General features: G+C 41.2%; 2 protein-coding genes across 3 annotated transcripts; one reads left to right on the top strand and one right to left on the bottom strand.

The window, feature by feature from the left end:
• Positions 1-110,162: 110,162 nt before the first annotated feature.
• LOC142441480 (GTP-binding nuclear protein Ran-like) lies at positions 110,163-110,816 on the top strand. The gene has a single exon (XM_075543447.1). The coding sequence runs from the start codon at positions 110,169-110,171 to the stop codon at positions 110,814-110,816; it is 648 nt and encodes a 215-aa protein (XP_075399562.1). The 5' UTR covers positions 110,163-110,168.
• A 12,922-nt stretch (positions 110,817-123,738) lies between these two features.
• On the bottom strand, positions 123,739-558,325 carry ROBO1 (roundabout guidance receptor 1). Of its 2 annotated transcripts, XM_075542455.1 has the most exons (29): positions 557,275-558,325; positions 482,298-482,624; positions 287,492-287,649; positions 258,007-258,127; positions 257,535-257,673; positions 249,163-249,290; positions 222,598-222,606; positions 218,350-218,474; positions 215,246-215,417; positions 206,372-206,577; positions 204,301-204,382; positions 203,962-204,130; positions 203,703-203,869; positions 196,102-196,223; positions 194,468-194,699; positions 193,620-193,741; positions 188,511-188,682; positions 182,347-182,544; positions 177,105-177,147; positions 170,137-170,291; positions 166,894-167,229; positions 164,899-165,006; positions 158,058-158,202; positions 153,950-154,198; positions 145,284-145,690; positions 139,908-140,060; positions 135,328-135,636; positions 125,885-126,081; positions 123,739-124,723 (listed from the first exon to the last, which is right to left on the bottom strand). In XM_075542455.1, exons 1-29 carry the CDS (start codon positions 557,327-557,329, stop codon positions 124,709-124,711), a joined length of 4,821 nt encoding a protein of 1,606 aa, XP_075398570.1. In that variant the 5' UTR covers positions 557,330-558,325; the 3' UTR covers positions 123,739-124,708. The 2 variants fall into 2 exon arrangements, with proteins under 2 accessions (XP_075398570.1, XP_075398569.1); XM_075542454.1 differs by lacking the exons at positions 222,598-222,606; positions 249,163-249,290; positions 257,535-257,673; ... (2 more) ...; positions 482,298-482,624; positions 557,275-558,325 and adding an exon at positions 178,490-178,516 and having other exon boundaries at positions 125,885-126,078; positions 218,350-218,469.
• Positions 558,326-576,716: the final 18,391 nt, after the last annotated feature.

Here is a 576,716-nt window from a genome sequence, read left to right as displayed (position 1 = left end):
TGAATGACTGCCTCTAGATCTGTATACAGGTTCTGTATAAGCACCATGAAGTTGGCTGGAATTTTCATTCTTCACAGTGGTTTCCAACGTGTATTGTAATACACACAGACACTTGGCTTTGCATGGTCAAACACAAGCAAATTTTTCTGATATTCGCTACTTTCAGCCAAGGTCAGTCTGATGTCAGCAATGTTATCCCTCATGCTTCCTTTTTCTGAGTCTGGCTTCATGATGCAGCAGCTCCCTGACAGTGTATTGCTGCATACTTTTAGAAATTACCTTCGGCAAAGTTTTACTTGTATGTGCTATTATTGATATTGTTCGATCATTTTCACATTCTTATGGGTCACCTTTCTCTGTAATGGGCACAGATATAGATCTTTTCCTATCCTTTGACCAGTTAGCTGTCTCCCTCTTTTTCTCACGGAGACAAGTCAGTGCTTCTGGCCCTGTGGGTGTTTGTTGAAACATGTCCGTGGGTTTTCAGCCAATTCCTAGAGACTTGTGTTTTGCTAATACCTTCAGTGCTTGAATATCTTCCTTTAACACGATTGTTTCTGGATCATGTGCCATCTTTTGAATACTTGAATGTTGAATAAGCTTTTTTGGTATATGACTGCATTCCTTTCATCTTCGTTTGATCTGCATCATTCAATATTGTGCTCATTGAATTCTTCAAAACTGCTTTGGAGTTTTTTAAAATCACTTTTGGGGGGGCTCATACAACTCATCACAATCCACACATACATTCATTGTGTCAAGCACTTTTGTACATTTGTTTTCCTCATCATTTTCAAAACATTTGCTTTCTACTTCAGCCATTGGTATCAGTTCCTCATTTTCCCCATCCCTCTCTACAATTTATAAATTATGAACCCCCATAAACCCTTGATAATTTATAAATTATTATTATTATTGTCATATCTTACACCACCCGACGTCTCCCTTCACCCACTTCTCTGCTTTCCAACCCCCAGGGAGGAGGTTATATGTAGATCCTTCTAATCTGTTCCCCCTTTCTCCCTCACCTTCTCTTCACCCTCTCGGGATTGCCACTCTCACTACTGGTCCTGCAGGGATCATCTGTCCTGGATTCCCTGTGTTTCCGGTTCCTATCTGTACCAGTGTACAACCTCCGGTCCAGCTGGATTTGTAAGGTAGAATTGGGATCATGATAGTAGGGAGGAGGAAGCATTCAAGACCGAGAGGAAAATTGTATGTTTCAACATTGCTACACTGCACCCTCACTGGCTTGTCTCCTACCCATGGCCCTTCTGCAAGGAAATGTTCAATTGCCCAAAGATGGACACTGGGTCCCCACTCTGCACTCCCCCTCATTCACAATGCTATGATTTGGGGGGGGTTGATGCCTGATACCTGATCCCTTTGACACCTCGTGATCACACAGACTGGTGTGCTTCTTCCATGTGGGCTTTGTTGTTTCTCAACTAGGTGGCCACTTATTTATCTTCAGGTCTTTAAGACCCCAGATACTATATTTTTGGGGTTTTATGCTTTGTTTCATTTTATTTCTTTCAATATAAGATATACTGAGTGTTCTTCTTTGGGTTTCTAAATCCAAGTCTTTGGACATATTACTATAATTTTCTGTCTTCTCAAGATGCCCTGTGTAATTTTCTATTCATCTTATCTCTCATTAACTTCATTGACTCTATATTCAAGATGAAGTTTCAGAGTCTCTTTTGACATAAATTTTATTCTTGTATTTCTTTCATTTTAATGACACTTTTCTTTCTCCATCTGAGATGTTTGTGATGTTCTTGATATCACTTCACAACTCCTCTGGTCTGAAGCCTGGGAAACTGGAGAAGCCATGTGGAGACCCCTGCCAATGCTGAGATGCTTACCGTGCCACTGGATTCAAAGACTTTTTACTGACTGGCCTGTGATCATCCTGCATTTAGCATCATTGCATGTGTTTCATGAGTCTGAAGAGGACTTTATAGATTGGTATTGGACATATGGGCTAATATCAGACTTACAGACATGATCTGGACTGGGCTGGGATGTTTTCTCAATATTCAACTGTATATGTAAACCTCTTTCTTATACACATATGCATGTTTATGGATTTATTTCTCTAGTATACCTGGAATAAAGATTTATCTGGTGAGGTATGTATGTGAGTTAGTCTGGGTACTTTAGAGAAACAAATCCACAGAAACTCATGTATGAGAGAGAGTTTTATATAAAGGTTAAGTGTGCACCAAGAAAACATCGCAATCCAGTGCTGCCCAAGCCCACAAGTCCAACATTAACCCATATGTCCGACACCAATCCACAAAGTCCTCCTCCATCTCACAAAACAAACACAATGATACCAATTGCAAGAGGAAAGCCGAGTCAGTGAATGTGTAAACATCTCAACGCTGGCAGGGGTCTCCATACGGGTGCTCCAACACCCAGGGCTGCATCAGGGTAGGTCCATGTGGCTTCTTCTCAGGGATGTCTTGCAGGACGTGAGCCTTGCCAGCTAAATCAGGGAACTGGCCAAGGCAGCTGCACCCTGGTCCGACCATCACAATGTAAGACACCCAAGAACTAGAAAGGTAAGGCTTACTGAGCCATTTATCCCTCTGCCCTTCAATTAACCCCACATGTGTTTATTGGCCAGGTTGGCACAATAAACCAACTACCTCAGTATGTATGACCATTTATGTTGCTGGGGGAGAAAGGGGGAGAAAGATATTTGCATTGAATACATCATTGGTCTTACAAAATTCGATCATGCGATTTATCACCAAGGCCATATTTTGTGACTATCTTCCTTTTTTTCCAATTTTCATATCTAGTAAACAGTATGATCAATACATCTTAAGTGCATGTTTGATCAGTTTGATATTGAAGAAGTTGGAAGGATTCCCCAATTTCTTTACTGACATTAATAATTGGTGCATACATTAGAATAATTGTTGTGGTAACTTGTCTTTCTTATAAGCATATACATAGTATTCTAACACAGACAGCCTTATACTGCAAGGTATATTTGTAAATATTCCTTTTGATGAAGAACTTGACACCACTCCTCCTGAATTAATATAGCTAACTCACAATGATCAAACCCATCAATTTTAGTTCAGCACACCTAGTGTATTGGTCTTTATGCAATGCATGGCATTTTTGATTACTTCAAAGATACATACATGCCACCTGTGATTATTGGAAGTTTGTAGCTATTTCTCTTCACTTTGAGATGTGCCCATCAGTAAATGTAGATCCTGAACTCCCGACTCCATGCACATCATTATGGTCAGTCAGCCCGATTAAGGGAAGACAGCATTTCTTCAGTCCTTTTTGAGTGTTTCTCCTCTGGGACTGCGTCAGACACTGCTCCACTGCTGTTTATAAGGTTTTCAGTGGCTACTTCCTCTCAAGTGGAAAGCCTATTTCTTCTTCATAGACTGTTCTTCGTCCGGAAGCTCACCTGAAACATGTTCACCATGTGTAAGCTTGCTGGTATTTGAAATAATAGTAGCATACTTCCAACATCACAGCAACTGCTATGCTGGAAATTATGTCACTGGTACTACAATTGCCAGCAGGGACCACCAACCTGAGTAGGTTTCAGTAGATCTTCAAAACTACTAACGTATGACAAAGAAGAACCACCCAACCACTTCAGAGGAAGCAGCTGCTGAAAACCTTTTAAATACTATTGAAGCATTGTCAGATACTGAAGACCTACTGAGTGGAGGCAGAGCAATGTCAGAGACAGTGCTAGAGGTTGGGGCTGCAGGCTTGGGAGTCACTCTAAATGTGCTTGAAGAAGAGTTGCTTTAGTGGAAAGCCTGTGGGAGGAAAGCCATTGGAAGCCTCATTTGCTAATGGAGCACAACTCAAAATGCGAAAAAAAAAAAGTATTGCAAAAATTTAGTAATAATAAGAACTTGTAATGTATGAAATATGAATCTAGAAAATTTGGAAGCTATCAAAAATTAAATAGAAAGCATAAAGATTGATATCCTAGATGTCAGTGAGCTGAAATGGACTGGTTTGGGCCATTAAGAATCAGAAAATTATCTGACTTACTATGCCTGGAATAAAACAATCAAGAGGACAGGCATGACATTCATTGCCCAAAAGGACATTTCAAGATCTATCTTGAGGTACAATATTGTCTGTGATAGGATTATATCTATCCACTTTCAAGGAAATTCAGTCAATATAATTCGTTTTCAAATTCATGCACCAACCATAAAAGCTAATGATGAAGAAATTGAAAAATTTTACCACTGACATTAGTCTGAAACTGATAAAACATGCAACCAAGATGAGTTGATAATTAATTAGTTATTGGAATGTAAAAGTCTGGGGGAGTAAGGAACAGTAGTTGGAAAATATGATAGAAACAACGCTGGAGGCTGCATGATAAAATTTTGCAACATCAAGGACTTGTTCTTAGCAAATACCTTTTTACAACAGCACAGGCAATGACTATACACCTCAACTTCTCCCGGTGGAATACACAGAAATTAAAATGACTGCATCTGTGGGAAAAGACCATGGTGAAGCTGTAATATCAGCAGCTACAATGACATCCATTGTTCATATATAAAAATGGTTGAAATGGAGAAAATTGAAACAAGTCCATGAAAGTCAAAATATGACCTTGAGTATATTTCTCATAAATGTCTAAAACATCCCCGAACAGACTTGCTGCATGGAACACAAAGGATGGGAGACCCGGTGAGCTCAAGAAGGCCATCAGGAGCACCACTCATGAAGAAAGCCAGCGGTCATTAAAAAACAGAAAAGAAAGAGAAGATTAGAATGGATAGCAGAATAGACTCTGAAGCTTGTTTTTAATCATAGAATAGCTAAGACAGATGGAAGAAATGATAAAGTCGTCGAGCTAAACAGGACATTTCAAAGGGCAGCTTGAGAAGGTAAAGTAAAATATTATAAAGAAGTGTGCAAAGGCCCCCAATTTGAAAGCCAAAAAAGAACACTCTCAGTATATCTTCAACTGAAGGAATTCAAGAAAAATATCAAGCCTCGAACTGCAAGACTGAAAGATTCTATGGACAAAATATTGAATGATGCAGGTAGCATGAAAGGAAGAAGGAAATAATATAGAGTCACTGTACCAGAAAGAGCTGGTTGACAGTCCACCACTTAGTAAGGCATGACATGAGCAAGCACTAACGGTGCACAGGGAAGGAGTTCAAGCTGCACGGAAAGCAATAGCCAAAAACCAGTCTCCAGGACTTGCTAGGACCCCAATTAGAAGGTTTCAAGGAGCTGATGAAGCACTGGTAGCATTTACACATCTCTGCCAGGAAATGTGGAAGATTGCTAGTTAGCCAACTGACATTAAGAGAGCCATATTTGTACCCACTCCAAAGAAAGATGACCCAACAGAGTGCTTAAATTATATAACAATATCACTAATATGACATCCAAGTAAAATTTTGCACAAGAACACCCAACAAAGATTGTACCATTGATGGGGAGCTGCCAGAGATTCAGACCAGATTCAGAAGAGGATGTGCAACAAGTGCTATTATTGGAGGTGGGCCTTGGCTGAAAGCAGAGAATTACAGAAAGATGTTTACTTCTGGTTTATTGACTGTGCAAAGGCATTTGACATGGGGATCATAACAAACTATTGATCACTTTGAGAAGAATGTGAATATCAGAACAGAACCTGTACATAGATCCATAAACAGTTGTACAATGGAACAAGGGAATACTGCCTGGTTTAAAATCAAGAAAGATGTGGGTCAGGGTTGCATCTTCTCACCATACTTATTCAATCTGCATGCTGCGCAAAGAATCAGAGAAGGTGGATTAGATGAAGAAGCAGCTTGCTTCAGGATTGGAGGAAGGCTTATTAACAATCTGAGATATGCAGATGACACAAGCTTGCTTGCTGAAAGTCAGGACTTGAAGCAATTGCCGGTGAAGGTGAGGGATTGCAGCCTTCAGTATGGATTAGAACGCAACATAAAGAAGACCAAAATGATAAATGGAGAACAGATTGAAGTTGCCACAGATTTTATCTTGCTTGGATCCACAATCAATGTTCATGGCAGCAGCAGGCAAGAGATAAAGAAGCCTTTCCTTGGGTAAGTCTGCTGCAGGAGATCTCGTTAGAATATTGAAACGCAAGGATGTTGCTTTGAGGTTTAAGTTGCGCCTACTTAAGCCATGGAGTCTTCAATCCCCTCACATGCATCTGAGAGTTAGACATAATAAGGACGATTGAAGGAGAATCACTGTGTTTGGGTTGTGGTGCTGACAAAGAATGTTGAATGTAGTATGAACTGCCAAAAAGACAAAAAAAAATAGAGACTTCCTCTTACACACTTTGGACATGTTGTCGGGAGAGACCAGTTCCTAGTGATGGACATGATGCTGGGTAAAATGAAGGGGCAGTGAAAAAGAGGAAGGCTCTCAACAAGATCAATTCCCACAGGGGCTGCCACATGGGCTCCAGCATGGGAACAATTGTAGGAGGATTCAGGACAGGCAGGGTCCGGTCATGCACTGGGTTGCTATGGACTGGAGCCACCTGGGTAGCACTAACAACCACTTTGGGATGAAGGGCTGGAGTAGATGGGGCAAAGCATATTTCTGCTTCTCTCTCGCTCTCTTTTTTTTAACTTATATTCTATTTTATACCAATTGAAATTTTTTTAGAATATGTTTAGAGAGAAAATGTTTATTATTATAATGAAATGAGCAAATATCTAGAATTACCCGAAAAAGAGGAATATGCTTAGCTTAGCAAAAAGCTGAAGGAACCAAAGAAGCCCTTCAAGCCCTGAGTTTCCTGATGGAAGTTTCTTTGTGCCACCTCTGTAGTGATGCGATGAGGGCCATCTCTGACCTCCTCAGACTTCACAAGGTGTCATTGTCAAGTCTATGTCAACCTGAGTGGGTCAGGACTCTCCCAAGATGTGATCCAGCACACTGGGGTCTGTTCCTTGATTTGGATCTTCTGTGAATTAGCTGAGCAGTTAACCTGGTCGGTCTTCATACATTGAGGAAACTTTCAGGGTGTGATCCACTCAGTATAAATTGACACTGTGGGGAAGCTTGCTCCCTCTACTGCTGAGTCTGGATCCTGCACCGTCGTCCTCCTGTGTTACATACCTGGAGGAGTCATCAGCAGACAGCAGGGATTGAGTTCACTTGGCTGATCTCAGAGCATTCAGCTCTGCCTCGACCAGCCTGTGGCCTTCCTGCTTCATCTTCATGTAACCAAAAATGTCAGGAGATGCCTTCAGTTTATATCTGCCCCACAGACTTGAACCGGACTGGACTTACCTCTACAACTGCATGAGTCATTTCTTGATATAAATCTCTTTCTATATACGTGCCCATTCAAGTTACTGGTTTTGCTTCTCTAGACAACCCAGCCTAACACAAAAAGAGAATAGGGAATCAAACGAAAATCACCCCGAGGTGGATTCCTATGAGTCTGAAATCAGACTCCACCATCCAACCTTCCTTACCAGTTCTGATATCAAGTGTCCCTTCTGTACGCCTGTGAATGATGAACTTTGAACAATGAAGACCATTGAAGAACTGAGACGTTTTCATCATAGTATCGATGAAGACTATTGAAAACAACATAGACTGAAGATGAACCAACAAATCTGTCTTGGAAGAAGTACACCTAGAAGACTCGTCAGAAGTGAAGATGGGAGACTGATTCATGTGATGTGCACGTTATTGAGAGGGACCCATGTCTAGAGTAGGATACCATACTTATTAGAGATTGAAGAAAAGAGGGAAGATCCTGAATGAAAATATATTGAACCAGTGGCTGCAATAACGGTCTCAAACCTAACCACAATTGTGATGATGACATAGGACCAGGCAATAGTTTGTTGTGGTATGTCCCATGATCTCTGAGTCAAACCTAACCCGACATCTAACAACAACAACCTGGGAAACATACTGAACAACACATAAAACATCAAAAGAATATTGAAGGAATACAGAGTCATGCTGCCCGAAATAATTGGTGGATATTCAACCCTTCCAGGAAGCGGCACATGATTAAGGACCGAGAGTACAGAAGGAAGAGGCAGGGACAAATTTAAGCCATCTTCAGAAGAGGAATGAATGAATGATATTATGGTTGATATCAGAGGGATATTGGCTAAAGGCAGAGAGCACCAGGAAGATAGTTTCCTGTATGTAATTGATTATGCAAAGGCATTCAGTTGTGTGGATCACAACCAATTACAGGTAGCATGTGACTACTGGGAATTCCACTATTTTTTGCCATCAAGAGGCAGTCATTTGAACAGGACAAAGGAATATACAGGGGTTTAAAATCAGGAATGGTGTGCATCCGAAGGCCATACTTTCACCACACTGGCTCAATCTTTATGTTGATGACATAATCGAAGCAACAGGACTATCTGGAGAAAAACATGACATCAGCACTGGAAGAAGGCTCATTAACAACTAATTTTATGCAGATGAAACAACCTTGAAAATGAAGAGGATCAGAAGCACCCACTGAGGAAGATCACAGACGCCAGCCTTCAATATGGAGCACACTTCAGCATAAAGGAACAAACTCCTCACAAGGGGGCCAATAAGAAAAGCAGAGATAAATGGAGAAAAATAAAGTTGTTAAGCATTTTATTTTAATTGGATCCACAATCAGCAGCTTTGGAAACAGCAGTCAAGAAATCCAAGGGTAGGTTGTCTGAAATGGATCTGCTTCTTAAAGTGTTGTGGTGTGATTTTCTTTTTAAAAAGGGGCAGTGAAAAGGAAGAAGGCTAAGCCGTGCCTGACAGAATGGTCTCATAGGCATTACAAGTGTCCCATGTGCATGCAGATATGGACCATGATGAAAGGCCAAAAAAGAAGCGATGCATTTGAGTTGCACTGTTGGTGAGAAATATTGAGTATACCATGGACAGCCGTGATAATCAGCAAATCTCTCTTGGATCAACTACAATTAGAATACTCCTTAGAAATCAGGATGGTGGGAGACAGGGGCAACCGATCACAAGATCTACATATAACCCCCACCTGGGGGATGGACAACAGAAAAGTGGGTTAAGGACAACAAAAAAGTGGGTGAAGAGACATCAGTCAGTATAAGACATAAAACAATAATAATTTAGAAATTATCAGGGGTGAGGGAGGGAGGGGGGAGGAGGGGGGAAAAGAAGGAGCTGATACTAAGAGCTCAAGTGGAAAGAAAATGCTTTGAAAATGATGATGGCAACGAACGGACAAATGTGCTTGATGCAATGGGTGCATACGTGGATTGTGATAAGAGCTGTGTGAGCCCCCAATTAATAAACAGACATTTTAAAAAAAGAAATCACAAGGGTAAGACTGTGTCTTACATACTTTAAACATGTTATCAAGAGGGGCCAGTCTCCAGAAAAGGTCATTGTGTTTGGTAGAATAGAGGGTCAGTAATAAGACAAGGCTATCAATGAAATTGATTGTTACAGCAACTGCAATGAAGGGACAAGGTTGGACAAGACCGTGCAGTATTTTGTTTTGTGCTGTGGGTTGACACAGATGCAAAGGCCCCCTTGTGGTACAGTGGTTCTTCTTTAGGCCGCAGTGCACAGGTTCAGCACTTCGAAACCACCAGCTGCTCCATGCAAGAAGGATGGGGCTTTCTGGTCCCAATAACAGTCACAGTCTCAGAATCTCACAGGACAGTCCCACCCTGTCTTACAGGGTCAGTATAAGTTGGCATAGACTTAATGCCAGTGACCAAATGAACAACCATATGATTTATTACTTCAGTGAGTAAGAAAACCTTGGTAAAGAAATGATATGTCATTATAGAAAAACATTCATAATACCAGGAGACTTTAAAACATTTATACATGATGGAATTAAAGGATACTATTTTGTTTAGAAATGTTTTGAAACCCCCTCCTAAAAGTGGAAATGTGTATTATATACTTATCAGATAATGTTTGAATAAATATCTTTTCAAGTCTTAGCCTGGTTATTTCTTGGAAGTAGGGACAGGGTTATTGGCAAGAAATGTGGGTAGCATCACAAGATTTTCATTGTTGGTGGTTTTTTGTTTGTTTATTTTTACAACATGCAGTAATAAAGACATAAATATACTTCCATTTTTGAGGGGGAAAATCATCCAACAACCCAAGGAAGATTCAAAATGTAACAGCCCTTCAGAGAGAATGCTTGCTAGGTGGTTTGTGAAAACAGCACAGACTTTAGATTCATATAACACCGAAGTAAGGTCTCTACGTTGCACTTTCAACGACTAACCTACACCTTATCAGTTTGAACCCACTTAGCAGTACTTCAGAAGAAAAGGCTGTTTCCAGAAAAATCCCAGCCAAGAAAACACTAGGGAACCGCTCTTCTCAGTAACGGATGGGGTCACCCGGCGTCAGCATCAAAGCAACAGAACTGATTGAAATCTTTTGTGTATCAAACTGTAACTTTTGGCAACCTAGACATTTATTTCAATTCTCAGGTTCATGTGTCTGTAAAGAAGAGCAATACTATCTATTTAAAAGAGGTATTAACAGGATTGCAAAAGTCATGGTGCACACATTCTACCACAGATGTTAAAGAAATGCCAGATTGCATAGACTTTGTGCTAAAAGGATACCGTTGAATGCCTTCATTAGGTCTTCAAAGAATCAGGACATTTCCTCCGTGTCTACACCGCACGGAGGAATATTCTAATGCTGAAGCACTGGAATTCCCATAATCCCAGACTTCAGAGGTAAGGCAATGAAATCACCTTAACCTGCCACATCTTATGGTCTTAGTAACAAGCAGCACTACTCTGTAATACAGCGAGTCACCATCAATCCCCATCAACAAGAACAGCATCTAGAAATGCAATCCAAGAAAGGTGGATAATCTATCCACTCAATTGGTGTTCAACAACATCATAGTGAGAAGGAAAATGCTTTTGAATTCTCAAAAGCTGAATATGAATAAAGCTGTCTCCAAATGATACAAACTGTCTAACAAAGAGTGAAACCCTGTGTCTTTGACATGAATCCGCGTCCTCTCCCCCTGTCTCCCACAAGCAGGCAACATACCCGGGTACAGGTGGTCCTTTATAACTGTGTGCATAAAATCACTGAGTCATTTTCTGATTGGTAAATAATATGCAATGTCAGATTCTCCACACCATCTGTGTCACTCTCCGCCCCAGCTTTCTGCAGAAGTGCCAACGGCACAAGCCCAGCACCTCATTGTGGGAGAAGTCACAGGAAGAGGTACTTGGCATCCTTGGCAAAGCTTAAATCTGTTCACAGGATTGAACCTGACATATGCCCCAAAGCAGAACGTGTATGCCATTCTAATGATCTCTCCTGCTGCTTTACAATCAGAGACATCGATGGAGGGAATGCTGCCATTTTTTCCTTTGGCATTGATCAACCTCTTAGGCTCTGTTTTCAGCCATAAAGAAAATATTCCCAGGACAGGGGGAAAAATGTTCAGATTGCTAAACAAAACCATTTTACTCTTGGTGTTCTCATTCCCTAGATGTAGGATCTATGCTTCTATATCATCTGGAAAAAGAGCTGGTAAGTGCCAATCTTAAGCCTTGACAGTTCAGACAGACTTCTAGAAGTTGGGAGAAGTCTAGTTAGTGAGTTCCCTTGTCAACTGCACTGTGTCAAAGGACATATCTTGGCTTCATTCTCAAAGCGTCTGGTACTGACAGAAGCCAAAAATTGGAGCCTACAGTATACACCATGCAGGGAAAGTCCTGGAAAGATTTTTCCTCCCATCCCTCTTTTTCGTTGTTTCCTTTCATATGATTCACAATGAGGCATATCCATATGGTGGTAACCCCACATGTGGGACTTGCTCAGTTTTGCCAAATCTCTTCCAAACCAGGGTTATCCTTTGGCACAGCAACCAGCTACCAGCCCTAAAATGACTTCCATAACTGCTTTGGAAAACAGCTACCCACACAAAAATGAAAAGTTTGACCATGATATTTTTAACAACCTAGATAAAATTAATATATTCCTAAATTACAAATAGATTTCATAAACAGACATAACATTTAAATGGATAGAACAAAAAGTAATCGTGTATACACATGGATATTATATCAAATTATATCACTACCCCCTTTCTTTAGGGGTACAATAAAAGTAAATTTCATTAGTACTAATTTAATCCATCTGATGCTCAATATGATTTAAAATAAGTTTTACTAAAGATAACTGTAAAAGTATGGTATCTAGAAAAGAAACCATTGTGGTATCACTGTAATAAATATTTTATTTCTTCTTATTAAATGTAGATCCTGTTTTTTAATTTATAATAAATTAGACAATGAAAGCTACAATTAGAATTTTAGTGCTAAAGGTAAAATAGTAGACACAAACATTTTTATAGCTTTCTCAAAAGAGCACTGCAAATCTAAGCTGAATATGCCATCAGTTCTATTTCAACTTGACCCATTTTATTACATTATGTCTATATAAATCAGGGAGAAAAAAAACTGCAGAAAGTACACACAGAAACCATTAGGGTGGCCGCCCCGATTGCTATCACACTGTGTGATTATGTCCTAAACCACTTTTTATGTTCCATATCCTTGCCCTGTAAATCGATTGCTCGACTTTTTTGGTACCATTTCTTGTTGGTGTATTTGTTAAGGAGCTCTCTCGAGTGACTTTCATTTAATTGTTTTATGTAATGATTCACTGAGTATCAAGCACTTGATTGGTCCATGTCATAAACTGTCCCTACTCTCCTACGGCTAGTTCTAACGGCCACTGCTCCCGCGTGCAGTCCCCTGCTGCTCCTGTGTCTTCAGGCAAGTGTCTCAGGAGAGGGTCGAGTGGTCCACCTTCAGATGCAGGGCGAATGGGAACACCCTCACTGTGTTACCGCGTGTGGAGTCTACTCATCTCCAACTTAAAAAATCCGTGAGAAGCCCACGCGTTGGGGCCTGTATTTAACCCTGTATGATACGGAGAGGTAAATAAGAGCCAGCAACGGAGACGTGTGGTGAGAACGTATTCTGCTTTTCCATTACTTATAATAGCGGGTGAGGTCATTAGCCCCACGGTACTTGTTTGAAACCTAAACAGGTACAGCAACTCACCATTAAGATCAATCCATTACTGAATTAGAAATACGATTGAATTTAGCAACAAATTTGTGCCAACATTACTTCTAGCAGCAGTAGGTTTTCAGCGGCAGATTGGCACCGTGACAGAGTCCATAATTTTCACAGTATGTGTTTCATAATTTGTCATGCACACTCTGATTGCTTGGCATATTGGCAGAGTCCACGGTGCTTTCTAAATGTCACCAAATGCATTTGTGGATTTGTCATGCACGGTCTGAGCCAGTGACACAACACAGCGGAGTGGCCAGGTTCAGCGCTGATTTTTACACTCCTCCTGAGTGCTCTTGAGCTCAGCCACCAATGACGAGGGCCTCGTGGGAGCTCCTCCGCCCTTCTACCGGAGCTGCTGATTTTTAATTCAAGTGATCATATGGAGGCTGCCAGGAGAAAATACTATTACCCTGCAGGTGTGACATGCACAGCACAGAGTTGCTGCCTGCTAGGATCTCTTTTCAAGTCATCCTTTGTAGCTTATCTGACAATTTTTTGCACAAACACAAAGAACAATTCGCAAATGTAGAGTAAGGGGAAAAGGTAGCAGTCGTTACGTTGAAAGCTGTTTTATAAGAAACGATTCAGGGAGGAGATAAAAGGGGTCAGTGTTACTGCTGCTTTTAACAAAAAGGTAGACTGGTGTCATAACAGTTGTCTTCACACCTGGCTTTTGCAAGAAGAGCTTCTGAGTGTGGACAGACCATCATCCTTTTTTGGCCTCAGTAAATAGAGAGATTGGGTGCGAACACGTTTACGGTGCGTTCCCATCTACACATGCCATTGTTCTAAGACAGCCACGTGAGTGTAGTCCTGTCTTTCAGTCATCTCCTCCGTCTGCAGGCAAGGTTGCACAATGCTCCCAGTATTTCGTGAAAGCTTCAAGAGCTACCTCTGCTGGAAGCTTTTAGCCACCTAGGATTCCAGCCATGACTGTCTCAATTGTAGTCACTGTCTTTTAGTGGGAGAAGGGAAATTAGTCTTTTTTATACATTTGGGTCCTGGGGATGCACCTGTTACTAGGAAATCTGTTTGATGATAAATAACTCACATATGCTCAAGAGCGCCGTCTTGACATGTGCAGCAAGAGACCTTCACAGACATATGTTGTAAAAAGCAGTAGCTGTGACTTTGTATTTGCTCGTGGATCAGCAAACATGGAGAAAGGAATATAGGAAGGCTCACAAAGACTGTTTTTGGAGGGACGGGAGGTGGGGGCTAGGACTGAGACCTTCATAGGGAAACTATATATTTTTTAAAAGGGATCTACAATATGCCCACACCTACCTACAGTGCAAATATATATATGTGAGTGTATATATATATATACACACACACATAAATATATACCAACATGAGTACACTCATATGCAACCCATTTACAAACACATACCTATCTATTGGCCCCCCTAAAAGTATTGTGAAACATATACTATTTTTAGTTATTAAAAAATTTATAAAGGTAGAGTCTTTTATGCAAGATCAATAGCTTTACTAGAAAATAAATATTCCTTCTTCTGAAAAAGTCACTAATAATTAGCCTCCATTGAAAATTTCATTTACAGGGAAAGGTATTGTTTATATCTTAACAGAAAGAGGGACCAGACTTCAACCTGGTGCTCCAAGACATGAATGCAACATACTGGCATGAAGCGGGGAACCAATAGAGAGGTCTTATGGGCTGGCTCCAATCCTAACCTATGTGTACAGCAACACCCGCCACCATCTTGCAGAAGAATTCACTTCAGAGGACGCCACTGAAGCTACAGCTCAGAGAGAGGGACATGTCTGATCAGAGCACATGGGAGCAAAGAAAGGGGGAGGAAGAGAGAGTGGAACACATCCTGGCCCACCAAGTCCTGAAGACGATATTCCTGCTCAGAGGAGCCAAAGCATAAAGAGGACCATAGGGCCAACCCCACTATGCAACATGCCATGCCTCACTGACCCATAGCACTACGGGGGACAGCAATGGAGACACAGTGTGGGAATTGCGCCCAATCTGACCCCACCACACTAGGGAAAAACATTAAGGGCGTGCAACAGAACAGCAAGTGGAACAGAGGAACAAAGTCCCCAGGGAATACAAAAAAATAGATTTGGGGGCCAGGGTGTGACACCCCATCAGACTCTACTGGAAAACACTCCTAAAGGTCAACAAACAGATTTGAACTGTTTAAAGGCTTTTTCATTTTTTTGTCGTGGGTTTTTTGCTGTTAGTTTGTTTTCTTTTGTTCCTTTGTTTTACTCTGTCTTGTTTTCTTTGCATATTATTATCTCTTCAGGTCTATCTAGATAAGATAGGAGGGATAAACAATCTGGATGGAGGAGAAAACAAGGGCCGATGGTTTGAGGGGATATGGGAGAGGGGAAGGCAAAAGAAAGGAAGTGGTGCTAACAAACCCAGGGACAAGGGGACAACAATGGTGCAAAATCAGTGGCGAGGAGGGCGTTGGAGCCCTATCAGGGCTTGATCAAGGGCAATATAACTGAGAGGATTTGCTGAAACCCAAATGAAGGCTGAACATGATAGTAAAACAAGAGGAAAGTGAAAGAAAATAGAGGAAGGAACTAAGAGGCAAAGGGCATTTATAGAGGTCTAAATGCAGGCACGTACATATGTAAATATATTTCTATATGGCAATGGGAAAATAGATCTTTGTGCATATATTTATCAGTTTAGTATTAAGGTAGCAGATGGTCATTGGGCCTCCACTCAAGCACTCCCTCAATGCAAGAACATTTTGTTCTATTAAATTGGCATTCCTTCATATGCAACTTCCTGACACAATCACTGAAGACAAAGTGCGTGCATAGACAAATGTGGTATAGAAAGCTGATGGTGCCCAGCTATCAAAAGATATAGTGTCTGAGGTCTTAAAGGCTTGGAGATAAACAAGCCGCCATCTAGCTGAGAAGCAACAGAGTCCACATGGAAGAAGCACATCGGCCTGTGTGATCACAAGGTGTTAATAGGATCAGGTATCAGGCATCAAAAAACAAAAAAATCATATCATTGTAAATGAGGGGGAGTGTGGAGTAGAGACCTATCTGTGGGCAACTGGACATCCTCTTACAGAAGGGTCACAGGGAGGAGATGAGCCAGTCAGGGTGCAGTATAGCACCGATGAAACATATAACTTTTCTCTAGTTTTTAAATGCTTCCCCCTCCCCCACACTATCATGATCTCAATTCTACCTTGTAAATCTGGCTACCAGAGGATGTACACTGGTACAGATCAGAGCTGGAAATGCAGGGAATCCAGGACAAACAAACCCCTCAGGACCAAAAATGAGAGTAGAGATACCAGGAGGGTAGGGAGAAGGTGGCGGGGGGGGGAAGGGGGGGGAAGGGGAACTGTTAACAAGGATCTACATATAACTCCCTCCCTGGGCGATGGACAGCAGAAAAGTGGGTGACAACATACAAAGGAGACAACATACAATGTAAGACATGACAAAATAATAATAATTTATAAATTATCAAGGGCTCGTGAGGGAGGGAGGGTGGAGGAGGGATGGGAAAAATGAGCTGATACCAAGGACTCAAGTAGAAAGAAAACGTTTTGAGAATGATGATGGCAACAAGTGTACAAATGTGCTTGACATAATGGATGTACATAGGGAATGTGATAAGAGTTGTACAAGCCCCCAATAAAATGATTTTTTAAAAGAAAATTTCATTTATTCTAATTTTGTGTGGTTAACATTATTGGGACTAGGAAATTCACTTCTTATTTCTAGGGGAAAGTTGTTCTTGCATGAACTTTTGTTGGTAGACCATGTTCTACCAATCACACTATAAAAAAAGATGGAGGTTTCAGCTGCTGACCACATCTGACTGCACAAGAGGGGCAGAGAAGAATTGCCATTTTTTAGCATCAATTGCCTAAGAATAACCTTGTGAGGCTGAGGTCAGGCATACCTCACTCTCGGCCTTCCAAGTCTGAAAACAACAGTCCCATCCAACTCTCAATTTCTCAATCAGCTTTGATAATTCATAGCATTGTTCACACAAAGCTCACAGACACTACTCCTAACTGTGGACTTTATTAGGGAAGATGACAAGTTACAATTCAGGTCCAGAAATGTTCAGGATGCAATTCTTTGGTTAGAAAGCCTCTATATTACTGTACTCCCAGACTGGTCTCTCTCTTACCCTCAGGCCCTTGGCCTGGCCTCGGTCCTGCTGGGACAAAGTTACAAACCTCTTTTAGCTCTGTTGATAAGCTCCCAAAAGGCACTCCACTCTACCACAAGCCTCATCCCAAAGGCATCCGTCCACAGCTCTGAGTCAGCAAGCCTACCTGCCTAGATTTAAAGTCTAGAGGCACATCACTCTGCAAGTGAACCTCCAAGAAGGCCCTCAGCTTTACTTGCTCTGTAGGGCGAGAAGCTCACCACTATGTTTGTGCTCTGACTCTGCTACTGCTGCTCCTCTACAGCCTCTATGGTGTCAAAGCTTTCTGTGCCCTAGATTTATGGAGCTCACTAAGCAGGGATCTCAGGGTTCAAAAGACATGCTCCAATCTTGCCTCTTTTTTCTAAATGGTAGTAAAATCCCCACCTTCTGGTGTTGAGGGGACTAATTTTAGATTCTGGATGAGGAAAAAATTAACCAATCATCATGTCAGTGTTTCAAGCTTTTGTGTTCTTGATTAGCCAGTTAATGATTACTCACAGTTGAAACATATAATCGATTGGCATCTTCTCCCACCTTCTCTATCTTAGATCCATCGGGGGGCAGGGGGGGCGGGGAATCACTTAGTGAGAGTAACAAAAACTATGGATTGAAGAGCTACATTAATCTACTGACCGGCACACCATGCTCCAAACCACAGGACAGGAAAAAATACACAAATCTCATATGTTAATACAAGCAACTGAGAATTCAATCAAATCTCATATGTTCATATGAACAAGTTAGAATTCATTCAGGTTCTCTGATTTTTCCCCTAGTTTCTAAGCCAATCCAAATCCCAAATCCGTTCTTTAAAAAATGGAAAAACTGAATTACCCATTTCAGAGAGGTAGGCAAAAGACCCAAGATAAGCAAAGAACTTCTTCAACAAAAGAACCAAGGAGGAGGCCTCCCACTACCTGACCTAAAAGCCCACTCCACAGCCACAGTCTTCCCTTAGCATGATGGTGTCCAGGTTGGTCCATATTGTGTGGTGCTGCATGCATTCATCATTGTCATTTTAGGGGTACATTGTATTCCATTTGGTGTATGCACCACCATTTCTGTATCCAGTCTTCTACTGTTGGGCATTCGTGAACTGTACAGCTACAAACATGGCAGAGTTTACATTCACTCATGGAGTGTCTCTTATTTCTTTGGGGTCTATGCCTAATAATGGTATTGCTCTATCATATGGGATTCCAATTCCCAGTTGCTTTAAGTATTGACATATCATTTTCCATGGTGGTTGCATGTATTCACAAGGCCACAAACAGTGTATCAGAGTTCCATTCTCTTCACAACCTCTCCAGTGTTTGTTGTTTCCTGTATTGTTATTATTATTTGGAATTGTGCTAGCATTGTGGTGTACATTGGTTTCTCATTTTGGTTTTAATTTGCATCTGTGTTAGTCTGGGTAGACTAGAGACACAAATCCATGGATACACATATGCGTATAAGAAAGAAACTTCTATACAAGAGCAATTGAACATTGAGAAAACATCCCAGCCCAGTCCAGACCAAGTCCATAAGTCCAATATTAGTCCATATGTCCAATGCCAATCTATAAAGTCCTCTTCAGACTCACGAAATGCATGCAATGATGCCAAATGTAGAAGATCACAGGCTAGTAGGTAGAAAGTCTTTGGATCCAGTGGCATTGGAAACATCTCAGCGCTGGCAGGGGTCTCTGCATGGCTCTCTGCACACAGGGCTGCATGAGGGTGGGTCCATGTGTGTTGTCAGCTGCTATGTCTCCCAGGGTAAACAGAGAGTCTCCCACCTCCAAGGAGGACATAACAGATTTCCCAAAATTCTCAGGAGAAGGCCATGCCCACACAGAAGCCTCCTTGGCTATGATCTGACTGACAAGCTAGACTCCACCCCTCCACTCTCCATCCTCAAATTGACAAGTGATTATAGATCTCCCACTGCATCTCCCAGATGACTAGTAATCCTGAGCATTTTTTCGAGAGTTTATGAGCCATTTGTACTTCCTTTTTGGTGAACTGTCTGTTGATGACTTTTTCCCATTTCTCAGTGGGATCATTTGTAATTTTCTTATAGAGTTGGTGTAGAGTTCTTTATATTTTTGTAATGACACTGTTGTCTCATGTGATGGTCTTGAAATTGTTTCCCCAGTCTGTGAGCTCTCATTTTACTCTCCTGATGAAGTCTTTTGATGTGCATAAGTGACGTTATTTCATCATGTCCAGTCATCAATCTTGTCCTCTGCTGTGTGTGTCTCCTTCGTTAGACTTGGCAGTCTATGTGTGCCCTGCAAGAAGACCTTTAGGTGTGCTCAGCAATGTTCCAGATAGCTCTAGGGTTCACATTTAGGTCTTCAAAGCACCTGGAATTTGTTTTTGTGCATTTGGAGAGATATGCATCGCTCCTCACACCCCTTGTCCTGAAGGTATCAAGAACAAATACTGTATGAACCCATTACAATGTTAGTCTGGTAGAGTAGAGAAGCAAACCACCCAGGGAGACTTATATGTGTATAAGAAAGAGCTTTATGCACCAGTTTACAACTTCTGACCTATCCAGTCCTGCAAGGGACGATACCTTCAGGACAAGGAGTGTGAGGGGCGATGCTGGGAGAGTGGAGGGTGAGTGGGTTGGAAAGGGGGAACTGATTATGAGGATCCACATGTGACCTCCTCCCTGGGAGATGGACGGCAGAGAAGGGGGGGAAGGGAGACTCCGGATAGGGCAAGATATGACAAAATAACAATCTGTGGATTATCAAGGGCTCATGAGGGAGGGGGGAGCGGGGAGGGAGGGGGAAAAAACAGGACCTGATGCAGAGGGCTTAAGTGGAGAGCAAATGCTTTGAGAGTGATTAGGGCAAAGAATGTACGGATGTCCTTTATACAATTAATGTATGTATATGTGTAGATTGTGATAAGAGTTGTATGAGCCCCTAATAAAATGTAAAAAAAAGAAAAGGGAAAAAAAAGTTTATCCTTAAGGCGTGAAAAAAAAGAAAGAGCTTTATATACAAGAACAATTAAATATTGAGAAAATATCCCAGCCCAGTCCAGATCAAATCCATAAGTCCGATATTAGTTCATATGTCTGATATCAATCTATAAAGTCCTCTTCAGACTCATAATATGGTATTTGGTCAGTTGATCTCCCTCTTGATCCAACCTGAATTTACTTAATTTACTAAATTTACTTAGGCTTAAATATTTCTAGTTTTTCCATGACAGAAATTTATTTTCTGGCTTTTTATAAAGTGTTGGTGGTCCTTCCTTACTCTTTATTTTTATGTTATTTTTTATCTTCTTTCTGTTTCATTTTTGTGTTTGCTTGTTTCTGTAAGGTTTCCTAGTGTATGACACACAGAAGCAGATGCACAGAGACAATAGTTGATGCAAAAGGAGTGGGAGGTTATGGGGTTTGGGAGTAAGCAATGAATGTAGGAGTGGGGAGGAAGCACTAAAACTGAGTGTGATGATGGACATACAACCTTTTTAAAAAGCAATGTAGCTATGGAAGTGAATTTTATATGTGAATTTTATATCAAGAAAACGCCTAAAGAACAGAAACAAAAACAGAAACCCAAGTTGACCAATGGTTACCATGGGTGAAGAAGGAAGAGTTTTTGCTTACAGGCATTGAGTTTATGCTAATAGGGGTAGAATAATTTAAAAACAAAATATCAATAATGTTTGTACAATACGAAGATTATAATCAATGGTGCTATATTATACATGTAGAAGTTGTGGAACTGCAGAATGTTTTGTTGTGTATATTTTTGTCAGAACTTAAAAAATAATTACACTAATAACAATGAGCACAAGGAAGAAGAAAATATTCTAAAATTGATTGTGGTGATGATTGTACAATGCTACTTAACAAGAGTGAACTATTAAATTGCTTGATTTGTGGGTGCAGTAAGCTATTTTTTAAAAATGAAGCAGAGGAAAGTCTATTACTTCATAAAACCTCACAGAAATAATCATAAACCACTTTTAGCTCTGTCTCAGGTGTCTTTGTACTATACAGTCATTTGACATTTTCAACCAAGAGTTTCTTTCTTATAGTTAGATTTTTTTCAACTTCTCAGCCCAATCTGTGGCTGCAGCATCCCAGTGCCATCATGTTGTGCTGGTTTCTTTGGCTTTCTACTTAAGATGACACCTTAAAATCACACTATACGTTTGTAAATGTGACTAGAAAATAATACATATTTTATTCAAATTATCAGAGGGAAACGGTTTTTAAGATGAAATTTTAAAGAGTTTCTGCACTTATTTAGCCAAAATGTGTTGTTCTCCTTTTGTTGAGCAATTTAAATATGAACAACATTCTTAAACACATAAATATAGTTTATATTTCTAGGTCTATATAAACACACGACCCATTATCCAACCAAGAAACTTTAACACTATCCTATGGTCCATCCTTTTTCTTGCTTCATTTTCCCCAAACCTACTACTTCTGGTCCTTAAAGGCACCTCACACTTTCTTTCATCTTCCCAACATTTGACCACCATTGTTGGTTGACCACCTAATGAGATGCATTCCCTCATCTCCTACATCAATCCAACAGAATTGTGTTGTTGTTGTTGTTGATGTTATGTCGAGTGGTATGATTCAGGGAAGGCTAAGTCCTTCCTGAGTTCTATGATGAACCAGCACTGTCCAGTGGAAGTTTCTGCGATGATGGGTATAGTTGATAGTCTGCACTGTTCGATGTGTTGCTGCAGCAACAGCCACCACATACCTGCTAAGCATTTGAACCACGGCTAAAGCACATGACCTCAAGTGTTCCTTGAATTTAATTTAAATTTCAATAGCCACATATGACTAATGACCACCGCAGAGATACAAATCAGGACTATTTCCTTATCGCTCAACAATGATTTCTGCTGGAGGAGACATTTAACAGAATTTTGGCTAGTGAGTTATGAGTCTTCCAGAGGGCTCTGGCAAATGTCCCCTCTTAAAAAGGAACTAAAACAAGGGCACATTCTTCTGTCATCTGGATGTTTTGTGAGCATATGATACTTAGAGCTGGTGCCGTCATTTAGAATCCATGAAGAGTCAAGCCTGAGGAAAATGCCTTCTTGCTGAGAAAGACCAGAAGACAGATGTGAAGAATCTGAGTGCAATAACATGTACAATAGACTAGTGAATTAATGGTGGACTCTCCCTCTCCTAAATCAATTGTAAGGATAATAAATCCCTTTATTTTAAAATATATTGTTTTGGACTTTCTATACCTTTAAGCAAAACACATCCTCATTTTTTAGATCATTTTATTGGAGGCTTGTATAACTCTTGTTACAATCCATACATCAATTGTATCCTACATATTGGTACATATATTCCATCATTTTTTTCTAGACATTTGCTTTCCATTGAGCCTTTGGGATCAGCTCCTCTTTTTATCCCTCCTCCCTCCCCCCCCCCCCAACACTCGTGGCACCTTGATAGATTATAGATTATTTATTTTCAAATCTCACACTGACCACTGTCTCCCTTCCCCTCTGGTTTCTGTAGTTCTTCCCCCTGGGTGGGAGTATGTCGTTATGTGTCATTCATTTCAATCAGCAATCCCCTCCCTCCCCACCGCTTCCTCCCTTCCCCTTCCCCTTTTGGTATCACTAATTCCATACCTGTTCTGGGGTTCCATGTGTCTTGAGTTTTATCTCTTGCCTATACCTATGTACATGCTCCCATCTAGTCCAGAGTGGGAAGCGGCACTGGGGTTATGGTAGTGGGGGTGAGAAGACCTCAAAGGATCAGAAGCATATTGTGTGACCCTTTAGTGCTCTACCGCACCCTGATTGACTCCTCCCCTCCTTGAGATCCCTCTGTTGGGGGGATGTTCCATTGTCCACAGATGGGCTTTGGCTCCAATCCCCCTCCATTCTCACCAATGCATTTTTTGTTTGTTTATTGATTGTAACATATCCTCATTGATTGGCATAGTTTCTGAATTGAACAACTCATCAGTTTTGACCCAGAATGATACAGTAAACTTCTTTCTGACCTCACTTTCCCCTGACCCATCAGGCATATCTCCTTTAGAGGCTTTTGCTTCGTAAGACTTAACACAGTTCATTAGATGTGCTTACTACTGGTTCAGTTGTATGTGTTGTGCTTGTTTAACTCCAACCCTGTATGGAGTCTCTTGACAGCAGTCATCATAGATGTATGAATTTCCACAGTATATCATCATTTCTTAGCAAAAATCCTGGGAGTTGAATACTATTTTAGAACTTAAATTTTGGGCACCCCAGTTTGCAAAGGGAAAATGACAAGGCTTTTGAAAAACACCTTGCAAAAATGGCAATGACCATGCAGACTCCTCACAAAGATTAAGCCTCCATTGAATTCTTTCTGATTGATAACCAAGAGTGTAGGTAATCTCCGCCTCAGGCAGATTGCATCTGGAAATTAGATTATATCCATCCTTCCCCAGCCAGCCCATAAAAGAACAGTCTCTCCTAAGGGCTTGCCAGGGGAGGGGGGTGGGAGGGCCGGGGAGGGGGCCTTAATGGAGATCACCACACCCAGAACAGTGAAGGGGGGTCACATAGTCCTGCGTCATACCTGATTAGTCTCACCTGACAACTTTGGTTGGTAGGCCCTGGAGCAATCTTGTAAATGCTTCTATCTAACATGGTGTGTGTCTCAATCATGACCCTGTTCCCGTGTCCATAGTCCCACCTGTAACTGTGATGAATTGATCTGCCACTAATCATGAATCTGTGTCTGTTCCCTTCCTTTGGTGTCTAATTGAAATAGCATACGGACAGTCAATTCTGGGGTACCATTTTGACCTGGCACCAGCCTCATCTGGATGATGTCGGTCTTTGTCCCTTTAAGATTTAGTAAATGTTCTACTTGAATTATATTTGAGATTGGGGTCTCATTTGTACCCTAAAACAGTAGAAACCATCGTTTGCAAAAAGTATATACATAACTAATTAATATTAGGTTAATTAACATAGAGGTCTGCTTATATTCCTGCTCTCTCAAATATTTCAATTCAGCACAGATGATAAGATCAATTCAAATTCCTATTTTTACATGCAAAGACATTCACTATCTGGCCAGTCCTATCTTTTCTGGCCCATTTCCTACCATCACTCCCGGCCTATAGCTTCACGAAAAGACCCAGAAACAATAAGCACTCGCCCTTCTCAAATTAGCCAGGAATAGCTCAGAGACAGTGAGTGATTCTGCAGACTACTTAGGTAATTTGCATGCCAATAATGGACTTACTTGTGAAGGAATCAGCTGGTAGACAGAGTCATGGGGGAAAAAATAAAAATGAGATTTATATGAGAGAGAGAAAGGGTGGGGGGAAACTACATGCAGCTTGGGAACAGGGAACCTCGTTTACATATTATTTTTATTAAACTGATTAGCTGGCAGCCAGCAGAAAGTATAGCCTGGGCATTGTGTCCTTGGCCAGTCAGGCTATGGGTGTAGAGAAACATTTCCATTTGCTGATGGATTCTCTATTAAACCTTTAGATCAATCTTTCAGGGGGTACTGGATAGGCTGACTCATTGCAATTTACCCAGGGTCCTTCTGTGGTCACCTCCATGTTAGCAAAGCCAAGTTTCACCATGTATCAATAGTTTCTCAAGACTCGTAGGTAATTTCTCTTTCTAGTGAAAATACCCATCTATTCTAAATCTGATTTATGCCCACTAGAGCTTTTTTTATAATAAAAACCTTCCCTTTAAATTTTGAAATCACCCTATACCTATTTCCATTACCACATAGAACATAGACCGCAGACGTTTATTTACCTCTCTCCATCCTTGAGAACTCAAGGCTGTTATTTCCCTTCCTTTTGTTCTGAGAGTGTGAGAAGAGGTTATTGTTTGGGCCGAGTCCTGACCAGGCAGCCCCCATCTCCTCTCTGGCTCCTCAGGAGGATAGAACTTCAAGGCCCTCATTTCCAGCCTCTCAGGGAAGATAACTGACCTATTGAAGTGTGCATCTTCTGCCCCAACATCCCAAGGAGCTTATCTCTCCAGCCCAAGGTTGCGCAGCCCCTGTCCCAGCGCTCCCGGGAGCAGGCTGGCAAACAACAAAGGCACTTCCCACAGATGGCATCCTGACTCAAGGTCCTGCAGCTGCAAGCAAATCAGCCCCCTTCTTGTTGTCAATGTCTACCTCCCTAGCTAGCTCAGCCCTACGTCTCGCCCACTGCCTCACTGACAAGCTGAGACTTCCCCGACCTAACTCCCTGGCTTGCAGAACTCAGCTGGGAGTTTTCCCTCGCCTTAGTAAAGCCTCTCTATACTTCTCACTCCTGATTGAGCCTTATCTTCTTCTGCGCCTCCATCGCCAACCTGTCAGTTAGAAACCTTGCTCTCAGACAAAAGGCTAATAATTTCCCCAAATGCCTTTGATTCTATCATTTGAGGACAAAATGCAGCTATTGATAAAATAATTGTAATACATCATATTTTGCACTATTGTATATAGGAAACAAGATTTTTCATAATTTCCTCTTAGTAGCAAATTAGGCTAAATCAAAACCTATAAACTGTCGGACAGGACGGTCCTTTCTGAGTGTCGGAGGCAGTGCTGCTGAAGTCTGGACCTACTTTGTCCAAGCTTTTCTTAAAATTGCAGAACATTTCTGGGACATACTATATTTTAGACTAAGTGAATGGCAATATTTTCTATTCATATAAAGAAACCCTGGGGGTGCTGTGGGCTAGGGACGGGCCACTAACTGCCAACTGGGTGGTTGTGGTCACTAGACGAAATGTTCAAAGGGGGAGATAGGGGAAGCTGGCAGGAATCCTACTATAAGAGAGCTGTAGAGACACTTTTCCCACCTTGCTCCCCAGCCCAAAGGAAGGTGAGTGCCCATAAGTAAGACACATTTCCACATCAATGGAACAGATTGCAAAAGATTGAGTGTGAAAAGACGGGATGCTCGCAGGACTCCGGGATGGCTGAATAGAAAATCAGTCAATGGTGGGGGAAAGGCAGCCAATAGAACATGTGCACAGGTACACAGAGAAGAGATCGGAACTCATGACACATGGAACCAAGGAGCAGGGCCAGGAGCAGCAATACCAGGAGGGTAGGGGGAAGGAGGAAGCATAAAGGAGGAAAGGAGAACTAATCTCAATGATTGACACATAACCACACACACACACACACACACACACACACACACACACACACACCAGGGGGACAAACAACAGAAACCTTGGAGGAGGGGAGACAGTGATTGGTATAAGATATAAAAACAATAATAATTTATAATTTATCAAATGGTCACAGGGGCAGGTGGGGAATAAAGAGGAGCTGATGCCAAGGGCTCAATAGAAAGTAAATGTTTAGAAAATAATGATGGCAACATATGTACAAATAAGAGCCCCCACAAAATGATCTTTTAATCAAGAATACATTTGTGTACGTGTGTGTGTGGGAGGGGGGTATGGCAGCAGAAGAAAAGGCCTAGCGTGACATTACACTTGGACTAATTCAGTGCCCTATAGGAGCCCTGGTAGTGTAGTGGTTACACGTTGGGCTGCCATCTGGACAGTCAGCAGTTCAAATCCACCAGCAGCCCCACAGAGAAAGGGTGTTCTACTCCCATAAACAGTTACAGTCTTGAAACCCCACACAGGGTCACTACGAGTCAGCATTGACTCAATGGCAGTGAGTCTGGATTTGTTTCAGAGTTCTATACAGAAGTATCCACTCCATAAACTCACTCTTACTGTTCAAACCTGCTCTCTGACTCGGATCCGAAGGTTATCCTTCGCCTGAAATCTCTCTTGGGAATAGGGCAAGAACCGAAGAATGGAGAGGTTGACACCTTGAGTGTCCCTCCAGAAACAAAATCCACAAACCTCTCCTCCAGAGGAAGAGAAGCCAGGCTGCTCCCGTAAAGATTCAGAGTTTCTAAAACCTAACATGAGGTCGTTAGGATTCAGAATCAACTCCGTGGTCGTGGATGCATTTTTCCCTGTGAGTTGTGATAGGTGGAAGGCAAAGGCTGAATATCAGGTGTTGGCAAATCCTCCAAAGCGTTTCTTAGTTGAAATCTGGTGTGATTTAGATATTGCTCAGATCCACACAGCTAAGCGCACCTCACTAATAGCTGTGCCAGGAGTCTTCGGATATAGTGCAAATGGTTAAACGCTTGACTAATAGTTCTAGCCAGAAGCACCGTGAAAGATAGGCCTGGAAGTCTGCTTCTGGACGTTCGCAGGGTTGAAGACACTAGGAGAAGGTCCCCACAAACGGGGGCGAGGCGGGAGTCAGAATCAACCTGACAGTGACGAGGAACCGTTCCATGCACAGTGCTTCCCTCTGTCCGCTTCCTGCCCCTGTTTTCTTTGTAAGACTGATTGCCCTCTGCTTCAGAGATCGTATTCATTGTAGTGGGAGGCACTATTTGTTCACAATTACTTGCTCCATTCTGGCCTGTGTCAGAATTCCTGAATACGTTTGCCCACCTCGCTGACTTTGAGCTTGCTTCTCTGACTTCCGCTAATGTGAGCAGATGGGGCCTCCATGACTAGTGAGCAGAAGCTTCAAAGGTTCTTTTTTGGGTTGGCTTCAGCCCCTCAGAACTTTGACCCTCCACTGTGGAAAACCCCAGGCCCCAGATAATGGAGGCTCTTTTGTCCTGAACCCTGCAATAAAAGCCAAATGGAAGCAAGACCAAGCAAGACCTGCCAGAGCCGGTGGGAAGCAGCTGAGTCCCAGAGAGACATGACTGACCTACCGCTTTAAAACTCGAGTGGGAAATAAATACTTACTCTTTCAAGTCCCTGAGATTTTGAAGTTGTTTCCAGCTATGGCAAAAGCTGACTCTTACAGTCTTCCAGTACCAGAGGCTTAAAATATGCTAATCTAATTACACTAGCCATGCGCCCCATTTGAAGTCATTTCTTCCTAATGAATTGGAGGTGCAATAGGGGAGGATTAGCAATAGGACCATTCTTCTCAAGCGGGCTAATGCCAGCCTGTCCTCTTTTAGTCCATTGTTCAGGGAGTGCAACTTGCTTTGGGATCTTTTGACAGCATGTTACTACTTACAGTATTCAGCACAAGCAAGATGAAACAATTACATTGCATTCTTAGCATCGATTCTTCCAACTTCCTCCAAATAAATACTTTATAAAGCCCAATAACCCTTTCTCTGGAGCTGACCTCAACCTCAAGTCTTTAGCTCAATCATCTGCCTCCCAAACCATCTTGGCTTCTCTCTAGAAAATCATGAAATTGACCATATACACATGTTCCGCTTCCTTATCTTGCTTAACCTACAGGGAAATGTGATATCTTTTAAGTGTTGACAAAAGGCTGAAGCATTGAAATATTTCAGTAAGGTGATCACTCTGCGAAAGATACCCATCAAAACGCCCATGAAACACAAACCTTCCTATAATTAGTTATCATTAAAATAAATCTTCACCACTCCAACCGGCACAGTCTCCGTTGTACTGACCGAAAACCTCTCCCATCGCCTGTGACTGCCAATCAATCAGAGGCAGCCCTAACCGAGAGCTGAACGGAATGAGCAAGTGTGGAAACAGAGACGGGCAGCTACTCACTGAGTCACATCAAGTGCCCCAAAATGGAAGATCAAAGGGTGGCCCAAAGGTGGGCTCTGGCCCACAGAACCAGAAACCATGGAATACCCACTGCCATGGACACATAGGACTTAGAGCTGGGAGCCTGAACAGCATAACTGTTACTGAGGGGTGGGGAAACTCTTTTCTCCCCTTTGCTCCTCTTAAATTCCCTGTTTATCTTCCATTGTAAAACTTTCTCTGGAGCACTCCAGCAACAAAGCTCTGCTGCTAGCCACAAACACAAAATGCAAATGCAAATGGCCTCTCTTCTACTGCGACTTGGGAGGACCATTGCCCCTGGCAGTTCTGTCCAGCTGTTCTCCGCCTGCTGTGTGGAGGTTGAAATTTGCTTTGAAGTGTGACACACCGCTTCAAAATCTTTTCCAGGGCCCCACTACCTGAGCCACAGAATTAGTCATTAAGTCACCAGGGACGATCTGAAGTGCATATGAACATTATTGAATACATAGTCCTTTGTCCTAGCCTTCACGGTGATTTTAAATGGAGAGACAGTAACAGCAGGAATCTTTAGGAGTGGATATTCTAATGATTCTTTTCAGGAACTGAGATAAGATTTAAAAGAAGCTAGATCTGAAGCTGACTCTCCTGAGGGTGAGCCTAATTTTGACTTTGACTTATCTTGCAACCCAAGGCTAGTGACAAAACCTTTCGATCTCTGTCAGGGAGCTATAAAATTTTGATGAGATGCTATTTTACAGAAATTCCAAAAATTAACCCTTATCTAATTTTTGTATTTACCTAACCCTGATTTTGACCAACTGCTCCCACTAATGTCTAGTCGATACCCATTCCTTTGGACTTGCACACACATGCACGTACACACACACACACACACACAGGTATAAGCTTGGTTATGCCTTGGTGCCAAAACACAATGGATATATACAGATATCACAGTCAGCACACCACATCTAAAAGGAGGGGACCTCAGTCACCCATGAAAACTCTGTGGTCCACTGTTAATCACTAATGCATTCCAATTTCCCCTTATCCTTTGTTCGAACAAGCAGATCCAGTGATCTTAAGAAGGATTCCGTTCCCCTTGATGCCTAAGGTGCACTTTTCCAGTTGATTGCCTACCTTTGTGCTGTCTTAGGGTACAAAAGAGACCACAATTTCAAATATAATTTAAGGAGAACATTTATTAAATCTTTTTAAAATTAGGAGTTAATACATAGATCATATCATTCCATAGTTGAAAAACATCAAGCAGAATTGTACAATTGCTACCACAATCCATTTCCAAATATTCTTTTCCTATTAAATCTTAAAAGGGGCAAAAACAACAAAGAGACCCAGATACATCTCAATAAGGGAGGTGAGTAGCATGAGGTCAAATGGTGTCCACGGGTTCACGGTCAGGAAGCTGGTTAAGAAGGCACAGAACAAAGAAAACTGTCACAAGTTTCATGATTGGGGGCAGATCAATTCACCACAGTTATAGGTGGGGCCATGTGAGCAGGAACAGGGTCATGATTGGGGCAGATCCATTCTATTAGATAGAAGGGTTTACCAGATTTGTCCAGGGTTGTCCAACCAAGGTAGTCAGGGTGTGACAGATAGGGCAGGACTCATGAGTATGTGACCCCTGTGCTGTCCCCAGTATGTTGACCTCCATCAAGGACACACCGAGGCAAGCCCCTACAAGAGACTGCCCTTTTCTGGGCTGGCTGGAGAGGGATGAAGGTCATCTATTTTCCAAGTCACTCTTCAGGAGGGCAAGATTATCTACAGCCTTGGTTAATCATCAGTAAAAATGTAACGGCGACTTTATCTATATGGGGACCCTGCAAATGGATTTTTCACTGTCACTGTTGTCAGTTTTGCATACTGGGGTGCTCAGAATTTAAGCTCCAATACAGTGCTTTGATCCCTCTTTGTTCCCTCTACTAAAGGAGGTACACAGTGATGTGGTTTTAAATGTACTGCAACAGAGCCGTACTTCTTAGTGCAAGCCCACCCTGCTCATGCAGCAGTTCTGGGAGGTGGATTAGCTTCCCTGTTGGTTACATAGAAAGAATAAAAACAGTAATACCTATTCCCTAGAATAATTTTTAGCCTTGCTGCATTCACATGTTGGCTTCTCTGTGGTCAGTCACAAGCTGGTGACTGCGTTTATCAACATCAAATACAATATTGCAATACTGATTGAAAGATAAGGAACATGTTGAGAGGCCCATGCCTCACTCCGTCCCTGTTGAATGGCATGGAGCAATCACGACTGGTTTGTACTAACCATGCTTCACTGCTTGGGCCTGGGGTGTGTCCCTTCCCTTGCACCGTCCTCCCACAGCATGTGACTGGGCTGAGAGCGGTGGGTTTTAAAACAAGAACGGGTGTCTGTTACAAAGGAGCAAGGCTTTAAGTACCTGTTGGACAGGTGGTGGGCATGGTAGCCTCTGTTATAGCCAACAACTCCCTAGTTGTCCAGTATCTCTCCTGAGAACACTGCACATGCATGCCTAATAGTTCCTCCTATAGGCAGAGTGTAAGAGGAAATGATCTGAGACAGACTGTCCCAGGTGCTGTGCTGGAGATTCACAGGGACATAGGCAATACTCCTTTATTCTGCAATCACTTTGTTACAATAGTTACAACAGTTGCAACACTTTGTTACAACACTTGTTACAACAGTTGCTATAGGGATGCTATGGTTTTTGGCTAAGGACAACTCATGTTTCAATGAAAAGACAAACAATATTGGTTTTAAAAATATTAATAATAACACAGTAAGCATATATTTTAATATAGTAAGCATTAATAGATAGTTTTATAGTGTTTTCAATAAACCAAGAACTGTTCTAGGCACTTTATAAATAAGTAGGGGTTTGTCCTTACAGCAGAAGCCTTGGTGGCATAGTGGTTGTATGTTGGCCTGATTGCTAAGAAGGAGGTCAGCGTTTGGGAACCACAAGCCACCCTGCGGGAGAAGGATGGGGCTTTGTACCTCCGTAAGGACTGCACTCTTGAAACCCTCATAGGCAGTCTGCCCTGCCCTCGTTCATTGACCCATGGACACTGAGTGTGGTGGTTTGATTTTATCCTTACAACAACCTGGTGTGGTAGAAAGTCTTAGCATCTCTACTTTATAGAGGGGAAAACTGAGGTTTGAAGTGACATCATTGCTTGGCCAAATTAAAATAATAATAATTTTTAAAAAGCTACCGTTGTGTTGATTGCAACTTATAGCAACACTATGTAAGGTTTCTGAGAATGTAAATACTTAGCAGAGTAGACAACCTTGTCCTCCTTCCAAGGAGAGACTGTGGGTTTAAAGCAACAACCTTGTGACTAGTAGTAATCCAACACTTACCCAGCAGAGCCACCAAGAAAAACAATTTTTCCAAAGTATTCTATGTCCAGTGAGAGAGCTAGCATTCAAACCCCGTGAAGTGGCTCTAAAGTTCATGTTACCAACTGCTTCAATATAATCACTCACTCGTCTGTGCCGAGAAATTTGGAAAATTGTCATTTGGCCAATTGACTGGAAGAAATTTATATTTGTTCCCACTCCAAAGAAAAGTGACCCAAAGGGATGCTCAAGTTATAGAAGAATATCATTGATATTACATGCAAGTACAATTCCAGTCAAGATCATCCAATCACAGTCGCAGCACACATTGAGAGACCGGCCACAAGTTCAGGCTGGTTTCAGAAGAGGATGGGGAGCAAAGGACATCCTTGCTAATGTCAGACAGGTCTTGCCTCAGACCAGGGAACACCAGAAGGAAGTTTACTTGTGTTTCATTGATTATCCTAAGGCATTTGGCTGGGTAGATTATATCACACTATGGAAGTTTTCAAAAGCCTTGGGAAAAAATGGGAATTCCAGCACACTTGACTTTGCTCAGGCAGTACTTGTATATGGATCAAGAGGCAGTTGTACAAACAGAACAAGGAAATACTGCATGGATTAAGATTAGGAAAAGTATCTATCAGGGTTGTATCCTTTCTTCATATTACTCAATCTATATGCTGGGCAAATCATCAGAGAAGCAGGATTACATGATGAAGAATGGCATCAGGATTGAAGAGAGACATTAACTAGCTGCAATATGCAGATGACCCAAGCTTACTTGTTGAAAGGCAGGAATTTGCTGATGAAGATCAAGGATTGTCACTTTCAGTACAGATTGCAACTCAATATAAAGAAACCAAAAAATGCTCACAACTGGACCAATAATTAACATCATGATAAATGGAGAAAAGACAAGTTGTCAAGGATTTCACCTTGTTTGGATCCACAATCAGCGCTCATAGAAGCAGCAGGCACGAGATCAAAAGACACACTGCTCTAGGTAAATCTACTGCACAAGACCTCTTTAAGGTTTTGCAAATCAAGGATGCTATTTTCAGGACTAAGTTACACCTGACCCAAACCATGATATTTCCAAATGCCTCATATGCGTGTGAAAGGTGGACATTGAATAAAGAAGACGGAAAAAATATTTATGAGCTTGAAAAAGGCATTCTGAAAGATTATTGAAAGTATAATGGACAGCCAAAAACCACAAATCTTTCTTGAAAGAACTGCAGCCAGAATATTCTGTAGAGGCAAGGATGGAGAGCCTTTGTCTAATGTTTTTTGGACATGTTATCAGGAAAGACCAGTCTCTGGAGAAATATCTTTCACCCAAACCGTGTTTGGTAAAGTGGAGGGGCACTGAAAAAGAAGAAGGCGCTTGACAAGATGGATTGACACAGGAGCTGCGACAATGGGCGCAAACACAACAATAGTGACTGTGTGTAAGACCAGGCAGGGTTCTGTTCTGTTCTCACATAGGATCTCTGTGAGAAGGAGCCACGCTGGTGGCACCTAAGAACAATAACAACAGTAGAATGCCTTCTGTGTACAATAAATTTTAAATATAAAAACTGGTCGCATAAGTAATAAACATAGAAGAATTGGACCACATAAAACTGAACAAACAAATCTGACATGGAAGAAGTACAGCCAGAATGCTTCTTGGGCATGAGGATGGCAAGACTTTTGTGTTAGTCTGGGCAAAGTAGAGAAACAAAATCATAGACACACTCATATGTGTATAAGAAAGAACTTTATATACAAGAGCAATTGAATATTGAGAAAACATCCCAGCCCAGTCCAGACAAAGTCCATAAGTCCAAGATAAGCCCATATGTTGGATACCAATCTATAAAGTCTTCTCCAGACTCACAAAACACACACATGTTGTGAGCATCTCAGCACTGGTAAGGGTCTCCATGTGGCTTCTGCAGCTCCCAGGCCTGCATCAGGGTAGGTCCATGTAGCTTCTCTTCAGGGATGTCTCACAGAGAGTGAGCCTTGTCAGTAGGGAGTCTCCAAGGGAATGAGTAGAAACAGAGTGTGTGCATGTCTCCCACCTCCAGGGAGGAATATAGGAGTTCCCAGAATCCTCAGGAGAAGGCTTTGCCCACACAGAAGCCTCATTGGCTATCAACTGATTGACAGACTAGATTCCATACCTTCACTCTTAATCCTCTCAAATTGACAAATGTTTATATAACTACCACAACTTTGTCTCACGTACTTTAGATATATCATCAGGAGATATCATTCCCCAGAAGAGGACATCTTGCTTGGTACAGTAGAAGGGCAGAGAAAAACAGCAGGATGGATTGACCCAGTTGGCTACAACTATGGGCCTAAACATGACAATTGTGAGGAAGGAGCAGGAGCGGGCATGTTCTGATTGTTGAGCATAGAGTCACTATGAGTCAGAACCTACTTGACGGCACCTCACAAGAGCAACAAATCCGAACAACAAAGCAACACTGTGTTTACAGAGTACCTAGTCTACTTTCCATAGAATATAGAAGCATGATTCTAAAAGCAATATATGAAGGAAATAATTGTTCATTCCTATACTGCAAGTGTATAGACATCTGGAATACAGGACCTATGATCACATATCTCCAGCGTAATCCATGCTTAATTTTCTCCAGGTGGTGACACTGCTACAGGTCACAGCTAGGATGATATAATGAGGTCATCACCATCTCTGGACCCACAGACTTTCTTCCTACTTTTGAAGCCTAGAATGTCTCCCTAGTTTGGAAAAACTGCAATCTTCCCCCTTGCTTTTCTCAGATACTTTTGATTATACATTCAAATTGCTTTCTCTAATTATTTTCCTACAATGATCTGAAATGTCTAAAAATATTCAGCATTTAAAAAATAATTCTAGTAAGATTCGCAGACAGCCTCTGTGTTCACTTTTGCCATACACTTCCCCAGAGGTTATAGAGTTTAGAATAGTTCTCCTGATTGAAATCAGGCAAGAGACTGGAGAAATAAAGAGCAAATGAACATAAATCAGGTCATAAAGAATATAGGGTGGTTGTTGTTTTTCTTTGATCAGTCAGTATTTGGTAAAAGGTTTTAAGTAAATAACTAAAATGATGACACTTATGTTTAGAAAACACATCTGAGAGTAGTAGGAGAAAAAAAAATCAACCTAGCAGAAGAGACAATCACTATGATAGGCCATGAGACTGGGCTGTTGAAGATCCACTAATGAACAGAACTTGGACTATGTGAAGTATAAATCTAGAAGAACTGAAAGTCATCAGAAATGAAATAGAGTGCATAAAGTCAATATCCTAGGCACTGTGGAGTGGATATGGACTCGTGTTGGCCATTTAAATCAGAAAAGTATATGGCTACTGTACCAGGACTGACACAATCATAAGAAACAGAATAGCATTGATTGTAAAAAATACATATTGCAAAATCAATCTTGAAGTACAATGCTGCCTGTGATAGGATTATATCTATCAGACTTCAAGGAAATTCAATCAATTCAAATATTATTCAAATTTATGCAAGAATCATAAAAGCTAAACCTACAGCTTCTTCATAGCAAATACCTCTTTTCAACAACACTAAAGGTGACTAGGCACAGGGACTTCTCCAGGTGACTGGAGTTACACAGAAATCAGGTTGACTACATCTGTGGACACATAAGTTGGAGAAAGTTAGTATCAGCAGCCAGGGGCTGAAACCAGGTCAGGGGCTGACTGTGGAGCAGACCATCAATTGCTCATATGCAAATTCAGGATAAAGCTGAAGAAAATTAAAACAGTGTACAAGAGCCAAAATAAAATTGAGTCTGTCTCACTTGTATTTCAAGAACAGATTTGCTGCCAAGAATATCTCAAGAGGGGATTTGCTGCATTGAACACTAATGACAGAAGACCTGATGAGCTGGGAGAGGAAACAAGGACATCATTCATGAAGAAAGCAAAAGGTCATTAAAAAGACAAGAGAGATCAGAAAGGATATCAGACAAAGACTGAAATTTGCTCTTAATTGGAGAGTAGCTAAAGCAAATGGAAGAAATGAAGTTAAAGAGCTGAACAGAAAATTTCAAAAGGCAGCTCAAGAAGATGAACTCAAATATTGTAATGAAGCGTGTAAAGACCTAGAGTTAGAAAACCAAAGCATAAGAAAGCATTCAGCATGTTTTAATCTGAAAGAACTAAGAACACATCCAAGCCTGAACTTGTGATGTTGAAAGAGCCTATGGGAAAACGATTGCATGATGCAGAAAGCTTCAAAAGAAGACGGAATGAATATGCAAAGTCACTGTATCAAAAAGAACTAGTCAACATTTCACTATTTAAGGAGGTAGCCTTTGAGCAAGAACCAATGATGCTGAAGGAAGATGTTCAAGATGTACTGAAAGCATTAGCCAAAACCGAGCCTCCAGTAATTGATGGAATACCAATTGGAAATATTTCAACATGCTAATGAAGCATGGGAAGCACTACTCCTCTCTTCCAGGAAATTTGGGAGACAGCCACTTGGTCAACTGACTGGAAGAGATATAAATTTGTACCCATTCCAAAATAAGATGGCCCAACAAAATATGCATGGTATAGAACAATATTATTGATATCACATGCAAGTAACATGTTTCTGAAGATTATCCCACAATGGTTGTAGCAGTACATTGAAAGGGGGCTAGCAGAGACTCAGACCAAATTCAAAAGAGGATGTTCAACAAGGGCTATCATTGCTGATATCAGATGGATATTAGCTGAAAACAGAGAATAACAGAAAGGTGTTTACTTGTGTTTTGTTAGCAAGGTATTCAACTCTGTGGATCCGAGCAAATTTGGATAATTGTTAGAAGAATGGGAATCCAGAACACTTCATTATGCTCCTATGCAACTTATACATGGATCAAGAAGCAGTTGTGTGGATAGAACCAGGTAAAATACATCATTTAAAAACAGAAAAGGTGGCAGCAAGGTTGCTTCCTGTCACCATACTTATTCAATCTGTGTGCTGCACAAATCATCAGAGGAGTTGGATTAGAAGAATTTTAGATCAGAATTGAAGCAAGGCTATATGCATGCAGGTGATACAACCTGCTTGTTGAAAGTGAAGAAGACTTGAAGCACTTGTTGATGAAGCTCAAGGGTTGCAGCCTATGATATGGATTGCAACTCAATGTAGGGAAGACCAAAATCCTCGTAAAAGAACTGATAGATAACATCATGATAAAGAGAGGAAAGATTGAATTTGTCAAGGATTTTGTCTTGCTGAGATCCACAATCATTGCTCATGGAAGCAGCAATCAAGAGATCCAAAAATAAGTTGCATACGTAAATCTGCTGCACGAGACCTCTACTGAGGACTGAAAAGCAAGAATTTTATTTGGAAAATGAAGGTATATAGGGTATTTTTCAATTGCCTCATGTGCATGTGAAAGTTTAGTGCTGAATAAGGAAGACTGAAGAAGAATCAATGCACTTGAATTGTGTTGCTGGAGAAGAAGATTAAAAGTAACTTGCGCTGCTAAAAAGACTAATCAACCTGCCTTGAAAGAAGTATGACCAGAGGACTCCCTAGAGGCAAGAATGGTGAGCCTTCGTCTTACACACTTTGAACATGTCATCAAGAGAGATCAGTCTCTGTAGAAGGATCTGGCCTTTGGTAAAGTCGAGGGACAGGCCAAAAAAGGAAGGCCCTCAAGTACATGGATTCACCCAGTGCGGTAACCGTAGGCCCAAGCATAGGAACAATAGTGAAGATGAAGCAGGACCAGGCATTCTGTTGTGCACAAGGTAGCTGTTGGTGGAAACCAACTCAGTGGCACCTAACAACAACAGGTGGGGTCATGCGGGTCAGTGGCTTGGCAGTTGAGATTTAATCATCCCCATAATGAGATCTGCTATGATGCAATCATCTCCACGATGAGATCTCAGACGCACTGCTGATCTAGTGTAAGGGGTTTCCGCTGGGGTGTGACCTGCTTCCAATGCACGTGGATGCTCTGGCAACATCATAGCATTTTGCTGAGTCTGCATCCTGCACCTAGCTCATCATTTTATGCTTTCAGGTCCAGTTTATTGGACTTGAGCTAGTGGGCCTGAAGTATTGTCTACTGCTCCGGTAGTCATCAGGAGCCTGCCATCTTAACTGCTGAACTTGGATTCATTCACCTCTGCAGCCTGATATCTCATCCACCTATCTGGGGTTCTCACCTATAGCTAAGTGAGTCCAGAGAATCCTCATATTTGACCTATGAATGTGGAACTTGCCATTCGCTACAACTGTATGAGTCATCTTCTTGAGCCAAATCTCTTCACATCTTTCCAAACATGTGGCATTGGTTTTGTTTCTCTACAGAACCCAGTCTGAAACAATCAATGAGGAAAGTTGTTGCAGTAATCTAGCCCAGAGGTAATTCATATAATTATAGTACGAACTGAGAACCAGGGTGCTTAAAAAAGATATTAAAGGAGTTTGATAATGCCTTTCTCGGTGTTTACAAATTCAGTTAGGAAGATAATAATAACAATAAGGGGCATTGATTGAATTCATTATTTGCCAGCCCCTCTGCTAGCTACTTTGCATAAAATTATTTAAAATATATCAATACTCTATGAACTAAGACTAAAATGATCATCTATTTTACAAAATGGGTCAAATAAGATATAGTACTATAATGTTCACTGTTTCTTTTTTCTCTGAGAAATGTTAAATTATATATACATCTTCCTTTGTAATTTTCAGTACATTTCTTTTGAACAATGCTGATCTGGAACATATACTCTTGTTCTCTCTCAACAAATTAAATCTATTTAGATTCATTCTTCTGGATTCCAAGAATTTTTCTCATGTTTGGGGGAAAAATTTAATCTTGTTCTCAACCCATCAGTACTCCTTAAGCAATTGTTCACATATTTTTTATTAAATGGTTGTAGAATGAGGACAGTAAGATAATTGTTGACTTCTATTGAGTGTCTTTTATGTGCCAGGTATTGGACTGGACATTGGATATGTCTTATCAAATTCTCACTAACAATAAATTCTGTGAATCACTCTATTTAGGTATGAGTAAACTGCAGCCCACAGAAGTTAATACTTTTGAGCAATTATTTAAGGTAATAACCATGTCCCAAACAGCCAAAGTTTTATTGGATTATGCTTCATAGGATCCTACTTCTTGGTAGTAAAATACTGTATCTCCTCTATTAATTTCTGACAGCCTACTCAGTTATATATTTGAGAATTTGGTTTTTCATCTGTATTATTTTAGTAATATTATTTTTGTTTGTTTTCATCTTACGCTACTACAACTTTTTCTTGGTCACACAGCTGAATTTTCCTCCTTGTACTGCAAAAAAATAAAAAAATTATATCCCTCATCTCCCTGGCCACTAAATACACTCTTTTTTATTTTATTATGACCTGTTGTCAGGATGAATCTGTCCTTGAAGTTTATAATTCCATTTGGGAGTCAGCTGTTTTCATTATGTTAATGAGACACAATATGTAAAGGCTATATCTTGTGTCGATCTCTTTTGAGATATAAAAGAGATTAAACAAACAATCATGCTTGGTAGAGGGTCTGTGGAAAAGAGCAGAATTGACATCGTGGCTGTTATAATGAGCTCAAATATACAGCAATTGTGAGGATGGCACCAGATTCATCAGTTTTATGCTTTCTTGAACATGGGGTCTCTGAAGCAGAAAAGATTTGGCGGCATCTAACAGTAATAAGTCAGGAATTACAAAATGTATGCCTTTCAAACTGTTTATTCAGACTCCCACAGATGATGGTTAGCACTAGGACAGGCAGAACATAGGACTCAGTCTAGATCCACTCATGTACATCTGTGTTTTGTCTTTCTATTTATACTCATATTTCCCACATTTTAATTATTAAGATTATTATTTCTGGTAGAATTATGTCCCCCTAAAATATGTGTTATAATTCCTAACCTTTATGTCTGCAGTTTGAATCCCATTTGGGAATGAAGTGTTGTTGTTATGTTAACCAGTTGTCTGTTGTTTTGCTAAGTGTAGGGCACATCTTGGGTCAATCTTTTCTGAGGTATCAAAGAGATTGAACCAAACAAACCAGGACAAGATGTGGTCAATTAGACGCCAAGACGTGAGGCGATCTCCAAAAAATCAGGAAGCAGAAGCTCATGGGATAAGGACCTTTCTCTAAAGCCAACAAAGAAAGAAAATGCTCTGAATTTGGATTTCTAGGCTCTGAAAATGTGAGAAAATAAGCTTTGGGTTACTAACATCGTTCACCTTGACGGCTCTGTTACAGCACTAGTAGGGAACTAAGATAAATATTGTTTATGAATAGCAAGGGCTAATAATCATGGAGTATTTCCTATGTGGCAAGTACTTTTCTAATCGTGTTCAAATATTACTTGACTTAATTTTTCCAACAGTTAATGGGTAAATCTTAATCTCACCCCCATTTTGCAGAAGATGATAATCAGGCAAACTCAAAATAATTGGCTAAAATTGCACTGTTTTCACAATAAATGTCAATAGAGATGGACATATCTGACCTCCTCTGGCTTCTCCACTGCTAGGAGGCAACAGTCAGAACCTGCCTCCACACCCCATTTCTCCACACATCTTTGGACACTGACCGTTCCTCCCACACGTCTCTACATCGATCCCAGGTTCAATCATTCATTTCAGGTGCCACACAGAACCCACAGTTAAGGGGTTTATTAGCGAAATTAATTTATTAGCGAAATTAATAATAAGTTACCACAAGTCAGGATCGGCAAACAGTTAGAATAGTCATTGGTCTCCAGCCAGCCGTCAAGTTCAGTCTCTGAGTACGCGTGGTCCCTTGGGGTTTGCTTCCATGGGCCAGGAAGCCAGCCTTGATGTCACTCTGTCCCACAGTTTCAGAGTCTCAGACCAGATGAATAGAAGCTACCCAATAATCTCAGCACTGCTCCTTTGAGTCTCCATGTCCATCTCTGATGGACATCTGGGACTTGCTCTTCCCAAACGGTCCTGGGATTTCTTTGCCTCTGCTTCAGAGATGGGCATACGGACCCTGGTTATGTTGTCACATTAGTCACTGAATGGGCGTTACAGAGACTTGGGTAGAAGGCCCATATTAAGAAATTTCACTCCACTTTTATCTGATATGTAAACCAGGCAATCTGTTACTGGAGTCCACGCACATCATCACGGTTTCAGCACTTGCCAAAGTATAGGGTATTAGAGGAAACATATTATCCAATCTCTCCAAAAAATGGACACTGGTCAAGTAGAGCAATTTCCTTATTGCAAGTAGAAAATCTCAGTGTGGGAAAATATATCTTTATATTGTTAATGAAGTAATGGGAAGGGAGGTTTTGTACTGGGACTGCAATCAACCCCATTCACGAATCCAAAGTTCAGAGCTTGAATGGAGCTGATTGCATGCAAGATTCACAAAGCACAGCAGACAAGCAAAATCACTCCACGTTGCCTAGGCATATTCTTATGAACTGAGCCGTAAGTGACATCTTCAGGGCTGATGATAGATAGATTTTTTTCTCTAACTCTCCTAGGGAGATCTGGTTAGATCTCTGTTGTTATAGAGAGCAAATGGGTTTCTACACCCTTGAAAAGTTGAGTGACCTTATTGTAAGCTTTGACCTTGCCTGTAAGGTCTTCCTTGTTGATTGGTGAGCAGAGAATGTGGTGGATTGTTTCAGCAAAGCAAGATCTTTGAAGTTCTACGTGTTGCCTCCCATCCTCCCTAATGATTTCAAGCTGTTGAGGGAACTGCTGCTTGAAACACAGACAGGGAGCAAAATGTTTTATAGGAAACTCGTTTAAACAAGCCTCAAATCATGCTTTCTTCTAGGGGACTACAGGAGTTTTGAATATATGGAAGCTTTGAATATATGGACAGCGCTTCTGCCTTCAAAATGTCCCCTTGATCTCTCGGATACAGGTTTGTATTTCATCATGTATAGCAAGAAAACACCAGCTGTTTAACATCTATTACAAAACAATAAGTGTAATACATGCTTTGCTAGAATTTAGAAGCAGAGCATATTTGATTTTTAATATGCGAACTGGTCTGGATGACTGTGATACCAACAAAAGAATGCAATCATTAATTTGTATGGATTTTTTTTCCCATCTAGAGGAGTCTAGAAGACAATATATTGGCTTGTTCTTTAAATGATGTAATAGAATCAGAGTTGAATTTGCATAAACATTCCTAAGAAAATAGGAAAGTCATGCCATATTACTTTTTTTTAACCCCCGGCATGCTCCCTCATATTACTTTTATTTAATACTTAATAAATAACAACTATGTTTAAGAGAAGTGCCCTGGTGGCTTAGTGGTGTCTCATTTGTCTGGGGTCCACGAGACCAGCAGTTTGAGACCACCAGCTGCTTCAAGGAATGAAAGACAGGAATGTGTTCTTATGTAAAGGTTCCAGTCTGGGAACCTCACATAAACAGGTCTACTCTGTCCTGTAGACTCATTATGCGTCGGCATTCACTCGATGGCAGTGAGTTTGGTTCGGTATTATAGGAAGATAGCTTTTCCATTGGTAAGACAATTTGCCAGTATTTCCTATACATTCCTTTGCCCCAATACATAATACTACGCCCTGCACCTAAAGCGTGGTTCTCAACCTTCCTAATGCTGAGACCTTTTAATACCGTTCCTCGTGTTGTGGTGACCCCCAACCATAAAATTATTTTCATTGCTACTTCATAACTGTAGTTTTGCTACCATTATGAATCATAATGTAAATATCGGATATGCAAGATATTTTCATTGTTATAAACTGAACATAATTAAAGCATAGTGATTAATCACAAAACTATGTAATTATATATTGTGAAATATTTATGTGCTTTCCGATAGCCTTAGGCGACCGCTGTGAAAGGGTCATTCAGTGCCAAAAGGGGTCGCGACCCACAGGCTGAGTTTACTTCGGTAATGCCGTAGGTTAGAAGACATTCACACTACAGACATATAAAATTTGAAGATAAAGAAAAACATTAATTTTTCAATGTTAATGTTCAGTATTAAGCCCTAAGTGTTGGTAAGAATTGTTTTCCCTTAGTGTCAGGAATTCAATAGAGGAAAGGTCAGGGTGCAATCATCATGGTAAGATGTCCTAGGAAGTAAACACCAGCACAAGTCAAAGAAAGGAGAGAGATCAAAAGTAGAAAACTGGTGACCTGCATTAGGGGAGGTGAACACCTGCCGCAGTGGTAGCGCATCGAGGGTCTAGCACATTTCCGAAAATTCACTGGCTCAAAACAGTATTTTACAGCTCTGGTGGTTAGAAGTCCGAAATGGGCCTCAATGGACCTAAATTAAGGGCCTACAGGACTAAAATTCTCCTGGGAGCTCTAGAGGACAATCCATTCGCTGCCCCTTTAAGGTTTGAAATGCTTTCCACAGTCTCCGGCATATACTTCCTTCCACCTTTGAGAGCATTCATGCCTTGAAGCTGGTGCATAAGAAATAAAGACAACAATGTTTTGGTGAAAATGGCTGTCACAGGTCATCTGGTAGTAACAATTTGGTTGTATTTCTAAAGAAAGGAGGCGGGGGATTTGGGCACATATTTACCTCTATTTCGAATATGGGTTTATTTCCTCTCTCCCTGTTACAATGTAATTTTCATGAAAAACCTTGCATATCAGATATAGGAGATAAATAATTGTTAAATGAAATAATAAGTAAGTGAAGACAAAGCCTTTGCAGGTGGTAAGATAGAATAAGTAGGATATGACTAGATGCTTACAAGTCACCAACTTCTCTTATCTATCATGAGCGATTTTCTACAGTAGAATCAGACCAAGAACAAAAATATGAAGCTAGAAGACGAAAATCCTGTTTGGTTTCCCAGAACCAAGTCTCTCTGAAGTCAACCAACTCCTCAATTACTTAGTTAAATGGTCGATAAGTTACATTTTGTGCTTGTAATGTGTTGAATAGTGTCTTCAAAAAGTCCTGTCCACCAAGAACCTGTGAATGTGAATTTATAAGGAAATAAGATCGTTGAAGATGTAATCAAGTGAAGGCATTCTGAATGTCAGTAGTATTGAGTATAATCTGACTGGTGTCTTATAAGGTGGAAACTGAGAGAAAGAGAAACATAGAAGGAAGTACTAGGGACAATGGAGGAAGAAATTGGAGTGATTTCTCTACAAACCAAGGAAAACCAAGGACTGTGGACAAGCATGAGAAACCAGGAAGGACTGAGGCAGGGTTGTCTCAAAAGACTTCAGAGCGACTCTTCCAATTAACTTCATTTCCAACTTGTAATCTCCAGAGGTGTAAAGGCTTACATTCTAGGGATTTAAACCACTCGAATCTATGGCAGTGTGCACACCAACGGAATGTGTAAGTGCACTGAATTTCTTTCTTCTTTAACCAAAAAAAAGCCCTAGTAATGAATCTTCCGCAGTGACTCTAGAGAGTCTCTCTCGCTCCTGAAATCGGGCCCCGTTTTCTGCTTCACTGTGTTAAGATTACACAGACCCTTGTCAGTTAGAAACACACGAATATTTCTCCTTGTCTGTGTAATGACTGGAAAGTTCTTAACAATGTAAATACGAGGGAACCTCAATGCATTCCTGGAAAAAAATCAATTATGTTTCAATCTCATGATTCCACAAATTATGAATATATATTCCTGGCAATCTGCTTCCATGAAGATTTACAGCCTTAGAAACTCTGTAGGGTAGTTCCATTCTACCTATGGGGGTTGCTTTGAATTAGAATTGATTTTAAGGCAATTGCTTTGGTTTTGAACGTTTGCACATACCTACACACATATATGTACACGTACACACACATATTATTATTTTTAAAGGAACAGCCTATACATTTCTCTCTCTCTCTCAAGGGCCTTGATGAATACCCTGACCATGTAGGAACGTACTCATTTACATGGCTGCTATGGCAATATGTAATGGTGATTTAAAATGAGACAGGGAAAAACCTGGATGGAATCCAAGTTCAAATTTCAGAAGAGGGATTGCTTGGATTTAAATCTCCTAGCCTAAGTGTCTCTTAGCTGTTAATTATGATTCTTAGTGAAAAGCACCTGAAATGCTTTGCGATCCTAATCACGTCTATCCTAGTTTGGACAATAAAAAACATCTAATATTAGCGCTATTCTTGATAATAGTATCCAATAAACTTTACATTTTCTGCAACTCCCTATAAATATGTCAGCATTTCAGTTTCTACGCCCTTTGTTTTTTTCATCGCCCCCAAGCATCAAGGTCAATAAAACACTTGGAAGAAATGAATATGCTGTGCATATTGAGAGATATACAGTATGAATCTGAACAAAAGACTTGCAGTGTAGCATTTTATTGAACTCTTATTTCATTTCAAAAGCCAAGAGGAAAAGCAGAACACAGTAGATCCATCAAGTTTGTGAGCGTTCATGTTTACTTAGTTCTGCAGCACAAGTGACGTGATGAGGCCTCTCTACCATAGTGGAAGCGCAGATTGTCAGGACCAGAAAATGAAATTTTTATTTATGGAAGTTGTAAGCTGTAGAAATGATATGTATTATTTTTCTGTTCCCGCAGATTTATAGATTAAATGAATTAGAATCCACTAAGTTGCAGCTTCATATTTTTTCTCCTTCACAACCAAGATTTTTTTTAATGTCTAGGTGGAAAGATTTTTTTTTAAGAGATGAGATAAACTGACAAACAAACAAAACAAAAAACAAACCCCACCCTAAACTTACTTTCAAAGAAAATGGCAGGCTAACAGAAGCTGCAGACTTCTGGAAAAGTACTGCCAGTGTGCTTTGCTTGTCCAGATGATGAATAATAGTAAATAGTCCTTCCCCCCTCTCCCCCACAATATTCATGTGAAATAAATGCCTCTTCTCTGTAGAAATACAAGATCGGCATCCATTATATTAGACTCTGTTTGGGGAAGAAAAAAAGTGCTTCTAGATGATTACCTCCATTTTTTAAATAGATAATTTGAACTTTAAATTATACAAATGGATGCTAAAAGAAAGATACAAATTCATATTGTATACACTTCTGTTTTCTGACTTTGAAGTTCTTAATTAAACTATTATGGTTTAATATTTTTATTTGTATAAGATGAATATCTGAAGCCACTGTATTTAAAGCCACATAATGCTTTTTAAACACTAAGATAAATTCTATTCATACTTATTCAAGTTGTTTATTGTACCATAAATATTTATGGTTTAGTCATCTAATATTTCTCAGCAATACAATTTGTAGAGAATACTATATCTTCTCATATATTTAATTTATTAGACGGAGAGTGGGAAGGGGACTCCTACATGTCCAGCACTGCTAAAAGCTTTAGGAATTTAACAGTAAATAAGAGAGACAACTTTTCTTCATTCATGGAGAACATTCTCTAGAGGGGCTAAACAACACACTAAGTAAACAAACAATATGATCATTCATTTTAAGTACCATGGAAGAGAAGAACTGAATCAAGTTTCAGAAAGTAACTGGGTGGATGATGGTAAGGTAGCTGGGACTGTTAGTGGACTCTCTCTGAGGAAATCAAAACTAAGCTGATTCTGAAGGACCACTGCCAGGCATGTGATACACATGTGGGATCGGCTTCCACAGCGGGAAGAGCAAGCACAAAGGACTTGAATGGGGAACCACCTGGACATTTGGACAGGCAGAAGGAGTGTAGAATGGAGCCTCATAAGTAAGGGGAGGATGGTGACTGTCCATGAAAACAGCATTACCCAGAGAACGCTTATCTGTAGGTGCTGTTGTTCTTAGATGCCACGCGGACAATCAATTCAGAATCACAGGGGCCATCTCTGCATTGCCTGGTCCTGTGTCATCCTCATGAATTGTTAGGTTTGAGCCTACTGTTATGTTCGTCCATCTCTGAGAAGGTCTTCTCTCTTTTGCTGACCCTTTGACGAGAGGGATGTCCTTCCCCAAACCTGCTTTCCTTGTCGAGGACTGCTCTCTCCTAATAACACGTCCCAGATATGTGGAATGAAGTCTCACTACCTTCTTCTAAGGAGCATGCTGACTGTGTTTCTTCCCCATCAGAGGGGTTTGCTCGCCTGGCACCCATGCTCCTGCTTTGTCCTGATTCATGCATAGGAGGGGACTTGGATGAGGTGCACCTTCATCCCCAGAGCCACATTTGTGCTCTTGAACACTTTAACAAAATCTTGTCCTTATAGGACGCAGAAATGTGTTTGGATTTTATTCTAAGGTTATTAATGGATATTAAGCAAAGGTAGAGTTTGGTCTTGTAATTAAATACAGCTCTGTTGTTTTTGAGAATGGACTCTGGAGCAGAGTGAATAGAAACAGAGATTGCCATTATGAGGTAATTGAAGTGATCCAATTAAAAAAAACTATGGTAGCCTGGATCAGGGTGATGATGATAAAAACAGAATCACACAATGATTTGATTAGATTATGCAGATAAGTTGCTTGTGGCCCGGTACCTTATGGTTGAGGCAAATATGGGGCGGGGAAACCCTGTGGTTATGGGGTCTACAGATCTGGGGCAGGGAACCCTGATAAAGAAATTCGTTACTCTTGTCACCCCTCTACCGTTAAAGGAAGATACACAGCAAAAGAGAGGAAGTCGCCAGAGCACGGAGTACAGTGAGCGAAGGCAGCGCAGCAATAGAAAGAGTGACTTTGTTTTGCAACAATATAACAGTGACAACTGAACAGTGGAGAAATATTCAAACAAATTAATGGAAACTTCTAAAAAAAAGTACACTGCCATCGAGTCAATACCAACTCAGAGAGACTGTATAAGACCCCATAGGAGTATAACTGTCCCTGTGGGGGCCCCAGGCTATGAATCTTTACAGGGGCAGAAACCCTCATCTTTGACCTTGTGGCTCACAGCCTACTTCGTAACCCAGTTCTCAACCAGGCCTCCAAAATAGAAAAAAGGCTCTTTGAAAATGTTAAATTGTAGGGTCTCCACCCTGCACTCCTCCCTTCATTGACTATGATAAGAGTTTGGGTTCTGATGATACCTTATACATGATCCCTTCAACACCTCGTGATCGCACAGGCTGGTATACTTCTTCCTTGTGGGCTTTGTTGCTTCTGAGCTAGGTGGCCACTTATTAACCTTCAAGCCTTTAAGACCCCAGACACTATATCTTTTGATAGATGGGCATCATCAGCTTTCTTCACCACATTTGCTTATGCACCCATTTGTCTTCAGTGATCTTATCATGGAGGAGAGCAAAAAAGGATATGATTTTTTGTTCTTTGATGCCTGATGATCCCTTCAGAACCTCGTGATCACACAGGCTGGTGGGCTTCTCCCATGTGGTCTTTCTTGATTCTGAGCTGGATGGCCGCTTGTTTACCTTCAAGCTTTTAAGACCCCAGACGCTATATCTTTTGATAGCCGGGCACCATCAGCTCTCTTCACCACATTTGCTTATTTACCCGCTTTGTCTTCAGTGGTTGTGCCTGGAAGGTGAGCATCATAGAGTGCCAATTTAATAGAAGAAAGTATTCTTGCATTGAGGGAGAACTTGAGTGGAGGCCCAATGTCCATTTGCTACCTTAATACTAAATCTATAAATATATGTACATAGATCTATTTCCCCATCATGCATACATGTCTTTATCTAGACTTCTATAAATGCCCTTTGCCTCCCACCTCTTTCCTCTATTTCCTTTGACTTTCCTCCCATCCCACTATCATGCACGTCCCCACCAGGGTTTCAGCAATTCCTCTTGGTTATATTACCCTTGATCATGTCCAACCAGGCCTCCCACACCCTCCTCACCACCGATTTGGATCGCTTGTTCCCTTGTCCCTGGGTTCTTAACACCACTAACTTTCCCCCCACCTTCCCCTCTCCCATGTCCCTCCAGAACTGTCAGTCCTGTTGTTTTCTCCTCCAGACTGTTCACCCAGCCAATCTTATTTACGCAGACCTGCGGAGATAATAACATGCACAAAAACAAGACAGAACAAAAACAAACAACAATATACAACAAAACAACAAACCAATGACAAAACAAAACACAACAAGAAAGAAAAGCTTGTAGTAAGTTCAAGGATTGTTTGTTGGCTTTTAGGAGTGTTTTCTAGTCCAGTCTGTTGGGGCACCACGCCCTGGTCCCAAAGTCCACCTTCAGCATTCCATGGGGACCTCGCCGTTCCATTCCCTTGCTGTTCTGTTGCACCCCCTTAGTGTTTTGCCTTGGTGTGGCAGGATTGGATCGGGTGCAATTCCCATACTGTGTTTCTGATGTTGTCCCCTTTATGGGCTATGGGTCAGTGAGGGGCGTCATGTCTCATAGTGGGGCCGGCCATGTGGTCCTCTCTGTGGACTGGATGCTCTAAAAGGGAACATCGTCCTCAAGGCCTGCTGGGCCAGGTTGTGCTCCACTCTCTCCTCCCCACCTTCATCTGCTCCCGTGTGCTCTGATCAGATATGTCCCTCTCCCAGAGGTGATGATTCAATGCCGTCCTTAGAAACAAATTATTCTGGGGGGAGGGGCAGGTGTCCACGTAGTAGTTGAGATTGGGCTGGCCCCTCAGACCAGTCCACTGGTTCCCTACTCCACACGGGAATGTTGCATTCACATCTTGGAGCACTGGGTTGAAGTCTGGTCCCTCTTTCCCTGTGGAGACATAAACAATACCCTTCCTTGAGTGGGTTAGTGCCCTGCCCCCACTACCCATTTATTTTTTATTGGTAGTATTTTTTTCCTTTCCCTACCTCCTTTTTTTGTTGTCTACCATGTGTATCCCTGTATTGGTCTGGAGACCCAAAGCCCATACTTAGGCCACTGGAGATCCCCTTACAGACAGGGCTCAGGGAGGAGATGAGTCAGTCAGGTGCGATGTAGCAAAGATGAAAAATACAGCTTTCCTCTAGTTCCTAAATGCTTCCTTCCCCCCCCACCCCCGTCCCCCGTATCATGATCCCAATTCTACCTTACAAATCTGGCTAGACCAGAGGATGGACACTGGTACAGATAGGAACAGGAAACACAGGGAATTCAGGGTGGATGATCCCTTCAGGACCAGCGGTGTGAGTGGCGATACTGTGAGGGTAGGAGGAGGGTGGGGTGGAAAGGGGGAACCAATTACAAGGATCTACATGTGATCTCCTCCCTGGGAGACAGACAATAGAAAAGTGAACCAGATTTTAACATTGGTAAAGCAGGACACCAGCAGGACACCATTGATACAAGTCATATCCTGGCAGAATAGCCACAGGGCAGCACAAAACCGTATACCCTAGCTTGTTGTGCATTCTTTCCAAAAAGCGGGAATTTTTGAAACCGCCACGGGATGCGGGAAAAATTATTAGAAATCAGGACTGTCCTGCCAAAAGCAGGACATCTGGTCACCTTAGTGAAGAGAGATGTCCGACAGGGCATGATATGACAAAATAATAATTTATAAATCATCAAGGGTTCATGGGGGAGGAGTAGTGGGGAGGGAGATGCAAAAATGAAGAGCTGATGCCAGGGGCTTAAGTGGAGAGCAAATGTTTGGAGAATGATAAGGGCAATGAATGTACAAATGTACACAATAATGTATGTATGGATAGTGATAAGAGTTACATTAGCCCCTTATAAAATGTTAATTAAATTTTTACTTGTTGTTTCTCTCTTTACTGCTTTTCTTCATTACACATAAAAAATACAGCTAATTGATGTTCATCCTTTTTAATATTTTTCCAGCCAATGCTAAAGGGATTTATCTTTCTATTTTAATTCACATGCCATCGTGTTTTCCAAACATTTCCCTCCATTTCGAGCGATGATAGTCTCCATAGAGACCATTCTTTAACCCTCCACGCAAGCTACTCGCCCTGGCTGGCAACCCTCTTGTGCCGCATGCAAGGTGATCAATGCCAAATATATGTGGTCTTTGTGAAGCACTGCATCTTCTCTATGAGGGATTTTTGAAGACTAGCCAAATCTGGAGTCTGCTGAAAATGCAGGTGTGTGTTAACAGCTATTATAATAAATGGAACACTTGTTAAAAAGTCTCTATTCCAGCTTTTTCTTTAATTCCAGATGTAATTCAATGTCTTCACTTACCCATTGAGTGATGCCAGACAACAGGACATGAAAGGATAGGCCAACATTCCCATTTGATTTTAAGTATTTTTTTAAAAACTGGGCCTACCCCCCAGGTTTGTTTTCATGGGAGGGCCTCCGGAACAGGAAACACGTGGTCTGAGGGTTTTGCAGATGTCGAGAGTGGTTTAATGTTTGCGATGTTGTTGTTAAAGGATTTTCCCTTCTTGCTGGCATATTTCCAGATCTTCTTTCTTGAGATGCAAATTTATGCATAAGATTAGCGTACATATTGCTCAGCACAAGCAATTATTTAAATTATTTAAGCGTAACATTATTTGTAGTTCTTTGGGACTTCATACAAAATTATCTTTGCATTATTCTGTCTCTTTCAGATGAAACCTCTGGCTTTTCAATGAAAGAAAAGAATTTCAATATAAATGATTGAACTTTAAATTTTATTTGGTTCATATATTGCTTCAAAGTGAATTAATTCCTATATGTATAAAGGCATATTTATAAGGGTATGAGATTTACATAGACTCATGAAGTAAATAGTATTTCAAGTTTGAAGCTACCTTGAAGAAAATGGAGCATAGAGTTAATAAAGGATGTACTTTAAGTGAAGTTCCTCTTGCAATACACGCATCTATGTAACTACCACAATGCTTCTGTTTATATTTCTGTTGGTAGTGTCACACACAAAAAGATGGATAGATGGTTTTCGCTGAAACTAATGGCATATTGGTATGACGGCCGTAATATATCAATTTTGTGTTGCAAGAGAAACTCACATTATGAGTAGTTATATCTGGCTTTTCCTTGTGTACTGTTGACTACGTAAAGGCATTCAATCGTATAGATCATAAAAACTATGGATAACCTTGAGAAAAATGGGATTTCCATTGTGCTCTTGTGGAACTTACACATGGATCAAGAATAGTGGTGCAAATAGGACAAGGGAATACTGCATGGTATTTAAAATCATAAAAGGTGTGTGTCAGGATTTTATCCTCTTACTTATTCATTCTGTATGCTGAGAAAATCATCAGAGAAGGTGAATTACATGAAGAATAGGGCATCGAGATTGGAAGGAGTCTTAATAACAACCTATGTGTTAGTCTGGGTAGACTAGAGAAACAAATCTAGGGAGCCTCTCACATGTGGATAAGAAAGGGCTTTGTATACAATAGCAACTGAATGTGGAGGAAACCTCCCAGCCCAGTCCAGATCAAGCCCATAAATCCGATATTAGCCCATGTGTCCAATATAAACCTATAATATCCTCTTCCAACGCATGAAACACATGCAATGATGCCAAAATGTGGAAGATCACAGGGTAGTGGACGGGAAGTCTTGTGGATTCAGTGGCGTTGTAAGCATCTCAGTGCTGGCAGGGGTCCCCATGTAGTTCCTTCAACTCCTAAGGTCTGGGTCCTTCAGCCTCTCCCCATGTGTCTTCTCCACAGGGATGTCTTGAAGGGAGTGAGCCTTGTCAGTAGAGAGTCTCCCAGGGAGTGAGTAGAGAGAGTATCTCTTGCCTCCAAGGAGAAAATACAGGAGTTCTCCGAATGCTCAAGAGAAGGCCATGCCCACACGGAGGCCTCATTGACTATATTCTGACTGACGGGCTAGACTCCACCCCTACACTCTTAATCCTCAAACTGACAAACTTGCTTGCAGACAGTGAAGAAACTTGAAGCACCTGTTGATGAAGATCAAGGATTGCAGTCCTGAGTAGGGATTACAACTCACTGCAAAAAATACCAAATTCCTCACAACTTGACTAGCAGCTTATATCATAATAAATGGAGAAAAAGTTGAAGTTGTCAAGGATTTGCCTTGCTCCGATTTACAATTAGTGCTCACGGGAGCAGTAGTCTAGAAATCAAAGGATGCACTGCAATTAGGTAAGTCTGTGACATAAGACCTTTTTAAAGTTTTGAAAAGCAGGGAGGTTACTTGGAGGACTAAAGTGCAACTGAGCCACGCCATGGTGCATTTTGACTTTATGGTGCAGCAAACAATATTGAAAGTACCACGGGTACCCAAAAGAACAAACTTCTGTTTGGAAAGAAGGATTGCCAGAACACTCCCTAGAGGCATACTTTGGACCAGTTGTCAGGAGAGACCATTCCCCGGCAAAGGACACCAGGCTTGGTACAGTAGAGGGGTAGCAAAATAAGAGGAAGAGCATCACCATGAGGTTTGACACAGTGCCTGCAACAATAGGCTCACACGTAAGAATAATCCTGAGGATGGTGTTGGACCAAGCAGTGCTTTGTTCTCTTGTGCATAGAGTCGCTATGAGCCAACGGCACCTAACAGCAACATGTGAGCTAAATCGAGCCTAATGGTTATGCATTGGGCTGCTTTCCTCAAGGTCAGCAGTGCAAAACCACCAGTCACTCTGCAGGAGAAAAAGGAGGCTTTCTACTCGACTGAAAAGTTATCGTTTCAGGAACTCAAGGGGGGCAGTTCTACCCTGTCCGACCGGGTGGATAGGAGTCAGAATCCACGGGAGGGCAGTAAGTATGAAAGAATAATTTTATGAATTCAAAGATATCCTAAAGGTGACAAAAGTTTCAGGACAATAAGGGTTAAAGATTCAAAGAAGGACAAATGAAACAGATGGCCAATAAGTCAACAATTTGGTGGCCATTGTGGAAAAGAAGCTTGCCTTGTCAAAGAGAGCCAAGACTGACTGCAAAAGGCCAATAATGATGGAGAACCGAGAGATCATCTGTCACCTTGAAGAGTCACTGAAAAAGTAGTTCAAGGTGTCTGACAGGAAAAGGCATAGCACTTCAAGGAAATTGAAACCCAAATGTGGCCCCAAGGAAGCCAGGCTGCTGATCAGGCAAAGCATGCCCTGGATATTAAGGTGTATGGACAAAGAAAAACAAGAGTTATTCACATAGCAGTCTAGACTTAGATATGCTGTTAGTGTCAGTTTAATATCTGAAATTTATCATTTTTATTTTGTCAATAAGTAGAAATATAAGCTTCAATCGAGGGTCAGCAAACTTTTCGTTAGTGGGCCAGATAGTGAAAGGTTGAGGATTTGCAGTCTCTGGAGTCTCTGTTCTCAACTCTGTGATGGCAGCACAAACACAGCTATGGGCAAGACATAAACAAATGGTACTGGCTTTTTTTTTGTTCCAGTAAAACTTTCTACCTGGTGGCCCTTGCCTATGCGGTTGGGGAAACTGCAGAGAAAGCACTAGACTTTGCACTTGAAGTTACGCACAGTGTTGGCATAGCAATTCTTACTAATAATGAAGTTATGCATAGAAAAAAAATGAAAACAAACTGAACACAACGACGAACTCATGTCTGTGAACTAAACTGCTCCGTAGATTTCTAGGCTGCATCTTCCCTAAAGCAAATGGACAGGCTTTTCTTCTGAGATGCCGTTGGGTGGGTTCCTACCGCCACCTTTAGTTGCCTAACAGGTGGCTAATGTGTCAGAAAGATAGACATTTTTCCAACGTTAGGTGCCTTCATGTCCGTCCCAACACCTAGCAGCGCTACGTACAATAGAATGTAACCCTGCCGGCTCCTGCTCCGTCCCCACGGCTGTCCTTATGTTTGACTCCATTGCTGCAACCACTGTGCCACTCCTCCTTGTCTAGGGCCATCTTCTTTTGGGATGACTCTCCACTTTACCAATCAGGATGTTCTTCTCCTTTGCAAGATACCCTTGAGTTGTGGGTTTCTACAAAAACAAATTCCAGAAATAAATGAAGTTGTCATTCATTTAGGTAGATTCACATATCGGACAGATCAAGATTCCAGGTACACAACTGAGTAACAAATTGAGAAGTTAATTTTTTTATTTTGTTTGAGTGTCAGGGGAGGCCAGCCCCTAGCACATCATTATGAGTCCGGTAGGCGCAATTGTACAGTGATAATAAGTAAAGATCATAGTAAAGTTATAGAGAGCATGAGAGATAAAAGAAAAATGCTGAAATAAATGGAGTCAGACACAATTCATAGTAGCATGCTCACCTCAGCCCCACTTGGTGGTCCACGTGGAGGGAGAGAGAGAATCTTTAATGCTCACCAAGGCTTTTATATTCTCTGGGAACATGCAAGTCCCCTAATTACAGGTGAAGACATATGTCGCAGGAAGGGGTTGTGCTATAGGTAATACAGTAATGAGAGAGGGTGATCTAGGGACATACACGCAACAGGAAGAGGAGGGATTGGGGATATACATATGGCAAATGGGCGAGTCCTAGATACAGGATGGCAGCCAAACATTGGATGTCACAGTGGTGGTTTGGCCTGTTCCCTGGCTTAACTGATAGAGACCATTGTCGGTAGAGTGTGAACTCCACCTACAGGAACCAAGCTAATGCTCACAAGCTTCAGGGAGAAGTAATCCACTGTCTCCAGCAGCAGCGGGGAGCAGGCCCACCCCTGTGGTGTGGGGAGACAGCAGTCTGGAAGGAACTGCCTTCGGGGAACATGCCTGTGAGCATCTGACCTCCTCCCATAGTTTCAGGTTAGTATTCCATTTCCTTTTGAGGGACTACAAATTTGTATATGATTGCAAACTATTTTGTTTTCTAAACTTTTCTCCTTTCTCAATCTTATTCTGTAGCTTCAACCATATTGTCTTCATTATAATAAGCATCTGGTGGGTATTTATTTTAGAGAGGGGTAGATAAATAAACACTTGCATTAACCTAGTTTTGCATTCTCAAAAGAACAATGATAAGATGTAGAAATGATTTCTCTATCCTTACCTTTTAGCTTCAATAAGAATTATAATTTCCATCATATACGACTTCTAACAGTTTTCATAGATAAGTGATCATTGTTTCCTCCAAAGTATATTAAGTGTCAAACCATTTTCAATACATTCTTATTTATCTTACATTTTTCCAGAGATTAGATAGCACATGTGTATATCATGACCCATTAGACATTAATTTTATATTTTCAATTTTCATGTTTTTTGATAAAGATACCTTTAATTATACCAAGCTATTTACAGGTCACAATATTCAATATGACTGACTGTGAGTTTAGGATTATATTTAATTCAGATAGATAAAGATCAGAGAGAAATGCAGGTAAAAACAATGCATATGATTAGATACAGTTGACGTTGAGCTGTCAAATTAAGGTTTTCCATTGTTTCCTCATTAAGAAAACAATGAAACATTTTCTAGAATGAGTATGTAGTAATCTTATATTATAAAACCTCAGCTTTTTCAAATTAATCAGTTTTCATTTATTCAGAGCAAGTCTGTCTTGTAATAAGTTCATTACACTGGAGAAAGTAAAGGGAGCACAAACCAGTGAGTGTTGCTGGTGCAGACCCCACTTGAATGTTCTAAAGTCATCTTGTGCCGCCCATAGGGTTCATAGGGCCTCTTCAAATGAGTGTCAGCAGTAGAGACAGCACTGCTTGGTGTAGACCTTGGTAAATTTCAGACTATATTTTTGTTTTGATTTTTCTAATATATGATTATGCTTAAAGACCACTTGGAAGGATCATTTGACCTCACCATTAACAGCTCCCCTTTCTAAAACTAAGTAGATTGGACATAATCCCTACCACAATGTGCACTGACTAGAGGTCTGTTCCCTTGTTCATTTCTGAAATTGATATTTTAATTCATGTAACCATATGCTATGAGAATTTTGTTATAATCTACACGAGGTACCTGCTATAATACTCAGGGAGGAAACAAAAAGAGGAAATTTTGAGATGTTACATAAAAATATTCTTATATCAAGGAAAGTGAAGCTTTGTTTCTTCCTTTCTGATTATGATACATCATTTGGAGAAATTTTATCCAAAAAGTTAGTACAAAAGCATGGGTTAAACCAAATTATTAGGGCCATCCATAAATTTGAGCCAAAAGTAGCTCTGGTAACTGTTACATAATATTGTGCTTCAAAATGATTAGACAGGCCACAGTATAACCCTGGTAAAAAAATTTTAAGCATTAATAGTTACACAGACACACACACATATGGTTAAGTCTATTATTATTGTGAGAATAAGTCTATTTTTATTGTGAGAAAATAATAGACATTTTTAATAAACAAACATATCAAAATGTAAAGCTATTGTTCCTTGATATATCCTCCAACTGGGTCTATACATATGTGAAGGCAATGCATTCTTCTCTCTACCCCTCCTGCCAAGAACTCTCTGCTCCTCCATTTACAACCCCTCAGAAGGGAAGTTGGGCCATCAGGACCCGCATCGAGTTCCTTTTCAAACTTATTTGTATTTGGGAAAAAAGAGCACCCCAAAGGACCAAGGTCAAGAGGGTACAATGGGTAGGGTACAAGTTTTCTAATGAAATCCTCATGGGACATCCTTTGCAGCCCATGAGAATGAGGAGGTGTGTGGCCAGGATGGAAAAAAATTCCACAGAGTAAATCTCCTGGTAATTTTTATTTTCCTTAAGAAATTCCTTCTAAAATAATAATAATAAAGAAATGGGGGGCAAAGAATGTACGGATGTGCTTTATACAATTGATGTATGTATATGTATGGATTGTGATAAGAGTTGTATGAGCCCCTAATAAAATGTAAACAAAATTAATTAATTAAAAATAGAAAAAAATTTTAAAAAAGAAAGAAAAGAAAATGATTAGGGCAAAGAATGTATAGATGTGCTTTATACAATTGATGTATGTATATGTATGGACTGTGATAAGAGTTGTATGAGCCCCTAATAAAACGTTTAAAAAGAAATGGGTAGTGGGGCCACAGGGCACTAACCCACCCAAGGGGAGGGTATTGTTTATATCTCCACAGGGAAAGAGAGACCAGACTTCAACCCAGTGCTCCAAGATGTGAATGCAACATGCCGGTGTGGAGTAGGGAACCAGTGGAGAGGTCTGAAGGGCCGGCCCAATCCCAACTACTACATGAACACCTGCCCATCCCCCCAGAAGAACTTATTTCAAAGGATAGCATTGAATCTTCAGCTCCAGGAGGGCCATATCTGATCAGAGCACACGGGAGTAGATGAAGAGGGAGGGGGAGAGAGTGTAGTACATCCTGGCCTGCAGCCAGTCCACAGAAAGGACCACATGGCTGGCCCGACTATGAGACATGACGCCCCTCACTGACTCATAGCCCTACAGGGGACAACACAGTGTGGGAATTGCACCTGATCTGATCCCACACCAAGGCAAAACACTAAGGGAGTGCAACAGAACAGCAATGGAATGGGGCAGTGAGGTCCCCAGGGGATGCTGAAGGTGGGCTTTGGGACCAGGGCAATGGTGCCCCAACAGACTGGACTGGAAAACACTCCTAAATGCCAACAAACAATCCTTGAACTAACTACAAACTTTTCTTTCTTGTTGTGCTTTGGTTTTTTTGTCATTGGTTTGTTGTTGTTTTGTTGTATATTGTTGCTTGGTTTTGATCTGTCTTGTTTTGTGCATGTTATTATCTCCACAGGTCTGTCTAAATAAGATAGGCTGGATGAACATTCTGGAGGATAAAACAATGGAACTGACAGTTCTGCAGGGACATGGGAGTGGGGAAGGTGGGGGGAAAGGTAGTAGTGTTTAGAAACCCAGGGACTAGGGAACAACAAGCGATCCAAATCGGTGGTGAGCAGGGTGTTGGAGGCCTGGTTGGACATGATCAAGGGTAATGTAACCAAGAGCAATTGCTGAAACCCTGGTGGGAACTGAGCATGATAGTGGGACAGGAGGAAAGTCAAGGGAAATAGAGGAAGGAGCTGGGAGGCATTTATAGAGGTCTATATAAAGACATGTACATATGCAAATATACTTATATATGAGGTTGGAGAAATGTGCATCTATTTATAGTTTAGTATTAAGATAGCAGAAGGACATTGGGCCACCACTCAAGTACTCCCTCAAAGCAAGAATATTTTCTTCAATTAAATTGGCATTCTATGATGCTCACCTTCCCCACAAAACCACTGAAGACAAAGCAGGTGAATAAGCAAATGTGGTGAAGAAAGCTGATTGTGCCCGGTTATCAAAAGATATAGCATCTGGGGTCTTAAAGCCTTGAAGGTAAACAAACGGCCATCTAGCTCAGAAGCAACAAAGCCCACATGGAAGAAGCACACCAGCCTGTGCAATCACGAGGTGTAAAAGGGATAAGGTATCAGGCATCATCAGAACAAAAAGTCTTACCCTAGTGAATGAGGAGGGGAGTGTGGAGTGGAGACTCAAAGCCCATTTGTAGGCCACTGAACATCTCCTTCCAGAAGGGTCTTGGGAAGGAGATGAGTCAGTCGGGGTGTGATGTAGCAATGATGAAAAATATAATTTTCCTCTAGTTCCTAAATGCTTCCTCCCCTCCTCTCCCCACTATCATGATCCCAATTCTACCTTGCTAGTCTGGATAGATCAGAAGTATATATAGGAAATGGAAACACAGGGAATACAGGGTAGATCATCCCTTCAGGACCAGTAGTGTGAGTGGTATTACTGGGACGGTAGAGGGAGAGTGGGGTGGAAAGGGGGAACCAATCACAAGGATCTACATGTGACCTCTTCCCTGGGGGACAGACAACAGAAAAGTGGATGAAGGGAGATGTCAGACAGGGCAAGATATGACAAAAATAATTTATAAATTATCAGGGGTTCATGAGGGAGTGGGTAGGAGGGAGGGGAAAATGAGAAGCTGATGCCAGGGGCTTAGGTGGAGAGCAAATGTTTTGAGAATGATGAGGGCAATGAATGTGCAAATGTGCTTTACATAATTGATGTGTGTATGTACTGTGATAAGAGTTGTATGAGCTCCTAATAAAGTGATTTTTTTAAGTTCCTTCTAATAAGCCTCAGCAATCGTTCATCTTGTATTCTTTGAGAAAATCTCTCAAGATTACCCCGGAGCGAATCCTAAAACTTCATGATCACCTTTTGAGCTAAACTCTCTACTTTGAATTTAATTGGTCGAGTAGATTCCCTCAGAAACCACTGCTTTGATGGCAACTTCTGTTCTCTGAAGGCACCCTAACAAGACTCAAACCCATCTTTCCGCCACCGAGTTGATGTCAACTCATAGCAACCCGGCAGGAAAGAGTAGAAAGAACTTCCCCTCTGAGTTTTTGAAACTGTAACTTTACTGGGGCAAAAAGCCTCCTCTTTCTCCTGCCAGAGGCTCGTGTTTTCAATTGGAACAAATCATGTATTGTGATTCATAGCTGCCCTATACTCATAAAACTTCCTTTTCTCTACAGTATTTTAAATTCTGTACCATTGACTGAATTAATGACATTATCGATGCCTAGTAGTTACACACTGGTCTGCTAACCTCCAGGTCAGCAGTTCAAAACCACTATCCAGCTCCACAGGGGATGGATGAGACTTCCTATATCAGTGAACAGTTGCAGGTTTGGAGACTATAGGGTTGGTACATGTCAGCATTGACTTGTTGGCAGTGGAAGTGATGATTGATAATATTGATTGGTGCTAATATAAAATGGCAATGATGTCTCTTAAGTGAACCAGAGACACAAATTAACCAGAGATACATGAATGGATTTCAGACTTGCACTTAGTTTTAGTCCCGATCGAAGAGCAATTAGTTCTTCTGACATGGCCCTGCTTGATGCTCACCATCATGAAGAGATCAGTGAACACATGGGTGCTGCCGCCAGTGCAGTGAAGAAGCTAGATGGGGCCTGGCTATCAGAAAGGGTCTGAGTCTTGTTTGCAAACAAGCAGCCATCTAAGTCAGGTGTCAACTAAGTCAGCATAGAAGGTGCACGCCAGCCTGTGTGATCCAAGGATTGTAAATAATATAATCCAAATCTAAAGAAGGCAGTGGTATCAGAGCTTAAATTGTGAACACCTGGTTTGTAGTAGGCTATGGATGACCATGGAAACCCCCAAATCCGTGTTCAGGGTCCACACAAAGGTTCAGCTTCAGTGAGGCCTGTCTGATCAGAACAGAGGAATGTGCGCAGCCCTGTAATCAGAAAGAGAGCATTGGAAAGTTGATTATGGCAGACAAGGGTCAACTATGACATCACTCGATGTCCCTTTTGGCCCATTTTAAAGCTGTTTCAATTTTTTAAAGTGGATTTCCCCTCCACTTCCCAATGCATTCTGCACGATGCCAATGGTATTCACACCCCTGGTCTGTGATCAGAGAGGATTCACTAGGGCTTAGGGTTAGGGGTAGGTGGTTTTCAGCTGGTGCTCTCCAGGAAATAGACCTTGGGTACCACTTCACTGCTTTAGAGTGTTCCAGAGTGATAACCATATAGGAACCTGTGCCCCTCTGACAGGAAGGCAGACCCCAAGATATGGAGAGAAGAGGCCTTGATTGAGTCTCTTTCTGTCTCTCGCCCCCACAACTCTTCTGGAAGACCAGCCAGCGAGTTGGTCTAGAGTCACATCTGAATGAAATTTTGTGGGTTGGCAATCCCAAAATACATACAGCAGGTCAGCAGGCTGGAAACTCAGGAAAGAGTTGATGTTGTCTTGCTCCTGAAATGTGTGGCACAGGCCAGCAGACTGGAAACTCATACAGGATTTTTATGTTATAGCTCTGAGGCACATTTCCTTTTGCTTTATGAAAAATCTGTTCTCAATGTTTGCTTTAGAGACTCTCACTTGATCAGATGAGACTTACTACATTATAGATGGTAATCCCTTTGCTTAGAGCCCAAGAGCTGTCAATGTTAATGACATCTACAAAACGCCTTCACAGCAACATCCAGACCAATGTTTGATCAAAGAGTTAGGCACCAAAACCCAACCAGGACACAATAAAATTAAGCACCATTGTCACATTATTAAAAAATATATAATCTTTTATTACTTCATAATTATTTTGAAACATGTCTCATATGTCACTAAATAATACAACCAACAACGATCACTTATCTTTCTTTGTGGCTTTATTCTCTGTGGAACAGAAAACTAAAAATAAAAAATAGTAATAAAGCTGCCAAATGTGAAAATGTAGCAAGGGACATAACATAAAAATAGAAAATCTTGAATGTACTTCAGAGACTTGATTTCAGCATTTATTATTAGTAAGACTGGAAAATCTCCTATGCAGTAAAATTCCTAGACTCCTTTGGGAGTTTTTAAACTTAAAACAATGTGTATTGATTCTGTATTGTGCTGCATTTTTACCTAGAAAAATCACAACACTGAGGTAAAATTTTAGAATAGTGGAGCTGGTGTTTATTGCTAATCACTGTGGACTTGAGACTGTTAATTCAGATTTGATTGTTTAGCATATTCAAGAAATTGTTCTTTCGCTCTCCTTTAATGTTCCCGAGGGGTAGGATGCAGTGGCAGATTTCTTCTGCGTAGCTATAGATAGGGGCGGCGCTCATGCTTGTTTTCGTTTCATCAATCAAGGACATCTTGAAAGACCCAAAGCAGGCAACATTATCACAAATTAGCAGAATGACCAAGGGGTTAGTCAATAGCTGTCTGCGAGCCAAATCAAAGAGCCACCTTTTTTGTGCGGTCTGGAAACTAAGAATCATTTTTAAAAGAAATAGCTTCACCGGAAGAATAACACTTTGTGGTACATAAAAAATAAATAAAATTCAAATTCCATTATCCATAAATGTGATTAAAATCTATCTACTCACCTGTGTTTATGCATTAGTTGTGGGCACCTTCACAGAGCAATGGGAGCAATAAGTATTTGAAGCAGAGATCTTATAGCCCATAAGCCTAAAAATTTTGTTATCTGGCCCTTAACAGAAAATGTCTGCTGCTCTGTAACAAAAGTGATGCCACAAACCTTTTAAACTATAGCACATCCCGGCCCACTAAGCCCGAGGACAACATTCCAGCTCAGAGAAGCCAAGACACACAGAGGATCACGGCGCTAAGGGGACAGCACTGAGGACACAGTGTGGGAGATGTGCCAGGGTGACACACTAAGCGTGTACAGCAGAGCAGCAAGGGGAGCGAAGCAACAAAGTCCTCAAGGAATGCCAAAGGTGGGCTGTGGAGCCAGGGCATGGCGCCCCAGTGGACTTAACAAGACAGCACTCATAAAGGTCAATGGACAGAACTTGAACTGCTTGAGGGCTTCTCAGATTTGACTGTTGGTGTTTCTTTACTATTTTGTGTTGTTGTATTAGCTGCTGTTGATTTATTTTTTCTCTTCTCTTTTGTTATGTTTTGCTTTACTTTGTTTTTGCATGTATTGCTGTCTATGCATGTCTATCTGGACAAGATACGTGGGGTGAACAATCCAGAGGAGACACTCATGGGACCTATGGTTGATGAGAGACTCGGGAAAGGAGGAATGGGGGGGGGGGTGTCAACAAGCCCAGGGACAAGGGAAGAATAAGTGATCTAAAATTGATGGCGAGGAGGGCATAGGGGGCTTGGGGGGCTTGGTCAAGGGCAATGTAGCTGAGAGGAATTACCAAACCCGAATGAAGGCCAAACATGATAGTGGGACAGGAGGAAAGTAAAAGGAAATAGAGGAAAGAACTGGGAGGCAAAGGCCATTTATAAAGGTCTAAATATAGGCATGTATCTATGTAAATACATTTATATACAATAATGGGAATATATATATATATATATATATATAAAGTATTATGGTAGCAGATGGACATTCACTTAAGTACTCCCTCAACACAAGAACATTTGTTCTACTAGCACAGCATTCTGTGATGTTCACCTTCCCTGACTCTAGCACTGAAGACCAATGTGTCCATAAGCAAATGTGATACAGAAAGCTGAAGGTACCCAGCTATCAAAAGATATAGTGTCTGGGGTTTTGAGGCTTGAAGGTAAACAAATGGCCATGTAGCTGAGAAGCAACAAAGCCCACATGAAAGAAGCATACCAACCTGTGTGATCATGGGGTGAGGTGTTGATGGAATCAGGTATCAGGCATCAAAAACTCAAAAACAAACAAACAAAAAGCATATCTACGTGAATGAGGGGGAGTGCAGAGCTGAGACCCAAAGCCCATTAGTAGGGCCACAAGGAAAAGAAGAGCCAGTCTGGGTGCAGTCTAGCATCAATGAAACACACAATCTTCCTCTAGTTCTTTAATGCTTCCTCTCCCTGCCCCCCCCCACTACCATGACCCCAGTTCCATCTTGTTAATCCGTCTAGACCAGAACATATACATTGGTACAGATAAGAGCTCGAAACACAGGGAATCTAGAGCAGATAAACCCCTCTGGACCAATAAGGGAAGCAGCAACACAAGGAGGGTAAGGGGGCGGGGAGTCAGTGGGAAGCGATCACAATGAGCTACGTATGGACCCCTCCCAGCAGGATGGACAGCAGAAAAGTGGGTGAAATCAGGCAGTGGTCAGTGTAAGATATGAAAACAACAAAAAAAGAATCATTTATAAATTATCAAGGGAACATGGGGGAGGGAAGGTGGGCGGGGACGGAAATGAGGAGCTGAGGTCAGGGACTCAAGCAGAAAGAAAATGGTTTGGAAAAGATGACGACAACGTATGTACAGATGTTTTTGACACAATGGATATATGAATGGATTGTTATAAGAGCTATAAGAGCCCCCATAAAACGAAACTACAAAGTCTAATGTTCTGAGGAACTCACAATACTCGCCATGTATTACCCAACCCAGTGGAGCCCTAGGGGGCTCCATTAAACCGCCCAGTGGAGCCCTGCAGTGGATTAGGCGTTGTGTAAGATAAGCAGTTGTAACCCACCCGCCACTTTACACGAGAAAAACAACGTTTTCTGTTCCTATAAACAGTTATAACCTTAGAAACCCACAAGAGCAGTTCTACTCTGCAGTGTAGGGCGGCTATGAGTCCATATCGATGTAATGACAGTAAGTTTGGCTTAGGATACCACTTAAAAGGTACACTGGTGGCACAGTGGATAAAACAGTGGGCTGCTAACCCAAAGGGGCATCCTTGGGACACAGCCTCTCAGCAGGATAAAGAGGTAGCCATCCGCATCCCTAAAGCTCACAGCCTTGGAACCCCTCTAGGGCAGTCCTACACTGGTCTGTGCATCGCTGGGGCCAGAGCAGACTCAAATGGCAAGAGGTATCCAACCCAAAGTAGAAACCCTCAGAGACACCACCCACACAGAAGCTACAGGGACTTTGTGTATTCTTTCCATCTTCTTTTGATGTTGCATGCACCACCCAATATCTTGTCCATACCAACAGAATCAAAATCAAGTGCACTGTCACTGAGTCAAGTCTGACCCCCTAAAGAACAGAGCAGAATTGCCCGGTTTGCGTTTCTACGGCTGTAATTTCTTTTTTTCCTCAAAAGTTTTATTGGCACATAATTTATATATCAGACCATTGAATTGTTCAATTATAGCAAGGAGAATTGTACAATCACCACCACATCTATCTTAGAGCATTACAATGGTAAAATCACTTTTAATATGAGTTAAGCAATCGAGATCAGTTCCAGTACTCTCTCCCCACTTCTGCCTTCATTATTTACTTCTGAAATCCCTTTTCCCTCCCTATCATCCAATCCCCAATCCCTGCATTCCCCATAACACCTTCCTTATATATCCACTCCTGTGCTGCACAGCTGGGAAACCCAACAGAAAACAATGAAAAACAAGTTGCACCAAGGTGGAAAAGGATAAGAGTACATTAGGATAAAAGCAAAAATACAAATAATGCACGAAAGGTTGTAATTCTTTGCGTTAGTCTGGGTTGACTAGAGAAACAAATTCATAGACACTCATATGTATGTAAGAAAGAGTGTTATATACAAGAGCGATTGTATATTAAGAAAACATTCCAGCCCAGTCCAGATCAAGTCATAAGTCCAATATTAGCTCAAATGTCTGATACCAATCTATAAATTCCTCTTCAGACTCTTGAAACACATGCAGTGATGCTGAATGCAGGAAGATCACCCACCAGTAGTAGGTGGAAAGTCTTGTGGATTCAGCAGTGGTATAAGCATCTCAACGCTGGCAGGGATCTCTATGTGGCCCCTCCAGCTCCAAGGCACTACTGTACCTCCATGTGTTTTGTCAGCAGGAATGTCTCCCAGGAAGTGAGCATGTGTCCCATCTCCAATGAGCTATTTATCTCCTTGGCACCTCCAAATGAGGTCATCAAACTGCAACCTGCTTGGCAGGCTAAACTCCACCCCTTCACTCTTAATAGTCTCATATTGACCACAGATTATGTAACTACCAAATTCTTTATGGGAGCAGAAAGTGTGATCTTACTCCTGCAGACCAGATTGTGAGTTCAAACCACTCGCCTTGCCGTTATGCAGCTAATCAATAGCCCACTACACCACCAGGGCTCCTTATTTTCCCTTCAATATTGCAACTCAAAGTTTAGATTTCTTCTTCAATTCTTAAGTCTTAAGATATATTGAGCTTGTTCTTTCTTTTCAGTTTTCTAACTTGAGGCCTTTCTGCATTTCATTATTATGCAGAAAGTCAGTTATTGAGAAAGCCTCAAAAATTTAGGTGAGATAGGCTCAAGAGTTATTTTAATTTTCTTCAGCTTCAACCTGAACTTGCACTTAAGTTATATGGTCTGTTCCACAGTTGGCCTGTGGCTGATTATAATGAGTTTCAGCCTCATCTCTTTCCCTGGATACAGTCCATTGGTTGCTGTGTGTCCCATCTTCCAAGATTTGCAAGCATCATAGGTGTTAAGTTTTGAAAAATGGTATTATTCGTCAAAGAATGAATTATTGGTATAGCAAAGTTCTATCCTGTGGTCCCCTGCTTTGTTTCTATCACTAAGCCCAAATTCTTCACATACTTTCCCCCTTTGTTTCTAACTTTCCATTTGCCAGCAATTATTGTTTGATTGTATGTATAATAACACTCAGGCAGACAAAGCTACTACAACCCTTCCATTTCTTCATCACTGGCTTTAGAGATTGTTATGTGAATGCGATAAATAGTGGGATTAACTAGATTTGCTTGTGGGTATACAGATAGTATCCTATAATATAAGTTTCTGACTAAAGAAGCTGGTACAATTCTTCAGTTTCTTCATCACTGGCTGTAGAGGTTGGCACATAACCACCTTGCACAAACCAACCTCCTGCTCAAAAGCACTCAGCTTTACTTTTTCTGCAGGCTTGAAAGTCCACTACTTTTGTCTCATGCTCTGGCTCATGGTCCTGCTGCTCCCTGTCACCCCTCAGCTATTAAAGTTGTTTTAGGGATAAAGGAGGTTGACTATGCAGAAATCTCATGATCCAGAGGATGTTCTCCACTCCTTGCTCTTACAAGCTAATTAATCATTATCCCTCCTGCTTGCTGTGGGCTCCTTTTATACCCAGCAAGATGGCAATCTTAAAGTATCCCATTCACAGCTACTCACAAGTGAATCTTATCAGTGTCTTCCTCCACCTTCTTACCATGCAGGAAAATGTTGGTTGGTGGGAATTAGAGAGACTTTGGATAGAAGGGTCACATTCAATAATCCCCATCCCTGCAAATTGAGATGCAAGTAAAATTTTCCTGTAGATCATGCAGAAATGGTTGCAGTAATACACTGACTGGGAACTGCCAGAAATTCAAGGCAGATTCAGAATATGTGAAATGAGAGATATTATTGCTACATCAGATAAACCTGAGCTGAAAGCAGAGGATACCAGAAGGATGTTTCCTTGAGATTTACTGATCATACAAAGGCTGTTGGCTGTTTGGTTCACAGCAAACGATGGATAATATTTCACATAATGGAATTCCAGAAATTAATTGTACTCAGCCGCAACATAGACCTGTACATAGACCAAGAGGCATTCAAAGAGAACAAGGGTCTGGTTAAAATCAAGAAATATGTGTCTTAGGGAGGTATCATTTCACCACCCTTATTCCATCTGTATCCTGAGCAAATAAATCCAGGGAGCTGGACGACAAAGAATAATTCAGCATCAGGAATACAGGAAGGCTAAATACCCTACTTGCAAAATGCAGATGACTCAAGTTTGCTTGCTGAAAGTGAAGGGGACTGAAGTGCCTATTGATGAACATTGAAGACTGTAGCCTTCAATATAAATTGCAGCTCTATGTAGAAATAAAAAATCTTACAACTCGACCAATCAACAAAATCATTATAAACAGAGAAAAGCCAGGCACTCTCAAGAATTTAATTTTACTTGGATCCGTATTCAGTGCTTATGGAAACGATAGTCAAGAAATCCAAAGACATATTACTCTGGCAAATCTACTGCACAAGCGCTATTTAAAGTGATAAAGAACAAAGATGTCTGTGGAAGTTGCATAAGCTGTTGTCAATGTGAGAGGATTACAAGTGGAGGGGTGGAATCTGACCTGTCAAACAAGATATAACCAACGAGGCCTCTGTGTGGGCATGGCTTTCTCCTGATAATTCTGGGAAATATGATTTTTCCTCCTTGGAGGCAGGAGACACACTCTCTCTGCTCACTCCCTATGAAATATCCCTGAGAAGAAGCCACATTGACCTACCCTGATGTAGCCAGAACCCCGGACCTGGAGAAGCTACGTGTAGATCTCTGCCAGTGCTGAGATGCTTACAACGCCACTGGATCCACAAGACTCCCCACCCACTGGCCTGTGATCTTCCTGCATTTAGCATCATTGCATGTGTTTTGTGAGGCTAAAGAGAACTTAATAGATTCGTATCGGACATATGGGCTAATATTGGACTAAAAGGCTTGGACTGGACTGGGTTGGGAATGTGGCTTTGTAAATGTATAATTACCCTTTATATAAAAACTCTCTCTTATACACATATGAGTTTCTATGGATTTGTTTCTCTAGTCTACCCAGACTAACAATGCACTTTGGGGGATTAAGGTGTGCCTAAACCAAACCATGGTATTTTCAATCACCTCATATGCATGCTAAAGCTGGATCACGAAAAGGAAGACGGGAGAAAATGTGATGCATTTGAAATTACGGCGTTGGGCAAGAGTATTGACGGTGGGTGGCCAGAAGGACAAATAAATCTGTTTTGGATGAAATGCAGCCAGAATCCTCCTAGAAGCAAGAATGGCGAGACTTCATCTCATGTAGGTCGGTCATGTTACCAGTCTGCTCTCTGTTTTACTGTAAAAGGACATCGTCCTTGGAAAGCAGAGCTTGATTGAAAAAGAGGAAGACCCTGAGTGGTCTGATTGACGCCGTGACTGCAGCAGTGGGCTGATATGAGCCCAGCAATTGTGACCATGACGCAGCAGCAAAGTGGGTTTTGTTCTGCTGTGCATGAATAGGAGTTGGGTTGTTGGCACCTAATAACAATAACAAGCGGAACATACCAGGAAAAAAGAGGACACTTACTATACACACACATATAGATGTGTATGTGTATATACGTGTGTGTATGTGTAGATATATACCTACCTATATAATGTGCCTTGGTTGTGTGTGCGCAGCCAAATTGTGAGGATGGGCATCTGTGAATAAAATGTTATACTTCATCTAAAGTTTGATTTCCTTGTATTCTCTGTGCTCTCTCAGTGTCTATCTGCAGCGAGAAAAGCCAAGTGCAGGTGAGACACATTAGCTTTAGACTGTTAAATAAGCAGGGAACAAAGGTACTCTTGGTCTGCCCCGCTGAGACATATTGCTTTGTTACAGTTTCTAAGAATACCTTAACTGACGCACACTGGTGAGAACAATGGCAATAAATATTTCACCTCACCTGAAACCCATTCATAGCAATGTATGTGTAGACTTCCAAGTGCCATCTTCGACCACCTAAGTGATTCAAGAAATAAATGAAACATGGGGAGCAGGGGAACATCTCCTCTCTACTTTATCACTAACTGCTTCTAGTTCATTAATGGACCATATTTCAAGAAAAAGAAGCGCACTGACATTTATTTAACACCTGTTACCAGAACTCTGAGGAACCCTGGTTGTGTAGCGCATTACAGGTCAGGCTGCTGATCTCACGGTAAGCAGTTCAAGTCCACCAGCACTCTGGGAGAAAGATGACTCTTTCTGCCTCTGCAATGATTTATAACTTTGGAAATCCACAGGGGCAGGTCTACTCTGCCCTAAAGGGAGGGGTGTTGGGTGGGATCTGCTAGAAAAGTGGAATCAGTGATGCTTGTTTGTGAATATATATAGGAATGGTTTTATATAAAGAAATGGCTTACACAGTTGTAGAAGTAGGTAAGACCAGCCTGGTTTAAGTCTGCAGGTCAGATGGAAACTGAAGGCTTCTCTGACATGTGCAGCTGTGGAAGGTGATGAACAGGAAACAGGATGACAAAGCAGAGGGCCACAAACTGGTGGATGCAAAGGCGAATGGATCTGGGGTCAGCTAAATGATCCATCAGCTAATGGCTTCTGGGATCCACAAGCGACACAATGGAGATCAATGATCCTGACACAGGATCCAGAACCAGCAGAAGGCAAAAGGGGAAGAGAGAGTTCTGCTTAGGGTTTCTCTCTCTTGTACAGAGGGTCACTTCCCTAAATTGGTATCATCAGGCTGAGACCTGATTGATAGGTTGAGCTCCACTTACCCAGGCACCTCTCACAAAAAGCCAGACTCACTGTCATTGAGTGACTCATAGTGACCCTCTAAGATAGGGTAGAACTGCCCCTGTTAATTTCTAAGACTAACTCTTTATTGGAGTAGCAAGCCCATCTGTCACCCGAGGAGCAATTGGTGGTTACAACTGTTGACCTTACCTGACTCATGACCACTACACCACTATTGAAACTGCTCTGATGTTCTAGGGGCTCTGTATTCCAACAGGGGCCCCCACCAGGGCCATCCACTCTAACCATCACAGGGGGCTCTGTGTCAGAATCTATTTAGTGGCAGTTGAGGTTTTGTTAGTGCAACCTGAGTTATTTGACTTAATGTAGTTAGACAAATCCGCCTTATAAAATGCAGTTAACCTAAGATATTTTACTTAATGCAGTCTCTATGGAATTTTCTCTTTTTTATGGAATTTTCTTAACTCTGTACATCACTCAAAAGCAGACAGGTTGGATGTGTGTGGTAGCTATATACTTTCGTGTCAACTTGAAGATATGAAAGAGTAGGGATGGAGTCTAGCCTGTTGATCAGATCTCAGCCTGATAATACCACCATGTGGATGTGGCCTTCTCAGGAGCAAGGATCTGGGAACACCACCACCACCAGCACCCCCACTTGCACCTTTATGGCACACTGAGACCTGCAAAAACCCTGTGATGTTTCCTCTGCCATTTGATCCACAAGACTTTTCACCCACCAGCCTGTGATCTTCCTGAATTTCTCATCATTGTTTGCGGCTGCATGCATCTGAAGAGGGATTTATGTACTAGTCTTGGACTTAAGGACTTGATGTGGATTGGGCTGAGATGTTTTCCTGATATAGAACTACTTCTTGATATAAAGCTCTCTCTTACACATGTAAGAGTATCGCTGGATTTTTCTCTCTAGCCAACCCAGTCTAACACAATGTCACTTAAAAGGTCAAGCTAACACTGAGAGCCTTCTTATACTTACCTGTTAGTGATTCAAAGCTAAGCCCTATTATCTAGTCAAGAAAGACATCCTGAGACTGTCATAAGACTTAAAGAATAGAGAGAGAAAGAGAGGGAACACCGCATGCTGGCCCACCATGTCCCAAGGACTACACTCCTGCTTAGAACAGAGAGGACCACCACGAGACATGACATCCACTCACTGACCCACAGTGCTGCAGGGGACAGCACTGGAGATACAGTGCAGGATTTGTGCCTGGTCTGACCCTCCCACAGCAGGCTGAAATGCAAAGGGAGCACAACAGAACATCGAGGGGAGCAAAGCAACAAAGTCTCCTAGGAATCTAGAAAGTACACTTCAGATTCAGAGGGAAGGGCTTGGCAGCACATTAGACTTGATCAGAAAATATACATAAGGGTCAGCAGCTGGACCTGGAACTATTTACAGCCCCCCCCTTTTCTTTCTTCCTTGTCTTCATGTCTATCTATATAAGATAGGCAAGATAAACAATCCAGAGGAGAAAACAATGGGAGCAACAGTTTCAGCAGGGAGAGGGGAAAGGGGGAGATGGGTAAGAGGAGCACATATGTCCAAATGTGCTTGACACAATAGATGGACGGGTGGATTGTGATTAGAGCCCTCAATAAAATGATGTATGAAAAAAGGAGTGTGAAGCCAAAAACCCAAGGACAAGGGAACAACAAGAGGTCTAAAACCAATGACAAGGAGGACGTAAAATTCCTGGTGGGATTTGAGCAAGTGCAATGTAGCCGAGTGGCATTCCTGAGAGCCAATTGAAGGTCAAACATGATAGTGGGACAGGAGGAATATGCAAGGAAATGGAGGAAAGAAGTAGGAGGCAAAAGACATCTATAAAGGTATAAACATAGGCATGTATATATGTAAATATACTAATATATAGTGAAAAGGTAAAAGATGGGCATTGGGTTTTCTTTTGGAAAACCAAAATGTCACAGCCTTTTCCCTTATCATAAATAATCATATCAATGTGAATGAGGGGGGTCGGAGTAGAGAACCAAAGCCCACCTGTAGAAAACTGGACATCCCTTCACAGAAGGATCACAAGGAAGGGGCGAGACAGTTGGGTGCAGTATGGCACTGGGGAAACACACACAGTTCCTCTCGTTCTTTAATCCTTCCTCCCCGCACCCACCTCACCTGCTCAATCATGACCCCAGATCTACCTTACAAATCCAGTTAAACGACAGCATATACACTGTTGCAGATAAGAGCACTGGACACACAGAGTCCTGGACAGATAAATCCCTCAGGAATAATAATGGGAATAGCGATACCATGAGGGAAGGGGAAAGTTGGGGGAGATGGGTAGAGAAAGGGGGAACCAATGACAATGATCAATGTATAAAGTCCCCCTCCCGCCTCCACCTCCCAGGGGGATGAACAACAGAAGTGTGGGTGAAGGGAGACAGCAGATGGTGTAAGATATGAAAATAATTATAATTTATCAAGGGGTCATGAGGGCAGGAGGGGAGGGGAGAGAGGGAAAAAAGAGGATCTGATACCAAGGGCTCAAGTAGAGATAAAATGTTAGGAAAATGATGATGGCAACATATATACAAAGTTGATTGGTATAATTGATATATGGATTGTTATAAGAGCTATAAAAAAAACAATGGGACTGACGGTTCCGGTGGGGGGGGGCATGGGAGAGGGGGAGGTGGAGGAAAGGAAATGGTGTTAACAAACTCAAAGGGAATAACAAGGGATTCAAAATTGGTGGTGAGGAGGATGTAAGAGGCCTGTTAGGGCATGATCAAGGGCTATGTAGCTGAGAATTACTGAAACCAGAATGAAGGCCAAACATGATAGTGGGACAAGAGGAAAGTAAAAGGAAATAGAGGAAAGAGCTAGGAGGCAAAGGGCATTTGTGGAGGTCTAGAGGCAGGTTTGTACATATGTAAATATACTTATTTAGGATGATGGGGAAACAGATCTATGTACATATTTACAGATTTAGTATTAAGGTAGCAGATGGACTTTGAGCCTCCACTCAAGTACTCCCTCAATGCAAGAATACTTTGTTCAATTACACTGGAATTCCATAATGCTCGCATTCCTGACACAGTCGCTGAAGACAAAGCAGGTACATAAGCAAATGTGGTAAAGAGGACTGATGGTGCCCGGCTATCAAAAGATATAGTGTCTGAGGTGGTAAAGGCTTGAAGGTAAACAAGTGGCCATCTAGCTCAGAAGTAACAGAGCCCACATGGAAGAAGCACACCAGCCTCGTATCATTACACCATCCCATATCATTGCGTATGGCTTTGTGAGTGTGAAGAGGGACTTGTGGACTAGTCTTGGACTTACAGACTTGACTTGGACTGGGCTGGGACATTTTCTAGATATATAATTACTTCTTGATACAAAGCTCTTTCTTATATATGAGTGTCACTAGATTTGTTTCTCTAGTCACGCCTGGCCTAACACAATCATATTGCTTTTTTTTCTGAATGATTTTTGCTAGAATTCCTGATAGTGGTTGAATTTGTTGACTAAACAAATATGTCAAAATCCTAAGCCCTGTACCAGGGAATGTTACCATATTTAGAAATTCTTTGTTACCAGGTTAGCAAGCTCACATTAGACCAGAGTGGATCCTGTACCCTTCTGAATGTTGTCTCAGTAGAAGGCACCACCTGACTGGTATCTCAAAACAGAGTCTAGCAGAGACGTATGGAATCGTTCTTCTCTTAGAACCCAAGCCTGCAGAGTCTGCGATACAATACATTTCTATTCTTTAAACCCACTCAATTTGTAGTATGTTTATTTGACAGCACTGAGGAACTAAGATAATTCCTTGTACAAAATTTAACTTTCTTTCCCATCTTTTGAACTTTTTCAGGGCTAGAGAATACGTAAGATATGTGGTGAAGAGCTAATGGTGTAACTGAGAGATTGCTCTGAGATTTGAAAGACTCAGATGAGTTTTGAGGAAACAGTGGAATTTATATTTCATTTTACCATTTCTGTCAAGAATGAAAATATTTTTCATCCAGCTTTATCTCAACAGAATGTAAGTTTGTGTATAAAATACATTATTTTAGAAAGGAAATGCAGAACATCATAAATGAAAGTATTGGGAAACATTTTCAAATAGATCATGGCTACTCTCTGCCAAGATTTGAGCAGCACTTTTATGCCATGCAAGCCTCAACCACGTGGAGGACTAGATAGACATGAGCAGTGCTGTCATCTAATTGCTCACAGTGCGTAAACAATTTCCTCTTTCTTATTTCCTTGTTTTAGCAGTCAGGTAATTTTAAATATTTATTAAATATTAAATAAACAGCTATTCACAGGATATGTTGACCTAGAGATTTCCACAGCCCATCAAACTTTTTGTTTAAAGGAAAACAGCAATATTTATTCCATCTCTTTTTTCTGTCATTTCTCTCATGTACAGGCCATTCCACCATTCTATCTTACTAGACCTCCCATGACAGCTACAAATACAAAACATTCATTTCCACCTGTCTTTGATTAATTGTCCGCTTTGTTATTCAAGCATTCTGTCAACATGAATCATTAAGAATTCCCTAACAATTTTCTCCTTGTGTTTAATCTGCTTATTAAATATGTTGGCATTTATTCTAGCTTCATCATACAACTGGCTTATTGCATTTGACTTTACTGATTTATGGTTTCTTCTTAAATGGTGCCCCTATTTTCAAGTCTCGTTGAATTAAGTGCTTTCAGATATAATCAACCTGTTCATACACTGGATCTTTATTGAATAACTCCACAGTTAGGATGGAATTATTGAAAATGTGTGGTGTAAAACACTTTCTGATACTTTCAGAATGTCTCATTGGTGTTTTATACATATTTAAAACTCAACTAAGTACAATGGAATTGATGTTCAGTAAAGCTATGCTTCCAAGCCACTAAAACCTATGTCAATAGCAGAATATGACTAAAGGGTTTCCAGGAAGAGACTTAGAAGAATGGGGTCTTATTCTAGGAGCTAATGTTTTTAAGCTCTATGATTTAAATAAAATCTCTTTTTAAAATATAGTTTAGTATATCTGAGTATCACTGATAATGATTAAGATATTTTAATAATAAAATATTATTAATGACATTGTCAATAATAATATTGTTGACATTGTCTTGGTCAAAAACTATCATCTCATTTAAGTTCTCCCTAGACTCTAAAAGGGGGATATTTATCATGATCACTATCATTATTACTGTGACTTTTTCCATTTTCCTATTATTTTATTGTAACCATTGTACAGATAACAAACTGAAGCCTGACTAAGATCAAGTAGCTCTTAGACAATCCATTAGAACTTGAACCTAACCAATTTAAAATCCCAATCCCAACCCTTTCACATAATGCTATATTTCTTTTCTATAAAAAGAGAGGATTTGGGACTTAAGTGGAGAGCAAATGTTTTCAGAATGATGAGGGCAATGAATGTACAAATGTGCTTTACACAATTGATGTATGTACGGATTGTGATAAGAGTTGTATGACGCCTCCCACCAGAAGAATTTATTTCAAAAGACAGTATTGAATCTGCAGCTCCGGGAGAGGGACATATCTGATCAAAGCACACGGGAACAGATGAAGGGGGAAGGGGAGAGAGTGGAGCACATCCTGGCCCACCAGGCCTTGAGGACGATGACCCCAATTAGAGCAGCCAGTCCACAGAGAGGACCGCATGGCCAGCCCCACTATGAGACATGATGCCCTTCACTGACCCATAGCTCTACAGAGGACAACACCAGAGACACAGTGTGGGAATTGCACCCGATCTGATCCTGCCACACTGAGGCAAAGCACTAAGGGGCTACAACATGACAACAAGGGAATGGAGCAGCGTGGTCCACAAGGGATGTTGAAGGTGGACTTTGGGGCCAGGGCATGGTGCCCCAACAGACTGGACTAGAAAACACTCCTAAAAGCCAACAAACGAACCTTGACCTGGACTGAAAAACACTCCTAAAAGCCAACAAATGAAACTTGACCTAACTACAAGCTTTTCTTTCTTGTGTTTTGCTTTGGCGTTTTTTAGGTCATTGGTTTGTTGCTGTTGTTGTTTTGTTGTACATTGTTGCTTGGTTTTGATCTGTCTTGTTTTTGTGCATGTTATTATCTCCGCAGGTCTGTCTAAATACGATAGGCTGAATGAACAATCTGGAGAGAAAACAACAGAACTGACAATTCTAGAGGGACATGGGAGTGGGGAAGGTGGGGGGAAAGGTAGTGGTGTTAACAAACCCATGGACAAGGGAAAAACAAGTGATCCAAGTCGGTGGTGAGGAGAGTGTGGAAGGTATTGTAGGGCATGATCAAGGGTAATGTAACTAAGATGAATTGCTGAAACAGTGGTGGGAACTGAGCATGATAGTGGGACAGGAGGAAAGTCAAGGGAAATAGAGGAAAGAGCTGGGAGGCAAAGGGCATTTATAGAGGTCTAGATAAAGTCATGGACATATGCAAATATCTTTATATATGAGGATGGGGAAATAGATCAATATGCATAAATGTATAGGTTTAGTATTAAGGTAGCAGAAGGTCATTGAGCCTCCACTGAAGTACTCCCTCAATGCAAGAATACTTTCTTTTATTAAATTGGCATTCTATGATGATCACCTTCCAGACACAACCGCTGAAGACCAAGCGGGTGCATAAGCAAATGTAGTGAAGAAAGCTGATGGTACTCAGCTATCAAAAGATATAGCATCTGGGGTCTTAAAGGCTTGAAGGTAAACAAGTACCCATCTAGCTCAAAAGCAACAAAGCCCACATGGAAGAAGCACATCAGACTGTGTGATAATGAGGTTCCGAAGGGATCAGTTATGAGGCATCAAAGAATAAAAAATCATATCATTGTGTGCTCACCTCCATGATACGATCTCTGAAGACAAATGGGTGCATAAGCAAATGTGGCGAAGAAAGCTGATGGTGCCCAGCTATCAAAAGATATAGCATCTGAGGTCTTAAAGGCTTGAAGGTAAACAAGGAGCCATCTAGCTCAGAAGCAACAAAGCCCACATAGAAGAAGCAGGCTGTGTGATCATGAGTTGTTAAAGGGAGCAGGTATCAGGCATCATCAGAATAAAAAAATCTTACCATAGTTAATTAGGGGGGGAGTACAGAATAGAGACCCAAAGCCCATTTGTAGGCCACTGGGAATACCCTTGTAGAGGGATTTTGGGGAAGAGACCAGCCAAACAGGGTGCATTGTAGCAACAGTGAAAAAGACAACTTTCCTGTAGTTCCTAAATGCTTGCCCCCCCCACCCCCCACCCCAACACAAACACTATCATGATCCCAGTTCTACCTTGCAAGTCTGGCTAGACCAGAGGATGTACACTGGTACAGATAGGACTGGAAACACAGGTAATCCAGGGTGGATGATCCCTTCAGGACCAGTGATGTGAGTGGCGATACTGGGAACGTAGAGGAAGGTTGGGTTGGAACGATTACAAGGATCTACATGTGACCTCCTTCCTGGGGGATGGACAACAGAAAAGTGGGTGAAGGGAGACGTCGGACAGGGAAATATATGACAAAATAATAATTTATAAATTATCAAGGGTTCAAGAGGGAGGGGCGAGCAGGGAGGGAGGGGGAAAATGAGGAGATGATGCCAGGGGCTTAAGTGAAGAGCAAATGTGTTGAGAATTATGAGGGTAATGAATGTACAAATGTGCTTTACACAACTGATGTATGTATGGGCTGTGATAATTGTTGTATGAGCCCCTAATAAAGAGATTACAAAAAAAAAGAAAAGAAAAAATATGTTAATTTTTTTAAGTTGTATGAGCCCCTCCCTAATAAAACGATTAAAAATAATAATAAATTAAAAAAGAAAAGAGAGAATTTAACTTTAGTGTCAACTCTCAAAAACTAGTACTATCATAGTAGAAAGATCTTGCCTCCTTCTAAATTCTAAATATAAAAAGAAACTGTATCGCCTTTCCAAAAGTTCACTATTCATGGAATGTATCCTTGGAAATTGTACACTACCAGTAACTTCTTTATACAAACTCATCCCCATGGTTAGACTTGATAGTTTATTTTTCGACAATTAAGTAGAATCCTCTGAAGTAGCTCTAGTCAATACACTATAGTTTTTCATCACCTAATTCTCTTCAACGACTTATTAGCCTTTCTTGTTCCAATTATTTTCATAAATCAATGCGGCATTTAGATTTCATGTCAACTTTTGCCTGTCTGAAAGTGTGGCGTTGGAGTTCAGCCTATCAGTCAGGTAACAGCCTGATGATGCCTCCTTGGGGACGTGACCTTTTGGGAAGAGAGATGCTGAAACCTTCCTTATTCTTTCTTGCCCTTTGCCTTGCTCTTTGCTGGGACTCTGTCTGTCTGCAGAGCTGACCCCATAAGTGCCGGGGCCACTGATCCTGGTAGCCAACCTCTGAGCTACGGGCGCCCTGCCATGTTTCACCAGCATGACTACACCCGCTAGCTGAACTCTCCTGCATCCTGCCTCACCTGTCTGTGTCCTTAACCTTCTTGGGCTACAGGAGTTTCAAGAGTGCTCTGGCTAGCATTGGACCCATGGACGGGAGTTGAACTGAGTGTTCCTGATATTAAGTTACTTCTTGACATAAAGTTCCTTCTTATACAGATATGAGTGCTACTGGTTTTGTTTCCCTAGACAACTCAGCTTGATACAATATGGTACCAAGTGTGGGGCTCTAGAAAAACAAATAACGAAGATGGAGAGTGGAGGTTTGTCTGGCCTCAGTCTTTTGGTAATATTGTAAAATTGGATTTTCCTTCTCCTTCGCATAGCCAGAGAAGGTCAGATATAGTCTTGCTGTTCTGCTTAGTCAACATGACTGACAGAAGGCCAGGATCTCATTTGATCTTGCCAGAGGCCAAAGGCCATATTGCATATAAATGGGATAAGCTAGATCAGAATTTAATATGAATGTTTTTAAAAGACTTGTGTTTATGATCTAGCTGTTTTGAAATTCTATTGATTTGTTCTACCTACTGTTACTGCCATAGTGTGTGATATAAATGAATATTGGAAATTAATTATTAGAGATAGCTTATAAGTCTTCAATTGTAACTGTTAAAAGGTATGTTAGTCATTTCTTGGAAGAAATAGATTTTTGTTTGAAGCCAAGGTAGAAGGATTAGAAAAAGTGGGTCTACTCATTGCCTTGGGGGGTCAGGATATTTGCCCTCGAAAAGGCATGCAACTAGAACTCCTGGGAGACTGAAGAGTAAAAGAAAAAAAAAGTGACATTGGCTTTTTAAAGCTTGAGCAAATAGTTTGCCTGTGGATGCACCTCAGCTCGAAAGGTTTGTGCCCGTGAGAAATACCCTCTCTACAACTGAAAGTTAAAGAGAGCTTGTGAGTAGCCTGAAATGCTCACTGGGTGATAGTTAAATAATCTGTTGTTGATTATTTGAGGATTACGAGTGAAGGGGTGGAGTCTAGCCTGTCAATCACTGTATAGCCAATGAGGCCTCTGTGTGGGCATGGCGTTCGCCTAAGGATTTTGGGAACTCCTGTACTCCTCCCTAGAGGCAGGATACTCTCTCTCTCTCTCTCTCTCTCTCTCTCTCTCTCTCTCTCTCTCTCTCTCTCTCTCTTTCTCTCTTTCTCTGTTTATTCCCTGTGAGACATTTCCAAGGAGAAGCCACTATCCTGAGCAGGCTGAGTTTCAGAGCTGAATAAACTATGGGGAGATCCCTTCCAGCACTGAGATGCTTCTACAGCCACTGGATCTACAAGACTTTTCACCCACTGGCCTGAGATCTTCCTGCATTCGGCACCCTTGCATGTGTTGTGTGAGTCTAAAGAGGAAATTGTAGACTGGTACTGGACATATGGGCTAATATTGGTTTTATGGGCTTGGACAGGACTGGGCTGGGATACTTTTTTTTCTTATTTTATTTTATTTATTTTTTAAATATTTTTTTTACATTTTATTAGGGGCTCATACAACTCTTATCACAATCCACACACATACATACATCAATTGTATAAAGCAAATCCGCACATTCTTTGCCATAATCACTCTCAAAGCATTTGCTCTCCACTTAAGCCCTCTGCATCAGGTTCTCTTTTTTTTCCCCTCCCTCCCCGCTCCCCACTCCCTCATGAGCCCTTGGTAATCCACAGATTGTTATTTTGTCATATCTTGCCCTATCCGGAGTCTCCCTTCCCCCCCTTCTCTGCCGTCCATCTCCCAGGGAGGAGGTCACCTGTGGATCCTTTTAATAAGTAATTGCTCTTGTATATAAAGCTCTTTTCTATCCTGTGAGTGCCTATAGATTTGTTCCTCTAGTCTACCTGGACTAACACAACTTGGATCCACTCTTTGAATGGAAGTTGGAGAAACACAGCAATAGAGAGATGTACGTCTGGTCCACAATGAGTAGAGTGGAGATGAGGGTAGGCTAGCTTGTCTGAAAGTTAAAGAGCTATGTGAAAACTGAGTTTGTGGCAGGTCATAGCCAGACGGGGCTAGGTTTGTTGAGAGTTTGTGAAGTCGCAAGTGGGGAATTCCCCAGGTTGCTGTGGTGTATATTGACCTGGCTGGAATGGGGAGAATGAGTTGACCAAAACCCGACTGAAGAGGGCAATGTTTGATCTGATGAGCTGGTGCACATTGTCCGTTGCCTTGATGGATGACCTGCTATGCATTTGACTTTGCTTATGGATGCAGACATACAAGGTTCCAAATGGAATGAAGTTTCTTTCCATAGAAGACCTGCTGTCTCCTGAGCACTGGGTCAATAGATATGGGCAGCTTAGAAACTGGATACCCCAAATGGGAGGTGATGAAAGCATGAAATTGGTGGTGTACAAACTGTCATGGGTGGATGCGATGATGTTGATAGGAGTATAGGATTCAAATGTAGGTATCCGTACAACTCGAATTGTCAGACATAAAATATTTTTTGTTTTATTCACTTATAGAAGTTAGAATTCTAATCCATGTACTCCTTACTTATCAATTCATTATGGGAAATTTAACATTTATGACAGTAGTGAACAACCTACTATCCAACTACTGGGTACACTAACAGCATATATCTGGTTTGAGTGAACAATAAGGTATAACTCAACACAATGTGGAAATTTTCAAAAACATCATTAGTATCACATGCAAATAAGATTTTGCTGAAGAGAATTTTAAAATGGTTGTAGCAGTATATTGACAGGAAGCTGCCAGAAATGCAAACCAGACCCAGAGGAGAACGTGGCACAGGGATATCATTGATGAAATCGGATGGATCTTGGATGAAAGCAGGGAACACAGAAAGATGCTTACCCGTGGAAGTGATTTAGTGGATTGGGTGTTCTAGAACATGTATTTGTACTCATTTGGAACATGGACAAAAAGGCAGTCATTTGGACAGAAGAGAGAAATACCATAGTTCAATCTGTCTGTGGAACAAATAACTCTAGAAATGGATTTATATCAAGATTGTAGAAAAGCTGATATCTGTGATATACTGCGGGGGAAGCCAGCCCCCCACAACTAATCGGGGGTTCGGTAGGCACACTGTATGTTAAGATATATAAAGATTATAGCAAAGTTATAGAGAAATAGGAGAGATTATAAAATGGAGTTAGACACATTTCATGGTAGTATGTTCACTTCCATGGTCTCACCACCACTTCCATGGTCTCACCACGGCCATGATCTCACCACCCAGGTCCGCATACAGCGTGGGCAGAGAGGGCAGGAGTAGTCTCTCATGAGGTTTTATTTCTAAGCAAATCTTATATATCTTTGGGGGCATGGAAGCCCCTGGTTACAGATAATGACCTATGTCTTAAGAGGGGGTTGTAACACAGGCAATACAAGCAACAGGAGGGGCGTAACCTAGGGGGATACACGTAATAGTAAAGGGAGGGAATAGGGGGACATATGTGGCATGATGGGCAGACCCTAGACTCAGTATAGTAGCCCAGCCTTAGTCACTCTTGAGTGGTCCCAACCTTGCCTTTGGGTACTCCTTCAAGGGAACAATATGAGAAGGGAGTGGGCCCTACTTTAGGTGAGTCAGACTATACAGTCTGGGTGCTCTAGATGTCTGATACCTTTCAGGAGAATAACCTCTGACCTACTTTCATTGACCTCCTAGTGTACAGTCATTTACCACGTGTAGCAAGCAGCATCTTGAGTGTGGCATATATTTGTGGGAGACAACTTGGGAGAAATCTCTGTTTCCCACAATAAACAGATAACACAGCCTTGGTTGCTGAAAGCAAGAGGGACGTGAAGCACTTGTTGGTGATGATCAAAGAGTGCAGCCTTCAGCATGGATTGTAACTCAGTGTAAAGAAACAAATATCCTCACAGCGACACCAGTAGGTAACATTGTTGTAAATGGGGGCAATATTGGAGTTGTCGAGGGTTTGTCTCACTTGGATCCACATTCAATGCTCATGGAAGCAGCTGTTCACACATCATTCTGCTTTGGACAGCCGTTCTTCTTTCTTCTGGATGGGGAGACCGACGACTGTACCCTAGATGACTGCCCACAAGCTTTTGAGACCCTAGGCCCTACTCAGCAAAGTAGGATGCAGAACATTATCCTTGTGGACAATGCTATGCTAAGTGACCTTGACGTTCCTTGAGACTCTAGCCTTGAGTTCTCAGGCCCAGCAATTCCTTTGCTCAAGGTGTTTGGTTATGTCTAAGATGTCTTCACAACTTTGCCTCCTCTATGCTTCACCACCTTTATGGGTATATTTATTAATATCCTCTGTCAAATCTCTATGGATTTGTGGATATACTCCCACTCTCCTTCCTAAATTTCTTCAGCCTTCTTGTCAGTCCAAGCATATACTCCTAGTTCATCACTATTGTGTATTTGCTGTTTTCTTTCATTCTTGCTAACCTTGCAATATCTTCCCCTGCAGCCATCATTTTTTCCTAAGCGCTCTCTTATTGTGTATTGCCTTTCTCTTTACCCAAATTAATACTTTCTATCCCTCTCTTGATTTCCACTCCCTCCTTTCTTAGGGTGACAATTCCAACAAGAGAAAAAATGTCTCCTTTCATTTGGCATGTAAACTCAGTAAAATACTCTATTTTTAAACATCCCAAACTAATTATTAATGAATTCTAAGAAGGCAATTTACATTTTGAGTGATGAATCTAAAATCAGGGGGAAATAAAATTAAAGTATAAAATAATTCTAAGAAAACAAAAAGTGAATAAATTACAGAAGAGCATTTTATTAACATTTTAATTTTTTCTTCTGTTTTTATATTCTAGAATTCTTTTAACTGAAACTAAAATTTCACATATCAACTGGAGAGAATAGTTCAAAGCTTGCATTTCTGCCCCCAAAACTATAGAATCCCATAAAGTGATTTCCTCACAACACTTCCATTTTTTAACTTGATTATTTTTCACCTGAAGGAAAATAGTTTATTCCAAACATGAAGATAACATTTTATAAACAAGTTAGGATTGTAGCTTCAGATATCAACAAAACACCAGTTTCCTCTCACTTTGCATTTTGAAAATACTGACCTTGGTATTTTGAATGAAAAGTTATAAGAAAACTTTTAATTAAATTCTTCTTACCTTCATTTTACAGAATTGCCAACAACTGTACTGGAGAGGAGAATATTTACTCTATTCAAGTTTGTTTAGCATATCAGTTAAATAACAAATTGGATTAGTTTTTGTTTTCTTTTAATTTTAACAATTTTTAGAGTCCTCTTTTCAGCACTGGTGTTGCAGTTGTTGTTAACTCACTGGCCTGGTAACCTCAGCCTTTCTGTACTCGTGACGAGTTATAGTCTCGAAACCCACTAAGGAAGTTCCAGCCTGTTCTGTAGAGTCGCTCTGAGTTGCAATTGACTCAACGGCACTATTTTCTTTTCAATGCAAATTGGCATCAAACATTTTAAATTCCCGAACTTACTTAGACAATACATACAATGTAACATCTTAAACACATATAGTTTCTACAGGGAAATACTTTGCATTTAGATTATACATACTCTATATTCTTATTTCTTATTTTTCAAATTCAAGAAACAGCAGGGAAAATTGATTGACTCTTGAATTGATTGCTAGCAATAAGAAGATATAAAGTGGCTACTCTAAAAATCATGCTGTGCTCAGTACTAATGTGGATCCAGGTAAAATAAAAATGGATTGCATCCTTCGTGCTATGAAAGCAAGACAACGAGTGAGCCCGACATTATTCTATTATTATACAAAACAGCTTTAAATGTTGCGGTGGGGAGTGCTAAAGACAGCTGCATAGTATACTTGTTTTGATCGCCTCTCGTCATCCCACTAGTGAAGGAGACATTCTCTCCAGAAGGTTAAGGAGATGACTGACCGCAGAGCACCTATAACGGAAAAAGTGTGATCAAGTTCACTTGTCACTTATACTCTCAACCTGGAAGATGAGGACACTGTTCCCCACAGAGCCACGCGAGATCAGACTCAGAAGAAAGAGAAGGAAGTAGGGGTCTGGGGGTGGGGTAGACTTTGTAACAGCAAGAGGGTCAGGTGTCCCTGGGTTCCCGTGGGAAAGTGTGATGGGCTTATGTGAATAATGCTATGACTGAAAGGGAACTGAATCCCCGACTGAGTGGACGGTGTGGCTGGTGTCCAGGATAAGGAACATTGTTTGACTAGGCGATCTGATCCACAAAGAGCACTAGATGGAGCACCTTCATTTTAGACTCTACACTGCAGCATGTATCATTAAATATCACTGGTTGAAAAGCACGTACAATCAGAAGAAAATCCTTCATCCTCTGAACAGAAAATCCAATCTGCTTCTGAAAACTCAGCCACTGACAATGCTCTGAAGCACAGCTCGACTCGAACACGTGTGGCCATGCCAGGCGCTGGAGTCTTCTCCCAGTGAACTGGGTTTGTCCCACTGCTGAGCTTCTCACTCAGTTTGTCATTGTGTTTGGGGTTTCTTTGAGTTTTAGAGAAGAATGACGAGGGTTGGTCTTCCTGAAACACCATCTCCACTGTCTGTTAGCTGTGTGGGTTGAATGAACCACTTTCCTTTCTGGGTCTCTCTCTCTCTCTCTCTCTCTCTCTCTCTCTCTCTCTCTCTCTCTCTCTCTCTCTCTCTCTCTCTCAAAGTGGGGTTAGCGAATTTATTAATTCCAGATTGAGCTCTGCCCTTCTGAGATTACTGATGAGGGTTATTGAGTCTCAACACAAAAGAAAACAAATCTTACTTCCATCAAGTTAATTCCAACTCACAGCAACCTGGAATGCACATATTGGACTACTCTATAAACTAAACAAGGAACTTTATCCTTTGTGTTCTGTGTAGCCATTGCAATTAATTATAGAACCCGACAGAGAAGTACAATGCCGTGGAAGGAAGAGTTGGTGGCAGAAGAGGGTAAAAGAAGAACAAAGGGTGGAGGAACATCTGATGTTTGCCTTGTGACAATTGGCCTTGAGCTTATATGCCAATGCTCTCTTCCTTTGGATGGCCAGGAGAGGTCAGATGAGGCACCAGGCCATGTTGAAATTGAGGAAGCCATGATTCTCAGGTTTGGCAGTGACGACATAGTAATCTCCTAGGAGTGATGCGTGCTGCCCCCAGTATAAATGAACACTGCGCAAAAGTAGGTTTGCTTTTAGCCACGTCTGGATCACGAGTCAGGCTCCCCACTGGCCTCTGATTCTTTAGACTTCAGCCTGTTGTACTACTTGCTGATCCTGGGCGTTGACGCCAAGGGCCAGTGTGTAAAGTGAGAGTGATAAAGTCTACCACGTGCAAGTATATAATATTCATACAGGAATGGTTAAATTATCCAGCCTAGTTATCTAGAGTATTAGGTTGGTTCTTTAGAGAAGCAAAACCTGCGATGTTCATATGTGTTACAATGTCGAAAGGGATTTCTATCAAGAAATGGCATACACAGTTAATGAAGGAGGTAAGTCCAGTTCGTTTCAACTGCTTTGTGGAAGCTGATGAACAGGCGTTAGGAAGATTAAGCAGCGGTAGCAGGGAGCAAAGGCTGGCAGATGTGATGGTGAATTAACCCACCATCAATAGTTTGCTGATGGCTCCTGGGACCAGCAGGCAATGCAATAGGAGACTGAGGAACCAATCGCATCATCCAACTCAAGCAGAAGGGGAAGGACTTTGCTCAGGCTCTTTCTTATAGAAAAGGGCAGACCTCCACGGAAGTGCTATCAGGCTGGGACCCAATTGCTAGGTTGGGCTCCAGCCCTACCCTTAGCCAGGATTGTCTAGTTGCCATAACCCCTAACCATCACAGGCAGCTCTTGTCAACATGACAATTATACACAACTTTTTAACTCGACATAATTGCCAAAGACGATATGAAGTCATACTTGAACTGAACATTATACAACTAACACACATACATATGAAAATGCACTAACCCCATTTTCGTCTTCTATTTTATAAGTGAACAAAACAAAAATATGTGCTGCATACATACAAATAGGAATTGTCCATAATGGTTACAGTCCCTGCTTCTGCAATTGGTCATGAGGCCATAGCTGATATTAAGAATTACCTTCTTCCACTACCCATTCTGCATTTCCTTTGCCCTCAACAAGTGCCTTCCTTGGCTAGCCATGGTTCTTAACCTGGTAGGGTGAACCAAATCTCCATTCTGGAGTCATGTCAGAATTGGGGTGCTGTATATTACCATGGACTTTAATCACAGGACACGGTAGTATTGAGATGACCTATGGAATCTGCTAGATTCCAGACCACCATTATGCAATTCTAATCCAATTTCCCCTTAGTGATCAGGATCAACTGTTCCACTTAATACAGCAGTATCCTTCTTTGCCTATTGATCTGGAGGCAAGGGGCATCCAAAATGGCCTGAAGGCATTCTTAAAGAACAGTTCAATGGAATCAGTGCTGCTCTCCAGGTTGGGGTATCTCCCTCTTTGGAACTAAGACTTCTTGACCCAAAGAACAGAGGTGGTGGGGACAAGAAGCAAACATATGGTGAGTGGGTTATTAGGGGTGATTGTGAGTCGTTGCCATTCCCATTTCCACCCCTTAGAGCCTGGACCAATGAATCCTGCCTTTTGGATGCTGGTTTAGGACATATACAGTCATCTGCTCCAGGGTAATGGAGGACATGAGCCCAAGGCCGTACTTTATTTGTTGTGAAATGAATCCTTTGATCTGAGGCAATGCTGTGTGGGATACCATGTCGGTGGATGAGACATTCTATACATCCACAAATGGCAGTTTTGGAAGAAGCCTAGCAGTCAGGAAAAATAAATCCATATCCCGAATAATTGTCTACTCCAGTAAGAACAAAATGCTGCCCTTATTAAGGGAGTGACCTTATGTAACCAACCAGCCATCAAGTTGCTGGATGATCTCCCTGAAGAATGACTCCATATTGCAGGCCTCGTATTGGTAGCTGCTGCTGGCAGAGAGGGCACTCTGCAGGGACCGCGGCCAACTCAGGCCTGGTGAGTGGAAGTCCGTGTTGCTGAGCTCTTGCCACCATGATCATTTTGTTCATGAGCCTACTGGGGAAGACAGGAACGGTCAGGCAGAGAAGGAGCGTGACTGGTTTCCATAGCACATGTCATCCGTCCACCCGATTGTTAAAACCTTTGGTGAGCATTCACATGAGACACACATAGCTTCACTGTGTAGGCCCATTCAGAGAGGCCCATCCACATAACCTCTGCCTGATACTTCCTTATCACAGATTTTCTAAGCCTGTTCCATTCAAGTCCCTGACAAGCCAGCTAAACCATTGGCCACAGTCCATGCTTAAATATACAATTGCACATCTGGCCATTTCTCCTATGATAACTGAACAACCTAGTGTATCAATCAAGGTTCTGCCCAACAGGAGGATTTCCCTTCACTATGGTCCTTCAAGGAGGTGCCAGAAAGGAGCTGGCATGCTGCTGCTATTCGCTTTCAAGTGGTGTTTGCACATTATGCAGAATCACCAGTAACCAAACATGAGTTAATTCTTCCTCAGTCAACTGACCATAAGGAACTCCCCAGGAGACCATGGGTCTGGGACGGGGAGAGAGATGGTGCTATGACAGGAATGGAGACCATCGGCATTTGGACACCTCTCCGTGCATATTGCTTGTCCCCTCAGGTCCTGCTCTCATTCAATCTCATCTGTATCATTCCCATTTAATGATGGAGTGTGCTGCTGTGCAAGTCCAAATTTATGAATTTGTGAATCAGCCAACACCCAGTTCATGACGGCCACGTCTGGCCACATGATTACTTGGGGTCCATGGTAAGGTGTTTAATATCTGCTAAGGCCCAGCAACAAGCTGTGGTGGTTACATAATCTTCTGTCAGCTTACGGGTATTAAGAGTGAAGAAGTGGAGCTTAGCCTGTCAATCAGGATGCAGCTTGATGACCTCATTTGGAAGTACAACAGAAATAATTATCTCACTGGACCAGACCCACCCTGTCTGTCTTCCCTTTCCTGCTGTTAAGATACACGGAGAACTGGAAGAGTCACTTGGAGACCTGTGTCCGTGTTTAGGTGCTTCCACCACCATTGGATCCACAAGACTTTCCACCCACCAACCTGTGATCCTCCTGTATTCAGAAACAATTGCCTGTGCTGTGTGAGTTTAAGAGGATTTATGGACTAATATTGGACACATGAACTTGATCTGAACTGGGCTGAGATGTTTTCTCAATATACAATTACTCTTTGATATAAAGCTCTCTCTTGCATATGAGTATCTCTGGATTTGTTTTTCTAGTCAACCCAAACTAACACAGAGGCCAAAAGCTATTTTTGAAAAGGTGAGGAGATGTCTGCAGAGGATGGCAGAGCTCTGCCCCAGTATCCTAAGGACTCACCAATAGAGGTCTGCCAAAACTCCAACTGCATTTCTATCTGCCACTGGCACCTCAAGCACCCCTGGACCGGCTGAATCATAGGACCCAAGGGACAGAGTGACTCGCATGGCAGCCTGGACCTGTTGAAGTGCCTTCTATTGTTCTGAGCCCCATTCAAAGCTGGCAGCCTTTCAAGTCACTTGAAAAATAGACCAGAGCAGCACACCCAAAGGAGGAGTATATTGCCTCCCAAATCCAAAGCGGCCCACAAGATAGTGCATCTCCTTTTTAGCTGTGGGTGGGGCACATGAACATCTAGTAGACTGGTTTAGGGTCACAAAGAAAGAGCTCACACAGGCTGGTGTGTTCTTCCATGTGGACTTTGTTGCTTCTGAGCTAGATGGCCGCTTGTTTATCTTCAAGCCTTTAAGACCCCAGTCACTATCTCTTTTGATAGCCGGGCACCATCAGCTTTCTTCACCACATTTACTTGTTCACCCACTTTGGCTCCAGCCGTTGTGTTGGGAGAGTGAGCATCATAGAGTTCCAATTTAATAAAAGAAGTTATTCATGCATTGAGGGAGTGTTTGAGTAGAGGCCCAAGGTCCTTCCGCCACCTTAATACTTAACCTATAAATATAGACACATAGATCTATTTCCCCATCCTCCTATATATATTTGAATGTACATGTCTTTGTCTAGACCTCCATAAATGCCCTTTGACTCCTATCTCTTTCCTCCATCTCCCTTGACTTTCCTCCTGCCCTACTACCATGCTTCGTCGCCACCTGGGCTAGAGTATACCTCTTCTCTATGCAACCTTACCCTTGATCATTTCCCACCAGGCCTGCCACTCCCCCCTCTCTACCATTTGGGGTCCATGTTGTTCCCTTGTCCCTGTGTTTGTTAACACCACTTCCTTACCCCTCCTACCCCCCCACCCCAAATCCGCCCGGAACTGTCGGTCCTGTTGTTTTTCCTCCAGATAGTTCATCCAGCCTGTCCTATTCAGACAGACCTGTGGAGACACTAACATGCACGAAAACAAGACAGAGGAAAACAAAGCAACAGTATACAACCAGTCAACAAAACAACAAAAACAAACCACTGACAAAGAACAGAACAAAACAGTTCACAAGAGAAAAGCTTGTAGTTATTTCAGGGATCATTTGCTGGCCCTTAGGAGCGTTTTCCAGTCCAGTCTGATGGGGCACCACGCCCTGGCCCCAAAGTCCACTTTCAGCATTTCCTGGGGACCTTGCCACTCCATTCCCTTGCTGTTCTGCTGCACTCCCTGTGATTTGCCTCGGTGTGGTGGGATCAGTTCAGGTGCAATTCCCACACTGTGTCTCCGGTGCAGTCCCCTGTATCGCCCTTAGTCACTGATTGGCATCATTTCTCATAGTGGGGCCAGCCATGTTGTTCTCTCTGTGGACTGGCTGCTCTACTCAGGAACATCATCATCACGGCCTGGTGGGCCAGGCTGTGCTCCACTCTCTCCTCCTGCCCCTTCATCTGCTCTGAGTGGTCCCGAAGGGATCAGTTACCAGGCATCAAAGAACAAAAAAATCATATCATTGACTGCACACCTCCATGATAGGATTGCTGAGGACAAATGGGTGCAAAAGCAAATGTGGTGAAGAAAGCTGATGGTGCCCGGCTATCAAAAGAGATAGTGTCTGGGGTCTTAAAGGCTTGAAGGTGAACAAGCGGCCATCTAGCTCAGAAGCAAAAAAGCCCACATGGAAGAAGCACACCGGCCAGTGCGATCACGAGGTGCCAAGGGACCAGGTATAAGGCATCATGAAAAAAAAAAAGATATAAGTGTGTGTATGTATATATATGTGTTTGTGTGTATGTATGTGTATATGTGTGTGTATGTATATATATATGTATAAATATATACCATATTAAATGAAGGGGGAAGTGCAGAGTGGAGACCCAAGGCCCAAGTGTTGGCCAATGGAGATCCCCTCATAGAGGGGTTTAGGAGAGGAGATGGGTTAATTAGGGTGTGAGGTAGTACCGATGAAGAACACAGCTTTCCCCCAGATCCTGGATGCTTCCTCCCCCCAACTACCATGATCCGAATTCTACCTTGCAGGGCTGGATAGGGCAGAGGCTGTACACTGGTACATATGAGGGCTGGAGGTACAGGGAATCCAGGGTGGATGATACCTTCAGGACCAAGAGTGTGAGGGGCGATGCTGGGAGAGTGGAGGGTGAGTGGGTTGGAAAGGGGGAACTGATTACAGGGATCCACATGTGACCTCCTCCCTGGGAGAGAGACGGCAGAGAAGGGGGGGAAGGGAGACTCCGGATAGGGCAAGATATGACAAAATAACTATGTATAAATTACCAAGGGCACATGAGGGAGGGGGGAAAAGGGAGGGAGGGGTAAAAAATAGAGGACCTGATGCAAGGGGCTTAAGTGGAGAGCAAATGCTTTGAGAATGATTGGGTCAGGGAATGTATGGATGTGCTTTATACAATTGATGTAGGTATATGTATGGATTGTGATAAGAGTTGTATGAGTCCCTAATAAAATGTAAAAAAAGAAAAGAGGAGAAAAAAGTGATTAGGGCAAAGACTGTACAGATGTGCTTTATACAATTGATGTATGTATATGTATGTACTGTGATAAGAATTGTATGAGCCCCAATAAATTGTTTAAAAAATTATAACTAAATAGATAAATAAAAAGAAAGAGATCATTGGCTGAGGCCATCTTTGACCTGTGCAGACTTCTTGGAATTGGTATCCAAACATATAATTCTTTTTTTAATCTCCATTAAAGCAAACAACAATAATATGCAAAGTCATTTTTCCAAAGTTTGAATCTACTTTTATTCTTTATATAACCAGAAATCATAATATTCAATGTTTTTTAAAAAGCTTTTTCAAAATCAGTTTTTATTGGCCTTAAAAATACCTCCTAAAATTATAAGAATTTCCTCACCACTTTTGTATTAACTCTGGAGTGTTGTAAATTTAAAAACAGTATTTGGGACCAGGTAGTTTGTGGCCAATTTTAGTGTTATCTACCTGCCCATCAGTGCAGAAAAATGAGATCAGGAATGACATGCTACCACAGGGAATCTCCCTAGATGACTGAATAATACAGTAAACATTAGCTAATGCGGGAAGGGACGATGGATTAAAAAGATGAAAGGAAAACCACAAATGTAGTATGTGTGCATAATTTGTAGAACCGAAGGGCAACCAGTGAAATAGAAGGGTGATCAAAGTCTAAAAAGTCCCATTAATAAATGAAAGAACAAGAAATTGAATATTAATCATTACATTTATAGACTGGTAAACAAAGGTTATTACACATTTAGTACTCTGTCCAAATAAGCTGACTTCTCTATAAAACCTCTGTAGTCCTGCCTGTAACATGTGTGAGAAAGTGCCAAATTGGCCTATTTTCAAAGAGAAGGATGCAAAATCAAGTTAGCAAACTGAGATGAAGAGGGCCTACGAGAAATGAATGAGTCCGTGCATTTCTGTGGGGTTTGTGAATGTCGCTTTATATTCTACATTATAAACTCGGGATCTGCTGTCAAAAAATATTCATGCATTAGCAGCTGTTTGTTCCAATGACTTCTATTCTTCCCATGCCTTTTCTTGTTCACCCTTCCTCCTCAGACATTTGCAGGTTGGATTAGGGGATTACCTGTCTTCTTCAAGCCATGACAAGCCTCCAGGTGAACGCTCAAGGAGAAAGAACACAGGGTACACGGACGGGCCTGTTGCTGTTGGTTGCAGTCAAGTGAATTCCTAACCACCTCTTCCATTCTCTCCCAAACCAGCTCCTGTGAATTATGTTTCTAGTCTTTACCTTTCGGGTCTGTGAAGGTGCTCTTGATCTAGATGTTTCAACATGTACGAAGCATTCCATGACAAGTCTTGTTTAATTCCATGCTGAAGGATACACTTAAGGGTCAACACTGACTGGAAGGCAGACACCATAATCCTGGGTGTTTTAAATTTGAAATCAAATTTCTGTTCCTCAAACAATTATCTAATGAATCACAGTTAATACAAATTTTCAAAGGTGTGTCTGAACCATATCAACCTACTCATAAGGGTTATGTGTGAGCAAGAGATCAAAGAGGCAATTTTCTGCATTAGTGTTTATACTTAAGAAATCTTGCTTTCAACTTTTTGTTGACTTTACCCTTCTTTGCCTTGCTTCAGTGACTGGTTGACATCATTTTTATTGTTGGGGATTTGTTTGTTTTTTCCCACTTCACTTTGATTTGGATGGTTGCCTGGGGCTTGGTAAGAAAGAAAAATGTACTGTTCCCTTTTTTTTACTGTAACATTAAACATTTGCCTGGTCCTGGGAAGGCTGTGAGTACTAAGAACTCGAGGCTGGAGAGGGAAAGAGAAATCGGGAATAGAGACAGTGGTTGCTTCTTGGTGCTGGCCAGGGGATGCCGGCTTCGAGCGAGTCCCTCTAACAGAGTAGAACTGGGCCCCAAGGTTGCCTTGGGTGGAGTTTTTCACAGAAGGAGATTTCCAGGCAGCGAATGGGTGGTTTGAACCGCCAATCCTTGGTTTATCACCTGAGTGGTTAGCCATTGTGCCACGGTGAATGCAGGGAGGGAGAGACACAAAGAGGGCCTTGTGCTCTTCCTTACGAGGAATCAAGATGTTGTTGCCCACTGTCCCTCTGGGTTGTTAAACAGGACAGCACTCCCCTACTGCGGTAACGGAAATTTGGGGAGAAGTTAGGATAAATTAAGAAGTGCAGATGGTGCCCTGTAGTTAGACATTTGAACCCACCAAGCAGCCCCTTGAGAGGACCATCTGTGATCTGCGTCCCTAAAGATGATGGCCAAGGAAACAGCTCTAGTCTGTTTTACATGTTTCCAAACATTGGGACGGACTATCTGACACACAGCAACAGTGATGGGTAACTCAGAGGGAAGAAAAGAAACAGCCTCTGATGGATTCTGGAATTTCAATTGTTTAGGCAATGTGAGCAAAATAGGCTATGAATAGGACTTTCAAGAATTAGGGAATGAAGGCCTTCTGGCAAAATGTGACAGCTTTAATTTTCTTGAGGAAAGGAAGTATCTACGTTATTTAAGCAGGAAGACTGGAAGAATTGTTCCTGAAGATGCTGACGAGAAAGGCAACCTATGAAAATAGCAATAAGGTGCACCATCCAGTTGGGGATGCTCTGGGGAAATGCCTGAATCTGCCACGATGGGGTGAAGGGCGGCAAGCACCGAGGCTACCTTCGTGCAGTGAGACTTGATGTGCTAAGGACACCGGCACTGGTTGGGGGTGGGGGGCTTGTTTTATCGCCCTGCATCAAGTGTACTACTACTGATAATAAGCTTGAAATATGATTCAGCACCATTTTCTTATCTTGAAATGGGGATAATAGTACCTATTATGGTGGACTGAAGTTTCTTAATATGACTCTTCTACCCAAATCTCTGCATTCCCACCAATGACTAGGTATTGTTGTTTTGCTGTTAGGTGCTGGCAAGGTATTTCCAATTCATAGCAACCCCGTGTACAAGAGAAGCAAACACGGCCAGGCTGTATGCCCTCCTCACTCTTGTTCTTATGTGAGAGTCCATTGATGCAGCCGCTGTGTCGCTTCATCATGTTAAAGTTCTTCCTATTTTTCTCTGCCCCTCCACTTTACCAACCATGACATCTTTCTCCAGGGACTTGTCTCTCCCCCAATATGTCCAAAGTACATGAGGCAAAGTCTCATCCTCCTTGCCTCTAAGGAGTATTGTAGATATACTTCTTCCAAGACAGATTTATCTGTTCTTTTGGCAGCCCATTGGTACGTTCAATTGTCTTTGCCAACACCATAATTCAAATGCATTGATGATTCTTTGATCTTCGTTGCAATGATGCAAATGGAACTTGTGTAATACTAATAGAGGAGATTGGTCAGTTTTCATTACTAATTTCCTACCTTTGTCCCCACCCCTGCCAGCCACAACGATGAGCCATCCTTGAAGAAGAAGGAGGGAAGAGAGAAACCCCCAGGCCCTTGGAAGGGCACATCCAAGGTCTCTGTCAGAAGTGGTGGAGACCAGATGTATCAAACGCTGTGGCATGGAGTCTCAAAGGAACGGTGTTGAGACTACGTGTTGAACTGTGGGTAAGAATGACAAGAGGGCTGCCTTCCTGACCCAAAGAGGCCATGGCCAAGGGACCATGTGGCTGAGAGGCTGAGACCCAGAAGACACATAGCTACTGGCTGTGAAGACCAATGACTGCTGATTCGGGGCTGTGGTAGCCTATTGACTTGCCTAGGACCTCTGGTGGTATAGAGGTTACACGTTGGGCTGCCATCTGAAAGGTCCTCAGTTTGAAAGCACCAGCTACTCGGTGGGCTTTCTACTCCAGTAAATAGTCACAGTCTCTTACACTCATAGAAGCAGTTCTACCTTGTCCTATAGGATCACTATGAGTAGGCATCGACTTTATGGCAGTGAGTTGAGTGAGATTGACTACCCGAATATCCCCCTTTAACTGCGAGTATTGTCTGTGAGCTCTGTCTGACCACTGCAATGAATGAGCAAGGCCAACATCAAGGTGGAATGGAGAGAGAGCAATGGTTAGTGCCAGACTAGGTCACAAAGGGTGGAGTGTGGAGGCGTGTCTGACTCTTGCCTAGAGGCAATCGGGAGGAAGCCAGAGGAGGTCAATTATTTCCACTTTCATTGCTGTCCTGATTTTACTCTTCGGAGCAAATTCACACTAACTAATCTCTTAAGAGACAGATCTATAAATCGGAATCAAGGTCCCTTAACATATCATGACAAATGGTTGGAAAACCCTTGGCCTGCCATTCTGTTCCAGAAGGAAAACATTCGAGGATTTTTAATTAGGAAATTGCTTGTGAATACAGTATGAAAAAGAGGATTCCTTTTGTAAGTCAGATGTCAACCTGGCCCAAGTGGGAACATTCCTTTCCACAGGAGCACAGGTCTGAAGGGACAACCCAAGGCCAGAGCTGTGGTGACGGCTGCCCTGCCGATTCTCCCACGAGTCCCTTTCTCTACACATGGCTTGTGGAGACTTTTTCTTTAAAAATATTCATGAATTCCAGTAGACTATATAAGGAAGACTGGGGCCATTTTGCCTCTTTAAAGTTACTTTGCATATATCTACAGAGATGCTTTGAATTGCTACTCTAGTTTTCTCCCTTCTTTCCTGGTTCTTGCCCAACCCCCACGCCCCAAATTTTCTGTGTTCATATCAAAACCAAACTCATTATCATCAAGTCAATTCCGATTCATTCAGGCACTCTAAACTGCGATGCATCATAAAAAGATCAATTTGTTATTTGTATCAATTGCCTACATGCCTTTATCGTCTCTCCCAGAATATGCCCCTGTTTTCTACCCTCTTTCACCATCTAAGAGGGCTAGGTCCCAGGACCCCTGCAGATGCCCCAATCTGTGACTACTGAATTCCTTTCCATAGAATTGTCAGGAAGGAAGCTTAGGGGGAAAGGAGTTGTCTCCCAATGACCCATCAATCAGTAAGGAATAGCTCTCTCTCATTGCCAATGAGGAAATGCCCCTCACAGAGACTATACAGGACAGGGTAGAACTTCAAGGACTAGCTTGCCATGCTGAGATAGTTAGTTTATTGTGCCAGCCTGGCCAATAAACACATGTGGGATTAATTGAAGGGCAGAGAGATGAATGGCTTGGCGAGCCTCGTCTTTCTTGTCTTTTCCTCTTTGATTATCAGACCAGTGTGTGGCCGGCTGCCTTGCTTGTTCTGTGCCTCAATTTGCAAGCTACACTACCTGTGGGGCACCTAACCTATGGACTGTGTCGCTGTAATTTGAGGCCCCATTAAAACCTGCCTTGCCAGAGAATTGGAATGCACATCTCTGGAGTTGGGGACTGGCAGTTGGTGACCTGCCTTGCTGTTTGCTGCCTGTGCTGGGATAGCCTGAATCTCTCTACAGAGGACTACCTGGTGGTCTTCAAGATGTGAAGGACTGCCAGTGTCTCACAACTATCTCACAGGAGTGAGTTGCACTGAGCCATTTGTACTGCTTTATAATTTAACTGTTCATTTCTTATATTATATATCTATCTTTATAAATATATATATAATTATCAGCAATCTGGTTTTGCCTCTCTAGAGAACCTTGTCTAACACACGTGACCATAAATAAAAGAGTCCTTCCTAAGACATACATTAGAAAATGATGGAAAGAGACGTGTATAGTAAGGCCCAGTAACATCACATGCGCACTTATGCACACACATTCTAAGCTTGGGCATTCACATTAAGGGTCAGTTACATGACATGTCACATATCAAACACACACATGAACACATCCACTAAGATTCCACCAACACACACAACCACACCCTCTGAGTGGATATAGGAGGACAGTCAGGAAGTGAGGGAGTGTAAAGGGAAGACCTAGCCTCACACAGCTTCACACCTTCTCTTCCGTTGTGGCTTCCATTCTCCCTCTGCTGGTCTCCCCGCCCATCCCAGAAATGGCCCATTCTTGTCTGTGAGCATGTACTTATGCTAGTCCCACTCATGAAAGCACACTTTCATTCTCATGCTTCTGCCATGTGAAGTCGTTCTGCCTTGAAAAGCAACCAGAGGAAAGGTGTCCCAGAACCTACCTGAGGGTCATATGTAGAGGACATCATGCTTCCTAGAGGAGAGGGGCAGTCAAAACGAGGACAGCACCCACAAGATGGACTGACACAATGGCTGCAACTATTGGTTCAAACATAAGAACAGTTGGGAGGATGGTGTAGGCCTGGGCAGTGCTTTGCTAACATAGGGTCATTATGAGTCATAATCAACTCAATAAAATTTAACAACATGTAGGTTTGTATATGACTTACATCTATCTTTGTGTTAACTGTGAACCATCTCTAGTTCACTTATAGATCCTAAAACAATGAAAATGCTGCCAAAAAAGTATGTTAAATTCCTTCCTAGAATTTGAGAAAGTTCTTTGACTACATAATTCCACTCCACCCGACCCCCAATATTTTGTACCCACAGTTGTTTGAATCAACTAATAAGGACTTATGAATATGGACTCCCTTGACTTGAAATATCTACAATTATAGCTTAGTTCTAATAATCCCATCATAGCCCCTACTCCTTCTAACAAGAAACTTACGTTGCTCCTGTTGGGGGCTGTCAAGTTGACTTTGACTCGTGGTGATACTATATGTGTAGCAGTGTGCTCCATTGGGTTTCCAAGGTTATGACTTTTCAGAAGCAGATATACTGGCCTCCCTTCAAGCCACCAATACTGTTACCACTAGCCTTCGCTTAAGCATTCTCATCACCCAGGCACTCTGTGTTAGTCCCAGTCGACTAAAGAAACAAATTCATAGACACTCATATGTGTATATGAAAGAGCTTTGCATACAAGAGCAATTGAACATTAAGAAAACATTACAAACCCATCCAGATCAAGCCCATTAATTCGATATTAGCCCATGTGTCTGAAACCAATTTATAAAGTGCTCTTCAGACTCACGAAACACATGCAATGACACCAAATGCAGAAGTTCACAGGCCAGTGGGTGGAAAGTCTTGTGGATCCAGACCCAGCGGAAGCATCTCAGCACTGGCAGGGGTCTCCACATGGCTCCTTCAGCTCCAGGGAAGTTCCATGTGTCTTGTCCGCAGGAAAGCCTCTCAGGGAGTGAGCCTACGTCCTGCCTCCAGTGAACTATTTATCTCCTTAGCATCTCCAAATGAGGCCATCAAACTGCGACCTGATTGACAGGCTAAACACCCCTTCACTTGAAAGTCTCAAATTGACAACAGATTATGTAACTTGCACAGACTCCTACAAGAAACGTAGGCTTCCCAAGATCACTGAATGCAGCATAACTCCTCATTACTGAAACTTCTTCCTTCTCCATTACCCACGCCACACTTGTCCTCATCACTGTGAGACAGACATGAGGGAAATGGGAAAGGGCAAAGAGGGAGCAATGAAGGAATCCCAGCAAAGAGGGGGTGTGAAAGGCAGAAAATATATATTTCCTTTATCAATACTTTTCTAAAGGGAAGGAGTCCCCAGCCCATGGAGGGGAAGGCCATAAATGGCATGGGATGCATGAGCACACAACCCCCTCAAATTACTGCAGAGACTTTTGGGTTGTGGCTGGAGCACACAGGCACAGCACAAGTTTTGAGTGCTCCAGCAACCCCTGTCAGGGGGGGGTGGTACACGACAAAGAGTCAGCCAATAGGAGTAAGTCCACCATCCTCAGTGTTTTTTAACCTTGTATTTCCAGCCTTCGAGTGCTCTCAGCTAGCTGAGGTGCCTGTCTGCATAATCTGTGCTGGACATAATCCTTAAATAAACTCATTTCATTTGAGTCTCTTTACTATCTTTCAGCTGTACTCCTTCTTACGAGGGGGACAAAAACTAAGGAATGATGTTCCTGAAGCCTTCAGACCCCCAGGTGAAAGTACTGTAGGCCACTTAGTCTTCCTTTCTCAGAACTTTTAGCCTCTTACATATGTATTTATTTAGGTCATTTTCAGCATGCTTATTTATTGTTTTATAATGGTGCCATGTTATGTTTTCCCAATCTTTTTCCTTCAAAAAAAAAAAGAGTTAAGTCTTCTGTTGATTACTGCTCTTTTTACAGGACAGGGGTGTGGAATTATACACATATGTTAGGAGATCAGGGTAGAACATCTCTTTAAAAAGTGAGGGCATGGGATACAGGAGAGCAGCAGCATTTGTTGGCCTCTGACTATAACCTAAGGTTGGCCTTTCCGGCACACATGGTGGTGCTGAAGTAGAACGATAAGGGCCATCTGCTTCCATAAAATTACAGCCACAGAAACTTACAGAGTTTACTGCTACCCTGCAACACACCAGGTCTCCACATGCTGAAATCCATTCGATGGCAACAGGTGGAGAAGCTCAATAAATACTTAACAGGGAATCAATCCCCAGAGTCACTTTTAGAAAATCAAAAGAAAAGAAGTATTAGAGATGACTGACGAAAAATGCTTTTTCAGTTCAGTCTCATTCACATAAAAAGCTTTGAGGAGAATTAATTTATTTGATTGATCTACGTTCTAGAGAAAAACTCCCTTTCCCCCCAGCCTTTATGAAAATATAATTTTAAAGGAATTTAAAATGATCTCCCCAAAAGAAAAACCGAGGTATAGTTACTGACATCAGATGGATCTTGGCTAAAAGCAGAGAACACCAGAAAGATGTTTACTTGTGCTGTAGTGCCTATGCCAAGACATTCAACGGGCGGGAACCTACCAAACTATGTACAGCTTTGAGAATAATGGGAATTTCAGGACACTTCACTGTACTAGTGTGGAACTTGATAAAGAGACAGTTGTGCAAACAGAACAAGGGACCACTTCCTATTTAAGATCAGAAAAGGTGTGTGTGTGTCGGGGATGTTTCCTCTCACTGTATTTATTCAATCTGTGTGCAGAGCAAATAATCAGAGGAGCCAAATTATATGGAGAAAAACATGGTATCAGGATGGGAGGAAGGCTTATTAACAATCTTCAGGATGCCTATGACACAACTTGGTTTGCTGCAAGTAGGGAGGACTGGAACCGCTCGCTGATGAAGACCAAGTACTACAGCCTTTAGTAAGGGAGTACAACTCATTGGAAGAAAAGCAAAGTCCCCACAACTGGACCAATCGGTCGATGATAAATGGAGAAAAGATTGCAATTGTCAAGGATTTTGTCTTGTTTGTAGCCACAATCAATGCTCAGGGAAGCAGTAGTCAAGACACCAAAAGATACCTGCATCTGCTAAATCTTCTGCATAGGACCTCTTTAGAGTATTGTAAAGAAGGATGTTGCTTTGAAGACTAAGGTGTATCTTATATACTCACTGTGGTATTATCGATCGCCTCATACACATGTGAAATTTGAATGTTGAGTAAGGAAAACCAAAGAAGAGTGGATGCAGTTGAATTATGGTACTGCCAAAGAATAGTGAACGGACTGCCAAAGAATAGTGAACGGACTGCCCAAAGAATAGTGAACGGACTGCCCAAAGAATAGTGAACGGACTGCCCAAAGAGCAAACACATCTGTCTTGGAAGAAGTAAGCATGCCCAGTGTGCTCCTTAAAAGCAAAGATGGAGAGACTTCATCTTACATATTTTGGACACGTCACAGGATACCAGAACCTGAAGAAAGACAGTATGCTTGGTAAGGTTCAGTGCCAGTGAAAAAGAGGAAGAATCTCAACAAGGTGGATTGACCCCGTGGTTGAAACCATTGAGTCAAACATAGGAACAATGGTGAAGGCGGTGCAGGACCGGAAAGGGTGTCCTTCTGTTGTGCACAGGGTCACTATGGGATGAAACTAACTCAGCAGCACCTTACAACAGCGACAAATTAATTCACATGGTCTACTATCTACAAAAAAATTTTGTAGCCATTATGAAAATATGGATTTTAAGTAATTTAAAGCAGTCTCTCAAAATAAAAACAAAACAGGACATTCATAAACATTCAGAGCTTTTCTTTATTCCTTCTAACAAGCCTGGGTTTTGAAAAAAAAAACAACAACAACATTTGCTCTTCCATTTCCTAGAGTCACTTTTCGCAAATTGAAAGGAAAACAAGTATTAGGAATGACTTAAGAAAATTGCTTTTCAGTTCTGACTCATTGGCCTAAAGAGCTGTGAGTAGAAACAAAATCAAGTGCATTTTGAGAGCAGCCAACCACAGGGAGAACACCAGACTAATATGCTCAGGTAGGACGTTGGGGATTCCAGTTAAAGACACCAGCTACGTCGACATATTTTACTGGGCTAATGAGGGGCCTGGGACTCAGCATCGTAAGTGCTTCCCAGGTGATTACAGAGGGAAACGGCTGATTATCACTCCTTGGAAGAATAAAAATAAATGAAAACTTCTAGCTTTTCTTAGAAATTTTTGTTTATTACATACATGCTGCTGCTTACCGGGGTTTCCCGCACTTTGCTCGCCTTTGCTTTAATCCTACAACTGTTAGAATTTATGATAAATGGACAAACCTTTGCTGCTTTGCTCTTCCCTATGAAAAATCCTCAAAACTCACTACCATCAAGTCAAGCCGACTCCTGGTGAGTTTGTCGGACAGGGTAGATGTGCCCCTGTGAGATTCTGAGACTGGTGGTTGATGGCGGTGGAAAGCCCTGGCTTTCTCCGTGGAGCAGCTGGTGGCTTTCAACTATTGGCCTTACACATGGCAGCCCACACTCAGCCACTGCGCCCCCAGCCTCCTTGTTCCCCTTTAGAATGCTGACATTCGTCCATACCTATCTGAATGACAGACTCCCTCCCCCCGCCCCACGCACTACCTGCAGAAGGAATGTGGACACTCCCTCCACGCAAAGAAAACTACAGAACTCGGTGGCCTGTCTCAAACCCGAGTGCCCCACAGCTTCCCAACCCACAAGCCTTGCCTATGCAACACCCTTTGACCGGTCACACCAGGAAGCGGAGTTTGCTGGGGAAAAGCCATTCTGTCTCCTTGCATACTCATCCTCAATGGTCTTGCTCTCCCACCCCATCCTGTGAATTGGCTTACTTGCCACAGGCTACCGGAATTTCTAGTGTTCCTTCAACCCACAACACCCTCCGCTGCCGGGTGTTGTCTTCGTTTCTGCTAATCCATGCAGAACCTCTACCTCCTCTCTGGCAAAGTTGTGAGTTCCAGTGCACATCCAAACACAAGCAATCTCATCCCTATCATGGCCATTCATTACTACGTTATGAGAAAAATAAGTTCTTCGATGGGACAAATAGTTTGCACTGCTACTGACATAAAGGTTGGTGGTTCAAGTCAACACAATGGCATCACGGAAGAGTAGCCTGGCAATCTGTATATTAAAAGGTTACAGCTAAGAAAGCCCTAGAAAACGGTTTGTACTGCTCTGTGCTATGTAAAACACCATGCACTGATGCAAGAGCAATCCCTTTGAGGGATTTTACTTTTCTTTGCATGTTTGCTGTTTTCCATAAACATGAGATTCATAGTGGAGACAGTAGATTGTCACTCAAAATTCATGTCAAGAAATCCAATTTGATGGAGAATTTTTCTTACAGTGCTTTTATTCTGAGTACAGCTACATAGCCTCTACATGAAAGAAGTATCCCTGGTAAACAAGGGGCCATCTAGCTCAGAAGCAACAAAGCCCACATGGAAGAAGCACACCAGCCTGTGCGATCACGAGGTGTCCAAGAGATCAGGTATTATCAGACATCATCAGAACAAAAAATCTTACCATAGTGGGGAGTGCGGAATGGAGACCCAAAGCCCATTTGTAGGCCACTGAAGATCCCCTTGCAGAAGGGTCTTAGGGAGGAGACGAGCCAGACAGGGTACAATGTAGCAATGATGAAAATGATAACTTTCCTCTAGTTCCTAAATGCTTTATTCCTCCACCGCCTTCCCACTATCATGATCCCAATTCTACCTTGCATGTCTTGCTACACCAGAGGATGTACAGATAGGAACTGGAAACACAGGGAATCCAGGGCGGATGATCCCTTCAGGACCAGTGGTGTGAGCGGTGATACTAGGAGGGTAGAAGGAGGGTGGATTGGAAAGGGGGAACTGATTCCAAGAATCTACATGTGACCTCCTCCGTGGGGGGTGGACAACAGAAAAGTGGGTGAAGGGAGACGTCGGACAGGGCAAGATATGACAAAATAATAATTTATAAATTATCAAGGGTTCATGAGGGAGGGGGTAGCAAGGAGGGAGAGATAAAATGAGGACCAGATGCCAGGGGCTTAAGTGGAGAGCATATGTTTTGAGAATGATGAAGGCAATGAATTTACAAATGTGCTTTGCACAATTGATGTATGCATGGATTGTGATAGGAGTTGTATGAGCCCCTAATAAAATGATTAAAAATAAATGTAAAAATAAGAAGTACCCCAAGTCATGTGTATAACACCAAAAATATTTTATATGAAATAATTTGAAATTTACAATGAAATCTACAAAATTCTTTATGCTTGGTTGCTGTTTTAGTATTTTGCCTTGTTTGATTTTTGCTTGATTTGCATCAACATGTGTCTCACTCAGTTATTATTCATTTATACACAATTGATTCCTTATCTCAAGTTTTCATTTTTCAATAGAAAGTATGTTAAATACCAGTATGGGAATTACATCTGACCTGATCCCACCACACCAAAGCAAAGCGTTGGGGGAATGCAGTGGAACAGCGGGGAATGGGGCGGCGGGGTCCCCAGAGAGTGCTGGGGGTGGACTTTGTGGCCAGGGCGTGGTGCCCCAATAGACTGGACTGGGAAACAGTCCTAAGGGCCAACAAACGATCCTTGAACTTACTACAAGCTTTTCTTTGTATTTTTTTTTGTTCTTTGTCATTGGTTTGTTGTTGTTATTTTGTTGTATACTGTTGCTTTGTTTTCCTCTGTCTTGTTTTTGTGCATGTTATTATCTCCACAGGTCTGTCTAAATAAGATAGGCTGGATGAACTATCTGGAGGGAAAATAACGGGACCGGCAGTTCCTGGGGGAATTGGGATAGGGGGAGGTGGGGGGTAAGGACATGGTGTTAACAAACCCAGGGACAAGGGAACAACATGGGATCCAAACTGGTGGTGAGGGGGGAGTGGCAGGCCTGGTAGGGAATGATCAAGGGTAAGGTAACATAACGAAGAGGTTAACCTTTAACTCAGGTGGGGATGGAGCATGATAGAGGGGCAGTAGGAAGGTCAAGGGAAATAGAGGAAAGAGTTAGGAGGCAAAGGGCATTTATAGAGGTCTAGACAAAGACATGTACATGCAATATATATGAGGATGGAGAAATAGATCTATGTGCCTATATTTATAGGTTTAGTATTAAGGTGGTGGAAGGACCTTGGGCCTCTACTCAAGCACTCCCTCAATGCAAGAATACTTTCTTCTATTAAATAGGCATTCTATGATGCTCACCCTCCCAACACAACCGCTGAAACCAAAGCAGGTGAACAAGCAAATGTGGTGAAGAAAACTGATGGTGCCCGGCTATCAAAAGAGACAGTGTCTGGGGTCTAATAGGCTTGAAGATAAACAAGCGACCATCTAGCTCAGAAGCAACAAAGCCCACACGGAAGAACACACCAGCCCGTGTGATCACATGGTTCTGAAGGGATCAGTTATCAGGCATCAAAGAACAAAAAATTATATCATTTGGTGCACACCTCCATGATATGAACACTGAGGACAAACGGGTGCATAAGCAAATGTGGCGAAGAAAGCTGATAGTGCCCGGCTATCAAAAGAGATAGTATCTGGGGTCTTAAAGGCTTGAAGGTGAGCAAGCGGCCATCTAACTCAGAAGCAACAAAGCCCCCATGGAAGAAGCACACCAGCCTGTGCAATCACGAGGTGTCGAAGGGATCAGGTAGATCAGGTATAAAGCATCATCAAAAAAAAAATCTTGCCATAGTAAATGAAGGGGGAAGTGCAGAGTGGAGACCCAAAGCCCATTTGGCGACCAATGAAGATCCCCTCCCAGAGGGGTCTAGAAGAGGAGATGAGTCAGTCAGGGTGTGATGTAGCACCGATGAAGAATAGAGCTTTTCCTCCAGTTCCTAAATGCTTCCTACCCAACCCCCCTCACTACCATGATCCGAATTCTACCATGCAAGTCTGGATAGAGCAGAGGTTGTACACTGGTGCATATAGTAGCTGGAGACACAGGGAATCCAGGGTGGATAATACCTTCATAACCAGGGGTGTGAGGGGTGATACTGGGAGGGTAGAGGGTGAGTGGGTTGGAAAGAGGGAACCGATTACAAGGATCTACATGTGACCTCCTCCCTGGGGGATGGACAACAGAAAAGGGGGTGAAGGGAGACGCCAGATAGGACAAGATATGACAAAATAATAATTTATAAATTATCAAGGACTCATGAGGGAGGGGGGAGCAGGAAGGAGGAGAAAAAAGAGGACCTGATGCAAAGGGCTTAAGTGGAGAGCAAATGCTTTGAAAATGATGAGGGCAAAGAATGTACAGATGTGATTTATACAATTAATGTATGTATGTGTATGGATTGTGATAAGAGTTGTATGAGTCCCTAATAAAATGTTTTTTAAAAGAAGGAAGTGTTAAATACATGTCAAAAAAGATTTCTCTGTGCATTTATTCACAGGGCCTAGAACACTGGCTTATGATGGGTCCTCAGTAAATAGATGCTCATTAATTGAAAGGTTATATGTCTTAAATAGAGGAAATTGCAAGACATTACCTACTAGGAAAAACCTTAATCTTCATCTTGCTGTATTGCTATGGCACTTTCCCCACATCTGCCTTTATAGTTACTTGCTTATTGTTCGTACCTTCCCATTAAACTCTAATCTCTAGGAGGTCAGTTATAACAATAATATATTCACTGGCTGATCTGCAACCATAACCAATGCTTGTGCAAAGAGCAGTCAGACTATAGAAGATCAAAAAGATAAACCTGATTCCTGTCAGTTGATTACACCCCCTGATGCGTCTTAGGCCTGATCTGGTTTTTCACATTTTCTTGATGTTTTTGGTTTTTGTTTGTTCATATTGGGGTTAGCTCAGATGTATTATGTCATTGTGGGTCACCTTCTTGACTTTTTGTTGTATGTTTTCCAGTATTTAAAACCCAGGATTTTATATATATGTATGGATTGTGATAAGAGTTGTATGAGCCCCTAATAAAATGTTTAAAAAAACAAACTCAGGATTGATGAACTTATATGGACAGCAAGTGGAATAAGGGTTTCTGGGGTGGGGGTGTTCTGGTTGTGGTGGTGGAGTAAAAGAAAGCTGATGCCCAGAAGTTCAGGAAGGAAAAGAATGCTTTGAAACTGATTGTGGTCGCATTCGTACCTGGACAAGAGCAGCATGCTGCAAAAAGTAAAAGGTCCACCCAAGAGAGAAGCATGTAAGCGAGATGCACTGACACTACGGGTGCAACAATGGGCCTAAAGCTAACAATTGTAAGGGTGGTGCAGGACCGGCAGTGTTTCGTACTTGTGTATGTAGCGTAGCTAGCTATAAAGTAGAATCGGCATCATGGCACCTATGCAGCAAAAACCTATCGACACCTTAAGGATCCCGGGTGGCACAGTGGATTAAGCATCGGGATGCTAACGGAAAGATTAGCCACTCTGATTCCACCAGCTGTTCCTCAGGAAAACCATGTGCTAATCTGCTTCCAGAATGACTTATACCTTCAGAAGCCTTAAAAAACCCCTGCTATCCTATAGGGCCACAATGAGCTGGAGTCAGTTAAACAGCTGTATTAGAACTTACTACACTAAGCTTGAGAAAGGCTACATTTTGCTGTGGAAGCCCTAACTCAATTTTTAGTCTCTACATAGAATCATGAGGTTTTCAGGATCTGACAATATTCGACTGCTATTCTTAAGGTTATCGGTGGCTAATTCCTCAAACGTGGATAGCCAAGGTATTCTTTGTGCACAGCCTGTTCTTAGTCTGGAAGCCCTGTTCACCTTGCACTGAAGCCCTGTTGACCCTGTCCAGCATCACAACATGCAAGCTACCACAGTAATGACAAATGGAGAACCAAGTGGTGGGCCAGATGCCAGGCCAATAGATTGAAAGAAATCCATATGTATATGCAGTCCAAAGAAAATTCGCCCAACCAAATGAGAAAATTATCAAAAATATATCATATAACACATGAAAGTAAAATGTTGCTGAAGATCATTCAACAGCAGTTATAGCAGTACATCAACAGAGAGCTGCCAGAAGTTCAGGCCAAATTTAGAAGAGGACATGGACTAAGATATATCATTGCTGATATCAGATGGATCTTGGCTGAAGGCAGATAACACCAGAAAGATAAATACTTGGATTTTATGGATTTTCACTGAGTTCAGAAGGAGTGTGAACATGGAAAAGAGGCAGCCATTCAAAGAGAAGAAGGAAATGCTGCCTGGTGTAAATTCAGGAAAGGTGTCAGAATTGACTCAATGACGATGTGTTTGTTGTGAATTTGGGTTCTTTACTCTTTTTTGGCTAGTATTTAAGGAACCAATTCAGATAACCCACATTCATGATTCCAACCAATCATTGTATGACCCCAATCGCTCTTCTTCTCCCCGTAACATGCCTGCTTTTTAATTGTCCTGTCTCCCCATGGCTTCCCTGTTCTTGCAACTTCCAATCGGCATGTTAGACATCTAGTCCATAATTTTACATCCTAAATATGCCTCTGTTGCTTCACCCTCCTGTCGTGTCTGATTTCACATCGTCTGGTTAGGCATGCTCCAGTTCAAAGTATTCTGCACCTTCCGTAAATTTCTCGGTTTAATGTGAAGGATGGAGAAAAGCTTTCCATGTCTTTATTTACTGATGGGGCAAGACTCAAAATTGGAAGAAACAGTGAGAAATATCCATTATTAATTGGAAGGAGGCATGTATAAAGCACGAATCTTACAAAATTGAGACGTTGATAAAAAATTAAATAGACCAATTGAAATTGTTATCCTAGGAGGTGGTTAGCTGAAATGGACTGGTGTTAGCCACTTGGAATAAAACAATCCTATCATTCACTATTCGAAATTCCATACAAATTCTAGAGGAAAGAATCACATTCATCATCAAAAGGAACATTTCAAGAACTATTTTGAGGTACAATGTTGTATGTTATAGGATATTATCTATATCTATAAGAAATATCATTTAATACAACTATTGTTCCAGGTTATGCATTAACCATTAAAACCAATGATGAAAAATGGAATAATTTTACCACATTCTTTAGTCATTATGAAATAGATCTGACTCAGTCAATATTGATCATTACTGGTGATTAAAATGTGAAATTTGGAAACAAAGAGGAATGATCAGTAGTTGGAAATAGGGCATTGGTAAAAGCAACAGAGCCTGATGTGTGAAAAAAGCCTGATATTGTGACTTTGTTGCAAAAGGTTTTTATTTTTTTAAATAGCTTAAACCACAACTACACTCATAGATCTCACCAGATGGAATACACAGAAATTAAATTGGCTATATCCGTGCCAGAGTTCAATATCATCATAAGGTCAGAGGATTGTGGAAAAAGACCATTAATTACCATATACAAGTTCAGATTGAATTAAAAGGAAATTAAAGCAAGTCATGAGAAACTAACAAATTTGAGTGCATCCAACCCGATTTTAGGCCATTTCAAGAACTGATTTGACACAGTCAAGACTGATGACTGAAGACCAGACAAATTGTGAAATGTCACTAAGAACATTGTACCCAAAGAAAGTAAAAAAGATCAGTAAAATGGCAGGAGAGAGAGAAAAGACCAATGTGACAGCCAACAGAGACTCTGAAATTTGTTTTTGGATGTAGAGTAACCAAGGTGAGTAGAAGAAATGGTGAAGTAAAAACCTGAATTGAAAATGTGTAAGACATGAAAAAATAATAACAATTTATAAATTATCAAGGGTTCATGAGGGTGGAAGGGTGGGGGAGAGAGGAGGAAAAATGAGGAGCTGATACCAAGGGCTCAAGTAGAAAGAAATGTTTTGAAAATGATGATGGCAACAAATGTACAAATGTGCTTGACACAATGGATGTATGGACTGTGATAAAGAGTTGTATGAGCCCCCAATAAAATTATTTTAAAAAGAAAATATCGAAGGTCAGCTCAAGATGAAAAATAAGAATATAGGCTTCCGCAATCTTTCCATCCCTCAGTCAGATGCGGCCCGGAGACGCTTCTGGAAGATCCATCACAATGGCCGCCCAAGGAGAACCCCAAGTCCAGTTCAAACTCGTACTGGTGGGTGATGGTGGTACTGGAAAAATGACATTTGTGAAACATCACCTGACTGGTGAATTTGAGAAGTATGTAGCTACCTTAGGTGTTGAGGTCCATCCCCTTGTGTTCCATACTAACAGAGGACCTATCAAATTCAACGTGTGGGATACAGCTGGTCAAGAAAAATTTGGAGGACTGAGAGATGGCTATTATATTCAAGCCCAGTGTGCCATTACAATGTTCGACGTAACGTCAAGGGTTACTTATAAGAATGTGCCTAACTGGCATAGGGATCTGGTTCGAGTCTGTGAAAACATACCCATCGTGCTGTGTGGCCACAAAGTGGATATTAAGGACAGGAAAGTTAAGGCAAAATCCATCGTCTTCCACCGAAAGAAGAACCTTCAGTACTATGACACTTCTGCCAAAAGCAACTACAACATTGAAAAGCCCTTCCTTTGTCTTGCTAGAAAACTCATTGGCGATCCTAACTTGGAGTTTGTTGCCATGCCTTCTCTGGCCCCACCAGAGGTTGTTATGGACCCAGCTTTGGCAGCCCAGTATGAGCATGATTTAGAGGTTGCGCAGACAACTGCTCTCCCGGATGAAGATGATGACCTGTGAGAGAACGAAGATGGAGCCCAGCGTTAGAAGTCTAGTTTTATAGGCAACTGTCCTGTGACGTCAGTGGTGTAGTGTGTTTGTCACTCTTATTACAGAGCTCAGCAGAATGTGCTCATCTTTGGGAGGCTGAAGGAGATGAATGGGCTTCGGAGTGAGTGTGGCAGTTAAAAACCATTTTTTTTGAACCCACATATCTAGCTGTTTGGGAACGCATTTTTCTTTCTTGAAATTCAACTACAAGACTGCTACAGTCACATCACAATATTCAGTGGTGATCTGTCATTCCCATTCCTTTTCGTTAGAATAAAGTTGTATTTCAAATATCTAAAAAAGAAAAATAAGAATGTAATAATGAAATGTGTACAACCTGGAGTTAGAAAGCTTAAAAGAAAGAACATAGTATGTTTCAAGATAAAAAACAAAGAATAAAAAGACTGACAAAAACATTTAATCTTGTATTGCAATATCTAAAGGTTCTAAAAGCAAAATATTGACCAGTACAGAAAGTAACAAAAGTACACAGGCACTGTACCCAAAAAGAGTTGGTTGACACCATTTCAAGAGGTAGCATATGATTGGTAGCCCATGAAATTGGAGGAAGAAGTCCAACGTGCATTGAAGCCATGTTCAAAAAGCAAGCCTCCAGGAATTGAGGGATTACCAATGAAAATGTTTGAAAAAACACATGCACCACAGGCAGCGTGTGCTGGTCTGTGCCAAGCAATCTGACAAACCAATTGGAATATATCCATATTTATGCCATTTCCAAGAGTGGTGACCCAACAGGATGGGTAAATTACAGAACGATACCATTTATATGACAAGCAAATAAAATTTTGCTGGAAATACTTTAAAAATAATTGCAGCCAAAAAGTCAAGCGGGACTCAGAAGAGGATGGGTGAGGGATATTACTAGGACGTCAGTTGGATATTGACTGAAAAGCAGAAAATATCAATAATGTGTTTGCTTGTGTTTTACTGACTATGGAAAAGCATTTGACTATATCAATCACCAAATTATGAATTGCATTTCAAAGAATGAAAATTATGGAAGGCTTTTACTCATGAGGAACCCGTATATAGACCGAGAGGCAGTCATTTGACGAGAATGAGCATAAACGGGCTGCCGTAAAGTCAGGAAAGGTATGTGTCAAAGCTGTATCCTTTCATCGTACTTCCTCAAATAATCAGAGAAGTTCGGCTCTATGAAAAACAAAGCACCGAAGCTCACTGACAACCTACAGTAGTGTGTCAGTGTGGGTACACTAGAGAAACAAATCCACAGAAAGCCATATGTGTAAGAGAGGGTTTTATATAAAGGGTAAGTGCACATCAAGGAAACATCCCAACCCAGTGCTGCCCAAGTCCACAAGTCCAACATTAACACATTAACCCATATGTCCAACACCAATCCACAAAGTCCTCCTCCATCTCACAAAACACACACAATGATGCCGACTGCAAGAGAAAAAGCCAAATCAGTGAACGTGTAAGCATCTCAGCGCTGGCAGGGCTCCCCACAAGGTTGCTCCAGCACCCAGGGCTGCAGTGGGCTAGGTCCGTGTGGCTTCTTCTTGGGGATGTCTTGCAGGAAGTGAGCCTTGCCAGCTGAAGCAGGGAACTGACTAAGGCAGCTGCAGCCTGGTCCGACCATCAGAAAGCAAGAGACCCGAGAACTAGTAAAGTGAGGCTCTTTGAGCCTTTTACCTCTCCACTCTTCAATTAACCCCACATATGTTTATCGGTCAGGTTGGCACAATAAACTTTAACTATCTCAAATACATTGACGAAAGATGTTTACCTGTGTTTTACTGACTCTGCCAAGGCATTTGACTGTGTAGAGCAATATAAACTATGGACAACCTCAAGAAGTATGGGGATTCCAGAATACTTCATTGCGCTCTTGTGGAACTTCTACATGGATTAAGAGGCAGTTGTGTTCACAGAACAAAGGGATGCAGCATGGATTAAGAGCAGGAAAGGCCTTGTATCCTCTCACCATCAGGACCAGGTAACAGGCATCTGAAGATTCATAACAAACACCAAACAAATAAAAACATGTTGCTGAGAACGGGGGAGGGGGTAGGTCAGAGCAGAGATCCAAAGCCCATCTGTAGACAAGGAAACATCCCCCACAGAGGGATCACAGGGAAGGGATGAGTCAACTAGGGTGCATAGAGCACCAATGGGTCACACAATATTCCTCTGGTTCCTTGAGGCTTCCTCAACTCCCACTGTCATGACCCCAGTGCTGCTTCTCCCTCTGGACTGGACCGGAGCATGGACTCAGGTACAGATAAGAGATAAAGCTCGTGACACATGGAATCCAGGAACAGGACTGGGAGTAGTGATACCAGAAAGGAAGAGGTAAGGGGCAGAAAGGAGGGGAGGAAAGGGGAATTGATTGCAATGATCTGCACATAACCACCACCGCCACCCCTCCAGATGCTTCCATCAGAAACCATGGGGGACGGGAGCTAGCGGTTGGTATGAGATAGTAAAACAACAATAATTTGAAACCTAGCAAGGGGGCACAAGGGTGGGGGAGGGAGGGAATAAAAGAGGGCTCGTTAGAAAGTAACTGTCTAGAAAAGAACAATGGCAACATATGTACAAATATTCCTGATGCAGTTGATTTATGAATTGTAATAAGAGTGGTAAGATAAAATTATCTTTTAATAATAAATTAAAATAAAAATAAATAAACAAGCCTCCCTCCAATCCTGATACCACAGTCTTCTTCATATCGCTGAAGGAGGACATTATGCTTGGGAAGGTGCAGGGGCAGCGAACAAGAAGGCCCTCAACGAGATGGATGGATACAGTGGCTGTGATACTGGGCCCAGGCACAGGACCAATGGTGAGCGTGGCTCAGGATGGGTGGTGGTCCTTTCAGTTGTGCATACGGTTGATAAGGCTGAGAAGGAACTCAATGGCACTTAACAATATGCTGATGAAACGACCTTGCTTGCTGAAAGCAAAGAGAACTGGAAGAACTGATGATGAGCAAAGATTACAACCTTCTGTGTGGGTTGCAATTCAATACAGAGAAAACAAAAACCCTCATGACGCGAACAGTGCACAGCAGCATGATAAAGGAAGAAGACGGAAGTTGCCAGGGATTTCCTTGGAGTTGAATTCACCATCAGCACTCGTGGAAGCAGCAGTCAGGAAGCCAAGGGATGTATTCAGTGCAATGGGCAGCTCTGCTGCACTAGACCCCTGTGGAGTGTTCAACACCGAAGCTGGCACTCTGAGGATTAAGATATGCTTGACTTGAGGAGCTCTGGTGGCGTAGTGGTTACATGTTGAGCTGCTAACTGCAAGATATGCTTGACTCTTACCTCAATATTTTCAATCTCTTCATATACATATGATAGCTGGACAGTGAATAAGAAAGACTTGCGATGCATTGATGTATATGGATTATTCTGTTGGAGATGATTATTAAAATATTCGTGTAGTGCCCAAAAACCAAATAAGTCTGTCTTAGAGGTAGTACAGCCAGAATACTCCTTAGAACTGAGGAAAGTAAAACTTCTCCTACTTACTGTAAGCATGTTATCCAAAGGATCAGCCCCAGGGAAAGGACCTCAGGCTTGCCTGTGCGGATGGTCAGTGGCAAAGAGGAAGACCCTCCAGAAAATGGGAGGACCAGGGGCTGCAGGGATTGTGAAGATGGCACAGGTGCAGGCAGTGTTCTGCTTTACTCTACTGACTTGATGATATATTGAAACATATTATTATTAATGATTTATTGCAAGAGTGGCATATTCCATGTTACTGAATGAAATGAAGTAAATTATAAAATTGCTTTGGAAGCTGAGTTCTATGACTTTCACTGTACAACTCGCATCTTTTTCTATAAAAAGAATATTCTGTGTAGCCTATAACAAAGAAAAGGAGTCAGTGGATTCCATTGGTGGTGATGTCATGGTTCCCGGTTGGGCTGTGAACAGCAAACCCAGCAGGGTGAAAGCACTAGTTGCTCCTGGAGAGAGAGACGGACTCTCTCCATCCATCAGGAATTCCAGTCTCAGAAGCGCATAGGGGCAGTTCTACGCTGTCCTATAGGGTCACTGTGCGTGGGCATCTACTCGACACAATGAGCTTGGTTTTGGGGTTTACAATCAGTGTACAATTCTGTTGATGTCCCACAAGGAAAATGGACTTTCGCCCCTTTAGCTTTTACCGGCTCAAACATCCATTTTGACGACTGTCTTGTAATAAATGCTATGATAAATGAACACACGAATCCTTATACTAAATATATAAAATGATCAAACAATACTTAATAAATATATGAAAAATTAGTAATAACATTCACTGCGTCTTTGGAGGAATGGAATGTCTTAGTATTACTCTTCTCTGGAACTCCCACCAGCTGACTGAGTAGGGCATGCAAATAGGGTGTGGGTAACACTAATGGGTGGACTGATCAGTTTGTCACACACACACACACACCCCGCCCCCAGCCCTAACAAGAAGCATCTTCGTCCTTGAGGAGCTTGGACGAACACATCTGTGACCTCTGTCGGAAATGGCAGTGGCTGCCGAGATGAGATAAATCAAAGACGGCGGCAGGATGACTCCGAAGAGCAGCACCCGCACCCACACTATGGGGGAACCTTCACTTTATCTGGCTCGAGACTATGGCACTGTGGGAGAGAGTGCGAGGCAGTCTGCTTTCCTATCCCATGGAGGCAAAGGTCGAGGGACCATGTGGCTGAGATGCTGAGAACCAGAGAGAGACTTAGTTGCTGATCCTGACTGTTTGCTGATCCTGCTTTGTGGAAATCTATCAACTTCCCTAATAAGCCCCCTGAATTGTGAAATACTTTTTGTGAGTTCTTCATAGCCATTTCAACCAATGATGGAACACCGCGTAGCTGTGCAGTGGTGTGGGGGAAATGGTTTCAGAATCGGTAAAGGCGGGGCAGGAGGCTTCTCTGGCCCCTGCCTCGTGCCCCTAGGGAAGCCAGAGGAGCTCAGATAGGGCTGCTACCGCCCTTCACCGCACTGGCCCACCTCACGGACTTAAAAAAAAAAGACAATGTATTTCCTACATGAATTATCTTCGTTTGATAAATATTAATATTTCCAGTATTTTTAATATTTGCTATGTTAGTATTATATTGGCGTATTGCCACATTATTATTATAGTAAATATATGCTAGATTATGTCCATCGGTATGTCAAACATATGTTAATGTTAGTGTTTTAAATAATTCTGTTTTTAAAACTTAGGCTGCAACAGTGTGTAAATGCTATACAGTTAAGCATTATCTTGACCGGATTCATTGCAGTGGTTGCTTCATTCTATTGAGTTCCCTTGTAAAAGCATTCCTGGCCCTCTTTGATGGAGCTGCTGGATCAGCCGATAGAGATGTACCAGAAGGTCCTCTCAAAATGTATCAAAGATCTGTTCTCTATTAACATACTTTGACCTTGCCCAGTAACAGTTCGTGTTAGTAATAGACTAAACACCCATCCCCACCTTTTGTTTATTAGAAAGGCTATACTCCCCAAAGACCTGCCAGCGTTTCGATTACACGGGAGGGAACCGTACCAGACAGATGTCAACAAAGATATTGAAGTGGTAGGGGGCTCACAGCTTAAAGAACCTTTTGTGTGAGCCCTCTTGTGACCCTCAGTGAACTTTCATTCCAGCCGACATGTTCTTATGTACTGACGCCGATAACCATTCACTTCTGGGCCCTGTCAGTCTCCTTCCACGGTGGTACTGGCTTTTCCTTGTGTTTTGTCTGCTTGACATCTGAGTCTTGGCTTTGGACAATAGATGCCCCTGTTTTATTGCTGCCCCTCGTGGTGTTGGGCTGCCACACACAGGGTCGGCCATTCAACAACGCCAGCCACTTCTTGAGAGAAAGGCTGGGCATTCTACTCCTGAAGAGTTACAGGCTTGGGAACCCCCGGGGGGCAGTTCTACCCTGTCGTTATCAACTTGTGACAGAGAGTTTGGAGTTTAAGCACACGCTACCTTGCCTATTGGGTCGTCCATCCCTGGGCAGAGAGAGCTGTAGCCCATGAGGAGAATGTTTTAACTGGATAGAAAGAAACCGTGATGCTAATGAGGAAAGGGAGACACCTTCTGGTTGACGTCTTTGCATATAATGTGAAAAGTAAGGGATTCCACTGGACCAGGAAGAGCACAGAACTCCATGGAAATATGGCGGGTTTATTGTTAGTGGAGTGAAACCAAAAGAAACCCAAACAAATGCAATGATGTTGCTCAAAACTCACTGACATTGAGTTGATTCTGAGTCGTCCTGGGGCCCTTTCAGATAGAGCAGAGCTGCCGCTTGGGTCTCCGGGGCTGCCTCTCCTTCTCTGTGGCAGTGCAAGCCTCCTCTTGCTCTGGCACAGCGGACAGTGGTCTCAAACTGCTCACCTTGAGTTTAATCCCTGGGGTCACTAGGGTTCCTAAGTAGGTCAGTGGTTGTTTTTAGAAAATGTGAAGGAAATTAACATCCAGCTGGGTTTGGTTTTTTTTTTTTTTTTTTTCGTGGTGGTGGTGTTGATTCATGGATTCCCCCCCTCTCCTAATAAAAAGAAGCATGAAATGTTTCTCTCTCACCGTCTTTGGTTAGGAGGTTTGGGAGGTGAGGTGCTTGTGATGAAGCATGAGAAGAATGAAAGGACATATGTATCATTGAGAGTGATTATTATGGTGCATGATGGAGTCGGCGTGTGTGATGAGAAGAGAGGGATTTGATGGGGTGAGGGTCCTCTTGAATAGGGGTTACTTTCTTCTAAGGGAGCAGAGATTGAGAATTCTGTTCTTTTTTACAAGGCCTGTGGCCTTAATTGCTCATCCTCTTCTCAAATCGCTTCAGAAGAGTGGCTATTTCTACTAAATCCACGGAAATAAAAGTCCGTCGACCTGTCGTCTAAGTAGCGTTTCTCACATTGGGCTATTAACCATAAACTCAGCAGTTTGAAACCATCAGGCACTCAGCAAGAGAAAGATGAGGCCTTCTACTCTCAAAAGATGTGCGGTCCTGGAAGCCCATCGAGGCAGCTCCATTGTCAGTCAGGGTGGCTGAGTTGGCATAGATTCAGGGGCAGTGAGTTTGGTGTTTGGATTGCATCTAAGGAGCCCCGGTCACCTAGTGAGGTAAGCTTTGGGCTGCTCGCCCCAAACCCTCTGCTCCCCAGGAGGAGGAGGCAGTCTGCTTTTCAAAAGACAGGCAGGCGCAGGGACTGTATGGGGCAGTTCGACTGTCCCATTGGGGCACTTTGAGTCAGAATCCACTTGAGAGTGGTGCAGGCATATAGTACTTCATGCAAGACAAGGAATGCCTACTTATTCATTACTGGCACGATTAAGATACTCATTTCAGTGGGGCCAGTTCCATAGCAAAGGCTTTTCCCCCAAGAAAACTTTTTTTTTTAAACTGTCTATGCTGAGTGCAACTGCCAACTCAATGTTCACGATTCACCGTTTCGAATCATCAAGGAGCCTTGAGATCACAGGGGTGAAGGACTGGTCTTATACGGACGAGGTCATCAGTTTGAACCCCCGAGTTGGTCCACAGGGAAACGTCTAGTGTATGTTTCCGTAAAGATGTAAAGCCTTGGAAACCTATGGGGCAGTTCTACAGGGTTGCTATGAGTCAGAAGGAACTAGAAGTCGTGTGTTTGGGGCTTACTGTCTAAACACAGGGAGCCTTGAGAACCTAATGGTTGGTTCTTGTCTGCTAAGTAAACAAGGGAAGGATAGAGCCCACTGGTAACTGCTCCGGAGAAAAGCTTGGCGGTCTTCTCCTGCAGATCGCAGCCTAGGAAACCCCGCGGGGCAGACTACTTTGCCACTCGCTTATGTCAGAATTATTTTCAAGGAACACAGCAGCAACATGCGATGGTCACGTTTTGTTCTAGGCACTGTGAACAAAGCCATCCCTGCCTTCAAGATAGGTTTTTGATAGGCAGGCACACGAGAAACAAGGAAAATCTGAGAGCGATCGTTACTATGGAGACACTATGGTCGAGAAGGATAAATGGTGTATTTAGGCGATGCCGAACTTTAAGGAGAGTGACCATCGCGGATCTTATTTCGAAATCACCATTTGTGCACCGGCTTGAAACAAGGGAATGCCATAGGGAGAGCATCTCAAGCAACTAGTCTGTCACTGCAAACATCCAGAGGGGCGGAGCGTCTCACTGCAAACATCCAGAGGGGCGGAGCGTCTCACTGCAAACATCCAGAGGGGCGGAGCGTCTCACTGCAAACATCCAGAGGGGCGGAGCGTCTCACTGCAAACATCCAGAGGGGCGGAGCGTCTCACTGCAAACATCCAGAGGGGCGGAGCGTCTGAGACATAGAGTCCATGAGACTGGACACTCGTTGTATATCACAGAGTTAAGGGAAACAAGGGACCAGGTCGGAGAGGTTTATGTGCTTTTGTCGGTAGGCTGTGAATATTCTCCTGAGTGGTGTGCGGTTGATCGGCTGTGAATATCCCTCTTTCTTTGAGGAAGAGAGCGACACATGGTGCAAAGCAGCATAGCTTGAGTCCAGGAAGCAGAGGCTCGATGACCTGCGCCCGAGCAGCCAGTCCCGTGGCGAGAGTTGTGTTTTATGATGTCGTGTTCTTCCATTGGTTAGCGATATTTGAGTTGAGTCTTATGTAACCTGCTTCCAGAGTCATTATTAAGCAGAGTCCATATGAAAGAGAAAACATAAATATAAAACAATGTACTCCTAGATTCTTTAACTATTTCTAAGCACTTAGTCATTTTATTGGTTCATGCGTTCTTTAACTAATTCTACAGATGTTTTAGTTGGTGAATGACTGAACCTGACCAACAGTACAAATAATTGAAATTATCTTTCCCAAATATAATTTGAGTATTTTGTTCTTCAATGTCTTTTTTTAAAATAGGTGCAAAAGTATTAAACAAATCAAGCCTTTTGTGAGTGAATTTATAGCATCTTTTCATCTTTCATAGTCCCAACACTAGCTGACTTCCTCAAGTGCTGCTGAGTTTCGACACAGGGCTTTATGGTAATGTGTATGTCTATGCCCAGGTGCTCCCTCCAGTTTCTCCGATCGATATAATGTGATCATTTACAAGGCTTATCCTATTTGTTCATTGACTTAGCAAGTGCTTCGTGATTGTTGCAACAATGAATAAATGTCTAAATGATACATGGTGGGGCATACAAGGTCTTTAATTTATTCAAATGTTTTATTGTTTTTGTTATTCATGCTTTAATGTAGTTGGGTGGCCCTACTTTTGGCATATTATATAGTGGGCTAATCAATACAGTTTATTGTTTAATAGTGCACACTTGAAACATGTTGGATCACCTAACAATAGCTGTCATTATCACCCAGGTAAAAATGTTAGTTTCAAAATATATGCTAACCTTAGGTATAGGCATGTGTTAGTTGAAGCAATTTATTATTTTTCTTCATTTTCTCCAATGCAACTCAAGCAAAATGCCAAAGGACTACCCTAAAAATCCCATTTTAAAAAGAGATTAACAATTTTTCAAATGTTAAAATGTCTCCAAAAGATTTCTCTTTCATATGGAGGGATAAACAAAGGAGAGTAACAGGGTTGGGAGGCAAAACAATAAAAAATTCTGACTTAAAATGCAACGTCATTCTGAAATTATGGTGATGACTACACAAATTTTCTTAATTATGATTGAATGATTATATTCTTCATATGTACTATATGCCATAATTTTTTAAAGCAATGTGATATGTCCTTAAGTGACTGCTCAACTTTTCTTCTAAAGAAGAGTGTCCTGGGAAGGCATGTTGTCTCTGAGTCAAAATTGTTTTGTTCTTTAATGCTAGAATTGCTCACATGGGGTCCCATAGCTTAAAGAGATATATATTCTTGTAATGAATTTGAAATTCTAACTTATAATTCTTGTTTTTTAAAAAGTGAACTTTTGAAGTTTAAGCAATATTTTAAGATGTCCCCGAAGATAATCAGGGTTTTAAATAACTAAAAAAAAAAACAAGCTAGGTATTAAATTCTCATTCCTGAGTTGTTTTGTGTATCACTAAAAAAGTTCTGAATCCTGGGCCCTCACCTTCTATACAGGTTGGGTTTGTAAGAGAAGGCACCCTGCCTGCACCTCCCAGTGGACCGCAGAGGCAGCCTGGATTTCCCACTGGTGGCTATTATTTAATGGCCATTTACTATGCATTTTACACCCACCAACTCATTTAATCCTCAACTTAGCCTTGTAAGACAGATTATCATCACAGTTTTATGATTCAGGCAGGGGTTTTTTGAAGAGCTTCCTCATGGTCACAGAGGTAATAATTTAATGATTGAAGTAGCTTTCTTGCAGTGACACAGTCAAGATTCAAGTGTAGGCAGCGTGAATCCTACAAGAAGCCACCATACCTCTGCCCCCACCCACAAGTCCTCCCCATCAATGAACATGTCAAACGTGGAAAGTGGTCCAGGAGACAAGGCGGTATCTCGTGAGGTTCTGGAGAAGGACGGACACACGACATTGTTGAACCTCAGCTTAGAATGGAAAAGCAGGCAACACTCTTCCATCCCATGTGGTCTGTACCCAACCTACTTCAAAGGCCTGCAAAACGCGGGGAGAAGGGCAGTGGATCATCAAGGTTTGGAAGGGGAGGCAAAATAAGGTTTTTGACAAATGTAGACCTGGGAAACTTGAAAAATAGTAATACTAATGCCTTTATCACCCCCGTTCCTTTCTTATATTTCTGAAGCTTCTGGCTTTTAAAGCTCCTCTGAAGGGAGAAAAGGGGAAGAAAATCCACACCCTATAACTGAAATGACCAAGAAAGCCACAAATCACTGTGTTCATCGGGAACTAAGATTGTATTTTCTGACGTTAGGCAGACCAGCAATCTGAAATACATACTACATACATTCAGTTCTTGAAAACTCAAGTGGCAAGTTTGCACACTTGAATTTATGTGCTCCAAACACCATATCCTCCCCCATTGTGTGGCTATCATGAATTTAAAAGCAAAGAAACACAGAACCACCAAACATTTATTCCACAAATAGGTATTTCACTGTGATCGTAACTCACTGGAAATAAAGCCACCTTTTATCATACTTATTCTTTGAATTTCATGCGTTTTTAGGAACAAACTACGTGGGAAAAGTGAAGATTGCCCAAGTGTTATAAATTTCAGTCCATAAAAATAACAGTATCTTGTATTGTTTGTGGAGTCTACAGAGTCCATATCGCACATATTAACTCCCTAAACCATGACAGTAGCTCCATGAGGTAGAAAAATCGAATTTACAGGTGAAGTACCTGAGACCTAGAGGCTAAGTAACATGTCCAAGAAAATAACCTGGGCCAAAACAGACCGAACCCCAGGCCCTCCGATATACATGATTCTTATGTATATCACAAATGATAAATAAGTAGACAGACAATAACTTTTTTGCAGGTAACACACTGAAGTAAAGGGAAGAATCAGATCACCAAGTTTGTTCCTTTAAATGGCTTAGGAATTGAGTTTCTATTAGACCTATTGATCTCTACGTAGATGCTGGTGATTAAAAAAAAATTAAAACTGCAAATGATACCATTTGTATTCCATTACTTTCATCCCCCAAATTGCTAATTCTGATGAACTTTAATTGAGGTAGAAGAGCAATAGTGAGGCGGGGTACCTTTTCTAGATTCTATTGGTCCTGGCACTTCTAAGACATGCTCTCCTCCTCCAACCCAAGTTGAATATTTGAATCGATGACTTTGATTTAGTGAACAATGAGAGTGATCAATGAAAGTGACTGCATCACTACAGTTTTACATGAACTTTTCATAAGAAACAAGATAGTAACTAAAAAACATTTTGGATTTATAAAATTTACGTGTTGACAGATCATAGGTAGTCCAAATTTTACAGTTCATATTTATTATCACTGAATCCGGTTATTTGAGAACCAGATCACTAAAATTAAGATACACATACATTAAAAATGATAGCACATGCTGAATATTAAAGAGTTTCTGATCTAATTACAAACATTTAGGTTTTGATTCACCGGACATCTTTAATTTCTGAGGAGCAAAATGGAAACTTGTTCTCACAAGACCTGGTTGCGCCTAAAGCAAATTTGTAATTTTTGTTTATCTGACATCATCTCGGTGAAATGTTAAGACAGTAAGACATTGTGATTGAATGGAATAATTTTGATCAGCGCACAATGAAAAAAAGAAATCAACACAAGGAAGGATGATGTATTTGAGAACATTTTTAATAAATAAGGTGACAAAATTACTTTTCTGATTATTGGATTCTCAATATGCAAAATTATGGCTAAAAATAAGAGGCTTCTTACATGAACATAATGAAAACATCATCACATGGATTGTTCCCTTAATATGACACCCTTTCTATGCAACTCTTTCAAATTATCTAAATGAACACATTTCGTTTTTGGTGACTACCCGCTTTTTATTTCACTTTATTGTGGTTCAGTTTTGTTTGGCTTTATTTTCGAATGGGACCAGGCCTTATGCCTGTGTAGGAATAAATGAAATTTATTTTTCTTCAAATAGCACCAATTATAAAGTCAATGAGAGTTCTATAATGACAAAAGGAGGTCATGAAAATCGACTATTAGAGGCCATCATTTGGCAACTGAGAGCAGGTATCGCTTGTTTGCGCTTCTGAAACAATCATGTAAGTCTGACTTCGGCCACAGCAAACTTGAACTTTTTCTTAAGTCCAAGAAAAGAAAGAGCCATTGCATTTATGGCCCACAATAAAGGATTCACGTTACTTCACCATCTGTCATCATTCAAATATTCCAAATACAAACATAGAGCAATAACAAAACAGGTTAAAAACACTTCTCAACATTTTTTCAATAAGACAAAAAAGGTTAATAGTTACAATGGTTTAAAAATAAAGTTTAGTGATTGTGCTTTTAAAACCAAAAAAAAAAAAAAGATTAAAACAGTGCATTACAAAAACAAAAATCAAAGAAACTTCCGTAAGTGGCACTTCTGAAAGTCGAACTGTGACACTACCAGAAGAAATTTGGGCCAGTTAAAATAGGGATGTCCTTATTCCCTGGGTCAGGAAACCATCCGTTCGCTTGCAATAGGCATTTAACATTGCTTTTTGCTGGAACAAGAGAACGCAGTTTTTGCTAACCTCATTGTGACAATGACTAGACAGCCAGAGATCAAACTGGCTTCCTCCTACTTACCCAAAAGTACATTCCCAAGAAGAATATACTTCAGTGGCTGAAATGACCACAAAGTACCACCAGAAGGGCAGAGAGCATATATTTACAATGTGTTCTACCCCATTCAAATGGTTTTGTGGTTGATCTGCATTTGTTATATTTTTAAGCATTGCCCAACAAAGGGCGTAGGAAAATTGATTTTTTTTTAAAAAATGCTCAACTGAAGTATGTTTTCATTTGCATTAGCTGTTGGTTATAGAAAGATTATACTCTGAAAGCCCTTGGCATGAAGTGGATTGATCAACTTTGTATCTATCTTTGATCACGATGTCGCTGTCAATTTGCTTGGTCTATAAGCAGTGCAATGCCATTATCTCCAGGCCAACGCACCAAAGAACCGTTTGGTTCTTCCCTGCTGGCCAATGGCTGAAGCATGGGGTCAATACACTGCCCCTGCTGGAAGTAAGGTGGGATGGTTTGTTCCAACAGTGAAGGCAGATCAGGTGGTTCTTTAGGGGCAGGTAGCAAACAACAATAAAACCCCAACGACATCTTTAAAAACGGTATTCCAGTAAGAGGAATAAAAAGGACAATCTGTACACTCGGATTGCACTGAACAGTTATCTGGCGTCATGTGTCATCAGACAAGAGGCATCTTGAGTGATCATTTTCACATTAGATTTCACAAGCCTCTCTGGTTGTCTTCAGCTTTCAGTCTCCTGTAAGATGAATTATTAACTGTTAAAAGTCTTAGTATGTTATCGTTTATAATCTTGTCTTCTCACTTAAGAAAGGTGTTTTCCCATCCATTCACTAGCCTCGGTTGGAAAGTGCTCATGGTAACTAATTAATTAGTCAACCTCATTTGCTTTTGATAGAAAACCCAACCATTCGCTAATAAATTCCAAATTGTTCTCCCCACGGAGCCTCAACATTGGGAGATGGGGGCAAGAGAGAGAAGCAAAAGTGTTCCAAGTTCTCTCCCACGTCCCACCCAATTTTATACCTTTATTTTATTAATTTGACATATTTGAATTATCTGTAATGAACTTTATTTCCTGTTTCCTGAGTTATTCTTCTTAAAAATAAAATTAAAAAATTTCTCTAACCTTGTTTGCTGCTAGGAAGCCTTCTTATTCCAAATCTGAAAACCAAAGCACTTTGGGCTTCCACAGAGAATTCAATTTGACATCACTACTTATCGTTTTTCATCTTCCATTTTAAAAAGAACTATGATTACCACTTACTTAAAAATCTCCTTGAGAGTAAGTGTATTCGTAAGAAGGCCTATTTCTCATCAATTTGTTTTTATTAAATGTTCGAGAAAGCAAAATCTTCAAAAATCTAGGAGGTAATTATGGTATGAGATGTGATTTACCACCAATGGTATCTCTTATCACTGTGCGTAGAGTCCATCGAGGAAATATACTGTGGGCTGAAGAGATATTCTCGAAGAACATTTGTAAAGAAGTACAGGAGAAAGAGTTGGCCAAATCAACTAAACTAACTCATGATTACTAGGGTGACAGAAAATATGGGGAGAAGACCTTTATTTAAATTATATAATTATCTATATTCTCTTATCCAATTTTCATAATCAATGACAATATTACATAGGATAATTTAACTAGACCAGTAGTGCATCTGAAAATTTGCATTTGAATATGAAGCCTAGATGGACAGCAAAAGCTATACATATTTAAAACTTTGGAAAACACTGTCAAATAATCAATAATCCTCAGCATGTTTGTTTCTAACATAACTAACACAAGAGTACTGAAAAGATATTGATGAAACAGTACCATTTCTATAGACTTTGAAGGTGAAAGAAACTATATTCCAATGTGGAAAAACTTAGAGGGAAAATATAGAATCGTTACCTCTAGTTCTTCATTATTATCTTCTCCTCGTTCATATACTCCAAGAACTTGCATTTCTGCAATATTCCTTCGACCTACATTTCCTTGTTCTCTTTGCCTGTTTCCTGATCCCCTTGATGACATGGAGCTTGAGGAACTGGGATCTCTGGGATTATGGGATGTTGGAAAAGTAGGTCTACAGTAGGGTAGGATATCTTCTGTGTGAAGAAAGGTGAATACACATAAATATTGTACTACACTCTCACTGTGTCACGCACTGTTCATGAAGCCTATCTAAGATTCTGACTGGAGAAGTGCCCACAGTTTTTAGGAGGATAACCGGGGAATTGTTTTATAAGCATAATGAAGAATACAGCACTGGCTATGGAGTCAGTCCCTGGGTGATACACATAGATGTTGCTAATTGGAATCCAGTCCTGGAAGAAAGGCCTGGTAACCTACTTTCAAAAAATCATCGCCATTGGGAACCCTTTGAAGACAGTATGATACTTGGACCCTGTTTTGGCATGAGTCTGAATTAATGCCAACAAGTAGTTTGGGTTGTGTTTGATCTATGGGATATAAACATAACAAGCCTCTTCTAGCTGTGGTAAGGGATTTAAATTGATCCTATCTACAGGCTCTTGCCCACCTTATACTCACTTGGGAATAGCACCATTAACAGAAGTGACTAAATTTGAAGGCTCAGCGGTTGTAAGACCTAGAGTAGGACTTGGCTCGGAATTTTACCACTGGGTGGGAGCCCCAGTGGGGCAGTGTTTCCTGTGCTCAGCTGCCTACTGACAGGTTGATAGCACTCAGCTAAAGGGAAGATTCAGAGCCTTGGGGAAGCCATGGACCTGTTCTATTTTCTCCTGTAGCATGACTGTGAGCTAGCAGGGATCCAACGGCTATGGGAACGGCATTATGTAGTAGCCCACTCGGTGCTGTGCATTTGGCTGTAAACCGAAAGTCAGTGGTTTAAAATCACCACTCCTAAGGAGAAAGAGAGGGCAGCCTGCTCTGGGAAGACGACAGTCTTGGGAATCCTACGGGGCAGTTCTACTCAACAGCCATGCATTCGGTGCCGGTGCGGTCTCAGATGCTTTTAGGTGATAGTGTCCCTTGTCTGAAGAAGTGACGATCGTTGTCTATTCCCCGACTAACGCTGACTGCTAATATAAAAATGCATGATCGTGAAATCTCTGAGCGATAAAGGCTAATAACAAATAACTCACAGAAACTACGCTTAGATTCCTAGAACTATCAAAACAGAGCCAACCTGGTTTGACTCTCCAAATACCAAAAGGTAACCCACCAAGTCAACATTAATGTCAACGGTGGAACTTTGAATCGCTTCATTTTGCCACCACGACTGGCTTCGAAACGTAAGTCACACCGGTTCACTGACCACCCCCCCCCCCCGATGTATGTGTCCCCCTGCTTTCCACTGGGGCTGCAGCTTCTTCAAAATCCACTCTTTCCATTGGATACCAAACATGGAAAAGTAACTCTTCTACATGTTTTTCCCATTCACATATACACTGTTCTTTTTAGATCACTTTTAGGTTTACAAAACAACTGCACCCCAAAACAGAATGTTCTTCTAGATCGCTCTCCCCTTTCCACATGGATTTGCTTCTAGTCCAGATCTTGCATTTACAATGAGCCCCCATGGAGACAGTGACAGGTCAAGTCTGTATGGATGCAGATCACGCCCTCGGGGTTTCCCAGGCCTTGCTCTCCTGTCAACGGACTTCCTCTTCCTACTCTCCTTGTTTCTACTTTCTCCTGTTAGCTTTAGCATCTTCGTAACACAATAAAGCCCCTCTCTTTTTCAAAACTTTCCATGGAGGCCTACACCTGACAGGAATCGATCCCTCCTTTCTTTCCTCACATATGAGTAAACTGTCTTGCAAAGCAAACCGGACACTATACTGGTTGTTATAACTCCAATGAACTTCGTCTCCCGCTGAAATCTACTTTCGCCCACGCTACTACAAAAATGAGAATATCCTGCGTTGACTTTGCTACTGCTATTTTTCAGTCTTTAAGTTTCTGACCCTCTCAATCTCTAACCTGGAAAGGACTATCAATTTAAGCGTTAGCGCTCCCTTAGCTTCTGGCTGTCCTGCCTTCCTGCCGTCTTCTTACCTTGACTCTTACATGCTCGCCACTAGCAGCCCACTGTTTCCTTTTATTCTAAAATGTTTCCACTCAAAGTAAGTGACCTCATTTATTCTAACAGACTAAAAGCTGGACTAAAATAGAAATGTCGTAGGGCCAGATTTTCTTGCCTGCTTCGTGTATAAATATATGTGACAGGTCTTCAGTAACTAGTTTTCAGCAAAAGGATGAACGAGTTCAACTCCCACTGTCCTCACAAGCCATCACTCGCTCAGAGTTCCCACTGTGGAAGTCTGCCCTGGCCACTGGGGTCCTTCAGGGAGCCCAGTGGAACCCCTCCTCTGTGCTCTTCCTCCAAGACAGCAGCCCCCAAATTCACCTTAGATGAACATACTCTCCCTACATTCCGCCGCCTCGGGCCCAGCATGGCGCGCCTCATTAGGCCACTTAAAATTTTTAAAAAAGGAATTGTTTTAGATACCTCATGATTATTCAACACTGTTCTACCCACACATTATTTAAATATTAAAAGACAGTAAGAATTTTAACAGAGAAACAAATGCATTGAACTTTCCTACATACCGATCTGTGTTCTCTTAAGCCTGACTTACATTCTCTTCCTCTTGTTTGGGGCTTGCTGCACGCTGCCACCTCCCTGTGGTCCCTGTCATGTACTTAACAGCTGGAATTTACATGATGTACAAGCTGTCTGCAATGTAGGTCTAACTTTAGCCCCCAATTTCATTTTTGGGTTACCTTTAAAGTTGTTTCATGCTGACTTTCTTTTATTTTAGTGTTCAATATCAATTATTTATTATATTAGGAAAGGAATACTCAATAAAACTAATATTATTTTGACTATAAAAGTACTGTTCTATGTACAGTCATGTTGACTTCTATGGGAACAATATATCCCCTTTTGTCACCCAAACAAAACTCTCTTCATCCTGAACCCGCCGCTTTTGTGTTGATTCTAAAAGAAAAGTATCAAAACATATTTCCTGACATTCTGTCCCACGAGACCAGGCTAATTGTCTCTACTCTGAACTACCAAATATCATGGCACCCGCCGAGGTTATAAAGATTATGAAAATATCTGTGAAACTATAGATTGTCTGTCTCCTCCTCTGACTACAACTTCCCTGAGGTCCAGGTTCATGTGTGCTCATGAACAATGTTTCCTATCACAGTAGGCGGTGATATATGTAGAGATAAATTAAACTAATTGAGGTGAATGTCAGCAAAAGGTTCAGACATCTAATTCCAGAAGACCACTCTCAGTTATTAAAAATAACTATTCATTACTGCTTCTCTCATTATAAATGCAAGTTGAATTATGAAGCAGAAACTTACTCTAATGGCTAGAAATGGTCATTTAATGACATATCTACATTGGGTTAAGGATCAAGTCATCAAAGATTTGGAAAACAGCAACAGATAAAACAATTAACTTGTCAGTGTATCTCAGTGCTTTACATAGATTAGGGTTCCTTGTTGCTAGATGAAATATTCCAACTTATTTCCTTAGAAATATATCTCTATCACATGGACAATTTATTAAATTTCCAAAGATTGATAGCAGTTCACCTTTTTGTTATGATTCTGCATACATCAAGAATGTTTCCACGTTTGTAAAATGTTCTAAGGATTCCCACCTATTTTGGAAGAAGCTGGTGACTAAGAAATCAGTCCACATGTTCAGGTCAAGCTGAGTTACTGAATCAGAAGTTAAAGCCAATATCATTTAAGGTTTAGCTGATAAAAGGAGGCTAAGTTTTTCACATTGTGGGGATGTCACCACATAGATCGTGAAAACACAGTGAAGGCCATGTTCAGCTTTCCTGCTGACTGCACTCTGGAGTCCGTACCTGCTCTCAGAGAGCTTCTTTAGTCACAGAACAAGGTGACATCACCCTCTGTGTAATGCAACATCTTTCCCAAATACACCTATCAAAATCCACTAAGGTTCATTCTTTTATCATTCTTTTTGGCTCATTTTCGTCAATGGTGTATTCTCCTGAGTCTAGAATTATGTTCTGCTCCCTTATCCTGAAACATTCCATCGATTATGTCTTCTTGTTAAAACATGTTCCAGATCTCTCACCTTTATCCCAAACCTCCTGGAAAGTTTTCATTCATTACCTCTCTTACTCAATTTCTACCTACCTTTCAATGACTCTCTAACTTGTATGCTAACTAATATATGAAAAATAGTCCTTATCATTGCCATCAATAAAAAAACCAGATCACTTCCACTTGTTATAGCATCTACCTCCCACTTAATGCTTTCTAGGCCCTTGTTGAAGATCAAGGTGATGGTTTTATTTATAGGGTTTCTGATCTTTTCCAATTCTCTGAGTGTCTGACATTATGCCAGTACCACGCTGTTTTGACCACTGGAGCTGAGTAGTAGGCATTAAAATCAGGTAGGGCGAGCCCTCTGACTTTGTCCTTCTTCTTGAAGAGTTCTCTGCTAGTTCTGGGCTCCTTCCCTCTCCATATGAAATTGGTGTTCAGTCTTTCCAACTCTTTGAAGGAGGTTCTTGGTATCTGAATTGGGATAGCTTAATGCTTATATAGTTTCTTGGGTAAGATTGACATCTTTACTATATTGAGGTTTCTGATCCACAAGCATGGGATGTTTTTCCACTTGTGAAGGTCACTTTGGGTTTCCTATAGTTTTCCTTGTAGAAGTCTTTTGTTTTACTGGTTAGTTATGTACCTAGATATTTAAATTTGTTCTTCGCTATTGTGAAGGATACTGCCTTCTGAATCTCCTCTTCTGTGATCTTGTCTGACATTAATCACAAACCAACAGACTTCTGTTTGTTGATCTTGTATCCTGCCACGCTTCCACATTCCTCTATCGCTGCCAGTACTCCTGTTTTGGAGCTTTTGGGGTTTTCAATGTATAGAATCCTGTTGTCTGCAAACAGCATTATTTTCACCTTCTCCCTCCCAGCTGGATACGTTTAAAGTCCTTCCACTGCCTGATGCTGCGGGCTAGGACTACCAGTACATGTTGAATAGAAGTGGGGACAAGGGGGGGTTCTTATTTGGCCCCCTTTCGTAGTCAGATTGTTTTTGCCTTTTCTCCATTGACTATGATGTTGGCTATTGGCCTTTCGTAAATGGCTTACAGTAACTTGAGGAATTTCTCTTCCATTCCTATCTTCTTGATTGTCTTAATTAGGAATGAGGCTTGGGTATTGTCAAATGTTTTCTCTGCATCTATCAATATTATCATGTGGTTTTTACCCTTTTTCTTATCAATGTGATGGATGATGTTGATGGACTTTTGGATGTTGAGCCATCCTTCATCCCTGGAATGAATCCCACCTGATCATGGTGGATGATATGTTGTATATAGTTTTGAACTCTACTGGCCAATATTTTATTCAAGATTTTTGCATCTATGTTCATTGGAGATATCGGTCTGTAGTTCTCTATTCCTGTGGGATCCTTGCCCTGCTTGGGAATTAAAGTTATACTGGCTTCATAGAATGAATTTGAGATCTATGTTCTGGAGTAACATGCGGAGCATTGGTGTCAGCTCTTCCCTGAATGCTTGGACGGATTCTCTTGTGAAGCTGTCTGGTCCTGGAGCTCTTTTTGTTGGTACTTTCCAGATAACCATACCTGTTTCTTCTTTTGCTTTGGGTCTGTTGAGGTTCTTGACCTCAATCTGGGATATCTAGGGAGGGATTGTTTTTCCAAGTATTTGCCCATGTCTTCCACGTTGTTGAACTGATTAGAATACAGACTTTCATAGTACTCGGTGAGTATCCGTTTAATCTTATTGGAGTCTGTTGTGATTTCCCGTTTCATCCCTCATTCTGGCTATTGATGTTTGCTCTTTCCTTGCCAGCGGTCTCTGGATTCTGTCAATCATTTCAAAGAACCAGCTTTTTGATATTTTGATTGTTTTTGCATTGTTCTCTTGTCTTCCCACTCGTTTAATTCTGCCCTGATTTGTATTATTTCTTTTCTTTTGCTATTGGAGGGGTTGTTCTGCTGACTCTGTTCTAGTTACTGGATGTTTTATGATAGTGAATCATTCAAAAGTCTCTATTCCTTTTTCATATGTGCACTTACTGCAATCAAGCCACCTTGAATAACTGCTTTTGCTGTATCCCATAGGTTTTGGTACATTGTATTCTCATTCTCATTAGTTTCTAGAAATTTCCCAATTTCATCTGTAATCTGGGCCAGTACCCATTTGTGACACAGAAGATTATTATTCATCCTCCAGTTTCTTGCCCTTGTTTTTCCAGTCGTCCTTTTATTGATCTCCAGCTTTATGGTGTGGTGGTCCCAGAGGGTCGGCTGAGTATTCTCTATGTGTTTGAATTTACTCAGGTTCACCCTGTGTCCCAGCATGTGGTCTATTTTTGAAAATAATCTGTGTGCATTTGAAAAGAATGTAGATGTTTTTGCATTTGGATGGAGAACTCTGTACATGTTTATCAGGTCTAGTCACCTAACTGTAGTGCTTAAAACACACAATATTCCTCTGGTTCTTTGAAGCTTCCTCATGCCCCACTATCATGACACCCCCTTCTCCCCCAGTCCACCCTTTCAGTTCTGGCTAGACCGTAACATGTACATGGTACAGAAAAGAGTTCATGACACACAGAATCCAGATCAGATAATCCCCTGAAGAGCAGGAATGGGAGTAGTGATTCTAGGAGGGTAGACGGAAGTTTAGGGGAGAAAGGGAGGAAGGGCAACCCGATGTCAATGACTGACATATAACCACCTCTCTCCCCAGGGGATGAACAATAGAAACGTGGGTGAAGTGAGACAGTAGTCAGTGTAAGATATGAATATAATAATAATGTGTAATTTATCAGGGGTTCATCAGAGTGGGAAGATGGGAGAAGGAGGAAAAAAAGAGGAGCTGATATCAAGGGCTCAAATATGTTTAGAAAATGATGATGGCAACATATGTACACATATACTTGATATAATTGATGTATGGCTAGTCCTAAATGCTGTGAGAGCCCAATAAATTTCTTCTTAAAAAACAAAACAATGCTTTATACAATTGATGTATGTATATGTATGGATTGTGGTAACAGTTGTTGGAGTCCCTAATAAAATGTAAAAGAAGAAAAGAGAAAAAAAATGATTAGGGCAAAGACTGTACAGATGTGCTTTATACAACTGATGTATGTATATGTATGAACTGTGAAAAGAATTGTATCAGCCCCAATAAATTGTTAAAAAAAAAAAAAAAAAAACCAGATCGCTAAATTCTTATCTGCCTTTCTGGGTACAAATTCAACTCTCATCTCTGTGATACCTTACATTTCTTTCCACCTTAAAATTCCCTCATCCAAATTCGAGAACATTATCTTCTCTAGTTTTGTTTTTTAACTCTTTATTTTACTCTATTTTATGCAAATAACATACACATTGCTTATTTGTTTGCTTGTTTGGAGCCAAGGAAGCAACCACTGTCAGTCCACTATGCTGTTGTGAGGCATTGCCAAGTTGGTTCCGTTGTGACTTTATGAACAACACAATGAAATTCTGGCCAGTTTCAAGCCATTCTCAGACTCACTTCTGTGTTGGAGCCCACTGTCGCAAGTTGAGGTAGTTTTTGCTATCCCTCTACTGTTCCAAGTACGGGGCCCTTCTGCACAGACTGGTCCCCTGTGATTAATTCTTCCAAATATGTGAAATGAATTCTTTCTATCCTCATTTCAAAGGAGGATTCTGGCTGTATTTCTCCCCAGGTAGAGTCGTTTGTTCATCTGAGATTTAATATCCATGGATATGTAATATTCTTCACCAAAAATGTGATTTAAAGGCAATAATTCCTTTTTAGTCTTCCATGTGCTTTTAAAGCAAATGAGAATAGCATGGCTTAGGTCAGGCCCACCTTAACCCTCAAAGTGACATCAACACTTTTAAAACGCTTTACAGAGGCCTTTTACAGCAGATTCACCCAATGCCATACCCGGTTTTATTTCTGAGTACGGACGTATGTGGGTGTTGGTTGAAAATCCAAGCAAGCTGAGATCTTGGACAACTTCAGTCATGTATCTACCTGCCATGGTGCAGTGATTGCTCTCTTTGTACTGAGATGTAAAAACTGTAGACTGTATCTCCTTCAGTGAGTGCCTTGAGTCCTCTTCACTTTCAGTAAGAAAGGCTGTATCATATGCAGGATGCTGTCTGTTAATAAGCCTTTTTACCAATCCTCGCACCTGGTTCTTCTTCATCTAATCAATCTTCTTGGATTATTTGCTTAGGATCCAGACTAAATAACTATGGTAGAAGAATACAGTCTTGATACATAATTTTCCTGATTTAAACCATGCACTGCCATCTGGTACTGTTTCCGTGATGCCTCTTGGTCTGTGTGTAAGTTCCACATGAGCAGAAGGACGCGTTCTGGAAGTCCCATTCTGAACAATGTTCATAATTTTTTTTTGTGCTCCACATACTTAAAGATCTTTAAGCAGTCAACAAACCACAATTAAACATGCTTCTGGTAGTCTAATTTCAAATAAGATCCAACTGTAATCAACCATGATATTCTTCATCCATAAACTTCTACCTTCTACTTAATCTGGCTTGAATTTATGGCTGTTTTTGTTTTTTAATTCACTATTTAAGTTTGCCCCTTTCCATTCAATCAATCACCAAGTCTTTCTTGAGATATGGGAAGTAACTGTGTGATAAAATACTTTTTAATTCTTTCATTCAGGTGACTATTTTAATTGGTCATTTTACTTTATTTTTAGATTAATTTCTACTTTCATGTCCTTACTTCCAGTGTCTTCCTTCATTATACAGTGCTGTGTATTACTTTCCTAAAACACAGGTCTGATTCTATCATTTCCAGGCTAAATAATTATTGGTGGTTTCCTACTGCCTTTATGCCTAACTCTTTACAACAGAGTCCTAAGTCTTTCCTATCTAGCTCCTCAATTTTAACCAGCCTCAACCTCAATTTTAACTTTTACTAGTTGCCCCTGGATGCTAGCATCCTATTCACCATTCCAAATGAAAACCGGAATTCACAACAGGCTGACTTACATCCTCATATTTATTCTCAACTTATTTCCTGCATCTGGCATTTTCTTCTTTGTTTAACTTGTCAAAAATATCGTGCTTTTCTTTCAAGTTCTACTCAATTAGCACCTAACGAGAAAAGTCTTGTCACCCTTGCCAGGACTGTGTGAAAACACTCAGAGTGCATTCCCATAGCCTTCGTGGGCGCGCCCATCGTTTGCTCTTACCACCCATTGCCATGTGACCCGAGCAATGCTCCTCATGAACAGATGGTCAGTGCATATTTACACACTGCTTGAATAAGTGAGTACCTTGGATGAGATGAGTCTTTGCTGGTGGGAGGTCTCGTTTTGCTGCCTTATTTCCTCGTCCCTTCCCGTCGTTTTGCTGTTCCTGTGCTTCTCTAAGATCACCTGGGTTTGTGCGCATGTCAGGAGCTTGTCTTCCATCCAGCACGTCTCTCCCCTTGTAATTGCCTCCTTTTCTCTCTGAGGATCTGTCTGTTCTTGCTTCAATCGGAGGGAGCTTTGGCACCATTCCAGGCCGTACTTCCAGTTGTGCCTTGGACGGCACAGTGGGGGACTTTACAGCAGGTGGCGGCACTGGAGGGGGTGGAAGATCTAGAAAGACATTAAAATACTGTAAGCATCAGACACACAATCAGTAAGTATTATGATCATCCGTAGAGTCATATTCAACTGTGAAGCGAGGCACCCTAAAACTCATCGTCACTGAGTGAATTCTACCTCGGTGACTTTATACAGCTTCATAGAGACTGTGAAACCTTCATGGGAGCAAATAGCTTCCTCATTCGCCAGTGAAGCCGCTGACGGGTTTGAATGGCAAATCAAGGAGTTAGCCTTCCCTCACTCACCGACAGCCCCACGGGGAACTCAAATGAATTAGAACACTTGAAAGCAACTAAACAACAAGAGAGCTGGTATGGACTGAACTTAACATGATCTTTTAAAGTACTGTCCTGAGAATCCTCTTTTATCTGAGTTACAGTAAAGGCATAGTTAGAAGACATGATGTACTGAAAGGCTTAAAGCCGACAGACCCAAGACCAGGTTCAGAAACATCTAATTCAGAGTGTCATGGAAGCTGGGGTCAGTGGCATATTGTGTACTGTACATAGAGATTAACAGGCAGCTTGTCATTATCATCAAATCATAAAATATCTGAGCTTAATGGGAATCCAAGCTGCCACTAACATAGGATTATATACATCAAGCTTCTAAGCAAAGTTTAAGGGATATTGGACTCTCTAGACAAAATCTATTAACAGAAGTTCTATATTGGTAGTATCTATAAAAATGGTGAAAAAAGAAAAGCGGTATCAATGGTAATTTTAAGAATTCTAAATTTTATATGTAATTGTCACAGCATTTGACTGATAATTAGAGAGAAACGTTAGATTTGATTTTTTATATATTAACATATTAATAAATGAGACTTGTAAGTATTATATTCACCAAATCAAGTCAGGCATTATGTAGCAGTAATGATTTTCTATATCTTACATTGATAAATAATATTGTTATCCAGTCTGTACCACTAATAGCTCAATCTAGATGTAACAATGTTAACTGTGGGCATATATTATAACCATATGTCCATTTATACCCATGTAAATATAGACAGGACTCTGCCTTTATATAATTATATATAAAATCATTCTTTACGTAACAATTTCCAACTCTCAGTATACTGCCCATAAAGTAACTCCTAGGAACATGTGTGCATGCAGACAATTCCACAGGCATCACCTCGCAACAGGGATCTAGCCTTCTGTTTATTTAAATGCTTAAAGTCCCAAGACCTAATAATTAATGATAAATCAAGTCAGAATAACATCATTCCATAGAGGGTGGTGAATTTATAATTTATGAAAACTAGGGCCGAGCAAACAATGTAGATTTGGTTTTTAAATCAAGTATGTAAATGCAACGGAAGGGCTGAAAAGACGGAGGAGAAGACTCTGTCAGAGGGCCCTAGGAGTGCACTTATGCTTGGCTTCCACTCGAAAAGATGCCAACTGATAAATATTCATATATTTTAATCCTAGCATTCACCTGTTAGACTTGTGAAATACAAAGATTAAAAAATAATAATAAAAGATTAGAATCTGCTTGTCGGTCCATCTATACCATGAAGAACCCCGCTTTGCCCTGAGCCCTCCCTGGATGTTTCTGAGGTCTCCTATTTACCAAAGAGCCAAATATAGCCCCGATGTCCTGGATTACGGATTATTAAAATCATACCAAATTACTCTTTATCAATTCACACGTAGTCACTCTCATCTGTCTTTATATAGTCCCTTTAAAAGTCTACAAAAGAAATGAATCATTTAAACAAAACTTATGAAATAACTACAAATTTAAGATGATATCTCATATTCTGAACTCAGTATACATAATCTATAGGCAATAATCACATTTATCAATAATAGTTCATAAGCAATCTTACTAAAGTTAAAAAATCCTTCCATGTCTTACTCATATGTTTAATTCACATATTAATAATTGGTAACTCCTTAAATTATCTTACTTACCCAGTTACTTTTCTTAATAAATTGGTAAAACTATTTCTTCTTTTGAGTTTTTTGTGACATAGTCCCTGAATATTTACTTTAAAAGGGGGAAATACAGTAATTTGAGAAAAACAGTTTCTGAGAAAATGCCTTTTATTGCCATGTCAGAAACTCGGCTGCCAGGAGTATGCATATTGCTTTTATTTGGACTATAAAGAATTGCCAATATTTACCTAACTTCAACTTATTACTATGCATGAGTAAGTAAGTGTAGGATGACATATAGTTAAATTGCTTTTCCATTGCCATGAGACGGCACTGACTCGATGGCAATGCGCATTATACTAGAAACTCCGGGACTGGAACTCTGTGGGAGAGTAAAAAGACCCATCCTCTCTCCTGTACTACAAAAAGCATAATTTAACGATGGCTGCTTATCAAAATACTGAAGATGAGTTAAACCAATCATTTAAAATGGACTTTGGATGATTGTTCCATCTTATCTATTTTTGTGAATTAGAAAATAGAATTACTGCCTTCTATGCTCCAGTATGGATTATGATAATGTTGTTTATTTCATTAGAAATCCAAAGAATACATCAAATTATCATTTTGATTTTACAAATATTTAACATCTTTTTGGTTATCATTGAAATTAATCTCAAATATAGCCGAGGAGCACCATCACGTATGAACACAGTTATAATTCAGGAGTATGTAGAACTTCTACTTAATTATGGAACACACTGAAATGAATCTGTACTGTAGACCGGGGGGCCGCAGGGGCCGAATTACCGAGGGCAGAGCAATTTGAAACTGTGCTGTTTAACTTGGTATGTTTACATTATCGAAAGCATTCTCCCAAATCATCACTCAATGCCGAATCCTCTGAGCACAGGTACTACAAAGAAAAGGATGGAACGTCGACACACAGCTCGGGGCCTGATTTTCTCCCTGGTGTGTTCGGCCTACCTGTGTTTACATCGAGGTCTGATGTTTGGCTGGTTCTGTGGTTGCTGCTGTTATGTTCCATTCGGAGGGCTCCCTTTTAGATAATAAACACTGGCAAAAAACTATAAAACTTAGAAAATGCCCTTACAGGAGCCCCATAAATGTAACATGCCAGTAGAGTTTGAGGATTTATACCTAGTGCTTGTCCGTCCCTTCACGGAAGCAAACACGCACAAAGCCACTGCAATAACCCTTCCAAATCAGGTCATATTCTGACAGCTCAGTTTCCCTGACAAAAGAGTCCTGGGCAGAAGCCAGGAGGCCCAGGTGCGCCGTGTCCTGCCAGTGTTTAATGTAGTCTAATACCAGATAGATGTTAGAGAGAAAATATTCAGACCAAAGTACACATAATAGCCTGGACAGCCACTCATTGCAAAATGACTTACGCTCATCATGCTGTGAGCTCTGTATTAAATGTTTCTGTCAAGTGGCTGGAATCACAGGGAGAAGTGCCTCAGAAAACCCTCCTTGTAACCTCGGATAACAATCTATAATATTAGGCTTTCATATGATAATGGCAAATAATGCCCTTTTTGAAAAATGGCTGACTGGTAATGAAAGTCCTAATCAGATTGTGGTTACAGAGGACCAGGAGGAGGTAGGGGATGGTGTCTCTGACACCCTTCTTCCCCGACCAATATTGCAAACTCGAGCCAAGCTGACAAAATGGGTGAGTCTGAGAGAATGTATCTCACGTGAATTTCCTGCAAAGCCCTTGGGTTGGTTTGTACAATATATATATATATATATATAAAGACAGTAGCAGGCTAATAAATGGTGGGCCACCTGAGGCTCTTTCATTAAAGGCTTTCTCTGGAAAACATAACAATGTTTGCATTATTTCCCAATGCTCCCTGGAGAATACAAGTGACACCTCGTCTATGCCAGTCAGTATCATTTGGGAAGGCATGAAGCTGATTCAATCTGTCTTTTGATGCGCACAGTAACACTTTGTCACATTGCTGTAGTTCGGATCAATACTGAAAGAAAAACGTATTATCTTCTACTTGCAAGCAAAATTTACAGGAGAAAAAATGCGGACACTTTGGGGGGTTTAGTCATCAGTTAGTCATTACTTCAATGATAATGTCTATTTATATAGAACTGTAAAACAGCCTCTCAAAATATTAAAAGTATATATTGTTTCAGCTTATTAAATAATCAGCTGACTAAGAAATTGCAAGGACTAGAGATTCTTGACAGGATAAGAAAGTAGACCACTAGTGTAAGTAATGTGAGGTTTCTTGCAATTAATTTTTAATGTCGGTGGACACATTGTCTGGTTACAGGCAGGCAGGGCAAATAGGCAAGATTCATAGATGTTTTCATCCGTTTCAATGGCCTTACCATCTGTGTAGGCTTCTCTGCGCAGATGTCCTGGCTGGTGTTTTTGCTTCTTGGCCGGCCTGGCCTTCTGCAGGATGGCAGCGCTCATGTTACTGTCTGTAGATACAGGGCTGGTAGGTCGTGGGCACTGAGACGCGTGAAAATGTCGGCGGCCTGAGGGGGGGGCGGGGATAAAGGCAAGCTCATCAGTGAACTGTAATTTTAACAGGAGCAACACGAAAGGTAAAAATACCCTAGTGGGTTTTTTTTTTATTGTTATGTGAACACATCAATTCTATCTCAGCGCTGAAAGAAAATAATCGAGAAATTGTAGCCTTTCCCAGTTCTTGAGTGACCTTCTATTTATCACCACCCCCCGCCCCCGCTAGCCCCAGCATTTTCAGCCTTTATTTCTTAAACCTGAATATGGGTCTCCCCCACTTTGGGAAGGTAGAGTTCCCAGGAAATCTTTTGTAAGCTGAAGCGACATAAGGTGGAAAAACAATCACCTTTCATTTCTATGGAGGGAAAATATCTGAGCTTATCAGACACAAAAACAACCAACCAAATCACACCACATAACTCGCAGAACCTAAACGGACACTAGCAGATCATAGAAACAAACACAGTATGCAGCTCTAGCGGCTGGTTGCGGAGTGTCATCTCTAGGGAATTGGCTTGGTGTTGCCACCTGCCCTGCTCCGGGTGTGTGCTGACAAACAAATGTCTAACATTAGTATGCGTGCTGCCCTTTTTGGCTAAAAGCTAAAGTCCCCTTTGGGTTTCTTTCTGTTGGTGAAAACATGTACCAACAGAGGTCATTCATATAAGCCCAGTGATGTAAAACCAACTGTCAAAAAGTGGGAGAAACCTGGACTTGCATTCTGCTCAAAGTTCACGATATCTGCTACTAACAAACAGTCCACTTAGTTTTGCAATTAGCTTCACTAAACTGTTATTCTTAAACTGAACTATGAGCTATATTTTTGCACAGTGTTTGTGCATAGTGTGTTACTGCTTTCTCGTGAAAAATAGCCAGTCCTCTGAGACACTCATGTTCTAAACGTGAAGAAGACTAGGTGTGTCCCTCATTTTAAGTAAGCACACACTTATGCCATCGTTTGAAGTCAGATGCTCAGTGCTTACTACTACTTAATAGGGATCATCTCTTCCAAGTAGCTGAAAATGGATCTAGTTCAAAGACAGGAGCTGGCCCCAAATGACTTTCACGGATTCTCACTCTCAAAATATTTACTTGATGAAGACTGGAGGAGCCTTCTGGTGGAGTTTTAAAATATGTGCATAGTTGTTGTTTTTGTTGTATATTCAGCAGGACACACACCGATTCAATTGCCTCTGCATGTGCAATACAGTGACATTGATTTACAGTCTTCACGTTGTGTCACCAGTTTTGCCTCCTATTTTGAGTCAATCCACCATCATTCCCACAAATTCACGATACCCTAAAGTCCCTATCAGAGCTTTTGAGGTGCTGTCATCAATTTGATCGCACATAGACAGATTTTAAAACAACACAGGTGCCTGGGCAAGTATTTTTTAGTAGCCAAGCAAAATGATTGCTTGGTTGCAAGCATGCTGCAGGGGATAGTTTTGGTTTGAAGCTTTAAGATGGCCACAAGACAATCATTTCAGAGCTTCATGTGTCTCCACGGCTCTAGAAGATCTAGATGTCATGACAAATTTAGATTCTGTCATACATTTTCCCCCCTTTCGATCAGGATTCATCTACAGCGTCAAAACACTCACTAATGGGAGCTGGGCACCATCAAGTTCTTTAGGTCTCATGATAAAGGAGGCAGTTGTCCTTGGAGGCAATTACCCATGCATTTTCATCCCCTCCCTCAATTCCTGATACTCCTTCTTTCTTAAGTAGGAGTGACTTCATGAGACTGACCATCAATGATTGCACTTTAGACAAATGTGGAGGCAATTACCCATGCATTTTCATCCCCTCCCTCAATTCCTGATACTCCTTCTTTCATGAGAATGACTATCAATGACTGCACTTTAGACAAATGCTAACGAGCTTTAAGATTCCTGGCACTACACAACAAACTCAAAGAGGTAAAACAGGAGCATAAATCATGTTAATGGGCAAATGAACTAGGATGTCCCATAAAACCAGGACCCTAGAACTCCAAACCAAGAAACCTTTAGGTGTTTGGTTGTAGACATGCAGCCTCGGCGGCCCCTCTTCCCCCTCTGTTGTAAATACATCACACTTTTGAAATGTTTACAAATGTTTGACTTGTTGCAATCGTATTAACTGCTATGCAACCCTATAGTCAATTTGATTTTGCTCAACACTCTAATCGGAGCCTTAGGACTCTCAAAACAATATGTCTTTTGGGTTTTGGTGGTAGCAGAGGTATCATTTTTGTTGTTGCTATGTTTTTTTGAAGGACAATATGCCCCAGGTATTGGTGGCAGACAGTGCATATTTCAAAGCTAACAAAAATTCTCTTCTGCCATTACATAACATTGTCTTACAATCGGCACCACATATTTAGTGCACTGTCACGATCATGATTGAGTGAGCCTAAGCTACACTTTCGCTGACTGGGTTTCTACAAATTCCATAGCTGCAGATGCCGAACTTTACTGCGGTACCATGGGAAACTCATATAGACCTACATAACATGGGTTTGGGCTGTACATAGGAGAAGTCACCTATTGTGATGATACTAACTGAAGCATTTTTAAATAATAGACATCGATGCAGCCACGTGAGAAGCAATGAGACGGTTCATTCACATGAACTGCAGTCACATGATGAGCGGTGCCTTTTCCTGCAAAGAACAATTTCATAGAGAGAGGCCAAGGTGTGTTTAGTTCATTAGAATTATGAGCCCACGAAAACCTGGAGTGCTCCTAAATTACAATAAAATAAAATATTACCCCCAAATCTCTTTAGCCACAATGGAAACTATTACAATTAAAGTTACATATCCATGACAATAGAGAATTAGGGCTGGGACTGGGCCATCCACTGATCCTAGAGCCTGAGGCACAAGGTCATTTACAGAATTATTTTCAACTTTATTTCTATGTTTCATTGATTTAATGAACTAAAACACACCCTAATGTACTCTAAAAGCAGTACTTCGAGATGCTTAATTTCACTTCCTTGTTTTATTTTTTAAACAGATTATCAAACAAGGCGAAACAAAAACTATACATAAAGTTAAATGTTATTTATTTATTGAAAAAGAGATTTAAGATTAAATAGCTATTTCATTGCACATAGCAACTGTCCAAAAATAAATAAATAAAAAGGTTTGGGTTGAATTTTACACACTGTAGGCCTGACTGAAATATGCATTTTATAATAGAGTGTACATTCTAATACCTTCTGAAAAATAATTTGAAAGCTGTTATTCTTCCTTGCAATACACTCTTAGTAAATAATATACAGAAATGGCTTTATTTGTAATGAGAGTTAAATTCTCCTTGAATACATTCTATACTAACAAAAGTAATGAGTAATCTAATCTATAAGAAGAATGTAGAAAACTTCCAGTATGAGGGTAAATTAAGAAAAAAAATAAAATAGAAGTATTGATTTTTAGTATACCATTTCTTTCTCTGATATATATTCTTATATTATTCTTTATGGTTAGCAGAAATGTATGCATGTATAAAAGACAATATTATAAATATGTTAATTCTGCAGAAATGGATATCATACAATAAATGTGCTTCAAATTTAACATACAATCTTCTCATACTATTTACTAATAAGAATCATGAGGAGAAGACACATAAAAATGGGTTAGAACATGAGGTAGACATGTGGCACCTGAAAGTGGGCTATTGGCAATGTAAAGGGGAGATGCAAGTATGCGGATTAGCTTGCTCTCTAGAGTTTTAATATTAAAATATCTACTATAGGTAGTGACCATTTATGCTCGAAAACATATGCTTAGTGAAACACTGTTGTTACATATACATAAGGATACCTTAGAGTTGCATTTCAATTCTCAGGGCTATGAATTATTCAATGAGGCTCTTCCAGCCAGAGTCTGACAGGATACACTGGAGTGCCATCCTGCTGCATATAACGTGAGCCCTCTGAGAAGCAGTACCACCTCAAGCTGTACGCGGCATGTGTCTTCAGGATCCGACAGACAGCTATGACATCAGAGGAGCAGCAGAAGCAGGAGCCAGCGCTGGACCAGAGTAATGGGACTCTCCAACCCAGGTGCCTCTCAGCACTTAACTGGGGAGGTTGGAAGTGGAGCTGAGTGCCTTCGGCTGAGGCTTTTTAGAGTGGGTGCCTGTGGGCACTTACTTCAGGGAGCTGGGCTTGCTGACCCACAGCGCTTCAGATGAATGCCTTTGGTTTCTGGCATAGCAAGTGGAGGATTACGCCGCTTGCGTTTATTAGCAGACCCAAAAGGACTGTGTAACGCATCCTGATCGGCAGCTCAACCCTCAGCATTCCTCATCGGCAGTACAACTTGTTAACTTCCTGAAAAAACTCTTGGGTCATGAATTTTGCCTGTGGGTTCTGTGAAGCCATTGCAGGACAACACAATCTGCCCCATGGGGTTTTCTAAGGCTGAAATCTTTATAGAAGTCAATTTCTAGGCCTTTTTCCTGAGGTTTGAATCACCAGCCTTTCAGTTAGCAGTTCCGTGACTGATCAGCATCTTACATCTTCCCTATTAATTTCATACATACTCTAATACGGGCATCAAGAGAATGGGGTTGGGGAGAAATGGATCGTTTTCTGGTGCTTGACTGACCTACACCTGGATAGTTATGTAGTTCTCTTACAGACTTTAGTTAAATGGAATTAGGGATCCACACCACAATGAATCATCTTTTGATAGCTTTCAACTTAAAAAAACCCCACCAGACAACAGGTTCAGAAGGCGCCAGGTGGTTGCGGTGGTTGCAGGCTGGGCTGCTAACACGCCCAGCCTCTCTGTAGGCGAAAGGCTTTTCATGTGCCCCGGGAGAGTCAGTCTCAGAACCCCACAGCCGCAGCTCTACCCTTTCCTAAAGGGTTGCTATGAGCTGGAATTGACTCGGTGGCGGTGGGTTTTGGTTTACAGTTTAATATGGCGACTCTCTGGATGCAAACCTAGGCTTACATCCACGAAGGGGAACACAGCATCTTTGCATTTCTCTTTCTCATTTCCAGGTCGGTTCCCATCGCTCCCTTGGCAGAGGATTGATTGAATACAACCAAGAGTTAATAAACCCTTGGCAAGACTGAGGAACGAATGAAAGGAGGTGGTATTCCTGGACCGCGGTCTCCGGAGGGAGCAAACTCACGACAAAGCCTGCGAGATACCTTTCAAACGGCACCAGCCCGGAGGAGAGGCTCCGTGGCTGGCACGTCCCCGCACCACCATTTCCACGACTTACCCGCAGCATCCTGCATCTGTCGCCGGGCCACTTTCAGGCCCGCGTACTCTGCGGCCGCGGCCACCGCCTGGGCGAAGTCGGCGTCGGTGAAAAAGGAGCCGTCGGACGAGCTGACGCTGGAGCGGCCGCTGGAAATGTTGTCCTCTTCGGAGGCTGAGCCCCAGCCATTGATCATGGAGCCCGTGACGGAGCTCTCCAGGTCGCCCACGCTGGAGGCGGGGGTCTGCTCCAGCCCACGCAACAAAAGCCTTCGGGTTTGCATCTTGGCCACTTCCAGGTCCGCTTCGTCCTCCTCCTCTTCCGGCGCGTCCGTGTCCATGTCGGAGACCAGGGGTCCGGAGATGTAGCCGTAGGTGTGCGGTGGGGAGATGGGCCGCGGGGGCGGCGGGGGGCTCACGGGCTGCCTTCTGTGGGAGGAAGTGCAAACAGGCACCTGGCTCAGCGGACACAGCAAGCGCGAGCCAAGGACGCCCCCTGACCCAGGGCTGGGTTGGGTCCTTGGTCCGGCTAAGGTCATGGGTTCAAAGTAAACACAAAACCAAAAGAGAAAAGCCAAGCAATGTGCCAGAGTGCAGTGACACTAGACCTGAGTTTGTTTGTTCGTTGGGATTAAAAGAAATGGGAGGAAAAAACTGAAAATCAGCGGCTAGGTTACCTGTTGGTTTACGTTTGATAGCCTTGTGCTGAACACTGTCTACAGCTTATGTTTCCTCATGTAGACGCTCTTCTCTGTTGACATAGGGAAGAGATGATTCTTTTTTGGAAACACAGTGAGAAAAAAAAAATACTGGCTAAGCAGTTATTCCCGAAGGAGGAGAATGCCAAGAGAAAAACTAAATCTGATGAGTGTCCTTAATAAAAAAGGAAGCTAAACTGTAGTTTCTACTAGAAAGATAGCCTAGCAAGAGGACTTGCTAAGCAGTCCCTGTGCTCGCGGAACAAGGTTAAAGAGATGACATAATTGGGACTATCGGCTAGCAACCGCCATAGATGGTTTCAGAGTGAGCAATCAATTTGAAGAGAGAGAAAGACCAGGTGCGCATCTGCCTGGAAAGCCACAGGTTGGCGAGAATAGAGAGGTGCGTGCGGCAGTAATGGGCTTGTGCGTGCGGCAGTAATGGGCTTGCGGTACACGCGCAGATGGGGTTACGACATTCCAGGACTACAAATGCTTCACAATACCGCCCCGGAGGGAGGCCGGCATCAGTGTTGGGTCAAACTGGAACCAAGCCCATCTTCCACTGTTAGAATTCTCAATGGGGAAAACAAGATAGAATAGTCCATCAGGCTAACCAAGAAGCTAGTTGTTTGTTTTTACTCTTTGGTCCCTTAGCACTTCAGGGATGCTCCTGGAAAAGGAGGGGGAAGCGGTGTGCAGAGCAGCTATGTCCTCTTACTCCAGATGGATGGCCAGAGGCACGGGGCTATTTTCAGAGCAAACAACAACAAAAAGCAAGGGATCTGGTCAGGATCTAACTTAAGAGACCTCCTGTAGAAAGGGCATAGGAGATCCACACAGCACAGGCGTTTTTTGGGATTTTTTAGGGTAGACATGATGGTTGTTCAAGGGGGAAAAAATCCTTTGTGGGTTCATCCTAAGGAAACGAGAGACTTGAACTGTTTCCATGAACACAACTGCCAAGCATTACACAGGACTGTAAGAATATTCTCATTACTGTCTTGCGCACCTGCTTTGTAGTCCAGTATATTTCACAACGCTAACAACTCATGAAGTGAGCTCTTTGACTCCTATTTCACAGACATGGTACGGAATTCGGAAGAGGTAAGGACCCCACTGAAGTTCCCACAACTAGCACGTTTTAGATCCAGAGAGTAATGATAAAACATGACTCATGTTACCTTTTTTTTTTTATGACTGCTGTGATTACATCGAGGGCCCTTCACTATAATTGACGACTTTTCTTTTTGGGTGGCTTTTATGCATTTGCATAAGGCACTAAAGGAACAATGAGGGCTATGCCACAGCTGAAGTCAGTCCAGAGAAGCAGAGGTCTAACTGTTCCAACATGGACTCTATGATGCGCGCAGGCGGAAAGCTGTGGTTTAATTTGGAATGCCGCAAAATACCAACTTAAAAGTCAATTTCCAGTCTTTGTCAGAATGCACATCCAAAACTGCACAAGGAAAAAAAATGTGTTTTTGGAGGATATCTGCTATGGTTTATTGAACACTTAGTTTATGTTAGACCTGTGAAAACCCTTTATTCCTTTTAACATCTCATTTTTTCCAGGGAGACAAGCAATCCCAGAATGGCTATGGACTTTGTGCCAGATCACAGCATGATTTGTGGCTTCTCTGTTCATTGGAAATTCAGGCTCTTAGGGCTCGCGCTTTGAGTGAGAAACTTTTCTTAAAAACAGGCATATAAGACTTTTTAGCACAAGGGGGGGCTTGTTTTGATCATCAATAAAGGGATACAGGACAGCCGATTCCACTATGAAAGGACATTAGCATTGTTGAGTTTGGAGATTCATATTCTGTAGAACAAAAAACATCTTCATTTTAAACCAGGGCTGGTTTTCAATAACTACCACCGCATGTGAACATTGAGAAGAGTGGGGAAAAGTTATTCAAAACATCTGTAAATAAGGCAAGCCCAAGGAATGTCTGATAAACACGTACAGTTTGAAAAAATGTAATCTATTCACATTTGAAAACAAAACCCCATTTCAGGGTGCTGTACTCAAGTGGAACTTGCTGCAAATGAAACTCGAACTCTCTAGACTTTTCCCCCTGAGGGGTTTTCAATGTCTTCTGAAATAATGTACACGCATCGGACTCCGAATCACCACATGCTGGGCTCTTGCAAAAAACGATGCCTTCATAAACATGCTCCAGAGGAAGGAAGATAAAATGGCATTCACTTATGAAAGCAGGTGCCTGTACTAGGTGGAAGACAAAAGGGATTAAATATATACCCTTGAGATTTGTTTCTAAAATGGACGTAGCTTCAATACTTTGCGTAACTAGCCACTCTACAGTTTGTATACAGACAAGACGTCACATTTTGCTTTGCCTTTTTATTTTCTTTTTTTCCCCGGCAAGATTATAATCAATGTATGTGGATGTTAGTAAAATTCTACTAAATGAAGTATGGACATGAAAAATGATATTTATTCTTCAGGAGATTTTCCTTAAATCTCCCTAATCTCAGCAGTGTAAATAAATTTAATTATACTACTTCCTAAGTACTATTTGGGAAAAAGCAAATATTTTTCCTATATTGGACACTTTAAATAAAAATTGGATATCCTAGAATTTCACTAAAATGTCAAAGCTGTAATTTCCTCAGCAATGCAAGTTGCAAATATTTACAAATCAAATATTGCTATACAAGTATTATAGAATGATTTTTGTTCAGTAATTTTTTTATTAATGTAGGATACTACTTATACTTGTATGGGTCCCCAAACAAGAACCATAAAGGTAATAACTGGCATTCATTTGTGACCACTTACAGTGCACCTACTGACTGACCATGGCACAGACTATAATATTCTGAGACCAAACCAACCGATCACCTGTAACAGTGGCTCAAAATGCTTTATCTTTTAAGATATGTAAGGATTCAGTTGCAAGGCTTATAAAGTTGGTGGGAAAATGGAATTCAAAGATAGTAGAATTTTTCCACTTTGAAGCCACTTCTTATGTATCAGATTTGCTGGGCTGTATTTCGCAAAGATGCCCATAGCAATTTCCCCGATCTAAAATGGTCTTCTGAATGGGAACTTTGTCCCTGGTCCATCAAATAAAGGATTTTACACCCTGTCGAACCTGGGTAGCCTCTGTCACTGCTTGGACTGAGAATATAGCAGAAGCACGGGCGTGGCCATCTGAGTGTGACCCACTTCCTCCCCACCTATCTCCCGCTATTGTAAAAGAAGTTCAGCTGACACCCTGTAGGAGGAGACTTGAGGCAGAAAGTGAGAGCAAACGGAGGAGTCAAGCATAGAGTTAAGCAGCAAACTTGAAAAGGAATCTTCCATCCCAAACAGTCTAGTTGAAGCCAAACAAATCAGAGATGAATCATGGAGCTAAATCCTTTCAGAATTCCTGACTAGTACTTGTAACCCCAATAAAGTGGCTGCTTTAGGTTTCTAAGCCTTGGAAAAGCTTGCTAAGCAGTTTTAAAAACAGGGCTCAGGTACTTGCCAGAAATTCAGCAACACAGCCTTTTCCTGATGTGGTTTGGGGAGGAGACGCTTTGTTAGATGTCAAACGAGAGTGCAGGGTTAATGAGCCAGCATGAGAGTGGTGTGTTGTGGGAACCCACAGAATTAGGTCCTTTCCTAGGGTTAGGGCACCAGAGAAAGGGTCTGCAGAGAGTGCCTGCAACGCACTTCCAAATGGATGCAACGGCACTAGAACCCAAAGGGAGAGGGGCCCCACCTATCTGTCCGTTTGTCATCTTGCAGCGGTTGTGGGTTGCCATGATGCTGGACGCGAAGCTACCAATATTTCATCAGCAGTTAGTCACCCAGCGTGGACCGTTTTCAGCAGAACTTCCACATGAAGACAGATGAGGAAGGAGAGGTCTGGTAAACTTCTGAACATGAACCAAAGAAAACACTGTCGACCATATCAGAATACGGTCAGGTAGAGTGCTGGAGGATCTGCCGGCCAGGTGAGAGGGCAATGAGGAACTCAAGCGTGCCCGTGATCGTGATGGTGGCGGGAGACCAGGCAGCGTTTTATTCTGTCATCCGTGGGGCAGCCAGCGTGAGAGCTGGCCCCACGGTAATAGCAGCACGAGTGTTCCAGAAAGACGAGGGAGTACATACGAGGACTGTCCATCCTACCAACGGGAAGAAAGCTGGCAAAGACAGCCCAGCTAGGGAGGAAGGGACTGCCAAGGGACAAAGGGGTCAAAATAGAAAAGCCTGGGATTGATACATTAAGTCACCGCACCTTCAGTCTAAGGGCAATGGAAAGCCATTGAGAGAGGTTAAGCAATGGGCAGACGTGATCAGAATTGCATTTTCGGAAGCTGCCCCTGCTCGGTCTTCAGCAGAAGAGATTACACTGAGTAAGGGCAACACGCCCACTGAGGGGACCATTAGTGTGATGCTGAAAGAAAATGGCTGTCAGAGCTAGCAGCGTGCCTCTATGGCTGAAGATCTTTGTATCACGCTGAGTGAAAGCTGGGCGTAAAGATATGCAGGAACACGTACATGGCTCTATGGCCTGAAGCTGTGGCTTGAGATCTGTGGAGAAAGGCTTTCTATCTCTAATGATTCCATGATTAGGGGCGTGGCATGATGATAAGAAACAAATCATCTCTGGTGCGGCAGGGCTTTGGGAAGTGGTTTCAGTCAAGGGCTTAAGTGAAAATATAGAGGCAAGGTAAGTAGAAACAACAACTTGAATGTCTAACACTTGAGAATTAGGTGAATAAATTACAGTACACATCTAATGCAAACATCTCTATAATACATTAGAATGACAAACACACCGTTCAAGCAAAAAGTGTGCATTATAAAATCATACCGGCGTATCATAAATCCAAAGCCATGTCAGAGCATGTCGAGATGAAAGACTGAGAGGATCTCTACTGAGGTGGGGGAGTGATTGTTGTTGATGAGATACATAGATCACTGGCACAGATACATAAATTTAAAAAAATTCTATAGTATATGTGTACATTACACCTTCATCTTTCATGAAATGAAGTAGCCATATTAATCTTTTAAATGGATTCCCATATTCTTTTTATTAACCCTCAGTGCTGTTTCCAGCAACAATCCTGGTTACGAAATTACAAATACCTGTCGACACTAAGAATGCAGTCTTTCACAAAGGACACAATGCCGTCTAACTGAATTATTATGGGTCCCGGCATCCATTGTATGTCCCAATGATATATGTTCACCTTACACTCATGCAGGTCCCACCTCCCTAGCACAGCAGGGGGAGGTCAACTCCCAGTTCTCCTGTATGATCAGACTTCATTCATCATCAGCCTCCTGAAAGGACCCCTGCAACTCCAGGGCCCGAGTAAGGCAGGGCTCTGCTTTCCTGGAACTTTGGTTTCCAGAACTTTAAATCTTTACAGGAACCGATAGGCTCATCTTTCTCTCACAGAGGGCTTCTGGTATTCGACCAGTTGACCTTGCAGCTCCCAGCTTCCGTTAGTCCACTCCTCCACAAACACACCTTCATAGGGAAACTAATACAAATCTACAACTGAAATGTGACTACAGTATGAAAACTGATCGGTGTGCAGGCAAACATGGGAACAGACCCCGGTGAGGAATTCAGATTACTCATTTTGTGCCTTGCAACCGGAAGAAACCATCACAGAGGAGGAGGGTAGAGTTTGAGACGTGGCTTAGAAAGAGAAGTGATTGCCAGGCAATCAAAGTGAACTCCTGTTGAAGACCATGTCAGGAAATCTAACACAGTCTAGTTAGAAGAGAAGGTATGTCGTCGGGCAAGGAGAATCGGGAAGAAAGAACCAGGTACCAGGGGTTGACTGTCAAAGGCTTTGGATTTTGGCCTAAATGATAAGACTTGACTCTGAGCAAGGGAGGCCCCACGCCTCTGAATGCGGAGTGACATCATCAGACTGGTGTGGACAAAAGGATAATGGGAGACTCTGTGGAGCGTGAACAGGAAAAGGGAGGGAGAAGAAAATTGGAAATCGATTCAAACATATAGCAGTACTTCATGAGAGAGGGACAGAGGCTTGCCATAGCAGCCATAGGAATGGAAATGAAATAAAACCGAGAGATGCCCTGAAATGAGAATTGAACGAACTTAGTCAATAATTTAATTTGGTAGGTGGAAGAAGTGAAACAAATGAGATATTTGAGTGTGATTTTGATTTCTCTCATTTTGAAACTGTTGGATATTTACATGGTAGTGGGTCGTGAGAAACAAGAGAAACCAAGAAAGGAGGTGAAGAGGCAAGTTTGACAGGCAAAAAATTGATTTGGGACATGCAGAAACTGAGATATGTACGTGAAAACCATCATCATGGTACAAGGGAAAATGGTGTGAGCTCCCTAAATAATCAGAATATAAACGATACTCGACATAAGAAATGGAGTGAACGTACACAGGCGAAGACAGTGGGGAGCTAATGTTGACTACCTACTCTGTTTCAGATATCATATGGCTTTTATCTCATCTGATCCTCCAACTAAAAAAAATCCATCTACCCAAAGAGATGCGATGGGACTGAGAAGCCTTTGGATCTGACCATTCCTGGCTACTTTCAGGCAAGGGCTGGAAGCAAACTGCCAGGAGTCATACAGGAGCTGGCCAGGATCGCGCTGGGCGCGAGGAAGACGGTAGTCGCTAAACGAGACCGTGGAGTAAGAGAGGAGAACACGGCAATTCGAAGACGAAGCAGAGAACAGCAGGAGGGAAAGAACAGATTCCATGAAAGCCAAATGAGGGGTTTGTTGACGATTTTGAGGAAGTTCGAGAGGAATAAAACAGGGTTGAGGCAATAAAAGCAGAGACTGGACTGAAAGCAGATATTTATAGGACAGCCTCTGTAGTGCAGGGAAACACTGTGACAAAATTTCAGGGAATAAAAAGAGTAGCTCTCAGCCTTTATTTTGCTAAGTCCAAGATCAGGTCATTTGCTTCAAATAAGCATAGCAGAGATGGACATGGTAATTTGTTCTCAGTCCTCGTGGGATTCCACAGGCTAACACGAGTTTCAATAGAGGGCATGCCAACCTCCCCCTGCCACGTATAACCAAGACATAAAAGAGGGGTCTCTTCTTCCTTTCATTTTACAACACACGACTTTAATTTTTTAATGAGAGCAAGGCTAATGAAACATTGAAAATTGTATTTTAATCTAAGGATAAGGCAGGGGCGAGGGGAAACGGAAGCAGTCGAAGCCAGAAATGGTTACCCATTCAAGAAAACTGAAGAAAAATCTTCTGGGGCATTTTAATATAATCTATTTCAAGTGATAGTAGAAATAATATAGCAATATCTATACGTAATGTAATCTGTCAAAGGCAATAAGACCCAATAAGATCATCGACAACCAAGGAAGAGCACACACAATACAGTAATAGCTTCTGTGTGATAGAAATGACAAGTGAAGTAATTGTATGTAACAAAAACAAGTATTTATTTTGGTTGAGAGATTAGGTTGGAAACCCTTGGGGTAGCTTACTGATGAATTATGTGTGGGTTATGTTTTCAAATTTTCTAGTCTATATATTATACATCACTAACCAACACAAAATGAATATACCAAATCCACTCTTCTGTGTCACTACAGTTGTGATTAAATATATATCACTGTGTGGCTTAATTTTTAAAACCAAGTAGAAAATACACTTCCCAACCAAAGAGGCAACTTTTCCAGTCAAAGGGAAAAGTAAACTACAAAATAAAGTTATGAGGAGTGTACCAGCACTGAGTCGGACACGATCTCCAGCCTACAAGTGCCGTGATCTTAAGTAGGGACCGGCAATGTGTATTGCTCTATGAAACAAGTTCATTGGGGTCAACGAATCTACCGTGTTGGTCAACACGATGTCTTGACATGCCAAGGCCCTGGGCGGACTGTTGGTGCTCTTAGAGGGAGAGGCCCGGGTGATGCGGGCATGACTGCACGGGGCAGTGCCGAGTCAGTGGCATCAATCTGTTTGTCCAGAATGACAGCCACAACATACCTCCGGTCCGGTGGGTGCTGCATGTGACCAATCTCGTCCGGGCAGTCTTGTAACCTGGGCTGGAGTTCTTCCTGTGGGGAGGGGGTCAGAGTAGCAGTGGACTGATGGCTATAGGACACAGCAGCTGGAGAAGAGGCTGCTCCTCTCACCGGGGGGGTAGGGCCTCTTTCATCTTCCTCCTCTTCTAGTTCATCTTGTTGCAAATACATCCTTGCAGGTGGCACCGGGCAAGCCACTTCTTGGTCATAGCTGAAACAAAGGATCATAACAGGCATCCTTAGTTCAAGTTAACCATAAAAACTGTTTGTTCAGCAAGTGCAAGGTCAGCTTTGAGCACTCCCTATAACAGTGTGCTGTTCTAGGCAACGTCGAGGAAGCCTTGTTGATGGGGGGAGGTTGATCGTCACAGAGGTCTGTAAATTACTACCCACCTGGCTATTCCTGAGATATTTGAATGCACATCAGTATGTGACAGACTCTGAGAAAACATGCTCTAACGAAATTCATTCAATATATTTTTACTTAGTACTTCCTGAATGTAGCAGTAACTGCTAAATGCTTACCTCCTAGCTAAAAAGCTGCTGGTTCAAACCCAGCCAGAGGACCCTCAGTAGACAGCGCTGGTGATGCGCTTTGCAAGTCACAGCTTTCAAAACCCCAGGGAGCTCACTTCGACTTTGCACCCCTGGAGTCACGGACTGGCCGATGGCCGACACTTCTCACAGGTATTCCACACTTTATCCTTCCAACCTGGCACGCTCTCGACAGGAAGGCTCAGGATGGTGTTACATATGATTTAAGGTTGAGGAGTAGACAGAGAAAAATACCTTCTGTAAAACCCTTCAAGAAGGAGAGCGAGCCCTGGTGGTGTAGTGGTTACCTGGTGGGCTGCTAACTGCAAGGTGAGCAGTTTGAAACCACCAGCAGCTCCACAGCAGAAAGACAGGGCTGCCTACATCCAAACAGAGTTTCAGCCTCGGAAATGCATTTGGTTGTGGGGGGTGGGTGAGGGGAGGTGTAGTTCTATGATGTCTTATATGGTTGCTGGGAGTCAGCATTGATTCAATGGCAGTGAGTTTGTTTTTAAGAAGGAGCTACATGAAGGATCAACTTGATGAGCCTGAGATACCCCATTTTCCTCTGAAATTACGTCAGATCAACATTTATTTAGTTGATCACAGTAAAGTAGTTGACTTACCTTTGGGTAGAAGAGTATAATTTTTATGCATTTAAGCAATAAGACTCCCCCTTCCTCTTTTAGAGCTGTGCACACGTACGTGCTTTTCCGTCAGAAAGATAGTGATCGACAGTTGTACCTAAGCTGAATGCCTCTTCCTGCTCCTGCTCATTCTCCACCATCTTCAGGGGGCCTCACGCTTTTTAAACAGGGGCCAGTTCCCTGTCCCTCAGACCCGTTGGAGGGCCAGACTATAGTTTTTTAAAAAAAACTATGAACAAATTCCTATGCACAATGCACATATCTTATTTTGAAGTAAAAAAAACCAAACAGGGCAAAAACACCCGGCAAGCCGGATAAATGTCCTCGGCGGCCGCATGTGGCCCGCGGGCCGTAGTTGGAGGACGCCTGCTCTACCTCGATGTGTCTGAACAATAGAATGTTGAAGTTCAACTCAGGTGGGCTGGGTTTTTCTACTTTCTTTTCCTTTTCTAATTCTGTTCGTTCTCTCTCTGCCATCCTTTCCTATGTTTCATCCAGCAACAAATAGCAATTTCCCACTTACACAAACTAGAAATTGTCCTCCTTTTTTGGCTATCGCTCCCCTTCAAACAAAGATTCCTGGTATTCCCTTTCGCTAGCTTTTTATTTATTTTTCAATTTGCAACTTTCATAGATACTACAGTATATACTATGCAACAGCTTTTGGTGATCTCGCTGCCCCTAGTTACTCTTTCCTTCTCCATCCTGAAATGGATTAAGAGACTTCTATACTGTAGCATACTCATGTCGCTAATTTGCTCCAGAGAATTAAAGAGTTTTCTACTTGTCGAGAGAATCCAACATAAACTCTTAAATAAGGCTCTGAGGTATCTCCATGATCTGACTTCTACTTACTTTCCAGCTGCCTCTCACTGCCCTACCATATGTTTCACGTCAGTTCCTGTCAGTCCACATCTGTGTGGTCCAATGTCCATAAAACCCTTCCTACTATTTTACCTCCACTGAAGGAATGTCTTCTCATTTGTCAAGGTCAAAGTCAAGGTCGAAAGCCTAGCAGAACAGGACGCCTGTCCATTCTTCCGTTTATAATTAGTCCTTTTCTTTGGGGTACAGTTGTCAGCCCAATATCTTTTTTTGGGAAAAGCCTCTGTATCTATCTGTCCCATTGGTGAACGAACTTATTTTTGAACTAAAATAAGCACGAAATAATTGCATTACTATAATCTAGAAGGTGAATTTATTTATTTATTTATTTTTGGGAAGGTGAATTTTAAAAACAAATATATAAATTTAAAATGTTCACAGTTTTATGGAGCTATCATTCATATATCATAGAATTCTGTAGGCTTAGACATATTAAAAAAAAGTTGTGTGATCACCAGAATCAATTCTGGAACATTATCTTCCCTCTTGTGCTTGCTGTTATTAGCTCCCCATTTAAAAATGAATATATTCTTATAGAAGAATATTTATTTGAAAAATGTGTACACAGAAATTTTATAAAAATGTAATTGGAATATAAGAGTACAGAGGCTTGGTTTAGTACACAGTCGGATCTGTCAAACTGTGGTTTTGTGATGAATGAAAGAAGTAGGGCTATTTCTGTAACAGTCCCTGAGAAGATGAATTTTTGGTAGACTTCAGCTCGTGCATTTGGTAGGCTCTAGGGTGGGTGCATTCTCCCGCTCCATGAACCCCAGCGGAGAAGCGGCTGGTGAGTTTTCCTGTAGAATCCAGGTCTCCGCGTTTGGAGTGGGGAGAGAGACACTAGCCCTCATAGTCACGTGAGAATGACCTGCTTAACCTGTACTGGAAAATAATTCAGTTAAAATTTAAAAATTTTACACACCGTTTTCAGACTCCTGTGAGTATACCGTAAGATATGTGCCACTGACGTCCTCATTTGGGAAGCCACAAAACCCACACGCATGCAGGCGTGTGCGAACACACACACACACACACACGGAGTCCCGGGGCAGTGCAAGTGGTTTATGTACTCAGTCAACTAACTGAAAGGCTGGAGGTTGGTCCTTCCAACCCTGCAGCACCGTCCTAGCCTGACCCTCACCAGGCTGCTATGAGTCCGAAGTGACTTGATGGGCCCTGTGTAGGAGACAGCTACAAAGAATCTTATGGAGAACAGAATGGAAAGATAATGGAGTTGATCTATGAACTTTCTGAGGTTACCTGACGTGTGTGTGTGTGTGTGTGTGTGTTTGTATGTGTGTTTAAATGGACTGAGAGCTCTTTCTGATATTTAGTTTCCAAAAGAACTGCAAGGCACATGTCTCTTCTTTTCTGGAGAACACATAGGAGCGTTTTCAGAGTCCGTGCGTGGTGCAAACCGCTCAGCACTTGACTTCCAGACAGAAGGTTGGTGCTGTACACTGACCGACAGACTTTGGTAGCCCTGGTGGGCTACATGATGGGCTGCTAACCATCAGAGGTTAGCAGTTCAAACCCATCAGCTTTGGTGTGTTGGGCGGGGGAGGGTGTCTGCACCTGTGAAGATGTACAGCCTCAGATGCCCACAGGGGTCAGTGGTACCTTGTCCACAAGTCACTGTGAGTCAGAATTGACTCAATGGCTGTCAGTCAGTTTGTTGGTTGGTTTTGAGATTTTTTTTGGAAGACAGGACTGCCAATTTGCTTCCAAAAGATCAGTCTTGAACTCACTGGATCAATTTTACTCTGTACGTATGGTCTCCATGAATCAGAATCAAGTCAATAACAACCAACAAGGCCCCGCGGAGGGTGCTGCATCAGACAGTCTTGCTAACGTCCCAATAGGGTTGTATATTTAGCATCAACTGTTCATGCAGTTGAACAGTCATTTTCCCCTTGTTAGGCCTAGTTTAACAATCACTTCATAAATGGGTCGAAGAACCCATATGCAGTTGTTTACCTCGGTCCTGAGAAGTCCTCTTACCTTTCATCCACAGAAATATTGTACTCTTCACTGGTGCTGTGTGGAGGAGGATGCACCGGGGGAGGAGGAAGCAGGTCTGCCCAGTTCATGCCGCCTTGTTTTGGTACTTTGGGTGTTCGTGCCCCTTTCTTATGCCCTTGACTCCCTAGAAAATAAAGCAAATGTACGGTAAGTCTTTTATCTCAGGCCTTTGAGAATTTTCTATCAGCCACAGGTTAATTATTTTCTGTAAACACAGTCTCATAATTCATATAGGCACATAGACAAAAATTGCTTCACTTGTTTTAAACAGAACTTCCTACAATATATAAAAAAATGCCAAGTAGTCCCAAGTTCAGTGTCTAATAAATAGCAAAAGAGCAATAAGAGCATAAATGAATTTTACAAGTCTTATCACTAATAGTGATCTTCCCACAGCAATTAATTGCATTATGGATTATCATCTAAAACAAATGAGCTGTAGACATATTTTCTGGAGTGCCTTTCTATTATTTAATTGCTGGAACCTAAAATACAATATGATACAGATACGATCTATTAGAGCTCCGCTGTTGCATTAAATTACTGACTATATATAATTTGTACTTGTCCACTGAAATGTTTTAGGCACAATGGAATGACTACTTTTCATCAGAAAGGCAGGTTCAGATGAAAGTAATTGCTGGAAGAACTAATATAACTACTGACAAAGGAAAAGAAAAAATTATTTAAAAGAAATGTTTTCAGCCACGGTTCCTGTACAAGTGCTTCCACTATGGTTGATCAGAAAACGGTGTCACTTGGGCATTCTTCATAGTTTGAAATCAACCAACTATCCAAACGTGCCAGTTGTCTGATTTTAGATGTGATACACGGTTTAAACAGAGGTAGCTGTACATTTTACAAATTGCATTCAAAATAACCTTGGAGCAAAAGATATTTTGGAATTCATCTTAGTCCCCCGAAAACACCATGCATATAGTTTGGACTCTTCTCAGTTTATAATTGTTTTTTTCTATTCTTCCATTTCTGTTTATTCCATTTTACTCTTGAAAGAATGAAAATGAGAACTGAAACACAACCCTCTGGAGAGCAGGGATGGAACATCTCCAGAGGGACCTGGCATATGCCATTCTATCAGAAAACTCTATTCCGGCAAATTACCAGCCAAATGCTCATGTGTTCACTTGGTTGCATCAAACATTCATTCATTCATTTTTCTGATATATTCGTAGTTCATTAATATCAGTGAGTTGTCTAGATGGTGGCACATCTTAGACTACTAATTAATTACAAGGTCAGCAGTTCGAAACCACCAGTGGCTTGACAGGAGAAAGATGAAGCTTTCTACTCCTGTAAAGAGTAACTTATGGTCTCAGAAACCCACAGGAGCAGTTCTAGCTGTCCTACAGGCTCCCTATTAATCAGCATCATTGTAACAGCAGAAGAATTTTGTTTTGCTTTGATCTGAAGCAGTGCTAAGTTATGTGGTGCAGGAAAACAGGTCTTAGCACAGTCAATGAGTCATATTTTTAAAAAAGTTATTTGGAAAACTTTGTAGTTAAATGGCAGTGTTTATTAACTAGATGTACTTGCATGGGTACATTACTGTCCCAAGTTTAGGCCGATGGGCAGACTGTTCTTAATAAATTATGGCTGCCAGCCCTGTGCTCGTGTGGCTCCATTCTGTCTCCTTTCCTCTAGTTTAGTTGCCTTGTTTTGGGAAGAGTATGCACACACATCACACCGATGACACCCAGCACCTTCCCCTTGCTCTCTGCACACAGAAATGACTCCAACAGCTTCCTCAATTTTCAGAGGCTTAGCCTCATGATTTTCTCCTAGACCTCGTGTTATTGCTTCAATCTCTGCCCTACTTATCACCAGATTGTATTACTTTATATATATATATATATAGATAGATAGATAGATAGATAGATATAGATATATACACACAACTAGAAACATATATCTATGTATTAGAGTAGCAGGTGATAAGTCGTAGCACACAACAATCCAGATGTCTCAGCTGAGGAATGAATAATGTCAAAAACAATAGCATACAACTATCTGTTTGTTTTTTTCATTAGGATGTCAGTCTCTTTACAAGTAACTAAGAATTCAAAGACCAAATGGCATGAGATAATAAAAATTCAAATATTTTACGGGATTTTCTAAGAGTAGTTCCTAGGAAGATCTAGCTTACCTTAAAATGGAAGAAAAATTCAAGATATGACAAAATAATAATCTATAAATTATCAAGGGCTTATGAGGGAGGGGGGAGCACGGAGGGAGGGGGAAAAAGAGGACCTGATGCAAAGGGCTGAAGTGGAGAGCAAATGCTTTGAAAATGATGAGGGCAAAGAATGTACAGATGTGCTTTATACAATTGATGTATGTATATGTATGGCTTGTGATAAGAGTTGTATGAGTCCCTAATAAAATGTTTTAAAAAAATACATCAAGAACATGTAACAGAATCAGAGGAAATCTGAAAAGGTATCGATAGCTAAGAAGGTGAAGGGTGAATTCAAAGTCCTTTACATTATATTTGAAACTTTTCCGCAGGGATCAGAACACAGACTAGGAAATGCCAAAAGAACCAGCCTAAACTAAGAGCAAACTCACTACCGAAGAGAGGCTGAGACAGTGTTTTGGAAATCACCCCGTAACAACTTTGACCCAGCTCGGGAGAGGTGCTCCACTCCTGCAGAAACATGCTGGAGTCGAGATCAATCCGTTTGTTCTCACTGTGGCGTGACTTGCCACATGTTGAGTTCTTATAATGAACCACCCTTAATTAGAAAAACAGGACTTAAGTACCAGCAAATTCCCATCTGCAGCCTCTATCAGCAAAACAGCTGGCTCGCAGCTGCAACAGCATGAAGTCCACAGGGCAGAGGGAGGACTGAGTGTGGCTTCTGAGGCACTGGCAGACTTCAGTTGAAGGTTGCTTTAAGAGTTTTTAGGGCCAGAACGGAGGGGGAGAAAAGAGAGATCATAGGCCGAGACAAGGTCCTTTTGTAACTCAATCTTGTTTCTTTTCAGAGGCTTTTGAGTAAGTTCAAGTGTACTCGAAGATCAGGTACTTTTTAGGTGAGAGCAGATAGAAGTATCTCCACCGTCCCAAACCTACCGCCATCACTGTGATTCTGAGGCTAAACAGCCAGCCTCCTGAGCGTCCCCAGGAGTGGCTGGTGGGTCCGAATAGCCAAGGGATCTGGCGTTCAGGAGCCCAGCCCTTACCCCACTCTGCCGCCAGCGCCTTCAGCTGAATCTATTCTCCCTGATACCGAGCTGATGCCAACTCATGGCATACTGTAGGAGCAGACCCGTCCCTGTGAGCTTCCAAAACTGTAACTCCGGACGGGAGGAGAAAGCCCCATTTGTCTTTCTCCTTTACAGGGGCTGGTGGTTTCGAACTGCTAACCTTGTGGATTGCAGCCCAACAAAGAACAGCTGTCCCACCAGGGACACAAATATGGATCCTGCTCACACATCAACAACAACAAAATGTTGGTCTTCTGTCTTTGAAGGTTTACAACCACAGCTTCATGGGATAAATCAGTTAGCTTAGCATCATTCACAAAAGTAAAGATCTTCATCCTAATAAAGTAAACAGCTCCTGGGATCCTAAAAGCTTATAAGCAGCCAATTAACACCCAATAGTGGGTCTCTGCTTGCCAAGAGCCAGAGTAAAAGGGTAACCAAACTGTGGGAAGAAATAAGTCTGACACAGACCACTATCTCACTTTACCCTGAGACCAGAACTAGCCAGTGGCTGGCTACCGGGACAGATGTTCCTGACAGCCCACAGTGGACCCCACTAGAATGGGAGAAAAAGATGGACCAGATCTTAAATTCTAATTAAAAAAACAAAAAACTCCAACAACCCGGAACAGTGGGGAACAGAGGACTTCTGGAGACTGTGGAGCCTCCTGAGATCACCTGTTCAAGTAACAGCAGAGTAGGGTGCCCTGATGGTATCAGATTAGAGACCATCAGTAGGAGACCGAAGGTCAGCTCTTAGTTACTGGAAAGCAAAGAGAAGATAAGCGGGTCGGGAAATAAAGTATTGGAAAGGGAACATGCAAAGAGAATGCTGATCCATTTTGATAAATGTACCTAAAGTCACCACAGACACTGCATAGAAATTGTCGAATGGGATGCTAACTTGCTGTGTAAACGTCCATCAAAAGCGCAACAAAAGATCATTTTAAAAGTGCTTATGAATATAGACACATAGATCTATTTCCCCATCCTCCTATATATATTTGCATGTACATGTCTTTGTCTAGACCTCCATGAATGCCCTTTGACTCCTAGCTCTTTCCTCCATCTCCCTTAACTTTCCTCCTGCCCTACTACCATGCTTCATCGCCACCTGGGCTAGAGTATACCTCTTCTCTAAGCACCCTTACCCTTGATCATTTCCCACCAGGCCAGCCACTCCCCCTTCTCTACCATTTGGGGTCCCATGTTTTTCCCTTGTCTCTGGGTTTGTTAACACCACTTTCTTACCCCCCCTACCCCCCACCCCAAGTCCCCCCGGAACTGTCGGTCCCGTTGTTTTTCCTCCAGATAGTTCATCCAGCCTGTCCTATTCAGACAGACCTGTGGAGTCACTAACATGCACAAAAACTAGACAGAGGAAAACAAAGCAACAGTATACAACCAGACAACAAAACAACAAAAACAAACCACTGACAAAGAACAGAACAAAACAGTTCACAAGAGAAAAGCTTGTAGTTAGTTCAGGGATCGTTTGCTGGCCCTTAGGAGCGTTTTCCAGTCCAGTCTGTTGGGGCACCACGCCCTGGCCCCAAAGTCCACTTTCAGCATTCCCTGGGGGCCTTGCCACTCCATTCCCTTGCTGTTCCGCTGCACTCCCCCAGTGCTTTGCCTCGGTGTGGTGGGATCAGGTCAGGTGCAATTCCCACACTGTGTCTCCGGTGCTGTCCCCTGTATCGCCCTTAGTCACTGTGGGGCATCATGTCTCATAGTGGGGCCAGCCATGTTGTTCTCTCTGTGGACTGGCTGCTCTACTCAGGAACATCATCATCACGGCAAACACTCCCTCCATGCATGAATACCTCCTTTTATTAAATTGGAACTCTATGATGCTCACTCTCCCGACACAACGGCTGGAGTCAAAGTGGGTGAACAAGTAAATGTGGTGAAGAAGGCTGATGGTGCCCGGCTATCAAAAGAGTTAGTGACTGGGGTCTTAAAGGCTTGAAGATAAACAAGCGGACATCTAGCTCAGAAGCAACAAAGTCCACATGGAAGAACACACCAGCCTGTGTGATCAAGTGGTCCCAAAGGGATCAGTTACCAGGCACCAAAGAACAAAAAATCATATCATTGACTGCACACCTCCATGATAGGATCGCTGAAGACAAATGGGTGCATAAGCAAATGTGGTGAAGAAAGCTGATGGTGCCCGGCTATCAAAAGAGATAGCGTCTGGGGTCTTAAAGGCTTGAAGGTGAACAAGCGGCCATCTAGCTCAGAAGCAAATAAGCCCACATGGAAGAAGCACACCGGCCAGTGCGATCACGAGGTGCCAAAGGGACCAGGTATAAGGCATCATGCAAAAAAAAAAAAAAAAAAGATATAAGTGTGTGTATGTATGTGTATATATGTGTATATGTATATATGTATGTGTATATATGTATATATATCATATTAAATGAAGGGGGAAGTGCAGAGTGGAGACCCAAGGCCCAAGTGTTGGCCAATGGAGAACCCCTCATAGAGGGGTTTAAGAGAGGAGATGGGTTAATTAGGGTGTGAGGTAGTACCGATGAAGAACACAGCTTTCTCCCAGATCCTGGATGCTTCCTCCCCCCAACTACCATGATCCGAATTCTAGCTTGCAGGGCTGGATAGGACAGAGGCTGTGTACTGGTACATATGAGGGCTGGAGGTACAGGGAATCCAGGGTAGATGATACCTTCAGGACCAAGGGTGTGAGGGACGATGCTGGGAGAGTGGAGGGTGAGTGGGTTGGAAAGGGGGAACTGATTACAAGGATCCACATGTGACCTCTTCCTTGGGAGAGGGACAGCAGAGAAGGGGGGAAGGGAGACTCCGGATAGGGCAAGATATGACAAAATAACGATGTATAAATTACCAAGGGCATATGAGGGAGGGGGGAATGGGGAGGGAGTGGGGGAAAAAAAAGAGGACCTGATGCAAGGGGCTTAAGTGGAGAGCAAATGCCTTGAGAATGATTGGGGCAGGGAATGTATGGATGTGCTTTATACAATTGATGTATGTATATGTATGGATTGTGGTAAGAGTTGTATGAGTCCCTAATAAAATGTAAAAGAAGAAAAGAGAAAAAAATGATTAGGGCAAAGACTGTACAGATGTGCTTTATACAATTGATGTATGTATATGTGTGAACTGTGAAAAGAATTGTATGAGCCCCAATAAATTGTTTAAAAAAAAAGTGCTTATGTACCCGAATGGCCTGGTTTCAAATAGGAACACGAGAACTGCATGTGGAACATTTTCCGTTAAAATACTCGCCATGTGGTGGGAGAAGCACATTAAATTGCCTTTGTAGATGAGTCTATGGTTCCGGTTGTACTACAAGGACAAGGAGCCAAATAGGATGCTCCATCTACATTACCAAACAGAATAGACAATGGCTCTGGAAGTTAGCTGGTCCTCAACAGTGCAGACAAGGTCCCTTATCAGGTAAGCAAAACCCAGGCCTGGCAGATCCAAACTTTGCAAAGTGATTCTACATCTCCCACACACACATCAGTCCACGAGGACCTGGTTTAGCATCTTGGAACACACTGCCGTTTCAAAGCAGAGACTGGGCTTCTCTTGGCTTCCCCTCACTTACCGGATGTGCTGCTGCCCCGGTCTGAACTGTTATAGGATCCACCCGTGTTCTGGTCATACGACTGGTTGTATGGAATGGCTGCGGGGATGCTGTCATTTGCTCGGTAATCTAGATTTTAAATAGAAAGATACTTTTAAAATGATTCCGCCTTTGGAAGTGATTTCACATCAGTTTGTCTTCTCTAGGTTTCAGAGTCATTGAGGAAGCTAGGATCATTGATCTGTTTTCTTTCTCTTTCATTTGTCTATTCAGATACTAGACAGCTCATATTGAAAATACATATAAATAATAGGCGTATAAGATAACGAAGTTGCTATGAACAGGGAGAGTTACCTTACTCACTTTTGTCTCTTCCTATTAAAGAAAACCAGTGGCAAGCATCAGACTTGACTTCTCTGTCAGATGTCTTTTAACGTAAACTGTGCTTTAACTGAATATGCATATTCACAGGTTTTCCATCTGTTTGGAAGGCAGCTGAGGGACTAATTTCCTCTTTACAATATTTTAAAATTAGTCAAGGCAGAAATCAGGTTGGCTTGACTTACACACATTAACAATATAGCCAATGATGCAATAATTTTAAGAAAGCAGGTAATAGTCTGTCTACCCATGGCAAAGACTGCATTAAATTTAAGCTAAAAATCAAGCCAGTCAGTAAGATAATATCTTTCAAAATATGAACCTGAAAAGAAAAATGAAATCAAATCACAATGTGCCACAAAAATGCTTCTGATGACATCGCCAACGTGGAACATGTAAATGATAAACCTGACGCTGGAGTGTACTAACAGCCTGTCCAGCTAGTTGCGTTCCAGGGTGACACACCCAGTCTGCTGACAAACAGGGTAAACACCACATCCGCACGCTGAAGTCCTTGTAATAAAGGACTGCCGGAGCTTTGGCGTGGATGTTAAAGCCGCACTCTTTGGAGAAGTAACAAGCCACAGTTTGAATCCATGTGGTCAACTCTGTGATTGCAAGAGCAGGCTTTCTCGTGAACGAATTCACATCTGTGAGATGGATTTTAGAGACGCAAAGGTTTTTTTCCCCCTAAAACTGCAAGAGCCTTTCAAAGCTGATTAAAATAAAATACATAACATTTAATTGAATGGATGTCTTATCTTTTTTGCTATCTTCAAATATATAAACTTAGTATACTTTTCTTTTTTTCTTTTAGTTAAGAAAACCTCAAGTAGAGAACAAATAAATCTATGTATTTCATTAGCTCCAATAAAATCTATCTTCTACCTGGACATTTTTATGAAATTGTTCTGATCTATCAAAATTAGAGCAATACTATTTCCTACAGGTATAACTTTGCAAATTATGTTATTAGAGCGGTAGCCTGGAGGTCTACAAAGCTATCAAATGCCTATCCCTTCTACCTCACATCCATCACATTAGAGAGGCATTCCCTCAGGCCATAGAACACGATTCCGATTCCTCCGCTTCAAGTTAACACTACACTCAATTTATTTTAGGTTCTCTACTGACAGACTTCAATCAAGTCAACCAAAGAAAGCCAGGGCCTAAGATTGTAGCAGTTTTAGTAACCACATGAGGTAGGAGAAATACAACACTTCTCCAGCTCAGGTTAATTTTTTTCTCAATTTCATATAAAAATCCCATTCATTTATATGACCACGTAGAAGCAATTATCTTCCGTCTTGAGTGGAAAAATGAGAAAGTCGTTTTCTTTAAAATGTGAGGCACTGTTATGGTTGTACAACTGCTTTATAAATACAAGACTGTCCGAACCAATCTATCACTTTGCATTAAACCTGAATTAATGTCAAAAGCAGTGGGAAAAACTTACGGATTACAAAATCAATTTTCAAAGGTTATTGACACTGGGAATCATGAAACCAAATAAAACAAAACCAACAAAACCCCCCTAGTAACAAAAACAAAACCTCAGCCCCTTCCACATCTGGTACTCGAGGGTGGAGGGTCCCCAATGTAGCAAAGGGAGGGAATGAAGGAGACGCTCTTCACCTTTGTTCAGCTTGTTTTGCTCCATGATATTGTACTGAATTGGCGCCACGTCTTGCTTCTGCTGTCCCACCGGTTTCCAGTGCTTCTCGCTGGCGTCCCCGCTGCCGTTGTTCATGTTGTTACTGAGGTTGGACTGGATGAGCTGGGTGGTGGCGTACGGAGTGGGCTGCCCTGACGGATTGACAAAACGCCCGTCCTTCAGATTTGGGCTATTGAAGGTTTTCATCTCATTGATTTTGTTACTAAGATCCACATCACCATAAACAGCTGACTCAGGGAGCATCAGATTTGTCTGTTTGTTATCCAGTTGGTTGTTATAATTTGCTATACAATCAGCTACGTGCAATGGAGAGGAAAAGGGAAAGCGTCATTCTGCGTGGCTCTTCATTTTCACTCACTCGCTAAGTAGCTCTATGAATCACAGCAAACTTGTATGTAAAGGACACATGAGGCGAAGATGGTCTTGAAAGCATAAAAGTGCAGGATTAAAACACACACACAGTTAGAACTTCTGAGAGGACTAGGTAACAGATCGTTCATATAATTTAATAGCGTCTTCTTTTTAGTATGAATCACACTAGCACATCATCCACCTGAGCATCTTTGGACACTCTGATTAAATTTTCGAACCTTGGAGTGGAGTACTAACTTGATTAGAGGTATTAACTGGAGCTTTGGAAGCTACAGATGCAGGGATAGAAACTGAAAACCAAAGGAAAGGGGGGAGGGGGGAGACAAGAACAACAAGAAGGAAGTTTTACCTGGCTGCCAGGAGAACATGAGATTTCTGTATTTTATAAAGGAGCTCCCTCAAAAGATGAGGTAACAATGCTTGGGAGAACTGTGTAAGTTCTTCTTTGGGTCATGTCTGGGAATCATTATCGGACGAGGATGTTATCTAATCATTTTTCACGGTTTCATGACAGTCCAAGAAGTGTAAAATGACAATAACGACAACAAATTGAATTATAGCAACCAGGGTAATTTGAATTAAAAAAGCCTGAACTAATGTTACTATGTCTCATCGTCTCATTCTCCCTATATTTCTGCCCCTTCATTGAGCTCTTTAGGAGCTAAATCACTGATATTTATGGAGATGATGTCTACCGTTGAAAAAATGAAAATAGGAGCTTGAAGGCCTAAAATCATACTTTTTTTCATATTTCTTCATTGAAATATTTTTTAAAGAGAAAGCAGCCAAGTTCAGGCAATTCATCAGGGTGAGTCAACATTAAAAGGTTGTTTTACAAATTGGTTTCCAGCCGTATATATATTTTTTAAATGGTACACACTTGCCACTCAAGTTATAATCTTAAGAACAATTTGCACCTTCTAACACGCTCCCTCTCATGCGCCTCGTCAATCTTATCCCACAGAATAAATCTGTTCTGTGTAAGCAATTATTACGTCTTATTTCTAGACATTAAATTTTATTTAATAGTGGTTAACAAATATTAGTAAAGATAATATGATTTAGACGATCTCACTTTGTTTTTCCAATCTAGGTCACATATATCTTTGTGAGATGGCGGATGTCTGCTCCCATGTACTGCTCAACAGAGTAGCTATGGGCCGTCTGTGACAACGGAGCCTTTGAAATGTGGCTAGTGGAACAGAGAAGCAGAATTTTGGGTTTTACTTACTTTCATTAATTTAATTGTAAATGGCACCATGTGAGGCCCACCACATTGGACAATATAGATCTCTAGATTGATTTAAGCAATAACCACCATATTTTGTTCTTTTATAGGCCCCAATGTCTTTCTTTTATTTATAGTAACTTGTCTGTCTGTCTGGACAACTAGATTATGGTTCTCTGCAAACACGGCTTGTTCATCTGCAGAATGGCAACATGAGAACTTTGAGGCTGGACAGACAGGCAGTTTATGATTTGTTTGGTACCGTGTAGAGCATCTTTATTTAAATGCAATTCCTCATTCCTTTGCCTTGAGTTTTGGAGTCATATCTTCTGATTATAGGCATTTTGTTCAATAATATTTCCTATATTGTGAATGTGAGACATACTTTTACATGAGTCAATTTCCTTCTATTTGTTATCTACCCTAGGATTTCTGTTCTTCATTCATTATTCTATCACATATCACTGAACAACAACTCGCTGTTGGCTCATAGCAACCCTACAGGGCAGGCAGGGTAGAACTGCCGCTGTGGGTTTCTGAGACTTGAACAATTACGGGAGGAGAAAGCCCAGGCTCTTTGCCTATCACATATTAGTGAACTTATTTTTTGGTAAAGGGTGAGGTCTGGGGGTTTGCACTGAAGTGAAAAATATTTGTCAGGCTACTGTCCTAAGAGAGGTTTATATTTCATGAAATATTGATAAAATTTTCCTGCAAAAGGTAAATAAATTTCGAATTCCTGCTAAGCCTTCATCTCTCATTATCTCCCTCAATGTACAGATAGAAACCAAAGCACAGTACGAAAGGTACAAAAACATTAGGGATAAAAGTGAGGACAAACCGAGAGCTTTCTTAACACCCAAGTATTAGCAGGCCCCACCTTTGAAGGCTTTTCTGCTCCTTCGGCATTCGTTCCTTCACTCATCCATGGCCCTTTCGTTTTGTTACAGTGTACACCTACCTTAATTAGAGCTATTAACTGAAGCTTTGGAAGCTACAGATGCAAACCGTGCCCCAAATGTCAACATTCTAGTCTCATATGAATCAGGCAAAGGTTTCCACAGCCTCCCATCACTCCTCCACCCAACAAGTCATACGCAGTGGCTTTCACCCCATGGACTGAACTCCCTTCAATATCGTCAGCTAGTCTGCTGTGAACTTTCTCCAGGCCTCTCTTCTTCGTAAGCTTCTGCACTGTGTTGCTGGATACCTGCCGCCCCTTAGCATTCACATGTGTCACACGTTGACTGAGAGAGAGTTGGCTCACACTCCATTCCTGCCCCTCGTGTTTGGAGCGGGGTATTTGAGATCACATACCTGGCTGAGGCAGGATCCAAGACTGTTTGTGGAATATAGACTATCAGCTTTTTAATCTTCCAGCTAATCAGAAATGCCTTTACTGAGTCAGTAACGTAAAGGCAGAGCAAAGCCATTTGGTCATTAACGCTACAGTTGATGTGAAGGATTGTGACGTGCCCGGCTTTCAACTCGTCAAAAAACAACTGTATTTTTATATAAAAGTGGACGAGGACCTGTCTGTCCTTCCGGCTAGTTCTCTATAGAGCTTAATGCATTTCAAACCCGCTCCCTCCGTGTCTCGAACCTGGGCGACTGTACGTTGTCAGGTTGCTGTCAGTGTCCCCGTTGCCTGCGGTGCAGCAAGTGATGGAGCAGTCATTGTGATTGTTGCCAGGATTGGGCCATGTGTCCGCCAGCCAGGGCTGGGCAGCAGGCTCACTGATGTTGAGAAGTCCTGGCCTAGAGAAAGCACAAGAGCACACAAAAGTACAGCAGTTATAGCAACAGGAAATAACATTTCCCACGCGACGTTCTGCCAAATGCTGCACCACTGTCTCACAGATCAGGCGGACTTCTTCACTTCGTGGACAGGGCAGCTGTCACGTACTGTCCCCGGGAGACCCCCACTGACCGCCTGATCGTTCTGCGTACTGGCAAAGGCCCGTCTCTTTGGTGCTATCCTACTCCCTCTTCATCTGTGATCATCGAAAAGGAAAACATGGAATCTAAGAATATGGATGCAGGTGTTTTTAGAAAGCTCTTAGGAGTGGGAAGCATATTCTGGTCAAGACGATGGCAATTCATCATTTTTGACTCGTTTAAAAAATCATTTCATTGCAATGACACTGGCCACCCTGCAGGGGGAATACGGGAATAAGCTCCTTCACTTGGATGGTGGACGGTTGTAAACACAAAACGCACGCACTTGCTTACAGTCTCCTGTTTCAGAACCAGCACACTGGGCTCTGTGGCATTTCACAGGAGCCTCATCGGTGTTTCCATGCAGAGCTCTGCAAGTGTGTCACCCCTGTTTGATGGGGACACTGTAAAAGGCCGCCCATCCCTACACGAGCAGAGGAGAGCTACCGAGGGAAAATGGCACAACAAAGACGCCCACTGCAGGAAACGTTCGTGCTTATGCTTTCATTGGTACAACAGATGTTCGGCATCATCCACTGCGCATGGGCAACACCGCGTGCATTGTCAGTTATTAATGGGAGCCCTGGACCACCCGTGCCAAAGACTCCAACTGGAATCCAATGCTGACATCCTCGAGTCCGTCTCCAACATTAACTCCACTGGGTAATTCAGCAAGAGAGGTGATGACATACGGCACGCCGTCAGGGCCACCGTCAGCAGACTGGCGCTAAGGATTCTGCAAAGATTTGCCTTGTGGCTTCGTTTTCTTTGTTACAGTGCAATTAATTACCAGGCTTCTCGTTTGCCCAGCAGTCGTGGCGCTGACATTTCATCTCCACGGTCATCCTCGGCCACACAGGGAGTCAAGCAAGGGACCAGGCGAAACACCACGAATGATGATGAGTCGAAGGGGCGTTCACATGTCGACTCTGGACGTATAACTTATTTACCTGTCCAAAAAGCCCTGGGGGTAGAGCTGCGTACGTGGTGGGCAACTAACCGCAGGGTCAGCAGTTTGACTCTGCCAGTCGCTCCTTGGGAGAAATGTGAGGCTTTCTGCCTCCAGAAAGATTTAGACCTAAAGGGGGCAGTTCGACTCTGCCCTCTTGCTGTAAGTTGGAACTAACTTAATGAAGTCGCTTTCAGTTCTCACAGACATCGCGTTGATGCAGACGCATCGTGGCCCTATAGGGCAGGATTGAGCGGCCCCTGTGGGTTCCAAGGCTGTCGCTCTTTATGGGAGTAGCCAGTGCTTTCGGAAGGCTGTCCTTGCGGCTAGCAGCCCCACATATAACCGCCACACCACTCACTCTCCGAGATAACGAGAGTGACACACCGAGCAAGGCTGTACACAGTGAGTAGCAGACCTGGGGCTCAAGCCACACGCATCGACATCCAACCCAGCATTCTTCAAACACTTACATTACAACCGAAGAAGAAAGGAAAACAAATCCACCTCTATTACTGTCAAGTCCGTCCCCATTCACAGCAACACGACTGGCAAGGGTAGAACTGCCCAAGGTTTTCCAAGACTGACTACCTCCATAGAAGCAGCTAGCTGCCTCTTTCTTCCAAAGCCAATGTGTGAGCCCCAACTTTGGGTTGGCAGGTGAGTGCTTTCATCCTTCCCTCACCAGGGGCCACTGCATGCCCTGAGGTTCTCAAACATCCTTAACAAAAGCAAGGGAGAAGGCAACGTCTGGAGCTTTCAAATTTGGAATGAAGCTATTGAACTTGAGCAAACTTACTATTTAAAACCTTTACATATTTATATGCCTTGAAGAGCAATGATGACATTGAAAATTAAAAACATGTACATGTAAGTTGGCTCCCGGGTGGAGCTGCTCAGGGATGCAAAGGGTTCGTGTGCTCTGCTGCTGATCCAAAGGTACGGTGTTCTAGTCTACTCAGAAGGTCCTTAGAGACAAGACCTGGTCATCTCCTGAAAATCCAGCCACTGGAAGTACGGTGGGGTACCAGTTTACTGGTGGGGTTGCCTAAGATGTAATGAACTTGATAACCATTGTTTTATCTGTTTGTTTTTTTATGTCACAGTTATCTGGCGTTTGGTCCTATGTTTATAATAAAAATCCTGCATCTAACCATTGGTATCTTTCCTATTTTATTTTATCTTCAACCTACGCAGTAAGTGCTACCATTGTAGAAGTTGTTAAATGTTGTAAAGATGTTACAGGCTGGTAGGAGTGCGGGGCAAGTGGAAAGGCATCAGTCTGAATGACATGTTTCAAAAGAAATAGACAACGTTCTCCTGCTACTAGGATAACGTGGAGTGGGCACGGAGTGGGTGGTTAAAGTGAATGTTTTGATATCCTCCTATCAGAAAGTTTTAATATATGTGGGTGATTTCCAACAGGATGTCAGATTGGCTCGTCAGTAATCTGAGCCTGCAATGTGTGAATTTCAAAGGTCTTTTGGGAAGCCAAGGGCAGATGTACTACTCTGATCAGGGCTTTAAGGTTTATAAGCGTTATGTATTTGTCAAGTGTGTGTGAGAGAGATTTAGCTGCCAACTGTATGACATGAAGAGCTGCAGACACAACACTGGATACCACGATTGGCATGTTCTAAAATAGTCTCAGGGAATATTTTCTCATGTAATACTCAAGCAGCTATATTTTCATGTTGATACGTTTGAGTTTTGCTAAGTTGTTTCCTTGGCATTTGAAAAGACAATACCATAGAAGAAAGGGAATACACGGGGGCTCATGGAAAAAAATAATTTTCTCATTTTATTTTGGAGATCTAGTCGTATCATGAAGGGGCAGAGGGCAAATACACTTTCACAACTGCTTCCCAATCACCTTCCATCTTCCCTCTCTTCCCACTTCAGAAATTGTGATCCTTCTCTCGAGGAAAACAAAACTATTTGAATCCTTAAACCACAGAATAAATCCCCCAGGGCCCTGCTGCTGGGGGGGTACAGTCAGGGACCTTGCCTTCGGTGTTTCTGATGCCCACTGGTCTCCTCCCAGGAGGGCCTGAGGGGTCCATGCCCAGGTTGTCAGTCTTCTGAAGCCAAGGGGGAATGCCATCTCCCAGGAGGGGGCATTCCTCACTGCTCAGCCTGGTTTCCCCCCTCCCCGATTCTTCTGGCTCACTCTGTGGCAGGTCAGTTGTAAGGAGGTTGTTATTTTATTGATCTGTTTGTCTTTTGAAGATGTGACTGGGTGTACGGGAAACAAATCCATAGGAACAGCTAGTCATTACTGCCACCATCCTCCCTGGAGCCACTTCGGAAATCCTGGGCCACTTTCAAGTTGGGAAGAGGTTTATTTGTGGGTCCCAGTGTGCTTTCCTGCTCATTTTCCTAGAAATAGCTAAATTGCCAATGTGGAGAACGAGTAGAGAGTTCTAGCTCAACTATCTCCTTTAAGGGGTGGGTGGGGGGGTTAGTCAGCCCTGGTTATTTTCCTAAAAGTGAGGGGCAGAACTGAGGTCTTCTACCATTCATTCTCTCAAGAACAACTCCCTCTCTCTACATTTTATCAGTGACGTGTTTTGAACATCAGCAGTTCCTAGTCTCTACATGCCAGGATCGCACCGTTGACTGCGAGTGGCAGTCATAAGCAGAAAGGGCTGGCAAACCCGTGCCTCCACACAGCCAGGCAGTAACTAAATGAGGCTTTGCAGGCCTCGCAGTCTCTGCAGCAACCATTCAACTCAGCCACTCCAGCAGGCCAACCATGCATGTGGCTTTATTCTTAGACATTTTTATTTATCAAAATAGTCATGCCACTGTTTGCTGACTCTCTTGTAAGAGGAAGATAACCCATCACTGTAGGGTGAGGGGCTTCACAGGGGCACTGTCACAAGGCAGAAAGTGCCCAGAGGCAGGACCAGCAGGTGGTGGCAGCCCAGTGAGGGCTTTCCTGACTGAAGTAAGGCTTGTGCAAAGGAGCGAAGGCCGGCACCAGAGAATGCAGTGCGAGTACCTGGGATCTAAGATGTACTGCACAGGGGAGGGAGGGCGGTCTGGAGAGGCCTAGAGGTTGTGGGTTTCATCCGTTATACCCAGCAGCTCAGCCAGGATCCCGTAACATGGTTGCGCCTGTTGAAAAGGGACTTCCAGCAGCTAAGAGTCATAATCAATAAACATTTAGAAAGATCAGTCTGGCTCCAGTGGACAGAAGGAAATTATAGGAACGGGTGCTATCAGTTGAAGGCACGGAGCTTGTAGCAGGCTAGGCACGGGAGACCGAGGGCTTGATTTTAAAGAACGCGATTATGAATGAGGTAGCTAGTTCAAGCGAGACGCCACAAAAAGTAGTCATGGCAGGAAGAGATGCAGTAGGAAGACTTGAAGGTTCGGCTCAAATCATCATTCATCAGGGCCGCTGGAGGGGCACGCTGGGAGTGAGGTCGATGCAGGGGGGAAAATCAAGGTTCAGGGATGGACAAGGGAGAAGCCCGCTCAGGAATCAGGCTCACTGCTCATTCTCTGAACCCCAGGGACCACGCAACACAGACACACAAGCTCATGCATGTTCACACACTCATGTGTACTAGGAGATAACGAGGCTTCTTCCTGTTCTGTGCTGTTGTCATTTTTTAAATCTTTCATAACATTCAGCACCTGCTGAGATCATTCACTTTAAAAACATGCTTATTTATTTTCTGCCCCCACCCCCACCCCTATAACCTAAGGCTCCTGGGGACAGGGATTCTAAACTGCTCGCGGAGTACCCCAGGCACCTAGAAAGTGGCCTGTCGCCTTGTAGGCGCTCAATACATATGTGTGGTAGATAAATACATTTAAAATTGTGCACATCAGTCATTGTGAGCCCAGACGCAAGACTTTTACTTCTCTGGCATTCCAGCATTGTTTATTACTTCATTTTGAGAGAGAGATGATTTCTATTTGGTATTTGAAGTAAGTTGGTCTTACTTCCGGCGTGCGATTGGTGAACGCAGACAATGATGTCTTTACGGTGATTGAGAGAGCTTTTCAAGTGGATAGTTTGGGGACTCTGCCATTTTTCGGTCCTGCTGTTGAAACTGGCATTTGCTACCTGTGCATTTCTGCTCTTATGTCCCATGTGGTAATTTGGCCTCTTGATCTCAGCTGCGAATTCCCTCCCCGCCCCCGCCCCAAGTACAGGCCAGTCCTGTATTATTTGGGCACAAAGGCCAGTGCAGAAACACATATTTTAAAAGCACTGGATAAACGCCCTCCTTGCTTTCCCGAATGAGAAAGCTGGAGTCGACAGCCATGGCCAGACGCCTGGAAAGAGGAGGTTTGCAATCACGTGTTTCCGCTCCCCCCAGGAGAGAACGTGCTCACACTGGAGGCTCTTTCTCCAACGTTGGGGCTGTGACGTCGATGGGATTGCCCTAGATGCGGAAACACAGCCTGGTTTAATTCCTGAATCGGTGCATCTGTTCTTGACGAAGACCTCCCTAGCTCTAGTTTCTTCCTGTGGCTGACTGTGCTTCACCAGCCTGAGAACCGGAAGCGAGCACTACACGGGAAAGACGGGCGGACGGCGAGCATGTGCGATCAGGGTGCTGTGCACACAGCGTACCTGTGTGCAATCAGAATGCTGTGCACACAGCGTACCCCACCTGTGCTATCAGGGTGCAGCTGTGGCCCGAGGAGGTCAGTGCCTTTTTCCCAATCACCTTCTCACAGAGACTACAGCCAAGAGTTTTCTTATTGGATCATAAAGTCCTTGGATTCAGGAATAACATCTTCCTCATTTTTGTGTGTCCCAGGAGCAAATGCATTATCCGATGATCCAAAGTAGGGGCAACAATTAGTTAGCTGTGTTCTGAATAATGAAGTGGTTTTGGTTGGAAGGATTTATTCATTTATTTTTGATACATTAGACTAGACGGTACTTCCAACCCCCTACCCCCGCCCCGCACTTCTTCTTGTATCTCACTTTGTTGTAGAAATCCTGAAGCGTGGCACATGTAACATAGACCTTGTTTCAGATAATTTAAAACTGCCTGTCACATCAGTTTGTGATTTCTCTGTGCATGTATTAAGGCTCACTGAATAATAATTACCAAAAAATCATAAAGATAGGATTGAGTTTCAATTAGAGGGAAACAGCTCTTTGTTAGAAAGCTACCTAGATTTATTTCTTCTTAAATTTCAACATATTTCCCTGCAAATGAAGATCTAAACTATGTTGGATATATCGTTAAAGACAACCCCAGTGACCCAAACAAACCGAAACACAATAACCACCGCCAAGAAAAAGCACCAGCAAACATGACCGACCGACAAGGTATGAACGATTGCTGTGTTCAGCAGGTTTTCAAATGAACGGTTTTCTCTTTGATAGTATCGGTTAACTAGCTATATTTCTTCATCTTCATAAATGCCACAACTTAATTACTTTAACTCCTTTAAATCATCTGAGAGATCAGGAAGTATTTCCTGGTTAAAGTACTCCCTCTGGTGTTCGCTGACTGTATTACAAGTGCTCCCGTCGATTGCAATTGTGTTTAAACAGCATGGATACAACAGAACAGCAGTGTGTAAGATGAGAAAAATTTCACCTTTCAGTTAAAACTTAGAAGCAGAGAAAATGACGTCATGTTGGAAGATATGAAGAAATACTTGAAAATGCCCTTAGCATCTATGAAACAAACAAAAATAATTACCTCCCTCCACTGCTCACAGCTTCACCTCCTCTCTGATATGTGACTGAAATGTAACAGAAAAAGGGAACAGTTAATAAGCATATGTACATATCAAAATGTATTACAGTCATGAGCATCTATGTAAAAGGGAGTGCTATCCCGTTCCTACCTCCCAGGAGAGTAACAGATAACTGATTCGACCCAGGTCTTATCTTTCTTTAGGTCACACAGTACACCCCAGCCATTCTGATGTTCTCAATGTGCCGACAGGGTTGAGAACTCATCAAATCCAACTATCACACATTCTTAGATCCTTCTCATAGAACCCATGACTTTCTACTTCGAATTTATTCTGAGATCACATAATACTATGATTTGGTGTAAATGAAATCATTACTCTGGAAAAAGAATTTTTAACTAGCAGACAACTTCTCCAGACATATCAGTAAAGCAAGATACATGATAAATTAAACCTCTTTCCACACACAGCATGCCAAGGGGGGACAGTGAATTAGGGAGGCCCATGTTTATCAGATGTGTATACAGAGTAAAAATATATCGTAATGCGCTTGAAAGCATTGCCAGCTTAATAAATTGTGGGCTTAACAATCTAGCCAGAGCAACAGCAACTACAACAACAAGATTTGCACATAGTGAGGCAAGGGGTTAAGAAGATTAGCACTCTGTAAGTACAGATGCATTTTCTCAGGGGGAGAAAAAAAATGTGTTTGTAAATGCTGCCAAATTCTGCTACTTTGGAGAACTCCACACTGGGAGTCTGTGAAAGAGAGATAAGTGCCTCCAGTGATTACAGTGACTGGATTAAAAGTGAGGCGAGGCTGCAGGTAACATGGTCGACTACTAAGGTGAAGTGAGAGACAAGGGCCTGTTCTCAAAGATACGGGCTAGAGCAGACGATCGGGTCTGGGACTCGGGGAGAAGGAGCGGAGTTACCTTTCACCTGTGCCAGGTGTTACGGTGCCCTTTCAAAAGTGAGGGTCTGCGGGGGGGGGGGGGGGGTGGCAGGGGAGAGAAGTGTGCGACTGCTAGCCTGAGGGGCTTACGTTATGGAAAGGAATGCAGTGCCAAGACACGATCAGGAAGGTCATTAGCATGTTAAATCCGGCTGAGGGTGGGAACAGTGTGTCTATCTACGGGGACACATGCGAACAGGCTCAGGCATCCGTGCGGAGTCATGAATACACAACTGCATAATGGGGATGAGAAGCAGCACAAACCATTTCGACTCCCAATGCCCGCCTGACAGGAGTGCCTGAAGTACCGTGCTCCCGTTTAAGTCCTCCCCCCCCCACTTATTGCAGAAATTGCAGTGCAAACAGAGGCACAATCGTCCGCCACATGCCACACGCACAAAGGAGGGGAAGAGGGGACATGCAAATATATACCTGTTGGTGTGAAGGTAAAAGACGGGACTGAAAAATCAAAACAAAATGGAAACCCGTTATTAAGCTGAAGAGAGAAAGGGAACATATCACATTAGTATAAATCAAGCAGACAGCTGAACATAAAGCAAATGTAAATAAGGGGAAGCCAGCAGTTCTGACACGCTGATGTACGAGCCAAACCAACCCGAGGATGAAAAAGCAGCTTGTCTCTACAGGTACCATGCTCCAGAGTCTGACACCGGGGGAGGGGGGGGGTTAGCCTGAGAGTGACCCTGCATTTATGAACCCAGACGTAGCTCAGGGCTTCGGTGCAAACAAGACCCTCCAGTAGTAATCATTTGCAAACACCGGTGATGGATGCACTCTGAAACAAGCATTACCAGGGTCTCGCTTGAGCCTTGTCTAGCTATCTGGAAAGTAAATGCTTATTACAGTGGACTAATAGGTGTGCCTTAATTATTCATTATGAAAAGAAAAAAGACAGGGTGTGGAAGGGGGTTGAAAGAGAGAATAAAGCGAGAGGAACAAGACCCCAAATAAGAAAAATTATAAGATCACTGTTTCATTGCCAACAAATGCCTGGAGCCTTATCATATAAAAAGTATCGCACTCCATTTTTAGCATCATAGAAATTTGTGAATGGAGAGGAGGAAACTGGGGGCTTTAAACTTCTACTTCTCTATGACAACTGAGTTAGAAGCTTCCAAGGAGCAGACTAAGCACTTCTTTGAAAGCCATGCTAGAAGCTGAACGAGAGAACAGTCCCACCCTTCTGAAAACCTGCCCTCTCTCCGCAGTTATCAAGCTGAATCTAATCAATCATGCCTGAAATCCACCTGGAGACTTCAAAAGTAGCAGCTTTTCCTCCGCCACCTTTCATATCAGCCCCCATTCCAGGGTGTTGGAATACTTAAGCGATTGCCATATAATTTCTGTTGGGAGGCTGGGGGGCAGGGAGGGCGGGAGCGCATACTGGCTCTGTGTCCGAGGTTCTCACTGATCAAGCGAGCACAGCACGGGGAACCTAAACAAATCCCTTCACGATGCCCGTTGTCGTAAAAAGAACCACGTGTGTGAAGCTTAGGGCCTCTGGGGCTGCAAAGAGAAGCGGCTGCCTTCCGGACAGCTGTGCTTCTTCGCACGCTACGTTGCCTCTGAGCAGACACATCAGAGATGGCGGAACCACCAGGCGCGATGCTGGGTACCCAGCTCGCAGGCTGGCCTTCGGTGCGGCACCGCAGTCCTGTCCTAAGGACCCCAACGGGCTTCCTTCCCGTTGGCTCTTTCCCTAGATTCCACGACATCGTGCAGCCTTTACCAACTCAAAGCCGTAGTCTCATACCTCCATGAGGTGCATGTGGCTACGTATGTACACAGGGGATAAAAGGGGCACTGGAAAGGACAGCTCTTCAAGCGGGAATGGAGTGCTTGCACAGGCATCTCCATCACAAGGACACGGGGCTCTTGGAGAGGCCCTTGCCATTACGTCTAGCTAACGGCTCAGCCCACTGTGAGGATTTGAAGAAGAGACGGAAAGAGGTCAGCCCAAAGGAAATGCTCCCAGCTAGCACACCGAAGAACAGCTTCATGTTCACGCTTCCAATTGCATAATAAACTCTGTGTACACAGGGATGCGTGTGTGTGTGAAGGGGGAGGGGAGAAGGCAGAGGCCCTGTTACCCCCTGTGACAATGTGGCTTGGCTTGATGTTTTATAGATCGGCAGACTTCTCATGAAAATATTTCTCATGAAACTATTTCACTTCCTTTGCTCTTAAAATAACTGCCATTAATTTTGGCATCGAAAATTTATACAGAGATCTCAAATTGTACTTTTTAAAAACTGCGTCGAAACAATTACGATAAGCGAGGCATCGTGAGGACAGCGGCATGAACCGCTCCTCCGGTTCCATTTGCGCTATGTCCGGGGCTCCTGCCGAGGCACGGGCAAGAGGGCAGGAGCGGGATTGGTGTGGGAGGTTTGGCCAAAAGAGCAGAGCCACTGGCCAGCGTGCTGGAAGCCCGGGAGAGGGGAGAGGGAGCCCGTCAGAAAGGAGGGAGGGTTGGAGGTCACATAGGAACTTCTCCAGAAAAGGTGGGGCAGTGATCACAAGCACACAACTCTGACGCTGCATCAAAATAAGCAATGGAGCAGCGTCACTTCCTGGCTATTTAAAACGATGAAATCTATTGGGCGGGGCTTTGCTTGGAGGAGTCAAGAGACTCTACAGACACACGCTTCTTTTCCCACCCCGTTCAAATCGGACTTCAAACTGACTCTCCCTCAGCCTACCCCCTCTGCACTCAGCAGCACATGCCATCTCTGCCTGGTTTTCTCAAGCCAGGGCAGGAGGATGGCAGGCTAGCTCGCTGTGCCTATCTGGGCAGCGCCCTCAAGTACCCTCTTGTTTTCCATCTCGCAGGCAGGGACTCTGACAATTGGCTCAGGGATAGCGTTAAAAACCTACTTAAGAATGCTAATGCTGAGGCCAGCGCATCTGCAGGAGAAGAGAGCCACTGAGCCACGGGCAGGAGGCCTGCTGATTGGTTTCCATGGGACTGGAGAGGGATTTGTGGTGACAGGGTCTGGCCATGACCCCTTGTGGGCACAGGGCCTGTTCCCTTATTTCGACTCTTCTTCTTCCAGGCGGTTCTTATAGATGCAGGGTGACAAGCAGCAGCGCTGTGCGTGAAGAAGAGGTTTCACCAACACCCTGACCCTCCCTGACAGGGACGCAGGTACATCATGAACGACCTGGCACAGGTCATGTCAGGAGCATGTGAGCAATTAAAAAAGGGCCGTGAGGGCACCTCTCTCGGTAATCTTCTTTAAATTTCCTTTGCAGCAAAGCAAACATACTTTATTAAACTAGCCTACAGGTACGATAGCCGGGTGACTCTGTAATTTATTATCCAAACCAGGACAATGGGGAGAGCAAAAAAGAACACTATAAATAACTTTCCTGGACTGCAGGCAGTCCACCGGGACTGTCTCCAGAAAGCTACGGGTTATTGTGGCTCCTGCCCTCACATCTGAAGCCCCAGGTCGATGGAAATATTTGGGTGAAGGGAGGGGGGGCGGAAAGCGAGCGAGATTATCTATCTGGCAGTGTGGTCAATGCCCCCAGAGGACCTGCATGAGATGTCCACAGAGTTGGAGGATTTGTGGCAAAGCCGCCTGTGAAGCACCTTGGCAGTTGGTTTCATCCTTACAAATGTTGGCTAACAGCAGCCAAGCAAACCTCCCTTCTGACAACTGCAAACGAGCTAGGGACGGCATCACCATCACCCCCTCTCCTGTCTGAACCCCGCTCAGCCCACACAGGCAGGATTTGGGCAAGATGTGCTCTCTGACAAACATATCAAATGGTCACATTTCCTAGCTTGCTTCATAAAGGGCAGTGGCACCCCTCAAGACTATGAGCGTTTTTCCAAATAACTGCATTTATAATTCTGTGCCAAGGAGATTAGGATATCCTCAGAAGCTAAATAATAAAACCACTTCCCAAGAGAAGAGGGGAATGGGACAAAAACGATGTCTGTATCTACTGGCTTGCCATATATAAATACATATATATATGTGCATTGTATGTAAGAAGCACTTTCAATATGCTACACATTCATATACGCACAATCACATTCAGAGTTGAATCTACCTGAAAGTAACTGGGTCTATAACTAATAAGGTCTATCTATAATACTGATACTCAAGTGGAGTAACTATGTGAAAATAACCATAAAAATACACGCCGGAGGATTAAAACAGCTTGATACCGGGTCTCTAGGAAAATGATTCATTTACAAACACACGTGACAGTGGTGCTTCATGCAAACACACGAAACTACGGAAGGTGAGTACCTTTCCTGATGCCCGCGTAGGTGCTGCTAAGTCCGTTCCTCTTCTTGCGGTGGCGATACAGCCAGATACTGAAGACCATGAGGATGATCCAGCAGGCCGCCCCGATGCCGGCTATAAACGCGGGCTGCTTCACGACGTCGGAAATCTGCTGAGCGAGGCTGACTTGGTCTTCAGGTGACACGGGGTTTCCATGAGAATCTGAGAAGGCATGTTGTGAGGAAGGTGAGGGTAAGCCTGACCTGAATACTGCGGCACACATATGCGATAGAGTCACCGACAATATTTTGGTCAAGTTCGGACCACAGCTCCTGGTTTTCGTTCGTCAGCATCCCCGTTGGTAATCAAAAGGCACAGAAGACCATCAGCAAAGCTGCGAGATTCTGTTCATGATCTGGAACCCACAACCCGTGGAGCACACAGGTTTTGTGAGGTCTCAAATGCAACGGGCCTCTTAGGACTCTAGAAAACTCTTGTCAGTCACGGTTTCGGTGCTGAGAAAACCACACCCATGTAACCCCTGAAGGTGAAGTACTTTTAATGCAAATGCACAGAAAGTAAGGGATACCTAATGGGTTTTTAAATTTTTAATATTGTATTTTATTAAGCCTAATAGTTATGAAATATTATCATTTTAACATGTACCTAATATAAAAACCATTGAGACATTTTTCATTCTCTTGAAATCTAGGAAGCATTTTTAAAAATCATTTTATTGGGGGCTCATATAACTCGTATCACAATCCCTACATACAGCCTTTGTGTCAAGCACATTTATACATTTGTTGCCCTCATCATTCTCAAAGCATTTGCTTTCTACTGGAACCCGTGGGGAAACCTAATGGTTTTTTAAGGAGCCTTTGCAAATAGTATCTTACAGCGTGGGTGTTCGACTCGATGGCAGTGGGCTGGGTTTGTATTTGGAGTCCCTGGGTAGAGTTAATGGTCAATGCGTTCAGCTGCTAACTGGAAGGTTGGAGGTTCAAGTCTACTCAGCGGCACTTTGGATGGAAGACCTGGTGACAGACTTCAAAAACATCTCAGCCTTGCAAGTGCTGTGAGCGCAGTTCTACTCGGACAACACAAGGCGTTGCCCAAGGTCAGAACTGAATCCATAGCAACTGGCTTTAGTTTTCTTTAATCATTTTATTAGGGGCTCACACAACTCATATCACAATCCATACATACATCAACGGTGTAAAGCACATCTGTACATTCATTGCCCTCATCTTTCTCAAAACACTTGCTCTCCACTTAAGCCCGTGGCATCAGCTCCTCATTTTCCCCCCTCCCTCCCCGCTCCCTACTCCCTCATCAACCCTTGTTAATTTATGAATTATTATTTTGTCATATCTTACACTGTCCGACATCTCCCTTCATCCACTTTTTTGTTGTCCACCCCCCAAGGAGGAGGTTATATGTAGATCCTTGTAATCTGTTCCCCCTTTCTATCCCACCTTCCCCCCACCCTCCTGGTATTGCCACTCTCAGCACTTTTCCTGAAGGGATCATCTGTTCTGGATTCCCTGTTTTTCCACTTCCTATCTGTACCAGTGTACATCCTCTCTGGTCCAGCCGGATTTGTAAGATAGAATTGGGATCATGATAGTGGGGAACTAGAGGAAAGTTTCATTGAGAAACTAGTTTTAATAAGCATTTATCAGCAGGATACAAACTTCGATAAACCTCTATCACCACCCCAAACATAATGCCATTGACTAAATGAGGAATCACTGCAACCCAATCTGCCAGGGTAGAACTGTTCTATGAGTTTCAGAGACGGCAATGTTTTATGGGGAAAGAAAGCCCTGTCGTTCTCCCTCGGAGGGGCTGGTGGTTTCAAACTGGCCATCTTGTGGTTAGCAGCCCAACACATAACCACTATGCCACAAGGGCTCCTATAAAACTTCCAAAGTAACCCCCAATAGAGGGAAGCTATTATTTACTCAATGAGGTAGATACTGGAAAGAGGTATATGTGGGTGTACACTTACATGCCCTCTGATAAAGATCATTTTTAACTAACTTAAAAATACATCTTTTGGCTATACACTCCGAAGGCCCCATAAAAAAATGTCAGATTCTTAAATCCAATGAAAATTTAAGCTTATGGTAACACTGAAAGAATATGAATCATCTAAAAATCATAATAATCATGGCCAGCCACATATAAGAGATGAACCCTAAGATACGCAAAATAATTATCAAGCAAAATAATTATGCACAGCCAAAAGACTTATTGTTTTCTGTTAACTGTTACAATTAAAATATGATGAACTGAATGGTGATAAGCTAAACCTATTTTCCAATTATGTGTGAGATTCCACTAAGATATTCCGTTGTCAAGCCCACCCTTACATCCAGTCACACAGAGAAGGCTGCACAATATTTGTAGAAAACTGGAGGCTGTTGCTCTATCAGCAAACCAACATCCTGCTCTGTTGGCCCTGAGTGCTGCCAGCTCTGAGGCTGCCCGGTGGGCAGAGTTCCCGCTTCTGTCTGCAGTGGGAATGTTCTTCCCCCACAACATCTGGTGAAACAAGAAGGCATTTGCCCATTTTTTTCATTAGGATTTGTGCATTCTTCCAGTTCTTAAATCATCTGACTCTGAAAATATTCTGTTCATAACCTGTTTTAGAATAAAAATGTTTGTTCCAGACCCCAAATACTTCTGTCCCAAATAATTGGTATCACTTATTATAATAATGTATAAATTATCAAGGGTTCATGAGGGAGGGGGAATCTGGGAGGGAGGGGACAAATTAGGAGATGATGCCAGGGGCTTAAGTGGAGAGCAAATGTTTTGGAATGATGAGGGTAACGAATGTACAAATGTGCTTTATACAACTGAAGTATGTATGGATTGTGATGAGTTGTATGAGCCCCAACTAAAATGATTTTTTAAAACCTGGTATACACAAAAACTAACAAAAAACAAAGAAAGTCAAGTCCAAACTCATTGTGACCTTGTAGGGCAGAGTGGAACTATCCACAAGACTTCGAAGGCTATATCCTTTCCTGAAGCCAACCTCTGCATCCTTCTTCTGGGGACAAACTGATGACTTTGCATTGCTGGTCTTTCAGTCAGCAGCTGAGCAGTTAACCACGCCTCCTAGGCAAATACAAGCAACATTCAACAACTGAATCTCCCTAAGGAAATTAGCAACCTTGCATGTAAAATGGTCAAACTGTGACATGTATGTGTGTTTCATCTGCTTTTTCTGGACACAGTCAAGGCTGGAAAACCCTATTTTCATAGGCAGGCAGGCACCTGCCTTCGAGTGTTTTTTCACTGAAAGTTTTATTTCATGTTGCAGACCCTTTAATCTCAGTTTACCCTAAGAGCACTTTGTCCTCTCAAAGTTCACTAAGCAGACCGATTCTCTTTTTACCTATTACACCCTTTGTACCAACTACGTTTATAGATTTCATGGCTGTTTGTGGAAGGTGAAGTTGGGGAGCTTCAGATTTTATGGAGACAGCCAAGAGAGGGTCCGCGCAAGCCAGCAGATGGGCTACACAAACTACAGTGCGCTGTGACGAATGAATTACAGCGGCCCCTCTGTGCCAGGCTTTGTCTGCATGCAGCTGAGGTGGCATTAGACTATGGAACTGGAACACGTGTACACTGTAAAGAAAACCACTTTGACCCTCAAAGCCACGATTTTAATCTGAAAGTCAATAAAATTGTAGATGGTTCTTCTCCAATTCAGCTTCCAAAAATTAGAGCTGAAAAAAAAAAATCATGTGTTACAGAAACATTGTTGACAACATTGATGCTATATAAGGACTCACAATGTAACTTAAAATGTCAACGTTAAGATGTTAATACCGCTAGTTCAGAAAAAGAGATATATTAGGCAAACAAACATTTCCTCGTAAGAGTTTCCCTCCTTCCATATTCTATTGTAGCAGAAGCATTATCAATTTACCAGGTTATGTGCCTGGCTTTAATATTGACAACAATATATTTTTGTTTCTGAAGTGTATCACGGAGATTTTTTTCTTCTTTGAAATTGTGCATCTGTCACTTTTTAAAGCTATGACAAATATGAAAGGCCATCTGGAATCAGATTGCGGCCCCTGGCTCTCCGCTAACGAAAGCGCATGCTTCTCAAAGCAGCGTCAAGGATGGCCGGTGACTCCATTTGACCACACCGCCATCCGCCTCTTTGGGGGAGTGCATGACTGGGCTCTGGGGGAGAGATGGTGTGCACTATTTCCAGACCTGTGCCTCACCCCTTCCCCTCCCTCGGCGTTTCCCTCTTTTTCCTGCTGGCACAGGATAATGGCAGCCCTGCATTGAGGAAGTAAAGCCCCTGCAGCTTATGGCCCTCAGTGCCCATGCAGCAGAGCCCTGCCTTACAGGCATGGGCTTTCCGCAGATCCCAGAGCTTGAAGCCACAGACTCTTCCAAGTGCTATCTTGTAGCGCAAATAGCAAAGGGATTTCAAAGACGGTTTTCAAACGGGATGTAAAGTTCTTTAGGTAAAGCAAGAAATTTATCCAAAGCCTAATGTTTCTTATTTTTGTTTTGAAATGATTTCTAGGATATATGATCAAGATTATCAGCGTATCAAAAAATAGAAGACTATGGGAGGGGGGTGTGGGCAGGGGAAAATGAGGAACTGATATCAGGGGCTCAAGTAGAAAGCAAATGTTTTGACAATGATGAGGGCAACAAATGTACAAATGTGCTTGACACAGTGGATATATATTTGGATTGTGATAAGAGTTGTATGAGCCCCCAATAAGATGATTTAAAAAAAGAAGAAGACTACATCCTTGATAAATATAAAGATTCATATATCTGATTCATCTCCATGATGTACCAATTGACACAAATGTTACCAATGCTTAACTACTTCTGATGGGGACCACATAACTTTCTAATACCTAAAAATTTACATGGAAAGTTTACTAGTTTTTCTGGTGTGGACTCATCTTTTTGTTTTTGGTGTTGGATTTTGTAACTTGAGAAGTAATACTGATTGAATAAACACTACAGAAATATGTAAATCAGTAGAATATTATTAGGTTAATGCCGAATGCTGATGAGATTTTCCTTTAAACCTATCTAAAATGCACGCATTGTCCTGGATAGACTCCCGGGCTGAACAGATGAGGGGGCACAGACAGTGGGAATACGCCCATGGCACAGGATTGACAACCTTCGTGGACATTTACCTCTGCAGTACAGATAGTCGCGGAGTGCGGTGGAAAATACAAGGGTAAAGTTATGAAAACTTCTTAGATCTAGCCAAACACCTGGAGTGGCTGACTTACTGGGCCTAGAACTCAGGACCATTGGCTCATTAGAAAACAAGGACAACTGCCCTAACACAGTCCACAAAGACAATGAACTAGCTCCTCTTTGGTGAGCAGTGACTGGGTCTGAACAGGTCATGAGCAGCCATCTACCCAGGCAAGTATCAAGCTCCCTGAGATGAGAAGGAATAGATGGTGTCCAGGTACCCTGACCAACCACTGGGGAAAAGGCTCACACAGAAGGTCCTGGGTAGAGTGCGGGGGTCAGGGGGCGGGGGGGAGGGGGGGGTCAGGGATATGGAACGAAGCTCAAGATCATGAAAGAGGCTCGGCTGACCAGTCAGGGAGAGACTGGTGGAATCCACAAGGCTCTGATGGCTCATAGGATAGGCGCTCACTCCACAGCTTCAAAAGCGAGCCAAACAACGGACAAATCTACACAGGGCGCAGTGACACTGAAGCGGTGTGCACACCTGAGAGAGCAAAAGGACAGCAGTCACCCAAGGACAATGTTCAGAAGGACTGGGAAACAGGAGCAATGGGAACGGGGAGGGCTGGGAGGAAGTGGGATCAGTGTAATGCCATCTGGTGGGCATTACAATCCGTGACATAAAACAGAAGGTGTGTAAGTTATTGAATGGGATAGGGACCTGTTCTTTAAACTCTCTCCCAATTCTCAGTTAAGTTAAACTGTGAAAAAGAAAACCGTGTCTTGATAAGCGGAAGTCTAATTGTGACTTAAAAAAAAAAACTTTTGCTTTCAGGCTAGCACCATCACCATTGAAGCCACGTTCTATGTCCTGTTCAACTGGAAACAGTGGCTTGGTTGTGTACCACGATCAAACCCCTCTATCATGAAGAAGCAAGAGACTGAGCAACCAGACCCGCGCGGACACTGACCTAATTGGATGAACTGCGGCTCGCTCTTCACCCCAGGCCCAGCTCCCGTGCTGGCCGCCACTTCCACGCTGTATCGGACCCCTGGCACCAGAGACGGAATGACCACGGAGAAGGTGGAGCCATCCACTGACTTGTTGATGTGGTAACGCGTTTCGTTGCCCAGGCACCAAACCTGTAAGATGATGTGGAGTGTCAAGTGGGCCCGTCACCTGAATCCATACAGAGATCTTACACCCAGATCTCGCTCTCGAATTTATCCTAGGATGCTCCCAAAGTCCATTTTCCCAAGGGCCTAGATCGGCAAAGACTTTCCTACTCAACCCAGTGTTAGCAGTGAGGTCAAGACTTCTTAATTTCCTCTTGTACTTTGATAATACTGTTCTAACAATATAATAATCTTTTTTTACTAGAATAATAAAATGTGTCATTGTGACATTCTTCACACGCATAATTTGGCGGCATGAATTAGGGCAATATGTGGTCCAACCATCACCAGTATCCATTTCCAAAGTTGTTCCCCACTCGGGGGAGGCTCCCCATCCCCAAGGACCTGAGTTCCCTTTTCCTTCTCTCCTCCTTGTGCTCAACTCTGCTCTCTCCACCCTTGACAGCACTGCTCTCAACCTTCTCAGCGCTGTGGCCCTTGCATACAGTTCCTCATGTTGTGGTGACCCCCCAGCCATACAATTATTTTCATTGCTGCTTCACCACTGTCATTTTGCTACTGTTATGATTTAGGTGACTCCTGTGAAAGGGTCGTTTGAACCCCCAAAGGGGTCGCGACCCACAGGTTGAGAACTGCAGTTTTAAAGGATGCTGTCAGCTACGTTTAGGGCATAAATGCAAATTTTCTCTGGAAGTTCAGGGTTGCTGTTGCTTCATAACACTGGTTCTCACTTTCCTTGTTAACACTGAAATGGTTCGATGGAGTACAAGAAGGACCATATAGACAGCGGTGTTTATCCAAATAAAGAGAAATAACCTCCCCACTTATCATTTGAACCTGTACATATACGAAGAGAAGGAGCCCTGAAGACTCGGACTGATGGCGTGGCTGCAACAAAGGGCCCCACCGCTCGACTCTCGTGAGGATGGCTCGGCCCTGAGCTGGGCTTTGTCCTGCTGCACGGAGGGTCGAGGGTCGCTCTGAGTCCCGATGGGCCCCCTGGCCCTTCCCAATCACCGCTGCTTGGCCGGATGCTCAGTCACTAAGACGAGACATTTAGAAATGTACACCCATCGTCTTCTGCACACAAGTACCTGGCCTTGTCCCCACGTCTCCTTTCATTCCACAACTGAGAAGAGACTGATGTCACGGGAGGGTGAGCTTCTGAATATTCTCACTACCTTTGCATGAAGACCATTAATACAAATAAATCTGAACACACAGAGTGAGAATGCTCCTAGGGTTTTCTTTAGCCTCTGGGATGATGAACTATGATCAACGAGAAAAAAAGATCACTCTGATTCTTGTCTCTCGATCACAAGAGTACTTTGTCTGCAATAACGTATGTGAAAGCCCACGGGATAACAGTATGGATCTGATTTCACAGTTTGGAAATGCTGTGTGTCAGAATCCTGACTCAGTTGCTACTGGAAAAATGATTTACCGAGTGGTAACACGCGCTCCCTGTTCTAAACGGTGCCTTCAAACAAGATGCAGGAGGGGCTTCAAGTAAGCCACTTGCTAAATGCTGATAGGACATGGGGTTTTACAGAAGTCCACGAACACCAGCATCTGCTATCCCTCGAGCCTGTCACTGTTCCTTTTTCTTTAAAAGGTAACATAATGTCCATATGGCTTCAGTGCGCAACACCAGCAAGCATGGTCAGCTTCTCAACTCGGCTCTGACCATTGGAAATGCAGATGCCTTTCTAAATTCTGTCCCCAATTATGTGGCACAGCTGCAGTGAGACCACAAACTGATTTTGAACCAGTCAATCAGGTTCTCAAAGGCATTTTATTATTTTAAATTGACCATGAAGTTAAGTGAAATCCAGCCTTTCACATTTCTTCCAGGAAAGAAATGAGTTTTGACTCTTAGGGGAAAATACCTGCATTACACTATTTTGCCTGAGCACTGAGACATCGCCTCATTTTAAGTCTTTTAAAATGGTCTTTAACAGTGCCATTTTTTCTAGGTCGAGCCATAGCACAGCATCCTGCCCCTACTGAATTCACCTTGGAGCTCATGAGAAAGCACTTAAAAAAGAGTAGATTTTTGCCTTCTTAATTGCTCAGTTAGAACCCAAAATCTAGCGGGAAATACCTTAAAACACCCTGCAGCGCATTTTTGACATTGTTTTAAATATAAAACAGTGCCAGAAAGATGTACTCCTTTATAAAGTAAACACAAGTCTCACAAGGAGTAGTCCATTTGCTTTTAAGAATAATTTTTAAATACGTAATACTCAAGCTCAGGAGACCTGGTTACCCACTGCCACACTGCCATTCAATCAACCCCCCTCCAAGTCACCCTATAGGACGCATTGGAGCTGCCCCGGGGGCTTCAGAGACTGCATACTTGCACAGAAGCACACACCACATCTTTCTCCTACAGAGTCACTGGGGATTTGGCAGCATTGACCTTAGAGTAAGAAGTCAAGGACTTTAACCACTGTGCCTCCCAGACTCATAGCTGTTACTATACCAACCAATGGCCACTTGAAATAGCACATGTAGCTTGATTTGGATCTTAACTGATAGCTGGGCAGCTTGAACCCACGAGCCACTCCGTAGGAGGAGGCTGTGTCAGTTTCATGCTGTAAAGACTGTAGGCTCGGAAATCCCATGGGACAGTTCTGTCCTGCCCAATAGTGTCATTCTCATTTGGGACTGACTTTGTGGCTGAGTAGTTTAAATAGGGTTACACATCAATACCTCGAAAGACGTATCAAAACATTACAGGTTCGAGTCCCTCGTGAAGACTACTGCACACTAATCTTGAGGGATATGGACGAGCATGATAAGTTGCAGGCATGTCCACTCGTGACTCTGTAATGAGCATGCCATTAACAATCACTGGTAACTACCACAAGATTACACATTGAGATACTACTCGCAAGGTCAGCAGTTTGAAACCACCAGTCGCTCCAGGAGAGCAAGATGAGGCTCTCTACTCACGTGAAGCGGTAGTCTAGGAAATCCACAGGGTCGTTAAGAATTGGAAACAACAGTCTGTTTGGTTTTATGATTTGACAACTAGTATAGAAAGGAGATGTGCCCCCCACCCCTCCCGCCCCTGCCCCTACTGTTATTGGGTTTATACCAAAAAACCAAACTCACTGCCACTGAGTGGATGCAGACTCATAGTGAGCCTACAGGGCAAGGTAGAACTGCCCTTGAGAGTTTCCGAGACTGTAAGTCCCCCCTTTCTCCACGGAGGGGTGGCTAGCATTTGGGCGGCCTTGTCGATGACAGCACAACTCCTAACTACCACGTCCCACGGACTCCGTCTGAGCTGGGTTTCAATCCTAGCTGATTCGTCCTTCCATCCCTTTTCAGAAGAAAGCACAGCAAAACCCACCTCACCACCTACATCCCAATGAAAAAGCTCTCTGCTAGACTGTAATCCAGGGAAGTGTCGTCTCCACCTTCGCAGCTCCCTGGATCACTGCAGCCCACTTTGGGAAACACTGGTTTACAAGACCCACATAAAGGGAACCATCTGCCACCAGAAACTAGCCATCAACTACAAAAAATAACCATCGTGTCATTTAAGGCAGTATCTGGAGAAGTATATAGAGTGTGTCTTAAGTTTCTTCTAGGGAGTATGAATAGAACAAGACATGCATATATCTATTTTCCTACTGAGTGTTGTCTCATTCAAATCTTGCCCATTGCTATTACTGCTCATGAAGAATGCTACAGTACAAATTCATGGATCTAAAGAAAACAGTGAACCAAACTCACTGTCATAGAATCAGTTCTGTCTCACAGCAACCCCGTGAAGATCTCTGGTGGCGTAGTGGGTTATGAGCTGGGGCTACTAACGGCATGGTCAGCAGTTCGAACCCTTTGGCTGCACAGGAGAAAGACGCGGCTGTGTCTACTCTCATGAAAATCAACAGTCTTGCAAACCCACAGAGACAGTTTGACTCTGCCCTAGAGGGTCTCTATGAACTCACTGATAACTCATTGACAAGGAGTCAGTGCTGACTCAGAGAGACCTCCTGTGGGTTTCTGAGAAAGTCCACTCTTTCTCCTCCCGTGGAACTGCGGGTGGTTTCCAACTGCTGACCATGTGGATCGCAGGCCCACGTGTAACCACTGAGCCCCCGGGACTCCATTCTTGTGCAGGAAGCTCAGGGATCTGACGTGGTCTTACTGTGAGTTGGCACGAATGAGTATTTGTTCAAAGTGAATCTATGGAAGACTACATGCTCACTGAACAAAGCTGATGAACTAACAGGTAAAATCATTATTCAAACTCATTAAATCACTTGGCAGTCTAGCATATATTTTAAAAACGTTATACATGCGGAAATTTGTGATCTAATTTCCTAATAGGCACTGAATTTTGTTTAAAGACTAAAACAAGGTTCACAGGGAAAAATACTAATTTTCTTACATCATAAAATAACTTCCGATTTAGCCCTAAGCTTTTAAAACTTCAAAGACATAAAAAGGCAAATGAAAAAGAAAAGTAAATTTAATATGACTTAAAGCCAATTCCACAAGTTTAAAAAAATTCACTCCAGATATAGTTAAGGTATATGTGGTACAAATAAAGATTTACAAAATGAATCTACATTTACTTATACAAAATATCTATGTATTTTGTAACCTCAGAAGTTCTTGCTTTTAAATTCATTACTTTAAAATGTCCTATCTCCCAAAATAATCTTCCACAATCACTACATACACATAAAGTAATGTGGCATTTATTTAGTGTGGTGAGGGGGAGGGGCTACGTATCACCTAAAGAATCCTAGTTGCAAGTGGGTGAGTGACCAGGAGGTACAACTTCCCCAATGTTCTTTCCAAGCTTTTTCCAAAGTCATGGTACATGTTGCCATGTGGACCAGCAGATGGCGCCAGGTTTCCACAAACCATTCCATCAAGTTTCCTTTCGTTTCTTCATTAGTGAATTACTGGTCGGTCTTTACCTTATACTCTTGGACCATCCCGTTTTGAGTGTCTTCTGGAGGAGGCTGCCAGGTAACAAGAATCGCAGTTCCGTTTCCATCATTCTTTGACACCGTTACACCTTGGGGTGGGGCACTGGGTGCTAATCAATGGTTCAAAAGAAGAGATTAGTATCTTATCCGTGTCAGAGAACAGGGAAAGTAGGCACTATACATTTGAAGTGTAGGGTATGTATACCTTAAGTATATACTTAAGTTTACAACTTATACACATAAGTTAAAAAATAGCCATATGATTCTCATTAAAAATATGCATGGTTTTAAGAAGTAGGGCCAGCCCCTAGAGCTGAGGGGCCTACCAGGATAAGGAAATGTGAATGCTTAAATCCACTTAAAGTGTCCCGGGTAAATCTAGACAAGTCAGTCACATTACTTACAAACCTGTGAATCTAAAAGAACTATTGGGGGGGTGGGGAGTGGAAAGGAAGACAAGCAAATTTGCAATAATTCCTCTTCAGATGAACTTTAGTTCCCAATACCCAAATACTCCCTATAGATACACCATCAAGTGGTGTCATGACCACATTTGCACGTTTTGATGTTGGAGGCTTGTAAAACAAGTTAAGGGGGCTTTATATTACCGCCCGGTAGAGAAAAATAGGATTTTAGAATACTGGGATTTCCACTCCAACTAGGTAAAGCCCCTTGCATTATGAAAATGCAATAAACCTCTTATGCAAAGATAATGTTCTCTATGAGGTCATTTAATAATTTAATAATGCCATCATCAACATTTTGAGAACTTACAACACAGCACCAGAAACTAACCAATGTACGGCCACCGGGCCCCCTCACTTCATTCTACTTGCCTTCTTCCAGGGTTTTGGCAAATTTAACTTCACTATCTGCTCCTTGAAATTCATTAAAGAAAGGGCGGGCCTTGATTTCATAGCTGACTCCCTTTTTGAGCTCGGGGATCACCACGCTGTTTGTGGCTGGCGTCCTCACTTCAAAGACTAGCCACTCCGATTCACTGTGGCTGGCTCCAGATGGCCGATAGAGAATCTTATAGCCTTGAATATATTGAGACTGTTGGTCTACCTATTAAAACGACAAACAATCGATTGTTCACAGTCTAATCCTATTGGAAAGTAATGAAAATTAAATAGCACAAAACAGGAAAAAAAATTTTATCTGGCTTCACCTTATATTCTTCCAGTTCATATAAAGCAGTGGTGGTTCTCAACCTTCCTAATGTTGTGACACTTTAGTACCGTTCCTCATGTTGTGGTGACCTCCCAACCATAAAATTATTTTCATTGCTACTTCATAACTGTAATTTTGCTATTGTTACAAATCAGGTGATCCCTGTGAAAGTGTCATTTTCCCTCAAAGGGGTCACGACCCACAGGTTGAGAATCGCTGTTATAAAGACTGTTGAAAACACTCACACCCACACACACCACATGGCTGTGTGTTCAATCATTAAGAACTACAATTTCGTTTAAAGACTAAGAGAAGGTTTATAAGGGAGGGGGGAACAAATTTCTTACAGGATAAAATAACATTTCCAATTTAGTCCCAAGGCTCCACAAGTTCAAATAAATAAATAAGAGCGCAATAAAGCTATATATGTTTATACGTCGCCGGATGTAAGTAGATATAAGGATGTGTGTGTGTGTGTACACACAGACACAGGGGCACTTACACACAATCCTTTATAAGCCATACACTGCTTCCACTTAAGCTACCGTATTGTCCGCATAACCACAGTACAATCACGTCATCTAGAGCACGGATGGGGGAGCGTCGGGCCTGGAGGAAGTCTGAGGCCCCCCAAATCGTCGACACAAGCTAAATGGCATGGCACGCCTCACGAACGGGGAGCCGTCTGACCATCAGGTTAAGAGGGGCTGTAATGAACTACGTGACTGCGATGGCCTGTGAATGATGACCTCAATATTCAAACGGCCCTTGGCAGAGAAAGGTCCCCAAGTCTGACTTTAATGCCTTATCGAAATAGCTCAGTTTTTACAATTCCATGCCTTGATGATCTTATCACCAGTTACATGCTCATACCGAATGGTTCGTATGCGCCCCACCCCCAAGCCCCAGATAAGAGTCCATTAATACTGAAAATAGAATACATATACCAATTGCGACCTGTGTGCGGCCAGTTACTATAGTAAACAGTGCTTACATTACCAAGTTACCGCTGTGGAAGGGGAAACACACTGTTACGTTGATCGATAGGTAGGCAAGAGCCCTGGTGACATGACATGATAGTAGTTAACCCTCGACCACTAAGTGCAAAGGCTGGCATTGCCAACCTTCCCGCGAGAGACCAGCGGTCCGCTCCTGTAACGATTGCTGTCCAGGTCGATTCTGTCACACTGGGATCAGAATCGACACAAAGATACCAAACGCTGCAATAGAGAAATGAGCCGCTATCATGGCTTCCATGTCTCGCCTGTGAACGGCCCACAGGGGTCAGAGCACTCACAGTCCAGTGTACTTCGATGGACGAGGACGAGAGGATGGTGGGGTTGTGGAGGTGCAGCACCACGTTGCCCAGCTCCCGCTGCACCTGCTTGTGATCCACACCCTGGCTCGTCGGAGGAACGTCTGCAACGAAGCAAGAAGACCAGTCAGTCCGACCCAATGCAGCTCCCGGCCGGGGCTGAAAGCGTGCCGAAACATGCTCCTGGTGGCTGCCACTCCCAGGAAAGTCATCACTGGGGCTAGGAGATGGAATTGTGAGAGAGAAAACAACCACGACAAAATAAAGCCAGAAACATGCTTAAAGTTAGGATCCAAAGAGTGGGGTGTGCAGGGAGATACAGAGAGCGGGCAGGAGACACATTGGGAGCCAAAAAGAACAGGCGGCAGGAGAACCGAGGGCAGCAGCAGCAGCGAACGGCTCCTGCCACCCAGTCACGGATCCCTCCTGGCCGAAAATGAGGGATCTTGTGTAATCCTGTTTAAGTGTGCTCTAACCTTCTGTCACGAACCCATCTCTGCCCAGAAGAAATGACCCAGAAATGGCAGAGTGGGTGGGAAATGACAAGAAGGAAGGCATACCAGTGAAAAGGCAAGTTAAAAAAGAAAAGTCATGCACCTTACATCCTATATAATATGCCCTGGAAGAGTTTCCCACTCATGGCTATGATACGTTAACAGCGACTTTGGGAAATACAGTAACTACTCAGATGTAAAGGGAAATAACATGGCTCAGCTCCATGAGAAGCAAGGACTACATATCCATGCATGTTTACCGATGCTGTTTTTGTTCGTGCAGTACACTGAGACACTTGCTCTCAAGCACGCTAGAATACCCTGAGAACGACACTCCCACGAGCACTCCGTTAGGGTGAACTTTTCCTCAGTGAGGAAGTTTGTTAACTTATCAAAGTTAGTATTTAAACACATTGCGGGTGTCTGAAGAAAGTGGTGATGCTGTGGGGTAGTTGTTAGAGAGCTAACCACAAGGTCACCAGTTCAAGCTCACCAGCCACTCCCGGGGGGAAAGAAGAGGTTATTTGCCCCAACAAAGATTTACACCTTCAGAAACTCTATCTAGGGTTGCTCTGAGTTGGAAATAAATTGGGTGTTCTTGACTCAAGTAAAGGTATTTTTCAATCACCTCATCTGCAAGGGGAAGTTGGACATTGAACAAGGAAGATCAAAGAAGATTCCATGCCTTTGAGGCAGGATGCTGGCAGAGAATATTCAAAGTACCACGGACGGCCAAAAGAATACACTACTCTGTCTTGGGAGTACAGGCAATGCGCCTAAGGAGCAAGGATGGCGAACCTTTGTCTCGTGGATTTTGGACATGTTATCAGGCGAGGCCAGTCTGAGGAGGAAGACCTCATGCTTGGTACAGTAGAACGTCAGTAAAAAAGAGGTGGGTAGACTGACACACTGGCTGCAGTAAGACAGACTGACACACTGGCTGCAGTAAGACAGACTGACACACTGGCTGCGGCATTCGTCTCCAGCATGACAACTGTGAGGACGGCACAGGCGTGGTGGCGTTTTGTTCCGCTGTACGTAGGGTTGATATGTAGGACCCGCTTCGTGGCACCTGACAACAACAATGGCAACATGGGCTGGAATAAGGTGCCCTGGTGGCAGAGATTACATACAGGTTGCCAACCACAAGATCTGTAGTTCCAAATCACCAGTCATTCCACAGGACACAGACGAGGCTTTCTGCTCCGGTACAGATTCGCAGCCTTGGACACGTACTGGCGGGGACTCTACTCCGCCCCACAGGGCTTCTGGGAACCAGAACCGACTGACTCAAGATGAGGTGTTTGCTTCGATGAGTTGGAATAGACTCAATATGAAGGGCCTTATGGAGGTTTTCTATGGTTAAGATGTTTTGCTTTATTTATTGGAGTGAAATAGCAATCAGGGTGAGGCTGAGAGGCAAACCCAGAAATGTTAGCCTCTGACTTCTTCCCAGGGTAGGATTATATTGAAGATGGAGTCATGATTAGTCACCAACTCATTAACAGCAAGTATAAAAATGTTTCTCGAAGATGTTACATCTTCCAGGAATGGACTTTGGACCGAAAGCACAAACACGAACCCACGCATACCTCATTTATTGTGCTTCATATATCTACTTTTTTTTTTTTATAACTGACGGCTCACAGCAAATCTGCATCAAGTAACCCAAAGGCTCCACCCCCACCCTCTCGCCACCATGTGTCACAGGTTGCTAATTCTCACAGTATTTGAAATTTCTTTTGAAACCGTGATTACTGTGCATTTAGACTACAGCACAGTGTAAACATAACTACAGTGACTGCCTTATTGAGATAGCTGCTTTACTGCCCCGGTGTGAGCCTGCCGCCCCTGGTCTCCCAGGGGGATCTGCACGTACAGTGAGGTTGGTCCGTATGTGACGCTGCTCCGGGAAAGGAACAAATGGAGGAGAAGACGGATCCAGGGTGGTTGGTATTAGACACTGTGTGGTATGCAGTACGTGTAGTGTGGGATGTACCAGCGGGCTTTAAGAAGTTCACGGAAAAGTAGAATGAAAAGACGATGCATTTTCCCGTGAACTTTTGGAAGCCTTTAACATACCCGTGAACTTACAAGTCAGCAACATGCGAAAGAAGCCAGAAACGAATGGCTCCTCGTCTTTTGTCATTCTGTAGAAAGACGTGTGGCTAACCCTTGTGCTTTGGGCACCTGCATGTACCATCACAGCTGGGACACAGAAGCCAACTGTTTCCATCTTGTCTGTCTTTTAGGCAAGTGTTCCTTCCTTTTTCATCGCAGGTGCTTCTCATTTTGACTACCACTCTCCCAGTGAAGTCACCGAATAAATGGTCTTGCTTATGCATCCCGGTTTGGGAATCTAACTGACACGTGACACTGAGATGGCTTTTCAACTCTCTGTTCTTCTGTTTCCCCCTCAGTCAAATGTCAGTGGCATCGGCAGCTCCTCGGGAGAACCGCTGTGATGATGATACACGGCACATGATTCCACACAGGTTTCAGGGAGCTTCTAGCCTGGGAGAGACTAGGAAGAAAGGCCTGGAGATCAACTGCCAGAAAATCAGGATCACAACAGCCCGAGCCATGGCGAATGTGGCCACTATTCCTTGGGGGCTGACTGAATGGCAGCGAACAAAACAACAAAGTCACACGTAGCAATTCTCAAGGCAGACATTGCCCTCAGTTCTGTGGCCTCACGAGACCTTGCAGAGTGTCACACCGAAAGAATGTGCTCAGTAGTGATTTGTGCCAGCACCCAGCACACTCACTTCTACACAAGCCCTCTCCCACGGACCACGGCATCTTCAGAGAACCTTCGGTCTTTCAGGAAGTATCCTCAAACACAATCATTTCTAAGGTCGACAAACATGATGAAAATTTCAATCTCTAATTTCTCTGGTTAGAGGTAAAACTATCCGTCATGCCCTTCCCCAAATTTGCTACATTCACCACCCCTACCCCTGCCTATTGCCTTTTACAAACATGTTGGCAGCAGTGGTCTAGCATGTTTTAGAAAATTTCACACCAGCGAGAAAAATTTAATTCTAGCTGTAACTTCTGTTATGGATGGTGAAATGGTGAAGCTCTCAGCTGCTGACATGAAGGTCAGAGGTTCAAATATATCAAGGGCTCTGTGGAAGAAAAGACCTATCTATCCGTCCCTATAAAGTTTACAGCCTAGCACAGGCTGCGACCCTCTTGGGTTGCTTTGAGTCGGAACTGTCCCAGTGGCAAATAACAAGACTCCTGTGGTGGGAACCGGGCCTGTGAATTTGTGTGCCTGAAACATCCCCCCATTTCTTGCCTTGGCATCTCCACCTGGGGAAGACTCTTGTGCAACGCAGTTTCAAAAATGGTTTGAGATGGTATGTCTGCTCCCTCACGGACTGATGTCCAATAAGTCTTCCCCTGGGTTTTCCCCTTCCTGCTTCAGCTGCACGTTTCCCTCCAATTGGGTCTTGACGGGTTTCCTTCCCAAGTTCCTGTCACGGCTGAGTTCAGCTTGACCCTCAGCTTGGCCTCATGGTGTCTCAAACACAGTCCAAGACTGCAGGAACGCTGCCTCGCGTTACTTCTCATTGGTCCCACTCTGTGGGCAAATGCTAAAATCACATCCTCTTTCCCAGAATAAACGGGCCAGCATCCTCGAACGTCTTTCCATCTGATCTCACTTTCACGTAGCTCCTGCAACTACCCAGCCTGGATTCCTCTAGGCGTCTTTAAAGTCTCGCAAACCTATCTGAAACCACAGAGCTCAAAGAGGGTGCATTCCTAAACAGACCATGCAGAGAAACGCTGAGGAGGTGGGGGCAGACTTGATGCAGACATCATTTCCATGCTGGCTCAGACGATTACATTTGTTCTTCTGGCAACGACATCACTCAGTTGGCACAGGTAGGTGTTTTAATTGACTTCAAGCTCTGAAGCCTACCCCTCCCCAAAGCCCAACATACCCTCCACCAATGCTCCCTTGAAGCCGCAGGTCCTTGGCCTATCTTTCTCCAGCTGCGTTTTAAAACCTACATTCAAGTACCAGGCATTTTAATAGGCTACAGTCATTTTAATCTTGTTAGTGCAGGCCCATTATTTTAATCTGTCAAGGTATCTTCAAACGTTGCTGATCTCGTTCAGCACGCCACCTGCCTTTCTCAGGCGGATGGCATCGTCAAGTTTTACGAACGGACCATGTTTTTAATCCAGACACTGAAAGAAAGACAAAGCCCCAAACAGTGTCTTGTGGCATCCAGTAGGCCAGCCGACCCCAAACAAAAGATGGCCCTGAACTTCTGAATGTAACCCTTGCGTAATCCTGAGTTGAGACCTATTTGACAGATGAGGAAACTGAAGGTCTGGGGGAGCAATCGGTTGACATCAATAAAACACGCATTATTGCTTGTGCAAAAACGTGGCCATCTGCTCCAGGCCAGTGAGCTGGCAGGTTGCCGGCCAGTGGATACAAGTTCTTTCACTTCATATGGACACCACCACTTTGCGGCCGTAGGTCACATTTCAGGGGCTCGGGCTCCTTTGACTTAGTGCTCCGTGTTCAAATGTTAAGTTCATTAGAATAAAAATGATCCACGAATGGAGTTGTCGATCAAATGTGAAGTACTCTTTTACTTGAAAAGGAGCCTAGGAATATAGATATTGCAAAATAAATGGCAATGAAAACAGGACAGAGGGAATGCTAGGCGGTGATCCATCAAAAACTCGGAGTCCCTGTAGAAGCCATACCGAGGACACAAGGTGTAGATTCATTTTTCAGCTGTCACGGCTTCCGCATGCTTCATAATGCATATCTAATATTGAAAACCTCAACCTGCCCCACGACAGGCTCCAGGAATCTGAAAGCTCCCGGTGTGGTGACTCATATGAGCAAATAGAGGCATGGGGTGTGTTAAAGTCACAGAGCAAGAAACCGACGTGGGCATGTTCTACAAGCCAGCTTGCTTTCTTTACGAATCTAAAAAAGACAGTCTTTCCAACAAGATTGTTTATCTGCTCTTCTGGAGAAGACAAAACAGGCGAGACGGCTGCCAAGCCCTCTCCCCAAACAGAAAGCAAGTAATTTAAGTCTTTCTGTAATTTGTGTGCCACAGGTTTCTACCATAGCATTTCCTTTACAAATATTCCTTGGGAGAAATACGGCCCAAGACAAGAGACAATGTACTCCCTCTAAAGGTTGAGAAAAGGGTTTCATGTTTCTAACTACTTCCCTCAAGAACTAACTTTCTTTATTAATCCAAACAAGTATATTCCTAACAAGCACAGTGTATTTATGGAAATGCAAAGGCTGATTCAGATTCATCTCTCTCTTCTTAAATATAGATATCTATTTCTCTCCAGAGAAAATGGTGAACAAGATGGTAGAGAAAGATAAACATCTATTTCTTGAGAGCTAAAACTAAGTTCTGCTACCAAAAGATGATTTAAAAAGTGTGTCTCTGATGGGTTCCAAGTTATCAAAATATTCAGTTTGACAAGTTTTAGAATCAGGTTTCTATATGAGCACTTTTCCTTTTATCTAGTTCTTACCTTGCTTCAACCAAAAGATAGGTGTTTTCAATTTATGTACCATAGCATGGCCCACATACAAAGGAGCACTCCAAAAACGCGGAATCCGCACCACCAAAAAAGGGTGTTTTTAAATTTGTTTGAGAAAACAACCTTATCACCTTCAAAGTACTCTCCATTACACTTAATACATTTTCCAAATCTGTGATTCCATTCTTGTAAACATTTTTCAAACGCATCCGTTTGCATGACTGACAGCACCTCTCTAGGTTTGTTCTTTTACTTCACCTCTATGGCGTCACATCACTGTCCTTTCATGGCCCTCTTCATTCGTGGAAACGAAAAGAGGTAATACAGAGTGAGGTCAGGTGAATTAGATGTGTGGGGCAAGAGATGCATGCTGTGTTTTTCCCCAAAACTGTACACTGCGATGGTTGCGTGAGCAGGTGCATTGTCATGGTGGCAAAACCAGTCCCCCATCTGCCACAACTTGGGCCTTTTTTTTGGGTAACACACTGTTACACCATCTTTTCAGAACCTCTCAAGAGAAAGCTTGATTGACAGTATGACCCGGTGGAATGAACTCCAAATGCACTACGGGTCGACATTTTCATCTGTTTGGGAAATTGACAGATGTCCAGAATGAGGTTTGTCATCAATTGACATTTCACTTCTTTTGAAACGAGAAAATCACTCTTACACTTGAGTTTTTTTTCCCATAGCTCTGCCCTTGTAAGCTATGTTCAACATCACAACAGTTTCTGTGGCATTTTTTCCGAGCAGGAAACAAATTTTCACAGTCTCACGCTGCTCTCTTAAATTGGTTATCATAAAAAAAGAGGTTCCAGAGAAACTTCTTTTACAAAAACTTTCACTACGACCAGAGAGAACCTTCCCGTGTGATGCCACTGGTTGTGCTAACTCAGAGGAAGTTGCTCAATGCTCACCTAGCGGGGAAAAGGTGTACTACCCAAGCTTATCTCTGCCCAATGCAATACTGGTTTTTTGGGGGGGTACCCACTTATATAGTCCAAAAAACACAAAGCTCTCATGCTTTGTAGGAATTTGACTAGACAGAGGGCTAAGGAACTCGAAGATGATTCCTTTATAAATATCTAGCCAATTTGATTGATTCCCAGAACTTTTGGCTCATAATGGCTGTAATTCTTAGAACTCATCCGCAGCGTGTGAGCGCTGAATCTCAACATAAATGACATTTGCTTAGGTTTAGGTGTGATTATGATTAAGAATGTACTTACTTCTAGTACCCTACTTAAATATCTAGAAGCTAAATATGTTACACACAATAATCAGACAATTATTTTTTTCCCTTTGGATTTCTCATTTGATAGGAGAGACTTTTATTTTCTTATTGGTCTACTCTTGCTAAGCTTATTGCAGAAAATAATAAAGTTTTTCATCACATGCTGTGTGTTAAAACACTAATTGAGCAAGCGCAATGGCAGAAGTGCTAAACATACAATCCTAGCATGTAGTACAAATTACTTGCCTTAAAAAAATCACAACTCCTATGCACAAGTAGGTGCATCACAGGTTAAGGAAATCAATATTTACCCTGTGTTTTCACTGGATCGGATATCTGGCTTGGATCACTAATTCCATAGGCGTTTGCTGCTCTCACGAGAAACAGGTAAATCGCATTCGGTTTGAGTCCCTTAACGGCGAACGTTTCTGTCTTCACGCTCTCTGCTACCGTCAGCCAGCTGCTGCCGGCCGCATGGCTGCGGACAGACACGTACATTAGCACATGCGTAGTTAATGCTTCGACACAAGCTAACACAGCACCGTCGAAGGAAAATCATTTTCACTTTACCTGAAGGCTTCTATTATATAAGACGTTGGAGTAGCACCTGAATTCAAATTTGGTTGCCATGACAATGTTACTGTGTTCCTGCTGACATCTGTAACTTCAGGTTTTGAGGGAGCACTGGGAATTAAATTTGGGTCGGTGGGTCTTGGAGGCTGAACGGGAACTCCAAATTCTAACAAAAGAGAAAAAGACACGGGGGGGGGGGGGGAGAGGTGGTGTGGGGGGATATATATGGTAAGCATACAAACATAGACCGCATACCCACTAAGAGATCAGGAATACCTAATTAATTTATTGTAAGTAAACTATTGTGTTTCTTTTCAGTAAAATTTTCCAATCTACCTTGAACTTCGATGAATGCACTCCAGGTCGCTTCACCACTAGGGGTAGATGCAATGCAGGTGTACCGACCAGTGTCACCCAGCTGAGGAGATAGACGAAAATAAGTATTTGGAACAATCAAAAGCTCACTGGACTGGAAAAGCAATTACAGGTTTATATATGTTCCATGAATATGGATAACTACATTAAAATTCTCTAACCAGAATCTTCCTCTTAATTGAATCTATTTCTATTGAATGAAGGGGAAAAAACACTACACAAAGAGCAAAAACTCTATATACTTACTCTCATTTTAGAATTTAAAAACAACTAATATTTAATAATATTAACATAATATCAGTGTCGCGGACCATGAGCAAATTACTAGGTCATATTAGTCTCTAAAATTCAAGGGATAGTCTTAGTTATAATCACATTATAAGGCCATTAGTTTGAGTCAATGACTGCTATTTTATCTCTTACACCTGAGAAATGGACAGCTGAGATAAACATGAATTCATGGAACACGGAGAGGGATGAAGGGATTTCTTCTCAACGTATTCACGCCTTTTTTTCCCCTCATTATTACTTTATACATATTTTAGCTATAACCTAAGCTTCATACTTATTAACTTAACTTTAATGAAGCTTTATCCTAACTGGAATGAAGATTCTCTCCATGAAGGCTAAATGCCTGAAAGCAAACAAATGTGTCACAAACACAACTTTAAAAGCATCACCAACTGTACACCGGTACAGATAGGAACTGGAAACACAGGGAATCCACGGCAGATGAACCCCTCAGGACCAGTGGTGAGCATGATGACACTGGGAGGGTGGAGGGAAGGTGGGGTGGAAAGGGGGAACCGATTACAAGGATATATATATATATATATATATATATATATATATATATATATATATATATAAAATCTCCTCCCTGGGGGGTGGACAGTGGAGAAGTGGGTGAAGGGAGACATCGGATAGTGTGAGATATGACAAAATAATAATAATAAGTTATAAATTATCAAGGGCTCATGGGGAAGGAGGAGGGGAAGCAGGGAGGGAGGAGAAAAAATGAGGAGCTGATACCTAGGGCTCAAGTAGAAAGCAAATGCTTTGAGAATGATGATGGCAACAAATGTACAAATGTGCTTGACACAACGGATGGATGGCTGGATGGATGGATGGTGCTTGGAGTGGTGCGAGCCCCCAATAAAATGATTTTTTAAATTAAAAAATAAAATCACCATCAGCATAATAAGCCCATCTACCCTGCCAGGTACTAAGAGATAAAAGCAAGCATGTTATCATCTTGCTCTCACACTTGGAGTAACAGTCACAAGAAAAGCCCCAAGGAGAACAGTATAGGAAAGTGTGTGGCTCAGTAAGGGAACTCTTACGCAGATCCAGACTCCAAAGAAGCCCCCGCAGCCGGCAACAAAGTAGTGGCAATTTGTTTATTGCCCTCAAGACCATTATTTAAAACACTTCCTGAACTTGTCTCGCCTTGACCTAACAAGAAAAGGGGAACAAAACCGCACATGCCTGCAAGAGCAAGCGCAGGATGCCCTGGATGGGCAACTCCCGAAAGTAATTCCACAAATCTCTTGGGCTTTTCATGCCTTGAAGGTCTGATATGAAATGTCGGCTCAAAATGTACATTGCTTTATAATTTGTGTGTTATCGGTCTAGTCTTTGAAACTGCTAAGCCACATATAAGCAGGACTATTAGAATGCACTACACATAAAATGGCACTGGAATAGTTCTTTGAAACAAAAAAAAGCCGCACGGATGGAATGACGGCATCATACAACTACTGGGAGATTACACTTACTTTCCTCAATTAATATGTCTTAGCAGCTTCCCCCTAGTATAAAACCTTAAATTACTTGCCATGGGCTATATTATGAGTCAAAGCATCTTAAACATACCCAGTGGAATGTCTGAGAGAATAAAGAATCAAATTAAAAATATCTTAACACCGTTAGTTAGCATTTCATTCATTTTAAAACCTGAGGTTTCTACACCGGTTGCTAGAGGCAACAAAATGGTACAAAATGGGCAGCGCGGGGTGGCATTTCACGGTACCTTCGCATGTCGGATCTGCAGCACCCCACTCTCCAGTTGCTTGATTCGGGAATCTTGGGTCGAAACAAGGGTTCCATCCTTTCTCCATAGAATCGTGGGCCCTGGGCTGCCTGTGGCCACACAGCTGAGGACTAAGGTGCCATCCACTGCTACAGTCTGATTCACAGGACCTTGTCGAATGACTGGGGGAGGCCGATCTCCAATCACTGCCAGAGGAAACAACGGAAAATAGATTTCTGCAACTGGAAGCAATTTCCTAATCATCCATGCAGCAGCAGTGGCTCTAGGCATTGCAACAAACTACAGATAATTAAACAAGTAATTAAAGTAGAAGACATGCATTATTCAGAATGCATTTATATGATGTACTGAATCAGAATGTTAACGCGTGGGACAAGGTACTCTTTTCAAATAATCAATTACCAACAGAATCTGCTACCTTGTCTAGAAGCCTGTTTAACTTAAGACTTGAGGTACTCAAGACAGCTTGTGGATTTTAAAGCAGATAGACAGTTGTGAGACATGGAATTCTCTTTTTTAAACATTTTATTAAATATTAGATATTAAATATTAGATATTAAATATTAGATATTAAAAAGATGTATCCCATTTTTACAAGAGACCGTTTCTTAACAAAGGAACAAAAGGCAATGTGTACTGCGTACCGGTTTGGTGTCCAGCACACAAAATGATGGTACCAGCTCGACACGTTTGCCAGTTTTGCTCTGGCTTTTCACAGTTTACAGAACTATATAATTAAGGTCCCCTTCTCTTCTTAACTTGGAATTCTTTCTATGAAGGACATGTAGTGGAGAATTCCCTAGCCCTTCTGAATTCAGTCTATTCAGTCTGTAGCAGTTGGTGTTGCTAGGTCAACGGCATTTCACCATGGTAGACATGCTTCATGAAGCTAATGGACGAAGAGAGTCTACTAAGAAAGGCTTGTTATCTGCTTCTGACATTAGTCCATGGAAAGCCTAGGATCCCAACAGGGCACCCTCCATTATAACCAGCCACCCTCCCAACCGCCATCCCATCTCAACACTTGCCTCATACGCCTTCTTGATTATCGAACAGCACAGGGCAAGGCAACATTTCATTCTATTGTATAAAAGGCTCCGTGAGTCACTTCTTACAGCAACAAACACCACCAATGAACTCACAGAAATCTTAAAATGGGCCAAATGCATTGCTGGTAGACTGATCCAAAGAGACAACTCAAGCTGATATTTTAAACCGGTAAACATTGTATTTCCACATTAATATGAATAGTAATGGGGAAAGAGTACCTTGCTAAAATTTTGCCTTATATAATGCTTCTAGTAACCACTCAGAGGTTATGTAGGCACTTTATCACACATGAAATGATTAGTATAAGGAAAACCTAAGACTTAATGCTAAGAACGCTACCTAAGATTATTAAGCCATTATTATTTTTTTTAAATCGAAAACTACAGTGGAAGGAGAATAATGATGGATGCTTTTGACCTAGGCATTTCATGTGAAACTCATGGATGGTTTTATCCACGGTCGGAAAGGAAAATCTATCACAGTTTCATGATTATAAGCTTTAACACTCTCGATATCAATTAAAAGAAGGTGAGAGATACAAGTGTACAAAAAAAAAAAGATTCTAAGCAGTCGCCTGATTAAAGGAAACTGGTTGCCAGAGTAACTACATTTTATTAACAACAATTCGCAGAGCTGGATGTGTCATGTTCAACGTTTTACGCCCCAAAGCGTTTCACTAGCTGGAGTCACACTTCAACTTGTCCCTCATTTATCATGCAATAATGATTAGGTTTGCGCATTCAATAACAGAAAAAGAAGACAGCAAAGAAGTAAAACCTCAACAGTGCACTTTTCAGCCAACCCTTTCCATTTTCTTCTACGCCCTAGTTACTAGTGTGAAATATAAAATACAGGGATGGGGGAGGGGATTATTATAAGGCTGCAGTTTGAAGTTGACAGAGTGTTTCCGATAGACTCCACGATTGAAAAATGTAAACCAGTAATTCCTTGCTCTTGACTTTTTAAAAATCTACATTATCTTTTGAGATTGGCTAAAATCAAACAAGAGGTCACCCTATTAAGTATGATTAGAAAAAAAAATATTTCATTGCATTGGGATTTTTACAAGATTTTACCACCTGTGTTTCCTTGCTTAAAAGAATGAATGAATATTTATCTCCAGACATTAATTAGATTAGTAAGAGTACTTCCTTACCACTGATGATAATTAAATCCATTCTATAACTCAGTGGTTTGCATTTGGCAGTCACATCATATTTTAAAAAACTCACTCGCTGAGGATTTATTCAATATTCTATGTATTTACATTCCTTTTGATATTTGCATCATACTTACCACTACTGCCCTCCTTCCCACCCAACACATGTTTTCATGCTGTTTCTCTCATTTATTTCCATGATTTACACTCGGTGATTAACAAAGCTAAAACAACTAATGTGAAAGGTTGATTATCAGCTCCACCATCTGTCATATGATTGGGGCAAGTTCCTTAAATTTTCCTAGTTTTAGTTTTGTTATTTATAAAATCAAAATCACAAACCTTTCTCTAAACTAGCTGAAAGGATTTCTCTGAAGATTGAAAGGAAGTAATAGTTATGAAAAATGATTTGCTAAATGCAAAGAGGAAGACATACTTATGGTCTCCTATATTACCATTAAAAAAAAACCCAATATGTGAAACAGAGCTGGAAACCTACAGAATTCATTAAAAACATTCCTGCTATTCGATGGAGAAGATTAAACTTGTCAATGCCGTCTTGGATTGGAATAAAATGGCGAGGCATTGTTTAAACTTACATATACCGAAGAACCTAGTATGTTTATGAGTGAGACCTTAATTTCGGTTCTACAAGAATTGTTAGGTTGGATTATCAGATAATAAACTGCAAAGTGATGGAAACAGAAATTCAGTAATATAGTTTCTAAGCCTATGTGCTTGGGAGTCAGAACAAGATAGCGCTTTAATGAAAATGTCCCCTATCTGCATGTACAAGAAAATCATTCGCAGCTACAAGTAGCTACTGAGCCCCTGAAGTGTGACTAGTGTAATAGAAACACTGAATGGATCGTTTATTTAATTTTTAGTCATTTGAATCCCATTTTAAATAACTGCATGTGGCCACTGGAACAGGCCATTGTTGGATTTATGTAAAGAAACTGATAAGTAAACTATTCTTATTCACAGCTGTCTGCACAAAATATGCACGGAATTACTGTAGCAAATTATTAATATGTGCTGGGATAGTTGTAGTTGTGATATATGATAGGGTTGGTATAAATAATAACAGGTAGGCTTATGAAAATTTATTTACTTTTTCCTATAGTTAATGTCTTTAAAAAGTGTGGGGAGGGGGGCACAGGTATGGCAAAAGAATGAAATTCTGAGATTTCTGAATGAAATTTTGAGATTTTGACCATCTCAAAAATGATGATCACAAAGACTGTATTAATTCATAAAAATATACTAATAAACAGTGTTAAGCAAAACAGTAGAAAACAATAGTGTATCCAGACTGATTCCAGTACAAAAATCCCACTGATGACACAACTGTCATCCATTTATGAAGTGTTGCCAAACAACATGTCACACAAACTAACGTGTGAACGGGCTGGATCTTATGGTTGTATCTTAGAAATAAGGAAACTGGTACTTTGAAAGTTTAAGTGCTCTGTCTGTATCAAATTTGGTCAATTCTCTTTTTTTCTTGACTCTTCCCACTGTAAATCGGTAACATTTGAGCGATAAATACAAGTTTACTTTGTCAATTATGCTTAACTTGCTTTTTGTCCCTCAGCCTTCAGGAACACAGAGAAGAAAAAGTCATTTAAATAGCTGATATGAACTTGTATGCTCGTTCCAGAGTCAAACGTGCGACGGGCACGTCACCATGACCTGGACGCACTGGTCAAAGTCGGTAGGTGTTCTTCGGTCTCTTCATTTGTTCTGCTCTCAAACAAGGATGGCGACCATGTCACTGTTGTTAGGTGCCATGTAGTTTGTTCAGAATCGGCACCCATTTCACAACAGATGGAAACGCCACTCGGTCCCGTGCCTGCCTCACAAGGATTCCTGTGGAGAAGTCCATGGCTGCCTGGTGTCAACCCAACTGCTCAAGGTTCTTCCTCTTTTCCCTGCCCCTCTACTTTACCATGCAAGATGTCCTCCAGGGCCTAGTCTCTCCAGGTATGTCCAAAGTATGTGAGATTAAGTCTACCCTCCTTGCTTCTAAGGAGCATTCTGGCTGTACTCTGAGCATGGCATCCAAGAAACATGGCGTTGTGCATGTCTGATTCTGGTTAGGAACTCTCTCACCCTGCTGCTTTTCTTAAGATACCAAAAAAAGTCAAGGGCAACTAAGATGCCTAAGAATGAACCAGTAGAGTATAAGGAAAAATTCATTTGAAATGAGGCGTCTGAATTATGGTGTTGGCAATGAATATTCAAAGTACTATGAACTGTGTCTTAGTTTAGGTAGTTCATGGTAACTTCAGTATGCATGACGAACACCATCATTCAACGGTGTCAAGGATTTCGTCTTGCTTGGATCCACAGTCACTGACCCTGGAGGCCTCAAACAAACAGCAAATGATGAGACCCATGTGCTGCAAAGATCTCTTTCAAGCACTGAAGAGCAAGGATGTCACTGCAAGGACACAGGTGAGCCTGACCCGAGCCATGGTATTTTCAACCACCTTATATGTATGTGAAAGTTAGATAATAAATAAGGAAGACAAACGAATTGACGTATACAAAATATGAGCTGTCGGTGATGAATATTGAAAATACCACAGGCTGCCAGATGATAGACAGATCTGTCTCGGGAGAAGTACCGCAGAGTGCTCCCTAGGAGGGAGGATGGGGAGACGGAGACTTCATCTCCTAGACTTTGAACTTATGATTGGGAAAAAAAACAGTCCTGGAAAAGCCTCCGGTGCTTGGTAAGGCAGAGGGAAGACCTTCGACAAGATGCATCCACACGGTTGCTACAACAAAGTGCTAGATTCCCCAAAAGTGGGGATACCACCCCTGAGGGGTGCTGGAAAGTTCCAGGCAGACCGCAAAAGTAGGCACCCACCCTGTGTCCTGGGCCCTGGTGGCACAGTGATAAGGACTGGGCTGCTAACCAAAAAGTCACCAGTTTGAAACCACCAGCTACTCTGAGGGAGAAAGACGAGGTTTTCTACTCCCTTAAAGCAGTGCTACTCAACCTGGGGGTCGTCCGATTCCTATGTAGCAAAATGACAATTATGAATCAACAACAGAAATAATTTTATGGTTGGGGGTCACTACAACATGAGGGTCACGGCACTAGGAAAGTTGAGAACCACTCCCTTAAAGAGTTACAGTCTTGTAAACCCAAAGGGGAACGCTACCTTGGTCTACGAGTCCCTCTGAGTCAGAATCAACTCAGTGTGAGTGCGAGTTGAGCTACACTGTATCCTGGATAATGGACTATAGGACCAATGATTTTAATTGCTAGAGCACACAGAGTTCATCTTTTTGGTAAGATTAACTTCAGGAGTTTTAGGAGCCTATGAGCTAAAATGTTGCTCTTTCTGCTATGGTTGTGAGGATGGCGTAGTACTGGGCCAAGGCACACACTGCTGTCCAGCATCTCTATGGGTCAAACCCTACTTGACACTAACAACTATCCTCCTCCATTATTTAAACACAGGAGCAATGAAAATCTCCCTCATTTCGGGTAGGGATTGCGTGTGTGTGCACACAATCAGGCACACTTATATCTTCCTGCCACTGACTCGGGTCTGGCTCAAAGTGACCCTACAGTGACTCTGTGGAGTCCTGCAGGCACAGTGGGTTATGCATTGGGCAGCTAACTGCAAGGTCTGCAGTTCATTACCACCAGCCACTCAGTGGTAGAAAGATGAGGATTTCCACTCCTATCGTGTTACGGTCTCAGAAATCCACATGAGCAGTTCTTTGTCCTATAAGATCAGTATGACTTAAGACAATTTAATATAGAGATTGGTAATTAACTTCAAAATTTAGAGAGGAACGCAAAGAAAAGGAGAGTTAGAGATTTACATGACCAGCTATAATACTTACTAGAAGCACCATGGTTGAGATCAAGTGGACGATACATAGGTGTCTTGGTTATGCAAATGGCTTGTGCTTGACTGAGAATCTAAAAATTGGTCATTCAAACCCACTCAGAAGTGTTGTGCAAGAAATACCTGGTGCTCTGCTTCTGTAAAGATTAGAGCCAGAAACCCCCACAGAGCAGTGTACTCTAACACATGGGGTCCCCAGGAGCTGGAAGCAATGGAACTCTATTGCAATGCACCTTTTGGTGCCCCTAAGAATACCAATGGACTAGAGTGCAGACTAACAGACACATTTCTAAGGTCACTTCAAAGATGATTGAAAAGCCACTGAAATTCAGTGATCGGCGCAGATTTTTCCGTAAAAGCTCTCAGAACAACAACAAAAGGAATCTTGACTCCTCATTCACATCATACCAAAAGCAACTCACTGCCCTGAGTCAAAGCTGACTCATAACGACTCCCTGTGGGTTTCTGAGAGTAATTCTCTAGGGAGTAGAAAGACCAGTCTTTCTTATGCAGAGCTCCTAGTGATTTTGAACTGCTGACCATTAATTCAAAAGAGATGCAAATTTAATTATTCAAGATCAAACCAATAATGTACTACACAAAGAAATGGGAGAATAACTTCATGACCCCAAAGAAATTCCTAAACAAAAAAATCAGAAAACACTAACATGCAAGAGACATTATAACTTAGTTATCATTAAAACTAATAACGCCATCTTAAAACATCACAAGGAGAAAGACAAGGAAGGAATTAATTTCCAAGGTGCACATCCGACCAAGAATAGTATCTCAAATATATTTTTAAAATGATAAGCGAAAAGAAGATGGACATTCACCAAAAGCCAGCCAAAATAACTGAGTGTGTCTGTTTACTGCCAGACAAGTACAGATATATCCAGCTATTCATGACACCCCACACCTAAGGCATTACAGCAAACAGAAAGTGGACAAATTGTAGCCTATTTTTCTATAATAGGATACTACACAGAAATTTTTTTTTTAAAAAGAACGCTATACAATAATGGTGTGAGTGCCAAAATATACAAAAACAATTGAATTTCAGACTTGACCTTAAGCAAAATAAGTCATACACGGAAGAGTGGATGATCTCATTTTTCGGAGCTTCAAGGACAGGCAGCACTAATCAATGGTGATGAGAGTCTGAAGACTGATGACTTCTGGCAGGAAGAGCCGTAGTCCCTACAACGGGAGCATGGGAACCGTCTGTGGTTCTGGAGGGGCTCCAGATCTTGATCTGGGGAGTCATTACAATACATTCGCCAAGCTGTACTAGTTTCCTCTGTGTACTTTCCAGTGTTATTTTATACTTCATTTTACAAAATGGGGTGGGGGCAGTTTTAGAGGAGAAACAAATCAATCCAGCAAGAATATGCAGATGTAGCTGGGACAGGTGAGGGACAAGACACAGGAGAGGAATGGGCGGTGGTTAAAGTGTCAGACTACAGATGACAAGCCTAGCCGTTCTAATGGAGATGAAGACAATTTGATGGATTCAAAAGAGAGCTGAATGGATACCCACTGACACAGAATACTTAGGGGGGGGTGGGGAGATGACTTTGGTTTCTGATAAGAAAGCAACTGTTATTATATTGAATGGTTAAATCACTATCTGATGTTAAAAAGGGGAAAAAACCATACTAAATGCTATCATCGTATATTCTCGCTTATCCGTTATTCCTGCTCTAGCTTCATCCCTGAAGGACCCCAGCTCTTCTTTAAGTTTAGTTAATTAAGAAAGAAAAGTGGGGGGTAAGGGGAGGGAAAGGGGGAACCCATCACAAGGTTGAAGATATAGTACTGGCCCCCACTCCTGGGGAATGAATAACAGAAAGGTGGGTGAAGAGAGATAACGGACAGTATAAGACATGAATAACCATAATAATATATAATTGATAAAGGATTCATGAGGGTGAGGGAGGACGGAGGGGAAAAAGAAGGTGCTGATATCATCTGCTCAAGTACAAAGAAATTGTTTTGGAAATGTTGATGGCAACATATGTACAAATGTGCTTATTACTACTGAATGAGGGACTGTTATAAGATTTGTAAGAGCCCCCCAATAAAATTATGAATAATTATTAAAAGAGTGAAAAGAATTCTGATCACCTCAATGAATTTGTTCTTAGAAAAAACAAAACCCTTACTACTTCAATGATTTTGGCTCTATTTTTAATTTGGTGCAATGCCTTACCTTTTTATGTGTATGTATATTGGGTGTGTGAGTAAGATTTCTTCTCCCCCATTTTCAACTTCTCAAATTATACCTACCATCCATGCTACAGTTAGGTGATTTTTCTCAATCATCCTGTTTTTGTGTTTAGCATGAATTGATCATGTTTAGGGAAGCCAATACACCGAATAAAATTACATTATTAAACAAAATGTCCATTACAATGTTAAATTGGATGTGGGGTTTATGAACTACACATTATATCTCTGAGTGAAAAGAAACACAACTTATACTAAGAATATAAGGCAACATTCCGCTTTTAAAAGCAGTGAACTTAAGCATTTAGCATAAACATTCCCTTTGAAAACTGCTGCACTTTTATTAATCTCTATTGATGTCACACTACAGCTAAGTGAAAATAAAATATTTTGAATGTAATCATTTATCAACATCTTTTTCTACTCTACAGGAAAATCTATATAAGAAAAGATATAAAGTAGGAAATAATACAAATAGTGGTACTTCCTTTAGACACTACATACAAACTGGACATTTTAAAGTAAAATGTTCTACTTTACCATCAGTGACTTCCAGATATGCTTTTGTGATGATACTTCCAGCAACATTCAAAGTCTGGCAGATATAATAACCAACATCAGACCGCTGGACATTAGTAATAGTGAGGTCACCAGTCTGGGAGACAGAAAACCGGCTGGATGATTGTGGTGGCTGATATGAGAAAAGCAGATTCTAGAAACCGGATTTTAGGAGAAAAGAGTACAAATAAGTTAATTTCTAGGTTTCAATATTGTGGCAATATATTCTCATATATCTATAAGTATACACATATACCCAGATACAGATAACCTACAAATTAACACATACCATATATACTGTTTTTCGGACACATAAATTATATATATATATATATAACAGGCTTAATAATCTAATTCATATATTATTATCATTGTGAGAGTCACTTGAAAATTTAAATACATTCTAAATATTGGTATGTGTTTTTATAGCTACTGATATTCAGTCATTAATAGATATAGAAGGATATAAACTAGAGTCCAGTGTTTTATATTTAACCAAATCAAAGACAAAGGCACAGACATATAAATGTACACAACTGTTAAAATTATAAACCTCAATATCTTTAATATATAAACTAACACTTTAAGACATCCTTACACAATGTCATTAAATATACTACCTTGCCACCATAACAAGTATCGCTGGTAGCTGTGCACCGGGCATCTCCAGTCATTTGTACTAAAGAGTTAGTAACTCAAAGACCTAATTGCTAGTGCTTCAGGATGTTCGTCTATCACACACCCAGTTCTACTGGCTCCATTGAAATGTTTTCCTTCCAGTATTTGATTTACTGTTGTTCAGCAAACTGAAGCCTTTGAGGACAATGGAACGTGTTCTTAAATGGTGTCTTATTATCCTTTAAAGCATCTGTTAAGTTGTACGTACATCTGCTAATATTTGGGGGGTGGGGCATAAAATATTGAATTTAAGAATTCACAATGGAATTTGACTTTTACAGACTGCTTTCTTAAATACAAGGGAAGAGAGAAGGCAATGTCGTTTTGCGGGACACAATTTTCAATCAAAGCAAAGTGCTTCAGGGTCATTTCAGAGGAAGTGTATATTTACTCACCTACAAAAGAGGAGCGTGTCATTGACTGACATGCAAGACAGAATATCAATTTTAATTTTCTCATTGAATAAGGTTGCCTTTTAAGACAGGTTTTACCTATTCCACTGAGTTTATTCTAATTCATAGACACTACAGAGTTTCCGCAGCTGAAGGCTCCATGGGCGCAGAGAGCTTCATCTCTCTCTTGCTGAGTGGTTCTGAACGGCTGATTCAGGCTTCCCAGACAGAACCTTTTACCACACAGCACTGCATGAAGGTGCACATATGACCAATGGGTATATATCCACTACCATTAAAGAAACTAAGCCAAAGTATAATAATTATGTGAAAATTTGGTCTTTAATTTAAATAACTTAAACAAGACAATTAAATATAACTCTGCTAATAAGAACTACTTACTACCACAGCCACAGGACTTTCTTTTGTATCACATGCCCAACTCTACAGGTTCTATTGAACACTGTGCTCTTTGGGGTATTTAATTGGCTATCTATCATTTAGCAAAGTTAAGCCTTTGAGAACAATGTACAGTATTAAACTCTACTAAGACTCTAAATACGTACTCCAGTGATGCCCTCCACCCCACAATCAAGTAAATATTATCTAACAGTGTGAAAATAAAAGTAAACAAGATAGGATGAGTTGTGGAGATTCTTCATTACAGTCAAGTAAAGTACCTGTATATTATTTATAAGAACAGATCATTTGAAGCTAGAGCCTGAAACTAAGCAGCAAGGTTGATTTAAGCAAAAATAAGTGAGGCCTAATTGCATTAAAAAAATAAATGGGATTAAGAAAGAAGTTCAACAAGCACAACCTCTCTGGAAAGAAGGAAATGGTGCCCTGATGGCAGGCATGGTTACTTAGGTGCCCAGGTGGAGGTTTGAATCCACCAGTGTTTTCCCGGTCAGGCATGGTGTTCTCTACTTCTGCCAAGGCTGAAATCGTGGCTGCTTATGGGGCAGTTCTACCCTAGCCTCTAGGACAGTGGTTCACAAGCTCCCTAAAGCTGAGACCCTTTTATGCACTTCCTCATGTTGTGGTGATCCCCCATCCATAAAATTATTTTCGTTGCTACTTCATAACTGTAATTTTTCTACTGTTATGTATCGGGCGACCCCTGTGAAAGGGTCATTCGACCCCCAAAGGAGTCACGACCCACAGGTTGAGAACCACTGCTCTAGGGTCACGAGAGGTTGGAATTGACTCCACTGCCATCAGTATGGCTTGGTTTGTTTTCATTAAAAGAAAAAGTCATAAAGCGGGAAAAAGGAACGTGGTGAAATGGTTCAAGTTTCCTTTTCATGGTAAAACTGCAAAAAAACCCACGTGTGTTTTTAACTAATGCCTCAGATGAACTTAGTATGAGGTGTGTACTTGTACAGACTAGAAAGTGCTGGTTCATAAAGCCTAAAACCGTACAGTTTCATAGGAAATGGTGGTCATGTATACGGTCATTTCTAAAGCAGTAGAATGTATTTGGCATGGAACCTCTGTTGAAGAGAAATGCCATACTGCTGGTGATCCTGAGGGCACTTTTGAGTCATGAAGGTTACAGAGACATTGGACTGAGCAATTAGCATCTCTGTTTTCAATGGGATACCTTTCTTTTAGCATGTGATTCCAGACCTGAGCAACAGAAGCCAAGAGGAATTCAACTGTGTTGCAAAAAGGGAATAATTGTATTTTTTTCCCCAGCAGAATTGGAAGTAAAAGTGAAAATTACACAGCAAAAGAACCATTGGATCTACCACTCAAATGTACTAAAACCTAATAGGAATAGTGCTTTGGGTGAACACTGCAGAATCTCATTCATAAAATGAATATATAGAATCAGGTTTTCTCGGCGTTTCTAATGTCACAGTTGTCTGACTATGTAGTATGAAGGTACCTCCCAATTGTCTGTGTGAAAATGGAATTAAAGATGATGGAATGTCTGGAAACCCACCTTCTTTCTCCTGGATCTGGGACCCATCTTTGTTGATTAAAAAAAGATTTTTTTTAAAGTCATACCTGACTCCCCTCTCGCCTCCAAAAAATTGCTGGTTGTGGGTTTCCAGTTGCTTCGCACTGAAAAGTTACAGTCCGCCCCATGGCAACCACCTGGTCCCGGGGCTTGACCACAAAATGCGGAGGCTCTACAGGAAAAGAAGCAAATTACATTCAGATTGAAAGCATCCGGTTACTGGCCTAATTGAGACAACGCACTGCTACCCCAAAGGTTGTCTTGATTTTACACAACGTTGTTTTGCACTTTCATACATCATGTGCCAATTCTGAGCCTGATTTTGACACTAGCTGTTGAGTGCCTATTTCTAGAAGGGAGCAGAGTGGTTTATGAGGAGGTTTTTATTACTTGACCTTCAAAGATTAACCTCCATATTAGAAAGAATTCTTGAATGACAATCTGACCCTTTACATTCATAGTACACCTGAAATTCTATGAATAAGGACTATCTTTTTCCATTTTAAGGGTGAATGGACTTTAATCATATACACAAGGACCTCCTGATGCAGACAGGTCCTAAAATTACTTTAATTTAACTCAAAAGCTCCTGAAATGCTACCATGCAAATTATAACCATTTACAATCTTCACTCCAATTACTTGAATAGAAGTGAATTTAAAGCAACAGCAGAGTCGAATGCCTCCTTCATTTACATAGGCAAGGGCATGTTCAAACAGAATATATATGGAAATGAAGGCAAATCTGAAACATCTGCTCATCCTGACATTATAAATACTGCCAGCTTTGTCCAAACTGTTTGATTTCTACTGACTTAAATGGCCACTTCATCCGCCAGTAAATAGAGTGTCGGAAAATTGTGTCGGTTACATCGAGAGCAATGGCAGCTGGAAACGCTAGGTGTGCCGACAGCGGGACCCCAGGAAAAAAGGGGGGGGGTGCTCGTTTTAGGGTTGCGCCTTGTGCTTGGAAAAAGGTGTACTGAATGTAAGTCTTTTTACTTACTGTTTACACTTTTTAAATTCATTTCTTATCAGCTGTCTGAAGCACCTAATTATTCTTCTCTCCTGTCTCAGTTCAGATTGAAGCGAGCGTTTTAAAGCAGACATTGTAAGGTTTTTACAAGACAGGGTTCTTCTAATCCACCTTTTTTGAAGCTTTCCCATTATTTCTAACCTTTGCTTTCAAAGAATCTTTAGTTACTGTGTCAGACACTGAGGTAATGCCTTCAGGTGAATATAAACCAAAATTTATTTTCAGCTTATGCCTATAAATCATAAATGCCACAACTTGGCCCACAAGGACAGGTTTTCTTTGTTAATGAAGGTCAATACTCAAACTACTTGTAAGTATAATTTTCTCTTTTTTAAGATTCCCTAAGCAAGATATATATAAATCCAACTGCCATGCAATCAATTTTGACGCATTGGGACTCTATATATGATTTCTGAGACTGTACATCTTGGCAGTAGCAGACAGCCTCATCTTTCTCCCGTGAAGAGGCTAACGGGTTTGAACTGTTGACCTTGAGGTTAACAGCCTAATGCCTAACTCACAGCACCACCAGGGCTGTGTGTACACAAACGTACATACAGATCAGATTTCAACATTAAAATAATTTAATACATGTTCCTTATGTAGATATTACAATATAAACTTTTTATTTCAAAAAAAGAAGGGGAGGGAAGTATTTTCTTAAATTTGTATGGCAGTAAAGCTGGAGAAAACAATTAGGTCTTCTAACTTCTAGATTAGTATAACTTATTCTAACTCCACCCCCCACCATTTTACTGCGGGTTAGTAGAAATTATACGATTTGACTAGAAAATTATAGGAGATCTGAAAAACCAGGGCAGATGCTTTCCACTGTCCTGTAACTTACAAGAAGAAAGTTAGAGGATATAGTTTAGGATCAATTTAGTAACGCTGAAATTCTAGCTTATAATTTTTTTTCTGAACTGTGATTGTAATTGAGTGGTTTGCTCATGAATTTAGCAAACACTATTATTATCCAGGTATAATAATAGGCATGTGCATCCTCACTTCAGGATTTTCCTCTAGTGAACACGCATGCACACAGGAGCACCCAATTTCTTAGTTAAGGTTGGATAATTGACACACACATTGGATCAAGAAACTGAGAGAGGTCTGCCTGGATAATAATATCATCCAGAATAGATTTTGATTTGTTTCAATTAGAAGAAAACCAAATGATTAATTAAATGAATGGGGAACTATGACTTGCCAATATGCAGGGATTTGAGTTGGAAAATATAAATGCTCAAACCACTTAATCAAGTAAAAACGTCGGGTGGTCTCTTTCCTAAATCTCAGAAGCATGTCTAATAGCATGGGCCAGAATCTACATTTCTTTTATAAAATGCCAACTCTCCTCAAACCGCAAAGGCTTATTTTGGAAAGAGGGATGCAGACCCTTATGCTAGCTACATTTAGCTTGCAGCAATGCTTGCATGCAGGATATTTGTCTGGAAATGAATTTACTACCGTTTGTAGGCATATCTGTGAGCCAACATCAACAGTGACATAGGCCACAAAATACCAGCAAAGTATCTGTAAAAATCCATTAAAATAGATAACTCTATCTGTTAATCAACCAAGTTGAGAAGGCCATCAGTATTGTGCAGATATTTTCTTTTTATGACCACAAGTTAGAATCTTTTAGAAAGAGTATAAAAAATTTGGTTTAATTAAAGAACACAATCATATTATGGTATATCACACATGTCGATCTAGAAAAGCCAGAAAAGTAAAGAATAAATAGGTAAAGCCAATCATAATTGTACCTTGCACATTAGATGACATTTAAAAAATATCCTTCCATAATTTTAATGAATCTTTAATAATACACATATGGATATATTATTTAATACCAACTGTATCAAATTTTCATTATTTCTAATTTTCAGTATTGAAAGTGTGGTTAGAATACCAATTTTCTCACAGTATATTCAGAAGTTATTAACTTAAGGTAAAGATGCAGGTCAAAGATCTAGAACCTTCAATGGGTACAATGAGGACGTTTTGTATCTCAACAGTAGTTCAGCATTGATATTCTGTGTTGTGAGTCTGGGGTTCAAATTATTGCCATATTTCTATGAAATAGTGGTTAGAATAAATGTTTATGTGTTGCCAACATATTTTTCAATATTGTTAATAATCTTTCTAATCTGTGTAGGCATTTTTGTTACTGTATCGATAATTTTCTTTAAGACTGCTTTTTAAGGTGGTTGTTTAAGATGTCTGCCCCGGCTCAATTTATGTAAGTAGTTGACCTATATTTTTAACTAACACTTTTATGTCTTACCAATTTTCATGTTAACATTTCATCCCGCCTATGTTTCCTTATACAAGGTGATCATGCAGGAGGGCTGTTTTTCTTTTCAAACAGAGAGCTTTGCATTGCTGTTACTGAACAGTGTTGGCTCTTTGTATTCACACAAAATACTGTTCTACATATACTTCAAACATTTTAACTTAATAGATAGCAAGATCAATGGTAGTTAAAGCTATTTTCTGGCAAGCCACTTACTAGACTTATACAAATTCCTCCCCAAATAATAATCTAGCAACATGAAAAAGTGAATGGACCTTCCAAGTTTGTGATCATAACAGGGCTTAGACACCTGTTAGCTTTCGGAAGTAGATGGGGACAATAGGTTATCCAAGCACATCTGATGAACTTTGGATGCCTTGTGTGATTATTATTTCTGAGATACAATGAATGAATCGGACACATAGAAATGAAAGTAGGTGCAAACAGTTCTGTGTACAAGGCTATCCACAGGAGCTTCTTTAAGGGTTATCCTTGAACCCGCCACGTCATTACAAACCCCCAGAGAGACAGACATGGATTTGTAAACATTTTGAGCAAAAACCAAAAGATGCCAAATGGTTGTCCGGGGTATCTGTTTCTTGTCGCTTTTTAATCTTTTTTTTAAATAAGATATTCATTGAATTAGTATTTAACTGAGATAGAGTCCAATCACTTTTTTGAACCACTTAACTAACAAGTGAAGAGTAAAGAAATAAAAGGATGCAGGTGTTAGATCATTTAATAAGGCATAAAATTAGCAACCCATTACCTTTACTCTTTGTCCCAGTTACCCATACTTCCTGCAGATTTATTCTGTGCAGTCTGTCTTTGTGGCCAGGGACAAGTGAGACATGGAGGCTGATTGGTGGGAGGGCACAGTGGGGATGGATGGAAAGGGGAAGAGAAGCTCCCGTCACAGTGACACGGTGATGAGAAGATGGCCAATAAAATGTCAACTTACCAGACCCAACTAAAACGAAACAAAAAGAAAACATGGGATAAATTAAAAAAATGAAGCGGAAAACAAACCTAAACTGAAGTCATACGATTCGACTTAACAATGATCTTTTAAGAAAATAAAGAGCACATTAATATTTGGATATATGACTTATGCTGTCCACAAATGAATATTGGTTAGCATTGTCTATATTACCATGAACTATTTAAGGAAAAATAGAAATGAATCTTAAAATCTAACATGATTAAATGGCAGAGCTACAATGAATGATCATGGTAAACATTTTTCAATGACTATATTTTGCTATGAGATGACAAAGGTAAATAAGTACATGCATGAGCTTAACATGAATCTCAGGTGCAAATGCTACATGAGAAATAAAAACCAAAGATCTTAATCATGAGTCTATTCGTTGTTGAAAGGTTCTTCCTGGCACTGGTACCCTGCTAAGTCAATGCTTCTTAAGTAGAATATGTTTACAAATCACCCGTGATGCTACAATACAGTTTCTGATTTCATTTGGTCGGGCGTGGGGCTTGGGATTTTGCATTGCTGACAAGTACCCAGAGGATGTCTACACCACTGGTCCATGAGTAGCAATTAAGTAGCTATTCTGTGAAAAGGTATCACATTTAAAGTTTTGCCTATTTTTAATTGAGGAGATAAACAGAAATAAAATGGGTAAATTGTGAAAAGTGGAGAAAACTTTATAATCCTAATTCTAAATCATACTTACATTACCCTTTTCAATGCTGAAGCACTGGATATTTTAATACAGAAAAAGCAAGTTATGCATATTTAAGATACTTGAAAATGAACTGTTTTGTTTCTATACTACAGAAACAAAAGCAATTACTGTCAAATGCCAAACATTTGTATAATGGTCCAGTAGACACCTGCAATATATTTTACTCAAATAAATGGCTCCATATATCTCAGCAAGTCAAAATTAATTACACATGCTGGACAATAAACAATGTTTAAATAAAATGAAGGAAACTAAGGGTTGCCCTGGGAAATGGTATAGTTACAATATAAAAACAAAATTCTTTGAATATTGTTACTGCTTCTGCATAATTTAAAGGTAACTCACAAACTGTTTAAATTACCTTCAACGTGGCTAAAATCATTGTCTTTTTTCTTTCACTCTAAAGAAGACATCTTTAGCCTAAAATTTTCATTCATTTGGGTTAGAAAAGCTCACAATATAGATATCTCTTATTTGTCAGGTTTAAGTTTTTATAACGTCAACAATGATTCTATTCTGTTTCTGCCATGCAGAGAGGTGGCAAAAGAAAGTTAATTTTATTGACACGACAAAGAAGTTCTCTTTTAAATGACGGGGGGGAAAATGTACAAACTACAAGAGAGATCACCTAACTCTAAGTGTAGCATAACAGGGTTAATGTAATTCTGCTTTGAAAAAAATCATGGAATTATCTTTTGAGGTGAAAGATAAAAATAAAATGAATCTCATTAGACTAAAGTAGTTAAAACTGAGCCCTATTGAAGGTCACAAAGGAGTTACTTGACGTAAAAAATGTTACTTGGGGATGCTATGTGAATGGCTGGACTTTCAAGTCGACTCAGGAGTACCTCGGAAGACAGTTCAGAAATCTACTCCCACCTAGCATTAAAAACTCTGTAAAGGACAGTTCTAACTAAAACACGTAGGGCTGCCCGGGGATTGTTCCAATGACAACATTTTTAATATAACAATATCAAAGTTATGATCTCTATTTCTGGTCATGACTTTCTGTGAATTAAAATTAGCTCCATTTCCAAAGTATCCAATATATTATACAAAAGAAATGACTGGAAAACAGCCGATCACAGAAGTTCCCGTTCTTCTCATTATTTATACATTTGTTTGTTGTTTTCCCACGAAGTGACAAGAGTAGACATTGTATATTACCTAAAATTTCCTATATAAAAAACATTAGGCTCATGCATTAGATATCATATAAATTGGCACTCCTAATTCAGGGACAGCTGATAGTCTATTAAGGACTATAAAGTTATCAAAGGACATTATCTGATAGAGATGCTCCTAAAACATCAGAGGGTTCTGGGAGGACTCCTATCTTGAATGCTCACTCAAGCTTTTAACAAGCATGCTTATCAGTAAATGATTTCTCTTATCTGAATGAAGCCCTGTCTGTCACAATTTAACCCCACTGTTATTTGTTTTAGGATCAGTAAACAAATATAGGCCAACAGTATGGTCCACTTAAAATCCTTTTCCTCAGTGGAAGGAAACAATCATCCGTACTTTCTCTTCAAGAAGAAATGTTAATAAATTCTTTAGGTCTCTCTCTCATCCTCAGTTCTCCACATTTCTCTGAAGGGCGAGTCAAATGGCTTTCTTTCCACACATAAAACATGGGACCAGGCAGCGCCTATTACTGCACCATGACATCTATGCCCAGAAAGAAAGAGTGGAAAGCTGAGTGACATGAGCCTGACCATTCCTCCCTCCCTTCCTCCCTCCCTCCCTCCCTCCCTCCCTTCCTGCCTGCCTGCCTGCTCATCTAAAGCTCCTGGATGTGGGAGGTTCTCTCTATCCTCCCCATCATGCTTCACAACTTGCTTCTTTCCACTTTCAAAGCTCCGAGCAAGTCCATCCAAACTCTCTCATCTCACAAAGAAAGAGGAAAAGCTTGTCTGCCTCTTCTCTAATAAAGCAATAAAGCCATAAAATGTTAGAGCTGGAAGTGACCTTAACATTTATCAGTCTAACCCCTCCTTTTGACAGCAGTGAGCCCAGATGGTTAAGCAAATTTCTGAAGGTTACAGATGGCTAACCAAGGCCTAGTGCCCAAGTCTCTTGACTAAATGCAGGACACTGTACAAAGTTTCCTACTGCTTAATCAGTTCGGAGAGAAAGATAATAAGCACAAAAATATTTTATTTTACCTGTGACTTAACAAATGATTTAGCCCAGGCAGATACAAATCTCTTCTAAAGAATTCTTCATGATAATCAGACACTATTATAAGAATGTTTAGCAATGTGCTTCAAGAAACATGGAAAACAATGAAGGGAAGTCCACCAACCAACGGAGGAAAAAAACCCTCCTATTTCTTCTCTAAAGAAGAAAGCATCAGAAACCTTGTCCTATTCAAAGGAGAGCAGTCAGAATGATGGTGAATGTTTCCAAGTGAAAATCAATTATAGGGAAACTCGAGGAAGACACCCTGCCCGCCCGCCCTACCACCCCTCCCGGAGAGGTCTGAAGCAAATGAGCTAGCTGAACAGATACTTAAGAACAGTCTTTAGATTAGGTCCAATAAATACAGGAACCAGCCAGTCCTGATAACTACTTAGGTCAGAGGAAAAGGAGATAATGGCCTAAATAACAGCGCAAAGGACTTAGAAAACATGCAGTGAAGATGCAGTTAACAGTAAAGGTCACTGAACTGTGAATTGGTTGCCCACTGTGATGTCTCCAGAGGTCTTTAAAAGTGGGATTTACTTCCATTTGGTCTGGTGAAGGGATTGAGTTGTTGAGTTTTAAAGTGCTTTCTGCACTATGATCTTAAAAGAGGGGAACGCAGATGCAAAGCAAGATAACTGTTATAGCCCTAGACTCAACCCCACCCCAATTTTCTCTTCAGATTATAATAGATATGTATGCTAATTTCCGCAGACAGCAGTAAATTTCAAGTAAAAAAGCATACATTTTCATAATATTATGGTTCAGATTTTGTTTCTTAGATATTATGACTTCAGTTTTTTAACAGAAGGGCAAATTCCAGCTTGGCATTGCAAGTTAAAGAAAACAGCAGCTTGATTCTTCACTCTTAACAAAAGGCCACAAAATGACTTTGTCCTGGCAAAAGACTGCCACAGTATTGGGATCAAAAATAATGGAAGCATTCCTATAGAAGCTTAGCAGTCTTGGTGAAAGGAAGCAGGGTGGTGCAGCAGTTAAGTGCTCGCTCCTCTGCTGACATAAAGTTGTCTGTGCTTGGCATTCACGAGGCTAAGCCTGGGAGAATGACATACGGTCCTAAGGTTTCCAAGAGCCTCTTCTCAGCCTTGGAGCCTATCAGGCAGAGTTCTCTGTCCCACAGAGTGCCCACGAGTTGGAGTCAATCCTGTGGCAACAAGTGTGTCAGTTTGTTTTGGGTTAGGCCGACTGTTATTAGTAAATATCAGAGAACAGGAAATTTCACGAACGGGTTACAAATCCAACCACCTGGACTATACAACTCATTGATAATACTTATACTGGTAGCTAAATGATAATGAATCCTTAAATTGATGTGATTTTCTCTTTTGGTGAACAACGCAGGTCTCAACTAACAGGGTTGACAGAATAGAGTGGTTGATACTGTATTCTATAGAAATAAGAATATGAGACGTTTAGTAATATGGATAGGGAAAAAGAACCTCCACTTATTTTTGGTGAAGAAGAACACTCAGAGATGTAAGTGGTGAAGCTATCTTCATAGTAACTGACAAAACCCAGTCATTACTATGCTGAAGATGATAACACTACCAATTAAAAACACTTAAGAGTTTTAACACTAGGTATCACTTTTCTTTTGGGGAAAAGATTTATCTTAAAAGGCTGTCATTATGTCTTTCAACTCTTCAGACATAAAATTAGAGTTGAAGGGAGCACTTTTAGAATATATTGAGTGGGTATATAAAATACTACGAACTTTCCCCCTCCATTCCGATACCTCACCTAATCCTGCGGGTCCGTGGCTGTGGAGGCAGTTTGAGCTGTCATGGCCAAGGGTGCAGTGTGGGTGGGAGGGAGAAGCATTGCCGCTGGTGCACTGTGTGCAATGCACAGACCAGGACTCAGAATGAAGCACATTCAAGACCAAAATTCTTTAGTGCCAAGGTTGAAATACTCTGTTGTGGGATATCAGTTCAATTTCAAGCATAACGCAATAGTAAAGCTATTTATTTTATAATTCAAATAAGCACAAAATCCCGGGACGATGCCTTACAAATTGTAGAAGCTGCTCAGAAAAAGATTATTCCTTCCTCTTTCAGAAATCTCCACATTTCCCACAAAATCTTAATGATTCAACGGAGCGAGCTATTTACTTCCTAAAGAGCCTGGGAATCCAATGTAACTTCCCGGAAATCTCTGTGTGAGGGGATAGTCTGTTGCCCCACAGCCCATGGCCCCAGCTGGCGGCTTCCTCCCCTCTAACAACACCCAGGCCTTGGAAGAAACTGCTTCCAGCCAGACCAAAAGTTTAGCAGTAAGATTTAAGAGATACAAAGGCTCACACAGGATTTGGGTTATAAAGTCAGGTGAGAGAAGCCCCTTCTCTGTTCTCTCAACTAAGGTGGTAGTGGAAAACAAATGCTAATAGAAAGCTTCCAGCCCACCTCTGGAGGCACCCCACCTGGGCATGATTGGCAAAGGCAGGCCCTCTTCATTCAATCCTTCGCCAGGGCACAAAGGAAGGTGTGGATGACAAGTCATCATCTCCAGCCAAGCAACCTTGTTGAGTTGCAGAAGCAGGGCTCAGAAACTGATCCACATTTGCCCTCCTGTGCAGTCTGCGTCTTTTTGTGTGAAATAAAGTCCCTTTCCACATGGTAACTTCTACTATGTTCAGAGGTCGGTATATCCAGGTGCCAATTGTGATTGGCACCCTATTTCCAATGGCTTTCCAATTAGAGACAAACTGTGAATGTCCCATACGCTGACAATGCACATGCCAACTCACACAGAGGAACCCAAGACTATCGTGTCAGCAATATTCTCTGACAGTTAATATTGCCAGAAAATTAGGTCATTCCTCTCTCTGCTCCTTAAGTTTTATAAGCCATGACCATATGCATAGCTTTTATTATTTTTCTAGATTTCATCTTATTTTAAATCATTAATTCCAAAGCTAACAATCAATGAATTTCGATGACGATTCACTGGTGAAAGCTATCTACTCTTGCTTTAATTCTAATTCAAAATCCACAAAGGGTACTAGGTGAGTGAGGGGTTGGGGTGAGGGAAGGGGGATACAGTGATCATTGTTGTAACCTGAATCATCCACTCCCAAAATAGAGGTCAACTCGGCTGAGTCATACTTCTCAGTGATTTGACCACTATGCACAGACGGGCTGTGCCATATTTATTGGTTACGTATTAAGGTAGCAGACAGACATTGAGCCTCTACTCAAGTCCTCCAACGCAGGACACTGTGTTCTAATAACCTGGCATTCTGTGATGCTCACCTCCCCAACATGATCGCTGAAGACAAAATGGGTGCAAAAGCTAATGTGGTGAAGAAAGCTGATGGTTCCCGGCTATTACAAGATACAGCATCTGGGGTCTTAAAGGCTTGAAGCTAAACAAGCTACCATCAAGCAGGGAAGCAACAAAGCCCACATGGAAGAAGCACACCAACCAGTATGATCACAAGGTGTCGATGGCATTAGGTACCAGGCATCAGAAGACCCCAAACAAATAATCATATTGATGTGAATGAGGGGAGTCGGAGTGGAGTCCCAAAGTCCATCTGTAGACAATTGGACATCGCTCACAGAGGGTCACAAGGAAGGGATAAGCCTGCCAGGATGCAGTATAGCACTGATGAAACACACAAGTGTTACCTTAATAATCCAGTTAGACCAGAGCATGTACACTGGTATAGATAAGAGCTCTGGACACACAGAATGCAGGAGGGATAGCCCCCTCAGGACCAATAATGAGAGTAGGGATACCATAAGGGGGGGGGGGGAGAAGGAGGGAAAAGGGGAACCGATTAGGATGATCAATGTACAACAACACCACCCCCCCCACATACACACACATACAGGCTGGAGGGCGAACAACAGAAACATGGGTGAAGGGAGACAGCAGACAGTATAAAATACGAAAATAAAAATAATTTATAAATTGTCAAAGGTTCACGAAGGGGGAGTGGGGAAGAGGGAGGAGGTAAAAGAGGAGATGATACCAAGGGCTCAAGTAGAAAGAAATTGTTTGGGAAATGACAGTGGCAATATACGTACAAATGTGCTACATACAATTGATGTATGGATTGTAATAAGAGCTGTAGGAGCCCCCAATAAAATGGCTTTATTTAATTTTTTTAAAAATATGGGATGTGGTTGTTATGTAATAAACTCCCACTATATGATCGGATGTGATAAAGCAATAAGAGGGCTTAGGTTGGGATACCGAATCTTTAATCTCACCAAGCCCTGACTCAATATAAGGGAAACTGACCTGCAACACCTGGGTGTGGTGTATAATACATTATATTTTAAAGAAATAAAGAGAGATACCTACTAATGCGGGAATGGAATGCATCCTTTGGCCCTGTAATCCCCAGACTACGAAGTTGTTAGACCCAGGGGAAGACTGATGCTCAGACACAGGGCTATAGCCAAGGAGTGTCAAGCCTCCAGATGCTCAGAGGAGAACAGGTCCTTTTCCCAGAGACCACTCAGAATGAGAGCCTTTTTCTAGATCTGGCTCATGGTGCCCTTCCAGGCTGTGTAATTGTGAGAAAATTAAGTTCTCTTGTTTAAAGCCACCCCCTAACAGTATTTTGGTTTTAGCAATATGAGTCAAGACAATGATCATATTTTATTAATTTATTTCCTGCTTGATCGGGGCCCTATACTCTTAAAATAGAAAACAAAGTCCTTAATGTGAGCAGGACACTCTCGGATCGGCGTCTTCCCGTCTTCCTAACCAAGTCCCACAGGGTGTCTGTCGGTCCTTGAGTCTCTCATGACCCCTTCCTCTCCAGTTCCATTGCTCTTCTGCTATGGGCTTCTCCCCCTTTCCTACTGAATTATTTTAGCTCTCAATTCACAAGAATGATTTCTTCATGAAACTACCTCGAACTTTGATGCCAAAGCAATTAAAATTCGGTATCGTTTCAGTGAACTTTATTTCCCCCAAGCACTTACTAAAGCGCCTAACTATGTATTGTGTAGCAATCCTGTGGCCCTCTCACACTGGTCTCTGAGCAACCTGACGGTATTTACTTGCTTACTTTTTTCAGAATGTAACAATGTGAGGTCATCATTCGCATGGCCAATATTTGTTGGATGACTTGGTATTTAGCAACAGCATTGGATTCTCCGAAGTGAAAGCTTTTCCCCCTCCCTGGAAAACCACTATCTTTAGGTGGTCCATTTTTGCTTGCAGTTGATATTTTAGATTTCTTTGTCCCTGCATCGTGCATTTGACTTCTAACTGAGAAACAAAACACAACCTCATTGCTATCGAGTAAATTCAGACTCATAGCAACCCGGCATCACAAAGTACAACTGCCCAGGGGCTAGCCCATTGCATAGTCCATTAAGCCAGTAGGGCTCCTACTGACAGAAAGATTAAGGGATAAAGCTCGTCCAGGTGTGACCTAAAACGGTGGTGGGCTGGTGTGAGAGGTAGTTTTTTGGTGCCAACTTGGCTCCAAAGAGGAAAATGTGGGCAGTGTTTAGCCTGTCAATCAGGTCGCAACTTAATCGGAGGACTACTGAGATAAATGGCCCTCTAGAGGCCAGCCTCCCTCGCTCTCTCTGCTTCACCTTCTATTGATGAGCCACTTCAAGCCACAATGATGGCAGCCAAAGCCCGGGAGATGCGTCTACCGCCACTGGATCTATACGACTTTGCACCCTCTGGGGTGTGGACTGGCTACATTCTGCATCATTGCGTGTGGCTGTGTGAGTCGCAGGAGGGATTTACGGACTAGTGTCAGACTTAATGCGTTGTATTGGACTGATGGACCTGACCTGGACTTGACTGGGGTATTTGCTTGATATATAATTACTTCTGAGTACTATACGCAAAAGGCCAGCATGAGCCAAGAGTCCACTGAGGATACCAGGTATCTGCCCATTAGCTAGCCCATAACAGGTTCTCAGAGGTCAAGATCCATATCTTATTTATCTGTGTACCTTTCATCGTGCCCAGTATATTATTTTATGCAAAATGGTCCTCAAGAATGTCTAGTTTGAATGTTTAAAACGCCTACCTAAAACATGCATAGTTCATCCATACTTTGGGTATACGACGATGTTACGACGATGTTACAATAAAATTACTCCATGGACAGTTAAATATCTTTGGATCAACATCCTGTCCATGTGAGTCTTAGTATGGTACAAACTCTGTGTTCAATCATTCACCTAGAGAATGGCAGTTGGGACCTAGCTAGCAGTGGAGTGTAATAAAGGACAGACAATTTCCTTCTGTAAAGAGTTCAGACAGGAAAGTCCCGTGTCCCTGTCCTCCTCTGTAAGCCACGTGGCTGCTATGCGGTGCAATGAAGGGTTTGGATGTTGTTTGGTGAGCCTGCAAAGATCCAATCATGTAACTTTTTCTCCAAATCACCGTAAGGGTAAAGAATCATCAGTATTAGCCAATTATGCGTTAGCTCATATTCTGGAAACCCTAAGAACAATTGTTTCAGAAAGAGACTCGTCTCTCGGTTTTCCCACAGCACTAGAGATAACATCATCTTCTGGAGTTCACAGCATGACAGATGCGGCTATAGGTCGCTGAGTAAATTTCTGTTCCAAAGACCCTGGTACGACGGAGCAGAAGCGCTCCTCTGGCTTTGCTCGGCTGCACTCGGGACACAGGTAGATTGCAGCCTCTCTTCTCCCAGGGAGCTGTCTCGGGCCTCTTGGTGAGTGGCCGAGCTCTGCTTAACCACGGCATCCTCAGAGCTCCGTGGGTAAGTAAGAGAAAACTGCAATTCAGGTCTGCGCAGCTCTTACCTGCTTGCGCTTCTCAACCTATCACATGACTCATTAGCAAAATAAAAGAGTTCCACCCTACTTCAGTGGAATTTACTCAGAAACATTTTAAATCCATGACCTAAAACAACTTTCAATGAGAAATTATGAAATATACAATGTATGCATTAATGTATTAGATGAGTATGAATTCATAATTACTCAGTTCATATATTTAAGGAAAGGAAAAATTGAGAAAGAAACCTTGTCCTTATTTATTTCCTTAAAAAGAAAACCCTGCCATGCTCCAAGATGTGAAAGCAACATACCAGCATGAAGATGTGTGAGGGGCCGGGCCCAATCCCAACTACGTGGACAGCTATCCCTTCCCCAAGAAGAATTCAATTCAGAAGACAGCACTGAAGCTACACCTCAGGGAGAGGGGCATGTCTGATCAGAGCACACAGGAGCAAATTAAGGGGGAGGAAGAGAGAATGGAGCACATCCTGGCCCAACAAGCCTGAGGACAATATCCCCTCTCAGAGTAGCCAATGCACAGAGAGAACCATATGGCCGGCCCCACTACAAGCCACGACATCCCTCGCTGACCCATAGCCCTACAGGGGACAACACTGGAGACACAGTGTGGGAATTGCGCCAGATCTGACCCCACCACACCAAAGAAAACACAAAGGGCGTGCAACAGAACAGCAAGGGGCGCAGAGCAAGGAAGTCCTGAGGGAATACCAAAAATAGACTTTGGGGCCAGGGCAGGACACTCCATAAGACTTGACCAGAAAATACTCCTAAAGGTCAACAAACAGACCTTGAACTATTTACAGGCTTTTCTTTTTGGTTATCGTTTTGTTGTTGTTGCTTTGTTGTGCTATGTCTTGTTTTTGTGTATATTATTATCTCTGTAGGTCTATCTAGATAAGATAGGCTGGATCAACAATCTAGAGCAGAAAAAAATCTGACAGATGGTTTTGGGGGGACGTGGGAGAGGGGGAGATTGGGAGAGGAAGTGATGTTAGCAAACCCAGGGACAAAGGAACAACAAGTGATCCAAATCAGTGGCGAGGACGGTGTAAGAGGCCTTGTAGGGATTGATCAAGGATAATGTAATGGAGGGGAATTACTGAAATGCAAATGAGCATGATAGTGGGACAAGAGGAAAGTAAAAGGACATAGAGATAAGAACCAGGAGGCAAAGGGCATTTATAGAGGTCTAAATACAGGCATTTGCATATGTAAATGTATTTCTAAATGACGATGGGGAAATAGATCTACTTGCATATATTTATAGGTTTAGTATTTAGGTAGCAGATGGACATTTGGACTCTACTCAAGTACTCCCTCAATGCAAGAACATTTTGTTCTATTAATCTGACAATCTGTGATGCTTACCTTCCGACATGATCGCTGAAGAAAAAGCGGGTGCATAAGCAATGTGGTGAAGAAAACTGATGGTGCCTGGCTATCAAAAGATATAGCATCTGGGGTCATAAAGGCTTGAAGGTAAACAAGGCCATCTAGCTCAAAGCAACAAAGCCCACATGGAAGAAGCACACCAACCTGTGTTACCACAAGGTGTCTAAGGGATTGGGTATAGGCATCAAAGAACAAAAAATCCTATCACTGAGAATGAAGGGCTGTGTGGAGTGGGAACCCAAAACCCATCTTTAGACAACTGAACATCCTCTTACAGAAGGGTCGAGGTGAGAAGACGAGCCAGTCAGGGTCAGTGTAGCAATGAAGAAACATACAACTTTCCTCTAGTTCTTAATTGCTTACCCTTCCTACCCCCCATACCCCCCCACCCATCACGGTCCCTTACAAATCCGGCTAGACCAGAGGATGTACACTGGTAGAGATAGGAACTGGAAATACAAGTAATCCAGGACAGATGATCTCTTCAGGACTAGTGGTGAGAGTAGCAATACCGGGGGGAGAGAGAAGGTGGGGTAGAAAGGGGGAACCCATTATAAGGTTCTACATATAACCTCTTCCCTGGGGGATGGAAACAGAAAAATGGGCAAAGAGAGACATCAGACAGTGTAAGACATGACAAAATAGTATTAATTAATAAATTATCAAGGGTTTATAAGGGAGGGAGGGTGGGAGAGGGGAGGGAAAAGATGAGGAGCTGATGCCAAGGGCTCAAGTAGAAAGCAAATGTTTTGAGAATGATGATGGCAACAAATATACAAATGTGCTTGACACGATGGATGGATGGATGGATGGATGGATGGATGGATGGATGGATGGATGGATGGATGGATAAATGAATGGACGGAGAGCAGACGGATTGTGGTGAGAGGTGTAATATAATTTTAAAAGGAAACAAACAAAAAACCCTGCCATTTTATCCCTGGGAAAAATGTGATGTAATATTTTAGGTCAACTACTGTGAATGTCGAATGTCAGCAGCCATGAAATCGAATGTGTGTGTGTCCACTGTGCTATGAAGTAGGGATGTTCCCAAACCCCGTTGCACCAACTGTAAAACCCAGACTGCTAGCCAATAATTTCCAAGTCATGCCCACTTTAAACACTTGGCGTCTCAGCAATCTAACAGATTTACTGAATCTAGCATTTATTCTCAAGGAACTTAAATAAGATCAAATTTATTTATCAGACATCTTTAATAATTAAGACCATTACAAATAAATACCAAAAAGCCTAAGAAGAAACACATGAGTTTCTCTAATAATTTATTATCTCTTTATTAATTACTTAAATATACACGGAGTTAAAAGATGGTTTTACCCTATACAAAGTTAGCTGTTTCAAAGCACTTTTCTAAAATTGCTATCTCTGTCAGGCTTAATTGTGCATTGCTCTAAATTCTCCCCAATACCATCCTCCACACAAAGTAAGCTCCCAGAGCTAAAGATACCTTTAACAACCATTTGTGGATTTTCTCACCCTCATAAATCGGTTATACAGCAATTACTCAGCTTTAGTCTGTCTTGTACCATTTCAGTACAATCTGCAGGGGTGTTTAGACTGGTGCATTATCAGTCATGGGAGGAAGTTTTAAAGCAAATTAAAGGCCTCGTGGTATTTTAATTACCTGTGCTAATTTTATGTATGATTAAAAAAAGTATTAACTTCTAATGCATATAGAATCTTGCAAAGAACCAAAACCAAAGGCGCAATATTACATTTAAAAATGATTTTAATGAGCTTCCAGGAAGCCCAGCTGCCACATGATTATGAAGTGTGACTGTTCCACAGATGACCATGATGCTTGGCATGCGCTGTCATGGTTTGTGACTTCCTGAAAAATGAAGAGGGGCCGCATAATGGCTAATGCTGAACGTGTGTGCCAAAACACTTAAATAGCTGCAAACAGATCGTGAAACATGAATGGATATGAGTTAAAAAAAGGTCCGTTTTCCACCAGCATGCATATTTAGCTTGTTCAGAGTTTGTTACAGGGAGGGGTGGCCTCATGGTCTAGGCCAGTGGTTCTCAACCTTCCTAATACTGGGATCCTTTAATACAGTCCTCATGGTGTGGAGATCCTGACAACCAAAAAATGATTGTCATTGCTACTTCATAACTGCAATTTTGCTACTGTTATGAATTGGGTGACCCCTGTGAAACGGTCATTCAGTCCCCAAAGGGGTCATGACCCACAGACTGAGAACCGCTGGGCTAGGCTGTAAGTCAATTTCTTTTAAATAATGACATGACCACCATTATGTCCTATATATGTTGGTGACAATAGGATATATTAATGCAAGTTAGCACAAGTTGATTCTTTTATATAAAATGATTCACAGTCACAAAAACAGTTCCATGTTTTAAAATGATCTAAGATAACATAAGCTTACCTGTCAGTTACTAGAGCCAACTATAAATTCATTTATCCCAGTTTCATTCCCTGATGTCACGTATTTTACATGTGGCCTGCTAACGACAGTGATAGAGTTACACACTCATACCACTGGGCCCTGGGAAAACCTCAGCCACTGTTAAGTAGAGGAGCACATCCCAGCAAAGCTCAAAGATAACGGAGCGCCTAGTGCCTGCCACGTCATTATCTGTCACAGAATCGGCTTGTGTATCAATTACTTCTTGTCCCTAACTGCTGTATGTCAGTCGTTCAAAATTTCCCTGGTCCACAGAAATGACTCGCATCTGTGTGTCTAAATAAAGCCCTTCTTTTCCCTAAAAAAAAAAAAAATTTCCCTGGTACATACATTCAGGGAGTGTCTTTGAATTCTTTGATGGAAGGGCACATGGCTGAGTCCTTTTTCCCTTTGATTAATTTTTTAAGATTGTTCTCATTTCATTGGAAACAACTGAAAGCAACCGATCATACATCGTCACGGGGAAGGGATAAAAATCTAAGGCACCATTAGGGTTAAAAATGGCTATTCCGTTAAACTGTAAGAACACAAGAAATTCTTTATGATGCCTACTCCCCCCACCCCACCCCGCCCTCCCAAAAAGGGCAAAGAATCATAGGCCAAAATGCTGCGGTCTCAATCAAATCAAATAGCATCAAAACCCAGCAGGAGGGAAGTTCAGCATCCACTTATGCCACTGGCTGGGGCAGTGAAGAGTTGGAGCCACTTTCACAAATCACCCTCTTGTTAAATTCCATAGTGGGACTTCATTAAGCCCCGGAGCTGACTGGCGGCATCTTACTTCAGCTGGCTCACAAAGAAACGCAGCTGGCAACACGGACTCTTTAAAAGTCTCTGATCACACATTGTGGCTTCTAGGTTTCTTTTTACCATAGTAAATATTTTCCTCGGCCTGCCTGGCCGCCTCTCAAGCCTTCGGCTGAAACACAGCTGGTGTTATTACTAATATTATTATTTTCTATCTATAGTGCACACACACACGCACACACTCACACTCCAAATCCGGAACCTGACACATTGGAATCAGACTGTAGAGTAAGCGTGACCACCGGCAATCCTCAGACAGACAGTCGACGTATCCTAGAGGTGATGTGTGTGGACAATGTTATTGTCTAGTGATACGCCCCTTGGGCCCTGGACCAGTGTTTCTTCTGACATCACTAGTTTAACGGGATCGCTGTGTGTGCACTATTGTCCTATATCCTCAAGAAACAGTCCCCAGGGGGCCACTTCAGCTCTACCTTGTCTGGGCCCAGTGACACTCACATTTCACGTTCGTCAGCCATCAAGTAAAGCTTTGGGTGGAGGGCTCTTAATATGTGTTCCATCAAGACGTTGATAGATTCACAATTCTTAACCAGAATCCTGGATTGTGGCAAACCTAGCTTGAACCTGCAAAAAGGCCCCTTGACACTATTAGTTTTGGCTTTGAGTCAAATGACCAAGTTAATGGCCTGAAACAATGCACTATTATCCTGCCAGCGTTTTTGAAATAAAACGATTTAAGGAAACTATTCCAACAAATTATTTAAGTGAAGTCTACATCAAAGAAAGGAAGTCCACAACTGAGAGGTCAACTTTTTCTCTCTCTCATGACTTCTTTTATGATTACATATCATAAGAGTTCTAAGAAGTCCCATGTCTCCTTCACAAAAACCCCAAATGCTCATGAAAAGTTAGACACAGTGGCCCCTATTGTGGGGAAACAGTCACCACTTTACAAAATAAGCTTTCTTTTCCCCACGTCTGATTGTGAGTGAAGTTCATTATCGTTATTCCCTACTACTGTCAATAGAATCTATAGTAATTAATTAGCTTACTTTTACCCAAATTTTACTTTCACATTCTGAAATCACATTCGAGCGGCCCACCAAAAAAGCCGTACGTGCACACATGGCAGGTTGACATGATGCAACGTTAACATGCCTCTCGTTTACCTTTAAAGGAACTTCCCAAGTTAGCAAATGGTCACATGTATCAATTCACATTTATTTTGCTGGAGTATGTTTTCTGATCAGTTAGCAAAACTACTAATGTTTTTCAATTATGTGGAAGTTATAATTGAGGAATATTTATCCAAATTATTTTATCGGTGGTTTATTCTGGAGTCTGTGAGGGGGTACTCCTCAAAACTGATGGTTTGAGGTTTTTATAATGTGAGGGGGCTAGTACAATTGGAGTTCATTCCACCAAGTCAGCCTATTAATCACAATTTTTTATTTAGGGGTTATGAAAAGATTACGTTACAGTGTGTGACAAAAAGACCTAATATGTGGCACACAGAGGATTGAGTTTGCCACTATGAAAATGTACTAACTCACACAGCTATCTCAGTGCGTCCGGTTTTGGGAAAAAAAAAACTCAGCATGTCTCTCTTGCCCTACATACCTTCCTCACCTGACCTCGCTCTGTACAACTTCTTTTATTTTGTTTCTGTGAATGGAGAGGGACATGAAAGGAAAGCGATTTGATGCCATAGAAGAAGTGAAGAAAAAACAAGGGAGGTGGCATGAGCCTTCCAAACAGACGAGTTTGAAAAATATTTCTAAGAATGGAATTGCAGATTTCAAAAATGTATTCAGTATAATGGGGAGCACTTTGAAGATGATAATGTTTCATAAAGAAAATGTAAATACATGACTTTGGGGAAAGATTCTGATATTTTCTGGGTACCCCCTCACAATATATGTATGATATTTATAAAACCAACAGGAAAGGGATCAATATTCTTTACTCTATCAGAATATTTAGCAGCACTGAACAAATAACTATGTTCAAGCATCCAAGGGAGTATGTTAAATATGATTCTGTTAATTAAAAAGTAAATGCCTTTGGATCTTAAATACACACCAAGTAATCCTAATAAACACACAAAGTAATTTTAATTTTAATAAATGTGGATTCTCTAATATTGCCTAAGGCAACTAGAATAAAAACTGACTTCCTTAAAAATTCAATTACAGAAGCTTTGATCATTTTTATGGAAAGATATTTAAGTAACAACTGCAGCTAGCATTTGGGAGATGCATCAGACGAATCCTATCTCAATCATTTTACAGAGCTTCGGATAGGCAGCTGAGGGTCCCGAGGCACAGGACATCCTGGCTCAGGGGCCCAAAATAAGGCCCAGCCTGAGGGTGTCATTCTTGGTGTCACCATCATCATCGTCGTGAGTTCTTCTTTTACGGGCACATGAACAATGTGCTAAGCATTTTACAGTCATTTGCTCGTTAATCCCCACGACTATCCCACGAGAAAGACATTCTTACCGCCATATTTACTGATGAGGCAACTGAGACTCTGACATTAAGTAACTTGAAGGCAGTGGCCTGTAGGGGTGTTTATCAGGGTGTTATCAGGGAAGTCTGAGCTACCAAACGTCCACCTTAGATGGGAGTCTTCTTAACAGCAGGAAAAGGTGCTTTACTCTATGAGAAGCATTTCAAAGGAACACTGAAAATCTAGCAATCAATGTGTCACAGAAAATTCTCCTAGCAAAACACACACACAATTAAAAATTATAAATTAGTGGGGAACAAGAGAAAATATGTTCTCTTTGAGAAAATAAAAGTCACTGGATATTGGATGGATTTTAGCTCTCTTTTAGAAGTTGGTAGGAAAATAATGATAATAATACTAGCAACAACTGTACGCATACACACTTTATATGCCACGCACCACTCTGATGTGAACATAACCTCTGTGACGTCTCAGCTCAGTGATGTTCATATGACATTACAGTCTCTCTTTGTAAACAGATGGGAACACTAAATCATAAAAATGACCTGTCCAGGATCCCACAGCTTATAGTGCATCAAAACCAGCACCTGATGTACTCCCATGGACAACGTCTGTGAGTACTGAGAGTGTGCCCGGGACTCTAGTAAGCAGAGCGCCCCGAGAAACTCACTGTCAAGTAGAATCCACAGTGCAATGTGGTCAAGCCCGTGACGGCATCCAGCAGGAACATGCCTGTGGTTGCTGAGTGCACAAACACTGGGGAGTACAGGAGAACTTCCTGGGAGGTTGTTTTATAATACGCTATATTTAGCAGACAGACCATTGGGAGAATACGTGCAGGCCATGTTGGCCCTAGGAAAAGCCCCTGAACCGTGAAGGAGACAAGGGGGTGATCCTGGTCTGAAAGGAGAACAAGAGACTACACGGGCAGGCGGAATACCACTGCGCATTCTGGATCTTATCAAGGGAGGGAAACCATGGAAATGTGTGCTGGAAGAACGAAGAAGATTTGTGCTCCAGGTAGATAAGGATGCAGGCGGAGTCCGTTTATAAGCACGCGTTGCCCTGGTGGCTGATCAAAGCCTGCGGGAGAGTGAGAAGATGAATCCAGGTGAGGGATTTGAGAACGTCTGGAGAGGAAGCTCAGCAGGGCATGGCGATGATGGATGACATGGAGGAAATGCAAGCGCGCCTCCGCAGGCAGCGCTGCGGGCACCGACTGAAAAGCAGAGTGTACAAGAATCCCCTCCGCATCCCATCCGAGTTGGCTAGCTTTTCAGTGCGCTTCTCACTGTTTTCGGCAAATTAATGCATTCTTAGTAGAAACGGAAAAGCTGGGGTCTCTTGATAGTTACTTGTTTTGCTGAAACTACATAACTGCTCCTCAATTCCATAGAACTCCCGGGGTTTCATAAAGGTCCGTCATAATTGGCAGCCCCCTGCACACACTGCTGCAAAGTTTCTTGGTGGCAGCATGGCGCTCACTGTCAGCAAGAGGTGCGCCTCTAGGAAACAGCCCTTAGTAGCAATTAAGCCCGCCCACAGACAGCCTGGGCCATTTTGCTTCCTGCCTTCTTGCCTCCCTTGCCTCATGTCAATCTTAAATGTTCAGGCTCAGTCTTCCAGAAGCTGTCACTAGCTAACCCAGCCTAATGAGGAAGCCTGCCCTTCCTGCGTGGCATGGCAGGCATCCGTAATCAGGGGAAGTGTGGAACAAAGTAACAATGGTCCACAAGCAGAGAAAGAGCACATCAAAGCCTTTGATGGCTCATTTTACCATTCCGATTTTATGCCAAGTGGTCAATTTAAAAAGGAAAAGGCAAGAACATAATTCATAACAGAATGCTACCATTTCAAAACTAAATGAACGGGAAGCGCAAGAACTCGGGAAAGAGCTGGGTTTCACAGACATCGCATCCCCTGGTGCGCCCACGCCCAGCACCTGCCTGGAAACAAAGCAGGTGCGCAGAGTAGGAAGGGGCAGGAAAGCAACTGTTTCTTGCGCGTCCCAGAAAGCCTGGTCCCCTAGAGAAGCCTGCAGAGGAATGCACCAGGGAGTGACTAGGGCGTGAACTGGGACCTCAATGTAGAGCTTCTGTGTCCGGCTGGCCCTGCACTGGGCCCCAGAGGGACACAGAAGGACTGTCTTTTAGCTCCTACTGTAAACGAGACAAACACAAATGGGATGGGATTTTCTTGATGGCTCTCAGCTCAGGGAAGACAAACCGTGGTCCCTTGGGAAAGGGCTGGTGCATGGAAGTCCCTTTCAGTTCAGTTCCCTGGGAAAGACACAGCGACGGGAATAGGATCACGTTGGTGACAGTCTCAAATTTACGTTGGGAATGAAATCGTGACAGTGATCAGAGCTGCGTTATCTGTGAGGAGGCTAGGGGGCAGACAGATTAATAATGCCATTGAGTTGGCCCTGTTGAAGCACTGGCTGTCAATGAAGCACAGAATCACGGGAAACTTTAGAGGCTGGGGCAAACTTGGAAATGGAAGAAGTTTTACATTAAAACTACATTGGATGTGGAATTTCACTTTTATATTTTATTTGGAATAACACATTAAAAATGGAATTATTTCAAAAGTTAGCAACATGATTGTCATCATAAGTAAATAGTAACCTACTTGGGTGGATTTAAAAACTGCTTTTGGCACATCCACTCTGCTTTTCTTAAAGGCTACAACAAACCCCCTCCCCCAGAAGAATTTACTGGAGAGGATGGCACTGAAGCTGCAGCTAGGGGAGAGGGGCATGTCTGATCAGAGCACACGGGAGCAAAGGAAGGGGGAGGAAGAGAGAGTGGAGCACATCTCCACCAGGCCTGGAGGACGATATCCCTGAGCTGAACAGCCAAAGGACAGAGTGGACCATATGGCTGATCCCACTATGAGACACGCTGTCCCTTGCTGGCCCAGGGCCCTATGGGGAACAACACTGGAGACTCAGGGTCAGGACTAGCCAGGACTGACCCTGAGGCAAACCACTAAAGGCATGCGGCAGAGTAACTGGGGTGGGGGTTGGGAGTAGGGGGGTGGGAGGGGGGAGCAGAGCAGGGTTCTCCTGAGGGAGATCAAAGGACAGACTCTGGGGTCAGAACATGGCACCGCATCAGATCTGACTGGAAGGCATGCCTAGAATTCAAAAATCAGACCTTGATCGATTTATAGGTTTTTCTTTCTTTTTAAAATTTTTCTTTTTCTCTTTTATTCTTTTATGGGTCATTGGTTTTCTTTTTTGTTTTCATCGCTGTGTTCTCATTAATCAGTTGTCTTGCTATGCTTTGTTTTTTGGTGCATATTATTATCTCTACAGATCTATCTAGATAAGATGGGCTGGATGAACAGTCTGGAGGAGAAAACAATGGAACCAATGGTTCTGGAGTACATGGGAGAGGGGGATGCAGGGGTAAGGAGGTGGTGCTGATTAACCCAGGGACACAAGCAACAAGTGATCCAAAATTAGTTGCAAGGAGGGTGTGAGAGGCCTGGTAGGGATTCAGCAAGGGCAATGTAACTGAGAGAAATTACTAAAACCCAAATGAAGGCTGAGCATGATAGTGGGACAAGAGGAAAGTAAAAAGAAATAAGAGTAAAGAACTAGGAGGCAAAGGGCATTTATAGAGGTCTAAATAAAAGAATATACATATGTAAATATATTTTATATGAAAACAGGGAAATAGATCTATGTGCATATATTTATAGGTTTAGTATTAAAAGCCAGCAGATGCACATTGGACCTCCATTCAAGTACTTACTCAATGCAAAAACACGTTGTTCTATTAAATTGGCATTCCATGATGCACACCTTCCCTACATAATCACTGAAGACAAATGTGTTCATAAGTAAATGCAGTGAAGAAAGTTGATGGTGCCCGGCTATCAAAAGATATAGCATCTGGGGTCTTAAAGGCTTGAAAGTAAACAAGTGGCCATCTAGCTCAGAAGCAACAAAGTCCACATGGAAGAAGAAGCACACCAGCCTGTGTGACCACGAGGTGTCGAAGAGATCAGGTACCAGGGATCAAAGAACAAAAAATCATATCATTGTAAATGAGGGTGAGTGCAGAGTGGAGACTCAAAGCCCATCAGTAGCCAACCGAACACCCCCTTACTGAAGGGTTGTGGGGAGGAGATAAGTCATTCGTGGTGCAGGGTAGCAACGATGAAACATATAACTTTCCTCTAGTTCTTAAATGCTTCCTCCCCCAAATATCATGATCCCAATTTTACCTTACAAATCTGGCTAGACCAGAGGATGTGCATTGGTACAGATAGCAACTGGAAACACAGGGAATCCAGGACAGATGACCCTTTCAGGACCAATGGTGTGAGTAGAGATGCCTGGTGGAGGGAGGAGGGATGTGGGGTGGAAAGCGGAAACCGATTACAAGAATCTACATATAACCTCCTCCCTGGGGGATGAACAACAGAGAAGTGGGTGAAGGGAGACATAGGAAAGTATAAGATATGACAAAATAATAATAATTTATGAATTATGAAGGGTTCGTGAGGGAGGGGGGAAATTAGGAGATAATATTAAAGGCTCAAGTAGAAGGCAAATGTTTTGAGAATGATGATGGCAACAAATGTACAAATGTGCTCAACACAATGGACGGATATAAGGATTGTGATAAGAATTATACAAGCCCCAGTGAAATGATTTTAAAAAAACAAACAAGGTTACAACAAACCACAGGGTGAGCTAAATACCCTCTTGATCAGATGAACACAGGTGTTTTAAAATAAAGACAGGCAAGATCATTTAAGTTAGCATTTGATTGATTCCAAAACTTGATTCTGGGCAAGTATCTAATAAAATCTGACAGGTTTAGATTCCACACCCCCACAATTCCGACTCCTAGTGACCCCTTCGGACATAGTTAAACTGCCCCTTCAGGGGTCTGCCGCTTTATGGGGGTAGACTTTCTTGTCTTTTACCTGCTGAGAAACTAAGTGGGTTCAAAGGATCCCCTTTGAGGGTGGCAGCTCACTGGGTAACCTATGGCCCCAGCAGGGTTCTTACACCCTGTGTAACAGCTTGGCAGAGCACCTCTGTGCATCTGTTTTGTTCTGGTCAGACTTGATAGTTTATAGGTATGTCACAAGCTATAAAATGCTTATAAATACTACACTATCTATCGCGTGTTTCAGAAGATGGGGCCATTATGCAATACACAACACTAGTTCCGTAGGTAATTCATTCCTGGCAAGAGAGCGCCTGCAATGTTAAGCCTTGTGAAATGGAGGCATTACAGTGCAAATATAACAATAAATAAAAAGTGAGGTGGCATCTATTTGCACAAGATGTTCAATGCTGTCTGCGTAGGTGAGAGCCACAAACGGAGTTTAGTTTTCTTGGAGGAGGGGCGTGGCTGCCCAGGGAAGGAAATACAACTATAGACAAACATTACGTCCCTACGTGTCAGATGGCAGTGTAAATGCAGCCACGTTCATGTAGTCTAAATGTACACATTAGAAACTACTGATCAGTTAGAAAATGACAGAATGCAAGGTCCAGAATAATGTAATGTTCTGGCTAACTAGAGGTTACGCAGTAACACTTTTCTGTTAAGATCGTTCAAAAGATAATTATTTTACAATGTGTTTATTGGCCCATAGGTGTCCATGTAACAACCAGCAATTATTCTCGGATAGATTAAATCATGACAGAGCCTTTGAGTTTCATTCTGACCATAGTTTTTGTGATACATCAAAACTGACATGCAAGTTAAAGGGACGGGGATGTTCTTTGTAGTACAGTGCCTATCATTCCATGGCTGGATTTTATTTTGATCACTAATGTCCTGATATTAACAAATTTTCATAAAAATTCCTCAATGCCAAGTAAAATTAAATTTTCTACATTATGAATCAATTTTTTCATTTGGTTGAGTGGGTTTGACATTCTGTTTCCCAAGAAATGTAATCTTACCATTGCTATGCCAGAAACAAAGGTGCCATTGGATTTAGGTGTGCAACGACTGGCTGTTAGCAGGAAGCTATCTCTTCAAAGCTTATTTTTTTCTGAAGCATATTTCACCCATGGCTTGGAGGTCTAATTGAGGGTTCTCAGTGATCATGAAGGAGAACAAGCCGTTTGTGAGACTATTTGTTCATGGACAATCTCAGAATTGTCAGAAGAATTTACCAGAAATGACCTCAATTTATAGTGAGCAAACCAACGTTCTAAGAATTAAAAAAACGGACAGCAATGACTCTTGGAGGTAATGAAATCAAAATTTATGTTAGATACCTTTTGCTGAGTTCTTTTTTTAAAAGAACAGCATTCTATTGCATAGAAAATCTGTTTTTGAAAAGTTTCAATTCTCCAGTGGTCGTACAACCTAAGCCAGACCCGTGCTGTCGAGTTGATTCCAACATAAAGCTACCCAATAGGGCAGAGCAGAATTTTTTACAGGGTTCCCAGGCTGCAGTCTTTTTGGAATTCCACTCCCACCTCTTTTCCCACAGGGCAGCTGGTTGGTTAACAGTCAAGAGCTTTACCCGCTGCAGCGGAATGCCACTGAGTTGCCTGTGAGCTCCCGCACACCTGTAGACTGCCTCTGAAGCAGCCTTATCCTTCTTCCACAGATTGGCTGGTGGTTTGAACCACCCACCTCGTGGTCTGCAGTCTAACAAACACGTAACCAAAAGTGCCACCAGGGTTGCTTGCTGTGGCAAAGAGCTCCTTCAAATGGTATGACTTCCAGAAATCGATTCACTTACTTGCCAAAACTGCCACATAGGTCCAGAACTAGTTTTGATGGCACGGCCAAGACCCCAAACAGTCACTATAAAGAATGAGTATGTTTCTAAAATATAGAGGCCCCTATGTAGATAGTTCTGATTTCTCATTTACAGGACCAGCAAATGAACTACCTCTCTAGAATTACTTAAGCATCACGATTTTTCAAATGTAGTTATGCTCCGTCCAGTCGGTTCTCAAATTTTAAAAAAGTCTTGATTAATAAAGTTCCAAGGAGGTGGCAGATGATGCGATGGCACACAAACAAATGAGACAAAGAAATCATTAGCAGCGAGAAAAGAGTATTGAAAGAAATAAAAACTGACAGCTTCCGCTGAATTTTGGGTCATAAGAAGGGGCTGTGGGAGAAAGACGGGGCGTCCTACTCCTGTAAAGAGTTACAGTCTTGGAAACCCCCGGGGCCGTTCCACCTCGTCTCACAGGGGCCTCCATGTCCCGTGGCAGTGAGTTTGGTTTGGGTGTTTGGGGAGGAAGGGTTTGGAAAAGAAGAGTAAGTCTCGGGTCAGGATTGTTCTCAAGAGGTTGGAGTTAATGAGAGCTACATGCGGATGACTTACCCAGCCTGGTCTAAGGTTATATTTATCACATTGACTTCGGCCAGGAGCGTAGGGTTTGCTACCTGAACACTAGTTCTCAAAGTTAAAAATTCATTGTTTGAGGAACGAGACAACTGAGGATGATGTGTAAGACCACTGCTTTCTCAAATGGAACCGCACATGAGAAACAAGTATCAAAATAACTGTACCACTGAATTTCTTATTGTAACGATTTCCTGCTATCTCATAGATTCGTTTCTGATTAGCTACCTTTGCAGTATCTCTCATTCTTAAACACGGAATTTAAACAAAGAAAAAAGACACCCATATTTCCTTTGGATGAATTTTTTTCCTCTTAGTTATCTATTGCGGTTGGGAATCAAGTTATCTCTTTCACATATTATATATATACAGCATCTCAAAAGACAACATAACGATGATGCTAGCATATATTTTTTATTTTAATATTGGGATAAAATAATACCTCCCTAACTACATACAGATCTTCCATAGGCTCACAGTGTACCCACAACCATTATAATAAGAAGGCTTAAATTTCTCAAGTAGACTCTGGATTTGTCCATTTGTGTTCGATTTCCATTTAAATCCAGGCTTAGGGAGCAGGAATTCAATAAGGAAAACCAAAGGCTGAATTAGCTTTGGAAATGGGTTTAAAATTTCATGAAGCCTCTCTTTGCACATCATTGTCACTTATAGACAGAGAAGAACGGCTATGATTTAGAAAAGCACCAAGCTACGTAGGCACAGGCTGCAGAACACAGAGTGAAACCCAGCTCACCAAGCAATGTGGCGCACAATCAACTCCCTGTCACAACTGCCGGGAGACAGATACACCTTTTCATGTCTGGGCGATTTTCCCTCCCTCTGGAGGGCTTTTGAACTCGGATTTGACAGCTCTTAAATTTGTGCTTCCTCTATATGTGAAAGTGTTTTCTTCTCTTACAGTTGGTAGCCTTGTGGGGCATTCCAGTCTAAAGTAGATTAAAGAGAAGTAGTCTAGGCCTTAGAAATCCGATGTTTGTTCTTGAACTTTCCCCCCCTTTTGTTTTTATGAGGTTAAGCCAAAAACCCCAAAGTGGGGCATAATGGCTTCAGAGACAGGAAGGAAATATTCTTTATTCTCTTTCTTACAGTGTAAAAAGCCCACAAGTCTCTTTTGTAGAAAACCCACGGTAGAAGCATTCCCTCAAAAGCCACCTTTTTGTTCTTAATAGTCTTAGAGGAGACAGAGTTCAGAAAAGATGACAGCACCGAGTGTTGCTAAGGTTAGACCCCAAACAAGCTAAGTGGCTTAGACCAAAACCCTTGTTTACTTCATACTTGTCAAAATAGGGACTTTTTTCACCATTAGCATGTTCTTCAAAGGCCACTGTCTCCCATACTCTGTTTTTTAATCGTTTTATTAGGGGCTCACACGCTGCTTATCAGAAGACATCAATTGTGTAAAGCACATTTGTGCATTCGTTTTCCTCATCATTCGCAAAACATTTGCTCTCCACTTAAGCCCCTGGCATCAGCTCCTCATTTTTCCACTCTCTCCCTGCTCCCCCATCCCTCCCTCATGAGTCCTTGATAATCTTACAAATTAATGTTATTTTGTCATCTTACACTGTCTGATGTCTCCCTTCACCCACTTTTCTGTTGTCCGTCCCCCAGGGAGTCCCCCATATTCCATAAGGAACAATTTAAGCCCACACAAGAGGAAATCTTCTGAGATGAGCGACTGTGGTTAGAATCAGTATGACATCACGCGTGGCGGAAGGGGGACAATGAGGATGAAATCCTCTGGAGTTTGGACGTGGACCACCATTCTGCATGAGACATGACTCCGAACTTCACAACACGGCTCCCACTATGGCTAATTACCAACAAACCGATAATCTTCATCAAAACGAGTAAACTGTAAGGACAATTCATTCCCTGAATACACTGCATGTCTGTTACTTCATAGGCCTTGTGTACATAGAAAAAAAAAGTTTGCAAAAATTCCCACTCTCATGGGTAGATCTTACATTCTAGAGGGGATGACAATGTTCTCGTTTTTGTGTGGTAAAATATACAGGCCCCTAGAGGTACGTAATTTGACATGAGGGAAGATGTATGTTTCCCTCCAAGAAGGCAGTTTCATGGCACTAGCAGGCATGTAATTCAAAGAGGATCACAGTTCTATGTTTCAACTCTGGTGGTTGAAAGCACATTCTCTTCCTCTACTTGAGTAAGGTAAAACTTTCTTAATTTTCAATTTCTTATAACAAATACTTACAGAGTCCCCATGGGAAACAACTAAAGAAACAAGCAAAAGCCTACAACATATTTGAAATAAAACATCTTATCAGTAGTTATAGTGCTTATTTAATGACTTCTCTAGCGATATCTTTGTCACTTTTCAAGCAATATATGTCACATTCCAAAACAGCCATAGCGAAAGGGCCCCCAATCCTACCTTGGACAGTCAGCGTGGCTGACGCTTCAGCTTTCCCGACCATATTTTCTGCCACACATGTGTATGAGCCCATATCACCAGCCACCACCTTCCGAATTTTCAAGGTATGGTCATCTCGAATTTCATATCTAATAACATAACACAAGACAGTTTAGTTAGGTGCCTGGAAAGATCTGACTATTTACATGTTGGGAACTGGCATCAGTGATCATGCATTTTATTCTCAAAACTTTTCATCAAGTGTCCATTGTGGCATTTTTCTAAGTCAACAAGCAAATAGGGAGCAAATTGTTACTGTACATATCACATGTTAAAGGTAAACGAATTTACTCATTAGATTCTCTAAAGACAGTCACCTTTAATTAAATGGATTTAATTAAGTCTTGCTATTTGCCAGAGTTAAGCATTTTCTATGTTCATCTTTAAAATGGGGGAAGTGCAGAGTGGAGACCCAAGGCCCAAGTGTCGGCCACTGGAGATCCCCTCATAGAGGGGTTTACGAGAGGAGATGGGTCAGTCAGGGTGCGAGGTAGTACCGATGAAGAGCACAGCTTTCCCCCAGATCCTGGATGCTTCCTCCCACCAACTACCATGATCCGAATTCTACCTTGCAGGGCTGGATAGGGCAGAGGTTGTACACTGGTGCATATGGGAGCTGGAGACACAGGGAACCCAGGGTGGATGATACCTTCAGGACCAAGGGTGTGAGGGGCGATGCTGGGAGAGTGGAGGGTGAGTGGGTTGGAAAGGGGGAACTGATTACAAGGATCCACATGTGACCTCCTCCCTGGGAGATGGACGGCAGAGAAGGGGGGGAAGGGAGACTCCAGATAGGGCAAGATATGATAAAATAACGATGTATAAATTACCAAGGGCACATGAGGGAGGGGGGAACGGGGAGGGAGGGGGAAAAAACAGGACCTGATGCAAGGGGCTTAAGTGGAGAGCAAATGCTTTGAGAATGATTGGGGCAGGGAATGTATGGATGTGCTTTATACAATTGATGTATGTATACGTCTGGATTGTGATGAGAGTTGTATGAGTCCCTAATAAAATGTAAAAAAAGAAAAGAGGAGAGAAAAAAAGAAAATGATTAGGGCAGAGAATGTACAGATGTGCTTTATACAATTTATGTATGTATATGTATGGATTGTGATAAGAGTTGTAAAAGCCCCTAATAAAATGTTAAAAAAATTGTAGAACAATTTTATAGGCGAAGGATAACACTCTTCTCGTGACAAAATTGAACACAGCCAGGTGAAGTTAATAGAATTAAGAACCCCCAAATAAATGACATGCACAACTGATTCTCGCTATAAAGTCAAAATCAATTAAATTGGGAAGATACATTCTCTTTTACGAATGGTACTGGTGAAATTGTACATTCGGGAAAAAAAGAAACAGAATCCCTACCTTACACCATATGCAAAAAAGAACTGAAGATGTTTTAAAGATCTAAATGTAAGACCGAAAACTATACAGATTATCCAAGAAAATATAAGGGCAAACATAAAAAGTTCACTCTTCACCAAATTATTTCTAAACCCTGCACAGAGGAGAACTGCCCCACGGGCTCTCTAAGGTTGTGAAGCTTGATGAAAGCGGCTGTTACATCTTTCTCCCAGTGGGTGGGGGTTGTTTCCGAAATTATGGCTAGACAGCTAATGCTTTAGACACTCAACTCAGCACCAAACTGCTCTCAAGTCAATTCTCAGGGCAAAAATAAGCAAAATTTTACAAACAGAAGAAGATAAATTAGACCACTGGGAGCTCCAGAAATTAAGCATCAAAAGACTTCCCCAAAAGAGCAAACAAGAAAGTCAAGGGATTGGCAGCAAACTTTGGCAGCAACTTATTTGACAAGTGACTAGTCTTTAAAAATTTCTCGGCAACAGAAAGAAAAACTCAAATTTTAAAAACCAGGCTAAGAATAGAAACAGAGATTTCACTGAAAACAAAACAAGTAGATGGCCAAAAAAATATCCGAGGAGGGGCTTGTGATGACTAGCCATTTGAGATGTATATCAGAACAGCAATGAGATGCATTCTTCCCCTGTAAATACAGCCATGATTGGAACCAAGCAAAACAAAACAAACAAAGCAAAGCAAAAGAAAGAAAGAAGTGCTTGGAAAACGAGATTAGAAATAAGGTTGGAAATCTCATATAGGGATGGTGAAATCACAAAATGGTAAAACACCAAGCACTATGGAAAACAGAATGATATTTCTTTTTTTTAAGTTAGACATTTAGATACCATATGATCCAGAAATCCCAGGACTAGCTCTCTATCCTAGAAGAGTAAGAGCCAGGGTACAAGTAGATTAATGCATACCCATGTTCGTAGCAGCACTATTCAGAATAGCAAAAAGATGTTAACCACCCAAGTGCAAACCAGTGGCTAAACGGATAGGCAAACTCTGATGCATCCTCACATGCTAGAGAACAAGGAGAGATCCATGCTACATCTCACAGCAAATGTGTGATGCTGAGTGAAATAAGTCAATCATAAAAAGGTAAATATGATAGGAGGAAAAAAATTAAGGTTTACTTAAAAATAAATATTCTTTGATGGTTACCACGGAATGAAGGATGAGGGAAAGAAAATCATTAACTGGATAGTAGATATGTTTAAACTTAGTTTAAGAATAAGACTGTACATAAAAATAGGGAGGTGAGTACAACATTACAAAAATAAAGGAAGGTCCTATGGAGGTTGCAGAAGTAAAGACATCAGTGGGAAACTGCACAGCGATCTTGTAACAGCAGTGACGTGGACCATCCATGAGAGATAAATAGGCAGATCTGTCGGCTGACCAGGTGTGGGATAGCTTATGGGTGTGTATCCCAGAGCATATACTGGTTTGGAAGTGGGTATCAATACATATGTATTTATATGTATGTGCTGCCAGTATATCCATGTTTATAACTGAGCATACAACTGTGAAACATACAACTTCACATGTAATTGTGAAATTATGCAATTAACAATAACCAAATACCTTGGGGAACTGATCACTGTGTTATTAAGTTTAGCAAAGAATAGTGAGTGAAGAATATCAAAGACTCAAGGACACAATCAGAGCAAGGGCCCAACGGGCCACATGAACCACAGGCTCTGCCAAACTGAATCCAGAAGGTGCCTTGCCACCACTACAGACTGCACTGACCAAGATATCAATAAAAAGTCACCAAATGAGAGAAACAGGTCAAGCAAAATGAAAAATGTTGTAAAAGCCAGGCTGACACCTCTGATACGGATCAGTGGAACACCTGAGACTTTGATGCACACTCTCTAAGGCAGCAACTAAATGTCCTTGCCATCAGACAATATCCAGGCACAGGAACAATTCCATCCGTGAGGAAAGTCCGTCTCAGGCCAATCAAACGGGAAGGACAGTGTTTGTTTAAACACCAAGTTCAGAGGCAGGCTGTGCATGAGAAGGGGCAAATGGAAACATGGAAGGCAGGGAGGAAGTAGGAAGGATGCTGTTACATTAAATGGATTCCATTTAATATCACAAAAACAAAATGGGTATTAATTATTGAAAGGGGAACCAATTTGTTGTCTAGAATTTTACTGGCCTACACCAAAACGTTGCAACTCATTTTAAAAGATAGGTGAGGTCCCCTGTGTATGTATGGGCCATGGCTAGTTATGGAGCAGGGTTGAAATCTGCATCATCTTTCAGTGTCCCGTGAGAGTCCTCTAGCTTTACGCACCTGTCCTCTCTTTACGTGAAGTAATGACCTTTGTATTTTCTCTTCTGCATCCTTCTTTTCCTGCTATGTTATCCCATAGTGCTATTATCTATTGTTATTTATATATTGACCAAACACACAGATATTCCCAACCTGTATTTGATCCCCAACTTCTATCTGACCTAAGACCCACATATATACAATCGCCCTTCAAAATGTTTGTGGAAAGATTTACATGATAAAGTATTTTCCATAAACTTCTTTTTAGAACATATCATTCCATATTTCAACCCTATCAAGTAGATCCATAAAGTTATCACAGCCCCTTATTGTTTGGATGACAACTAAGTGAACATTACATTGCAAAAACTAACAAACAGAGAAAAAAAATGACCGTGCTATCAAGATGATTCGAACTCACAGCAACTCTATATTGGGTTCCCCGGCTGAAAGTATTTATGGGGTCAGTGCCTGACCTTTCTCTCATGTAGCGGCTGGCCGGCTTGAACTGCTAACCTTGCCCTTGGCTCAAGGTTTACCTGACAGTGTCACCAAGGTTCACCTTCCATAGGCACCTGTTGTTTATTAAAACTTTCATTCTTCCTCCAACATGTGAATTATCTACTTTCTCAAACACGATATACCTATCTTCCATCACAAGCTCTGCCAAGTCATCCACCTTGGCCATTGAGTCTTAACACCTTCTTTGCCACGAAGACACTAGTCTCCACCTCACTTGCCAGGCCCAACCCTCTCTATCGTTTATCTGATCTCTCCGCCATACATTTTCTCCACATAGTTTATTATTGTTAATACAATCTAGAAAAGGAATTCTACTCATACAAAGAAGCATCCGAAAGTCTTGGGGGGAAATAGAATTAAAGGAAACAGGTAAGCCAGTAGTGTTGCTACTAAGACTCAAGTTCATGCTTGCACATGCTTCTTCCAAATGAAAGTATGTAAATATGTCTTGGTAATGTCTGGGTGGCTACACACAAGTTCCCTCACTAACACACTTGTCTTAATCTCAGTAGGAAATCCACAAACTGTCATCAAGTCAATTCCAACCCACAGCAACACCCTAAGGTTTCAGAGATTATCAATCCTTATGGGAGAAGAGACTCTCACATCTCTGCTCTGGAGTGGCTGATGGGTTTGACCCATCAACTTTGCAGTTAGCAGTCCAACACATACCCAACAGCACCACCAAGGCCTCCTGAAGTCTCATTAAAGAGTCTACCAAAAAAAATGATACTTTTGGTACATTGTAAAAAAGTAACTTTTACTTTAAAAAAAAACAAAAAAATTCACATACAGCTTCCCCCATCATCATGGAAGATGTGCCAAAAGTTTAGAGTCATCCTCCACCCAATTATAAAGAATTTTTAAATGGATACAAATGAGTCAAGAGAGGAAAGACCATCCATCACTATATATGAAGAAACTATGGCTGAAGTGCAGAAACCAGTAGAGAAACACTTATAATTACCACTGATGGCATAGTTACTGAATATGGGATCTCACATGATTTGGCATTATTATTCTTTTAAAAAATTAATTCATTCCATTTTTTATTGGATTAAATCACATGCAAAATATATTAAATCATTCCATAGTTCCATCACGTCCAAGAGAATCGTGCATTTGCTAACACAATCAGTTTCCAAACACTCTTGTCCTGTTTGGACTCCTTGACATCATCACCTTTACCACTGCACACTCCCCACCCGCCACAACCCTTATTCCACTTGCTGACTCTGTAGATCCATTGACCCAGGTTTTCATACATCAAAAATTGAAGAAACATAAACCGCCACTTCAAGAGGGTGACCCCCAATGACTTAACACTTCTGAGGTAGACCTTAATTTGTACAACCCCCAAACCAAATAAAACAACGCAACCCAAAAATCCATGAGCTTGGAAACCAGCTCAGGACCAGCATGCCTCACAGGAGGAATGTGCTGCCAAGTTGTGACTGTTGAAGTCAGCCTTATGCCTTTGACCTTCTGTACTCGCCTCTCCAATGCTCTCCATTTAGTAATCACTCTCCTCCTACCCGTCACCTGTGGGGTCCACTAGAGGCTCACCAGAGGCTGACTACCTGTCTAGTCCCGCCAATGAACCTTGCGCTTCCACTGTGGTTCATAGCTTTCTGCAAACCAGATTCTCAGACGTTAGGTTGCAATATTCATCCTTCCCTTCAACTTCCGAATTATTTGCATTCTTAAACTAACATTCTGACCTCAACAACGCTTTGGCTGGATGAGTGCCAAAAGTATCTTGTGGATTTCAGCTAGCTCAAAGACAGTATCTCCATTAAGCTTTAAGCAAGATAAAAACCAATGAAGATTTTATGAAATAAATAGTAATTAGGGAAGAGTCTTGGATTTATGATTGGAATACGATTCAGGGAATAAGGTCCAATCAGAACAGTGTCTTCCAATGGGGATGTTCTGCACCAGTTCAATTCAAGTAGAGAAGTTTGCTCAGAAGGTGCATTTTGTTGGTTTGTTTGTTTACTTGTTTTTATTCTCAAGGGATAATCTTGGCAGGGTTTCGTGAAGGCCACGGCGAATCCGGGCTTATTAGGAAGAAGTTTTAAGGAAATTGAAAACTGCATGACGAGAAAAGGGGCAGGAAAAGTTGAGGTGAAGAATTGTTTGTCATCACAACAATGCATCTGCTCATTCTTCAAGGGTAGCAAGGTCGGGCTATCCTACGAGAATTTCATCACAATACCTGACCCTCTTTACATGACAGCCATGGTAGTGCCTCTTCAGATGTCCTTTTGTCCACAAAACTCAAAGAATATTTTGGGGAAAAAACCTCTTGATTTAAGACCAGTGGATTATATCACCAATCCAGCGGTGATATCCATATCACTACCAATGGATAAACAGAGAAAAAGGTGAAGTTGTCAGGGATTTTATCTTGCTGGATTCCATGGTCCGTGCTCATGGAAACAACAGTCAAAAAACCAGGAACAATGCATTGGGTAAATCTGCTGCCTAAGAGCTCTTTAAAGTGTTGTACATCAGAGTTGACACTCTGAGGACTTAGGCACACCTGACTCAGGCCATGATATTGTCAATATGCTTGTGAAAAGTTGGACATGGAATAGAGAAATTGACGCATTTGAATTATGGTGCTAGTGAAAAAGATGGAAAGTACCATGGACTATAAAAGGAACAAGCAAATCTGTCTCGGAACAAGTACAGCCAGAATGGTACAAGGATGTCTCATATCAATTGGACGTGTTTTCAGCAGATACCAGTCCTTGGAAAAGGACATCCTACTTGGTGAAGAAGAGGGCAGTGAAAAAGAGAAAGGCCTTCAACATGATGGACTGACAACAGGGGTGGCAAGAAGGGGCTCAAACACTGGGAGGATGGGATGGGGCTTGTTGGGCATAGGGTGACAGTGAGTAGGAACTCACTGGACAGCACCCAGCAACCACCACCACAAGGGTGCCAAATTGTCCTTTTGTTGGGGTGTATACATCAGAGTGAAAAATTATTTGGGAAGGTTACAGAGATGGAAACACTGCCCTTAGGAGTACACAGACCCCAGGAGGGGAAGAGGAAGGTGGGGGGAGAAAGGGGGAACCCATCACAATGATCTACCTATAACCCCCTCCCCGAGAGATGGACAACAGATAAGGGGGTAAAGGGAGACGTTGGACAGTGCAAGACATGGGAAAATAATAATAATTTATAAATTATTAAGGGTTCATGAGGGAGGGAGGGAGGGAGGGAGGGAGGGAAAGGAGGAGCTGATACCAAGGGTTCAAGTAGTAGGAAAATGTTTTTAAAACGATGATGGCAACAGATGTACAAATGTGCTTGACACAATGGTTGTATGTATGGATTGTGATAAGATTTGTATGAGCCCCCAATTAAATGATAAAACAAAAAGGAGAAGTACATAGACCTAGGTGGAGGATAGGTTGAAAACTAAACTTTCACTTTTAGGTTTCTTTGTTTAGTAAAGCTTTCTATAATTTTGAAGCAATACTTTTACTCTCATGTGTCACAACAGGAAGCCTTAACAGATGTTTCTTTATTCATCCTTGTCTGAGCTCCTTGAGAGCAAGAAAATATTGGGGCTCTTACCTAGAGAACCTAGCAGAAACTCAACAGTTATTTGCTGAGTCAGTGAACAAATTCAAGAAGACAGTCTACAGATAAAACCTGAATACTTCAGTGTACTTACTGCCTTTTAATCTAAGGCTGAGAGTGCATCTCTATTCCTACCCATTTTACAGTCTTATCAGATCTCAAAAACCCTAACCCATTGCCATTCCCTGGTGATTTTGTAGCAGGAAGAAAGGGGTCCCAGTATTTAATTGGCTCATTGTTATATCTGAAATGCTCAACTTCGCTTCCCTTCCGTATATGATTCCACACACACACAAATTGGTATTTACTGTGACTAACTGAATATGTTTAAGGAATGTCACATTTTACAAGTGTTTCTTAAGCAGGTTAAGGTCATGGGCATATAGTTGATAGAGTTTATATTAGAAAACCTTAGGAAAAATGGTAACTTCCTGATATATTTATAATTTGTATTGTATCCGGCCCCCAGATAAGGGAAAACATTATTCTAAAGGCAAATATGCAGACGCTGGTCTGATGAGAAATGTGAAAATTCCGAAGTGATGATCCGTACCTGGATTTGGGTAGCTCTCCGTCATCCTTCCTCCACCTGAGAGTTGGCACCGGGTCACCTCGGGCCTCACATTTAAACTCTGCACTGTCATCCACAGTCACTGCCAAGTTACTAGGTCTCTTCACAAAGGAGGGTCTCTCTAAAATTAGAAGAAGAAAAAATCTCAAGGTACGAATGAAAACCAGTGGAAGAACAGCACAGCGCTCTAGGTGCTCAGTAAAGTCTTCATTCAAATCCTCTATGGAAAAGCAGCCCCCAGTTCCCTACTAGAAGCCCCTTCTGCTCGGGTTAGTAAGACTCCTAGTATTTGCTATTTCATCTCAGTCTCCTTTCTTTGTTCATTTTCTACCTTCATTACTCTGGGTGATACAGCTTTACCTTCTAAAAATGTAAATTTATTTTTCTCATCTAAGAGAATCTATGGGACATATGTATGTTTGAAAGTAACCAGATTAGATCAAATTCCACTTACCTAAAACAGTTAGCTCGGCAACTTCACTCTCACGCTCCCCAACCATGTTGGTTCCAACACAGACGTACTTGCCACCGTCACTCTTCCGGGTGTAAGTGATCATGAGCTTTCCCCCACGTATCTTTAAAACAAAAAGGAAAAAGGTTTCCATGAACACTTGTAACATTGCTTCAGCTATGTTTACATGCCAGAGATACAGAAGATATAAGTGAGGTATACTTTCTAAACACCTCACTGATATTAAAGCTGACTACTATCAAAATGTTCATGTGTATTATTTGCTATAGTGACAGGAAGCAGCTAGAAACAGAATTGATTCCAAAGGCATAACATAAGAGACAGAAACATTCAAATTCCGGTATATCTTGAAAAATTTAAAAATATCTAGACATTTTTGTCTTCAAATCATTCAATCATTTTATGATGTTCCGTTAAATAAAAACACCCCAAAAAATCATGGATAACTTGGAGAGCAAGTGGTAAAAGGAAAATGGCAGTTCTTTAAAACAAATAACTATGATTAATAAATAAATATATTTCTGATACAAGTGTTTTCAGGAATGAATTCCAGTGCCTTAAAAAAGAGGATCAGAAATGTTTCTAGTTACTTAATTTGCCAGATTCCACTCAAAGACCTAGATCTTCATTTCCAAAACACAGGAGAACATTCCATTTCAGGGGGGTTTCCGAGCAGTTTCCTGAAGGCACAGGAGACAGAGAGTGACGAATCCCAGTAAATCGCCTGGAAATCCACATTAGGGCACACCAGGAACATTCAATTAATTGAAGGAGCATTACTTACAAATGTAAGTAGACACCACTACAATAAATAGGCTGAAGGTGACCATGAGCTAAGATTAAGATGTGGAACTTGGACTACCTTTACTTAATTTAATACGCTTCTAGGTTGGCGAGTTGAGTTCCATCATGCATGCATGTCAATAATGCTCTGAACCGTAGAGGGCGTTTTTCAGGGGCAACTTCCAGTATGTTTATTTATGGCGATTTGACCCCACAGTTTTTCTGTACAGTGTACCAATTACAAAAATACACACACACATACACAAAAGGAAGAAAGGATCAATAGGCAAATGTACAAAATGAGGATAACCAAACATTTAAACAAAAATCCTTTCACTGGAGTTCACGGAAACTATTCCTTTATAAAGCAGGAGGAGAGTCATACTGTTTTGAAATCCCTTAAATTGCTTTATTTCAATCCAGGTACCCAAACTAGATCATGGGACCCAGTCTTTTATGTAGTAGGACAAAACAAGTATTAACAGAGAAGTTTACATTTCTGTGGCTTTAGAACACGATTTTTTCTCTAGTGGTTTTAAAAACAAATGACCCATGATGCTCAAGATATTAAATACCCACTCTGAGCACAACACACGGAGTTTTCTCTGCAGTTTCCATTGGCCATTGGACCCAGAAGAGCGCTGCATGTACCAGCTACTCAAAAGGATTCTGCTGAATGTAAAATCTCATTATAGACAAAATCCAGCCTGCCATCCAATAGCCTACACAGAGAGATGTCTATCGGTCACACGAGAGTTACATGTTTTTCTCGCCCTTAAATTGCCAAATTGAATAATACAAAGAGGAAAATAAATGTCACAAGACGCTTCAAGTGTTAATTGTCAATATTTTATGAACATTCTTTCAGCTCTCTCTCCTATATACACATCAAATGCATGCATACACATAATGAATGCAACATTTTACAACAGTAGAATCATGTGACATGGGCTCCTCTACAGCCTACATCTGTAACTCAGTATTCAACACAATCTAGATGGATCGTCAATCTTGATTTAAATGGCTGCACAGTATTCCACACTTAATATATGCGTTTCCCATAGTTCACATGTGAGATATCGAATGTTTTCCTCTTATAGAGAGAGCACAGAAACAACATTCTTTTGTATGCATCTCCCCCCTCCCCCACACACATGTTCAATAATCTCTTTAGAAGGTCTTAGCATGGGACCTTAATTAAGAGTCAAAGGTATACCCAATTTTCATGCTAGTGACTCATACTGTTAAATCCTTCATGGTTTACAATGTACTTTACCTACATATATGTATCATGACATTTCAGACTTTAGCATAATCCTGTGGGTAGACTGTTAGGGAAGATTTATAGCCTAAGTTTTCATCGAAGAGGTCAGTGGCTCAAAAAGAGTATAAGCTCCACTCCCTCCTGTATGTCCATTCTGCCCGTCAGCACAGTGAGTCTTCATTACGCATTTACATGTCAGTTTCAGTCCCCGACTGTGACCTATGAGGCACGGAATCATATCTAATGACTCTTTCTTGCCCCGGGGTCTATCGAAATGTAGAGCAAAAGGCCGGAAAGAAAATGCACGTGGTTACATGTGTGTAAGTGAAGTGGCTTATGCAATGTCACACAGCATGTTGCAACTAGGCTGAGGTTTTACCCAAGATAGGTGTCTTTGCCTATATGAGACATACAAATGAAAAGAAATGCATGGCCCAGAGCCCTGTGATCATCATTACTGCCTAATAAACAAGAAATTCAGGATGATTTGCGTCTCATCAAATAAAAGAACTTTCTAGGAGCTTTGGTAACCGTGGGCTTTGTATTTATTTTGAAATATTCACACACACAAACCCCAAAGAGTTTTAAGGGAAAATAAATCAACCCAGACAACAGGATGAGAAGGATTGTATTTTTGAGATGGAGCCGTTCTTACTGGCTCTCCAACTTTGAGCAGGTCATGAAACCTCCTCCCAAATGTCAGATTCTAATCTTGAATGTGCTTGTCTATCATGATGACCCGGTCTGTTCTGAAGAGAATACATGCCAATGGATGAAAGTAGTAGCAAAACAAGAGGAAATTAGTATTTTAAATTTTTGTTCGGTTCTAAAAGTAACTCAATGAATGCTATCTACAATGAAAATAAAATGCTTTAAAATCATTTTCAAACAATCAGTTATGAGGAAGAGTAAAGAATAATTTTCAACAATACAGATTTGCCTTGCATGTGTCTGCACAGCAGAATACAAATTCATTTTTACAAATCTTAAATACTTAGGAATGTATGGTTTTAAACCAACTCGCTTATGCGCAAGTGGTCTGCCAGTTAACGTTAGATACCATAGTCCAATGATAATCTGTTTTGAAAGAACACATACAAGTGAGGAAGAAGAAGAACTTAGTTAACAAGAATTATGAGGGGTTAGGGTGCCAGGAAACAGATCCTCAGACAGGGGAAAAAGTCAATCTTGAGATAAATGGGAGGGGACAATAGCTGAGAGGTGAATCCGAATTCAAAGAAAGCTAAAAAATCCTAGTTTGTAGTACAATCTACCAGAAGATTTAAGTTTTGTAATGCTCTATATGTGTTTTACTCAGAAAGCAGGCGAGAAAAACTTTCTCTCTTTATAACAATGTATTTTATGTATTTTATGACCACATTTGCTAAATCACACCTGCTATGTAAACATTTTCCAGTCTTTTCTCCAGGAAGATGAAGCAGAGAAGCATGCGTACATGTACCACTTTGACAAATTTTCTACAATGTGGTAGACCTTCAATGAATCCAGTTTTATTTCATATTATAATATTGCTAAAAGCATATACTTTTATGACAGTTTATATAACATATCTATATTTATGCAAAATATAAATTAAAATGAATTTAGGCCTGAAGGTAAGAACAATTAAGTTATATAATATATATTTCCATTACAATTATTTTATTGAAAAATACATTTTTATGGAATTTTTTAAAAATTCAATTTATTGGGGACTCTTACCACAATCCATACATATTTCCATACATTGTGTCAAGCAAATTTGTACACATGTTGCCATCATCATTTTCAAAATATTTCCTTTCTATTTGAGCCCTTGATATCAGTTCCTCAGTTTATCCCCTCTAATATAGTTTAAATGGAAAAGAAAAAGTATGATCTACTGGTAACAACGGCAAAGTTATTCATCATTGAAGACAGTATATGAGGCCAGCAAATTACACCACATTTTCCCCCATTCAAGGAATTCTTTACCCACATTATCCAGATCAGGAAAAACTAAAAATCAAAATGAAGACAGAAGTGCAGATTACTCAAATTGCCGATGATTGTTAAAATCAATCAAAAGTAGAACTATACACAGAGGACAAGTGACAGTGAGCCTTGGTCAATCTGTCCCTAACTGTCTCTGTGTGACTCTGAGAAACATATTAATTACATCCCTCTGAACTTTATATATATATATATATATATATGTATACATATATATACTTTTTAAATTTTACAATGGGGATGCTAATGAAATCCACGAGCATTTGTTTGTCAGGATTTTTTTGTACTGTGGTAGCTTGCATGTTGCTGAGATGCTCCATTAATTCAAATACCATTCAAAACCCATGGTGGACAGATTTCAGTAGAGCTTTAAGAATAAGAAAAAACTAGCAAGGCGGAATAAATAGGCAGCCCATTCCTGAGAGATTGGCCACACCCACAAACATCTCACCAGTAACAACGGGACATTGTCCGACACAGTGTCAGAGGTGAGCCACACAGGTTAGAAGGTGATCGAAACACGGCTGGGGAAAGTAGCGTGGCCCCTCAAGGTAGAGTTGACCTGACCCAAGCCATGGTATTTTCAATTGCTTCATAAGCATGTGAAAACAGGAAATTGGATAAAGCAAGACAGTAGATGCATTGACGCATTTGGGATGATGGTTTTTGCACAAAATACTTCAATACCACTTTGAAGTACTGCCAAAAGAACAAATTTGCCTTGGAAGAAGTTGAGCTACCGTGCTTCTTAAAAGCTAGGAGAGTAAGACTTCTCACACACTTTGAACATGTTATCAAGAGACCAGTCGCTGGCAAAAAAAGAGAGAGGAAGATTTGGACAAGAGGGATTGACGCAGTGTCTTAACAAGGGGCCCAAACATAGTAATAGTATGACCGGTGCAGGGCTAGGGAGTGTTCCCTGTCCAGGAGTGCTCTAGGTCAGAGGTGGGTAGATGGCACCTAACAACGAAGACAGCAGTGCCTTTCTCCCAACATGTCAGGAGCATTCAACTCATGGCTGTAAGCAGGTTCTGACTCATAGCGATCCAACAGGGCACATAAGAATTGTCCATAGGGGTTCTAGGGCTGTAATCTTTATGGAAATAAATTATTTTATCTTTCTCTGATGGGGTAGCTGTTGGTTCAAACCATCAACCTTTTGTTTAAAGACTACACAGTTAGCTGCTGCTCCTTGTAATGAGGGATACCTGAGAAAAATCCACTTATGACATTTCAAGAAATGCTTCCATATTATTAATGGAATTCCATATTACATTTATGCATTTGATCATTATACACTCAATACTTTAATAATTATACATTCAAAAGCCTTTGGTCTCTCTTCCTTTGTTATTATAAATTTTTTAAATGTTCATTAAAATTAATTACTAACAACTCTATTTGGTTTTATGGAGAAAATATTCATTTGCACCAACAAGACAAAGCCTTAGAAGCAAGTACTTATTAAGGTTCACATGTGTTTATTGTATTCTCCAAAACAGTCATTTCCAAGGGAGACCCTGCTCTTTCCCCTCCCAGGGCATGTGTGGCAAGGTCTGGAGACACTTTTGGTTGTCATAATTCAGAGAAAGACAGGAAGGCATTGAATGGACAGTGGTCAACAATGCTACTACACACCCTACATTACACAAAGCACACCCCACAAAAAAGAATTATTTGGCCCCAAGTCAATATTCCAGAAGTTGAAAAACTTTGTCATATAAACCCAGCTCTAGCCTAAGGCTATAAATGCTGGATTAAACAGTCAAAAGAAAGGGGGATTTAGAATTAGACAATAGATTCACACAAATGTTTTTGATTTGGTAGAAAATTGCTGAGACTTCTCAGACGAGTATAAGACCTCACAAAGCCTCATCCCAACAGTAAGGGGATTTCATTACAAAAGACATTTCATTCTATCCTCACAGGGACTAGGGATCCCGAAGTGGATGTTACAACTGAAAAGGAATCATCTGAGAGACTAAAGAACCTCAGCAAGCCTGGGAGAAACGTATTCCCTTATAAAATGATTAAGACAAAAATGGACAAAAAGTGAGTGAATCAACCAAAAGGTAGGGCCAAAGAGGGACTACAAAAGAATGGAAGAAAAGCCTTCAATTTCCATGAACTGCCATTGGTGTGGGCAGACTGCCAATGGCTGAACCGAACCTGAGCGAAGCCAAACCAGACTCTAATCATTCTCTGCGGTGGCAAGTGTGCGATACATGGTGGGCTGATCTTTTCAATACACAGAAGAACAGAAAACAAAATGGTACTATCATAGCCTGATCAAATGTAGCAGGTGAGCTTTTTAAGACACAATCTGTAACTTATCAAGGGTTCATGAGGGGAGGGGGGCGGGAGAGGGAGGGGGAAAGAAATGGGGAGCGGATATCAGGGGCTCAAGTGAGAAGAGAATGCTTTGAAAATGATGATGGCGGCATATGTGCAAATGTGCTCGACACACTGGGTGAATGTATGGCTTGTGATCAGAGATATATGAGCCCCCAATAAAAACAAGAAAAACTAACTAAATGAATACATAATAAACTGTTGCTTAAAACAAAGGGACACATCTCCTCACAATCATTATTTTATGTTGAGCCTGAGGAAAACATTGATAGCAATGGTGACTTTGCATTCTAGACTGCTCTGCACCCCTAACCTAGACCTTGGTCTTTCTTCTCTGCATAGAAATGAAAACTATGTCTAACACATTTTAAAAAACCGCTACAAATGTGGAAAGGCACTATTTCAAACATGCGAAGAAATATTTCCTGGCAGGTCTCTTCTTGCAGCTGGATTTGACAGCCAAGTTGTAAACCTATCAAAAACAAGTCTGTATCATGAACAGACACAATGTTAAACACCGAACCTCACAACACTACTTCAATTAACATAATCCTGGCAGCGGAGAAGTTGAATGTGTTAAGCTTTCAGACAATATGCTGGCATCTAGCCTATGTCAAAAATCTGAGGCAGAGGTCCTGCATCCTCATTACCATCTACCTTACCAGTCCACAGTGGTAACCACATTAGAAGCCGCATTTCCATATGCTCTAGACAGTGCTTGAAGGGGGGCCTCCCGATCTACATACTTGATGAAAACACACAAAACAAAAAGGTCCCAGTAGTCTCCTTCCTTTTGGGGAAAGAGACTGAAGACTGGAGAGGACAGGAAAGAGCGAAGGCATATTAAAGTCTCAAATATCTTCTAATCTCTTTTTCTCTGGAGGCGTCTCAGATTAAAATATATGTAAATATATTTTAGAGACATTAGGATATAAAAAACCCCATAGTGTGTGATGTATAGGATTCTTACGTGTCACTATTTACCTAGTTTACCACAAACTATGATTATTTTCCTTGAGAGTAAGTTTTCTCTCTCAATAGCTAAAGATTCAAGCAGGAGTAAACCTCCAATGAAGTGGCTACTGATTAACAAACAGAACGGAACAGTTATGGATGTGCTACCGTTTTTTGACCAAGAGAACCATTTTATATTCCGGGTTAGGCTGAGACACCTACCATTAGCTCTTTGCTTTCCAGAACATAAAACGAAACATTATTATCTAGAATATATAGAAGATGGTTTCCTTTTAAAAGTTAGGCTTTTATCCTTTATTCTGTGAAGCATACAGGTCACCCTGTAATCACTGCTTAAAATCAGTTAGAAATATGAACTTCAAATGAACTTTTCGGTATGTCTTCATTTTCTACCCTAAAGCAAGTCAGATGATTTCAGTATCTGTTACATAGGGAATTTTTTCCGGGACCATTCCCACAATGTTATCCGTACACCTCTAGGTTAGCATTCTACACTGACTGGGGCTAATTAACTATTTGGGCTACACAGATCTTTTCTGCTTTTAATTACATTAACCTAATGTGACTTGAATTCAACAGACCAAAAGCGAAACCACTAATTATATTAAGAGCTTCAAAGATGATTTCAAATTGCTAACCACCAAACTGTCATATAATTTATCTCATTTCCTTTAATATCTCTTGCATCTAAAACACTGCTTTTTACTAGAACTGCTGAAAAATACATCTTTCAGAGGAATTAATAGCGCACTAATTTATAGTGTTCAAAAAAGAGGTTTGAAATAAGACATGTCAGACACACATGTGTGGGAATCCAGTAAGATAATGTGCACGGCTGCTGAGATTTTACAATTTTCTGAAAAATTATAAAGTCTTGGAAATAATTATTTATAGTAAAAAAAGCTTGACACAATGCTAACAATGAGAGCGATTTTTTAAAGCACTTGGGTTTAGAAATTATTATTTCTGAGAAACATGCCACTGAATCATTTTTTACACTATTTTACAAAGAAGTTACAATCAGTGGTTTTTGGGTTTTTGTTTTAAACATTTTATTAGGGGCTCAAACAACTCATCACAATCCATACATATACATACATCAATTGTATAAAGCACATCTGTACATTCTTTGCCCTAATCATTTTCTTTTTTTCCTCCTCTTTTCTTTTTTTACATTTTATTAGGGGCTCATACAACTCTTATCACAATCCATACATACATACATACATAATTGTATAAAGCACATCTGCACATTCCCTTAGTGTCCTGTCCTTAAACAGTGGACCACACCTCTCCTGAGGCAAGCATCTCTTCATAGCAATGCTGTCAGTCTTGCTTGCATCTCTGACCTACAGACCAGTTATCAAACTGCTGTAAACTACAGGAGAAACGCCTGGTATGAGGTTAAGCCTTTTTAGTGACAATGAGACACAGGTAACCTAGATGGCCAGGCACAGCTACCCTCCTGGGGAAGTAAACTACAGGGCAGCCATCCATGGTCCCCACACTCCAATCAGAGGTTCCTATGCTGTGAAAGTTAGTGTTAGTTCAACAACAATATCATTAACAAAGTAATGACAGCAAAGCAAAAATAACTCTGGGTTCTGTAGGGGCCCAGATATATTCCTCTTCTGAAGACAAAGGCTTTATCAACCTTTAACATTATTAATCATTAATATCAAGCAGTTTGTATTAAAACTTCCATATCTTCTACAAATACTATCCTAATATTTGAAAGAATTCTTTTTCATATTCTTAATGAAAAAAGCACTGATGGTAGTATACTTTATATTGTAAATACAGATGCGGAAAGCCTCACAGCTAATTAGAAAACTTAATGACTAAAAGATCACTGTATACTTCACATCTTATAGAATATCAAAGACAATGTAGCATTTGTTTTTTTTACAACACTTCTTACTCATGCCCCCGAGTAAGTAGTACAATGAGAACATTTAAAGAAAAGCCAAATCTCATACAATGATTTCACAGGTCTCATAAGTACAGATAAATTTATGTAGGCCACTTTATATTCTTGAATAAATACAGTAATAGTTTTGTCATTGTTTTCTCTTGAGGATCTAAATTTTAATCAATATTATTTTTAAAAACTATTAGAGGAAGCTATTAAAATACAAATTTTAAAATTTTAGTAAATTTCCTGCATCCAAAAGCATTGAAGTAAAGCAATATATACTACTTAATACTCTACTTGCCAGCTAACATTTGTTCTTCAGTATACGGAGAAAAATCAAGAAATTAATTTTCAAAAAATTAATTAATTGTCATTTATTCTGCTAACTTAATTTTGTTGGACAAAAATAAAGATTTTTCAACTATTTCCTGTGCCCATGAATAATGATTTCACATTTAAGTATCAAATTAGACATTTTGTTTTAGAGTGTTAGAGACAAGGAACCAGGCTCAAGTTACAGTCCTTTCCCTACCTTCATAAGGACCATTGACTGCTAAGGAAGGACATCCTGGTGGTGTACTGGCTAAAGCGCTCAGCTACTAAGCCAAAAGGTGAGCACGCCTGTGCCACGCATTTTCATCACTCTACTCCTGTTCATTCTGATTGACAAGAAGAACAAGAAGAGGGTAAGGGAGAAGATGTCGAATTGCATTGCTGTAAATATTGTCAGTGAATAATATGATCTAGATTTTTCCCAGGACCGTTTTGGTCTGGATTTGTGATGTCAGACAAGGGCCGAGTCTGAGGGTGTGATGCTTTCCCCTCTGGACTGCTAACCGGCGACTGGCTGTTTAAATCCCCCAGGTCACTGCTTCCTGCTTTTGAGTCCATCCTGAATCCCAGTGACCCTCAGCACAGGGTTGCAGGGCCACTGAGGGTTTGTGGGATTGTAACTCTTTATGTGAGTAGAAAGCCTCTTCTTCCTCCCAGATTAGGAGATGAAACCCCACACTCACTGGCATCGAGTCAGTTACAAATGGAGAAGTAATGGCTATGGATGGTGAAGTTGAGTTGAGAACCTCATGGTCAGCAGTTTAAAACTACCAACTGCTCTGTGGGAGAAAGAGGAAGCTCACTACTGCCGTAAAGAGTTCCAGAGAAGCTGGTTCACATGAAGAAGAATGTGGCATCAAGAACGGAGGAAGGCTTATTAACAACCTGTGATACATAGACCACAGGACTTCACTTGCTCTAAGTAGGACGCACTGGATTCACATGCTGATGAAGATGCAGGATGGCAGCTTTCAGCATGATTTACAACTCAGTGTAAGGAAGTTGGGCATTTTCAATTGCCTCATATGCATGTGAAAGTTGGGCACTGAATAAGGAAGACAAAATAAGCCTCAGTGTATTTGAATTGTGTTACTAGATAAAAATACTGAAATGCAAAAAGGACAAACCAAGCTGCCTTGGAAGCAGCATGGTCAGAGGCAAGGATGGCAAGACTTCATCTTCTCACTTGGACACGCTGTCTGGAGACGGACATCATGTCTGGCAATGTTGGGGACAATGGAGGAGGGGAAGGCCCTCAAGGAGATGGACTGACACCTCAGTTTCAACAATGGGCTGGGGCACAGGGACAATGGTGAGGCTGGCTCAGGATTGGGCAGTATGCCATTGTTAATCACGAAGTCCCTATGAAGCTGACTGGATGGCACAAAACAACAACACTTGCTCATGGTCTCAGAAACCCAAGGGGCAGATGTACTCTGTTCTATAGGGTCACAGGATGTCTATCAGGCTGTGTGTTCCCATACCAATTACAGCCTCAGAAATCCTATGCGGATCACGGTAAGTCAGAATTCACTAGATGGCATTGGGTTGGTTGACATCAAAGATGGATCAAAGTAAGAAAAAGAATTTCCATCAAGAGGTTCTGTGTAGAAAAAGAACGTGTGGAAACAGATTGTGATAGCAATTTTGCTTGATGTGATTGAACCATGGAATCATATGATATATATACATATATATATATAAAGAAAGAAACAATATTTTATAATAATCATGATGCTTTATGTTTTAGTTTTTTTTTACTGTGGAGGATTTCAATTACTACTTTAAAGATCACATCTTGAGTTTGCTCATTAATTTCCTAATTCATTTTAAGGTAAAATTCATTTCCCCTTTCATAGTTTAAACACCTTGTAAATACTGTGTGATTTGTACCAAAAAACCCATCCTTTATTTAACAAAGAGACGTCTGGGTGATTGCATTGTAAAGCAAACATGGAGATGCCAGTTGAAAGCAAACAAGTGATTATTTTAAATTGTTCCTGCGAAGGGTAAGGACATCATTCATCACAAAAAAAAGAAACTCCTAATTTGTTGCAGGGCTTTCGACTGTTCTCTGGAGAGTATAATTGAAGGGCCACGTTAGGCTATTAGACTCTCTCCCCTGGCATCCCATATGTATACCAGGGCTTCATACAGACAACAGAACACGGTCCGATTTCATTTGTTTGCTGGTAAAATCTTCAGTACCGTTTAAAAACCAACATGCACACAGCCAGGAGTTTCAACACGCTAGATCAACAGAGAGCTGCAACAAGAGCCTCGTACAGAAAAAGCAATTATCCCAGCGGGGACCCGTGGCTGTCTACGTAGCTTGGTGAGCTGCCAGCTGGGAACACGGGCCTGGGAGAGCTGCTGCCTATGGCCATGGCAGCTGCACTGCCCTGCTAGCTCCATTTCTCCTCCCGAGTTGCTTCCTGTTTTCAAACAGCTATTTGTGAACGTATAGTTGGTTACTTGCCGGTGCTGCTGCTGCACCCCGGACCCTGGCAATCGAAGTGCAGACCATCAGGAAGAGCTGCACCGCGCCCGCGAGTAGCAGGCAAGTGGATGCCACTCTGCCTAGAGGCAGCTTCAAGGGAGAGGATGGTTTTCATTCTGAAGGTAAAATGATTACTTTCCTATTTACTTAGTCTATATCGCCAGAGGACGTATTCATGAATCCTAATTGTAACAAGGAGGAACGGCAGGAAGAAACCCCTCACTTGTTAAAAAGTACTCCTCTTCTTGGCTTGCTGAAGTGTGGCTCACAGCCAACGGGAAGATTGGGGTTTGGCATGTGCTCTTGGATACCCATCTTCTTGAGCCAGTCTTGAGCCCATTGCAATCAACCAAAAGCCCTTGCTAAATTACAGTATTCCAAAGCAGGGCAGGCAATGGCTGAGCACTGGTGAAATGGAGAGCAGATGGAACCATGACGGCTTTTACCTCATTCCCCAGGTGTCTGGTTCCCAAGTCATTCAGAGCCTCACCCAGTGGATCCTATAAAAAGGAGGCATTATAGAGTGTGGTTTGTGGGAGGAAATAGCTTCTGCGGGCTATCTCCTGAACGCAATAAAGTTAATTGATTTTTAGCTGTATGAAAATTCCAGCAAGAGTATATGCATATGATAAATTAATTTAGCTCATACCTATGAAAGCTAATGTATTATTTCCATCACAATCTCATGAAACAATGGCTGGCTGTTTTATTTTTTTATTTTATTTCTTTTTTCGGCTGGCTGTTTTAAAGGTAAAAACAAAGTTACGGGCAATTTTCACTTTCCCACAAAACCAGATTTTTATCACTATCTCCAGCCAGCTGGCTATAATTCTGAATTTACATAGACTCGCTAGGACAGCCTGGAATAAAAATCTATAGAGGAATTATGACTACGCTCCAGGAATAAAAATGACAAATGTTCATGGTATTTGAAGGAAGAAAAGCTCATTTTCAGACACTTGGCTCTTTCAAGTTACAAGCACACCAGCTGAAAATGCTTTTCCAACAGTAAATCCCCTTTTCCTCCCCATGGGCTCCTCCGCTTACTTCTTCTCTGTACTTTTGGTCCAATGTGAGAATTTCCCTCGCCACCAAAGGTTAGTTTAAGATAATGCCTTTTCCAGGGACGATTTGTTACTCTTTCAGTCCAGATTCCCTTATATTTGGAAAAAGACATGCAACAAACGGCAGTCAAATGAAGATCACATATGCAAGGGATCTGCAGAGGTCAGGAATTTAAAATGACTAACTGTGCTTTACTGAAACACGTTTAAAAGTCACTGCAACTAAGGCCGTGACGACTCATAGCAACCTTGTAAGGCGGAGCGGAGCTGCCCCAGACGGTTTCCCATGCTGGAAGCTTTCCCGGGCAGCACAGTGGTTAGGTGTCAAACTGGTAACTGCAAAGCCAGCGCTTCCAAGCCAACAGTGGCTGGGCAGGAGAGAGGTGAGGCTTTTTGTTCCCCGAAAGAGTGGTTCTTGCTGCTAGGTGCCATCAGCTTAGTTGCGACACGGAGCAGAATGACACCCCGCGAGGTCCTGCACCATCCTCACAATTGTTCCCATGCTTGTGTCCATTGCGAAGCACAGCATCAACCCATTCCTGGACAGACTTCCTTCTCTTTCACCTCGACTTTACCAAGCACGAGGCCTGTCTCCAGGAATTGGTCTCTGGACGACCTGTCCAAAGTACATGGCACTAAGTCTCAACTTCCTTGCCTCTGAGGAGCCACTCTGGCCAGATGTCCGTTTCCAGAGATAAATTTGTTCTTTTGGCAGTCCATGACACTTTTAATACACTTCCCCAGCACCACAATTGAAATATATGAATTCTTCTTTGGTCTTCCTTATTCAATGTCCAATTTTCACACGCATATGAGATGATTGGAAATAGAATGGTTTGGGTCAAGTGCACCTTAGTCCTCCAAATCGCATCCTTGTTTTTCAATACTCTACAGGGGTCTTGTGCAGCAGACCCACTCAATGCAATCTGCTTTTGATCTCTTGACTGCTCGTTCCATGAGCGGTGATGGTGGATCTAAGCAAGGCAATAACCTTGACAACTTTAATGTTTTGCCCATGTGTCATGACGTTACCTGTTAGTCCAGTTGGGAAAATGTTAATCCTCTTGAAATTGAGCTGTAGTCCATACTGAAGCCTACAATCCTTGATCTTCATCAGGAAGTGCCTCAAGTCCTCCTCACTTTCAGCAGGAATTGTTGGCTCATCTGCATATAGAATGGTGTCAATAAACCTTCCTCTAATCTTGATGCCGTATGCTTCTCCATAAGATTCTGTTTCTCTGATTATTTGCTCAGCCTACGTACTGTGTGAAGAGTTGCGATCTTAGAAATCCACACGGTCGTTCTATCCTGTTCTGTAGGGTCGCTCTGAGTCAGAAAATCAGCTCACTGTCAGTAAGAAGAATCTTTACTGGTGCAGGTTGTCACATCTTTCTGCTGCCAGTGCAGGGTGTGTTTGATGAACTGATCTCGTGGTCACCAAGTGAGTACTTTCACCGCTGCCCCAGCAGAGTATGCAACACACACTTGTTAGCTCATGTTCTCTCTCATTTACACACACACACACACACATACACACACACACACACTGCCATTAAGTCAACATCAATTCATAGTGATATTTTGAACAAGGTAGAACTGCTCCTGTGAGTTTCTGAGACTATAAAGCTTTATGAGAACAGAAAGCCTTCCCTCTTGGATCAGCTAGCAGTTTCAAAGTGCTGATCTTATGGATTGAAGCCCAATGCATAACCACTACAACACCAAGGTTCCTCTACATACACATACATCTATACATACATGAAACAAATGAAAAAGTATCTACATTCTTCCTAAGAGAAATATATACTATATCACCTGTGAGAATACACTCCTGTCTCACTGTTCTCTGAAAAGTAATGATTAACCCTCCTGGTCATAGTTCATCTGCCTACTTGTATGTCTATAGTTAGCTATAAAAACAAAATTAAACAACAGAGAAGATGATTTCTCTAATGAGTAAGTAAAAGTCATTTGGAGTACTATCTGTTTGGGATATTCATTTTTGGATTAAATGGTTCATTGGGATCATGGGTGAACACACAAAAAAGTACTGAATGTAAAATATAATGCAAATAGAAATAATAATGTTAAGGGTCTCAGTGTTCTGGATGGGTCCTACAGCAAGGGCTAAATCACACGGTTTCAGCTCTAAATTGAAATCTGCTTGCATGGATTCCACAGGGCTTCCACACAAATTTAACCAATGAGGCAGTGAGAGGGGCCCTGGTGGAAGGGATACCAGTCAGTGGGAGGCAAGTAGCAAGACCAAGTCAATGAGAAAAGGCTTCCGGCTCAGAAGGTCCAAGAAGATGTTTTTCTGCTTCTAGTTTCTCTTCTGTATGGAATGGGGGGATTCGAACTGGTTCATTTCAGTTCTATCCTCTGCTGAGAATTTCTATTTCCACCCCAGATATACTGAATCAGTATATATATATGTATTTTCAAATATACAGAATTATACTCCTAAGATTCACCCGGGGATCTGTAATAATCACTTGGCACACTGCTGAAACCCAGACTCTATACTTGGGAAGGAAATGCAAATTTTCAGCAGAGTGTTCAAGCACAATGAACCAGGTGAAAGCCTGGAATAGAAGGCCCTTTTCCTAGCTCTAGGATTTGGAAAAACACCTATAATAGCACCCGCATAGGACAGGGTAGACCTTCCCCTGTGGCTTTCCAAGACTAACTCTCTCTATATCTCTATCATCTATGTCTCTATATTGATTGGGAATGAACACATATATCATTCCGCAGTTCACTCACGTTCAGCAGAATTGCACATTTGCTACCACAATCAGTTTCCAAACATTCCTTTTCTACATGGACTCCTTGACATCATCTCCTCTTCACCCCGCCACCACCACTGTGTCCTCCCCCCGTCCCCCCAGGCCCTCATTGCACTTGCTAGCTCTTTAGGTTCATCAATCCCAGGTTTCATATAATGAAAAATGAAAAAAAAAACATGTAACACAACTTCAAGACAGTGACCACGAATGACCTAAAACATCTGTGATAATCCCTAATATGCACAAACAGAAACGAAATAGTTCAAAGCAAAAATACAGGATGGGAGGGCCTCTTCTTTCGCTTGCATGTAACAAGCAGGCTGTCAGAAATTTTCACAAACCGAGATCATTTGACGTTATGATTTCAGTCATCATCTCTTCTGAAAAAGATGTGCTCCCTTCAAATTTGTGTTAGACGCACATTATTTGATATTGTAATGAGGGAAAAAATTCAAATTTTGAACATCTAATGCCAAAATGAAAGTCTCTGGGTGGTACAAACCGTTAACCAGTGTGGAAATTGAGAGTCCACTCACAGATGCAGTGGAGGAAGGAGCTAATGTGCTTCGGACAAAACCCTGAACATTGCTGTGGCAACGTTTCCACAGTGGAACTTTTGCCACAGTCTCTGGGGTATTTTTCTGTTTCTGAATTAGAAAATTCAGAATATCAGAAATGTACTCCAGAGCATGGAGTTAGGGAATGTAAGCCTGGTTTACACAGATCTAAACCCAAACACCACTTTTTTCCCCACTTGGATTAAAAAAAAAGGGCTCACATTTTGTTTCTCATTCTACAAAGTACAAATAAGCAGTATGTTATAAATTTGTATTCTCTGTCTAATTCACTGTAGAAACTAATAGATGCTTTCTATTGTCCTAGTTGACTAGGTTAAATTGAAGGGGGAGTCTCTTCCATCATGCTCTGAATTTAAACCTGCTTGATCTAGATAATCAACCTAGTTATCATTAATCCATCCAGCTGCTAGCAGGGGGGTGAGGGGTGGGAGTGACGTGCATGTCACCCTTCACATGAGCATGTGTTCTTTGTAGGAGAAATGTAGTTAGGTAAATAGCCCGTGTTATTCCTGTACACTGATATTATTTCCTTTTGCCCACAAAAGCATGCATTTATTATTACAGCATGTTTTAAAATTTGAACAAAATACTTATAAGCTTCTCTAATAAAGATCAGGCATTCTGATACAGTCTCCTAAGCAGCAGGCATGAGGCCATATGGTGATGTGCTATATCTAGCTGGAAGAATGACACCAGGGATGTTAAAAGGTAAAGAGAGAGAAATAATGGATTCCTTAGAAGATTCTACTTTATCCACTCAATGAGACACATTTCCATTATTTTCCACCAGTATTATACAGATGGAGCTCAATTGCTCTTGGTTTTTTTTTTTTTTAATACAAGATGATACTCTTAAAGGAGACTTAACTGTGAGCCTGTTTCTAATGTGCTAGGGTCTTTAAATCTTTGTGATCACCTAGATTTGTAAGATTTAAGATGAGAAAACTATACCATCTGGTAGTAATTTTGTTAATGCACACCAGATTATTGTACAAGTGTACAATTTATCATATTATCAAATGTTTCGCTTTTTGGGAGATAAAAACTGAAGTGGTCAGATGTTGCCAATAGAATATTTAGGACTTTTAAAGCAACCAACCTTTAAACAAAAGAAATGCAGAATCAGTATCCGATCAGAAGAGACATCAGCCTCAGCAGAAAATGTGAAATGATTCCTTGAAAGATCATTTTAAGATATAAATGATAAAGAGGATAAAATGTAGAAATGTATAAAGTTAAGCTGGGCCAATTAAAATCAATGAAAAGGAAATCCCAATCCTTTTACAGCGCTCAAACCGAATGTAATTTAAAACGTAAAGGCTGAAAATAATTTCTTTGATTTTTGTTTTCTGAACCCTGTTTGTCTAATCAAGTGCAGTTTTGATATATTCTGTTGCTGCTTCTTAATTTTTAAGATTACAATTTATTCTGCTTGAGGTAAACAGAAAGAAAAAAATTGATGACGGAGCCATCAATTAGCAAACACAAAATTACCAGCAATTAGAAAACCCAATTTTTTTAAACTGAAATTTTATCAGAAAATATTCTATAATTTAGTTTAACGTTACAGGTATGATTTCGAAGTAATGTCTTAAGATAAATTTTAAAACTATCTTCAGAGAAACATTTCATCTGTGATTAATAGAACATCTGAAATAAAATAAACTGGTAAGAAAGCCATCTTTGAAACCACAAAATACTGTACCTTTAATTTGGGCCAGTACTTTAACCTATAATTAAACAAAGTACTCCCAGACAGTAGTAAAAATCCCCGAGTCCTTGGCTATTTGGTAGAATTTAATGGCCTGATCAGATATATCAAAAGAAGAAATTGAGCTGCTTTGAGTGAGCACGGATTACATGAAACAAAATAAAGAGGAAAACAGCAATGAATCCTGAGCCCATCCGAAATGCCCATGACTGGTTTTGATGTCTGACTATGTGTGTTCATTTTGAAGAGTTGTGATAGTCTGGCTTAGTTGATCATATTGATAAATAGTTTGAATGAACAGGTACAACTCCTTTTTGGCTGACTGCTCAAATTTCGGAGACATTTTCTGTTTTAGGGAGGTCCTGCTTTGACTGAAGAACCCGGGACCTTAACGTCCATCCACCCCGTGTTTCGGCTGGTGTGTTCCGGAGTAGGCCCGAGTCCACAAGTCTAGGCGTTTATGTGTCAGGCCTTCTTCGAATGTCATCCAGAGCGTCTCTGGCAGAAGCAAGCTTTTGGAGAAGTATTCAATCAGATCATGTTTTTCAGGAATCCTGCTATGTGGGGGAATTCTGAAAATCAAAACGTTCAAGACATTTAACAGGGTACTTGGCAAGCGGCATGAAACAGAAAAAAGAAGGCAGACCTTCGGCCTTGCACGGTATCAAACCACTTGAGATGATTCTGATGTTTTCACATGTATTGAGATGTACATTTCATGGGGACCTTTATTCAACTGTTCAGAAGGAATTTGAACCTCTTCTTATTTCGTTTCCCAAAGAAACTGCCAAGTATTTTACCTAGCTAACGTTGGCTTCTGTCGCTCTATCTCTGCCTCTAAGCTCACCTCTATGGTCCTTGGGTGAGTTTGCAGGGGTCCAGCCCCGTAATAAGAGATTCATCTTTGATGTACGTACCTACAGTGCACAAAGTAGAACACGCCACGATTTTGTCTGTGGTTTCAGTTCTTTAAATATCTGATTTGAATGGCATGCTTTTCAACCTATAATTGAAAATATCTGGTTTCTTTCCAAGGTGTTGGCACTTGTGCGAAATTAATATCAACTTGAAATGAAGGCGAATGTGAACGATAAGAGTTTCTGTATTAACAGGCCTTGCACAAGAGCTGGTTGTTAGCATATTCTCAAGATGGAGTTGTACATACATGAGACTTTTCAAAGGACTCATAAGAGGCAAACTTATTATTAACTCCAATATTGGTACCAAGACAGAACAGAGTGAATTTCATATACAGAATTAGAAAAATCTATTAAATGAATCCAGACAAATAATTTTCTTCAGGATTTTATGAAATTTCTTAAATGTAAAGCTGTTTGAGAAGGGTGAATCAGGTCAGCTTGTCGAAGAGAAATGAGAACAGGTGCTTCTAGCTGTCTTGCAAATCTCAGGTGATTGATCCCAAGTCCTTTTCCATATACTCCTGCTCCTTAGATTATTCATTCTGCATAGAGACTGAATAAATACAAGGATAGAACACCGCTGACAGCAAACAATCTCCCCCTTTTCTATCTGAAGCACTGCTACTCGATCCACACACAGGTTCTGCACGAGCACAATGAAGTGTTCTGGAATTTCCATTCTTCAGAGTGCTTTCCAGAATATGTTACGGTCAACATAGTCCAATGCCTTTACATAGTCGATCAGACACAGGTGAACATCTTTCTGGTATTACCGGCTTTGGGTCTGGCCAAGAGCCATCTGACATCAGCGATGCATTCTTCATTTCACATCCTCTTTTGAGTCGAGTTTGAACTTCTGGCAATTCCCTGTGGATGTGTGGCTGGAAGCGCTTTTAAATTATTTTCAGGGACTTTTTTTCTAGTGTGATATTAATGACATTGAAATCCCATCATGAGGAATACAGGGACCTTTATATATGCTTTAGGTACATTACATGAATAAGTGATATTTTCCAGTAGAGTGTAAGAGAGAAAACACGCAAAGAGGAAAAAGAACAGGTAACAGGAGGAATGAACCTAAGGTGCATAGGAGAGGAGTGATGTTTTGCTGATGGCTCATCCACGAGGTTTCCCTGAAGAATGAATCATTCATTTAAACAAAGGTAGTTTCGGGGTGAAGGCATTTCAGACAGATGGATTATCAATGACAAAAGTCCATAAATTGGTGCTTCAAACCCTTGGTTTCTCAGCTTCTAAGTACACACCTGGTATATAAATAATGACGAGCTGGAGTAATAGTCAAATGCTCACAGTAGTTATACTTTCTATCGTTCTGCTTCTAATTGTCATAAGCTAATTTGTATGCTATACCTGAGAGAACCTCAGTTTATTACAATGTTTTCAAGAGAATGCGTGGATTTAACAAGTAGGCGAGACACGCTTGGATTTTTTTCCCCTAATTTCATGAAGTGTGTGTGTAGTGATTTAAAAAGTATCTGAAAAAGGTCCCTGATCTTTGTCAGGAAGATAAACTGGCCTTTCTCAATCAGCATTCTTCATTTGAATTACGCAATGTCTCACTGGCCATAAGGATGGTACATAAGTAGAACCATTCCGTATGGTTCTCTAAAGGAGAAAGTTCGATTCATTACACAACCACATTCAGGCATTCGGGCGCTGTTCTCTTGTAGAACTCTCAGTAAATTATTGCCCTAATAGTGCAAAAAAAGACTAATAAATTTTAAAAGTCTGTCTCATTGTTCGTCTCAATTTATACATTTCACACTCAGATTATTATTCTAAGTGGCAGTCGTAATGTTCACGTAAATACATACAGTTCTTTGATAGAAACAGGACGTTTCTCACACTTATGAAGCAGCCGTTGTTATAAATTTAGGCAGATGAGACATAACAATACATTTCTTTTCATATCTGTTATGTAATCTTCACATGTATATTGAAATTATTAAAGCAGAAAATACTTTCTTATTTCCCTTTACTATCAGTTTGGCATGTCTAAATGTATCCAGGGTTGTGGCAGGCAAACTAATAGCATCTGGAATATTCATTACTAATATGTATAAAATGCATGTTACCATGTATAATGATATTTAAGATGTATTATATTCTGGTTTTGCACAATGGCACAACGAGGACAGGGATCATTAAACAATATTCACTTGCCAGATTGAAGAAGTTAATAGAGGCTCAGTGTGTCAGTGTTCCATGGCACCGCATCCATTTAACCCGCATTGTCACCGAAAGTTACAAGCCCATGTTTTCTTTCATGAATCCATGTTTTCATTATAAAATGAATTATACATTTTTGAAAGTCGAGTAAGATCATGTTAAAACTCGTTTCTTCAGTCCAATGATATATAGTATGGAACTACACTTCTGTAACTTATAATCCAATCATGAATTCAACATGTATAAGGGAACGGTAAGTGTCTATGACAAGGCTTCAAAACCATGTGGGACAATTCCAGTATCTTCATATTCTATTTTTCCACAAATGCGTGCAGTGGTTTTATACTGTGCCGAGGAACCCTGGTGGTACCGTGGTTCAGGTACTAGGTGTCGTCCCAAAGGTCAGCCTTTTGAATGTGCTCGCCACTCACCAGAGAACGAGGGGGCAGACAGCTACCACGAGGATTTATAGCGTTTGAATTTCTTGACAGAAGTTCTAGTCTGTCCTTCAGGGCCCTTATAAATCTGCATCAAATTGACTGGGGTGCATCTTTTATTTCTTTTGGAGGATGGGGTGGGCGTAGGATCGAGGAGCATAAATACGCATGTCCACTAGCTCTTTTTCGAAGATTTGCAGAGAAAAACATCTATTTCTGATTCACTGTAGCCACTTCCTTTGACCTTCCCATAATCAAACTACATACTTATTGGAGGATCACAAATGTCACTTCTCGAGCGTCCAAGGACTTTATGACATCAGCTGCAGGGAGCACGTTGACTTCCTCTCGGGAAGAGGAGAGGAAGAGGAGGCGACAGGCCCTGAACAATGAGGATGTGGAAGACTAAGAAAAGCACTCCTGGAAGCAAGGGAGCAGGAGCAGATGGCTTAGGAAGGAGACATATGGGAATTGGGGGAAAGGAAGCAATTGGCAAGGAGTGGGCTAAAGGCCAAATTTGTGAAGGAACTGGAGGACACTGGGGATTTGAGTGGGATGTGAGTCAGCTGCTTTTTACCAAAATATCACACCAACAAGGGAAATCAGAGAAACTTAAAAAACACACACAAAAAACACAAAAGGACTGCAAACGCATACGCACATGCATACACTTACACCGCCCCCACACACATACACAACCAGTAACATATTCCAGTGTCAAAAATGTACCCCTGAAGAAAGGGATAACAATTATGTTGTCATTTTTGGAAGTATATGAATGAAATAGTCTAACTTCATTATTGCTTTTCAGATAACTAATTGGCTTATGAAAGTCGAAATGAAGATGACATATATTTCTTTGTAAAGAATTTTACCTTTCCTTGTGTGGATGTGAGTTATCAGAAAATATAAATCACTATCCCCCAAACTGAAAGACTTCCAGAGACTTCAGAGCTTTCACTGCTGAAACCACGGCATTTGGGGATAAACCAAAGAGCCGGTGGTCCTTTCTCAAAAGGAGCTACTCCAGACACGACTATATTATGCTGTTATACAAAACATGCTGTGAATGCTTCCCATATCCTCAAAGAAGAACAGATAAAATCTTAAATCATGACAGACAACTCATACTCAAGTAAAAATAGTTTCGGCTTAGACTATACTGCCGATAGGGGAAAACAGCAAAATGATTCCTTTACCAATCCAACGATATTTTCAGACAAATGAAAAGCAAACAACAAAATTTGTAACTGGCAGAGAATATTTGTGGCATGCTATTTTACAGACAGGTAGGAAGAATAAAGAATTCAGCCACAGATGACTGTAAGTCATTCAAAACTGTGTATGTCACCATGCTGCCTACAAAACAGGGAAGGGGGGCAATGTATTATTCATCTCCTTTAGCTTAAAAGCTACACATTTCACACATGAAATGATGAATTACTTGTTATGCTCTTTTTAAGTACTAATATGGAATAATTCAGAAAATGTGACAGACAAGGGTTATTATGAAGAGAATAACTAGAATTGCAGGGCAGCATTCACACTTAGCTGACTGTTTCGGGAGTGTTAACACATTAGTGTTTATTATAATATACTGTGTCCACACAAAATTAACGTGCCTCTACAACAATATGTTCATATCATTTCTGATTCATTAAATAATCTCTCATAATTGTTTAATTTTATTTTTTTCAGCAATAATATTTCCACTGTACACTGTTCAGGCTGTTTAACTTGGGCAGTTTATTAACTACAAAGTAAATCCAGCTGAATGAACCATTTACTTAGAATATCATGTTTGCGTAACTTCTTCTTTACCTATTTATATTTTTAGGCTAGACTTTTCTTCAGAATAAGTCATTTTCATTTCTTAAACCACAAATATTGTCCAATTTTCTCATTCCTGTGCCATATTTTGAAAAGCTATTAAACCTTACTAACCTTTTTGCCATGCCTAGCACATATGAACTCACTGTCAAGTGTAACAAGCCCAGTTTCAAGACTGCCATAACCTCCAACGAGTTAACATCCTAAACCTACCTGTACACATGTAAGAACTATTATTTTGTTGTGTTCATTTTGAGAAAAAGCGTCAACAACTTTTTTTGGTCTACTGTACCCATGACAGATGGTATTTGGAAGCCAGTGTTATTTCATCCTGAATTGAGATTTTCATTGACAGCCTATCAGAGTCCTTATTTATGTAATAAAATATGTGTACTGTATGGAAAAAAATATCACGGAGGCAGGTGCCCCCATAATTGTTTGTCTGCTAGTTTGGAACGATCTTTTCCTACATCACCAAGTAATCTTGAAAGTAAAAGCAATCTTTCCATAGGACAAGAGAAATGCCATACTGTATAAACTACATATTAATGCTGTTCTGCACAGAAGGTAGTCTTTGATTCATCTCTTTGAGAAAAAAAATAAATTAATAATAATAATGGTTATGCCTCAGTCTCAAAAATATGAAGTAAATCTATTTAACCTGGCCTGCCAGTTAACCTATTTCTATTTCTAACTCGAAATATACAGCTCATAAAAAGAACCCTAGAGAAAAACATTGTCTAAAGTCGTCTTCAGATTATTCTAAGAAATACATACCAAAAAGAGTTCTAAAAGATTCTCCTGTCGGGTAGGAAAATAAGAAAATTATATTTATATATTCCGAGTTTATGATCAACAGAGATCTAAAATTTGGCTCCGAACCCACGTCATAGTTAAAAAAAACAAAACCCCAAAAACAGACTTAAGAACATCAAAAAATACAGGTGCAGCTACAATTCAATTACATATTTCCCTTTTGGTAGGGCGTGTCTTTGTTCTCACAGCTGGGCGAGGTGTACTTTAAATTTTCAACAAAGAAAACAGCCACATTAAAGAGCTCTAGAAACGCCTATAACCACAACTGTTGCAACCACCGTGCAGTCCTCCAGTGCTTTTCCTAAGGACGCGATGTGATTTAATCTCCCGTTCATCTGTACTCAGCACATCTGGCAAAGAGCAGTAACAACAGAAATGAAACATGCACTTGAAAACAGAGCCTGGGAAAGAAAAATTGCATGAAGTATTTAATAGCCCACATCTCTTAAAATTTGTTTTCAATTTCTTTTTAAGAAAATAAAAAGAATTGGAAATATTGCCAGGCATTCTGTTTGTGCTGAAAGATTTTGCTTTAAGTACTCGATCGTAGTTTTGCCTGAAGGAAGAAAACAAAACAGAAACCGCGATGAGCTAAATAAGAGTAGGACTTTTGAGGCAAAACTGCTGATTTTTCATCTGTTTCTGTATGTATGAAAGTAGTTTTTACCTCTAGTGTTCTGTCGATTTCAACAGTTATAATTCATACAAAACAAACAGTTGGTCTTAGAAATGGTCAAAGTTTCAGATGTTACAACTTCCTGGCATATGGACTGCTATCGTGGATCATTTTGGCAAAACTTAAATGATTTTGAAATTATTTATACACTAACACCTTGGCATCATGTCATAGTCATAGGCTATAACAACTCTGACTTGGTTAATGTTGAACTGAGGTAGTAGTTCTCACATTAACTCTTAACTTCTGGCAGGGTAGGCGGACTGGTGGGTTTTACCTAGAGGTCAGCGTCCCTCTCCAGAATAAGGAGTAAATGAAGCTCCAATAAAATATAAACATAAGTCAGACTTTTTCCTACAAGCCAGTCTAGAAAGCTGAAAACAAACACAATACAATAAAACCTTTAAGACAAACGGCTGCCTTTCAAAATGTGAGGCTACTACTATGTTTGTTTTCCTCTGACCATGTGAGAGATACTTTATAAAAAGAGCTTCCTCTGCCTCTGGCCAATTTTTATCTTTCCAGTATCTCTTGAACCAGTTCAGGCAAAGTTCCGCGCAAACCACTCCACTGCTCTTGTGCAGCTCATTGTGACAGGCCAAGTTGTTAAACCCAAGGATACACTTTTCAGCCTTTGAAAATGATGATGGCAACATATGTACAAAGGCGCTTGACACAAAGGATGGACGGATGGACTGTGATAAGAGCTGTAAGAGCCACCAATTATTTAAAAAAAAAAATGTAACCCTTATATTACTTGTTATACTAGCTGCGTGAGACTCAGTCCAAGCCTCCTGAAAACACCACGCGGTTGCTCCTCCTGGCTCCCCTTAGTTTGCATGGACAACTTGCTTCCTCTCAGTCCACTCTGCTTTCTTCCTACCCCTCTTCCTGGAGAGCCAAGCGGTGAATCTCTTTTCCTGCTTATAACCATTCCCTGGATGATTCCAGTCTCCTGTTTTTCGTTTTTGCTGTTTAAGAGATAGCATGTATACATGGATGTCTCCAGTCTTATTGCAGATAGGGCAGGTATGTTATGCTGTAGGAAATGATTGCTAGAGACGTAGTACGACGATTTATTTCCCCTCCTTTCTACAGGTCTCTCATGGGAATACGGAGATCTCCACAGTAACTGATGTCTCAGGGACTCAGCTCCTCCGAGGGGTGGATCATGCTGTAGCTGCGCTTCCTATCACTGTAACTGGAATACCACGTAGTGGTGATTGCAAGGTGGAGAGAGAGTGCATTGGAAGATCCTTTACTCGTTTTCAACTTTGATTGGAAGGCTGAGAGTTAATTTCTGCTAACAGCCTCAGAAGCTGAACTAGGGAAATAGGTCTGCCCAGTGGCAACAAAGCCCACAATCACATTTTCACTTAGAAAGAGGGGAGCAACATACAACTTTCCTCTAGTTCTTTAATGTTTCCGCCTCCACACTGTCATGATCCCAATTCTACCTTACAAATCCAGCTAGACCAGAGCATGTACACTGGTACAGATCAGAGCTCGCAACCCAGGGAATCCAGGATAGATGACCCCCTCAGGACCAATAATGAGAACAGGGATATCAGAAGGGTAAGAGGAAAATGGGGGGAGAAAGGAGGAACGAATCACAACGATTGACGGACAACAGAAAAGTGGGTGAAGGGTGACAGTGGTCAGAGTATAATTTTTAAATTATCAGGGGTTCATGAGGGAGGTAGGGTGGAGGAGGCAGGGAATGAGCTGATACCAATGGATCAAGTAGAAAGCAAATGTTTTGAGAATGATGCTGGCAACAAATGTAAGAATGTTCTTGACGCAATGGATGGATGGATGGATTGTAATGAGTTGTACAAGCCCCCAGTAAAATGATTTAAAAAAATAAAATGATGAAGGCAAATATGTACACAGGTGCTTGACACAATGGATCGATGTATAGATTGTGATAAGAGTAATAAGAGTCCCCCAAAATGATTTTAAAAATAAATTAAAAGGGGGATAAACTACATAATAAGGAGTACTTGTTACATTTACCATCACCCACAATTGTTTGCTCTAGACGTGACCTCAACTACGAACTTTCTCAGAGATAAAACTGTACTGACTCACGTATAAAACTGCGTATGTTATATCCACGTGTGGATTTCTGGTAAACCTGTCAAAATGATACTGCCCAAATGTGAACACCTGATGATCTTTATCATCCACCTTGTCTCCCTTTCTGCCACAACCCTACCTCTTTGAGGCAAGGAATAGCAACTCCCTCTTCAGAGCTGCTCAGCGCGATCCGTTCCAGCAAGGCTCAGCATTTCTCGGTTCCTCGCAGGCCGCCTCCAACCTGTTCACGTCTGCCATTGGTTCACAGTATATTTGCCTTAGCTCCACAAAGAATAGTCTGGAGAAATCCGTCCATAACGATTATAGTCAAGCAAACCCTATGGAGCAATTCTACTCTGGAATTCATGGGGTCATCGTGAGTTGGAATCAATTCGATGGCCACAGAGGTTTTTTGTTTTTATAAACTGACCCGAAGAATTTCAGTTTCTGTGTTGTCTGCCTGGAACAGCCTTTCTTCAGCTACCTCTGTAGACCTTTCCCTTCATTCTGCTCCGTCCATCTACAGGAAACCGTTCCCTGGAGAGTCTCTATAAAACTGTGGTTCTATGCTAATCCTCATGAAAGAAAGCCTTTTCTTCACTGCTGCTTCATTTCCCTTTTCAATAAGATGTATGAAGTAGATGCACATCTAGCTGTAATTCTGTTTGTATGTAAGGCTCCTTGAAAATAAGCTCCAGACAATCACTGATTCTTTGTTCAGTGATCACACTACTAGTTTACGTATTAAACAAAACTCGATAATCATGAAAGACACGAGAGAGGTTACGGCAATAATTGTTTCCAGGTGTTCTAATTGTACCAATTACCTCATCTTTCTTCCTTGGTGTGGGTGGTGAATTTGAACCTTCCAATTCGCAGCTAGTGGGCTGGTGCCTCACCCACAGTATCACAAGGACTCCTTGCAAAGAAGCGACAGCTCACTGCCACTGAGCCGATTCTGACCAATAACGACCCTACAGGACAGGAGCGGAACTACATGTTCAGGGCAGGCTGAGCAGAGGGGTTGTATATGATGTTATGAAATGATCTAGAATGTATGGTTTAAAAGAATATATTCTTGTTTAATTGCACATAAATCTTTTAAGTATCTGTTATCACCAAGAGAAGTACTTGTTACCAAGTCTCCTATTTCCCTGTTTTGCTGACTCCGTATCCTAAAACAGGGATTACACATGTCGTTCACTTTGTCATGTGACTTTTCAGTATCTTTTAAAAGGAGAGCTGGTTCATCGTTACTCCAAGGCACAGATCTATAAAAAAAAGAAGAACCTGAGAGCTTTAAGCTCACATCTTTAAAGAAGAAAGAAAAAAAGCCTGAAAAAATTTCAAGGTACCTACATTCTTGCGAACCACAATGTATTCGATTTTTCTCTATATTAAATCCCATGTTAATCTGCTAAGTTGTTGTGCAGAAACAGGGTTTATTAGGATTCTGTGGTTTCTGTTATAACTTTGTTCCTCTGTAATTTTACCGGTGACCAATTCCTCACACAGCCATCTCCAAGGGGGCTGTAAATCTCAGCCAATGAGTTCAGGAACAAAGGCCACTGTAATGGGATATGTGCAATTTCAGACTCCGTGAGGGCTCAGTTATATAAGGTGCTTCAGTAAATACCTCACAACAAAACAAAACACAAAGAAGTTACAGAGACCCACTGATCTCCTTACACTACATCAGTATTGAATTTACTGTAAATAGTGCAAGTCTCTAATCACCTCACACAGAAGTAATTTGAAAGACAATAATCTACTTCATTTTGTACCAAATATTTCCGTGTATATTACCCAGAATGACTTTTTCCCCCATAGACCATACAGAACTCTGTGGAAAAGCAATTTCAAAAGAAGAAACAGACATTTACAAAAGTCCTACCTTGACCCAGAAGGGCCCCTGGAAAGCTCGGCGGCATTGGCTTTTTAAAACCCATTCTCACCGTAACATCGGGAGATGCTGTAAACCTCGACGTAGGATGAGAACTAAGTCATACATACAGTGCGAACTCTGAGACATTCAAACAAGAAATCAGAGTTCTCTTTTCCTTTCCCCAGATGGAAAAGCATTTGATTTCCTCACTAATCTCCATCTCAACCCAGGGTGAAATGATGTATGGTTTTCAAAAGTTCAAATGGGAGATAATGCCACCCTTTGCTTAGCTGAAGCGACTTCACTTGTCCCTTGTCATCTGGTGACGAAGTATCGTTGGCTAGATAAATGCTCCGGATCGTCACTTGAAATACTCACAGTGATTCTTTCGTCTTTGTCACCCAGTGGGGAGCCATCTTTCTTCCAGGAGATGGTGGGCTCCGGATGGCCTCTCGGGGGCTGGCACTCCATCACGGCTGGCTCCCCTACAGCCACCATGACATCGGAAGGGTTCTGTCTGAAGTCGTCCCGCAGAACTGTGGGAAGAAAACCAGGCCCTTAGACTCAGTGGTGGTATGCAAAGTCCTGTTCTCTCCCACGTCCGCCAAAGAGGCACTGATAGAAGAAACCTCTAGCACAGCCATCACAACGCATCTGGGAGCATGGACATCGACTTACAGACAGCAAATGTTAATAAGGAACATTGGCTTTAAGCGTGTGCAACAGAGATAACCTGAAATTGTTCGTTAAGCTGTGGGGAAGCACATTGTGGTCCCCAGTGCCCTCCTGGTAAGCAGTTGCCTTCTCTTGAACTACAATTGTATTTGCTACCTGCTGTAGTTGACCTTTCCTCATCCATGTGTCTAAGACATGGGACGGAATCTTGCTGTGACTAAAGGAACACATCGGAATTAAGCTTTGTAGACATAGATGGATTCTATAAAGCAAAACGATTACAAACAAAACAGATGTGTTCAAACTTGTGCTGATGAGGAAGTTATCCTTAACGTGCCCCATGAGTATGTACAATTAGATATGATTGCGATAATTTAAATTGAAATATATCTTTAAAGCTTTACAAAAGCAAATCTAATCAAAATCGTTGTCTGGGTTTTCCTACCATCCCTGAGACACCGGTGAGAGCTCTGCTGCCAACAACACACCTTCTTCACATTGGACGAATTATTTTATTTCCTTATATTTCTATATCCTCACTATTTAATCCTTAAATCTGTGTAGGATGAAAGATACCATTAGGCTCCTTTATATTATTGGCCTTACTTTTTAGATGAGAAAATAATCCACTCTACTCTCACCTGTGTACGCCAGTGACACCAACCATACTACCATGCATCTGGTCCTCACCACAGCGACCACGACGGAGGGTTCTCAACGCCGTGAGTCATCGGGCAAGCATATTGTCTCATCCTTCTCCCTCGGGAAGGAGCACTGACCTTGGGGTCAGCAGCCCGACCCTGACCCCACAGAGAAACCAGGGTTCTTTACAATAACACGGACATACTGGAAAGCCAAACCACCAATCAAATAAAACCCCAATTCACTGCCACGGAATCACAGGGACACTCTAGGGCAGGGGGGAGCGGCCCTGTGGGTTCCCATTTCTGAGACTGTAACTCTTTATGGGCATAGAAAGCCCCTTGGTTCTCCTGCGGAGCCCTTGGTGGCTTTGAACTGCTAACCTTGCACAGTGTGTAACCACTATGCCACCAGGCCTCCTTAATGTGAAACAAGCAGTAATTCACCACTTTGTAACTGGATACATTTGGAAAACAAATCATATATTTTAGTTCCTTTATTTTTTACATATATATAAAATGGGTTCTTGGTATCAGTTAAGTTTATAATTAAATCAACAATGCTATTAATAGTTTGAACATGTTACTTAATTTCTCTCAATCACATTTTCCTACTTACAAAAGAGATGGAGATATGTAGTTCAATACAAAGACAAACATGTCTTATCTTTCCCTGCCCTCATTGCCTGATCCAGTATGTAATAAAATGTGAACAATTGCAGCAATCTAATTCAAGGTGTTGCTTAAAACGTTCATCGATATGTTAAATACATAGACGTGAAGTGATAAGCAGTATTAATCCTTCATAATCTCTTGGTTTGAAAATTCGATATTAATTTAAAATGGGTTTGTCTGCTCCAGTGACATTAAAATATATGAAAAACATATGTACGCAGTAGAAAGTGAAAATATAATTTGGCACAAGCCACTGGATCCCAACTAAACTTAGTTCAAACAAAAGCAAACTCACTGCCATTGCGTGGATTCCGACTCATGGTGACCCCAGAGACAGCGTAGGACTGACCTTGTTGGGTTCCAAGATTGTAACTTTCTAGAGTGACACAGATAGCCTCAGCTTTGCTTAGTGAGAGAGAAAACAAACAGGTTTTTCTCCCTCACAATTCTTTGCTTTCTTTCGTCCACAGCAAATAAGAATGCATATACCTCTTAGTATGCCCTAGTCTCCACTCACACAAATCCCTGTCACTTAGTGTGCCTACTGAGATGGCTCCGTCACTTTGTGGAAGACAGTACATCATAGGGGAGACCTGATTAAGTGTCTTGAGGGGAGAAAGCTCCAAGAACACATGAAAGAAAATAAAACATCATTCCACCATACCGTTGTAACTCTAACGACCCTGCTACACGTGGGTGACTATCATAGCAGGTTGGCACCCAGGTAAACCTTGCTGAGGGAAACGCCGAGTGCCACATCAGAAAGGACAGGGGATGACGGCTTCTGCTATTTACAAGCATGAAATGCAAGGTGTATCAAAAAGCAAATGAATTAACCTTAACAAATGGTATATGTATTAGACAGATTATTCTGCTAAACTGAAATGACACCTCTAAAACATTCGACTTTTGAAACACCCAAAGTTAAAACTTTAAATATATGTCTAGAAATTAAATAATTTGCACAATTGTTCTACTTGTTGAGCTTAAAGCTACCTTTGTAATCCTATATCTTATTTTTAAATTGAGATCATATCTTAAATAAACCAATGGATAATAAAATGTCTTTCAAAAATATCACAAGTGTAAGTCAGATAAATCAACCTTTCTCTTTTTCATTTACGATGTTATTTGGGGTTGTACAGAATTTAATGAAAAGCTCACAGAATGTAATCCACTAAAGATTGTTGCTTAGATAAAGCTCGTGTAATTATTTTTTCAGCTGTAAAGCATAAAACCACCACTGCCTATGGCTACAAGCAACCCTGCATAAAGTTAGGAACTTACGGTTTTCTTTTTCTTATTCTTTTCTCTAAAAGTCTTTTTTCTCCCTCATATTTGTTTAAGCATTTCCTTTTGTGGAAAAAAAATGCTATGTGGCAAATTATAAAATGACAAATAGTTACATTCTCTAATTTTCTTAATTCGTGTGTACCTTCAAGTACAAAATAAAAATTTTAATTCAAATAATGACTAGAAGCGTGCGGGGTAGCCAACAGCATCTGTAAATATTCCACAAAGTAGAATTTTCTTAATTATTTCTTATTTGCTCCCTAACATCGCTATTAGCAAAGTAGGTAAGTTGTTTAGAAAGGTGTTTAGTTTTGGACAGTGTGAAATGCTGCAAATAAACTTTTAAAATGCAAGTTTAATCTTAACTTGAAAAGGAACCACAAAAATGATATATTTCCATTTCCAAAACTAAGTAAGCTGTTAAGCCACAGCTTGTGTTCATGTTAAAACATCATAGTTCTTACACGTTTACACAGTCCTGTTTCACATTTGCAAAGTGGTACATATAATTAAAATCTAAGCCTTTTACTTCTTCCCCTCTAAACCAGAAAAAAATGCAGTCTTTCACTGAATCTGCTAAAATAGAATTTTTGCAGTTTTAACTAAAAAATATTAAAATTCATCTCTAAACTCAAAACCAAAATACAATCACTTATCTTTCTGTAAAGCTCATAGATGTTTGACTGATTATCAAAATAATTAAACCTTAATTTAAAAAGAATGCTTGCCTTGAGCATTGTGCTCTGTTGAAATGCATCTATGAGATGGCACTGATAAGAGCAAATCTAAAGATTAAATAGGAAACCCCTGGGCAGGGGGCTTATATGAATGGAGGAGAACCATTCAGAGAAAGAGAACGACCGCCCAGCCTCGAGAGTGGAATCAACGCCACTGAACTATCCGTGCGGAAACGCTTAACTTAGGGTGCGGTCTGCTCCATTCGAAACAGCAACAAAATAAAATAAAATTTCACAAGTGATGCATCCCCACAGAATGCAAAGAAATAATGACACGAGAAAGCAATGTTTTGATCATGATGAGGGAAACAAATGTACAAAAGTGCTTGACACAATGGATGGATGGATTGTGATAAGAGTTGTACGAACCCCCAATAAAATGATTTTTAAAAAGAAAGAAAGGATGAATGAATGAATTACACGAAGTAACACAGTTCTCACACACCATGCGGGTTATTTACATAGAAATAAGGTAAACATTTTTAGAGAAAGACTGTAAAACTCAGTAACGAGCAGACAGCTATCTGGAGAAGGCTGATAAGAGAGGGGGCCAAGCAGAAAACAACTGCTAAACAGAAACGACTCCAGATAGTTTAAAAGGTTTCATACTTAGGAAACACTACAGGAAATTTTGGAAGTGAGAAAAGGAACTTTCTGGAACAGGGAGTGGACTTTTACAACACCGAGTCCGAGTCCAGTCCACAAACAGAAACAAGTGCCTCCCAGGGAGCTCGGCCACCAGGCTGTGTCCAAAGAGAGACTGCAGACAGATGAAGTATCTTAACTTTTTTTTTTTAAGCCAGGTCACCAATTTTCGATACAATGCAATATAACCCATTGTATTTCCCACAAATCCACTCTCATGGCAGAAGGCTTGCCTCGTGGTGACTGTGGATCACATCAGTGCAGACAAGCGGCACCGTCCACGGCTGGTGGGGCTCAGAGACTCTGAAGAGCCATCTGCTCGCGGGCATGTGGTGAACACATGGGAAGGGCAATGCCTTCGCTTCATGAAACGCAGCAGCTCGGTGCTGCTGGACGGTGGTCTGAGAAGGTGTTGGGGCCAAACATTTGCTTTCAGAAATAAATCTAGGCTTCTATTGGTGGGGTCACATACAAGAATAATGTTAACAGTAATAACAACATACAATAAAATTGGCCTGACATTTATTAACTATTTACCGTGCAAAGAACCATACCAAGTACTAAAACTCATTTAATCCTCACACAATCCTACATCATATGAGGAGGCTTCCAAACGTTTCTGGAAAAGGGGGACTGAAAGATAATGGAATTTCCCCATGAATTTTTCTAGGCCCCTTCATACATTCTAGTCATGTTTTACAAATGAGGATACTGAGGCCCCCAGAGCAATGAGCCCAAGGACTAAGTAGCAGAGTTGGAACATAGATGCTTTTTCTCCAACATATAAAGGACTCCTGTATGAAATTGCTCAGCCCTCTGCCCTGGCTTAACACCCTGTTCATAATTCTCAATACACAGTTATGGTGGCATGATTAGTATTTCAGACTTTTTTCTATTAGAACCTAAGTGAGAATTTTCTCTTCAGTCAAGTGGCTGTCCTTTGAATGTCATTTGTCTGCTTAGACTTGGGCAGACTAAGTCAAACTTTCAGTGGTGTATGGAGGTTCACAGAATCACATTCAAATGGCCTAGGCTGTGCTGCCTCCTATCAACGATGCCTTTTCTTCACAACAAGGTAACTGAGGGGCTGCACAATCCAACTTTCAAGTTAAATATGGGCATTTTAATCAGATGGGAGCATCTTGGGAAGCATTGTAAATGCAGAGTGCTGGGATTATAATTTCTCATTAGAAAGAGACATTATCAATGAAACCTTGCTGTAGACTGGGAAAAAAAACATCATCAAAGCGTCAATTAACAAAGTAGTGTACTAGAGGAAAACATCGATGAGGACGTGCGTATCTACAGACAACTAAGTTAACGATGCTCAGCAACAGCCTGCTTCTAGTACAGTGTCGTTTCCTTATTTTCAAAATGATTAACCAGTTGCAAAACTTTAAATTTTGAATAGGGACGATAATATTGATTTGCACGTGTCTATTTCTCTTTCAAACCCAAAGTACATACCAGCTTATTGTACCACAATACTGTTTTTTTTATTATCAAACTAACTGTACTTCTCTCCCTTCAAACAATGGTATTAAGCTTTGCCCCACAGACGAAGCCTGGAGTCCCCCCTGGTGCCAATGCTCAGCTACACACTGAAAAGAGGGCAGGTTGACCCAATCTGGGACAGAAGAGGAAGGCCTGGACATCTAATCCCGAAGCATCAGCCACTGGAAACATTCTGAGGATGCTCGGCTTTGACACCACCCATGTGCACCTCACACAGTTCAGATGCATAACCACCCTGCGCATGTGCACAACAGAGTGAAATACTGCTCGGGCCAACGCCATCTTCACGACTGCACTTATGTTCCAAGTCCACTGTGCCAATTCATCCCATCAAGAGTCTTCCTCTTTGTTGTTGCCCTCTGCTTTACCAAGCCTGACGTCCTTCTGGTCTCCCAAGTACATGGGATGAAGTCTTGTCGTCCTTGTCTCTAACATGCATTCTGACATACATTGGTTTGCGATATATTATGTTTGTATTGATCTGATGGCAACTGGTTATATATATGGAACATAAATTATATGCTTGGTACCTATGCTCTAAGCCTATTTTTTTTTTAAAGTTGATGTTGATGTTTGAAAGCAATACTAATATTCATGCTGTAAGGGCACTATTTATAGCAAGATATGAACGTTTGGAGAGTAGTAATTAGAAACAATGCCATAAAGGTTTCTATAACGACTTACAGTCCTCCTATTATACATCCAATTATTAGTTTCCCAGAAGAACAAAGAGTTATCAAAACTTCAGAAATATTTCATAACCTAAAAATGTCAATTGTGATAAAAGGCTTTATGTATAAAACCAATTTATAAGGGAAAATAATGTGTTAAGGCATAAAGGAATATCCTTTGCATTATGATGCACCTTACACCATCACCTTCTAAATGCGGGAATTTGCTTTTTATTTAATGATATAAGAAAACGTCACTTCTGTATAAAGAGAGGGCTTTTTAAATGGAGGCTGTTTCCTAAATGACAAATGTGGAATTCTCGTTAAGAATAAAGTCACTTTCCTCTTTGTATTGTTTAGAGCATATAATTATTTTGTTACTAATCCTCCAAGTATGTTTGCTAAGATCTTGGGAGAAACTTTGCTAATAAAAATATCTATTTCTTTAACGACCAGACGTCTTAAAACTGCCATGATCTTTAGCTCTGTCCTAGGGAAGCACTACATCCTCCTCCCTCCAGACAGCATCCTCAATAAGTTACATACTAGAGATGGATCTCAAGTTTAACTACTTAAAATAAGGCACCATGGGAATTATAAACATAATGAGAAAACTATTGCTGGAACGAAATTAGGTTCAGGGCTCTTGCTTGTTTCTTTAAACAACTTTTGATGGAGAGGCTTGTCCCTTCATAAAAGGTCTCAACAACTTCATTCTACCTAGAATTGTCAAGTCCCTACAAGCAGTATTAAAAAAAATCAAATGACATTGCATTTGGAAAATCTACCGTAGCAGGCTTTTTAAAAAGTTTTAAAAAGTAGAGAAGTCACTTTTCGGATTCTTACCCAAGCCACATGCATACAAAAGCTGGATAATAATAATTTTTTTAAGACAGAAAACTATCTGAGGTGTTGGGATTTAATGCGTACAATGACTATTGACCACACTATGGGTTTCTAACAGCATAAATCAGCCTGAGCTAAAACACAGTCAGCACGTTCCCTTAAAGGCTTGCCGTGAGAATGGCAAGACTTTGATTCATTTGGGACAAGACATCAGAAAACAGCAATCACTGGCGTTGGACATCACATGTCCAATGTCCAGGCCGAGGAAAACGAGATCAACTGACATGGTGACCTCAACATTTCAACCGTTTTGAAGACGGTTATGTTTCACTCTGCTATGCTACAGGTTGCCAAGGATAGCAGCAAACTCTACAGCAGTGGTTCTCAACCTCCCCAACACCGCGGTCCTTTAATACAGTTCCTCATGTTGAGATAGCTTCCTTCTCACCAGATCAGCATATCTGCATGTGGCGGACCCACCTGGAGACAGAGGAGCAGTGTCTTGGTTCCTAAGACCATCGGAAATATGTGTTTTCCGATGGTCTTAGGTGACCCCTGTGAAAGGGTCGTTCGACCCCCCCAAGGGGTCGTGACCCACAGGTTGAGAACAGCTGCTCCAGAGCCATGACCATGACAGAGGACAGGCTTCCCTACCTGCACCTGTATGCTGGCGGCAGCAACTGGGGAAGGCTGTCCTTGGTCTTTTAAGGGTAAGAACGATTTCAAATGTGTCCAAGCTTAAGCCACAGTCCCATTTTGCAGAAACCTGGATACAACAGTAAAGCCAATGGAAAGACTTTCGTGGCCACTTGCAGTCTACTATTTCATGATTTACTTATTTCACTTCTGGATTCATGTGTGCCACAATGGTACAGCGTGCTCACTAATGTTTCTTACCCTGGCACCAAGTCATCAAGATCAAAGGGAAACAAGATTGGCATCCTATGTTGAGGTCACAGTCTGCTATGTATTTTGAAGTGTCTATCAATATAGCACAACATTTAAGCAGACTTAGGGATGTATGGGATCTTAAAAAAAATTGCTCCCAAAGCAAGTCAAGTTCCTAGAATCCTATGTTTTATTTAAAGATGTTAACAGTATACTAGATGTTTCCATTGCATAGTCTTTTAAATTAAATTAATATAAAATGAAAAAATGCAGCATTTGTAAAACACCGTCAAACCCCAAACCAAACTCACAGCCATGGAGTCACTTCGACGTACAGCAACACTGTAGGACAGAATGGCCCTGTGGGTTTCTGCGGCTGTCATGTTACAGGAAGAGAGAGGCCCCTTCATTCTCCTGAGGAGCTCCAGCTGGTGGTTCTGAACTCCTGACCTTGCAGTTAGCAACCTAATGTGTCACCACTGCGTCACCAAGGCTCCTAAACATCATCATACATAGTATTATTTGCAACTGTGATTATTTGTAAGCCGGAAAACAGAAACGAAGATTCAGAATCACGGCATTCTTCCACTATTCCATCCGTTCTGATGTTAATAAGTATATTTACACTGACTCCATTATTTTCATACAGAACAGAGATTTTTGCATTCTAACTTGATAGGGTTATTATAAAGACTAATTATTTAATGTTTGTACAGGACTTGCCATTAATATGGCACATTACATCTGCAAAGAAGTATTACTATTAGTCACTGTGTAAGGAATTGCCAAATTTCTCAGCTGCCAGTACAAATGTTAAAGAGGACAATGAATGCCATTGATGAGGGGTTCTGAGCCCACAGCAAAAGTCACACTCGGGGGAGTCTGGCAGGGTTAACAAAACACAGACAGAATCAAGATTTCCGAGGTATTGGACCCTGATGGGGGTAAGGCAGGCATGTGTTCTTTTTATAATAAAATCCAACATTCTGCTTAACGCCCTGCATTGAGAGTCCTTGATCCAAAGAGTATGTCCACACACAGTTGTGTAAGAACAGAATATTCACCTTGATGACTTCGCCGCCAGCTGAGTCATAGGAGGCATTTAGTAAACGTTTGCTATACATCTTATATGTGCCGGGTGTTGGATATGAAACAGTCGCTAAACTTGGTGAGTCTTGCCGTATCTAAGGCACACCGGGGAAGGCAGGTAAAATTCAAACAAACATACGCAGACACAATTGTGCTACATGCCATGGAGTAAAAGAATAGGCTGCTATTGAGAGAGTAGTAAGGGACAACATTTAGATTGCAGGTGAAAAACTTCCAAAGCAGTAGCAATGAAGGCAGAGCTTGCAAGTGAAAGCCATCCTAGGGCAGTCCGGTGCAGGGAGCTGAGATAGCAATGGTGGAGGAAAACCTCAGGACAGGACCCGCACTAGAAAGGACGTGCACCGTGTGAAGCAGGACTGGCAGAGAGCCATACACCATGGCGTTGGTACAGAAGGTAGAAGCCAGGTTTGCTGCACAGTGTAGCTAAATAAATGGGTTGGCTTTTATTTTAGTCCAAAGGGAAGTCACTGAACTTTTTCATTTGTTTGTTTTTAATATGCTTTCATTTTAGTAAAACACACTGAGACTAAGATTTAGGCGTCATTTCGGCTTCACCAGAGGGGAGGAGGACAATGAGCTGCCCAAGGACTAGTGCTACAATGTGGACGGCTGGCACGTTTGTCTCTGCCCTCCAGGATTCTTTACCATTGTGACACTCTTGTTTGGTTCACAAAACTGCCTCTTGATCCAGGTTCAAGTTCTGCAGGAGCACAATGAAATGTTCCAGAATTCCCATTCTTCTCACGGTGATCCATAGTTTGTTCTGTTTGTGTATGTGGGTAATGTTTATATGTGTGTGTGTATATCAACTATTGTACATAAATGTGTGTATATACTTATATGCATAATTTCATGTGTCTGTTAAATTATGTACATACATAACCACTGGTCATTAATATATTGTGGTAAAATTAATACGTAGCATTAAGTTGCTGTAAAGAATCGAAATCATTTGATTTAGAGAATACGACAACACAACATTTGACGGGACTCCATATATTACACATAAGTTGCTATTTAATTTGCTATGTAGTTGACTTTATTCATTGGGTATAATTCTGACGTAACTACAAATATCCAACTATCAAAGATAGATTTGGGAAAGTTCTTGAAAACGCACAAAACTATACTTAAAAAGGTAAGAGTTGAGGGGGAACGGGGATAGAAGGGGGCAAGATGAGGCCTCAAGTGGAAAGCAAATGTTTTGAGAACAATGATGGCAACAAAATACAAATGCGCTTGACACAATGATGTATGAATGGATTGTGATAAGAGTTGTATGAGTCCCCAGTAAATGATTTTGATTTAAAAAAAAGAGTTGAGAAGACAAACACTGCTCAACAAAACTTACCTCTCCAAAACTAAAAGTCTTTTTGTCATCTTTTTGGATCATTTCTGTTCAGTGATAATTTTTTGCATTTCTAAGTACAACTATTCTATTTTTAAGGAAAATGTGACTGAATCTGAGTAATGGCCAGAATATAGAAGAATCTATTACCCAATAGATTCTATTATAAAATTGGAGTAATCAGAAACTTCACCCTTGTCACAGCATGCGTAAAAACCCTGAGGTGATGCTGCACCCATGTCAGGTAGATTCAGTGAGGCTTGCAGATGTGCACATAAAGAAGTTCCTCTCAAGAAGCAGCTCGCGGAGTTGGAGAGTGGGAAAGTCCAGATTGGCTTATGCACTTGTGTCTGATGTAAACTGAAGGCTTCACTGGATGCTGGTAAGCTGCAGGGGCTGATGAGCAGGAAGATCAAGCCCAGGAAGACCACAGACTCTGAGTGCTGAGCTGAATAAAATCATGATCAGACAACTGAATCCAGGGTCGGCAGCCTGCTGCTGGCTCCTGGGACTGGTAGGCAACCGAACAGGAGATCGCTGACCCGGATGCAGCATCTACATCCATCAGTCCAAGTTCTCCAGCTCCCACAGTCTCACCTAACACTGAGTGTGCCACCACCTGGGTGACACTTCCCTCGATTGCAAACAGGCTGTAACCTTGATGGACGAGGCCGATTCTCTCCACAACTGCTTGGTTGGTTCAGAGAAGATCCCATCATGGAGTTGACCTGACCATGTCGGGACATCTCATGGGAGAATCCTGCAGCACCCAAGTTGACATAAAACCTAACTAGCACACCCTCTAAAGCTTTAGGACTTTACTTCTGAGTTACTCATTTATTCATTTCATAAAAAATGGCAGGCATTATGTTCATCCCGGTTCTCGTTGTCTCTCATTATAGGATGTGTTGTTCCACTCAAGCTTGCGACATGTTTAATTCACAAACAGATAGAAAAGATGGAGCTGCGGTTTCACTTCCCCATCTGGGGACTGCCCCGCAGAAACATCCAGTTCTTCTAGGTTTGGGGCTTGGATTTGAAAGCCACTAGTAAGGAATAATAATCAGACACTGAGATCAATGGCTCATATCTGGTGCATTTGTAGGGACTGTCAACACTGTCCAGTGGGCTGTGCACTACGTACTTCCTGCAATACTCACAACTGCTCATCCAGAGTCCCTGGGTGACAAAACCAGTTAAACATTAAGCTATTCACGGAGCAGCTGGAAGTCTGAATCCACTCAGACTCACCTCCTAAGAAAGATCCGGTATCTGCTTCTGAAAAATCACAGCCACCGACAATTTCACGATGCATATTTTTATTCCAATAAGCATGGAGTCACGGATTGAAAAAATCAGTTGGAGGCAAGTAATTAGGGCTTGGGTTTTCATATCACCCTCCTTTCGCAGCTTTTTATTTGGCACATACGGGGTGAGCTACTCCAATGGCTAGGTTTGGGGTCAGCCAGTCGTACCTGTGGGTAGATATGAATGGGCTTCACCCTCTCAATCGGGAAACAGCCTGTTAATGTTCCTTTGAGGTGCTGCCTGTAATAAGAGGTGCTTGCCCCCCCCTCTTGCCCTGCTCCTTCCTGCTTGCTTGGATAATGTGTCCGACTCCTGGGGGTAGCCTGGAAGCTGCTGGTTCCCTGCCATGGTCCCACACTGACCTATCATCTCCCAGCTTCCCGTGCTGCCTTCCTGCTTCACTGCCTAGCAGCCACATGAAGATGGCGGGGTTTCCAGCTAACTTCTGGCCTATAGACTTGAGTTGGACTGGGCCGGACTGCTTCCTTGATAGAAATTTTTGTCTTCATATAAATTTCTTCCCTACACGTAAAAGAATTCTGTATAAAAGAGACTGGTCATGCCTCTTTATAGAACACAGCTGAAAACAAACACATTTCCCGAGCTCCTGTGGCATAAAATGAAAAAGAAAGAAATCCCACTCGTTGTCATTCCATTGACGGATGCACGGCAATCCCAAGTGTGAGGGGAGCTGAGGTCGCTCAGTTTTCAGGATTGTGGTGTTGTTGAAAGCGGGTCAGCAGGCCTTTCTGCCATAGCTGGATGGGGTTAAACTGCTGGCCGTTGGCTGGGAGGCAGGTGTCACGAACATTTGTACTGACCAAGCATCTAGTCAAGAAGGTAGGCCTGGGGCTCTAGTGGGCACCAGGGCTGCCAATTTTACCACAAAACTCACGAATACCTTTTCAGGAGACACCCAGGCATATCCTGGCAAACTTTGTGGTTCACAAGACAACTCCATGTGGTACCATTTCAACACAAAATGTACCCACCTGGGGACACACGGTCATTTTCAACCAAAAAGTAGAGGAATTTCAGTATGTAACACGATACCTTAAAATAGGCACATGTTACTATGGCTTATAAAATGAAATCTTTATTGTATCTAAGAGCAATACCTTCAACCAACACTGCATTCCCTCCTCCTTCTCACGAGACAAAGTCAGGAGACGGACTAAGGCGATCTCAGTTCTATTGTCCCCATATTTTATTTTCACTGAAACGTGATTTTTTTAAGTATTCTGGAAAAGGCTAGAACGTATTCTAATGAAAACATTGGGTAATTAAAATATTTGCTGGGAGACAAAGACGGGGCTGTAAAAAACCAACCAAACACAAGGCCTTCTTTTTGCTCTCAAGCTGACTAGGCTGGCAGCTAAGGAAGAAAGAGCAAAAATGAATTTTAAACTTTTACCAGCAGTGGGATGGTAACAATCTCAAGGGAGGAAAACTCTCACAGTTTAAAATATCATTCAAACCTTTCTAGTAATTGGGAAAAACCAGGGAAAATATCTAGGGAGTTAGAAAACACACACACACACACACACACACATCCCTTTTCTCACCAATATATCTTTGTGAAGCACAATTAAGGTTGCCAATTATAATTCCTAGGCCAACTAAAGAGCACTAAGTGTACACAGCACACATATACACATGTCAATTAGAGAACAGGGTCTCTAAGTGGTAACAAACTATGCTAAATCACTATTAAAATTCCAAGCAGAATAACTTTCAGATCTGTTCATTCCTTGTGTCTTCCCCTATCACAGACTGTCTGGGGCTTCAGAATAATAATGCCAACGACCTAACAGGGCTTTCAATCTCCAAGGAACATAACAAACATGCACTTTGGTAGCTGTGTAAGCTGCCTTTCCCTAACAAACTACATGGCCCTCAGGAGAGTTCACTCAGCCTGCAGCGCTTGGCAGACTATGGAAGACCTCCCTCCCTTTCCTGTGCTCCAACAAGCCCTGACTAAAGAAACTAGGGATTAAATAGGTGAAATGAAAATCCTTTATGACTCTTATGAGCGATGCTATTTTTTAAAACCAATAATACTCGATGTTTTTGTAATATACACTGTGTTAATCCTCCTGAAGCAGTCAACACGACTGAAAGAGAAGAGTGAACATGATAAAACAATCCAATAAAATTAAAAAATCTTCTGTCAAGATAAAAATCTTGAATTGTGAATCCTACTTAAATGTTTGTGTGTTTTTTAGAGTGCATCGATCTGTTCTCAGGTGTTGCAAGACACCCCGTGTATGGACGAGTTTTTATCAGAAAATAGAAATAAAAATATTTAGAAGAGCAATTTCATGGTCTAAAAACCAAGTCTAGAACAGCTCTTCGCCTAACTGGAAGTCTCAGACGAGGGCACTATATGCAAAATGCCTGTAATCAACAATAAAAACAAGAAAACATCGGCCCAAGTCAATGACAACTCCAGGGCAAGGGGAACCCTTCCTGGCAGTGGATTGCAACATCTCTCTTCTACAGTGTGGCTGCCGGGTTCAAACTGCTGACCGCTCAGTTAGTAGGAGGGGACTTTAACCATGGGGCCACTCGGGTTCTTTAACCAACAGTAAAAGAGGATATTCCACATCCTTTGTAAGTTGTTTCCCAGTCTGTTAAACAGAGACACTTCACCGAAAAGTCGAACTGGGCTCCCCAGTGTTTCGAATGGCTGATCTTTTGGAAATCCTTACACCTCTGAGCCTTTCTTCTTTCTTTCTTTCTTCTACTGGGTGCACGCCTACCTCCAACCTTTAATCCTTTAAACTACCCGGGATCCATTCCATAAAATAGAGAGCTATGACCAACACATGAGGCAATAACAAGAAATCCTGGCCCGAGGTGCCGGTAGTCTTAGTAGTTCATAGCAGTTAAAGATTCCTGCAGAGTTCTTTCTGGAAACCATAAGCTCTTATAGATATAACTATATATATCTTTTAGATACTAAGATATTTTAAATATTAAGTCTCCACTAACAAATTTGAAAAAAAATGTATTCGCCTATTTTAAGACATAGTTAAAAATGTAAGGACTTCAAAAGATAGCATTCTTATATACCAAAAGCAGTGACTTTATAAAGGATTCCATGTCCCTTTAATTCTACCTGATGAACTATAGAGATGACTAGAATTTGGTGCCTCGTATCCATGGAGGAGACCAGGTAGTGCCGTTGGGTAAACACTGGACTGCTAACTGCAAGGCTGGTGGTTCCAACCCACAGGGCACTCCACGGGAGGTAGTCAAGGCTATCTGATCCCATAAAGATTTATAGCTGCAGAAACCCGATACCTGGTCACTATGAGCTGGAATTGACTTGATGGCAGTGGACGGCATGTGTTTTAAAAACTATCCCATCATGGTGTCTTTGGGTTGAACAAACAATTAAGTACTTGACTGGTAATCAAAAAGTTGGTGGTTTGAATCACCCCAGAGGTGGTCAGAAAGGCCAGGTGAGCCGCTTTCAAAAGGTTACAGCCTTGAAAATCCTCTGAAGCACATTTCTACTCTGCGACACACGGGGACACCCAGATTGGTAAAGAACTCAATGGTAATAGGTTTGGTTATTTATCTACAGAGAAACAAGCTTTTCTTAAGTTATAATTTTTACACTAATTTTTTTCATTGTAGATTTGTATTTCCTTTCCAGTATCCATAGTAACATTATGTCATATGGTTTTTTGCTTGAAAGTTGTTTTACGTTTTATATCTTTGCTTTGTTGTCACTCTATCACACCTCTCTGCATGGAAAAACAGAACCATGAAAATGTGCGTGTTTACCACGACGCGAGGCTGGGCACACGTGGAATTATACCACAAGTATCTGCTTCATATGTAAAGGTGCAACCCAAACTCCCTGCCACGGAGTTGATCCCGACTCCGAGGGACCCCACCAGACAGGGTGGACTGTCCCTGTGGGTGACGGAGACTGTCCATCTCTATGAGAGTGGGAAATGCCGTCACTCTCCTGTGGAAGAGTTGGTGGCTTCCTACTGCTCACCGTGTGGCTAGCAGCCTAACATGTAACTACCAGGGCTCCAAAACGCAAGAGAAGGTGAACATACAAGAGGCGAGAAGAGGACGCCCCATAGCCAGAACCCTTGGAGGTCCACGAGCTTCAGGGATGATGTTGACAACAAGAATTTGGAAACTGGAAATCCCCATACCAATACAACCTTTGAAATGTACAGGCGTGAATATCATACCCCAAAGAATGCTCCTACTCTCAGTAAAGTACTTGAAATCTTTAAAGACATTGGCAATTCATCTGACTCATAGATAAAGCCCCTCCCTCCAGGCCCGGCAAATCTAACAACTCGTCGGTAAACATGAGTTAACTTCCATGAACAAAATTTTGGTTATACTTTGAAAATGTGAGCTGATGTTACAATATTGTTATATTCTTCATTGGAAAATGTAAAGAAAAATAATCCAAACCAAAGGTGACTTATTAAATTCAGTTTGTACCTAAGGGCCCATGGATCAAAGTTCAATTTTATATAATCAATAGTTCCATTAGATTTGAGTACGTGAAATCTCATCTAATTTATGATGGAAACCAAATGCTCTCTCTAGGGATTCTAAGACCACGGCTTCTAATAGGGAACAAAGGAACCTTGGGACCATGTTTGCACACAGACTTTGGAAAATACCCCTACAACTGACTTAAAGAACTATAAAACCATTAGCAACTTCAGGGAACTCAAAAGCACACACAAAGAAACCTCTGAGTTCCTGGCAGTACTGGCAAACCCCGGCTTCCTTTTCTTCTTTAACAGACCCCAGTTGGAAACGCACATCTCTTGTAAATGAAACACATGTATAAGGCTGTGTTTTTTTCACCAGGAGTAGCTGCAGCATCTGCTCTGTTGGGTGGTTGGGTATCATTTTATTTTCCACGTGCTGAAGACTGTTTTCACTGCACCACGTCCCCTACAGCTAGTCAGCAAAAACCCTGCACAACATACAAGTTTTATCTGCATATTCAATATGTAGATAAATGGGTTTTTAAATATTTTCTAGGATTGTTTGACATATACATTACACAAATTTTTCTGAACATCAATGCTTCAGAGTTGAAATAAAATCTAAACAACTAATAATAAACTTAGTTTTAAATTTCCAATGATGAATACCTTAACTACTATTGTTAATAAATACAAAATAAGTGGTTTTTAATAGACAGGGGATATTCTTGTCATTTTTAATTATTTATATTTAGTTTAAAAGAATATTTTAATTAAGTAAAAGTTTTAAAAATTCTATTAAAATTTGATTATTATTATAACTTTCTATGGACAAAATAAATGTTTTTTCTAATGTTATAAAAGTTTGGATTTTTTTTTAAGTTGTTGATAACTTAACCTGATGTTTCCTTTCTTAATAGTGTGAACTTAATCTCCAAGAGACTGGTTTCATAAAAAAGTTATATAAATGGAATTTATTTTTAACACAGAGAGTTATCCATATGCAAGTTTATATTCCTGCTAAAGAAATTAAGACATTTTTAGTTATGTTTAAATATGCCTGTGCAGCTATCTGTAAATGAATTAAGGGAGCATGTTAAATGTATTATTTTTAATTGAAAATGCCCTCTGATTTAGTGGAGATGAATTTCTATGCTAATCAACATAAATGATGTCATACAATGATCATTTTTAACTTAAAAATATCATGCCAAGACACTGTCCCATTCATCAAGACTAAAAAGTAATAAATCTCAAAATTAAAACTATATTGTTACTTCTAATTTTTATAATATTTATTTATTTGCTTTTTTGTTTAAAGAGTTTGAATTCATTGTTGTAGTACAGAAACGTATGTTGATAGCAGTTTTCAGCAGTTGATGCTTTCTGAAGGGTTTTCAGTGGCTACTTGCTCTGAAGTAGATAGTCAGTTCCTTCTTTGCCTGCTCTTAGTCTGGAAGCTCTGCTGAAACTGGTTCATTCCGGGAGCAGGAATTTGAAACACCAGTGGAAGCCTTCCACTTCACTGCAACATACTCACCAACCTCGCCCAGCAGACTGGCAAGTGTTGGAAGAGTGTGGGAACCGGACTGGAGGGAGGCTTATTGACAACCTGGGATGTACAAATGTACAAATTGTTCAGCACTTCAGAGAGGTTTACCCAAATGCAGTGCACCCTTTGACCTCGTGGGTGCAGCTTCCATGAGCGTTAATTGTGGATCTAAGCACGGTGAAATCCTTGACAACGTCAGTCTTTACTAGCTGCCAGCTGGCTGCCAGTGAGGAGGACTGGAAGCCCCGGATGAGGAAATCAAGGACTGTAGCCTTCAGTATGGATTGTGTGAAGAAAACCCAAATTCCCAACTGAGCCAATAAGTGCCATCCTGATCATCAGAGTAAAGACTGACATTGTCAAGGATTTCACCATGCTTAGATCCACAATTAACACTCATGGAAGCTGCACCCACGAGGTCAAAGGGCGCACTGCATTTGGGTAAACCTCTCTGAAGTGCTGAACAATGCCACTTTGAAGACTAAGTGCACCTGACTGGAGCCGTCGTATTCTCATTCGCTTCACATGCTTGTGAAAGTTAGACACTGAATAAAGAATACTGGAGGAAATTGAGGCATTTGAACTAGTCCTGGCAAAGACTATCCAAGCACCATGGACTACAGAAAGAACAAAAAGCTCCGTCTTAGAGGAAGTACACCCAGAAGGTTCCTTAGTGGCAAGGCTGATGAGACTTCATCTCACAGACTTTGGTCATGTTCTCAGGAGAGACCAGTCCCTGGAGAAGGACCTCATGCTTGGTAAATGGAGGCGCAGAGAAAAAGAGGAAGAAGAAAAAAAGAGGAAGGTCCTCGACAAGATGGATTGACATGGTGGTTGACAAAGGGTTCAAAGGTCAGAAAAATTGTGGGGCTGATTCAGGACCAGGACGTTTTTCGTTCTCTTGTGCATAGGATAGGGGCATTATGGGTCCAAACTGACTGACAGCAACATGTAGAAATGATCATAGTCAACGTACTATTTCTAAATAAATGATCCAGCTACGACATTAAAGTAAATGTATTTATATCATTCTTAAATAATCTTTTTTTCTTTTGTGTCCTGAAAGTGAGAATTATAAACCCAATTAAGAGTGATGCGTGACAATTTTTCCTTTGGGTTCCAAACACTGCGGTGGGGGAAAGAGCCTACATTTAATCAGGAAAACCTGTAATTTTGCAATCAAAATGATTGAAAATATGTCATTTTAAGAGTAACGTCAAAAAAAGAAACTTAAAAAAGAGTAACGTTAATAGCATTAATAATAAACATATGCTACTTAATCATTTATACTTTTTAAAGTATCACTATTTCTCAATATTTAAAACAATCGAGGAAAATATGAAGTAAAAGAGAAGGAGCAAACTTTACTCAAATGATTGCCTCAAGCTCTGAAGTGATCAGAAATGGGGAAGAAGAAGAAATACGCACTACACCACATGATCAGTGATGCAAGAAAGTCATTTGACTATGAAGCACTATAAAGAATTCACAGTTCCTACTACTTTAATTAATTGATCTATTGAATCCCTAAAAGAAACTCATACATTTTAAACAAGAGTTGTCAATATGGCAGGATTGATAAAATATTCTAAGAAAAATATATATATATTCAAGGTGGGTAGCAAAGAACCAAAACTAAGCACTTGCACACACACACACACACACATAATGCACACAATGAGGCTAATAAATGAATACCAAATTTGTTTTATTCATTTTTTGACTTTTGTAACTTAAATCCGTTAACACCAGTACATCTGATCTCCTGCTTTATTTTCCATGCATCTTTCCTTTTATTTCAGTAAATAAACATTAGATTCCTACTAAGTGGTGGCCTTCAAAAGACCAGCTATCTTCCTTGGATTTGCCAATCTTGAAATCACCTACCAGACTTCTTTCCTCCACAGAAATTGCCCAGACAGACCCACTACCACCTGCTACAACTTCTGCATTTCAAGTCTGCCGCCCCAGTATTCGCCCTTTGCTATTTCTTAAAGACTCGCGGGCTTCCAGAAGGAGGAGTCTTAAAGCTTGCAGAGAGCCTGTGGAATACAAGGGCTATAGGGTGGCGGTGTACGAGCTGCTTAAATCATCAAGGATTTAAATTTACTTGGAAAGAGCACCACGACTTTGAGCTGTGCTTGGGATGCAGATTTTCAATAGATCATTGGGCTTCATCTTAAAAGCAAAAGGGTTGTTTTTAGGGGGGGTTTTTGGTTTTCTTTAAACTGTAAACTTTTTCATTTAATTCCCTGAGCAGAATTCCTTTCTGTACTTTGGATACATGAGAACAATAAATTATCATAAAGCAACATTATCCATCTCTGGGATCTTATTTTATATTTAGTATTTTGTACCATACAATGTTTCAATTGCTTATTTAATTTCATTCAGTTCAGGTCTTCATGCTACACATCAGAAAACTGAGTTCACAGAGTCTCAGTACGTGCAAGGTGCCGTCACCTGACCGGGTTATTGTTGCCCGTGGGTAGATAACCCAATCATCTACTCAGAGGCAACAAGAACACACTCAAAGAAAAGCAAGCAGGGCTTTTTCTTAGGGATCAAACTGAGAGAATCTCTGAAGATTTAAGAGTCCCAAGGAGCACAAGGTTAAGTCTAGGGAGTCCTGGTTATTTCACAATTCCTTCCCTCTATCAACCCCAGAAACCGAACATTTAGAAGATAATTATAGTACTAGACTAAGTAACATCCCTGTGTTCAGAATTAACGGGAATATTAACTAAACCCACCACTGTAACAATCAATTAAACTTGATAGTATATCCATTCGTTTACTTTCCATTTTGCAAACCTTTCCAGTTACAGAGCTTCAGCCTGGAGCTCATCAATTGAGGTTGAAGACAATGTCATCGTAATCTCTGCCTGTCACAGAGATAGAAGGCACTCACTGATAAAATAACGGGTTCACTCTATCACTGTGACAGCTATAAAAAGTGACAGTTCTCTGAACACTGCATACTTACTTTCATTTAAGAGAAAAAGGTACAAAAACGAACTGAAGAGCTTACACCCTTATATATATTTTTTTAATAAAAGATTTAAAGGTATAGTTGTGATTTAAATTCAAACCTAAACACCTCATCAATCAATGTACATTTTATATATCCCCCCCCCCACTATATATCGATTCTAAACAAAGAAACAAAGCAAAAAACCCAAACCAGTTGTCATGGAGTCAATTTTGATTGGTAGTGACTCAAAGTATTTTCAGGTATGGTTTTTAATAAGATTCTTAATGGCTATGGTAATAGGTAGGATTATTGTACCAACCTGGCCAATACGCACATGCGGGGTTAATAAGGTTGCAATTTCATTGAAGGGCAAAGAGATAAATGGCTCTGCGAGCCTGCTTTTCTGTCTCTTGCTCTCTGATGATCGGACCAGTGTGCAGCTTCTCTGCCTCAACTTGTGAGCTACAATACCCGTGGACAGTTTTGTTATAGTTTCAGGTTCCTTCAAGACCTGCTTCATCACACTGCTGGTGCATATATCACTTGAGCTGAGAACTGTAGGACCCAGTCATCTGAATGACTGTTAGTAGCCTGCCCTGCTGTTTGCTGCTTGTGGACAGACTGCCTGTATTGCTCTACAGAAGACTCAGCTGTCTGCTTCCTTGACTTGCACCCAGCAGCGCTCCTGAGTTGAACTGAGCCATTCATACTGCTCTGTGGACATCTATCTATCTATCTATCTATCTATCTATCTATCTATCTATCTATCTATCTATCATCTATCTAAAGTGTCCTGGTTTCGTTTCCCTAGAGAATCCTGTCTAACACACTATGATTTTGGGAGAAATTTACCAAGGGCTTTCTTCCCATGTGACTTGAGATGGACTCAATCATCAACTATTTCATTGGTAGCCTGTGCTTAACCATTTCATTTGTACAAGCCGGGGATCCTGACAATGTCTGGGTTAGACCTGTGGAGGTTTTTCTGTTTCTTTGTTTGTTGTGTGTGTGTGTGTGTGAAAGAAGAATATTTCCTAATGAATTTTCAGATGAAAAGTACAAGTTATGTATATGTAAAACAAGATCCACTATTGTTGTTGCCTAGCCCAAGTGTCACATGGAATGGTCTTATTCTTTCATTTAGAACTAAGTGATGTGCTTTGTACATCAAGGAGCGACTGAAGCTGAAGGTGTTTGTGCAGAGGGTTAGCTTACCAGAGGGGGATGTCTTTGAGCACTGAATTGGGGAAGCTGGACCTGCGCACCTATGGACTTGGAATTGAGGGCCTTCCGGATAAGGCTTACTGGAGTGGGGTGCCTCTGGGTACTTATTTCAGGGAGCTGGGTTTGTTGACCCACAGAGCTTCAGTCGAAAGCTTTCGAGTCAGGTTGAAGCTTACAGCAGAGTGTCATGCTACTTTGGGCATTTATTCACAAACTTGAAAGAACTTTGTAACATGTCCTAATATACACCTCAGCCTGAGCACAGAGGACCTTATTGAATCATAAAAAGACTTACACAAATGAAGGCTTAAAAGTCCACATAGATGAGAAAATAAAGAGTCCTTTTGGAAAATGCTTTAGAGTAAAGCAATAATTTCTTTTTTTAAAAAATCACACTAATAAAGTAAGCCCTCAAAAAATACATGGACAGACTACAGGGATACTGTCTGGTTTTATCATGTACAACAGAGGGCAAAGCTAGTTAAACAGATGGCACTCAGGATTTCTCAATGAATTCAGCATCTGTGTGTACATGTTGCATAAATGCCAATTAAAATGTGTCCGAGTAAATTTACATCCCTTGATGATAGAACGTAAGCCAATCTTGCTGGCTCAGGATCAAGGTTAAACTTAATCATCTGCTGAATTTGCAGCAAGTGCTCTCAAACTGTACAGAAATTCCCAGTGAAATAATAAAAACAGAGCTCCTATTGATTTTTATTTATTTACATTCATAACTCATTTCTAAAGCCTTGGGCAAAAAGCTCAAAGGGAAAAAAAGTTACTATTTGTATGACTTGCCTAAATACACTTTTGACCATATTTCCAACAAATACCTCCTTGATTAAAATGCCAGCCTGAACAAATTTTCCTAAGCTCCTCAAAACTTCCCAGTGGAGATAGTTGTTTGTTTGTTTTTAAAATCTGCTTTCAAAATGATGATGAAGGAAGAAACACTGTGTAGCAGTCAGTCTATCAGCTATGGAGGAAAGACTAGGGCTTCTGCCTCGGAATGGCCAGCAGCAGGAAATCCCACGAACAGGAAAGTGGCTCCCCTAGACAGTTAACAATTTTACATCTTTTCTTGTGCATCTCCTCTCCGCTCCTATGCACCTACCTAGAATTGTGTTACGATACTTGGGACGAATAATAGGCTGGGTGCTTTTAATGTAAACGTACAATGCCTCTATTGCTCTTTCTAAAGTTTAAATTCTGTCTGCCAATTGGGCATTTCAACGGAAAGGGACAGCACACAAGCATTAAGTCCTTTTTTTTTTTTTTTTGTAAACAGACGTTTATTGTGCCCTGTTGCAAGTGGTAGGAAGCAGAAATGCAGGCACCGTGGTGGGCAGTGGGTTTCTCTCTCAGAAGGTGGGGGAAGTTCTGGCGGGGATGCCACATCCAGGAACCTGCAGTACTAGCAGACCTCCACTTTTCCTGACCTCTGTTACGTCCTTCTTGCATGTGCCCAAGGGAGGGGCCTTGGTTTACATGGATACGCTGTGCCCTTGGCTGTTGGTTCTTGATGGGGATCCTCATGGCCCTTGCCTGATGGTTGATCGGCCTTTGCATCCCTTGTCGACTATGGATAGAAGGCAATCAAGGGTTGACTTCAGTCATGCAGGTCACATCAGACGCATTAAGTCCTTTTCACAAACAAAGTGAAAACGGACCAAAGTCCACGTTGTGGTGAGGTGCTGTCAAGGCCCAGAACGCAGCAGCACCGCTCAGCCCTGGGCCGCCCTCCAGCCATTTCCATGTTTGAGCTCCTGGTTGCAGCCACTGTGTCCCTCCATCTCACTGAGGAGCTTCCACTGGCCCTCGACTTTGTCATGTAGATTAGATAGTTATCTTTCCCTAGGAACTGGTGCCCCTGGTAACACATTCAGATTACATATAGCAAAGCCTCAGCGTGTTTACCTCTAGAAGCATTACGGCTGTACTTCCGCCAAGACGGATTCGCTTCTGTTTCAGATAGTCCACGGTCTATTCAATATACTTTGGCCTGTAACTCAGATGCAACAATTCTTTGCTGGTTTCCTTATTCTTTGTTCAATTTTCATCTGCTGATGAGGTGACTGAACATACCACAGCTTGGGACAGACACACCTTAGTCCTTAAAATGACATACTGGTCTTTTAACATTTCAGAGACAACTGTGCCACAGATTTGCTCCAATACAGGAAGTTGTTTGATTTCTTGATTGCTACCACCATCGACTTTGAGTGCAGATCCAAGTAAAACGAAATCCTTGAAAACTTCCATCTTTTCTCCATGCATAATGATATCACTTATTGGTGCAATTGTGAGGATTTTTGTTTTCTTGATAAATGTGATCCAGGTTGAAAGCTGCACGCTTAGATTTTCATCCATAAGTGTATTCAAGTTCTTTTTGCTTCCAGCAAGTCAGAATGTGAATGTGCTTATCTCACGCACTTGATGAGTCAGCCTCCAATCCTGACGCGTGTTCTCAATACCATCCATTATCTCAGACGTTTCGGTCAGCCCACGGGTGGCGTAAGGTGAAAGGAGACAACCTTGATACACACCAGGCCTGCTTTTCATCAAGCGCTCCTTTATCTGTTTGGAAAAACTGCCTTGTGGTCTATGTACAAGTTCTGCTTGAGCACTATTGAAAGTGGTTTCTGGAATTCTCCTTCTCTGTGAGCCAGATTTCTTAAAATCTCCACAGTGGAGGGCCTTTGTATACGTACTAAAGCAGAAGGAAACCCATTTCAGGTACTCTCGGCATTCAGGCAAGCTCCATCTGACAGCAGCACGGAGAGTCCTAGTTCCATGTCCACGCTGACAAAATTCATTTTGACGCCTTGTCTCTTGGTATTCCTGCAATCGTCCTTTGCTGCTTTCTTTATTGGCTAGTTCTGCCCGTAGATTCCTTCAGCATGTCAACTCTAAACTGGAAACCTTTAACTCTTTCTTTTTTGCATATTTCATTTTTCATACCTTTCTTCCTCTGTTAAACTCTTGTACAGCGTTTCTTCCATTTCCTTCAGCTAGCTACTCTCTATAAGAGCAAGTTTCAGAGTTTCTCGGACTCTCGGTACGGTCTTTCCTTTTCTTCCTGTGTTTTAAACGGGTTTCTACAGTGTTCGTGTATGATGTTTCCGTTGTGCTTCTGCAATCCTCCTGGTCTTCGGTCATTAGTGTTCAAATTTTACTCCCAAAGAAATGGCCTTTAAAGCTAGGTGTCCTGTTCACAAAGTCCTTATTCGGCGCTCACTGATTAACTTTCATGTTCCTCAGGTTCAACTCTAATTTGCACAAGAGTAATTGATGGTCTCTTCTGCAGTTAGCCTTGACTTTGCTCTGATTCATACCGAGGCTCTCCATTCTCTTTTCCCACAGATGCAGACGATCTGATTGCTGTTCACTTTATATCTGGAGGAGCACGTGCACAGGTGCCAATTTCATTGAAAAAACAAGGCATTTCTAGCGAGTCGGTCAATGGTCTCCCAAAACCTTTTCAAGTGATTTTTGATGTGGCTTCTGCCACCAAGGCCATATTTTCTAACAACCGATCTTCCTCCTCTATTCCCCACTTTAACATTCCAATCTACAAGACAACTTGATTAATTATAGACTGCAGATGCTCATTAAAATAGTCAGGTTTTTTATCTTGGGCACAATGGCTGGTGTATATACTTGAATTATCGTTGTACTAACAGGTATTATTGCAGGTGTGTGGATACTATCCTACCACCGACAGTGTGGTATTTTGGGACAGATTTGGAAATGCTCGTTTTGTAACAGATGCAATGCCGCTTCTCCTCACTTTGTGGATCCCTGTCAACATGGTTGGTTCAGAATTCTCAGTGGTTTGGAAGTTAAGATCTAGTAGACCACCCACGATGTGTGACCTAGCACACTGTAATCAGCTCCATAACCGAATCTGCTGTGATCTGGCAATTAATTGTAGGCGTAGGGTAGAATGACACCTCCTGATGTAGGTCACAGCCCCATTGAAATTGAAATAAAGTTTCTTGTGTGGTGGTGGGGTGGGGGTGTGCTATTTCAAGTGTGATAAAGCTTGCTTGCTTTTTTCTGCGCCTGGATCCTGCAACTGGCCCATGGACCTTTGATTCTTCAGACTGGAACCAACAGCCCCCAGCCTACCATAATGCCTACCAATCCCAGGAGCGTGTTTCGCCTGCCATCACACCTGGATCTCACCACTGACCTTGGATACATTCATCTTTGCAGGAATAAGTCTGAGGCACGTAGCTTGGCTTTCTGCCTCTGCAGGCTGTGGGGACGCAGAAAGGACATCTGTCCCCTCTACCACGTGGGTGGTCCATTTCCAGTTTCCATTTTTCCTTCTTTCCTCGCTCCTCTAGATTGAAGAACTGCTTTCTTGGTCTCATATGGTTGATTATAACTCTAAGCTGTGACTATCTCACTAGTATTATTGTTCCCCTTATAGACTTGTCTATGGCTTGGCTCAAAATTGAGCAACGTAGCTCAGTTTCTAGACCTAATGAGTAAGTAAGGGCTTGAATCTTGGTGGTTCGACCAGTCTCTATCTGACCAGTAAGCCTGATCAGATAGCTTAATGCCTCGAATTTACTACTATTTAATACAAAAACTATTATTTAATATAAAAACTAGCATCTATCAATTTAAGTTCTGTTCCATATTTTCTTCAACTCGACCCAAGACCTTCTAATGAACGTGATCTCCTTCCATGAAGCTCTAATGTCTCACTCTTCCTCTGAATGCAGGGGGCTAATGTGTCTTTCACAACAAGGAGCTCAATAAATAGTTTCTGAATTAAACAAAATATTGCCATCTCATTCCCCACATAATTCTGGGAAGCGTGCTTGTTTTCTACTTTGATACTTTTCCCTAAGGAATTTTAGCTAGCATGTGGGCACACTGGGATCGAAGACAGATGTAATAAGTGGTACGGTCCACTTTTTTCCATTTACACATGCACTAGTAATTTAGCTCAGTTCTTATACAAGGATTACACGTGGCCATGAACACCGCCATCCCACATGATTGCGTAATGTAAATATTCCAAGGTCGTAAGTGTTTTCAAGGGCTACAGTGATCCTTTAAGCCAGCCTTAAATTGGAAACGCCTTTAAATGTTTTATTCTCGCCCACTTGCGAAACTATGATTCGATACAAAAACTGCCATCCTTTGAAATGGAGCAGCCCTGTGGCTGCAACCTGCAGCTGCGACAGTGGGTTCAAATGTGGAAGAGACTGCGGAAGACGCAGGAGGAGACACTGGTGTTCTGTTATGCGTCAGGGGCACCCTGACCGGAAGCCTCCTCGGGGCCCCTAACAACGGCAGCAGTGCTCAGACACTATCACAGGAAACTCAACTCCATGGCCACAGCCTGGCAATCATTACATTTTGTGAAACAAATGTAAGGAATAAGCAGTTCCCAGGATGTTCCTTGCTCAACGAATATTTAAAAATAACCAGCACCACTATTCTCTAAAGTGACCCTACTTAGTAAGTGCAGGGGGGAAAATAGTGCGAAATGACCTCTATTCACCTTTCTCTTTAATTATGGGTTAGTTAAATACATACAGTATTTACTATTCATTAGACTGATACTAAATATGTATTTATGCACTATCCACTGGAAACTTGTTAATATTTTCAAAGTAAACTATAAGATGATTATATGCTTATAATTCAATTATTTTTAAAATGGGTTTTTAAATATTTTTCTGCAAAGACCTTCGCTTAGGAGATTTGGCAGATCTGATTTTTTTTTTTAAATCATCCTGCCATTGACAGAGATGCAGTACCTGTGCATGTTCCTTTGAGAAGGCCACCAATTTGTACTCATCACAGAAGAAAGCTGATTAACCGGTAAACCATCCAATGAAATTCTATCTCTGGGCCAGCTTAATCTAATAGGAGTTTTTCCACTAAATTACCCAGATGAACACAAACCTTGGACAATTACATCCTGCTAGCTCATGTGAGTAATTGCTAGGGTGGAAAACTGCAGTGAGTATGAAGGTGCAGATGTTCCTTTTCAGATGGCCAAACAGAAAAAGGAAAGAAAAAATCTTCATCTTTTTAACACTGAATTCTAGTTGAATATACTTTTTCCTATTTACATTCTTTGATTAAATATATACTCTCATATTTATGAACTATAAGCAAACTATTCAAAATGGAATGAGGCAGGTGAAACTCTTAAAGTACCCACTCAAATGACTGCACTTATGTAATCTGAAATTACCCTTCACTCAACATGCGACAATTTAGTCCATGCCGCTGTACACAGAGGCAACCTTACAAAGAAGGCAGCAATGACACCTGCCTTTAAGTGCATGCAAACATCAGTCTGCAGATTGCAGGAGGGGAAAAAAGCACCGACACTGCACGCTTTTTACAGTGATCACCATTTCTCTAACAGCCGTGCCTTGTTTTCTTTGGTGTTCTTTCATCACGTCCCACTTTGCTTTCTGGTCCACATTTTTGTTCTGTACATTTTGTCTGTTCTGTACAGCCACATCAGAAAGAAGACATTTCAAAATAATGGTTTTATAATTCCTTAAGTACACAAGTAAGAGTCACCAATAAATAAGTGAGTTTCCAAAGTATTAATCATTACCTATGAAAGGAGAAGAAATTTAGCTAAAGTTCACTGAGGTTAAGAAAGTGGATCCCAGAGTCAAACCACCCTCTTAATACTCAATGTCTCCATTTTTCATCTGCAGACTAGGGAATACAATATTGACTATTAATTTTTATAACCAACTAAGAATACACATGTAATATCATAACACCATATACAATGCAAAAGCACTCTGTAAAAGTTAATCATTATTTTATCATCAAATATTTTAATAGTATGTATTAACTAATGGATAAAAAACAAGGTATTAAACTTAGACAGGCATCGATTCAACTTCTGATCCCAACTATTTGGCTCTCTGCTGATGACACATCCATGCTCGCTGAAAGTTAGAGGACTTGAAGCCCTTGCTGATGGAGATGAAGGGGTGCAGCCTTCAGTGTGGATGACAACTCAATGTAAAGAAGACCAAGAGCCTCACAACTGGACCAATAGGTAACATCGTGATCAGTGGAGGAATGATCGAAGTTGTCAAGGATTTTGTCTCTCAATGCTCAGCGAACAGCATCAGAAGATTAAATGATGCCTTGCACTGGGTAAACGTGCTGCCCAAGAGCTCACGATGAAGCAGGGAGAAGCAAGAGTGTTACTTGGAGGACTGAGGTGTCCCTGTCCCAAGACATGGTATTTTCAGTTGCTTCATATGCATGTGAACGTTTGACACTGAATAAGGAAGGCAGAAGAAGGATCGATATACTTGAATCATGGTGCTGTCGGCAAATATTCAAAATACCATGGACTACCAACAGATAAATCTGTCGTGGAAGTAGTACCACCAGAATGCTCCTTAGAGGCAAGGGTCCTGGACACCTACTTACGAACAGCCTTGGGAACTTTGTCCGTCAGTTCTGTTCGATCCTGTAGATGGCGCTGCATCAGAATGGACTGCAAAGTACACAACAACTACTCACAAAAGACCGCAGTCTGATAAGAGCTGGTGTTTTCAAAAAGCAAAGTTGTTCAATCAAATTCAGAATCAGGTTGTGTGTGTGTGTGTGTGTGTGCACGTGCGCGCGGAAAGGTGTCAGAATAAATCTCCTTGTAAAATGTCCAACAAGGGCACATACATTGAATGAATGTGAACTATATATTTCAAAACAAAAATTAAAACCCCCAAATCAACAGAGAGAAATAGATAAGAAGCCACCGTCTTTATTCAGATTCTATAGTGTGAAGTTCAATTCTACCATTTCCTTCCTGTTGATGACAAAAAAATGCCACAGGGTCAATGCCAGTTCCCGGCAATACCGATGCTACAGTAGACGTGAGTTCTGCAGACTGATACTACTTACAGAAGATTACCAAGTGTTCCTTTTATGGTGTCGCCGGGGAGATTCCAATAGTCAGCTTTTGGGTTGAGTACAAGGCCTTTGCATCACCCAGGGACCATCTCTTGAGAACCCAAGCCAACCAAACCCACTGCTGCCTGGTCCCCTCCAACACATCCCAGACCTGGAGGACAGGGGAGAACTTCACAGCGTGTCCAGGGCTGTAAATCTTTTTGGAAGCAGACAGCCTCCTATCTGCACCCAGGAGTCACTGGTAGGTTTAAAGAGCTGATCCTTCTGTTGGCAGTCCAATGCTGTACACAAGGTATAACCAGGACTGCTCCTCTGCTGACACGTGGGGTTAACCGCCATTGGTAACATGTACGCTTGATATTAGGACCACATGAATTAATATATGCAGCTTAACGAGGCGAGAATATTATTAATGGCTACGTAGGTTGAATATGAGTGATCAATATCAGTAAAAAGATAATTTGTGTTTTATCAAGTGAATTTCAAGAATTATATCTTGATAAATATGGGTAGAAATTTAATTAGGTAAATTTAATAGGTTTCAGGATAATGCTTCCTATTTTCTATTATCACCAACGTGAAATGGAAGCCTTAGAAATGGTATGCAGTGCAACCAGTCACAGAATTAATAATTGAACAAGGCAGATGTGAACCTAGGGGTCTGTATTAATGGCTACTTATATAATTACCTCCAGGACTGAAGCCTTTAAACTAGTTGTTCTCAAACTTAGGTCAGGTCAGAGTCACTTAGGAAGCTGGAAAAAATACTGCTTACTGAGATTCTCCTTCCCCCACTTTCCCTCTGTGGTTTCTCTGGGTGGGACTTTGAAAATTTCATTTCTTTTTTTTTTCTTTTTCTTTTTTTTTTTTAACAATTTACTGGGGCTCATACAATTCTTTTCACAGTTCATACATATACATACATCAATTGTATAAAGCACATTTGTACAGTCTTTGCCCTAATCATTTTTTTCTCTTTTCTTCTTTTACATTTTATTAGGGACTCATACAACTCTTACCACAATCCATACATATGCATACATCAATTGTATAAAGCACATCCATACATTCCCTGCCCCAATCATTCTCAAGGCATTTGCTCTCCACTTCAGCCCCTTGCATCAGGTCCTCTTTTTTTTCCCCCCTCCCTCCCTCATATGCCCTTGGTAATTTGTACATCGTTATTTTGTCATATCTTGCCCTATCCGGAGTCTCCCTTCCCCCCTTCTCTGCTGTCCCTCTCCCAGGGAAGAGGTCACATGTGGATCCTTGTAATCAGTTCCCCCTTTCCAACCCACTCACCCTCCACTCTCCCAGCATCGTCCCTCACACCCTTGGTCCTGAAGGTATCATCCACCCTGGATTCCCTGTACCTCCAACCCTCATATGCACCAGTGTACAGCCTCTGTCCTATCCAGCCCTGCAAGGTAGAATTTGGATCATGGTAGTTGGGGGGAGGAAGCATCCAGGATCTGGGGGAAAGCTGTGTTCTTCATCGATACTACCTCACACCCTAATTAACCCATCTCCTCTCCTAAACCCCTCTATTAGGGGATCTCCATTGGTCGACACTTGGGCCTTGGGTCTCCACTCTGCATTTCCCCCTTCGTTTAATATGATATTGATATTGATATATATATATACATATATACATATACACATACATACACACACTTATATCTTTTTTTTTTTTGCATGATGCCTTATACCTGGTCCCTTGGGCACCTCGTGATCGCACTGGCCGGTGTGCTTCTTCCATGTGGGCTTATTTGCTTCTGAGCTAGATGGCCGCTTGTTCACCTTCAAGCCTTTAAGACCCCAGACGCTATCTCTTTTGATAGCCGGGCACCATCAGCTTTCTTCACCACATTTGCTTATGCACCCATTTGTCTTCAGCGATCCTATCATGGAGGTGGGCAGTCAATGATATGATTTTTTGTTCTTTGATGCCTGGTAACTGATCCCTTTGGGACCACTCGATCACACAGGCTGGTGTGTTCTTCCATGTGGACTTTGTTGCTTCTGAGCTAGATGGCCGCTTGTTTATCTTCAAGCCTTTAAGACCCCAGTCACTATCTCTTTTGATAGAGTGGCTATTTTCTAAGATACACTTAACTACATCTATTTCCTCTGAAACACTCTTACAACTATTTATCATTTGAAATCATTCAAAAATGTCTAGTAGTTTACCACAGCTCAACAGTTTTGTTCATTTGTTTGTTTGCTTGCATGTTCTGTTTTGGGTCTTAATTTTAACAAAAAACACCAAACCCAATTGAACATATTTAGTTTCTAGAGCTGCATAATGTCAGGGTTTATTTAAATTAAGAAAAATTAAATTAAATTCTAGATTAGCTGCTAAAATTAATTAAAGAATTTTAAAATATCTTCAAAAGATTCTCTAATTATATAACTCTATAAATATATAACAATGAGATTATGCCAGATTTCAGATGATAAAATTTTAATAATTCCACAGCTGGTTGCGGTAATTGTGAGAATAGGGTAAATGCCTCCACGACTTTGAGAGAAAGAATTATGACTGGATTCTGTTCACAAATCTAATTTGGGCTGCTCCAAATATAAAGATATGAAAGGTCTGTATTGCCATCCAAAATAATAAACCTACTTAGTAAGTCGAAATAAAGCGCTGACACTTATTTCTAATACGTGTTGACTGATCTTGGCAAATCTGGAGAACTAGACCACACATAGCTTCAACAAGTCATCACTGGTACAGTGTCCTGGGAAAGCAGAATGAATAAGAGCAAGATTATCACTTTTAAGGATGAAAATAAAGAGAAAAATTCAAACTAAGATATTGATAATACTATTCTTATTTCAAAAGCATTCATTAAAACCTGATTTCATCATCTGGCTCTGAAAGAAATTACAAAGGAAGTTAAGGCTTAAGTCTGCGCCAAATCTTTGAATGAACAAGAGTTTGGGGACAGCAGCTGAACACTCTACTAGTGTGTAACCAGGGCTTTGACATCTCGCAGCATTTTGGAACAAAAAAGAAATGGACCATATCTCCTGGAAATGATTTGTGATTGCCCCCTTGAAAACTATGTATCATATTTCTATTGCAAATAAAGATACATCGCATATTTAAGATAGGGATGGTATGTGTCATTAGAAGATTTCAAAAATTCCTTACACCTAAATGCTTTGGGGGAAAATGATATGACATTCATATTCATTTGCTCTCCATATTCCTGGTTTTGTCTTACATAAAATCTGGCGAGTCCGTGAGAAAAACAGGGGCTTATTCCCTGGATGGCCAGTGGCTTCAAAGAGAGCACTCACCTAGTGGAACCTTCCATTCACATACCTAGCCTACAGAAATGCCAGAGAACTTGCTTCTTTTGTATTGAAGCCATTAAGTTTGTGGCCTGTTGGCAGGCCGAGGAAACCAAGAGAGTAAATAAATACACGATCAAGAGTGGCTAGCTGCCAAGGTGAAGAGATTGAACTCACCAGCCATTCCTTAAGTAAAAGCTGCAAGAGTCAGCTTCCAGAGAGATTTACAACCTGGGAAATAATCATAAGACCATTCTCCATAGGCTCGCTATAAATCAAAATCAACTCAGCAGCAATGGGTTGGGTTTGGATTTCGAAGGATACACTCAGCTCCAAATGGTTAACAACCACTATGCAACTAAATTAATAAAGAAAGATAATTGCCTCACAAAACAAGACATCCAGGACCAGTCTTTGCCAAACAGACATCATCAGATGTCTCTAGAGCTCACCAACAAAGAGCCACTGCTAATTACAGGGGAGTCAACTGCAATGCATCGAGACGAGGCCAGTGCCATGCAGAACCGTGTTCACAAAGTCTGTCTTGTTTTGGCCTAAATCTCCAACCTTCCAGTTAACAGACTGAGCACGCCCACTGTTAGTACCCAGGGACACCCTCCCTCCCCAACAACGAAGGGGCCTACCATCAACTTCAAAACCAATCATAGTTGTGGAAACGTAAAAGGATCATCTTTCCGCAAGATGACTGGAAAAGACACAGCCATTGCAAAACCAAATGAGGGCTCGCCAACAAAGATGCAGGGACTGGAAGCACACGCCTGGCTTCTCTACTTTCTTGGTCGTCTCCACTTGCCTCTTGCCACTTGTTCCTCCCACACGCTTTATTATGGACACGCGATTGAGCTACTAATAGAATCAATTGGAGAAATATCTTGGTGGTCTATGATCCTGTTCTTTCTGTCTATTAGTATAGGAATAAGCCTCATATGATAAAATACGTAATAACAGCAGCCTGGTATGGCTGCGGGGGAAAAAACCTTCATGTTAAAACAAAACAAACAAACAAAAACAATTTAACTGTCAAAATGCTAGGCCTGGCTCTCTGGCATGTCTGCTCTTTGAAGAACTACCAATTTTCAAAAGCCAATATACAAAAGTGGGTTTACGAGGAACCTAGTTAAGTTAAACTTTAAGACCTCTCAGTGTCATAGGCTCCCTCTAAGCTGTAATTATGGATCCTCCTATTATTTTTCTTTACGAGGACTCTGAAATGTTTTTATGCTTCAGCCCCCTGATCATCTGAAGCTGCCTCTGCTACTGCTAAACCTTTTCATTTTGTGCCACTGAACATGTCACTTAGCGCCTTATCTGGCTTCTAATCCTCACAGTTGATAAGGAACACTAGCCCACCTTGCAAAACGGTGAAAGAGGATCAGACGGCTACATGTAAAACTGCTCTGTAGCAATGGTCTGAGTCACTATTACAATCACCAAGATGCGCCGTTCCCTGGTGGCTGCTTTTTTCCAGCACAAGGCTGCTGCTGCATCTGGCGCTGCCAGTTTGTCTCCAGGATATTGTAAGAGCTAAGTTCTAAATGAGCTGAGCCATCCCTGATTGCTGTCCAGAATACCCAGTCAGCTGCAGGTGTGTCCCAGCTCTCTCCTGTGATGTGACACTGCTTCAGGCTGTGCTGCAGGGGAGCCTCGCAGGGCTTCATGTCTGCCTGCCACGCTGCTCAGCCACCCTCCGGCCCTAGGGAGTTGATGTTCATGGAGGACGGTTTCAACTTCTCAAGGCTGCATGAGTTCTGGGACCTCATTGTGGGAAGCTCCGCCCTACCATCTGGTGTGAAACAGGGTACTAAGGCATGCTGATAGAATTTGTCTCGTAATTGAATGTGGTGATGGTAGGTGTCATTTCCACAAACAAGACTAGACAGCACAATAGCTTCTCAGACTTTAATTTTGTTTTGGAATGTGTTCCTTTGTTTTCATCATCTTGTCAGTCTTGCAAATGTTATGAGTTTTAAAATATGATTTATTACTTTGCTCACTAATGTGCCCTTATTAGATAGAGAGATGCTGAGGTAACAAAACCCAGTAACAAGCAATTTCACAACTAATTATGCAGCCATGGGTTGAGTGCATCCAAGTATTGTCAGGATTGGGTGGACAAGAGCAGCTAGCAAACTATCAAGAGCTCACACCCCATGAAAAGCTTATATTGCAAAGAGAAGGACCTATTTCTTCTGGACATCACCACAGCACTGACACAAATCACTGGGCAAAGTGGAAAGTCGATCTTGGGCAAATTTTAAAAGGGCACCCTTCCTATTTTTCAGTGTTTTACACAAATTAAGCAAACAAAACCAATATTAATAATATCCCAGGGGGGCTTTTGCTTAAGGGTGGGACTGCCATCTGAAAGGTCAGTGGGGCAAACCCATCACCTGCTTCGTGGGGGAGAGAGATAAAGCTCTTGGTCCCCATAAAGATTCATAGCCTTGGGGACCCTAAACCCTGAGGGTCGCTGTGAGTCAGAACTGACTAGATGGCAGTGTGGCCAATTTACTGAGCATTTGCTACATGCCTTACACTCCCCTACACTTTCTATGTGAATTTTTACAATCTTATGAAAATTAATGTCTATGTATATGAAACATAGAGGTTTAAAACGGGGGGAGAACTTCAAAATTACAGCTAGCAGTTAATGGAGCTAGAAAATACATCTGAGTCGTCGGAATCCCAAGATTTGGTTTAATGAATGATTTAATTCAGGGCTAGCTCCTTTGGTATTTCTGCTGTAAAGGATGTTAGCTCCGTGATTTGAAATCAGCTTGGTGGCTCCTACCCTAAGCAGTTTCGGAAAGGCTGTCCTGGCCAAGCAACCTCGAATCTTTAGTCTCTCAGAGACGACAGCTGAAGTCCTAAGCTTATAGTATTTACCTCCTCTCCGAGTTTATCCTATGCAGCTTTGTAAATAAGACCGAGCCAGCGAGATTTCCCTTATCTTTGCTTTTGGGCCGCGTATTTTTAGTCTTGCGCCTAAGATCTGCTCACTGCGTCTTTCTTGAACAACTTCCGGCAACTTGCTACTGCTTCTTGTCCTTGGTGGCATCACGAAGCTCTGAGGACACTTCTTACAACTTTAGCCTCTCCCAGATGTCAAGCACAATGGTTTTGACCACAAGTTCACAACAAAATGTAGACTTTCTTACAGTTAAATGGCCAGGGTCAGCAGTGGGGTGGTGGGCATACTTGCGTAGTTCTGATTTAGTATCTGGTAGCTGCATTTAAAATAGATTCTATAGGTAATTCTGGTACATGTTTTTAATTGAAACCCACTAATTAGACTTAAAAAGAACAAAAAAATCGCTCCAGTCCCAACTGGAGTTTGATGATAAAGAAACCGTTTAAAAAAACAAACCAAATACCAGTTGGCCTTCAGCTGAGGCTGACCTTGAGGATCTCATTTACTTCAGAGTAGAACTGTGCTCCGCAGAGCTCTCAATGTGGGGACCTCCTTGGCAGCAGACTGCCAGGCCTTGGTTGCCAGGTGTTTCTGGATGAACTCTGACCTAGGAAGAAACTTGTAATAGGGGAGTCTGATTGTGCGTACACATTTGGTAGATAGATAGATAGACAGATAGATATTGGTAGATAGATTTATAGATATATTGATTTTTTTCTCTCTCTATGAAGCATGGAAGAGCAAAGATCTTCTCTCCCCTTTAGTGAATCTAGAGCAGTGAATTCTTTCAGGTTGCTCTTCTGGCCACGGTGCCATCTTTCCTGATGGAACTGGGTAGGAGAAGGTGCAGGAGGACACTGATAGAGTTCAACTGTGAGTGCTAATGAAGAGAATTAATTGAGATCACCATCCTGCTGGGTATAAATTGAGCCATCTTGGAAATAGGGAAGGAGCAGGAATGATCTCACTGTAACCAAGAGCTGCGGGTAGACTTCCTGGACCCCAGAAGACAGCTGTGACACCCGGGGAGTGGCAGGGGAGTAGCAGCAGAGGAACTGGGAGCCAGAACATGCACCAGAACTGTGGATTTCTCGGCCCACAGAGCAAGTAAAGCTGTGTGTTTGAGGGCAGGAAGCTGACTTATGGAGTGGGGTGTCTTTGGGCATTTAGTTTGGGGAACTAAGTTTGCTTATCCATGTAGCTGGAGCTGAGTGCCTGCGGGTTGAAACTTACTGCACAGTGGCACGTGCTTTGGGCATTTATGAGCACCCCTAAGAGCTACCGTATATACTTACATATAAGCCAATCCAAATATCAGTCGAGGCACCTAATTTTACCATAAAAACTGCATTAACAATGTGCTGGAAAACTCGGCTTATACACAAGTATATATGGCATGCAACATGTCTCGAATGAACAAATCTACCTCGGGCGTTTTCGCCTGAATTGTGACCTATTACCTTCCATAATAAATCATGGTCATTGCGATTGATGTGTTACGCAACCAGAAAATAAGTAAAGAGTTCTATGTGGAAGAACAGAACATTGGGGCAAATATATCATCAGAAGTAACTGGCTCTGTGCAGTGTTTAAGTGCTTGGCTACTCATGAACGTTGCCAGTTCTAACACAGTGGCTGTCCCAAAGGGGAAAGAGGTGGCAGTCGGCTTCCACAGAGATGCCAGCCTCGGCAGCCTCCGGGGCAGTTCTGTTCTCTTTACAAGGTCGCTGGGAGTCAGAAAAGAGCCCTGGAGGTCCAGTGGTTGCACACTGGGCTGCGATCCACCAGGTCGGCTGTTTTAAACCACGAGCAGTTCTGCGGGAGAAAGAGGGAGCTTTCTACTCCCGTGACAGTGTCAGGAACACACAGGGGCAGGCTTACCCTCTCCTCTAGGGTCCCTATGAGACAGCACTGGCTGGATGAGAGCATGTGAGTCAGAGTCAACTCGATGGCAGTGGATTGTGGTGGAAAGTGTAGGAATGAAGGGCCAGCGCGGTTCAAATGGTTAAGGGCAGTGATATTGTTAGCTGCTGTGTTTCTAGCTTCCAGATCTGTCCCTAATCCACTGTAAAGAGTACAATACATAGTATAATATTCTATTTCCATGGCCTTAGCTGTTCCTTTTAATAAATCCCCTTATTGCCTTTACAGAGACACAGCACAGTGAAATGAATGCATACATAGAACGGGAAAGCTAGACTGCCAACTCTCACCAGGGGCGGGGGGCGGAGGGGGGGGGGTAGACAGCAGCAGTCTTTGCAGCTCTCTCTTAGCCCCATTCCAGTCTAGACGGAACCAAGACGGTACAAACTTAGTATGTCCTACGTGCACAGAGAGGTAACCAGGAATAAACAGACAGCACTCTTTTGTCCATTTTCAAAAGGCAAAGGAAGAGGGAGCGCTGAGATGTAAAAAATAATTAAGCATCTTTTAGTGTAAAAAAAATCTATTGCTGCTATAGCAAATGGAACAATTTTCTCAGTTTTTCCCAAAGGTTACCAAATGACAAATTATACCAATATATCTTAGAAAGAAAGATCTTAAAAAAACTCTGATAAGCAGGTGTTTAGGCTTCGAGTATCAAATTATGGAATATCTTACATGACATTAAAAATAGACGGAAAAAAGCCCTACCTATTCAAACAGATAATGACTATCTTTCATACGTATGACAGCATAAGGTTCTACATGGTTGTGCTGTCTTGAATTTTCCTTTCACTGAAAAGTATTAAATGATCTAAATCAACCACACTGTTTAAAACTAAGCTGTAGTTTCCTAACATTTTACACATGGACTTTAAGGTACATATCTGCTGTTTAGAAAACACACTACAAAATCCAGAAAGTGATAGGAAAATGCAGGTTTTTTAAATGCGTGAGATACAATGCATTATCACGGGAGAACTGTGGAGCATGTAGGGAAAATGCTTGTTTTGGGGATTAAAATGTTATGAGTGCTATTTTTCTTGAATGCCTAATAGCTACCCCATATGATATTTTCACCAAAATGTCAAATAAACATGTTAGAGCAGATGTACTAAATGCATAAAATTACTAGGCGGTTATGTGTAGATGCTATCAAAATGTTGGAATGACTCATGCTTTATTTACTCTCCATTTACTTAAAGCTGCAAGCTTAACAGTTCTGTTTACAAAAACAGTCAAGCTGCATGCGAACAACAAGTATATGTGAACTCATTTTTAACTGTGGATGCATGCATGCACACACATCTTTTTATTATCAACATGCTCCCAAATTAAAATTGTTGCCACATGCTAAAAAAAACTTTTTCAGATGTTCAACAAAGGAGATCAAAAGAGATTTCATCATATATTTTTAGATCTCTGACCAGTCAAACTCATAGAAACACAGACATGTCAAAACATCAAGTAATCCAAAGGTACAACAATTTGGGAATTTTCAGTTGAATGAAATTTCCATGAAGAGCAGTTTAGTATACGGTCATACTTCCTTTACTGACATTTCGCAGGTGAGATTCTCGTGGAAAGGTTTTTCGGTAGTTCTTTGGAGGGAAGGCTTGGGAAGGGACTAAGCTTTCCTCATGATGCAGAGAGGCGGGAAGACGGGTTGAGCTATCTAGGCAAATGGAACATCCTAAAACAGATGCCTGAAGTTAGGAAGACGTATGTCCTATCTGAGACCCTGGAGAAAGTTAACTTGGATGGTTTTCCATCAGAGTTATGGGAATAATGAAGCAATCATTTGATTTGAAGACGAGTCAAAAAATATTGCTACTGGGTTGTCAGTTCATACGTACATGGGCTGATTCCACACAAATACGATTAGACGTGTTTCTACTGTATGTGGATGACTACAGGCAAGTTATTTCACTAAGTTTTCTTCGTCTCCTTAGGGGACCTTAAAACCAGGATACTTTTTGTGCCATGGAAAAACGTTTCTGAGGTCACAGCTAATATCAAATTCCTTTTTAAAAACCTCAAGTGAACATTTTCCCAAATCACTGAAGCTTTGCAACACGTTGACTGACATGCTGTCCCACATAAACTAAGTTGGTAAATACATCAAGGGTTTAAGGATGGCCAGAAAGACCTCCAAAGATGAGCTGAAAGAAGGCTGTCACCCTTGACCAAGGAAGAAATGTGAGACTCTGTTTGTCAGATTATGCAGAAAATGAAGAGGCCTCACTTAGTCATTTCTGACCATGCTCTTCTGGGGGAGGGGGGGAGAAATCATAGTGTCAAGCTTCAATAACCTCATTGCTAAAAGACCATCGCACCGGACTTCTCTTTGAGATGTTTCCATGAAACATGAGATTTGTGATAGCCTTATCTTAAATTTCCCCTCAGCTAAGACAGGCCTACTGTTGGCACAATAAAGTAGCAGTGCTGGGTTAGTTAGCCAAGGGACTTAGCTATCGATTAGGAAGCTGGCACACAAGGTACAGCTTATGCTGAACAAAATCATCATGAGAAAGGGCTGGGTGAATGCGACTCTGCCCAGTCACTGGTAGCAGTATACCCTGAGCGTGCTCTGCTCTTAAATGGGTGCATGCATTGTTAAAGCCTTGAGGCAGAGTGATGTCGTGGGCTGCAAGGTGTACTGAAAATGTTTTCCCTCTATATAAAAACCGTATGCACTCAAACCTTGCGTGCTCCTTGCACTGTAAAGCGTGGTGTCTTCAATAGCATACCAAAACACTCCCTTCAAAGCTCATGTACTTAAAATTCATTAAAGCCAACACACCAACCCTGTACATCAGCACTTTGACATCTTATTTTAAAAATAAGGATGCTGTGGTATTTCTCCACAGAGTTTATTGTTATATTTACGGTTGGTAAACATGGGCTATGATTTGGAGATTTTTGTCTGCTTATTTTCCAGGGTTTCTACTATGAACTCTCTTCCAATTCTGTGAATAGAAATGAGATACTAAGTACAGCTCTATTTTTCCCCCTCAAACCCACAATAGAGCTTGTTCTAAAATTAAAATTGAAGCTAGTCTCCCCCCCTCAAATATCTTGGCTTAGATTGATTCTTCATTTCACCCAAGCCTCTCTTGTATTTGCAATATAATTATTGAAAACCACCACTGTTGTTTTCTGTCGGGAATATTTCAAAAACAAATACTTCAAAGTACCTTCCTTAAAAATATATTGACAAAAAGAGTTTGATGGCATCTATTCTACCTAGAACTTCTTTGTTGTCCCTGTGAACACACAGTGCTGAGAAGGACGGACAAATGCGGTGGAGGAGCCATCCTCGTTCACGGAGGAGTGGGGCAGTCGGTAACCTGATGCTGGGGAATTGGGTATCTGGACCTTGACTCCACTCATTGGACCAAGAGCTAAAAGAAAGCACTCAGCTTTTGGCAATGAACTTTTTCCTCTGGACAGGTTCCATGGGCTTGTGGCACAATTTCTGTACATCTATTTAGAGTTCCAATGTCTACTGGTTAGGTTGCTTTGCCTCAGGCATTTCCTTTTTTAAGGCCAGCACTTCGGCTGGTAAGAGCCCAGGAAGGTCCCCTTTCAAACCCCCTTCAGGGCATAAAAGCCCCTTCTGCTTGTTCATTTTGCAACTTCCTGTTTGTGCCTCTTAATTAACACCATCTTCCCAGTAGCCATTGACTGTTGGAACTTGTACAGGACTCGTGATGATTCATTTGATCATCAAATGCTTGGAAAGAATAAGTGTTTGTCCTAGCCTCTTTCTACCACTTGAAAATCTGTCACCCAATCAACACAGTCTCAGAGAGGCCCAGGCTCTTGCTTTTTGTGGGGGGAAATTTGCTAAATTATGAGGAATTTAAAATTGATGTACATTTTCTCCAAATATACACACTTTCCATAGTTGGGAACCTATTTGACAGCATGACTTTTTAGTCTTCCTTTTTCTTTTGTTTCTTAATGACATATATTCCATGGCGAAGTCACAAAGAAATACAGAATTATAAGTCTCTAGGGAAAGCAAATATTTGAGGAACATAAATAATATTGAGCTTACCATTTGTAAACTATTAAATAAGTCTCTGATCTATCTTTAATAAATAAGTGTATCTTATGAACTACACACTTGATCTTATGATATTTCTTTTCCGTTGCCTAGTGATTTATACTCCCAATGGCACCATATATAAGTGAGTCAAGGTCTGAGAAGAAAATACTTGTAATTACATTCATTACAAAACCTTGAAAAGGGGCACTTAAGTTTACTGTGGAAAATAACTATTAGATAATTAGATGACAAAGATTAAACTTACATCAATATCACTTAATATTATAATATTCTTACTCATTATTTTAAATGTAGTGATGGGGCTTCGTGTATTTTTGAAAGAGGCCCCACCACTATCCCATAATTTGAGTAGCATTCACTCGATTATAAATTTTACATACACAATATACATTATGTATGCACACCATAGTGTACACGTCCATTTTATTTCAGCCATAGCAATACATTTGTGATAAAATTGTAATCATTCTCTAGGTTGATAATAGTGTACTTCTAAGTGATTCTAAAATATTTTAAAGAATACTAATTTTAGTTATTTAATATCAGAACTGATCTTAACCAAGAAGCTCTGGTGGGATAGTGGGTTATGAATTGAGATGCTAAATGCAAGGTCAGCAGTTTGAACCCATTAGCTGTTCAATGGGAGAAAGATGAGGCTTTCTGCTCCTATAAATATTTACAGCCTCAGAAACCCACAGGTGTAATTCTACTCTGTCCTAGATGGTTGTTGTGAGTCAAAAATGACTCCACAGCAAAGAGGGTGGGGTTTTTGTTTGTTTGATTTTGGTTATCATCTTGATTGTGATTGAGGAACGAATGAAGGTTTCAGGGGGAAATGGAATCTAAACTGAGATCTGACAGTTGAGAGGGCTTGGAGTGAGAGGAGAAGGAGGGAAAAGGTCATGATGAACAAAAGGGATGTAATGGCAGGAGGATGGAGGGAATATGGCCAGTTTAGTAGCAATGTGTGTTTAGGTGAGGAATGGGCGTTTGTGGAAGTGCCAAGTAAGATGCCAAGAGATGAAACTGTCCATACTGAAGGAAACATCAAAAAGGAGACCTTCTAGGGTTCTAGTTCATACATGCATAGGCTTAATCCTTAAAAACTAAAAAAAACAACCCTGTCTCGACCTAGCTCTGTGACCAGTGGATGGCTGCAGACAAGTTCAGTAACAGAGGCATCCCTAGGAAGGGGTGAGCCCTGGGGTGACCTTCTTGAACTTCTGTTATATAGTTTTCTGTTTTTCAGTAGATGAAACCCAGGATTGATGAAGCTATAGAGACCGCAAGCAGAATAGGTTTTTCTGTGTGGTATGGTGGAGGCAGGTGTGTGTGTGTGTGTGTGTGTGTGTGTGTGTGTGTGTGTGTGTGTGTGTGTGTGTGAGAGAGAGAGAGAGAGAGAGAGAGAGAGAGAGAGAGAGAGAGAGAGAGAGAGAGAGAGAGGTGAGGTCTCAAGGAGTTCAAGAAGAAGGACAGTGTTTTGAAACGGATTGTGGTAGCAACTGTAAAATACCGCTCGATGAGATTGAACTATGGCATGCTACGATATCTGTATTCGCTCCCAAGACAACAGTTTAAAAAATCGAACACTCACAAAAACAAACTCTCTGCCATCAAGCAGATTCTGACCCAGAGCAACCATATAGGATGTGGTGAAATGGTCCCTGGGAGGTTCTAAGACTAACACTTGACTGGAGTAGAAACCATCATCTTTTCTCCCACAGGGTGGTTGGTAGTTTCAAACTGCTGGCCTTGTAATTAGCAGCCCAATGCCTAACCACCGTGCAATCAGGGCTTGCAGAGTCCCATGAGGATGCCCTGACACAACGGTTCTCAACCTGTGGGTCGCGACCCCTTGGGGGGGGGGGGAGTACGACAAACGACCTTTCCATAGGGGTCACCTGATTCATAACAGTAGCAAGCTTACAGTTACGGCGTCACAATGAAAATAATGTTATCGTTGGGAGTCATCACAATACGAGGAACTGTATTAGAGGGTCGTGGCATTAGGAAGGTGGAGAACCACTGCCTTGAAACAAAAACCAAATCACAGCAGTCGCTTCCGGGGGGGTGGGGGGTGGGGGGGGATCTGCTGAGTCAGTTCAATTCAAGACAGAGGACCAGCGCAGAAAGTTTTGGGGACTCCAAAGGGATAATCTTAATCGCTTTTTTCAAAAGGTACAGGATCATCATAGGCTAATTATACAGAAGTTTAAAAAAAATGGAAAACTACATAGGTGAAGAAAAGGCCAAGGTAGCAACACGGATTAAGTTTTTTCATTGAAACAATGCACTCGCTCTTTCTTCAAGAAGAGCACAGGTTGTCCTATGTAAATGCCCCTGAGAACCTCCCCCACCCTCACCCACCAGCCCTGAGGCTGCCCCTTCAGGCGCTCTTGTTCTCCAACCTCAGAGAGCACTTCACAGGTACATGATTTGAGTCCCTTGAGGATAAAAAATGTATATATATATATATATATATATATATATATATATATATATATATATATATATATATATATATATATATACAGCAATCAAAGACATCAGAATGATCTGGAAAGGGCTGTAAAAATGGAAGCAGCACTTACAGCCTGCGTGTAAGGAAAAGGCATGTCAAGGAAAAGGCTTCTATGATTTTACAGCAATGACTTTTGATGACCGCTATTAAAAGAATAAGTTGGATTTATCAGACATATTAAGGTGCTTGTGCTTTATATTTCAGAATCTGAGAGATGCCTGAAATGCTTTGTTTTTGTTTTAAGACGGGTTACATAGCCATCTTTGCATCACAGAAAGACAATTTTGGCAGAAGTTATCGAGATATATACTCAATTGACACTGATATGTTTACACAGTGAAGCACTTACAACAACCCACAACACAAAAAGATGAATTTACATACTCTCATACGTTTTCAAAAACATAACTTTGAAGTTGTAAATCTCCATATATAGTCTCTTCATTAGCCATTTACATGAATAGGCATCTTAAGATGGGATTCTAAGATATATCAGTTTTACAGACTGGAACAAAATTAACAACTAGAAGATAGGTGTTTATAATTACTAAAGTCTTTCAAATATTTACTTAATAATTTAGACCCTCTAGAATAAGAAAATTCCATTCTCTGCTTTGTTTCACAGTCTGTGTAGAAAGTGTGTTCTATTTTTGTTGTCACTTGTCAGGTAAATATTAGCATTGAACAGCCTTTCCGAAGGTTTCTTTATAGAGCACTTTATCAGGAGAAATAGAAAATAACTATAAAATAAAGACATCTATGATGGGAAAACAGAAGGAATTTATATTCACTTGATTATTAATTTTATCTTAATAATAGGATGGTTTATAGTTGAAACACATTAACAGAGAAACATCCAGGAATGTTTGGCCCTTGTATTTACCTAACATATTCTCCAAAGGAACAAAAACTTTGGACCTTTGCCCTTATCCTGATCTCAGGCATTTTCCAATGAAATTTTAAAAAAAATTAAGTTTGTGATGGAGTAATACTATAGGAAACTGGCTTCCAGAGAAAAAATAATTTCCCTCCCTAGGGTATATGAGGCTGTGTTATTTTTATTTCTCTTGGATAAAAAATAGTTATTATATTTAGTGAGCCTGTAATGCCATCAACTATAAAACTCCCCATGACTCTATAGATGTTAAACATGAAGAAAAGGAACAGTATTAAAAAAACTATGAAAGATAGCAAAGTGGCAGACGGAAAAGTTCAAGTGATCAGCAAACTTTCTTACATTCCTGTCAAAACCAAAGTAATAAGGGAGAGTTTGTTGTATACAAACAAAACCACAGGAGAGCATATGGCCGCATCTGCTTAAGCTCTGATGTAAACATTGGCATGCATATACACAGTAAATAAATGTTTTGTGTTTAGGCGTAAATATGGAAGCAGCAGAGGAGAGGGGAGGCTAAGAAAAGAAGAGAGAATTAAAGGGCACCGAACAGATGACAAGCAATACAAAATAAAAAACGAGAAGTAGCATTTCTATTAGGCTTGCTACCCAAAGAAAATACTTAAATTCTCATACGCACATCGCCAGAGCTCTCTGTCAAATCAGTGACAGAACAGCAATGAATAGTGCTATTCTCATGACGCAGGGACTGAACAGTGGCCCATTTTCTTCTGGAGAATTCCAGGAGCGTTTACTGATTAAAATGAGGTAAAGCAATATTTTAAGATGTATCAGGTCATTGGTCGTATGAAACAATGGCTCCCCAAGCTTCGACTGCAGGATTGCCATCTCCTCAGAAACCAGAACTCCAGTTCCGGGCCCAGGACTGGGGTCAACGTACACAGAAGGCAGGCTGCTATGCGAAGTTTAAATGTTACGGCTAGCTACAGCTCCGCCAACGAAATCACGATGTGCAAAATAGAGTACACAGATTTTCAAGTGAAATAGTAATAAGAAACTCAATCTGAGAAACGCAAATGCCATAGACCCAATGATTTTAAATAGAATGCACAAAATAAAAAGGGCCTGGATTTCAAAACGGGTTCCATAATTTCAGCACTCAAGTTACAAGCAACTGTCCCAGGTTGGAGTGAGATGCAGGGAAACTTGGAGCTAAGCATGTAAGACATATGGTCTTGATTGCCTTTCGAAGCTACGTTAAGAGTTCAGTAAAGAAAAGCTTTCCAAACGCCAGCTTGCAAACTAGGTTTTTATGAGAAACTCTAATAAAACAGCAGCAGATGTTTCTATGCTATTAATTTGTTTGGGACATTTTTTGGCTGGTTCATTCTAAATCAACTGTTATCCCTTGCCCAACAACTGGAGCATTCGTTTCTTTTTTACACAAGGAAAGGAAGGAGAAGGGAAGTCTTCCTTTGGAATAGATATTGTGCCAACGTGCTGTATTCACGGGAAAGCAAATGCCAGTACTGTTGTATTTACACACACACACACACACACACACACACACACACACCACACAAATGCTCCTCTACATTAATTAAAGGTGCTTTTTACTATTGGACGGAAATCACTCAGCCCCAAAATTGCTGGAACAAAAGGGAAGCATGTTGCTGGAATGTAAACAGAGATTTATTTTTAAAGATTTATGCAATAAGTCTTGACTTACTTGAGTTTTAGGTCAGCTTATCTCAGTGCAAAATATTTGGCGCTAATTTACAGGATTACGGGATCATCACTTTGTAAAATGTTCAGAATATCAGAGTCCAATGGCTTCCAGTCTTCCTCTCTCACCTATTCTGGCTAGCTCAAAGAGACTAACCAACCACATTTGCCGAGGCGGAAATATACCTGATACTGATATATATTAAAACAGTGTGCAAGTTCTACTTCTGGAAAGGAAGCAAATTGGATTGGAGGATAATCTAGCAACCTTCCCAACACAAAGCAACAGTGGAAGAAACAGCACCGCCAGTTGGTTCTTTCCAGTGACGCCAAATGTGCTCAAGCCTCGCCCGTTTCCCTCTGTAACTGGGCCGTTTCGCTGTTTTTACTTCATCTTTTTTCTTTTTATGCAATCGTGCTCTCAAGCTGGTAATGCCACGAATTCACTTTTAGAGATCATTCTCAGTCCATACAGCTTAATGACATTGTTCAAGATTACACAGAAATCCTTAATGGGATTCAACTAGAAGTCCTAAAGCCTATTACTCAATGAAATTACTCAGGCTGCAGGCTGAAGTGCCAAAATGATTTGGATTTCAGTTTTGTTTCTAAAACAGATGTAATAAAGCATCATTAACCAGTTCAACTAAAGTTGGTTCAAGTTCAGGAGGTCTGTGCATTCCAGGGTAATTAGAGACAAGAAGGTTCTAAAGCCCTAATGGCATTTTCTATAATGCTCCCTTTAATTGGAAACCGTTTGCTACTTGGAAGCATTTCCAGGACCCAGGAGCCAAAAAAACAAAGTACCTTCTGAGATTTCTTGTCTATATGTATCTTCTCTGATCTTTTGACATTTTTGCTGTTCGGCATCCTGGGAAAATAGCTCCGTCCTATCCTGTCATCTATTTAAATGCCTTGGAGACCCCAGGATTAAGAACTTGACTGGGAAGCAAGTGGTATGCAGTCCAAACCCATCAGCTGCTCTTGTGGGGATGGGGGTGTGGGGAGATGGCAGCCCACCATACTGTAAGGGGACCTCTACTCTGTAGTACTGAGTTCCTGTGAGTTGGAATAGGTATTGAGTTGTGAACGGCAAGATCGGTAGGTCAAATCCACCAGTGGCTCCCAGATGGAAAGAGGAGACTGTCTGCGCCTGTAAAGATTCACAGTCTCAGAAACCACGCACGCAGGGTTGTACGGGGCAGAACCAATCTGACGGTAAAGAGGGATGCGTGGAAATCAACTCCTCACACCGCAGGAACAACAACACCCCCTGTTGCTCTTAGAACAGAATTCGCACCCCGTCTGAGGAGCACTTTATGATCTGGCTTGTAACCTCTTGCTTTCTCCATCCATGACGTGCCACCCTTGACCTAACGCAAATACTCCCAGTTCCGGACCACACCACCTCCTTTCAGTTCCCGGAATTGGTCACCATTTCTCTGTCGACTAAGTGGATGCTAGTGTATTATTCCCATGACAGTCCTGGCAGCACAGGCTAAGTGATCAGCTGCTGAGCACTAGTCAGTCCCAGGAGTACCATGAGGCCGTCTACTCTGGTAAAGATTACAGTCTTGGCAACTTTAGGGGCAGTTCTACTTTGTCTTCCAGGATTGGCCATGAGTTAGATTCAGCTCTACAACGCAGGGTAAAGTTGGTTTTATTTTTGTATTATTCTATCATTTCACTAGTTACCAGTCTATTTGATCTTCTAGTCTTAAATCAGATCTTTCTTTCACTTACCATATACACTCGAATATAAGCCATCCCGAGTATAAGCCGAGGCACCTAATGATTACCTGGGAAACCAGAAAAACTGACTGACTCAAGTATAAGCCTAGGTGGGAAATGGAGTATGTGAATTAACACAGAGACCAGAGGGGAGAGACTGAGCGCAGCCACGGACACATCCTTACCAGTTCAGCTGCCGGCATAAGTGAATCACTATGGGTGCTTCTGCAAATTGGAGCTGTCCACGTCATAGGACAGCTCTGATTGGTTAGATGTGAGTAAACAAACATTCAAAGCCCTGCAGTGTCAGCGGGTTTTTGAATGAACAGCGGAGGAACAGCAATCACCCGCGAGATGTTACACCTCGCTGGGGTACCACTGACCCGTGTATAAGCCGAACCCCAGTTTTTCAGCACATTTCTTGTGCTGAAAAACTCGTCTTATACATGAATATATACGGTATACATTTTTAAAAATAATTTTGTTGGCGGCTCATACAACTCTTATCACAATCCATATATACTTCCATTGTGTCAAGCACATTTGTACATTTATTGCCATTATCATTCTCAAAACATTTTCTACTGGAGCCCTTGGTATCAGCTCCTCATTTTTCCCTCCCTCCCCCACTCTCCTCCCTCACGAATGCTTGATAATTTATAAATTATTATTATTATTTTTTAATGTCTTACACTGTCTGACGTCTCCCTTCACCCACTTTCTGTTGTCCACCCCCCAGGGAGGTAATTAAATGTAGATCCTTGTGATCGGTTCACTTATACCTTAAAAAAAAAAACACCTTTATTTTAATTTTCTAGGCCTCCATTAGTTAGCACACCAAAGAGGAGGAAAATTCTTTCTTATGGGTTCACATGGAATACAGCCCTCACTTCTGCTGGAGCTTAGTACATTACAGTTATCTTTCACATTCAAGTCATTTAACTGTAAAGCCAAACTCCCTGCCAGCAAGTCTAATCTGACTCAGTGACCCAACAGGACAGAGTGGGGCTGCGCCTGTGGGTTACCAAGACCGTAACCATTTTTGGAGTAGAAAGCCTCTTCTTTCTCCCATGGAGCCACTGATTATTTCGAATTGCTGCCCTGTGGTAAGAAGCCCAATATGCAACCCCACTACTGGGAGCCCTGGTGGGGTGTTGGGTTATGTGTTGGGCTGCAAACTGAACGGCTGCAGTTCGAACCCACCAGACTCTTTGGAGGACAAAGGTGAGTCTTCTCTCTTCCTGTAAAGAGTTATCTGTATATGACCACAAAGAATTGCAGCCTTAACCCACAGGGGCAAGTCTACTCTGTTCTAGATTGTTGTTATGAGTTGGAATCGAATTGAGTGGCACTTTGTCCACTTGACATCAGGAAATAGTATACATTACTATGAAATCTTTCATGCTCAAGGGGCCTAGAAATTCAGGAGCCATTTAATAATATGGTGGGAATTGAACACATTTAGTACATCTGCAACATGAGCATGGCTTTGTTACAAAGAGGCCAGGCATCTAAATTTTACAATGAGTTTTCAAAACTTAACCTATCCCAAACGGAATCTATACATTTTTCTTCTTTAAACATGATTTTAACTGCCAAATAAACTATAATCCTGCTATTACTAACTATTGCAATTATTCATAGAGCATAAGATAGGCTCTGACAAGAATGAAATATTAGCACCTATACAAAAGAAGATGAGGCCACCTGTTTCCATGGTGATTTAGATCCTGGGGAACTTCATAGAGCAGCCCCACTTGGTCTTACAGGGTCTCAATGAGTTGGAATCAACTTGATGGCAGTGGATTTATCAACATAAAGATTTTTGTTTAACTCTGGGATGCAATATAAATTAAATGTAACTATTCTAGCTATAAATATATTGAGTGCCTGAAAAAATGGATTATTTGACAAAATTTAACATAAATGTTATTCTGCCAACTGTTTGATGATTTATTCTTCAGAAAAGTAATGTTTCCTTTTAGTAATAATTTAAAAATCACAGAGAAGAGTTTGCAGAAGTATTAAATATGTGGATACTTTAGCCCCATGCATTTTGATTACAAAATTAATAAAAATTCACATCTGATCTGAGGGGAAATCTCATGTTTAAAATAATTTCGTGTCTTGGCTGTTTTTCATAAGGGATAAATTATAAAACTTTAAAAATGAATAGTTCTATACACATAGATCCAAAATGACTATCCATCACCCTAACAACTTTAGTTTAATTTTATACTGAAATATCAACATTATCTATACCTGCAATATACATTATCTATACCCACAATCACTGAAAGGGAATTCTCAGAATAATTTCATTTAATGCATTTGTCAATCAACCATATTTAAAAATTCTGTTTTCGATGCCTACTTATACCTTCATCCACATGGTTCAATCATTCCTGCATCAAAGCCCTCAGCCAAGGCAGCTACTAACATCCTGTTCCTGCTTTCCCCTTTTTGTGGGGTATGGGGTGGGGTGAAATACTGACAACACATTTAGAAAATTGATATTTTAAAGAAACACACAACTTAATAACTTCACTTACGTCAACTAGGTTGTACATCCATCAGCGATATTTCTTGCTCTTTTGCATCACCATGGACACTCAATGCATCCCAAAAGTCCCTTCTCTCTGTCCCCTTTAACCACAAACTTTGATCTTTGCATGTTTGCCAATTCTACCTGTTTCTTATTAGTGAGGTCATGCACTCTTTGTCCTTTAGCTTACTTCGCTTAGCATGTGTCCCAGATTCTTCCATATGTGGCACAGTTTAGGGCCCCATTTCTCGTCATGCCTACACAGTGTGCCATTACATGTAAATACTACATTTATTCACTTCTCTGCTCTCAATCCCTATAGTGCGTCGTTGGACCACTGAGCTACGGTTAATGATATTAGTTACTGCACTTACGCCTACTCATAATCACGGCTGTGATTTATTGACCGTGTACGACTGTCCAGCTCTGAGTCCTGGTCACTGAGTCCTGAGACCAGCACTGAGTCCTAGGCTTCACCTCTTAATAAATCTGTCTTTGAAGAAGTAGAAGCAGGATGATGGTGAGACTATGCATGTACTTTGGACCTGTTATCAGGAGAGACCAGTCCTTGGAAGAAGACATTGTGCTTCATAAAGTAGAGGTCAGCGTCAAAGAAAAAAGACTCTCCGCGGGATGGCTGACAGTGATGAGAACACTGGGCTAACGCACAGTGATGGCGAGGGCGGCGCAAGGCCAGGCAGGGTTTTCTGCCACTGGAGATCCCCTCATAGAGGGGTTTACAAGAGGAGATGGGTCAGTCAGGGTGCGAGGTAGTACCGATGAAGAGCACAGCTTTCCCCCAGATCCTGGAAGCTTCCTCCCCCCAAATGCCATGATCCGAATTCTACCTTGCAGGGCTGGATAGGGCAGAGGTTGTACACTGGTGCATATGGGGGCTGGAGGCACAGGGAATCCAGGGTGGATGATACCTTCAGGACCAGGGATGTGAGGGGCGATGCTGGGAGAGTGAAGGGGGAGTGGGTTGGGAAGGGGGAACTGATTACAAGGATCCACATGTGACTTCCTCCCTGGGAGATGGACGGCAGAGAAGGGGGGAAGGGAGACTCCGGATAGGGCAAGATATGACAAAATAACAATGTATGAATTACCAAGGGTACATGAGGGAGGGGGGAGCGGGGAGGGAGGGGGAAAAAAAAGAGGACCTGATGCAAAGGGCTTAAGTGGAGAGCAAATGCTTTGAGAATGATTGGGGCAGGGAATGTGCGGATGTGCTTTATACAATTGATGTATGTATATGCATGGATTGTGATAAGAGTTGTATGAGCCCCTAATAAAATGTAAAAAAAGAAAATGAAAAAAAAAAAGAGTTTGGAACCAATCCCGTGGGACCTAACAACAAAACCATTTTAGTATCAAACTTAGCCATCTTTTATGATTAGTGTTGTAGTAATCATATTTACATTTCATTTCTCTATGCCAAAAGATGGTTCTCCTCTTGTCTTCTAGATAGCTTATACTTTCTCTTTTCACATACCTACAACTCATAAGTTCAAATTTTCTTTCTTCATATGGATAAAGTTATCCCAGTATGTTTTATTGAAAAGATTTTCTTTTCTCCCCAATCTATACTATCAACAATCATAAATGAAGTTTCCTAGTCTGTGGGCCTACTACATTTTCTCTATTTGTTCTCATCTCTGCAGCAATGCCAGTCGCTTCTTGACTACATTTTATTTTAAAAATCTGACAAGGTCAAATGATTTTTCACTGGAGTTAGAAAAATTCAGTTCTGACTATTGCTAGCAGCCAGTGAGTGGATTCTAATTCATGGCAACCCAGGAGGGCAGAGGGGACCTGCTAGGGAGTTTTGCAGTCAGTCCACTGAGGTTGCTGGGACAGAAATGCAAGAGCATCATCTAATTGGACCATGAAGGGATCTATTTTGAAAGTGAACGATTTCATAGGCAACCCTCTCTCGGCAATGTCTCTGCAGAGTCTCTCTGCCTTCTGCCAGGCTGGGTGTCTACGCAGACATTACTTTCGTGAATGGCTCATCGGTCTGAATAGAGGCAAAGCCTTTCAAAGCAGAGAACAGTTTGAGTGCTCTAACCCAACTCGTCAGTATTTTTGCTCTAATGCTGAATGCTTTCTTTTTTAAAGTGTCTATTTATGACAGACCAAGCAACGAACTTAATATTTTATGCTCATCATAATCCTATCAGCTAGAGAGTATCTATGTGTTATTGCTGTAGAAACTAAGTTTTACAGAGGTTAAATGATTTGGCAAAGGAAAAGCTGAGTGGACGGATAGAGTCTGGATTTAAACTCGAGTTTCCAACGTTAGAGTAGGTGGAATAAATGCACATTCATTTATAAAACATGGTCATTGAACTGAGATTTGGAAGAGACACATGGGGACACCGTGTATGTGAGTAAAGATGGATGATATTAGTAGCGATTTTATTTACTTAAATCACTGATTGTTGATAGCTCGAGCCTACAGCAGCCCTGGCGTTCCCGTTCTGGAATTATTCCACTAAGTAGTGGTTGGATCTATGTATTGTCTCTCTTGCCAACAACCTAAGCCAGTCCAGGGAGCCTCCCATACTAGCCTGCAAATATATTAAAACTTCTACAAGAAACTGCTGAATAGACTGTCTTTTACATCATTCAAACCAGAAGGTCCGTGGCAAGGAGCCACCCCTACTCCTGTCTGATTTGGCAGCTGTAACACACACTCTAACATCTTTTCTTCTGAAAGCATCCAAAAGAAAGGCAAAGAAGATCGACACTCGCAAGCATACACGTACGCACTTGTGATTTTCTAGAGATTAAAAATGATTCTAATTTTAGTGAAACAATCTATCTGACCTACTGCAAATTAACCCAGGCTGGCGAGCTACTTCTTCCTTTGTTTCTGGTACAGATTTTATATAAATCAAAATGTAATCATTGAATCTAAGAATGTGAATTCATGTATAGTGACATAACTTCAAATACCATGGAAATATGCATAACGCTTTACTCCTTCATTCTATGCTCTAAATCAGTGGTCATATGCAATAAATTTTAGATACCAGATAAAAAACAGTTAATATTTTTAAGTAAATTAATTGTCAACAGATTCATAACAATGATATTCCCACCCCTTCCTCCCTAGCCGCCAGAACAGCAGATAATGAATGAATACTTGGATTTGGCCCAGAGAGATGAGTCTGCATGATAATTCAATATAAAGCAGTACAATTCAATTCCAGATAATTTCATTCCTTTCAACAAACTTTGCAGGCATCTCTGCCAGTCTCCTACTCCAGGAACAGACGGCCATCTCCCTTTCTCTGGAAACAGATCCTGAGACAACGTTTCGAAAGGTAGGGGAGTGGGAATGAAAAGGTGAGAAAGGGAAGAATGGAGGGAAGCCAAGACGGCGTGTGTTTCTAAGCAGCTCCACCACGAACCTGACAGTTTGGCCTGCTGTGATGGATTCTGGGACACTGGCAGTTACATCACTGATATTAAAAAAAAATAACAGTCATCCATGTAACGAAGTTTGAGAGAAACTTCTAAGCTTGGGAAGAAAGGTGTACAGACCTACTTCCAAACACTGGCAGTGAAAACCTTGTGCATAACTGCAAACGATTGTCCGCCTTGTTTGCGACCTACATGTCATGAGGCTGATTCAATTTCTAAAGGAGGACACTGTGTTTGATGAAAAGGCCTGTGGAGACCCTGGTGAGATGGACATGCATAGTTATATGCCAGTTATCACAAGGATGATGTAGGACCTGCAATGCTTCATTCTGTTGCACACAAGATTTCCATGAGTTATAGACCACTTAGAAGTAGGCCTCTATCTACCCCTATATCAAGCAATCAGCCATTACCTTACCACTGAGAACAATAAAGTGAGTTCCACTGAGGTCTTCGTGGACACCAGGTGGGGCTCCCCTCAGAGCTAAAAAGAGAGAGCTAAAAGCTCCCCACTAAAAAGATGAACAAAGTAAAGTATACCAAAAAACATAATCAAGGTGGATTAAAGACCTAAGTGTAAAACTTAGAAATATAAATCATCCTTGACAAAGAGAGACATGCATAGGGGCCCTAATGCATGGCATAATTACACTAGCAATCATAACAAAAATCACACAGACAGCAGAAGACAAAATAGATAGACAGCAGAAGACAAAATAGATGACTGGGACTTCTTAGCAACACTAAAATACTTCACCACACGAGTAAACAAGAGAACCTAAGGAAGGGGCAAGAGTTTTGTCAGAGAGCAAAGCAGAGACTAATCTTCAAAAACCTAAAGAAAACAACACTTCAAGAACAAAAGAGACAAATAATCCAATTAACAAGAGAAGACTGGGACAGTTCAGAAGGAAGACATGCAGGCCAACAAATACATGGAGGAATGGTTGTGATCCTTAGCCATGTGAGAGATGCAAATGAAAACAACAATCAGATACTGCTTCAATTCAGCATTAATAACAAAGTTGAAAAAGTAACAGAAATCAACAAATGATGGTGAGGATATGAAGAGAGAATCCTAACACACTGTGGTGGGACTGCAGAATGGTCATAACCACTGTGGAAAGCAGGAAGGCACTTGCTCAATAGTTGGGAATAGAAATATAGACGGCCCTTCTCCTTGATGTAAGTCCTAAAGAATAAGAGTCTTGGTGCAAATAGATATATGCACACCCAAATGCATCCCACACTATGCACAACAGCAAAACAATGGACGCAATCAAAGTTCCCATGGGTTGAAGAATGGATATACACACACAGTGTACCATGCAATACCAAAGGGTATTAAAGAATTCGTGAAACATCTCATAACATGGATGGAGGTGGAGAACACCATACTAAATAAAAAAAAGTCAATCACAAAAGGACAACTATTGTATGAGAATGTTATTAAAAACGGTTTAAAACATGTTTTCATACTAAAACAAACAAACAAACGAAACCTATTTTATTGGTTACCAAGGTTAGGAGGGGAAGAGATGAAGATAAATCACAGGTTAGATAGCAGACTTTGTCATGGGTGAAGGGAGACAATACACAAGAGAGATGGGAAAAATAATGGAGACATGCCAAAGGCATTGGGAGGTTTACAGAAGCTAAAGTCATAGAAACAAATACAAATAAACACACAACCCTGACACAGTGCTAAGCTGTGAGTAGATGCTTAGATAGCGATACAGGCAGAACAAGTGTGAGAGGAAAAGTGGGGCGTTTGCCCACAAACATATTTATCTGACAGTGTACATGGGTATATCTATTTATTTTTCTTACAATAGGATCGCGAATGTGGTGCAACCTTCAGGAGGCAAAGTTAGAAATATTTTTGAGATATCACCAAATTCCTTCAGTAATGAGTCTCTCTGTGTGTGTGTGTGTGTGTGTGTGTGTGTGTGTGTGTGTGTGTGTGTGCGGTGGGAGGGTGTGGGCAGGAGGGCACCATGGCTAGACAGATAATGTTCAACAGCCTGCGTGGATGAGTAACAGCGAGGGTCTTAAAAAATGCTCCTTGCATGGATTGTGGTAAGAGTTGTATGAGCCCCTAATAAAATGTTTTAAAAAGAAAAAAAATGCTCCTAAGCAGCCATGTACGTTGTCACCATTGTCCCCTCCCTGTGGAACGACAAATGGAAATGATTACCATATACACGCGTGTATAAGCAGAGTTTTCCAGCACATTTTTCATGCAGTTTTTGTGGTAAAATTAGGTGCCTCGGCTGATATTCAGGTCGGCTTATACTTGAGTATATACGGTAGTCCAGCAGCCTAATGAGCACAGAAACATCCGTCTCTACCAAGGGGAGACCAGAAGAATGAGCTGGTGCCAGGCTATCCTCACCAACTGCTCTGAAAAGGACCGCATAGAGGTCCTGAGTAGAGTGGAAGAACTATGTGGAGCAAAACTCAAAATTACGAAAGACAGAAGGCAGGGTGGTCATAAAAATGACAGGTGAGGCTTCTAAGACCAGGGCTCTTAGTCCGTCCCTTAGGTCTGGAACGGAATGAACTGGTGTTCGAAGAGTCGGCCAGCTACGATGCAAAGGAGTGAGAGTGGGGGGTTAGGAATAGAGGAGAAGGCAACAGGGACCAGAGGGAGAAAGCAGAAGCAATGAGGGGACGTTGAAATGCCTGCACTGGATGAGTTGAATTAAAATGTGATCGAACTGCTGCCTGAATGTATCACTGGTGATTTGTTCTGTAAATCTTCGCCTCGTTCACAAGGAAACGTTGGGTGGGTTGGTTTTTTAAAGAAAGAATGGTGAGGTGTGCATTCAGTTCTTTCTGGCTTCTGTTAGATGGCGATTCCTTAGAAATGTCAACCTCCACCACGTCCAGCCAAGGACAGGGCAGGGGACAGAGTCATAGGGATTTGTAGGAAAAGGGAGCCCTTGCCATGTACCAAGATAAAACAAAAGCAATCTACAACATGTGTGGTATGGTACATGAGTAGCATCGCGCTAACATTCTTAGATTGCACAGGGGCAAACATCCGCAGATTCTATTGCTGCCTTCTTCATCCTGTTGCTTTTCCAGTTGCCCCAAATCAACCAAATATTTTTAAAGCAACTCGGAGCCCCCCGTGGCATCGTGGTTACATGCTGGGCTACTGACTGTAAGGTCAGCCGTTCAAAACCATCAGGAGCTCAGGGGGAGAAAGACAGGGTAGCGGGAGGGCTTTCTACTCGTATAAAGAGGAACAGTCTGGAACTGATCACAAGACTGTAATACACACACACACACACACACGGACGAATAACAGAAATGTAGGTGAAGGGACGCAATGGATGGTGCTAAGATATGAAAAACAATAATAATACAAAATTGATTAAGGATTCGTGAGGGTGGGGAAGAGAGTGGGGGGGAAGAGGAGCTAATACCAAGGGCCCAGGTAGAAAGAAAATGTTTTGGAAAGGATGATGGAAACCTATGTATAAGTGTGCTTTATATGACTGAATTATGGATTGTTATAAGATCTGAAGGAAGCCCTAATAAAATGATTAATAATATGTATATATTTTTAAGATAAAAAAAGAGAGTCAGCCTTAGATATTCCCAGGGGTGGATCTCCATTGTCCTACAGGGTCATAATGAGCAGATGCGGACTCCGTGGCAATGACTTTGGTTTCTTTTTTCTTTTTTTTTTTTTTGTGCGCCAAGTCTCTATTAGAGCACAGGGAGAATGACACAATCCCTATAAATCAGACAAACAGATCCGCTTTAATGACTCTGTTAATTGAGTGAGATCCACAGGCTCTGAAGTGAACGAGACGACGTCCTTGGATGCTGTAAAAGGAGCAGCAAACTATGTAATCCATATTCCCCAATACTTCCCCCAACGCTTGTGTTCCCCGTGAGAATCAACATTCATGCCCATTATTTTTCTGCCTTCTTCATTCCAGTTCAAGTCTATCCATAATTAAAAGGGTGAAAAAAAGGGGGGGGGTCAAGAGGTTGTTTGTACTTCACGAAACGTGCAAATATTTTCCAATGATTGAAAACTAATATTTACAAATTTAGTGGCATACACTTCATCCATGTACAATAGTGCATCTGTTAACAGTGACATATTTATCTGGCCTTTCCCAGTCGTAGGAAAAAATTATGCCAAATTTCCCTCAGACTCCCTTTCTATTCTGTCACACAAATTATTTCATGAAACATGAATCCAAATGTTCTGTTCCTTTTCAATTTCCTTTCACCACAAATTCCAGAGTTGCGCACTTCATGGCTTTTCAGTAACAATTCAGCCTTTTCATTCTAATGGTAAGACTGCGATGCTGCTGTCTTTAATGAAGCTGCTTCTGAAATGTCTTCAATAGTGAAGATTCAGCCTTTTGTGCTAAATGGAACTTGAAAAATAATTACAATGATTTAAAATGAGTTGTGCTGGTGCGTTTTCAGCTCTAAGGATGCTCATTACTTCAGTTTCCCATCAGTTTCTGCGATGCCGTGGCTCCTTTCTTGTTAATGACAAGCAAAGCGCGTCGATACGGAGTGTGTCATATTTAAAGATTTCTCCTCAGGAGTGCCAATATTTGTAACGCACACACAGTGTCTAGAAATTTAAGATAACTTACTAGTTTCTTCCTTGATAGTGAGACGAAGAAACAAATGGAAATAGCACACAAATTGCCTTATGCAAAACAACCATGCTCAATTCAATAACTCATTCGCTAGAAAGACCACCCATAGATAATTAAACACACAAAGAATGTTGCTACTTTAAGTGGCCGTCTAGGCAAGGGAAGCTTAGCAAGGCCTGTGAGATCCTGTTCAGCCTAGATTTCCAGTCTCTGGTCACATTAAGTTCCCTATGGTTGGTGACGATGCATAGCCTGTTTCTGTCCTGGGACGATTCAACATTCACCTAGCACACTCTCACCTCCAGCTCACCCCCTCGCTGGTCCACATTCTGCCTTTACGCAGCTTCCCCTTCTTAGACATTTTCCCGACTACCGAATTTGAAGTAGATCGGACCAGTACTCCCTTTTAGAAAATTCTCTTTTACTCTCAAAACATTTCTCACACTGCCTGTGTCTACGTGTGCTGTGCGTGTGCCCACCTTATTAATGGCATGTGTGGTCTCTGGTCTGTGCTGCGGTTATTCGGGCGGTCGAGCTGATTCTCAGCGATCCTACGTATAACAGAACAAACACAGCCTTGCCCCGCAGCGTGCTGCCGTCCACCCAGTCGTTGCTAAGATTGAGCTCATTTGCGGTCCTATGACAGCCCTTCTCACTGAGAGTCTCCCCTCTTCCTGCAGCAGTATCCTGACAAGAAACTGCCAGAAAGGCGAGCTGGATTCAGATGACACCTTTGTTTGAACAAGACAAGAGAACACCACATGGTTTAAAATCAGGAAAGATCTGAGTTAGAGTTGGGGTTGTTTGGGGTTTTTTTTTTCTATACCTGTACAATCGACATGCTGCACAAAAACCCTGGGAAACTGGGCCATATGTAGACGGATAACATGACATCAGGATCTGAGGAAGACCCATTAAGAACCCGTGACAGGCACATGGCCAGGCTGACTTGCTAAAAGAGAAGAGGGCTCAAAGAACATTCACTGACGAAGCTCAAAGCTTATCCTCCACTGTGGATTACACCTCAACATAAAGACAACACAAATCTTCACAGCGGTGCCAAGACGTAACTGCAATGGATTGATACTGGTCATTTTGAAGAACATAGAGTTCACTCTGCCAGAGATGACAAATTGAGTGATACTACATTCAAATTCATCATCGGAAAGCTTATTTCACGAGTTATCATGTACTGCAACGCTGTGGGTGGTAGGATATTTGCATTCAGATATTTGCATTGTGGAGATTCTCATAAGCAGCACTAATGCCGCGTACCGTATATCCTCGTGTAGACGCCGGGTATTCCAGCACAATTTTGAATGTCGTTTTTTGTGATAAAATTAGGGGCCTCAGCTGATAGCCGGGTCAGTGTATACTTGAGTATATGTGGTAAGAGGATTTCTATCAAATTCTACAGTCTGAAATTTATATTTATCAAGCAGTCAGTCAAGTTGCATTGATAATTATTGGTGACTGGAATGTGGAATCTGGAAACAAAGATGAAGAATCAATGCTTTGGAAATATGGCCTTGGAGCTGGCATGGCATAGGCGAAGTATAGTTCTTAAGGGCAGAATGGTTTAAATGTATAATTCTGAAGGGCAGAATGGTTTATATATAAAGTCCTTTTTTTGTAAATCATTTTATTTGGGGCTCGTACAATTCTTATCACAATCCATAAATACATCCATTGTGTCAAACACATATGTACATTTATTGCCATTATCATTCTCAAAACATTTGCCTTCTACTTGAGCCCTTAATATTGGCTCCTCATTTTCCCCCTCCCTCCTCACCTCCCCCTCCCTCATGAACTCTACATAATTCATAAATTATTATTATTATTTTGTCATATGTTACACTGTTGGATGTCTCCCCTTCCCCTCTTCTCTGCTGTCCATCCCCCAGGGAGGAGGCTATACGGAGATTCTTGTAATCAAGTCCCCCAAGATGTAAAGTTCTTTTTTTTTTTTTGAAGTTTTTTTTAAATCATTTTATTGGGGGTTCGTACAACTCTTTTTTTTAGATCATTTTATTGGCGGCTCTTACAACTCTTTTTTTCTTGTTTTATTATTTTTTTACATTTTATTAGGGGCTCATACAACTCTTATCACAATCCATAAATGTACATACATCAATTGTATAAAGCACATCCGTAAGATGTACAGTTCTTAAGGACAAAATTTTTTCTTCTACTAACAGGTCCTCAAATCTATCATACACAGTGACTATCAATAACTTTTAGTCAATTAAATAATTCAGAGAAGAGCATAAAATTTTCCTTTAGAACTGTGGGATGCATCAAGAGTTATACACTTGAAAGGCCTGGGTAACCAAACTCAGAACACTGAGAAAACTGGTTTTTTCAAGAACATGGGCTAGGAATTAATTGTTTGTCATTTTTTCTTTATTCCTATGACAGTGTACAGTACTTTGTAGATACATAATTAATGTTTCTTGATTTCTATTCATCCATGAGCATGATATGGGAACTCCAAATATTTGCGTTAGGCAATAGTGAACAGTATATTATTACATGGTGATATAAGGTACATATTATCAATGTTCTTCATCTTCTAGTCTCTAAAGATAATTTATATCTATTTGAAATGGCTTTCACCTTGTTTGACTAGATAAATTCCTCATTTTAAAAATATAATTTTATTTCTATAATTATGTATGTATAATTATAATATGAATGTTTATATTAATTTTTATATATAGCTTTCATAAATATATCCTAGATGTATAACTATCATTATGATTTTTGCATTATTCAAATTTGATTATAACACATTTCTTTTTTAACAAAATGTACTTCCAATATTAAGGGGCAAATGTTGGCTCAAGAAATTTTTTGTAACTATGCTTTAGAATGATAGAAGTCAGAATAAAAAAAAAAGATCTGTATCAGGACACACAGAATCCAGATCAGATAAACTCTCAGGATCAGAAATGGGGGCAGTGATACCAAGAGAGTAGGGGGAAGGTGGGAAGAGGTGTGGAGGACAGGGGAACTGAGTACAATGATTGACACACAACTGCGCGTGCGTGCACACACACACACACCAAGGGGGACACACAAGAGAAACCACGAGGGAAGGGAGACAGTTGTCAGTGTAAGATGTGAAAATAATAATAATTTATAATTTATCAAGGGGTCACGAGTGTGGGAGAAAAAGAGGGAGGGGAAAACGAGGAGCTGACACCAAGGGCTCAAACAGAAAGTGAATGTCTAGAAAATAATGATGGCAACATATGTACAAATATGCTTGATACAATTGATGTATGGATTGACCTCAGAGCTGTTAGAGCCCCCCATAAAATGATCTTTAAATTAAAAAAAAAAGCTGTAGAAACATAGTTAGACCCTGCATTCAAGTCTTGGTTTTAACATGCAAAAGACTGCTCTTTAACTTTCCTAAAGATGACTGCTTTCATCAACAACTTACTAGGAAGTATAAGACCTTTTTTGGGGTATAGATTGGACATTCAAAATGAAGCAAAGAGCTTCATGGCTACACGCACATAGTAAAACCAAACCAAACCAAGACCGCCAGCATGTAGATTTCCACTCAGAGAGATCCTGTGGGGCAAGAGAGAACAGCCCCTGTGGCCTTGTAAGACAGGGTAGAAGAGCCCCTTCGTCTTTCCCCTGAGAAGCAACTAGTGTCTTTGAACGGCACGCCTTGCAGTTAGCAGCCTAATTTGTAACCGACTATACCACCATTACAATAATATTTATTTTAATATCTAAATAGGCAACGGGTTTAAATTCCCCCGTTTTGCTTTCTCTCCTTGTACTCCTACTACATTTCCTGATACTTTTGTCTCATCACGTAAAAGCGTTGTTCTTTCTTCGAAAAGCTACTCCTGACATGTAATGTGTTTCTGACTTGCTTTATCCTCACTTGAACATTCTTCTCAAAACAATCCTCATTTCCCATGACACCTGAGTATAATTTCCTTTAAAACTATCATTCTAACAAGATAGACGTTTTTCAATTACATATAACATGCATTTATGTTCAAATCACTGTCTGGAAATAGAGGTCAACCCATTTTAAAATCGCTGTGACAAAGTAAGATGTTCAAATACGGCTTCTCTATCAATTTGTCTGTAACTTCCACAAAATGATTGAGTGAGGCCATGCAAATAATGCGTAGAGGAGTCTGAAGCAAGGACTGGTCAGTTTTGCAATTCTTCTCAAAGAGGGCCATCTCAGAAGCAGGAACAGGGAAAATCTTAGGACCAAGGACAAAGAACCACCCCCAGAGAACTGTGTAGGAGATCCCTGTCGGAACTGTCAGAAGCAGCAGAGGCCAATGTGCAGAGATCGTGAGGAAATGCAGAGGCTCTGTGCCACTGAGACCATGAGACAGTGACGTGGTGCGAGGGCAGGCGTCCTGGCCTGAGGAGGACCAGGGACCATGTGACTGAGAGGCTGAGGTCCAGAATGACTTGGTTGCTGGCAAAGGAGAGGCACTGCTGGGGAACAAAGATTGTATCCTTAATGTTTTGTGATTCTGACTTGGAGTACCTATTAAGTTCCCTAATAAACCAAATGCAACAGCTCATTGAAGCCAGCAGACAGGTAGAGTACCAAGAACAGTTGGGGTCAGCTCAGGTCAAGAAGGAGGGAGGTGGAAGCATGTCTCAGCACCACTTTGTGGCAAAAGGCCTTTGACTTGTGTGGGGCGGGATGCTCCTCCTTTGTGTAGCCAGAGGATCAACACATTAGTCTTCTATGCCATTGTCTCAACAGTATACTTCCAATCCACAATTATCTAACCATTATAATACACATTGTTCAATTTAATCTTATAGCAAAGAGTAAGAGTACAAAGAAAAACAAGCTATTTTGATGCCATCAGAAATTCCCCCCCCCCTCCCCCCAAAAAACGAAAAATATCCCCAGTGCCAAAATGGTCTCTGGTAAGATGAAACCTTACAGGGAGAAACCTGCATTAGATCAATTGAACTTGGAAAAGGAAAGGAAAAACCTTATTTATAAATCAACTACGTGGGAAACAAGGAACTGATGACAACTTGACCGAAGTCTTTCTAAGAAGATTTAGAAATAGCCAAGTCTGGATAGATGTCTACTCTGAGAGCCAAACACATCTTCCTTCCAAGAGGCAACGGGCCATCAATTTTTCTTACAAAGCTGAAAAAGAAGCACGACGCATTTTCATTTGTCAATGTGTGTCCCCTGCTGCTTACACCCGGTAACATGAAAACAGAGACAGGGTACATGTGCCCCTAAAAGTTGTGTTTCTTCACAGAAGACATTTCAGAGGTCTTTCCTGCCCAGATGTATTAACTACATGTCAAGTACTACTTCAGATTCAAGGGAGTATAGCTTCATGTAACTCCAATGTGGTTATCAAGTGCAAAAGTAATATTCTCTCGGGGACAATCATCACATGTAAAAAGTGCAGATACTGGTTCAATCTCAGGGTCTTAATTAAATCTGGCCTTTCCCAAGGATTATTATTTAATAGGAGAAATGATGACCTCTACCACGATTTTGGAAGGTACGAAGTATTCACAAATATTGTTTTCCTCTGGTTCCTTAGCATACTCTCCATTAAAAAAAAAATTGCCTCATCTAGGATCCCCACGATTCTCTGAATCAGCACGTTACTCTTGTCCCCATTTCTAGTCTGGCCTCAGAGTTTACTGTTTTCTATTTTCTCTAGTAAATCCTAAGTCAGCTGTAGTTCATTAAAGAAGTTGTTTGAGTCAAATTAAATTTTCAAGAAACTGCATCATCTGACATAAAGGAACTCCCCTTCAGCAAAACAGTTCTAAAAGAATAGCTGGTCTTACACATTACTCCTTTAATCTCATCTAATCCTGCCGTGCACATTATATTCTGTACACTAATCAGAGCGTACCAGCACATTATTGCTTAAATGAACTTTTTGTTTACTGAACCATCACGGAAGCATTTTTCTCGAGGACGGTTTGGACTGTAATTGGCTTCATTTTACAGTCATCATATGCCATGCTTTTGGAACAGAATTAATAGGTCCTAGAGAAAGGTGCTTCTTTTTAGGGGATTGAAACATCTGCAGGAAAACCTGAGGTGGCTGGAGATCAATCAGAGAAGCTTAAGCATGCGCTTAGTGTAAACGGCACGAGGACTTCTTATAAAAAGTCCTTCCTTCAGCAAAAACTGTACTGGAGTCAATGGAAGAGCTTAACATAATTACGGAAGGCATGTAGAATCTTTACTTGCTGAACATCAAAGTGCCCCCATTGAATTGTTTCGAGGGCTGCTTTGGAGAAATAAGCCAACACGAAAAACACAGAAGGTGGCCTCCAGTTTCTTAACCCTTGCTTTAACCCATAGCCCTGGACACCGATACAGTCATGTTCCATAGCACACATGAGCACTGCAGCTATTGGACTTTCAAAGTGTTTGACGTGCGCAGCTTTTCTGCCGAGCTACATGTCCAACTAGCAATCTTCAGTCCTTATCTCTAGATTTCAATTTGCCTGTCCTTTGTAAAATTCCAAAGAAAATGGAAAATGAACTACTGATACAGTAACAAGGCCAGACACCAGTGCAATATAGTTACAATTTGAAATAGGCACGCAAAAATAGTTCAGTTTAGTTCCAACTGAATAACTCAAGGATATAAGTTAGACACTTAAGAATTCATTTGAATTAGATAAGACAGTTTTATAAAAGGAACGTATTATATTCTGTCAAATACTATGTTTAAACAGTAAGCTATCATTTAAAACTATGAGGGGGCTTCAAAAAATCATTTTATCTTTTCATTCCATTTTTCCATGAATTTTCTGAAGCCAGCTCATATGTAGCCTGCTTGTACTAGAACTCTTTGTCTCATTGCAAGTAAATGGTTATTCAAATGTTCTTTGAGATGGTAAGACAGTGCTGATTGTACTAAAACAGGCTATTCCTAAGACGTAAAAAATTCCCGAGTGACAGCTCCATTCCAATCACTTCAATTAATAATAAAGACATCCAGAGTTCAAAGACTTTCCCAAACTGATATCATACGTATCGATATGTTTGTAGTCCTTAATAGTCTATATTTGTAGAAACACATCTACTCAAGAAAAACAAAACTGGATAATATCAACATCTTCATGTACAACCAAATGTTAAATATTGAAATTAAATACAAACTCTGAAGCTAGGGTTTTTTTGCTCTGTAAAGTCATAGAAGGTTCAATCGGGAAAACTTAAAGTCAGGTAGCTGATCCAGTACCTAATGTAGCTGATCCAGTACCTAAGTACCTGACTATAATTGTAATCCTACTTATTCTTTTCAGCATAAAATTTATCTTTTCCAAGTTGATTTTCACTAATGTTGCATTTTCAGTTCCATGTCATGCAAAGTCTTCCGGAATGCAGTTTATCTTGTATAAAGGGTTGTTTTTGAGCACTAGAGAATTTCCAATAGGGTAAAAGGTGGTCAGTGGAACAAATTACATTGCTAGAATACATCATCTTCATTTGAAAATGTGTTTAATGATCTAAGAAAATGTTGCATGTATGCAAGCATAGGAACAATAATTCACTAGTAGGAAATTTCCTGTTACCATACTAACCCTAAAGTAAATGATTCCATTATGCATATGGGAAAAAATAAGGTGAATCAATTTATTTATGAAAAATTAACATGTTTTTCATCCCAGTGTATACTATAAGAACATGGCATAATTTTTAATGCATGGGCATTTATGAATCATGTAATTGTAATCCTTTTTAAAGTGATCTTAGAATGTTTCCAATTGGTACTCATATCTGGAAGAGCAAAACTGATATCTTTTATGAAGGTCAATCAGCTTTCAGGACAGAGAACCTTTCCATACCAAAACATTTGCCCTCTGGTCCTTTGGGTCTAATAATTAACTTACCATTGTGAAAAAGTCTTGATTCGATCTTAAATAAAAGCAGGTTTATCATCCAAAGCTGTGAGGCTCTGGTTTGCAGAAGGCTTTGGAAGACAGTGGACGCCCAAGATACATTTGTAAGATCTCCGCAGAAATTAAGATGCTGCTGACTTCCCTCTATCCATCATGAAAGGAAGGGAATAAACTGATTTACCAACAGAGAGCAGTGGAGAGACCACTATTGTTCATCAAAATGGCAAACTTGACTGGACCACTTAAAACCTTGTCACTTGATGCCCCCTCGGATAAACTTTGGGCCCCAATTTTCTCTTTTTGCAAGCAGTTCAGTGTGTGTTCCATAGTTGGGTTTATCTCTGATGTATTTTATCATGGTGGGTACCCTCTTGAATTGCTGTTTTATATTTTTCTGTTTTTCAGAATATGAAACCCAGGATTGATGAATCTACAGAGTCAACATGTAGAATAGGGTTGGGGGAGAAAAGGGGGAGGGTCAGTAAAAGGTAGCTGATGTCAAAGAGTTCAAGAAAGAAGAGCATGTTTTGAAACTGTTTGTGGTAGCAATTGTACAATACTGTTTGACGTGATTGAACTATGGAATGGCATGATATCTGTTAAAAGCTCTGAGTTAGTTTACTGTGCCAACCTGGCCAATAAACACACGTGGGGTTAATTGAAGGGCTGCGGGCTAAATAGCTCAGCGAGCCACACTTTTCGAGTTCTCGGGTCTCTTGCTTTGTGATGGTCGCACCAGGGTGCATCTACCTTAACCAGTTCCCTGCTTCAGCTGGCAAGGCTCACTTCCTGCAAGACATCCCCAAGGAGAAGCACATAGACCTACCCCGATGCAGCCCTGGTTGCTGGAGCAGCCGTGTGGAGACCCCTGCCAGCACTGAGATGTTTACACATTCACTGATGCTGCTTTCTTCCTGCAGTCGGCATCATTGTGTCTGTTTTGTGAGATGGAGGAGGACTTTGTGGATTGGTGTCGGACATACAGGTTAATGTTGGACTTGTGGACTTGAGCAGTACTGGGTTGGGATGTTTTCTTGATGTGCACTTAACCTTTATATAAAAATCTCTCTTATACATGAGTTTTGGTGGATTTGTTTCTCTAAAGTACCCTAATACAAGCTCCCAATAAAATGGGGTGGTTTTTTGGGGGACGGGGGGAATAAAAGACAACAGCTATGGAATAGTCAAAGAAAATTAGGCTTATATAAATATACACATAGTAACCATCAACCAATCTGGTATTTTACCAAATAGATAACTGTAGAAAAATGACTTTCACATACCCTCACATGTACTTCTTTATAACGCGAAGAGTGTGAGACGTTTCTCAGAAAATCACTGAGCACATTACACAGTAGCGATGTTTCTATGGGCACCCATTGTAATGGCAATTTAGAAATGCTAGTTTCCAGTATTAGCATGATGGAGAGCTGTCCTCTTCTCAAGTCTTTAGAGGAGCTCGGGTAGAGTGTGAGGAGCCATTCACAGGCAGCACTATTAATACGACAGCTCTTTTAGTATCTGAAATAAAAATACACCATTTCACTTAGGCCTACAATGTGGGTAGCAATTCCTAAGGCACAGAGGGTGCTTGATACATATACAGGGACAACAAGGTTCCTCCCTCCTCCTTCTAAGAAGAAATATAGAAATATAAGATTGTCATTTTGAAAAAGCAAATATGGTTTGTTTTTTTTTGAGTAAATCTGAAAAACAAAATAGATGGGCAGAAAAAGAACAAAACAGGCGAGTTTCTTGCTCGATTTCATTGCGTTTTCTCTCCCTATGAGCCAATGGCATCGTTCAAAATGATCTCTGCTGCTTTGCTTCACACCAGTTTGCTTTCAGTCCATTCTGCTGCCCTCCAAACACACGCAGCATGTCACAGGGCAAGAGGGGCAGTGTGTGCATGCCTCCCTCCCAGCAAAAGGGAGATCCGTAATAACATACATATGATTATGCTGACAAGAGCTAATTATTTTCAACTCCACTCTCTTCCCTAAGGTGGTCTTGCTTTTGTGGCCTGTTTTCACTCTTAAAGATTAGAAAGCTCTCTCTCAAGATAAGAAGAGGGCTGTAGATTAGGAAAACATGGCCTCCCGTTACAAGTTGATGGTGTGACTCTTTCTGTGTGTGAAGGGGGTCCGGCAATTCCATGAACACAGTTCATGAATTGTGAAGGTCAATATAGACATATTAGATATCATTCTTCAGACATTGGAAGACTTCCTGCTTATGTCTTCAGAGACACAGAAAGAATTCAGCAGGATAAACAAACACAATGTGATGAGTAAATTTTACAGAGGTTTTGCCTATTTGTATCAATTTGTATAGACAAGATGCCGCTGTACCCACTAAGGTTGGCACAAACCCAAGTATGGGCTTGTGTAATCTTCACCCTGCCCCATGGAAAGTTCAGAAAACAAACCCACCCACAGTGGAGATTAGAAACAAAGGCTCACTCCTGTACCAGATTCTACTTTCTTTCTGTGTACCTCATCTGCTTCTTTGTCCTTGTCCGATGTCCGGAGGGTCTACTTACATTTCTCACCGTTAGATTATAACAAAGCAAAGGGCCACTACCATTCACCAGACGACTCTCCTCCCTCGTTAGCTAACATTGCCATCATTATGCATTGAGCTGACTGCATTATTTCTTCATGACTGAAACACACGTGTATTTGCATGTTTCAATGTTATGTGATGATCTTAATTATTTCAGATTTTATAAAAATAGGGATGGAGGGTATGACTTGTTTGTCCGTCTGGCAGAAGTGGCAGCAGAAACAGAACTCAGTTCTCTTAAATGCTTAGTTGAACATTCCAAGAAGACTAATTTAGAACTAGGTTTAAACCGTAGCTAGAGTATTTACTGATAGGTCACTATCCCGCAACTTTGGCTTTGGTAACTTGGGCATATTGCCAATTTTTAAGTCATATCATTAAATATTTCCAGATGCATGAGCATATTTACACATAAAAATAATAAATACATCTGTAAAAAACCAAACTTAAAGCTAGTCTGTTTTAAAATAATATAAGAAGTTCGTATGAAATACCCCTACTTGATACCTGCCCTCGTGACAAAAATCACTGAACCTGAGAGTACTATAGCAAAATGTGATGAAGAAAGCTGACGGTGCCTATTCAAAAGACTAGGTCTTTAAAGGAGTATTTTAAAAAAATCAGACTTGATAAAAGCAAGAAGGGGAGAAGGATACTTTATATGATAATGCCAGTTATAAAAAATTTCTCTATTAGTAAAAGATTAGATAACGTGATAAATTCATAGAGCGTTTTCTCTGAAAGGCTGGGCCCCACATGTGGAAAGTTCCCTGGTGTGCATACGTTTTGTTTATTAAAAAAAAAAAAAAAAGAGGAGTCACTTAAGTAAGGTCAAAGCTAAGTCCACCCAGAAGAGGCACACCAGCCTGTGTGACCCAGGGATTATAATTATTAAAACCTGAGACTGGAGGGAGGAATGGTCTTAGAACTTAAAAACTCCGTTTGTAGAAGGTTACGGATGAGGGGGAAAGCCTAGGCTCCGCACGTGGAGGGGAGCTATCTGAGACCCACCCCTCCAACAGCTGGGCCGGGATCTGAACAGCCTTGGTATGACAATGCTTTGAAGAGCAGGCGGATGCAGATGTCGTCAGGGTAAAATCTAATACCTTCTCATGTGCCCTCCCCTTTGACCCATCTGAAACTTGCTCTCATTATTCTTTTCTGTCATCTTTTCCATGGAAGTTTTTCACGGTTTTATTTTGTTCTTGCTATTTATTTTGGCTCTTTGTTTTTGTATGGTTTAATCGATATGAAATGCCGGAGAGGTAAGTCTATAGAGACAATAGCGGGATCAATAGTTGTGGGGGGGTTATAGCAGGGGAAATGAGGACCTCAGAATAATGCGTCCAAGGGAGAAGAAAGAGTTTTCAATGCCATGGCCATGATGACTGCACAACTCGTTTTACTATGTTTAAACTAGTTAACGGTATTCCAGGGGAGTTGCACGTCAATGAAACTGCTAATACTTTTTAAGTTCGTCTACGGAACCAACAAGACGGGAAGCAAGTTTAGGTAATTCTACAAGCGACAAGGCACTCATCTCTAAAACCTAGAGAAAACTCCAACACTCGACAAGACAAAGAAAAACAACTCAATTTTAAAATGGGCAAAGGGCGTGAACTTAGTTTACCAAAACTGACATCTAAATGCAAACAAACATGAAGAAATGCTCAGCATCGTGAGCCAAGCTGTAGTCAAATCAAAACGACAGGAAGAGCCCACCAACAACGACCCAAAACAAATGCTGCAGAGAGGAATCCTCAGACACCGTAGGTGGGACTGTAAATACATACAACCATTATGGAAAGTGATATGGGGGTCACTCACACGAATAGGAACAGAAATTCCATACACACCAGCCATAAGGCTGCTAAGTATATACCTAAAGAAATGGGAGTCATAACACAAAACAGCTATCTCTCCTCCCACGGGGACTGCAGCACTGCTTACAAGAGCAAGAAGATGAAACAACCTTAAAGTGCATCAGTAGAAGAATGGATAACGAGTTGGGGTACATACCCACAGTAGAGTACGACGCATCACCAACAAACAATGATAACCCTTGCAGCAGAGATAGACCTGGAGAATATTAATGCTGAGTGAAATCAGTCCGTCGTTAAATAACTCATCTCATGACACCACTGTGAGAAAGGAAAAAATATGAAAAACTTTTGTACCAACCAGGCAGGCTTTGGGGCATACCAAGGGGTGGGGTTATGGAGCAAAGGGAGGGAAGAGAAAGCACCATTCCAGAGGGCAGCTACGTGGTAAATTGAGGAGAGGAGAAGACAGCAATCTACCAGAGAGCAGAGAAATCAGAGATGGGGGAGCCAGGGGAAGCTATTGGAGGTTTTGATAAGAGGCTTTAAATTTTTACTACAAAATTGATTATCTGAAAAGTAAACTCTGATCTAATTCATGATAAAAAAGTTTTAAAAGTGTAGCTAGAAATGTGTCCATAGATATTTAGGCAGATAACATAAAAACCACCTTCAAATAATAGTTTGTGTTATTGTAATATTGACTGAGAATGAAACTTTATTAAAAGAGTTAAATGAATTTATTGCATTCTTTGCTTTGTTAAATTGAAAATAAAATATACAGCACATGTTTTCAAGTGTGCACAACAGAAAAGGGATGCCATATTATTATAGCAGACAGGAAGTGACTACTAGACAGCATTTTATGTGTGACTAATTCATCAGTGAAAACTACTCATGGTGTGTGTGTGGGGGGGGGGGGTAGTTGAGAAGTAAAAAGACAACATGTTTGGCAAAATGTTGACCATTATCAAGACTTGATGATAGATACTTGAGGGTTAATTTTACTGTTATTTTTATCCATACTTATTATTTTATATATATTTATTTAAAACTTCTATTAATGCAACATTAGATGTGTCTTCAATATCTAGTTTCACTCGCTAACTATTCTCCAGTGTTTTCTCTCTCTAAACTTAAGACATTTTGATTCAGCCTTTGTTCATTTTTATAAAACACATATATTTATCCAGATGCATAGGTTCCACCATTAGACAGATCTCAGCCAAAATTACAAAGTGAGGACTCGTGTCCTGCTCCACTACTTTACTCAAACGAGGCTTAACCTCATAAACTACTTGCCATAGGTTTCTGACATCAAATACTTGTCCTTGAGGTAACCCATTCACTCACTGCTTCATTTGATGGACAATTTAACAGATTATGATGGAGTATGAACTCAATGCCATCACTAATCGAAGAGCCTGGTACTCAAAGGAGAATAAGAATTTTTGAGTTTACTATACAAATGTAGGTAGCATGTTACTTCTAGGAATATTTCTCCAATATTGTGGACGGAGAAATATGAAGACCTATGTAAATCAAGTAACTGGAAATTTGAGCAGTGAAAACATTTTGAAAGAAGTACTTCTTCAACCCCTTACAGTAGGGTCACAAGGAAGAGAACAGCCAGTCAAGGTACAGTATAGCAACAGTGAAACACACAACTTTCCTCTAGTTCTTTAATGCCCCCCCCCCCGACTATCATGATCCCAATTCCATCTTACAAATCCAGCTAGACCAGAGGATATACAGATAAGAGCTGGAAACACAAGGAAGCCAGGACAGATAAATTCCTGAGGACCAATAATGAGAGTAGCGATACCCGCAAGATAGTGGGAAGATGGGGGAGAAAGAGGAAACTAATCACAATGATCTAAATATAAACCCCTCCCTGGGGGACAAACAACAGAAAAGTAAATGAGACACTGGTCAATGTAAGACATGAAAAAAATAATAATTTTAAAATTCTCAAGGGTTCATGAGGGAGAGATGGGGAAAAAAGATGAGCTGATACCAAGGGCTCAAGTGGAAAGAAAATGTTTTAAAAATGATGATGGCCACAAATGTACAAATGTGTTTAACACAATGGATGTGTGTATGGATTGTGATAAGAGCTGTATGTGCCCCCAATAAATGATTTTTAAAACAAAAAGAAAATCCTAAAAAAAAAGAATTTTATTAAATAAGTTTTTAACTTAAAAAAATCATTCTTACACATTAAAAAAAAAGAGAGAAGTACTCTTTTATTTTTAAAAACTGAATTGAAGGGCAGGCGGGTTGTACGTACAGGGATACCCCAAGGAAAAACAACAGAGACAGGTACATTTATAGACCGATGAAGGGTTCAGTTTGACTAGAGGATGATGTGGAAGCGAAGGGACAACCAGAGCAGAGGGTCGTAGGATCTGGCAGTGTCTAGCTATCAGAAGACCTCACATCACATGTGAGACACCTTAGACCTTATCCTGCAGGTAATTAGAAACCACATGTTTAAACAAGTCAATTCTGTGGTCAGAGTTCCAGTTAGAGAGCTCACAGTGGCTACTCTATTCAAGGTTGATTTCAAAGGGCTGATTTCAGTCCAGGGCTGTTACAATAGTCCAGACAAGAGATCCTGGGTGATTAATGTAGGTCAGTGAGGAAAACAAAAAAGGAGAGGGGGGTGTGATTGTTTTTTAAAATGTCATTTTAAAATTAACCTACTGCCACTGAGTGTATTCTGACTCACAGTAACCCTAAAGAGGTTTTCTGAGGCTTTGTAAATCTCTAAGGAGGCAGCAGTCTGCCTCATCTTTCTCTCTAAAAGCAGCTGGTTGGCTTGAACTACAAACCCATCAGTCATCAGTCCAACATTTCCTGGACAATGGGCAGGAAAATGGCTGTGCTCACTCTTCACATAGAGAATACTAGAGGGAAATGGATGCATTTTCATAGAATAATTCTTTTAGGATTTTCTTAGGATTTTTGTGTGGAATAAATTAAGGAAGATATGTGTGCTTGGCCTTCAGTACCAATTCCACATGCTACCTAAGATGTAGGTGCATATGGAATATAAATCACCAAAAGGGAGATGGCTGCAAAACTTTGGAGACTAAACGGAAAGGGCTAAGGGAGATGGAAACTGGGAATCTGTCATCATGTTTGACATACATGATGTCATGAAAGAAGTAAAATGAGAAGGGTAGAGCAAAAATAAACACGTTTTTAAAACCAGAGTAATAAAAAAAATATCAGGTTAAGTTCCGACCTGCAGTCACCAATAATTTGGGGGAAAGCAAAGAAAAGGATCGCTACATTTATAAATTGTGTGAGATGCCATAGATGCCATTGACTCCCTTCCGACTCATAGCTAGCTTATCTAAATCAGATCAAAACGGTACCCGTCATTTATACTTAAAACACAGAATGAGGAGCTGACACCAAGGGGTAAAGTAGAAAGAAAATACTTTGAAAACAATGATGGGAACTTATGTACAAATGTGCTTGACACAATAAATGTATATATGGATTGTGATAAGAGTTGCACGAGCCCCCAATAAAATGATCTAAAAACTAGATACCACTGAATCGGTTCTGACTCATTGCACAACAGAACGAAGTACCCCCAAGTCCTGCGCCGTCTTCACAACTGTTCCCATGCCTTATGCCACTGGGGCAGTCACTGTGTCTACACATCGCACTGAGGTACAGACAACCACCTTTCTGTGATGCCTCTTTACCAAGCATGGTGTCTTTCTCGTGTCAGGAACAGGTCTCACCTAACAAGTCCAAAGTATGAGACAAAGTCTCAACATCCTTGCCTGTAAGTAGCATTCTGGTTGTAATTCTTTCAAGAATGATTTTGGGTTCTTTTGGCAGTATATGGTACTTTAAATAATCTTTGTCAGCAGCATAGTTCAAATGCATTGATTCCTCTACACTCTTCCGTATTCACTATTTTCTTGTTTGTCTAGCACAGTGGTTCTCAACCTTCCTAATATCACAACCCTTTACAGTTCCTCATATTGTGGTGTCCCCAACCATAAAATTATCTCCATTGCTATTTCATAACTGTAATTTTGCTATTGTTATGAATAGGGCAATCCCTGTGAAAGGGTCGTTTACCCCCCTCCCCAAAAGGGGTTACAACCCACAGGTTGAGAACCGCTGGCTCCTGACCACAACTGCCTCCTGACCCATGGATAAATTCAATATGGGCATTCTTAAGTGTTCTGGAATTCCCGTTCTTCTCAAGACTACCCATATTATGTTATGATCCACATTGTCGAATGCCTTGGCATAGTCAATAAAGCACAAGTAAACATCCGTCCAATAGTCTCTGCTTTCACCCAAGATCCATTTGAGTCAAGATCAATTATATCCTTTGTTGCACATCCTCTTCAAAGTCCAGCCTCATTCTCCTGCAGCTCCATGTACTGTCAATGTACTGCAACTGTTGCTGGATGATCTTCAGCAAAATTTTACTTGAATCTTACATCAAGGAGACTGTCCTACAATTTGAGTATTCGATTGGATCATATTTCTTTGGAATTGATACAGATATATTTTTAGTTTTCTTGACATTGAGTTATAATCCATACTGAAAGATGCAATCCTTGTTCTTCATCTGCAAGTACCGGAAGTCCTACTCACTCTCAGCTAGCAAGGTTTGTCATCTGCCCGTCCATTCCTTGGCCCTGTAGCTATTTTCTAATTTCCTGGCATAAAAGCATGAGTGCTTCCAGTGTTTCATCAGCCTTTATATGAGAGAATGTAATCTCATAGAATCTAAAAATATAATAGTCTGAAAAAGAGAGTGATCAACAGTACTTATAGAGAGATCCAGTAAGACTAGGACTGCAGAAGCATTACTGATATTCTAGAAAGAGGAAGGCATGAATAAGCTAATTAAGATCGGTGGTGATGGAGTGATAATGACTGTAACCAGATCATGGCAGATTACAGTAGGTTTGAGAAAGGGGGTTAGTTGATGCCTAAAAAGCCTAATAAAAGAAAAGAAAGTGAGAAGAAGTGAGTTACAGGATCTAGTGATAGGCTCTGTGGTTGAAGTAGCTATGTGGGCTATGGAAGACTGACTACATGTACAAGCAATCTGCCTAAATGGACAGAAGGATCAACTCTAGGGATCAGGAGAAAGAAACACTGGTGTTGCAAACTGTCCAATCATTCTTAACTCAGAGCAAGCCCAACGGAGGGAATGGTACTTCCCAGAGGATTTCCTTGATTGTGATTGATTTTTAGGCAGCGGGTCCTCAGGTCTTTGTCCTCCAGAGCTCAAACTACCGAGGGATATCAGAGACCCTGCATAGGTTTGAGTGATTCAAAGTTTGTGCCATCAGGACTCCTTGGTGAAAGGAAAAAAGGGGTAGAAGAGGGGACAACAAAGCACTGAACATATTTAATGGTCAAACTATTGTTATCATGGACACAAGCTATTTTCTTTGAAAAGTATAATCAAGTTTTAGAAGACAGATTTATAAAATCTATTCATAACTTTCCAGTAATGCCCACCCATAAACCACGGCACTGAGCTGGCTTAAGTAAAAGAGTTTTGAGCTTGACTTTCAAATGAAGTAGCTAAATTATTTGAAGTTTCTGTGGAACCATTTTGTTTTAATGCGATCCTCTGAAATGATTTCGGTAAAGATTTTCAGTTTCAGACTGTCATAATCACATAGTAAAGTCGTGTTCATACAGAGTCACTTTTCGATGTTAACTATGAAAATAAGTTGTTGCAGGAAGTGCCATCTAGTCAGTTTCAACTCAGAGCAACACTCTGCACCGCAGAATGAAATGAGCACCTCTCCTGAAAGGTAAATGTTGTCTCTCTCATAACATGAAAGGTCAAAGTAAAGGTTTGGTGCTACGCTGAACCATTAAAAAAAAAAAAACGACGACATTAAACTTGTTTTACTAGTGGGATTTGTCACTTGTCACACTGATGATTGTAACTGTTTACCAATGACAGAAAGAAAAGCGAAACACGAACTGATGCCCATTCTACATTAAACAGATGTTTTTATCATCTAGTTTTTCCATTACACACAGCACTGCAGACTCCATTAGAATCACCCATTCAAACCTCACATTTCAGGAAGCTGGAATGTATTTTTCCTCTTTATGTAATGTCATCAGAAATTATGTATTTAATAATATTCTCCAAATGTTGACTTATTTTGCTTTCTAGACGGAGCAAAGGGCAATCGATAGAAAAGTAAATTACTGCAAGAAACATCAATATGAGCATTTATTAGTAAAGACAGAGAAATGTACTCACAGATGAGATTTATAACTTGGCAGACAAGACACCTGACATGACATTTTTAAAAGACAGTGATTCAGTGCCACGGGTTTATAAGCAACTTTATTAACGTTTCCATTTGAAAGGAACTAAAACGTGGCTGTGACACAGAGGCCTACATTCTTCATACTTACATATTGTCTGCTAAATTTCCTAAGGAGTGCTTGGGGATTGTATTACCAAATAGTGACTTTGAGGTGAAAAACTCCTAGTGGGAAATGATACACCCATGGTGTTATATAAACAATGTTTCTAAGACATTATATCAATTTAAGATGATAAAAACCCACACATTACAGACTGGGAAATGAACATTCCATTGTATTCCCAGGTAGTACATTACTCGTCCACATCTCTATTTGGTAACACAGCCAAATTAAACAGATTTTAAAAGACCTAGCCATCTATTTAGACTTTAAACTAACATTATCCCTACCTTAGAAAGCAGAAGTCTAGTTAATTATAAACTTAAGAGTGACATTTTACATACTGTGCCTTAATAATTGTTTTAAGTGCTCACCGGGCAATTTTAAATTAATTCGCCTTCCTTCCCTCACTGCCATGAATTGGGATAACTCCAACGGGTTAGGCAAAAGTTGTTTTAGAAAATCCAGTCAAGTAAAATTCTACTAGTATCAAAAGATGAAATAAATGAGCAAAAGATTGTCTCAACCAGTTGATTCCTTTTGATTTTGTCGAATACTGATGAGCAATAAAACCTGAGAAAGCTGGGAACATCTGTCCGTCAAGCAGAAACCTGTTAAAGAAGGAAAACTCAGAGGGCAGATATGAGGCCAGCTTAAAGGGGGGAAAGCTGTGAGACATGGAAACACAAGGCAGGGTTACTGAGTCCCTGCTCTCACAGGTTCATTGCAACACGCTTTATTAGAGAGCTTTTTAAATCAAGACCGAGAAATACCTGCCCCTCTTTTCCCATTTAGCTTCTTTTTCAGAACTTCCCCCAAACCTTTTTATGCATGTGATGACTTTGCAGAACATCTTTGCAGAAATTATAAAATCCATCTTATTTGTTTCAATTTAACACTAGAATGCAGACAACTATTGTCCATGACAAATAACAACTTTTTTTAAACTAAGCCAAAAATAGAACAGAATAATCATTAAAACTATTAGGAAGTGAAATGACATGCATACTAATAAAGGAAAGTATTCTCTTTTTTTTCCTTATGTAGAATTGATTCATAAAAATTTCTTTCTGACATAATAAAGAAACAGTAACGTGCTGTTATATGAATTTTAAGTACTCAAATCTAAATAACTTCATTTTTTATATTAAAAAAGGGAAAAGCATGAATTTGATATGTTTGATTTTAATGTGCATAATAGGGCATTGATAATAGAAGAAAAAAGATATTAATATCATGTAAAAAGGGTATTTTCTACCCATTAAATCAATAATTAATATCATGCTGAGGCAATAATATTAAATTCTGAAATAAATACTATCATATTTTTTGTTTTATGTTCTTAATGTACAATTAGATAAGAGATGAATCTATCAAGTGAAGATATTTGAGAATGTAAATGGAAAAGCCATCATTTTTATAAGAATCATATATTAAAAATGTCTGAAAGCCATACAAATATATTAGAAATGTTCAAATAAATAACAACAAAAAAAGTTTTTCTTTTATCATCATTTAGGAAATATAAAGAAAAAATTCAAATAGAACAGCAAAAAAATGTGTATACAGAAATACAAAAAATAAGACCAAAACAAAGCAAAAAAAACATAAAGACAAAAGCATACACACCATCAAAGAGCAATACCAAATGCCAGCTGAATAGATGGAGGAATACATTTTGTAGTTCAAGATGAGAATAACCCCTGCTTATAAAGATCAAAAATCTAAGCACATTACTGAGAATCTATCACATTAAATCTCCGCATTTTCAAATTTAACAAACATGTTCAAGCATTTTAAGTTTTATCTTTTGAACAGGTGTTGAAAGTAAAATATCCTCAAGATAGTTGAGTGCTGTGTACATTTATACGTATAAGAATGTCTACTAATATAATAAATTAGTTCAGTACACTAACATTGTTTGCTTAATTTAGATTTTATAAAAATATAATTCAGATTAATAAAAATTTACAAATTAATCTTTCTGTGCCCTTTTCATACTGATTTTATAAATGATTCTAAGAAAGAAACTACCGCCCCCCTTCCCCTTCAAGTGTCTATGCCATCTTGACACTAATCACAATCTGCGAATATTTAAAGATCAATACATTCATTTGATCAACAATCTGACTTAGCTTTCTTCCTTGTGCGTTATATCACTTGCTGCTAATATGTATAATTATGTTCTTCCACTCAGAAGTCTTTGCTAAAAAGGGGAAAGGACCACAAAAAGAAAATATTTTCAGTCTTATTCTCCATCCCACACTCCCTAGCACTGACTTGACTAAGCCTAGTTATTACGCATTGCTTACTGGGTAGGGTCTAGTGCTGTATTTTTAAACTATTTCTAGTTGTGGCCTCATTTGGTAATAAAACAAAATTTCGCTAGGTGTCCTGATAGATTGTCTTTGTGATGACATCTTATCTTGAATGCTACCATTAGCTAAAAATCACTCCCTAAGGTCTACTGATCAAAGTAGTTGAATCTTTTAAGACATTACAGACAGAAAAAAACCTAAGTGTTATTGCAGTGTAATTTCATAGTTGTTCAACCCTGTTTTGTTTTTAAGTTTGTTTGAAAACACTTTTGCTCATTTGATCCTGTTAATTAAAAACCTATATTCATACATATGTATCACACATGCAAATATACACACACTTGTAAACGTACACATATTATATACATACATATGTATAGATGCATACTATACATCCATACAGCATTTGTGACGTTCCTCAGTTTAGAGCATGTATTTATTTACAGTAGGATATCCTCTTTATGCAACATTTATCAGCAACAGTAATAGAGAATCACAATAAACCAGACAGGCATGTATTTATTACCGGTACTGCGGGGAAAAAACATACATAATTGTCAAACGTCTGCACATTCTCTGAAACAAACTCTAAAGATTCTAACACAATCCTTCTACTCGCCACAAGCAGGCGTCCAGCCTCCTGTGAGCACGAGCATGGCTTTCCAGCAATTGTAATCACTCCAGTGCACGCTAAACCTTTACAGACCCGAACCCTGGCCGCCTCGGCCGGCGAGCATATGAAACCTATTGCTTTCTCTTCAGCGCTTAGCTTTGCTCTCCTTTGAACCACCCCACCCCTTAGATCACAACCATCAGCAACAAAAGCACAAACCACCATGTCGGCTGCTTCTCAGGCCATCTGCAGCAAAAACGGCTCCAAATTAATCACCGCCGTGAATCATCTGTTTACATTTATTAAGATAACAGAGAACAAATGATGGCAAAAACTGTATTCGCTAAACGATGAATATGTTACCAGAAGCCACGCAAGATATCACTGACATGTCAGGAAGGCAATACGGGACGATGTCTTACCTGTCAGAAGTTATTTCCAAAATAAATGAACCTCCCCACAGCAGGGCCAAGGCTTTCATTTTGACAATCTTAATGATCAAAGAAAATCATGGCATGATGGATTCAGCTGTTTCAATAACAATGGGGTTCAAAATGAATGGATCAGATGTTCAGCTGCCCTGGTCATACAGTCTCAAGAGTTTGTGTTCCTGTGTGTCTTTTGTTTTTAAATAGAACTCACTGTGATGTGGTGATACCTAAAAGTAGCTAAAATTGTGTCCTTGCATGGAAAAATTTTCCACAAACTCTAGCCAATCTACCACGCATGTTCTATTCCAACTATCTATCTGAATCTGATTTCATAGTAGGAGTAACCACAGTGATATAGAAAATGATCGCTAACATTTACCGAATCTTCAAGATGAGCAGGCTTTAGTGTAAGCGCTTCGGAGGCCTTAGCGCATGTGTTGCTCATCACAGCCCTCGGAGATGAGCACTCTTAAGTGCCCACACGTTACAGATGAGCACACAAAGGTACCAGTGGGTGAAACTGGCGAGAAGTCATACAGTTATGAATTCTGTAAGGTTACGTAACTAGTAATTAACTTATTCCGCTGTCAAACCTTAATCCCCTATAGCAACATAATTGCCTTACATTCAACAGACTGAGCCATAGCAGTGGTTGTGATGACAGGGCAGGTTTGGCCAGTGTTTCCCTCGGCTCTACTGAGTGTCGCTGTGAAATGGAACCAGCTCAATGGCAGCGCAGAACAAACAGCGACAGCATGCTGTGGCACTGTCAAGACACCCAGCTAAAGATTGGCTTTGAGAAAGCTGCCCCTCTACTGCACACAGCTGTGTTAATCCAGGTGGACTAGAGAAACAAATTCACAAACACTCATATGTGTATAGGAAAGAGCTTTATACACCAGAGCAGCTGAATATTGAGAAAACATCCAGACCCAGTCCAGATCAAGCCCATAAGTCTGATAATAGTCTATATGGCCGATACCAATCTATAAAGTCCTCTTCAGACTCACAACACACAGGCAATGAGCACAGGCCAGTGGGCGCAAGGTTTTATGGATCCAGCGGTGGTAGAAGCATCTCAGCGCTGGCAGGGCTCTCCACGTGGCTCCTCCAGTTCCCAGGGCACGCAGTCTATCATTGTAGTGCCATGTGTCTTGTCAGTAGCGCGTCTCTCAGGGAGTGAACCCAAAGAGAGTCACCTGCCTCCCAGGGGAATATCCAGGAGTTCCCAGAATCCTCAGGAGAAAGCCATGTCCCAGCAAAAAGCGTCACCTGCCTCCCAGGGGAATATCCAGGAGTTCCCAGAATCCTCAGGAGAAAGCCATGCCCCACAGAGGCTTCCCTGGCTAAGCAATGCATGACTGGCAAGACTCCGCCCTTACACTCAATCCTCAAATTGACAAACGGTTATATAACTACCCCAAAAGCACACTGTTCTTCTCTAGGAACTAAGTTCTCCTGGTATTAGGGCCAAAGTCCAAAGAAGTCCCCAAAACAAATAAAAATCAAACTCACCACCCTCCGATCACTGCTGACTCACAGTGACCCCCTGTGGATTTCCAAGACTGTAATTGTTTATGGGAGTAAAAACTCCAATCTTTCTTCTCCTGCGGAGCTACGGGTGGTTTCGAACTGTCAACCATGTGGATTGTAGCCCAACTCTTAACCACTACACAACCAAGACACCATCCTCTATTTTACAGAACACACTGACTATACTTCCAAAGCAAATGTGTTCCCTCTTTTGGCAGTCCAGGGTGTATGTAGTACTCTTTGCTAACACCATTTTTCAACGATACCGACCTTTCTTCAGTTACCCTTATATTCAGTTTCCAGCATTTGCATATGCATATGGGGTGAAAATAGCCTGTCTTGGGTCAAGTGTACCTTAGTCTTGAAGGTGACATCTTTGCTTTTAAACACTTCTTATGAGATTTTTTTTTTTCTCGAGGAGATCTGCCCAACATGGCATTTGATTTATTGACTTCTGCTTCCATGGGTGCTGGTTGTGGAATTAAATAAAATCAAACCCTTAATACCATCTCTCTCCCCCCACCCACTTAGTCCATTTGCAAAGATCTCTGTTTTCTGTATATTGAGGGGTCACCCAAGGCTTCATTCGTGTACTCTTCACTAGTAAATACTGCAAGAGTCGCAGGTAAACCCAAAGATCAGGTAAAATGAAACTAAACCCTCAATTAATAGAGCAGGAATACACTTACCACGGATAATGCAAAAGCAAATCTGTGATTAACTCACCACCTCCTCTGCTAGCCTGATACTGAAACACCTCCTTACAGATGAACTCTGCGTTTAAAGAAACCAACTGTTTACTATGAGAGGTCATGTGTCCTTAGAGAGATGAATCCTCACCTTTCTCAGAGAAAATGCAAGGTCTCTGCAAGTGTTCAGGCCACAATCAACACACAAAGTCACTATTCTCTGAATTACTGAGGCTTGTTCGGTGCCTGTTGAGACAGTTCCTTTTCATAAGGATCCAATGGACAACAGAACAAAGCCCTGCTCGGTCCTGCCACACCCTCTCAATTACCTTCCACATGGATGAGACCTCAACAGACAAAAAACAATTTTGACTGCAAATGTCGAGCAATTGATGTTGGGGGAATTAATTTATACTCTTGAATAGGGAATGCATTTCTTACAGTATCACACAAGCTCCCACTTACTGTCGCCAGTTGATGCCGACTTAACAAAGACCCTTTCTCTTTTTTTTTGTTTAATCATTTTATTGGGGGCTCAGACAACTCTCATCATCATCCATACCTACATCCATTGTGTCAAGCACATTTGTATATTTGTTGTTATCATCATTCTCAATACGTTTGCTTTATACTCGAGCCCTTAGTATCAGCTCATTTTCCCTCCTCCCTCCAAGCTCCCCCCTCCCTCATGAACCCTTGATAATTTATAAATTATTATTATTTTGTCATATCTGGCACTGTCCGACATCTCCCTTCACCCACTTTTCTGTTGTCTATCCCCCAGGGAAGAGGTTATATGTAGATCCTTGTCATCGGTTCACCCTTTTTACCCGACCTGTGCTCCACCCTCCCAGTATCACCACTCTCACCATTGGTCCTGAGGGGTTCGTCTGTCCTGCATTCTCTGTTTCCAGTTCCCATCTGTACCAGTGTACATCCTCTGGTCTGGCCGGATTTGTAAGGTAGAATTGGGAGCATGATAGTGGGGCGGGAGAGCATTTAAGAACCAGAGGAAAGTTGTATGTTTCACAGTCGCTACACAGCACCCTGACTGGCTCATCTCCTCCCTGCCACCCCTTTATATAAGGGGATGTCCAGTTGCCAACAGATAGGTCTTGGGTCCCCAATCTGCACTCCCCCTGATTCACAATGATTCGATTTTTGGTTCTTTGATGCCTGATCCCTGATTCCTTCAATACTTCGTGATCACACAGGCTGGTGTGCTTCTTCCATGGAGACCCTTTCGTAGAACTGCCCCTGGGGGTTCCGAGCCTGAACTCTTCACAGATAGAAAGCCCGGCTTTTCTCCTGTGGCGCAGCTAGTGGTTTCAAACCGTGGAATCTGCGGTTAGCAGCCCACTGCATAACCACTATGCCACCAGGGCCCTATCATAAAAGCTACAGCCATTTAAAATGCCAACAAAATCAACTGCAATAAAACTTTCCGGTTATCTACATTGTAAAAACCACAGTAATCAAAATCAAAAGCTAAACTGTCAAATTGTTTGCACTGCCTCTGGCAGATTACAAAAGCCAATCTCCCAAATATATAGAGGACTCATATAAATAACTAAACACACAGAAACCAGCAAGAGAAGCCATATACACACGTGTGCGTGCACGCACACACACACATATATATCCAACTACAAAATAAAATATAAATAAATGGATTTTACATGCACAGAACAGCATTTACTGTTGCCTATGATACAGAGAAATAGAAGTTAAAACTATCTTGATATATTATTTTTCCACTGATGAGATAGGCAAAAATCACAAAAGATTTCACACACTGTCGTGAAGGTTTTAGAGAAATGGAAACTCTCGGGCATGCATAAGGAGATTATAGTTTATATAACAGCTTGGCAGTACTATTTGGCATTATCTAACAGATTACAGGTGCACAGATTTTTTGACTCAGCACTTAACTTTAGGAATTTATCTTAACATTTTCTCACACTCAAAATGACATTTTTAGAGGAATATTCATTGCAGAATAATGTTTGATGCAGTAGCAGACTGAACATCATAAAAATATTTATTCAAGAAAAAACTAGATACCAAAGCATACCCCATTCACACAATGGATTACTACCAATTTATAAAATAAAGAATGAAACTTCTAGTACTTATTAGCATGTATAATATGCTACCCTTTGTATGATAGACTTATACTTGCTGTTTATATGGTTCTTATTGTCTCCAGAAGGATAATTCCTTCCCATTCTCCCTGCCCACCCTCCACTCCCACTCCCCTGCACACGCAGACAAAAACACTAGTCATACTGGGTTTCTTGTAGAAGCTGTTCTTTTTAGACTTCTTCAATATTGAACTGTGATAATTTCTTAAATATTTTAAAGTAGAATGAAAAGTTATAATCTGGTTTTCATACTGTAAATCGGTATCTCATTTTTACACTGATTAAGGAACCAAGGACTCTTCTCCCATGAGGGTGAATCAAAACTCATGATTCCAAAATTGTGCCGCTCTTGACAAGGAACTGGAAGGAAGATTGAGCTTTAAGAACAATTCTTGGCCCACCGTGGTCTTATTCATACTTGAATGGCCCTCAAAGGCTGCTCGATGTCCCATTATTTGGTAATAGCTACATGGAGGCAGGCTTCTAGCACAGTTAGGACAAAGAAGTGCTTGGTACACATGTCTCAGAGAACATATCCTTCAATAATGATTATTTCTCCAAAAGTTTAAACATTTACATCATGATCTGCAAACAAATGACGCCATACAACATTCAAAGTTAACTGTCATCCTTTTTCATCGGCAGATCTGTAGTAAAACCGATTGTAGAACTAAATTACAAATAGAATTCCTTTTAGGGAATAAAATCTGTAAGGAACAAACTCACTCCCAGGTGACAGGTCCCCTCCAAATGATGGCAAAGCCCAGCACAGGAAAGCAAGGAAGCCTAAATAAGGTAGATGGAAAGAGAATTTCTACCTGAAGTCCTGATTTCATGTTATTTTACTGCATTGAGCATACCTTCCGCTGGTCTGCTAGCTGGAGATCGCAGGGTTTACCTGCATCGGTGACAAAGAGCACCAAGAGTGTATATGGAAAACAAAGAATAAAAATTGTTTAACTTGTCACTTCCACTTAAAAAAATTTTTTTAATGGAGTGTATATGATATCGATTAAAGTCACTCTGTTGGGAGCAGCACTCGAGGATCTAAATTGGGATTACACTTTTTCAAGTCCTTGTTTTGTGTTCCCTTCACATTGCTTAGCCGCAGTCATGTATTAAAGCTCACCTTCCTGAGCTCCCGTGAACAGAAGGCACATTTATCGATGCTTTCCTGAAAGTGAACTTAGCTAGGATCCGAGGCCACTCAGACTTTCTCCTCTTAAGAGACTATGTGCTTTGGCTTTCAATAAGGATTTTGCTGACCTTTAGCTGTCTGCAATTGTTTTTATTTATTTATTCTTGTGCCTCCTTTTTTTCTGAATTACCCAACTGTTTACTATATTCCCAGAGAGTCTCCTGGCCTTTGGAAGTTTAAAGAGGCTGGTTGAAAAGAAGTTTCTGACACACCATAATTTTACAGGAACAGATAAAAGGTCAGAGGACCCACGCCCAGAGATGACAGGAGAGTTCACTGGCAAATCAATAGCAGGCTTTGTGTTGACCACGTCAAAGATTGACGAGCAAAGGTCAAATCATTTAGAGGGTTCAGGGGAATCTTGTGCTTGTCCAACACTGCCCTTCCCGCTCCTTCAGCTCACCTGAAAGTCACATGTCTTGCCTCACAGGTCCTCAGCACGCAGCTAACGAAAGGCAAGTCTAAAGTTCCTCTAACATTGAACATACTTTAAACGCAAGGTGTTCCACGCTTCAATGAAATCATGAAAAATATGCTCAATGAATGAGATTGAGAGTAAGGATGGCCCCAGGATTTCATGGTGAATTAATCCAGCTCCACTTGAGCATCGGGGACGCCTTGAAATTCTTTCAAAGCAGTCTCCAGAAAGCGGAGGGTCCAGGGATAAGGGGGCACTACGTATGTGTGCGCAACACCTGCATGGTCCGAGGCTGTTGGCAATGTTATACTGAAGAGACTGAGGGAAAATGAGCAAAGTTGAATTTGGTTAAAAGTCTGAAGACTCTCCTTAAGGGTTTATTTCATAACAAGTCTTTCGGTGGATACATTTCCTTGTTCTACTACAACAGCAGTGGCGACGTCTGGCTAGTTTGAATGGAATATTCTCTAAGCATAAAATGCACATGGATTTAAGGGTTTGGGATGAAAAAATTCCCATTAATATTTTTGTCAATTATACCTTATGATACTAATAATTTTACTACATTGAGTTCAATATGATGTTGTTTACATACATTTCACATTTTCCTTTTCTTTACATTTTATTTAGTGTAGCTAATAGAAATACTAAAATTGCACCTATTGCCCACACTATATATCTACTGCATTTTACATATGCATGCTTAGTGTGTATGTGTGTATATGTCTATGCACACAAACACATGCATCTGTACAGGTCACTGTATACACAAATATATTTGTAATTACTGACATGGGTATGATATATATATATATATATCCCCCAATGGAAAAAAAAAGTAAGAATGCTTATTTAAAAAGACCTGATGAAACTATAGAAAATAATTTCAGTAAGCTTGTATAACACAAGTACATAAATAAAAACTCATACAAAGAGACCACTCTACACCTATACAAACCCATGCTGCCTTTCAATGGCACCGGTTCAAGATTAGGTCACTGGAAGCTGAACACAATGCCCCCAATGCCCGGGGAGCCTCCGAGGTGAAAGTGATACCATGTCTGCACGCTTTAATCCTCTGCAGCACAGCCAGTCGCCCGGGAAGACTGCAATAAGCTGCCTTTCCAGATAAGGTAATACAAGTGATTATAAAGAAAAGCTTTCAAATCCGTGCAGTAAATCATTACAAGAACAATGTTTCCAGAATTTCTGATGCAAGGAAATTAATTTTGCTGCATCGTGGTGGTGTGTGTGAACGGGGCCCCTGCACATTGGGGACACAGGAATCTGGTGTATTTTGATATAGCAGCAACCAGACACTTACACAAGCCCCAGCGACTTCTTGTCCTGCCACTGAACACTAGGGAAATGGCCGGAAAGGTATAAATGTAAAATCAAATTTATAATCCTTTTTATAATTACAAACAAAACTGCCACCGGGAGCTCTCCCCTCCTTTAGTTGGGTCGTCTCAAGCCAACAAGTGAGGTGGAAGTGGCAGTTTCCTCTAGGAAGGCAAAGCAAACTTGAAGCCCGCATCCTTTGGTCCCTCCAAATGTTACTAAAAAGTTCTTTAATATTCTACATCCCGTTATTTTTTATTTCATTGATCATCTCATCTAATGAATTGTGGTTAAAATGTACGTAAATGCATAATCCCCACTCTCCAAGGAAATAAATGTCCACTCAGAAATGTCTCCCTTTGAATCCAAACCTTCTCGCCAGTTCAAGAAATGAATACCATTTTCAGGTTCGGTAACTGGTTCTTCTCACACGGCTTTTACAAGTCTTTGAATCTACAGAAATGTTACTTTACAATTTGGGGCCACCTAATCTCTGATTCACAGATTCCAGGACCATGAGGTCATCTTAAAGATTCCAAATCCCAATTTTGGTGTTTCTTTCCTTTCTTCTCTCTCTCTCTCTCTCTCTCTCTCTCTCTCTCTCTCTCTCTCTCTCTCTCTCTCTCTCTCTCTCTTTTAATGTGTCTGTAGAGACAAGCCTCCCCTAAGTTCACGGTGTAGTTAAATACCATCCATGGACTCCTGACATCACGCTGTTATTACCTTAAAATGGAAACACTCATTTAAAGTGCATAAGTGGTGTACTTTTAAAGAACCTTTCTGTGGTTTTCCAGAAGCATTCCAACGAGGTTACTTGCGTGGCTTTGAAACTGGTTTGAGTTAGGCGAAGGCTGCAGCCTCAGCCGGGCAGCTGAGACAGCAAAGGAGATGAAAGTTGTTCGCTCTGAGATCCTGGGGGAGACACAGCTGCTGCAGCTGGCCTGCTCACATCTCAACACTTAGCACCGTGATCGAGAAGGCGATAATGCCGTGTCTCGGCTTGAAAAGTGCATTAATAAAAACAATCCTTAAGCAGAACAAGGAAATCGATTAATCAAATCTAGGCTCCAGGCTGCAAAATGAAATGTTTTTTTTTAATGCAAGGGAACAGGGAAATCCTCCTGGATTCTTGAAGCTATCTACCTCTGAGATATTATCTTGACTTACACACACACAAACACACAGAGGATGCGCTGTAACTTCTTGGGAAATCAAGTTTACCTTGGGCAGGTAGTTCTAAAGAGCTTAAAAGACGGTACTAGAAAATGGAAGGTTGGCACGCGTGTCTCTTCAATAATAGGTGCCCAAAATGTCTCAGGCCACAGTTTGTTTCTTTGTTTACAGTTATCCTGCAACACAAGTGCATGAGGGATAGACAGACCTTAGAGATTACTACATCAACATGAACAATACCTGAAGTTGTACCTCAACACAGTTGCCTAACGTTTACAATTGTGCCCACATGAATTTACCAGGGAAGCTATGCAAGAATTCTGGATGGGCCACTTTTCTAAAGTAATTATAAATATTAAACCAATTTAAACATTAAGACTCCTCTCCTGATGGCAATAACACCTTCCTTCCAAAGATGTGAATGTTCTAAACAGCCATTATCTTATTAACCTTAACAACTTGGTCAGGCAGGTAATAGAGACGTGTTATTATACTTATGATCACCACTATTTTAAAGATAAGAACACCAGCATGGTTATAAGAGGATGTAACTCCGCCAAGGCCTCACCATGGCATGTTAAAGGGGAAATAAAAGCAGTCTAGCTAATCTTGATCTAACTCATTATTTGTGGTGAATTCTGCTTTTAGGTTGGGGGAAAATGTTATAATAATTTAATATACTACCCTTTATACATAATTGGTTTTCATTCGTGTAATAACAGTGCAATTGGAAAAGGAGAAACCCGCTAATACGTTGTAGGAATTCAAGAGTGAGTAATGAATCTTCTGAATTTTTCTTCCATTAACACTTGTTAAAAAGCAGCGTACCCCTGATACACTACTGGTGGAAAGGTAACTCTGTACAACAATTAAGGGAAAGCCGTATGGCAGCACCTCAAATAACCAGAAATCCAAATACTCTAACAGCTAGCAACCCCTCTGCTGGGTATACACCCTGAAGAACTAAGAGTCACAACATGAGCACACACATGCACATCTATGTTCATGGCGGCACTGTGCACAACAGCAAGAGGATGCAAACAACCTAACTACCTGGCCAGCAGTAGAAGAAAGGATAAGGGAACTTTGATACATAAACACAATGGAATACTATTCATTACTTGAAAAACAATGATGAAACCACAATGCAATAAAAATAAAATTAAGATTAGTATCATAACGTCAATAGGAAATATTTTTGTCAATATTTATTGAACTAACCTAAAACTATACTTGAAGATAAAGAAGTGAACAATTTGAGGCTCAGTAGCCATGGTCACAAGTGCTAAGTAGGATAAATAAATAAGTAGTAAGAATAATAAAGTAGGAAAGGGGATTCAGAATATAAATAAGTATAGGTAACATGTATCGCTATATAAGAAGTCGAGAAACGCCAGTCTCAGGGACTCCTCTGCAGTCCAGAGCATAAGTGAGTAACCAAACCCAAACCGAACTCACAGCCATTGAGTCCATTCTCACTCAGAGTGACCCTAGAGGGCAGGAGAGAACCATCCCATGGGTTTCGGACACTGAAACTTTTTATGGGAAGAGAAAAGTTCATCTTTCTCTGGAGGCTGGTGGTTTCAAACCGTAGACCTTGTGGTTAGCAGCCCATCAGGTCTCCTGGTAAGACGGTACAATAGTTCCTAAGTAGACACCTGAGATATGGCCCTTCAGTCAAAAGGGTCAAATAAGACTACATGTTACAAGGGGTGGGAACTATATCAAGTTGGAGTCATACCTCATAAAAATTTGGTGACACAAATTGAGTTGAAAAAAATTAATTTGTGTTTTAAGAATCTGAAGCAGATACCGAAGTGAATGGAATCTGCTCCCTCTAATTGCCTGGCAAAGGAAAGTAGGCAAGAAGGAGCTGGTGTGGCCAGAGAAGCAGAGAGACCAGGTGGGTGGGCGTTGCAGAGATTCGGGTGAAGGTCGTGTAGCTTGGTCTGCCATAGCATGGCAGATGGGGAGTGTTGGGATGAAGACGTGGTCCTCTCTGGATATACGGTCAAGGTAGAGAGAGCACAATCTGTCGAGATAGATGAGGGGAAGGAAAGGGAGAGGACAAATAAGGAACACATCACGGTTTTTAACGTCAACAAAGAGAAGATGTCATTTTCAGTTACTAACCTGGGGGAGTCTGTCCGGTAAAGCAGTGCCTAGAGTGGTGGTTCTCAATGCCGTGACCCTTTATTCCTAATGCTGTGACCCTTTATTACAGTTCCTCCTGTTGGGCTGACCCCCCCAGACCATAACGTTAGTGTTGTTGCTACTTCATAACTGTAATTTTGCTACTGTGATGAATTGTAATGTAAATATTTGATATGTAGGATGTATTTTCATTGTTACAAATTGAACATAATGAAAGCATAGTGATTAATCACAAAACAATATGTAATTATATATTGTGAGATATTTATGTGTTTTCCAATAGTCTTAGGCAACACCTTTGAAACAGTCATTCAACCTCTAAAGTGGTCATGACCCTCAGGATGAGAACCAATAGCCTAAATCTTTGTTTTGAACATCAAACACTGGAGCTATGTTTTAGATCTGCTAGTGGAGATGCCAGCTCAGTCATTCAGTGGAGCGGTGTTTTGCAATGCTATATAAATATATATACATATATATATATATTTAATCATTTTATTGGGGGCTCGTACAATTCTTATCACAATCCATCCATCCATCCATTGTGTCAAGAACACATGTACATTTGTTGCCATCATCATTCTCAAAACATCTGCCTTCTACTTGAGCCCTTAATATCTGCTGCTCATTTCCCGCTCCCTTCCCACTGCCCCCTACCTCATGAACCCTTCATCATTCATAAATTATTATTATTTTGTCATATATTACACTGTCCAGCGTCTCCCCCGGCCTTCTTCTCTGCGGTCCCTCCCCCAGGGAGGAGGTCATGCGCAGATTCTTATGATCAGTTCCCCCTTTTACCCCACATTCTCTCTACCCTCCAGGCATCGCCACTCTCACCACTGGTCCCAGAGGAGTCATCTGTCCTGGATTCCCTGTGTTTCCAGTTGGTATCTGTGCCTATGTACATCCTCTGGCCCAGCCATACTTGTACGGTAGAATTGGGATCAGCAATGATATATTTTTAAGGGATCTGAATTAACTTCTTTGACTTACTTGTGAGGAAACACAGGAAATGGACAAATAAACACATGTTCATTGGATCTGTTCATTGGAAATAAGTTTTCCTGAATCCCAGTTTCTTTCTTCATTTATCATGGCATATGGGGGAAAATGGTTCATTTTAAAGGACCATTTGATTACCCGAGTACGTAGTAAAACTTTGGATTTGTGTGATAATCACAATAAGAGAGTACTGTCAACATTAAGATGGAAGGAGCCAATGCATTTGTACTGTGGTGTGTGCCGTTAATATTGAAAATACAAGAAGAGCCAAAAGAATAAACATAGCAGTCTTAGAAGAAATACAACCAGAATATCCTTCCATAGAGAGGGCTGCAAACCTTCCACTGGGTTACTTTAGAAGAAGAGTTATCATAAAGAGTGTTTGTATATGAGAGTAACGAGCATGCTGGTTGAAAGAAATAAAACCCAGGGGGCCCTCGCAGCCAGACGGATTGACGCAACAGACACAGCCATAGAATGAAGCGCCCCAACAGCTGATGGCGATGGTCCAGACCAAGCATGCATCACTCTGCGACACACACCAAGTCACGCTGAGCGTGCCAGGAATGGCAATGAATAGCCAGGGAATAACAACTAAGGCATGAAGTTGGAAACAAATATTGTATGGCTGACGTTTGAGTGGGTAAAAGGAATTTATGTCATTTATCCAATTCGTCTATCTTTTCTACCCATTAGCAGTAGGAGCAGGTACATCAAATGTGAAAGTTAAAAGAATATGGAGAGCCCCTAATAAAATATAAACTAATTAATTAATTAATTATTTTTTTAAAAAAGAATATGGAGATTCAAAGGAGCAGGCATGGTTTATTTTGTTACCGATTATGTTTTCAAATATGTGCTAATAAGCTTTATTTCAGAGTAGCTACATCAGACCATGAATAAAGAAGTAACAATATCTCTCGACTTTTATATGTATTACGATATATTAATATCACTTTGATATCAAATGAAAAAAAAGTGAAATCGCCAAACCAAAAATAATGGTGATAAGAAAAGAAAAATGACAAACAACACTGTATTCCATGTCACTCTCTCTGTGCTGCACAGTACTCCAAAGGCATGGGTAGCGAATCTGAGAAAACACGTACATGTGACACAAACTAAGTTTTTATCAATCTCAGGAAGCAGTAAGTCTATGAGAACTGATCATATATGGATAAGGGCTACAAGAACAAGAAACAGGTTGGGTATGAAGAGAACAGGGGTGAGGGGGTAGAAAAGAGTGAGGTAAGACATAGTACTAACCTCACTAATTGCTATCAAATCCATTCTGGCTCATAGTGACCCCACAGGCAGAGTAATGTCCCTGTGAGTCAAAAGCTTCACCTTTCTTCCATGGAGAATCTGCTGGGTTCAAACTGCTCACCTTGTGGTTTGCAGTCCAAAGCATAACCCACTCTGCCACTTGGACTCCTAAGAAAGTTAGGAAGGCACTTCTCCCTGAACTTATTTAGACATATCATCAAGAAATCGAACTGGCATTTGCTCTAGAAATAAGAGGCTAAGGCCATTTATCAGCTGTATGCACTTAACTAATATACTAGGTCTGAGCTTCATCACAGGGCAATTTTGCAGATTAACTCTAGTATATGTTTATCGTACGCAATGTGCTGAATTATTTAATATGGCTGTTCTGGTCTTAGCCTTGCTTACTTCCAAAGAACAACCTCCATTTTCCTGAAGTCGACGTAGAAAGGTGAGGATGATATTGAGTGTATACATGACTCAGCTGTGAGTGATTGTCATCGGTGAGTATAAGCCATTTCTCAGGAGCAGATGGAGAGATTTCACTACCAGTTGGAGCTAGAAGTGGAACACATCTTTGGACTCTGAGATCCCTGCATAGAAAACATCCTTGACTCATGAAGACAGCTTTGATATCAGAGAAGTGACAGAGAACCAGAAGCAGCAGAACATGAGGCGAAACTGGTGAACGTCACAGCCCAGAAAGCAAGTAAAGCTGAGTAGTCTGGGGCAGGAAGGTGGCGCGTGGTGTGGGCTATCTCTGTGCACTTCATTCAGGGAGCTGGGCTGTTTCTCTTCATTCACTAATAATATGCAAAGTGTTAGCTAGCCAACTCACTGTTTCACCTATAACAAAGTTAACAAAAATTCAATGATTTTTTTCTGAACATAATATTCTATAAGTACTATTAAGGAATAACTTTAGGGGAAATTCATGCTAGTTATCAATAGTATTTTGTCTAATAATCTCATCATATATTAAAAATTTAAATAACACATTAAACAATGTGTGTAGTTATTCCCAGAAATTTTAAACATGTTTTAATTTAGAATCAGTTCTTAGGAAATGAAACATAACTTTTAGTCTGCCTTTTTAATAGTTCCTATCAATCTCCTAAACCATTTAGAGATCTCACTTAGGATTAAGGGATATTTATAATTAAGCCAAGCAATTTAACATGTGTTAAGCAGAAGTGCAAAAGTTATTTGTGGAAAGCAGTACTTTAAACCTCGAAAACGTATCTGATTCCAATTAAATGAGAAGCTTTATCATAATAACAGATTTCTAGCTCTGCATGATAATACCTATTTAACTTCCTACAATGTTACAGTAACTCTTATTAAACATATTTCAGTGACAAAACTCTTGTTACATGGAGTTTTGCCATGCAGATGGTATCAAAAGTTACTAACCAGAAAGGAGGAAGGAAAAACATATTGTTGGTATCTGTCTTAGTTTAATTTCCTAGTGGGGCGATAACACGAATATAACAGTCTGGCAACCCAAAATTCACACAGTTTCCACATGCACAATAGATTCTCACGATCACATTATGTCTATAGTCGTAACCTATCCTAGCATCAGTTCTACATCCCAACATCTCACATTCTGAACCACATCCATCAAATAAATATCGATGAGACTCTAGGTATGTTCCATCAAAAGGCAAAATCGTTCCTATGGACTTGGGAAACCTAGGGTTCCAGTTGTCTGTTGCCAGGGTAAGCATTTCCTTCGAAACCAAGACCTTCGTGTCCTATATTCTGGACGTATTAGCAGGAGAGAGCGGTGCTTAGAACAGGAGCTCATGTTTGGCAGAGCAGAAGGTCAGCCAAAGGAGAGGGAGACGCTCAGATGGGCCCTGTGCTTCAACAGTGGCTCAAGCACAATGGTGAGGACTGGAGAGGACCGGGCACTGTTTTGCTCTGCTTTGCACTGGTCCTCTGTGAGCCAGAACTAATTCAATGGCATCTAACAACAAAGCCATCTCAGCAATGAGAAGGAGGGAAGCTACATATAATTCAGTGTTTCCCACAGTGGGCAATACCTCCCACTGTGCATGCCCGAACAGTGCAGAGCTTGCAAAAGTAGGTAACTGTACCCTACCCTGGACTTTGGACTACAGTAGAAAAGCCTTTAATTGCTCAGCATTTTTTTTCTGAAAAGGGGGCAGTAGTCCAGATAAATCTGGAAACCTCTGCACTAATTGATGCAAAGGAGGCAGGCAGGACTCCATACGACCTCGTACAGCAAGGTAAGGAACTGTAGTTTCACTGGGAAAGCAGTTAAGATTCTTGAGATATTTTAGCAAGAAAATGGTGATATTGTTCATTAATCCAAGAGAATACTGTAACAGCAGTGTGGGAACCCGTTTCAATTGGATGCAAATTACAGGCAAAGGAGCTGGTAGAGACATAACAAATGATGATGAACTGTCAGCTACCGGATCAATAGCTTCTAGTCACTGCGTCCAGTGAGTGAAGCATGAGGGCAGGGGAGTTAATGGACAGGAAAACAAGGATGTGACATTGAAAATGGCCTGGGCTCATTATATTTATTGAGATAAGAAAAAAGGGCGATTTGAGGACATGATGAGCTCAGTCTCATCCACTATGTTTTAGACATCTGTAAAATTACCAAGTGAAAAGGATAAGCAAGCGTATGACTTGAGTTTGTCGATTAGAAGAGAGTGCTGTGAGTCGTCCGTTACAAGATTAGTGGGAAAAGTAGATTGAGGAGAAGAAAGCAAGAAGGAAGGAAAAGGGCAAGTAGAAGAACCTATGAAGGCATTTTTGGAATGGGAGTGCTTTTTAGGGGACTTTTTAACTCTCTGTTAAGAACAGTCTAACACAGCTAAATGGGAGAAGTTTTCATTAGAAGGGACGGAAGGGAACAGCAAATAAACAGCCCAAGAGCAGATTATGAAACAGCCATTGATTAGCATTAAGCATCTAACACCAATGCCCATGGAAAAGAATGCCAATGCACTAAAAAATATGATTGAGTTAGTTCTGGGGTGCCGAACACGCTTGTATTGAAGATGTTATTTTTAGGGTCACTCCATCTAATGCTACAACGTTTGTTAATTCTAACATCCTAGAAAATCTAATGTGGCGTTCGATCCCATTCCATGAGGTCAGAAGAAGTTGAAATCCGCTCTGTGACGCCTAACAAGAACCACCTGGATCACTTACTTTGATTTGATGCGCACCCCCCAGCATCTCGAAGGGATTAGGCCTTTGTACTGTGGCCAGAGAGAAGATGTGGTGGTTGGCGAACACAGGCGTCCAAGTTAGCATTTTGGTTTGCGCATTACAAGGCTCCCTGAGTTTGATTGAACAGCTCAGCTCTCAGACTGCTCACAAATGAAGTTTCTGAACAGGAAGAGCCCACGGAAGCTGGGCATGATGAAGGTTTCCATGTTACCCGGTGAAAATTATTTGGGTGTATAACTTGCTTTAAAAAAATAAATAACTCACAAAATAATAATAATTTATAAATTATCAAGGGTTCATGAGGGAGGGAGGAGCTGGAAGGAGGGGGGAGATGAGGAGCTGATGCCAAGGACTCAAGTAGAAAACAAATGTTTTGAGAATGATGATGGCAACAAATGTATAAATGTGCTTGACACAATGGATGGATTATGGTAAGAGTGTATGAGCCCCCAATAAAATTACTTAAATATAAATAATTCAATGATGACATTGTGTTATTTTCAACTCATAGTGACCCTACAGGACAAGGTAGAACTGCCCCTGTGAGTTACCGAGACTGAAACTCTTTATGGGAAAACCCCTCTTTTTCCCAAAGACTGTCTTCTGGTGACGAACTGCTGATCTTACCGATTGTAGACCAACTTAGAAACACTGCTGCACCTGGGCTGCTGATCGCTACTTTAAGTCGAACATCGAAATCTAGGTCACAGACAAGAGTTGAATCGGGAAGAAAAGTACATATTCAAAGCCATTAGACAATTCAAAAAATTATTAAAATAAGCATGTCCATATGAACACCGAACTCCTGCAGAAAAAAAAACATGAAGTTTCACAAATAACTCAATGTAAATGATGGAAATTTAGCAGAATAATATTTTTCCTTTTTAAGTACTAAGTGAAATTAAACTAAGAAACCTCATGATGATCAAAACTTACTTTATGCGTTGATTATCCTAAGAAGAGAGAGCATTTAACAACTATAGCTAACTCCAAGGGCATATTCAGAAACTATACACTACCAGAAATTTTCTGAACAATTAAAAACAAACAAACTTTGGAGTTGATAAATAACATACTGAAGGGAGGAACTATTTTCCAAATAATCTACATAATGGTTATGATCCCTCTATGGTTTTTTTTAACATAAATTGATTTTTAACAAGAAATATGCATTGCTCTTCGTAAGACCTACTGTAAATTCTTATATGAAACTGATTAACTTCAGCTAAGCTTGGAATATTTCACCTATAGTAAACAGTGTGCCCTAGCAACAACACACACACATCTACACAGAGCAGTGTAAAAAAATCCAGGGTAAAAGGCCAAGAACAAGCACATAAACAAAGTGAATAAACATGTCACCCACAGAATATATAAGCTATAAGAAGCTGAATAACTTTCCTTTGCTTATTACAAAGATGCCATCTTGGGAGATAAAATATAGTATCATAAATTTAAAGGTCACTGGATTTCTCAAGGTAATCCGAATAGTACAGGGACACAATTACTCTCCCCAACAAAGTTACAACTTATCATTGCAAGAACCACCAGCATTGTCCAAATAAAGTCTACATCTACTCATGTGCCTTACCTTTAGGTAGAGTTCAACATTATTATATTTTCTAGTTCAATACATGCTTACAGCGAAGACAATTACATTGCACACTATTAAATGGACAAGTCACAATTGATCAAGAGATATTTCACACTATAGCCAATGGATCCCATAAAAGATTACAGATCTTTAAAATGTATCACCGTCCTTTCCTTTAAACTCACAGAATCATTCCTAATTAAAAATTTAACCATTTAAAAAGCCTACTCCAAAAAGAGCTTTTGGCTCTCCCGCCCCCCACAATATTTACAGATGTAAAGAAAAGCTAATTACACAGAATAAGTGAAGGTTTAGAAAATTTTATTCCTAGCTAACTCAATTTTTTTAAAATCTCATCAGATGACAAATATTCTTAATGACATTTCGTTGCACACTGATCATGCTTTTTAATGTTGTATTTGAAGGTGTCAAATAGGCAGGGACAATCATTAGGTAAAACGTGTTTATGTGGAAAGAAAGTGAACCTGACCTAAACGGAGGATGTTGACATTAAAGAGATTGCAAGCATTGCCTGCTGGATTACCCAGACCCATTGCCATTAAGTTGATTCCAACCCATAGCAACCACCCTACAGAACAGCACAGAACTGCCCCATCCAGTCCCCAAGTCTGTAATGGTTATGAAGCAGACTGCTATGTCTTACTCTGGCAGAGTGGATTGTAAGTTTGAACTGCTGATCTCCCAGTTAGCAGCCAAGCACTGGACCACCAGCCTACTTTATCTACTGGGTAAGAGTATGCACTAAATGAGGAAATAAGGTTTTTGCAGTTGTCTTAGTTAATGTGCAAACTTAAGAAGATAGAAATCTTGAAAATAGAAGCTTTTCTGTCATTTAGTCATTGACTCACTGGAACATTCCGTGTAACAAAACGAAGATTGCTAGTCCTGTGGCAGCCTCAGGATATTGGGCTGTCTGAGTCCATCATATGGCATTTCCAATATCTTACTGAAAGGGTTCCTGGTTTCCCCAGACCCTTCATCGTTAATAGGCTTAGACGTCAAGTGTTATATGTGCTGTTAAGCATAACGGGTGAATTTAAGCATAAAGGGTAAACACAAAGAGTTAGTGTCCGTTGAATCTCAATTACAATCCATTTCCAACAATGCACCCAAGTAAATAATGCACACACACTTAAAATAATGGGGCCTAGATGATGAAATTTCATTTTTTAAATAAAGCGCTGGCACAGGGTGCACAAGCATACACCTCTCAAGTCTCCTGACATTTCTGGAAGTTCACTTAGGCCTCATTCATACTTATTCAAAGTCAGAACATGTTACTTTTGATGGTATTTGCATAATATAAGTAAAGGACGTGGTCATGAGGTCATAATTGAGTTTGACAGTGCCCCAGTAATGGGAAAATAAGCAACCGAAACAGTGTGTTTATTCTAGGACCGTTTAGGACAGGGTCCAAGAACATTGGAGCTCCTTGTGGCTGACTGGCATCTAGGTAATGACACCAGAGGGGTAAGCAGAGGACTGCCACAGCCCTTCTTTGGACTGGTCTGCTGGCGGGCAGAATGGTACAAGTACAGGTGCCTACTGCCCTGCTTCTATAAGGTTCCCTGGAAGCCCTGCAGACCCTTCTCATCCTAGTATGGGTTGTGTGGCCCCTGGGAAGTCACAATTTCATGACTACCTGCAGTAACCACATACATGAGCCATTCAAATGGATCAAGCCTGGGTGGTCATGTGGACAGCAAGGCAGAATGCATGAAATGACAGCACACCAGCCTCACCCAACTAAGCATCCTATCCAATGCTCCTCCTGGGCTGAGGCAGGCCTCCTTGGTTAGGGCTGTCTACCTGGGGGTGGCAGGAAGGGATTTCTCTCTGCCTGGGAGAAACCAGTTTGCATAGCAGGGAAAGGAATCCTTCTAAGCTGATGCAGAAACCCAAGGGTCTGCTGCCAGGAACCAAAATTCCGAGTCAATAGGAAGAAGCAAGATGAAAACCTAACATTATGTCCAGTAGACAGCCAACAGAAATTAACGCATTAATTAAATTGAAGTCAACAACGTGAGGGGGGGAGAAATGAGATAGTACAGGTATGGAAATGTCGTCTCAAGGTGAGGGGTTGTGTGGTATCCAAGCATGCTGAGCCCTTGCACTGTTTACTTAAATATAAATATAAATATGGCCTAAAAATGTGAAGCCTGCTCTCATCGCACAAGAAGCCAAAAGAAATCTGCTCTAGCAAACCCTCTACTAAACACGAGAAAACAAGTTTAGGGACACTACGGTAGTGGTTCGCAACGTGCAGGCTCTTCCCCAGGCCAGTAGCAAATGTATCTTAGGGCAGGCAACATGATTCGAAATGCAAACTCACAAACCCCCACCTCGGACTTGCTGAATCAGAAAGTGCACAGATGTGGTCAGCAATCTGTGCTTCGTCAAGCCCTCCAGGATCTGCTGATGCAAGCTAAAGTTCAGCACACTGGGGTAAGGTAATTTACTTAAATTCACACCTCTCGGAAATGGTGAATCATAAATGTAACCCCTGGTCTAGCTCCCCCTTTTAGAGCCCGTGCTGTGAATCAGCACATTACATGGCCTTCAAACTATATTTCACACACACATTTCTCTCTGAGCCACCTTAATTTGGGGAAAGAGTAGATACAGAACATAATTGTAACTCTGCTATTACAGAGTCTAGAATGCCCCAACGTCATCGTGCCAACGGCCACGACGTGCAACTGTCAAGTATAACAGAAAACCAGCCGGTGGGATGTCTTGCAGAACTGAGATTGAAATGACGACACTCCCAACCATAGGTCTCCCCAGATTCATTTGTCTACACCACTCTTCAGAGGGTACAAACACACCTTCCTCATTCAACGAGAGAGGGCCAGGTGTTAAAAACTGTACGACAGGAAGAGTGGGCTGATTACAGTCAAGGGAAAAAAAAGTAAAACTGGAGCTATTCACATTCATTGACTGGAAATCAAAGGCAGAAACCTTAGGCCTCAGATATTCAAACCTTTTATCACACTGGTGCTCAAACTTCCTAATACTGCGACCCTTTAATACAGATCCTCAAGTTGTGGTGACCCCCTAATCATAAAATTATTATCGTTGTCACTTCATAATTGTAATTTTGCAACTGTTATGAATCGGGCGACCCCTATGAAAGAGTTGTACGACAACCACTCCCCAAAAGGGTTGCAACCCACAGGTTGAGAACCCTGTCTATCGAATTCACCTCTTATGACATTCCCAACTATTCGTAACTGCCAGTGGACTGTGTGCTGTTGACTGAAGTGTTGCCACAGGTGGGCCCTGGCAATTCGATCAGGCAGTGCCGGCCAGATCTCGGCAGCTGCAGATACTGAGCACGAGGAAATCTGGAAGGAGAGGGAATGCGTGCCCAGAGCTCTTTCTTGAATGGGAAAAATATGCATGGCCAAGTCTAGAAATTGTGTTTTCTTTGAGTCAAACAGTAACGAAGGAAATCTCAGTCCTGCTCTCATTCCCTGGGAGCGCGTCCTGAAAACCACACCTAAAAATCCAATTCACCTACTCCTTCAAAAACTCTGTGTTGAAAACCTGCTCTGTGCCATGCAGTAGTGTGGGTAAATTGTAAAGACACAGGAATGAAAGCAGCGAGACCAGTGAGAGACCCTCAGACTGAGAGGAGGGCGGTAGAGATGAGGAGCAATAGCATCATAGAAACTGGGGGTGACTGGAAGGAGATGGGTTACATATAAGGAAAGAATCTGAAACATTGATCTTTGAGAAAGCACAATGATTGATGAAGCATTGTAACTACTAATGAAAAAGGAAGAGTCCTATTGGAGGACAGACGTCAGTGTATGGAAGCCACAAGGAAAGATACGTAGAGGCCGTCTGCTCAAATGGATGTTGGAGAAACAGAAGTTTTTAGAAAATGAAGGTGATCCTTTTTTTTTTTTTAATTCAGGAGTTGTGTTCGGTGGGGGAAAAGGTGGGGACCCACTGTTTCCAGAACATATGGAAACCCATAGTCAATCCGGTCTAATTGTAGCTAAAGATATTCGCCCTTGGTTCCGAGGAAACAATGTTGGATCATCCTCACGAACTCCCCAAAAGTATTTACTGGAAAATTAAATGAGATGAACAACGTAACAAAATCATAAATCCGTGGTAAGAAAAGCATACAAATGAATGAGCTTACAGAAGGCAGATTCCTCCGCATAAGTAACTAGTCCAACCACAGAGTGCCTTGGCTGGAACAGTGACTGGGCAGTCAATCCTGATTCATTTCCTTGCCCAGATTCTGTTTGGCTTTCATGCCAAAGGAACCACCGTCAGTGCCAGGAGAAATGCATTGGTGAGAATGGCGGGGATTGGAGTGGAGACCCAAAACCCATCTGTGGACAATGGAACATCACCCAGAGAGGAGTCGCAGGGAGGAGATGAGTCAACCAGGGTGCAGTAGAGCACTAATGGGTCACGCAATAGCCCTCTGATCCCTTGAGGCCTCCTCACCCCCCACTCTCATGACCCCAGCGCTGCTTCCCACACTGGACTAGACGGGAACACGTACATAGGTAGAGGCAAGAGGTGAAATACACGACACATGGACCCAGGAACTGGAATGGGAATAGTGATGCCAAAAGGTTAGGCAGAAAGATGGACGAGGTGGGGAGGAAAGGGGTTCCAATCACAATGAACGGCACATAACCACACATCTCCATCGGGGGGGGAGAACAACAGAAACCAGAGGGGAAGGGAGACAACAGTAGATGTGAGATTTGAAAATAACAACAATCTATAATCTATCAAGGGCCACAAGAGTTGGGGGGGAGGGTAAAAAAGGAGGAGCTCAATAGAAAGTAAATGTACAGAAAAGAACGATGGCAATATCTGTACAAATATGTCCGATTCAATTAATATATGAATTGTAACAAGAGTCATGAGCTCAAAGTAAAATTATTTTTTAAATAAATGTGATTTTAAAGTTTTAAAGGGGGGGGGGCCATCGCTCTATGAGGACACCAGAGATCATCACTGGAGATGCTTGCTTTGACCGCCCTCTACTACTTGAATGTGCTAGAGTCAGTGGTTCTCAACCTGTGGATCGTGACCCCTTTGGGGGCCAAACAACCCTTTCACAGGGGTCATCCAATTCACAACAGTAGCAAAATGACAGCTATGAAGAAGCAACGAAAAAAATTTTATGGTGGGGGGGTCACGACAAGATGAGCTGTAACGAATGGTCTGGGCATTCAGAAGGTTGAGAACCCCTGCGTCAAACAACCTCAAAGGCACTGCCGCTTGCAGTAAGCAGCCCTTTAGGACCAAGTGGAACTGCCCCCAGGATTTTAAAGAAGGTAAAGCCCGTCTTTCCCCCAGGGAGCAACTCATGGATTCAAACTGCTGGCCTTGTGGTTAGGAGTCTAACACGTAACTCACTTTGCCACCAGAGCTCTTGGAAAGCATCTACAATTCACCCTTGCTTTCTTCATTCCATATTTTTATATATCTTTAGGACTAGTGCAATGAGGAACCAACCAGACAGGAAATATGTAAACTCTGTGTGAGGAAGCAGTATGAATGTAATCAAAGCCCGTGGATGGCCAGCAGAGGAGGTCACTACAATGGGCCGGCCTACTGCAACCTGTTGTCATTCCCTTAGGTGGCCATTGTAGTACGGGCATGTGTGTGTGCAAAGGTAGGCAAAGGAGTTTCCCTACCAAGCAGCCAAGAGTTCCATCTAATAGCTGCAAGAATAAAGCCCCACATTACATTTGTTTTATAATTTCTCCATTTCAGTGAATTCTTTGAATTGAAAAATATATATTCTTAGTTTCAATTAATGATATTCTTTCAGTTACACTTCAGGTGCTTTCAGCGAGCAGGCTAGAAGAAAATGCTAAAATATAGATGCCCTACAATGCACCTGCCATTGCGCTGTATGCGATTTCTGGGCCAACGACTGGAATTCCAAGGGTGAGTGCTGAGAGGGTCTCTCAAAGACATGGTCATTAATGACAAAGGCTGGAGACCAATCTCTTTGGGATTATTACGGAAGAATTCACAGTATGCTTTTTCACTTCAGAATAATGTAATTCTGTTTTGTAATAAAAATGTATTGCTATCGTAACAGGTTTTCTCTCTAGGCTTAGCAAGTAGCCCCATTCTAACACTTTAAGGTCTTTAAAATAGTTTGCTGCATTCTATGCTACTTATATGTGCAGGTATGCATCCCTTAATGTCCACCATACATTTCAGTAAAGAGTGCTATGTGGCTAGGCTGTTGTGCAAACTCCATATTATATATAGGATACATGTTTTATATATAATCAATACACATATATCAAAATAACCCCTGCATACGATACTTTAGGATTCCCCAGCGGAACAGTCATTAACATGTTGGGCTGCTAAATCCAAGGTAAGCAGTTCAAAACCAGTCACTCCGCAGCAGAAATAGGGAGCTTTCTATTGCCGTAAAGAGTTACAATCTCAGAAACTCACAGGTGCAATTCTACTCAGTCCTACTGGGTAGTGAAGAGTCATCTCCACTCGGTGGCAATGAGTTAGGTTTGGAAATTACTTCAGCTCACCATTAGTGTATAAACTTTATACACTTTATAAAACTGTGGCATTCACGGTTGTGCACCTGCCTTTAGCTGCCTCTGGGCGCACAGCATTCTGAGCATCCTCGGCGAGGATGGTGAGAATCAGAAGGCCCCAGGGATGAAGTGGAGCAGCCACACCTTTGGTCCTCACAGCAGAGACCAACCAGTAGGGTTGCCAGGCTGGATAAAGATCACCAGCAGCCTAATCTCAGGGGCAGCAGGCAGGCCAGGGCAGCTGTAGAAAGCAAGCAGCAACCTCCAGGCTATGGGATGGCAAACTCAATGCCAAACCCACTTCCTAGGATTCTTCCAAGCAAGCCATTCTTCCCCGCCCCTAACATACAATGGGGCCCTAAATTGTTTGGGACAAAATGGAACTAAAAGACAATGGAAGTCTAATGACTAAACACCAGTCCGTTGTGTGAAGGCATCACGGTATCATAAAGGAGGTGCAAAATTAAAACTAAAGCCATCAGGTCAATTCTGACTCACGGTGGCCCCACAGAACAGAGTTGAACTATCAGAGAGTCTGCAAATCTTTACAAAAGCCGACTGCCACATCTTTTCCCAGAAGAATTACTGGGGGGTGGGGTGGGGGAGTGGGATTGACGGGAGAACCTTGGGGCTAACAGTCCAATGCTTAAACTACTGTACTACCAAGGTTCCAAAGGGAAAGCAAAAGGTCATTAAAATGACAAGAGAGAAAGAAAAGTCCAAACTAGCTGTCAGAAGATATTCTGAACCTTGCTCGGCTACATACAAAAGATAAGCAAACAGATGAAATGATGAAGTAAAACAGCTCAACCAAAGATTTCAAATGGTGACAGGAAACGACAAAGTATTATAATCAAACATGCAAAGACCTGGAGGTAGAAAACCAAGAGACGAACGAGCTCAGCATTTCTCAAACTGAAGAAAAACATTCAAGCCTCAGGTTGTACTATGGAAATATTCTAGAGGCGACATATTGAACAATGCAGGACGGCGCAAAAGACGATGGAAATGCTATATGGCAGCATTTTACCAAAAAGCATTGGATGGTGTTCAACCACTTTAGGAGGTAGCAAGTGATCAAGTGCTGCTAGTACTGAGGGAGAAGTGCCACCTGCCCTGGAGGCTCCGATGAAAAACAAAGTTCCTAAAATTGACAGTGTCAACTGAGCCGCTCTGACAAGTGAGGCAACACTCGAAGGGCTCACACTCTGTGCAAATCGTTTTGGAAGATAGTTAGCTGTTTAAACCAGTCCCTAGAAGAGATCCATATTTGTGCCCATATCAAAGAAAGATAATCCAGAAGAATCTGAGAATTATCCAACAATATCATTGATACTGCACACAAGTACAGTTTTGCTGAAAATAATCCAAAAACGGTCTGGCGCCACATCGACGGGGCACTGCCAGAAACTCAAGCCATCTTAGCAGAGAACCAGGGATCTCATCGCTGGCATCAGATGGCTGTGGAGGAAAGCACAAACCCCAGAAAGAAGTGGACCTGTGTTTCATTGACTGTGCGAAGGCATTCGGCTGCAGAGAGCATGAACAAGTATGGCCACCATTGGTGAGCATGGGAATTCCAGACCGAGAGGTAGTTGTGAAAACAAACTAAGGGGTCTCTGGCATGATTTTAAGTCAGGAAAGGATTACATCAACGTTAGATCCTTTCAACATTCTTAATCAATTTGTATGGTGAGCAAATCATTTGAGAAGTTGCGCTTGACACCCTATCAGGATTGGAAGATGGTTCCTTAATAATCTGTGATATGCGGACAACACAGCCTGGGTTGTAAAAGTGAAGTAGCCCTGAAGAATTGACTGACGATGACCAAAGACTACAGATTTCAGAATGGACACTTTAATGTAGAAAAACAAAATTCTTCACAATCAGATAAATAACCATCGTGATAATGGAAGAAAATATTGACGTTGTCAAGGATTTAATTTTACTTGGACCCAACAGTCAAGACTCATGGAAGAGCAGCAATTAAGAAATCAAACAACATATTTCATGGGGTAAAACTGCCACACGAGACCTCCTTAAAATGTAAAGATTAAAGATGTCAGTTTGGGAACTGACATGCCCCAGTGCAAGCCATACTATATTCAAGCACCTCATCTTCATGAAAAAGTTGTTGTTGGTAAAGAATACAGAGGGGCGCCAGAAGAATGAGCAAATCTGTGTTCGGAGACTGAGAAGCGAAGGCTCCTTAGGAGCAAGGATGGCGCGTCCACTTGGCGTACTTTGGACCCATGATCAAATGGGACCAGCTCTTGGAGAAGCGCATTATGTTGGTAAAGTCAAGGGCGAGTGACAATGAGGAAGATGCTCCAGGAAATGGTTTGACCAAATGGCTGCCACAGTGAGTCCAAGCACAGCAAGGTTTTTATGAACGGCTTAGGACCAGAAAGCACTTCATGTTACTGTACATCCCATCACTGTGAGTCTGAGCCACTTGGATGGCACGGAAGAACTTGGCTTTTTAAAAGTTGGCACAGTATCTTCAATAGGAGCTGCCCAATCTTACGATGGTGTACCTTGCACTCATTGATTTTAAAGTGTGACATATTCTTTAAGTTGTACCCATGATAGTTTTACCTGTCCTGTGGCAAAGCAAACCGGATTAGAATGTGTATCTGGTCATCTAGTTAACTTATTAATGTTAACTAGATTAACCAGGCAAGGGCCCTTTATGCTGAACTTAATGTGAAAAAATAATAATTAACAACACATTTTTATCAAAACTTCCACAAATTTCATAACATTTCTGTGGAGAAAACGCTACCTTAGCCTTGTAGCCATTTTTATCACAAGTGGAAAGTTTATTATGTCACCAAATTGGCAAATATTTTCTCACCACCAAATGCTGTTTTCGTTTGGGGTTCAATAAATCTGGTTTGCATTTTCAAGTGAAGAATGGAACAATGAAACTTATTTGCTTGATAAACTATCCTTCTCCACTTTCTATTTTATCTTGTATAATACACAAGGATAGATTACCTGTCTCCAGGATGTCTACCGGATCACCTCCAATATCACAGATAGTGGCTTATGTTTGTACTGTTCTTCTGACCTAGGGCAGTAGTTTGCCCAGGGCAAAGAGTCTAAAAATGTGTCAATATACTAATTTACTCCAGGGGTATGAAAACAGTATCCATACTTTCTAAACAACGGGAAACTCAAGAGTAAATTCTCAGTTGGATCTTTTGACAGTGTTCGAGACAGAATTTAGCTACCATTCAATCGATCATGGAGTCTATCAGAATCATGATGGCTACAAGAAATAAAAGCAGACGTTTCCTAAGATTATGTTAATTTCCATCAGTGAACCAAACAAATCGCTACTAGCTTATTAGGTTGCTCAAACAACTCCCATACCCCAGAATAGAGCTGTTTCTGTGACAACCATTTTATTTCTACCTGATATTCCACCTGCTCAGCAGTCATTATCTAACCTTGCGACACATGGCTCACATGCCAGGTCTACTTAGTATTAACTATGCCCTTTAAATCTAGAAGAAAAAGGCCAGCCTTTTTCCATGATCACCATTAGCATGATTTCCTACGTTTCACAACTCAAACAAGGCAAGGTATAACAAACGTTCCTATTGAAAAAGAACTATGTCTCATAACTAATATTTCTCCAACCTAATTTTTCCACAGTTCATAGCCCTTCAACCAGAAAACAAGGTGCTAAATATATCGTGGTAAACATAATTTGTTTGCGTTTTCTCGTTCAAGCCAAACTGCTCCATACAAATGTATTCAAATATAAACATTTATTTATTCAAAGACAAACATTTGCCAACCAAATAGATTGATGGGAGGGGGAGAACCCCTACTTTCTCCTTATTAAAAAAGATAAATTTGCATATTGTAACACAAAAGAAATACATTCAGAGAGTACACACTTTCCATGTGTTCTCTGAACCACTATCTTGAAAGAGATGCTTAGTTTACAAAGCAGTGGGGAGAAAACAGAGTCTGCAAATCTTACCATAAAAGTCAGTGTTTTGCCTCTGTTTAGCAAATTTATGGATTATGGGATCCCTACTTTCCAGCTCTACCCTCCCATGTTGTTCCTTTAAACATAAATATATTTTCTGAAATAAAAAAATTTACACGGTGTCAATGAAACTAGAAATAACCAAGCCAACTCTCACCAAGTCAATTCTGATACACAATGACCTTATAGGACAAGGCAGAACTGCTGCCCAGACTTTTTGAGGCTGTAAATCACAAGGGGAACAAAAAAAATTCATCTTTTTCCCAAGGAACATCTAGTCGAGTTGAACTGCTGACCTACGGTTAGCCACCCCATGTGTACCCCACTATGCCACGCAAACCCCACTATACCTCACTGGAATCAGAAAGACTTTGTAATGATGCATCGCTGTGCAATGGATTCACATATCAATTCAGGAGGCTAGTATGAAAGACATTTTGGAATCTGATCATTTTTTGTATTATTTAGGAAGAATTCTTCACAAAATCTCTGTCTTACCTTGGTGAAGTTGGACACAAGTCCTTAAATTTATGGAGTTGAAAATTACAATCCTTGAGGATAGCCCATACACTGCATTTTGTTTAAATTGCATGTATCATTTGGGAAATGTGTAGCTGGAAGAGAAATATGTAGTGGGATGATGAGAGAGAGAAAAAGGAAAATATATTTAAGAACATATTATGGAAGATTTCTGTGGTTATCCAACGGCGGTAATAAATGTAATATCATTTACATAAGAGTTTTAGATCTTTTGTGCTTCAGGCACAACCAACCAAGTATGTGATTTGAATAAGAAGGCAAAATGTCTGCTAGTTTGTGGTTCTTAATTGAAACACTGGTCATCGTTAATTTTGATATATTGAGTATTAGGTTCATTGATGTTTCTGGTTATCCTGTGCTTCATTAAGAAAATTCCTTTGCTCTTAACTTGGACATTCCAAGGATAGTTCCTTTACCACAAACCCCAGCACTCGGTCCATTCTGGTGCTGTCTTCCTGGGTTTGTTCAGATTATTATTCCATGAAGGGCCCTTGTCATGAAACCAGAAAATTGCCTTCTTCGTTTATATTACCTTAAAAGTATGTGTAGTCTTATGATTATATCTCTCTAGTCCCATGGGTCAGAAGCAAAACACTTGCAGTCTAAGGATACAGGAAATTGAAATTTTGTCACCTGCAGAGGACTGAAGAAAGTGTTTGATTTTTGCCTCCTTCCAAGGTAAGAAAGGATCTCTTGTGCATGAAAGAAAATTGCCTTCCTTTCAGTAAGACATCTGGAAATATTCTTAACTATCGTCTTGTAGAATGACTCAGAAAGCTGATACTAAGGTTTCGGTGATTTATTACAAGAATGCAGTAGAATCGTAAGGGATGTTTGCTTTGTGCTTGGGAATCATGATGCGTTGATAGCCAGAAAGAGAAATCGCTCTTCACTGAAGGGCATTTTGCTCCATAGATCTATTCACAGCATCAAAATGAGTTGAAACCAAATAACCCAGTGGTCTTTTCAGACTTTCAAAAATGCCTTCTAACTTGTTTTCAAAGCCAACATGGCTGCCCATTTTCTCCAAGTAGCCCACAATGAAGCCTTATCTCGTTATTCATCAACTCTTCAACAGAAGGTTTTTCTGCATCTCCTAAGATCTCATGCTGTGTGGGCACAAAATGCAACTACAGCTGAGTAACCCAATTTGCCTTAGAATTGAGGCTAATAGCAAGCCTCTCCGCCTATTCTTGTCTTAAAGGCTTGTGAGAGTCTCCATGGGGAGGAAAGTTTCCCTGCTGATAGAGTTGTAACATATCAAAAATGAATCATGAGTACAAAGAAAGATGATTTTGTTCAATGAAACACTTCTTACTCCCTAGCTTAGGTGACAGCACTGTGAGCTAATTACCCAATTACCACTGAAACTAAGTATGTGGAGGGGATTATGGGAAAGAGAATGTGGGGGGCTGCCAAGATGCGAAAATTTCTATCAGTAATTTAGCAGAAGAGTGAACACACAAAAGAAATCCGGTAAAAGAAACACTAAGAGAATCAGGAATAGGATGATTGCCAATAAGAGAGATCATATGACTGCACCTCGGAGTTCGGAAAGACCGGAACATTTCAGGCTCTGAATAGGAATGGAAAATAACTATCCAAAAGTTGACATTATCATGGAAAACAATGCTCCAACAGAAATTTGTATGACTTTAAAATGGTCTAAAAATTTATTGTCACCCTTTCCCCCATAATCGCACCCTTTCTTAGATACATACAACCACCACACTCCGCCGCACAATGGTCGACTATTAAAGATATTATGATAACTTTAATCTATGGCTTAAGGTATTATTCAAAGGTAGAAACAAAACTACAACTGATTTTGATTTTTGAAATCTGCACGCTAAAATTTCAGGATGAAATACACGCAGGAAAAAAACGAGCCTTATATAACTCTGAAGCAGGAAAGAATTATGCACTCATGCACTCAAGCACAAGATAAAAAGGGAAAAAGTACACTTAGATCACAGCTGTCTTCCCTTACATATAATTACCCATTCTCATATCAAGCTGTGGAACAAAGGCTCAGAAAGAACAATAGGATGTATATGTCAAAGGGCAATGTTTCTCTTCAACTATTTTCCTTTTAAGTAGTGTAAGTAGAACAAGAACAACCTATTTCCTTATTACAAACTACATTTTATTTTGCAAACATCCATAAAGCATTAAAAATGTGGAGCAAGGAAAGATCTGGGCTATCAAATTATAAATTATATAATTATTTCTGCTTTATAGTATACATAATTATATTAAGTACATTTTTAGATGAAAATCCACTTCAATAAGAAACAGATTGTTTTAAAGAAAATATTTCTTTTGCAACAAATAATTCAATGATATAAATGTACATAACCATTCATCTAAATTAAATAATTTAAGATAATTAAGGTATATTTATTTATTAAATCAGAATTCTAATATTTTAAGACTTTGAAAATTTGAATTCACTATGTCTTTAATTGTTCAGCTTAGCCTAATTAAACCCATACGAATATTACATTGGGTATTGAATCTTCATTTAAATACATTTATATGCATGTGTGTGCTCCTATGTGTGTATGTGTATGAAATGTTGTGAAATTTTGTATGTACTTTCTACCAATAATTAACTTTAAACAAAAAAATGTTGGCCTGTCATGTATGAAATATGACTAAATAAAGACGAAGCAATTAAACAACAAAAGGAACAGTGGGTTCAACCTGTAAGTGACCACATTTGGTCACTCTTTCAAAAACGATTAAGGTGCTTTCTATATCTTTTAAAATAAGCACCACGGAAACAGAAAAAAAATCTAAAATATAGGTTATGAATTTAAAATAAAGATGTATGTTTTAATTGCCATTCCTGATCTTTCGTTTGTGTTGACATTTTCATTTCGATCGATAACGACCAACTCTGAATAAATACGTGAGAAGTCAGACTCTGATGAACTCAGGATTGAAGGAAGGCTTAACAACAACCAGTGATGCATAGACGACAACCTCGCTTACTAGACAGCAAGAGGACCAGAAGTATTTACCAGCGCAGATTAAAATCTACAACTTTCAGTAGAGATTAAACCTCAATCGAAAGAAGACAAAAATCCTCACACATACGAAAAACCACAATCAAGGAAGGGAATATTATAAGTTGTCAGGATTCCATTTTATTTGGATGCACAATCAAGCTCATGTAAGCAGGAGATGACTGCTGATGATGCAAACATCTCATTCTCCGCAGTGAATTCAAATCAGAACGATGCAGGAACAGAAAGCCTTTCTGTCGTAAAGACTTACCGAGGAAAACTGCTCATTAGGTGCACATGAGCAGAGCACATTTTTAAAAACCTCTGGGTTGTGGTACAGAAACACTGTGGGTTACACACTGCACCACTAACCAAAAGGTCAGCAGTTCTAACCCACTAACCACTCCTTTAAATAAAGTTGGCACAATTGACTTGACATTCAGTGTTACAACTTTAGGAACCCTTTGAAGTAGCTCTACAGGGTCTCTCTCAATGAGTCACAATCAACTTGATGGTAGTGGGTTTGGGGCTGTTTTCTTGTTTATCTGAGCTTATTGAATAGGAACGTACTAACTGTCAGCATTTAAAAAAAATCCCTAGAAGAGGAGAGTATCAAAATTAGTTACTTTCCTGAACCGCTATTTCAAAAAGTATAAAATACAAATAAGAGGCACTGATGTCACACTGACTCAGCCAGACTGTTAAGCAAAATGTCAGTTATTTGAACCACCAGTGGCTCAGTGGGAAAAAAAAAAAAAAAAGACTTCATGATTCGGTCCAAAGAAGCCTAGGAAACCCTCTCAGGCAATTCTAGTTTACTCTATCCTCCATGAGTAAGAGTCAACTCAAGAAAGCACAATAACACAAGTAATATCAATATAATGAAAGATAATAATAAAGACAATGGGAAAAATAAAGCTCATGCTTCACAGGTAATTATAATCATTCTGTAGTGGTTAGATGCTGTTGGGTTGATTTTGATTTATAGTAGCCAAATCTACAAGAGAAACACTGCCTATTGCTGCGTCTTCCTCACATTTTTTTTATATTTGAGTCCATTGTTGCAGCCACTGGGTCAATCCATCTGGCCCAGGGTCGTCCTCTCCTTACCTCTCCTCTAATTTACCAAGCCTGATGTCCCTTTGGAACTGGTCTCACCTGAAAACATGTCCAAAGTACTCACGATCTCATCTCACCATCCTTGCTTTTGAGGAGCATTCTGGGCGCTTCTTCCAAGACAGATGGGCTTGTCCTTTTGACCGTCCAAGATACTTCGTATACTCTGACAGCAGCACCGTTCTTCTTCTGTCTTCTGTCTTCAGTGTCTAACTTTCACTTGAAGATGAGGCAATCAAAATACCCTGGCTTGGGTCAGGGCATCTTAGGCTAAAATGAACATCCTTAATTTTCAATAATCTGCAGAGGTCTTATGTAGCAGATTTACCCAATGCAATATATCCTTTGATTTCTTGCCTGCTGCTTCCAGAGAGCACTGATTGTGGATGCAAGCACAATGAAACCCTTTACAACTTCAATAGTTCTCCATTTATCATGATGTCACTGGTCGAGTGACTGGTTTGGCTTCTTATTTTTGATCCACACAGAAGTCTACGGCCCTTCATCTTCCTCCGTCAGTGCTTCAAGTCCTCCTCACTTTCAACGAGCAGGTTAAGTCATCTGCGTATTGCGGGTTGTTAATAAGTCTTCCTCCTCCAAATCGGAGACTGTTTTCCTCTTCATATTATTTGCTTCTCCGATTACATGCTCAGCCTACAGCCTGAAGACGTACTCAGTAGTATACCATCTGTATACCAAGTATAATGAGTACCTGATATATGGAAAGCACTCAGTAAATGCTATCCTGCGCTCAATGATTTGGCGCTATCAAAAAATAAGAGATGCTGCATTATTTGTGTTTTTTCATCTTTATTTCTTGGGGTAACATTCTAAAAGGAGGGAGATGAGTCATCTAAAAATATTGGTGTCCACAGTCTGCATGATTGGAATGAGATAGATGAATTACCTAGTTTGCTTTGAGACTTTAGATTTGACCCAAATCTCTGAAAGTTAATGATTAGTAAGGCTTGTGTTGTTCATGAGTCAAATTAAGTCTCTTCTTGAAGTTTTTAAAATATATTTAGTTTTATATATCACCTTTTTTTAAGCTGATGTAGTTTAATAAGTTTCCTTTAACATAGAAAAGAGAACTTTCTTGTTTTGCCTCTGTTTTTATATGGCATCCAGTTGATTTAATGAAAGTATTTGTTGTCCTCATTCACTCCCTGCCTATGAGTGGATTCGGACTCATCGCGACCCTCTCAGGCACTGTGGGTTTCAGAGACAGCAAATCTCTGCGAGAGACCGTTCTCCGGTTCATTTGGAACTGCTGACCGACTTTAGCAGCCCAGCAAGTAATCCACTGCACCACGAGTGCAATTAATTTCCTCAGTCCTTGATCAATTTTTAGCTATTTCACTGTGCATCTAGTTGAAAAAGAAAAGAGTGTGTTGCTACTAATGCATTATTTCCCTCCTTCCTGTTAGTGTATTTATGACAGGTCGCTAGATTAGGGATGAAGGCAGGCTACGCTGTCTTCCCTACTGCTAAACAAAAATTAGCTGTCCACGCCACCATAAAGGGGTTGGAAAGAACTCAGGCATGCTAATTAGACACCCATGGGAACGTCCAAAACTGAGCATGCTCAGACCCAAGCCACCTGGGCCCAGATGGAAGCCAACCTGGGCAGACCCACCTTAGGCACCAGCAATATGACATCCCACAGGCACGCCTAAACTCAGCCAACAAGGTGAACCAATACATTCAACCCCCGGAGCTGGGAGGGAAGAAAAGCAGGCCGCAGCACGGGATGGAGGCTGGCTTTTTACTCCTTCTTTCAGGTGTGCTCTACCAGGGGAGCGTGCGAATCTCTGCCACATGCACTGTGCTTAAGAACCTGCAGGTCCTCTTGGTCTTGGGCGGGGCCTTGGGCACACTCTCTTGGCCTCCGGAGAATTCCCGCTCGTGGTTCTGCATGTGTGGTTTCGCACTCTGTTCTTTTCACTTGGTTTTGCGAACTCTGCTGAAGTGGGCATCTTCAGTCGCGAGTTCTCAGGTGTCCCCCTGAGGCCTTGTATGCCTTCCAGGAGCAGCATGTCCTTTTTGGAGACTATCAGACCTGAAACCCCTTTTCCTCATAAAAGTCACTTGCATTTACAAAAGTGCTTCTGCTGCATGAATTCTTTCAGTGTTGAGAAGCAAGAACCGAAGTATGCCACCCCAGAAACCTAAAATTTATATTATCTGAAAGGTAGGTAAATGCATTTGGAAATCTGTTCTTTCATAGAACCAAACACTAGAAAAGATATTCTTTGTGTTGCAAACTATTATGGCAAAAAAAAATCTGTAAAATTAGGACAATTCTGATTTGGAAACAGACCCACAGAAGAAGTTCTATATTTATCTACCTGGAAGTGGAATGAATCTATGTCACTACAATATCATGCCTCCGGGTGCTCAACTGTATTACGAGCGGAATCTGGACTAAAGAACACCATCTCTCTTTGTTTTAAATTCACAACTATCAATTTTGGACACAAAAGCGTTTCTTTGTCACTTTCTATGCGATCAACTTTTTGAGACTATGCTGAGTCTAGGTCTCTCTGGACCGTGTTTCATTGCATCTATTTTTGCGAGATGTGAGCATAAGTTGCCTAACGTCTCGGTGTTTCCCTGAGGCTTGTGACTACATATATTGCAGCCGGAGGAATTTCCTGACTTTTAACAAATGCCCTTTTCTATGACTCCTTGTCCCACTCCCTCCTGCCCCCACCTCCCCATCCCATCCCCCACCAAACTTGACTGATGTTACAGTAAGTAGAACCACTCCTAGGGGAACTCAGACAACCTTCCCAGAACCGCCTGTGTGCTTTGATAAGGAAGTGACTCCAATCTAAGCTGAGTTTGGGGGATTGGGGGTGGGGTGGGGGGGTGGGGAGGCACAATGTCTGGTTTGATAAATCTTGTCTGGACCTTCTAACTCTGCTCTTGTTTCAACTTCCTCTGCTGCAATTTGAATCTCTTCTGGAATCCTAGAGGACTACAAAAGGACAAAAGAAATTTTTTATTGTTATTAGGTTTATGACCTCCTGTTTGATGTGTGACAGTTGGGAAGGATTATTTTCTCCTCCAAACTATCAGTAACTGCCTTTGAGACCCCAAAATCATATTAAAGCAGAGGGACAACGCCTGCTTAGTTAAAAAACCCAAATTAAATACATTTCGGGGTGGGAGCCATGGGGAGAGTCTGAGCATTTAAAAGCAAGCTAGTTTCCAGGTTATAACATTCATGTTATATAGCTCCCCAGACAAATCAAGGTGTTTGTCCTTCCAAAAGACTTATTTAATTCAATAGCCCAAGTATAATCGTTTCAGAAATTCCCATGATTCTGCTGATTCCAAAAATCTATTTAAGAATTTCAGAATTTAGAGTGTGAAGAATATTCCTAGAGACTGTTTGAGAGATTTTTTTTTTCTCGTAATTTACGATTCTCTTTCAAATTAAGAAAAATAACATTGAAAATCTCTTTATGTTTCTCACGTCTGGAGAACGGCAGCTGCTCATTTCTGATGTTGAAGAGAAGGCACAAGCTTGCATTGGACATTCCTTATCTGGATGCATTGTTATAAGAGCTGTAAGAGCTCCCAATAAAATGATTTAAAAGAAATAAGCATTAAGAATACCACTATGCTATATTATATGTAAAATTTTGCCATCTCCCCAAAATAATCTGGGGGTGGGGGAGTAGGGGCTGCAGAGACTGAGAACTCTTCTCTCCTCTATATATCAAAGGGCTGTGCTGAGAGCCCTATGCACAGTCTCTCCTCCGCCAGCCCCCGCCCCAGCCCTCTGTGCTTCTCCAAGAGAACTCCAGTAGCCCTGTCACTTGAGAGGGGATTGATGGTGCCACGGTGCTTAGCTCTCCCTCTGGAGATATCCGATTTTGCTCTATCTCTTCCTTCGAAAGGAAAATAGATGAGATGGCTAAACTGTTAGATCTTACTTCTGGATTCTCCACAGATTTCTGACCATGAATTGAAACCTTAGCTGAAACAACATCAAAGACACGAATTCCATTTTTTCCCAGAGTTATAGTCTCTACAAGGGTGCCTTTTGTTACTGGTCATACATTTTGTTTAAGAAAGCCTCTTCTTTTATGTTAGCAAATTAAATATTTAAATAAAATTAGAAGATACCATTTAAAAGTGGAAAGGAAAACTAGGTACTTCTAACTTTTACTCATAAAAAATTCTGATATAAAACAGAAGTACCATCTCCTCAGAAATCTGGACTCATTATCACTTGTAAACCTGAGAAAAAATTGGAGAATTACTTGCCAGATGTGGAAAACAGAAAGATATCTCCCAAGTTGTTTCCCCCAAATAGATCCCAAACTTCGCTGCTTGTGAATGACTATACACTTGCAGGTCATCAGAAGTAGGTCAGAGTCATTCTCCCTAAGGGTTTTGAGCCATCTAGAGCAAGCAATCACCACTGTTTATCCCACAACAAGTAGGGCCTACTCCCTTATGATAAGGATAGTAGTTGTCTGTTTCCTTGTAAAAGACCCCAGAGAGGTCAAGCCCACCCAAGAGTAACCAACATTAGGCCTCCATCATGAATCTAGGGTCCACCCATCTTGTCACATGTATACCTCTAGTCCCTCCCGTTCCTACGTGCGCACCCCTAGTTCATTCCCTTCCTGTCACGCTTATGCCAATCGTACATCCCCTTCCTATGATGTGTATGCCTATTGTACTGCCCTTTCCTGTGATGTGTGGTTACCTGTAATCACGCCCCACCAAAAGTTATAACCCTTGGTTAGCAATAAAGTGGGGCTCTCCTGCTCTCGCTCCGGGGATCTCCCCATGAGGACCACCAACCGGGGCTGAGGTGAGCACGCTACCATGAATTGTGTGTCTGACTCCATTCCTTCAATCTCTCTACTATCTCTCATGCTCTCTGTGACTTCACCTTAATCTTATTATCACAGTACAATTGAGCCTGCCGGACCCGTGATGATTTGTTGGGGGCCCTCCTTTCCCCCACAGCTAGATGTCTCCAAAACAGAGGGAATTTCAAAGACTAATAAACAATCTTAAAACCCTTTTGAGTGTATGTTTGTATATTTTCAGGTGACTTTTATGGGTCAACCTTCATGCTGCATATCGTAGGATTCAGCTGTCTGACTATCTATCTGAACTTTGACTGGCTTTTTGTTCGTCTTGTAACCTGGACTGCATTATGCCGCCTTTCCTTGGAAATTTAGAGAACTAAAGACTTTCTCCACTGTTTGGCTTCAATTACTAACCTTCCCATAAAGATGGCAGCGTGTCAGAATTATTAACAGCTTTCTCTAAGCTATGAGTTAATTTTGAATAATTAGTAAAGGCCCATCATAGCGATGAAAACTCACTGTATGGAATCTGTGCCAACTCATAGGTAACTGTGTAAGGACAGTGTACAACTGCCCATGGGGGTTTCGGAGACTGGAACTGTTGATGGGAGAGAAAGTCTCACCTTTCTCCAGAGAAGCAATTGGTTTTCTGGAAGGGTGGCTTCGTGCAGTCAGCATTCCAACATGGATCCCAGTAAGACACCAGAACTCCAGGTGTGGGATCACGAGGACAAGGTTAAAACACTCCCCCTTACAAGTGTGCTGAAGTGATAGATAGCTCAAGATAATGTGACAGAAACACAAGGAGATGTGATTGCACACCCAGTGCGATGGCTAAGGTTAAAGCAAGGAAGAAAAGAACAGATGTTGGTGGAGGTATGGGGAAATAGGAACCTTTATCACATTTCTGGTCGGTAAGCAAAACGTACAACTCTTGGAGAAACCAGTTGGATGGTTCTTCAACAATGGTGCATGGAACTGATAAAAAAGATGGCTGTGTCCCTAATAGTTCCAGTGTTTCAAACCTGAACCAACTGACACGTATACTAATGTTAACTGCAAAACTATTCACAAGAGCCAAAGGGCAAAAGCAACCTAAATGCCTATCAACAGATTAATGGATAAACAAAATGTAGTACATTCATATACAGAATACTAATCAGCCAGGAAAAACCAGTTCTTGGAAAAGGACATCAGGCTTGGTAAAGCTGCAGGGCAGCAAACAAAGAGGAAGGTCCTCGTAACCTGGATGGACACAGTGGCTGCATCAATGGGCTCACACATTAGAACAATTGTGGGGATGGCAGGGGACTAGGTAGTTTCAATCTGTTGAATGCAGGGTTGCTATGGGCTGGAATTGACTGGGCAGGACCTACCAACAGCGATAAAGAGCAGCCACAGAGGAATGAATCCTGACATATTCCCCACATGGAGGAATCTTGAAAGTACTATGCTGAATAAAATGAGTCAATCACAAAACGACAAGTAGTTTATGATCTTACTTATAAGAAATGACAAGAGCAGGCAAAAGCATGTAGACCAAAGTTCATTAGCAGCTGCCAGGCCAGAAGGGAGGTGAGCAGGGAACCAATGTTAGGGAACCGGGAAGTTTCCCTTTCTGGAGATGGGGATTTGTCCTCAGTTAAGGCTCCCTGGGACGGCCCTGGTGGCGTAGTAGTTACATGCGCTGTTATCGGTGCAAACCCACTAGTCGTTTCATGGGAGAAAGGAGTGCTAGTGAGCTCCTGTGGAGAAAGTTCCAGTCTGGCCTGCGTGGTTGCTATAAGCCAGAATCACCTTGAGGGCGATGGAGAGTGAAGGTTAATACGTGTGCAGCATGATTACTGCAATCGAGACCCCTAAATTCTACACCTGAGCAACCCGCAATTGGCAAAAACAGGAAAGTGCTAGAGAATGCAAAAGCCAAGACAGTGAGGGAAGGAAAGGAAATCGCACACGATTGAAATAGAATGAAGAAATAAACCACCTACCCCAGGAGTGTGAGATATTAAATAACACTTATTTTTTTAAATGAGAAGAAATCAAAACTAATAGTTACCGTAACTTTAGTTCCACTGATTACTAAAATTAAACCAGGACTTTTTTTTTAGGGGGAAAATAGTAAGAAAGAAAATCTCAATGCACCCACTGTAAAGAACGTATGGAAATATTTGCCAAACATCTAGAAGTCCAAAAAGAGACGAAAGAGAAGGGTATGTTACCAATTGAAAAACTAACAGAATTCAGGCCAAGTATTCTGGCAGTTTCCAAACATCAGAATGCTCAGACAATTTTGTTCTAGGAAAAAAGAGTTACTGAGAAAAATCACGAAAATCTGTCCCACATGGAGATTAAAAGAGAAATCAAAGTGGAAAACACCAAGCATTTACCTGTCAAATGTTAGGAAGTAACAACTAGGAACAGAAAGAGCAGTTGTTAATAAATGTTTCACACATATAAACTTCATAGTGGAATCGCTAGTTTTCTTCAGTAACAGGTTGTTACCTGAACTGAATCACCTCCTACTCTTAAAGCAATATATCAAAACACTAAATATAGTTAAAGGCATGATTAATGATGATTTACAAATCATTAATTCAGTATTGTAGGCCTGATTTCAAAACCATCATTAGAACAATAAAATGACCACAAAGAACAAAGTTCCAGGAATGAGAGCAATAAAAGGTTATTAAAATAGAGTAATCAATAAAATAACAATGTAATATAAAACAGATATGTACACACACACATAAAATCTGGTGAGAGAGAGAGAGACGTGCAGAAGTAAAAAGCTAAAGCGCGTGTATCAACCTAGCACAATGATATCTTATTCCTATGAAGACCTACACAGGCCTTCAAATCAGTTCTTCCAGGTCACTCATGGCTGAAGAAGTAAACCTGAAAGACATCTGAATTGTTTTGTGTTATATTAATTTGGAAATACTCGAATGACAGACAGATGGGAAAAATTACATGTTGAAGCCCTATTAGAAACTTAATGCCCAACTTATATCACATAGCAAACAAAACTGCCTTGACGATTTTGAACACAGTTGAAAACAGCCGGTCCCACTATGAGACATGACGCGCCTCACTGACGCATAGCCCTATAGGGGACAACACCAGAGACACAGTGGGGGAATTGCACCCAATCGGATCCCACCTCACTGAGGCAAAACATTAAGGGGATGCAAGAGAACAACAAGGGAATGGAGCAGAGAGGTCCCCAGGGAATGCTGAAGGTGTACTTTGGGGCCAGGGCATGGTGCCCCAAGGGACTGGACTGGAAAATACTCCTAAAGGCCAACAAACAATCCTTGAACTAACTACAAGCTTTTCTTTCTTGCTGTGTTTTGTCATTGGTTTGTTGTTGTTGTTTTGTTTTATATTGTTGCTTGGTCGTGCTCTGTCTTGTTTTTGTGCATGTTATTACATCCGCAGGTCTGTTTACATAAGGCTGGATGAACAATTGGAGGAAAAAACAATGGGACCAATAGTTCTGCGGGGACATGGGAGAGGGAGAGGTGGGGGGAATGGTAGTGGTGTTAATATCTCAGGGACAAGGGACCAACAACCGATCCAAATCATTGGTGAGAAGGGTGTGGCTGACCTGGTTGGGCATGATCAAGGGTAATGTAACTAAGAGGAATTGCTGAAACCCTGGTGAGGACTAAGCATGATAGTGGGACAGCAGGAAAGTCAAAGGAAATAGAGGAAAGAGCTAGGAGGCAAAGGGCATTATAGAGGTCTAGATAAAGACATGTTATATGCAAATATATTTATACATGAGGATGGGGAAACAGTTCTATGTGCATATATTTATAGGTTTAGTATTAAGGTAGCAGACAGACATTGGGCCTCCACTCAAGCACTCCCTTAATGCAAGAATACTTTCTTCTATTACATTGGCACTCTATGATGCTCACCTTCCTGACACAAACTCTGAAGACAACGAGGGTGAACAACCAAATGTGGTGAAGAAAGCTGATCGTGCCCGGCTATCAAAAGACATCGCGTCTGGGGTCTTAAAGGCTTGAAGGTAAACAAGCGACCATCTGGCTCAGAAGCAATAAAGCCCACATAGAAGAAGCACACCAGCCGGTGTGACCACAAGGTGCTAAAGGGATAAGTTATCAGGCATCATCAAAACAAAAAATCTTACCATAGTGAATGAGGTGGGGAGTGCGGAGTGGAGAACCAAAGCCCATTTGTAGGCCACTGGACATCCCCTTACAGAAGGGTCTTGGGGAAGAGACGAGCCAGTCAGGTTGTGATGTAGCAACAATGAAAAATACAACTTTCCTCTAGTTCCTAACTGCTTCCTCCTCCCAACCCCACCCCCACTGTCATGATCCGAATCCTACCTTGCAAGTCCGACTAGACCAGAGAATGTACACTGGTACAGATGGGAACTGGAGGGACAGGGAATCCAGGGCGGATGATCCCCTCAGGATCAGTGGTGTGAGTGGCGATACTGAGAGGGAATAGGGAGGGTGGGTTGGAAAGGGGGAGCCGATTTCAAGGAGCTACATGTGACCTCCTCCCTGGGGGACATACAACAGAAAAGTAGGTGAAAGGAGATGTGGGACAGAGCAAGATATGACAAAATCATTTATAAATTATCAAGGGTTCATGAGGGAGGGGGAAGGAGAAAAAATGAGGACCTGATGCCAGGGGCTTGGGTGGAGAACAAATATGTTGAGAATGATGCGGGCAACGAATGTACAAATGTGCTTTACATAATTGATGTATATATAGATTGTGATAGGAGTTGTATGAGCCCCTAATAAAATGATTTTAAAAAAAAAAGAAAGAACACAATGGGCTCCCATGCTCAGGGATGAAGCTCCTGCCCTCAGTGTGCATTGCTCCCTACTGTCCGGCCAACAACCCGACGGGCTGCTGAGAAGTCTCACTGCAAGTCTTCACCCGTCTTCCATGCCAGGACTTTCACTTGTAATTTTTACTTTCTAGTTATCGTTCCAATCATCCAACTTTTAAAACTTCAGGTGGGTTATGTTTTGGTTTGTCAGCCATGACTGAAGCAGTTCACACCTCTGGCACCAATTTACTGAATGTTAGGATTTGCTGTGCTTATTCAGCCTATTATAAGTTTATTGATAAGATTAGATAAGTAAGTGTTAATAGGCATAGTAATGTTATTAAATAAACCAAATTTGGGCTTTTTAAATACTTGTGTTACACTCATAATGTATTCCAGTTTATACAACTAATGATTGCCCTAATAATGAGCTCACTTGATCAAATATGAGGGAGAAAAGCAAAGACACATTAAATATAAATGAAAATTGCATCTTTAAGTCAGTTACAAAGTCAATATGGTCTGAACGAAGTAAAACACTTATTACAGAGGTCTAATTGCCTTCAAAATCAAGAAGGCAAAAATCCTGCCTGCTCTCATCAATGTAGCCTTAAAGCATATGCATTTCAAAAGGGCTGCAGGATTACAGTAAAAGCACATTTACTCAAAGAAAATACAGCGATGTGTGAAACGCTGACTGTAAGATTAGGATGGTACCATTGCAGGCATGCCGACAGACAGTATGTGGTTCTGACAGTTACACAAAACGTTCGTGTGACCCAAGTAGCTCCTCGTTTCTTTTCTATTTGAATTATTTGGAAACTTATTCCTGGTGTAGATATTGTAATTTAAACTTCACTTGGTGTGACTACATCATTTCATATACGTATAAGGAGGTTTCAAACAACAGAATGAAAGCCTGCCTCGTCCTCTGCTATTGTGTTAGTCTGGGCAAAGTAGAGAAACAAATCGAGGGAGACTCATGTGTGTAAGAAAGAATGTTATATTCAAGAGCAATTGAACATTGAGAAAACATCCCAGCCTAGTCCAGATCAAGTCCCTAAGTTTGACATTAGCCCATATGTCCGAAACTGATCTATAAAGTCCTCCTCAGACTCACAAAACATATTCAATCATGCTGAATGCGAGAAGATCACAGGCCAGTGTCGGGAAGTCCTGTGGATCCAGTGGCAGTGTAAACATCTCAGCGCTGGCAGAAGTCTTCGTGTGGCTTCTCTGGCTCCTGAGGTCTAGCTCCATCAGCCTCTCTCCATGTGTCTCCTCCACAGGGATGTCTCGCATGGGAGTGAACAGAGAGAGAGAGATTGTCTCCCACCTCCAGGGAGGAATCCAGGAGTTCCTAGAATCCTCAGGAGAAGGCCATGCCCACACAGAGGTCTCATTGGCTATGATCTGATTGACAGGCTAGACTCCACCCCTTCACGCTGAATCCTCAAATTGACACCAGATTATGCAAGGATCACAGCTTTCCTCATAACAATCGCTCTGTTTGAACTCATTATTCCATCAATCCTTCTCATTGAAGGGTCTCTCTCGTTCCTCCCCCCACCCCTTTTTGCTCTCCCTTCATTTTGTAACCATGATGTCCAATGCCTTTCCCGGGGACTAGTCCTAGAAGTGCATGAGATCAAGTTCACCTTGCATGCTGACTGCACTTTGTCCGAGGCACATTGGCTCACTGTTGGCTCACCAACACTGTCCACTGTCCTTGGCACTGCCTGGCTTTCCCATGTATATACAAAAGTTCATGGGTTGAGTCAGATACACCTTAGTTGTCAGTGATTTTATTGCATTTTTAACATATTAAGGGAGGGATTTTGCTTGTTTCCACATAAGCAGCCATCTAAGTGAAATATGGAATCCATATAATCTGAAATTGAAGGAGGGATCAAGCCTGTCTGAGGCTAAACGGTGAGAATCCAGTGTGCAGCAGGAGACGGAGGACAGTGGGAGCCCAAGACTCATTGGTGGAACTACTTAGGAAATAAGCCTCCAGAGAACTCCCCTGTCTAAGAGTGAGGATGAGAGGAAAGGGGTCACGGAACAGAGTGCTTGGGAGAGAAGAGCATAGAAGATCACAGGCATAAATCTGACCTGAAGGGTTAAAACGTTGTCAGTAGATCCCTCCCTGTGACGAAGCTGCTTTGGTTTCCCCTAATTTTCGGTATTTTGGACTTGCATTGTTTGGTTTTTGTTTGTTCATATTAGAGTGTGTCTCAGAAGTGTCCTGTCACTGGGGAATAAAACAAACAAACTTAGACAACTTAGTAAACCTCTCAGTATCTGGCTCTGCCCTGTCCCCTTGTATTCGCATGTACCTTTTGTAGGACTTTATATTCCCCTGCACCAAGGTAACGCTTGTTTACCTTCTAGCCTATTGCTTCTCGTATTTCAACTCCTGGAAATCATTAAAATCGGTCGGTCTGGAAATTAAAATTGGGGTATGGGAAAAAAAAAACCCAACAACCAAAAAGCATATAATATACAAATGCTGAGTCATTGCTGAGTACTCCAACTTGTCATCAAGCTCACAATTCAAACCCAGCACTCAACAAAACTGCAATGCTTAAATGTCAGGCATCTTGGAAGATACTCATAAATTGTAAAATGTGAACTGTTAAATTCTCATATAACAGATCCCTAGATTTTAAACAGCTTTAGAAATAATGAGTCAAAAGAAAATGGACACATTTCTCTCTCATAGATAAAACATCAACAATATTGCATTTGGTTTCGCTTGAACAAATTATACCTTTGTGGGTACAAAGTTGAGTGCTCCCTTAGACAAATGGGACAGGACCACCACCGACCAAGGTTCAAAGCCTGTGGGGGATGCCGAAGGCTCAACCCTGGGAGATGATGGTACACTGGCCTGACTCTCTACCTGAGATGAGAGGGACACTTTGCTTCTGTTCCCTGGCAAAGCTGCGGAAACACCACAGTCTGCCAAATATTGCTTACTCCCCGTTCTCAACTTTATCCTGCCCTCCTCTCTGTGCACAGGTTGGCTGATGTATTCGTGTTTCTTTATATGCCCTCAAAAACGGTCCATTGTCCCTTTGTGTAGAAACCTATCATGACATTCAGGCCGTGTCGCTAAAGCTGCCTCCAATAAAGCTCTGGACCTGGCATGTCCATGCTGCGGGGCTCCCTGCGCCGTAACGGCGCCTATCCTTTTTCTCTACTTTATATGTTTCCTCACTACAGACTGTGCCCTCCAGGACCTATTCATCGTGTAAGACACCTGGACTCTATAACCTTATGAATCAATTGATCAGAGGTTTGGTGGCACAGTGGTTACTCAATGGGCTGCTACCCAAAAGATCAGCAGTTCAAAATTACCCACCACTCTGCTGAAAAAAGAGGAGACTTTCTACCCTGTAAAGAGGGACAGTCTCAGAAACCCACAGGGGCAGTTCTACCCTGTCCTGAAGGGTCACAATGAATCAGAATCGACTCAAAGGTAGTTGAGTTTTTTTTTGTTTTGAGTATTGTCTACTAATTCATGTATTTTTTTTAACAATTTATTGGGGCTGATACAATTCTTTTCACAGTTCATACGTATACATACATCAATTGTATAAAGCACATCTGTACAGTCTTTGCCCTAATCATTTTTTTCTCTTTTCTTCTTTTACATTTTATTAGGGACTCAAACAACTCTTACCACAATCCATACATATACATACATCAATTGTATAAAGCACATCCATACATTCCCTGCCCCAATCATTCTCAATGTATTTTTTTTTTAACCAAGAAGAATGTAACAGACAATTCATTAGGGGTGCTATAAAGCAAAGTTGAAATAGTACCCTTACAATCCAGGTCAAAATATGTGCTTTCCTATAAGGTTAGCAGAGGGCAGAAAGTACTGCTATTCCAACTCTACTTACAACTGTTAGTGCAACAGAATGCATTGGATACTGTGTGGTAGGCAGTATACTTCCAACGTGTGAGAAACAATGGGTTACTATATTTGCATCAACGTGCCCCAATGGCGTTGGGATTGAGCACGAGGCCATCAGCCTACAGTAGTGTTTTATATATAGCAGTCATTCGGAGGGAGAAAGGTGTGGCAAGCTGGTTCAAGATTATAGCCATCAGAACTCCACAGGGCCATTCCACTCTGCTCGAGATGTAGGGTCACGAGGAGCCCAAAATGACGAGACGGAAACATTTTTGATTTTTTTCCCATTGCAAAAATCGTTGCTCCTGTTGCTCTTGCCCTTCAAGTTGTTTGCTTGCCCAACAATTTCTCATTTGCGCCCTGCTATTGTTCTAAGAGTTTAAATTAAATAACATGTATACCATATTTTCTCTTTAAAATACACTACACTTAGTTTTTATGGGGTTATTTTTAATTAAAGAATATATCAGCTAATTTGTACGAACTAGTTTAAACACTTTATGATATTGCTGGCAGGGTAGAGGACTTACAAAAAGGAGGGGTAATTCATTAAATCCACCAAACTTGCCCGAGTTTTAACCAGCATATCTGTAATCTGTAATCTGTGGCACATCCGGGAAGAAGTGTATCTCAACATGGATATCATCCTAACAAGTGGGGGCAGTGGTTAGATTTTATGCCAACTTGTTTGTAAAGGTGGGAACCCTGGGGGTGTAGTGGCTAAGCATTGGGCTGCGATCCACAGGTCAGCTGTTTGAAACCACTCCATGGGAGAAAGACTGGCTTCTTCCTCCTATTAACAGTATGAAGAATGCACAGGGGCAGTTCTACCTGCCCTATAGCGACACTTGAACGGCAAGGAGTTTGTTTTTTTAATGGTAACTGTGTGGCAGTAGGGTTGGCGTTTAACCTGTCAATCAGCTGGGAACCTAATGGTGCCTCCTTAAGGGTGTGACTGTTTTATAGGAAAGATAGTGATAGTCGTCGTAGTGTCTCTCTCTCTCTCTCTCTCTCTCTCTCTCTCTCTCTCTCTCTCTCTCTCTCTCTCTCTCTCTCTCTCTCTCTCTTGACTACCCTGTGTGCTGAGATTCTGTGTCTGCCCCCATAGGTGGCCCCATGTAGGCCTTTGACCCTGGGAGTGAGCTCTAAGGACTTTGGCACGTTCATTCCCACTGCTCTTGGTTCCACATTACTCTGTCCCACTTCCCACTCCCACCTAGGGTCTCCCTCCTCCTCTGTTCACCTTTCTGCTTTCCTTCCCTGCGACCACATAAGTCTGAGAGGGCTCCAGCTAACCTCAGGCTCACGGACATGACTAGGCCTGATCTGGCATGCCTTTGGCACAAAAGTTAATTCGTATGCATACATCAGTGTCACTAGTACTGTTTCTCTCGAAAACCAAGCCTACTACACTGGGTGGAAAATTGAGCCTACTACACTTATTTAAATTTCAAATATCGTTCCATTTATGATCTGACCTATATAAGAGGTTAGGTAAATATTAATAAGACTCAAGTAATATATTTTATCTTATAAAAATTCATGAACATCATTACCACATGCTTTCATTCATTAAAAAAAAGGCTCTATATACCATCTGTGCAAGAGAGCCTAATTAGAGGATTAGAACCACAGAGGCTTTGCTAGCTCACATGTTTAAGCATATGCCCTCTTGACCATTTCGGTCAACATAAACATACAAGCATACTTTAAGAATCAGCATGGACTATGAGAGTTACTGGTTTCTATTTTCGGTGCTGTCAAGCCAGTAGTGGTTCACAGTGACGCGCTATATACAACAGAACCAAACACTGCCCAGTCCCATGCCATCCTCACAAGGGTAACGTTTGAGCCCAGCGAGGCAGCTACTGTGCCAAGCCATCTTCTCATCTTTTTCTCTAACCTTCCACTTTGTCATACAAGAGGTCCTTTCCCAGGGACGGATCTTTCCCAATAACAGGCCCAAGTCATATGCAACTAAGTCTCCACACCCTCGCTGCTAGAGAGCACGCCATTTATTCCCCACACGTGTGCGGTTTTCTGGCAATCCACAGTATTTCCAATATTCTCCAGCAACATCATCATTCAAACACAATCCTTTATGGGCTGAGTGGGGCTAAGCACCAGAATGTCACTGTCCAGGAATTGGCTCTTCTTGGTCCTTGGTGCCCATGCCTGTCCTTCGCACAAGCCTTAGGATAAACTTGAGGGCCTAATGAGTCGGATTTCTAATTTCAAACATTTTACAGAAGGCTGGTATTTAGAAGCTGCATGGAGCCTTAGGGCATATGGTTCAACAGGAACCTGCCATCCTAAAGGTCAGCGATCCAGACCCATCAGCTGCCAGCAGGGGGAAAGGTGGTGGTCTGCCTCCACACAGTCTGACAGCATTTGAAACCTCATGGGGTGGTTCTACTATGTCCTACAGGATTGCTTTCCCTTTGAATTGACTTGACAGCACCAGGGCTTTTCTGTTTGTTTGTTTGTTTGTTTTTGTTTGTTTGTTTGTTTTTATCACACTCTAGGGCCAATTTGTCCGGATGTGGTAGCCACAATAGAAAGATGAAAGGCTAAAACGACTTACTTGTTCTGGAAGAAAATAGATAAGCGATAAGCAAATATAGATGTATTAACAGACCCTCTGGTGCTGATGAAATCTTCATGTTAATGATAAGGTTTCTTAATTTTAGAAGTTCAATTGATGAAGCTGAATTCAGAAAGAAACGCCAAGACCTACTCTTTATCTCATTAGTCAGAACCACTTTTCTGCCTTCAGGTAAATTCCAGTGCAGTTACTCACTTTGACCTTTCAAAACGCCACAGATCACGCACTTTAACAGAGCGCAAAGCCTGCCAGTTCTACCAGGTGGGACCAAAAGACTGAACCTCCTACAACCACTTTAAGTGTCAACAATTAATTAAGGACTCCGGGACACCAGAGCCATGGAATCACGTCACCGGACAGAAATGTACACCTTTTAGATTAAAACGCTATCCTAGCCAATGAGTGTGACATCATCACTTTTTGGCCTGTCCATGTAGCACAAAGTAAAAATAGTAATAATAATAGTTACTAATTGAAGGAAAAGCAACTACTTCGGTTAAGGTTCTCTAAACGTGTTTTCTATTAAAAGAAAGTTGTCAAGGTCAGTGCTCTTCCAACCTCGTGGCACACCAGAGTCAGACCTGCTTCTGCTTGTGTAATCCCCCTCCGCGCCTCAGGGGGCCGGCACAGGGACCAGTGTCAAACAGCATCCCAATGTCACGGTTGCACAAGGCGCTCTCACGTCCAGCTGGCACTAACGAAAGGTCCTTTGAGCCCAAACCAGCACTGTAGCTGGGAATTTTTTCAAATGCAATTAGGTCTACATAGATTCTCCACATTCTGATCCACAGAGAAAAGGCCCCGATTTAAATATACCTTACTACACTTGGAATTATATGATATCCTTTCCGTGGTCAGATTCCACTCGTTATTGACTAGTGTGTTCTCCTTAGATTCCGGAGGCCATTTCTTATGAATCCTGGCTGCTGCAACAATTTCATATTGTCAACAGATGCTGAGATGTTGCTTATTCAGCTTTGGAGTGGCTGCCAGTGAGGCGCGTTGCTTCAGGCTCTAGCAAATTAATCCCAGCAGAGATGAGTTTTATTTGTTTCTCTAATAGTGGGGCGAAATATTGATGAGAGGCTTCTGAGCTGCACTAAGGACGAGAGCACACCGCCACAGCTTAGCATCTCCAAACGGTGGGGATGCGCGTGAGGGAGCCCACCTTAGTCTCTAGGACCCTTAGGGTGGTCCCCTCACCGCTCTTCCTTTGCCAAGAGACCCACGGTTCTTTGTTCTCCCTTCACTCGCGGCAGAAAGGATTCTTCTTCTATGTGGATGAATTGATTCAACAGAATGGGAACAAAATCCCACGAATAATTGCAAACAGCAACAACTGACAACATTTTTCTTTCATTATCTAATTTTGAGAAGTACGATTATTTTTAGGCACTCAGCATCTTCTACAAGTATTTGTTTTCCGGAATTTGACCACGATGAGCTAATTTTCCAGCTGCAGTCACTATGTTCCACATGTTTCTCTGGCTGCCTATGGAGAACCTTCCTCCCAGGAACAAAAATGGGCGCATTTTACTAGGCACGGCCCAGTGTCCGTAACATTCAGTAGATATGGGAGGGGTGGAGGGAAAGAGCATAGCTTTTCAGTTTTCACCTAGAAATTAAATTACTTCTGGACATGCAACAAAAGTACAAAATACTCAAACTGTAAATAAAACCAAATTCCAAATTCACTGCTACAGAGTCAATTTTGACTCATGGCGACCCCATAAGACAGGTGAGAACTGCTTCTGTGAATTTCTGAGACAGTAACTACCCTATATACGCAAATATAAGCTGAGCCGAGTATAAGCCAAGGTACCTAATTATTACCTGGGAAACCCGAAAAACTGATTGACTCGAGTATAAGCCTAGGGTGGGAAATGCAGGATGTCAATTAACACAGAGACCAGAGGGAGAGACGGAGCGCAGCCACAGACACATCCTTACCAGTTCAGCTGTCGGCATAAGTGAGTCACTATGGGTGCTTTTTCGAATTGGAGCCGTCCACGTCATGGGACGGCTCTGATTGCTTAGATGTGAGTAAACAAACATTCAAAGCCCTGCAGTGTCAGCAGGGCTTTGAATGAACAGCAGAGGAAAGGCAATCACCCACGAGATGTTACACCTCGCTGGGGTACCACTGACTCGTGTATAAGCTGAAAAACTTGGCTTATACCCGAGAATATACGTATTTATGGGAGTAGAAAGCCCAGCTTCCCCCCAATGACCACCTACCTGATGGTTTTGAACTGCAGATCTTGTAAATCAAAGTCCAGCATGTAGCCACTACACACCAGAGCTCCTCAATTTGCAAATTAGAGTTACCAATTTAAATGCCAATTATAATGGTCATAATTTTAATAGATAAAATAGTAATAAAACAAGCGCAGGTTATGAATTTTAACTCTTCAATTGCTGTTAGATGAATAGTAAAACAGAATACTGGGATTAGAGTATAGGCTTCAGAACCTTAGATTTGGTGTCTAGTTCAGATTTGATTTTTACCTATATAGATTCGAACCTTTCCCCCCATGTCTTTCAAAAATAAGAGGTGGTGCTACACATTGTGCTGTTAACCACAAGGTTGGCAATTCAAACCCAGCAGCCCCTACAGGAGAGTATGAGCCTGTCTGCTCCTGTCCAGATGTCGTATTGAGAACCCTATTGGCTCTATACGTTGGAACCAACTTGATGGCAGTGGATTTGGGAAAGGAGGAGAGGGGTCAAAAATAAAAGCACATGACAATGTCATTGTACTCTAACTGTAACGGCCTGAGGTAACCTGCCAAAAGGGCTCACTACTCACTTGACCTAGACACCCCTACAAAATCCTGCAAATCAAGAGGGTCACACCTCCGGATCCACTTCAAGAGCACCCGTGAAACTGCCCAGACCATCAAGGGCATGCACATCTGGAAAGCCACCAAATACTTGAAAGACGGCACTCTGCAGAAGCAGGGTGTGCCCTTCCGACGGTACAATGGTGGCGTTGGTAAATGTGCCCAGGCCAAACAGAGAGGTTGGACCCAGGGCTGGTGGCCCAAAAAGAGTGCTGAATTTTTTTCTTCACCTGCTTAAAAATGCAGAAAGTCATAATGAACTTAAGAGTTTAGATGTGGATCCTCTGGTCATTGAGCACATCCAGGTGAACCAAGGTCCCAAGATGTGCCGCCGGACCTACAGAGCTCATGGTCGGATCAACCCACACGTGAGCTCCCCTGCCTCGTTGCCATGATCCTGACTGAGAAGGAACACATTGTTGCTAAACCAAAAGAGGAGGCTGCACAGAAGAAAAGATCTCCCAGAAGAAACCAAAGAGGCAAAAACTCATGGCTCAGGAATAAATTAAGCTTAAAATAATAAATGTTAAAAAAAATGTCACTGGAGACATTGTTTCAAATCCTTGGCTTCCACTTGAGTTCCCAAGCCCTAAATATTACAGTCTATGCTTAGTCCAATTTTTAAGTTTAAGCATTTTATGGATCTATGACTATATGCTACGAGAGAGAAGTGGGGTGTGAAAAGAGCCACCGCAAACCTCCGAGGCAGGAGAGAACTTCTCTTTCAACAGTGGAAGTTGATCACACACGCATCTGCTTCCCAGGGAACATGCAGCATCCTGCACGTTCAAACTTGACTGGGTGCTGGCTTCCCTTCTGTTTCTCGTCTCATCTTCTAGATATCACACCTTTTTTCCCCTCTTTCCCAAATACAAAAAGCTGTGTGGAGTGGACGATTCAAGCACATGGCCATCACAGAGAACTGTCTTCAAATGCTTCTTCTCCTCTGCATCACGCTGTCACCTCGGGGACTGTACCGCCCCATCCTCCTTCCACATTCTCACTTCTCCATCACTCGATTGTCAGTTCCTATCTCCTCGCGTCCTCTCGCCCCACCACTCGCCCCACACAAGCCCAAGCTCACAACTCTCCTTGGTTGGTCTCTTCTATTTGTGCATTTAATTCATTGAATCGTGTCTATGAAGAAAGTCATTCTCGGTCTCGCCATCCCTTTGAAGTTATCCCCTGCTCGCCACAAAGTTTCCTTCACTTGTTCCCCCTCTCCACAGTGGACTGATGAAACATGTCATTGTGTTTGGGTTTTGTTGTTGGTAGTTTTTATTGGACCTCTTTGCTTTAGATATTAATTTTCTATTTTCTGTTATTAAAACAATACCGATTTGGCATGATGGCATTTAGTTTATCAATAAACTCTATTGCTAGTTTACCACAACTTCCACGTGCTCCTCTCTTATAGATGGCACTAAGTCACTGTTGTGACCACATCTGTTTGCCATCAAGTATAGATAGACAAATTATTAGGATTCTGACATTATTAGTGGTCTCTCTAGTGTACATTTTAGCTACATTACAGACTTCAGTGGGTTTATTCAAGAATCCAGCCACCATTTGAAACTCTGAAATATCTGCAGTGCCTTAGAGTCATAATATTTAGATCTGAAAGAGACCTCCGTGAATTCATCTAACCCTTCTTTATGCATGAGGGGTCTGAAACTCAGCAAAATGTGGGTGACTGTCACGTGGCAGGGCTAGGACAGGGAGACTGCACTGCATGCGTAACATTATAGAGCATAATTGTTTGTGGTGAGAGTGAGGCTAGCTTAGGACTGCAAGTGGAGAGAATCCACAAGGATATACACCACTGTTTCCCAAAGTGGGTGATACTGCCCCCCCCACCGGGAGGGGGGTGCACCTAGAATGGTCCCAGGGAGCTGCAAAAACAGACACCTCTCCCTGGTGGGGTAGTAGTTACCTGCTGCACTGCTAACTGCAGTTCGAACCCCTGGCTACGCTCGGAGGGAAAGACAGGGCTTTCTACTCCCATGAGGAGTTCTTCTTGGCCAACCCACGGGAGCCGTTCTGCCCATCTTGTAGGATCGTTATGAGTCAGAATCGACTCAAAGGCAGCGAGTTCATTTTTGTTCGGCACACTGTCCTCTGGATGACGAGTTGTAGTACTGAAGGTTTTCATTACTGGGGCGAGCAGGGGGTACAAAGTGATTTTTTCCTAAGAAGGTGGTCGTAGGTCCAATAAGATTGGGAACCTAAGATAAAAATGAAGGAAAGGGTTAAATCCTGAAGGACCGTTCCTCTGGCTGGTGGCCACCGATGCACATTTTTTTCCATGGAAATTTAGTTATCATGCGAAAGATCGTGGATGCATTCGATAGGGCTGATGGAGCGTTGCTATAGGGTTTAAAAAGAAAAGTGGCAAGAATACATCTGCGCTTCAGAAATCGATTCTATTATCAATTCTGGGAAAGAGGAGTTACTGAAAACAAAAAGCCCATTTAGAAACTGCAATAGTCCAAAAAGGAGATGCTATGGTCCTGGATTCAGATACTGCCAGGGGGAAAAAAGAAAGAAATACGCATATTGTATGATTCTATAAATAAAAATGAAACCCCACAACAACTCATAAATGGAATATGGTAAGATTTTTGACTAAGACAGTGGTTCTCAACCGTGGGCTCACACCCCTTAGGGGGTCAATGACCTGATTCATCACAGTAGAAAAATGACAGTTATGAAGTAGCAACGAAAATAATTTGATGGTTGGGGGTCACCATGACGTGAGGAACTGTAGGAAAGGGCCGCAGCCTGGGGAAGGCTGAGAAGCACTGGACGAAGAGATGACAGCCTTGGACCTATGGTGGAGCACTTCGGCTCTGCACACATAGGGCCCCCGTGATGTGAAACAAGGTTGAGCATAGCTACCACCGCCGCCGCCTGTACTTGGGTGATTTTTTATAAGTAGATTTCTTTTAATTTTGCAATTCATTAAACTTCTCTACTAGTAATTTAGCAAGTGTTTGACCAGCTTCTTGGGTCAACATACTTTTCTTAGTTATTAAGGACAATTTAATATGTATGCAATAAAGCGAAAATGAGATCTCAAAGACTGAGTGAGAGGAAGAGACAAGAAAATAATACAGCGGGGTATGGTATCGATACGTCAGGTTGGGAATGGTAGGGATTTGGGAGTCAAGAGGGCGTTAATTCAAAAATAGCTTCTTAATTTGGGGCTCGTCCACACAAAAAGGAGCTACGGAGTGGCCTTCCGTCAGCATTAGTTCTCTGGTCCCTACAGTGTTACTCTAGGAACCTCGATTTAACCACAAAAGAAAGATTAACTTAAACTAGAAGGCGCCCTGGTGGTGCAGTGGTGAAGTACGTGGACTCACACAAGAAGAAGCGGTTTGAAACACCCGCTGCTCCACAAGGGAAAGATGCAGTAGTTTGTTTCCAAAGGACACATCTTTAGAAACGATGGAAAGTCCCGTTCTGTCCCTTAAGTTTTCTATGAATCGGAACTGACTCAGCAGAGATGGGTGTGGCTACACTCTCAACAAGTTTCAAAACTCCAGACTTCTCAGAAATGATAGCAGAGCGGATACTTTAGCTACTGTCGCATGAGTTAAACTTGAACAGGATAAGTTTAAGGAACCACACAGTCCAGCAAGACAAAAATGCAGACCAATGCAAGCCCTGGGATATGGAGTAATTCTTTGTGGAGACGGCCCTGAGGAAGGCTCTAGACAAGAGAGATTGACACAGTGGCTGCAGCAATAGGCTCAAACACAGGAACAATTGGGGCGATGGTGCGCCTCCAGGCAGCTTTGCCTTTTTGTCCATGGGTCACTGGGACTTGGGACCAACTCAAGAGCACTCAACAACTCTGTGGGTAGCTGGGAAGAGAGCGGTAGTGCGGGGCAGAAAGGGAAGCTGAGCACGTACATTTCACCCAGGTGGGCAGAGGCCTGGATGGTTTGAAGGTTTGATTAGTGAGCATCTATCTTCCTTAAAAAAATAGACCAAACCCACTTCCCTTGAGTCCATTCTGATTCATAAACGGGGTTTTTGAGACAATAATAGTTTTATTGGTATTTCCTTCACATAACAACCCATTTAATCAGCCAATCACATTGAGAAGATGTGTGTGGTCATTGCCACAATCTCTTTCAGAGAATTTTCTTCTCGGGCACCTGTTTTGTTAGCTCTCCATTTCCCCCGGGTCCAGTTCTCGTCTCCATGGATTTACCGATCCTGGATTTTATATGCTAAAAAACCCCACGAAACAAAACACAACGGTACAAAGGCCTAGAAAGCAAACACACAAAAAGTGAACCCCAACAGCAATGATGGAAGCAGACGTCTTCATGCCTCTCCCATGGAGTGGCCACTTGGTGTAAACCCAGCCCCTGGCCCCTGACTCCCCCAACACTAGCAGGGCTTCTCAGGGAGCTCAGAGCGGTGTGGTTCTGCGCAGATGTCCTTCAGGCTCACCTGGTTTCTTGACATTCCAATAAGATCTGCTCAAACCTCACGAGCAAATGCTTGAAGGTTCACATCCTCCCTCATGCTTTCTGACAACTCGTGGAAGGCTTTTTCTGAAAACGGGGTTTCTGTTTCACCTCGCATCACCAAATATGAAATGCAGTATCTTCCACCGCTTTCACCACCTTAAAAATGCTGGCTGCTGATGAAGCATTCTGACTCTACAGGGCCATCAGGCTATGCTGAAGCAGCTTGTCACATCTTCCTCCATGGCGGCTAGTATCTGGAGGTTCAAACCAAAGCCCTTCCTGGGGTAGTGACCAAACCTTTCAATCATCCTGCCACCAGGGATCCATGACTAGCAAATCCCACAGTCTCCCCCAAGAACCTCGGTCATTTCCAGAGGGCATTTGTGGGTTTAGTCTTCCGGACTAAACAGTGGGAAAATTGCAAGGAGATTACATTGAAAAATGTTTACAATGTCATGTTAAATATTAGACAATGCATTTCTTAAAATGTTGCCTAATATCAGAGGAAATTGGGGCCAAAAGTCTTTTTTAGTTGTTCCCAGTTCATCCTTTTAACAATGGAGTTTTCAACAAATTCAACCATCCAAAAAGTATTTTTTTATAATACTTATGTTTGATTAATCACAATATACTCTTTTGTGAGACCACTGTAGAAGATATTTTCCTGCTCATGCTCATGTTAATATATTACTATTCAGGTATTTTTCATTAGGATATTTATAGATGTTGAGTTTTTCAATATGTAGACTGATCATGGATATAAAATATAAATTATGTATGTATGAGAGCAGAGCAGCAATTGCTAGCCTTTTGTAGTAGCATACTTGAAATAGCTAACATTACTGTTCTTAAAACCAGCGTAACTTCAAATGTCTTTCTTTGCTTAAAAAGAAAGAAAAGAAATTCCAACTTCAGAATGTCAGTCTAGTGAAAGCTAAACAGCCATTTCCACCTTAAAACGAGCATGGCCAGCAAACAAACAGGATGATAGGAGGCCTTGCTCTACATTGAAACAGCAGGTCCGTCCAGTCCATAAAGCCCTCTGGGCTGCTCTCTGGCCTTGACTTCAAAGAGCACCATTAGCTTAGATCACTTCCGTGATGGTATATTGCCCGAGGAGAAACGAACCCCGGCTCTGTTCCAGGTCATAGGGAACCAAACTCCCAAAATGCTAAAATTTAAAAAGGACAAAAAACTGTACACATTTTATAAAATTCCCTTTGTTGGTATAATAATATATAACTATTATATTAAGAGTGATTTATGATGCAGGCGTCATGTGAAATAATAACTGTTCACTGGTTAGTCTGACGGGTGTCTATTTGTTTATGTGTCATGCTGGATATAAACAGAATGTAAACAAGGATCGTCATAAGAGTGTGCTCCTGCTACAACCTACCTCTCTGACAAGGTGATGCCTTCTGTACTAAAATACCTTCCCTCAAAGGTTATCCTGGAGCCTACATTAGCGAGGGACAGCAGGCAGTTTCTTAGAAAAGAATCTAACCTTTCATATCATTCTCTGATTTGAAGAGTTAAAGAGTCAAACTAATAAGGACCTTTAGAAGTGACTGTAAATGAACTCAATAAGATAGATAGAAAGATAACTAGATCTAACAATTCCAGCACTGGTGACTTTTCCTTTTCTTGTTCTTTATTTGTATTATTTTTCTTTAATTTCCCAGTTTTTCTATTTTTTTCCTATACATAGATTTCAGAAAGAATTAAAGATAAATCAGGGCAGCTATTTAATTCCCACACATGCCAAAATAGTATATATCAGGGGAATGCTAGAGGCATTTCTTCTTTCCAAATTGAATTACATTTCCAAGTTTACTGTACACAGAACTAAAAATGAAACTCACTGGCTTCTTTAAAGAGCCACGACATCGAAGACAACACACACAGGCATGAGCGCGTGCGCGTGCACATGGATGATTCTAATTCAAATAGACATCGTCTTGTAATGATTGATGCACATACACAGGTTTTCCGAGTTGCATAGAAATATTAGAAGTCAGCAATTTGGCGGGAATATGCCACAGAATTTGCCAGTTGGGCACCTTGACAAAATGCATTCCTTTTCTTTAAAATTCTTGTTTCTAAGCACAGACAAGCATAGATTGAAGAAATAGAAAATTAACCCAAGGAAAACGATGAGTGTGGAAAGTAAGCCAGTAAAAAGAATATTTCTAGAAATGCACAAAAACTTAGAAATAGCCATTTTATTTACAGAATTTAAAACAAATTAGATTGAAAGGTGTCATGAATTTAACTGTGTCCCTCCTCCTCCCTCTCTCAAAATATGGATCAAGTCGGTAAGGCCACGATGACTCGTACTGTGTGAATGTCCTTTCATGGGGTGGTCTGCTGTACTGGTCCCAGGCGTTGTAAATCCCAACCTCTGACTGTGCTGGATGCGGCAGGATTGTGTCACATGAAAGAAGACTAGCTGTGATCTGTGGTTACTTAGCGAGGCTGGATCATGTGGGTGCAACGTGTGACTCCAGGCACAGACGGGGCTTAAATAAAGGCCGTTTTCCCCACTGTGTGGCCGGCAACAACACGTACCACGCAAAGCGTCTAACAAGAAAGAAGAGCCAGGACCAGAGTGTCTTCTTCAGATCCAGAGTGTCTTCTTCAGATCCAGAGTCCCTAAAAAGACAAGCTCCTAGTTCCAGGGGAAGAGTGAAGCCAAGACACACAGGGATCTTTAGGGAATGCTGGGTCTACAGATGTAAAAAGGAGACACAGGCCTTCCCAGAGAGCCAACAGAGGGAGAAAGTCTGCCCGGTGGGTTGGCTCCCTAAATTCAGATTTCTAGACTCCTAAGCCCAGAGAGAATAACAATCTTACAGACATCCACATGTGTTCTTTCTGTGACAGCAACACTAGATAACTAAGAGGAATGAAGAATGTTAACAAGAAGGTAGCTCTCCAAGCTAATGATCTGAGGCATTCACTCGCATTTTCTTGATCTTCCATCTGACTGACTGGCTTCAAATTGACAGCAAAATTTTACACGAAGGTCATGCTCTCCATCAGCGACACATCAAAGCACTAGCTGAACTGACCCACTCTATCCCTACTTCGCTCTACACTTTCACTGTCCATTTCTATGTCGTCCTCACCATCTAATATACCTAACAGATGATGCCTAATATACCAGGTGTTCTTAGTCTCTTAGGAGCCACCGCGCCCCACTAGAATAGAAGGGCAGGAGTGTTCTCAGTTATGTGCCCTGCTGTACTTCCAGAACTCAGAAAATTATTGCCACAGCCTAAATGCAGAATAGTCATTTGCAAATAAATAAATGCCGTCTCCTCTTTGAAACTGGTAAATTAGGTAAGAGCAACCAGAAGGCCAGTAAGGCATATTCTAATCTTACATTTTCACTTTGGTTTTTAATTATCAGAATGTTGTACATCTGATTGAATTTGCATTTAATATGCCCACCCCTCACCCCAGCCATGCAATCTAAGTAAGCATTTTCCCCGATTCCTGCTGAAAGAATACCATTTTCTGTTCTGAAAAGGGAACTCTTAGGGCACAAGAGCCTTCAAGGAAAGCACGACAAGGATGTGTGGAGGCAGTTCTAAAGAATGGACCGAAGATGCGTGGTTTAGTTTCCATAATAACGATGTAGCTTCCTAGCTACATAGCTTCTTAGCTTCAGTTAGACTACACGACCCACAATGAAGTGTCATACAGTTTGGACAAAAATCTGAAGAATACGGTTTCAAGGCACTCGAGAGTGTATGCTCAGGCATACACGGGAGAGGTTTCAATATCGAGGCAAGGCAACTGTACTGGCACAATACACATTAATACAGCTTTCTCACAGAGAACATTCTCGAGGCCAGGCAGAAACAATGAGGAGAACTCAAACATAAGATTCAAGCCGAGAGTGACAGTCTTCTTAACCTGAGATGTAAGATGACAAGAACTCAGAAACGCTGGAGTGGGTAGGAATAATCAAAGGAGAAAATTCACAACAAGGAGGAAGTTATCCATAAAAAACTCCAAACCAAACACATTGCCACTGAGTTGATTCCAACTCATAGTGACCCTGTAAGTACAGAGGGTTTCTGAGGCTTTGGAAGGCTTTAAAAGGTCAGTTTCACCTGTCCACTGTGCAGCAGCTGGTGAGTTTGCACAAATGTCCTGTGGTTAGCAGACCCATGCTTGCCCAATGACCCATGAACTAACTAGCCATGTGCAAAGAAGATAGTAAAGAGCCTAAGGTACAGTGAATCACTTGCTATGGTTCTTCCACAAGTCTTTCCACCTCCCACCAAATGTCTGGGTGGGGCCATACTAGGTGTATGGACACAAAGCAACAATTGGAGAAGCCATTGCAGGTGTGCTGCCAGTTTTCACTAGGGAGATCAATTCTGAGAAAAAAGAGTTTAAGTCTTTACAACGTTGTAAGCATCGTCTCTTATGGTCAGGATTTGGGGATTCATCTCAGACCAAAAGAAAATTTAAATAAAAAATGTTTTAATCTAATGCAAAAAAAAATTAGAAACAGAATGGCAAAGTAATAGAATCATATCAATAACCACATCAGTAAATAAACATGAACTAAATATTTTATTTAATATGCAGACATAGGCTAAATTTTAAAAAGAGCAAGAATTATTCTGTGCTACACTGAGAGCTGAATTAGAACTATGAATGGACGTACAGGTTATAAGGATGGAAAAAGATCTTATGCAGGCAGTAAATACATGGAAGGTGCATGACTATATTACCATTAAACTACGTAGATTTTAGGACAAATACTGAGAGATGAATGTACAGTTCACAGTAATAAAAGGGTCAATTAATTAAAACAAAATCAAAAACTAGAATTCTTCATCGAAACCTCACATCTACCAGAATGCCTATAATAACAAGAATGAAGACCAAATTTGGTGAAGCTGATGTGGAAAGTGTTAAATGGTAAAATCATTCTGGCAGAGTAGTTCCTTTTAAAGTTAACCCTACAATGGCGATAACCACTCTTGAGGGGTTCCTTCGCGTGCCAACGCAGAGGCTGTCAATCTGACTGGGAGCAGCGAGCCTCATTTTCCAACCTCCCACGGAACAGCTAGCAGATTCAAACCAAACAAGCCGAGGTCAACCGGGCAGTGCTTACCTGACAGCATCTTCCGAGGTCCGTACGGTGACCATAAAACCCAGCAATTCTACTCATAGGAAAATATCCTCTCATACAGGAATATTTATGCCAACAGACGAACAACCCACTCACAAATGTATTACAATTTGAATAAACACAATGGAATTCAACGTAAGAATAAAAACTTAATAGTATGAAGAGATTTATCCCAATCAGTAAGAACAGACTTGTGTAAAATCATGGATGAATTTCTTAAACATCATCTTAAATAAGTCACACATTAGAGGTCCACACTAAATGATTTCATGGATGTGAAGTTAAAGAGAACAATTTAAATTACTGTGATACAGATCTCTACAGAATTTGCCTGTGGTGAGTAAGACCAGCTGGAAAAGAGGATGAGAAAACATACGGAATAATAAACATGTTCTCTAAAAAAATAAATAAATAAGCATGTTCTCTATGTTGGTTAAGGTGGTAATCACATGTGCATACATGTTCTTCAGTGCTCATCATATCAATCACAGATCAATGAATTTCCGTGTATAAAAATTTACTTCAATGTGAACTATATTAATTTGTTTCATCATTGGGTAATTATTTCCCAATTATGTTTTAAAGTATATAATTCATCAACATTAATTATAAAGTAGTTAATATAAGAAATTATCAATAATTTAAGAAAGTTTCTCTTTTTTATCTAAAATAGTACTTCGGTGACCTCCAGAGAAAATAATGGCATGGCAAAGTCAGATACCTAGCACTACTGTTTAAAACGAGTACAAGTATGTTTAACCAATTCCTTAGTCATCCGGAGCTGCTTTCATGGACATACCTCCAGTGAACGGCTGGAAGAAACAGAACTGTGGCCTGGTTCCACAGAGAAAGGTAGAAAGCCAAATTTAGCAAGAGAGCTAAGGGGAACGTTTTTTCTATTTCCCCACACTGGGAAAAGGCCTTTGTCTCCTTTCAGCATCCATAAGCCTGGCATTCCTTGGAGATCTCCATGTTTCTGGACCCCCATTTCCCCTGGTTTTTAGGCGTTTCTCAGTACAAGAGCCAGAGGCTCAAAGGATGCACTACACTCAAAGCGCTTCTTCGTGACTCCTCAGAGCTATGAAGGAATTGAGGGCACTGTATACTACCCTTAATTCTCTTACTGGCTGATCACGTAAGATCATATCAGGACGATCATTACATAATTTCCATACCACCAGGAAGCATGGCCTGGTGAAGGTGGCACCTTTTGGGGGATGTGCCAGTTACAGAATTTGGGACATCACTCTATGATAACTTTCAAAGTGCCCTTTCTTCTAGTCCATTTAGTGTTGACTTTGGAGTAAAGGAGAAAGGTGAAATATCGATATGAAGTTGCAATAAAAGATTTTCTCTGGTACTTGTTGAAAGTTCTGGCTAAACCCATCCCTAATGAATCACTTTGGGGAGGCAGTTAGGAGGAACATGAAACTGAAGTGTGAGTAAAAAAAACAAAACTATAGAAACTAAAATCCCAATAATCATCAGTAAATATAATTACTGTACATACTATGGTAATTTTCTAATTCTAAATGATTAGCAATGTTTGCAAATTTTTCCAACATTTGAAAAATTGGTAATGTAGAATTTTTCTCAGGCAACATGGGCTCCTAATGCTATGGGCAGGAAAGTCACCCTAGAACTAAATTATTCTGATTCCATTTGGATTTTGATTCATGGCTTGTATTACTTGGGGTCCTTCAAAATAAATTCATTACCATCATCAATTCTGATCCATAGGAGGCATAGATGTTTTACATTCAACTACTAGCCTAAAAGTTGGCAGTGCAAACCGAGCCAACTATGCCAAAAAAAAGAAAGGGTAGGGATCTATTTCCATAGACCCCAGCTGGGAGCTCCCTACCAAGGAGTTGTACTCCTTCGATAGCACATGGAGATGTCAACTGTCAAAATTAGCTCACCGGCAATGTGTCTGGTTTCTGGTTACTGTGAAGCTATAGTTATGAGCTGAAAAGCTGATAAAGATATGAGAGAGGGGTTTACTTTCCTTTAAAATATGTGAACACAGCACCTCTATGAAAGTTTGTAGTACACTTTTAGGCCGCTTCTGGTCTTCAATGTTTGAGAATAAGAAAAATGGGTTATAGAAGAAACACACCAGAACTTCAATTTTAACAAAAGATAAGTTATTTGAATTGTAGGGCTATTACTTTAGCAATGAAGAATATATAAAGCCAAATTTTTTTAAAAATCAAACAAACAAACTGAAAGTAACATTTTGCATTAAGGGAGCATTGTTGTTTAAAATAAGGTGATTCTGCTCCTTGTTTTTCTAGTCCATTGAATATAGGCACAAAAAGACAGGTCTGTAACACATGACAATCACCCCATTTCAAGCTGTGGGTAAAGGTGGGGATACCTAACTGAAAGGAACTGCCTGTTGCTCGGAAGGCAATCTCTGAAGGTGTTTTTAACCTCAGGGAAAAGGCTGTCTAGGGATAGGTCTCCCAGGAGAAAAAAATAGTCCCTCATTAAAAAAAAAAAAAATCAACTAATGAAAGTACTGATTTTTTTTTTGAGACAAGGTACCTAAACAGTTCACTATTGAATTTCGTATGTAGATGTGAAAGTATTTAGATGTGAAACTAATCTTGTCTAGATTTCAAAGAAGAGTGAAAACTAAGTCATGTCCTTCAGGAGTGAAAGGCTTGACTGGAGCTCGAGTCCTGTCAGGTAAACACACGGGGCTCTTCAGTGCAAAGTCGATGCTTCAAACCCGAAATTTCTTGCATCTCTCACGGAAAGCAAAGGGAAGTCACAGGAATCCTTTCCATTGAACTTCTTGGAAGAGAAGTTCAAAGTTCAACTCATTGCCAAGTCAAGGCTGACTCATTGAGACCCCCTACGGGTTTCCAAGACGGAATGGAATTTGCTTATGAGAGTAGAAAAGTCCTGCGGAGCTGCTGGTGGTTCCGAACTGCCCACCATGTGGATCGTCCCACTCCACCACCAGGACTCTGAAATTCACATAAGGGAAACCTCATTCTAGCACAGCCAAAGGACACCTGTTATTTTTCTTTTTTTCCCATCCTGACTGTTTCCCAGGTTAGTAAGCACAGGTCACTGGGAGATGTATTTTGATACCTCATTTGGAATTCTGAAGGCATCTGTCATGGAATCACTGCGACGTCTCTCTCATAGATGTCTGCATTAATGTCAGCCCCTAATATCATATAGAAGTGTTTGCTCAATCATCTCATCAGAATAGCTTAAGAATTAACCATCTAATGATAAACTAATCTGAAGGTTAAAATAATATACTCATCTCACATGTGGGGAATAAAAATACTCTTTATAAATGAGGAATCACATATTCTTCCTTTTAAATCACAAGAGACTCGGACACTGTACAAAAAGGGACTTCTTTAAACACATTACACGACAAAGGTTGTTCTTGTTCTGGTCAGTATTAGAAGTGTGTGGTTGTTTTCCAAAGGAAAGATGGCCTGATGTTCTATTTCTGATACAGAAAAGACCACACAAGGTCTGCTGTTCCCTTCTACACAACTCACCAATTCTGAACTTGGGCACAGTTACGTTCCTATTCATGAAAAGGGGGTTAACAGACCTTCCAAAACTCATCTAGCAAAGTTTCTGCAACACCCAGTCCTTGCCAGATATATTTCATATTTTCAACACTTAGCTGAATCTCAATTCCTTTTCCTACCAATGCGAAGCTGCATTTACTTTTAAAACTCAAAAATAATGTAAGCTTCTAAGTGTGGGAGAAAAAAGATGAAAAGAAACCTACATATATAATGCCTAATATATTGTTCACTTTCAAAGAAAATCTGACAATCACCAATAAAAAGCCTAAGTCAAGAAATATATGACCACTTCTGTGTCTTTGAGTTTTTTTACACATTATAATTTAATCTTAGAATTTATTGTTTAACCTAAGTTTTAAACTTATCAATAAGTGGAAAACTCCAAATGATATATATTTTTTAATTAGCGTCACTAGATAGTTTTAAATGTTTATTTGCTCATTTTAGCTGATAAAATTTTTTTAAATCTCAGGCCACTAGATGGATCCAAGCTTAATTTTGAGATGACCATTATGCTTTCAGCTGTCCATGGATAGTCAGTATGACCAAGTGTTCAAAACAAAAATAAGTTTCCCACCATACTAAAACCCAAAGAAGTAAGATAACTCAGAGAGAATAAAGAATCAGAAGAACCTAGTAGGCTTCTAAAAATTTTTGTCTTAAGAATACCTGTCAAGGACAGAAAACAACCAGTTAGAGTAAAGAAAAGTGGAAATCGTAATACTGCAGAATCAAATTATCATTTAAATCCACCCAAACTTCCCCCTCCCTGAAAGAATCCTGGCTGTGGCTAACAGATGTGCTTGCTGGAATCCCCAAAGAGGAGAATGGAGGCTTCCAAAATCTCTGATTACATCCCTGTTTTGGGCCCACCTCAGGCAGCATACAGATCCTGCTAATCAATTAGCCGAGGTCCACGCTATGTCCCGAAGGGAAGACTCCCAGGAGAGAGCCTGGAGCCTGGGAACAAAGCTATCTATTGCAGTGGACAAGCTCCTCTTGGGCACGTGCTCACTGGCCATTGTTCCATTCGTGAAGAATCACATTAATCAACGTTCGGACGCTGCACCTCTGAAACGGAGCGTTGGCTGTACATCCGTGATGCATTACGGAGCCCCGCATGCATTTGACATGGAACAAGTTGGTAGTTCGGGAGCTGCCGGTTGAGCAGGGGACGGGGAGAGAGGTTCGGCGCGTAACACGCTCTAATACAGACACAAATCAGCGTCCCTACACAGTCAGAGAGAGGGGAAATGCTGTTGCTGACAATTATGGTTACAAATTTTGATGAGCAGAATTAGGGAAACACTGAGACTACAAACTTGGAAAAAATGAGGAAGGGAAGGGAAGCTTTTAAAAGGTTTCACTGATTTTCAGAATGGTTTTACGCTTCACGTTTTAGGGTGAGGTTGCAGGGAGCATCCTGGACTATGGAATCGAATTTAAAATATTTTCATTAAAAAGGAGAGTGGAGGGTGAATGGGTTGGAAAGGGGGAACTGATTACAAGGATCCACATGTAACCTCCTCCCTGGGAGAGGGACAGCAGAGAAGGTGGGGAAGGGAGACTCCGGATAGGGCAAGATGTGACAAAATAACAATGTAAAAATTACCAAGGGCACATGAGGGAGGCGGGAGCGGGTAGGGAGGGGAAAAAAAAAGAGGACCTGATGCAAAGGGCTTAAGTGGAGAGCAAATGCCTTGAGAATGATTGGGGCAGGGAATGTATGGATGTGCTTTATACAATTGATGTATGCATATGTATGGATTGTGATAAGAGTTGTATGAGCCCCTAATAAAATGTAAAAAAAGAAAAGAGGAGAAAAAAAAGAAAATGATTAGGGCAAAGAATGTACAGATGTGCTTTATATAATTGATGTATGTATATGTATGGATTGTGATAAGAGTTGTATGAGTCCCTAATAAAATGTTTTTTAAAAAAAGAGTTGTATGAGCCCCAATAAAAAGATTTATTAGTTAAAAAAAGGTAATTTAACAACAACAACAAAAAGAGCACCATGCCTCTCCACCGCCATGTTAGGTGATACAAATTCAAAATTCAAAGACAAAATGCACTGCCCATGGAGCAATCGTTCACACTGCCCCCACTGCGCGGCCCTTAGCTTTGCTGGAGCTAGATGATCACAAACACAAGGCTGTCAGATAACAAAGCAATATTTTTCTTGTGAGGAAAAGTTTTTTATGCTTCGGCAGCATTTGACACTATCATTAGAGTTGATTAAGTAAATATCATCTGAGCAGGAAACAGTGGTTATGTTATTGTTGCTGTTTTAATTCTTTACATAATTTATTCTGAACAAAAAGCCATTTTCAGAAAAACGATCATATATTCTGAAACAAAAATCTGGATGCCACATTTGATGTGTTTCAGATGACCTCGTTGGCAACAGGGGTGAGTGTTTCTAAATTAGGACTGTCCTAGAAAATAAGCAGCATACTTTTCTCACACACGAAGGAGCAGTCCTTAAAATTTCAAAGCTTGGAAGAATGGATGTTTAATTAATCCGGTTAGATAAAAGTAATTATTCATGACTATTCACATATCTTCAACTTTTCAAGACATCAAAACCTTCAGATACTTAAGACTATATGAAACAGCTGCTTTGGGCCAATTATGTTCTGGGCTGTCAGGATTCATCACCCTCAAGCAATCCCTTCCCCCTATTAAAATAGGAAAAATGATTCAAACGTGTACCATGATTGCGTCAGGAAGTCTACCTCAACAAACAGTAACTAGATGTGCTCAAAAGGGAGTTTAAAGTCCTCTAGTTACCTCAGTTTTCTCACCTGCACGATGGGGACAACAGCATTAGTTGAAGAGTTAGTTGGTAAGTGTATAACATGAGTTACTATTTGTTTGAGCCTCAAATAATGGCTGATGTGATTTCAAAGTTGTTTTTAAAAAACATATTTTTTCATAGTCGGTTTCTTATATTTATCAATCTTGCTTGAACACAGGGAGAGGGTGGTAGAGAATAGGGATCGAGTGCAAGGGAATCACCTCCTAGGGCTTTAACTTACCGATTAGGTGTGCTTCCCACCCAACAATGACTAAACCTAAATGCACAAAAATAATCCATAGTTAGCAAAGGTTTAAAGTGGACAGGGTCAAATTTAGTGCTGTGAGGTGTGTGGGTGCAAATGTGCATACTCCCACACACCTGTGGTGTAGCTCTCAAAGTGCACACTATGTCAGACCCTTTTTCTTCACCTTGACCATGTAGACAACTGGTCTCTAATCATGATTTCACACACACACACACACACACACAAAAAACACCTGAAGATCTTTTAGAAATTTTACACGCCAACTCAATTACATCACAATCACTGGACACAGGTATCAGTGTTTTTAGAAACTCCCCCAGGTGATTCCAGTGTGTAGACAACTCTGAGAGCAATAAACCATTCTAGATCCAACTTGAAGGTCAGTAGTGCTATTTATAATTGAGGTCTGGATATAGACCTTATACCTCTCTGTATATCAAAGTAGTTTGCAAATTTTTCATTTGGTTCATCTGGTCATAAGTTGACCTTCTAGGACTTACAAAAAAGCTCTTTTAAAAATGTTAGTGGGCTAACGTTGTGATAGAACTTGTCCAGTGCACTTGTGTTGCTTTGAAGGAGACGGACTGCCAAAAACATTTTCAAAGATTTATCATTTTATTGTTTCTAAAATTATCAGAAGATACTATAGCATTATTTATCAAGTGTTGGTATATTTATTAAGTAAATTTGGAAAATGAGTAATAATTTCACATATCGAAGGAGAACACACTATGAGCAAAGTTGAAATCAAGAAACTAATATGTTACTCCTAAGTCATCATTGTGAAGGAGTGAAAAGTTGAAATAACAAGGAGGTTTTGTTCAGATATTTTACTTGGATTTACCAAGTTGCTCTTGTTAATGCACAACTTCCACAAGAAACTACAGAACCTATGTAAGACATTACAGTCAGCAAGGAGCCCATGAGTGGCACAACTACTGATGCTCTTGATTTTTAGCTGAAAGGCTGGTGGTTCAAACCCACCTGCAGGAGCCTCAAAAAATAGGCCTGGTAATCTGCTTCCAAAAGGTACCATCAATCTTTCAAACTAGGTAAGGTAGGTCTGGAGTCACCGTGGGCCAGAATCACCTCAAAAACTAACAACATATTTAGCAAATAAAATATAAGATAATAATATAATGTAGTGGTCATTTTATACTTGACTTCAAATCCAAGTGTATGTATGTGGGAGTATCTATCCAGAAGGCTCTTTTTCTTTTTTTATAATTCCATGGCTTTTAAAATTAATTTGTACATCAAAAGAAAGGACTCAAAGGCTGAGTTATGTAGGACCTGAGTATTGGCCCAGAAAGAGTTTATAGAAGATTAAACCCAGAAGCACCCACAGTGTAGCCTGTCCAAAATACCCAGACTTCAGCCAGTGTATCTGTTCACTGCTCACCTACAGCTTGATTCATTCCCAGTGTCATGTGGTAGGAGGAGGACCCCCGTATTGACCGATTCCGGAGTCATGAACCGACTCGATGTGAACACTCAACTGAACACTGTGCTTCGGATCTCGACTGATCAAGGAATAAACAGAGCGCTCCTTCTTTTCTCTCTTTGAGAAGATAAAGCAACCAGGTGGAGGGACAAAGTGAACAAGGAAGAACATCCTACGAAGGTGGAAACCGCTGACCACGGAACAAAAGGGCACGGAGGCTACATAACTTCACTTATCTGGCAGCCACTAAAATTGTACTTTTCACTGAAAAGAAAACAAGCTATACTAATCTTATTCAAAGGCAATTTGTAGACATGTTTGTTACCCAAAGGAAATATGAATTGAAATCTTGGCAATTTTTTTACAATTCAGAATGAATTAGCGGAATCCAGAGTTAAGCTAAACTACAGGCAGTTCGCGTTAGATCCAGTTTATGTACTAATGTTTCCGTGCCCCGCTGTAGGAACAGGAAAACCCGGGCACTTTTAACTACATGGACATGCATTTTAAAATTGTATTCTGACACTGTGATACAGGAATAGCACAATAAGATATGCCTTAAAAATAAAGATTTTTATATTCAAAAGTGAATAGTAACCAGTATACCTTCACTTAGATGGTGAAAGTAATGTAAATGATAATACATATTTACATACGCTTAATCACAATTTCCCCTTTTTTGAACCCCGCCTACATATTACACTTAGAACGCCACCAAAGTGCGCACATCTTCTAACACAAAGGCAAGCTCCAACAAGATGATGGGTCTGGATTTTAGACAATGAGGTAACTGTGCACGAGGGTGATTGTATTATGAAATGGAGCAGATTTCAGCAGAATTACTGATGTTTCAGGTTCTCCTTGTCCACACAGTGTGGAGCATGGCAGTTGTTCTCCGGGTTGTAAGCAGAAAGCCTTGGGGACTGTGCATGTGTGAGGCTATTATTTCTGGACTTTGGCAGGAAGAAATATGATCTAAGCCTTGGAACAAAAAAAACGGTTATCAGAAGGCATGGTAATTTAAGGCTCAACCACAAGTAAACACAAAGTTCAGTTACACATAATTGCACTGTTCTAATATAGAATCGATCGATATCAACATATTAACCAGTTGTTGTGAAATTAATATTTAATTTGACTTGCCAATTCTAGTTCCCTAGAATTGAGTATTTCACGATTTCTAACAATCTTCAGTGTCCATACATACAGGGAGTGTAAAAAAGAAAAAAAAAGTGCTAAATAATTAATTCTCAAAAAATATATGTGTAGATGCATGGGTCTTAATTTTTTTACACTGAACATTCCAGGATATTTTAGTAGACGTAAGAAGGTAAACTTTTAAAACTCTTAAACTTTAGATCTATTGGAAGAATTTACATGAGGATTTTAAAGAATACTCTGCCAGTCAAATTCACTAAAATATTTAGATTAATACATATCTACAAGTTTTTAAACTCAACTGGTTTCTAGAGTTAGTTACAAAAATCCAGTCTCAAAGATAATATTGTGGTTACTTTTAACTTTGCCTACAAACATGTTTTAAGAATGAGTATCCATAAGCAAGGGCTTGAATAGACAGCTGTTCAGGTACAATTGTTAAAAGCCAAAAAGGAAATGTTTTTTGGAAATTTTCATATAACCTTTAAAAACAAAAAGAAGTTCAAATTATTTGTTTTTATCCAAAAGTCCAAAGAACAGAAATTAAGAACAATTTTATACTTTATTAATGTGACAGAAGTTTCAAGAAAAGACAAAACTGAACTGAAAATGAAATGTAACATTTTTCTTCATCTCCTCTCTTTCTCATTACCATCTATCGGGACATTGGCAGCCTCACTACAGAGAGAAAAATTGCTCGTTCATTTATTGTGAGAATCTTTTTCAGATAAGTGGCAATTTGCATCCGCACGAGCAATGTGTGGCAATGTCTCATCTGGTCCAACGTAGCATGCAATTTTCCACACAATGTCATGCTGACCTAAAGGAAGTAGGATATATTGCTTGCGTTCGGACTATAATGGGTAGGGGAAATAGCCACATTCATGTCGTCCAGCCCACAATTTCATTATGCCATGACAATCAAGAACCCAGCAGATGCCACACCTGAAAATATTAGGAAGTTAATTAATCAATGAAATATCATCAGGGATTTCCATTCAGCCAACAAAAATAATAATGTAAAGTTCACTCAGATTTCAGACACCAGAATTCTTACGTGACACTTCAAAAACCATACTAAGAAAAACAGACTCATTAATGGAAGTATGCCTTGGAATGATTTTACTTTCCAATTTATAAATATAAAAGGAAGCTACATAAAATATTAAAACAGTGCTAATTACAGGTAATTCCTGACAACCAGTGGGGATTAAAAAAATAATTCCAGTTATTTTAAAATGGTATTTCAAATTGTCAGAAAGCTTTTAAAATTATTTTTGACTAAAATCTGAGAGGGGAATTTGACTACAATGGGGGTAATGTATCTTTCCCTAACAAGAGTGAATTGAATCTGTGAAAAGTGAGGCCTGACAGGCATAAATTGGCTCCTGTCTTTTGATATTTAGAAGATGCATTAGCTCTCTCTTCTTGACAGAATACAGTATTTCATAGGTAGATTAGACCCCATCAAACGTCTTCACTAATAACTCAGTGATTGCCAATCGTTCCATTACAGTGTCCACTTTTCCCATTATTGTCTTCTTCTCATTTAGTGGTGGGGAAAGATAGGAGGCTGAGAAGACTGGGTTGACAAAAATTAAGAATTCTTTATAGTCTGCCTCCCAAACGTGCATGTGATGGTCTTATTGTGAGCTCCTGGTCCATCTCAAAACCCGGAGTCCGTGATAAACACCAGGCAGAAACTCATAGCACGCAGGGCACCACTTTTGGGGCCACTCACCCTAAACACCTGATGTTTTAGCATCTCTGATGACTTTCAAAGCTGTGGTCAGGGAAATGATTTTCTGGGCTCTAAGAACTATTTGGATTTCCGTAAAAGTCCTAAATATTGATAAGTACAGTATAACATACATTTTTAATATAAAAAGCATGTAACATATCATTTTGAGAACTACGTTCATACCAAGAGGTGGCCACAATCTAAATGGGGCAAAAAGAACCACTGCCTGCTTCGTTTATGTAATACAAAATCACAAACATGATATAATGAAGATTTGTCACTTTTGGGGCGTAGAGGAAGATAAATGTAAAGGTACTGCTACTAGAGTTCCAGTTTCTATATCAGACCAAACCTACTGTCAACCCATTGAGGCTGACTCAAGGACATTCCGTAGGGCGTTTGACATTGTAAAATTTTACTGCAGCAGAGAAGATCACGTTTCCAGAGCAGAGGCAAGTAGGGGTGAACTGTCAACCCTGTGCTTAGGAAGTTCAAAGACTTACATGTTGTTTTGTTGTTTTTTTGGTCTCCCCCAAATACATCATGTTCCCCTATGTCTAGGCCATCAGTGGCTAGCAGCCGGCGAGTTCTCCCAGGACGGCATTCCGCACCGTCTCCTTAGAACGCCACTCCAAACCGCCCCACCAGCGCTGCTCTCAACTCTTTCACACACGGAGGCCCGAACTCACAATCCTTAGGGAGCGGACCATCTTCTCTTTCTCTCACAGAGTTCCTGATGGGCTTGACCTTGAGGTGAGCAGTCCAACACCCAAACCACAGCACCACTGTGGCGCCTTTTCCAAAAGAGGCCCAGTCAGAACCGAGGATCTGCTGCCACGCTGACATTCAAGGCAGAGAAAGCAGCTTCGGGAGGCGATGGAAACTTTGTCGGGGATTCCAAAAGGAGAAAACCTGGACATCGTTTCTGAAAGAACTCAAGACAATCATGGAGGCTTATCAGCAAACTGAAATGTGCCCCGGTGAGAAAAAGGCAAGGCAACTGTGCCGTCACAAGGCTGCTCCTTAATTCTTAGAGGGCAGAGAGGACTGTGCTAGGAGAGTTCCTTTGGGGAGTCTCCCCCCATGGGCCTATATTACCCTTCCAACCAGGTTTTGTTCTCTCAGCTCCGAGATCCGTACAAGGAACCTGAGCGGAGGCTGTAGATGTTGCCAAAACAGCCACTTGAGCGTGGTGTGAAAGAGTGTAAAACTCGTGTGGACTGGTGAGACGGACACACCTCCTTCAGAGGGATCCAGAGCTACAGAGAGATCGCTCACGGCTCAAGAGCTACCGATTTTCATATGTTTTAAATAAGGACTTCCATTATTTTGTACTGAGCCTTTCGGACTGCCCCCTCATCATCTTCAAGGAAACACATCTTAGGAGCTCGGTTTATAACTTCAGATACCACCCCCATTCCATATATTAATATTATGGCTTTTCAGTTGGCCAACAGAAACGGCCAGCTAATACACAAGTCAATATTTTCTCCATGATACTTTCGCAAGTTTCATTCTGAAACATATCTGTATCCAACGCCTGCCTTCCAGCTTAACTTCACAGGGAAACTTCACATAAAAACAAGGGAGAGGAGAAGAAAAATCTAACACTCTACTGGCTTTTAGCTGCTACATTAATAGATTTTTAAAGATATCAAATTATAAAATGTACTTCTTAAAAACACAAGAAAAATATTTAGAAGTATGTCTTGTAGTCGAGTTTTAAAACTTTTATTACCTTAGACCAGGTAACAAAAGGGAATGGGAATAATGTTTTGCCATTGGTTAACTGAAACATTTGGGGGTGTTCATCCATCTTCCTGATGTAGCACTCATTTACAAATTTGGAGCGATGATTTTACTTAACTCAGGGTATAATACGGAGTTAGAGAATGAAGTATTTATAAGAGAGCCAGACACAGGGTGCTTAATAAAATTAAATGATGTGACTATAATTATGCTTATTAAAGGGCTATGCATATTATTATATTGAATGACATGACTGTAATTATGTGTTAGAGGCCTATGACTATTATTAATAGTAATATATGTATAAGTCAACAGTCAACTCAATAGTAGTTATATTTTGGAGAGCTACATATATGCACATATACACATACAGTCATGGATCTACATGGGAGAGGATTCAAAATGTTCTCGGAAAAGTTCTATAGTTTTTTAATCCCATTTTGTTTCTATGAACTTTAGAATGCTCCCCTATCTATTTAATACAAGATATATTTGTATTATAACCGAAGTATGTACATAATTTGCCTTAGTTTCTTGTCGTATTTAATACGAATTAAAGAATAAAGATACCATAGAGAAAAATAAGAATTTCTGTTTAAACTAAAAATATTCCATTATAAGTGTGATCACTTGGTCTGCTGACTTGTCCTGAGTCTAGCCGCTCTTCTTAGGAAGCCCCAAGAGGCCACTGATGGGAGTTGGTAGCAAATTCTTGAATCTCTTGATTTCAACCTTCACATCCCACTTTGGTTCCGTCGGGAAGCAATGGGGTCTTTAAAACCCCACGGATCCCTCCATGGTACAAATGGCTAACACGAGCACCGAGAGACGGAATGCCATGGAATCAGCTCCTGAAAACCCAAAGGAGCATCGGAATCTCACTGCCTTCACATCGATTCGGACGTGCGTATAGGACAAGGCAGACCCGCCCGTGGGTTTCCAAGAGCGTTTACAGGCTGGTGGTTTCGAACTGCCTTCCGGGCAATTGGCAGCCCGACCTGTAACCATTGCCAAGCAGAGCTCCTCCGGGGCACAGTTCTACTCTGACACACAGGGAAGGCCCTGAGGTGAGACACGCTGGTTACAGGTTTAAGAGTACATGCAGAGAGAGCGAGAATGTGGGGAGGAGAGGCTGATCAAATGTGGATGGAAATGTTTTGGGTTTGCTCTTTGGCTTCTGCTTTGTATATATTTATTTAGAAATAATTAACAAGAGGAGGAGGAAGGGCTGGGAAGGAACAAGGAAGAGTGAAAGAAAAAGAAATATCTCAAAAATTTAAATCCTGCTCTTAATATCAAACACTGAACAAATTCACAGACGGCTATAGCTAGATGATATGTAAAGTATATTCAAAGAGCCTTCAAAGAGTTCATGGGAAAATTTTCTCTTTGAATTCTTTTGTCTATGAAATTTTTTGGAAGCCCGCTTGTACAAACATTACTAGGCACCATCTGTAACTGCGTTTCAAACTTGCAGTCCGTCTTGAAGAAAGTGGCATTACTAATTTTTAGAGGCAGAAACCAAGGCTCAGAGAAGAATGCCAGCATTCACAGGATCAGTAAGCGAAGACAGGGCAGTTTGGGACTGCGTCCCTCTGACGGCTGGCATCCAGTCACAGACTGATGTTCCAGCTCGCAGTGTCACTGTCCAGATGAGGTCTAGTGGTAGAACTATTCCGCCAGAAGTAAAGGCATTTCTAATCAAAGACTAAGAAGTTTCTAAATGCGGGTGGGACGGGAATTTGTTTTCTTTATGTGTGTTTGCTTTATCTGTTTTATTTTACATCTATTTCTTGGGCCATCCCTAACAAGAGCAGGCTTATTCCAGAACCCCGCTGGTTCCCTGGACATATTAGACTTTCGTTGACAATCATTAAAAACAGACTAGTTGTCTAACACCTTCCATAATATAATTTCTAATTCACGTGGAATTGTTTGACCCATACTCCTCTCTCTGGTCCCCTTTAAAAAGCCCATGTCACAGCTGCTTTTCCACGAGGCTCCAGCCGTGCCTCATCTGTGAGCCATCTCGATGGACGACTAACATTTTGAAGTGCACACAAAATGGGACCCACAGTGCCTCAGTTAATTAAAACCGTCCCGACAGCCACTGGCCTGGCCTTTGTGATACGGCGACTGTCCTATGTTTGCTGAGTTGAGTCAACACGTCTGCACCTGTAGGCTGGCTCCTGAGAAATCAGATATAAAGCCTAATGCACGCCTTGAAAAAGAAGGCTGGCCTCATTTTCCCTCAGCTGAGCAGCCTCCCTTGGATCAAATACATTGGATCTGATGCCCAGAACATCGCTATCATCTTTAACAAAGAAAAATAATAATTTTGATACCTTTCGGTAGCCAATCTCACATGCTTTGGTATGGACACTCCTCCACATGACTAAAATGAATGGAGGATCCCAGAGAGTTTTTGTTTACATAGGTGATCGCATTAGAGCCAATGTTAACTCATAGAGAGCCTACATATTTAGCATGTTAAAAATTAAAATACCTTTTAAAATATTACCTGGAAATAAGGATAGGGCCAAGACAGGTTAGCTTAAGTAACATTTTATTTTAAAATATCATTTTCAAAACAAATGAACTTAAAAGAAAGAGAGCAGTGTTTCATAATTTATAAAATAACTTTAATAAATAGACAAGTGAATTCTCATATCTAATTTTTCATGCAATCTGTTGTAGTATATTGTGCTGGTTAAAATGCATAAAGAAAACAGATCCTTACCAAAATATTTAGCCAGGAGAGGAAAATGTATTTTACTGACTTTTTGTTTTGTTTTGGTTTGTTTTTTACTTTTTTTTAATAAGCTTTTCATATAATCATGGACATTCTTTCACACCTACACTAGTGTAGCTCAACAAGTGGTAGCTTTCTAAAACCCCAAGATGTTAGTACAATGTGGAATCCGAGATCACATCCATTAGGCCTTTTCAATGAGGTCGATATCAAACACAGGTTAAAAAAAAATCAATTCCCAATTGAAAGAGACCAATAGATCTTACCATTGTTTTATGTTAAACTTTGAATGGACATTTTATCTATTTTTGATTGTGACCTGATCCCCTGACATGATCACTGAACCTCATCGTGAGAAGCAAGAGTCTAAAAGAACTCAGAGAGGAATACCATAGTTCATACGCAGAGTGAACATATTACATATTTTTTGCCAATTGGGTTCTCTTTACAAGTTATTTTCATAAGGATGCTATGAAAAGTTAACATAGCAAACGAAATAAAATAATGAGGTTACAATGCGGTTTGAAACACTCAGATGGCATGCCCGCTGTTTGTATAAAGAGTGTGAATGAAAGACTAAAATTGTGACGATTGGAGATGTCAGAGTTATACAAAGAATCTTATGGGCAACTTCAAGAGTTTTGCCAGCTCATCCTAGTATTTTACAAATTAGAAAGAGGCTCATCCCTTAAATGCACCCTACAACCTTGGCTTGCAACGCCGTCCTCTGAACCATACCATTCATTTGTTCCTTTGGCTGGACGCCCTGCTTCAGTGAGCACCCACACAGCCCTACATGGCAGTCCTGATCACACCGACAAAGAGGAAAACTACTTCACAACACGTCTATTAGCAGAAGGCAAGAGAGAACACACAGAAACAGATTTTAAGAAGAAAACAACTCCCTCCATTAGGAGGAATTAAAAAAAAAATTCTAAATTACGGCTTTATTTCATAATTGCCTGAAGAGCATATCAATCGGATGGGATTATGATGGAGTAATCAAGAAAATCTAAAATACTAAAGTGAATAAAAACTACTTTTTAAAACTTAATGGTGCTTACACAATTGATGTATGTATATGTATGGATTGTGATAAGAGTTGTATGAGCCCCTAATAAAATGTTTTTTTAAAAAAACTTACTGGTGCTATGTATTTTTTTCATTAAAATGTTAAGTCCCTAATTTTAGTTGACCTGAACCATTAAAACTGTTCACTGAATAAAAATGTAAGTCAGTAGTCAGCAAAATTTATTTCTATCTCATTGGGCTTTTAATTATTATAACATGTTATAATCATTGTCAAATTAAAAATGTACCCTTAAACAAAATCTATTTGCATTCAGTTAAAAATCTAAATCTGATTTTTACTAACACAATCCACCACCAAGAAACTCCCTATTTCCTATTAATTATCTAGTGGCCAGAGGGCTCAAGTCTTAAACTAAGAAATTGCTAAACACCAGCATTTGGGGAAAACTTGTGCTATGTGGTAATGTACAATTTTGTAAAACACAGGGTTCATAAGCGTTGAGTCATATGTACTGGAGGCTACTAATAAGTCGGAAAACCCATTTAAATGAACGTATTATAAAACCAGTTATGAGTAGGAAAATTTTATATTTGGCAATAATTGTGGTTCTTTTTCATTGACCGCTTTCTGAACTCATTAGAATCACATGCACGGTGGTTCTGCCCTTTGCATACACAGACACTACGACATGGGACCTCAGCTTCCTGTCACACCAAGAGGCTTCAGGCATTTCATAGGGCACACATTATCAGGGTAAGAACAATTTTTATTCCACAGACAGAAGCCTACATGGGCTGAATAAACATTAGAACAGCATGCACTTGAAAGTTTGCCAGAATCTTTCTAACAGCCTCGCCACATAGATGGGGAAAATGAAAGATGCATTCCAAATTCCAAAAATTAATTTTAGAGTTAAACAACAAATAAACATTAAAAACAAGTAGATTAAGGTAAAAAATATTATATGAAGTTTAAACAATGTAAAGTTTGTTTTAACTTAAAAACCCATTGAAATGACAGGTATACAGGAGGAAGGCAGAAAGAAAATGTGATTATGATCCATGTTTCTCCTAAAACTGGATTAGGAGACATAAGGGGTTCTGCATTTAAGGATATGAAAATTATCTTTAAGATGAGCACTTCGCTTTATCTCGAGTTCACAAATTCCCTCTTTAAGTCAAACTCAAGGTAGCCCTACACAGATTATAAACAGAGAACACGTTATTGTCTACGCGGAACTGTACAAATCACACTAACTTTTTAATTGTTTGGAAAATCAAAAATTTTTAAATGGTCACAGAAATGAAATCATTCTCATGTACAGAGAAATGATTCAGTTACAAATACCATGTTTACTCGGTTCAGAAAGCAGCCAAAGTGAGTCCTGCACTATACTAGGAGAATTCTGCCTAATCGTTACAAAACAAGGGTAAATTTTGGGAGTAAGAAGCCATGGTGCGATTGGGGAGATTTATATGAAACCCAGTGAAGTATTTCAGAAATAACTAACACCTTTCCTCTACTTTGGAATCCTTGAGGAGTGTAAAACTTTAAGTGCTGAACTATTAACCAAAAGGCTGGCACTTCAAACTCACTGCTAGGAGTCCTGAGAAAGATCTGGCTCTCTACTCCCTGGGAAATTCCATAAAGGACAGTTGTGCTTTGCCACACGCAAGGTCACCTTGAGTCCCAATCCAAGCTGAAGGCACCTTCCTTGATTTTGGTCTACGCCCCTGTTCACCAAGAGATCCGATCATGATCTGATCTCCTTGCAGCAACAGAATTTACTTGTAACTGTATTTCCATCTCCTGATGAATGACTTAGCAAATTGAAAAATTAATAAATTGCTATTCTCTTCTTTTACTTTTTTTTTAAATCCCAACTTTTATTTATTTAATACAATCATCACAAGGGTGCAAATGGAGACTTAATTTAAAAAACAAGCACAACAGAAATGACACCACAGCTTGAGATAAGAGTTCTACACAGAAATCAAGGGGTGGGGTGGAGGGAGGACACACATCTACTGAAGAGAAGATAACACAAGGACAGGGAAGGTCAGGGATCTTGGCTGGAGACTTGCTTTGAGTAGGTTTCCTGCAGGTATTACTTAAAGGCTGTGGGGTTTTTCCAGAGTTCCGCAGCATGTGTGTTCAAAGGGCTGTTGATGTAGGGCTCTCCCAGCAGGCTCTGGATGGAGAGGAGAATTGTCCTGATGTCATACAGGGCAGACCACTTGTCCTTCAGGAAGTGCAGGCAGATGTTACCCTGAGTGTCCACGTTGGGGCAGTAGCAGGGGGTGAGGAACTTCACTGTGGGTGCATTGTAAGGGTAGCCACTGGGGAGCTCCAGGGAGAGCTTATACCTCACGTCTTCAGAGACTGTACCAGCTGCTGCATGGATGGTCCCTATCCACTTGAAAAGGTTTTACTTTTAAAAGACGTTAATCAACTGGTGATGTAAAGCCAGTTGAATGTAAAGAGAAATGTAATGTAAAGAAAAATTCATAAACACTCAAAAGAAGGAAATATATAGTTATTAAAATATCCCTGAATTTTTTTTTAAATTCTATATAGGAAAAAAGGATTTAATTTTTTGAATGGAGAAAAATGAGGGAAAATAAATTTGTACATCAAGATGGATGCTCTTTGAAGTCTATGGCAGCACAAGGGTGTGTGTGTGTGTGTGTGTGTGTGTGTACACACATATGGATCTTGCATAGTCCTATAAAACGAGCCTTCTGCTAATTAAAATTTCAAATAATTTTATAAATGTTAAAAGTACCACAGTATCTTTTATATGTACAACCTATACAAATGCCAAGGTGGTGGCTTATGCGAATTAAGACAGAGAAAAATGGGGAAAGAAGGACAATAACCAGTGGGAAAAGATGACCACAGCTCCCACAGAAGCTCTGCTTGAGTCAACTGGACTAATGCTCTCGCAATGGGTTGCCCTCCTGCTAAAATACCGTATGCACGTGAGTATAAGCACATGTTAATGCAGTTTTGGTGGTAAAATTAGGTGCCTCTGCGGATATTCTGGTCAGCTTATACTCAAGCATATACGGTAAGTGCTCCAGCTTCTGAGTGCAACATGTTTTTTAAACATTAAAGGTCATATTTTTGAAAGGTACTAATTAGTTGAAAGGTGCCAATAACAACTTTGAAAGATATGTTCTAGAACAGTCTTCTTCCGGGCAATATCCTGTGCTGGCTGGTGTCGCTGTGTATGCCATGCTGTGTGCATGAACTGGCAGGCCTGTGACATCCTCTGGCATCTGTACATATGAAGATGGGCCAATGAGGGTGGGGTGGAGGTCTCTGCATATATGTAAGTTCCTCCAGACTGTGTCCTGCATGTCCTGCATTCAGCTCCAAGAGCACCTATTTGCAACTGTGCGTGCAGTAACTGGTGACAAAAATCAGTATGGAAGCTACATAATCTCCTGTCAACTTGAGGATATTAACAATGAAGGGGTGGAGCTTAGCCTGTCAATCAGGTCTCCGACTAATGACGTCTCCTTGTGGGCATGGCCTTCTCATGTGGAGATTCTGGGAAATCCCTCTCTCTGTTAGACTTCTATTTCCTGCTACTGAAACACTCAGAGAGCTGGAGGAGCTATGTGGAGATGCTTCCACCCCCACTGGATCCACAAGATTTTTCACCCATGGGTCTGTGATCTCCCTGCATTCAGTTGGCATCATTGCATGTGCTCTGTGAGTTTTATAGACTAGTAGCAGACATGTGGGCTAATATCAGACATTTGGACTTGATCTGGACGAGGCTGGGATGTTTTCTTAATATACTCTTTGATATAAGGCTTTTTCTTATATATATATATATATATATATGAATGTCCCTGGATTTGTTTCATTAGTCAACCAAGCCTAACAGAGCCAGGATGAACCAAGCCTAACTTCGCCCCTCATCATGGTGGCAATGACTGGATTGCCCACGCGCAGCACCTGGTAGGTCTCCCTGGAGAATGACGCTTCCTCAATGTTGGGTGCAGCCAGCACGCCTCCTTCGCCTGGCCAGCGTCCTTCCACCGGCCATGCCGCACACCCGTCTTCCGCAGTGCCTGCCGTGCAGATATACTGACTCCAGGGAGAGGACGGGGCTCCTGAGGCACAGCTTCTACGTACACAGAGCCCTCTTACACACATTTTTACAAAATGGATAGATGATAGACCCCGCAGTGCCATTTCCTGAACTGACATTGAGTGGGTGTGATGAAGCGAACACTCTTAATACTGATCTTCTGTCCATTTCTCTTCAGCTCCTAAGTGATGGGGTGGTGTCATGCAAAGACAGCGTGTAACACACCAACTGAGGGGAGTGATGGGATGAAGGTGCCACGCTCTGGCAGCTGAAGCAGGAGCAGGGAATCCCCTGGACCACGAGGAAGAGGGACACATTTGAGAGCCTTTTCCACTGAAGGGGTCAAGGCTGAGACCACAGGCTGTTGCAATGCAGGCCCCAGGACCGAGCAAAGGAGCCCGTGCCTAGACTGGAGGCCAAGGCAAGGCCATGAGACTTGGCAGCTGGCTGCGCCGAGGTGTGGCTGGGGACCAATGACGAATATTTTCTGTTCCTGACTTGTGGTAACCTGTTAACTACACCCTTTACTTTTGAGTATTGTCTATGAGTTCCGTGTGGCTGCTGTACTGGATGAGAGAACGCAACAGAGAATGCAGTGTCATGGGAGAAGCAGCTGGAGTCAGAATAGGGAAGGGGAGGGGTGGAAAGGGGGAGCATGTCTGAACGTGCCTTGTGGCACTCAGCCTTGGGCAGGTGAAGAGTTAGATTCCCCCTTTCCCTTGGGCAGCAGGTGAGGGCCATATGAGCCCAGTGGCTCAGTAAAAGCCAGAACGTTTCATTCTGGGAAAACGAGAATATAATACCGGCAAGGTAGAGGGTCAGGGGAAAGAGTAAGACTTGGAACAAGATGGATTGACACAGTGGCTGCACCAACATAACCACAATCGGGGGCACCATGCAGATGTGGCCATGTTTTCTTCTGTTCTGCAGAAGGAAGGTCTTGCTGAGTCAGAATTGACTGGAGAGCATCTAAAAACAGCGCTAATGCATACACAGAATTCTCCGTCGATTTCAGTCACAGTTCCTTTGCTGCTAGCCTCCTCTGTTTCACAAACACAGTGATGGCGGGGTTGTCCATGCAATCCTTGAACAGCAGAGAGAGAAAGCAAGTCCCATGTAATGTTGGATACTTGCTGCTCCTGATCTCAGAAAAACGGGAGGGAATGCACGTTACGCACTCGTAACCAGATCTTTAACCTAACCTTGTCTCGGGGGAATTCTGAGAAGGGCTAAATCCAATTGATATGGCCATTGCAATTGGAGGTCCTGTCAAACATTTTACAGTATTCAGAAAGGGGTCATTGGCATCTGAAATGCCCTGTGAACATTATGAAGCCAGTTCGCTTTCAATATACCGAGAAGGCAAAACATTTTATCCCACCTATAGAACAGGGAACGAAAACCACACAAGAATATTAACACACTTCAAGCATGCGTTATGAGGTTCTCATTTTATTATCCTTACGTCCATTTGTTCTTCTTAGTATAAAATAATTAGTTTAAGTGACAGAACTGGTTTTTAAAAATGAACTTAACAAATATATCTTCACCATGTAAAACCCTAATACACTCCATCGTTTTGTTGACTATGGAATACTCAGTTCTGGGGAAAAATGATTTCTAGGAGCCTTTATTTAAAGATAATCTTTATTTCACAGTTTTAACATAATTAAATTGAAGCTGAATGTTTTCCATTTTAAACACTGGAACACATTTCTTTTTCCCAGTTTACGCCTGTCCCATGAGGTGCTTTTCGCAACGGATGAAAAAACAGAATGGTTTTTAACATCAGTGTATGTTTTAAATTATACTAATAAGCAACATATCAACTGTGAGGTGAGACTACATTGAGAAAGACTGCTTCAGCTTACAGAAAATACCAGCTGTCTCCACTCTGTGAAGACAGATTACCACCTGTCCTGTTATCTTCCACACACAATACAGGGCACGTTGGCCATTTTAACCAGGATAACTGTACCCATATGCTCTTTAATTCTGGCCTGAATGCTGTCCACCATTTAATATTCGTAATGGATCCTTGTAAACAGGAGATTAGCATTCGAGACAGGGTGGTGTTTAAGCACAGACTAAGCCTCTGTCATATTAAACCTACTTCCTTGTTCTCAAAACCTTGCACAAGCTATGATATCTATGATGATATCATTAACTTTACTGAAGTATCCAAGTTTAAATAGGAAACAATAAGGGTTTGCTTTTAATTTTAAGACACAGTAAGTTCAGGCAACATGTTCTATGTTACATTAAACTGTAAGCTGCCATTAAAAAAACACATTAACTTGTAAAACGTCACAAAGTCATTCGGAATTCACTGGGGAAAAAAGAGGAAACTTTTATCAGATGTGTAACACAAAGGACTTTATCTGAAGTTTAAGGAATAAAAAGTTAGTGATGGTTATCAGCCATACCATGGTTTACAATGATGAATGTTCTCTTAATTTCACACCCAATTCCCTCCCTGCTCCAGACTTACAAAAAGTGTATTATTGAGAATGAATTCAATAACTACAAAACAGTGTTATGAAAACAAGCATAGATTCCTCAGCCTATTATTTGGAGGGGAGGTAGAGGGTGAGTTATACTTTAAAAATAAAGTGTATATTTAGTCAGGTCTTTAACTAATTCTTTAACCCACAAATGGGGATGGATAAATGTGTGTTTCTACAATGGAATAGCAAGTAACAAATGAAAGCATTGCACTCCATTCATAAATGCACTTAGAATGTGCCGGTCTAGTACTTAAGCAACGATATGTAAAATATGGACCATGAGTTCTTTAGTTCTTGTTGGGTGAGTGCTAAATAGAACCCCAAAATATAGTGCTATTATTCTACATCATGTGTTATAGTCAGCCAAAAGTCCAGCAGCAGCCATTACACCTGGGATCTAACAGGCAACCTTCGCTCAATATGAACTACTCAAAACGTGAATAACCTAAAATATTTTATTTTAAAAGAGAGTAAATAGTATATTTTAAATCTTACTGCTTCCATTTACAGTACTAGAAAATTATAATCTTGCTATTGTCAATAGTCATAAATTCCATATTCCTCAATGAAAAATAGCCCAATGCTTGCAAATAGATTTTCTCTTACATAGTTTTATTCAAATATTTCATTTCTTTCATATTTGTGAAATTTTAGAATTCCTGATTAAACACTGGAATAAAAAGAAGAGGGAGAAACAAGTAGAGATTAAAGGAACACATTACAAAAGCTTCCTTGATTTACAAAACTTTTCTTAAAGGGAGCAGAAAGCCATTGTAATGGTTAAATACAGAGCCCTTTTTATGTGTGCAGATGGGAAGTACTTTGAGAAAGGGTCATATTTCCTTAGGCTAAAGACCAAGAAAACTTAACTGCCCCAGGTCTAGAGTTTTGTGATTATAACAATTCAGTCATTGAATGCTAAGATTCAGTAATCAAAGTATGGGTGCAAGGATGTGATTTTCATCTTATCTAAAGACAAGGGAGTTACAGATTCAGAAGAGGAAAATGGCAGTAAGAAATTGGCATCTCCCCATGGCTAGGATATTTTGTTTTGATATTTCATGTCTTTAAATCCCGTTTTAGGCATCTCATTGACTATACAGTATATATCAGAAACAGATTTCTTTGGAGAAAATACCGTTTCCTGTAGCATTTTTATAATTACTTTTTTTAAACGCTCAAAAACCAACAAAAGATGAATTATGTTACGGGATCAAAAGGTAGAGTATAAAATGTATATACTCTATAGACTATAGAATTTAATGAATATTTAATAACCATAATGGACGTTCCCATGCCATGGCAGAGGTAACTTTTTTTAAGGTATTATTTCAGACATTCCATGTCATGAGTGTTGATGAAAAAGTTTCATATCAGAATGCCCTGAAGAGTCAGATGGAGCGGAATTCATTTACGGCACTTGCTTACCGGATAACCGAAAGGCAAACTAGAGGGTCCTGTTGGGCAGCTTAGCTTAGGGAATTGGGAAGTCCATTTACGCATGCCCAGGAGAGCAAGGAAAAAGACAAAGCTGGATTTTCCCACCAGTGGGCAGAGATGGGCGTTACACCTGGAGCAGCCCACCTGGGCCAGGTGACTGCAATTCAGCCAATGGGATCGACCTGGGGTCGGTCACCACGCCTCCCCCGGGAACCCTTAAGAAGGCAGGAACTGAGAGGCAGAGGGTTTTGCTTGGTGGTCTGGTCGTCTTCGTGGGAGGAGAGAGATCCTTATGTGACCTGGGGCAGTCTCTGCCAGGCCCCTTGGTCAGAGGAATCCTATGGGTGCCGCGTAAAACCTGAAGCTTCTTTTAACTCTCATTAAATTCACTTGGATCACGAGCCCAGCTTCGGCGTGAAATCTTTCTCGCACGGAGCCAAGGACCGAGGCTGGAATCTACTCCCGGAGAGACCTTACAGGTCTGACGGTACGAATGGACTAAGAATCAATTAATACATGTTGATGTCTTTATTCTATGTAACTTGATTTTTCAACATACGGCCTGTAGTTTTTCCCTTAGGATCAACTCACATGTTCTGTAAACATAAAAGTGATAGGAAGGATTCTCCCCCAAAGCCTTAGGGGGATAGGAGTAGGTAACCCAGCCCCATAGAGTCAGTGTTGGTGCACACTGACCCCTCTGTGGGGTACCAAGACCGAAACTGTTGATGTGAGTGGAGAGCCTCATCTTTCGCCTGCAGAGTGCCTGCTGTTTCCAGCTGTTGATCCTACGCTCCCAGACTCCTAGCCAAGCCCTAAGGAAAAGGGAATTTCCTAAGAAATGGGCAGGCGGGACAAGGCTCCAGAAAAACATGGGCAGCCCGAACCAGTGACATGTCACCGGCACACTGGAGCACATCCATTAAGCCTGAAATAACACAAGCATGGATGTTGAAAAGACCAGTAGGGAAGGAAGGGCATACAGGATTAGGAGCCTCACAACCACATCTGTCTGCAGACTTTCCGGTGATAGCCCATCCGTGTCTTTGACACCTTACTATCAAAAACATTGCTTCCACTTATAAAAGCTAGCTTTCATTTACGACTGTGCATCTTCTGCCTTATGAATTCCTTCCATGCCAAGAAGCAAGAAACAAGGAGAAGCATCTCATAACTTAACAAAACTAATTACATCCCTAGAGAACACGCTTTATTAAGGCAAAACAGGCGCATTATGACAATGTTATCAAAAACACCATATTAGTCATTTATTATGTATGAAGGTATAGTTTTATTGAAGGATCAGCCAGAAAACGTGCTCTGAGAAGTCCTACGTGGCCTGCTCCCCTTTTACAGGTTTTTCTTGTGTACTGGATTAAAAACAGGACAGTGGAAAACTGAGAGAACAGGCGGGCTATGGAAACTGTAAGTCCAACTAAACTTACAAACTCAAACTTGCTGGCATCACTTTATGAGTCTCACAGTGGCCCTCCCCACCGGACAGAGTAGAACTGCCCCTGTGGGTTTCTGAGACAGCAGTAGAAAGCCTCATATTTCTGGAGTAAGGCTGGCAGTTTCAAACTGCTGACCTTGAACAAACCACTACTCTCATCAGGGCCTCCATAAGTTTCAATAGGGAAGCATAATTCTTTCCTCCAATGACAGGAATTACTGAAACCAGAATGAAGGCTGAACATGGTAGTGGGACGAGAGGAAAGCATAAGGAAATAGAGGAAAGGAGTAGGAGGCAAAGTGCATACAGAGAAGCCTAAATACAGACATGTACATATGTAAACATATTTATGATTATGGGGACAATAGACTTATGTGCATATATTTGTAGGTACAGTAGTAGGGTAGCAGATGGACATTGGGCCTCCTCATGCATACTCCCCCAATACAATAGCACCTCGCCCTGCTAAACGGTCATTGCATGATACCCACCTTCCCGACATGATCACTGAAGACAGACGTGTGTGTAAGCAAACGTGGTGAAGAAAGCTGATGGTGCCCGGCTATCAAAATATATAACATCTGGGGTCTTAAAGGCTTGAAGGCAAACAAGTGACCATCTAGCTCAGAAGCAACAAAGCCCACAGAGAAGAAGCACACGGCCTAAGCGAATACAAGGTGTTGAATGGACCAGGTAGCAGACACCAAGGAACAAAAACAATCATTGTGTGATCACCTTCCCCACATAAATGCTGAAGACAAATGTGTGCATAAGAAAGTGTGGTGAAGAAGGCTGATGGTGCCTGGCTACTGAGAGATATAGCATCCGGGGACTTAAAGGCTTGAAAGCAAACAAGCGGCCATCTAACCCAGAAGCAACAAAGCCCACACAGAAGCAGCACACCAACATGGGTGATCGTGAAGGGCAAAGGAGACCAGGTCTCAAACAACAAAGGCAGGCGGGGGGGGGGGGGGGATCACATCACCGTGAATGAGGGGGAGTGTGTGATGGGGAGCCAATGCCCATCTGTAGACAGATCGACATCCCTTGCAGAGGGGTAGTGGGGAGGAAGATGAGTCACTCAGGGTTCAGTGTAGCAACAATGAAACTCAAAACCTTCCTCTAGTTCTTGAACGCTCCCTCCCCTCCCAATTATCATAACCCTAATTCTATCTTGCGGACCTGGTTAGACCAGAGGATGTACAGCAGTGCAGTAGGGATCTGGAAACATGGAGAATCTAGGATGGATGAACCCCTCAACACCAGCAGTGGGAGTGGCGACACCGGGAGGGAAGGGGGTATTGAAAGGGAGAACTGATCTTGGAGATCTATGTGTAACCTCCTCTCTGGGAGATGGGCAATGGGAAGGTGGGTGAGGGGAGACGCCGGGCAGTGTAAGATAAGATAAAATAATTGTTTATAAACTATTAAGGGAACAGGGGGAAGGGGGGAGCAGCGAGGGGGGGAGGGAAAAAAAGGAAACTGAACTGATTCCAGGAACCCAAGTGGAAGGCAAATTTTGAGAATGACGAGGGCAACGAATGTATAGGGGTGCTTTGCTCAATTGATGTATGTATGGATTGTGATGGGAGTTGTATCAGCCCCAATAAAAAGATTTATTAATTAAAAAAAAGAAAATAGGGTAAGTTTTGCTCAAGTTAGAAAACTAATTTGATATAATTAGCCATACATTTTAGGGGAAAAAAAATTGACGCTTCTAACAATTAAAGATGAATCATTACACATTAGTCGACAATTATTAGAGTTGGTTTCACTTCAATTTGCAGCAATCATTCCTAGCTCAGCGTTTGCTTACTCTTTGGGGTATAAGGGGAAAAATCACCAGGTAGGCTGTTAAGGGCAGCCAAAAAAGAAAAAAAGCCTGGCTCGGCTTGATGCTGGCTTTCTTTCCTGACCTTCCAAGTTGGAACTACTGCACTGAGATGAACATTAGTCTTTTCCACGGCCTTCTAAGACGCCAGACTGTACACCTGTGAAGCCGAGTGCAATGCACCTACTCATCCTCATCCGCGGAGACCTCCCAGAGAGCAGCACGGACAGGCGCTGAGAGCCTCCCACCCGAAACCACTGGAATGGTAAAACCACCACCAACAAAAGGGATCCTGGCAATGGTCCTACTCCGGGTTGACCCTTCTTCTAAATCCTCACCATATTTTTCTGCAACCATCAAGTGATACTTTCTGGTGGTTCTTACCACATAGATTCAGTGTTTGATATGCTAAAATACATTCAAAGGTCAGTAGTAGACCGACCACATGTCCTCTCAAAGACTGTTCTATAAAAACAAATTATGACTCCCACCCTCAGATACACAGATATTCTTTAATAGTATCAGTCAGTGTTTGATCTTGTCAGTGGCTCTTTAGCTGACTCCCAGGAGATCGACGACATGGGGTTGCAAGCATGCACACGTGATTCTTTAGAAATGAAGCTGCCGTGTGTTGCCTGAACCCATATCCAAGTTCAGGTTGAAATACTGAGACTTTCACATCACTGAAATTTACTGGCCTGAAGTTGGTTCTCTCTCTCTCTCTCTCCCTCTCGCTCTCTTTCTTTCTCTCTCTCTCTCTCTCTCTCTCTCTCTCTCTCGCTTCCTTAGGTTGAATAATTAAAAGTGTTGACATAAAACAATGTTAACAGTGCATTAGCAGAATCAAAGCAGATGCCCTAAAAGAAAGCCAAATATGTCCAAGAACAACTCATCGATACAAATGAAAGGAAAACAGTATGTGTCCACAATGTAAACCAACTGAAGCTTTACCACCTTCCAGATACGTATTTACTTTGCGGATTGCCTTGTCAATACCTAGGCCTTAAAAGATTACCTATTACAAGTCAGAAGATCCCCAGTATTGATTTCTTTCAACATCCCTGTCATGTTCTTTTAAGGGGCCCTCTTAGGCAATGGTGTCTTTATGCAAAGGCACTCTGTCATGATATCGCTAAATGAGCTGAAGAGGGTAAATTGACATAGATTAAATTCTTTAGGCCTAAATAAGGACAATAAATGCAAAAAGAAGGCAGCATAATCAACTTTCAGTGTACCGCTTCTATTTAGCTCATCTCAAATTTTCATGGGGAAGTCTATTTTTGATACATTGATCCTGGGATAACTTGATTTTCAATCATGCATAGCTGTCAAAGCCACATTTTAACTAGAAGCAAAAAATGAGAACGTTTTTCCTCAACCCACTGTGACAAGATACACATAGAAGAGTTCCAAGTTCAATAAGGAATTATATATACAACAATATTAACCTTTTGCGGATTCTAATTTACAAATTAGTATGAATTTGGAAAGCCAATAGAGAAATGTAAATTGAAAAGTATATATTTTATAGCATACTGTCATGTTAAATTATTTTCACAATGGAAGAAAAACTGGTAAATTTTTCTGAGAGTCTTTCAAAAAAGGGAGATTGCCTCATGTACACACTGAATGTGCCCCCTGTTCCACATTCAGGAAAAGGATCCTCCAGCGGGAGAAGCTGAACTGCATGGAGGTAATTAAAAAACAAACAACAACAGTGCACTTCCGTCAAGTAGATTCCAACTCACAGTGCCACTCTAACTCTGAAATCCAACAGGAACAGAGAGCCTCAACATTCTCCCTTGGAGTGAGTGATGGATTCGAACCACTGCCCTTGTGCTTACCTGAACCAGAGCCACTATAAGCATGATGAAATAATTTGCACTAGGTGGGGCTGAGGTCCCATTTAAAAAGTAAAGTCAGTAACGATGCCTACTTCCCTGATGCCCTGGGAGGCTAAGTGAACTACCCTAGAGTTTTCGTGAATGCCTTTGACAGCACTAGGAAAACAAGGGCTTCACTGTAATGGACGGAGCCTTCCACCTCAATGTTGAGCGTTATTAAAAATCTCGGACTGCCTTCTATGATTTAACTGCCAATGCATTCTACTAAGTCAAATGTAAAGCAGAAATCAAATGTTCACCTTGGTTTGAGTATTAAAACTCAAAATTCATCTTCCTTTGGGTCTGTTTAGTATTTAAATGATGATTTCCCATATATATAGATAGATAAACACACACACATATGTATCACAACTTCCATAACATAAGTACTCTCTTTACGGCCTTTAAAAAGCTTCCCAACAGTCAGGAATGTACTTGGGCAGTTTGATTAGACCCTTATGTCAGATAACTGAGAGGTTTTTGTAAACAGTGAGTGCAATGCAGGTCATTTTGAAAGGAGATTCCCTGCAGCATAATAAACATACAAATGGAATGCCTCTGAAATAATAGGATTTGTCCTTAAATTAAGTGTACCTTTTTTTTAAATGTCGGAATGTTAGAGAGTTAACAAGCATTAAAACAAACAAAAAAACTTGTTTCAGTACTGAAATACAAATGGTTGTGGTTGGCTATAAAACAAAGTTCACCAGCACAAAAACCCCTTTCAAACTGAGGACAAAAATCTCAGGTGCCTTGTGCATTGGGGTTTCCCTAGGCTTCTTTTTGAATTTTGACTATTTGGCCCAGGGGGGTATGAGCCACATCTGCAAGTTTGTAAAGAAGCACTGGGGAACCATGTCTCTCTTGAAAATATTAAGCCGGGGGTGGGGGGTGAGGGGCAGCTCAGCTTCTTCCAAGACTAGCAGCGACCATCCTTAAATGGATGGGATAAAACGTTAGGCCCCGTGAAAACTGCCAGAAACATAGAGAAGAACTTGAACCAGCCTGTTTTGCACACACATGCCCTAAATTCTGCCTGTATCAGGTCCAGTTTCTGGGACTTTGAGGAAAGCCACGTCTTAAGTCATGAAGAAGAAATTCAACAATCAGATTGGAAACTACAAGACCAAGCTCCACAGGCTCTGGTGCACACAAGAGGAGGTGCCACCGAAGCTCAGGGGCCTGCCAGAAACACCTCTGCATTACCTAGGCATCTAGGCTGCTGCCTGACACTGTCCTTCCTGCCAGAGGTGGCAGTTTTTCTTTTTGTGTTTTACCAGGGCTTCCAGCAGGTTCTTTCAGAAGTGCTTGTTAAAATGTAGTTCGGATTCAGTAGAGCTGAGCTGGGAAGTCGGATTTTAAGCCCAAGGTTGAACAGGAATGAAGGAGTTAGAAGCCCTGATTTGAACGACCAGGCAGTCCTCTCCGAGCTGTGGGCTACACGGAATGTGTACAGCTTATTTTTGAAGATAAAACAAAAAACCTATTCTTTCACAGCAAAGACCACCACTCACCAACACCAAGCAAGTCGATCACAGAAAGCCATGGAGGAAATACTTTCTGAAAGCAGGCTTCAAAACATGACCAGGATTGAGCCTCACTCGGCACTCTAGTGTAGATACCCAAGGCCCTACCACCTGCCCGAAAGACTGAAACACATCAACTACAAGTCCTAGACATGGGCTCATCTTAAAGGCGCAATGTTACAGAAAAGATGAAAAGCATGGCAGTCAGAGTTCATTACGTTTATTTTAAGTTCACTTCCTTGTGTATCTATGTTTCACAGAAAGGCCCCGGGGTTTTAGTGGTTGGTTACAAGTTGGACTGTAACCTGCAAGGTTCACGGTTCGAAACCACCAGCTGCTCCACAGGAGAAAGATGGGGCTTTCTGCTCCTGTATACAGTTACCGTCTCAGAAACCCACACGCGTAGTTCTACCCTGTCCAATAGGGTTTACTAAGTGTCAACAGTGACTTGATGGCAGTGTTTTTTGTTTATCTTAGCCATTTCTTTTTTTTTCTTAACCATTTCTCAAGTCCTAAAATTTAACACTTTTTTGAATGTATAAGATTTTTTTTACAAAAAGATTAAGAAATCAACGGATATAGCATCGATGGGTGAATAAAGATAATTGCCTTTCATATGTATGTTTGTTTAATGCTGCGTTAGCAGACAAACTGAAATTGGGTGGCTTTCCCAAACAGCTTATTTCTCACAGTTTATGAAGCTACAAGTCTGAATTCAGGGACCAGGCCCTAGTGGAAGGCTGGTCAGCTCTGGAGGAAGGTCCTTGTTCCTGTCTTGTTATCATAGGATGCACATCTTCCATGCTTGATTTGGTTAGCTTGCTTGCTTAATGTTTTCTGTCTCAAAAGCAATTGACTTATGCCACAACACACAGGAATACTGCCTTATAATAAAGAAAACCCATTATCAAATGGAGTTATGACAACTGGTAATAGGGTTAGGTTTTACAACACATATTTTCTTGGAGCTGAGGGGCACTACTCAATTCATTTTAAGAACTATCTCTGACAATTGCAGGTTAATTTTTAATAGTTTTCTGATGTCCAATTGTTAGAGAAGATGCCAAAGAATATTGCCTATTTGGATTTAAGAAAATGATGCCATCCAAGTTTAACGACTCTATCAGATCCTTCCTACAGCCTTAAAATAATCCATTTGAAGTATTACAATTATAGAACATCTATTCACCAAAATATTTCTGAGCAGTTATTGGGTGCCAGGCACTGTCCCAGAGTCGCAATGGGGAAGAGTGTGAAAGTCCTCATGCTCACAAAACAAACTTGGCATTGAATGAAGTGCAATGAACTTTAAACAAACATAAACCATTATCAACATATAAGACCCTGTTTCCTGAAAATAAGACATCCGACCATAATAAGAACTACTTAGTTTTGCCTCTCACTGAAAGATAAGGCATGCCCCAAAAATAAGACTTCCCCAAAGAAGCTCCCCCCCACGAAGCTACCATAACTCTGGACCATAGCAGCGAGTGCCTCCACGCAGCTCACTGTTGGCTGCAGCGCAGCCAGAGCAGAGAAGGAAATGAGAGGTAGCTTTAATAAAACAATAAACAATAAATGTGTACCGTATTCTTCTTCATGGAAAAATAAGACATCCCCTGAAAATAAGACCTAGTGCATCTTTGGGAGCAAAAATTAATATAAGACACTGTCTTATTTTGGGGAAAACAGGGTACCATCTCTGTTTTGTTGGGTTTTCTTTGGGATGGAGGAGTAAGTAAGTGTTATAATATTGTTAAGGAAATGAGAATATATATATATATCAATGATGAGGGCCCCCTCACTCTCCGCTGGGAGCACAACAGGACCGACACTCCGACCTGCCTGGGATTTTCCAATCATCACGCACCTGAGTGAAGCAGAGAAGGGATTAGGAGGGATGTGTGTAATGCCCCTCTAAAGACCCCCGATCTTTATGTAATTTCAGGAAAGAAAGGTTGATGGGATTGGGCAGCAAGGAAAGAAAATGTAGTTTGTTCCGAGAAAGGCATTCTTTTCTCAGGCCACTTCTCCGGCTCATACATTTCAGCGTCCTGTGAAATCTACCACGCTAGGGCGCCGTGGGTCTCTGTGCCGCAATGAGCATCCATGGCTCGGCAGCCTCCCAGATAAGCTGATGGCAGAAGGACCACTGAGTGAAGTGATGAAGAGCCCCTCAGAAGAGGGGCTGAATCTGTTGTCTGTGGCATGACCTATCTTTTCACAGTAGTCTGTGGTGTTCACCGACAACTACATGATTCAAAAACACTGTAAGGACATAGAACTTGAACTCCCAGAAAGGATGGGGTTATAATGTCTAAATCTAATCAATTGTTCTCGTGAAAATATATGTGCATGTATACCCATATACACATATTCATAATAGAAATTATGACCTTGGACTACAAGAAAAATGGTATTTTGGACTAACAAAAGAGTAGATAAGTATATAGGCAAATATATGTATATGTTTTCTCAGGTACACTAAACATTAGCATCGAGCTATATCTAAACTTGAATCTTTACGATAATTTCAAATGAAATATTAATCAAAGATACAATCATACCTAATCAATTGCATGCACTGCCATCTTATAGGACAAAAGCAAACTAAAGTATAAATTATTTATGAGAAAAATAATCCATAAAAGTATTGAGCTAATTATCTCAATTACCATTTCAGGGCAATAGTAGAGGGAGGGGTTGAGAGAGTTTCCTTTGTCCACATTACACAAAAAAAAATTCCATGAGTAAATTGTATGCTTCAATTCTAGTTTAGTGTTATTAAAAATGTAACAGAAATGGAATCTGCTACTCTTTACAATATTAAAAGTCAAAAGGGGGTTCGAATTGACTATGTAAAAGCATATAAAAACCTCCCCTACATATGCATAGAAAAGTTAGGTCTCTGAATGGCAACTATATGACATATATATATAAGAAAAAATATATATGTACATATATTTATACAATTGACAGATCAAAAAAATATTACGAAAAGGGTTCCAGTGTGCACATGCACGGGGTTATCCCAACCGATCTGTTAACCGTGCCATTGCAATCAGAGGGCGGCTGGAGACAAGTCCTCTCGGCACTACACTGCTCGTCCTAGCAACAGCGTGCCTGCAAAGCCAGTCCAATGGGAACAGTGGCTTCCCCGGGGCTCTGCAGGGACAGTGCTAGGCAAGGCAGACGGGTCAGCTCAGACGGATAGCAACTGTTTGGGGGTCTGCAGAGGGGCAATCTTGGTTACTTTTCTTGAAGAACATAGAATGCTAATGGGGATACAGTGCTAAGAACCCTGAAAACTTACATTATTGAGACACAGTCCAGGGAAGTGGTACCAGGCAATTTTATTATTTTTCCTAACAAGACGCGAGCTGTCAGAGGAGAATGTTGTTCGGAGCCTTACTCTATCCACCTCCTAACCTTGATCTTGTGCCTTCAGACAAGCCTGTTCCTCAAACTCAACAATTAAAAAACCATGGTCTGTGTTCCTGAGGAAGCCCAAACTGCAGCTCCCCAGAGGATAAATCGCAGGGCACATAATTATTCAGGGAAGAGTTGGGTAGAGACCTAGATGGATGACAGATGGAGAAGTAGCTTCACATGTGAATGTTTCTTCTTAATTTCTGATCTTGTAACAATGCTTTATAAGTTACCCTCGTGGATGTATGCGCGCACACATCCCTTCCACTTTAATGAAGTATTTTAAAAAAAAGAACCACTTCTCTTCACATTCTGTCCTTCCTTTTCCCAAGGGACACGAGCCCTCAGAACTTAGGAAACGGTGTCGTAGCGCGCTCAAAGTAACTAGTTATCAGTGCCAGAGACACTGACGTAAGTAAGCAAAAGTCTGGATTTTGAATCTAGGCAGAATTAGAAAGAGAATTCTAAATTTTTAATCATTTAAAAATAAAATACCCTTGCCATAAGAGAAATGCAAATCAAAACAACCATGAGATACCACCTAACACCCCTGAGGCTAGCCCAGATCAGTAAATCAGAGAGCAACAAGTGTTGGAGGGGCTGTGGTGAAGTAGGAACCCTCCTCTACTGCTGGTGGTCGTGCAGATTTGTACAGACACTGTGGAAAGCAATCTGGCGATACCTAAAGAAAATGGAAATTGATCTACCTTACGACCCAGCCATCCCTCTACTGGGCATATACCCGGTTGAAGCAGCAAATAAAACACGACCAGTCATATGCGCTCCAATGTTTATTGCGGCACAATTCACAATAGCAAAGACTTGGAAACAGCCTAAGTTTCCATCGATAGACGAGTGGATTAGCAAACTTTGGCACATACACACAGTGGAGTATTATGCAGCACTGAAAAGCACCGATGAGCACATGAAACACATTATTTCATGGGAAGAGCTGGAAGGAATTATGTTAAGCGAGGTAAGCCAGACCCAAAGGGACAGGTACAACATGAGTCCCCTGAGGTAAGTACAATCAGCATGACAGAAATGGGGCATTAATCCACCCAAGGGGAGGGTATGGTTTATATCTCCACAGGGAAAGTGGGACCAGACTTCAACCCAGTGTCGCAAGGTGTGAATGCAATATCCTGGCGTGGAGGAAGGAACCGGTGGAGAGGTCTGGGAGGCTGGCCCCAGCACCATAAATTAAGTGGATTCCTGCCCCTCCCCCGAAAAGAATTTGTTCCAAAGGACGACATTGACTCTGCAGCTATGGAAGATGGACATATTTGATCAGAGCACACAGGAGCAGATGAAGGGGCAGGAGGAGAGAGTCTGGCCCACCAGGCCGTGATGATGATGTTCCTGAGTAGAGCAGCCAGTCCACAGAGAGAACAACATGGCTGGCCCTACTATGAGACATGATGCCCCTCAGTGACTAAGGGCGATACAGGGGACAGCACCGGAGACACAGTGTGGGAATTGCACCTGACCTGATCCCACCACACCGAGGCAAATCACTGGGGGAGTGCAGCGGAACAGCAAGGGAATGGAGTGGCAAGGTCCCCAGGGAATGCTGAAAGTGGACTTTGGGGCCAGGGCGTGGTGCCCCAACAGACTGGACTGGAAAACGCTCCTAAGGGCCAGCAAACGATCCCTGAACTAACTACAAGCTTTTCTCTTGTGAACTGTTTTGTTCTGTTCTTTTTCAGTGGTTTGTTTTGGTTGTTTTGTTGTCTGGTTGTATACTGTTGCTTTGTGCTCCTCTGTCTAGTTTTCGTGCATGTTAGTGACTCCACAGGTCTGTCTGAATAGGACAGGCTGGATGAACTATCTGGAGGAAAAACAACGGGACCGACAGTTCCGGGGGGACTTGGGGTGGGGGGGTAGTGGGGTTAAGGAAGTGGTGTTAACAAACCCAGGGACAAGGGAAAAACATGGGACCCCAAATGGTAGAGAAGGGGGAGTGGCAGGCCTGGTGGGAAATGATCAAGGGTAAGGTTGCTTAGAGAAGAGGTATACTCTAGCCCAGGTGGCGATGAAGCATGGTAGTAGGGCAGGAGGAAGGTCAAGGGAGATGGAGGAAAGAGCTAGGAGTCAAAGGGCATTCATGGAGGTCTAGACAAAGACATGTACATGCAAATATATATAGGAGGATGGGGAAATAGATCTATGTGTCTATATTTATAGGTCAAGTATTAAGGTGGCAGAAGGACCTTGGGCCTCTACTCAAACACTCCCTCAATGCATGAATACCTTCTTTTATTAAATTGGAACTCTATGATGCTCACTCTCCCGACACAACGGCTGGAGCCAAAGTGGGTGAACAAGTAAATGTGGTGAAGAAAGCTGATGGTGCCCGGCTATCAAAAGAGATAGTGACTGGGGTCTTAAAGGCTTGAAGATAAACAAGCGGCCATCTAGCTCAGAAGCAACAAAGTCCACATGGAAGAACACACCAGCCTGTGTGATCGAGTGGTCCCAAAGGGATCAGTTACCAGGCATCAAAGAACAAAAAATCATATCATTGACTGCACACCTCCATGATAGGATCGCTGAAGACAAATGGGTGCATAAGCAAATGTGGTGAAGAAAGCTGATGGTGCCCGGCTATCAAAAGAGATAGTGTCTGGGGTCTTAAAGGCTTGAAGGTGAACAAGCGGCCATCTAGCTCAGAAGCAAATAAGCCCACATGGAAGAAGCACACTGGCCAGTGCGATCACGAGGTGCCCAAGGGACCAGGTATAAGGCATCATGCAAAAAAAAAAAGATATAAGTGTGTGTATGTATGTGTATATATGTGTATATGTATATATGTATGTGTATATATGTATGTATATATCATATTAGATAAAGGGGGAAGTGCAGAGTGGAGACCCAAGGCCCAAGTGTCGGCCAATGGAGATCCCCTCATAGAGGGGTTTAGGAGAGGAGATGGGTTAATTAGGGTGTGAGGTAGTATCGATGAAGAACCCAGCTTTCCCCCAGATCCTGGATGCTTCCTCCCCCCAACTACCATGATCCGAATTCTACCTTGCAGGGCTGGATAGGACAGAGGCTGTACACTGGTACATATGAGGGTTGGAGGTACAGGGAATCCAGGGTGGATGATACCTTCAGGACCAAGGGTGTTAGGGACGATGCTGGGAGAGTGGAGGGTGAGTGGGTTGGAAAGGGGGAACTGATTACAAGGATCCACATGTGACCTCTTCCCTGGGAGAGGGACAGCAGAGAAGGGGGGAAGGGAGACTCCGGATAGGGCAAGATATGACAAAATAACGAGGTATAAATTACCAAGGGCATATGAGGGAGGGGGGAATAGGGAGGGAGAGGGGGGGGAAGAGGACCTGATGCAAGGGGCTTAAGTGGAGAGCAAATGCCTTGAGAATGATTGGGGCAGGGAATGTATGGATGTGCTTTATACAATTGATGTATGTATATGTATGGATTGTGGTAAGAGTTGTTGGAGTCCCTAATAAAATGTAAAAGAAGAAAAGAGAAAAAAATGATTAGGGCAAAGACTGTACAGATGTGCTTTATACAATTGATGTATGTATATGTATGAACTGTGAAAAGAATTGTATCAGCCCCAATAAATTGTTAAAAAATAAAATAAAATAAAATACCCAAAACAAATAAATAAAAGACCAAGTTTTTTTCAAAGCTATGTATTTAAAAGTGTTTACAAAACAACCTTATCACCAACAAAGTACTCTACATTACACTTAATACATTTGGAACGACAAACATATACCATTTTAATAGTAAAAGAGAAAAATTTTATTGATGTTTTTATTCAAAGAGTCTGATGTTTTGCCTTTAACTTTTTGAAAGGATTTGCGTACTAACTGTATATATTTGATTATTGGAATAAATAGAGAAAATATGGGATTAAATGTAAAATATACATGCAACTATAAATGTTAGTAAAATCTAAACTGATCTACCAATATTGGGGGAAGTGGTGTTCAGTTCCTTTGATGGACTTTACTATGGGTTTTGAGGTGGGGTTGGGATTTTCCTAGAAGTCACCCTGGAAGAGGGAGAGTTCTGAGGGGATCGACAAAAACGGAAGGTTACTGCACTGGAATTGATTCCAACTCACAGAGAACTCATTTCCCGAGATTGTAATTTTTACAAGTGTAAAACCCCTTGTCTTTTTCCCAAGTCATGTTTGGCTTTTCACTTCCCTCAAATCAAAACGCTAAGAGTAAGAGATCGTGAGAGCTAGGCTGCAGTGCCAAGAGTGTGCTCTTCTTTCTAAGTCTAATGAACGAGTTTACACTTTCAAAGCAACTGAGAGGGACATAGCAGATGACTGCTGGTAAAGAAGTGCTACCGTTCACCTCCATGAGAAAGGATGGTGATGCTAATTGACATACTAGCAGAGGGAATGGAAGTAAGCTCACAGACTTCAAAGCTATTTGGAAAACAAAACCAGCAAGAAACAGTAGTCAATTATGGAAAGGAGAAATGGAGAAGGGAAAGGTCAGTCTCATGTTTATAAACAAAGGCCACCAAGTCACCTCAGACACCAAGCTTTCTTTCTTTTTCCTTCTATCTTTTACTCTCAGTTACAGATTGAGGAAACTGGTTGATAATTTCTCAGAGGTCATTTTAAAATGCTTTCTAAAGGTATTTTTTTAATGAAGTGATAAATGTTTATTTTGGAAAACCTAGAAATACATAGACATTTATAATCCCATTACTCAGTTAACTGCTATTAACATGTTTGTGCTTATCCGTTCAGTTTTTAGTGTTTTGTTTTTCTCAACACAGTACACACAGAATGATTCACTGTCTATAAGCAGGTGATCAGACAGAGCAGAACTGACCTTTGAATTTCTGTGTCTGTAATCTGTTGTCCAAGAGTGGCTGATGGGGTTAGAACCACCAACTTTGAAGCAACAATCCAATCCAACCCTACACTTACCTGACAGCACAACCAGGGTGCCCAATTAGAAAATAACTGTGGGAAAGCTGAAATTGAAAGGATGATGATAAATATATACTTTTGACATTTGAACTGGATGTGCTATCAGATCTCAGCAGAAGCTGCACATAGAGGGGTGGGCAACAGGTAAAAGAACAAGGGACATCAAGACAAAGGGTAGGTCACACAGGACAAAACACAGTCCCTTTAACAAAATCCTTGAGAATACTGACCATTTTAGCACAAGGCCAAGAAAGACGAGTCCATGGCCAGACAAATAAGAGAAAAATCAACAACATATGTGTGGGAGGCCTTTCTGGTTGCCTATTAAATATGCATTCTCTGTTCTTTTCAACAAAATACAAAATTTTGTTTGGAGGAGAAATAGACCAGTTTAAAATATGCATTTTTGAAACTAAGGATGGCCATGTGGCACAGATCTGGGTCAATGGAACTGAATGGAATGCTATTGGGTGAGACTTCCAAGCAAGTTATTGCTTAACTGACGAAACAAAACAGGCTGTTGATTCTTCCATGTCTTCTAATAGTCCAGAATATAGAGATGGCGCTAAGAGGGACAATGCTTAGCCTGCCACCATGAGAGGGGAACAAGCACATACCGTGGGTGACAGAAGTACATATTTTCCAAGCTATTTATTATTGCTTCCAGAATTAATCCACTGGATAATATTTTGAGAAAAGCAATGATAAAATACACATGATGCTAATAAAAGCATTACAAATCCCCCAAAATATATTTGCTTTTTATAAGATACAAATGGCAAACTGATAAATGAAGAATATATATTATATCACAAGTATTTATGTGGCTTTAAATCGACTTATGTAGGAGAAGATGACTGATGCTTAAAGACAGAAAAATCACTCTAACTGGAATCTGAGAGAACAACAGGTTGCTCTGGATTCACAATAACTGCTCAAATGCAAAACCAGGTGCCACTGAGTCAGTTCCAACACAGGATGATCCCACGTGCCTCCGAGTAGAACTAAACCACAGCTTGTATCATATTTGTTATCCCTCACGCACAGTACTAAGCATTCCGTGTGCTACGACTTATTTAATCCTCCCAAATCTCCTATAAAGTAAGGAGAGCTAATGTGTCCATTTACAGGTGAGGAGAGTGATGCCCAGAGAAGTTAAGTAACTTGAATGAGGTCATAGAGTTATGCTTAATGCATACATAATTGGACATTGTGAACACATTAATCTAATCGTATCTTACTCTGAGAGTTTCCAGAATGTACAGATAAAGGCTATTGCGTTAAGAGAAACCAGTATTATACAAAACAAAACACAGGTCATAAGGAATGTATTGCTATTCATCTAAGATGGACCCTGAAAATTTGGAGGGGTCTTGAAAAATTAGGGCCAATATATTTCAGGAAGCACTCATCTCATGTGAAAACATGCAGGGGTCGAAGAAGTAATTACTTAACAAGAGGAGAGCGCAGAGGGAGGAGTATGGAGAGAGAAAAATGAAAGAAAAGCAAACAAACAAATAAGGAACTGACTTCTTTGTCTACCCGAGCCATGTGGTTAAAAATAGAATCTGTGGATTATTCAAGTTCCTGGCTAATAAGGCAGAATGGGAGAAGCAGGCGAAAAGGCCAAGGGTCAGCAGGTCCTCAATCCATTGAGCATGCAAATACTTCGTCTCTCTGAAATTCTGGCTCCTCAGCTGCTTTCCTCAGAGATAGTCGCAAAGGAAAATGCGCTAAAATCACGTATTCTAACAATGCCTTCCAGCAAGATTTAACAAGACTGCAACCTGTCTTATGCTTTCATTGGTGAATTAAGGGAAGTCACTCAGGTAAGCTACAACTGCTGGGATACATGATCAAAATATTCTAAATGCCCTTCTAAAGCAGTCTCCTCCTTCAATTTTCTGGTGTATAAAGGGGGAGAGGGGGAGTCTTCAAAACACCACCACTATATACACGAACAAACGACAGGGTAACTGAATGTTAACTCACTAGCCCTGGTGGCAGAGTGGGTTACATGTTGGCCTCCTACAGCACGAGGTCAGCTGTTCGAAACCACCAGTGGCTCCAAGGGGGAAAAAAGAGGAAGTTTTCTACTCCCATAAAGAGCTACCATCTCAAAAACCAACAGGGGGCATTCTACCTGTCCTACAGGGCTGCTATATTCTGAATCGGCTGCATGGCAGGGTTTGGTTTAGTTGGTTTGGAAAGTGACTCAAGATATGTGAAGTACAGTCTTATCTAGTAAATATCTAAAGGAGGGAGGGAGGGAGGATTAATAAAGACTATCAATCCTTCCCAGATCAGGGGGATCCTGTCTGGCTTTTATTTTAAATTCCACTCTGTCATTTGGTAAATAGGATATAAAATGTCCCTACTCAGACATACTAATAGCTTGTCATAAAACTTTATTTCTCTCAACAAGTGTAAAATGTCATATAGCCTATTAAAACTTCCATTTAAGCCTTAGGCTAAATAAGACACAACTTAAAATGTTACTAACTGTACATTTTCCACTTTGGTGACTGAGGTGAAAAATTATTTTAGATGTCCAAACACGAAAATTAAAAATATGAGGTAATTTATTAAAAATTAGGTATCACTTAATAATGACCTTAAATCATATAAACTGCTATGCAATGAATAATGCAACAGTTATTCTCTGTTATCACTTAAGAAGTAAAAAGAGAGCGATTCACACTGCACTTCAGCATAGGAATTAAATAAAAGTAATAACTTTGTAAGAGCATTTGCTGAAGCATATATCGTATATTCATAGTGGAAGCTAGACAATCTTTTGCTCAGAACATCTTTTATTTTGGTCTATCACAATAATCCACTTGCTCGGTTTTTAAAATAACAAGGGTTTCCCCCATGAGAATTTCATTGGAAAACCTTGTCCCATGTATCCCACAACCCTATTATTACTCTTTCAGATTTTTATTATACGCAAATATAAACACTATTTGAAAAGAACATGATTGGAGTGACTGGACGAGACCAAATTGCCATGTAAGCTATATAATGCAGAATCATTTGAGAGTGTATAGGCCTAAGTGCAGGATTGTCAAGAAACAGTAGTTGTCATATTTTGATATTTGTTTTAATAAAAGTTCTTATAATTGTAAATCAATATTTCTTGACTTACCCTTTTTTTAAGGAAATTATTTTCCTTCACTCCCTGCCCCCCAATTCCTACCTTTATTTTGCCATTTAAGTTAGATTAAGATCCACCACCACTCCCCTGCACACACAGGGGGATGAACAACAGAAACGGGGATGAAGGGAGAAAGCAGTCAGTGTAAGACGTGAAAACAATAATAATTTATATGTTATCAAGGAGTCATGAGACAGGGAGGGGGAGGGAGGAAAAAAAGAGGAGCTGATACCAAGGGCGCTAATAGAAAGTAAATGTTTAGAAAGTAATGATGGCCACGTATGTACAAATATGCTTGAAACAATTGATGGATGGAATATTGTAAGAACTGTAAGTGCCTCCAATAAAATGCTTTGTTAAAAATAAGTTTAACAAAAGGAAAAATTAAAAAAAAGTTTTGCACTGAAAAAAAAAATAAGTTTAAAAGTTAAAAAAGAAGAAAATCTTTTAAAATACAAGCCATTTACCATACATAATTTCAGCTAAAAGTTAAAGGCATTGGCCAAATGACGTCTAAATGATCCTTCCAACACGGTTTCATGTTCACTAATAAAACTTTACTTTTTCCTACACTTCACATGAAAGTGTAAAGCAAATTTAAAAGCCTAGCATTTCCTTTTGGATTGTAGTGAGCAAATACAGACGTCTGTAAATTTACTTAGACCTCTCAAGACATTTCTCACTAACTTTCTTTGATGAAAAAATGATTCATCTCCGTTTGACTGCAACCAAATTTTAAAGTTCACGAGGAAAAAATGGAGTAAAAACAAAATGAAATTGTTCCACGCAGTTTTTGAAGTCTACTTATATTAGAAACGGTTTTTCATTTTCATTCAGGCAAGTACCTTTTTCTTCTTTCGGTAACGTTATCTTTACCCAATCAATCTCTGTTTGCCTTAGTTCCCGAAGGCCTCTTTAACTAAGTAAGCAAGTGTTGGTGATGGGGTGGTTGGGTTGGTTGGGCTGCTCGGCTGAAGATGAGCCGTCTGAGCCCGCCAGCCACTCTCGGGGAGAACGGTGAGGCTGTCTAGTCTCACACACCCACAGGGGCAGGCAGGTCTACGCTGCCTTCTCCGGTCACTATGAGTCGGAATGGACTCCCTGGCCATGAGTTTGGTTTGGCTTTACTGTACCAGATATCACAAAGGAGGTGGCTTCAAAAACCAAGAACAGCAACCACACACACACACACAAAAAGAACAACAAAATGTGTTCTCAGTTCTACAGACGAGAAGTCCAACTATAATGGCTTCTGAGAATACACATCAGAATTGACTCTACGGGATTGGGTACCAGTCAAATTGACCTGATGGCAGTGGGGGAATACAAAGCAAGCATTTGTTATTTCAAATTGTCAATGCCCCATACATTGTCATGTTCAAGCTTGCCTTCACCTTCCTTGCTAACTACACTTCCTTCAAAATCTCAACCCCACCTGCCTTTCCTTTGAAAATTAAAAGAAATTCTCGATATTCAAGTCAAATTATTTTTTTCTCATCTCTAATATTACTACTTGATCATCTGTGTCAGTACAGATTGAATTATATGAGACTCGTTAAAAGTAATTGTGTTAAGATTTAGCTATGTTCATCATAAATAAGCTTAAAACTGAAACAAAAAGTTTTAAAAGAAATATAAATGGTGCTTAAATTAGTCTGTGTATGTGGGAAAGACATCTAGTACTTAAATCATAATTAGAAGGATTTAAAAAAGTGATATGATGATAAGATTGGAGAGATAACCAGCCCAATCTTGTTATTTTTTAAATTTATTAAAGACTGTACTGTTGATATAAAGTGACACTGCCAAGAATTTCCCATAAATAACCAAATGCTGAATTGATTTTCTGGAAGCCTCATATCTAAGAATCATCGAGTGTTGAAATAATCGTTTCAGTGCTTTTCAGCATGTATAATATCCTCTTCTTTATGAGAAAGAAAGGGGGTTGGATCATGAGACTGGTGATGGGTTATGTCATCTTGAACTCCTAGATCACTGGGTTGATCTGTTCTAAGAGGCTGAATCTAGTAATATTAATATTCAGCAGGCAACTGATGTTTTATAATATCCAATATATAGAGCTAAACTTTACTATTTAATTATTATGACATAGCTGATTATCAATTCCAACATATTCCATGTCTTTTTTGAGAAACTTACAAAAGGTTTAATATTAATTGCATAGTGAATACTTTTTCCCAGACAACATCAGCTTATGGAAAATGAATCACATTGTGCATGCTATGTAGAGAAAAAAAAACACTAAAAAGTCAAAGAATAAGCACAAAAATGTCAACAGTAGTTAACTGAGTAAGGGGAATTATAAAAATGTCTGTATTTCAAAAGTTTTCCAAAATAAACCTTTATCACTTTAAACACCCTTTTAGGAGGTATTTTTAAAAGGCCCTTGAGATATCATTAATCATTTTCTTCAATTCATAATGGAGTGAAAGAATGAAAATGTGGTTTTGCCTCTGTTTTTATGTTTTTTAATATAACAATGATGTAAGGTACCAAAAAACAATAAAGTTTGCTTGAGTCCAAAAGTGAGTTGTATATGAAGTACTCTGAGCCAGTGATCTACCTGTTTAAGAGGTATCGTTTTACAGTAAATCATGGCTTGATAGTTTGCTTCACTATTGCAAAACTGAACAAGTCCTCTGATTCAGCCATCTGTCCCATCCACCTTCAAATAATTATGCAAGTCTAATATGCTGCAATATCTATTGAAACTCAAACCTCTTTTTGTGCCCATTGCTATCCTCCCCTCTTCCATCGTGGAACACAGGGGTCTACTTTTGTATTTCATATTAACTATTCTTCGTAAAGGCCCAAAAAGGGGCAGGAACAGAGCTAAAGAAACAATTTTCATCAGCTTTCAAAAGAGAATGACAACAATTTTCTCTTCCAATGTGGTGACCAAAGGAAGCTGTTCTTTTTGCCCAGCAAATATAGAACTGTCAATCTATTAACTCAAACACATTTTGTCTGAAGGTTTGACCTTTGACACAATTTAAACCTCATAATATTTGGATTAAAATGTGAACAGATGGACTTACTTCATGGAGATCATTTTTAATGTTGCTAACATTCAGATTTATTTCTGAGCTACACGATAAAAGGATAAAATAATGGTATACGGAAAATTAAAATTGAAGTTTTTAATTTGTAATATTGTTCTGTCTGTAAAAGATTCCCCCCAAATTGCTAATTTGTTGTTGAAACAAAAGTGATTTGAACAAAAGATCTGATTTGGTTGTCCTGAAACAGCAGTATGGATGCAAAGATTAGGGTGATTTGAACTCTGAACTGGAATTTAGCATAAGCTCAATCATTCACTTAATCATAAAACAATGAAAGACAATTTTTATTACAGAAACAACTTTCTTATGTTTTACCAACTTTTCACTGTCATCCAGGCGATTATGGCTCACAGCGACTACGCAGAACAGGAGAAAACTACCCTGCGGGCTTATAAGACCAACTCTTTCTGGAAGGAGAAAGCTTCATCTTGGTCCCACAGCGCTCGGGCAGTCCGCCCGCCTGACCCTGTGCTTAGCGCCCAATGCTGGGCCAGCATGCCACCGCCGCTCCTTTCTGGCCTTCCCAAATGATATCCTGATGCAAAATGGTGTCATAGCTGGCCCTACTTCTGAAACTTCATGCAAGCCCGATTCTTTCCAAATAAAATGTTTCCACAGACAATTCTTCAGTTCTTTTAACTTCTGGCCAAAAAGGAATAAAGAGAGGTAAGTAAAGAAAGCAAGGGCAAGAGCAATTAAATTTATGTAACACTAATTTTTAGAAAGCTTAAACAGTGATGTTCCTGTCACCGTGAGAAACATTTTACACATATCATTTCATTTAGTCATGAGTCCGCTTTGGACAAAGTGCCTGGACATTCTAGGAGACTCATGTTAGTGTGCAAGAAGTGGATCATTTGAATTTAGTACACTAAATGACTAACATTTTTCCTTTGAATAGAAAAAAATTATAATATACCTCATGCAAAATTATTGAACTCAGTTCATAGTGTGTCATTTTTAAATTAAAATATCATTTTATTGGGGGCTCTTCCAGCTCTTATCACAATCCATGCATCAATTGGATCAAGCATATTAGTACCTATGTTGACATCATTATTTTCTAAACATTTACTTTCTCTTTGAGTCCTGGTATCAGCTCTTCCTTTTTCCCCCTCCCTCCCCTCAGAACCCTAAACTCAAAATGGGGGTGCTGAGAAGGCGGCACCCAAGGCACAGTCTTCGTTCTGTCACGACTGCTATTGTTTGACCCTGAACGAGACCTCCACCCTCCGATTCCACCCTGACCCCAAAGGTACACACAGGTCATCAAACGGCGTGAGAATATGCTCCCACCCACTAACGCGAGACGTGTCAGCCCCAGGAAATTCACCCTTCTGGGTCACGTTCTGTAAAACACTCGCGGGCGCAGCCACAAGTTACCAGCGACAGGCTACATTCACTCTCCCAGGTGCACCGACGAGGGCAAAATTAGGCCTTTCAAATACTAAATCACGTTAAGAGTCACCATTTAATAATAACGAAATAAAAATGCCTTAAACACAAATACTTTACCTCAAACTCACACATTAAAAAGTACCCAAGAAAGTAAAATAAAGAAGACGGAATTACCAACAAGCTAAACAACATGATTCTCCCGCACTCTGGGAATCGCTTTTCTGTGGTTTCACCGCTAAGACAGCAAGCAGATGTCTGCCTACTCTGAGGGGATTTTTCTTCCTCCGGAGAAAACAGCTGATGTAGGAAACAAACAACCATATGCTGACTGTGCAGGGTTTAGCAGGTGACGTAGGGAGCCATGTTCCCCAATGCAAAGAATAAGGGTCAAGGTTCAAATTAATTTTCCTTAAAATTCAAGAGAATTATCCACGACCAAATTGCTTATTAAATTTCAGTTGTGTCAAAGATCTATGCTAGGCATTAAATAATCAGTGATGTTGAATGTAAGATAACATACCCATAAAATATTTTTCCGAAACATTTGCTTGACTTTGAGACACAGCCAATTACTCAAGCAAATCTGAAATCATGATTTACAAGATTATAATACATAAATAAATCTGTGTTCAAAAGTGAATTGGAAAAATTGTTATTTCTTAAATGTTAGAAACGGCATCATCTAAACTGTCCACTTGAACGTTTTCATCAGAAGATGCCTGTCTCGGTTGGTAAGGATAAAGAATAAGGCAACACTGAAAACTCACTGCCACTGAGTGGATTGCAACTCAGAACAGTGCCTGAGGCTACAGGGGAGCGTGTAACTGCCTTTGTGGGTTTCTGATACTTTCAACCCTTTACAAGAATAGAAAGCCTCATTTTTCTCCTGAGGAGCATCTGGTGGTTTCGAACTGCTAAAAGTATCCAATTAGCAGTCACTACACAATCTGCTCTCCACTCCACTACAAGGACAAACATACATTGTGTATGTGAGTGTGTTTGTTTATTTATAAATAGCAAGCTACAATTATAAATATTTTCCTACACAGAAAGGAACTGCCAAAGTGCTAAGCGAAAACTTTGTTTTTTAGCATTCCAAGCATTAGACTTCATAACTGTACGGCTGTTTGATTGCACTAGAACTGAGTTTTCAATAACAAGAAGCACCGTGTTTTCCACATGGCAATAGTCAACACCTCCAGTCTAGCCAGTGCTCTGCCTCTGGTCTGTCTTTCTAATAAACTGGTATAAATGAAGGCACAGACAAAAATTCTAAACAGAACAAATACAATCTTTTTGGTATATTATTTCACTTGAAATGAATCTTACCAGCAAAATACACAAGCCTAGTGTCTGTACAGAAATGCAGGTTTTGAATGACATTCCAAAACTTTTTTTGGGGGGGTTCCAGTATGTGAGAGTTGACCATGGGGAGGAATGAAGAAGTCCAGTTGTTGTTACAGCTGCAAAGCTTGGTTTAAAGGCAAATAAAACACAGATAAATGTTTTTGAAAGTATTACCAACAACTGCGCTGTGTGAAACCTGTGTTGCCTCAAGATAGATTTTAATGCTATTACTTTGGACTGTAATTTCACAAAGAAAATAGATACAATCTCTGTCTTCCTGTGTCTGAGACTTTGGGGAGAAGAAGAAGAAAATGATCTTATTTAATTGATGGTAACAATAAAAAATAGAATTTCATCACGAATTATGGTAAAAAATAAACTATAACAATATTTTATAGGTTTAACTTATAATAAATAGGGCCTTCACTTCCCCCGCTTTTATGATAATATGTAACATGTTATAGATGTAATAGGTAAGAAAATGTTAGCTTTGTTTTTAAGACACAACACAGCCACTAATGGTAAATAAGCAGTACTTGTTGCCTAAAATAACTTTTAAAAAATAAATTAAATAATTACAATACAGGTGACAAACAGTACTGCATCTATCCCTTTGTAGTGCTTTGAAGCATGAATTTACTATAGTTTTAAAACTTTTAAAAACCCGCAAGGCCATTTTTAAACTGCACAATAATTTTATCCATAAACATACCAAATAATAAAAAATATTGAAATATAGGCAAGCTTTTAATCATTTCCATTAAGTTAGTATAAAAAGAGAAGAAAAGCACCTATCGGTCACTGTTTTATCTGATTTTCAAAGCCTATTATGATCAAGATAAGCAACCCTAAACTATATTTACTAAATACATACTATCAATAAATTTATCTCTACAAGACTTATTAATTAGTACTATGTTTAAAAGTACTTTTTAGAAAGGCATATTATCTAAAATAATGTTTTTCTGATACTTAAAATATATTTTGGAGACATGATAATATCATACCCAAATTTGTTAAATTATACATTAAAGAGCTATGCTTCTTAATATTTTGCTATTCAAAGTTATGTCTGGTTTCATGTCCATGATCAGTATACTTGTTGACTTAGACAAAAAGCCTTTCCCATAATGGCCTCTCAAAGCAATGGAATGTCTAGCTTCGAGAATTTAATTGGAAACTAATAGTGTCTTTTAAAATATCTACACAAAAGCCAGATTAGAAGAGACAGCTCTCTAAATCCCAGTGCATTAACGGTACCTTGATCAGGAGGCAAATTGGACTTTTTTTGAAAAGAAAAATCTGGAGAGCTAATCCAGACTTTCTGTTAAAGTATCGCCACATTTTTCCCTTCTCTTTTTCTCTTTAATTCTGGCAGTAATGTAAATGTTGAGTAGGCAACCATGCAGAAGCATGAGCTGATCTGACATTCTTTTTGCATCATTCACAAGAAATATAAACTTTCAAATAAATGTTTAACTAATAGAACTAGATAGTTTTGATATAATTCAAAATGACTACCTTCTTTTTTTAATTTTAACTAATTGAATTTTATGCTCCTATCAGACATCTTTGGCACACATTAAACACTACAAGGCTATATGCATATGATCAAATCAATTAAATTCACTAGGGCTGATTTTGCAGCAATAATGTAATAGAGTTAGCATGAACTGTTTCTAAATAGTTTTACATATATAATTCTATAACCAAGCTCTGGTAGACTTGAATAACTGAGATCATGAAAATGGATCATGTACTAAAAATCTTGGGCATAAATTATATCAAAATATTAATCCTCTGAAAAATATATATAGCTATATAGTCAAATAAATTTAATGCATTATTTTATACATGAAGCTTGACGTTAGATCTAAATTTCATTTGTTTCTCTTGTTCATATGCCATTTTCAAATTCTGTCAAATATATACAGCAGGATTCTTTTAATAGAATTAAATATTCTGACTGCCCCTTGAATGTGTATACAAGATAAAAGCAGCCCAATCCTTATTCAAACGTAATACATCTCAAGTCTCTAGACATAATTTAACCATTTAACCACTGGTCAGCAAATACTTGTGCTAATTTCAAATGAGCTTGTTTTAGTATTTGCACAAAAATATTGACCCTTCAAACACATCAGGGTTTCACACACTTAACTGTCTTCTTCCAAACACCCTACTGGTGTCAAAAAGCACCTCTCTGGATACAGCCTCACCAGACATATAGTTCCACGACTTAGAAACAACTTAGAAAACCAATTCTTTTCCCACCAGTTGAGAGGGTCTCTCTTAATGACGATGCATCAAACACATCCTGCACTATTTTCTTTTGCAAAGACTTATATTCGTGATACTTCAACCTAAAAAGGAAGCAGGTACACTAATTTGGGCGGAAAAAAATTAACCCAAAACACCCCCAAAGGAAATGTAAACGACTTTCAAAGTCTGGGGCCGCCGCTGCCCCAACCTAACATTGCAGCTAGGGTAAGAAATGCAGAAAATTCAAACACTGTCTATTTTAACGAGGACCATTGGTCTCAGCATCCACACCCATCACTGCCGTCGGCCACGCCCCGTCCACCTGGAGGCGGCCCCTGGTACTTACTAGCGACCTCCAGCGATGCGTTGTGGCTCACGGCCTCGCCCAGGTAGTTCCTGGCGACGCACACGTAGACCCCTTCGTCCGGCCGGCTTTTCCTGCCGTGCACGATGCGCAGGAAAAATAAAGATCCACTGGGCAGCAGCATGCGGTGAGAGCGCGGGTCATCTTTGTCCGTCTCCACTCTCTCGCCCCCTTTGTACCACTCGATGGTGGGCGTGGGGCGGCCTTCGGCTTTACAGTTCAGAGTTGCAGGTTCGCCCTTTGAGACAATTAGGTCTGACGGATGCTCAACAATGCGGGGTGGAAAATCCTCCTGGCGAAGACGGGAGCCTGCAAAAGGAGCGACAAAACCTATTGATGTAACACTTGAGTGCAGTTAAAAGTCCGACTGCTGTACCCCTATAATGACTACATCACGCCAACGGTCCTTTCTACTAAACATACTATTAAATGGAACAGGGTATTAGGTGAGGCGATACATTCTGAACATCAACCTTCCGGACTCCTTAATGCAGTCCAGGATATGTTCCACTTAAATATTTCCTGTGCTGCAGCCTTATTTTTCCAATGAGATTATAATCTGATAACTAGGGAAACGATTTCCTAATTTATGAAAGTCCGACCTTACACTCAAGCTCCAATTTTTCTCATGCAGTGTTCAATTATACTGATTAAGTCAAGGTAGAACACTATCAACGTCGGCACCTTCTTTTCTTCCTTGGGTCTATCAATCTGAATTCCTTTCCAAAATCTATCTATTTCTCTCCATGCTTACACCTATCTCTAGTCCCCGGCCAAACTCCCAACAATTCCCACAAGGACATTAAGAAAGCCTCTTTAAAAGAGTTTCACTTCAATTAGCCTGATAATAACCAGCAGCGCTCAGATATTTGTGCCATTGAATCACCTAAAGTACAATGAAGAGATTAATGAATAAACGCAAAGCTGAATCACTTGCATATACTCATCACTGTTTGCATGTGTACATCACACACACATACCATCTGAGAAGGAGAAAAGCAACTCACTGTACATCATCCTAAACATTCTTGAAATAAAATAAACCTGAACTCTAAGAGAGGTGGATAAACAAGCAACAAAGAGAAAAATGTTACATGGAAATCCGTATACGATGATGTGACACTGAATTCAAATGAAATTTAAATTGAATTTCAAAAATTAAAACTGTATTACTGATCTATATTTAATGGTAATTCTGGGAGGTGGGTACTAAGGATGATCAAGTGTTGAAGCAACTTGAATTTAATTAAATTTTATTTTAAATTATGAAATATCATTCCAGATAAGAAACAAGAATGCATAAATTATGATCAGGACACAAAGAAAGACAGGACACCTAAAAGTGCCCAAGTGAGAGAAATCTTCCCTGGAAACTTGAAATGTGAGCCAGCCCTTGAATTGACTGGGAAGAGAAGAGAAAAGGCACAGTTTTAAGAGTGTATAATAGTGGCCGGGAGAAAGGATGCAGGGGAGGCTACTGAGCCAGAGTCTTAGGTGCATGTCAGAGATGGGAAAGCATGTACCTTAAGAAGTAGGTAAAGGAAGTAATGTGATGAATTTTGTACATCAAGCCAAATTTCTGAAATCCAATAAAAGTCCCTGGGAAATCACTTAAAGATCTTAAGGAATCTATCAGAATTACCAGGTCTGTTTTGTTGTTATTATTTTGTTTTTTAATTAAATACTTTGATTGGGGGCTCTTACAGCTCTCATCATAAACCATACATTCATCCATTGTGTGAAGCACACTTGTACATATTTGCCATCATTTTCAAAGCATTTTCTTTCTACTTGAGCCTTTGATATCAGTTCATTTTTCCCTCACTCTCCCAACCTCTCTTTCTTGATACATTATAAATTGTTATTTTCATATCTTACAACATCCACTGTCTCCCTTCAGCTACTTTTCTGTTGTTCATTCCCCTGGGAGGGGGTTTTATGTCTATCCTTGTAATTGATTCCCCATTCTCCCCCTACCTGCCCCTTACCCTCCTGGTATCTCTATTCTCCTTATTGGTGCTGAGGGGTTTATCTATCCTGGATTCCCTGAGTTGCGGGCTCTTATCTGTACCCGTGTATATTCTCTGGTCTAGTTAGATTTGTAAGGTAGAGTTGAGGTCCTGAAAGTGGGGTGGAGGGAGCATTAAAGGACTAGAGGAAAGATATGCTTCATTGGTGCTATACTACGCCCTGACTGGCTCATCTCTTCCTTGTGACCCTTCCTTAAGGGGATGTCTAATTGTCTACAGATGGGGTTTGGGTCTCCACCCCTCTCCCTCCCCCATTCACATTGATATGATTTTGGTTCTGGGTCTGATACCTGATCCCATTGACACCTGGTGGTCACACAGGGACTAGGTCTGGGTTGTTGTTTTCTTTTTTTTTTTTTGGGGGGGGGGGCGAAGTCTGTTTTAAAAGAGCTCACTGTTCTTAGTGTGAAACGAGAGTGGAACAGGTCAAGCAAAGTGAGCATCACTTTTGCACTTTTCAAATAATACATTCTAAGTATCTGGACTTGGACATTGACAACAGCAGGAAAACAGAAGAATGAATCTAGAGACATACAGTTAGAAAAAATATCAGTTATCTACTTACTCGCTAGACCTACAGAACAAAATAAATGAAAATGAGTAAGATAAAGGGAGATTCCAAGTTTCTGATTTTAACAATGATTGGACAACAGTCTCAAGAAAGGTGGAAAAGAAAAGGGTTATAAAAGGGAGGAGGTGAATCAGGGAGAGTAGAAAAGATGATTTATTTAGCATGAGACAAAATGTAAGGTACTTGTACAACACCCAAATGGAGACGACAAGTTGCCAATTGAATTTACAAATTTGAGCTCTGAAATGAAATCTTAGCTAGAACCAAAGATTAGAGTAGAGCTGGCAAATAAAATTATGGGCTAGAATAAAATTATCTAGGGAGAGAGGGTAGAGGAAGTAATGGTCAATTACAGAAGCTGGAGCTCACGCAGGCTCCACGAAAGGACTGTGAGCTCAGGACTTTCTCTATCCCTATCTTGCAATCCCAAAACGCTGGACCACAGGCAGGAGATCTACTGTCTGCATCGGAAAACCCTAGTGTCCATGCAAAGTGTCCACAGCAGCATTTAGTTAAAAGCTTTACGCAATTAAAAATGCTCTCCATATTAGGCTACATTTTTAATACCTAATATTCTGGGAAGCACATTTTACTCACATTGTTGCTTGGTATTGTTTATATATTTTTAAAAACAAGAATTGTCATTCTCTGGGTCTTCGATCTTTTAATGCACATTGCGTTATGCTGAAAGAGGGGCATACTACGCAGAACCAAGCATGTTTATCAGGCCGCTGCTCCCTTTGTTTTTCTTTTCTTTTTTGAGGAACATGGCACTGACCGAACTTGTTTAAGTATACTGCACCTAAGCTGGAAATAATCAGCGGGGACAGTGGTGTTAGCTAAGAAGTTTATTTGTCTACAGAGAAAACACATTGGGAAATCATGACAAAACTATCTAAAGCTCTTATTTCTTATAACTTTCCAATCCCCAACTGATATTCTAATGAGTGATTGACTAACCAATCCCCAGTAAAAAATATCATATATAAACAAAATACTGTCATCTACTCAATTCTGACTCATGTGGCCCTATGCCCAGAAGGGCAGGGTAGAGCTGCTCCCGGGGGCTTTCAAGACCACAATTCTTGAAGGGAGGAGCACGCCCCATCTTTGCCCCTTGCAGTAGAAACCAATGGGTAACCACTGTGCCGCCAGGGCTGTGATCATTCTATGAAAGCTATCAAATAAATTATTCTGTTACCAAATATAAGCAGGGGAATGGCCAATAACATGAATATTAATGATCTGCCATCTCCTTTAATCACTACAATATCTTCTGAGGTGGTGGTGTGATATCTGTTGTCCGTATAGGTAGTCTTGGATCTCAGTCAGCAGAGACTCAGTCACTGCCAAGTACAAACCCTTGCTCTTACCAACTTACCTCTGTGCCCAGAGAGCACAAAGGGTTAAGTGCTTAACTACCCGCTGAAAGACTGATGATTCAAACCCACCCAGAATTAGCGTGGAAGAAAGGTCTGGTGGGCTCCTTCCGAAAGTTCACAGTGTTGAGAATCCTATGGATTTGTTCTACTGTGTGCACATGCGTCTCCAAGAGGACACACAGCAAAGTGAAAAGTTACAGATCAGAGTAGGTAAAAGAGAAAAGGGATTCCTAAGGGGCCTAGAATGCTAATGTCAGCAACCGCCCTTCAGAATCATGGTGGGACCTTGGGAATACAGTGCAACTGACCGAGCAAAACTAGCATCAGGGAAAAGGTCCAAGCAGAATTCCCCCAGCAACTGCCTGGTGGAAGATAAAATATAAACACAAATGACGAAAATATCTAAATATTTACCCAACCACAGCTGGAAACAGATATGCACAAAAGTGCTGAGTATTTTGAGGAAATATATCAAAGTCACTTGAGGTTTATGATGATGAAATCAAACTCCTGGTTGTCTGTACACCCTTCCTAGTCCCCTGAAGAAACGCAACACAAGAAATGCAAACTCAAACTGCTGACTCTAAGAAGCCAAACTCTGCCAAAGAGGCAGAAATAAGAAGAAACACAATATTGGGCCATTAGAGTCACAAAGGAGCAGGCACAGAGGAAGAAACTGGATTCATGAGGGAAAGAATAGCTGGGGGGGGGGAATGAAAAACAAAGAGCCAGGAAATACTATTGCACCTGCTGGGAAGTGGTCAAAAATAGAGACTGGATTCAGACTGCCGCGCCTCAAACCTTAGTCATGGTTAGTTGTCAGCCAGGAGAGCGAGGAAACATTGCTAACCTTTCTCAATGTGTGCTTCTTTACCTGCCAAATGAGGAAGAAATAATATCTGTACTTTTTAGGTTGACGTGATCCCCTCATTCACGGACTCGCGAGATGAAACGTTAATCCAGTATGTTGGAAGTTGACATAAGCCAAAACGTTGAAGCTAATGATCCTTCTCCTCTCTCCTGAGGTTACATTATGACTCATTAATTTGTAGACAATTCAATTCCCTTCTCCCTAGATATGTAAGTAAAATTGCAAAGTAGCCCAAAGCTTAAGCCACGTATTCAACTTGGAGAGTTTTATTTTCTATTTACACCGTTCTTGGAAGGTTCTGGCTCCATTTCAGCAAAATACATTTCAAAGGGGTAGAAAAACAAAACAAAGTAAAAATTAGAGCTTCATACAGCCAACAAATAATTATTGTTTTATAGAAAATGGTCAGAAGTTGATTGTATCTAAAGACAGTGTCCCCCAAAATAGGTGTCAACTTGGCAGGCCCAGAGTTCTCAGTGGTTTGGCAGTGGTGTACTGATGTAATTTAGCACTTATAATGATCCTTCACGATGTGATGTGCTATCATAAACCAATCAGTTGTAAAGAGGATTAAGTGTGGGAAGCAACAGCCTTAATCCCTTCACAGACCTGATTCTATGTCAACTGTGTAAGGTTCCTTTTTTCAGGGGTACGCCTGCAACACTTTTAATGTTGCAATAGATGAAAGGAGAGAGAAGTATACAGAGAAAGGGGGCGGCCCTCCCAGCACCCAAAAATGACAAGTCAGAGATAGAGTGGAAATTTTGGACCCAGGGCTCTTGAACTGTGAGCCTCCTAGAAGCAGAAGCCTGCTGCTAAAACACAGAGCGATCTACAAGGGACACCATGCCCATCGCTGCTGGAAAGACAAGCATTGTCCCTCAAAACCAAAAGAGCAAGGACTCAGTGACAGCAACTCGATTTTGATTCCTAGTGACCGACCAGGGTGGAATAAAATTTCCCCTTTGGGTTTTCAAGGCTATAAATCTTCACAAGAGAAGCAAGCAAGTCTCGTCTTGCCCCACTGATGACCCTGCAGCATCAGACCCCCCTTGGAAGCCATTATGCCACCCAAGAGCCTGAAGAAAGGGAAAGCCCGCACCATAAGCCAGCACCCTGAATGTGCCTCCTCAATTCCAAGAGACGAAATGTCCACTTCTTCAAGTCACCCACTTGGGTACTTCTCATAAAGCGGCCCTGGATCAGTTACGCAGCTACCCACAAGGAAGCGTCACTGCTCCTGGTGGACACGAGTCCGTCTGTGCCCACTGATTAAATGCATTCATTACTTTGAAAACACTGAGACACGCTTGCAATTTGTCGTTCGGAGTCATGTCAGTGTGGATGCATCATCAGGCCAAGGGCAGCAGGAGTCCACGCTGCCTGGTCCCGTCCGTCTCCACAATCAGCTCATCCCGGGGAGGAGCTTCCTCTGTTCCTGGCTCCACTAAGCACAGGACGCCCTTCACCACGACTTCTAAAGGCACACTTGGTGTTTTGAAAGTATTAGTGAGGAAATAGTATTATCTTCATTTTCTTGTTGACTACAAAAATAAAAATAATAGATCAACACGAAAACAAAAATAACTGCATTAGCCACAGATGACGTTTGCTTGCAGTTGGGCAGTATGACATTTCCAGGCACCCATCGTAGGAGTCCTGATGGCACAGGGCAGTTCAAGACCACCGGGCACCCCTGGAGAGAAAGCTGAGGCTCTCTGCTCTCCTAAAGGTGCACAATCTTGGAAACGCACAGGGGAACTTTTTCTCTGTCCCAGAAAGCTGCCATGAGTCAGCGCTACCCAATAGCAGTAAGCCTGTTTGCTCGTTGGTTTTCATCTTCAGCTAGCATCCGGTTATCATACATCACAAATAATCCTTTAGCTTACTAATGCTTTCCTGATGGGCCTAAACACACAAGGCTGAAGAGATGGAAGCCGATTTCAACTGTGAGTATGGTCAGACCTTTGTCATTTTCACTGTCAAGGTGTTCTGGACCATCAGTATTTGAAATGTCAAAAGCAGTATTTGGGTGCTTCTGTGTATTCTTCTAAGGAGCTCTGGTTTCTCACATAGCTGATTACACAGGGATTTAGGGTTTCTAAAAGTCACAATCCACTGGACAGCAGTGTGTTTGGGTTTGATGGAGGTGTTGTGTTAGGCGTTGTGTTACTGCTACAGAAACATGTACAGGATAAACTTGGATTTCTTAAATGTTAGGACAAACCACAAGGTAGATGATGACTGATGTGAATATGTAATTCATCTCTTTATTATACAGATATACAAATCAGATGATTAAAGATTGTAGCTAAATATAATTCCAATATACTAACTCAAAAACACTCAGAACTGCATTTTTTAAAAAACAAAACAAAACAAAAAAAACCTCTTACTTATCACACATTATCCTCCTTGAATTTAAAGTCCTTTAGGAAGAATCTAAATTCTATATTAAATTTTGATTTTGTATTTAAAATCATGCTTTTAAATCCTAAATGTGCAATCTTTAATATAGTAGTTTAAAATATTCATGGCAATATGTATCTATTTGTTCTCTGAAGAACTGCATTTGGTTTTCATCTACTTCCTAGATTCCAGATATAATATATCAAGTAAATAACAAAGTATTAAAAAGAGTACTTTTAACTTTCTTAATTTAGATCGTCAACACTGTGCCATATTTAAAGAATCCTTATTCTATGTAACTTATTTATGTGTGTAAAACAGAGTGTAGAATTGCAATTTTAAGGATAATTGTCTAAAGACAATTATACTTTCGGAAAACAAAATGCTTACAATAACCTTTTAAAGGATTACTGATAAATCCCTATAGGAATGCAGTCAGCTTCCCTCCTTTCAAATACTTTGTCAGTACTCCTGACATGAACAGAGATTTTCTGAATACACTCTTTTACACATTAGCAGACTAATTGTCACCTTTCCTTCAGTGCATCGTCCCCATTTCTCACTCCTATCTTATTTTAATTTTGCAGACGATAAAGAGCATCCCAAATAAAGGATGCTGAGAAGCAGATATGAAACACCTCCCACAATATGGAGATGTTGACGGTCTTCCAACTATTAACTTAAATTCTATTTAGAAATGTTTATTTTCTATTGGGCATCTTGTAATTTGCCATCCCGAAACAAAGTGCATATGCTTAATGCAATGGAAAAACTAATCACCAAAGTTAAAATATAAACATAGCATTTTTGATAAAAAATCTCGAAAAGATCTTCTAATACTAAATATCATTCTATTATCGACGACAGAATGTATTTATCACCGCCATATGCACACATCACTTTGCAGTTATCCTTGTGTATTTGATGCAATATCTATACAAATATACTCCTGGCTGTTGTGTGGCTGGGCGGTGGCTGGGAGGGTCTTCAGTTCCCAGTGAGCAGGCTTTCTCAGGGGAATCAACATGGGGCTCTTCTAGTCTCTCCACATAGAGTCTAGTCTGCTGATTTTTAGAGGTAGTGGTGGTGGGTGTGTTTTCAATTTTGTTCTACATTTTTTACCCAGTTCTGAGACCTTTTGTCTGGTTTTAACCAGAGGAGTCAGCGGTGGTAGGCAGGTATCATCTAGTTCTTGTCTCAGATTAGAGGAGGCAGAGGTTCACAGAGGCCATTCCAGACCCCACCATCAGTGGAAAATGCTCCGCAGAACAATCAACAAGACAAAACCCAAAGGGCATCTCCCCAGAATCAAAGATGAGAAGACAGGACAGCATGATGAATGGAAACAGGGAAGCCAAAAAGTGACACCACAAGGAACACAGTCACTGCCAATGTCATAGAAAACTCTATATGGAACACTGATTGGGACTAATTGGCTCTACAAATTTTTACCTAAAGCATTTCACTTCAAATGAACAAATGAAATATGCTCCTTTTAGTCATCGTTCTGGGAATTGGATCTCCGTTTGGAAGAGAAATGGTCATCAAATCAGTGTTGCTCAGAACACATTGATACTGTGCTGAAATACTTCTGACTCAGGATAGTGAAACTTGCACACAGCATCAGTGCAGTGACGGGTACAAGGATCTAAGGGAGAGGGGGAGAAAACTAGGAGGAGGGTGGGGATGGTCTGAATCCTAAAAAGACCCTTAACACTGCTTTCTAAGAGATTACTAAAGAATACTTTTTTATTTCCTTTTGTAGCATTTCTCCAGATTCTAAGTATTTAAATATATAGCTTTTGCATTATCAGGGGCTTCAAAAAGGTCAAGAAAAAATTCTATTACCTTTTCATTCCATTTTTCCTGAATTTTTAGAAGCCCCATCTTATTTTCCTAATCAATTGTTTTATTCTAGGCGTTGGGACAGTCAACATTTCCTTTTAATATGGATGAAATCAAATTCAAGCTATTAAATGTTAAATTCAGTATTTTGCATTCATTTATCCAACCAATAAACATGTGCTGAGGTCCCATGCTGTGACACATGTGTGCTGGAGGCTACTGACACAAGAATAAAATAAATACGCATCAGACATTAATTAATTTCAAAGGCAAATAGAACCTACTTTTTGTTGTAGTTAAAGATGCAGAGTTTAGATAAAAGACATTCCATGTTTAAATCTATCTATATGCACTTAGATACTTTTAACCCCCAAATAAACTTCTATGGGCACAAGCAAGCAATCATGAAACAAATCAGCAAGCGTTGTATGAGCTAAACAGTATGCAAAACTGTATATAACGTATTTAAAGTCAATGGGAGCAAACATTTTGGGCCCCAAATAAGCTTTTCTAAGAAGGTGGAAAGTCTGTATGGGATAAATTAGAGGCCACAACCCTGAGGCTCATAGCTGCCCGGTCATGCCCCGTGTGATCAGAGGGAGTTAAAAGGCTGGATATGGATTTAAACCGATTAACAGGTATCAATTGCCTCTTCTCTTTAGGAAGCAAATAGACCTAATTATTTCACTTAGCTTTCATGCCATTAGAAGCTAATTCCTAGGCTATGTCGGCCAAAGGAAACCTTTTTTTTTTTTTAACCATATTTTCCACTTTAGATTTTACTGTTTTTAAAACATCGCTGAAATCCTTTCTTAGTAAGAAAAAATTCAAATTATATCATCAAAACATACGTATATGTTTTCCTATTTAAACAGAAGTACCTGGCAGAGTAACTCAATGTATTGAGTATTTCTCTCCAGCTTCCTAGTAGTCACGGAATGAGAACTGAAACTACATGGAGAGAGTGTGCTTGGGAATGGTGGTCAATTGTTTAGTTAAGTATCTTAGAAATAATATTTACAGAGTAGTGTTCAAAATGTAGCAACAGTTTTCTTATGGTATTAGCAACTCTTTTATAAGATGTATGCGTATATTGTAAGATGCAAGCATACATTTAATGAACCAAATAGATGTGGGTTTTAGATGCATACATAAATTCTCTAAAATAAAAGCCTACAGGAAGTTAAGACACAGCTTTTCCAAATTGTAATCACAACAACCACCAGAGAGCGTTAAGACATTTTTAAAATAAAATCTCAAACTTAATTGAAAGCAGTGTTTTTGCCATGTTTGATCCAATGAACTCGTGCTTCAGAAAAGTCAGGGATGAAGTTTAAAATGTAAATAGCTGGTCCCTGAGCTGTTCAATCATAACCTTTGAATGTGAGGGTCTGGGACTAGTACTTTACAGGCACATAATGTGAACTCAATGTACACGATCACAATTTGAGCGAGAGGCCTTGGTTCTTTGGTGGTAAATTCTCGCCTTGCGTGCTAGAGGCCCCACAGTGGTTCCTGCCAGGGGCATCTGGAGCGCAGCCATCTGTCGATGAAGGCTGGCCTGTTACTGGGGTACTGAACAGGCTGCAGGGAGTCTCCAGACTCAGGACTAGGAACAAAAGCCTGGCAATCCACTTCCAAAAACCTGCCAATGACAACCCGCTGAATGACAATGAGCCGATCGCTTTGTAGCCGGTTTGGCATGAGCTGAAGCCAGATTGATAGCAACTAGCATCAACAAAATTTGTGGGCCACTGAATGAGAGGTTAAACCAATTACTGAGTATTCTGAAATGACATCATCCTTTGCTATACTTCTACTATTATTCGAGAATGTTCCTTATGAAGGAGGATGGGGCGACTGCATCTCATATACTTTGGGGATCTTCTCAGGACAGATCAGTCAGTCCCTGAGAAGGGGCATCCTGTGGAGGGAGGAAGACTACACCGTCACAGCCGCCAGGGGGCGCAATGCTTCATCAGGCTGTTAATTGGGTCGCTAAGAGGCAGACCTGATGGCACCTTACAATAACGACACTATTACTGCCATTATTACCACTGCTACTTATCATGACACCAATTATAGCAAATCGTTTTCCGTGTTTCGCAGGCTGCAGACCCTTTTCTCCGCACCTGATTTACATGAACTCATTTAATGCTCAAAAAACCTTGCAAGGTCACAGTTAACCTATTTTAAGGATGAGAAAATTATGAGACAGCGAGGTTGAATAGTTAGACTGAATTACCACAGCGAGCTTAAAGGTAGATCCAAACTACACACTCTGGTAATTTGACTCTAGAATGTTAATCTTTAATAATCATTCTTTCTTGTAGCTCTACTTATGTTTTAACAGATCTACAAGGGGGCTTCAAAAGGTCATCAAAGACAGAATTTTTAAATAATGGAATTTTTAACACACTTTTAGTTCCTCCTCAGATACCACAATATTTAATGTAGTTATATAATAAAAACAAACATATATGACTAATATTTACTTGTAAAGCTACACTCCTCAAAGTAAAGAAGTGCCATATTTTTCATATGTATTCCCAGCAAAAAATTATTTAGTCAAAAAGAGGAATGACTATTTCAATCTCTGTTCCATGGATAGGAAGTATAACACACACAACTTAAAACTTTTTTTTTTTACAACTTAAAACTTCGGTCGCAACTTTTCTCAACTGTAAAAGTAACTTGTGTTATAAATAGGCACCCAACAAAGAAATAGGGAAACGAGTTGTACTTTTTATTATAAATTAATTTTATAGATAAAAGTATATTCACTGTACAGCGAAATATTCAGAGTACCAGAAAAGCAACAGAAGTATTATTTTAGTGCCTTTCCTTTAAGTGTTAATCTATCCATTTTTATATTATGAAATATTCTGTGATGTTTTCTTGTTATAAATATTTTGCCCTTTCAAAAAAGACTTATTAAGTACCCTTCAAAGTAACTTAATATCTAGCACATATGTTATAAGGAACTGTTGTTTCTTGTAAGAAGTTTGGTTTTTTATTTTAAAAATTTTAGGATTATCCAAATCTAAAGTTTAACACCATGTTGTATATAGAAAAGGGCTTCAAAGGGTTCATGGAAAAATTCTATTATCTTTTAATTCTACTTTTCCACAAAAATTTGAAGCCTCATATATAAAACCATTCCTTAACATATTATCTTAATCTTTACCATGGAATATGGGATTCAACATGTTTTTAAAATTTTACAATTTCATACATACTTTGTAAAATAAAAGTTGTTAAGGTTTCTTTTAAAACATTCCAATAAAAAAAACATTCCAATAATTTCTAAAAACATTTTGATACCTTGTTATACCGCTGAATGCCATTTTTTAAAACCTCTAACTTAGAATTCGTTGACATTTTCCTCCTACGGCATTACTTTAATTTCATTTCAGACATTTAGTTCTAATGAGGCGTTCTGGTGGCTCTGTGGGCAGGCCACTGGACTGCTTACCCCGAGCACAAGGCAGGCGGCTATCTGAGTCCATCAAGATGCACAAACTGGACATCCAGCAGAGAGGGGGTCGTTATGAGTTGGATTAGACTTGATGGAAGAGGGTTTAAGGTAAAACTATGGATCTCATGAAAAAGAGTAAATATAATAAAATAAAGATGTGGAAATAATTAGTCCCAATGACTATGGACCATGCAAGCTCGGCCTTTATGACTTACGAGGCCAAAGAACACGTAGCACCGCATTCGAAATCATGAACGTAAAAAGGGTACAAAAGATTTGGGTGACTCGTCGGTATAACCCCAGAAGGATGGAGGCACCCCATCGATGGATGACCCATGCGCAATCTTGAGGTCCAAAACTGAGAACTCACTCCCTGGCTGAACTCTCGACCAAGCAAGAGACAGGACTGTCAGGTGAACCATAGCACCAGGAGCTATTTACTCCTTCGAACATCCAACCACATGCACCAAAGCGGCTACGTTTGCCCAGGGAGAGCGCAGAAGGCACGAAGGGCCAGGGAAGAAGGAAGAACGGAAACAGTACCCACTGGGTAGAAGTCAAAAGAGTGCTGCTTCGTTGTGCAGAGTGCAAGCCATTTCATGAAACAAAATGAGCAAGAAGTTTGGCTGGAAAGCCTGCTCTGCAAACTTTCACTCAAATCAGAAGAGAAAGTATGAAAAATTGACATTTTAATAATCATTTCATGAATAGACGCTGATATGTGGTATAAACATGTTAAATAACTGCCATTTATTTGATGTCATTTCCCTAATAATATTGCCTTTTAAAATATGCTTATTTTGTACGCTCAGTTTTAGATCATTCTGGTCAATAAACTCGCTAAGTCCTGTAATATGTTCTCTATTATTCCCCTTAACAGATTTTTAAATCAACACTTAGGTTTAAGCATTACCTCATTCTCAAAAAGCATGTTAAATGCTAGAGTGAGATGCTAGAAAATGCAAATTTTTTAATCCTTATATAGTCATTAGCCAGGCAATTGGATGGCTTAAATATATCATTTAAGGATTTAAAGAATTCTAAAATTACATGTATTAGATAATCCGATAAAGATAGATTGATTTTTTTCAGATAAACTCCAGAGAAAAAGTACAGGGAAACACCATGTAATTCTAGTTTATTGAATGGTGAAGTAGCACAAAATTAACGGGTCCTCTTGTAAATACAGGGTCCCTCTCCTAGAGTGTTAGGCCTGTCCCAGTTTACATAGGGCCGCCTCAGTTTAACATCGAAAATCCATGTCCGGGAACCCCTTCAATCCCAGGTAAAGCAGGACCATGATCGCTTTGTATGCTTAAACATCCGCCACAGCCTGTTTAAAAACTCGATGAAAACAACAGGTTTCAAACTTACTCATAGCAGGGTAAGTCAAGTATTGCTATTAATTGCAAAAATTGCTCCTGTTCACACTTGAACATGCGTATGCAAAATGAGTCTAGACCTGTTTGAGATCGGTGAATGGCTGCAGACAAGTTCTCTCAGTAGTAACTTGTCTAAGTCTTGCTAAGGTACCTTAAAAAAAAAAAGAATACTTAAATTTAAAAAAAAGTAATGTGTCCAAATCAACTAGCTCAATGAGGTTTTTAAGCAAGACACTGGTTTTTAAGCAAGACAAAGGCGAGTGAAGAAGATCTCATGGAATAAATTGTAACGAGGCATGCGTCTTGCATTCATCAATATGACCCAGAGATCAAGGTCAATTGTTTTGTTTGTATGGTAACTTCCAAGAGGCTCTGCTGGGTCACTTACATTCCAAGCAGAGAGGTCAGCTAGAAGGTAAAAAGACTGTTTCCTGAAAGTTCAAAGGGGGTAAACTTGATAGATTTTGCCAAGGACACAAGGTGGTCATGGGTCATATTACGAAGAAGTTTTAAGAAAATTTCAAAACTGCATCTGTGAGAAAAAGGTCAGGAAAGTTGCACCCCAGTTTTCATTTGATTGTTTGTTTTGATTTCCCATCATGACAATATATCCACTCACTCTTTGAGGTTAGCTAGGACTTTCCTATGGGAATTTCATTGGAAAACCCTACCCCATCTATCCTCCAGCTCGGATCATGCACCTCAGATTTCATCTTGTTCCCTAAACTCAATGACATTTAAAATCAGCGTGACCTGAGTTTCTAGCGGATGCCGCTCTGCCATCGTGGGCTGTGTCTGCAGAAGAGCACAGAATCCCGTGGGCAAGGTCAGAGACATGGAATGTGAACTTTCTGAAACATATAGATGTAAGTGTAGACTATGCTAAGAAACAATAGCTTCATAATTTGATATTTTTGTTGAGTAAAGTATCCTAGGACAGCAATACTTTTTTACTTACCATCCTAAATGGAACTATAATCATATTTTTAACTGTCTTAAGATAACAACTTTATCAAGGATGAACCATGCATTCCATTCTAAATTATAATGAATAAATATCATTTAAAAAACAAATCGGAAAAAAATAACAAATCGGAAGTTCTTGGTCAGATACATCAAATAAGAAAATTTCCAAAACCCAATCCAAACTCACTGCTTTTGGGTCAATTCCACCTCCTATCTACCCTGTCGTGAAGAGGAGACCTGACCCCTTTAGGTTTCTGGGACCGGAAAATGTCTCCTTTGACCCAATGACTAGGCAGTAGTTTCAAAATGCTAGCCTTTGGGTCAGCAGGCCAAGATATATGCTACCAGGGCTCAGCATCCTGACAGTGCAGTTGCAGGAAGTAAAGGAATTGCCCCACAATGAGGACATTTGGTGTCACGTAACTGTAACACACGCACAGAAGAGCTCACACAACGCGAAAAGACAAGGCGGCTTCAAAACGATTCCATAAACTTTTGGAAGCCCTGTCTTACAAAGGGAAAATCAATGCAATGTGAAAAACGATGGCCACATCTCTGTCTTCATTATGTGGTTTAATTCTAGAACCATAAAAATGATGGTAAGTGGCAGAAGTTCAAGAAGAAAATCTGAAACAATGTACACCAGTAAAACACATCCTATTCAAGTATTTAGTGGAGTAACTAACAGGCCATAAATAAAGGACTTATAAAGAACTCATAGTGACACCCACTAGTTAATTAATTATGTCTGCTGCTAATCCAAAAGTTGGCAGTTCAAACCCACCCAGAAGCTTTGTGGGAGAAAGAGCTGACAATCTGCTGCCAAACAGATTACAGCCAAACCAACCTGGGGCCCTGTAGTCAAAGCTGACTCCGAGGCCCCCCTGTGGATTTCTAAAACTAACTGTGGAGTGAAGAGCCAGGCTTCCTCCAGCAGAGCTGCTGGTGGCTTGAACTGCAACCATGCAGATCGCATTCCAACTCTGTGACATCCCCTGTAATTCAGCAGTCAGCTACAGAGCACTGGCAACAGTCAAAAGTCTGGTAAAAAAAAAAAAATACTTTTAGCACAGGGAGAAGAAAGAACATGGCTACAAAGCTGTACTAAGGATTGAAGACGAGGTTTTCTAAATGAACTAATTTTGTAATAAGCTAGATCCAGAAACTGAACACCTCCCTAAGAATGCCATATAGGGAAAAACAAACAGATCTCCATCAACATAGTAAGTGATGCTGATTCCATAAGAAAGGAAAGGCGTCCTGGTGGCTGACAGTGCAGTGTTTGGGGGTTATTTTTGTTTGCTTGTTTGTGTTTGCTTTTGACATAACAAAGGACATTTTAGTAAAGGTAAATTCCTCACTTGTCCGTTTTTTATTTTAATTATCTTAAACTGGCTTTGGCCTATTTCCCAACTAAAGGTAGTATTAAAAAATGAAAAACATAATACACGAGATTACTAGCAAGAAATGGAAGGAAAATGGCGAGATTTAAAACACCAGCTAACTAGGTCTCCAACAAAATTTGCCTCCTTGGAAATGTCGTACTATTGAAAGAAATGTGCAAATATCTGCCAATGCAAACAGAGTGTCGTGTAAACATGTGTACATATATATTATACATGCAAAATTATCTACGAAATATATATTATACAATATGATTTATTTTAAAAGTAAAATGATAAACCATGCAATTTGCAATTCAAAAGATTAAAGGGAAAAACCTCAGGAATTTTATTTTTACCCACTTTTCCCTTTATAAATGTTCACTTGGAAAACTACCTATCCCCAGTCCCCACACAGAAAGCCCTCTCTCATCGCATCCGCCCTGATGCAGAGACACTACAACAGGACAAAGTAGGGCTGGCTTCCAGGGCTGCAAACTTTCTTGGGAGCACACAATCCCCTCTTTCTCCTACATGGTGGCTGATAGGCTTGCACTTACCACCCAAGCCTAACTGATTAAGCCACCAGGGCTCCTTTAAACTGTAAACAGTTTATTTCCAGTGCTTTGATTTGCTTTAACCCTAAACACTGCCCTGTTTAAGACTTGAGGGAATAAGCTATGTAATGCTCTTGGAACATGAACTACAAAAGAATTTACTGCACAGGGATTTTTTTAACCCTAACTTTTACGTTAAAAGAAACACATTATTTTCCTTACATTAAGAAAAATTAATTTTGGATACAGAAATACGCTCGGGCTCTACATGGCAGCTGGGAGGAGAGATAATGTGACATATCTGGACTATTCTTCTCCGGGGCTCATGCAGTTGCTTCTTCACCCTGAGTGTCAATTCTGACTCCTGCTGCGGTTGTCCTTAGGTGCCATCGAGCTGCTTCTGACCCAGAGCGACCCTGTGCACAACAGAAGGAAACGCTGCCCCGTCCAGCACCAGCCTCAAAATTTTTCCCGCGAGGCCACTGCGCCACTGCGTCAATCCATCTCGGTGAGGACCTTCCTCTTTTTACTGCCCCTCTGCTTTACCAGGTTTGATGTCCTTCTCCAGAGACCTTATAAGACAGAGTAGAACTGTCCCCAAAGGATTGCCAACGCTATAAATCTTTATGGAAGCAGATTGTCCCGTCTTTTTTCTGCCACCCTCTGTCAGTGGGTCATAAAACGAGGTCAACATAGTCCATTCGAGATGAAATGAAAAGACACATTTGTCTGTCTTCAAACTTACATTTCCCAAACAACGAAAAACTAATCACCAGAAGGAAATGATTTAAGTGAACAATAAATTATCTCCTTTGACCAGAATTAGGGGAGAAAGATGAGGCTTTCATTTCCAGGAAAGATTTATAGTTTTGGAAACTCACCGGGGAACTTCTTTTCGGTCCTGTGCAAAGTTGCTGTGAGATGCAGTCAACTCCCAGGGCAGCAAGTTTGGTCTCTTTGATTTTTGGTTAGCTTTAAGCCAAAACTAAGACTCTGTTCTGCTGAATCCCACATACAGGAGGTTGTGAGTTTTGTTAACAGAAGCACAGAAGAGGTGTTTTTAACCTGCTTAAGACATGCTTCAACATGTCTGTGAAGTTTGAAAAGTGGGTGTAGATTTGTCTGGTGCCCTGATTTTATCTTGAAAGAAATAAAACGTATAGACTCTTAAAGAACCTACTCTTTCTAAGAAGTATAAAAAGGCTTATTTCCTTTTTAAGTTGAAATCTCAGAAAAGTAGACAGAATGTACAATATCTCTCTAATAATCAATAAAAAGCTGAGAGTCAAACTCAAAGCCATGGACTCTAGAGCCGACAGTCTTCTATGGAACTGCCATGCCACCCAGCATCTCTGCCTCTCCTTCTCAGCCTGTGCGCACCTGATGTTCCTGGACACAGGCCTTAGTGCAGGCTCAGTGAGATAGCACCTGCCACTTCTGTCCACTTGCCAGAGCATTTGAAAGTTCTCACTGGTTTCTGTTGAGTACTCTAGCATCTATTAATATTAATAAAAGCAACAGAAATACCTGCTATTTATTGAAAACTTAGTATCGTTCAGACATTCTAATGGAAATTATGTACTTGAGATTGCCTGATATCTCATATATGCGGATCATTCTGAGTCAAAAGTCAGCTCAACAGCACCTCACTTAACTGACAATCACATGCTGGTGATCTGGGTAGGGACATTTCGGTAACTGTGCCTGAAAATATATGTATAATGAGAGGGGAATAGTACTATTTACATATGTATATTCCTGTACTTAGGCCTCAATAAATGTCCTTTGCCTCCTGGTTCTTTCCTCTATTTCCTTTTGAATTTCTTCTTGTCCCACCATCGTATTCAGCCTTCATTCAGGTTTAGTAATTCCTCGCTGCTACATTGCCCTTGATTAAGCCCCACTAGGCATCCTATGCCCTTCTCTCCATTGATTTTAGTTCACTTGTTGTTCCCTTGTCCCTGGGTTGGTACGCCCACCTTCCTTTTTCCCACCTCCCCTTCTCCCGTAACCCCCTGGAACCATTCATTGGTTCCGTTCTTTTCATCTCTGAGTTATTTATCCTGCCTGTCTTATCTAGATAGACGTGCAGATACATTAATAAGTGCAAAACCCATGCAAAGCCAAATAGAACAACAAAGAAAGTCAAACCCAACAAAACAATAACAACAGCAGCAAAAACAAAGTAACAATAACAAAAAGAAAACCACTGACAAAAGAGAAAAAGTCTATAAATAGTTCACAGTCTGCTTGTTGGCCTTCAGGAGTGTTTTCCATTTGAGTCTGATGGGGTGCCACACTCTGTCTCCAAAGTCTAGTTTTGCTTATTCCTCAGGGATTTCATCACTCTGCTCCCCCTGCTGCTCTCCTTGAGTGCCTCGCCCAGTGTGATGGGGCCAGATTGTGCCTTATTCCCACCTTGTGTCTCCAGTGCCCTGCAGCTCCATGGTTCAGTTAAGGACACCATGTCCCATGGTGGGGCCGGCCCTATGGTCCTCCCCGTGCATCGTCTGCTCTGAGCAAGACCATCGCCAAACCATATCAATCTAAAATATGGAAATTTAGACAAGCAAAGACAAATTGAAAGACTATTTTAAGTGAGGTGCAGAAGAGAGGAACAGAGAACCATATAGCAAGAAGTCCAGCAAGATTTGTAGAAAGAGTTCACCTTAAAATTACTAGAAATTTTTAGTAGAAATAAAAGCTTTGGTCAAAAGGTACAGACCCAAACATGGGCTACAGAGACTTTGGGATTATACATTATTAGCAACAAGACAGTTTGTAAATGTTTTCAAGAAGAAATGCAACAGGACAGAAGGGTTTAGCAACATTAAGCACACAGAGCTAGGCAGGATGAAGAGTAGTGAACGACTGACACCCCACACTTGAGATCTAATAACATAATCATGACTGCAACACAAGTGTGGAGGCACCAGCCTCTCCAGGCCTATTGCCAATGAATGGATTCCAACTCGCAGTGGCCCTATAGGTCAGAGTCAAACTGCCCCACAGGGTTTCCAAAGCAGTAATCTTCATGGAAGCAAGCGGCCCCATCTTTCCCACACTGGTCAGCAGCCAGGAATCTAACCACTGCTACACCAGGGCTCCTGGTGGGGCAGCAAAGGCGGTGGAAATAAAGAGAAAATGAGAAGTCCCAGTAGCACTGCGCAGGAAGAATGGGCACAACTCAGTTTAATAACTGAGGTTTGATGTGTAGAGAAGAGGAAAAATCTGATTGGGTAGACTAGAGAAATAAATCCATGGAGACTCATATGTGTATAAGAGAGAGTTTTATATGAAGGGTAATTGTACATTAAGAAAGCATCGCAACCCAGTCCAGTCCAAGCTTCAAAGTCCGATATTAGCCCATCTGATCGATAACATTCTATAAAGTCCTCTTCAGACTCATGAAACACATGTAATGATGCTGAATGCAGGCGTATCACAGGCCAGTGGGTAGAAAGCCTTTGGATCCAGTGGTGTTGCAAGCATCTCAGTGCTGGCAGCGGTCTCCACATGGCTTTTCCAGGTTCTGGCTGCATCAGGGTAGGTCCATGTGGCTTCTTCTCAGGGACGTCTCACAGGAAGTGAGCACCGAGCCTCCAAGGAAGAAATCCCATAGTTTTCCCCAGAATCCTCAGGGAAGGCCATGCCGACACAGAAGTCCCATTGGATATATCCTGATTTAAAAGCCTAGACTCCACTCCTATACTCCTAATCCTCAAATTGACACAAATTATGTAACTACCACAGGGCTGTAATTTTTTAACTTAGATCTGGCTTCACAAAGATAAGGAACACAGTTAATTTCAAATTTTTATACATTAAGTGCAGGAAGTAAACTAGAATATCGATGCAGTTGCTAAAGTAGGATGCAACAGATTTATTTTAAAAAGACAATTTAAATCATATTATTGTGAATGAGGGGAGGTTGCAGGGTGGGGACCCAAGGCTCATCTGTAGACAACTGGGCATCCCTTTACAGAGGGGTCGTGGGGAGATGAGCCAGTCAGGCAGTATAGCATCCATGAAACACACAACTTTCCTCTAGTTCTTAATGCTTCCATCCACCCACCCCCACTATCATATCCCAATTCTACCTTACAAACCTTGTTAGACAAGAGGATGTACACTGGTGCAGCTAGGAACTGGAAACACAGGGAATCCAGGACAGATGAACCCTTCAGGACCAGTGGTAAGAGTGGCGATACCAGGAAGATGGAGGGAGGGTGGGGTAGAAAGGGGAAACAGATTATAAGGATCAACATATAACCTCTTCCCTGGGGGATGGACAACAGAAAAGTGGGTGAAGGGAGACTCTGGCAGTATAAGACGATAAAATAGTAATAATTTATAAATTATCAAGGGTTCATGAAAGAGGGAAGGGAAAAAAATGAGGAACTGATACCAAGGGCTCAAGTGTAAAGCAAGTGTTTTGAGAATGATGAGGGCAACAAATGTACAAATGTGCTTGACACAATGGATGTACGCATGGATTGTGGTAAGAGTTACACGAGCCCCCAATAAAATGATTTATACATTAAAAAAGACAATTTAAAGCTCAAAGAATAACATTGTAAAATGGTTGTGGAGATTTTCCAACTCATCCCCTTGAGTTTGCTATGTCAAGAATTATATGCTTTGAGTTGTAATGCCCAATTATACGATATCAATTTCCATGACCCCATATGCAATATGTTTATTAAAAATGTTAATAAACTGACAACTCCATTTGCGATTTAACGTTGCATTCCATGCAGATTATAAACAGAAGCACTTTGATGATGCTCGCACAAGCTGGGGTGCTGCTCCACTATTTGGACAAATCCTAGAGGCCGTTCAGGTTCATTCGGCAGATCATCTCTAAACCTGTTTTAAAAAGTGATAAAACACTCAGGCCACCCCTACTCCTTTGAACATACTAAAAATGTTCTCCAAGAAACAGTGATTTAGTGGGAAAATCCCATGTAAATCAAAAGAGTCTTCAGATGACTACCAATCCAAGACTTCTAAGTAATGCGACTCCTTTTAAGCATGTTTATTCATTTCAGAGGAACAAAAGAAAGAAGGAAGCAATCATTAATTAAAGTTTTGGGGTTTTTTTTTAACATATAAAGGCTACTTGGTAAAGAAAATGCCTGGTAAAGAAGTATTTCATAACAACTTTGAAAAATAACTTTCAATGCCATGAAAATTACAATAAGATATCATCCCATGATTCTGGCCTGTTCTCGGCAGCTCAAAAGGAATTTTCTGTGATGATGAAAAAATTCTCTCTGTGTGGCTCTAACAGAGGAGCCCATGGGACTTCTGAGCAGTTGCAATTAAACTTTTATCTTAATTATTTTATTTTTTAATTAATTATTTTCAAGAGTCACCTCTACTGGTGTCTAGTGGTGGTACATGACACTTCTAATCTATTGACAAGTGAATAATAGATGCAAAGGGGGAAATCAGAACCTGTCCAGGTGCCTTGTAAACACAGGTAAACATCATGAAGAAAAGCAGTTTATAAAGTGGACCTGACTGCTGAGGCAAGTCACATGTTTGGGCCTTCCACTCCTGTTGGGGCCTCCCGCTCCTTAAACATGGATTTTCAATAAGCAGCAGAAGTAATGTGGATGCATACTGAAGTTTGAGAACCTGGTCTATCTCTGCTACTGTTACAAAACTGGGTCACTACATTTCTCTATGAGGAAACACTATTCTGTATTGTTTGACTCTTGGGGTCAGATATTAAAACATGTTGTACCAATTTAAATAATGTAGGCACCTATTAACATATTTTAGAGCACTCCATCTCTTGGAGAAACACCAGAGAATAAATCATTTCACATTCCGAAGTCACACTAAACACCAACAAATTTCCTGGGAAATAACTGTACGGCTCATCAGAGCTGGTCTCTCTGCAGGGCCTATGTGACATGTCTTTCCCCCTCACCCCCCGATCCGAGAGCTTTAATCTCAGGTCCCAGGCTTGCTGTTGTAAGCCTGGGAAACATCATTCTCTAGTTCTCAAATAATACATCTGTAAAATTCCGCAACATTAGAAGAACTCGGACCACCTCCCAGATTAACCAGAACACCAAAGGTGGCATGCCTGCTGTGGCTGGCCCTTCTGGACCGACGTTAGGGATCCACTTACTTCCTCCTCCCCAAGAGACAAGAGAAATCTAAGGACAAGTGACTCCCTGGCCCCACATCAAGTGCACCCTCCCCCACTGCGTGAAGCTGGGATCCTGGTACGAAGCCAAGCTAAGTCATGTGCCTGCAATATCAAGCCAAGTTCCTTCTTTCCCTCATCAAGAGTTTAGGTTCCTCAGACTTTACCTTACACTTGACTCTCCCTCTTTCACGAAGAAAGAAAGAACTGATGTCACTCATTTAGACGTATCTCAACCTCTGGGTCGCAACCCCTTTGGGGGTCAAACGACCCTTTCACAGGGGCCACCCAACTCACAACAGGAGCAAAATTACAGCTATGAAGTACAACAAAAATAATTTTATGGTTGGGGGGCTCATCACAACATGAGGACCTGTATTAAATGGTTGCAGCATTAGGAAGGTTGAGAACCACTGGTCTGGACAGTGGACAGATCCTCAACCTAGATACATAACTCAGAATCTCAGAGCCACTGAGTCAATTTTGACTCATAGTGACCCTATAGGACAAGGAGAAGTTTCCCAAGCAGTCACTGGGGGGTTAGCGCTGCTGACCTTGTGGTGGCTAGCTTAATGCATCACCTACTGCCCCACAGGGCTGCACCTGGACATACAGAGTTCGTCAAATATTGTTTAGGAATGATGTCAGCACTGTGGAATAACCACTGGGCTGCAAATCACAAGGTCGCTAGTTCAAACTCATCAGCTGCATCTGAAGAACAGAGGGAGGCTACCTGTTTCTGTGAGGATTTACAATCGTGGAAAACCTATGCGTCAGAATCAACGTAACGGCAGTGGGTTTGGTATATATTGAAAATAGTTCTACTCTGTTCTAAGGGTTTTATGAGTTAAACTCAACTGGACCGCAATAGGAAAAGAAGGCAAAAGTAGCAATGCTGGTTTTCTTCCTTTATCATTCTTATTAAATATAAAACACTTACATACACATACATAATCTGTTTATGCACGCACACGCATTTGAGATCTCCGTCTGAAGTGGTGGAGGCTGAGGCTTGAGGCCCCAGAGGCAGAGGATAAGGAGGATGCAGGACAGAGGCGCAGCACCACGACAATCAGGCTGGGAGACCGCAAGACTGAGAGGTCGAGAGCCCACACATGCTTGAGAAACTGCGCGTGAGAGAGAAACTAAGCGGCTGGCTGAGAAGAGGTGTTGCTGTGGACCAATGACTAGCTATCCCGAACGTTTCTGATCCTGATTTGGGGCAACCTGTTAGATTCCCTAATAACCGCTCCGCCCAGCTCCCGGCACACTTAATCATGAATTCTGTCTCTGAGTTCTGTGCGGCCATTGCAACTAATTATGGAACTCAGCATAAGCATGGAGCGTTACGGGAAGAAGAGTTGGAGTCACACTAAGTAAAGAATGATGGTGATGGAGTGCAGGCGTGTCTGACGTGTGCCTCACGGAAACAGGGAAGCCAGCGATGAGATATGGCCACCTCCAAGCCTTTTTACAAATGGTTCAAAGCACTGGCTGCTAACCAAAGACCAGAGGTTGGAGGGGGAAAGACATAGACCTCCATGAACTTCTGTTCCACCTTGGAAACCCTATGGGGCATTCCACTCTGTCCTACATGGTCGCTCTAAGTTGGAATCAGCTGATGGCAGTGGGTTTGGTTTGATTTGATAGAGATTTTTACCACAATAGAGTTTTTACTTTAAATGTGTATAAGGAAAGGAGCCTCGGGATGGTTAAATATCTGAGTTTTAAGTTTAGTCGATTGCTTATGTCTGTGTGACCCTCCCTAATAAAAATGCATCCTGCCCAAGAATGTACCAAATCCATCTCTGCATTAACCATTACCCTTTGAACTAAATAAGGGTTATTTCACACATCAATGTACTTCCCCTAAAATATAGATGAAGGTGTTAAGGATTATAAAATGCAGATGTTCTTTAGGAGTATTGCATTTCTAGTAAGTGTGTTCTTCACATCCAATAGATACTGAAGTTAGAACCATTATCCTTAACCAGTCGTCATCTACTCGATGCTGACTCAGTGATCTGACCACGCTGTCAGACAGAGCAGACCCTCCCCGCAGGGTCTCTATGGTGGTAATCTTTACAGAAGCTGACATCACGTCTTTCTCCGAGGAGGTGATGGGTTTGAACCAACAACCTGTTGGATCAGCAGCTGTGCACTTGGGCCAATATGCACCTTCAGCGCTCCAATATTAAAACTAGACTCCTATATTCTTATAAGGCAGATGACAAGGTAACAAAGCAGAGTTACATAAGTCTAGAAACAGAGAAACTACTTAACGTACATGTCCTTTGGTTACTATTTGGAATCATATATAGTTTATATTGCCAATTACTTGGCACAGAAAATTGGAAATATCATAGCAGAGTAAGGTTGACCACAACATAGTTTATCCTGACTCTAGATAAGAGAATTTTAAAATGCCTATAACCATCGTAGAATCAAATAAATCTATGGAGGACTACACTTCTTGGATGTTCTCCGTCAGTCCACTAGGGAGGTACAGTCTGCTGCCTGGTGCGTGTGTGGGACTAAAGTGATGCGCCTGGCAGCACCGCAGGTGAGAGCTCACGGTTCCTGAGTTTCTGACGGTTGTCTCTCAAAAAAACCCAGAAGCCAAACATATGAAGACGATTATTTTATATAAAAAGTCACATGGACACAATTAAACTTAGTTATCCATTGCACACAAAATTAAAACACACACACAAAGCAACAGCAACTGAAGTATGTTTTATCCGCAGGTGGTGTTAAATTACTCAGATTCAGCTCTGCTGCCTACTCACTGAGTGACTGAGTTGTACCGAAACACATTCCACACAAAAACGAGAAGCGAGAAACTTCATTTTTCCATCCGAAATTTCTGCAGGTTTAAAATGCAATCTCTTGGAATACGTAAGGGGAAGGGATGGTCTATCTGGGGTCACCGCTGCTGTTCTTAGGTGCCAGCAAGTCAGCTCCGACCCACAGCGACAGACACGATGCACAACAAAATGCAAGGTGGCTATTTTTCAAAATGGGACTAAGAGACAGCAGTCAAGGGGCTGAGGAAGCACAAGTAACGTAACAGTGATAAGCGATGCATTAACTGCCTCGGTGCAGTATTTCCCCTGGGTCTGCTCACATCGAATGTGATAAATATGGATGGAATGAACAAAGGGTGCGCACGGATGACTTTGTAGAAGTGATGATAATATCTACTTCGCAGATGAAATAATTAAGGAGTTATCAATCCAGTGTCTGACATATAATCTATGCCTACGTAATGATGGCTTGCTCTTGTTTCTCTCCTTTGATGTTGACTGAACAAACCAGAGAATTTTCCAGCTATAAAAATAACCTACTGTGAAAAAAAATACCCTACTCTGTGGTGACATGGGTAATTTTTTTTTCTTAAGGCCCAAGTGTAACACTTCAAGTCCATGCCCACCTCTTAATTTTTCAAATCATTTTATTAGGGGCTCATACAACTCTTATCACAATCCACACATACATCCATTGTGTCGAGCACATTTGTACATTTTTTGCCATTATCATTCTCAAAATACCTCTGAATTTTAAGGTATATTGGCAAGAGGTTCCTGTCTACATTTCAGTTGTTTCAACCATCATTGTTATTCCATATCCAGAGAAAGAAGAAGGAAAGAAAAGCCAAACAACTAGATGAATTTTTCTAAAGACTAAGGAAGCACAGGAACTAGAAGGTCCGCAACCTTGACGCCAGAAGACCTCGTTCATAACTAGCTTCCACCCCGGCCTGCTCGCTGAGCAGGGGCACAGAAAGCCTGAGGCCTGGTGGGAGACAATTATAGAACACCATTCAAAACAGTCTAAGAGCAAGCCTTAGCCCTGGGACATCCTAAAGCCTACAGCCCTGGGACATCCTTGAAGACGAACATTAAAGCCATTCCTGAGGATCACCTCTCTGGCAAAGGACAGCAAGGTCTATAATGTGAATGATTACACCTATGAGGAATACACTGCTCGATACAATTAACCACATGATATCAAAAGGGGAGCATCGGCCGGACACAGAGCTCAGACGCAGGAAGGTACCGAAAAGAAGGACAATCTGAAATCAGGAACTCAAAGAGGAACGGGGAAGTGAATGTTGATGGAAAAGGAATTCGCTCTGCAAACTTTAACTCAAAATCCCCAAAATAAACAAATAAAATTAAAATTCAGGTGCTGAGAGGCAGGGTATAACTGTGCTACATGTTATAATATTTAGAGTTTTGGCAATTATTGATGGTCATAATTCGATCTATGTCGGGAGGATTTGGTCTTTGATGGGGACCAATTAAATATAACTTATTCATCTTTTCTGTTCTCAGGTTTTGAGGAAGTCCAGAGTTACTGAGTTTTGACCAGAATTTGAAAATTACCAGCAACACAGAATAAGCATAATAGCATAATGACAATAATTACAATGATTATGAAAATATCAAGAGATGAGAACGTGTCTTTGAAAGCTGTTAAAATTCATCACATTTAATGCACAAGGCACGAGTAGTTTATCCTGTGCAGTTTACACAAAGAAACCCGAGGTTCACAGAGTGAAGTGGAAACTAAGAATCAGTCAAGTAACGCACCCAACTCGACTGAAACGGGTAACAAATGAGTCAAAATTTGAATCCAGATTCGTAGACTTCAAAGCTCTTTTCACTAGACTTGATGCCTCAGTTTCTGAGGATCGTATACAATGATAGAAAATAAGTCGCTCTCTTTTCTGATTTATAGGATCGTATACAATTATAGAAAATAAGTCGCTCTCTTTTCTCATACTTAAGAGCACAAATGCGGTCTGCAACACTAGCGTGCCGAACAGTCTGTCAGGGATGTTTGTATACAAATGTTCACGATCCAGCCTAGAGATTCTGATTTCGTAGGCCTGTATTGTGGCTCCGGCACCAGGGTGAGAGTACTGTCAGATAACATAAACAGGGTCTGACCAATAGGGTGACACGTCAGCAGTAGAACAGGAAAAGAGGTCAGGCCATATTGCTCCATCTAGAAATCCCCATGATCACTCTAACCTGTCTACAACACTATAAACCAGAGAGCCAAGGAAACAAAGGAGGTGAAGACAGTTTCAATAGCAATTAGGATAAATAAGAAGAAAGAATAATGATTTGCACTCACATTTTAAGCTTTTCCTCAAATATCTACAAATGTTTCTTTCTAACATAAGCATAGATGGCTAGTGGTCACACGTTCTCCCCCTGCTGACTCCAGTCCACCAACAATATGATTTTTAGAATTCCTCTTTTCGCTTGTGTCAACAAAGCTTTAGCTTGAGTATTTCCCAAGTAATGTCGAAAGCCTATCTTTGAAGACCTACTAAGTAAACAGGACCTGTTCCTTTAGCAAGTGTGCTTTGAAAATCTGGTTAAGCGCTTGCCACAAAATACAACCGTATCATTCTCCCTTTTATGGACATGGGGAAAATAGATCTACGTGTTGACCTTGAAACAACTTAATTTTTTTCCATTCAAAACTGCTTATAATGTCATACTTATGGTCATAGTATTTTAATTCTAAATCCAAGCATACATTTTTGGGCCTGGAATGCATGAACTATGGCCGTATTGTAGGTTCACTAACCTACAAAGAGGGTATGTCGGGTGGTGGTCTCTGGGTGGTGCAAAGTGATGTGCTCTGGGGCTAATCCAAAGGTTTGAGGTTCAAGTCTATCCAACCGTACTTTGGAAGAAAAGCCTGGAAAGCTACATACAAATAACATGTTACTGAAAACCCAGGGAGCACAGTTCTCATCTTACCCCTGAGGGCTGCCATAAGTTGAGGTCAACCAGACTGCTGCTGTTAAGTGCCAACAAGTTGACTCCGACCCATAGTGACCCCATGCACAACAGAACAAAATACTGCATGGCCCTGCGCCATATTCACCACCATTCCTCTGTGTGAGCCCACTGATGCAGCCACTGTGTCGTTCCAGCTCATTGAGAGTCTTGCTCCTTTTGGCTCCTTTTGGCTGCCCCTCTACTTTACATACCTGATGTCCTACTCCAGGGACTGGTCTCTCCTGATAATATGTCCAAAGTATTGAAGATGAAGTCTTACCATCCTTGCTGCTAAGGGACCCTTCTTCCAACACAGATCTCTTTGTCCTTTTAGCAGTGCATGGTACTTTCAATATTCTTCCCCAGTAGCACCATTCAAGATACATCTATTTTTCTACTGTCTTCCTAATTCAGTGTCCAACTTCCACATGCATATGATGCAGTGGAGAACACCATGGCTTGGGTCAGGCAAACCTCAATCCTTAGAGAAACACCTTTGTTCTCCAATACTCTAAAGAAGTCTTGTGCAGCAGATTTATCTAAGACAATATATCTTTTGATCTCTTGGGTACTAGCTCCACGAGCACTGACAACTTCACCCTTTTCTCCATTTATCACGATGTTACCCACTGGTCTAGTTGTGAACACTTGGGTCTTCCTTCCATTGGGCTGAAATCCACATTGAAGGCCATAATCTTTGATCATCATCAGCAAGCGCTTCATTCCGCCTCATTGTCACTTTCAGCGTGCAAGGTTGGGGCGTCTGCAAACTGCAGGTTGTTAATAAGCCTTTCTCCAATCCTCATGTGACGCTCCTCTTGGTCTACGCCAGCTCTTCTGATGATTTCTCTGCACATAGGTTGGCTAAGCCTGGTGAGAGGATCCAACCCTGACGCACACCTGCCTTGATTGTAAACTGTGCAGTATTCCCTCGTTCTGTTTGCACAACTGCCTCTTCATCCTTGTACAAGTTCCTCACGAGCACAATAAAGTGTTCTGGAATTCCCATCTTCCCAACTAAACAAGCAAGTAGTTTTAACCAGTAAAGAAATGTACCACCAGGTGGCATTCCTTCCTAATTTCATTCAGGATTCAATATCTTTCATTGCTTGATTTGACGATCAACTCACGTCCCATGGTAGGTAAATTGTAAGTAGGCATTTTCTTCAGCTAAATAACTGTCTGCGGTGGCAGGGTTGGGGTGGCAGTGAGCGGGAGGGAGGTTGGGGCCAGTACACCTTGCCTCCAGTCTACAGGTAGCAACACTCCTAGACCGCAGCGCCGAGTGCTTCCTGTCCCCACAGTGCACGCGTGACTAATGCTGGGGCAACTGGCATCCTTCCCGAGCATTTTCCTACCCCAACCTGGCAGAGAGGAGCTGGTGCAGTGTGCATGCCAAACATGATGCTGGCTCTCATACTGGGGAAAAATATCTACGACGTAGAAAATGAAGCAACCACGCAGGCTAGGCAGAGGAAAGAGAACCAAAACATATTGATGGCATTTAACTATTTATTCTATTTATTTATCATGCCTGGCTCCACCACAGTATTTCTTTTTCCTAGATTGAACACATAACTAAATGAGTTTTCTTTTTGTTATTAAACTCGGCTTCTTTTGATTTCAAATAAATAGTATGTCACACAAATTTCCCCCATTAAGTCAAGTTTTTCCTCTCCTAAGCTATGTCATCATGGCAAGAATTTCACACGATCGCCTGTTTGCGTCTGCACTGCCTTTAAGTTTCCACTCACCTCCTCTCCTTCCATGAAGCTTTCCAAGAGATGGACAATCCAGGTGTCTTTACTGACCCAATCATACCTTTTTCTGTTTGTTTGCTTAAACCAATGTCAATCAAACAATATCTGTGGTATTTCATCTTGTCGTCTATAACTTACCAAATATACTCGAGTATAAGTCAACCCCAAAATCAGCCGAGACACTTAATTTTACCACAAAACTGCAATAAGAAGTGCTGAAAAACTTGGCTTATACTTGAGTATATATTTTAACCTTTCACAGGTGTAGACCTTTTTCTGTAAATTAGTAACAATTTGAAAGTATTAACTGGTGTCTTAAATTTATTTGTATTCACCATGGGTTTTTACATATTTTCGAGCATGAAGATAATAAAAATATTTAATGAATATTGGTATTGCTTTCATATTTTATAGTGGGAACTGAGATGGTAGTACTCATTAGTAAGTCTTATTTGCTCAGCTGTATACGTTATAAATAAATGGTATTGTTAATTTAAGGATTCTCTAAAATTTTTATTCCAAATAATGTCAGAGCTAGCTATGTAGTATACTTAAATTTATTAATTGTATTATTTCTTAAAAAGAAAATTTTCCCCAGTGAGTGCTTGCCCATTACATTTTCCTCCTAAAATATATCATTGACATTTCTCTACTTAGGTAAATATAAAATTTACAACACTCAGTATCTCTAAGTATGCACCAAATCAAAAGCATTTTTCCTAAAACAAACAGCTTTCTTTTAATATCCTAGAAAGATTAAATAATTTAGAAAATAAAAATTTTGAATACATAAATTCGTTCTTCTAAAATAGTGTAGGCACTGAATATTATAGTCATATCAGGAACTAACATACCCATATCCATTATTGTACAAAGTCCACAGTACTCAACATCTTGAAACACAATGAATGTGTGTGTTCAAGTGACAGTAGAAAGAAGAATAGGGAAGAAAATTTTAATATGGTTCTCAGCCCTTCGGACTTCAGGAACTTTAAAAAGCAGGGGGTGGAAGGAGACTTCTTTCTCAATGGAATGCATTTCTACTGAAAATGGAACCCAACGTCATGGGAGCGGCTGTGGATTCTTTAGACAGATGGCGTCAACAGACCACTCTATTAGTCAGCTTGGCAATGGAAGAACATAGAGAGTTTTCTGAAATGCCACGAAACTCTATAAGAAAATGAGAAAGAGGCCTTGAATCTGTCCTCTGATACTTGATCCTGGCTACAGCATGGTTTATAAAATAGGCTACTCTTGTCACCAGCAGTTTAGGGTTTCCTCATTAGATTTTCGCAGAAATGGTTCTCAAAACACAAAAGCCAAATCCCAGAAGGGACAGCTGGGTTTAACAGGTGAGGAACTCACATCTAATGGTTTTCCAATCAAAGAATCACTGCTGCTTTTCCATTTTCCCTCTACTCTAACATGACCTTGTCTAGTCTCGTGTTTTAGGATCTCTACAAAAATATTACTAAGTATTTTGAAAAGCGAATCTAAGATAAGCAAATATTATGCCCAAAATAACGTCTCTATTTGCAAATATGATCATTTAATTTGGGAGTTGGGGCTCAATGTAAAATTTCTTATTAGATTACATTGAGTTAAGTTAAATTTAGTGTTCAATAAATCTTCCTCAACAGCCCAAGACCATGCCTACTGTTTACTAATGCTACCAAATTAAATCAGATCCTGAGAGTTAAATTTGATTAGTAATTTTCCTGTTGAGTATGGGGCTTTTCTAATGCAAATTACAAGTTTTATTAACCTGGGAACGAAACGAGCATAGGGATCCTGCAGAGAAAATAGTTGGTTTAAGAATCAAGGAAGCTGGTTCTGCTTTAAAGCTGAGCGCAGAAATGTCCTCTAGACTCAGTTTACCCATATACTTTATACCTAAGATAAAGAAATCAAAGTAAATTATATTAAATCTCTTCCACTTCTAGTTTGGACAGTAAAATCTAAACACAAAAACACTCTTGACAGCTGTGAGCGCATCACAAGCAAGCATTTTTAAGACTAACTCTTACTTTCATGTCTCTGTCAGGATTTCAGGAGAACTTGATCAGGCAAAAAAGTATTCAGCAACAATTTTATCACTGGCTACACAATGCAACCAGTAGGATTTTGTGGACTCCAGGGATGATGTTGAGGGCAAAGTGGATAATACCACTGAAACTTGAATCTTGCCTCAAAACTGTGTAAACTTGTGTCACAGTCTCTTAACTTCTCTTTAAGTTTACTTTCCTTATTTAAAAGAATAACAATTAAAAATAACGATTGTTAAGATGCAGCAAAATGTGGCCGAGAAAAGGCTTTGTGCAATTTGACAGAAAAGTAAACCGTCAAAAGCGATACTAAATTTCAAATATTTTATGCCAATAAATGAAAAATGTTGATGAAAGGTAAAATTGAATTGCCGAAGAATGTGTGATCATATGAGCAAAGGAATTAATGCATCAACCTCTTCTATAGCCCAAAGTGTTTAGCAAATAAATATATGAGACCAGAAAAGATCCAATACTTAGGTGGCAAATATAATTATGTTTCTATATTCCTTTGACATTTCAAGCCAGTATTCACTAACATTCAACTTTGATCCTGAGAAGTTTACCTGACTTAAGACAGCATACATATCTATCCTCAATAAATATTTAAAATAAATCACTTCAAAAAATACAGGTCCATCTAGTTTTACTCTCTGTTTTGTTTCTGCGGTTGTATAATCCATGTTTAATCAGAATTGGTTCTTCATACTAGTGTGTGGCATGAATTAAATATTAAACAAAAGAACAGACTGAAAGCAATACACCCATTAGAATTTTCTCCAACGAGGTATAAGGTTTCCATCTCAGGAGCAAAGGATTAAGAAGTAGCAGAAGCAGTGAAATAAAGGGCCCTGACGCTATAGTATGTAAGGGTCGCCTGAAGAACAGAAGAAACACAGGGAAGAGAGCTACACAGGTAGGCAGTTTCATGAAAGTTGTCCTTGCCTGGGGTTGTCTAGAGACCACCCTCAGGCTGCTGAGCTCGGCTTGAAGGTCCCTGATGCTCAGATGACCAGGAGGTCGAGTCATAACTATGTCTTTCAGGGCCTCTGTGGTTTCTAGTTTTCTGGGTCCCGAGATAGGAATGTATTTGAAATGTCTTTGACAGAGCTTCCGGCTCCAGGTACCTAGTTTCCCAAGTCCTGCTTCATGTTGCCCCCAAATTCCTCACCAGTTGACACCAAACGCTTGATCCTTTCCTGCCTGCCTTCTTCCTAGGAGCATTTATCAATTTCAGTTCTACCCAAGCCCATGCTGACTGTTTCTGTTTAAGAGCATCTATATTGAAGCGATTTATTTTACTATACATAGAATCAAGTTGCTTGCCAGTCAATTCCAACTCATCAATACTGTAGGACTGTGCAGAGCTGCTCCCTAGGGTTTCCAAGACTGGCTATCTTTATAGGAGCCATCTGCCTCAGAGTTCCCCCATCCAGGGACTGGTGGGTGGAACCATTACATCGTCCTACAGTGGAACCATTACATCGTCCCTACAGTGGAACTATTACATCATCCCTACAGTGGAACTATTACATCATCCCAACAGTGGCCTCGGACTTAACTCGTGGTACCCCCATAGCTCATTTCATTGTAGATGTCTATAAGTTTTGGAACACTTTCATCACTTAATACAACCAACTAAAAGTGTCTTCTTGCCTTAGAGGAGGCGTAAGAATAAACTCATTCTTGTTAGTAACGGTGATACAACCGACACATGTCTGCGTGACTGGTCTCACTGAACTCAACACATGAGCCATGTTGAAATGGCGCCTACTGTGCTACTTGTGTGTGTACAATTTAAAAAAGGGGGACTGTCCCTCGCCACCAAGGCACACTGACATCTTTGCACAAGAAAACAGGAAGAGCATATTGACTGTCCTCCACAACTTCCTTGAAGGTCAAATACGTCAGTGCCCTATGAGTTCTGTGTTTTGTTGCAAACTCTACAAATACCTCATTACATATAAACAATGAAAAACTGAATTAGCCTAAGGTGTTGGGGAGGGGGGTTGGGACTCTCTTTCCACTTGTGGTTGGGGTGGGGTAAAGTCCTTTTCTTTCTTTTAAATTTCATGATATTTGAAAGAAGGTTGCAACAAGGTGTTCCAACAACTGACATAAACACACTCCTTCTCTGAAGAGACGATGGTTACTTAAACTGAATATCCCCACATCTGTAGGATACATTCCAAACCACGTCGGCTGTTTGCCAACGCTTTCCACAAACTGACCGCAATCTACCTTTTTAACCCCCAATTCCCACAATTCCCTTCTGGTCTAGAAAAACAGATTACTCCCTGGTATTCAATCATGACTTGTTCTTTATTTGCGTAATTCTCTCTTCCTAAAAACCTTTTGTTTCCACTCTCTTCATGTTATGCTAGTAATCCTGCTGCTATTTAAAGTATTAATTACAGGCTGAAGTGATTTTTTTTTTCTCATAAAGTTTTGTACCTTTCTCCTTTTTTCTCTGGAATAATCGCTAACATTGCATATTCTTGTTAATCTACACGGTGCTCACATGCTGTCATTGAGAGTGCAACGGAAGCTCCTTGACGACAAGAACACAATTGCTCTATTTTCTGATTCTATTAACTCAAGTAGTTACTCAACATTTAAAAATAACGACTCCAAAAGCGAAACTGACTGGAAATAAATGTAAAGGAAGCTACCTGGGCGAAAAAGAAAAACTGATATACCAACATACCAGCACCACACTTCCTGAGAATATTGAATTCATGCGCATGAACCAACGCAGCCAGGTTGACGCCCATAATGGGTTCACTTAGAAGCTTATCGAAACTATGGCATGTACCTTTGGGCTGAAGTGCTTAATATGCTATGAATTTTTAATATGTATATAGGAAGCTATTCTGATACATATAAAGGGATCAAAATAATTACAATAATGGCATCTAAACTACACCGACAAAACGCTATGCAAATGATTTGTAAACATTTCCAGCACATTAAACATATAAACTACATGCAACCAAATTCCAAACACCCAAATCCAGAATGCTACTATGCTATCATTCCTAGTACGGAAGTGCTTTAAATGATCACCAATTGCATAAGGGGATGTGATGGCTTAATTGGATAGACTTTGTTGTTGTTGTTGCTGCTGCTGCTTGCTGCTAGGTGCCATCTAGGTGGAGACTTAGAACAGAGTAGAAGGGTGCCATGGGGTATTCAACCCTGTGACCCTTCAGAAGTGGATGGCCACCAAGGTGCCTCTGGGTGAGTTCAAACCATGAATGTTTAGTCAAATGGTATCGGCATAACTGTTTTATCATGAGTTATAGCTTCACAGATAGACGATCAGTAAGAATACATGCTTCCATCTAGTGGGCAAGTCAATTAACCAAGGGGTGTGGTGGAGGGTGGGTAATTAAAACTCATTTTAAACACCCAATCCTATTTCATCCAAATAACCATATGGCTGTATCCTCCTGATCCAAGTTTCCAGGCTAAATGGCTTCAGTTTTTCTACTGCTACATGTTGCAGCCTTACATTTGCTGGAAACACTAAGAAACATACAGAAGCTACCCTCGAAGACCATGTTCCATCATGGAATGGCTACATATAACATGGATCCTGCTAAGATTTTCTCTTCCAAAACGACCCACGTTGGTCAGCAGCAAAGTGATTCATCACCAGGTGAGCTGATTCCAGAGGCCATGGTCTTCTCAGAGTGAGCTCCATCACGAAATGGAGGCACCGCGTAAAGACAAGGAGGTCCCCAACTAGATTGGTTGTCCCTTCAATTAATAAAATTGGACTGGATTTCAGCTGGAAGAGTTCGTTGTGAAGTTATGTAGACGGTTTTCCACAGCCCCCTTCCTCTCAGCTGAGGTCAAACACAAGTGGAATCTACTCTTCGGCTAGTTATTTACAAACCTCTTCGTGGACATTAGTAAATCTTCAAGTTCTGACATCTCTCTTCAGGGCAGAAGTATTTATTTAATCAACAAGTACAGCTTGAGGAACCTCAGGCTCTTATTCATGGGTAAGTAATTAAAAACTGAAAACATCACCAAGTACCTAATCGATGCAAGCATGAATTGGTTCAGCTGGTGAACACTTCCCAGGCTGCATCTGTGTCTTAGGGATGGGTGCTAGCTCCAGGCCGCGTGGCTTTCAGGGCTGGCTCAGTAGTGCTTGCCTAATCCCACTCAGAAAATGGGGCCAATTTTTGCCATTCCTGTTCCTTAAATGGGTGGCCACCGAGATTAGGTCAAGCCAGCTCAGCCTGCAATAGCATCCTTACTTCAGTCAATGTGAAATAAAAATGAGGTTTTTAAACCCTGGCTTTTTTCTCCCACTGTGCTTTCAGCTAATTAAAATGCACGGACTCTTCCTTCGCTTACAGCCCTGCTGTTCTGTACACTAATAAGCCCACAAAAGGTGCTGAGAGCAAAGGGCTGAGCAATTGTTGAAATTTACAGTCCCTTAAAGGCAACTGTTCAAAGATTTCTGTCTCCTCGGCAGTGTAGATCACATTCTGATAAAGTATCACTAAAGACAATCTCCCCTCACATTGAGATGAAGGATCCTGCAGATCTGGGGAAGGATTAGGAGCCTGGGAAATGATGGATGCTTCTGTGGATGTTGTTGATCTACTCTTTTGGCTTTCAACCCAGCTTACTGAGGAAAGAGTTAAAACAACACTGTGTCCTTTAACTGCAGTCTGTCCCCCAGAGAATGGTGGGCCTCTGTGGCTTTAAGGGCGTTTAGGAAAGCCCACCAGCATAATAAACAAAACTGTAGGAGTGGGGTGCGGTGGGGGTGGGGAGACAGGATGCTAGCAAAAAGAAAAAAAATGAGCACACACACACACACACACACACACGAGTTATCTACTTAGGCTTATGCCCTTCCTAGTCATTTTATCTACCAAAAATAAATCCTTAAATTAATAATCAACCTTAATAAGAGTAACTTCTGAAATAGAGTAAGCTTTTGATCTTTCTGTTCCCCTGCCGCAAGGCATTCCTTTCTATCTATTAAAAATGCACCTTGAACATGTTACAAGTAAAACAATAATTTCCTACACTTTAATACATGTACAAGCATATAATTTAAGGAAACAGTTGCCAAGGAATAGCACATGTTCCAAGCACATATACTGAATTAAATTCACATTATAATTATTTTTAAAAATCAATACATTAAATAAGAACTCAACATGTTCAAAGAGGAGTATTAGCTCAAAACTGTAATTATAAGAAAGTGACCTACCTTCCTAAGATTGTGCAGGATGTGAGCTGTCTGGACAGGGGGTGAGGATTACAGCCACAACCCACTCCCCTACAACACAGGCACCCAAAACATGAGCACAAAAGCTTACACAGTTTCAGACTGGCGCAGGGTCACAAGGCTGTGGAAAATTCAGGAGGCGCCAACTACATTTCTGAAGTTACCCAAATTATAAAGACTCTGAAATTACAAATGTGTAATGGTAGTAAGCAAGTTCTTCTTTTTCAATGGACGGAGACTCCTCTTTGTCAACAACCTCCTGTATACATCTCTTCCGCCCAAAGAGACAATGTCTTCAAGCTATCGCTTTGCTTGCTTTTGTAAATCTTCATAAAGCAAAAGCTACACTTTCATGGAAGAGAATAGTGCTTCTGATAAGGTTCTACTGTCACAAATCAGGAGTCGCCCCAGTGGAACGCTGATCCAGATGCCCAACTCTGCCAGTTAGCAATGACCTAAATATAATTAGTCTGAAAACCAAATGATCATTTTGAGCAGGTTTTCAAACTGTAGTCTATTTCAGAAGATGACTTCATTTTATCAGTTAGAGGTATTTTGCAACCACGTCACCTGGATGGGGCTCTTGGGAAAAGCACCTGGTTGAAACTACGTGATAGGACGCAGATGATGTTCTTGAGCCTGCAGAGGGTCACTGCGGACACTGGCTTGCCAGTTTCCATTTAGTCTAGCCATGCTGCATGATGCAGAAACTGAGGACTTGTTCACTGACATGTCTAGAACTTTTTTTTAATATAGATATGCTGGCTTCATATGCCCCTGCCTGTCTCTGGAGATTGGAATACTCTCTCAATTGGGGACTTTTAATATCAGAGAAGATTTTACCCCTTCTCAGCATTCATTAACTTTCACCTGTTGCATATTTTCGGTCTCTTTCCACTAAAACCTACAAAACACAATGGCAGAAATTATAGTTTTTACTTACTTTCTACTCCTAGATCCTGGGCACTAATCAATATTCAAAAGATGTTTGTTGAATGAATGTTAGAAAGCCTTTGGTAGGGAGGGGGAAAATGAGGACCTGATGCCAGGGGCTTAAGTGAAGAGCAAATGTTTTGAGAATGATGAGGGCAATGAATGTACAAATGTGCCTTACACAATTGATGTATGTATATGTATGGATTGTGATAAGAACTGTATGAGCCCCTAATAAAACGATTTTTAAAAAAGAAAGAAAGAAAGCCTTTGGTTCTTCATTTTACCAGAATCCTCTGATATTTCAACCATAGGTTCTTGTACTTAGCAATGACTCTTGCTGGGACCTAATGATCATATACACAGACACACATCACACACAGGCCATAACAATATCTAGTAGTTAATAGTTTCAAGACAGGGAAATTGGCTAAAAGATATGCACTATAAAAACTTTTCTGTTTGGGTAGATATTAGCTTCTTAGGTCTCGTCCCTTCCTATCGACTGAGTTGCAGGCTATACTATAAACCACCGGAAAATATTCTAATCAGAAGGTATCTGTAAGGATCACATTTCTGGAAGACACAGCCAAAGAAGCCTCCATGGCACGATGGCGAATCAGTTGGCTGGTAGCCCAAAAGTTGGTGCTTCCATCTACCAGCAACTGCACAGAGAGAAAAGATCAGATGAGGTTAATCTTGTGAAGCCTACAGCTTCCTAGGAACCATAAACGGTTCCTCTGAATCAAAATCGGCCCAACAGTACACATGAGACCCCCTCGGGGAGACCAAGAGTCTCCCAAGATATGGTCTAATATCCTGTGGTCAACTCCATGGTCGAAATGCTTCCGTGTAGGAAGGTTTCCTTTAGCGTGTAGGCTACTCGGCATAAGTTGAGAGTGTGTGGACTTGCAGTGCTAGACGTGGATCCTACATCTGGTCCGTGGACCTCCAGTCCTATCGCCTGCTGATCCTAGGAGCCGTCCATCAGAGGACTGCTGACCACGGCTGCATTTGATGATCTGATTCAGTCATCTTTACACCCACCAGCACGTGGTCTTCCTGCTTCGTTTCCTGCTTCCTGTTCACCATCCTAGGCAGCTACCAGAGTCAGAAGTCTTCAACTTACATCTGGTCCGAAGACTTGAACAGGACTGGACTTAACCATTCCTACAAATATGTGAGCCATTTCTTTAATATAAAGCTCTTTCTGTATACATACACATACAAGCACCATTGGTTTGCTTCTCTAGTGAGCCCAGCCTGACACAGTACACAACAGATACAGTTAAAATGACCCACATAGAAAAAGAAGCACTAGAATGAAGGACAGAAAAGTGGGTGAAGGGAGATGTCGGACAGTATAAGATATGACAAAATAATAATTTATAAATGATCAAGGGTTCGTGAGGGAGGGTAAAAAATGAGGAGCTGATACCAAGAACTCAATTAGAAAGCCAATGTTTTGAGAATGATAAGGGCAACAAATGTACAAACATGCTTGACACAGTTAATGTATGTAGGGCTTGTGATAAGAGTTGTACGAGCCCCCAATAAAAGGATTTTTTAAAAAAAAGAATGAAGGACATGATGGCTGGGGTCAGCTGTGTCTTGGCTGAAAGTAGCAAATACCAGAAATATGTTTACTTGTATTTAACTGACTCTACAAAGGCAGTTTGACGGTGTGGATCATAACAAACTATGCCTAACATTGTGAAGAATCGGAATTCCAGACACGCCATTGTGCTCAGGTGAAACCTGTACATAGACCAAGAGGCAGTAGGTGAAACTGAGTAAGAGGGTACTTCCTGGTTCAAAATTAGGAAATGTCTTTTTCATGTGAAACCTGTACATAGACCAAGAGGCAGTAGTTTTAAGAGCATACTGCCTAGTTTAAAATGAGGAAATATGCGCTTTGAGGTTGTCTATTTTCGCCATATTTATTCCATCTGTAAACTCAGCAAAGAACCAGAAGTTCTGGGCCATGTCCAGAAGAACATGGCATCAGGAGTGGAGGCTCATTAACAGCTTGCAATGTTCAGGAGACACAAGTTTGCTTGCTGAAAGGAAGATGACTCAAATTGCTTACTGATTAAGACCAAAGACTACAGCCTTCAGTGTGGATTACAACTCAATGTCCTGGTAATAAATGGATAAAAAAACACTGTCAGGGATTTAATGTTGCTTGGATCCCCCATCAACGCTCAGAGAACCCGTTGCAGGAGATGTTTAACCATTAAGAGCAAAGAGAACTCTTTGGGGATGAAAGGGAACCCAACCCAAGTCATAGTAGTATGGATCACGAATAGGGAGATACTGTAGAAGATTCGGGACCACCAGAATAACACACAAATCTGTCTTGGGGAAAGCACAGCACAAGGGCTCATTACATGAAACGCGAGGGGGCTTCCCTTCACATTCTTCGGACATGCTTCTCAGGAAGAGCCGCCTCTGGAAAGGACCCCGCGTTCGGTCAAGAGAAGTTCTGTGGAAGAGTGGAAGATGTGCAGACGGACTGACAGTGACTGAGCAGCTGTGAGCACGGGGCAGGGCTGGGGGTCCTTTTATGCCTGTGGGTGAGGTTGCCATGAGTGTGAGCTGCCTGACCTAAGAACTGGGACAGTGGGCTCTGGCAGGAAAGAAAAACAACAAGTGCCAATCTATTTTCCGCACACAGCACGGCCTTGAAAACCTTGCGGGCAGCTCCACGCTCTCCTACAAAGTAGATACTATGACTATGAGTGGGCATCCACTGCTCACAGCAATGAGCATAGACCATCTATTCCTCTATAGCTATAAGCCCCGACTCGTGCTTACACTATTACCCCCTAACTCACCACATGACTTTAATGATATCTTTCTCTGTATCAAACTGCATGGTTAAGATATGCTACTTATTCTTTTAGTAACTGCACAAAATAGACATGACCAGTTTATCGCTTATAGCAACGAGAACACTGGGGCCACAAGAGGTTTGAGAGCTGTCACTTACTAGGCTCACTGAAGTAGTGCAGCCAATCATCAAGCCATTCGACAATACAGTTCAGTCCCTTTTATTGTACATTATGTACTATCAATGGCTCACATTTATAAAAAGTTAAGGATATGTTGAGAACATTACCCAAATTATCTCACGGTAATCTCGCAGCAATCAAGAGGTAAGTCTCATCACTAGCTCCTTCTTAAGTGACAGCTGACTAGCTTCACAAGCAAGAGATGACTCATCTCCACTGTCCCAGACCCAAAACAATGATTTGGTAATGTAGGTATTTTGCTTGGATTATACATTGGTCGTTATTGTCCTAGTACACATATTTATATACAAAGATATATTTCCCACAAATAGCAGTAACTAGGTTACATTTTTTTGCTTTTAAAAAATTCCTTATTTATTGAAATATCAGAGATGCTAACTTGAAATCATTTGCATAGTAAGAGGTGAATATTTCTAACAAATTCCTACATTTAGATGCTTTTGGGGGGGTATTTTTACATTTGCTGATAAGAAAAACTTCAGGTCCCTTTGGAAATGTTTACTATGCTAATCGCCGCTATCAGAACTAAATGACAGATAGAGAGAAATTTGAAATTAAACAGTAGCAACCCCAGAACAAATTTACACTTCCCTTTCTTCTCACCCTCTTCATCAAATACACAGGCCACAGGCCTCTGCTCTAAAGGGAACACAGAAACACATTTGAAATGACCACTGATACCGTCTTTCCCCCTCACTTGCTCAAACGCAAACACAGAGCCCTGGAAGACATTTACAGAATCTGCTTCTCAATCCCAGAGGCGAAGACCCAGGATAGTAACACTAATCAAAAAAGTATTTTCTATTCAAATTGCCTCTCAAACTTAGGGCAATGAAAAGGCAGAGCAGTGGATGTGAACTTATTTTCAGTGAGTGAACGGCACTTGCCACTGCAGAGAATAATACAGGAAATTTCAGAAACCTAGACGGGGTAGCACACATACGCATGCCTATCCGTATCGGAATATACATACCGCTCATGGGCATTACTCATGCAAAACAAGATGGCATTAGTATATGGAATGATTACATCTTTGTGCCCAACACTGTTAAGCTTTACCAACATTCATTTTATTTTCTTAATAACCCTTCGATTGGGCGGTGATGATCATGAGAAGCATGATCTTGTAGATCCACTTTAAAGAAGAGGAAACTGAGGCTTACAAACATCAGAGCAGTGAGCTGAGGCAAGATGACTCCACGGCCTGTGTTATTTCCCATGAATCTTTGCTGATTCCTGAGCCAAACCTTTCCCCTAACCACAGCTAACAAGCCCTGGAGAGGCAGATAAGACACAGGAGGTCAGAGGGAGGAAGCCAATGGAGAGGCTGGGCACAAGAGGAATGGCACAAGGAACGCCCAGACAAAAGATGAGTAATGACGGCACTGGGGAAAAGTCCAACTGTAAATGAAATGCAAAAGATATCCAAGGCTTTTGGTGCCATACAAGGCCATCCCCTGTTTCTGTGCATTTGGCTCTCAGAGTTCCTGGACCAATCAACAAGATAGAGACCTCTCTCTCATCTGCCCCATAGATGACTGTGCATGAGGGAAACGGGCCGTTCACTCCTAGTGCTAACAGACTGCACAATGTCAGTGTGCCTGGCCCTCCAAAATGAAACAAACAAAAAATTAAAATATTGCTGTAGTAGAAAACGAAATGGTTTCAAGGTATACAAGTTGTCAGGGAAAGGAAATAACTGCATTTGAACAGCACACTGACTAAAATGTGCTTGGCCATGCTAAGCCTGTGCATTCTCTCATTTGAAGGAATATTCTTGTGCACTGCAGTATGCTTCGGAGGACCCCAAAGAACCCGCAGCACCTCCAAACTCATTATGACAATAACAGTTGTCAAATGTACATGTCTTGGGGTGGGGGGGAGCGGTCAGGAACTCACTGATAACTCAAAGAAAGAGGTTATCTTTGAAATACTTTTGGTTTTGCTTATATTTTTATTTTTGTTTGTATTATTGATCATTATAGAAAGAAGACGGCAATTTTTAAAGACAGCAATCAAGTTGGGACCTCCAACAAAGCCAGGGAAATCTGTGTGCTCCAAGGCTCGAAGCATCATGAAAATCCTATGTATTCAAATATTGGCTAGCCAGAGTTAAGATTCAACATTATATGGACGGTCAGAACCACATCAGTGGGGGTGGGGTGGGGCTGGGGAGAAGACAGGAAACGAGACTGTCCAAGACTAAACCTTGAATAGGTACCACAAAGTGAAATATCATGCATGAGTTAAGACATCAGCAAAGACACCCAAGGAAGAAAAGAACAAGGCTCTCGGGGCAGCCGGCTCCCCAAAGCCACCAGGAGACTGCCTAAGAGGGTAACCAGAGACAGAGTTCACAGAGAGGTCCAGGAAACCGAGAACCCAGATGAGGCTTTCACTGTGAGCCAAAAGGGGATGATTGGCTATCTTCCCGAAAGCTCCAGAAAGAGCACTTCAAGCCACCACCTCACCATTTGGTGCCCGGCAGCAGTCCTTCATCGCCATAAGGGAGTGAAAGGGTTAATACATATTCTCCCATGCTCGGTTTGCTGGCAATTACTATCAGCATCGGTTAGCCTTCCCTGGCAGCATTCAGTGAGGAAAGAAGAAAACTCATTCCTTCTGAGTTGTGGGTGCTAACCAGTCAACCATGCTGGCCAAATCCTGCTCTCCAATCTCTTTGTAATATACACCATTCACCCAGGCTGAAGGGATCAGTGACAGCTATTCATGTGCTCCTGGCTGATCAAATGCAGGCCAGCGATGGCCCGCACTAGTGGCCCTCGCGGAAGAAACAGAGGTTCTCTCCCCGCAGACTGGTGCACAAGCCCTGCTGCTTCGTCTAGACTTTGCACAGAGTGGCCGCCAAATGGCACGTCAAGACAGCATTTCCATCTGAAGAACTTGCTCAGCATCAACCTTGGCCTTTTGGGAGATGTGCGGTATTGATTCTGAATAAAGAGGCGGATAAGGAGGGGGTTAAAAAAAAAAAGCTTTGCCTCCATTCTACACACCCCTTAGTTTCCTTTGCTTAGAAGCCACTAATTATGGCAGGCAGGCTGAATGATGAGTAGAGGGTTTGTGATCCCAGCCATTGTTTAGGAGGGCTGAGATCAGGCGCCTTTGACTAGGCATAGAAGCTTGGAAGGGAAAAGTCTGAGGACTTGTGATCTCTTTGTTTTCTTAAACAGTGCCTATTTACAAACTTTTCACTAGTGAGTAAAAACATTTACTGGCAATAAAACACAGCAGTGTTTCAGAATGTTAACCTCAGTCCCCTAAAACATGACAAAAGCTCTCTCCTTTGGGGAGAGAAAAAGTGAAGAAAGAACAATTCTAAAACAGATTGAGGATCCGGGAGGATGAGAGGAAGCCAATTAGAAATACTTTTTTGAAATAGATTTCCATGGATACTGAAAATAACTCTGTGGCAAAACTAAGTAACCTCTCCAACTTTACAAAACCTCACTAAAATAAATGAAAATACTATATTCAACAGATTGGGGTGGGGGGAGTCCTCGTACTCTTTGCAGAGTTACAGGGGCAGTGATATATAGGGTAAAACACAAAAGAAACCAAAACAGCCTGGTGATAAATTCTGTGGCCTCTAAGGGAGGCTAGTCATCCTCCCTCTGGGGGCATGTTTGTTTTCTAAGAAGTGGGTGGATCCTCTTAAAACATTTCAAGTTTTAAACCACTTTAATTATCTCTGGGCCTTGTCTTCACAAAGGTCTTTGAGGCAAAAGCCTTGCTGTATTTTATGTACACATACATATCTTTTTAAAATTATATACGTTACATATCTTTTTCTTAAATATATATGCTAGATATTTGAAGGCCCAAATATCTAAAATATACCCAAAGACAATGTCTAATAGGTGATGAAGATATATTAAAGTACGCTTGTTTTTCAACATATTCTATATATTCACTCTATAACTTCTGTTGAATGAATAGACTACAGAGGGTTTTTGACCCATCAGAGACACTAAAATACACCTCCGTGAAATGCCATGTTCTTGAGAGAGTGAACTTTAAAATCTCGCCCTCAGTCAACCTGTTCCTCATTATGTGTAAAGCTTCTTTCTGAGTGAGCCTTTTGGTTAGGCTTTTCAGCCCCATTACACAGGGGTGCAGCGATCCCAGGCAACTTTGTACAGAGGGACATGCGCTCTCTCGCCTGCATTTTGTCGCTGGAGGGTTTGTGACAAACGCCTAAAACCGAAAGCAAAGGGGTGAGGTGAAAACAGAAAATGGGCGATGGCCCTGTGCTTACTGCCACCACCCAGCTCTGAAGTCTCAGAGTTTGTGGTCTCAGATTATAGACAGCATCGCTGACAGAGACCGTGTATCTCCACCTGCTGGAAGCGCAAAACATCACTGGGCCCAATGGACATATTTCAGGAAGAAAATAACTAACATAAATTTGTTTCAAAATCAGCTGTTTTCAACTCTATCTTTTGGTACTTCATTTCTGCCGCAATACTGATTCTGAGACTCAGAACCCTTTTTATGTTGGTTACAATATTTTGCTTCCTTACATTTTTTTTGAAACTAGATTTCATCAAAATTATCAAGAGTTATTCCGTACAGAAAACCATGGTGAGATATACAAGTTGGGTGATAGTCAAAATATGGTCTTTGAGAAAGAAACTGGTATATGGTAGCAGAAAACTGTATCGTATTAACTTGAGCCTGAAGACCTTATAACTTATTACAATATGCAAGAACAGCAGTGCTAGGAAAACTGCTTTAAAAAACAGGATGTCAAGTACTGCTAACAAAAGAATAAAGCTTGTTCCTCAAACAAAACAAAAGTCTTCTTCTTTAGGACACAAACTGAGTTTTAGCTGCCTCAGGGGGGATGTAAACCAAAGACAGCTGCCTGGGTCCACCTTCTGTTGCATAAATGGATTGTGACTGTTGATTATTCATTGATTTACGAAAAAGAACAAACTGTATGTCTTCTAAGAAGAGTTTCTTCCATAGGAGAATTCTCAATAAATTCAATATATAAGCCATTGTTGTTTCAGATTATTTGAATAAAATTGGATTTAATAAATCATGTGGTAGAACCCTAAGGCCACTGGAGAACAGAATAAGTTACTGTGTAATGGAGAGAAATACCAAGTGCTTGTCTGTGATTAAACAAATTTGTACCACACTGAAGTTCAACGGCAGCAAAAGTCAAGGAGGAACTAAAAGAAATAGAAAGGCAAAGTGCTATCTGTCTCTTCGGTCAAATTCACCTTTTTCAACAGTTTCTAAAAACTATTTCCTTCAAGTAGAGAGAAAATGATTTGATGGTGGTGACATATGTACAAATGTACAAACTGTTATAAGTCCTGTAAGAGCCCCCAATAAAATAAATTATTAAATACATGTATAGGCATTTCATATGCTAGATTTTTGTTTTAACTGTATTAGCTTCCTCAATCCCTTGATACGCTTTAAGTCATTGGTGATTGGAAATAGGTCATTTGGTCACAAAGAATGAAGAACGCATGAACCGATCTCTGTCAGCATTTTAAATTGTGGATTAGCTCCAGCATTTAACCACGAGAGCAATAAAAGTTCCCTGCTTAAAGCTTTCTACATCCCATACAAGAAGTGCTTGAATGAATTGGAGCGGTAAATAAGTAAGACTTTCTTTTTCAGTCGATTATATATCCTTAAAAGTTCTTTTTAAAATGCCACTCACAAAAGCATTAATATACAACTAATAAAGCTAATAACCTGGTGAGACTTTGTCTCACACATTTGGGATATGTTAGCGATCAGGAGCGATCAGCCCCTGAAAAAGAACAGCATTCTTGCTGGGCAAAGCTCATGCACGGCCATGGAGTTACTGCTGATGCATAAAGACCCTGTGACGACAGAGCAGAGCTGCTCCTGTGGGGTTGTGAGGCTGTAAGTCTGTCAGGGAACAAAATTCCAAGGGCTTGTCTCTCACCTAGCTGCTGGGGGGTTTGAACCGTGGATGCTGCAGTCAGCAGCCCCACCCCCACCCCGTCTGTCATCCACCACTCTACCAGAGCTCAGGGAAGGAGATGGTCAGCAGAAGGCTGATATAGGGTGAGTCCTCAGGAATTCACACTAGAACAATACATTTGTTGTTGGGGTCATAGAGCACATTTTCGCCTCACCAAACCACCTCACGCTTACTAAAACAGAGTCAGTACCGAGGAGGAAGGCCCTCCGGCAATTGGATTGGCACTGTGGCTGCACTAATAGGCTCAAAGGTAACAACTGTGAGGATGCCACAGGCCTGGGCAGTTTTTCCTTCTGTTGCACACAGGGTCACTAGCAGTTGAAACGGATCCTACTGCACCTAAGTGCACAACAATAATCAAGCAATAATGCTGTTACTATTTCCGATACGTATCTCTATTAAATACTTCCTATTCCCAGCGGTTCCGGGGGAGAAAGACTGCACTCACTGCTCCGTAAACAGTCTCAGAAACCCCCGGAGTCACATAGCACTGACCACATGGCAGGAAGATTGACAGAGGTGCCTCGCTGGTTCCACAGGTCAGGCCCAGGTGAGTGGTGCGAGCCCACCAGCCCACCCTGAGGAGGTCAAGGAGATTGCCCAGTGCAGACGTATTTTCTTGGAAGCAATAGGGAGCAGTTACACTCTGTCCATATGGTCCCTACGTTTTCCGAATCTAGACTCAAAGCCATTGGGTATTTGGAAAAGGAAAGGGAAAGGGAACTGAGCATGTGGGGTGGGGTTAGTAAGGTCCTCTATAAAGACATTCCTTTAACGTGTAACCCCCTTCTCTCCAAAGAAGAGCCCTGGAGTGAGAAATTTCGGTGGTTCCGAAGAAATAAAGATATCTTAGATATTATTTAACAGATAGGAAGAAAGAACACAACATACTAATCAGCAATTATCACAACATACTATCAGCAATATTCAGGAATGTCTTACATCTCTGAAAAAGACAAGCATCCAGTGGAAACACATTGTGTGACTGAAGCACAATGACGTGCTGTCTACACGAATGCTCCCCATGCAGGGGCACAGAATGTAACTGACTGAATTGTGAGAGAACTCGGGGAGTGTATTTCTTCCTTACGGCTCTGATATGATTCTGAAAGCCATCTTTCCACCACACGATGAAGGGCATCCCAACCCTGGACGCAGGGACAAGTCTTCTCAGTCTAAGCCAACCTCCACATTCCGTTTCCCTGTCCACATTTACTGACCCAACGGTGACCTTTATGAAGGATGGAGCAGTGAGGCTGAAGAAAAGGACTTCTATCACAAGGGAGAAGTTTCCCATTGCTGATATGGAATCACACATTATTCTCAGAGCCAGGAGTCATCCAAGAAGTTTGGGTGTCCATCAAAATTTACAAATACAATGAGATCACACATTAATCTCACACTAGCATCACCCACAGAGGCTAGGTATCTCTACGCACATTCAGAATTTTCCCAAAGGACGGAAAGCCCTGTTAAAGGGACGCTCAAAAGCAGATCAGATTATTGTATGTAGCCAGAAACTGATATAGCAGGAAGGTCTAGACCAGGCGTCCTCAAACTACGGCCCGCGGACCACATGCAACCCACCGAGGATATTTATTCAGCCTGCCGGGTGTTTTTGCCTGTTTTTTTTTTTTACTTAAAAATAAGATACGTGCAGTGTGGATAGGAATCTGTCTGTAGTTTGTTTTAAAACTATAGTCTGGCCCTCCAACGGGTCAGAGGGACAGTGAATTGGCCCCTGTTTTAAAAGTTTGAGGACCCCTGGTCTAGACTCTAGAACGTGCCAAGATTTGGACTGGCGGTGAGAACACTCCGCATCTAGTTTGCCTTGGAGTGGCATCCGATCTGAATTACATTTTAGATAAATGTTTCAATTCTCCTCTGATCATCAACATTCTAGAGAACTCAACAAAGTTATCAAGATTTTTAGGAAATCCTTTCTGAATTTCAACCAAAAAATGTATACTGATGTCCTCCTGAATTGGACAAGTGTCACGACAGATGTGTGTCTATTTTAGATTGAGAAGCATAGATATATCATAATATCCACATACAGATGTATTCATAAGTACATGCGAAAACATACATATATACACTCCTAAAACGTTTCTAAGAAAAAAAAATTCTGCTGAACAGGCCTATTAAAATTCTGAGTAAATTACATTTTACAGATTTTTTCTCTTAGTAAATTTCTTGAATTTGATTCAAGTTTAGGCAGTCACATTGTGGCCTGAAAATCTGTATTTACTCACTTTTTAATGTGAGGTAGGAGTGTAATAGACTCATGTGCATAGCTGAGCCCAGTGAGATCCTTTCTTAATCGTATGAAGGCAGGACATATTGACACAAGGCCAAGTGCAAAGCCTTGACCTTCGCATTTCTGTCATGACCTCTGAGACTAGACCTACTCATCTCCCCGCAACCTTTACAACATGAATGGCATCAGATACATGGCATTGTTTTTGAAAGGCTTTTTAAAGGTTAACCCAAGGGAAAGCTGCTCAGTTTGCTCAGTGTTGTTAATTCCTCCAAATTACTATCACTGCAGAGCTTCCAAATAGTCAAGTCTCTTCTATTTCTGTAAAAACAAAATGTTCTCTAAGTTCTTTACATCTAAAATCTGTTAAGCCAAAATGTTTGTTCGCACGAAATTCTGTCATGTGTGACAGAAATCCAAACCAAGGCAAGAGCTAGAAGTAAAAGGGTACTGGATATTAAAGGGACGGACGTGCTCGATTTGTTAGACACCAAGATGTTGTTTTTAATAAACATAATGCTGAATTACAGTGTCTGACACATACGTGGGATTTCATGAGAACGGACTTAAGGAATCTCATAATTTAAGCATCTCTCCGGAGTCTTTATTTAAAATCAATGTAGGTGCTAAACACAGCTTAGGTGCAAGCGACTCAACAGCAGGCTTGTGTTAATCCCGGCCCTCTGTCATAATAAACAGCCTTCCTCCCTCAAACTTCATTCCTCAACTTCAACCCGGTCTCCAAGAGGTAAATCCAACCAGGGAAAAGACAAGGCTGCATCGCATTACGGGAGAGCTCACCGAAAGTGCTGATGGGAAGCATTGGGGGCCAGTTGGGGTTCTTATACAAACAGTCAGTGGAGAGAAAAAGGCAATTTCCCCCTCTGAAAGGGTGCTAGTGTATTTTATTGCGGTAAATTGTTTTCTTTATGTAAAAGACAGTAAGTCTGTGATGCCATCTGTTAGGACGGTCTTTTCACAACCAGAGGCATCGCATTCGGGGTCTAAAGTTTCTAAATCTCAGGGATATTAAGCAACACTTTCAAAAGAACTTTCCAATTGAAATACTGAATAAATGGGTTCACACAGCATGAATTTTATTGCAGACCAACCTAATTTTCACATTTTCCTCTCGATAACAAGCAAGTCATTTGTTCTGTGCACTTATAATGGAAAGAAAACAAGAGTTTCTTTGTTTGTGTACATTAACTAGATGCTGTAAAAGTCATCCAGTCAAGCTTCACGATACTTTCACCTTTAAACCTTAACCTGACTTGTAACAATATTTGTAGCCTCTAAAATTACACTGGTTGAACCCAGACGGAGTTAATCACCCTTCACTGTCTCAGTGAAAAGTATAATGACCCACCACTTAATGCACAACCATTAAAATGCTAAGAAAGCAAGAACTCGCACTGGGTGTTTATAAAGAGCTCGCAGACATGAATCCATGCATTCAAACTACCAGGGCATTTTTCATTTGGCATTTGTTTAGAGGACCAGATGGAGAAGAATAACTGATATCCACTCCACAGGTCTGCCTTCTTGGAAGCCCACAGGGGTAGTTTGGTGTTTTTGATGCTCTCGACGCCAAAAGTATCTTATTCGGATGTCTTATCTGGTGCATCTTATACTCTGAACACCGACATAGTCTAATTCTCACAAATCCCATTTGGGACCGAACAAACAAACAAGGTAAAACAAAGTTTAGCAATTGATGACGTTCATCCGTTGCTTACTTTGCTTCCCATATAGTGCAAATCCACCAGCAAGATGATTAACTTCGACCCACCAAGTCCTAGGGGCCGTCACACAATCGGTGGGGAAACAGAATAAAAAATAGGAGCACACGTCCACACACTTCCCGCGGTGCCCTCCCGCATCCCCAACCCTGCCTTCAGTGCCCCTGGATGGCACCAGTGTGGACGGCCCACTCACAAGACTGGCTCCAGCGATGCTCTTCTCAGAGGAACATGATGTAACTCAACTCACTGCCACCGAGCTGCTTCCAACTCATCGTAACTCAGTCAGATACCTGTGGAACTACCTTTGTGGGTTTCCAAGACTGTGACTCTGCACTGGAGTAAAAAGCCGCATCCTTTTTCCTGAGAAAAGACTGATGGTTTTGAACTGCTGACCTAACGGGTAGCAAACCAATGTGTAACCCACTACACTATCAAGGCTCCTTAGTATGACATAAACGAGGGCCAGAAAATGGTAAGTGGCCTACACAACAGCACCCTTTGCTCTTGATCCCGCTTTGGAAAGATTTGCTCTTAGAAGGGTTCCTCCCATTTCCACGCTGGCCTCGATAATCGCTGCTTCCAGAGCATGTGCATTAATGCTTTGGGATCTTAAAGTAGACCATGGGGCTCTTTTGCTTAGTACCACATGTATCCATGGGGGGAGGATGAGAGCCCTTACTATATCCCCAAGTCCCTAAATCACACAAAGAAACTGGCCTATAGGGGCTACGCAGCCAATGAACAGGACAGCACTGGCCTGGCAACAGAACCAGGGCTACAAGGCATGACTGGGTGGGCACCAGCACTCCAGGACGTACACATCTTCCTGAGAGCTCCAAAAGGCATCTTCCACCTGGGAGGGAGAACCTGCAGCTTTGCGGCCATCGAGCGTTCCTTCCCAGCTGGCCATTCCCTTCTGTAAGTCAAACACTCCTTTTGAGATGTTCCCTACGATTTTTAAAACTGTGAAATAAAACAAATATCTCTGCCTGTAGCTGGCTCCGCTGGCTTCTCACCCCAATCACCACCCCCTTGGCCACTACCCTGTTGCTCTAAGTCACTAAGTTTTTCCAACTTCAGAACCGTGATCTCTACTCAAGGGATGGCTCTTTGCAGCCTTTCTCTGGATATTACTTCTATCACATAATTTGCGTTTTTCCCACAGCGGATTATCCCCGGGGACAAAAATTTAACCAGGTCTTCATGTAAATCGAGTCCAAACAATAACTTTTGTTTTGTGCTAACAAAAATCCCGTTTTTGATACAAATTAATACGGAATATGCTGAATTAAACCAAAGTATATATTTCAAGTGGAACTCTGAATGTGCCATGGTTAAGCGTCGGGCTGTGAACCTCAAGGCCAGCAGCACCAAACCACCAGCCGCTTCGTCAAGAAAGACAGCCGTAAACAGCTCAGTCTCAGAAACTCCCCCGGGGTGAGTCAGTATGGACTCTGCCATGAGAATACATATTTCAGGCTTTATTACTTTATGTATTATGCAATATTATCCATGTCATAAATATCTATAGTATGAAGGGCTTCCCAAAGTTTATGGAAAGCGGAAATTAAAAGATAATCTAATTTTTCCTTGAACTTTTTGAAACTTCTCGTATATCACCTGTGGCATAAAAAGCATGTCAGCAGGTTGACTGGCGAGGGATTTGTTGTTGTTGTTCATTATGCTTTATTTTGGTTTCGTTTCTTGTTGTTCCCGTGGTTCGCCAAACATTTAGTCTCTTTTTTAACAGGGACAGATAAAAATACACCACGTTGGTGAGAACGGAGGCGAATGCAGTTCAGACACATTCAGAAATGATCGTTACCTTGAGCGACTGTCAAGCGAATGTTGCTGGTTCCAATGAGTCAGTTCCAGCTCGGGGATAAGAGGAAGGCAAAACCCGGAGTGTGAGCCTGTTGGTGGAGTCACATGCCAATCACTGCATCTAGGGTCTTCCTCATTTCTGCGGTCTCCACCTCCTCCAGAGACGCGTCTCTCCTGATAACAGGAGACCACTGCCCTCTGCCTGCACTTCTCCCGAGACACACGTGTGCTCTTCTGACAGTCCGGTCCTTCCAATAGGCTGGTGAGCACGCAATTCAAACACACTGCTCCTCCTGCGCCTTCCCCATACAACTGTCACAGCTTTCTAATTCATCTTATTGCCTCTATACCCTGTTCTTTCAGTCATCCTTCATCCCACCATTTGAAAGATACTTTTATCCAATAAAGTTTGTGGTCTTTTCCCTAAAGACGTTTAGTAGTTTTCTATTGCCAGATGATGAAATTCTATCGATTTAGCATGGAACAACCAAAGTGGCATATTCAGGCTCAATGTTGTTTTTATAAGCACCTGATCTGTAGTAATTCCTAACTACTCCTGGTTTCTCCAAAATCCAACTACATTTTCTCTGCATCCACACGTGTTTCTTCTGCTTACTCTGAAGGGCAATAACAAGCAGAAAGAAAGGTATTCTGCAAGAGGCAGTTCAATTTTTCTGGAAATGCTGTCTCACCTTACTAGGAAATAATGCTTTTCCCTCTTTTGCACTTACTATATAATTCCCGAGCATAAAATATTTTCACACCAAAAGCAACATTACAAACTAGGCTGATCCTTTTGCTATAGAGGCTAAAGTCCACAATTCTCCAATGTCTCCTCAAATTGTTTTTAGTAAAAGCACCAAACAGCAGTAGTTTTCTGTTCTGTTTCAGGAAAACAGTCACATGAGGAAATACCAAAAAAAAAATGATATCTACAAGAAACATTTGAAATTAGGTGATTTATAATTTGTCCCAGAAAAAGACACACATTTTTTCATACCTTTATATTAAAAGAAAGAAAACTGTACGGGGTCTCAGCAATTTACTGCTGCTTTGCATCAAGAGTGAATTTCTTTATCACTTTTCTGTCCTGCAATTGCTAATACATGCTCGCTCCCATTTAAAAATCTTTCTTTAATGGAAAATGCTTTTCATGACTTTTTCCATTCTTTGAGGGATAAATTATGTCCCGGCCCAAAATGAGGATATTAAAGCTGAGAAGAGTAAAATTACACGGCCACATTCACACAGCACCTCTGTGATCACTGTGTGGACAGTGCAGGACTGTGTGTTGTTCTGTGGGGCGCAGGGACGCCGTGGACTGGATCCAACGCAGTGACACCGAACACAAACAAAAGCAATCGGTACTTTAATTTTATCTGGGGTTTCTTGAAAGCAGGACGTATGTATTAAATTGTATGTTATGTTTATTCAGAGTACAGTTTACAGTTGTTTGTTTTTTTGTTTTATAGAGATGAAGTGAACTATCAGTACCTCCTTTTCCAAATTTCGGTCTTCTAGTTTGGCTAGCCATATTACTCCAGAATCCAAAATGGCCTCATATTGCCACTCCCAACACTGCCAATGCCTGCCTCCATCCCTTACGCCAAATCACGCTCTCCATTCCCCAGTGTTACAGAGCTGAGCTCCAAATTAAAGAGGCTCTATAATCAGATTAAAATAATTTACTGTAAATTGCAAACCTTTTAATCCTCTTAGATGTATTAGAACCTTTTTAAGTAGGGGAGAGCTTAATAGGATATAGCTCTAATTGTTGGTATTTTCATTCATTATAAACAATAATGTATGCCCTTTATTCAGAGAGGAATGGTCATCACATTGGTATGGCAACGTGCCCAGAATTTTGTGTCCAACCTGCCAAATTAAGCACATTTCTTTAAGCAACTCACGCCACCTAACTCTCTTTGGGGCAGGGGGTGGGGGTGGAGTGGGGGTGGCAGTCATGGATTGTTTATTATTTTTTAAATTCTGCAGCAATGGTTCTTAAAGTTCAGGTTCTACATAAGGATTATGTTTAAGTTTCGAATTTAGGAGTCCAGGGGGTGCTGTAGGATAAGTACTGGACTGTAAGGTCAGATGTTCAAATCCATCAGCCACTCTTTGGGAGAAAGCTGAGGGTGTCGACTCCCATAAATATTTACAGTCTTCAAAACCTCGGGGAGCCATTCTACCCTACCCTAGAGGTTTGCTACCAGCCACACTCCACTAGATGGCGGGGGTGGGGTGAGTGGGTGGGTATTTTTTGTTATGCTGGCACCTAGTTAGCACCCTGAATTATTTGGTACGGCCCTTCTAGTCAGTCTTTGTAACACCCACAAAGAACTGGCTGAGACCTCAAAGTCTGAATGTATTTCCTCCTAGCCTGATAAGTCTGAGTTAGAGAAGGTAGGGAGACGAAGATGTGATCCATATTCTATTTCACTGAAAAGGAAGCACAGAAAACTGACATAACCTGCCCATGGGAACCTAGAAACAGCTGCTGGTCAATGGGACAGTTCTCCGTCACATTGGGTCAGTGTGTGTCCAACGTTGACTCCAACGCAATTACAACCAACAAACCCTTTGTGATACAGGTGGTGATTAGTGCTGAGGTCAGACTTAAACGTGGGCATTTTCAGTCTAGAGTTGACTTCTTTATAACTCAGTGTATTCCTACTAGAAAACACGTGGACTAGAAGAAAAAAACTTCACCGGCAGTCGAAATGTTTCTGTTATTTCCAGGTCAGAAGCCACAGAACTTAAACTGTGGAAGAGATCTCATATTCTAATATCAACTAGATCAATTCATGCATTTTATAGATAGCAAACTTGATAGATGGAAAACGACTTGCAATTTCAAGTGGGAAATTCAAGTCAGCAACTGAATCCAAGTCCTGTTTTTTCCCTCCCACTAGGAGAGGCTCAAGGAGCCCTGGAGATGCAGAGGTTCAGTGCTTGGATGCTATGTGGCAGCTGAGTCTCCCCTCCACCAGGAGCTTCCCAGGGGAAAGACCTTACAGTTTGCTTCCAGAGAGCTTACTTACATCCTTGGAAACCCGATGAGGCCATGCTCCTCTGTTCTACAAAGCTGCGAGGAGCTGGACTCCACCCAATGTGAATGAGAAGCAGTGAGTGGTTTGAACCGTGAAGGGCTTGGCTACCAAGCAATAGATGATGCTTCCTCTTGCCTGAGAAAGGCCTGCCAATATACTTCTTAAATAGAACCACTGCTTGAAGCCCTAGGGAGCGAGTTTCTGCTCTGATGCCTGGTGTCACGACCAGTCAAAATTCCCTGAAGCACCACAGCTCTGGCTTTTTGGACAGGTTTATACCATAGGGATAACACACACATATGCCCATAATACACACAAATTCGTTTGGGGGGGGGGTGGTTGTCACAGTACACTTAAGGAACCAAGGTGGCACTGCAGTGCTATCCCAGTAACCAGAGATTAGCAGTTCAAACCCACCCACCACTATGCAGGAGGAAGATGCAGCAGTCTGTGGCTCTAATAACCTATGGGGAAGGTGCACTCTTTTCCTGGGCTCAGACAGTTAAGTCCTGTCTGGTGTTATACTGTACCTGGAGTCCCTGAAGGGTGCAATTACTGCATGTCAGGGCATCCCTGGGGCTGGTCGCCTCCGGTGGTAGATCACAGTGCCAGGAGCCCATAGGCCTCCTCCCTTCCAGACCTGCAGGGCCCTTGATAATATTGACGCTCAATGTGAGGCATAGACCAGTGTGATGCATGCGCTGTAAAACGTCTAAATCTACTGTTCCTTGAGTCACATGAATACTGACAACTAAATAGTTCTGGAAAATCTTTCCTCGTTGAATTCGGACATTATGAGTTACAGCTCTCTCAGTGACGGAGCAGGAAGGCCTTCCTATGTTTCTTTATATGTTTCTCTTGTGCCCTTAATTGGCCTCGTTCTTTTAGAAGTTACCAATACATGTTCACAAACACGAACCACGACACTATTTAAGCTCAAACAGCAGAAAAGTCGACAAGAACAAACACACCGGCCGCAACCCAGACTGCAGCATGCGCGTCTGTCCTCTGAGCAGCCCAAAGTCACATGATTTAAAGCAGCATTTAACTGAGCGATGACATGGCTCGGACCCAAGTATACTTGTGGAAGGCTGAAAAATTAAATTAGCATAGAGTTGTAGCCCTGAAGGCAGATTGGTACATGTAAACTGGCCCTTGGAAGAATAGTTTGCTGTGTAGGTTAACTAACTACACGGATATTTTCATTAAAAAGAGTAAATGTTTGCTGAAACATTTCACAAAGATTTTGCCACCGCTCATGTTTATCATCCCCTCTGGCAGTGTCACCACTGTGTTCCGCACCCCATACCCGCCCCTAGGGACGCCTAGCACATTTGCTCACCAACTTAAGCTTGGCAGACAGACCTTTAAAGACAGGCCTGGGACCTCCTTGCAGACAATCAGCCCTTGTCACTGCTATGCATTACGCTTCTCCAACTCAGCTGCTGGCCTGAGTTAGGGTCTACCCTCCAGCAACCAGCTCTCACCACAATTGTGGTTACTCTGTTGGCAAGTCCATTCCAACGTTTAGCAATCCCATGTGATGGGGTAGAATTGTTTCTCTAGCACCCTCGACAAGCCTGTGCCCCCAGGAAACTTTCCTAGCCTATGCTCTTTACAAAGGCAGGCCACCAGGATTTCCTCTCACACAGCTGGGGGTGTGCTTGGACCACCAAGCTCAGTGGAGAAGAATTTCACCATTGTACCGCCAAGGCTCCTGATGCCACAGCCCACCTGGAGAAAAACCTGTCACCTCACACAAAGCTCAACCCACAAACTCACCTGGCCAGTGAGGACCCTCTGTAGAGAGCCCTCATTATTAATAAGAGGCAAATTTGGTACTTCACAATATTACAACCACAACTGCTTTATGAACTTTGTTGCGCTGTTAAAAAAAAAAAAGCATGAGAAAGAAAGTGGGATGCAAGTGTGGGGCATTTAGCATCTATGGAATTTCTTCTTTCTAGTATTTTCTATTATTTTAGAATAGATAAACTTTGCGCTAGGAGTTAGAATATTCATCCCTCTTACCATTCTTGTCAAAACATAGCCTTAGAAATTCAGGTACAGATCTCATTCATGGGATCACTTAGCAAGTCTTCCTATTAGTATTCATGGTTGCAATGAGTTCATTAGACATAGATCCTCACGGGTTGTAAGAAGGCCTAAATAAGTAAATACAAAACAGCATGATTATGTTCAATGGCAAAAGTTTAGATAGGATGCTAAGGTGGACAAGGAGACACCTGAAATGATTCATTAGTCCAAGCCAGAATCAGGAAAGACAAAAGAGAGGAGAGAAGTAGTGTAAGAGGACTAGACTGTTGCTAATAAAGGAGCAGACTTTAGATAGGACAGAGTAGGAAACGGTATTGTTTCCCTGATGTAATAGTTCAGGTTCTGCGTCAACTTGGCTCAGCAGTCGGCAGTTCTCAGTAGTTTGGCAATTAAGATGTAGTAGTGATCCAGGATGGGATGGCCTCAAGAGTCTGGTCTGTACAGATACATGGGAAAAGTTTGTTTGCTTTTTGCTGGGTCTGGATCCTGCATATGACTCATCATCTAATTTCCAGTTGTTTGGACTGGAGTCAGTAGCCAGCTGTGTTAGGTACCAAACCTGAGAAGCAGCAGCAGCAGCAGCAGCCTGCCATCCTACCTGCTGACCTTGGATTCACTGCTGTAACCAGAAGCCTGCCTTCTGACCTGCCAATCAACCCCTGCAGCACTGTGAATAACGGGACAGACTGCAGCCTGACATCTGACACATGGACTTCGAACTTACCCACCTCTACAACTGAGTAGGCCATTTCTCTGATAGAAACCTTTCTTTCTCTTTACCCGCCTATCTCTCTCTCTCTCTCTCTCTCTCTCTCTCTCTCTCTCTCTCTCTCTCTCTCTCTCTCTCTCTCACTATCTCTATGACAGCACTGTGGGTGATTGGTTGGGCTGCCAACAATGCGGGTCAGCAGTTTGAAACCATCAGCTGCTCTTTTCCAGATAACTGAGATTGTCTACTCCCGGGAGATTTAGAGTTTCAGAAACCCATGGAGGCAGGTTTACTCTATCTTACAGGGTGGCTTTAGGTCCTAATTTACTCAATGGCAATTAGTCACACACACACACACTTTATTGGTTTTGGTTCTCCAGAAAACCTAACCTCACATCTCAAGCTAACCATGAAGATCCATAATACCCCCAAGTCAATAAAATACCAGTACCTCTGACAACAAGGTAATCCCAGAAAAAGAAATAAACCAAAATACGCCCAAGGTTCCAAAGAAGGGAGGATCTTTACTTATCAGGAAACAGGGAGAAGACCTGAACTTGGTTCCAGTCCACAAGGGTTAGGCAAATGAGCTAATTACATTCGTTTACAGGCTGTTATCACACTCTAGAAATAATTCTCAAAGCAACAGGGAAATCATGGCTGTGCTTTCCAGTGATAAAAAGAATCAGTGACTATTGGCAAGCTATTTTCTGAAAGCATCGGATAATGCTCATCCTTAAACAGGCCGCCTGTGGTCAGTGAGATGAGGGTGACGGTGTCCAGCTTCAGATGAATCGGTGCTCCTTGCTCAGGGCACACTGCTGCTCCTGACCCCGTCCCCTGCCCGTGCCTTGACCTCCTTTCACTCAGACAGTATGCCCTGGCTCATGCCTGTGAGCTGCTCAGATTATATGTTGAGAGGCAGCTCTAGAATTTAGCATGAGGAGGGCTGCCTGATAGATGTCTAACATGAGTAATGCTACTTAACGATCCCCAATGGGACTGGTGCGTATTATTCCAGTAGGATGAGTCGTTCGAAGACAAAAAGCAAATCTAGGCACTTTACAGTGAGACATAATGAGGGATAGACATTTCTACATGCAGGAGTTGTTTACTTAAGATGTAGCAAGAAATATCTGGGTTTTGAAATCAGTGAGTGTCAGTAAATTTTTCTCTATATATATTTCGCTGTGGCATCTTTGTTCAACAACTGTGCAAAATACACCATTTCCATGTTGCCTAAGAAAAGCCTCCAGACGTTATTTTATGAATTTATGAATTATGCACAGTTTCTTCACAGAAACACTGGGTATGCTCTTGAAAACTATCCATGAATCAATATTTTACAAATTAAATGACATTTTTTTCCGGACAAACTATTACTTCAGAAATGTTTTCTTTTCATTTCTGGCTAATATTCAATCTCTAATGATTACTATCTCTTTCAATGAAGTTTCTCTCTCAGTAACAGCTGTCAAGCCACTGAGGATCTATAAACACATAATAAAGCATATATAAGGGGCGCTAGAATTTAAAAAGGATCCTGTAGTAAATTCAAGAAGATAAAGACCCTTTTCATTTCAGCCACAGGTCCAATTTTCTTTTCTTTTAACCTCCTTCAGGTTTCCTGACAGTATTTTCTCAACCTTTAATTCAGATGCACACAGTGGTGTGTCTCTTAAATAGCAATCAGTAAACATTTAGACTGGATGTGTTGATAATTTCTCTTCTTATTCAGAGATATATTTATTTATTCAGTTCATCAGGGACTCTTGCCTCATCAAAGGGCTCATGGTGAGGGTTTCTTTGTTTGTTAGCTTTAGAACAAAAGAGTAAATACAAACACAAAACCGGATCACTTTGCCTAGCTCAGCAAATGCAATCAGTAAAATGTAAATAGGTCCTAATAAAGGCAGACACTTTTGGCTAAGCAAATAAGCCATTAGCTAACCATGCAGAGAGTAACAATAAAATAAGAAAATAAGGAAGGCTATATCCCAGAAAAGGAAAAGCATTTGTAATGCTGGAGACAGCACAAAGTGAGGGCTATGGACGTACTTACAATGGAAAGAAGTAGCTAGATGTTATAATATCGTGGCTACAAAATGGTGACTTGTGGGCCATTTGTAATGGGCTATACAACCATATGTTTTAATATTCTTACTAATTTAGATTCTGTGCTCACATTTTATCAGTTGGAAGACTTTACTTTAAAATACTGGTTTCGCCTTCTCCCCAAAAGCCTGAGTGTCTGTCGCTATTGGGGCCACATTGCTCTGTGGCCGCATTTCACGGAGCAGGCCTTAAAGTGGTAACCAGGCCCACCGGCCCCCTGGTGAACATGTAAATCCCTGTTTAGGCATTAGAGTTTCCACCCACTCCAAAACACTAACACGCAAAAAATAAACCTCGTCAATTCTATTTACTTATCTTTCTCACCAAGAAGCTTGCCTTTAGACAAAGGAGGGAAGTTCTGGGGGAACTCAGTGGGAACTGAAGATGAAAAGATAAGTTGTTAGCATCTCCATACATTTAAAATCTCCTGGTCCAGAAACACACATCACAGCCCAGGAGACTTAGAGAACTCTTAGACACAACATAAGATGTTTGAGATTAATAAAAAAAATCACATGTTTTCTATATTTATAACCAGGAAAAAAAAAGAGAGATTCTCAAGCTCAGTAGGACACACGAGGAAGACAGTGAAAAATAGATGTTGAAAATGAAAACAATGTAGCCAAGGCAAATGAGCATTGAACAAATCATGCAAATTGAAAGCTAAGGAGAATCATCGTGCGCCTGGAGAATAGAAAGGTTAGGGAGAACACACTGTCTCTATTGAATCTGTTTCATATAAAAATGAGATTGATCTCATAGGAGCTATAGCTTGTAAGAGCACTAGAGCCACAGTGGGTAAGTGCTTGGCTCCAAGTGAGAGGAGGGAGGCTCAACCGGTGAGCCACTTCCGCAGAGGTCCGTTTCGAGAAAGATTACAGTGTTGAAAATCCTATGAGACCACTCTACTCTGTCCCATAGGGTCACTTCGAGTTGGAAGCCACTCAATCACAATGGATTTGGTTTGGTTTTAGCACCGTGTGATGAAACTAAGGCCAACAGGCCAGAAATCGGCGTCAAAATTCAGCTTAATGAGGAAAAAGCTGAAGTAGAATATCCTACACCACGAGAAGATGATTTCTGCCGCCTAAACTATTGATGCAAGAACAGAAGCCTATGTGATCGGACACTACAGGGAAGACCAAAGTACAGAGGGGAAGTTGGGATTCTACGATGCTCCGCAGATGATTTGCTGACAGGGCAAGATAATACACACAGGATCATGGATAAGATATTGGGATACTGCTATTCATAGCCTCCCAGAAAATGCTAAAAGAAAGAAAGAAGAAATAACCTTACTCTCAAAGACTTACAGAATCCAATTTGCATCTGTTTTACTTGGTCTGTATTTAGTATTTTCAATGGTGTAAGCATAAGTTCACAGCACTGTTATGTGTTTACTTAAAAAAAAATTTTTTTAATCTGTTGCAGAAAGACTTGACCCCTGGTGACACTCCTTATACTACAGGATAGAAGTGTTCCATTGTCGTTTCCTTGGCCACAATCTTTTAAAAAAGCAGTTTGCCAGACGTTTTGTGGTAGTTACATAATCTGGTGTCAATTTGGGACTTGATAGGATGAAGAGTGAAGGGGTGGAGAGTCTAGTCTGTCATAGCCAATGAGGCCTCTGTGTGGGCATGGCCTTCTCCTGCAAATTCTGGGAATACCTGGATTTCCTCCTTGGAGAAGGGAGACAGTTCTCCATCTCTCTCTGTCTCTCATCTCACTCCCTTGGAGACTCCCTACTGACTAGACATATGGCACTAAACTGATAGACTCCATGCCCTGGGAACTGGAGAAGCCACATGCCAGAGTTGAGATGCTTACACTGTCACTGGATCCAAAGACTTTCTACCCACTGGCCTGTGATCATCCTGCATCCGGCATCACTGCATGTGTCTAGTGAGTCTGAAGAGGACTTTATAGATTGGTATCAGACATATGGGCTGATATCAAACATATAGGCTTGGGCTGGACTGGGTTGGGATGCTTTCTTAATGTACAATTTCCCTTTATATAAAACTCCCTCTTCTACACATGAGTTTCTATGGATTTGTTTCTCTAGTCTACCCGAACTAACACACCTTTTTTCTGTAGAGACTCTAGGTAAATTTGAAATACCAAATTTTAGGTTAGTGGCCAATCACAAATTGCTTATGTCACCCAATGACCACACATGTAAATACTTAGGTAATCAACCATATGTATCAACAATTACTTAAGTGGAAGTAGTGAGCATCTCTTTTTTCCCCCTATTTTGTTACCTGAAATGTTGGTTAAATAAATGAAAGAATGAGACAGCAAATGTAAACTAAAATATACAATGGCGTAAGTGCAATTCTTTAACAATATTTTTTATAAAGTCTACTTCTCTGATGGTTTGTGTTCGTTTTCAGATAATCACTCCTGAATGCACCAATGATTTGCTTAACCCAATATTCTTTCACTCTACAATACTTGGGGAACGACTTATTCCAGGGCAAATTTCCAATCTAAGTAAATCCCTTTGGCCTGCTATTTCTTAAATTACAATCCTTTCTTCCTCTGTCACCATCAAGTCCGTTCTGGCACACAGCAACCCTGCAGGACAGAGTAGAATTCTGTCCCCGTAGGTGTCTGCGACTCTAAGTCTGTACAGGAATAGAAATCCTCTCTATCTCCCCAAACAATGGACTGATTCAAGTTGTAGTCTACCTGTGCACAGTCTAGAATCTTGTGTGAAAAGCTCTTCACAGCTTACCCAGTAGCCTGGGGTGGTGCGAACGACTAATGCTCGGGCCTGCTGCCTAATAGTCTGCCACTACAAGAGGCCCGTCAGAAGAAAGGGCTGGCCCTCCACTACATCTAAGAGCCTGCTATGGAAAACCCTGTGGAACGCGGTCCTACTCTCTCCGTCCCCCACTCGCTTAGAGTCACCTTTGGCTCAGATGGCCACTGGGGCTGGTTGTGGATACACTTTCGACACAAACACGGACAACATTCGGTAATGTTTTTTGTAAAGTAACTGAGAGCAGCAAAAGTGATCGTAGCTACACAATAACTGTTGTTTATGGTCATGATGGATAGCAAAGAGTTTAGTAAGACATAAAATAAGTATTGAGCCCATTTATCAATAATAAATGAGCAGCATTCTCAAATAAACAGTGACTAAGTATAAAGGCATGAATGCATAGAAATAAATTTTACACTATGAAATATATCTGAAGATGTTGAGTAAAGACCTTAAGGGCAAGACTCGGTTGTCAGATGAACAACAATTTAATATATGATACCAATTTAATTAGTGGTATAAGTAAAGTCCTGGGGGAAAAGTCAGTCTCGATTTAACCGTTATATAAAATCACACAGCTATAGAAATAAAATTTTAAAAAACATCTCATCTCATTTATACAATTGTAAATAACTTTGGTATATTATTGAGTACGCTCGAGAAACCATACCTAAGAAATGGTGGAAGCTTCAAAATCAAGCATTTATATTTAAAAAGAAAAGCAAAGAAATAATTCCTACCCATAACTCCCGAAAAGGGCTTAGTTATTACTGCCTTGCCTTATGATTGCTACTGCAGACATGTAAGTTACATTAGCTGGGATCACGTTCTACATCTTATTTTTCTATAAAGTTTACCAAGTGAGAGAAAAACAAACAAATAAACAAACCTTACTACCACAGAGCTGATTCTAACTCAAAGTGGCCTTACAGAACTGCTCCTGTGAGTTTCTGAGACTTTAAACCTCTGCTGGGGCCGGAAGCCTCATCTTTCTCCCTCAAGAGTGACTGTAGGTTTTGAAATGCTGACCTGGCAGTTAGCAGCCCAACGCCTCGCTCACTATGCACCTAGGGCTCCTTCCGTCTGAGAAGGAGGCATTTGTGATAGAGCAGCAATTGAAATTCTAGCGAAGTTTCACTTTGATACATTTTTATGATCAATAAGCTACATCTCAGTGAGGCAGTTTTCAACATAAAGAAATTCAGATTCACTTGAATTCATATTCCTTTGTCCAAACACTTAACGGATGTGGTTCTTAGTATCTCAAATGAACTCTACAACCTGAACAGGGCAAAGTACCAGTAAACTGGGTCGTAGGTTCGTCCACGAACGACCATATGCTTCCATGGTCTAGGCTATTCTCCCTTTTGTGGGTATGTGGCTTACCACTGGGCAAGCAAAATGGAGAAGCCAGGAAAGACATAAAAAGCTAACACCAGAAAAGTAACAAAACTGCGCTGGGATGTACAATCCAGCCATCGCTCACACATACACTAAGTCTACTGATCGTCTTATAGTCACGTTTCACACTGTTTTATTCATTTGCTTTCCTACAAGGAAGTCAGATTAGCAGCCAATTGCACACTGCTTTGTGCCACCCAGAGACCATCAATGAACATCCTGAGGTAAATATCATACACGCTTCAAAAGGAAGTTATGAACATCTTTTTTTCTACTGCGTTGCCTGACAAAGTTGGTAAAATAAATGAAAGAACGGATGATCAATGTATTCCAAAATAGACGACGTTCCCAGTGAACTGTGGTGTCTATCAGTAGAGTAGCTCTTCTTCCCGATAGGAGCAGTATCCTGAGATCAGGCAGGCTGCTTTCAGACCGCTCTCCACACCACCAGCTGGCTGTCCAGAGTCAAGAAGCTTAAACTTGTTTAACCTCCTTTTCCACATCGATAAGCCAAAATGATAGCGGTGCCTCTGTCCCTAGCGTGTCCCCTTTAAAGGTTAAGTAAGGTAAAGCCTGTCAGTCCTTTGCCAGGTAGACTGCTAGTACTTTATACATCTTGGGGTTTGTCAAATTATGTTGTCAGGTGTCATCCAGTTGGTTCCGACCCATAGCGACCTCATGCACAGTAAAACAAAACAATACGCAGTCCTGCTCCATCCTCACACCTGTTTCCATGCCTGAGCCCATTGCGGCAGCCACTGTGCCAGTCTATCTCGTTGAGGGCATTCCACCCTTTTGCTGCCCCTCTACCCTCCCAAGCATGTGGTCCTTCTGCAGGGACTGGTCTCTCCTGACAACATGTCTAAGCTATGGCAGGAGAAGTCCCGCCATCCTTGCCTCCAAAGAGCACTCTGGCTATCCTCCTTTCTTCTAAGGCAGTCCGCCTGTCCTTCCAGCAGTCCACGGCACTTTCATTACCCGTCTCCAACACCGCAATTCAAATGCATCGGTTCTGTACCACAGAGTTTAGATAGCATTATTGCTTTGGTCACTACGTGGGACACGTGATTGGTCCACTAATCCAATGAAAGTGTCCTAAAGAAATAAATACAGTGTCCTCTAACCAAAAGGTTGGTCATCTCACCCAGCCAGAGGCATGGGGGGCACAGGTCGGTGTCTGCCGTCTATAAACAGAACAGCCAAGAAAAGCCCTAAGGAGCTTCATTCGGTTGGATTTTATTTGAAATATTATTACTCTTAATACTGATTGATTCCCCTTCATTTTCTAACATAAGTTGAATGTCTTAACAGTCTAGAAATTCTAGGAAGCTGTCCTACTCAGCTGCAGAGCTGTTAGAAGTTGGAAATCGACCCCCGGGTGCCTACCTCCATTAACTATGCCAAGGACACGATGGGGTGGTTCTCAGTGCGTAGTTTTAGGAATTGGCGGGTTTCTGGGATTGAATGGCCAGGAATAAAAGAGAAAAAACAGACAGCCCAACAAATACCCTTTCCTCGCCGGACATAAATACAACCTATCCCAAGACGCGTCTCTTCACTCCTAATTCATGTAGGTTAATACCAACTGTTTTGCCTGTGACTCTCCTCCTCCTGTGCATAAATACCCCAGGTAAGGCTGTGCCTCTCTCCCACGTTCCTGTCACCTGGTGAGGTTTTGGCAATACACTACGAAGCTAATGAACTTCAGCAAGCTCCAAATTTGAGACTAGATGGCTCGGCAGCATTCACTTTTCTCCAGCTAGGAGAAAGGCAAACAGATGAACTTGATCTCCCACCACTTGGACAAGCCAGTTCACTTCACAGGCAATTTGCTAACTGAATTGTGCACACACTGACAACACTGCCCCAACCAGGCAAATGTTAACTCCACAGAGGGGTGTGGTTAACACGTACCAAGTGTGCCTTAACTCGCTTTGTTATGTGGACAGGCCCCGTCTTAGGGCGCTTTCAGCGTGACAACGACTGCCTTTTAAATCAGCCTGAGTAAACAAAATTAGCTGTGGGTCCGAAAGACTTGGAAACGTGTGCATTTCATTTTATAGGAAAAGAATTCCAGAGGTTTTCATTCGTTCAAACTAAAAATTAATCTACCATATACAACAAAAAGTCATCTACAGAAATGTAAAAGATAACCGCGTGGGCGTTATTTAACATGGAAACCAAAGATGCCACTTACTGCAGCTGATCAAGGAGTCCTGGTGGCACAGCGATGAAGCACTCAGCCGCTACCTGGAAGGACTGGGTACCGAAAGCCACCAGCCGCTCTCTGTGAACCACGTGACAGTTTGCTTCTGCGCATCACAGCCCTGGAAACTCCACGGGGCAGTTCTACTTGCTCTGATGAGTTGAAATGGATTCAAGAGCATTTTTGTTTTATTGTAGCCCATTACGGCTATGATGGCAAATGATTCAAGAGACCTTTGTGGCTGAATTAATTTATTTGGGGGCCCAGTTTTCTTCCCCATTCTATCTAGAATTGATAAACTGACAAAAAGCAGCTCAGTCCTTTAGTGAAGAGACACTAAAATGTAGCCACTTCTTTCTTCTCTTCTAATAAAATCCAGGAATACACTTACCACACAGATTTCCCCTGTAATGTTATAGAAAGCATGAACCGCTTATCATTCAAGGAAGATTTTCATAGTAACATAAATGCTATTTCATTTTTGTGTACTGAAATTTTAAGTGATATCAAAAGATAAGACGTACCTACCAATAAGATTCAGTGTTAAATGGTCACAGGTAACATGCCTAGACTTAATATACGCAGCTTCCTGCACATTAAAACAGGATTTTGCAAGGGAGGAGGAAGCAAAGTAGCCTATTATCTTCTCCAGTAGGCCCACTGCAAGTAATTTTAAAGGAAAATTCTGAAGACTCCAGGATGGCTGTGGGCAAATTGTCTCTGGCTTTCAGGCGATGTACGAATTAGCTGAACATAAACATAAGGAACGCACACTTTGAACTTGAGAGGAGTTAAAATGCAATCAAGGGCGTCTTGGAAAAGCAGACTCATGAGCTGCTATGGCCAGAAGTGCTTTAAAACAGGGTGTTTGTGTAAACCTTGCTCCACTTAACGTGAAGACGAATCTAAGAGCAGATCCCCAAAGTTCACTGCAATATGAGGATCTGATGCCTAATCCCAAGCAGTTCGTGCTGAGTTGATGCCAATTCGTTGCCTACTCTCTACGTGCTGGAGAATACCACCCTTAACAGGGAAGCATGCTGAGGCGGATACTTCGTTGTGTCCACTGAGGCTGTTTCTCATGCTTCATTCGGGTGTCACACTAGGTGACGCGATGAGGCCTAATTACAGCCTAATTTCACACCAAATTCGTGATCCAAGAACTACTCTACCTTCTACTTTCTCTCCCCCAAATAAGAAAATAAATAAACACATACTCCTTCCCAGTCCTAAGCTAGGAATCGCTGTGAGACACACACACACACACACACACACACACACACACACACACACACACACAACCCCACCCCACCCCCACCCCCGGCCAGAGGCCTTTCTCTACTTGAATGCAGTCAGAAAAGTATGCAGGGTTGTGCTGTGCAAACTACTATTTTATGTGTGGAACAACTTGTCATAAGAGGTTTGGAAGCCAAGGCAAACCACAGAAGTAAGGCAATTTGTAGCAGTTTGCTTTGGCTGAAGGGAAATGAGATTGAAGCGCTCCCATGAAGCAAGCAATGTGACACTTTCCAGTGTTGGAAACTGCCTCTTGGTCGGTTTAGAAAAGGCTGGGGGAGGGGGTGGGGTGAAGATCAAAGCTATTTTCCTGTCACTAAAATCTTTTTTCCCCCTCTGCTTCAACAATATGACTGAAGAGCTGAAGGTGAAGGAAAAAGAGGAAAAGGAAGCCAGGCTAACCCAAAATGGTCAAGAAAGGAGGTGGCCTTTTGATCTCTGCAGGATGGCCACTTTCTGGGCTATGCATAAGTAGTTTCCAACCAGCTGATCAACCAGGTATTAAAGCCCAAGCCTGCCATGATCAGCCACCATGAAGTGAGTCATCTGTGAACAGCAGTCAAGCAGAAGGCTCATCTACCACTAAGTGACCCTCAGCTCATCTACATCCCCGAGATTAAAGGCAACCACAGGGGGAAAAATCGTCTCTCCACAGGCTCTTCTGATGAGTCCCAATTACCTGCCTTTCCAACCACAGCAAAGTAGTTCATCAATGACAATAGCATTCATTTTTCCAAAACAGCACCAGCAGAAATATTTTTATTTATGTCCAGTGCTTCTTTTAAGCATGGAATAGCACACAGATTTGATAAAGGCGAAACATGAGCTGGTAGAAAGTAATAAAAAAAAAAAGGGGTTTTAGTGATTGTTTCACCCAGAGATTTGTAACTATTTTTTTATCTTTAAAACCGCCCTTCTGAGAATCACAAATGTTCACCAGAGTCTTATCTAGATGGGTTTCTCTGAACATGTTTTAAAATAAAATCCATTAACTAGAATCTTTCTTCATTACTGCCTTCCCTTCCTTCTTTCAAGGGGAACATGCACAGGATGATAGAAAAGTTTTAGGGTACACTCAGTTCAAATCTCTGCTCATCCATATGTCTTCACTTCTGAACAAGTCCTTTTCCTCCAAGAGAATAAAGTAGGATTTGACCCCCAACAGCACCCCATGCCAGAGAGTTCCGATGAGCATTAGGAAAGATAATGTGATATGTTCTTAAATGGTAGCTACGTCTTCATAGTAATATCACAGTTTCTTATTGTGCTCCAGAATTTGAATTCTATTTATGGTTTTTCTTTCTTCCTTTCCTCCATTCTTTTTTTCTTTGTACTGGTCTCCCGGTAAGGATAACTTTCAGCATCGGAAAGTTAATGACTGATTTTTAATGCCTCTGTATAGGGTCCCTAGGTGTTAGAATTGATAAGAGTGAGATTGGTTTGGGGTTGACATAAAACAAGAGACAAGTACTCTAAAATCGTATTGAACATAAACTTCAAACCGACTGCTATCACCTCGATTCCAACTCACAGCCACCTAGAGGGAAAGGCTGAATTAGCTGTAAGATTCTAAACATTTACAGGAATAGAACGCCAGTCTTTCTCCGGCTGAGCAGCTAGTGTGTTCGAACTGCTGACCTTGCTTTTAGCAGCCCATAGTGCTTAACACACGACGCCACCAAACTCAGCCACACCAAACTCAATAATAACACCAAGTCCATTCTGACTCATAAAAGCAGTCTATCAACTCATTACAGATTTAGACGGGCTTCAAGACTGGTTTTGCTTCAAAAACTTATGCAAGATGTCTACGTGTTTACAGTTATACATTCCACATATAAACTGACATCAAATATTCAATCTACTTTTGAAATGTGTTCCTGGTGCTGTGTGAGGGCAGAGCATATACTTGTATCTATTGGTTCTGTCTACTTACAGTCTACATTTTAGAACTCGCTTTATTCTTAATCTGAGTTTTTACTACACTTCTTCAGACTTCTGCTTCTGATTTCGAAGAAGTTTGTGGCGGGGGGGGGGGGAAGAGGGCAGGTTCCCCCCTATTTTACCAAATGTTCTTAATTCATTCTAGAGATTACTTTAGACTTAACCTTACATGAAAGCACAGCTTTTAATTTCCCTATATTTTCAAATAAGAAGCAAAGTTGCTTGTTGACATGTTTGTTTTAAGCATGGAACATTTTTTAAAAGGTTAACATTTAACATAGGCATTACCTCAGTATCTTTTAGGAACAACAACAACAAACACTCCATGAAGGTTGGGCAACTTAGGATCCTCACTAGTAAACTTTACCTGGGCTTCTTTTGAGTTTTACTCTTGTTGCTCAGCCTTTTAAATGGTGGACACTTAATGAAAATAAAAATTAGTAACAATAACAATAGTAAACTGTCATTGCATGTTGTAAATGTGGACTTAGCACCTCTTCAACTCACATAAGAATATTTCAACTTCATAGTAGCAACTGAAGGCAAAGTCTAGGGACACATTCTTCCCTAAGACAGCTTACACATAAATGTTTTATGTGCCAGAGACCCATTATTGAGAAATATAAAGGGTATTTTAAAAGATGCAGCAGTTCTCAAGTATAAATTCAAAAGCCAACAACTTTATCAGAAAATTGACCAGATCTTAGTAGATTTACCAAGGAATCTTGCCCAAGAGAGAGACAATACTAGATTAAGTAGCTCACATAGTGAAACTAGTTTTACAACTCCCCCCAAAAGATTCTTTTTCCTAAAAATAAAATAATAATAATAAGGGGTCGGGGGTCAGCAGAAAAATCCAGTGAATATCCATTTCCACTTTATTTGAAACGCAGATCTCATCCTGAAATTCAACAACTCTTTCACTTAAAATCAAGCTTTGGTCAACAGATTTGAAGACAGTTGCTTAGTCTGCCCTCACCTGACAGGCCTCCCCCCAGCAAAGACTGGCTCTCCATAGAAAGAAGCAATAGATATGCAAACTGATCAAAGAAATATGCAAGTCCCCAAAGCATAGTTAGAGAAAACAAAAACCATGATCATATGGTGTAACATTAGTTTAAAGAATAAAAGGTCTTCAAAAAGCAAATACTCTTAAATGCAGTATTTTACCCAAAATGGAGTTTGCAATCTGCTGGGGGTGGGGGAGGTGGGGAGGTAAGGCTTTGTTAAATTGGCAGTTAAGTTTAAAGAGCAGAAGAAAAAAGGAAAGAAAAAAGACATGTCAACCCATAGATGTTTTTTACAGGTTAAATCTTGTTGCTGGTGCTCTCCTCCCTCGGTGCCCTTTGATTCATTGAGGGGTACCACATTTCTCCTGAATACACTCCATTAACAAGGGAGACGCTGTGATCTTAGGCTCGGGGCAAGACATGAAACACAATCTTTCAAGAACTTCATTCATTCACTAGCCAGGTGTCTTGAGCACTCCCTACTCGAAAGTACTTATCTGAGTTCTGTGAAGTTTATCCAAATCAATAGTATTGCTTTAGAAAAGCTAGCTGTCATGAAATCCCCCGAGCAGTCCAATCACTTGACTGGCGTCTCAGGTCCAGATTCAGAGCATGGGTGAAAGCCAGTGGACACAAGATGGAAAAAAAGCCTCCAGTTAAATATGAGGTGGGTCTTTGGAAAGACACCTCTGGCAAAGAGCCAAGGGGAAGGAGCAGACAAACATACTGGTGGGAAAAACTAGGTTTTTACAAACTATCAATGGTTTCAATAGAAAATTTAATTAGAAAAATGTATCTAGAAGTCCATATAACACATAAGAATATAGACATGGTTGACTCCAGTTCAAATTCCAAGGCCTGGGTATTAGCTACTAAGCAAATTATCAAATAGGATGGGGCAATACTCCAGGTGAAGACAGAATTTTCAGGCTGACACAACCAGCTTTCAATGATACCCTATTAGTCTGACCCTATCTTTAATCTAAAGCCATGATAAAATGTCCCAACACAGACAAACTCAGCTCAAACAGTGACTAATGACCATTAATCCCCCTATCTTCAGTAATCTGTCCTTCCAGCCATTTATCACCCTGACACTTCACTTTACACACATGAATAAACTTTAACTGCGAAGGTGAATCAACACTAATCTCAAAGGTACCTGAAGCTGTAAATTAAAGGAGGTGGAGATCAAGGAAAGAGGCAAATAAAGAGATCAGATCTTAATGTTTTTGATGTACACCCATCAAGACCAAGTTGGTGGAGGCAGGCCTATTCAATCATTGAGATATGCAAACCCAGAAAAGAACTACATTGTAGACAGGGGAGGCTGGGAGTGGGAGGTTGCCCCAGAGAGGTAATCTACTTCTTCCACCCACCCTGACATATTTGAAATAGTCAAGGCTGAAATTTAAGTTTCCAGTTGCTTCAAAGGAATAACAAATTAATGAATTTGCAGTTTAGTTTAGTTGCAAAATGTTCACAGAGACTTTGGATCAGGAAGCACATCTTCCGGCCTACATTCTTTTAGGAGGTTAACTGCTATCATTAACAAGAGTGTGGATTTTGTTATTGTTTCTCGTTCTCTCTTTTCACACTGCACTCACTTTTAAGTAAACTCCTTGGAGAAAGTGAAAAGGGTGGCCATCGCGGAAACAAAAATGCTCCAATCAAACTTTCAATATTGTATAATTATGCAAATGGGGTAAGTCTAACCTCTAGGCCCTGATGCAACTTGAAGCTCTGTATACAACTACACAAATTCCCCACGGTACAGTGTGTGTGCGTGTGTCTGTGTGTGTGTGCGTGCGTGCGCGCGTGAGTGTGTGTGAAGGCCTGAAATTGGATCCCTCAAGCTTCTATTGAAACCAGAATCTACCAAAAAAAAGAAAAGTTGAAAATCGTGGCTCAATTCACCCATCGTACAAGTTTCTCAAGGAGAGTAAGCTATAAAGTTAACTTTTATGTCAGAGGGGTCCCGGTGGAGCATCAGTCCAACATTCCAGATGTTCAATTTTTGCACGTTTATATTAATCCTAAAGATCCTAAACTCAGTTTTCCTTTTTGACTCGCTCTAACGATGACAATTCTCAGGGCAACAGTCTCTTGTAGTTGCCACCAACTCTTTCCCAACCCAGCCAGGCGGTGACTAGTTTATATTCCCACTGTAGGAAGAGTTACTTCCTGGAGTTTCTTCACAATCAAATTTAATTACAGACCTTGGTTACATAAAACAACTACTAATAACCCCTTGTGCTTAGAAGAGGAGGGGCGAATTGGGAGGACCCGTTTGGAGACTCCTGGGGGGTCTCCTGGCCACAAGTTCCTCTGTCCCACACAACTCCCTGAAGGAAGGAACTCCTCCAAGAAGGAAACTAACTTAGACCCTTTCTTGGGGCCCAACCTCGCCGCCCACCAACGCCTCCCCCCACCCTGGGTTGCTCGGATGATCCGGGCGTGCCCTGAACTTGGCGAAAGGCAGAGGTCCGAGAGGAGGTTTGGTGGGGGGGCGGGAAGTCTTGGGACAGGGGCGCACCAGAGTGCACAGTGGGCACGTTTTCGCCCCCAAAGCCGGCAGGGACCTGGTCCCCCGGGCCTTCGAGGGGAGCAGTTGCCCCCGTTCGGTTGGGAATTGGCAGTCTGCAGGTTGGAGAAGGGGAGTGCAAAAGAACCGCAGGGTGAAAAAAGAAGGCGTGGAGTTACCTGAACAGAGACATATTAATCCAAAGAGGTAAATGTGAGCAGGCTCCGCGATCATTGTCCTCGGGTGGATCCTGTATGCCGTCTCATGCCAAGAGGGGGGAGTGTAGAAATGGGGACCCCGAAGGTGGGAAGCCACACACCACACACAAAGGCTTAATATAAGCAACGTGAGCGCATCCGCCGGGAGTTTTCAGAAGGATGACTCCTCGACCCTTCCGGAAGAGTCCTGGGCCGACTTAGGAATTCCGAGGTTCGCTCCCTTCGACCCGGGGTTTCCGAGGCGGCTCAGCCACTTCTGGGGACCCTCGGAAAGGAACAACAAAGAGCCCCGGCTGAGGAGCTGCAGCGCCGTTTCCTGCCTCCTCCGCGGTCTCCAAGCCTCCGGCGTGCGCCCCACACTGTGCGCCCGAGCGCCGCGGCCAGGGCCGGCGCGGCGGCAAAGTTGGGGTGGGAGGACCGACCGGGGCGCTCCCCGAAGTGCGTGTCCCGCGACCGGCGAGCCCAGTCAGTAGCCGGTCACCTTAAGTGGCGGCGACGGCAGCCAAGGCAGAGGTAGCAGCTCCAAGGGACGGGCGCGCGGCGTCCGGGTGGTGCCGGGGGAACTCGGGGCGCAGCGGGCGGGAGAGGGGGTGGCGCGGCGACGGCGGCTGCCTGGGCGGGCCCCTGCTCCCATCACTTGCGGGGCGCGGCGGGCACGGTGGACAGCGGCCGCTCCGCGGACACTCGCGCGCCTCCCGGACGCCTCCAGCCGCAGCCCCGCGCGGCGGTCACCATCGTCCCCTCGCCCGCTGGGGCGCGCGCGCGCAAAACACCCCAAACTCTGGGCTCCGAGGGCGCAGAAGCCCTGACTTCTAGGGGTGGCTGTGGGCACCCCGAGCTGCTCGCGGGGGCTGGGCTGGGGCGCGGGCGCCCGGACCTCCGCGGGCGAGGATGCTGCTGCAGCGGGTGGGAGCGGCGGCTGGCGCGCGCGGCCCGATCGGCGTCTGAAGTTTCAGCTCTCACGCTGCCTCGTCTCGGGCTCTATAGCCTGTGGGTTTCCCCGGCCGTGCGCGCCGCGCTCAGTTTCCTCCCTCTCTTCCAGCCCCAGAATACTTAAAGGGGCCGCACCGCCCTTCCCAAACCTCACTCCGCACCCTCGAGGCGCTGGTCAGGCAAGTTCTGCTTGTAATATTTCCATCATCAAGTCAGGGGTGCACGACTGCGCCCTCAGGTGAGAATAAAGCTGCTGCCAATCTGAAATTCAAGGAAATAGGAACTTGCCGAGTTTCTCGCGACACCCCTGTCTCCCCTGAACCTTTCTCCAAATGGAACCTCCCAGCCAAAGACTTCAAAAAAAAAAAAAATCCTCCCTGGTCCAGCTTAACCTCTTCTTTACCACTTCCAGGATTGGAAGACACTCTCGAATCACTCTATACAACTCTCAAGCTCTATCAGACTCGTACAAACACACTCCCCGCCGTATTTTTTTTTTTAAATCACGTTTAGGAAACAAACTTTGGGGACAGGAAACCGAGAGATCTCTCTGTGGGATATTACAGTTGCTGTGACGTGTTCGCTGATAAGATGGCTTAGTTGTGCAGAGGCTTACTAAGGCTTGAAAGGTTAGGCTCCGGAAGGCAGAAATTGGTGAGTCAAAATTCAGGAATTTCTGTTTCAATTTCAATGAGTATTAGCATCTCAACATTAGAGAGTGACTGAGGAGGAGCGATAATTAACCCTTGCATTGGTAAGAGAAGCCATTCAACATTTCAAAAGCCACCTATGTGGGCTCTGACCCCAGCCAGGTTCTCCCTGAAACTTCAATCCACCAGTTATTTGCCCAGTTACCATACCAAGTTGATTGAACTTGCCAAGTCTCCATTTTCTCTTATAAATAAAATAGCTTCTCAAGATACTTCAATGTATGAAAAAACCTCACCCAAAGTAAACCAAAGCTGGCACACAGAGTAACTTTGCATTCCTTGATTCTTTCCAGTTTCTAGTAAAGAAAATGCTACGTGGAAAACACCTGGCACAGAGTAAGAGCCCAATAAATAGAAGGTCACTAGAATGGAACCCTGGTGGGGATGGCAGCTGGGACAAGGGAGAAACATGAAGTTTTCTCCTCCCATAAAGAGTTACTGGTTTGGAAAGCTATGGGGGCAGTTCCACCCTGTCCCAGGACTCAGAATCCACTGGAGGTAGTGAATTTATCACAATCTACAGTCATGCAAATAACCTCACAATGAGGCGGGCTCTCCTCAGAATGAGGCTGCTAACCTCAAGGTCTTAAATGAAAGTACACCAAATTCTCTTTTGGTGCAGGGTGTGGCTATCTGCTCTCATCTAAGATTTACAACTTTGGAAACCATATGTAAGGGAAACCGTGAATCCGAAACCATCAAGCATTTATGAGGGCCTATGTGGTCTCTGCTATCACTTTGTTCCTCTGGCAGAGTGAGCGAAACACTATTTCGTTTTGCCCATTTTGTTTTGTCTTGTTTTGTTTCATAAATGTATGCACTATAAAATAAAAGATGATATTTCAAAACAGATCATACATTTATTTTGGGAGCTGCTGGTGTAACCAATGATTTCACATCAACATTTTTCAGAAAGAAACTGGTTAACAGCACATTTTTTTTAAAGTAAAAGATCGTTTAATCTTAAGAAAGCTGAGATTTCAATAAAGAGGTTAGAGATAGAATTCAAAGATTCCAACTAAAATCTTTCTAGCAACAAAAATAAATGTGTCGCATTCTCATTCAATGGAACCATATTCATGCTTCCCAAATTCAGTAAGCAACACACTCTCAACTAATCTGTGTAAATCCTAAAGTGGAAATTACCTAGAAAGGTCAGTAATTAGAATCATCAAAGAACTAGCTATTAGCCAGTACCAATGAACGTCATCGCCAAATCATGTACATTTCTGTCAATCATATTAGTAAAAGTGGCATCTGAAGGAAATCATTTTTTATCTTTTTATCTAGAACAAGTGAAATTCAGTGTACCTGAAAACTTTTCTAACCACATTCTTTCATTCACTCACTCTTACCCATACAAACATATGTTTACATATAACAGTTATATATATAAAAGAAACACCTATACACATCAATATATAACAATCATATATATAATACATACAACCAACAGCTCAATGAACAGGGCTTTACAGGAGAAAATGTAGGATTGTTAGGGATCTTCCAGGAATGTAAGACCAAGTCTTGCTATCCTCACTTCCAAAGAGTGTTCTGGCGATACTTCTTCCCAGCCAGATCTCTTCACTCTTGGCAGTCCATGGCATACGTGGTGTTCTTTGCCAATACAAAATTCAAAAGAATCCATTCCTCTCCAGCCTTCCTTATTAGCTGTCTAGCTTTGGTACATACAGCAATTGAAACTACCACGCCTCGGTTCATTGTTCTGCTGTTATTCATAAAAGCCCCGCCCAACCCACCCCTCACCCAGGTAGATTACCAGGTCCTCCTTTCTAGACTGCGTGATTCTAGAAGTGAAATCTATCCATTATTGGCAATTCTGATGAAACACTCATTGTAGAGCTTCCTGCTTCACCACAACACACAGTCGACAAACCCATTCAAATGGCCCTCTGACTCTGATGAGAAACTACAGAAACAACAGTGCAGGTTCCAAACACTTGCGATGGAATAAAAACAAAGTGCTCAAGGGATTAAATGACAGGTGGGGACATTCCTAGAGATGAATGGACCACAGAAAGACCAGGAGAAAGCTCTTTCTCCCGAATCTTAAATTGCCCAGGAGAATGCATGAGATCCTCTCGGAGCCGTCTGTATGAGAGTGTTTACAAGTGAATTTGTAGAAATGCATGTCACACCTACTCATATTGAATCTGTGAGCAACGCTTTCCCGTACAACACAACTCTCGTTCCAACCTGATTGGTTGGGAGACAAAGAGCCAGGCAGAGAGAAACGATTTTAAATGGCACTCAAGAGTCCTACTCAAATCCCTATGAAATAATAGTGGACCTAAAGTTCTACTTAGTGAAATTTGATCTACCTGGAAATCTATGGAATCCAGAACCCTTAAAGTGTCTCACAGAGAATTCGGAGGCAATCTGAAACCATGCAACACATAGCAGTGGCTCTGCTGATAAAGGTCTCTTTGAGAGTCACAATTCTAGAGCGGTAATGCTTTCTTTGAGTTGTTCAGGTCTGATTTGATCTGAAACATGGGCTTAGTCAATGGAATGCAGGAAACAGGACAAGTCTTGAGACTTTCCTAGGGATTCCGGATGCCACTTTAAGATGCTACTTCAAGAGGACCACGGCAGGGTTCTTTTTTTACATTTTATTAGGGGCTCATACAGCTCTTATCACAATCCAGACATATACATACATCAATTGTATAAAGCACATCTGTGCATTCCCTGCCCCAATCATTCTCAAAGCATTTGCTCTCCACTTAAGCCCTTTGCATCAGGTCCTCTTTTTTTTTCCCCTCCCTCCCCGCTCCCGCCTCCCTCATGTGCCCTTGGTAATATATACATTGTTATTTTGTCATATCTTGCCCTATCCGGAGTCTCCCTTCCCCCCCTTCTCTGCTGTCCATCTCCCAGGGAGGAGGTCACATGTGGAGCCTTGTAATCAGTTCCCCCTTTCCAACCCACTCACCCTCCACTCTCCCAGCATCGCCCCTCACACCCTTGGTCCTGAAGGTATCATCCACCCTGGATTCCCTGTGCCTCCAGCCCCCATATGCACCCACAGCAGGGTTCTTACAGAAACTCCAAACCAGGACATTTCTTTCTTTTCTCCTTTTCCCTAAAAGTCTTAGCACTAGATTAAGCCTGGGTGCAAGGCAGAAGTTTCCGTAAACCTGACCAGTAGTGTGCTCCCCTGCAAGGACATGGCACATTCTCCAAGATACCACCCCCAGGATGCAGCAGTTAGCTTAGCCACTTTCATATGAAATTCCTGAATATTTTGTACAATCTGGGCCTCTAAATTGATGAACCGATCGAATCTTTGAATAATTCAGTAGTTTTCTAAGTTTGACTTTATAATAAAAAGCCCTATAGCGGAAAGTAACCTAATGTAACCCTAGTAAAGGGGGGGGGGCATCAGTGCAACTTCTCCCCCTCCCATCCCCCCAGGTGCTAGGCAGAGTTCTAGGACCCCAGGCAGTCACCTAGAGACAGGTGGTGGTGCGTAGATTTCCCACACGGGACGAGTTCAAGGAAGAGCGAACTAAACTAGTTAGAACAGTGAAAAGACGACAGGAAGCTTGGGAGGGTTTTAGAAGATGGTTCCGTTTATTCTTGTTTAGGAAAGAGATTGACGTTTTCTACGATGCTTCCAATGTAAACAAGGGATGTTTTCTTCGCACCGCTTGCTTTTGTTTGTTTTTCTGCTTGAGAAGGAGGCGTTACGTGACCCAGTGCAGAATCATACAGTCAGAGGTTTTCCACGCAATCTGTCTGAACTAAAGAGTGAGGCACTCTCACCTGAGTGACTATTTCAGGTGCAGAAATGAGTTAAGATCCCGTCACCTCACCTACTCAGGCACTGGAATCTCACTGAGCTGATGAAGGCTCATTAAAACATAAACTGAGGTACACACCTAAGATTACGTTAAACTTACTTTAACTGTGCTTACCTTTCAGCATCTCAGCAAATAAGTTGTAGAAGTTCTATTGTTTAAAACTACTGTACTGTTTAAAATGACTCAAACCACCGTAATGTTCTGCTGCGTTCCCCAGACTTTAGCAACAATAGCAGTGGGGCTCACAAAAATCCATTTCCTTAATGTGAGCATATGGCTTGTTCTTTGAGAGTAACAGAGAGAACATGGGGAAGGAGCCAGGGGGTTCCGTGTTAGCAAACAACTCATTCTCGCCAGGTGCGGGCAAGGTGGTATCATCTCCATTTAAGGATGAGGTTAAGAAAGCAAAACCTTAACTCAGAGCTTGTGTTTGAGCCCAGCCGGTTTCTAACCAATACCCATGAAGAAAGACTTCCGTGCTGTAGTCGACTTGGAAGACTCTGAGTTTGACAAATGTACGGGTTTCTATATCTGCAAATGACCCTTGTGAGCCTCTAGGACAGGTGAGTAGCATATCCTTTCAGTGCCCATTGCCCATCGATGCCGTACACTCCCTGCTGCCCCTGACTGTCCACACCTTGCTTTCCTGCATTCAGTACTGACTGGGGAAAGGTGTGTTCAAATGAAACGTGCGGAATTCTTTAATGAGAAAGACTGTAAGATGGGAGAGCCTCCATTTCCAGGCTTTTCTTCAGAGTCAGTTGCCAGTGGAATCCAGTGAAAACCCACATGAGGTCCTATCTTTCTTCTACTCCAAACTCCAATGGCTTCCCTTCCCCCGTCAAAACGCCCTCCTTCCACAAGCGTGCAGGCCTCACCTTCCTGGGTTCCTGGTCCTTCCCGGGCAACACCTCCTTCTAGATGTATTTACTTGCTTTTCTCCTGCAAACAGCCTCCACGCAGCTGCAAGCACATCAAGCCGCTGGACGGGCTTTTGCACTAGCACTGGTCCGAAAGTGCCTTCTCATACATTTGATAACAACTCTCGCATTTCCTTGTGGTTTAAAAAAATAAGCAGCCCTCTTGGAAGAGCCTTTTCTGACCATGCCCTGAAAATTACATCCTTACACACCATGCAGCTCGTGCCCTGCCCTGCTTCGACACCAGCACCCCAAACACGCATCCAGGTCGAAGCCACTGCCCTGTCTCTTTGGATCTTATGTGAGGTCGGGGATTCTTGATTGTTGCGTCCATTCTTATTTCCCCAGCAGGCAAAACTGCGCCTGGTCCCTAGTAGCATTCAGATATTTGCTGAATGAATGGACATTATGGACTGTCTGTGAATGTGTCTTTTGGAAAAAATGCTTCCTTAGGGACCCATTTCTGTGCTTTAAATATATTTGGTCCAGTGCATATGCTAACCAACCAGCCAACAGAGAATTCACAGTGAATATCAATTATGAGTGGAAATCTCTGTGGATTTTAAGTGGCTTGCCAAACAAGTGCTTATTTGGGTCAGGTTGAATGCAACGAGAGGGCAGTCTTCGACCGAGATGACCGTCATTCAATCGTGTTCACACTAGAAGCAACCTTTTAAATCAAATAGGCTTTCCCCAGAATATTTCTTTAGCAATTTACTATGGAACCCAGAGGCCAGGCCTCTAAAGTGTCAAGGTAGCTTTCTTTACACTAGAACAGGTTAGTATTTTATTTTGTGAAGCTCTTACAACGCTAGAAAACATTCCAGAGGTAGTGCAATGGTTGTGATCAATTACCAGCCGAAAGACTCCTGGTTAAAATCCATGCGGAGCATCTCAAAGGACAGGCCTTGCTCTCTGCATCTGAAAGGCTGCCATCTCAAAAACTGGAGCAAAATCCTACCTGACACACACAGAGGATCAGGATCACCTTGACTTTCAACTACTCAGTGGGAACTAACAACAACAGCAAAGCAAACTTTCAGAATTAGCTGTGGCGCGGTCTGGAAACAAATGAGACACAACCCATGGCCATCAAGCTGAATCTGATTGATAGGGAACCCCTAGGCCCGAGTAGACCAAGGTTTTCAAGGCGACAAGTCTTTGCCTTATCTTTTTCTGGTGAGGCTGCTGATGGCTTTGAACCACAAATCTCCCCGTTAGCGGTTGAGCGCTTGCCACCATATCACCAGACCTCCTTGACTCAAGATGTTATTGTGTATTATTACTTTTATACCGTACAATGGATTTTACATATTTCTGATTCCTTGTCAGGATTCTAGGAGCCAGCTCTAATACAGAAAAAAAAAAAAAGAAGCAGTAGCTAATATTTATATGACAAAAAACTTGGTTGCTAACCCAAGATTGAGTGAATTCACCTAGGTGTATCTTGAAAAAAGACTTGGTGATTTCTTTCTCAAAAAGTCACAATGACTGACAAGCCAAAGCGAGCAGTTTCCCCTGAAACACATGGGATCACGATGCATTGGGATCAACTCACCCAACAGCAACTTTTGTTTGGTTGGTTGGTTGGTTAGAACTGTGCGTGAGCGCTCTTGCTCTGTGTGCTTTCTGTAACCTAATTTACTTAATTCTCAGAAGGACACGATCATGACAGTTACGGTTCTGAGCCCCTGTGTTTCATGACTGTGCCAAGGACATTCCACTCATATGAAGCAGAACCTGATTGGAGTCTGGACAGTTTGCATCCAGAACCTAGACTCTTACCTGCACACCAGACTCTTAAGGTGAAAATTTTAAAACTATTAATAAAAAAAAAAGGCTCATCTTTTCCCACATGCGATTTCCTGCCAACTGCAGGAAACTATCAATGTGTAGGTTTCATTTTGTTTGTTTGAAGATCTAGGGTTTTTTTTGGAAGTACAAGAAAATTACCCTAACGTGTATACATTTATAGTTCTATTTCACGTGAATTTAGATTTTTTTTTAAATCCTGCGTTCAAAATGTTCCAAGTAGTTTGATGTCTCTTTTTAGCTATAATTAGAAGACAGGAAAAAAATATATAGTACAAATTTGTTAAGACATTCAAAGTGTATTAGAAAACTAAGAGGAGAAATATACATATATTTATATCTTCCTAAAGGATTTTGCTGTCTTTTAGTTTCTTACTTCCAGATATAGCTGTTTCCAGGCATATACTATTTGAATCATGAACTAAAATTCTCTTAATTTGCGATCACAGTTAGCAGCTGCACAGCTGAATAACACACTCGATAGACTTCCAATTTGAACACAAACTGACTATTTTGTAAGTAATTTACATTATGCTTAATTCTGCAGATGTGTTTTACAAAACTGTTTACTGTTTTTGCTTTTTTACTTGCTTTTAAAAACCCTTCCAAGAAATGTTTATAGCATGGAGATACATATGTTGGGACTGAAATCGTATTTTGTACATCCATTATGCTTACTTCCACCTGCTGTTTTGTCTCTTCTGAATAATATTTTACCTAGGCTATACCAGTTATTTAAATCTGTTCATTAAGGAAGAATTATGTGTTGATTCTGAAAAACATATCTTGAAATTCAGTGTTTCCCATGCAGAGGTTATTTCCTGGGTCAGTAAATAAAAAGTAAGCATAAATATTTAATGCTCCACTAAGTTAAAAAGAAGACATTTCTGAGTATATCAAAAATAACAAAAGCAATAATAAAGAATTCATTAAAGTATGCTGTTATACCTCATTTTGAAAACTTTCTAATTTATTTTATAAATGACTAATTTTTTTCTCGCTTATGGCTCGGAGTGGAAAAAAAATCCTACTTCACATATGAAATGCTAAATCAGGGTTTGGGGATTTAATAGCTGCCTCCTGTGATGGAGAAAGAAAATTCTAAATATGGAGGTGCTCATTCTTGTGGATAAATACTGAATCCACATCGTACAATTGTTGCTGAGAAACAAACTGCTGTTGAAACTGACATGACATGTAAACCTACTGTCTTAACAAGAAGGATAATTATATATTTTCCCAAGAGTTTAATCACCCTCGCTCTAGGATCCTGGCCACATTCCAAAAGAAATCATCCTATTCCAGTATTCTGACTGAAAATCTTTGTTGATGTGATCCAGTCTTATCTTCTGGGTTTCCTATCACCATGTACTACTTCTAAGCTGTGTTCTTACACCTAGAAGGCAGATTTTCAGTCGACAGGGCAGTATCTTGTTGCACTTATGTGCCATATTGGTATCTTTGAAACAAAGCTGCTCGTGCTTCTTGAAGCCAATAGAATCATACTCCAACATGAGCAACATATAAAAATCTATTCTATTTATGCAAAGAATTTCTAAGCATCGCCTTTCATTTACAATCTTTTAACTACAAAGAATTGTTTTTACTAAATTAGCATATCAAAGTTTTGCAAACAAAAGTTTTGGAATACACATTGAGTGATATTTGTGCTTTACATATGCTATCTAGGAAACACTGAGCTGCTAACCCTAAGGTTGGTGGTTCAAAACCACCAGTGGTTCTGTGGGCCAAAGATAAGGCTGTCTGCTCCCTCTAAGATTTACAGCCTTGGCAACTCAAGAGTGGGTTACCTGTTGGGCTACTACCAGCAAAGTTGGCACTTTGAAGCTGTGGAAGACAGGTGAGGCTTTCTATTCCCATAATGACTTACAGTCTTTGGAAAACCAAAGGGGCAGTTCTAGGGTCTCACAGGGTTGGATCATTTGAAATCTGCTTGATGGCAGTGAACTGGTTTTGTTTTTTCGATTAGAAGCAACTGGATGGTAGTGGGATTCGTATGTTAATTTTTTACAATGAAGTTTCAATGACTTTTCCTTCATAATAGATGAGTAAGATATGTTTAGAATATTTGGAAAATACAGATAAAACAAACATTCATCATTTTGTTTTCCTCAAACTCTACATTATAAACTTTTCTTATTTCATTGGGAAATAGCACTCTAAAATGTGCAATGTAACCTATATTTTCGCTCATCAATTTGTTATGAATTTTCCATATTACAAAATATTCCTTAACACTGTTCTTTAAAAAGCTAAACAAAATCCCACCACTTGATTTTAATAGTTATTTCCTATTTTTCCCTAAAGCATACACATGGAAGCTAATTTTTAAGTCATCAATTTATACTATTAATAAATTATATTTTAATTATAGATTTTTATAATAAAGCAATCACACATATTTCCCATGGGTTATTAGGTTACTTAACTGTTTGAATTAGTACGTGGACCGTTCTCTTAAGATCTTCCTTAGAAACAACAGACACAAGCGCTAAAGATTACAGACAACATTGAAGAACTCTTAGGCAACACTCAAAATAGACAGTTTTCACTTAAAAATTTTTTCCATTAGAATTGTTACTTGTTTGTTCAAAAAGTATTTTTGCCTTCATTGCCCTTGATTAATCAAGTAATATGTTTGTTTTTCACAAGTATGTTTGAATTTCACAGGTCTTTTATTTCACACCAGAAAGTACACTCTTTTCTCTTAACAGGGCAATAAATCTCGATTTAAGACCTTTCCTAAATAGTTACCACTGAGGGAAAGTATAGACTTGAACACAATTTGTTATTTGGCTAATTGCTCTCTCTAGCTGGAAGCATACATTATTTAGCATTTAGCTATCCTAATTACTAGCAGTAAGCAAATTGTGACCATACTTGAAAATACTATGCTATATAGGGATTATCCTAGATGTATGATGTGTACTCTGGTTTCTCAGATCCCATTAGTGTGGCTTACATCGCCATTTCTGGATAACTTAGCCCAAATGCCACAAAGTGACTTAGTGTGGTAGTTTGGACATTTTAACTTTCTTCTCTTTCCTCCGTGAAATGTAAAACATACAGTAAGAAGAATTAAAGGTAGAAAGAATACAGAATTGAAGCATCTTATGTTGGATGCTTCATTGATTGAAGATCTAATATTGTTTCTTAAGGCTAGTAATTTTCACATTTAAAATATTAGATCTTTATCTTCCAAATGCATCGGTCTTATTGAAAACCCTTGTATTTGTATTCCTTTTTTTTTTTTCGGTCAGTTTTGTTTAACTCACTGAAATGCATAGAGCAACTGGCAAAATCTAATAAACTTTTTTTAAAATCTAGTTCCCCTTATGATTCCTAACAAGAAAAACACGTCGGCAAGTCATAATGAATACGGGGATATTTCTACATCCCAGAACATCATTAAATTCACTTTCCAGGTGTTAGCTGTGTGATTGTGAAAGAGTTGCCTTTTAGCCCAGACTCCCCCTGGGTAACCCCTACTTCTTAAATCCCAGATGAAAGTCTCTCTCTCAGATAAGCTGTTCCAACCTGCCATTTCCCGCCGTCCGCCACTGGCCAGGCTTCTCTGTAAAATGGTCTTAGTGCACTTTGGTTGGAGCTCTATAGTATTGATCACAAATAATTGCTGTGAAAAAGCTGTCTTTTAAACCTGTCTGTTTGCAAGTCTTGCGAACTCCGCTGTGACAGTAGAGACCACGGCATGTCAGCTCTTAGTAAATGACATTGAACATGGCTTTGTGCTTACCACACTGTACAGCATACGGGGTTTTGAGAGTCACTTACCTCAATAAAAAGGAATGAAAAGAAAATCTATGTGCAGTTACCTAAGCATTCATGTCTTTTGTATTTAATAAAACGAAACTCGCTGCCATTGAGTCAATGCCTGAGGACTCCTGTTGGGGTTTCTGAGACTCTTAGCTGCTTGGGAAAGCAGAAAGCCAGGTCTTTGTATTTAATACAACTGTGCAATTCCTAGAGGGAAATGGGTGATTGCTAGAAACTTCATACAGGTTTACTCGATTTCAGTGTTCATAAGTAGAAGCAATTTTGCCTTCACCACGCTCCGCAGAAAACACCCAGCCATGCCTGAGCCATTTGTGATTGCCACAAAGTGGGAAAGGGGTGTCCTCCTGGCATTTCGCATATTGATGATTGGTGGTAAACAGATGACCACGAAAGGGAAGTCCACCACCAGACAAGTAGTAAGTTGGGCCCAAATTTAAATGGTGGTGATGGCTAGCACTTCCGGTATATTCAGATGTTCATTTATTTTTGAAGGACAATTTTAAATTTGTGAGAAATAAGATGGCGAAGTTCTATGTTAGAGAAGAGTCCGGCTGGGTCTATATGGTGTGCACATACCGTTTGGAAGAAGGTTGTGAGTATGGTGAAATTCCATGCAAGCACGTACAAAGCATCGTGAAATGCTTTTAGTCCTTTACGAAAGAAAACTTCAGTACATTTATCTGATGAATCTGGGCCTTGCACAGGAGACGGCTTTTCCTGTAATATCGATGTACACTTGGATTTCATGGAATAAGGAAGATGGGATGTGAAGGTAAGGCAGAATGTAAAGTGGGTTTGCGTAGATATAAGATACTGTGGGTTGGGTAGCAAAATTCTCTGGTGATAATCATGAATACTACCAGCGACGGATGCACTGGCTGCTAACAAAGGCTTGTTCCTGTGTGCACATAATCTTGACTTAAATAGCATGGGGTAAATGTCCATTGATGTCCATCAGTCTTCTAGTGAGTGAATGGATGTTGACATTATTTACATTATGTTTTATTTCTACATACTTTGATTTATATGTCTCTACTGTCAAGAAGCTTTGGTGTGGTGGCGTACTGGGATATTCCGTGGGATGCCAACCACCACCAGGTCGGCAGTGCAAACCCCAGTGACTTCTGGGAGGAAGATGAGACTTTCTACTTCTGTTCAGAGTTAGTCTCGGAAGGCCATGGTGAGAGCTGCACCCTGTTGTGTAGCGTTGCTATGAGTTGGAATCTGTTCAATGGCAGTGACTCTGGGTTTTGGGAAACTTATTGCTGTGCTCCGTTGAGTACACTGTCTCACAGGTTTTCCTCACTTGTTGTCTTTGTGGACAAAATCTTCCCCAGAGCCACTGGTAGGCTCAACACAGATCTTTCAGTTAGTGCCTGGGTGCTTCATCATTGTAACCCAGGAACGCTTATTTCTCTAATAAAAGTAGATATGGCATATATATATATATATATATGGTCTTTTTTCTGGGAACTACTCAAATTAAAAATGGAGAGCATTTACTTTGTTCTTAACCTTTCTTCTTTTGAGTAAAAAATATATATCACATGGTTTTGTGCAAACAGAATAAGGATGAGGTATAACATTTGTTTTGAAAAAAAGGTATGAAAGGCTATGAATACAAATGCCCTTCCCTGGCACTGGCTAGCTGAGTGATCATGGATAAGACTCGGAATACGTCTAAGCCCGGCTTCCTTTATATTCAGTGGAGAGAATACTAGTTCTTAACCTGATAGAATGCTCTAAGTTTTGAAACAGATGGCGCACGTACATTTCATAACGCAGTGTTTAGACTAGATTAGCCATACTTAACTGGATTGCTGTCCATCCTTGCTTCTAAGGGGCATGCTGGCTGCATTTTTTCAAGACAGATCTGCTTGTTCCCTTGGCAGTTTTGTGGTGCTTTCATTTGTCTTTGCTACCACCATAATTCAAGGGCATTGATTCTTCATCAGTCTTCCTTATTCAGCGTTCATCTTTACCATACATAAGAAGGGTGATTGCAAGTACCATGGCTGGGGTCAGGCATGACTCCATCTTCAAAGAGACACCCTTGTTTTTCAACGCTTTAAAGAGTCTGTGCAGCAGATTTACCCAACACAATGTGTCTTCTGATCTCTTGACTGCTGTTTCCATGAGCTTCCATTGTGGAGCCAAGCAAGATGAAATGCGTGACAATGTCAATCTTTTCTCTGGTCATCATGATGTTACCCATTGGCCCGGTTGTGAGGAGTTTGATTCTGTTGACATTAAGCGGTAATGCATATTGAAGGCTGCAGTCCTTGATCTTCATCAGCAAGTGCTCCAAGTCTTCCTCTCTTGCAGCAAACAAAGTCATGTCATCTGGTTATCGTAGGTTGTTAATAAGCCCCCTTCCAAGCTTGATGCTCAAACACAGATTAAGTTTAGTGAGGATATACGCCTCCCCCCCCCCCACACACACACATTACCTTGCTCTGTTCCTACAACTGCCTCTGGATCCATGTACAGGTTTCACGTGAGCACAATTAAAAGGTTCTGGAATTCTTATTCTCCTCAAGGTTATCTACAGTTCATTAAGATCCATACAGCTTTCCATAGTTAATAAGACACACTTTGTAGAGTAGTGGGTTAAAAATTGGGCTGTTAACCTCAAGGTCACCAGTTCAAAACCACCAGCTGCTCCTTGTGAGAAAGAGTAGTCTTCCTACTCCCATAAAGAGTGACAGTCTCAGAAATCTACAGGGGTGTTCTATCCTACCCTATAGCATTGTTTTAATTCTGAATTGACTCAATGGTAGTAAATTTGGTTAGAAACAGCTTCCTGGTATTTTCTGCTTTCAGCCAGGATCCATCTGACACCAGCAATGGTATTTTTTGTTTCATGGCCTCTTCTGAACCCAGCTTGAATTTCCGACAGATTTCTGTCAGTATACTGTTGCAATCATTGCTGAATGATCTTCAGCAAAATTTTCTTTGCATGTGATATCAATAATATTGTTCTGTAATTTGAACTTCCCTTTTATGGAAGGCATACAATATGGATCTTTTACCCTCAGTTGGCAAGGTAACTTTCTTGCAAATTTTTTGGCTTAGTCAGTGAGTGCTTCTTAGTGCTCATCAGCTTGTTGAAAGATTACAGTTGACACTCCACCAGTTCCTGGAGCCATGTTTTTGACTGATACTTTCCGTGCACCATTGGTTCTTTCTCACATGTTACTTCTTGAAATGATTGAATCTTGATTAGTTCTTTGGGGTTTGGCAACTCTGTATTCTTTCCATCTTCTTTTAATACTTCTTGTACCATTCATTATTTTGCCCTTAGAAATCTTATGAATAGCAGAAGAACTACAAACAATACACTTTCAAATAAATCATATTTCATCTAATGTAGTGATCTTTAAATTAATATATTTTTAAAACCAATACGCTTAAAAATGCCATTAAGGATTATCTATTTTTGATTAACTCAAGTATTTGTATGCTAAAACTGTTGTCACTGTACAATGAACATACATTGTCTGAACCATGAAGATACAGTGGTGCTCAACAGAACTTTATTGTTCTTAATGTATATCTCCTTTTAGATGCTATGAGAGCAAATCAATATGATTCTAAGATAAGTTAAATACATTTACATACAATTAATTTTTAAGTTTTTATTTGCATGTGATATCAGCTATCAAACTGGAGGAATATTTCATGCTTATCATCTAGATAGCAAGGTCATAAATTGAATAATAATAGATGTATTCATCGGGACAATGTTCTATTAGTTTTAAAATCAACTGAGGAGTAAAATTTGCTAATTAACAGCAGAATTAAAGATATACACAATTGTATATTTTATTCCTCTTTCAGAATTATGGCACATGTTTAGAAGAGCACATAATTGCAAGTTCAAAGACACTCATTTGGCTTATAGAGGATGCCAAACTATAGAGAATGAAAGCAAATATTCAGTGTTGTGAAATGAACTTTGTAAATGTTCATCTCTTTTTGGGGAGGTGAGCCTGAAAGGAAGGAACAATTGGTTCTAGAATCAAGGACTCATAGTTGTTAAATCTTGGGGTTCTCGTGTGTCTATAATTTATTTTATCTTCTAATACTGATATAAATTTAATAAATATAGCTTTGTAATTCACAGTAAAGGGTAACTCCACCCCCCAATGTTTTAGAATGATTTTAATATTGAGAGCTATGATTACATTGTTATTTCAATTTGAATTGCATCAAGGATTTCTTTTCATTAAATATATAATTAATCTTCATGTACTCTGAAAAGGTGATTTCATTGACTTATCATAAAATTATTTCAAAACAACAATGAATAATATCAGTTAAATTGAGCTTAAAATGTGAAGCTGGGAATAGCGACCCTAGTGAATAGTTAGTATAAATAACAGAAAACCATTTATTTGCAAGGACATAAATGAGTTGAGAGGCATTATTTTAGCTCAGGGCTAATTTTCCCTCTACCCCTCATAAAATGAGTAAATACATCTATTTCTATAGAAACTTTCTTCTAAATAGTAGTAATTTGTCGTTTTCAAAGATTTTTCAGAAGTCTTGAATGCCATGTTTGGTTATTGTTGTCAGCTTCTAAATGGCATTTGCCACTAGCTAGGCTGTTTCTTAGTTTGTACGACATGATTCCTTGAACTGTATTTAGATCGTAAATTCAGTGTCATTCTAGTAAACTATCAAGAGTATAATTCAAGACGAAAGGTTTGTAGGTGTGCACATGCACGCACACATGCTTGAGTGAGAGAGCAGTGCGCATGTCTCTTTCATCTTAAATAAGTGAGTTTGTGTGTATGCATCCTTGTCCATGAAAGGAAAATAGCCTTCTCTGTGGAATGTTTTAATTGGCTTGGTGGTCAGTAGACAATGCTCTGTTGCCCTCTGCTGGCTACAAAATGATAAATAAAAACATGTCATCCACTCTTAACTCTACTGGGGCCTTTGGAAAAATAAATTTGGAAGATGAAAGCACAGTTTGAGAAAAGAAAACAATAGTTTGGGTTAGGAAATTAAAATGTTAATTTATACAATATTTGTTAGACAACTTTCAAATATTTTGATTATTCTCTGAAGCATTCAAATTCAAAAGAACACTATACTCATAGTTGCCTGGGGGATTCTTGGGATTTTTCAACATTAAAATTGTTGACTCATTGTGAAATATCTTTAAAACGATATTATGATGTATTTGTATGAGTTTAACTGTCTACTAAGTCATATATTTTAATTCAGTTGAAGACTATTCCGATAATATTGCTTGGGTAAAATTATAAATAACAGCTGGATATTAAAAAGTTCTCCTTTGCCAATTAAATAGGTAATTTACTTTGCTAATTTTGTTCGTCTTTTAGAGCTTTCTTTATATACTATTTACATCTCACGGAGGAAAAACCAACATTATTGTATAATGGTGCATGAATTCTTTGACCAAAATAACAATGACACTACCCCAAGGAACCTAAAATACATAAAGGGATGAATCTACCTCTTTTCATTTCAGCACTGCACAGCACTTGGCTCTGGGTTAGGCTAACTGAAGAGCAACCGTGGCATAAAGTGCAGACTTTATAAGTGTGGCCTTGCTAGAATTTCTGAAGCATACTTTGGTTAAAAGCTAGAAACAAAGCTGTCACTGTTTTTTCAAAATCTTGACTAGAATTTTGAATCTGGGATTTATTTTATAGTTGCAATCGTTTCTCTCGGCTAGAATATACCCTGAAATAATCTGGTTTTCATTTCTCTGAGTGCATTTCTTTGGCACATTCAGAAAACTTAGGTCATGCTTCTTTGAAATAGGGTTTTATTCCGTGAGCTCTGCCTCCCCATATTGTCCTCAGAACCAGGGTCTCTGAGGAATCACAAGGATAATCTTTCGTCTATGGCTTTTCAGCTCAAACAACTGTCAATCATTTAAAACATTTCTGGAGCAAAAGATAGTTTGCAACTTATTTTAAGTACTCAGTTCTACAATTCAAGGGAGAACTCGCCATTTTAAAGAGATCATTCTGAAGGCTTGGAGTTGTCTGGAGATTCTTGGGATTTTCCAATAAGCGTGTATGACAGACATTCTAATTGTTGGCACATTGTGGAATATTTTTAAAATGATATTATGATATAGTAGATGGTACGATATTTAGCATGGGGTTATTTATGGATGAATGCTTCTTTTTATCCAGTTAAAAGAATGTTATGTTTATACAACTTGATTAAAATTATATAAGTAAAATAATATACTTTCACTCAAAGATATGTCACTTGAACTCATTGTTCTCCATCAACTGGAAGGAAAAAAAAGTTTCATCCTAGAAAATATTATCCTAACAGTAAAATAAAAGATCATGATTTCAAAATCCTCCAATGACATGAAAAACACAATGTGCACAGCATGTACACGGACACAAGCACTATTTACCACCTCTATGATCTCTTAGGTCACACCCATAAATAACATTTCCAAAAGTCACCAGGTATGGGAATTGGCCTGTTGGCAGTGTATTTGGCTTTTTGGTTTAAGAAACCATCTATTGATATAGATACAAATAGATTAATACAGTTTCTGTGTAATCCACTTTTCCTTTTTATCCCCAAATTCAGAAATATAGGAAAATGAGATTCAGAGATTGAGGACATCACACAGGTGCATTCTTTGATCATAACCCAGTTCTGGCTCCAAGTGCCTGGTCCTTCTATGATTCTGCCCCTGGAAGTAAAGAACAAAGCTGCGAACCCATTTGTATCAGGGTCTTAAGCTGATGGTGCCATTTCATTAGTAATTCCACCTGGAAAGCTAAGAAATTAATTCCATGAATAATAAAAAATGTCAGGACACATTATTTAATGTGGGAATAAGAAAAGTAATGTTGTTTTAAGGTTCTTTGGCTAAAACTAGCAGACAAAGTTTGTGTATTGTTATAAAAAGACAAAGAATAGTATTATAACTACTGACAGGAATGATATACGGTATGTACACTGTAAAGTTTATAAATGGAACACTATGATATTAACATTGAAATGGAACACAACATTTTATGATACCACATTAAAAAAATGTCGAAGCATATGTGAGAAAAAGTTTCTGTAATGTGAATCAACCTGTTAATGAATTAGAGCTAGGAACAGGAGGCAGGTTTTAAAGTATAAGTCTCTAAAAAACAAAACAAAAACACATACATGAGAAATACCAACTCACTGCTGCAGAGACAATTCTGACTGATGGCGACTGGGGGTGGGGGCGGGGAGACCTGACCCTGGGGGTTTCTGAAGCAGTGTCTCTGTGGGATTAGGGAGCCTCATCTTTCTCCTGCAGAAAGGCCAGTGGCTTGAAATTGCTGACCTCGCAGTTAACTGTTCAAGGCTGCTAATTTCAATGTCTTCCCTGTTAT

The sequence above is a fragment of the Tenrec ecaudatus genome, chromosome 2 (assembly GCF_050624435.1).
Source record: "Tenrec ecaudatus isolate mTenEca1 chromosome 2, mTenEca1.hap1, whole genome shotgun sequence".
Lineage (NCBI taxonomy): Eukaryota > Metazoa > Chordata > Mammalia > Afrosoricida > Tenrecidae > Tenrec > Tenrec ecaudatus.
Note: the sequence above shows the minus strand (reverse complement) of the source record. Positions and strands in the feature narration are given on the sequence as shown.

Bases quoted from the DNA above. Each gene is read 5' to 3' on its own strand.
- LOC142441480 (XM_075543447.1), top strand. From the start codon at position 110,169: ATGGCCGCCCAAGGAGAACCCCAAGTCCAGTTCAAACTCGTACTGGTG.
- ROBO1 (XM_075542455.1), bottom strand. From the start codon at position 557,329: ATGATCGCGGAGCCTGCTCACATTTACCTCTTTGGATTAATATGTCTC. The intron at 203,870-203,961 runs GTAAAGTGAAAA...GTCTGTCCGCAG, and splicing joins TATATAATAGAAGCCTTCAG to CCATGCGGCCGGCAGCAGCT. The intron at 145,691-153,949 runs GTATGTTGTGGC...TTCCTCCCACAG, and splicing joins CAGCACCCACCGGACCGGAG to AAGGCAGCCCGTGAGCCCCC.